The sequence below is a fragment of the Heterostelium album genome, assembly GCF_000004825.1.
Source record: "Heterostelium album PN500 unplaced genomic scaffold PPL_contig26, whole genome shotgun sequence".
Classification (NCBI taxonomy): Eukaryota; Evosea; class Eumycetozoa; order Acytosteliales; family Acytosteliaceae; genus Heterostelium; species Heterostelium album.
In genome coordinates, this window is record NW_008805103.1 from 1 (window position 1) to 562553 (window position 562553).

Genomic DNA, 562553 nt, shown 5'->3' on the forward strand with positions numbered 1-562553 from the left:
CTTACCCTTACCCTTACCCTTACCCTTACCCTTACCCTTACCCTTACCCTTACCCTTACCCTTACCCTTACCCTTACCCTTACCCTTACCCTACCCTTACCCTTACCCTACCCTTACCCTTACCCTTTACCCTTACCCTTACCCTACCCTACCCTGCAACCCGGGGCTCTGCCCTGTGGCAACCCGGGGCTCTGCCCTGTGGCAACCCGGGGCTCTGCCCTGTGGCAACCCGGGGCTCTGCCCTGTGGCAACCCGGGGCTCTGCCCTGTGGCAACCCGGGGCTCTGCCCTGTGGCAACCCGGGGCTCTGCCCTGTGGCAACCCGGGGCTCTGCCCTGTGGCAACCCGGGGCTCTGCCCTGTGGCAACCCGGGGCTCTGCCCTGTGGCAACCCGGGGCTCTGCCCTGTGGCAACCCGGGGCTCTGCCCTGTGGCAACCCACATATTAATCATCAGGTAAACCTGATGATTAATATGTGGGTTGCTGATAAATTGGAGTTTAAATAGATATATTTTATTTCTATAATTCAATTCTTGAATAAATGATTGAAAATACAATACAAAATGTTTTAGTTTTGCATTTTGTCCAAACATTTTTGGCAAAGTAAACTTTGACGATTAAGATGGGATTGCTTTTAATTTCTATAAAATGGTGTTTTATATCTCAGGAATTCAATTCTTGATGAATTGGTTGAAGTTTAAAAAATATAAAAAAATTAATTTTGCATTATGGGCATGAGTTTTTATCTAAGAACAATGTAGTGAAGAATAATCATTTTACTATATTAGATAGAATTGATTACCTAGTTTTTAAAACAAAAACTTTGATTTACAGAGATCGAATTTTGTTAATTTACATGTGATTTTATATCGAATAACTAGTAACCCAGTATAACTCTAAAAATAAACCAAGTTACAAATAGAATAATTGATTCTATTATTGATTCAACTATTGATTGATTTATTTATTCATTTATTCATTAATTCATTGATTAAATAATGTATTCTTTCAATCTATTTAAATATTGATAAATACTTTTTTATTCATTTTTTTGAATTAATTCATTTATTAATCATAGATTCCAAAGTAAATGAATCATATCAAGTAGTATGAATCGAATAAATAAATATGATTGATTATTTTAAATCTGGAACTATATGTTTCATTCTTGATCACCACTATTTACAAATTGTCATTGATCTTTGGAGATCTGATCTAAATGTTATTGTTTCCATTTGTTGTAGTTGTAGTAGTTGTTGATATTTAATCTATCCTATTGAGTGACATCTTATTTCAGTATCTGTTATCTAAATTTATAATTTCCTAAATGATAATCAATAAATGTTTAGTAAATTAGTGCTTATCTTAATGTTAATCTATCTGTAGCTTTAAAGATTGTTGGTGTCGATAATTGTAATCCAAATGTAGATTATTCGAAACATTCGATCTATAGTGACCATATCTTCTTGTCAGATGATAGTGGCTGCATTGACTTTGATCAAAGTGTTGGTGTATACTTCACCTATTAGGTCAGCAAAGTAAGCTTTTGACAACAAGTTGTACTTGATGAATATCATTTTCCAATGCTCTGTTGAAATAAAATCTAAATATAAATTAACTTGACTCTCTATATGATTGTGGTATATTAGATAATTGCAGTAGATTTATAAATTTTAAAAATTATAAATATAAATACCTCAATAGCAATAAGAACACACTTCTTGTAATGTTGATGATCATACTACTAATTGGTTGTACTTGAAATGTATTACTCTTGCAATGGTGCTTTCACTCTGATAGTATCTTTAATCACGTTGATCCTTGTCATGTTTTAGCAAAGAGTCGACCACCGCTTTTGTCCGTATTTAACAGCATCTTCCAAAATAAGTATCTATCTTTGAGAGTATAGTCAATCTAATATCTAATCTTCATTCATCAGAACCAACCACCACTCAACTAATATATTGACATTGCTGTCAACAAACGATATCTAATCTAACGTTGCATACTCTGTATCTATTAATAAATTAAAATTAGTTTGTTAGTTTAGTTTAGTTTAGCATTATAGGAATGATCATTATCTCAATATTATCCTTCAATATGTATCTTTTTAGAACACAAAAAGTAAACTTGAAAGAGTGAGTGCAACAATATAATAGACTTACAATAATGAAATCATTGACTGAGCTTACATTTGAATTGAAATCTATAACTCATTACTTTCTTAAATAATTTATTATATTCTAAAGCTGTAACATCTTTTAAAATTATAAAATAAATAGATATTGATATTATTATTACTATTGATAACGATATCTTAAGAACTTTAAATAAAAGTAAAAAAAAAATAAAAAATATTGATCATAAACACTGAACATCAAAAGAATATTTTATTATTTTTAATTGTTATTTAGTTTCATATCATTTTAAATATACTTTATTAAACAAAAATTAGCATATTTTATATTGAGCTCTATTATTATGAAACTCTTGTCGATAATTTAAAAGGTTAGTTAACTTTTATTCTTATTTAATCTACACTATATCTTTACTGTTTCAATATAATATCGATTTAACTTGTTCATAGACAAAACAATATTAATCATGATTCATACAACTTGGATTACCAAATACACCAACATAATCTTATATCGACTATCTTAATCACAATTACACAATTATTAAAAGTAACATAACATAGAAACCTATACTTTGATTATACAATCCTATACACTAATGATTTCAAGTTACTGATTGTTTATCACGATTGTTCACACTTAATCAACAATGAAAATTGATTCTCAATTCAAATAGCTCATTTTTTTTGTTCATTTATTTATATAATTCGTTTAATCAATCATTCATTAGTTTTCCATTGACATATATTTATTTATTTATTCATAAGTCCTATTTATAATTTCAATAAATTAAATACTATACTATCATTTATTAATTGATTTACTAATATTTTTAAACTTTAATGATCTATAGATCAATAATATGTTAATCATACAAACAAATATTCAAGACATTTTTGAATTCTTTTGGAGGGATCTTTGAATAAGACATCTGCTCCACAGACCACACTTACTGTGCTTGAAGAACATATTCGATCTTGTTGGTACGAAAGTTGTCATCTTTTTCTGGTCCAGAGATGACAGGTTGGCGATCATGATCAATTAAATCATTGTAGAAACTCTTGAAAGTGATGCTATTCCTCTACTATCTACTTTTCAAACCTCAAATAAGAAGCATTGAACACCTCTGCAATTATTTGGTAAGTTTTGTTAAAATTATTTATTTATTATTTATTATAAATGAATAACTAACTAACTAGTTAAAAAGAGAATCGATTGATGAAATAACAATATTGATCATAATAATAATATAGGACTGATAATGTACAACCGATTTTAACTTTCAAGAAAGTTATGGTGCTGCACCATTTGAAGTAGATAGCCACCATATTCATTTTATATTCTAAATTATTTAATCATTAAAACCATCACAACACACCTATTTACTCATTCAAACGATCAATCAACATCGATTCATCTAATCTTTATGATTAATTCATTAATTTTTAGATCAACTAAATTGGAGGTGTCATATCAATTTGACAATGAGTGGTGATCACACCTATCGAACCAACATAGTGATAAGAAATCTGTTAAGGAGACTTACAGATCATTAGAAAGATTTATCGGATCAACATATTAAGAATATACAATTACAATAAATTCAAACTTCATCCGATATTTTGAAGAACACACCAATCTATTCAAACAAAAAAAACAATTTTACCTATCAAACTATTCAATAGTAATAATAACAATGTAAACAAAGAGAATTACAATTCAAATAAATAATTATAAATACACTATCTAAATAAGTTTTGTTTTTTATTTGAGAAAGTAGAGTTGTTGAAGGTATGTTTGTCTCGATAATTCAACATGTATGTTGTTTTGATAGTGATTGTCGATAAAGAGAACTTGAGTTGATGATGTTTTAGGGTATGATTTTGATTGTGACAGCAGTTCCTTTAATGCTAGGTGTGTTAGTTGTGGATACTTTTGTATTGTATAAAGAAAAAAAATAGAACTAAAATATTGGGATGATTAGAAATTGAAATTAGATGAGGGATTTGATCAAATTAATAGAATTCGAATTTTATTTATTTTTCTTTGCAATTTAAATTAAAGATTGTTTTTTTTTTTTTTGTTTTTTGGTTATCATACCTAGATTGTAATACAAAATAAATGATAAAATATCTATTACTATTAGTTTTTTCATTAAATGTTTTTCAGATCAGTTCTCAATTAGTTTTGGATCAAAATGTTGGTATGTATTGAATGCATGCATTTTTCTGTTGTTTTAATAGACAATCAACCGAACGGTTCGGTCAGTCAAAAATGTGTAGAGAATATCAAAATTAATAGAAATGTTTATATATATAACTAGTTGCTTCTATAAAATGGATAATGTATCAATATTCAATACCTTTGAATTCAAATGGATTTAATTGCAGTACTTTAGCAGAAGGTTATTACTTTGATCCTTTCATATGTTCACCTTCTCCAACTAATTCTTCCGAGGAGATTGTTACTCAATTGTTAGTATTAGAATGCTTTTTGAATTACATAAACACATAAAAATACTTATTGTTATTTCCAATATAGTTCACCCTAAGGAGTGAGCACACCATGAACAATACCAAACCCAGGACCTATCACCATACTTTATTTCCCAGATCTCGAAACATTGAAAATGAACAATATTCTCTTTTATCAATGATACAACCATTTCATTGTTTGAAATGTTTGATCAGCCAGAGAATAAAAAATTAAAGTATTCAGGTAAGCTATTCATCCATGTTATTAGTAATTTTAACATTGTAGATGATTAACCATATATAAATATAGCTTAGTTGTATTTGACAATCTAATAATGAAAGATGGTTTTCCAAAATATATTCCTTTCAATTCTTTGTAAGTCTAGTTTAATATAAAAGAAACCTTTTTTTTTTTTCAAGACCAAAAATATCTTATTAACAATATTGTATTTTTAGATTTTGTTCAGCTTGCTCTATTTCTCCATATGTTCCAAATTCAGCACTTACACATATGGGAGGTCTCACCTGTGATGGTGATTCAATTGTTGACTTTGATCAGAATTCCTTATACCCAAATCTATCTTCAATGTAACTATCTATTTTAATATCTATATTGTTAATCAATATTTTACTAATATCACCACCTAATTCAAAGATCTACATCTTGGAAACTAAGGAATTCGGAACCTTTTTCATTTAGAGAGGAGAATTTCCCAGTATTGATTATATTGTAAATATATTTATAAACACTATTTTTTAAAAAACTAGTGTAACTTATTCCTAATATTATTTAATACAGTAACAGTAAAATTTCATATATGGACAATAGTATAATTACTTTTGATACAAATTCCATACTTTATATCAATGTTTATCATCCTGCTCGTAACACCACTATTTCCTTAGGGAGAGCAGCCAATCTCATAGGATTGTAAGTGTATTTAAATTAAAATGTTAAAAATGACATTCATTTACGTTTTAGCTAACTCGAACATCTCATATTAGAATTCTTGAAGGAACAACTTTTTTGAACACAGATTTTACAGTTTATCCTCGTATGGACAGCATGTAAGAAGAATTTCAAATTTAAAATTTGTTACGATATCATATTTATTATTGATCATTATTATTATTTTCATTTTCTATAGAGATTTCCGTAACGTAAGAGGTAGCGTTGAAAAAGCAAAAAATTTACAAAAATTATTCCTCACCTATCAAAATCTTACTAGTTGGCCTCCAATTTCTTGGTTTTCAACCACCATGAATGTTCAAATGTAATATTTCGTAAAGTTTATTTAAATACTGCACAGTTCCATTCTAATCCATTTTATAAATATATATTAGAGATTTGAGTAATAATCTATTAGAAGGAAACATTCCAGACTATAGTAGTCTGTTTCTTGGAGAATTTAATATTAAAAACAACCCTGGTATTAATGGTAGTATTCCTGATTATATATGCCTAGTACAATTCATCAATTTCTTAAATACTTCCATAACAGAGGCACCAGATTGTATTTTCTGTGCATGGAGCAATCTACAATTACAATCCCTGATGCCTGCATCTCTTCATCTACCATTTTCATTTAACTGTGGTATATATCTTATTTTTATTTAAATATTTATATATTTGAGATAATTAATTCTTTTTTTTATTTTTTTTCTTAAAAAACAGTAATTCAATTTGACAAAACTAATTTCATATTTTTTGGTAACTTTTCTCCATATGCGCTTACTATCACTGGTAAAAATCTTGGCTTTAAAGCGCCTCCATCCACACATATGGTGAGGGCAAACACTGAATTTTTGTAAGTTGTGAAATCTTATCAATTGAATTTCCAATTCTTTATTCCTTTTATTTATTAATTAAATTTATATTTATTAAAGATATGCAGTAGACCATGTAAAGGCAGGAAATGTTACTCTAACGTTTAATAATAAAACACAAACATTTACATGGTATACAGATGGTAAGTTAACAGAATATAAAATATTAATAATTTTAACTGTTATTTCTAATCTTTTTTTATTTAAAATCAAATATAGTAACACAAATTAGTTATCCAAACTTTAATCCAGTCATGTTACCAAATGTGACTTATAATCTTGGAATTTTCGGTACTTTCGATACCACTTTGACTTATTCAGTTTCAGTTAATTTACAACTCTGCGAGAACATTCAAGTTCATAACAGTTCATACATTGATTGCCAAATAAATATTTTAATAGGAAAAAGTCAAGTAATCACACTGTCCAATCAATACCAAAATTTGACGATCTATTCAAATTACCAACCTGGTAAGTTTCTATCATAAATTAAATTGTACAGAATTTCGAAACAGTATTAATTAGAGTTAATTTTTCGATTATAGCGAATATTATAGTTACATCTTACTCACCTATTAATCGTAATGGTGGTGCATTCCACATCGATGGACACTTTGAATCAAACCCCAACATCACTGTCAGTGTTTACCTAGACTATAAAGAATGTAAAGATATAGTAAAAAGAAATTTAACCATCGATTGTAATGTCGCTGGTCCTCTGACAGTTGGATATGTACCTCTATTGGTTACTGTTGGCGATGGTTCATCTCTAACAACTGTTAAAGTTGGTAAGTTGTCATAATATAATAGCTTTTGTTTCAGGAATAATTTAATTTATTTTTTTTTTTCAAAGATGATGCTGTCATACCAAATGATTGTGGTGAAGCTGACAAATGTTCAGGTAATGGAGTTTGTTTAGAGAAAAAATGTAAATGCAATGAAGGATATGGTGGATATTACTGCGATCTCAAACTTGGAAAAGGTACGATTGTTACCAACTTGACGACACCTTCAGCTTCATTCGTTGCAGAGAATGTGCAGTTCGATTTCAACATCTATTCGATTCAGGAGGTTGACAGTTCAGACAATGTCGTAAAGGAGTTGAATGTTACCCAATGGAGATTTAGAAACGACACCGAAGGTGAAATCACCAATCTCTACTACTACCTCAATGTATCGTATCCCAATGTGACAACGATGATTCAATACTCGCCAAAAGAGAGAACCGTTGAATTCGCCGGAATCACATCGTATCTCCCACCGAATTCATTGAAGGTTTCGATCACTATTACCGGTTGGCTATTCCAATCAAATCTCAATGTCCTCCGGGTGGTATTCAACACTAAGATTGAAGATCAATTCGACGAGTGTGGAGATAAGCTCGATATATTTGGAACTGATATCAACAACGATTTGAAGTACCTGAGGATCACCAAGGACAAAACAGTTTTCTACGGTTCGTTCCTCGATAGAATCATGTCGGATGGCAAACCAACCGCCACTAGAAATCAAGTGATTAGCACCGACAAAGAGACAGGAATGACACTGATAGGAATTCAACTTCCACAGTGTTACAACTGTATTATCGACCCAAATTTTTCAGTGCTCGTTGAAAATGGAGGGGAATGTGGTAAATCACATCGCACACTAATCATAACAGTTTGTGTGGTTGGTGGTGCCGTTTTTCTAAGTTTAGCATTTCTCGGTGTTTGGTATATAAGAAGGAAAAGAGTGTTTACACATATCAAAGAGAAGCTAAAAGAAAAAAACGTAAAGCTTGGTAATTTATAATGTGTGAATATGTTTAATTATTTTTTAATTAAATTGGGTTTAAATTATTATTTTATAATTAAATATATGTTTTTGTAATCTTGATTCCGATTTGATTTTCTTCAAAGAACACCAACCAATTTCACCTATCAAACTATTCAATAGTAATAATAAATTTAAACAACAAGAATTACAGTATTTAGTGTATAAGAATTAAATAAATAATTATAAATAAACTATCAAAATAAGATTTTTTTATTTTTATTTGAGAAAGTAGAGTTGTTGAACGTATGTTTGTATTGATCATTATCGCCAACATGTATGTTGTTTTGATAGTAATTGTCGTTAAAGAACTTGAGTTGATGTTGTTGAAGTATGATTTTAATTGTAACAACAGTTCCTTTAATACTAGTTCTGGGTGTGTATTTATTTTGGATACTTTTGTATTGTATAAAGATCGAAACGTGGGAAAGAGCTGTTGTTGTTGTTAATTTATGCATAAAATTGATTATTAAATTCTATCGTTTGATATATTATTATTTGTTGTTTTTTAAAATTGATTATTTAATTCTATAATTATTTTAATTAACTCTATACAATTTACATACCTGAGTGCACAAATAGATACCTAGTTCTTAGGTCTTGCTTTTGGTGTTGAAACGATATTAATATGATAGTGAATGTTGGCGGTAGAATTGGAACTCGTGCTTGTTGACATGGCAAAACGTTGGGTTGTGCTGGTTACATCTTTCTCTTGCAACATCTGAAGTGCTTTCACTCTGATAGTATTGTTGTATTTTACAGAAGTTTCGATACAAGTACCTCTGAGAGTATAGTCAATCTAATATCAGCAAAATCATAACCACTCATCGAATCGATAACAAACAATATCTAAGATTCACTGTCAACAATCTAATAGTAGGTGATCTCTGAATCTAAATGCCATTTATTACGTAAATCCATTTATAAATATTCTATAATTATTTTAATAACCAAATATTAAAAATAGGTTGTTAGTATTTAGTAAAGATAAGCTTTATGAGAATGATCATTATCAATATTACTCTTCAATATGTATCTTTTCAGAAAAATAAATAAGTAAACTTGAAGAGTGATAATAAATTACATTTGCTTCTAATTCATTATATTCTTAAAATAATTGATAAATTAAAAAAAGTAGTAACATCTTGCAAAATGATATTGATATTATTACTATTAATGATGATATGTTTTTAGATACAAAAAAAAAAAAATTGTTTTTGAGCATCTAAAGAAACATTAAATCATTCATTTATTAATTTTTTTATGTAATAATTGATAGATTCATTCATAAATTCATTTTTCTTTAGATTGATTCGCTAAAATCTATTGTATAAATCATAATATTTATTCAACAAGTACTTTCTTAAAGTGAATTTACAAACAGACACAACCTTTGAGACTAATAAAAACAAATTATTAATAAAATCTTTGTTTTTTTTTTAAAATTTAACAATTAGTATAAAACATTATCTATTTCTTTTTTATTATTTTTTTTTTACAAATATGTATTCGTCTCTATAAAAATATCATTATTGAAATCATGAGTTTCTGATTTCCTGGGAATACTTCTATTCATTATATAGTTATTATTTTTATTAATATTTGGATTTGAGTTATTAATTTGATTAGGACAACTACTATTGTTGCTATTTATGTTTCCATCGGACTTTGAAGTATCATATTCTTTAAATAATGGTGGGTAATAATTTACTTGGCTGGTCCATCTTGGAATCTTTTTGGGAATAACTTTGCTATTTTGGTTATTGTTTAAATCTTTATTATTTTCCATTTTATTTTTGATAAATAAAGATTTATTTATTTTCCGAATGTTAATTATTAATTTACTGAGATATTTGAAATCATTTATCTTTGTCTTTATATAAAAATTAATTAAAAATTATTTTTTTTTAATTTGTAAAATTAATTTGATTCACTAAAAACAAATAATTTTGGACACACTCTATGATTGTAGGTAAGTAATATTATTTGTCTTTAAAAAAGTAATATTTTTCTATAAATGGAGATAGTGGTGGGGTTAATTTTATTTTTTCAAATATTGATCATCTCAAACAGTTAATAGTATTGAACAATTCTGAGTATCATCATACTCTTGGTTACATGTTCTCGTTAAACCAAATCCACAAATCATTAAAAAACAAACATGTTGTTAAAAAGTAATAAACACTCAACATATATGATTTTATTTAAATGAATCCAATAATAACTTTACATATGTGTGATTAAATCTAGATATGATATGTTCATATTTGTATTTACGTGAATAGCATTATTATTATTGATAAAAGTTTGATACTAGCTGAATATATTTTTTTTTATTGTAACTTTTCTTTAATTGTATTTAAGAAAGATTGAATATTGGATTGTGGTACAATCATAATTAAACCTTTTCTGTTCATACTGCATTCTAAAGTCCATCTGGCACCGTTTCCGTATTCGTAGGGAATGTCGAATGTACTCCATGCTGATGCGTATTGTCTGAGGTATTCATCCTCTGGCTTTAAGTAATAGAGATCACCTTGTTTGAGCTCTGAAGAAGTTGATGTTTCTTTTTTTCACTTTGATTTGTTTTTTGAAGTTTCTTTGGTTGTTGTTCTGGCATCTTTCTCTGCTGTTTCAATTTGTTTGCTTCTTTCTCATCGATTACTTCATCTGTCGATTCTCCACTGACAACTCCAAACGTTGTCAAGAATAAATAGTTATTGAATTTGAATTCATTAATTTTAGATTCCTTGATTATCAAATTGTTAATAACAATGTTTTAATGTAATTAATAAAGAGTTTAAGGATACATTACAACTAATAATTCTAAATCCCAATGTAAGAATTGATGTAACGGTTGTACAAGTTGAGGTGGTATATTGAGGAATCGTTCGCTAAAGAACAAACCTAATTGATTCTTTTTGGAGTTTGAGAGTAGATCACCAAGTATAGCCGACATTTGCTTGTGCTTAGGGAATTGTTTGGCATCGATATATTGTGATTCTGGTTGTTTAGACTTGAGCTCTAGGTATTCTGTGTAACCTTGAATGGCATCACTCGATTTATAACTGTTGTGATTTAAAACCGATGCGAATCCATATGGGTCATCATTGTGTTCCACACGAATGGCACGACCAAAGTTTGATTGCTTACATTGCTCCAATATTAAATCTGTAATTTCACCTGCACTAAACTTGGTGTCCGATGTCCATGGTACCAACTTGGTCATCATATTCTTTATTGAATGATAATCATTATCTTGAACTGTTGAAATATCAAATTCTACATTAATCTATTATTATAAAAAGAGTTGGGTATTGTTTAAAAATTAGTAGCTATTAGAGGCATAGATTCGAATTAAAACATACTTCGTTAAAATCATCTGAATCATCATCGTCATCACTTGTATTCTCAGAATCATCTTCATATTCATCTTCACTGTTACTATCTTCACTATATTGTATATTATAAATGTTTTCATCACTATCGCTGTCACTATCAACTTGCTCTTGTACTGGTTTCTTTCTTTTCTTATTTTCTACTATCTTTTCATTTGATTTTTGTGTATTGTTAGTTGTTTTGGTAGATGTTTTTGTTGCTTTACTAGTTTCTTTGATTGATTGATTTATATTCTTTTCTTTTTTGGCAATTGGTTTGTTTGTTGTTGTAGTAGTAGTGGTTTTAGGTTTTGTAGATGCTGATGCTGCTGTTGTTGATGATGTTGTTGTCTTTTTCAATTCTTGTGTTTGTTTTCTTTCAGTAGGTTTTTCTTTAGTTGTAACTTTCTTCTTTTCATTTAAAACATTGCTCTTTTTCTCAACAACTTGCTTTTCTTTATTGTTTGGTTTATTCTTTGTTGACATTGTTAACAATTTGGATTATTAAAAATAAAGATTTACTTTCGTTCGTTTTTTGTTTGGATGTGATTTATTCTCTTGAGAAACAAAAAAAAAAGTTAATTTTGTGCTTTTCATTTTTTATAAAAAAAATTTCATTGTTACTCTATTTTCGAAAGAAAAATGAAAATCACTTACATCTTTCGATGAACCATTTCATTTCGGGGAGATCTATTCAATCATCCTCCGGGTTGTCCTTTTTGAATGGACACAATAAAGTTGGACGGGCTTTACCTTTTAAATATGCTTCGGCAATAGTAACGATATTCAAACAGGCATTGAAATCACGGTTGATGTAATACTTTGTCTCTCCATCCAAATAGTATTTGATAACATAAGAATTAGGATCATCCGGAGGAGCTTTGACTTTGGCGGCTTTATACACTTCTTTTCGTTTGGCATCTGACTTTTCTTTAACATGTGTAAAAAAAAATTAAACAATTTATAAAATTTTTTTGTATTCCACTGAGATTTTCTTCTATTAGATATAATTCAAATATCAACTTGGTTCACAGGGTGTCAAACAAACAACCAATACCTGCTAAAAATTTATATTTTATTTAAATTTTGAAATGGTTTATCAATAATTTGGTTATTCTTCATCTTCACCAATTAGAATGTCATTATAAGAGAATGGTTTGAACAAAACACCAGTTCCTGCAAAAAACTATTATTAAATAATAATCAAAAATGTTAGTAATCTATGAATACTCTTTGAAATCAAATAACTCTTATTACCTTATTATTGAACTCTACCCAATGTAAACTAGTTTGTAGATTAAAACGGTTAGTAATCTATCAATAACTCTTTTAAAACAAATTAATTACTTACCGAAGTGCATGAAGGAATGCGGATAGTGTTTCCATCATAAGTAAAACTCCTATAGTAGCACCCAACCATGCGCCAAATGCGATGAATGCCAAGAACGGACCAGAGTAGATACCAGCTGTTAGAATACGATTCCAGAATACAGTGGACAACTCAGAGTGAGCAAGTGAGAGTGCCCATAAACGAAGATAGGAAGCTGTGTTGGAGATAGCACCAAGTACAAACTCAATGGTATGGATTACTTGATGAACGAATACATCACTCATTTCAAAGCGATCACCATGGTGTCCATCGGCTTCGAGTGCCTCCTCTTCAAACTCTCCTGCTTCTTCTTCACCACTTTCACCGCCACCACCACCTTGTAAGTGGTATCCATGGGACTTTGCTTCCATCTCCTTCTCGTAGAGCTTTTTCATGAGAAGCGGTTTGGGGATGAGCATAACAGGAACGGATATGAATGCTAGAATCAAGAGAATGGTCTGCACACCTTGCTGTCCAGAGTAGATAGGCGTTTTGATGGATCCTGGCGACAAGAACATATCGATAATGGTTGGGAGAATATAGTCATCGTATGGAGATCCCCACTTTAGCAGGATCAAGAAGCACATATATCCAAAGATGGACCAGAGGAAGACTACTTGAGGAATGAATTGAGTAAAGATGTTGATCCATTTCATTGGACCTTTCATGTTCAAGTAGTTCATCAGTGAAAAGACAATACCAACAGTCATTTGAATGACACCAAACAACACGGATATCTTCATTTTGAAGGAATTATAGTATTCCAGTTCGTTGGGTGCACCTTTCCAGACTGGATCCACTCCGAATGGATATGTTTGATTCTGGAAAACCATGTGTTTTCCATTTTGCTTCCAGCTTGTTCCAAAGATGTCCATCGGAATTGCAAAACACTCATTGTAGATGAAACCGACATAAATAGAAAAGAGCCCCATCAAGAAGAGTACATATCGACCATCGAAAGGCATTTGAACGAGTTCATTCAATTTCTTTCCACTGAGATTCTTTTCCATCTTTATAAAGGCGACTGCAACGGCAAGTAGCATCAGTCCGTGACCGACATCACCAAACATCAGCGCAAACAAGAACGGGAATGTGATGATGGTCATCACAGCTGGATTGACTTCACGGTACTTTGCAACACCATAGGCATTAACTATCTGTTGGAATGCCGACACATACTTGTTGGTTTCGAAATGAGTTGGTGGTTCTTCGTTGGGACGAATCACACTGAGAACAGACGGCACCATGACACCACTCTTTGTAGTTCCAGCACGTAGCGCAACTTGGATCTCTTCGATTCCGGTCTTTGGACACCAACCTCTGCCAATCAAACACTTCCTACCTACATCATAATCAAACTTGTTCATCGAATGGTAAATCGATTTCTCCTTTAGAACCTTTCTCTTCCAGCCTACGATCTTCTCGACAATATTGATAAGCAACTGTTTTCTGTGCTCTCTTGATCTCTCGATTACAATATTCAAATCCATAATTCTTCCCATGATCTTTTCTAATAATCTCGTACGACCATAAGATGAATCTGGACACTCATATAGATTTGCTTCAAACGATAAACAAATCTTTTTAATTTTATCTTCTAATCTTTCACCTTGAAAGAATACAATAAATACTGTTTTATTAACTTCATCACCCTTTTTATATATTAATAAATAAATAGATTTAATTTAAAGTTTGTTTTTTTTTTTTTCTTTTTACATACAGTTTTTGGATCAATGATTGGTTCATCAATGATTGAATCTTTTGAAAAGTTATTTCCTCTTGTTGCTCTCCACAATACCCTTTGGAATTGTGGAATTCTATCGGTATTCATAACACCTGTTACAAAACTTAGTTTTACACCTTGCTTTTGGACTTCGACTAGTGTGTCCTCTTGGAGTAGTGGACTCTTGGCAGAGTGATCTTTTCTCTCAGAGTCATCGTTAAGGTTTTGCTCCTGGAAAAATATGGCATCTTTGGTCAAGACATGCTGGATCTCTATCAATTCGTTGTAGTTTCTCTGTAGTGACTCTGCATTGATATTGATCTGTTTCAATTCGTTTTCTAGCTCTTCGAGACGAGTTTCCAATTCGTTGAAACCCAAGTCCATCTCGGTCATTTGCAGCACATCGTAACTGAATAGGTCGACACCACTGTACATGTTTCTCTCGAGTATTGCGGCAAGCTTCTTGTCCTTGAAGATCTCATTTTCGAGAAAGTTTATCTTTCTCTCCATGTTTACACATCGATTGACCTCATTGACAAAATAACGCTGAAACATACTGACATGTGGATTCTGGTCTACAAACTCTATAATTCCAAGTCGTCCCAATTCATCTATTGTTGGATGAGCTGCTTCTATCTGAATAAACAATTGCACCATCTGCATTGGAGTTGATCTCCACAGAGGTGTATGAATATATTCCATAGACAAATTTCTTTTCTAATTTTCAACAACAAACTAATATATAAAAATAAAAATAAAATACTAAAAAAAAAAAAAAATTTATATATTTATAAAGATATCTTTATCTTGATGAAATAAAAGAAAAAGGTTGATAACAAATATATTGGTAGTATGAATTGATTTTGTTTACAATAAAAAAATTTTTTAAACCAACCAGGTTGAGTTATATATTAAAATTTTAATAATTAAATTTAAAATAAATTTGTGTGTGTGAAAAGAGGTGGCGAGTTTTGGTGTGAAAGTGGGGGAAAAAAAAAGAAAAAAATAAAATTAAATGAAAATTAAACAAAATTAAATAAACATAACAGTGAAGTTGCAAAAGATTCAAAGTGAGGTTTCGTCAAAGAACTTTAACAGCTTCAATGATAAATGAAAATAGAGAAAAATAATATCTTTTATTGTTATACAACTTTTGAATCGCGAATTAACTTGTTTCATTGTTTATTTTTTTATTTTATTTTTTAAATTTTTGCATGATACCGCCAACAAGGAATATCTCGATTAATTAGTAGTTTTGTGTAATAACAAATAAATTTATTTAATGTATAAAATAACTATAATAACAGCATTATTTTTATTGTCAACGGCATATCTGCTCACAAAGAGACATCTTCAAAAGAGTATCTGTAAAACACAATATCTAATATTAGTGTTGCGGTTGCTTATTACATTTGTATTTTTCTTTTATGTAGATCGCAATGACATCATGGGAAGTATTCATCTCTATCAACGATACTCTCTGATTTCATTTCTTTCGACCATAGCAATACTATTATCGATTTACAATATCACTGGATTAGAATATAAATCTTCAACCAACAACATCAATGCAAATAATATTAAATCGAATCATTTAATAAACAATACAAGTACATCAACTTCCAACATCAAGGAAGAAAGTGAAAATAATAATAATATAAATTCTCATGCAACGACAACACAAAACAATGTAAGTTTACAAGCTCAAATAAGACAGATCTTCTCTGGCAAAAGAGTAGTATTCGCCGAATTGTTGGCTCTTGTTTGGGTCTACAGTGTATTATTACTTTTGGTACCTTTAGACTCAACAACAACAACAACAACAACAACTTCAGATAAAGATCTGAGTATTCGTAAGAGAGTTATCTATGGTTTACTCTCGGTCACTTCTTTCGGATACTTGATGCTTAATGTTAGAATGAGAACAGCAAATCTGAGAGTACCGCCCCACAAGTTTGACCAATGGGTCATTCAGCTGCTTACACGCTCCATAGATCATCTCATCCATATTTCATCGATACTCTACTGCGCTCTCACATTAATGGTCGTTCTCAATCGGACATCCAACTCTATACCATATAGTTACAACTACATTTTCATCTACCTGCTCGAAGTCATCTCTAACAGCTCTTTTTGTATTTACCAATTAAAGATTATCACACAGTTGGCTACCGGATCAGAGAGCACTCCTTCACACAAACAGTTTCCAAGCTTCAAAACTGCGCCTCCTTCACCTTCTCTCCTAAAGAAAAAACAAAATTAAACATTATAATAAAGAAATATTATGCCATTATAAGCTTGAAATTAATTTGTTCATATTCATATATTTTTAATTTGATTTTGTTATTAAATATCAAAACAATTGAAAAGATCATCTATAATATTTAAATCGTTTGACGTTGTGAATCTGATACCAATCAAAATAAATTCTTCATGGATGGGTCAAATCTTTCACGGGGTGTTAACTCAATACTAATTCGACGTAGGGCTCATTTTTTCCTTTTTTTTTAAATGGTCGATTATTCAATTTTTATTATTACATTATTTATTTTATTACCTTAATTCATTTGTGCTACTTAACTTGCTGCTTCACTACGATTAGTAGCTCTTGTACAGAACCCAACTTAGTTGGCCTCGCTTTTAGTAAGAAACTCACGCTATTGCTTGACCTCATCTTATTAAGAGTAATGTGCTATCGATCAGAAATGCAACAACATGTTAAGCCTAGCAAAAGTGATTTAGGATCTACTTAACCAGATATTTAGTTTATAATATGAATTAATAGACAACAATTCTGATCAATCTAAATTAGATAAACCAGTATCCAAAAAATCAACAGATAATCCATTTACATATTATTCAAATAAGTTTAATATCAACCCACGTTGGGTTTCAATTAGCATAATCATACCAAAAAGTTCCAAAATTTTCTTTAATTGTATTGTAAGTCATACATAGTTTGTAATAACTATAAATAATAATTAAATTAGTCAATCTAATAATTAAAATTTAACTTTTCTATAGAAAAGACCTATCGACCAAATTGACAGTTTGAAATTAACCAATCTTTGTGAACAACTCATCAACAGCCTTGCTTTCCCAGCAATAACAACAAATTACAAATATACAATCACCTTCTCAATCATCTACACTATCCTCTTCATCACATTACACTCATCGAATAACTATATAGTCAGAGCACCACCCAGTAAATAACTTATATAAATATATATTAACATTATCTAATGATATTCATTATTATTATTATCGTCAACAATAGTAGAACCAATCTCGGCACTTCTCAAAAATAATACCACTAGTGGTACAATATATCATCGCTTTATCCGATATTAGCAGAAGCCAGGAAGTTATCATCAGTTCAGCTCAATTATCAACACAACAAAACAACAACCAAATCAATATCAATTCAATTTCTTTTGTTAATAATAATATAGATAAGATCAATGACCTTCAGACCAAGCTCAATCAGTCAGAGACTAACATCAATGACCTTAAAACCAAGCTCAACCAGTCAGAGACTAACGCCAATGACCTTCAGACCAAGCTCAACCAGTCAGAGATTGAGATCAATCGATTACAATCAATTATTATGGATATGGTGCAACATTATATAGATAAGAGAGAACAATCTGACCGGGGCCCCTAGAGGAATACAAGATGAAATGTAGATTATTAGAATGTGAAATTGCCAATCACCAAAAGACTCTCGATGTATACCGTACCGATTATGACCAATTAAAAAAAATGATCGAAACAGAAGAGCTCTATCATCGAAAACACCAAGCAAATAAGCAGATGTTCGATAACCTCATCGATAAACAATCATTTGATGGTTTTATAAGAGATAAGCTACTGGTTGACAGGACTTCGAAATCTAGTGACCCAATTGTTCAAGCGATAAACAATTTGTTTAATTTTGGAAAATCAAACGAATTAAAGTCTACATGGCTCATTCCTCTAGGTGTCGTAGGAGAAGAAACAGTGAAACAAATAGCCTACCAAATCTTTCCGAGAAACTCCTCTGTACCACCTTGCATAGTGGAAAGCAGTAAGTGGAAATCCGGCATAGAGCCTCCCTGATGTACAGAAACTTTTTTGTCTCTTTGCTTGGCGCAATCAAAACTTCAAAATCAACTTATACCCAACTTCTTCAACGATACCTAAAGAACTCTACACCAACCTCTCTAAATGATGGCAATTCAAAGAGTCAATCCACATGAACTGATGATACCGCTCCAATCCACATCCAACAGTGATGCCACCCCAAAGAAAAGAGGCAGACCTCCAAAGAGTAAACCCACACCCGTCAATGAGGGATAAAGGATGAAAATAAATTTTTAATTAAATTTTAATTGTTTTTTTTCCCCCTTGCAAAATCTGAAAAAAAATTTCAAATTAAAATAACAATTTGTGGGGTCATTTGAATAGTTTTCAATTAGGCACCCAACATTGCTTCCCAAAATAATCACAGATTTTTTTTTCTTTTAAACTTTTTTAAAAAAATTACAAAAATGCGGAGTGAGAATATGGGGAGTGTATGATCATTCAAGAGATTCGATAAATAGCCGACTGATCTATCCTGACATCAATTCCAAAAATTAATGATTTAATTTATTTTTAAATTTTGCAGAATTTGATAATGTTTCAAATGATATCTATCAACATCAAAATAAAATACATATTTTTTAAAAATATTTTTCAATTTTTTTTTACAATGATTTAAATCTAATAAAGTGTATATTTTTAAACCGAATAGCAATAATAAACAAAACAAAGTAATAAATAAAAAAAGTTGGAAAAAAAAAAAAAAAAAAAAAAAACTTAAAAATGAAGTTAAAAATATCATTATTATTATTATTGTTTTCCATCTGTTGCAATTGTTTCGATTTCAATGGCAGATGTGAATATATTGACCCTAAATCACCTTGTAATGGTAAATATAAATTATACTGGAATTTAACATGACCTGGCTAAGATTTACTTTATTTTCATATCAAGGTACAATTCCAAAAGATACACAAATTTACTTGAATAGTAGTCAGACACAAGAACAATTGAGTCAATATGCACTCGAATCTTTAAACGGTATCAAATTGACAGCCAATGATGACTGTATAAAAAATGCATCAATAGTAATTTGTTCAATTGTAAGAAAACGATTTTATAACTCTTCAATTCATTTTTTTTAACCATTTAAATATTTTATAGTTTTATAAACCTTGTAATTTATTTAATGAATCTTCTCTTAATGTAACATTTCCATCTTTGCCGTGCCAATCAATTTGTCAAAAAGCAGAGGTTGCTTGTGTAGATTTCCTATCACTATTTCCTATATCATGTAAAGATCAAACCGATGGTGTTCCTGATTTTCCAAATTCAACTACAACCTACCCTCTCACACCAACCTCCACACAAACCATAGACATCACATGTAACAATGCTTATGTATCAAATTCGAGTATGTATAAACAACAAGTCATTAAAAAAAAATCATATTGTTAATAAATCCATTTTTTAGATTATACATTTTGTTTAGAACCATTGATTTATGTTGATGAAGAAATGGAAAAGGATCCACTATACTACACAGTCATTGGAAAGTGTGCTCTTCCATGTCCATTTGAAATATTCTCTGAATCCGCAGAGGATGCAATTTATTATCTCCAAACAGTTTTAGTTTCCTTTAGTTTTGTTGGTTCAGTCTTTCTAATAGTTTTCTATGGAATATTACCTAATGAAATTATTATTAAATTTGAAATTATTCTTTCATTTGCAATTTCAACTATATTTTTAGAAATATCATATTTCTTTGTAGTAAGTAGATCAAACTTTTATTTTAAAATATATCTCTATCTAACTTAATAATAGGATAAAAGAAAAGAAAACTTTTGTGATGGAAACCGATATATTAGATCAAAAGATGCTGTATGTGTATTCAATGGGTTATTCTTTCAATTTGGGGGTCTATCAATGATTTTCTGGTGGACTACTATTTGTTATGATTATTTCCTCTCTATTCGAATGGAAAAATTCAAACATTTCAAATATTTTAGAATTATCATTTGGTCGGTCTCTATATTGTTTACTTTTATCCCACTCATTGGTAAACAATATGCTGCGACACCTGCCACTTCAGGATGTTGGATTAATGGTGATAATTCAGATACCTGGCAATATATCTTTTTCTTTGGTAAGTTAACAATATATTTATTGATATAGCTTCAATTATTAATTGATATTCCTATTTTAGTACCATCATGGATTTGTTTAATTCTTATTTTATTTTTTACTATTTATTCAATTACAAAGATTTACTCTATTTATAAGATTTTACATGATAAAAAAGTTATTATATATACAGTAAGTGGTCTAATTTATCTTTTTATTATTCAAAGTCTAATCAAACTTTATTATAGATTAAACAAATATTTGTAATGGTATGGGTACTTTTCAATTTTAGTTTTGTTACAGCATTCAAGTTTTATATTAGTGCCAAAAAGGATACCTATTTTGATGCAGTTAGGGATTGGGTACAATGTATTGCCAAAGATGGAGATGACAATTGTCGTCTAAAAATTGATGACTATCAGTTTAGATTACTACAGATTATCACAACTTGTGATGCTGGAATCATTGGTTTTATTGCATTTGGTATTGAGCCAAGTAATCTCATTACACTAAGAACCTCAAGAATTGCAAGAAGATTATTTAACATGATCAATGTTTCTTTCAGTTCAGAAGATACCCTTTCCGATCCATCTAGTGCTGCTTCACAAAGAAAAAGTACAATCCAAATGAAAAAGACTTCCGGAAGCAGTATATTCCTTAGCAATAACAGTTCCTCCTCATCCTCGACAACAATAACCACTACCGGCTCAGTTGTTAGCAATGAAACACTCACACCGTCACTCGAATCGGAACCATCCACGACAACGCCACCTCAACAACCATAAAATACAAAAAAAACAACCCACTGATTCATTATTTTGTTACATTGAAATAAAATAAAATATTTATTTATTTAAAATTTTCGTAAATGATATAATTATAATAATATTTTTTTAACTCGCTATTCAATTGATTAAATATGTTAATCAGTTAAAGTATAAATAATAAAATGGAAACAATTGCAATTGATAAAAGTGAAAAACTAAAGTTGGAAAGTTGTCGGCTCGATCCACTCTTGTGTTGTTGACTGGCCATCAGTTTGTCGAGTATTTCGCATGCACCGTTATAAGGATAGCAATTGCTGTGAAGAACACATTTGAATTTGTAGCAAGAGTTGTAGAGACCACATCTTCGGGTGATACATGACTCTAGATTTTCATTGTCCACTCTTGGACAATGTGATTCCCATTTGCAGAGAGAAGCGCGAATAGCCAAATCCTTGCACTCTTTGCTAAAGACAAACTTGGGCTTGCATTGGTTGGTTGAGTTTGAGCTTGGTTGTGGTGTTTTGTATCCGTTGGTCGCCATATTATTGTAACCCTCTCTCAGCTCTGGTTTCACATTGTCCTCGGAACCAATGTCATTCTGTTCTGGATTCACGCCATTGAATGCTCTTGGTCTGGTTGGTCTTGGGCCCCTAGTTTGGTTGAATCTCTGTGTAACATTGAGACTGGGTGTTGGTTCTGGTGGTTGTGACATAATAATGATCTCCCTTTTAACATTGCTATAACTACACACACATTGCTCTATGGACAAATCACAACCGAAAATCAAACAATCTTTGGTCTCATCACTTGGATAGTATTTAGAACAAAGATTGGTTTTACAATAGAGGCCTTCGGAGATATCACATTCATTGTCTGAATTGCAATAGCTTTGATCCTGTTTCGAATGGAGCGGTATACACTTTCCATAGAATGACTTTGGATCTTTCATACCACAGATATAACCATGAGCACAACCAATTTGCAGTTCACAGTCTTCTCCTCTGTCCGGTAGAGGCAAACAAACACCACCCAAAGAGCAATAGTCTTCTCCCTTACATTCATTGTTGCTAATACAATGATCTTGTGATCTCTTTGTACAAACATGTTTCGTACATAACAATGGTTGAGTACATTGAGCAGTTCCATTACATGATTCCCCAATACTATTATAAAGAAATCAAAAAGAATAAATTGAATTAGAAAGTTTTATAAAGATTTGATTAAAATACTATATATACCCTCTATAATGAGCAGTCAAACATATTTTTCTTTGAGCTTGAACACATTGAGAGTTTGGATTCAAACAAGAATCTCTGAATTTACATGGTTCTTGGTCAGCAATCTTCTTTCTACAAATAGAGGCTTGATTATCACAATAGAAACCAACACCACAAGCTTTAACTTCTGTATCATTTGAATCTTTGCTAAAATATAGATAAAATTATGAAATTAGAATATTAATCCAAAAAATAAATAAAAATAGTAAACATTTTTTTTTGTTTAGCTTACTAATTCTTTCCACAGAAATCACCTTCTTCACCACATTCCTTTGCACAGTTTGCAGACGATGCAGTACCGATCAATATTACTATAACAATAAATATTATAATAATAAAAGATGGTAATTTATTTAATCCCATCCTTATATTTTTTTATAATCTATTTTCTATTCAAACTATCTATCTATATATTTTTTTCCTAACTATAGATTAACCTAACAAACTATCAATCTAATTTAACTATTTCACTACTTTATTCATAAATATTGTTCACAAACACTTGAAAATATAATAAAAAGTGATAATGATTAAATGCACGGTTTTGTTTGTTGTTGTCCGAACGAAACACAACATAAATATCTTCTACATTATATTTCTAAGTGTGTGTTGTATGTGTGTATGGAAATATTATATTTAGTTATGAATACCTTTTAAATAATACTATGGATTTTAAACACATACACACACAAAATGATTTAATAAAGAATCCACCAGACGAATATCAAACTCTTCAAAAAATGATAATATGTATGTTCATTTTATTATTTGTCTATATCTCTTTCTCTTTATTAAATAAACAATGAATGATATGTGTGAGTTGTGGAAAAAAAATCACAAGAATATTAAACAAATTTCTCGCTTTCGTTGACACACATACAACTCCACCCACTCTCTTATCCATTTTTGTGTGATTTCCAATGACTTATAATTTATTTGAAATTTTTGTTGTATATATATAAAGATAATTATAATTATAATAATTAAAAAAAAAAAACAAAAGATATTTTTAATTGGTTAAATTTAAACTAAAATCTTTTTATGATATTTAATTTTTTTTTTTAGTTTAGTTTTTCAAAAAAATCATGAATTTTGATTAGAAAAGTTTTGGTTGGCTGATGGGATCAATGAGGCATTAACCAATAACTAAATTTTTTTTCTCTTAAGATTATTTTATAACTATATATTTATTTATATTAAGAAGAGATAAAATATAAATCAATAGATAATAAAATTATAAATATGGGTGTAGTTAGTCAAATTGATGTTGCATCTAAGAAACAATTGATTGGTGTCGGTGTTGCAAGTGCTGTCATCTTGCTGATCGCCATCATTGTTGGTGCCACTGGTCCAAATGTATATGACAGCATTGAACAGTCTGCATATCAATGTACCAATGGATCACATATATGGGATCCAGAGAGTTGTGAAGGTTTCCAACCTGCTTCAACTGTAAGAAAGAATCAATAAATAAATTATTATTATTATTTTAATTCTTGTTGTTAACAACATTATGTTACACATTTATTATATAGCCAAATGCACAATGGACAACAGAGATTTCCAATATTAATCAATTGACTAGATTCTGGGCGATTTCAGTTACACCCTATAGCAATAACCTTCAGAATCAAACAGATTTGTCACTGCAACTGTTTGTACAGGTATATGGTGGTCAAAATAACAAACCACTCTACAATACAACAACTGTCGCCAAGATAATGTGTGACACTGGCTATTCTGAATGCACCTCCTTTACATTGGTCGACGAGGAAGTGTTACTCTACGATCAATACATCGTATCAATAGGATTGCTCAATGGACAAAACATTGTTGGTGACGTTGTATTCACCGTTTGGAGAGCACACGAGAAGTTCTCTTCTTTTGAAATCGCAGTTCATCTCTCTTGGATGATTATTTCATCGGTTGGTATCATCCTTTACCTCTTCTTTATGAGAAAATACGTCTCTACCAAATGGTCACTCGAACAGAAATTCCTATTCATCTTATTATTATCTTTGGTATTATCAAATAGTAAGTAACAGTAAAAAGCTATCAATATTTACCTAAGAGATAATTAACATTGTTTTTTTTCCCATTAGATCCATTCTTTGGTTTCCAATTTATTTCACAAAGTGCATTCTTCCCATTTATCAATTCATTGTTTGCAATCCTTTTCTTGGCAGCATTTTCAATGTATTCATTGGTTATTTTGGATCGTATGAGGTTGGAAAGTGTAGAAAATCACATGGGACCAGGTTATCTACTTAAAGGACTACTTGTACTCTTATTCTCTGTATTAGGTACAACACTATTTACCTGGATCAAGTAAGTAACTATGTTAACATGCTATTAATATTTAATTAAACTAATCATTAATTCATTTATATATTAGTTTACGTGATAGAAAAGATCCAATTTTAGGACCAGCAACAGCAGTGAGTGGAATTCAAATCCTATTTTACTTTGTAACAACATCATTCGTTGCTATTTTACTTTGGATTTCAATGTTGGTCGTTATGACTGCACCAACCATTGCGAACAGAAAATTCTTGATTCCAAAGTTCTTGTTCACAGCAGCACCGATTTCAATCTACGTAATTTCTTTACTAGCTGGTATTTTCGCTGGAACATTCGGTCCATTAAATCCCGATGCTCTCTCAACCATGTATTTTACAACACTCAACAACGTATTCGCCATGATCATAGCCTACTCCTATTGGCCAAGAGAAAGTGGTAACAACACAAATAACAACGCAAACGAAGAAGAACAAAAATTGTAAGTTTAATAACAACAAAATATCAATTCTATTCAAAAAAATAGTAATATTTATTAACAAAAAATAATTATTTTTTTTACTTTAGATTCGGAGATGATGAACAACTTTAAATAAAAAATAAACAAACTATAGATAATATTTTTTTGTATTTATTTATATGATTGTCATTTCATTAAAATTTTGTTTTTTTTTTAATTATTTTTGAACAATGAGACAGATATCTTCACACTCAAAAAAAAAATTATGTGTGTTTGAAATTTTTTAATAAATATTTTATAATTCATAAATTATTTCCATTTTTAGTCTTTGTTTAAGTAAACTTTAATTAAAACCCACTTTGAAATTTAAAAAAATGTATTATAAACAGGTATATCTTGGTGAAGATACTATTTGGATATTTTTTATTAAAAAAATTACTGTTTTAAAAGATTACGTAATATTTAAAAAAAGATAAAACTTCTAAATATATCAATTCGTATTGTGTACACTTTTAAGTATCTCTTTTAATTTTTATTTAGATATAAGTATAAGTAATAAAAATTTTAATTAATTCAACTTTTGAACTATTTTTTATTTATATTTTCAACCTTAAAGTAATTGATATTTTTTTTATATTTTATGTTTAATAATTTTCTAAAAAACTAAAACTAGAATTCCACAACCATGTCTGGAAATAAATTTTTACATAAAGAATGGGTAAATAGAACTTCTATTCCCGCAGCAAGAAGATTCATTGAGGGTCATCATTGTACAGAATGTGGATTAAATGATGTTAACTATGGAGGTAGATGGAAAGGTAAATTATAAATAATAAATATTAAAAAAAATAAAAAATATTCTAAAATTTTTTTTTTCTTTCAAACTTTACATTAGATCATAGAAAAGCATTGATTCATGGTTCGAGAAAAGAAAAGAAGATCGATGCTTTCAGTTCAAATTACAAACCACCCATCTACAACAATGATATGTATGATCAACCGTATATCATGAAGAAGGGTTACCATTGTCGTAAGTTCCTCCTGAGAAACGACCAGATCACCGAGTACTTGGATCCAATCTTGTTTGAAAAACCATACTACATTGACAGAATCAATCAAAACGGTGACATCCATGCCTACTACTTGTCGGACGGTAGCAAACTCATGGGTATTGAGATGGCCAAGAAGTTTGAGAAATCAGACATTGACTACTCGTATGACGAAGAAAAGCAATGGGTTGACTACAGATCGAATGACGAGGCCCATCTCAAGAAGAAGCAGGAATGGGCTACCAAGAGAGCTCTTGAGAAAGAACATGAGAAGTCCGCTCTCCAGAACAAGATTAGAAGAGATGAGGCATTGGAGGCAAAGAGTGAACTTGACAGCAACGTCGCAAAGAGAGAAACAATGAGTCTCAAGAAATCGGGTCAAAGCCAACAGGCCGAGAAGATATTTGTCGGAGAGAGTCAGTCCACCGTTCAAAGAACTTCCACTGGTACACCAATATCCAGCAGTTCATACTCCAAGAGCACCTACTATGGTGCACCAGAGGCATCCAACAACCAACAGTGGATCACTACCGCCACAGAGGGTATGATGACACCAAAATTTGAACGTGGAAGCACTCTTCAAGCCAATGTTACACCAATGATTGTTCGTGACAATATTGTTTATCAACCAGTTGGTGTTGTCAATGATAAATCTGTCAGTATGTATAATTTTTAAATTGCTATCATGTTGGTGAATATATTAACACAAAATTTTCTTTGAGAATTCACAAATGTTTAAAAAGATCAAAGTCGTTCGTTTTTTTTAAAAAAAAATAAAAAATAAAAAAATAAAAACAAAAACTAGTTAGTAAATTAATCTATTTTAATCAATTTTTATTATAACAAATCTTTTATATCCTATACAAAATTTATCTTATCATTTCTTTAAAAAAAATATTAATATTGATTTAGAAATGAAAATAAGTTCAATTGTACCATCCGATAAATTATTATTGGTTACAACACCATTTGTTATTACAACTGCTCTTGCTACCTATTTCTATTGTATGTAATTACTTATCTTTAAAGAAAAGTAAACAAAAAAAAAAACTAATATTTATTTACATTTCTAAATTTAACAATAAGTTCAAATAAAAAATAAATTAGAAACAGCAAAAGAGAAATTGGAAAAAGAAAGACAAGCAAAATTACATGAACAAAAGAAATGCGAGGAACAAAGACTTGGTAGAACTAGAGCTGAGAGAGAATTACGTCGTACTCTAAATGATATCAAAGAGGACAGAGATAACAAGTCAGAGAGACCACCCGATTACCCACCAATTGGATTCCTCGAGTGTTGTTTCCGTGAGAGAAATGGAACACCAAGACAAGGTTGCTTCGTAACCAAGGGACGTGCTATTCTCCGTTTGCGTACCAATATCAATCCTGCGCATGCTCTTGAGGGTCTCGATCAATACTCTCATTGTTGGTTGATCTTTGTCTTCCACGAGAATACCAACACTCTGAGAGGTGTCCGTCAAGATAGACCTGGTAGCAACGTCAAGGCAAAAGTCAAGCCACCCAAGTTGGACGGTGTCAAAGTCGGTTTGTTCTCAACAAGAACACCTCATAGACCAAATGCAATTGGCTTATCAACCGCCAAGATCGACAAGATCGTTGGAAACGAGTTGCATCTCAGTTGTATCGATTTGATCGACGGAACACCCATTCTCGATGTTAAACCCTATATCAAACACTACGATAGTTTACCAGATGCTGTCAACCCAGCTTGGACATTGACACCTACCGTCCCACCATTGAAAGACGTCATTGTATTGCCAGAGGCATGCGAGCAACTCAAAGTATTGGTGAACCGAAAAGTACTAAAGTTCTATGATAATTTCGATGATATACATTTGGCAATCAAACAAGTTTTAGTTGAAGACATTCGTTCAATTAGAAAGAGAAAGAGTGATAGAATACACGATTCCAAAGAGGATGAGGCAGCCAACGACTTTGAAGAGGAAGATAAAGGACCAGAGAAACATAGATTCTGTATCGACACACTCAACGTTAAATTCACCGTAGAAGATCAAATTGCAACCGTCTTTGAAATAGAATTAGATGTAGTATTGAAAGAAAAAGAAAAGAACATCTATCTTCCATCTTCCATTTATGTTTCCAATGGAGAACAACAAAAAATCACTTCTCAGCAAGATAACAAAAATAATGATAATAATAATGATAATAATTAATAAAATAATTGATTAAACTCTAATCATTATAATAATCTTCTTCTTGTTTGTTGTATTAAATGAATTTGTTTTTATTGTATTAAAAAAAAGGTCAAACTTTGTTTTTTTTTTTTTTTTCAAAAAGGTAATAATACTAGTGAAAGTATCTCATTAATGGTGTTATAATTTATATATAAATAGACGTATTACTATGCTATTGTGATGCTCTTTATTGTTGTTGACATGAAACTCCTTGTGGATGACCTCCCTCTTCGTCGTCGTCGTCGTTATCATATGCCTCGGCTCTGGCGGCACCTCTGGCTCTTTGGTTCTTTTCGTCGAAATCTGACAAGGTGACTTCCTCGTCGATACCGTCGTGGCTGGCTGGCTTTTGAGCTGGCTTTGGCTTTGGAAGAACCTTCTCCAAGAGCTTTGCAGACTCTGGTGCGATTTGTCCGTCGCTTGGGAACTCGACGATAAACTTGATGATGAGTCTTCCCTTTTCGAATGGACTTCTGTACTTTGGCATACCCTCGTTAAAAATACATTTGATGGCGTTTGGAGTGATGACCTTTCCTGGTGGGTTGGTGACGGTGAGAACACGACCGTCGAGGTGTTGAATATAGAAAACGAAACCGGTGAGGGCCTCTAGCAAAGTGATCTTGTGCTCCATGAAGAGGTCGTCGCCATCACGGGTGAAGACGGCGTGCTCCTTTTGTTGTAAAATAACGATGACATCACCTGGTACGATATCTGGTGATTCGTAGTCACCCTCTTCAGCAAATACAATCTTTTGTTGGTTCTTCATACCCTTGTCAATGTTAACCTTGAGTGTCTTTTCCTCTTGGATCGACTTGTTACCCTTGCACTTTTGACAACGATCCTTCTCACGGATGACTTGACCCTCTCCCTTACAGGTGTTACAATGTGTTTTAATTTGTTGAACCATACCTGGTCCAATTTGTCTAAGTTGAATCTTGATACCATTACCGTTACAGTCGTCGCACTTCTTGACGGCATCGTGTGTCTTGGCACCCCTACCATCGCACTCTGGACACTTTGAATTCTTTTGAAGGGCGAGTTTCGAGACCTTACCCTTGTAGAGATCCTCGAGACTGACCTTGAGAACGTGTTGGAGTGACTCTCCCTTTCTTGGACCACGTCTTCCACCTCCACCACCACGACCACCACCACCAAAGAATCCACCACCAAAGAACTGCGAGAAGATATCCTCTCCAAATCCACCGGGTCCACCTTCCTTGAGTCCCTCTTCTCCATATTTATCGTAGATATCTCTCTTTTCCTTATCACTCAAAACCTCATAGGCTACTGTGATCTCTTTGAACTTTTCGACTGCTCCTGGATCTTGATTCTTATCTGGATGGTATTTAATAGCCAACTATTGTATTTTAAAGAAAAAATTTTAATTTGTTAAGTTTTGATTGATTCATATACAACGATCATTGCAATCAATATTAATGATTGATTTTCGATACACTGTCATGTTGATTATTTCAAACTTTTTAAAAAAAAAACAAACTAATTTTTAATGTTTGAAGTAACAACAACAAAATGGTATGTGTGGGAAATAGTAATAACAAGACCTACCTTTCTATAAGCTTTTTTGATCTCGGTTTCGTTGGCATCACGTGATACACCGAGAAGATCGTAAAATTTATTGTCAGGCATCTCTCTCTCTTCTCTCTTATATATCTATTTATAAAAAAGTATGATTATATAGAATGATATTGACAAAAAAAAATAATAAAAAAAAAAGAAAAACAAGAACGTTTCTCTCTCGACTTTAAATAAATAAAAAAAATTGTTGAAAAAAAAATGAAAATAAAAAAAAATATTGCAAAAATAAGTCGGTTTGAATATTTTCACTGAGATTTCGCTATTTTTCACATGAGTTGCTAATAAACGGTTTAACTGTTCGCAAAAAAAAAACTATTATTATTTATATTAAATAATTAATTAAAAAAACTTAATTTTTTAAAACTTTTTGGTTTTTTTATACAATATTTATTTTAATGTTAATAATTTAATTGTTTAAGTAGTAGTTGTTATTGTTGTTTGTTTATCTATAAATAAGGTGGCTGGTTGTTAGATTGATTAAATTTGTTGGTGTTAACTTTTATTTGATGTTAACTGTTCAACTCTAATTCTAAATCCAAATTTAAACTATTTCTTTTACTATTGTTGGTACTGTTGTTTGTGGAACTACTGTTACTGTTATTGTTACTACTAAGATTACTAGAGGGTGACTTGAAGTTTAGTTGAATATCATCGACGTCGTAGATATCGTCATCGTCGTCAGTGATCAAGTTGTGTCTATCGTTTTTCTTTTTACCATTGAGGTGATGATGATGATGATTGGTCAGTTGGTCGTCCAACAACTGATTGTCATCAAACTCTAATAGATCATCACCAATCATTGTCTGATCAACAGAGTCCTCTATCCAATTGAAATCTTCATTGCTATTCTGTCTACGTAGTGTACTTCCACCACCACCACGCAATGCAAGTTCACCAATACTGCTACTTCTACTTAAATTCTTTTGTCTTGTATTGGTGTTGTCATTGTCATTGTTATCATCATCATCGTCATCGTTGTCATCCAATTCCAAGTCTTCTAATTTCAATTCATTGTTTGGATCATCGTCAATGAGTGATAATCCACGTTTGGCATCACGAATGTTTGTTGCCAGGGCATCGGATATCTCATTGAATTGTGAATCCTGGAGTGAGTCTATCTCCATATCGATCTTGGCAAGTGATTCGACAATGGTGTTACTATACTTGATGAGATCGTCGACATCGCCAATATCTTGAACATCTCGATCCAATATACTCTCTGCTTCTTTTAGGAGGTGTTCATCGATCTCCTTTGATGCTCGTTTGGCTACAGAGGTAGTCGGTTTGCTTGCTGAGGTGGAAGTGGACAATGCCTTCATTTTCTCATTGAGTCTTGCTACTGTTGGTGATGATGATGTGGTTGTTGAAGTGACAGAGGTAACCGGTGTTTTAGTTGGTGTGGATGAAGTGGATGGTAATGATGTTGATCCTATTGTACTCTTTGATAATGATGCTGTTGATGTTGTTGTAGATGGTCGAATTGATTTAGTGAGTGAATTTGAAGTGGTAGTTGGATTTACAGTTGATTTCGATAGTGATGATGCTGAGGTTGTTTTTGTTGTTGATGAAGGTGATGTTGTTCTCTTTGAAATAGTTGATGATGATGTTGTTGTTGTTGATGACGATGGAGTGGAAGTTGATGATGTACCACCAAGTGAAGTACTACTCTTTGATTTTGTAAGTGAAGCTGGTTGTTGTTGTTGTTTCTGTTGTAAGTTGGTGATAGCTGCCAACTTTGTCTGTGAGCTCTTGAGTGTCTGTGCAAGTGTTGGCTTACCGGTGGTAGGCTGTGAGATTCTACTACCAATGCTACTGTATCGACCAGAGAGATTCGATGACGATACGTTTGGACTGGCAGAAGATGCTCTCGAACTTGTCGAACTGACAGGAGTAGTCGTTGTTTTTGTCATTCCAAGACTGCTCTTACTTCTCACCGTAGATGAAGTAGATGCACCTCTCAATGATGATCCACTTGCAGTCGATGATGATGGCTTAGATGATGTCGAAGACGATAAACCTGTTGGTGTTGTTGTAGTAGTAGTAGTTGTTGTACTAATCTTTCCTTTCAAACCAGACTGTCTACCTGTTGGTATACTTGATCCACCAGTCGGTGTCTTGGCGCGCGATGTTGGTATCGAACTAGAGGTTGTAGTTGTTGTTGTTGTTGACTGATCTTTTTTAAAGTCATTCATGTCAAAATCCAAATCTGTTGATTCTGTCATTAGTTGTTGATCTTGATCTTCTTCGAGCAACGCCTGTTGGATTTTGAGCGCCAATTGGTGTTGTGATGGTGGTAGTGTGTTGATCATTGAAAAGAGGTTCTTTTGTGTGGTGGGTGTGTATTCGTAGAGCATTGCCAATGCTCTCTCCTCACTCAACTCGAGATATGCCCAAAAACAAAGTCGGGTGTTGGCGCGAATGTCGGAACCACCATCGACAAGCAGACGCGATATAGCAGCCTCCACTGCTGCGACCGACGACATGAGCACCATATCGGGCTCATCGATAGCACGACCCAAAATAATGAGTAAATACTCTGAAGCGCGACGTCTTAGCGCTTCATTGTGCTGGTCTCCAGACGCGATCAGTATGTTCGCCAGCAGTGTTTTAGTCTGCACGGAATTGAGTATAGACTTTATTGCATTGTGTGCTGCTTCAGCTATGATTGTAACTTTTACAACTACAACCTTTAGAAGCGCATTCATATAGAGGAGAGCGAGTGGTTCGAATCGACTCCTGAGTCGTGTGGCGACTTGTGAGACAACTGCACAAGCTTCTTTGACAATAGTAGATCGCAACTCTGTGACCTGCTCTACCAAACCCGGACTCATCTGACGTAGTAAAACCACAAAGTTTTTCATCTCCACTGCATTACCTGCAACTACTCTCTGTAGTTGAATGAGTGCCTTGTATCGAAACGACCAATCTCTAGATTCTTTCAATTTAAACTCTGCTGATATCTCTTCCATTTGCTTCTGTAAATCTTTTTCTGAATCAAACTATAGTTTTATCAATTATGAATTATTAGAATGTATTGCTATTATTTTAATGCAAATAATAAATATCATACATCAATAGGTGACATATCATGTTTTACAGGTTGATTCAACCTTGAAGTCGATGACAGACTGCTTGTACTTGTAGAGCTTGCTCCACCACCACCACCACCACCACTAACAGACATTCTTGATTTCATATTTGATGTCATTCTTTAAAAAATGTATCTATCTATCAATATCTAAACCTTAAACAACAGTCACCTATTGTCTGTTTTCTTTTCTTTCTTTTTTTATAATTTATAATATTATATTGCCTCTTGTTTATTGTTACTATATCTATTCACTTTTACTTAGTGCAAATGTTAACTAAAATTAATAATACAAAAAAAAATAAAAAATACATTTAAATCAAAAAAAAAAAAATAATTTTTTGAACTTAATATTTTCAAATATTTATTGATTCATACACTGATTAAATTTTCTTTGATTCTATTTTTATTACCATTTTAAAAAAAGAAAGATTTGATTATCCAATTTATGTTGTTTTTTCTGTTATATTTAGTTATCTGATATAAAAAATATGGGTTTGTAGACCATTTGGTCAGAAAATCTCATAAAATAAATTCAATGAAATTATAAATATCTAAAAAAAACTTTTAAAAATAATTTAAAAAAAAAATAAAGAGTTCTGGATGTTGATTGTAATTGAAATCAACCTTTGAATTTAAATCTTTAATCAATTTAGATAGATAAATATTAGTAGTATAAAATAATGGGATTCACACCTGCAAAACCAGCCAACTTTAAAGATAATCAAGGAAGATTGTTGGTTTTTAAGCAATCAGATACAGGTAACTGTTTACTCTGAAGATGCCAGCAAAGTGATCAATGAAGTCAGTCCAGACAATATCTATTTTCTCAACAAAGCTAGTCCAAATCAAGCTGGAAGTCTTGGTTCAAAGAGGTTACCACACGACTTTAAAAAGACAATTGTCAAACTCATTCACAACAACAATGAAGACAAACCCGGTGAAACCGATTACATTGTCATTGAAAATGGTGAAGAAAAATTAATTGACGATCAAAAGTATTTCACTGTCAATAAAATAACTATTCACTTATAAATTAATATTAAATAAATAATTATTCCACATTAATGGAACATGGATTTACAAAACAAAAAAAAAAAATATATAAAAACCCAAAAATAAAAAAAAAATGATAATAATTTGGATATTGAAAAAAGAGAAACCTGGTTTTTGATCCTGGGTATCACACAAAAAAATTGAAAAAGAATTGTTCGACGATTTTTTCATTTTTTTTTCAAATTTTTATTTTTATATTTTTTCACTTTTTTTTTTTTAAAAAAGTAAGACGTTTGGCATATTCCTGACATACGCACTAGCTTTACTAACTACAATATATATCTCTTTTTTATTTTATTTATTATATCATTCATTTTTTATTCTAAAGATAAAATAAATAAATAATTAAGATAGTATCCTACTTTTTTTTTATAATATTTAGGTATAGTATTAAGTTATTTTTAGACTTGTTATTACTTTAGTAAAACATCATTATTATCACTTAAAAATGATCATTATCACTATCATAGTCACTTAAAACACAATATGATAATATCACGTTATGAACTTGAAATAAAGACTATGTTCATCATTTTATTTGACACACTCAGTGCAGCAATTGTTATAATCAAATGTCGAGATTTAGAAACAAAAAAAAAAAAATGCGTAAAAAAATAGATTTATAGATAGATGATAACAGATTGTAGATAGAAAAAATTCCAAAGATTGATGGCAATATTTTATATTAAATTGAATAATATCCAGCAGCAGTGATCACAATCATAAATATTTTGATAACCAACAACCAATCAAACAAACAATAATCTAATTCAATTAAATATACAACAATTAATCATATGTTTTATAAGAATAATGTTATATGATGTTTTACAAAGATATATTCATAAATCTAAGAATATTTTTAGATTTCAAAAAAAAAATACAAAATCTGACTTTTTTTTTTTTTTTCATTTTATTTTAATTTTTTTTTAAAAAGTTATTTATTTTTTAGTTAATTATAAGTTATAGTGTAGAATTACAAAATAATGGATTTTATTAGAACTCCATTATGGAGATCTGCACCAATGCAGATGGTTCAACTGTTTGTTCAAATTGAAGCAGCACACGACACTGTCGATGAACTCGGTAAACTTGGATTGATTCAATTCAAGGATCACAACGAACACGTTAACATCTTCCAACGTTACTTTGTTAACGAAGTCAAGCGTTGCGATGAGATGGACAGAAAGCTAAAGTACTTTGAAGAGCAAATCAACAAGGACACCAAGCTCGCTCGTATCCTGGACAACTCTGTCACTGACAGCGTCACCGAAGACCAACTCCAAATGGACGAGTTGGAATCACGTTTCGACGAACTCGAAGCCGAGTTGAGACAAGTCAACACCAACCAAGAGACACTCCAAAGAAACTACAACGAGTTGATCGAACTCCGTCATGTATTGACCAAGGATGCCGTCTTTTTCCAAGAGAATCCAAACTTGAGCGAGGGAATGAACGACAGCACTGCTCGTAGTCCATTGCTCAGCGACGATGCCGTTGCCGATGTCGGTAAGCAAGGTGTCAAGCTCGGTTTCATCACTGGTGTCATGAACACCGATAAGATGCCACAATTCCAACGTTCATTGTGGAGAACCACCCGTGGTAACAACTTTGTCCGTGATGCTCGTATCGAAGAGGAGATCATCGATCCACAAACCGGTGAGGATACCTCCAAGACTGTATTTATTGTCTTTTTCCAGGGTGACCGTCTTCAACAAAAGATTAAGAAGATCTGTGAGTCGTTCGGTGCCAACGTCTACGACTGTCCAGACACCTCATTCGAGCGTGCCAACCTCCTCCAAAAGGTATCGATCCGTATCTCTGACTTACAAGACGTCTTGAACCGTTCCAAGGAGCACAAGAAGCAAGTTTTGTTGAATATTGTCTCCAAGTTGGTCACCTGGAGAACTAAGGTTCTCAAGGAAAAGGCTATCTACCACACTATGAATCTTTTCGATTACGATGTCGGTAGAAAGTGTTTGATTGCCAAGGGTTGGTGCCCAAAGACCGCCATCGAGGAGATCCAAACTGCTTTGCGTACTGCCACCACTCGTTCCGGTGCTTTAGTACCATCGGTACTCTCCATCATCAAGCCCGAAGATGAGCCACCCACCTACTTTGAGACCAACAAATACACCAACTCTTTCCAACAGATCGTCAATGCCTATGGTGTTGCCAAGTATCGTGAAGTCAATCCAGCTGTTTTGACCATCATTACTTTCCCATTCTTGTTTGGTGTTATGTTTGGTGACGTCGGTCACGGTGTCATGATGTTGGCTGCCTCTGGTGCTCTCATTGCCCTCGAGAAGAAGTTGGGTGCCAAAAAGTTGAATGAAATCATTCAAATGCCATTCGACGGTCGTTATGTATTGTTCTTGATGTCTCTCTTCTCTATCTACATTGGTTTCATCTACAACGAGTGCTTCTCCATCCCAATGGATCTCTTTGGATCTGCCTGGCGTCAACCAGTCGGAAACGAAACTGAAATGGTCTTCCTCAACAGAACCTACCCATTCGGTGTCGATCCAGTCTGGAAGGGATCACCCAACGAGTTGGACTACTACAATTCCTTCAAGATGAAGTTGTCTGTATTGCTCGGTGTCGTTCAAATGACTGTCGGTATCATCTTTTCACTTCTCAACTACTTGAACATGAAGGGTCCAATGAAATGGGTCAACATTTTCACCCAATTCATTCCACAAGTCATATTTTTGTGGTCGATCTTTGGTTACATGTGCTTCTTGATTCTCTTGAAGTGGGCTTACCCATACCGTGCTCATTTTGTTGATCCACCATTCATCTTGCCAACCATCATTGCTATGTTCTTGACACCAACTGCTGCCATCCCAGCCGATCAACTCTACTTTGAAGGTCAAACAACATGTCAAATCGTCTTGGTTTTGGCTGCACTCATCTCTGTCCCAGTCATGTTGATTCCAAAGCCATTCATCATGAAGAAGATGTATCAAAACGAACAAGCCCTCAAGGCCCACGGTCACCACCACGAGCATGAATTCGACGACGAAGCTTTGGATGCCGGTGGTCACCATGGTGAGGAATTCGAGTTTGGTGAAGTTTTCATCCATCAAGTCATTCACACTATTGAGTTTGTACTCGGTGCCATTTCCAACACTGCCTCTTACCTCCGTCTTTGGGCCTTGTCATTGGCTCACTCTGAGTTGTCCACTGTATTCTGGGAGCGTATTCTCATCGGTCAAATCGAAGGTGGTAACCCATTCTTGGCCTTTATCGGTTTCGGTGCCTGGTTAGGTGGTACCGTTGCTGTATTGCTTATGATGGAGTCACTCTCTGCTTTCCTTCATGCACTTCGGTAAGTATTAATTGGGTTTTTTTAATGAATTTTTGATAGATTAAGTAGGTTACTAATCGTTTTTAATCGATATACTAGTTTACATTGGGTTGAGTTCCAAAATAAGGTGAGTAATTAGCATAAGATTATCATGATTAGCATTATAGTATCAACAAGTTATTTATAGTTACTTAACTTTTTTTATTTACTTTTTTTTTTTATCTATAGTTCTATGCAGGTTCTGGTGTTCTCTTCAAACCATTCTCATACAACAATGTTATGACTGGTGAGGATGAAGAATAAACAATATCAAGTTTATTCAATATCGTTAAATGTATTAATCATTACAAAGAAAATAAATAAAAATTATAATGTATTGTTCAAACAATACTCATTGAATTAAGTCATCCAAATTTAATTTCTATTTAAATAATTCTATTTCTAAATTATTTTTTAAAAGTAGTAAATAACTAAATAATACTTTTAAAAAATAACTTTGTTATGTAATTTAGATTAATGTACAAAATTAATTTATTCAAAAGAACTCTTCCTTTACAACTAAACCATTGTTGTTCCATTTTTGGATAGCCCATTGAGTTTTCTTGACATTGTGACCACCATAAGTAAAATCCATATACATTTCATAGGTAGTGTTGTTGCCATCAACCCAAACTTTGAGAACTAAAGAATTTTGAATACTAATACTAATCTGTTTAAATCTTTTTATTTAAAAAATATAAAACAACTTACCTTTAGCTTCATGGATGGTAGCATTATTGACAAAAGCTTCTTCAGCTTTTCTGTTTTGATCTTTTCCAACTCTGTTTGTGGAATCACCTTTCTCACATCACAACATAGTACTTTCGAAAATCTCCAAGATCTTATTTTCTTGGATACCTTTGATGATGGCATTAATGATTTCTCTGATATTGGTAGACATTTCTTTTGATTTTGTTTTATAATAATATAATATATAGTTTAGATATTTATAATTAAAACTAGATGAAATGATAGACTATAAGAAGATAAGTCTTTTGGTATTATTTAAAACAAAGATAGATAATGAATAGATGAGTCTATTATCAAATCTATCAAAAAAATAATATTTTATTTTAAAATATTTTTTAATTATATATTTTTGAATAAATAAAGATTAAAAGTAGAACGACAATTTGAAATCAACACCACAAGTAGCAAAAATAAAGATAAAATGCTAGATGAGTTATCACATTTATCAAAAAATAATACAGATCTATTTATATATAAATTGTAAATAAATATCTTTCTTTCCGTTTGGATGAAGGTCTTAAAGAATTTTGGTCTTCCGATTGAGTTTATTAATTTTAAGATAATCTATGGTGCAAGGTGAGTAGTTTCAATTTGTATTTGTTTGAATATTCAAAAAATATAACAAACTTTTAGAGTATCGAGCAATCATCGAAAAGGAGCAAAAACATGCCTACAAAGCATTAGAAATAAACAATCAAATAAAAATACAACAGAGTTGAAAATGATCGAATCTACTGATAAGATTAAAAATAATAGTGTAAAATAAATATTTAAATGATAATAATAAAATGATAAGTTAATCAAATGAATATGCAAATTTGCGCGTTGATTAATGACTGCAACTAAGGAAGAGAAGTTTCTTGTTTTTTAAAAAATAAATTTTTATTTTTAATTTGGCTGTGTGGCACCCCTCAAATTTCTAATACCTTTTTTCTAAACAATGAAACATTTAAATATTTTTTTTTCAAAAAATCTGGGCTTTTCATTTTTTTTTTTGTTATTTTCAAAAAAACTTTGTTGTATATTACTGAATTATTTACAAACTACCATATATCTTTTAATATATCTACTCATAACAGCGACAAGTTCACTTGTTTTAGTAGTAGTAGTAGAATCAAGCTTATTTCTATTGGTATTTGGTCTTTTTTTCAAACAAAACAGGCACATTATATAAACAAACAATGGAGAAAATGAATACAGTACTCAATAATATGAGTAACAGTAGATACTTTAATGATACTTCTACCAATGTAAAATTGACTGAAATCAAGAAACAATTGGATGGTCCCTCTGATAAAGATAAATTGGAATGTATGAAAAAGTTAATTGCTGTAAGTTTAATAATAATAATAATAAAAAAGAAACAAACAAACAATTTTAACATTTAAATATATTATTATTATTATTATTATTATTATTATTAGATGATTTCAAAAGGTAGAGATGTTTCAGAGGTATTCCCACAGGTAGTAAAGAATGTTATTGCAAAGAATTTGGAGTTGAAAAAGTTGGTCTATATGTACTTGGTTCACTATGCAGAGTCGGAGCACGAGAGTGCACTGCTGGCGATCAACACCTTCCAAAAGTCACTGGTTGACAAGAGTCAAGTGATTCGTGCGAGTGCATTGCGTGTGATGTCGTCGATTCGTGTAGTCGATATCATTCAGGTGATTGTGCTTGCCATTGAGAAGTGTATCAAGGACAGCTCGCCCTACGTAAGAAAGGCCGCTGCCTTTGCCATCACCAAGGTGTACAAGCTCGACTCTGACAAGCAAGAAGAGCTGGCAGTGCTTGTTGAACAGCTACTCAACGACAACAGCACAATGGTACTCGGTGCTGCCATGATGGCATTCGTCGAAGTCTGTCCAGACCGTTACGATATTCTCCACCAACACTACCGTAAGATCTGCCAACTTCTCGCCGACTTTGACGAGTGGTCACAAACCGTAACCATCGGTGTATTAACCAAATATGCAAGAACTCAATTCAAATGTCCTGATTCAACAATTGTAAGTTACTTTTTTTTTTTTTATTATTTATTTGTTATTTAGTATAGTTAAATTAATCTAATATTTAATTATATATATATATATTTGTTTGTTTCTATAGAATGATAAGAATGTTAAACAATACAAGAAAAAGACATCATTTTATTCTGATGAAGAAGATGACGATAGTAATGAGAATCAATTGCAGTCACCAAAGTCAAAGTTGTACGACTCTATGGATGCAGAGGAAATCGATATCGACCACAGATTACTTTTGAAATCCTGTCTTCCATTACTTCAGAGTAGAAGCAATGCTGTCGTAATGGCAGTATCTTCACTCTACTATTACATTGCACCTGTAATTGAAGCACAGAAAGTAGGAAAGTCACTTGTCCGTTTACTTCGTTCTTCCCCAGAGGTTCAATACATCACACTCACCAACATCTCTACCATGGTAACAATGAGACCAGTAAGTTAATTGAAATTTAATATCTAGAATTTATTTCAAAACTGTTAAACTAACAATATCTAAACAAATATTCTAAAAATTATGATAGAATATGTTTGAACCATATTTATCTGAATTCTTTATACACTCTACAGATCCAGAGTATAGTATCAAGTTAAAGTTGGAGATTCTTACACGTTTGGCAACTGGAGAGAATATCAGTAGAATTCTCAAGGAGTTCAAAGAGTATGTGAGAAATGAGGACAAAAAGTTTGCTGCTGAGACTATTCAAGCTATCGGACGTTGTGCTGCCACTATTCCCGATGTGACAGAGTCTTGTACCTATGGTTTGATGTCGTTGCTCTCCAACTCATCGCAGGTGGTAGTTGCCGAAGCCGTCATTGTTTTGAAACGTTTGTTGCAGTTGAATGCCGACAATTCAAACTCGTCGATCAAGCACGAGAATGTTATTATGCATCTCGCCAAGCTGTTGGAGACTCTCGAGGTGCCATCGGCACGTGCCTCCATCATCTGGGTCATCGGTGAATACTCTCACAAGATCCCAATGGTAGCACCCGATGTACTCAGAAAGCTCGCCAAGTCATTCGCCGACGAAGACGAAAGCGTCAAACTCCAGATCCTCAACCTCGGTGCCAAGCTTCACTTCCACAACCCCGAGCAAACCAAGCTACTCTTCCAATATATTATCAACCAAGCCAAGTTTGACATGAACTATGACATCAGAGACAGTGCCAGAATGATGAAACTACTCTTGATCAGCACCGAAAAGAATCCATCACTCTCTGGACATGCCAAATCTATATTTATTAATCAAAAACCATTCCCAACTGAAATTAGTATCTCTGAAGGTAAAAAATATATATTAATTTTGTAACAATTAATATGTTTACTAATTGTATTCTCTTTCATAATAATACTAATAATAATATAGATCGTAAAAGATTTATTTTAGGTAGTTTTTCACATATTGTAAATCATTCAGTATCAGGTTATCAACCATTATCAGATTTCCCAGAGGTTCCACCTGATCCCACCGTTAGACAACCAAAACAATGGGTACCAGAAGTTAAAAATAATATATTTTTGCGTGAGGAAAGCTTTTACAGTGACGAAGAGGAAGAAGATGAAGATGAAGACGAAGAGTTTGATGGTGCTTCTGAAGAAGAAGATGATGATGATGAAGACTCTCAAGATGAATTGGAGAAATTCTTTAGTGACTCGTCAGATAGCTCAACTCCAAAGTAAGTAAATTCAAACCTAAATCATTTTTCCAATATATTAATATATATTTATAACTTTAAATTAAATAATTATAGGAAAGCAAATGGTAAATCTAATAAGAAATCAAAGAAATCAAAGAAACAAGTAAAACAACAAGAGGATAATGAATTCGATGAAGATATGGACGATATGGATGAATTGTTTGGTGTCGCTGAAGAGATGGAAAAGTTGGAGATTAGCTCGCCAACAACTACCTCTGTAAAGAAAGTGTTGCTCAAGGCAAACGTCAGCCAAGGTCTGCTCATTGAATATTGCTTCCTTCGTCAACTTCCAGAGGGCATTGAAAATGAATCACCGTCCTCTGTTTGCATTCAACTCCTTCTCAAGAACCAATCAACCGAACAGACTTTTGAAAATATCAAGATTGGAAACAAGACGTTGATTGACGGTGCCGATATCAAGGATTTCGATGAAATTGCATCGTTGGAGCCAGGTGCAACCACAGAAGCACTCTTATTTGTAACATTTAACTCTCTCTCCCAAGCTTGTAAATTTGAGATTAGGTATGTTAAAATTAACAACTGTTTTTTTTTTTTTTTATCAAATCAATTTGCTATCGTTTTAATTATTTCATTGCATTTAGTTTATTGACTAATCAATGAAAATACATCCATCTCATATTCACTGCCAATCAAATCACCAATGCCACCCACCATCACACATTTTACAATAAATAATCCAATATTGTATAAATTATTTTGTTGCCTACACCATTCAATCAACATCAATTAATTGACATAAGCACACAAAAAAAAAACAATCGATATCTATGATAGTAGAGATCATCCCAATCAAACAACATATCATCACAATCATTATACTTGTATGATATTCAGTAAAACTCAATGATTTATCAATAACAAAACAACTCATTCACTTCAGATTTTAAAAATTGTTATTCGAATAATGATTTTCATGAAAATGACACATATGTTGATCTATAGATTCCTTTTTTTTTTTTTTTTGGTCTATGGACAATGTGATTAACTTGTGTGGTTGTTCAAAAAATTATGTGTGTGGTTGTAGTTTGGTAAATATATTTTTCTTTTTGTTTGTGTGGTAGACTTTTTATCAGATCGCATAATTACGCCAGTTTTTTTTTCTCCCTGCCATTAGTGATTGTTAAACTTTGTAGTTTTGGGCAAAAACCACATCAGATCATAAAAAAAAAAAACGAAAGCATGTTAACTTTTTGTTTGTTCATTAAAGAGATTATTTCCACCTGCATCAACACTTTGTTTCGAACCATAACACACCAAAAAAAAATAATAATAATAATCAAATCGCATTAAAACTTTATTTTGTTTTAAAAGAAAAAATCCAAAAACGGTAAAAATAACAAAATGATGTCTTTTGTTGTTGATGTTTGTTATTAGTTTTGTCACACTGGTGCCCATTTATAATTTTTGATAAGTTGCAACATCACGTTTCACCTATAAACAGGTCAATTTTTTTTTATATTGACAAGTTTGATTTTTTTTTTTTTTTTTTTTCGATTAACAAATATCAATATAACCACACAACTAAAATACGAGTAGTTGGTGGTACTTGCCCCAATGCAAAGGATAAAAAAAAATCGACAAAAAAAAATCAAAACAAAAAAAATCAAACATCAAACCATTATCACCCCCCCTCTTTAATAATTTTTTTTGCAACTTTTTTTTTTTAAAAAAACCCCCATTTATTCACTAAATTTCATTGTGGTTGTTAACATTTCTTTTTAAATTAACCTTTACTATAGTACCTCTATTGGAAACTTCCCGGTTGCTCTGACACCAATTATAGGTGAAATGGTTTCACCTTTGGAAGTGGACGTTGAAGAGTGGAAGGGATGCTTCAATGCGCTAGAATCAAAATCTGTGAGTGATCATGTTGAAATTGGTGAGAAACTGTTGGGCGGTGGTCAGCAACAACTTGGCAATGCAGTTTTAATGCTCTTATTAGAAAATATCAACCTCCAAGCAACAAGCGCTAACCAAAATAAGACCAAAATTCAATTTGCAGCAAAAACAATCATTAAATCTGCTGATCTTTTTATCAACATTGAGCTTGTTGAGAGCAACCAAGTTGTTGTTACCATTAGATCTTCGGATACGTTGACCGCCACTTTACTATTGAAAAAACAATTGGAATTATTGACCAGATAATAGCTCCCACACCAACACACTCACACTCACACCACCCACCATCAATTAGGAATAATCATATCATATCGTATCAACACCCCACAACTTTATCAATATTAATAATAATAAATGATGATAATCAAAAAACGAAAAAATAAAAAAATTGAATTTAAAAAAAAAAAAAACAATTTAACCCACCTCTTGATTTTGTTACCCCCCAAAAAAAACTTTAATTAACTTAACCCCACTCATACAATAAAATATCAATGCAAATCAAACAATCATTTCATTTTTTTTAGAAATGAAACAAAAAAATTTCCACAATTGTTTTTGAAACTTGCTAAATTTTGGTGGTGAATATTTTTATTCTCTTTTTTGTAACCCATTCGAATATTAGTTTTGCAAAGTTATTGTGAATAGCAAATTTCTATCAACACAACCCCATCCTCCATCTGATTTGGGGATTGGTTCTCATGTTTTTGTATTTTTTTTTGATATTTTCAATTTGATAACGCGTTATTTTGTGACTTCAGTGAGATGACAAAAAACAAAACGCATAATCTAAATATTGAGTTTGTGTTTGGAAAAAAAAAGTGTTGCACATTAAAATTAAATTAACAAAAAAAAACAAAATTAAAAAATTCAAACCATACCACCACGAACACTCTAATAAAAAACTGAGTGTGGAATGCAGATGAATTAACACTAATAAAATATATCAACAATCTCACAGGTTTTCAATTTTTTTTTCACATATATACCTTCCCCCTTTCTGTTTATTTTTCACCCTCCAACAACAATAAAAATAATAATAACAATACCTTTATTATTACATTTTTGTGTGTATGTTGTTTTTTTGGATAAATAGTAAAAGTAAATAATAATAATAATAAAAAAATAAAAAATAAAAAAAAAACAATTTTGTTACACCTATTACATTTTTTATATATAAAAAAAAACATACATTACATTTTTCTAAACCTTCACTCGATCATAATAACTCACACTACCCACCTCACTCACACACATTCCACTCACTTGGTAAAATAGGATAAAAGTGTTGAACACTCATTCCAACCTTTTTTTTTTTTTTTTAATTACCACTTCTCTATCAAAATCATCAAATATCAAAAAAATTTCCACTTCAGATTTCAAGCAATTAGGAATTAATTTAATACATGAACAAAAAAGTAGGTAGACAGATAGATAAATAAATACATACTCACACTCACATAGAAACACACATATACACCCACCAACACAAAAATAAATAAACATTAATCCAATAATAAAAATTTAAATAAATAATATTCGTGTCCTGTAAATTTATGATATAACCACCCACCTCTTGATAGCAACCTAAATTTCACCACACCATCCAATTGGACCACCATCCAGTTGAATTACTATTCTCATTCTCTCTCATGAAAAAAGTTTGATAATATTATTTTTGCATATTAAGTAAATCCATTATCACAAATACCGCCAATCCCCCCACATTACATCTAATGAATGGAATGATAATAATAACAACACCGCCAATATCTGCATTCAGTCACACGCCAGTTGACTTGGCAGCAGGTAAATAATAAAATAGTTCTATTTTAATTTTTTAATTTTTTTTTATTGTTATTCAATTTAAAGTAAAAAATAGCATAAATAAGCACAAATAACAAAGCGATTGAAAATATAGAGTCAATACAATAACAAAGATAACAATAAACAATAATTAAATTTAAATTCAATCTATCATCTTCCACCACCCTTTATTTAATTAAAGAAAGAAACTCACCAAATACTTTCCAAAAAATCAAAAATAAAAATTTAATTTTTTAATTAGTCAGTCAGAAGTAGATAGATCTTATCTTGAAAGGTGTGTTTATTCATTTGTATTCATTTAACATTCACACACACACACTGCAATTATTGGCAAAACAACCATCACTCACACATTTTCTGTTACTACTAATTTCTTTACTCATTCCCAATAATTGATAACAATAACAAAAAAAAAAAAATAAATATAAAATACAATACAGTTTAAATTATCATATTAGCATGTCTGTTTGTATTATAAACATCTCATTTGAGAGTGGCTGTATTAATTTATATATATATATATATATACAACATTCCATTCTCTTCTATTCTACTTTGTTATTTATTTATATCATCATCATCATCACATACCAACTAAATCAACCTGCACAATAAATAACAACATTCATCAAAAAATACAACACCAGAAGCTTATAATTAGTAGTAGTAAGTAATATACCATACATCATAAATTATATAAATGTAATCATTTACATAGAGATTTATCAAAATATAAACACATACATAATCACCATTCATTCTTTCTTTTCATTCAAACAAAATAAAATAATTTATTGAAATATTCCACTCTGGTTTCAATCTCATACATTTGTTATTCTGTTTGGTTAATGCTGTATTGCAAACATAATCTAACAAAACAAAGGGTACTATTTATTCATCTATCAAAGCTCACACAACCATACTACTCACCTGCATCATCAAACCAAACCAAACTCATTCAAAATTAAACTACCCTTAATTACTCTCCACCACCACCACCAACCATCACCATAACCACCATTACATAATCAAAACAGTAAATTTATGACATTATATATATATATATATATATAGCTCTGCATCTATATTCTCTACTACTAAAGAAGCATTGTTATTGTCATTCCTCACTAAACACACATTCACGTACCAGACTCAAATGAAAAACCTTAATTCACTCGCTCAGAATTTATTTACCACGAGTTTTCTCATCACATTTAAAACAGCACTACACCAAGTGCTTACTTACAGCCACATATAACCACCGCTCACACATTGTATTTCTATAAACAAACAGACATATACTCAACAACCCACGTACATTCAAATTCTCTTGTTCTACACACACCACCACATACACTCACCAACTATCGACCAGACACACCACAAGTACACTTACACAATCCAAGCGTCAAACACACACACCAACATTGCAAATATTGATATTGCCACTATATCAATTTTATAAATATACCTAAGCACGCCAACAACACCGCACATCACACACACTTACCACACATCACACACAACACACCACGCCACTGGAAAATGACAATGTATTTGCAAATCTTACCTCCATTTTTTTTATTATCATCTTCTTACTTTCTTTCCTTTCCTTTCCTTCCCAATTCCTTTCACTATTACTGCTTTATAAATGTCTCATTACCCTGCTATTCACCAATAAGCAGAACAACAACACAACAAAGCATCTGCCAGATGTTTTTAACCAAAAACACAAAAAATTAGAAAAATAGAAATAAGCAAAAAACTAATATAGATCTCCATCCATTAATTTACTACTATTGAATTAATAATTCAATTGTTATAGTTTTATTATTGAAAAAATAAGACCCACGGATCAAAAGAATAGCAACAACAACAGTGGATATCACCAATATAATATATCAGATTCAAATTATTGTGTCATATTATTTTTATAACCAATAGTAATATACATTACCAACAACAACAACAGCAACATCCAACTAAACTAAACCAAATCAATCCATAACAACAACAAATAGACAATCACAACAACAACAAAAAAAAAAATAAAAAAAAATAATAATAATAACAAACAACTAAACTATCTAAATATATAGATAATAATAATAACAATAATAATATTATAATTTTAAATATATTATAATATAAGCTCATACACTCAATACAATTGTTTAAATAGTAATAATATAATAATTGCTACTATTACAATTGCCTTTTTATCTATCACCTACTCACCAACCCAACTCACCACCAACAATACAATTTTAAAATATCATTTTTTTTATTGCCATAACAACAATAATAATATATAAATAACAACATTGAAACTGTTTGGTTACAGAGCGAGAATACAAACTCTTATCCTTTGACTCTCCAATCATAAGCACACCACCGACACCCACAAAATCCAACAATTTCTTTAGAGATATATACCCTTTTATATTTTATTTATAAAACCAGGTAATATTCTCTTCTTTTTTTTTTTTTTTTTAACATTCTCTTTACTCTCACCTTTTCAAATTTCATTATCATTTCAACCTTTAATTTAAATATAAATCATTCAATTCATTCATTATTTATATCAAACCTTGTTATAACAACATCAGTCCATCCATCATTCGGTCACTCAACTTTACATTTATTCAATTTTTTTAGAAATCTAAAATTAATCATAACTAATAATCAAAAAAAAAAAAAACAATCAGTAACTAGTTTATAATATATATAATTATATATTCTAAATCATTTAAAACTGCAATCATATACATACCATTTTTTATATATATAAATATATATTTCAATAACATTGGTTGATTCTTTTCTATCATCATGGACGATTACCATATCATAGAGAAGTGTGGTGAAGGCACCTATGGAAGTGTCTACAAAGCGATCGATAAAAGAACCAATCAAATTGTTGCTCTTAAAAAGGTTTCCAATGTTGCCAAAGAAGATGGAGTATGTATTAAGATCATTTTTTATCTATAGTTATATATTATTCTAACATTGTTTTAGAAACCAGTTGAAATTAAATATTTAGAGATCCTGAAAGATTCAAACAGTGTTGTCAATTTACTCAATTATTTTTATCTTTCTCAAAATGAATTGTTCATTGTGATGGAGTTTTTAGAGGGTGATCTTTGGAAGATCATGTCCAATCCATCATGTGCACTTTCGTTGGAGATCATACAAAAGTTATATTAGACAAATATTGAAAGCTGTTTATCAATGTCATTCAAAGGGTATAATGCATAGAGATATTAAGCGTATGTAAATAATAATAATAAATAATAATTGAATAACCAACAACTAATATTTATATTTATATTTTAAATTCAATATTCAGCTGCAAATCTATTGATAAACAAAGATGGTGAATTAAAATTAACAGATTTTGGATTATCGACATCATTCCAAATGTTTAGCGACGAAAAGTTTTCAAATAATGTAGTTTCATTGTATTATAGACCACCAGAGCTATTGTTGGGTTCTGATAAATATGGTCCTGAGATTGATATTTGGAGTGTTGGTTGTGTATTGATGGAGATGTTGACAAACAAGTACCTATTTGCCGGAAAGAATGAAAGCGAACAACTCGACTTGATTTTCAAAAAGTTTGGTACACCCAACGAACGCAACTGGCCAGGTGTCAGCGCCTACCCAATGTGGAACTATAGCTGTGAGAGCTACCCAATCAAATCATTGGCTGAATGCTTCCCACATCTCAGCTCTTCACTACCAACTCTTTTCGATTTAGCCACCAAGATGTTAGCTTTAGATCCAAAGAAGAGAATCACCAGCTATCAAGCACTGAACCATCCGTTCTTCACATCATCCGATGTCAACGACCAACTGATTCCAAGTTCCGCCTCATTCATACAGGATCTATATTACCATCACTATCAACAACAGCAACAACAACAACAACATTACCATCAACATTGTATTCCATCCAACAACAACAATTATATTCAATCTCAATCATTACCAATTGAGATTCCACAACTACCATCCATCAAAAACAACTTGGCATCCTACAAATTTAATAGCAACAACAATAATAATAATAATAACAACACAATCAATAGTTTTGCATATCCATCAACCTCTGAACCAAACAACAAGGTTTCAGATTATCTTTTATCTCATCATCTCTCACACCATTCTTTTAACGATCAACCTTCATCATATTATCGACTTCAAAATACCCCTCCTCAGGAAGGTTATTATTATTATCAACCTGCAGCTGCCGCTGAAGTGACCTCGGCCGCACCTAATCACTACCAGCAACAGCAACAACAAGAATATATTCAACAACAACAACAGCAACAAAAATACCAACAATTCGACTCTTTTAATGTCTATTCAAACTATAACAACAATAATAGTAAATCCAATTATATAACCGCCCAAGATAAACTTTATAAACAAACACAACAACAACAACAACAGCCTCAACAAATCACCCAACACCAATTATATACAGATTATAGTTTTTCAGCTTACAATAATCACAACCACTATCAACAACAAACCCAACAGTCTCAACAACAGCAGCAATATGTTGACTATTCCAATCAGGGATACCAAAGACAATTGCAACAACAACAACAACAACAGCAACAACAACACACCTATCATCAACAACAAACTTTACAGCAAATTCAACAACAAAATTTGACAACACAATATTTTCATTTACCGATACCAATGAACCAACAACATCAAAATTTTCAAAATCATATCTTCGAACACTACACTGTAGAAGATGACTGCCAAGAGAACTCTGATGACTACTGTCTAGATGACAACGGTTGGGGAGAAGCCGATCCAAACAACTATAATGGCTACTCCAGTCAACAAGCATCCAACATTCCCTACACTTACTACCCCTCTGGAAGCAATCATGCTCAAGTTCAATATATGACCATCGAGAATTTTTTTGGCCGTCCAGTAAAGTGCCACCCTTCCTATAGTATCGGTTCTCCAGGCAACTCATCTAATCCCATAGTTATTTCTTAATTCCTTTTTTTTTTTTATTTATTTAATTTTTCCCCCAAACACCAACTTGCCACCATTTATATATTTTTATATATATCTTCACTCCAACTCTTTTTTTTTTCTATTACCTTTTTTTTTTTTTTTTTTTTTTTTTTCCCAAATCAAACCAAACCAGTCCGAGATTCAAACTAGATTGTAAGACCACAACCAAAAACACAACGTTTTTTTTTAAAGAGAAAAACAAATAATAAAAACCAATTATATTTTTATTATATCTATTGTAAATTGTTTGCTTTTAATTAATCATCCAATTATAATAGATAGCCAAAGAAACTAAAAAAAAAATATATATATGAGATAAATTTCTTTCTTATTTTTAAATTTTGTAAAACTATGTTTAAAATACTGATAATTTGATTACTATTATTTGCAAAATTTAAATAATTCTAGTATTATCAAAATAGAATAGATCTCTTTTAATCTATTCTATGATATTATATTTAAGATAGATCAACCCAAAACCAAATGTTAATTAAATAAAAGAATTAATCAACAAAAGAATAACAAAGTTTGTTATTTTCATTTCTTAAAAAAAAATATTAAGTAAAATAATCCACTGCAAAAAATCAATAAACAAGAACTCACACTATTTTATTATCTTAATATATATCTAATATAAATGTCTCTTTACAGGAAATCTAGATCCTGAAACACTCAAAAAATAAAATGCAGATTTGATCTTTCAAACTCACCAACTTCATGGAAGATATCAATCCCGCCTTTTTTTTTTTTACACCGCCAAATTTTTTCTTTTTTTTTTTTTTTTTTTCAAATTTGAACTCGTTGAATATTACTGTAAAAAAAGCAACACTCTTGATATTAATAATAATATTTCACATTGATTATATAATATATAATTGTTTATTTATTAGATTTCAAACAATAGTTAGTTAAACATTTATTTTAATTTAATAGTTAGAACGGATTAAATTAAATAATTATTTGTAAATGTAAGAAATAAAATAATAATGATAATTTAATATTTCTAATAAATCTAAATCAATCAAATAATGATTTAAAAATATATATTTATAAATGATTTCCAATAAATTATCAAAACAAATATGTTTTAATTCGGGAATATCTTTTTTGTTTTTTTTAAAAGATTCATATGAATGTGTGTTTAAATTATTGGAAATCACGAACCATGATCACATGGTTTTCTACCTAATCATTATGTTTACTATTAATATCGTAAACACACATAACAATGACAATTTAACTAATTACAAAAACTCTTTTTATTGTTATAGATAAATCATTTTCAACTTGCTTTTTTGTAATATTTAAATAATTATTGTAGTCGTACATATATAAATAATAAATAATAAGAGAAAAACAATGCAAACAATTATAGAGGAACCAATTTTGAAAGAGAACAAAGATAGATTTGTTTTGTTCCCCATTAAATATGCAGATATCTGGCAAATGTATAAGAAGGCAGAGGCATCGTTCTGGACAGCAGAGGAGATCGACTTGGCCGGTGACATTGGTGACTGGGAGAATAAATTGAATGATAACGAGCGTCACTTTATTACCAATGTTTTGGCATTCTTTGCTGCCTCTGACGGTATCGTCAATGAGAACTTGGCCACCAAGTTCATGTCTGAAGTCCAAATTCCAGAGGCACGTTGCTTCTACGGATTCCAAATCGCCATCGAGAATATCCATTCTGAGACCTACAGTTTGCTGATCGACACCTACATCAAAGACTCTGAAACCAAGCGTAATATCTTCCACGCTATCGACACCATACCGGCCGTCAAGAAAAAGGCAGACTGGGCACTCCGTTGGATTTCCAACTCGAAATCGTTTGCTGAGCGTCTCGTTGCCTTTGCCGCCGTAGAAGGAATCTTTTTCAGTGGATCTTTCTGCTCGATCTTTTGGCTCAAGAAACGTGGTCTAATGCACGGACTCACCTTCTCCAACGAGTTGATCAGCAGAGACGAGGGTCTCCACTGCGACTTTGCCTGTCTGCTCTACCAGAAGCTCCAGAACAAGCTGGACAACAACACCATTGAGACTATCATCCGTGATGCCGTCGCTTGCGAGAAAGAGTTTATCACAGAGTCATTGCCAGTCGATCTGATCGGAATGAACAGCAGATCGATGTCACAGTACATTGAGTTTTGTGCCGATCGTCTACTACTCTCTTTGGGCTACAAGAAGATTTACAACTCATCAAACCCATTCGATTGGATGGAAATGATCTCACTGCAGAGAAAGACCAACTTCTTCGAAGGTAAAGTTTCTGAATATCAAAAATCTGGTGTCGCCAAACAAGGTCAACCAAGTACTTCAGCAAACCCAAACCAACAACGTAAATTCGTTTTGGATGAAGATTTCTAAAAAAAAAAACAAACAAAATATGTATTCAAATAATAATAATAACAATAAAAAAAAAATCTTTTCTAAACAACATTTTTTATGTATTCCATTTATCATTCAATTTAAGTTCTTAATGTTAATCTTTTCTTAAGAAAATATCGATATGTGAATATTATTGGGAAAAAAAAAAACAAAATATTAAATATTATTGAATTTTATCTTTTTTTTAAGAATGACAACTCTGGATTGTAGTCGTGTCTACGACAATGATACTCTGGAGTTTGTTAGTGTGGCTCTATCACACGTTAGCAAAATAAAATTTCAAGGCGATTTTTATCATTCCAAAAATAAATTTAACTTTTTGGAAGTAATCTATGGTTTCGGGTAACTTTATTTAACACATCTTCTGATTTATAGTTATTAATGTTGACAGATTTTAAAAATTCCCGAAAAAAATATTTTGTCAATTTTTTATGTGTAAAATCAGTTCAAAAAAAAAAAATTGTTCTAGAGTTTAATTTAAAGAATTTTTTTTTTTTTGATTTATTTCATATTCTGGTGGTGTGAAATGTTTGGATGAAAATGAATGTGGTCTGAGAGGGGTTAAATAAATATTGAACTTGAATTTATTTTATCCAATATCACACACTCAGTCAAACTAATAAATTTTTGTTATAATATAACTATTTATATTTTTTTATTCAGATATTTAATTAATATATATATTTTAATTATTTGTATAAACAAATCTCAATTCAATTCAATATTTTTTAAATTAACTTTTTCTTTTTTTTTTTTTTGTAAATTTAAAATATATATAACAATGAGTCAATTAAATTTACCAGCATTGGAGAGAGCTGCCTCTGAATCAAGAGGTTTATCTATGGATGCCGTCGCCAAGGCTGCTTCTGGTCATCTCGGTCTGCCTTTGGGTGCTACCGAAATTGGTGCTGTTCTCTTTGGACAAGCTCTCAACTACAATCCAGATGATGTAAGTAACTAGTTAAAAATGAATAAGATGATATTCGAATATATATCTAATGAATGACTATTTACAAATATCTATGTTTATAGACTCATTGGTTGAATAGAGATATTTTCGTTTTATCGGCTGGTCATGGATCTATGTTTTTATACAGTTGGTTGCATTTGGCTGGTTACGATATCTCGCTTGAGGATGTCAAGAATTTCAGACAGTTAAACTCAAAGACTCCAGGTCATCCAGAGTTCCACGATACTCCGGGTGTTGAGGCTACCACCGGTCCATTGGGTCAAGGTATTGGTAATGCCGTTGGTTATGCCTCGTCTGCCAAGATGGCCGCCGCTAGATTCAACACTGAGCAACACAAGATTTTCGATAACCACGTTGTTGTACTTGCTGGTGACGGTTGTCTCCAAGAAGGTATTGCCCAAGAGGCACTCTCGTTTGCTGGTCATCACCGTCTTGACAACTTGATCCTCTTCTACGACTCTAACGATGTCACCTTGGATGCCATGGCCATCGAAACACAATCGGAAGATGCCGTCAAGAGATTCGAGTCACTCGGTTTCGATGCTCAGGTAGTGGTCAACGGTAACTCGATCACAGATCTCTACCAAGCATTCTTGAACGCCAAGAACTCCAAGACCAACAAACCACAAGCAATCATATGTAAGACTTTGATTGCCAAGTCAATCCCAGAGGTTGCCGGTACCAACAAGGGTCACGGTGAGGCTGGTGTCAAGTTTGTCGATGCCGCCAGAAAGGCACTCGGTTTGCCAGAGGAGAAGTTCTTTGTCTCGCAAGAGACTCGTCACTACTTTGCCGATCACAAGAAGACTCTATTGGAGAAGTACAATCAATGGACTCAGACCTACGCTCAATGGAAGTCTGCCAACCCACAATTGGCTCAATTGTTAGAGTCAAGAAATGTTGAGCACAACCCAAGCGAAGTATTCGCCAAGATTCCAGAGTTCAATCCAAAGGAATCGATTGCCACCCGTAAGGCCGGTAGCGAAGTTCTTCAGCCAATCGCCCAAGCTCTCCCATTGGTTGTTTCGGGTAGTGCTGATCTCCACGGTTCCACCTTGAACTACATCAAGGAAGGACGTGACTTTACACCAAGCTGTCCAGGTGGTCGTAACATCAAGTTTGGTATTCGTGAACACGCTATGGGTGCCATGTTGAATGGTTTCGCCTACCACGGAATCTTCAGAGCATCCGGTGCCACTTTCTTGGTGTTCTCTGACTATTGTCGTCCATCGATTCGTTTGGCAGCTCTCTCACATCTTCCGGTGACCTACATCTTCACTCACGACTCTATCGGTGTCGGTGAAGACGGTCCAACTCATCAACCTGTAGAGACTGTCAGTGGTCTCCGTATGATTCCAAATCTCGACGTCATTCGTCCAGCCGATCCAGAGGAAACCGCCGGTGCCTTTGCCTCTGCTTTCACCAGAATGTCAGGTCCAACCTTATTGGCATTGACCCGTCAAAACCTTCCAAACTTGACCATGGTCGATGTCAAAGTTCGTCGTGAGGGTGTTTTGAAGGGTGCATACATTTTGATCAAAGAAACCGGTGCACTCAAGCAAATTCTCATTGCTACCGGTTCCGAAGTTCAACACGCCGTCGAAGCTGCCAAGCAACTCGGTGACGGTGTCCGTGTCGTCTCGATGCCATGCACTGAGATTTTCGATCGTCAATCAAGCGAATACAAAGAACAAGTTTTACCATCATCATGCAGAAACAGAGTTGCTATTGAAGCTGGTGTCACCTCTTTCTGGTGGAAGTACGTCGGTCTTGACGGTAAGGTAATTGGTATCGACAGATTCGGTATGTCTGCCCCAGGTAGCACTGTCATGAAGCAACTTGGAATGTGTCCAGAATCAGTTATCAAGGCTGCCAATGAGTTGAATCAATTAAAAAAAAAAAAAAAAGTATTGATGATCTGGAAACTCAAATCACACACCTTATTTAAATAAAATACTAATAAAATAATAAAACCAAACTAAATGCGCCAACAATTAAATATCAGGAGGTAATGATTTAATACTAATATTATTCTTTATTAAATTGATCGATCAATTCATTTAGGTTGGAATAGATGTTAAATGTACTGGAGTGTTGATTGGTTTGAGTGAAGATTCTTTCTTTTTTCTTTTTTTTTTTTTTTTTTGTGTTGTTGTTGCTAATATGATGATGATGATTATTATTAATTAAATAAATTGATAATTATTGATCCAATAAACCAAAAGGTGAGTTGTTACCTTTCATACTCTTCTTCTTCTTCTTTTTGTTATTTGTTATTTATGATTAAATACCGATTGTCATGGAACAACACTAATTAAATAGTACTATTATTATTTACAAGAAAAATTGATTATAAAATAAAAACATAAACTAAACAAACAATGGTTATCTCTTTTGTTTTTCCTATTACTAACTAGATTGATTGTTATGATGCTCAACTACAACAAACAGATGAATTCTGTACTGGTTTTGGACTTGGTTCTGCTTGACTATTCGATTGGTGGTGTTTCTGCAGTAGTTTCTTGGCGATTTCTAAAAACATTTGATCTATACCTTCGTTGTTCTTTGCCGATGTCTCAAAATAAACTGCTCCTATTTCGCCTGCATATTGTAGTGCTATCTCTCGAGATACCTGTCGCTTTTCCACCAAATCAATTTTATTACCACAAACTATCAAAACTATAGAATATCGGAGATGAATCACTGTAAGTAACATACATCCTATGCAAAATATTACTGATATGGTTGTCTGTACTTACTTATTTCCTCTTGAATATTTGTTTTCAATTCTTCAACCCAGAGCTTAACTTTTTCAAACGACAGAGGTACAGTCACATCATAAACTAAAACAGCTACACAAGCACCTCTGTAATACATGGGTGCCAGTGATCTAAATCTATCTTGTCCTGCTGTATCCCATATTTGAAATTTGATTCTGCTGTTATCTACATATCTATTGTTGATTTATAAAATCGATCGAGATTTACTAATATTAGTCGATCGATCGATCGATCAATTATGCATCAGCATCCGATGTATGTGTTTGTGTATTACATACATATTTTTTGTTAAAAAAGAAGCACCTACTGTCGACAGTGGTCTTGTTGGAAATACACCCTCAGAGTATCTTATAGCTATTGCTGTTTTACCAACATCTATTGTTTTTGTTTTTTATAAAATGATGATTATGTTAAATATTTGATACTATTTATATCCAACAAGATATATGCATTTGAGGTGATTGGTTACCTGTATTACCAAGTAAGACTACTTTTTTCTCTAGCAGAATTGAATTTTCCATGAACAATGTTGTTTTCTGTGTTTGTGAAAAATAAAAATAAAACTAATGCTAAGATATCTTGTTTACTGTTTAATTATATTTGTAGTGTTGATTGGTTTTTATGGATGAATGAAAAATAATCTTTTCAAAAAAATTGTTTTTTTTTCTGACCTTTGCTTAATGAACCGAATGTGAATGAATGTTTGCTTCTCTATGATATCATAGACTTGTTGTTTACTATATAGTAATAATGAATAACTTTATATTGATGATAATTTACAATACATAAATAAATAAAACCAGGATGCTAATTAATTAGAGAGGGTTTAATCTAAACAAATAACAAATTGGTTAAAAACATGATCAGCATGCTGTATAATAATTAAATTAAATGAAAAAAAAAAATAAAATTAAAAATTAATGAATTGAATAAATAAGTTTTAAATGTGTTGATGTTATATATCTGTTGTTACTAGTGGGTTTTTTTTTAATGTTGTTGTTTTTTTTTTTTTTTTTTCAACCCAATGAAGTTAATAGTCAATTGATTCTCTTTAAAATACTAAGACAACAATGATCAACAAATTCAAACTAATATTTATCGAATATAGAGAAGTATATTAATTTTAATTTTTTTTGTACAGATATTCAATTCATAGCATAACCAGAATCGTCGAATTTTGTTTATAAACTCGATTGTCCCCTTGATCATATATAAACTCAATGGCTCTATCGAATTACACCGAACAGCAAGGGACTTTGTTGACCAAATATTATTTTGTGATTAACAAACTTTGTAAATTTGTTTAAACACACAGTTTTAAATTATATGTATTAATCAAAATGCTTCATATCAACAAACCCTACCTATTTTACAATTATTAGTTATTAGTGGGATGATCATAAAACAAGATGATTATTATAGTAGTTGCAATTTTTTATTAAAAGAAAAATATATTTCAAATTAATTAAAAGGAATTGATAAACAATTGTTTTAATCACTATCATTGCAAATAAAAGTATGAAATGGTTTAATAATCCCATGAGGTTATTTATCGAAAACAAACCAGGTTATAACTTTTTTTTTTGAAGTTCATACAAAAAATCTTTCAATCCAAAGATTTAAACCACACAAATTTTCACATTTTTTTTACTTTATGTGAAAATTTGTGCAAAAAAAAAACATGTTGAACACCAATTTTATTCAAATTTAGAAATTAATAAAAAATTTGTAGACTTTAATTTTTTTTAAAAAAAACAAACCAAACACATAATAATTTAAATTATTTTATTTTTTTTAATATATATATTAATATCAGCTTGCTTCGTTTAGTCATTGTTTAAATTTATTTCTCAAAAAGCACACTACCCAAATACATTAACATACCTTACACATAATAAAACAACTCACAAACAAAACAATATATTTGCAACAACAAACATATTAATTATTATTAATTTTAAATTTAATTAAATTTTTTTTTTATTATTCATTTTTTGTACATATATTATAAATAAACAAATAATTATTGAAAAATAGAATGTATAATCCACCACCACCAACATCAGGAGTAGGAAAAGCTAATAATTATTATAGACAACCAACTTCAACACCAGGAATAGGAGCACCAGGAAACCCAACAGTTCCAAACTTTGCAGTACCACAACCATCAATGTCGAAATATCCACCAGCACCATCGCCACAAGGCCAATATCCACCACCTCCACCACCAGGCGGAGCCGGACAATATCCACCACCTCCACCTCCATCGGCACCAGGAGCCGGTCAGTATCCACCACCTCCATCGGCACCAGGTCAGTATGGAGCACCAGCACCAGGACAGTACGGTGCACCATCAGGTCCACCAGCTTCCGGTCCAGGTATCTCATTGCAGAAAGATCAAACCATCTCACTGAGTAAAGAGGATCCACATTTGAGACGTGTATTCGTCGGTCTCGGTTGGGATGTCAACCAAATACCGGGTTACCCATTCGATCTCGATGCCGTGGTCTTTATGCTCTCACCAAACGGTATGGTTAGATCGAGCCAAGACTTTATCTTTTACAACAACAAGACTTCAAGAGATTCTTCTGTCACTCATCAAGGTGATAATCTTACTGGGTATGTAATTTATAACCTTAATACTAACTCATTATTATTTATCATTCGATATTAATATATTAACTAAACTCTAATAGTTATGGTGAGGGAGATGACGAAACAGTTTCAGTTAATCTTCAAGCAGTATCACCGGATGTAACAAGATTGGTGTTTGCAGTATCAATTCACGAAGCAGATCAAAGAAGACAGAATTTCAGTATGGTACAGCGTGCATTCATTCGTGTCGCCAACCATGAGACTGGCAGAAATATTTGTAGATACGACCTCTCCAACGAAGGTGGTTACAACACCGCAATGATCGTCGGTGAAGTATATCGTGAAGGTCCAGAGTGGAAATTCATTGCCATTGGAAAGAGTTTCCCAGGTGGTCTCAGATATCTTTGTCAAATGTTTGGTGTAAATTTAGGATAATTTTAAAAATAAAGAATAAGAAAAAAAAACAAAAAACTAACATTCATTAATATATTTAAAGACAAACTAAAATAAAATAAAATTGTATATCATCAAACAATAATAGTTTTTTTTTTTCTTTATTTCTTTATTGACATGGTAAACCAATATTTCCTTTGTTTGTCTTGCTTTTAATTGTATTTGTATTTGATTTTGATTCCAATAAAGATTGAATTTCATTTGTAAGTAGATCAATGGCATCGAACAGAAGATCCATATTCTTTTCTTTTGCAATACCAACAACTAAATATCTTTGTGTAATACCAATCATTAGACCACTTTCATATTCTGTTTGAGTTGATTTTGCTTGGATATGTCTAGAGTTAGACTGTACAAGATAGTATTTAACACCTGAAATTGAAATCGAAATATAATTCTCTATATTGTCCAATTCATTACACATCTTTAACAAATCATTAATATCTTGTTGTGACATCTCCAGATTCTCAGATGCTACAACCCTACCAAATTCTTTTCTATCAATAACAGCAGCTTTCTCAACACCATTGTTTAACTTTAAAAGTTGTTTAACTTTTTCCTATTTTTCATTTCTAAAAGTATAAGTTTTAAATTTATAAGTTTACCTAATATAAATAAATACTTACATTCCAATTCATTTCCAAATATTTCTATTTCTTATAAAAGTATTAGCATTAATTAATCCAGGATTATCAAGTTTGTTTCTAAAGAAAAAAAAAAAAAAAGTTCAATATTATCTCTAAATCGATTATTGAAGAAAAATTTATGTACATTTTTGGAAATTTCTTTAAAAGTAAATAAATAAAAATTATTAAATATTTATTTAACTCTATACTCTACAAACATAATTCTTTGATTCAGTGATATATCTATTGTATACAGGTACAGATCCACCCAATACTCTTAGAAATTTAACTTGAATATTCGAGCAGTTGAATAGTGGAATATCAAATTCAAGATTGATAGGTCCAATCTCCCTGCGAACACTGCTATCAGAGGATGAATCGAATTGAATTTTTGCTCGCAGTGCAATCTCAATGCCACCTCTCATCTTTTGAATATTCCAATTAATAGTTTGATTGTTTGTCTCTACAGATTGTCCAGATCCTCCAAAATCTAAACTTGTAACACAACTAAAGATAGATATTCGTAAGCATAACGCTTAGTTTAGTAATAATATAGATATTGAATAAGACTTACTTGTAAGTTGATTTAGGTAATGGTATTGTAACATCGATGGGATTGGAGATAACATGTGGTGAGAAGTTTGATCTTAGTTTAACTACCAATTCCAATTTACCATTATCGGTCATCTCCACATTTGAGTTTACCAAGAACGGTGAGTATGTACTATTCGATATTCTATAGTTAAACAAAGTGAATTCACCTTGGGGTGGATGAAAATTGATAACGCTATTGTTTGTTAAACCATTTGGTGCACATTCATGGAAATTACAATCATCTATCAATAGTTTATCAGGTCCATTTGTTTGATTATCATTATTATTATTATTATTATTATTATTTCTAGAATTAACTATTATATCTTGATCGAAACCAATTGATACTGTTGGATTATTCTTTAAATAACTCTTTATAACAACTCTTCCATTAATTTCATTTCTAATTACATTTCCCTAATTGTTATCAAGTAGATATACATTAGTAAATAACAAACATATAGTTGTAATCTATTATAATTTTAATTACATTTGGTGCCAATAAAACAGTTAAATGTTCCCAAAGATCAACATATATACTATCTGTATTAAAATCAATTTGTGAAGGTTGATGTATTGGTCTATTTGCTGTACCAGGTGAAATCGATTTCTTTGTTGCTGTATTCTATTATAGATTTTAATATATTTAATATTTGATATAATCTAAGTAATGATAATAATAATAATAATAATTACAATAAAAGTGTCAATGATTGATTCTGATTTTTCGATTTGTATTTCTGTGGGTGGTGTGAATACGAATGCTTTGAGTGTTTGCGTTGATGTCGCCTGTGGATAACCAAAGTCCATCAGTTCGTCTAAGAGTTCGTAGATCAGTGTAAAGTTCAAACGTATCGATTCTTCGCTGAGATATCCTGTGTAGTCTTGAATGATCTGTGACGTACGATTCAGTAGTTCGAATGCCAACGACGGTGATATCAACGGTTGCAAACTAGTCAGTACGAAATACATCTCTTTCTTCTTTATAAATATATAGTGTATTGATTCTAGATGAAAGCACGGAGTAACATCTGACTTTAAAGAGTTCATTATATTTCTAAAAAATAACTCTGGTGTATTTCTACTTATATCATGTCTATCTATATATATTTATATTTATATTTATATTAAATAAATCAGTCAATCAATCAATTAATCAATAAACTCAACAGAGTCGGATGAAATCAAATCAATCATTAAAATCAACAATTTGTTTGTTTAACATACATTCTTTAAATATAATAGGATCACCTTTATAATTTAAAATAAATAATTGACTAAACATTCTTACAAAAACAGAATAACTAAAAAATATCTACAAGATTATAATTAAATATACAATCATATGATACATTAATAGATACAGTTTATGTTGGTAATGATAAAATTAAAAAAAATCGAATTTAATTTAAAAAAAAACAAAAAAAAAAACTGTTTATCTTTATCTTTGTTCAAATCAGATCACTAATCTAATTATAATAAATAATAATGGATCAAAGTAAGAAAGAAGAGGGTAGCATCGAAGAACCATTAGATCTCATCAGATTGAGTCTTGATGAAAGAATCTTTGTAAAGATGAGACAAGATAGAGAACTTAGAGGTAAATTACATGTACGTATCAATCAATCAATCAATCAATCATTTAATTATGTTTATTTGTTTAGTTAATTAATATAAAATTGTATTTTTACTATAATATGTTACTTATCTTAATAATATTAGGCATATGATCAACATTTAAATATGATTCTATCAAATGTTGAAGAAACAATCAAAGTTGTTGAAAAAGACGAAGAAACAGATGAAGAGATCGTAAAGGTATGATTATACAACACTTATTAATTATTATGCAATTTATAAACTGACAAACTATTGTCTTTTACATCATTTAGAATATCAAAAGAAATATAGATATGCTTTTTGTTCGTGGAGATGGTGTAATTTTAATCTCACCACCACTTAGAACTTCATAAGAATACATTATATAATAAAAGATCAAAACAATTGTAAAAGAAGAAAAAGAAGAAGAAAAGGACGAAGCGCTTCAAAAAAGACCAATCATAATTTTATTAACAGATTAATGAGCTACACATTTACATCATTCAATCGATAAACAAAAGCAATAGATTACAAGACAACACATACACATATTCATCATATACAGATATAATCAATATCACCGTTTGGTTATTATTAAACAAACAAAAAAAAAAAAAAAAAAAAGAGGGTAACTTTTTTTGGAAAATAATTATTATTTGTATGTGATGTTGTAAGTAATAATTAATTACTGTTATATTATTTATTTTACTAATTTTGTTTTTTTATTTCTTTTAATGTGAACAAACAACACTTCATACCACTGTTGTATATCACTAGTGAATGAAAACATATAAATTTTATTATTGATGGTGCATGCACTTGAGCTCAAGTGTGGTGGTGATTATTGGTTTTTTAGTGTGATCATTTATCACTTCACTGTGAGTAATAGTAATGAATTTTAGAAATGCATGTTCGTATGGGTATGATTAGTGGTAAAAACAAAAAAAAAAAATTACATATTGAACCATTACATTCTTACAATGATAATGTTTATTGAATATGAATATGTAGTAATAACTTGTATATATGTTTTTTACACATAATACTAACAAGCTGGCAAGACTAAACAAAAAAAAAAAAACAAAAAACAAAAACAAATAATAATAATATTCAAAAATAATGAGATACTCTCACAATAATAATAGGAGCTCAAAAGGTAAATCAGCATATTACTGAGTAATTCATTCAATCAAATCAATCATTAAAATTATATTTATTAATATCTTTAATAATAATATTGCCATTATATTTATTAATTATCACATCCAACAACATATTATTGAGAGTTGGTTTACTTTATTAATTTTTTTTCCTCTTTTTTTAATAATTAATAATAATAGTAGTTTAATTAAAATTATATAATATAGAAATACTATTTAGATTTAGTATTAGATAATCAGAATTATAAAGTTATTATTAAAATATTAATTACTGGACATTGATCCAGTTACACAAAATAATCACTAAATAAAAAAAGTCATGAGGAAAATAATTTTTATATCAGTACTTTCAATATTAATATTACAGATTGTTGCAGCGGAATCAGGTAAATATAGAAAACAATAACAAAAAAAAAGTTTGAGAATATTATAATATTAATATTAATAATCATTATTTATATATATTTATAAACTTATATATATTATAGATTTTGCAACACCAACCACAACACCATCAACATGTGAAAATTTCAGATGTTTTCAAGGATTGACTTGTGTAATGTTGAATGGAGTAGCTACATGTGTTCAACAACAACAACAGGGATCTTGTAATAACTATCAATGCCAACAAGGTTTCCAATGCCAATTGGTCAATGGTAATCCAACATGTATTCAACAACAACAGGGATCTTGTAATAACTATCAATGCCAACAAGGTTTCCAATGCCAATTGATCAATGGTAATCCAACATGTGTTCCAAATCAACCACCAAAAGACTTGTGTAGTCTGGTGATCTGTCAACCGGGATCGCAATGTATCATGACCAATGGCAGACCACAATGTATTCTCTCACAGCCACCACAAGACTTGTGCAGCCTAGTGCAATGTCAAGAGGGTGCCAAGTGTGTACTTACCAACGGTAGACCATCGTGTGTATTCGTGAGAAACAGTTGCGACGGTGTGCGTTGTGAGGAAGGATCTCGCTGTGTGCTTATCAATGGTGCTGTTCAATGCATTAAGGAGGATCATCCAAAATCGTGTTCCGAATTGAAATGCTCTGGAAAAACACCAAAGTGTATCCTGCTCAATGGTGTACCAACCTGTATCGCTATCTCACCGACACCTGATCCAACCACTTGCACATTGCCATGTCCACTCGGAAAGAAATGTGTCATCGTTCGTGGAAAACAAACATGCATTGAGAAGGAACCACCTCCCCATCCACCCTTGACTTGTGACAGAATCAACTGTCCACCAGGTTTGATCTGTCAAGTCATTGCCAATTACAGTATTACCTGTGTTCCAGAATTCAACACTGCAGTTACCACTAGTGGTCTCGGTTCAATCACTCCAACCTGTGATCAAATCACATGTACCAAGGGTGCATGTGTCATGGTTAACTACCAACCACAATGTATTTTGAACTTGCCAACTTGTGATACTGTCATCTGTCAGAGAGGTCACACTTGTTTCGTATCCAAGAGTGGTGCCACCTGTATCGCAACAATGAAACCACCCAATCCACCACCAGCATGCTGTAAGGCAACCTGTTGTCCAGAGGATATGTTCTGTATCGAGCTGAATGATCAACCAAAGTGTATATACGCCAATCCACCACCAAGACCAGGAGGAAGTGGTCCGTGCCGTTCAGTCAAATGTCCACCTGGAATGGCATGCGCCAACGTCCAAGGAGAGCCAATGTGTACCTACGTCACCGACAGAACCATTTGCAAGGATGTCGAGTGTCCATCTGGAATGCAATGTGTCTCAGTCAACTACGAACCAATGTGTACCTATGTTATCACCGGTGGTACCGGAACCATCAGTGGATCGCCAACAGGAGCATCTGGACATTTCGGATGCAAGTCTGATGCTCAATGCCCAACCCACCAGAAATGTGTTAACGTCAATGGTTTACTTCAATGTGTCGCTCTACCAAGCAAACAAATTTGTGGTAACGTCATGTGTATGGAACCACAATTCTGTAGCAATGTCAATGGTGCCCCAGTTTGTGTAACCGAATCATCCACTGCGCTCTGCAGAGACATGAATTGTCCAGATCCAAGTGTATGTGCTGTCAAGGACAACGTTGCCAAATGTGTATTCTTATCCGATTACCATGAGAACCAAGGTGGAGGTCTATGCGCCGCAGTATTGTGTAATGCTCCAGCAGTTTGTGTCGAGTTCAACAATATGGCAATGTGTCGTTACCCAGCCGCCGGTTTCAGAAAAGGTGTTCAACAAATTGCCGACGGTTACATCCTCGAACTTCCATCCCAGAGAAATAAGATTCCCATGACCATTTACTCCAAGCCATCGGAATGCGACAGTGTTGCATGTGAACTGTGGAATGCCACTTGTATTATGCTCGACGGAACTGCCTACTGTGCACGTGGTGGAGAGGGTCAGTTCTCCGATCCAAACTCACCACATTGTCCACTGATCAGCTGTCCATCTGACACCACTTGCAGAGAGCACAACGGTATCCCATACTGTGTCAAAGTCAATCCATGCAAGACCTTCAGATGTCCAAACGACCAGAGCTGTCGTGTCAACGAAGACAATGAACCATACTGTGCCTCACAGAATGCCAGTGGTTGTACCGGTATCACTTGTTCCAAAGGCTACCAGTGTCATGACGGTAAATGCTACCGTGACTGCAGTACATTTGATTGTCCAAGCCGATTCCATAAATGTATAATGGTTAATGGAGCAAAGAAGTGTGTATAAATCATAGGTGAAAAAATATTTTTTTTTTTTTTCTAGATAACAAATCAACAACAATTGAAATCAATACCAAACATACAAAAAATGGAAAACTATTATAAAACCTAAAAAATTAAATAAACTTTATAATTTTAATCAAATTTTTTGTATTATTTATTTATTGACTTTGAAACTTTGGATAAACCCTTGGGATTCCAAGCTATATCTTATTTTGTGCTTTTATGGATACAATAATCAATGTCTTTATAGCTTAATTTTTCTTTGTATACAGTTGTCGTGCCCATGAGTTCAATGGGAAAACCAAATAATATTAAGAAAATCTTAAGAATTTAGAATAATTTAGGTGATATTTTACTTCCAAGACATATTGATTAAACTCACTTTTATAAATATATAAGTTATTTGAATGATTTCTTTTTTAAAAAATCAAATATTTTTTCAATTTTCTATCTTTTAAAATTTATATATATTAAATAAAAAAATAAATAAAATGATCAAATTGTTATTTGATCTGATTATTTGTGATTATGTAAAACTTTCACCCCAACACGTTTAGATACATCTGAAAAGTTTTTTGATCAACTACCACAAAAAAAATAATGATAGTATTAAAAATAAGGGGTGAAATGGGGTTGATTGTTTATAGAATTGTATTTTAATGACCATCATATCATACAAAAACTTGGAGGTGGTCTCAATCTTTAAAATAAAAACATTGTAGTTAAAAACAATATGATCTAAAGCTTGATTAATTTAGTGAAGATTGAACAAACAGATTAAAATTCCAAAAATAACAATCAACTATTTTTAATAACTTTTTTATTAATAACTAGCTATTTTTCTAATATCGGTTCTCATAATAAGAGAAAAAATATTTTTTCATTGATTGATTTTTAGGAGTCATTGTCAATTCTCAATCCATTTTGTATAGATTCAAATTTGTAGAAATATTATTTGTATAATTATTAAAGAAAATGAAAGAAATCTGTATTTTTATATTTATAAACTTTTTATCTTGTATATTAGCCAACAACTATCCGTCATATGCAGGTAAATATTAAATATTGATTTAATGGAAAAAAAAACAATCTTTATACTTATTATTAATTTTTTTATTAAATTTAGGACCACCTTATTTATACAACAGTGGAGGTGAAGCAACTGGAACACATTACGATTATCCACAAAATGGAAACTGTGGATATGGAAATCTATTTGGTCGACTAGGTCCACATACAAACAATATTGTTGCTGTGAACACTCATCTTTTTAATAGTACACTCCAGTGTGGTCAATGCTACGATCTATTCATTAATAATAAAACGTTGACCGTAATTGTAACCGATCAGTGCCCAGATCCAGGTTGGTGCGACAGCCATCACACTCATTTTGATTTGTATAAACCTGCATTCGAATTGCTACAAGATCCAAACATACTTGGAACCATGTCAAATATTACATTCAAAAAAGTTCCATGTCCTATCCAAGGAAATATTCACGTCTATCTAAAACCTGGTTATTCGCAATACTATCAATCTATTTTAATTTTTAATCATACTAGTAAGTTTTTCATTATTATTATAAGAGCTACTGGTTAATGATTTAAAAAATAACTAATTATTTCTTATATTATTTTATAATTATATAACAAATAGTTGGTATCGAATCAGTTGATATATTAAAAGAGAATACTACTCAATACACACCGATGAGACGTACTTTCGATAACCATTGGGAACCGGTTGTCTGGGGAAATCCAGGAAATTCTTACAAACTTAGAATTAATTCTGTTTTGGGTGAATCTGTAGTTGCAATTATTGACCAGCCATGCTCAGATAAACTATATGATTCTGGTGCACAATTTTCTCGAATACCTGGTCCCACTGATGGAATCAATCCATTTTACTCTATGGATACTACTTCATCTGCCAACACTCAACCTACCTATTCTATCACTCATATTGTATTACTATTCCTTTTATTTGTAATATTAAATATTAACTTTAGTCTATATTAACTATTATAGTTATATTTTTAAAAAATATATAAATAAACAAATAACTGATTATGCTAGACTAACTTTCCACTTTGATCAAATTGATCATTAAAAAAAAAAATGAAAAAAAATTTTTTTTTTTTTTTTTTTTTTTTTTGGGTTTTGTGCATAATCGATTACCTAACGTTTTTTAAGAGTATCAGTGTTTGTTTGTTGTTGTTTGTTTAATATACATTAGAAAATAAAATGAATATTGATAAGATATTTAAATTAGCTAAGGGATTCTATGGAAGATCAAAGAATTGTAAATCATTGGCAAGAGAAAGAGTAGAGAAGAGTTTAGAGTACAACTACGTCTCAAGACGTCTCGTCAAGAGAGATATGAGATCAATGTGGATTCAACGTATCAATGCCGGTGCAAGACAACACGATTTAACTTATAACGCATTCACCAGAGGAATGGTTGCCTCAAATATTCAAATAAATAGAAAGGTAAACATAAATAATCATCATGTCAATCAATTATCATGATTTCAAACAAATTTACAATAGAAATAATAATATCAATAACAACGGTGCATCAAAGAATGAATCAATATTAATGTTGATTTAGGATATACTATATTATGACAACAAAATAGCACACACATTAAACTTTTTATATAAATATAAATTTTGTATATTAATACTATTATTATGATCGGCTTTGACCAAAATAAAAATGTTATAGATTCTATCAGAGTTGGCAATCACAGAACCATATAGTTTTAAAGCATTAACAGATTACGCTAAAGTTACACTCTCTAAATTACATGGAACATCTTATATCCCAAAACAATAAATATAGTAATAATATATAAATAAACAAATACAAATTAATCATAATAGTTAAGACAATGACAAAATTAGTTCTATTGTTAAACAGCAGTAATATTACAGCGGAATCAAAAAAAAAAAAAAAAAAAAAAAAAAGAAGAAAATAATAATTATGATATACGATATCGTATTTTGGTTTATTATATAATGTAGGGTTTTTTTGTTATAACTTTATAATATAAAGTTATTTAATGCGTTTATATATATGTATATGACTCGAATGAATATATTAAAAAAAATTACTAATTTTTTTTTTTATGGTGAATTTGAACCGATTTGTTTCATTTTCATTTCTTGTCGATATTTCCTGTTGGCTATTGATTTACGTATACCAATGACCGATGCAACGATGATGGCGCAACCACCGATAACACATACAACGATGATAGTTATATTACGCCAGCGATTGTCCTTACCGGAGCAGCTCTGTGTGTCTTTGGTGTTGATCAACGTTCTGAACGATGGATCGACTACACAACGGTGCTCGAATGCCGGTGACACGACTGCTGTCATCTGAGTGAATAGAGATTGGTTGCCTTTGTTGGCTGCTTGCATCAGTGGATCGCTCATATCCAGTGGGGTTACGGTGGCAACTTGAACACGATTGTCTACGATGAGACCGTTGGCAAACTTTGCCTGGAGTACAGAGTCACCTGCAATCACCTGGAATTCATTGTATCCATTGGTTGCGGTAGAATCTTGAGTGCTACATCCTACCTCTGTTGATTTTGGCGCGGTGGCACTGAATATAATCTGTAGGGAATTGAGCGGACTGGCAAATGTCCAGTTTCGCATGGCAACGACATATTTGAGTGTATTGGCGGGAATATCAATGGTTTGACCGGCAAATTCAATGGTTGTAGATTGCAAGTAGAGCGTAACATTTACAGAGATAACGGATTTTGATACATTTCCAAATGTACCTTCTAGTTGTTGATGTGTCTTGTTAGATGTTTCCAAGAGTGTCCAGTTGGCAACAACCATTGGAAGGGTTGTTTCGATCAATGGCACACTCTTGTCGTCAATCTCACGAATATGAGTGATGGCCGAGGTGAAATTGAATCCCTTGCCGTTGAGGCTACCGGTACCGTTGGTTCCAGGAGTTGGGGGACCACCGGTATCTCCTTGCGACGAGCAGTTGTTGTAAAGCTCCCAGCCCTTATCGCATTTACACTGACCTTTGATGCAAACTCCATGATTGGAACAATTGTTTGGACACTCTGGGAAATCGTATCTAAAGACGTTGGCTCCTCCCGTCAATCCATTGACTGTGACATTTACGAAAAGACCATCTGGACTGTTGAATCCATCGACAGTTCCAGTGAAATTACAAACAATTTGTTCGCCGACCACATCGGATACCGGGTTGAGACAAGATTGGTTGTGAATCTTTACGGAGAGATAATAGTTACCAAAGTAAGATCCAGTAATAGTTACAAATCCACCCTTGAGATACTTTACTGTTGTGGCATTGGTAACAACTGGTGCAGAGTAACCAAAGTTGTATGGTGTTTGAGCACTATTGTTGGTGGCTGCATCAAGTGAGATACTTGCAACATCAGTTATGTTTCCAGGTGCCATTACACATGTGAATTGCTTGTGTTGAACACTCATTGAAACACCAGTGCATTGGTTGGGACCGACTTTGAGTGTAATTATAGTGTCATTAATATAGAAATTGGTACCAGTGACTGTTACTAAACCACCTGCTGCGCCGATTGGTGTCATCGATGTAATTACTGGTCTTTCATAATCAAGAATATAATTGATCGATTGTTTTAAACCGATGGTGATTCTGGAATTTCTGGAACCAAAAGAAACTGGAGCATCACAACGAATTTGATAGTAATCTTGCAAGACTTGGCAACTAGTACATTGGAACCAATCGCTACCGATTTGTACCTCCATCTTGATATTTTGAATTTTGTCGGTAAAGTTGGTTCCCGATACTACTAATCCAAGACCATCGGTTGCCAATGGGCTGGTATTTAAAATATTCGGCGAGAAATAATCTATGGTTAAAGATGATCCAGTATTATTCAATCCATATTGGTTGATTGTTGCATCGAATGGTCCATTAATACCTGGTGGAATATTGAATCCAATGGTTTGGGTGTCATAGTCAATGTAGGTATTTGGATAACTATTTCCATCACTCAACATCATCTTGATATTACTGAAAGTGGTACCAAGATTCTGAACTGTCAATTGTACAAACTGACCTGTGGTGGAAACTAAAATAATTGTTGGTTGAGTAATATTAACTTGTTGACCTATATTTATAAAGAGAATATTAGCCAAGTTTTTATTTTAATAGAACATATATCTAATACTTACTAACTGCTTTAAATGATGTGAATGCTGAACCAGAGGTTATGTCTGGAGAAATAATTTCGCTAGCAACTCCACTTCTAAGACTGAATTGTACACCTGAAGCATTATAATATGAAGTCAGAGGAGAAGAAGTCCAGAATGAAGTTTCTTTTCCATAGTTTGGTCCGTGAATGGTATAGTATTTGTTGGTTGTTTCATTAAAGATGGCATTCATCCATAAATCGCCTAAAGGTTGAACTACTGCATTTTCAATAATGTATCCACATCCACTCTTTAGGAAATTATATTGGGCTGAAGAAGATACAATACCAAGAACTCCAGGCATTCCTTCAACTTTTTGTGAATTTATATACTCAACGGTTTGACTAATACTTGTTTTCGAATAAAAACAAGTATAAAATGAACTGTCACTATTATAAACTATTAAAACAATGTTAATAAATATCAGATTTTTTTTTCTATCTACTAGTATGGGATACATACAAAATGGTGCTTTTGTGTAAGCAGCTCCAAAACTATTTACACTAATGGAAACCGGGAAAAGTCCTTGGGTGACATCTTTGGTAAGTGTACATTGAAAAGCGGTTCCTTCCTTCAAAATTTGAATTTTGTTACAAGCAACATTTGGAGGTAAGGAGACTTGAATCTTGGCTGGATTATTTCCAAATCCATTTCCAGTGATCGTTAAATTTGAGTTTTGTGTGAATCCTTTGGGATACAAAGTGGCAACGTATGGTGGAAGGTACTGGTATAGAGATGCTCCATTGTATTCTCCATCGACGAAAACAACATTATAGAGACTACTCTCTCCAGGTGGCATAATGCAAGTGATTCTATTGGGATTTGTAAGGTAGGTTGGATTAGCACACTCAAATGTTGGACCTCCGGATACTTTGGAAAGTGTAATAGTTAAGTTGCTAGGTTCATATCCTATAGGGAATTGATCGTTGACCAAAACCGTTGTTAAACCTCCAGAAATTGGACTAGGTTGCAAGAATGGCTCGTACTGATTATAATTCTTCTCGCATATATATTGAATTCTTCTGGTGTCTGTACCGACATTATTGAAACAAGTTCCTTCGCTGAAATATTCGATGGCTGGTTCTCCTCCTCCAACACCTGGTTCTCCAGTACACCAATTAATGTATCCAAAGGTCTTATCTCCGGCTACTGTGTACATTTGTGCGTCTTTCTCTGGTCCAGTTGAATAAATCCAATTTCCAATTGGTTTTTCTTGTCCTATTTATTATTTATAGAAATTAATTCTATGTCCCTCATCAAAAATTAAAAATTAACGAATATTTACCTGAAACCCACATTCTATTTGAAACAACTCCTGGGAAATTGTCATACAAGAATTTATACTCGGCCAAACTAGTAATAGTAACTAAATATCTGGTTTATCATTATAAGTATAATGGAAAAATTTTAGATCAATTTATTCTATTAAAAAAATACATACCCTTGAGCTGAAGCACAATTTTGAACTGCTACACTATAAATGACAGTACTATCATAATATATATATGTATGTTTATTTTGTGCCCAAGTTTTTGTTACTGTTTGGCAAAAAGAAACTGATATGATTAAGAAAAAGAAATACAATGTGATAAAGTATTTCATTTTTACAATATTTTTAATATTATACAATGTAAACTTGTGAAATGTTTTTTTGAAAAAATAAAAGGTATTCAACTTCAAATGAAGTTGATGACTAAATTATTAATTATCTATAAATATTATATGATTGTAAAAGTGTAAAAAAAACTATTATTTGTTAGATCTCAAAAGTTCGAAATAAAAAAATGATTAAGGAATAGGTAAAAAAAAATGGCATTGTTGTAATTTACAATTGTGACTCTGATGAAATCAAAAAGACATCCTATCCTATAGGATGTGTGGGAGATTTGAGTGTCGCCAACAATTGGATCAAAGATGATCTCTCAAAGTGTTGGTATGGGTACTTTAATTTAAAAAAGTTAAATGCTTATCTTTTAGTAATACAAGAAATTATTATAGAAACCATTTTTAATTCCTTTTTCAATCTCGATGTACATGTTCCAATTTCCAAAAAAATTCGCCATTAATATGGAGGGCGCCCCTCGGAAATGAGGTGCGGGAGTGTGTTTGTTGAAAGAAAAAAAAAGCTTTTGATAAAAAGCCTAAAAAAAAAAAAAGTTTCCAGATATTTTTAAATATTAAGTTTTTTTCGTTTGATTTTAGCCCAAAAATATATAAAAATTCCCATTACTTTGTTGCGGTTTGCGATGGATTGAATTTTGTTTTGAATCAAACAACTTGTAGAACCACCGTTTTTACGGTACAAAGGCATTTTGATTAATCACAACAATGAAAAGCTTGCGGGTGTCATCTGTGGAACTGGTTTTTGGTTTTTGTTTTTTTTTTTTGTTTTATTTTTGAACTTTTTAAAAAAATTAACCAAATGCCGTTCAAATCTTGATCTTTGAAGGTTTTTAATTTTCTGTGACACAGTATCATTCTCATTAACGTCATCACTCAATTCTTCATTGTTGCAACAAAAAAATACATTCTTGAAAATCGTATTACTATAAAAATACAACTAAATTTGTCAACAACACTTCCGAGAATAATAAAATTGGTGAAGGAACATGTTGTTCAAAAGGCCTCATCACCATTTATTAGATTCCATCTATTTCGCCTCTACCAATTTGATGACGTCTATGAAATCCTGGTTGTAAAAAAAAACATTACCGCAAGTTGTAAATATAACTTAAGATAGACAATCATATATCTTTACTTTTTGAGCATGCATGTACCAAAGATATATAATTCCGACATAATTTCTTTCGAAATCCCACAATACAAATAAAATATTAAACAAAAACACAAAAATTTAATTCCAATGGGACACCACCTGTTTCACTATGATCTATGATGATCATCAACAATAATATTTATTTATCAAAAAAAAAACAAAAAAAATCACTGATTCTAATTTTTTAGATTGTTGTGATTTGTTTTTGTAAATAATATTCTTCTTCTTTTTCTTTGTATTTTTATTTTATCCAATCATAAATTTTAAACATATTAAGATTAAGTTTGTTCTTTTCAGCTGAAAAGAAAGAAACCTTACTTTTTTTTTTCTATTTTTTATTAAAAGGGAACTTCGAAATTCTATAGTATAAAACTGGCTACTCTTACTTTTTTTAAAAAACAATTTTTTCTTTGTACAGATAAACATAATGAAAGTAAAGTAATAGTTGTTATAGTTTTTTTAAATGTTGTTGATCACCTATTTATGATTGAAATATAATTCAGCAAGATACTTTGTTTATAAAATCAACAACTAACAAACTAGTTCTTATTATTAAAAAGAACAACAATGATTATTATAATAAAAAAAGGGTTTCCAAAGCAAAAAGATTTTGCGGAGGATAATTTTTCATTTTTTTTTTTTTTAAAATTAAAACTAAAATTGGTTTTTGGATGCCTATCATCGCCCTTGGTATCGACTGATTATTAAATAATCAATTTTATGTTAACCAAACAGTATTTTTTTTAGTTTTTCTTTTTTTTTATTTTTTTTTTTTAATTTTTAAAATATTATATTATTTAATTATTATTTTTGACAAATAATTAATTTGATCATTTTATTTACATCTCTGTAATATATAACTTTATAATCACCCTATAGATTTAATTGGTGATCAACATTTTATTTTTCACCCACCTTTTTAAAGCCACAAACACAACACATATCAACACCGCCACATCAAAATCAAACAAACCAAACATAGTAACGCAAAATTTTATTTTAAGCAATAGAGATAGAATAGCGAATTGTTAAATTATATATAGAGTTTTTGTTGTTGTAATAGTAATATATAAAAAAGATTTTTTTTAAGAAAAGATAAAGATGTCAAATGAATTTTCATCAGATCAATCATTTGGTATGTAAAAAGAAAGAAAAGAAAGGAAGGAAGGAAAGAGTTGAAAGGAAAATAGATAACTAAGCAAGATCAAGAAGAATACTTATACTTTTTAATCTATATAATATGATAATGATATATTAGCTCAACATCTTTTGGAGCAACTATCAGAGAATATCAGTCAGCTGATATTGATGGTTGTGATGCTGCAAGAGAGAAATGCAAATTTACCAGTCGAAGAAGTTGTAGGTGTCATTAGGAGAAGTGTAGATCGGATCATCATTGAGTAGTAACTAACATTTATTAACTATAGTCTGCAGTCGCAAATGCATCTGCTTCAGTTGCAGAGATATCGGCAGCATTAGCAAATGAAGAGTATCAAGATTATCCAGATATAAAGAATGAGATATTAGAAGCCTCAACAAGTATGTTTTTAAACACATAATAATTATAATAATCATAATCACAATATAGATATAAATCAATCGAAAGAACCAAAACGTTGAGTATTGGAATGCAGAGATAGATAGTAAACATATGTTCAATTCCATTCATTTCGAAATTGAAAAGACACTCAATCAACCACTATTCCATTTTTAATGATTTTCGGATTAAACTTGATTGATGTGATGTAAATTTTAAAATATATTAGATAAATAGATTTAAATAGCGCATGATGTATTTTTTTAAAAGCTTGGAATTAAATTAATAATGAATGGATGAAAGAAATAATACATATGTTTATCGATATATTGTTATGCTTTAAAAATAATAGCAAAGTATTCAATTTAATGACCAAAACTATATATTAATAACTATTACAATTGAAATCATAACAATAGGAATGGAAGTAACAAAAAAGAAAGCATTAGATTCAATTCAACAATTTTCCAGTCAAACCGATAAGAAGAAAGCATGGACCAGTGTATCAGAGAGTTGTCGCTCCATTGGAAATGAAACCATTAAAATTTTACATATTGTATATGGAGCTGAAATTAAAAGGTAATTAATCTATATATTTGGCTTTTAAATTTCTTTTTAATTTATTAATTTATTATAAATATATTTAATTAGATTGTTAAAAAATGCAGAGATTGCAAGATTGGCAGTGGAATCTATTAAAATACAACATCTTCAAGAGAATCCACAGGATTTCGCTGATAACGTATCAAACTCTGTATCAAAGATATTTCAATTTGCATCGTATCTAAAGTTGAGAGCGAATGATGAGATTGCTCCATCGGTCAAGTCAGAGCTCATTAGAAAAGCAGACAAATTGGTGGAGATTGGAAATAACCTTATTGGTGCGACCAACGATTACTTGGGTTCCGAACAAGCAGAGACAGGAGTAGTCGATCCATCGACTGAACGTCTTCTCAATCAATACTTGGCGGACATGCATACCGTCATCAAGAGCAGTGAACAAGATATCAATGAAATTGCATCAAAGAATATAATGAATTTAATTACAACTACTTCATCGCCATCAAACAACAACAGCAATAATAACAATAATCAAATTATTTCAAATGCAATTAAAGAAAGAGATGCAATTTTAGATGAAATATTTAAGGCTACTTCTAAAGCTGTTACGGAATTGTTGGCGGCTGGATATAAGGGTGACAGTTCAAGTGTCCGTGTTATATCTTCGTCGTTGGACACTTTGGCTGGAATCTTGTCGTCGAAACTCAAGACTTTGCCAGCTGAGCAGCAACAAGCATTCGCTCAAATTCTGGAGAGACTTTTGCCAGCCACTGCCAAGTATATATCAGTAATCGGAGACATCGTCGACAACCCAGGAAATACACAGATGCTAACCAAAGTGAATGAACCATTGGACGACCTACAGGACATTCTCCATCAGTTGGTAGGTGCCATCGGCAGCAGGGAGCAACAGCTCCTCAATATAATCCGTTCGAAACAAGATTGTTTGGCTATTCTGGCGGGTGCCAACGATCCAAGTGTTATTGTTGGAACTCTCAAGGCACTGACCAGAAATCACAATAAAATGGAGCAACTCGTCACCGCTTCCGATCCCCAAGAGATTAGCAATGCCGTCAAGCAACTCGCTGTGCTCCTACCACAACAAATTCAAGTGGCCAAGGTGTATCTTCGTGATCTCGGAAACAATGAAGTCCGTCAACAACTCCGTGATATAAACAGTGACATGTGTACTCCTCTTGCTCATATCGTTTCTCTGATGGATCCGACCATTGACAATGAAGCACGTGAAGCATACACCAAGGAGCATTGTTCCAGTGCCAAGATTATCGAGGCTGCCAAACGTGGAGATGCTCGTGCAGTCGATGCCTTGGTTCGGGAGCTCGAACAGGTCGTTTCCAACCTGGTGTCGATCTCAACTTCCGAGACAACATTTGACCCAACCGCCAACAGCGCAGTGAGCGAAGTTTCGGAACAACTGATTTCGCATCTCGCCAAGCGTCGTGGTGTCGCTGCTCAACTCTGTAAGAATCCAAATAATCAACAGATTCAAATGGAGTTGGAACTTTTAAACGACAAAATCGGACAGTTGACACTTGCCGTGTCAGAGTCGGTGTCGTCGGACATTGGCGTCTTGCTCCACAAGCTGTACGACGCCAGTCGCGATGGACAACTTGCAAAAGTTGAAGCATTCATGAAAGAGATTAGCAATAAGACATCGATTCCAATCCACACTGTAAATACACAAGAATCCATCAAGAAGGATTTGCATCTCTACAAGATGTTCAACGGACTTGCAAGCGACCTGACAAGTTTCGTCGGACTACTCTCCAAAGAAACAAAAGGACTACAGCCAAACAAGGTGAATGAAACCGATAGACTAGAGTATTTAGGTGGACAAATTAAGGGTAGATTCAATGAGTTGACGCAACAATTGAAACAACACCAAAACGAGCAACAACTGAAGCGTCTCTCGAGTATCTCTAGCAACAGCAACGAATCAACTACTTCCTCCTATGAAGACGATACGCTAACCGAGGAGGAGCCAACAGAGAAGAAGATTCTCCAGTTGTTTGGCGAGTTGATGCAACACATCAGAAAGTCAGAGGCAAACAAGTCAGTATCAACTCTCAAGGCGATGATCAGCGAGCAGGAGAAACTCATTAGTAAAGCCAACGACTTGATGCTCAAGACCATGAGTCCACACTTTAAAGCACAGATTGAATCGAGTATCTCATTGTTTAAGAATTCCATTTCTCTGGCAATCTCAACTGCTGGTAAAGTTGCCAAATCCTCTTCACCCGTACCTTTCAATGCCACTGCATCTTCTTCCGAGGACATCCTCAACAAATGTATTAGAACAGTGAAGCGATCGATTGTTGAACTCGGTCATCTGTTGAAATTCAATTCTCACATCGAGGTGGTTGCCGCCTATCTCTTCTTGACTGGCGCCAGCAGTGTTTCCGATCCAAATGTACAGCGTGCACTCCGACACTTTAAGGAGTTTGCCATCCACTTTAAGAGCACACCCAAAGTAACCGATCTTCTCAGTAAGATTGACCACTTTACACTCTCACCAACTTCGCTCGATGCCATGTTTGAAATCCTCTTGCTATGCCAATCTATTGTGCAAGGTGCATCCGCACACCAAACCAATTCTCGTTACCACATCCTCACTGCTTTTGAAATGGAGAAGTTTGATTCCATCTCTGGTTCCATTCACAATATCGTTGAGCATCAGACCGATCTTATCAAACAGGCATCCGATTACTTGGCAACCATCCAGCCTACCAAGTTGGATGATGCAACACGTCGTTTGTTGGCTGCAAGTTTGCGAACCGTCCAAGAATCACTATCGCAGCAAGTGGAAGCAACAATAATGGTTGTAGATCGTCAGCCAAATGCACTGGACAAGTTGATCACTGTTCACGATGTCATTCGTGAATCCGTAGAGAATGCTGCCAGTGCCATATTCAACGCTTATCAACCACAAATTGAAGTGGAAGGTTTGATTAGTCAATCGATATCCGGATTCATTCCAACCCTATCACTCAACACCTCAAAGGCAATCTCAACCGGTAACAACGCCAACAGCATCCAACAGAAACAACTCGATCAACTAGTTTCTACCATTGTCGAACCTCTCGAACAACTGGAAGTAAGCAGATCTGCTCAACAACGCAATCAAGATGCGACACAAGAAAGAATTCCAGCTTTGGTGAGAGAGGAGAAGGATTTGATTAACAAACTACTGTCGTATCTCGTTGACACTGACACTCAGGGAATTGTAGATACTTCTAGAGCACTTGTAAAGTGTCATCACGAGTTACTTTCAGTTGCAGAGAGTTCCGCTAAAGACGATGTCAAGGAAGCAATCAAAGAGACATGTCACGAACTCACACAACTCATTCCACAACAACTCTCAACTATTAAGCAAGCATTGCAATCAAACAACGACCAGATTGAATCACAACTCCAGCATAAATCCAATCACATTGCCAACCAAATCAAACGTAATATCAACCTGCTACAAGAGTTGACTGTACCTTCATTCGGTGCCAAGTTGGCCAGTGGAAATTTCCGTGCATTTGGCTCCAAACCGCTTGGTGTTGGCGAACAAATGAAACAACAGACCGTCCAGTTGAGATCGACAGGTCAATCGGCAATCGATTGTGCATCGCGAGATTTACCAATGATCATCGATCCAGAGCGTCAACAACGTATCAGAGATGCAATCAAAGACTTGGAGAATCGTCTAAAGAACAAAGCCAACGGACAATGTCTGGATGCATCGATCAGTAGCTTGTTGAATCAGCCAAACGATAAGGATGCTCTTGCCCAATATGAAAGTTCCAAACAGTCCGTACAGGAATCCATTGATAATCTAATGAACGAACTATCCTCTACATCACAACAGCTACTGGTTACTCAACAACAGAATATCCATTCACTCTCGATTCATGCAGTTCGTGGTAGTTTCAACAAGTTGATCGAATCCTCAAAAGCAATTCTCAATCACCAACAGAAATTGAAACAACAGATTCAGAAGGATCTACAACAGATTCAAGACCCAACCAAGAAACACCATATCTTTGTGTCGCTAGGTGAGATTGATTTGTTGATTCCAGAGATTATCAAGGCATCGAAGGATCTTACATTCAACCCAACCGATCATAAAAAGAGAGAGACACTCGAGATGCTACAGACCAAGATGGAGTCACCCATTTCCACTATCCTCTACGAGTTGAACTCATCGAGAGCCAATCTCTTTGACCAACTGGTAAAGAGTCATCAGTCCACCCTCGTAAAGTTGGATGACGCCATCAAGAGCAACAAACGTGACGACGCTGACACTCATCTCAAATCGTTGGAGGTCATTGAAGGAAAGCTTGTTACTCAACTCGAAAAGGATCAATCCTCTCAAATTGAATCGGTTCTACAAGAGCAACTTAAAGAGGTAACCAGAGTATCAAAGGAATGTCTTCAGCAACAACAACAGCAACCAAATGCAGCATTGGAAGTTGAGAAAGACTATCGTATCTTCAACTTGATGTTGACTGTAAGCAGTCTTGTTCTCAGTCAATCGATTGCCAGCAACGCTATCCCAGCCAATACACTCGGTGATTCGAACGACCAAATCAAGAACATCCTAAACTCTGTAAAATCCAACAACGTTCTCAATCTCACCAAGAATCCAGAGAAAGTTCAAAAATATGTTTCCATTCAGAATGGCGGTGTTGCTCAGCCACTTCCAATGTCACCAAGAACCGGAAGTGTCTCTTCGTCCAGACCACAGAGCATGCAAATCAATCAAATTTCCAAAACTAAACAACCACTTAAACTTTCAGGATCAAATAATAATAATATAAGTAGTAATAATAATAATAATAATAGTGGAAGATTAGAAGATTCAGTTATAAATGTTGCAAATAAGATTGGTGTTAATGGAATGGAACAAATGAAAAAGATTTCCAAAGAACTATCGCAATATGCAGCTCATATCAAGGCAAACGAGAGACCACAGATGATTCAAAGTGGTAGAACTATTGCAACACTGTTGAATGAACTCTGCACAGAGATCACCAACATTGCCAAGACCTGTAACGTCCCACATCTACAAACCAAACTCTATCAGAGCGTCAATGCACTAAAGACTATTGGTTGCCAAATAAAGATTCTCTCTGGTGTCAAAGCTGCATCCGACGGACAAGATCCAGACTCTGACTCTCAACTCTCCTCATTGATATCTGCACTAGGAAATAATCTACAAGATATCAATAATTGTATAAACACAACAAATACTATAAATCATAATAGTAATAATGGAAGATTAAAATAAATAAACAAATAATATATATAAAACATTACTAGAATAAATTATATAGTTTATTAAAAATTAAATATTATTATTATTGTGTTTGTTTGTTGTTTGTGTTTTTTTCACTTTTTTATTTTTATTTTATACATGAGATGCTAAACAATGATTTAATTCTTTTTCAATACGATCTTTGTTTGCCCAATAACTGGCACTTGTTCGACTTCCCAATGCTTCATAGTCTGGTTTGTAGTTTCTCATTACAACTTCGAGTTCTTTCTTGCAATATTTCTTTGCGTCCAAAAGTTTTTGGTGACCGAATTTTGTCTCCCAATAGAGGTGGCTCAATCCTTCATACTCTGTCATTGTGCTCGGTTTGTTTGGTCTGTTCATAACTTTATTCTTGGTGTCAAACGGTATCAATGACTCTGTTATCTTGTGTCCCTTGACATCATTGATTCCCTTCTGTTGGATCCAAGAGAGCATCGATGAATCCATATGATTGAAAGCTGATAACACTATCAACGATAACAACACAGCCAAGACAGCTGGAAACAATGTTCTAAATGTTTCATTGAATGTTATTGTTTGTTGTTGTTGTATTGATCTCTTTGGGTAAATACCCGGACGAGATTTATCATAAACATGATGAGTTGTATGAGTTGTAGATGACATATTTTTACTTAAATAAATTTGGACTAATTATAAATATTTTAAAAAATATACACTACTAATTATTACTAAATAATAAATAAATTTAAATAAATAAAAAAAAAGATTTAGTTTATTTTTTTTAATAACTTTTGTTAACTAATATTTATAGATTTAAATGATATGGTATATGTTTTGGATAGACACCAAAATAATCTCTTAAAGCAACTATAGTTTGTTTGTTTTTGTGTTTTTTCTTGTGAACAACAACAAAAAAGAGTACAACTTAAACTACTAAAATTACTATTCAGTTAATTAAAATAATTTCCTTTTTTTTTAGTAGATGATATTTTTACAAGTTCAATATAATAGTTTTTAATTTTGAAAATGTTTTAATATTAAAACTTTCCTTTTTAGTAAAAAATTAAAAAAATTAAAAACCAACCAAAAACTTTTTTAGGGAATTTTTTTTTTTAACTTTGATAAAAACTAGATTTTATTCGTTTCAATTACATTAATCACATCAAAATTGCTTTTTGTTTAAACAAATAATAGTTTTATTATTCTTTTTGTAAAAGTAAATTTTTGAGAAATATAAATTAATTGTAAACAAAATAAATGGTTTATTCACTTGAAAACAGAAAAAAAATTATTAAACTGTCCTTTTTGATTTCAAAAAAAAAAAAAAAGTTCTTTACTTACTGCGTAAACCCACAAACCAAATTTGCCCGAAGTCTTTCATAGAAAATTTATCAGTCGTCCATTTTGTTTACGATTAATTTATATTTTCTCATAAAATTTACTTTTACAAAAAGTGAAATAAAACTATTATTTGTTATAGTCATTCGAGAAGATGCCTCTAAGAAAACCAAGAATGTTGAGATCCCTCCAAGATTTGTGATTGAATTGTGAATCATTTGAATATAATCCATATCTTGATTTTCTTTGTAACCTGGAGTATCAATAACATTCAAAAATAAGATCACAATTTTCAAAAGTGTAGACTTTACATTCTGATTCATGAAATATAGTATTTTCATTGAGATTTCCAACCTTTTTTTGGTATTAACCATTGAAGATGAAGTATATTTCTTTGAAGTAATTGTTTAATAAATTAATAAAAGAAGACTTTCCAGTTCCCTAAATATTTATTATGAGTAAATTAAAAATTAGAATAAAATCAAATCAAAAATAAACTATAATAATAAATACTTCTAATCCAATCTCTATAATATTTATAATTGGTTTTTTAGACATTCTAAAACTACAAATATTATTCTATAATAAGTATATTCTATAAAAATATGAAAATAGCTAAAAACAATGAAATTGATCAGTATTTATACTGTTTAAGTTAATTAAAATTTTAATTTTTATTATTAAAAATTATAGGTTTGAATAGTAAACATTCTAATTATATATATTAGATTTTAAATTTATATGGAGTCAATGATAAAATACTATTGGAAGTAATTATTTAGAACCTAGAATTTTGAACTCATTCTTCTTCTTTCGACCAACATTGGATTGTTACAGTCAGTCTGACGTTGATATCTACCATTGGTAGCAAACCATTATCCTACTTTCGTGGAACAACACAAATTACATAAAAGTATTACTATGGCCAACCATGATACAGTTATATTCTTGTTAAGAAACAATAGAAATTATTGACAACTCTAAACGAATACAACAATCTTGTAGGGAAAAAAAAGAAATCAAAAAAAAATTAAAATTAAAATTAAAAAAAAATAAGACATGTTGTTACACCCTTTTTTATTATTTTCGATCCTTACTTGCAGACTATCGATTTCCTGGAAATTCATATGGAACCACTATGATGGTGTTTGTTTATTACTGTAGATGATTTATCACTTCAACAACCAAATCAATCTTATTATTATCAATTCGAATAGATACATTTTTTTTTTTTTAATACATAAAATTTAAATAATATGATTCAAAACAATGATGAAGATGATCTTCTAGGAATAGAATGGGAACAGCATGAGGGAGAAGATGAATATCAAAATGATGAAAATCAAGGTAAATAGTAAAATAGCTAATCTTTTGCAAAACTATCAAGTTATTAATTTTATATATTGATATATTATATATAGAGCATAATAATGATATAGATTTTGAAATAGAATATGACAATGAAGATACTTCAGTGTCTTCATCATCTTTACCACTCTCTGGTATAAGTACACCCAGCAATAGTTTTGATAGTGGTTTATTCGATTCAAATAACAATAACAATAATAATAATAATAATAATAATAATAATAATAATAATAATAATAATAACAATGAGGATGATAAATCAATTGATATGTATGTTATATTATCATATAGCTTTGACCAATATATTTAAAATAATATTAATATTAATAATTTATTAGATTTATAGAAGTACCAGGTAAGAAAAAGAAGAAGAAATCAGTACCACAAGATCCACAGATAAAGCTTGCAAAATTAAAAGCTTTAAATTTACATAAATCAGTATTGTTATCTTATTTACTCAGTTTCAAATGTTGTGTAAATAGTTTAAAAGATATTAAACTTGAATCAATAGTTCTATCAACCATACCATCTCATTTCCTCAATTTATTCAAACAACAGAACAACAACAACAATAATAATAATAATAATGATAATGAATATGACAATACACAATTTATCAATAATATAAATGAACTATTGAATTGGTATCATTCAAATTTGAAATTAGATTTCAATCAAAAGATACCTTTACCTTCTATTTTGAAACAAATCGATACAAATAATAATAATTATAATATCATTGATGTTGATTCTTTTGTAAGTTTTATCTATTATTTAAATGAATTTATTAATTATTTTTTAAAAATAAGATTATTAATAATCTTTTAATATTAATTATTATATATATTAGGTATTTAAGAATAATAATAATAACAATATAAATAAGAGGAAACAATCAAAGACTGTTGGATTAACAAGATATCTCGTGGAACAGTTTAAAACAGGAGTGTTGTCACCTCACAACTTTTTACATTTGTTTTATGTTGTATGTAGATCACTTGGAATCAGAGTTAGATTGGTTTCAGTATTAAAGACACCTTTAGCTACACCCGTTACAGCTGCCAAACAGAAAAAGTTAGAGAGTTCAATTTGTCCAACAAAGAGATCTTCATCTCTACCCAACATATCAACTAATAGTAGTAGCAGTAGCAGCAACAGTAGTAATGGTAAAGATGGTAATGGTAATAGCAGTAATAGTAGTGGTAAATCAACACCTACAAAGTCACCAAAAAGAAAGAGAAATAATAGTAAGAAGGTAGAGACTAGTGATAGTGAAGGAGACACTGAAACTGACAGTGATAGTGGTGATACTGATAGTGACAGCGACAGCGATTTCAAATCTACGAAAGTTATACCTGTAACAAAGAGACAACAAGCATTAGCTCTTAAGAGATCATCAACAGAGCCAATTAGCAAAAAGAATAACAAGAACAGCTTGAATAATAATAGTGAAGATGAGAGTGAAGATGAAAGTGATAGCGATAGTGATAACAAAAAGAAGAAGAATAAGAATGATAAGAAGAAAACAAAAACAACATCAACAACCAAGAAGAAACAACAATCAAAAAAGAATAATAATAGTAAGAGTAATAGTAAAGTAAAGAATGAGAAGAAGAAAGAAGAAGTCATTGAGAAAGAGAAGGATAAAGAGGAAGAGGAGTCATCACCGAAAAAGAAGCTAAAAGTAGTCGATGTTAAAAAGCAGGAGGAACTGGTCATTAAATTAGATGAAACAGATCATAATGTTGAAATTTGGTGTGAAGTAATGGATAGTAATAGTAACGAGTGGATCACTGTCGATGTACTAAATAAAAGAGTGAACAAACCCGGAGTTTTGGAGCCTTTTAATCAACCGTTTGCATATGTTATTGGCTACAACGATGAACATATCAAAGACTTGACAAACAAGTATACCAACAATATCATTGCATCGGTTCTTAGGAGGTTGCCAGCTGGTCCACCAACACAGTGGTGGTTGAACATCCTCGAACCGTTGAATACCGACATCGATGACCTCGCCAACAAGAACGAAGACAACAAGATCATTGAAATGGAATCGAAAATTCAGAAACCACAAAGTCTATCGTCATTCAAATCACATCCTCTATTCATGCTCGACAAGGATATACCGAAATACAGCTCATTGGAACCCGGTGCCAAACCCATTGGAAAGTTTAAAGAACATAGTATTTATCATAAAGCACATGTTAAGACTGTATGTATTATCATATCATCTAATATTTATTCATTTCATTAGATCTAACTTTTATAATATTATTAATTAGTTACATGTAATGGATAAATGGATACAAAATGGAAGAATGGTGAAGCATGGAGAACAACCAGTTAAAGTTGTCAAAGCAAAGAAGACTTCTTCACCTACATCTCATTTATTTGGAGAGTGGCAAACTAAACCTTATGAACCTGCTATTATTGTGGATGGCATCGTTCCTATGAATACGTTTGGAAATGTCTATATGTTCAAGCCCGATATGATACCGTTTGGCGGTGTACATCTGAAGGATAAGGGTTTGATGAGAGTCGCCAGGAAGCTACATATATCGGTTGGTCCTGCTATTATTGGTTGGGAGGTGACTGGTTGTCATCGTCCACACCCTATCATCCAGGGTGTAGTAGTTGCCAAGGAGAATTCAAAGCTGTTGATCGAAGCTTGGATAGAGGATCACCGCAATCGTGTAAAAGAGAATGCCAAGAAGATTCACAATGAAACACTCGCTCGTTGGAAGAACTTTTACAAAGCATTGCTAATTAGAGAGTATATTCAGTCGACCTACGGTGGCAAAGAGGAGATCGAGACAAACACCAACAAACTTGTACAGGCATCCGAAGAGGTTGAAGAAAAAGATGTGGAGAAGGCAAAGGTGAATGAGAAAGAGAAGAAGAAGGCCGATCGTAATAAGGAGAGTGAAACAAAGTTATTGATGCTGGCAAAGACACTTTTCCAAAAGGATGGAAATACTAGTTATAATATCAATAAAGATTTGGATGAAGAAGAAGAAGAGGAGGAGGAAGACGGTGAAGGAACAAAGGTTAATACTACTCCAAAGAAGAAAGGTGTAAAGAGACAAGCTAAATCTACAACTACTTCACCAAAGTCGCTAAAGAAAAAGAGTACACCAGTTAAATCGAAAAAGACAACTCCAAGAAAGACACCACCAAAGAAGAAGGCGAAGCAACCAAGTGAATCTGAAGATGAGTCATTGGAAGAACAGGAAGAAGAAGTGATACCATCAGATGACGACTTTAAACCCATTGTAAGACCAAAGAGAATCATAAAGAAATCAATTGATCTTGATTTTAAAGATGCTGATTCCGATGAAGACATCGAATCTGAAGAGGAAAAAGTGGAATCATCAGATGACGACTATGTTCCAACAAAGAGTAAAAGAAAACAATCACCAAAAAAGAAACAAAAGAAATAAATTTAATTATTATTTTTAATTTAGTTCACAATCATAATAATAGTATTAATTTAAATGTTATTTTAATTGATTTTTCAAATAGATAGATTAATATAGTTTTAATTTTATTAAAATATTGCGATATATCACTATATAGGGATATTTAAAAGAATGGAAAAAAGAACAAATCTAATTGTAATTTAAGCAGTGGTTGGTGCAGTTGTTGGGGTGGATGATTGACAAGCACATTGTGGTTGCATGTAGTAGATTGAGTTTGGCTTGTCGCAGTATGAAGTGAACCAAGCATCAGTCAAAGATTGTAAGACACCACCGATTAAACGTGGAGCTCTGTTTCTCAAACCATAGTAACGACCCATGATGTAACTGGAGTCAATTGGGATGTTAGACATACAGGTTTGACAGTAGAGACGCTTGTTGGCAGTACCATATACAACGGTCTTGAAATCAGCCCAGAGCAAAGCAGAGGCACACATGGCGCATGGCTCACCGGTGGTATAGAGAGTCATATTGGTGAAAACGGTGGTGTTGTAGAGGGCAGAACAGTTGTTAATGGCAACGATTTCACCGTGAGAAATCATGTTTGGCTTTCCAGTGTTGACACCAGAACACATGAGATTGTTATTGGCATCATAGATGGTAGCAACAAACTTTCTATTCATTGACTTTGAGAGATTCAAAGTGTAGTTCATATTGGCTTCATGGATTGCCAACTCTGAAGCTGACAAGTCAGATGGTGTAAGAACTGGTAACTAATATTATTATTATAATTATTAATAATTGGAAAAAAAAACAAATTTATATCTTCTTTTTTTGAATTATTTTTTTGTTCTTTACTTACATTATCAGTGATACGGTAGTTTGTGATGTCATTGGCTTGACAGTTTCCAATTGTAACATCATTTGGGTTATATGGGTCCACACAAGCAAAGACAGATCCAGCCAAAAATACTAAGAAAACAGATAAAATTAAAGACTTTGACATTGTTGTATTTGATATATTTATTTATAATTAATAGAGTTGATTAACTATTTGATTAGAGGTCCTTGATCCTTTGCTCCACTTTTATACTTTTCTAAATCTATGGTTTACCAAGGTAGGAAAGTCTAGTTAAATTCATTAAATAAATAAAATTTAATGAAATTTTACCAAATAACATGGTAGTTTGGAAGCAGAGACATATTTTTAAAAAGGGATTCTCTCCACAGCAAACATTGTTTTTGTGAAAATACAAATTAAAGTTCGTCTTAACCATACCCCAAAAACAATTAAACCAAAAACCGAACCACCAAATCTGACTGTGTTTGTCTCTACTAAAAAAAAAATAAAAAAATAAATTGGATATTATAATATACACCCCACAACTTTTAAATATAAAAATAACAACAAACAAAAAATAAATATCATATCTTAAAAACATTTATGAAATAGTTAATTAAAGGGTAAGGGTGAGTGGTAGTTTAAACAATGAATGGTATGGTTTTTTTTGTTTAGAGAAAATAATTTTGTAATACAATATTGCAAAGATACCCTCAACTTACAACTCTGGTGGCCACACTGATTTCAATTGGGTGGGTGATCAACCAAAACTATGGTTGAAATATTACTACCATGAGTGAAATTATTGAAACTGCCAATAACTAATTTTAGTCAAGAACAGTGTCTTTTTGATGTTGTTTGAGGAAACTGTGGTTTTCGATCGAGACCTGCCAATATTGAAAGTGAATATGCCCGAAAAAGAAAATATTCACCAATCATTACAACATCCAAAGCATCGTTATTTTAATAAATATATGGCACATTATGATATCCTTCATGTCGAATGGAGGAAGTTTAAAAAAAAAAACAAGCAAATTTAAGAAAAAAACGAGTTCATATTTAATTAATTAAAATTTTTTTTTTAGAATATTTGATGCACCCCAACATTGGCTTGGCACCAATCTGAAATAAAAAACTATCAAAAAAGGAGGGAATTTTTTTCAAAAGAAGTTTGGTCCAAATTGGGATTAACCTTAAAGATAACCCCTTTGATGTGCATGCACAGATGATCAGCCTAGAAACTAATTAAAGATTAAATTCTATGAATACAATACACTATCTAAACCAGAATTTTTAAAACATGATGTTGATATGATGATGATAATGATTTTTTGTTATCTAGCAACGGTCAGTTGTGATGATGCAAGATTCAAATCTGCTAATAATTAAAAGGATATTTGTTTGTGTTTCATTATCTATAGATCTGGTAAGATATGATATCTTGTTAGAATTAAGAATGATTTCTCCTCTAAAGATATTTAAAAAATGCTAAAAAACAAGAACGAGTTAATTTTTGTTTTTTTTTTCTGATTAATGAATAAAACGAAAGTTGATATTAAATTTGATCAATTCAAAGTGCAAAGAAAACTAAAATCAAATGATCTACTTTTAGATTAACTTATTTTTGAGCTCTATTCAAATATTCAATTCTATTTATTGTTTGTAAAACTCTACACAAATATTTTAGTGTAATCCCACTTGGTTATTTAGAGAGTGTATGTCTATACATATTCAATTAGACTTTATTATAATATTTAAGTGGAATTTTTCTTTACTCTGAAGTAAGAATATATTTTATTTATTTAAAACAATATGAATTATCTTATAAGTTTACCATTTTATTTTTCAAATTGAATAGTGTTAATTTCTTCATTAGATAGTTTCATATGATTGATGTAAGTTTCAATGAAATATCGTTTATGTAAAATGGCAGTGATCAATCCACACTGGTGTAGTCTACCAAAGATGAGGTAGTATTCATTGTCCAACTTTCTAATTTGACATTTCGATAGTTTATGTAAGCTTTTCTTGTCTGATTGGTATCCATTTGGTTCATGATGTTTATAGCGGTACTGGGAAGCAGAGAGTAAACACCGTCACCAATAAAGTTGACTTTAAAATTTCTAACGATCGGTGGAATCGATAGTTTCTTCTTATAGGCAGACAATGTATAGTCATCATATTGTTTGATACAAACAGTTTCCACGTGCTCACTCATGTTCCATCAACATTAAAAGTATTGTTGAAAGATTTCTTTGGTGGTTGATGGTAATTTCGAACAATCGTACTTATCGGTATTATTGAATCCTAGATCCAACGATACGATTTCGTTCTCCGGTCTGACACTTTCAAAACGGAGAGGAGAATTCTTCATACCAAACGAAGGACTTTTACATTTGATATTTCTTAGTGAATCATTCAGAAGATTTGATCTACTTAAATACAGATGTTGCAACTCTAATGCCTCACTTGGTTCCAAGTCGTCGTTGTCGTGGGTGTGTGAGAAGTTTTTGTCGATCTTCAAGTATTTCACTGATTGCGGTATATCAGAATGTCTGATTGGATAATGGGTAGACAATTCCAATTTGACCACTGTTTTGGGAATCAGATTTTCGTGCACAAACGAACCATTGTTGCGGAAAGTTCCAGAGACAAAGGTTATGTTTAGATTCCTGAGTTTAGGAAGTTAGTTGATATGCTCGAGCCAAGTGTAATCTACATACAACCCAAGCTTCAGAGTCTCGAGAGAGGGTGGCAGTGTCCCTGGAGATATACTCTTTTCAAAGCGATCGGAAAACTCTAGAAATCGAAGATTCGCTGGAAGTATGCCTGGCAAGATTGGCTGATTGAATTCGCTACCAAACTTGAGGTGTTTCAACGTAGACGGAACACAATAGGTTGATTAGAACCATTGCTAAACACAATCTTTTCTATACCTTCAGGGAAATATCCTGGCGACAAAGGTAGATTAAAACTCTGGTTGTATCGAATTGTTTTAATTTTCGGAGGTATAACCACATTATATAGCATATCCGCATTCCAAATGATCATTTCCTCAATATTGGAGTTCGATATTCCATCGTACAATCCTTCAAAAGAAAGATTATTGTAATAATCAAATGAAATAGATCTAATATTCTTTGGTAACCAAGTAACTTTTTTACCTAGATATATATTAATATTAATATTAATATACTACACTGTTAAATCAATGTATATAGATATCCTACATACCAAAAATTTTCTTATCATGAAGAATGAAATAATCGAAATTCATTGCTTCAAGCTGAAGTTTGCTTACATTTTCTACATTTCTGACAACCAACAATCTGCAGTTACTCTTTGATTGAATCGATTGATAGAATAATGATTTATAAGATCGAAGATGGAAGTTTCGATATTCATCGTCCAACTGAAGTGTAATCTGTTCATAGTTGAATGACATGTATTATCTCTATCGTTGAACCATCGCTTGCATACCAAACTCATGCAAATCTTATCAATATTATCATCTAAAAAGTTTGAGATATTCTTTAACAATATATGTGGAATGTCTTTAAATAAAATATTATCATTCATTTTATATTATTTTCATCAACCGTTAATGATGAAAACATATGATAAGATGATCATGATCACTCACCATTATTTTTGTTTTTTTAAAAAAAATTGCATGGATCATTAATGAGGTAATTGCTGTATAATACATTTTATTGTTTGTTTGTTTGTTTGTTTATTTATTAAAATCTAATAGATAGTGTGTGTTTTATACCGATCGTGTAGAGATGTGAAATCGAATTACACTACTCATCAACAAACAGCAGTATCTCCAACTTTCCCTTCATTTCTTTTTATTGTTAGTTAACATTCAAAATCAGAACTTAATAATAACCAGTTTTGTTTGTTTTTACACCACAACTGACTGACCAACTGAACAACAAGCAGTTACTTATTATATAGCATAATATAGCAAACATTGTCTGCAGTTTATAGATCTTGAATGATATTTCTCCAAATGGAGCATTATTCTCGGTGCTACTATTGGTTCTTCATTTTTAACATCTTCAAACCTAACAACATCTATATAGAACAAGATTATATTATTAACAACCATCTACATTTAGTTAATTAGCAAAGATGTAGGTAGAAAAGTGTTATCATTGGCATATTGAATGAATATCACAAATATATTGTTTGAACTTGTAGACCCCACTAACAACAAAGTAATTCTAAAGAAATAACCTCATTTATACATTTGTTGATACACGCAAATAAAAAGTAAATTCAACAAGCATTAAAAGATAGATAGTTATATTATCAAATAATGGTTCCACAATTGTGAAAATACCACAATCGAGTCAACATTAGAGTGTTTTTAGTTTACCACCACACAGATATTTAAATATTATTGATGAGTGGGAGTGTGAATGTGTTGTTGTGTTTTGTGGTATCTTTTATTGTTGTTATTGTTATTGTTTTAATAGTTTTTAATCATCATTATCACTGTCGATAGAATAAAACACAACAGACGTATCTAAATTAGAAATAAAATACCTTACAATTAAACTTTTTTATCTCTATTTGAGTATTTTTTTTTAATTGGTGAAACAGCATCATCATTCTACTCAATAATACACAAAAATCATATATCACCCTTAAACTAAATATTAAGAATTCGATTGGCAGGTGTAAGGTATCGGTATGCATCACATGAATGCAATTTATTTCTCCACCCAATCGTCACCACTAAAGAAATATTTTAAAAATCAAAATACCAACAGTCAGAAGGTTTATACCAACACAATTCACAATTCCCCATCATTCCTGATATTTTTTTTTTTCTTTCAAACCAAATAAAGTTTGTCAATAAATTCTATTCAAGTTGGGTATCAAAATGATTTAAAAGGGGGGGTTATATGGAGTTTGGTATTGCACCAAGTATGTTGTTCAGTAATTTTTAGTCGGGTCTACACCATTCCTGACCCGCGAGTTTCAACTAACAACAACAACAACAACCTATAAACTATTTATACTTTTCAATATATTTTAGTCTGACAAAAACCTTAAAATTTATTTATAATTTTGTTTATTGGAAATTGATTATCAGACTTGGTATACGACCGTCAACTATTAATAATTTTTAATAAAATAATATAATAAACAACAATTAAAATATTTTATTATTAATATAATCGATTTATAATTTATTGTCGTCAAATTTCATTATTTTTATCAAATTATAATTATTATTTATTTTTTGTATAATAAAAATGTATCATTTAAAATGTAAAATCGAATGATAAAAATAAATAATAAAAATATCTTCATATTTTAAAAGGTTATCCAAATTACTAATAATTCTCTCCACCTAATATTCAAAATTTTTTAGTATTATTTATTTTATTTATTTTTTTATCAGTTTCCAAATCACAACAATGTCCGATTAGTCCGAATTGGAGAGACCCTGATCCGTCACCGAATCCACCACCTTCTCCTCCATTGATGACAGTTGTACCATCAAAGACATCTTCGTTCTGCAATGTAAATCAATGGAGTGTATGGAGTCCATATGGCGCACCGGGTACACTATCCGATGCCAGTGGATTTTCGAATGGTGTAGACGTTTCCGGAAGCATATTATTTGCACAGAAAAATTGGTATCCAAACAATGAATATTTAGTCTTGAATCAACCAATACCTTTGTTGAAAGCAGGTGTATCACATACCTTTAAGTTTCAATTCCTTTTGCGTGAGGTCCAACAGTTTGGAAATACAATTTCCAATATCACACTGAATTTCTTGCCATACTTTCAAACTGCGGTTGCCGACCCAGAGTCACAGGCATTGGGACCCGTAACCAACTCTAAATACTCTTACACTTGGAAAGGCTATTTCAACCTTACCAAAAATTGGATGAATCTAACCCATACATTCACACCGACCACCAATATCATCAACTCTGTCATGGTAGTACAATTCAATTTGAATTCAAAAACACAGGTATTAGGATATTATTTCAAAGGTTCGTCGCTAATGGTCTCTCAATATCCAGTTGTAATACCACCAAATCTACCAAGTTACAGTGAGCTGGTAAAGATTCCGAGACCGACCAACCAAATTGTACCTCAAAATATTTCAAATTGTCCTCATCACAGAGGCGATTTGGTACATTGGCATAATCCAGCAACCTGGCCTGGCAACATAGTTCCATCACCCAGTACCAATATTACCTTACCGGAAAATAGCCGAGTTTTGATTTCCTCATGTTCTTTACAACCAAATGCCATTTACACGAAAATAGAAGTACCACAATCATCGGAATTGATATTTAGTGATGGTTTCTATGAGGTTCATGTCAGAGATATTATGGTCATGGGTAAACTTTGGATTGGTAGCAAAGATTGTCGTTTGAATGGAAATGTCACTATTGTTTTCCATGGTGCTAAATCCAATCTCGATACAATACACGATAAGGCAGGAACCAAGGGTATGGGGATTTCTCGAATGGGATTCGTTAGTATGCACGGTAAAAAGTATTTCAATACCTGGACACGTTTGGCAGCTACAGCATATCCCGGTGATTTCATTATTAGCCTTCAAGATCCAGTCAATTGGGAAGTCGGTCAGGCGGTATTCATTACAACCTCTCAAATCGAAGATGAGTTTACTCATCAAAATGAATTGCTAACGATTGCTGCCATCAGTCAGAGTGGAACACTCATTCAATTCACTACGCCATTATGTTACTATCACTATGCAGGTCCAGAGTATCAATCCGAAGTTGGTATGTTGACTCGTAGAATTACTTTGATGGGTGCAATGGATAGTGAAGATGAGAATTTCGGTGGTCATTTCATGTCGATGGGTGAAGGACAGATTGCAGGAGTCGCTACCAACAGAATGGGTCAGTTGAATATGATGGGTCGTTATCCATTCCATTTCCATATGGCAGGTACACTAAAGAATTCCTACATAACCGATTGTAGTGTTTTAAATGCATATTTTAGATGCTACACCATTCATGGAACAAACAATGTTACAGTCTCTGAGAATGTCGCATTCAATAGTTTAGGACATTGCTTCTACCTGGAGGATGGTGTCGAAGAGAACAACACATTGAGTTACAATCTGGCAGCCTATGTCCATATCATTGGTGAGCCTGCATCTGGTTCTAGTCAAGGTGGTGATTATATAGAAGGAACAGAAAATAGAATTCAACCAGCTGATTCAACTGCATCTGGATTTTATATTTCGTATGTAACATATTTAATTAATTATATTGTTTAAAATATATTAACATTTTTTTTGTTGTTATTAGTAATGCGTTTAATAGATTTATTGGAAATGCAGCATCTGGTGGATGGGCAGGATTTAATCTTCCAAATCAATATAAACCAATGGCTTTAAATAGAAATGTTAGTATGAATCCAAGTGAAAGACCGTTCATTCAATGGGAAGGTAATACCGCCCACTCCAGTGGTTATTTCTGGGATTTCGGAACAACCGTTTATGTTGGTGGTTTGTTTTGGGAGGATTACGATCCAAACACAAATACATATATTGCCAAATATATTTCTGGAAGAAAAGAAAGAGATACCTTTGAATATGGAACAACCAAACTCACCGCATTAAGATTTCAATAATACAAAGACATTCCTTTCCACTGGTCAATGTATTTCGCATTGGGGTACCGAGGTTGAAGTGGTCGGATACGAGTCACACGATTGTGGAAGAGCAGGTTCACTCTTTGGAAAAGCATGGTTAAGCAATGCAATTGTAAATGGACAATCTGGAAACCCATTGTCCTATGATCCTCAGAACTACCATAGACAAGGATTTATGATGTACGACACACTGGTTCAAACGATATTGACAAATATCAACTTTAGAAATTTCATTCACAATCCAAACAATCCACCAATTGATGAAGACAATGTTGTCTTTATGTCTCTCACCTATTCGGATCTCTATAAACCACAAGGAATCTCTGGAGTCTCCAATATCACCTACACCAATGTCTCTCCAAATCAAATTCTTGGTCACCTAGCAATTGATACTGGATCATCGAGATATTTCAACTATATAGATTGGGATGGTAGTTCTACACTTAAATATCCTAATAAAACCTTGGTTGGTTCCCACGTTGATTGGTGGAATCACGACAATAACTGTAAGTGGAATCCAAATAACATGGGTGTATGGGTTTGTTCGCCAAAGAGACCAGAGATTGAAATTGCCAACTTGGAAATCATCATCCCAGGCATAATTTATTACTCTGGTGATTATGGTTTTCCTGCCGAATCAGTAGTAGGTACCTTCTCTTTGTTTGGCAATGGAATCACCGACCGTCGTCAGCTCCAAGTGACAAAGAACCCCCAAGTTACAGGTGTCTCCAATATGGGATGGTATTTAAATCTCGATCAAGGTTCACCAGTAAATCATACCGTACATGTTTTCCAAGTTCCATACGGACACTGGGTTATCTATTCTTTATCTTATCCAGCAGGAACCACATTCAATATCTCCACCAATCACCATAGAAATTCATCGTTTAATCAACCGGTCACTCAAGTAAACTCATTATCAGCTCTCAGATTAGGAAATGGTTTGAAATATTTCTTTGACCAAAAGAATTTGTTCATCAAGATTGTAGATATTTCATTGACAGGAGCAGCCACAGAATACTATGAAAGAGGTGGTGTCAGAGTGTACAATTCCAATCTTCCAGGTGAATATTTCCTTGGATTGGAATACAATATTGTTGCCAATTGTCCACCATCAACTGTTGCACCACTCCCCGAAGGAGGTTCAGTTTGTACTGCTACCAATCAATTACCATACTATTAATAAATAAAACAATAAATCTATTATATTTTAATATATCAATTTTATTTTGTTGTTACATCATATCCCATATGAATATTATTTAATTATTATTTAAATTTTGTATGAATATTTATGTCATTATTATTATTATTATTGTTGTTGTTATTGTTTATGAAAGATGAGAAATAATTAGTTGTTTTGTGGCATTGGAAATAACTGCTGATTGTGAACGGATAGTGAGACGGCACATGTTGGCCTGTGGATTCGATTCGATTCTAAGCAAAACAAACATTGGGTTCTGTGCATATGGGAACTGTGCTGATGCAACCAAATTGTTTGGATTTGGATCGACACCCTTGTTGACGGTGAGATTTAATCCTTCGCTCAATACCTTATTGAAATGTGCCATATCGATTGGCTTACTGGTTTTAAATACTTCTTGAATTTCAACTGGTTTACCTGGTAGAATCTTCCACTTGGCAAAGTAGTCGCCACTGTTCAATTGCAATGGATCAAAGAATTTGGAAATTACAATGGGCAGCTTGAGATGGATGGTAATTGGTTTACCGGGTGTCAAGAAATTGATGGCGGCAGTTGGCGATTCCGAGAATTCACCGGTGCAACTAAAGGTGATTGGCTGTTGAATTTGAGCCTTTGGCTGGATGTTTGGAGCGGTCGATTGTGGTTGGAGTTGGAGGGTGCTCGATGCACTCTCAAAGGTGGTGTTGAAGCTGGTAAGAGGGAACGACGAGTTATTACCATAGTAGAGTACGATACGACCTTGAGCACCGTTGTACTCTGATTTCAAACCGATTTGGATGATCGAATCTTCATATAATACACCGTCGTTGACCAAGCATAAACGTTTGTAGGCATTGACAATCTTGATTGCTAGAGGATCCAATGGTGAACCGGTGGAACCAGTATTTGGTGATCCTGAGCTCGCAGTTGGCGACAACAAATTATTATGTTGACCGGATCCAAAGGGTGAACCAACTTCTTGTTGATAGTTTTCTGGTTGGAGTTGTTGTTGTGGTGAGAAGAATTGTTGTGGTTGAGCAATCGGTTGTTGGTACTGTGGTGGTTGTTGTTGATATTGTTGTTGTTGTGATGGACTGGAAACACCAAGACCGAATGGGTCGAGCAAATCGAGTTGACTAGTATTACCACCGATATGACTGTTATTTCCTGAGCTAAATGTGTTGGATGGTGGAGTTGAAATTTCGTTTCCGATACCAGCACTTCCACTGCTGTTGCTGTTGATGAGATCCTTATTCTCAGAGAATGCAGGAATGACATCGAGAACTGTCTGCATCAGATCTTCGTTCAAACTGGTGAGATTAAGATACTCACAGGCACGTTGTTGAATTTCGGCATCGATGTAGCTGCTGTGTTGACGGAATACCTCTTGGGTCTGTTGGGTAAGCTCTGGGAAGAGATTGACAAACTTGGCGTAGGTAGACAATAGCAATGCCTTGGTTTGCAATCCACAGGTGGCAAACTTTCCGTGAAGTGTTTGGAATTGGATGAGTGGCGAACTCGCTGGATTGTCGGCGATCAGATGACCAAACTCACCGAGGATATAACCTCCGACCTTTACGAGTGTTTCATGTGCATTTCTGTTTTGGAGAGCGACAAACACAGTGCTGGCAGCATAGGTCTGGATATCCTCGTGGTTGGTAACAATCTTGACAACACGGAACCAGATATCGTCACTCACGAAATCACCTGCAGTAGTAATCAACTGAAGGATGACGTCGACGTACCAAGAGTAGTTACTGGCAAACTTCTCTGCCAAATTGGCAATCTTGATGACCAACTCCTCACGAATATTATAATCGGCAGTCTGGAGATAACTCAATAGCTCTGCAACGATAGTCTTACAAGTTACCTTATCACACATTCCATATAATAAATCCAATGCTCTTCTTCTAATACTGATATCAGCATCCTTTAATGATACTAAATAATCTATTAGTAACCAACGTAGCCTTTTTATTTCATGTTCTCCATTCAATTCATTTAACTTACATAGAACAGTATCTTGATATTTCTTTATCATTACAGAAGTCTCATTGGAGAGTGAAGCGAAATGGGACATTGCTTCCAAACCCAAATATCTAATATTTGTTTCTTTGGCAGTGATGAAACGACCCAAAAGAATTGATGTTTGTTTTAAAAGTGCTGGATCACTATAAAACATTGTATTAGTTTAATGTTTTTAATGAATGCTCTTACTTTTTTGTTTTTATATACTTACTTGTCATGATGAATGATAAGATTGATTGCTTCGAATAGTACGGCATTCAATGCATTCTTATGGTTGATGGTACCTGCTTTTGCAGATTCCGAAATGGCAAAGATTGCATTGAGAATCTCTGTAAGACGTCTACCAGTAGCATCTTCCAATGGTGGGAAATATCTTAGGAATCTCAATAATTTAACTTGTAACCATGGACATGGAATATGATAGTAAATATATTCCTTTGGATTCTCTTTTTGAATAATGATCTATATTTTAATAATAATAATAATAGATTATGTATTAGTACTAATAATAATATAATAATAATAATAATAATAGTTATTATTTTTTACTACTTACCTTATAAAGAAGATGAATTACTTTGGGAACAGCAGGTTCCCAACCTTCAGCTTTCTCCGAGACCAAATCAATGAGTAAACTCATCAATGAATTCAAAACACCGAAATCTTGTTCATCCAATACCGAGATTAAACGTTCGACCCAAGAGTCTGGTGTAACCAATCCCGGATGATTACGATTCATTCTCAAAATAGCTAATGCTGCTCTCTTTTTAACTAATGGTGCTGATGTACTTTATAATTATTATTGTTAGTTATAATGAATAATAATAATCAATATCAATATCTTTAATACATACTTGGCAATCAATAACTTTTGAATGAGTGGTGCAAGAAACTCGGCGGTCTCTTTACCACCGATGTTACAAACGGCAGCCAATGCCAGTGCTTGGAAGTAATCGCTACGTGCCAATAGATCCTCTTTGAATGAATTGATAATCAATGGTAACATCTCATGTGATTCATTCAATAGAATACCTAATGATATATAACCCTAAATAATAATCAAATAAAAAAGATATTATTAATAAAATCAATAATTATATAATAGTTGGTTATTATTATTATTACATACAATTTGTTTCTCAGTGAATTTACTTGAGGATAATAAAGTGACAGCTTCCATATGTCCGAAATCAAGTTCATAGCCCAACATGTACATATAGATAAGCTTACAGACATACTTTCTACGTTGGTATCCATCGATATTCTTATTCTCTTTGAACTCCTTACGAATGTGTGCCATCTCTTTAGTTACTCTTTTCTCTTCATTCTCTTTGTTTGGTGCTAATATATATTCAAATCTATCAATATAAAATATCCTAACCTATCTATCAATATCAGATTATATATATATATTACCATTTCTAAGATCTGATATGAAATTTGTCAATCCTCTCATTGCACCCTTTGATAAATTTGGATTAGCTGCCATCTTTTATCTGTCTATCCTATCTTATTCCTATCTAAATATTATTATTATCTAGATCACTACTACCACTACTACTACTATATCTGATGAAAATCTCTTATGTAAAATATCTATCTATTATAATTTATTTTATTATTTTGTTGATGATCGTATTTATTTTTTCAATGATTATTAATTTTTAATTAATTATACAAATAATGATCATCAATAGTTAAAAACTAATTATCATAATTTTTTTTATTGCTTTATTCAACTCCAACCCATTAAAAAATTAATTTTAATTTTTTTTTTTTTTTGTATTTTTTTAAAAAAAAATTTTTTCTCTGGTCAGAAATCATAGTTATATAACTCTAACTCTAATGCCAAAATCACATTTATATTACATCTTCAAAACTTTTTTGCATTTATTTTCAAGAATCTGATTGAAATAGTCTAATTTTTGTTAAGTTATTATTAATTATTTTATTATTTACAAATATTTAAATCTTAATATATGTTGCACCAACACTACCAATATTTTTGAAAAATTCCTAAACAAATAAAAATAGAAATTGTTAGCATAAATATTCTATTCGATTTATATAAAATAATAATAATAATAATAATAATAGAAATAGTGATAACTTACTATACCATATAAAAATATTGGATGTTGATAGTCTTGAATGTCTTTGATGATTGTGTTGATTATTGGTAGGATATCAAGTACAATACTTCTTCCATATGATCCAAAGTAGAATAGATTCAACAGTAGCTTGAATAGCTGTTTGATTATCGGTTTCTTATTATTGTTATTGGTTGATAGTGGTTTCATTAACATTAAATTATTTCTTAAAATCAAATGATTTAAATCGATTGGTTTGAAGTGATTTATATCATCACTCTGTTGCTGTTGATCGATCAACAATAGTTTATCTAGATGTAGTGTTATGCTCTCTGTAAAGGCTGCGCTGTGAACCATCCACGAATGTTTGAATCTCGTTTGTTGCTCGAGATTGTTGGTTTCACCATTTATAGAGAGTATGAAAACAATGCTGTCGACCAACATCGGAATGAATCGATCGAATATCACCGTCATCAGTTGAGTAGGTATCGGACTGGTTAGTTTCAGTTCCATTTCCTTTTCATTTTGGCGTTTCTCGTTGTTACCACAACGAACCAAAGGATAGTACATCAACAACCTCTCAATAAACAACCGGAATATCTTTAGCAATCGAACGTAATCAACGGTGCTAACTATCGATTTGTAATAACCAAGTAGTTTCGGTAGCAACAGTGCATACTCCTTAATAAAGTATTGCGCTTTACTATTGCTATTATCATTGTTATTGTTGTTATCGCGTGGAAACTGCTTCATCACACGGTAGATAAGCTGTATTCCACAACCTTTGAGGTCTGCCGACACATGACTGATCATAGGAAGACAGTAACTCCTTAGGAAATGATGTCGGTGTGATGCGTGCAATTGCTTTCCAATCGAGGAGAGCAAGTTGTCCAATGACTCACAATTGACATCTACCTTTACAAAGTTGGTCAGACGTGATGTAATAGAGTACACTATTGTTGCTTGTGGTATAAGATCGTAGAGGAATAGATAAGTCTCTTTGGTAGCACCATCACCACTACCAGCACTGTACATATAACATCCAGTTATCATCTTTTGTAGATCGATATTCAATTGATTAAAATTGTTCTTACAACTCCACAGCAAACCTAGTATCTCTACCCTTAAACCATCTAATTTCTTTGAATTATAAATAAACAATAACAATATATCTATAACATAAGCATATTAATATTAATTGTTGTTATTATTATTATTGTTGAATCTAACATACCATTCAATATTTCATTATCTATTTGTTGTAAAGATTTAAATAGGTTGATATAATCGATGGTGTGGAGTAACATTGATTTGAATTTAACTGGTTCCTCTATGATGTTCAATAAGAAGGTATTTAACATTGAATATCTATCATTCTTTGATAGTGGAACTAAAACAAAATAGATAATAATAATAATATTGTTAATATATTGATTTAGTAGAAGGTATGTGATTAATTCAAAACAAAATATACCTATTGATGATTGTTTGGCAAATACTTTTTCTTTATTTAATAGATTCATAATCGTCTCTATTAAACTACGATGCACACTACCATATTCATTATCTAATAATATAAATGGTAACAATGTCATATAATCAAATTTATATTTCTAAATGAATATTTAATTTAAGCTATTAGTAAATATATAATTTGTTTACTTTATCATTTAATCTAAATACATACATTTATAAATTGATTAATATTTCTTAATCTATTGTAATAATATAGGTATAGTTTAAGTTTCATGTAATATTGTTTTGGTTGATCTTGTTGCTGTAGTAGTTGTTGTTGTTGTTGCTGTTTTTGATTTGAAGTAGTAGTTGTTATCAATGGTATTGGTAGATTAGTAAGAGTTGTTGCTAATGTTGGCCAATATAAATATTGTATATATAAACAATCAACTGTAAGATTAAATATAATACTTTCGATATCATTATTATTATTAATTATATTTTGATACTGTCTATCTTTATCTATTATTATTTTCTTAAAACATGGTAGTATCTCTTTTATAATAATATTGAATCTATTTATATATTGTTGATGATATTGTTGATTAGGTTGTATTTGATTATATTTTAACATCGATGATATTAATATTGATAGATAATCTAACAAAGGTTGACAATCCTCTTGTTGTTGGAGTATGATACTATAGTCATTCGATGGTACAAGTTGATCCAATTGATATTGACTATTGAACAAAAGTGTAATGATACGATTTTCATTGTTTATACTATTACTATTATCATCTTCATCTTCATCTAAAGATGTATTAGATATACTATTAAAATAACTACACCATTTACTTATTATATAATTATATTGTTGTTGTTGTTTGAATGTTGACATGATATCTTTGATTCTTGGTAACGCTTTTGTGAATGTTCGATCGAATCTATCGATATTAGGTAGTAGACTGAATAGAGCATCGATTAGAAATTCATTATCTTGTTGACTAGTACTAGTGATCTTGGAGAGATCTAGTAGTTTAGATAGTTTGATAACGGAATTAGCCATTTCATCTTTGAGTGCGTTGGTATTATAGGTTGTCGTAGTTGTAGTTGTTGTTAGTCTATCGATTTGACCACTTAGATGACGAACTGTTATCTTTAAGGAATTGACATATAACTTCAAGACAACACTAGGAACAACAGTGTTGAGTCGTTTCGCATGCACATACAAATGTCTGTAGTCATTGACAATCGATACACCCATCAATTCATCCTGTGCAAACTGATGTCTCTCAGGTAGTGATTCAATGGAAAGTGATTCTTTCATTCTATTCCTAATATTAGTCGCAATAGATTTACTTATACTTAAATGATTACCAATATTATTACTGTCATCTTGATTATTATTATTATTATTTACTATTGATATACTATTTAAGAATATATCTAGTATTTCTATCCATCTATCTACTCTATCGATTGATATGAATGCAAGATCATATATTATTGTAAATAATTTGTTGAATAACTCTAGATTATTGTTGTTGTTGGTACTATTATAATTATCAGTATTGTTGTTGTTATTCCTATCATTATCATCGTCATCAAGATAGAATTTGATAGATGGCATTGAACTACCACTCCATCTCTCAGCCATATCCAACAATAGATTAAGTAATCTATCAACATGAAATTTGCCTTGTTCCACTAGTTTCAATCTTTCTTTGAGATTATCACCATTACTATTGATCCAATCAATATACTTTGTTATCAAATTGAATACACCTTGCCAATGACTACTATTATTAGAGCGATCGTGATCATCTTTCAACAAAACATCTTGATTCTTCACCACCAAATAAGTTGATATACAATTTAAACTCTTTATATAAAGATATTGATATTCTAAATAAATAAATTAATCTTTATAAGTAAACAACAAACATTTGGTATTTATAAATAGCATAATAATAATACACTTACCTTGAAATAATATATTTTGATTATATAATTCGTTATAGAAAACAATATCAAATAGATTCCAAAGATTAACATGTTTTGAATTCAATTTGATTGTTGTATTGAATTGTGAAATGAATCTCTTGATTATCTCTACATTGACTAGTTTGAATGTCTCTCCAGAATAGAGTGTAATCGCTATTAAATCTTTCATAAACCTTGTTAAAATGTCATTGATTATACCATTCATTGAATCATCTAATAATAAAATTAGTTAAAGTATATTTATGTTATCTTATTATAAATATATACTTACTGTTTGTAACTAATTTATATGATTTTATATTGTATAGTAATCTATTGATGGAAGTACTGAATTGTAGCCAAAATGATAATTGATTCTTTGTATTTAATAGTTTTAATGATGAATATAATGTTGTTGTTGTAGATGATAATGTAGTTGCAGTTGATATATCAGTATCAAATAAAGTATTTATATATTGATAGATATTATCGATGGCAATTAATAGTTGTTCTAACAATGCAGATCTAAATGTAGTGTTAATGTTACTCTCGAAGTCATTACGAATGAAATGAGATAGTCGATCTATAAAATCAATGGTATGATATTGATATTGTTGGATATCGGTGAGTGTCAGTGCTTGAAAAGTAGTTCCCATATCATCGGCAATCGATTCACCTTGAAAACACAATGTCAGCTTAGAGAGTAGATCACCTTTACTCTTTGATATATTTTCAAATACCTAAAAGAAATAAATTATCATTAATATATAAATCAAACTCTTAAATATAAGTTTATAAAGTGTATTTACATCATCATTTGAAATAGGTATCGTGAATGTTAATGAATTATTTTCATTCCTTATAACACCGTTATTGACCACACCATTGTAATGACTTGATTGCACTTTGACTGAAAAACTTTCAATCATTCTATGACATCAGACTGATTAATAATCTGGCTTCAATTACATCGATCGAAATAATGATTTTCAAAGTAATTTAATCAAAGTTTAATTCTTGGAATAATTTTAATATATATTATTAGACTATTGATTTTCAGGTTAACCTAATCTGACAGCCTTCTCAAGATATCAATACTTTATGCTCCAATTTTAATTTATAAAAAAAATGTTAAGAATCATTATTATATTAATAAATTTATTATGGATTATCAATCATCATCATCTCCCCTTTGGTCTAGTGGTGAGGATTTTCGCCTGTCACGCGAAAGGCCCGGGTTCAATTCCCGGAAGGGGAGTAAATTTTTTATGGATCTGAGAAATTTCATGTCCGCCTGCGGTAAGAGAAATTTCCCCCAAGATAATATTGTATCTTCACCTATATTTCGCTCATCAAACACCAGCGTGGACGAAACACTGTCTTCCGGTTCTTCTCTCGTTCACTTCCTGGATTAGCTTACAACAAAAACAAAGAATGTGAACTGTGCTTCACATACAGCAAAAATCTATGAAACCGGACAGAGGTATCAAAATATCAAACAGTAATACATTTATTTGTTATAGAAACTAATAAATATATTCTAAGATAGATCTTTGTTAAAGATTAATTATTAGAAAAAAATTGAAATATTTACCATTTTAAAAAAAAATAAAAAAAATAAAAAACTAAAATTAACTGTGCAATATTTCTGAAGTGATAAAATATTTTTTATTTATATACTTTTAAATTGATTTAAAAGAAAACAATTAATAGGATGTCTAATAACCTTGGTTGAGGATTACTTGATTCAATCTGTTTGGAATTGATTCATATAGTGATTGGCAGTACTTCAGTGTCATTTCATATCAACACTATTAACATTATTTAAGAGTTCTATTGAGTTTAGAATGAATGGCATCTAGTATATATATTTATCTCAAGAATACCCAAGAATTTTAAAAAACATTCAGGTCCTGACTGGTTTGTTTATATATCAAATTTAGTTAAGAATGCATTTTAAGTAAAAAATATTATGAGTTTTAGAATATTGATGACAAGTGAGATGTCTTGTACAGTTGTGGAATATACTAAAATTAGTTAAACAATATTATTTATTCGTCGATATATATCATACTCTAAAATTTCTAAAAAATCTGGGAATCTAGAGCTTAAGATAGATTGTCTAAGTATCCAGTTCCATATTAAATTAATGAGAGAAAAGATTGAATTTGAATCTACCACTTTCAACTTAATGATAGAATATTAGTTGTTCTATAATCGGGAACTCCTTTAAAGAATAAACTTTCTTTATACTATACTCTCCTTGTTTTATTTTCGTTTCATCTGTTAAATTACTTTTCTAAAAAAACAATATCCTTGTTTATGTAAAATCAGTTAAAAACCTTTACATTTTGAATATGAAGAAGAGTCTAAAAGGTTTTTTTTTGATTTATTTCTGAAAGTAATTCCTTAATCCTTTATTATTCTTCTAATAATGTTATTGATTTATCTTTTTAAAAATGTATTGTTATCCTTTGTTTTTTTAATGATATAATTGATTTTTAAAAAAAATTTTAAATTTTATTTTAAATATAATTGTAATCTTTTAAATATTTATTCTTTTTATACATATAGTATTTGTGTTCAGTGATGAGTTTGTTTTTGCTTAGTTTTTCTTTAGTCTTGAAACTGTTGAAAATTAGAATTGTATTTTAAACCAATAACTTCTTGTGCCGTTCAGTAATCCAAATCAAGTATTCCACAAATCTTTTATCTTTCTGTTAACATTTTACTTGGTATCATTCTTATATATAATATAATTAAATATTTCAAAATAAATTTAAAAGTACTATAATAAAAAATATTTTATTACTTCAGAAATATTGCACAAATTAATTTTATCTTTTATTTTTTTTATTTTTTTTTAAAATGATAAATGATTCAATTTCTTTTTAATTATTAATCATTTACAAAGATCTATCTTAGAATATATTTATTTGTTTCTATAACAAATAAATGTATTACTGTTTGATATTTTGATACCTCTGTCCGGTTTCATAGATTTTTGCTGTACTGCTCTGACCCATATTTCCATACATTCTTTAATTGTCGAGCAGTTATGCACAGATTCAACCTTAACACCATTCTTGACTCCTTACAGCTTTCAGGTGGTCAACGATTCGATTGGACTATGGAAGACGCGTATCAGTTGGTTAGAAGAAAGGACAACATCACTACTCTCGTTTCACTTGTCTTTCATCAAATCTGGAAATTCTATTGTAAATCCTATTTTGGCGGTACTCCTCTCCACGATAACAACCTACTATCTAATGAATCTATCATTAATGAATATATACAGCACTTATCAGTAATGAAATTAATTAAAAATAACAGTATCAGTAACTTACAATCCAAACTTAAATAACCAATAACCAATCAAATGTCAACCAACTATTATTTCCTCTTCTTCATTTCTTCATTTTCAAATTAACCAATTCAATCATCAGTATTCTCATCAGCTTAACAATCTATTAATATCAATAACTAAAATAATTATAATAATAATCAAAATAGCAATCAATTGCAGAATTATGAAAAAGTAAAAACTGTAAAAAAAAAAGAAAAATTCGATGGTTTACACCATCCCAATATATTACTTAATAAATCAATTTTTACTTCTTAAAAAAAAAAAAAAAAAAAAAAAGGTAAGAGAAATTTCATGTCCGCCTGCTGTAAATAACTCCATCGTTTAATTAAGAAAAATTAAAAACTATAATAATAAGACAATTAAAAACGATTAAATAATTCGAATGATAATAATATACTTTTTTTGAAATTTTAAAAAAAAAAATCTTTTATTTATTTCGAATTCAAGTAAGTAAGTAAATCAATAATGGTCTTTCTTTATTGAATGTATTTGTTAAAAAAAGTTGATTTTAACCAGTATCTTTTAAATGGTAAGAGAAGAAAAAATTATATAGACCAGATTATTATGAATGATATTTTAAAACAGAGTATATTTTTCCAAGTGTGAAATCAAATTTTATATTTACTAAATTTGGGCATGTTTTCTTCAAAGACCATCTCCTCAATGTTCCAATCGTTGTTCCTCTCTGAGCAATGGTACATCTCCAGGTATTTCTGGAATCGTGATGTCTTTTATTGTCCAAGACCAAAATTTATTATTTACTATCTTTTCTGTGTCACCTTCGACAATTCCAAAATCTTCGTTATAGAAACGGGATAAAAGAACAATGTTATCCATTTCTAAGCGACTAAATCAGACAGTTAAGTTAAAATTAATTAGATAATCAAATTATGATATCACCTACATTCTATTGTTTGGAAAGTTGGGTGGGAATGTACCCAATTTTGCGGCTATGACTCCAACCGCCTCATTAGTGTACCATCGATAGTTTCCAACGCCAGGAACTGATTTTAGAATTGGCAGATAGTTCATCATTTGGACCGATATGAGAGTATTGTGAGCTCGACGATCTCTGTTCGAGATTTTTACAAGTGATGTTGGTATTAAATTCACTATTGGCATAACTTGGTCAAGTTTGTTGATCAAAAGATTGACGTTGTTGTTAGTTGTGTTTGTAATATTAATTAACTCATGTAATTGAACTGTAATATTATTGATGTTGTTGTTCATTATGTTGAAGTCAGGTACAATTACGTGCTCATTATCTTTAACAACTTGTAAATACAACAAACATATTTTAAATAAGCAAAGAGTAATCGATATCATAACTGGTAGTGTACTTACTATTTGTTAAAATCTTGTGTCTCTTCACCATAGATCTTTGAATATCTACATTGGGTACATTTTCATTTGTGAGATCAAGGTTGCTGCATTCTATTGATTTGTTATTATAAAAAGAAGATTATACATAGATTTTATTAAAAGTTATCTTACCTTTTTTGCGCTTAAGGCAAAATAATTCCTTCGTTGCTTTCTCAAGATTTTCAGTTTGTTCTTGGGTGATTTGAATGTTTTCGTTTACAGGTGGAATAACGAAATTAACATTCATAGTGAAACTTTGTGTGTTTAACTATTGGGTTCGAATTAAATAACATGTTTGTTGTTGAGTTGTAAAATATAAATATGTATTGAATTAAAAGATTGTAAAAAATTTGAAAAAAATAATAGATTAATTAAATTTTAAATAATAAAATAATTTATTTAATCAGTTCAATATTGAATAATTTGGATTGAAATTTTATTGAAGATGAGTGTAAATATATAGCTATCCAAAGTAAAACATAATTATTTTTAAATATTTATATTTTATTAAAAAAAAGTAATAGTAGAAAATATTAAAGGTTATCTTCCAACTCTATAATATTTCATCATTTGAACTAACATTACTAAAACAGGTGGTACATCACCCTCACATATCCATTCACCACCGGATGCAGAAACCAAAAAGTGACGTGACCAAGTCCATGTGAATTGCTGTCGCATCGGATAGCTATCCACTATGTAGTTGCGCTGTGACGGCTGATACAGATACTTCAGATAGGTCTCCTTAGATGACTCACCGTACCATGTCAACCAGACACCATTCCACCGGCCATGACCAAGCGACAGTTGACTGTGTTTCGATGGAGTCAGCTTGCAGCCGTCCCACTGGTACTCGAGTAGGTCAGCCCAACTCTGGTTAGTCAGCTTACCGTCATGATAGTGCCACTCCTCGTCACCGAATCGAAATATTCCACCTTTGTAACCGCTCTTAAAGGTTGATAGCAGCTGCTCTTTCACTTGCAAGTCCATCACCGATTTGAAATTGGAGTGTGTGACACCGTCGATTGCCAACACCCATTGAATTAAACTCTCATTGCTCTCCACACTGAACACCAAGTTATTCCTTGAGGATTTCGATGATGACGACAACGATGATGATCTTGAAGATCCACTACTACTGGAACTGGTTCGAATGTTGTTTGAAATTACCCAATCCTCCTGGGCATCGCCACCACTGCTAGCACCGTCAGTCTCTACAAAACTCAAAGTAAAACAATTTGGATGACCTTCTTTTATCTGTGGAGTAATTGTAATACTTGTCATATCACTAATTGATTTTCTACCCAACAATTGATCCTCCTATTGGTTTTTGTTTTGTAATAAGAAATAAAAGTTAGATTAACTAATCAATTGAATAAACTATAAACATATTATAATATTACTTACTTTTTCAGAAGAATAAATTAATAATTCAGAGTGTTTTAAAACTATCCATTTGTTTGAAAATTTAGATCCCAAAGATCGATTCTTTTTCTTTTGCAACTGTCCTTTCTTATAGATTGTAGATCCAAGATATTGCTGAACACCAGAACCTTGTCCCATTGTAATAGTCATTTCCAATGGAATTGATGGTACTTCTGATGGACATATATTTGTTTTTAAAAACTAAATAATAATTAAATAAGTTAGTCATTATTTGTTAAAAAATATTACTATTATTATTATTATTATACCTTTGAAATACATTGTATTATTGTATTTAAAACATGAACTCTCTTTATGCTTGACGCCTTATTGATTTCCAATTTTAAATTCATTGTTTTTCTTGCCAACAAGAATGTCTTTCGTTCGATTTCGTCACCACCTGTGAGAGAGTCAAATTCAGAATCTACATCGGTCGATTCGATTCCAAAGTTAAATTGTTTCAAGATCTCTGCCATCACAGCCACTTTGTGTTTGATTTTACACTTTTTGTCAAAGATGTCCATCTCGTTCATCGAAAAATTAGTCTTGGTCTTCTCACCGAGTGTCTTTTGGCACTCACTTAGCATCACCAGAATATACTCAATGTCGGACAATGCCTGTTGTTTGATCGACTCGATGGTCAGTCCCTGTGGAACCTCCCAGGAGTATTCGGTGGTCGGTATGCTGGAAATCAGTGTGACTCCATTGTGATTGTCTTTTTCTTGTTGTTGGTTGTGGTGGTGGTGAGTGGACTGCTCCTTTGATGATTTACCATTGCTGCTATTCATTGAGTGACTCAATCGATTAACTGAACTGATAAAGAGTTCCGCCGATTCACTCAGTGGTGAATCGCTACTGTCGTCACTTAGCGACGAAGCTGAAGACGATCTACTATGATTGGATGAGAAATAAGATGATGAACTGGATGATGAAGAACCTCCTCCACTTGTTGAACTACTATTGGTAATACTATTGCTATTGCTATTGCTATTGGAGGAACGAGATGACGATCCACTTCCTCCCTTTTTGTTGCCACTACTGCCGGGTGTTGCCACTTTGACGGAAAGTGATGTGGTTGATGATTCTTGAACCAATTTTGAAATCGATCCATTTGATGTTGAGTTTGTCAATTGTTGATTCGTATTTCCATTATTATTGTTATTGTTGTTGCTATTGTTATTGTTGTTGTTATTATTTATACAATTTGATAGACTACCAGCACTGCTGGAATTCGTAATGATTGGAATGGATTGATAACTAGTGTTTGTCGATGTAAAACTCTGACTATTAGAGATATTACTCGAACTACAGTGTAGATTCGATTCAGAACCACTGAATTTCTTTCTAAGAAAGTTTGGAACCATTCCAGATTTCTTTTTCTTATTTCCATTCAACGCATCTGGTGATTGATCTGATCCATCATGACTTTGAATAAAAGCTAATGAATGAGAACTATTTTCTTTTCTCTGTGATATATCTGATATTGATGATGATTTCATTCAAATTTACTAATTCAAAATAATATTAAATTTAAAAACCTAAGTCTAAGATCTACCTGTTAATTTTGGAAATTAATATTTATAGATAAAATTTAGTGAGGGAGAGAAATATAGTAACTTTATTTTATAATGTTATGTTATGTTCTCATTCACTTAGAAAAAAAAACAAATGAAAAAAATGAATGAATTAATGAATGAATGTATTTAATTTGTGGAGTGGAGCATAAATGAAAGTTAATTAATCAAACTGGCTAGTAATCAAATTTGTGTTTATGTTTTTGTTTTTTTTTGTTTGGAAATACATCATTCAATTTTTAATAAATCAAAAAGAGAGAGAGAATGAGAATGAATGAATGAATGACAACAGTTACAATCATCACAATAGATAAGCACATTTTTATATAGAATAAACTATTTCTTTATTTGGCATAATAGATGGAAACAATAGAAAGTGAGCAGCTGCTGTGTATCAATTAATTAATGTTAAAATATTTGTTTTGTGGTATACCACAAATTGATGGCGCCGACTTGATGGGAATTGCAGATGCATAAAGATGTTGTTTTTTGTTTTTGATACATTGGTGATGAGTGACTAAGCGATAAGTTATTAGTAGTGATGAGTGTTGAGTGTTGAGTGATGAGTTTTGAGTGTTTAGTGAAAAGTGAGAAAAGTGGTCGTAGAAAAGAAACTGAGAGTGTACTGTCGGGGTGGATTGGATTGGATTGGTGGGTGTGAGGTGTTATTGATAAATGAAACACAAAAATCTATTAATTAAATATATATTTATTATTTTTAATTGTTTATATATTATTTCATTTTTGTTGATTTTTTTTTATTTAATATTTGTGTGTTTTGATTGGTTAATTAATGGATGGACTTTATTTGATTTTATTTTATTTTTTGGTGTGGTAATAACTAAATAAATAATATTGGTAATTATAATAATAATAAACACAATCCAAATAAAAACAAAAAAAATTCTTAACTTACTGTATAATTTAATATGATTGATTGTGCTATTATTTCTTTTTTTTTTTTTGAATTTAAAAAAATAGTGATATGGTGGATGGACTGGACTGATTTGATTAATTTGATTGATATAGATTATATTTTAATCTATTTAAATAAATATTATTACGAGGTAAACTACTAATAAAATCTATGGAATACTATCTATAAATTGAATTTTATTTATTAAATATATATGTACACATAAGTTTGTTGGGTAATTGGTTTTTGTTTAAATTTATTTAATATTGGAAAAACAAAAGTGATTCGATTACTATTACTTGATAAAATAAAAAATAAAGTGATACTGTAAAAAAAAACTTGGGAATTAAAAGATTATTATTATAATCACTTGATTGTATATTTAGGAATTATTTGTACTTAATTTAAAAAATTAATTTTTGTATTAAAAACAAAAAAAGGAAAGAAAAGAAACAAAAGAAACAAACAAATGGATATATAATGTAATTTATAAAGTAGCTTCATATGGTTAGTAATTTAACTTATATATAAATAAAAATGGTAGAGCTGGTGTGGTGATTGAGTATGCAGAAAGGAATAATATTTTAATCATGATGTTAAGGGGGTTATGAATGAATATAGTGTATGGTAGTGGTGGTACCTGCTATTGATTGTGTGTGTGTCTGAGTTTATGTGTTATAGTGGGTTAGGGTGTGTTTTTAACATGCATGTTGAAATTGAATACTATTGGTTGGTAAGTGCTATGTAGAATTTATTAAGTTAGATATTCGAGTCGATTAAACTCAAACTAATATCAATTGATAATGAACAATAAATAATGAAGAACATAAAAAAAAGAAGAAGAAGAAGAACAACAACAACATTTTGATAGAAACAATCAAATCAATCAAACAAACAAACAATCAAATCAATCAATCGCTGAATTCCACCTCCCAAATCAGTACTAAGATCTTGATTGTTAGTTAATATATTTATTTATATAAATAATATATATAAAGTGAAAAGCAAAAAAAAAATATATTAATGTGAAAGTGTGTATTGTTCAAACATATTTGTGTATGAGTGTGTGGTTTGATTTTGGTTTATTATTATTACTATTGTTATTATTGCTGTGCTGTTTGATTGCTAATGATTGCTATATTATCTGACCAACCGATTATCAACAACACAACATATATATTGCATAACTCTAAAAAAATAAATATTATTTAAAACAACTCTTTTTCCTCTTATTTTATAATGATTTTATGGATTAAAACTTCAACAACAAGAACTCTACTAATCACATATATAGACATCCTATTTGAATCGTTGTTATATTTAATTAAATATGATGAGAGATCTTTAAAAATTATACAAATTTTGAAGTCGATGATCAAAAAAAAAAAAAGTAAATATTTGATAATGCTTTTATGATGCTATCATACCAAATTTATAAATATATATTAGTTATTATGCGAAATTAAACAGTAAACTGTTCATTGGGATTCGATTTGGTATAGGAAGCTGGGAACTTCCCTTAAGATAATCAGCTCAGTGGTTTCTTTGATGTATTGCTGTAGTCTGTATTTCTCTACTATGAACAAAAACACCTCTGTTTGATATCGTTGAAGTACGACAAAGAGTAACAAGCAATTATCAAGTATCTCCTAACTATATGTCCGATTCCACAGGTTGATGTTGTGTAATAGCTACTTGCTGCAAAGAAGATTCGGCAAGCAATCAATATCGCTCAATCAAGTACAGAGTTTATTCTTGAATAAAACGCCCTATATAACCATCCCTCAAACAAACAAGTAGATCTCCTCTTAAAATCCCTTAGAGTATTCCCTTGATAAAACAAATAGAACTCGAGTACATTGTTATATATATTCAAATTACTTGACCTACATCTATATAAAGTCTAAATAATTCTCTCTTTCTTCAGTCCAGTATTCATTTAAATTAATTGGTGGTTTTTAAAAATTGTAGATCGCTACAAAGCTTTGCTAAAACAAAAGGTTTTTTTTTTTTTTTTTTTTTTGTTAATCTTAATCTTAATCACCCCACCAGTCCTTTTCAGATTTTCTTGGTCGAAAGTATCTTTTGGAATCATGATTCGGATACTTTGATTTTTTTATTTTTTGCTAAAATTGCCGACGATTAATAACGATCTTGGGAATTACAGGTATGATTTTTTTGGTTTTGGAAGAATAGTTGGTTGTCATTTATTTGGTGATATGACATCGATAATATCTATTGATATTAAACTTTGGGAATACTTTAACATTTATAAATTAAAATGTACAACTATAAATATAAAAAACTCGATAAAGAATAAATCATTTAAGTAAAATATACAAATATAAAAGATAATAATAAATAAATAAATAAATATTTAAAGAAAAAAAATGAAAGTTATCTCTTTAGTTTTAGTAATTTTCATCAATATAATATCAATTGGAGCAACTGATATTATGTGTTTTGTTGATTATACAACTGGAGGACCATGTACTCCAACTTCAACATTCCAAGCGTAAGTTTATCTGTTTTTATTTATAGTTGTTGATTTGTAAACTAACTAATGAATGTATTTATTATAGAACTTGCTCAAAAATTTCAGATTGTAATACTTGGGCCTATAATACTGTAAATACCTATCTGAGTGTTGAGAATACCTATATTTATATTCAAAATACTGGCTCATCAGGATATAATAGAGATTGTCCTGAATTGACATATCTACCAGCGTCAAATTCTATTACATTCCAAGTTTTGGATGGATATACCGTTATTGATTGTCAAGGAAACAGATTCTTATCTCTAACAATGACCAATTATACATATATCACATTTTCAAATATTGGATTCACCAATTCAAATGCTACAGGAAATCAATATGGTTTGTTTGATATTACCTATCCAACTTCCGAAGCCAGTCCAACTATTAGTTTTATTAATGCCAATGTCAGTAATATTAAGAGTGTAAACAGTGGTGGATTCCTAAGAGTCTCCGATTTGAATGTCAATATAGTTGGCTCAAACTTTACAAATTGCTACAGTGCTATGGAAGGTGGAGTTATCAAGTCAGACGAACTAAGTTTCAACAACAGTGTTTACATCCAGGACTCAACATTCACATCTAACGGTGCCTATCAATTTGGTGGTGCAATTTCAGCTCCAAATGTTTATGTACTCAACTCACAATTCACTAAAAACTCTGTTATCAGCTTTGGTGGTGCAGTCTACTCTACCAATTCATTCGTATCTTCATATTCCACATACATTTCGAATCATGCTGCTAATGGAGGTAGTGTTTACGCACAGATTTCCTTAATTGACAACTCAGTGTTTAATTACTCATCTGTTTCATATGACGGTGGTGCCTTGTATTCTTTTAATTCGACTATTAACAACAGCACATTCTTTGGAAACTACGCAAAGAATAGCGGTGGATCTATTGTGTCTTTCTACAGCATCGGTATGGAGAGCACCAGTGTTTTGAATTCAAGTGCTGGAGTGTCAGGAGGTGGATTACTCGCTAATGGTGTAGTCAATATTATCCATTGTGATTTCGATTACAACATCGGTGGTTATGGTGGTGCCATCTATTTAAACAACGGAAATACACTTTCCACCATCCTCAACGCCAGATTCAGAGGAAATACTGGTGACTCTGGTGGTGCAATTGTAAGTGGTCATACTGAATACAATATTTTCATAATGATAAATATTAATAACAATACAAATGTTATTATACAATGTTATATTTTTAGTATGCAGTTGGATATTATTATTATTTTATGTTAACTGAATTCAATAATAACGTTGCTCATTTCAGTGCTGGTGCAATCTTCTTTTATCTTACACCATATGAATTCTATGGTGGATACTATATCAACTCAACAAGTAATAGTAACCCTACTGTCGATCAAACATTCAATAGTGAAGCTTTACCTTCTAGTTCACTCCCACATGTTTTTGTCGAAAAGATTCTCCTTACAAATGGAATCGAATATTATACACCATTAGTACAAGATAGAAGTAGTCAATATGTATGTGTTAACATTACTAAAATATCAAACTTTTTAATTACTTTTTTTTTACTAACTATTTTTTAAATGTAATAAATATTATAGGTGAAAGCATATGGAACTACAGGTAACTGTGTAAATGGTATTGCTGAGATTAATGTAGAAGGTGATGTTATAAATTGTAAATGTTTCAAAGGATACAAAGGTCCTGCATGTGGTCAGCATTCTCTCTTCAAACTATCATTAGATAACTAACTAACTAAAATAAACATAAACATTTAAAATAATTAAACCTATATTTTGATTGATTCATCTCTTCACCTCTCTAATTAAGTTCACCTTTCAAATAAAGAGAGAGATTAGATGGGTGGTAGTGTGAATATGAGGAGTGAAAACAATTTACTTCTTTTTTTTTTTTTTTTAATCTGAGTATTTGACTTCTACTACTCAAAATTTAATTTAAAACAGAGAAAAAATAAATAATCATTAATCTTAATCTTATTGTAACTTTTCTAGGACTTTTCGTATTCATCTATTTAAATGAGTAACACTTAAATCTTTTAAATCGCTGGGTTTTTCATCTTTTTTTCACTCATTATGCCGATATTCTTTGTAAATATCTTGGTATCTTTCGATGTTTTTTTATTTTTTTTCAAAAAATATTATTTTTTTTGAAGAAAATTTTACAAATTAAGAAAGTGCAAAATATCTACTGATTTTTTGATGATATCACCAAACAAATGACAACCATGACCTGTGGTGGAATTTAGTGGAACACCCGTTTTAGCTTCTATTAAAAAAAATATCTATCACCCACACAGACAGGTCGAATATTAAACAACTATGTAGGGTCATTTATTATGATTTTTACAAAAAGGAATGTTTTCAAAAATAACTATAAATATAAATAAAATGTAATAAAAAAAAATAAAATCATTTTAATAAATTATACAAATATAAAGAGATATAATAAATAATAAATATATAAAAGAAAAAAAATGAAAGTTATTTGTTTAGTTTTATTAATTTTCATCAATATAATATCAATTGGAGCAATTGATATTATGTGTTTTGTTGATTATTCGACAGGAGGACCATGTACTCCAACTTCAACATTCCAAGCGTATGTTTATCTGTTTTTATTTTTTCAATAATTATTAATTTGTAAACTAACTAATGAATGTCATTTTTTATAGAACTTGCTCAAAAATTTCAGATTGTAATACTTGGGCCTATAATACTGTACATTCCAATCCAAGTGTTGATAATACCTATATTTATATTCAAAATACTGGCTCATCAGGATATAATAGAGATTGTTCTGAATTGACATATCTACCAGCATCAAATTCTATTACATTCCAAGTTTTGAATGGATATACCGTTATTGATTGTCAAGGAAACAAATTCTTATCTCTATCAATGAACAATTATACCGATATCACATTTTCAAATATTGGATTCGCCAATTCAAATGCTAGAGGACAAGCCAATCAATATGGTTTGTTTGAGTTGAGCCATCCCAAAGCCGAAGCCAGTCCAACTATTAGTTTTATTAATGCCAATGTCAGTAATATTAAGAGTGTAAACAGTGGTGGATTCCTCAGAGTCTCCAATCTGGATGTCAATATAGTTGGTTCAAACTTTACAAATTGCTACAGTGCTATGGATGGTGGAGTTGTCAAGTCAAACGAGTTCTCTGACAACAGTGTGTACATTCAAAACTCAATATTCACATCGAACGGTGCCTATCAATTTGGTGGTTCAGTTGCCGCTCCAAATGTCTATGTTACAAACTCACAATTCACTAAAAACTCTGTTATCAGCTTTGGTGGTGCAATTTATACTACCAATATGTTTGAATCTTCATATTCCTCATACATCTCTAATCAAGCTGCTAATGGAGGTAGTGTTTACGCACAGATTTCCGTAATTGACAATTCAGTGTTTAATTACTCATCTGTATCAAACGATGGTGGTGCCCTATATACTTTCAACTCGACCATTACCAACAGTATATTCTCTGGAAACTACGCAAAGAATGGTGGTGGATCTATTTTGGCTTACTACAATATCAGTATGGAGAGTACCACTGTTTTGAACTCAACCGCTGGAATATCAGGAGGTGCTTTAATGGCTAACAGTGGAATCAATATTGTCTATTGTGATTTCGATTATAACACCGGAGGTTATGGTGGTGCCATCTATGTAGTCAATGCTTATACAGATGCCAACATTCTTAATGCCAGATTTAGAGGAAATACCGGTGACTATGGAGGTGCAATAGTAAGTAGCATACATCGACAATATTTTCATGATAATAATAATAACAATACTAATTTTAATGCAAAAATGATTTATATTTTTAGTATGGAGTTGGATATTCATTCTCTTTTATGTTAACTGAATTCAATAATAACATTGCTCACTACAGTGCTGGTGCAGTTTACTTTTACTTTACACCAGCCAATTTTGACGGTGGATACTATATCAATTCAACATCTGCCGCTAACTCTACTGTTGACCAAACATTCAATGATGAAATTCTAGCTGGTAACCATGTCTATGTACCAAACAATATATTTACAAATGGAATCGAATATTATACACCATTAGTACAAGATAGAAGTAGTAAATATGTATGTGTTAACATTACTAAAATATTTAATCTTTAATTATACCTTACTAACTATTGTAAATATTATATTATAGGCTATGGCATATGGAATCACTGGTCAATGTGTAAATGGTATTGCCGAGATTAATGTAGCTGGTGTTGTTGCACAATGCCAATGTTTCAAAGGATACAAAGGTCCTGCTTGCAATCAACGTTCTAGCTTCAAACTATCATTAGATAACTAACTAATTAAAATAAATATTTAAAAAATCAAACAATATTAAGTTTCAACCAAATTTACAAATTTTTGTTTTTTATAACTACTTTAGAAAAAATCTAAATATACTATTAGCTCATTGAATGAAAAGCATATAAAAAGATGTATAATCACTAGACGAATCTAATGATATCAAAATTATCAAAAAATAATGAGAATCTATATTTAATTCTATTTTTCTAAAAAATAGTTTGATATCTTTTTGAAACAAAGATATAAATAAATAAAATAAATATTTATTTATAGACAATCACTAGACGAGTCTATTAATATCGAAATTGAAGATTAAAAATAACACTATCGATGTAATCATAAGATTTTATTATTCTTAGCTCCAACGACAATAATTTTTCTAGACTTTTGTTTCAAACATATTTGTATATATGAGTGTGGTTTGATTTAGTTTATTGTTATTGTTGTTGATCGTTAATGATTTATATTGCTATTAATTCGACCAATGATTAAAACAACTCTTTCCTCTTATAAATATTATTATTATTTAAATTCATCCATAAAAACTGAACATCAACAAGATCTTGTCTAAATTAATAAAAAGTGATAATATGAAAAGTTGTTATTCTGAATATGGTTAGATCTTAAAATAAAACAAACCTTTTTGTTCATTTTCATTAAAACTAAATAAAATCATCATTTTTTTTAAAAAAAAAAAGTAAAATTAATTTGGTGTGATCGATTAGTTGGTTGATTCTCTCTGATTTAGATCGTCAATAAATATATATCAATATCTGTTTTATGTTGTTATCATATCAAATCTATAAATATATATTAGAGTTATTATGGAATGATTATGCGAAATTGAAAAGTAAAAATTGGAAGTGTTTTCTGTCATTCGATTTAGTATGTTGGAACTTTCATAAGATAATCAGTTCGCTAAACAGAACCTTGAATATCGTTGAAGGGAAATCATTTGATAGATTCCTAGATCATTACAATGGAAGATGCGCACCACTTTTTCAAATACATACACTACACATCCCCAAAAACAAAGATGATAAATACAAATTCGAGAAGGAATCGATACCACTAGAGAATCTAAGACATTTAACACAGTCGTTGGAGACTCTACATGCTCCTTTGAGTTCATTGATGTTTACCAATCATATACCAACACTAAAACAACTAAATATCATTCATTGTGTCGAGGGAAAGGAATCATTGAAATTGGATAAACGATTGAAATCTGCACTCTACCCAAAAGATAAACAACAACAACAACAAAATTGTCAATCCCAACAACAACTACAAAATATAAAACATTTATCTTTACATTTCGATTATTATTCAGAATTCAAGATATCAAAGTCATCGATAAAGAAATGGATAGAGAATATATTTCTATCGGATGCGCTTGGAGGTGTGCCATCGATTGAGGTGTCAGACCGCTACTTTGGTGTGATACTTAACTTTCCGGAATACTTTTTTGGTGCATTGAAGAAAAGAAAACAGCAGTTGTTACATCTCTCGATCACTCATCCCAATCTACTGCAAGACAATCGTTTCTTTGATGAATTGCTCCGATATCTCTCTGCTATGACCACCAAAGACGGCAACTGCTGCTGCTTGACATCGTTCAAGTACAACAAAGAGTTACTCACCGATTCGATTGTCCAGTATCTCCTGACTGAATGTCCGATTCCACAGGTCGATGTTATTATACCCGCCAAAATGATTATGTACCCACTGCAGCGGAGATTCGACAAGCTAACACTCTCGCTCAGTCTCTATCGATTCCAAATACCGTACGAACCACCGCTGAACATCGACAACAGCGACATCTTCCAATCGTTGAACCAAGTCAACCGTCTCTACGTGGTGATCGATCGCTACGGCTACGAATACAACTCAAAGATCAATACGATTCTCGCCAGCCTATTCGAGAGTAACACCCAATCGAGCTTGATAAACACAGAGTTATTCTTAGATGAAGCACCACTCTACGATCATCTCTTTGACCGACTACTCAAAGCGATCGAGAGTAACCATCACCTCAAACAAGTAGAACTCCTGATAAAATCCGTTAGCATTCCTATGCACCATTCACTGCCGAAACTATCTAGACTGATCTCATGTATAAACAATCATCCAACAATAACAAACAAGAGTCAATCAATAAAGATAATACCAGGTAATTACTAAACTACATATGTGATCAAAATAACAACATAGCAATCCAAATTAAATAGATCTGTATACTAGTCAAACAAACAAGAAATAAAGAAAAGAAGTACTACTACTGTATATTGTTTTTTATGTAATATTTTGTTTAAAAGCCCATCGATAATGATTTATTGTCTAACTAACATTTACTTGGAACCCTTCTTTTCCTTTTGTTGCTTCTTGTAGACGAGCTTGGCAGTCTTTTGTTCTTCAATCAAGAAAGCACGGATGATTCTGTTATTATTGAAATGGTAGTTAAGATTGATATGTTAACAAACCTATTCTTCAACCAAATTTCGTTTGTTTGTTTTTGTTAATAGTTTGATACATACCTGGTACGGACGCACTTGTGGCACTTTGAGGAACCATAGGCTCTAGCGGTGGTTCTTTGGCATCTTGGGGCATTCTTCAATTCGATTGGTCTCATAGCTTTGATCTAAATTATGAGAAAATGAATATGATAAGTCAAATTTGAACGAAAACATAGATAAAGTAACTATTTGACGATATTTACACCAGCGATTTCAACACCACATTCACCACACTTTGGGATTTGACCTCTCTTACCAACATATTGGTAAACCAACTTTCCACCTAAATAATAATAATAATAATAATGAAAAACAAGTATCAGCACTAATCTATTCTATATCACTTTCAATCTTTTCTAATCTGTTAAAGTATTTACCTGGGGTCTTGACACTATAAAGTAGTAAAAAGAAAGATAGATTAGTTTCAACAACTTCTTTACCTCCTAAACGCTAAATTCTAACTAATAGTAGAGATATATAGAGAGTAGAGTATAGGTGGTGTAGTTTAGTTGATACATACATTCTGACCTTGTTGGATTCAGTACGGTATGAGAGTCTTCTTCTGTATGTAAGACGTTGAGCCATTATCGTTGTTATGAAATAGGATGGGCAAGAACAAACGGATTCACTAATATCAAAAACCCTTCACTATAGGTTTCTCGTTCACGCATTCCACTGTCCAGCAAGCAGCTCCCACACTCACCAGAACCCACTCAAAAAAAAAATTCGAAATTAAATTAAATAAAATTTCATTTTTTTAACACAAAAACTTTTTTCATTCCAAAACAAAATAAATGCCCTGTGGTCCACAGACCAAACACTTAATACTAAAACAAGATCTATCAACATCATTATATTCATATGACAATAATAATGATATGTTTAAATTATGAAGTAAAAATAGAGATAAAACAATGATTAATTTGAAGGTTTAGTTTTTTTTTTTTTTTAAAGATAAATAATCAAGAACAGTCTTAAGAAAACAAGAGATAAATAAAAAAGTACAAGTTAATTTGATTGATGGTTGAATCGAGTATATTAAAGTTTAATCTAATTCTACCTAAATAAATGATTTCATTTTTTATATATTTTCGATTCATTTTTTTGTTGGATAAAATAGTGTTGTGTAAAATGGTTGGTGGTGTAGTTCGAACTGTTATATATATATTATATGTTGCTGTTATTGAATATTTTCTGTATCTTTTGAAATTTGAAGTTGTTGATCTGTATCAATTTGATTGTCAACTGCTAAATAATCTGTTGTTGTAAGTGGTTCTATTGGAATTGATTCGATTGTGTTGCTGGATTTCTTCGATCTGGGTCTAAGTTTCAGTCTAAAGTACGAGGTTTCCTTACAACATAGCGGTATGATTACTTTGATCTTTATGATATCGTACACACCAAACATAAACAACACGATATAAAGCATTGAGATAATGAAGATAACCAGTACGGCAATGTCATTGACAACGAAAAACTCGTCGGCAAATACATAGTCCTTGATGATCTGTGGCATGCTATCGATGCTGCCCGACGTGGCAAGCGATGCCGACGAAGGTTGGTAATTCGAGTGCTTCGCATTGATACGCTCCTGTCTGACACGGTCGCAAACACGACACTCTGCGAGAAATACACAGTTATTGTAATGACGTTCGAAGCTGCGTTTCAACGGTGCTTCCTTCCACTTAAAGTAGCTGTTATACAATGTCTCGTTGGCCGCCACCAACTTTAGGTAATCCGCCAGTAGTTTCGGCGACTTGAAATCGTTAACATTGATCAACGACTTACTTCCAGGTGTCCAATCTTCCACATTATCGGCACCCATATAGACTGGAAGTGATCCACTCAAATAAGTATGTGGAAGTTTCTCACTACATCAATATTCATATTAGATATATTGGTTGATTGTTGTGCACATCATAATATATATATATAGTAATGTAGATACATACGTAACATAATCGGTAACATTATTATTCTCAAATGCCAGAACGAATTTATACTTCTTAAAGAGATCCATCTTGGCTTGGAATCTGTCTCTGGCGGTGTTACGATTCAGTGCTTCTTTGTCTTGATTCTGCAGACACAGTCCGTAGGAATCGACTTTGATGTGTTTCATGAGTTCGCGTACATACTCGGCACGCTTGTCAGCGCCACCCGCCTTGCAGTTACTGGCGACGAAAGCAATGAGGTTCGGTCGCTCTTTGAATCCCGGTTGTCGGTCTTGGTATGCCGCTATACCATTGGAGTGTCCCCAGCTACACACGAAGCTGACCTGCACTGTAGAGTCGGCATTGTAACTCAGCTTCCAATCCATGTGCGAGAGATACTGCTTGTTCTTCTGTATGGGAAAGTAGGTATCGGTCTCGTAGGTGAACATCATATACTTCTGACCGCAGATCTTCTCGTCCGGATACTTGCTGCCACGCTTACCGAATGGCTGTGGTTCAAAGATGACGACGTCGGCCGACTTGTACAGTGCTTGATCTCCCGTAAACATACAGTTTGCCCGACACTTCAGTGCATCGGGATCGAGATAGCCCGCCCAGTAAATCTCACCAACTCTGCCCCATCCCGTCCAATGATTCAGTGATTCCCATGTCAAAACAAGTACATTGTCATCTGGTGAACTGTTATCATATTATATCAATATGTTAATCAATATTATAAATCTAAAGTAATAATGCTCACTAAATAAACACATAACATACCTATCTACTAATATATTATTACTATATGTACAGTGATTCTTCTTTACATTGAAATAAGTACTAATCGAAATGGTAGTGATATACGCAATCAACATAGTAAGGAAGAAGTATTTATGTTGTGCTTTCACCATTCTTTTTTGTTTTTTATTTACTTTATTTTATTATATACAGATTTGTTATTTGTTTGTTTTTAAATTAAATAAGAATATTAATATTTTGATTATATATCTAAAAATATATATCTATATATATATAAGCAATAATAAGATATTACAACAGCATTACTATTTATTGTTATTGTATATGTAACTAGATATTTATGTTCTTATGAATATAACGCTAAAATAATCATTGGAATTTTAAAAGGAAATGTAAAAAAACTTTTAAACTTTTTAGTTTTTTTAAACGAGTTCATGGGGAACAACAATTTAAATTTTAAGAAAAAAAAATCTGGCTTGTATTCTATTTTCTCTGAACTAGAACAAACTAACTTTCACCTTCATCCGATGAAATAAATTAATTAATTACTTTAGTTTGACATTAATAAGGAATAAAAAAGACGAAAAATAAGAAAAAAGGAAAAAAAAGTAAAAAGATTGTTTTGGTAAAGAAAAATAAATAAATAATAGATTTGATTATCTCATTTCTATTATTGTTTTTATATATATATATATATTAATGTTTATTATAGATTAATATGGTTCCAGTGGTATCGGTGGAAATTAAATATTTTCCAATGTTGTTTTCGATTATGGATGGCGCAAATATGGTAGAGGTGAGTGGTTTGTTGAGAGCAGTAAGGAATTCACAGCACTCGATGGTCAGTTTGCTTGGCTTCGCTTCTTCATTGTAAGAGGGATGCTCGGTAATGTTGTTCCAGATGTAGATATGAGAATCTTCACTGCCAATGATGATATACTTGCGGTCTGGTGAGATCACAGGTTTCACTTGATAGTTCTCCAAGTGCATACCTTTATACTTGCATATTCTTTTGAAATCTTTCAATGAATATTGTCTAATACAAGAGTCATTCGAACTAATTAAAAGCTATTTAATTTAAAAATAATAAAGATAAAAGATAAAGATTAGTAATCTTTTTTGTTGATGAATTCTTGTTTTTAAAATAAACTTACACAATCTTCATGGATAGGACTCGTAATAAGAGTAACACCAGTAATTTTGGGACCTTTTCCTTTTTTGCCAGTGTGATTCTCACTGACGTTGAATCTGTGAATCATTTCGAGGTTGGCTGGACTGTAGATCAAGATATTGCCGAGATGCGAGGTGACGATGAGATAGTGGGGTGTAATAGATAGAGAAATGGTTGTTATAAATTCACCGACTTCAGTTTGAACGATAGGTTGATCATCATTATTATTGATTGACCATTTTCTAATGAATCCATCCAAAGTTGATGAGTAAAACATTGATTGTGACTATAATAACAAAGAGGGAAGCAATCATGTTAATGAATGAAATTTACTGATGTAATTGATAACTTGTTAACTTACAATGTCTAGACTTATTGAAACTACAATATCATTGTGCTCGAAAGTCCTAATACATTCGTTTGATTTTACATCCCAGAGTTTGACGTTGGTGTCGATCGATGCTGTCAGGAGTCTTGTGTCACTCATCCATTTGATATCCAGAATATGTCCGGTGTGTCCAGTGAATTGGGCAATCGGCTCGCTTTTGAAGTAGTCGTGTTCATTCAGGTCCGGTGAGACTTGGTTGATCACTTTCCATACACGTACAACACCATCGGAGCCACCGGTTGCCATTAGAGTGCCGCTGAGGTTAAAGTCGACAGCCCATATCGATCCATTGTGTCCTTTCACAGTTTGAACCAGACTAAAATCGGTACACAAGTCTTTTGATTTCTTTTTCAAATTGTTTGGAACACTATTGCTATTGCTATTGTTGCTGTGATGATGGTGAAGGTTTTTCAACCATCTTGAAACTCTTCTCTCTTTTTCATTATTATTACTATTACTGTTGTTGTTATTATTATTTATATTATTTGGACTATTATTATTATTCATTTGTATATTTGGCATACCATTACTTGTATTTAACATGTTTGGTTCACAAACATTATTCTCAGCTTGTGAATATCGTTTAATTAATTTTCTTAATCTACCGCCACTTTCTTGTGGAGGTGGTTGAGTTAATAAAGATGGAGTTGAATGATGATGTGGGACATGTGATGCTTGATGATCTTTGTAGTCAATTGAAGATTCAGATTGAGTCAATTCTGCTCTATCTTTGTTGTGACTGCTGCTATTATTGCTGCTACTAAACAAGTTGTGTAATTCCTCACGTTTTGTCTTGATGATATTTAATACTTTAGAGTTTCTCTTTGATTTAACAGTGTTATTGTTGCTATTGTTATTTGCTTGTTGTGATGCTGCTGAGGAAGAAGTGCTTGAATGTGAGGATGATGGGTGGTAGTGTAGTGCACTCATCGAAGGAGAGGAAGACGGTGAAATATTTGGTGAAGTGGAAGGGGAAGAACTGGTGGATTGTGTTGGAGAATCTTTGGACAATGTAGACAATGCAGATTGTGGTGAGATTGACATTGTTTTATTTGTACTGTTGTTTGTGGATGTTGTCGATATTGATGATGAAGTGGAAGTAGAAGACATTATTGTTGTAGTTGTTGATAGTAATGATGATGACGATGTTGATGTTATTGTAGCAGTTGTTGTGGTGTGTAACAATGAAGGTGCGGATTGAATGGGCGACGGCAGTGGTGTGGTTGATGGTGGAAGTGGAGAGAGTTTCTCGACTCCGATTGCAGCACCACTGCTTCTGAGCATGTTGTTGTAGCTATGGAAACCAGCACCTCGAGGTGTCAAATTACTTGGAGTCAGCGATGAAGTCCATGAAGGATTGGTTTCCAAGCAGTCGTAGAACATGTCGTCGTCATCTTCATTGTCGTCCTTTGAATAGAGACTGCCTGTACTATGATTATCGGTGTTTTTGTAGAAGCTAGAATGTAGATGCTGTACCAACGTATCACGTGATCCACTTGTATTCAAAGTTGTCGTCGGTACACCACCACTTGAGAATGATAGTGTGGTGGCAGTTGCCATCATCATAGTTTTTTGATTTTTATCCGATTATTATTATTTAGAAAGAAAAAAAGAGAAAGTAAACTTTGTTGTTTTTGTTGTTGCTGTTACTGTTGTTTATGTATATAAATAAATAAATACAAATTCGAATTATTATTTGGTTGTTATTATTATTATTTGATAACTATTTGGTTTGTGAATATAATATGTTTTCTAACTACTATTTATATAATCTAGATTTTGTTTTAAATGAAATTCATTTAGATATGTTAATACAATGGTAATGCAATGAGATAAATAGCTATTGTTGTTGATTGATTGACTGACTTATTAAAATAGATGAAAGAAAACTAAAGATTTAGAAATATATATATATAAATACACTGTTTAATTTATTTAAATTAAGCAAACAAAATGAAGTTTAGGAAACAGACAATATACAATAGAGAGCTTGTTATTATATTTGTTTAATAAATGTAATTTAATAAAGTAACATGGGTGTGTTGTAAGTGTATGCCAATTGTTTAAACAATCCTGGTTGAAGCGGTGGCATTTTTAATTAATATAATAATGCTATGTGTTTTATGTATATACTCTATTCTATTAGTAGTGTTTGGTTTAGATTTGTTTGGATTTGCAACAATTAATATAATCAACAACAACAACAAGAGTGTTAACACTTTGTCGATTGATTAGTAATGTGTTCATTGAATTGGTTACTATTGTCAATGATTGTTTAAGTGATGTTTATCATAATATAAATGATGACAATGACGATGGGGAATGAGTATTAATTTTAGTGGAAGAGAGTGCAGGTGTATTGTTGTAAGTAGGAGTGAGTTAGTGAGTGAATGAGTGAGTGAATGAGTGAATGAGTGAGAGTTGTATCTTTATCTGTATCTGTGTGTTAAACTAGTTTATTTATATATACATATTATATGTGTATGAGTGTATTTAGTGTGTATTTAGTGTGTAGTGTTTATTGTTTATTGTTATTAATTTTATTGATTACTCAATTTTTCACACAAACACACACACTATTAAACACCATACTAAAATATTTTAAAAAGAAAAACATTAAAAATAGATCGTTTTTGTTTTGTTTACCTTAATTAATTAGTTTATGCAATGATGTGCAATGCAATAACAATGACATAGTATTTTAATAAATTTTATTATTTATTTAATTATTTATTCCTCCTTTTCTTTCAAAGGTTAGAATAAACAAAAAAATAAACAATAAAATAAATTAATTTATTAAAAAAAAAAAAAGGAAGAAAAAGTTATAAATAAAAATTGATAAATTTATATATATAATTATGTTTGTTTCAATGAAAGAAATACTAAAAGATTTAAGCAAATTCTTTTTCTCTCTCTAGTACTTCTTTTGGAATAAAAAAATAATGATAAACAAATAAAAAAAAATCAAATTAATCCATTGTTTTTTTTTTTAGATGTGACTTCAATGTTTTTCCACCCAGGTACATTAATTTGCAAACAACAATAAAATCTAAAAACTTTCAAAAAAACACACCATGCATGATGTTATACAATGCGACATGGTGTGATAATGAGTTAAACAAAAAATAAAAAACACACATTATCTCTTAAAAGTAATTTAAATTTGCAAGATATTTTATTTTGTTGAAAAGAATAAACATAAACATATAATTAAAGAAATAAACAGTGTTTCTACTCACCAATTTTAAATTCAAAGTATAACTTTTTTGTAAGATGCTCGTGTAATATTTGCAAAGTAGTACTTTACTATTTTAAGAAACTTTTTTATATTTATTAAACTTTATAAATATATATATATATATGGATAATTATTATGAAATTACAATATTATAAATTATAGGTGTAGTAGTAGTAGTAGTAGTCTACAATTTTTTTTATTATTAATTAAATCTAATTATAATCTTTATATGAAATAAATATTGAACTTTTGTTTTTTTAAAAAAATAAGAAAATAAATAGTTTTAATTATTTATTTGATCTTGCAATTTTATTTGTAAACAATAGATGTTTTTTTTTTTATGTTTACTTTTTAATTTAGTTATTTTTATTTTATTGTTTAATAATAAATAATACGAAAATGTGCCTCATTTTGATTGATTAACTATTAATATAATTTAAATATAAAATTAAAATTAGATTTTAATCTTTTTTATATTGGTAATGGTGTGTAATGTTGTTGCAAGGTTTTTGTATCAAACCCCCAATTTACGCAATCATTTCTCGCTTTTTCAAAACATCATGATGCTTTGGTTATTGGCATTCGCACACAAAAACCTTATAATTTTGTTTAATTTTTATTTTTTTATATAACGATCTGCACTAATTTAGTATATTTTTTTTTTTACATGACACCAAGTGATCAACTATGATGTTTTATTTTGTTTTCTTTAGTTTTGTCATCTAGATACTGTATATAGACACATTCGTTGAAAGATATCTTTGGCAAACAAACATTAGATCAAATTTACTAGCACTAATGACCAATCGTTAATATTATATTAAAGTCAATCGATTGACCAATATAATATTAACGATTGGTCAACCAATCATTCAATTAAATTGAGTATAATCAAATCATAGATATTCAAAAATAGAATTTCAATTTGATATTAAATAATATATATTATAATGATAATTAAAAAATAATAAAAATGATATTTAATTATTTTTTGGGTGTGTGTGTGGTTGGAATGAAACAAATAATGGAGAAATTTCTATCTATAAATAAAGACATAATAACACAATCGCAAATTGAAGCAATGAAATTAAAAAAAAAGGATATTTATTAATAATATAAATATGTATTGATTATTATTATTATTATTATTTTTATTTAATAAACAATTCAGATGATATCTTCATACTCTATCTTCATTGCTTTTTTTTTAATACTTTTAGTCAATCAGAATAAAATAAAATTAGTAAATGCTCAATGTATATATTGTTTGAAAATAGGTGATCAATGTGATCTCGGTAGTTCCTCTAGAGATCTTCCAATGGGTTCTGTTCAGTTGGCATGTCCATCAAACGCAAGGTAATCAATAAAAAAGTATAGTTGATTATTTATATTTCTAAATACCTACGAAACAATATCAATTTTTAGATGCTATCAAGATCCAACACTACTTAAACCACCAACTTGTGTTAGAGCACTTAATGAAGGTGATCAATGTACTGGTAACGTTTGTGGACAATTCTTAAAGTGCTTCAATGGTACATGCAAATCATATGGTTATAAAGGGTAAGAGCTTGTTAAGAATATCTTTTAGCTTTTCTTTTATTCTTTTTAAAATTGTTAACGAATGAATATTAATAATCATTTTCTTCAAGGATTGGAGAGAGTTGTCAAGGTAATTTTGAATGTATGTCTAGTCAGTTGGTTTGTGGTGGTAAAGGTACATGTATCAATCCGAGATACCCAATTTGCGATACAACTACTGGTTGTTTGAATGGCGAGCGTTGTGTAGATGGTCTGTGTAAAAAGGTTGTCGATAATTGGCAACCTTGTAACGCCTCTACACAATGTAGATATCTCAGTGTTTGTCAAACACCTCGAAATCTCTTACCAACCTCTGAATTCGATATCTACCAAACTCAAAAAGTATGCCTGCCACCGTTCAGCCTGGAGGAAGGTGATCCATGTGACGTAACCGAAGCATCCGGTTGTAATATAGATAATGATTTAACTGTAACTATTATCATTACCTTAACTTATACAAGTGAAGTAATATTAACCAATCGATCGATCGTCAATAACAAAGTGTTATAATATGAGATGTGCAAAGACACATCATGGAGAATCAAAGAATTGTAATAACGCCAGGAGTCCAATGGACAAGTGTACTGTGAACAATGTTTGTAGGTGTATGCAAAAGTTGGTGATTTCTGATGAACCAAACTATGGGTTGTGTAGACAGTTGCTACCGAATGCCACTTCGATACCTGCCATTGCATTAGCATTTCAGGACTGTTTCTACTCGAGTGGATGTCCGAGTGCATTTCCACCGAAAAACAAATCGTGTGTCACCCAGAAGTGTGGAGTTTCTACCGTTCACTATCTGATAAGCTCGAGTAATCCACCTTGTGGTCCGGATAACCATACTCCCATCGATCAAACAACAACAACTCCCACAGAGACAGCACCACTACTCACTTTTACACCCATCCCAAATATTACCATACCCAATGATTCCGCATCGATCGATCAACCGATTATCATCTATCGACTTGCTCTAATAATTATCATTGCACTGTTAACATGATCACCTAATAAGTTAACATTGCTTTATTTATTGTTGCCGTTGTTGTTGTTGTTTTCACAGATTTTTCTATTCGGTAGATCTTCAATTACAAGTTCTCTTTGTTCTGGAGTCATCATTCCCCAACCACCAATCTCTTTTCTTGTTCTTGAGCATCCCCAACACAAATCTGTAGTTGCATCCATCTTACATATATCGATGCATGGCGTTCTAATACCATTTCTAATTATAATAAGTTAATATTGCAAAATATCTGCTATATATATATATATATATATTTATCAACAATAATCATATTTATTAATAAATATATATGTATTGATATTTACCTTTCTCTAATATGTACTTTTGAAATATCAATTACTTCACCTTTTTTATTTTGCATTATTATACTTATTGGTTGTTTCTTTGATGTTGTATTTGTAGAGTAATATCTAACTCTACCTGTGAATAATGTGTCTAATAACTTTATCTTTAAATATTTATTTATAACATTCATATGAAATCAAACAAAAAAACAGTTTTATTAAAATTTGTTAAATCTTTACGTTTTTTTTTTTTTTTTGTGCGCCTCCATTGCTTAAGCTAGAGATCATCATTTGACTTTCTCTTCTTGGTGACAATATCACAACTTTAATTTTTTGTTTTAAATGTTAGATGGTTTAAGTTAAAAAAAAAAAAGTTCTACTGGACCAACTACTGTTGTATCAGTCAAAGAAACTAAAACTTGTCAATATACAATCACAATAAACAGTACATTTGCAACTCTATACTCTATCTCTTTTAGCAGATGTAGATTGGTTTTGGTCGTTGTATTTGTGTTTGTTTCTTTACATTATTTTTCACTCAAAACAAGTGCTGTACGATCTAGAAAGATCGTACTTTAGGTGAAATGGGTCGATACTCTAAAGAAACTATAGAAAGCGATGTTACTAATTCACTACAATAAACGCTATGAAATAAATCAACCATAACAAAAATATCAGCATTAGTACTTAACATACAACATAGAATCACTACCTCATTTGATTTATGTACCAAAGTAAAGAAAGTTGTGATCTTCCTTGGTTGCCACCAATCTGTTTCTTTATTATATTTAGTGACACTAGATGATCAACAAACAACAATCACAATTCAATAAGGTGAAGTTTATAGTTTACAATCATTCTTTTCAAAGAGAGTATACCATCGTTCGTTCGGCTTGGATATTTAAAATCAGCACAACAACTAGAAAGCAATAGGTTGACAATCACATCCAAAGATTATTCCAAATCATATTTTTGGTAAACAATAAAAAACTTGAAAATAATTTTAAATTTTATTTTTAAAAAGTTTAGATTTTGTTTTAATAACCTATTGCAATACCATCGGATCTGTTATCTGATCCAGCAATTAAAACTGTTTGATTCTGATTGTTTTTTTTGACAACAATTATCTGACCCCAGCCAAAGTGAATTCTTGCTTCTAAGATCGATCCTATATTATGACCTCTCTCTTTCATAGATTTAAATGTATTTTCAAAATCCGATTCATAATCAATCAAGCCATATCTTGGAGAATTTTCAATTCTGAATCTTGGGAAATTTAAAATAGTTTGTGGATCCATCTTATGATCAATTAGATTAACAATTGCTTGTACATTGGCAACAGGTTGAATTATACCTCCAATTATTCCTATCGATGCATAGAATTCACCGTCTTTATCGAGAATCATTGTTGGCATCACAGTGTGATAAGGACGTTTTCCAGGTTGTAAACAATTTGGATGGTTCCGATCCAAATTGAACCAACAACCTCTATTTTGAAGAGCAAATCCACATCCTTTTGGAATAATACCACTACCAAATTCCTTAATAAAAGTAAGTTTTGTATTTAATTCAATATTTTTACAATTATTAATAGTATTTTACTTACCATGAATATAGAGTTAAATAAACAACAAACATTTCCATCTTTATCAACGACTGATGCACAAACAGTGTTGCTGCTGTTGAGAGGGTATCCATTTTGAATGTTATCATTTGCTTTGTATTCATTGATTAATGATCTTCTTGAAGCAGCATAGTCTTTCGAAAGTAATTCATCAATTGGAATTGTTGCAAATTCAGGATCCGATACAAAAGAAAATGCATCTGCATAGCTTAATCTCATTGATTCAATCAAAAGATGAGTATGTTGATCCGATATTGGTTCATATTTATTCATTTCAAATCCTTCTAAAATCTAAATTGTTGAATTAATATAATTGTGTCTAAATTATATGATTATATTAAAACATACATTCAGTGCCATGAGGGAGGTTATACCTTGACTAGTTGGTGGTAATTCATAGATTTGATATCCACGATAGTTTATAGAGATTGGTTTATCATATGTTGATTTATGACTCTCAAGATCAGCGTGTGTCATTAATCCACCATGATCTTGAATGGCTTTAATGATTGAATCAGCAACTTCTCCTTTATAGAATCCATCTTTTCCATGTTTTGCAATTAACTTTAGACAATTTGATAATGGAACATTCGTCAGAGTATCACCAATCTCTGGTTTTTTACCATCACACAATAATTCATTTGCATTATCTGGTTTTAATCTAGATGAACTATACATATTTCTCTTCTATTAGCAAATATTTATTTTCTATTTTTTTTGTTTTTTTTAGTATAATAATACTTACTATTTCCAATTGTAAGAAGTTTTAACTTGTATTGGAACACCTTGTTCACAATAATCGATTGTAGGCTGAAATATTTGAGATAATGTTAGATCTCCACTCCCATATTGCTTGATTGTGTCACACCATGCAGCGGCAGCACCAGGCACTGTAACAGCATGAACACTCTTTGTATGAAATTGATCACCGAATTTATCTTTACTTTCCAAACTATCAATGGTAAGATTCATTGGTGATCTTCCACTATTGTTTTTAATAAATTAATATTATTTGTAAATATAAAAAAATCTATTTTTATTTTTATTCTTCTTCCTACTTACATTCCATTGATTGAAGATATCTCTTTTGTTTTGTTATTCCAAAACATTACGACACAATCACCTCCCAAACCTGTTGAACTAGTTTAAATAAAATAAATAATCAATTAAATATATATTTTTCACTTCTTTAGACTTACAATGGTTCAGTTAAACTCAAAGTTGCAGCCATTGCAATAGCAGCGTCAGCAGCATTTCCACCTGATTTAAGAATATCAATTCCAACTTGTGATGCCAATGGTTGACTTGTTGCACATATTCCTAATTTAAAAAAGTAAAGTAGATGATTAAAAATAATTTGTAAATTAATTTAATTAAATAAATTTAGTAATTATAGAAAGAGAAGAATAAGAATTACCATTTATCGCTACAATTGGTGATCTTTGATCATAGTCTCTAAGAATATTCATTTTCGTTAACAAAATAAAATAAAAAGAATAATGTGTAACTTTCTAATGCCATTTTTTAAAACATACAAATATGTTAACTTAAAAATTAATTAATAGTTTAATTCCATGGAAGAACAGAAGAAAATTAAAAAAAATTGAGTGGTTGACCTAAATTTTAATATTTTTCCACCTGTCATTTAAATGGAATTCAACAATTAATATTTACTAGCAAACATTAACAATTGTTATAAACTATCTGATTGTTTTTAAACACATAACAACAAACTGTTCGTAATTGTTAAAAAAATACTAAATGTGAATTGAAATAACACAAATCTGTTGTTTTTAACATGTTACCCACTTAAAATAAAATGTTCTTAGAAATAAAATAAATTAGTAGTTGAACATTCAAAAAAATAGATGATAAATGTTACTTTATTATTATTATTATTTTTTAAAAAGAAATAATTTAATTAGGTGTTTAAAGTTATAGATTATCTAATTTTTTTGATTTTACAAACTAAATATAGATTGTCAGATAGAGATCAAAAGATAAGAGTATAACTAAAACAATATCGTGGTACCTCAAGAAGATTAAAAAGTGTATTAATTGATCTGTAGTGACAAAATTTATGATTAAATACGTTTTCTTAGAAGAGAAAAGAGTAAGATATTTACGAATATTGCAACCCCAATTGGTTTAGAGAGACAGCAAGCTGAGATCAACCAAATAAAAATATAAGTTAAAAAGAACATATACTTAAACAACAAAGAGTGATCTATACTGAATTGGAATATGTTGTCATCAGAGTTTGGTAGAGGTGATTTAACAGATTTTTCTATAAATAAATTTATTAACAACAAATATTGTTTTAGATGTTAAAGACAATTGTCTAATTAAAGATATGAGTTAAATTAAAAAAATTAAAAATGGATACATATTGAAAAACAAAGATTATAAATTATCCTGATGTTGAAACAATTTTTATTTAGTAACCTATTACAATCCCATCAGATCTGTTATCTGATCCAGCAATTAAAACTGTTTGATTCTGATTGTTTTTCTTTGCCACAAATATCTGACCCAAGCCAAAGGTATATCTTGTTTCTACGTTTTTATCTCCTACATTCTGACCTCTTTCTTTCATAGATTTAAATGTATTTTCTAAAGCTGGTTCATAAATAATAACACCGTTTTTTTCAATTCTGAATCTTGGGAAATTTAAAACAGTTTGTGGATCCATCTTATGATCTATTAAATTGACGATTGCTTGAACATTGGCAACAGGTTGGACCACACCTCCGATTATTCCTATCGATGCATAAAAATTCACCGTCTTTATCGAGAATCATTGTTGGCATCACAGTGTGATAAGGACGTTTTCCAGGTTGTAAACAATTTGGATGGTTCCGATCCAGATTGAACCAGCAACCTCTATTTTGAAGAGCAAATCCACATCCTTTTGGAATAATACCACTACCAAATTCCTTAATTAAAAGTTAGTTTCTTCTTTGTTTGAATAACATACTAATTATTACATACACTAAATACAGAGTTGAATAAACAGCATACATTTCCATCTTTATCAACGACTGATGCACAAACAGTGTTGCTGCTGTTGAGAGGGTATCCATTTTGAATGTTATCATTTGCTTTGTATTCATTGATTAATGATCTTCTTGAAGCAGCATAGTCTTTCGAAAGTAATTCATCAATTGGAATTGTTGAGAATTCAGTATCCGATACAAAAGAAAATGCATCTGCAAAACTTAATCTCATTGATTCAATTAAAAGATGAGTATATTGATCCGATATTGGTTCATATTTATTCATTTCAAATCCTTCTAAAATCTAAATTGTTGAATTAATATAATTGTGTCTAAATTATATGATTATATTAAAACATACATTCAGTGCCATGAGGGAGGTTATGCCTTGACTAGTTGGTGGTAATTCATAGATTTGATATCCACGATAGTTTATAGAGATTGGTTTATCATATGTTGATTTATGACTCTCAAGATCAGCGTGTGTCATTAATCCACCATGATCTTGAATGGCTTTAATGATTGAATCAGCAACTTCTCCTTTATAGAATCCATCTTTTCCATGTTTTGCAATTAACTTTAGACAATTTGATAATGGAACATTCGTCAGAGTATCACCAATCTCTGGTTTTTTACCATCACACAATAATTCATTTGCATTATCTGGTTTTAATCTAGATGAACTATATTTATATTTCTTTTTTATTAGCAAAATGTATAAACTATCATTTTTTGTTTGTAATTACTTAAAATTTTGGTAATACTTACAATCTCCACAAGAAAGATGTTTTAACTTGTATTGGAACACCTTGTTCACAATAATCGATTGTAGGTTGAAATATTTGAGATAATTTCAAATTTCCACTGCCATATTGCTTGATTGTGTCACACCATGCAGCGGCAGCACCAGGCACTGTAACAGCATGAACACTCCTCGTATGAAATTGATCACCGCATCTATCTTTACTTTCCAAACTATCAAGAGTTAGATTCATTGGTGATCTTCCACTAGAGTTGGTTTTTATGAATATTTTTATAATTTGTAAAGAATTACCCATATACTTTTGAAAAGAATTCACTAATTTCTACTTACATTCCATTGATTGAAGATATCTCTTTTGTTTTGTTATTCCAAAACATTACGACACAATCACCTCCCAAACCTGTTGAACTTGTTTTATTTAAATAAAGTTCAATAAGCAATCGATCAACCGATTTATATTCTTATACACTATATTGTCTTCAAAGATACTTACTATGGTTCAGTTAAACTCAAAGTTGCAGCCATTGCAATAGCAGCGTCAGCAGCATTTCCACCTGATTTAAGAATATCAATTCCTACTTGTGATGCCAATGGTTGACTTGTTGCACATATTCCTAAATCAAAGAAAAATATCATAATTAGTAAATTAATAAGCTTGAATTAGAAGAATAAGAATTACCATTTATCGCTACAATTGGTGATCTTTGATCATAGTCTCTAAGAATATTCATTTTCGTTAACAAAATAAAATAAAAAGAATAATATGTTACTTTCTGATGCCATTTTATAGTAAATGTTTAATTAATGAACAAATAAAAAAAAGTAAAATAATGAATTTGAACAAATGACATAAAAAATTCATTATCTATTCATATATATTCGTTCGTAATAAATGATTAATTAGACATCTATCTACATAAAATATCAAGTTGTTGTTTATTGGAATAATAGGGTTATAGTTATAAAAATATTATCTAACAGCTAATAACTATAGTCATATCAGTCAATGAGATCATTCGGTAAGAATATACCTAAAACAATAACAGGTTATAATGAAAATAAGATTCAATAATGTACTTGTGGTTATTTAGAGTGGAAAGTGCATTCAAAGTGTACAAAAAAGGTAGCACTTCCTGATTTAGATAAGTAATTAAGAATAGTAATATTTAAATATATAATTCAATATCTTTTCAGTCGGTTCAAAACAATTCAATATGTTGCACGGATATAAATATTTGAAGTTCAAATAAACGTATTTAAATAGTTAAGTTAACAAGAAAATTTTACTTTACTAATAACCTTTAAAACATCTATTGTTGATTTTAGTTTAGTTTTGGTAAAAATATGTATGTATTGCAATTATAAGGAAAAAAAAAAGATGATTCTATTTAAATAATTAGAAATTAAATTTATAGAATAAACATACAATTTTAATTGGTATTTGTTTTTTGTTTTAATACTTTCTGATTGCAGTGGCGAATGCAACAATAAATGATACAATAGAAACTACACCAATTACTGTAGCGGTAATAATGAATGCAGCTGTGTGGTGAGTACAAAGCTAAAGAAAAAAACTGTGCCTCATAATTTCTTTAAATCTTTCTCTATTCGATATATTAAACATTTATTTATTCATAGATTAAATAGATAAAGTTAAGAATAGTGAATATAACAAGGAAATAAAAAGATGATTCTATTTAAATAATTAGAAATTAAATAAAGAGAATAAATTTACAATTTTAATTAGTTTTTGATTTTTAATCGTATCTGATTCCATTAGCGATGGCAATAATAAATGATACAATAGAAACTACACCAATTACTGAGGCAGTAATAATGAATGCAGTTGTATGGTGACGATCATTATGATTGTCATCACTGCTGTAGTTTGGAGCTGGATAATAGTCGATTGACATGCAAGTTGTTGATCCACTATTTTGTTCGATAGTTTGGTAGCTGGAATCACATTCATAACCATTATAATCATAATAGTTGGCCATATCCAAGACATATTTTGGGAATCCTGGGTATTGCGAATATGAACTGTTATTTATAAAGTTAAAATTAATAATTAATAATTATTTGTTTACAAATTATTATTACTTACTATGGGTTTGAAGATGTTGAATTGATAAAGGTACCACCAACTAAAGTGAGTCTTTGTTTGTAGAAATAGATATCAGCTGCACCATATGCAACATTGTTTTGGAAAATCGATCCAGTTAGGTAATGATATCCTTGAGTTGAAAGATACTAAAAGATTGTTTATGTTTGTTTAATTAGTATTTTTAAATTTCAATCCTATTTAAAAATAAATCGATATTTACCAATGTGCCAGTATCTGAGGCAACGTTGTTTGTAAAGTTATTGTTGGTGAAAAAATAGCTGTAGTATGAGTAAGAGTTTGAAGTAGAATACTTTAAAAAAAGAAGTCAAAAATGTTAATAAGTTTAAAAGATTCTGTTTTTTTTTGTTATCTAACTTACAATAGCAGATCCATATTGACCGATATTGTTATCAAAAACATTGGAATCAAAGTTAATAGAATAAGAATTAACATTAAAACAACTTCCATATTTAGCAATGTTGTTTGTGAATTTGCTTGATTGGACAATAACTGAGCCACCACTAGCAGATGCATAGATGAAATTTGATTCAGCTATGTTTCCATCAAAGAGAGAGTTGTAGATATTGAAATTGGTTCCACTAAAACTGATACCATAATTACCAGTAGAACTATTTGAATAGGTAATGGTTGAGTTATTAATTGATAGACTGGTGGAATAGATTTTCATTACGGAAGCTTTATAATGGAGTGAGATTGAATAAAAAATTAATAATTACAATTCAATAGGTTTAACTTATTAAATTAAATAATACCTACCGGAAGAGTAATATCCAGTTGATTTGGAGTTGGTAATGGTACAACCGTTCATTACTAAATTGATAGAATTAAGGGTGATTGAACCGGCTTCATATGCTCCATATTTTGGAATTGAATGAGCATTGTTGATCAGAACATTGTTCAAAGTTAATAGGTTGTTATTTGGGTATGAATAGGATGTCGTTTGAATATAAATTAAACTTCCACGATTCTCAGCGGTTTCAGTGGCTTCAATGACAATATTTGAAATATTAATTGTGAAAACGAATGAAGTTTGCAATCTCAAGAATGATGTTCGACCCTAAAATAATAGATCATAGAAAAAAAATCAATATTTTTTTTAATACATTTTTCGTTAAGAGAATAAATAATTATTTGATTTTAAATATTTTTAAACTTACTGGACAGAAAAATGTTGGAGTTGATGATTGACCTTCTGGCTGAATATCGATATGTAAATTGAAATTAAGTGTATGAGTTTCAGTTTGATTGCAATAGTAATCACCATCTGGGACAGTAATGACGATATTGGCATAATATTTCGCATACTCTTGGATACAATCGACAATCGATGGACAAGCACCGTTTTGACATTGTGTTAAACTGCTTGATAATGAACAAGTTGTTGTACTTGCGGGGTTTCTTGCACTCGATAGTACTACTACCAACGCTAAGATTGATAGAATCAATCTAATATTAAACATTGCTATTATTATTTATTTATTTATTTTATCTTTTAAATTCGGAGTTTCTTTAATTAAATATTATTGATGGACCAACAAAATTAATATTTGCTTTTTTGATCAAAAAAAAACAAAACACGTAGTCAAATTTAATTTTTATTTAATTTTTTAAACTATCTTTAAGATCGAGGAATTGTAATCTTAAATTTTTTTGGCTCACACCAGGTTTTTTTTGTTGCAATAAATCAATTTAATGATTCTAGAACATTTTGATCAATATTAGAACTAAACTTTAAAAAATTTTGCTTGAGTGATCTGTATGGAATTCTGTAAAGTCTACATGTAATTGTAAGATGTAATTGTTAAATAAAAAGATGATTCTAAAAAGTTTTATAGATATTTGTCTCTAATGTGTGTGTGTGTTGATCAATTAAGTTATCATGATTGAACAGACAGGAATTGTGAATAAAAAAATCATGAGGGTTATTTATAGTTTATTTTTAGTTGTGGTGCTAATAATTGTAAGAGGTGTTGGTACTGTTGGTTTGATATCGGTACTCTATTGCAATGACAAGCTATAGTGATTGTAATATCCTAATCAATGTAGATTTGGGAGGTTGCCGAGGAAATCATTGATATCTATCAGTTATGTCATAGCTGCATCAAAAAAAGTTTACTGTGGAGGCTCTCTTCTTCACGTGATCATGCTCTCTTACAGACAGATTCAACTCGTTCTAGAGTTTTGTAGGGTGCATAGTACTAACCACCAATTCTATTGAATGCAGCTGGCTCACTCACCATACTTTAGTACAAGAGATGTATCAACGATTCGTTGTTCTGAGGCTAGCTCGTGGTATAACTCCAACTTTGAAACTAAAAGAAGGTTCTTTCTTTATGCTTAATCTTACTGAACTACATTGTACAATGTACTTGGAGACTATCTCTATATTTATAAAAAGGATAGATTAGTCTACCAATTACTAATTAATTAGTAATAGATCTATTGTTACTGACCTTCTTCTTTGTATTGAATACAGCTTTATCTAGATCGATCGGTCTAAGTGGGTTTCTCGCCCTTTTGATTTTATTATCCATTTGTCGTTTGCAGCCCTCACATAAGATTTCGTCTATTTTTAAAGTCATGTTCATTCCCCAACAGTGATGATTAGTTTTGAGATGCTTGGCATAGTTTGACGTAGCCACTTTCACTTTACATCCAATATGACAACACTGCTTCAAATTTGGATCTGCATTCTCTTGTTGTTGTTGTTGTTGTTGATCGTAACGTGACTTGTTGGTTTGATGCTTTTCTTTCATGTGCCTCTTGAGTTTGGTCAATTCATCATAAGAATATGCGCAAAACTCACACCTGAATGCAACAATATCTCTATGGTATGAATTTATTATTGAAAGTAAACTACTATTACTCTTACTCTTGTTATTACTATTACTTGCACTATTACTACTTTTGCTACTACTACTACTACTACTCCTATTATTTTCATTCTCAATCACTTTAGACAATATATCTAAGTGATTTTTAACGGAAACTTGACTTTCATCTATAATTACTTCAATTTCCTCATCGCGTACCACTGCTCTACATTTGTTTCTATAAGTTTCTTTGGGAGTTTCCTTTGACTCTGATCGATTTACCTTAAACTTAAACATACAGTTTTGCATCATAGTTGTTTGTTATGTGTTTGTATTAGTACGAAAATATCCTTTTTATAATTAGTATGCTCAGGATAATAATACAACGACAAACAATTCTATGAATTTAAAAAAAAAAAAATTCCTTTTTTGTTTATGTAGATTTGTCCAAATTTAGGTTTTTGAGCTAAGTCATCATAGCTACAACAACAATACTCTTAGGTTATGTTTTTTAAATAATTGTTATTGATTTCATGATCCTAAGAGTTGAATTCGTATCTCAAATAGTAGTACTTTTTAAAAAATAAAAAAATAAGAATTTCAGTTGGATAGGTCGACATACAAAAATTGTAGGTTCTTGTAACCATGTCAGAAAAAATTGGTAAAATTAATAAAACCTCTATAGTGTTTTTTTGAGGAAATTTTTGGTATCAATGGACTCATCTGATGATTGTCTATTAATATATCTTTGATTTATTTATTTATATATTCATTTAAAAATTATAAGTCTGGTCATTAACTTTAAAACTAGTCGCTTTTGTTCAAAAAAAACAAATTTTGGAAAAAAACCAAATCCTTAATTAGAAATAATATTTAAATGAACAAAAAATATGAAAGGATTCTTTATTATTTTGCTTTGGTAAAGTTCAAAAATAAAATAAAATAAAGTCAAAGTTTTATCAAATTAATCTTGATACTATAAAAAATTAAGTTTAGTTAGGTGGATATACGTATTATATAACGATCGTAAGGAATAAAAAAGATGATTCTATTTAAATAATTAGAAATTAAATAAAGAGAATAAATACAATTTTAATTAGTTTTTTGTTTTTGATTTTTTTAATCCTTTCTGATTGCAATAGCGATGGCAACAATAAATGATACAATAGAAACTACACCAATTACTGAGGCAGTAATAATGAATGCAACTGTGTGGTGACGATCATAATGATTGTCATCACTGCTGTAGTTTGGAGCTGGATAATAGTCGATTGACATGCAAGTTGTTGATCCACTATTTTGTTCGATAGTTGGGTAGCTGGAATCACATTCATAACCATTATAATCATAATAGTTGGCCATATCCAAGACATATTTTGGGAATCCTGGGTATTGCGAATATGAACTATAATTTATAAAGTTAAAATTAATAATTAATAATTATTTTTTTTACAAATTATTATTACTTACTATGGGTTTGAAGATGTTGAATTGATAAAGGTACCACCAACTAAAGTGAGTCTTTGTTTGTAGAAATAGATATCAGCTGCACCATATGCAACATTGTTTTGGAAAATCGATCCAGTTAGGTAATGATATCCTTGAGTTGAAAGATACTAAAAGATTGTTTATGTTTGTTTAATTAGTATTTTTAAATTTCAATCCTATTTAAAAATTAATCGATATTTACCAATGTACCAGTATCTGAGGCAACGTTGTTTGTAAAGTTATTGTTGGTGAAAAAATAGCTGTAGTAGGAGTTATAGCTTGAAGTAGAATACTTTAAAAAAGAAGTCAAAAATGTTAATAAGTTTAAAAGATTCTGTTTTTTTTTTTTGTTATCTAACTTACAATAGCAGATCCATATTGACCGATATTGTTATCAAAAACATTGGAATCAAAGTTAATAGAATAAGAATTAACATTAAAACAACTTCCATATTTAGCAATGTTGTTTGTGAATTTGCTTGATTGGACAATAACTGAGCCACTACTAGCAGATGCATAGATGAAATTTGATTCAGCTATGTTTCCATCAAAGAGAGAGTTGTAGATATTGAAATTGGTTCCACTAAAACTGATACCATAATTACCAGTAGAACTATTTGAATAGGTAATGGTTGAGTTATTAATTGATAGACTGGTGGAATAGATTCTCATTACAGAAGCTTTATAATGGAGTGAGATTGAATAAAAAATTAATAATTACAATTCAATAGGTTTAACTTATTAAAATTAAATAATACCTACCGGAAGAGTAATATCCAGTTGATTTGGAGTTGGTAATGGTACAACCGTTCAATATTAAACTGATAGAATTAAGGGTGATTGAACCGGCTTCATATGCTCCATATTTTGGAATTGAATGAGCATTGTTGATCAGAACATTGTTCAAAGTTAATAGGTTGTTATTTGGGTATGAATAGGATGTCGTTTGAATATAAATTAAACTTCCACGATTCTCAGCGGTTTCAGTGGCTTCAATGACAATATTTGAAATATTAATTGTGAAAACGAATGAAGTTTGCAATCTCAAGAATGATGTTCGACCCTAAAATAATAGATCATAGAAAAAAATCAATATTTTTTTTTTAATACATTTTTCGTTAAGAGAATAAATAATTATTTGATTTTAAATATTTTTAAACTTACTGGACAGAAAAATGTTGGAGTTGATGATTGACCTTCTGGCTGAATATCGATATGTAAATTGAAATTAAGTGTATGAGTTTCAGTTTGATTGCAATAGTGATCACCATCTGGGACAGTAATGACGATATTGGCATATGATTTCGCATACTCTTGGATACAAGCGACAATCGATGGACAAGCACCGTTTTGACATTGTGTTAAACTGTTTGATAATGAACAAGTTGTTGTACTTGCGGGGTTTCTTGCACTCGATAGTACTACAACCAATGCCAAGATTGATAGAATCAATCTAATATTTAACATTATTATTTTTCTTTAAAATCTGAGTTTTTAATTAATTATTTTTTTTTCTGTTTGCTTCTGATCAGTTTTATTTAATTCCCAATTTTTTTTCTTCCCAACTAATTACAAAAAAAATTAAATTAAAATTAAATTGTTTTCAAAAAAACTCGATCAAATTAAATTTATTTTGTTTGCAAGTCTCAAACTTCAGGGAACCTGATCTTTGATCTTTGAGAGTGCAAGGTATCACTCTTGTCAAAACAAAAAAAAAAAATTCAAAAAGTCATTGTTTTGGAGAAAGCACAACAAAAAGAAAAAAAAAAGCCAGCAACGCAGTTTGCTCTAAAATAAGCTTTAGAATTATGCGTGTAACCTTTAATTTTCAAGAGTTTTTTTGAAACAATTACACAAATGCTGCAAAGAATATAATCAAATTAAATGATTACTTGTGGTTAACTGTAAGTTCAATTTGGTTGTTTAAATCCATTAAATTGTAATAATTGAATCTTACATATTATATGAATTGTAATGGAAACTCTTTAAATTTGGAGTAATATATTTGAATATTTATTTTATTTTATTTTTTGTTGATGATCTTTTGAACTTTTTATTTTTGTGGATGGTAGTTCAAGAAATAAAGGTTACCATTGCTATCACCAGTGCAGATTCTATGTTCTCTGCAATCCATTGAGATGATTGGTGAGTTGTGAATGAATTCATTCTCGACGAATCCAGATTCCGATTTTGAAACATTCCAAACAATGAGACTACGATCCTTTGAGGCACTGACCAAGTGGTTGTTGTCGATGTATTTGAGTCCGGTGATGGCACCGGTCTGCTTGGTGAAAACCGATGTGAAGAGTTGACTCTTCATGTCGAGCAACTGAATGTCACCACTGAAACAACCGATTGCCAGTGTATTGAAGTCGGGTGAGAAGGCGAGCGAAGTGACATATTTGACGTCGAAGGGAATTGGCAAAACGGTTGTGAATGAGCTGGTCTTTGAGGTTGCTGCCATCTTTTGATCGATGAGGTAGATGCTGTTTTGACGACCGGCAACCACGACGAAATCAGGTGACAAAGCGATACACTCGATCCAATCGTTGACTTGGGTGAGAGTGGCACCGGCTCCCTTGTACCAAGCGTAGACACGACGATCCCATCCGACCGAGAAGAACATGTCGTCTACCTCGAGAGCAACCAACGCGGTGATTTGAGATTGATGAACGTAGTCGACAACGGTTGCATTCGCTTCAGCGGCGGCACTGCTAATGTTTTCGTAGATGACAACTCCACCGGTTTGATTACCGACAACCAACTTACCGGTGTTTGTGAATACAACAGCAGTTGGGATTTCCGCCAATTGGATGGTCTTGGTGTTGACACCGGATCTGACATCCCAGATCTTGAGAGTTTTATCCTCAGAGATGGTGGCGAGCAACTTACCGTCTTGAGAGTAGGCACACGAGGAGATCGATGTTTGATGTGCACTCGAGAGTGAGGTTTGATCGCTAAACTCCCAGATCTTGACGGTGGCGTCATCTGAGGTGGAGGCAATTGTCTTTTTGAAGGCGGTAGAGGATGACGATGATGAGAACGATCCAAATCCAGAGGTTTCAGCTTGTGGCATGAATTGAGCTTGTTTGACACTACTTGAATGTCCGGTAAGTGTTGCCACACATTGTCCGGCAATTGGATTCCAACATTTGATTTCACCGTCGTCGGAGCATGAGAAGATCGATTGTTTGCCATTGCTAATGACATCGCTGATACGCGATTGATGAGAGAGCGATGTGATTTCCGAACCAACCTCTGGATCCCAAACTTTAATTGTACCGTCGAATGAACAAGTTATAATATAACGAGAGTCTGGGGTGAAGAAACCTCTTTCCACTGAACCGGTGTGACCTTTCAGTGTACGAAGTTCTTTCTTGCTGTTCATCGACCAAATCTTGACGTTGAAATCCCAACCACCAGAGATAAGACGTTTCGAATCCGGTGAGAAAGTGACAAAGTTGATCCAATCAGTGTGTCCTGTCATCTTGCAAATCATTTTGTATCCAGAGGTGTAGTAGATGGTTATGGAGCAATCACGAGATACCGTTGCAATGTAAGCACCGTTCGGTGAGAATACCGCTTGCTTGACAGTGTTGGTGTTGTTCGAGAGAGTGGCAACCAGCTTGCCGAAGCTCCAAACCTTGCATGAAAAGTCGTCGGATGCTGTGATCAACAAGCCCGGGGTGGTTGGCGAGAACTGAACGGAATTGATCGTTTCGATGTGTGCATTCGGGATTTCGTATTCCAACTTGCCAGTGTCGATGTTGGCGACACGCACAGTACGATCCTCGGAAGTCGAAGCTACAAACTTGCCGTCGTTGGAGAAGGAGACACTGAGAATAGCTCTGGTATGTCCGGCTATTTCACGGAGCAGTTTGATACCAGTGGATTTTCCACTCGGTGGTGAAACCGAGTAGATTCTAACGACACAATCCGAACAACCTGCAGCCATAGTATCGGCGTTTGGCGAGTATGCCAAGCAATTGGCCCAACCCTCTTGGAATTTCAAGCTGTCCAATTGAGCACCTAGAGTCGGTGTCCAAATCTTCATTGTAGAGTCATCGGATGAAGTGACAAAGTGCGATCCATCCTGTGAGAACGAACAGTAGTTGACGGATTTGTTGTGTTTTCCGATGATGGAAACGAGTTTGCTTGCTTGGATATCAAAGAGGAGAACAGAGGAATCCATAGCGGTGGCAATGATTTGTTTGGAGTTTGGTGAGAACTCACAGCACTTGAGCGATCCACGAACTGTTGCAGAGACATCGATCGTTTGGAGTAGACGTTTGTTGTAGAGAGAGTCTGATGGATTCCAAACACGCACTGTTCCGTCCCATGAGCAAGAAACGAGTTGTCCACCTTCCTTTGACCAGGCGATATGGTTCACTGGCTTGGTGTGTCCTCTGAGAGTACGGAAGATAGAACGATCATGTACATTCCAAACGATGATAGTTGAATCCCAACCTGCTGTAGCAATGTATTGTGAGTCGGTTGAGAAACGAGCACAGTTAACAGCACGACTGTGTCCGTTGAAACGATGGACAACGGCACCAATCACCACATCCCAGAGAATGACACTGTTGTCCCAGGAGGTCGATACCAAGAGTTTACTGTCACCAGAGAAGGACAGTGAGGAAACCCAGTTGGTGTGAGACTCGAGTGTGCAGAGTTCTGCCATGTTGGTGGTGTTGTAGATGTGGATGATGCAGTCACGTGCAGCCACGGCCATGAGCGCGCCATTTGGCGAATAGGCAACTGCGGTTGTACCCTCTGGATAGCCTGCCAGCGTTTGCTTGCAGCTGTCTCTTGTCTCTGGTTTGTTGGTCCATTCAATCCAAGACTGACGGTAGCCAGCTGCCAGTTGTCTGGCGACCTTCGATGGATAGGAGTTCGACGGTTGATTGGCAGCCTGCTGATAGATCAAGTGTGGAGATCTCGAAAGGATATGCGAACAACTGGAGATCAAACGATAGAAATCACGAAGATTATCATTGATTTGCTTGGCTTTCTGTTTGGCAGAGGAGAGCGAAGATGTCACTGTCTTTTCTTGAAGATCATCTCCGAGAGCATCGATGTAATCGCCAATCAAATGGTATGTCAATCCCAATTCACATTTACGCTTGATAAACTCGAGATTACAAAGAACGTTTTCCAATTGATTGAAATTCTTTGCCTTGGCGAGATGATATGGCAACTCGGTGATCGACTTGGCGTCACCTTGGTATGTGTTGGACTTGTCTGGATCGGCACGAATCAAGTAGTGATTTGCCAACATCGTATGGACACGAGAGTTGGCATCGGAGAGAGTCAAGTAACGCTTCTGAACGGCAAGTGTCATTTGGTGGTGGAAAAAGTCGAAAGTTCCATCTGGATTCTGGAGCAAGAATGGCAAGATTCCACGGAGTACACGTGACCAAATACCGATTGGGAGTTGCTGTTCGTTCAACTCCTTACGTGCGAGCAGAGTGATAAGATCGTCTTCCGACAGACCAACTCGCGAACAAGCGATTGCACCCAGTGCATTTTGTACCAAGATCTTACCGTGGTCGGTTTCTAGACGGTTGAGAATATCGTCAAACAATCTTGGAAGAGTTGGCGAGAGTTGTCTGATCTTCTCGTTCAACTCCTCAAAGTTACCGAATACACGTAGTTCCTCGCAGGCAAGAACCAAGTATAGTGGATGGACTGCATCGGTCTTGGAAAGCAATGTTCGCAGCTGGTTGTTGGCTGGCGAATCGTCGAGACGCTTACGATAGTCGGCGAGCTTGGTTTGCACAAGGGTGGAGCTATCGCGTTGATCCATTGGGTCGAGAAGAACCTCGAGTGGTTGTGGCTTACGACGACGAAGCACAGAGAGAGTGTGATCTCCCTCCATTGTACTCAAGACGATCTTTACTGGCGAGCTCAATGGAAGCCAGTCCAAACTGAGTGCAGAGTTCTTGGCGGCCAACTGGTCGATTCCATCGATGAACAGGAAAATCTTGGCACGAAGTGAAGCCTTCTTTAGGAGCACTGGGAAGTACATCTTCAACTGCTTGTAATCAGTTGGAATCGTTTCATTGATGTTCAGTTTGTGCACGATTTGATAGCAGATACGATGGATCAGCGCAGAGATGTCAGTGGACGAGGTTGTGGCACCGACAAAGTGACTGAGAATCAGTGCTGGCAATGCATTCTTGAATTTCTGGTGATTGTCTTTACGGTGCTGGTTGTATTGCTGAATGAAATTGGCGAGCAACGCTGACTTACCGGAACCTGCACGACCACTGACAACCAAGATATTCGACTTGTTGGCCGAGACTGCCAGCTTGGAGACTTTGTTGGAGTTACCGAATGGTCTGAGGACATCGGCAAACTTGAAGAGACAATTGATGTCGTCCTTACGTCCAACGAAACGAGCAGCCTTCATCTCACTGTAGACTTCGTGTTCATGGTTCTCTGTTGCCATGATATCGATGGATTCGTCGGTTTCCATGTCGGCTGGATACTCTGCCTGGATGCTATGCCAGAGATCCTCCAGGATTCGCTGGTGGAGAGCATCCAAATTGGTAGCGGATGGACGTCCATCTACCAAACCACCATAGTTTGCAGAGTAAGTGTAGAACTGGCAATTGGTACGAATCTGTTGTTTGAGTTGTTCGAGTCGGTGAGCGGACTCCTTGTCTTCCGATTCGAATTGCGAACGATACTCCTTTGGCACCTCTGCGATAAGCGATGGCTCACGAATATAGAACAGCGATTTGCCAGAGGATTGCGAGTTGTTCATGGCGTGAACCATTTCCAGCTCGGTGATCGAACGATTCTTTGGATAGGTTTTCAACCAGTCGAACTTTGGCTCGTCGCTAGTCTTGTAGTGGGGTGGAATCCAACCGTAACGCTGTCCGAGCAGACCTACAAAGAATGGACTGCAACGATCTACCTCGCCAAGACACAGCTCGACGGAACGGTTCTTTAAGCTCTCCTCTTCGGTGATACCCCAACGCAGGTCGACTTCGGTGACATGGATCTTTCGCTTGGCGCAACGCTCCCTCAACTCTGGGAATACGTATTTCACGAGCATATCACGCTCACCATGCATATCCAAGAACGTGGATGAGATGAAAATTCTTACGTTCTTCCATGGACGTGCTTGAGTTCTTCCCAAGATTTTCTGGAGTTCTTGGTTCTGTGCCTTGAGATTGGCAGCAGCGGCCTGAGCGGAAGTGGCAGCTTGGGTAGTGGCGACAGAAGATGACACTGCTTGCTTCAAGAGTGGCAGCTTCTTGATCTGGTCGATCTTCTCGATGTATTGGAGTTGTTGGTCGGCTCCACCACGCTCAGCAATGAACTTCAAGATGGAATCACTGAAACCGGCAATGTGGACATTGTTTGGATGTTCGGCGTTGTTGTCGTGGACGGCACCACCACCCGACAAGTTGATATTGACGTACAACAAGTCTGGATTGATCTCCTGACGATACTTGGTGAGGATGTTACGCTTGTAGAGATCCATTTCCATGGAGACGGTGGTGTGATTCAACAAGACGACATTGTCAACTCTCTTCTTATCGAGAATCATCTTGACAAAGTAGTCGGTTGGGAAGTACTTGTAGGTTTCCTCGACGTTGAAATGAGTGTCCACCAAACTCTTTACCGACTGCATGTTGTCGAGGATCGAATCGGAAGCGACCGATTCCACCTTGTGGAGAACGAGACTGCTCGACTTGGAACCGACGAGAACCAACTCGCACTCCTCAGAGACAAACTTGCACATCAGTCCCAGAAGGATGGCCGACTCCAGTAGTGAATACTTTCCTGCTGTGTTGGACTTGCAGGTGTTGCTGCTGCCCTCACCGACGTAGATGAAAACGTAGGTGGTTCCTCTGATTGGCTTGACGTTGTGAGTGGTAGCCAACTTGACAGAGGTGTCGAGCGCATCACGATACTGCTCGAACAAGTCCTTCGATGGATGATAGCCAATCTTTATAGATTTCTCAGCGGCCCACAGCTTCATCTGTTCGATATCCTTTGGGATCGAGTCGAACGCAGCGAGGAAACGCAGTGGGAATTGCTTGGAGTGAGCAATGGTTTGTTCGTTGGTCAGCTTCTTGATGATCCATTGGTGATAGGTCGGTTGGACACCACAGATAATCATGTTACGAAGATTACGCAACATTGCCATGAACGGCAGTTTGTTGTGGTCGATCAACTCCTCCCAGGTGGCGGCACGATTACCCTTTTCAGAGAGGAGCGTCTCCCATGTTTCTGGAACCGGCAACTTCATACGTTTGTTGGCACGTTCCGGTTCGAATTCACCTGGCAGATTCAACTTTTTGAACTCCTCATAGGTAGCTGGATACTTCTTACCCAAGATCGACATAACATGATTGTTTGGCTTGGAAATATGTAGAGCACGGATCAACTGTTTCAAAGAAGTTGTTTGATTGTCTTTGAATTCCTTTTCCAATCTCTCCTTTTCTTCTGGATTCTTCTTGATCAATTTCTAGAAAATATTATTAATATTTAATTAGTAAACAAATACAAATCAATAAGTTATCTGTTTTTCTGAAAACATTGTACATACCTTTAACTTCTTTCTCTTTCTCTTGATCTTACTTTCAGTATTATATTTACCGAGTTGATAGGCATCGAAACTTGGGAACTTTTCAACCATTACATTTCTTAATGATTTTGGAATGGATGTTGAACTAGAAATTATGATGTTTACAAAACAAGTTTGTTTTTTGGTTAATATTTTGAGTATGGATTTTTAAAAGATTGATTTTATAACTTACTCTGTTAATTTTGAAACAATGTTTGGTAATTCTAACCAATCGGATGGAATCTTGATGGATTCGTTAAAGTAACGCTTCAAGTAGGGTTGACACGATGGAATGACCGATGCCAAACAGAGTAGATAGTTGGAGACGGTACGGATTCCAAGTTCGTCACGAGCATACAAACCGAGTTTCAGAATGAATTCTGGATCGTACTGGGAGATCTCGTAGACCGAGGTGATGATTGCCTCGAGTGTCGGTGTCATCTGGTTGATACGCGGCTCCTTGATGAGCGACGCCGAGATGATGTTGACCAGCTTCAACTTGAGCTGTACCAAGTCGTTTGGATCCAACGGTTTCATTGGCATCGATTGTAGATCCTTAAAGAATTCCGATTGTTTCTTGGTGATAAACGATGATGATTCATTGTTGTCATATGTTTTTCTTTGGAAATTGTTACCGATACGATTTGCTGCGGAGCCACTTGAGGATTGCGAGTTGTTAGCCATACGAGCACCACGACCGCCACGCGATCCACCACGAACGCCACCACGACTCATACTTGTTGGTTGACGTTCACCTTGTGCTGCGGTGGGAGCAGCAAAACCGCCACGAGCACCACCACGACTAAAACCTCCTCTGCCTCTAACAATAGCACCACGAACCATATTGTTTTACTTTACAAAAAAAAAAACTAGACAAACACTTGATAATAATAAATTACACTGTTGAAAAAATAAAAAAAAAACTAAACTAAATCTTTAATTTAGTCTTTTTCTATCTATCTATTCGATTTTATTGATTTAATTAAAGATTTTGATTAATTAAACAAATAAATAAAATAATAATAATCAAATATGTTATCTTATAAATAAAATACAAATATTAAAAATGGAAAGTCAAGGATCGATCTTTAACTTTTTTTAAATTGTTGAAGTTTGGTGGAAAAAAAAAAAAAAAGTTAATTAAAAATTTTTTTGTTAAAAAGTGGGTTTCAATGAAAAAACTGAGAATCACAAATAGAAAATATCTAGAATTATTTTTGATTGACGAAGTTTTGATCCAAATTTTCTAAATTTATAAAAAATTATTATTTATTTTCTTCAACTAGTTGGAATAAAGTTTTTTTTTTTAATTAAAATTTCAACAAATTTGGTTTTTTCGGATGAATATAGATATATTTTAGATATATATATATATATATTATAATTTATTTTCAAATTAGGTAGTTTTTTTTTTGTTTTGTTGTTTTTTTTTTCTTTAAATCCGATGCATATGGGTCATAGATTGGAACATATGGAGCACCACAGACCAAAGTAGTAGAAGTAGTTACCGAGGTAATTGGGCTTTTTCTTAGATTATTCCAAAGTCCAATGGTCATGAGCTTTTGACCGTCGACATTTGGATGGAAACAATCGATTGGTGACAAAGCAGTTGGTGGGAATACGGTATTAGTCAAAAATGGAAGATAGTTCAATCCAATGGTTGATGTCGATGGATCGGAATCAAAACTCCAATTGATAATGGAATTTCTAATACCAGTATTGGCAGCACTGATAACTTGATCTAGAACGGATGTGCTCTGGCTCCATAAACATGGACAAGTGTATTGTAATTGGTTATAGGTTGAACATGTAGATGGAGTTGTTGATTTAACTAGTATTTAATAAAAGAGTTGAGTGAAAGTATTAATGAGGAATTATGTTAGTTCACCATCCATTATTTACTAAATATTATTAGCGTTATGTTTTCCAATTTTCTGGAAAAAAACTTTACTTACATTGTGAAATTTTAGGCAATCCAACGAAATTAATAATGGTCTTTGAAGGGAACTTCTCCAATACATTATTTAAAATGTCAGTGAATAATGAAGCCCAATAAACGGAGTTGGTTTGTACACCAAAGTCTACAGTTCGGCAGATGGTACATGCTTTGAACAATCCAAGGTAGACGGTAACCATCTTCCATTCATTATCGAAATAGGTTTGTCCATGCTTTCCGACTGCTTGGCTTACGACAAAGTTTAATGGTGAGGTAATTGGATTACCGGTGGTGTTGGTAGCTCCGTTGAATCCGTCGTACAATGGATAGAAGGTGTTGACTGGACGAATTCCATTGAGTAAATTGGCAGATCCACCAGAGATAGAAGGGGCAGTTTGGGCTAAAAAGTTATTGAGTGTCCAGGCATCAGTTTCATTACCTGTAACAAAAGAAAATCCTCTATATTCATTTACAGAGCTTGAAGACAAGTCATTTGCCAAGAAACCAGCAGAAATAGTGTCACCAATAGAAAAAATCATTTTCATATCCTAAACGTTGGTATTTATTTGTTAATATCTACTTATTAAATTATATTTGATTGGAAATTAAAACTTACACTTAAATATGCATTTTCTGCTAGTGCTGGATCATTAATAGAGGAACCTGATGAACAAGAGGGAAGAACTGCATTGGTAACAACCAATAAGAGTGAATTAATAAATATCACAATAATAAATTTAGAGATATTCATTTTATAGAATATGTGTGAACAATAGAGATATTTAAAGATATTTAAAAAATAAATATACTTGTGGGTATTTATAAATATGAAGAGTTTGTTGAGAATTTGAAAATTGAAGGAGTATTTATATTTTCGTCAGGAAACATAATAAATGAGGAGAATGATTATTATCCTCAAAATTTTGTAGATTAAAGATCACATGATTCATAGAAGTAGTACAAATCATTGCTGTTTTAATAATTATGATTATTGGGTAAGTACATTCCCAATATTTCCAAATCTCAATAAACAGATTTAATTATTTATTTGAAAGAACAACATAAAAAGAATTTTTGGCCTACAACTTTCTATTTTTATTGTTAAAATTGATAGGTATATTGATATTTAATATCGGTTGGTATTTCCACGAGAATGATTGGAGAAAGTTGGTAGTTGTAGGATCTTAAACCTGAAAGATCAATATTTTAAGTATATTATAGTAAAATTAAAATTTGATGATTTTGATTTGGTTGAGAATCGATCTTTAGTATAGTATTTGAAATTTTTTATTATTTCACGTATGCTTTTTTTCAAGCAAATCTACTTTTTTTCAATACAATATCAAGTTGTTAATAATATCCAGGTACCTATTCAACTATGATAGAAAGAAATTAACTACTACGTAGTCAAGTAATTCAAAGTTCAAGTCTTGCAAAGGGGTATCGATTTTAAAGTTAAAAATAATGACTACGTGTATATCTCCATTTTCTGATAATATAATATTAAAAGTTGTCTCCCTCAACTTAAAAGCCATCAAATTGGAGTAAATCATTTCGATCATGGATGTTGATATTTCAATTTTTTAAAAAAGTTTAAGGTGATGTATTAATGGGTTGTTTTTGTTGTCTTCTAGATTCACTAGGCTCGATTATGTTTTTACAACCAGTGGGTATCATATTCATACCCAAAACATCAAATCCAAAATTGAAAAAAAAAAATTAAAACAGTTTGAAGTGCCCAATAATATTTTTGTGATCAGTCTTGACTTGATTGAAAAAAAAATAGATATTTATTCGATCGAACTAACTAATAACTACCACTTTCCTATTTTGAAATGGTCTCTGATGAGGCAAAATAAACACACTCCACCTTTTCTGAACTTTGTGTTAAAAAATGTATATATATATTTATATTACTTTTTGTAAGGAATATTGTTTTTATCCAATTTTGTAATTGGATATTGCACTCCAATTTTATTTTATTTTTAAAAAAAAAAGAAGATATTGATTTCCTCAAAAAAATGAGACATCTAAAATATAATGGAAGACAAGAAACAGAGAAATTCATGAAAAACAATTAATACAAATTTTTGAAAAAATTGTTTATTTTTAACGAATCTAAAAAGTTTTTAGTGTTTGATGTTGGATATGCATGTTTTTTGTTCAAGATATAGATTAGATTAGATTGATTAGATTTTATATATATATATATATAGAAAAGAAATGGGAAATGTAGATATTGAAATGAAAGATGATAAATCACCAACAGAAACAACAACAACAGAGACATCTACAACCAATAATAATAATAATAATAATTTAGACGAAGAAATGAATGTTACTGAAACAACAGAAACAGAAACACCGACATCGACATCACCAACAACATCATCACCACCAACCTCTAGTAGCAATACACATACACCATCGATTGGTGGTGGTAGTGGTGGTGGTATTACAAACGAAGAGGATGATGAAGAAGAAGATTATATTGTAACGGAGGTACCTGTCTATCTCTCACAGACACTGGCAGACAACTTGTTCCTCTTTCAATATCCACTGCGACAACCTTGGAGACCTTACGATATGAATCGACTCGAAGAACTTAGAATCAAGCCGAAACAACAGAAGGTAGAGATCGATCTTTCAATCGATATTGAATCCGACAATTTCAACGATCAATCAGATATCAAAACTGAAAAGAATACACTATCATCTACATCCGTTGCACACAGAACAAACTATGCCGTTGGTATACTTAGAAATGGTAATATATATATAAGCAAATAATTAAACTATAATCTTAATCAAACTAAATTAACAACAAATCTATATATATAGATGAATTTCATTTAACACCTTTACAATCGATTATACAGTTAAGACCACATTTCAATGTTGTCGACGAGAAATATGAAGAGGAAAAGAAAGAGAAGAAAAGAGAGATCTTGGAGAGTGGTGAAGTTGACGAAGATGAAGATGATAAACCTCAACAAGTTGTATGTATATATTAGTTATAACTATAAACAACATTCTATTTTATAATGTAATGTAAAACTAACATGTTTGATATGATAGTCATATAGAAAACCAAATGCAAAACAGGTGGCAGCGAATCAGCCGTTGAATGCGATCAAGAAGATGGAGGATGAAGAGAAGTGGATCAAACTGACGTTGGTTGACGATCGGCTGGATATCAATCTCGATGAACAATTCAATAAGTTGATAGCACCCGTACAGGATAATATACATTTCGATTTGAATCCGATGCAGTATCTCGATTTGCTGTGTCCAAAGATACCCGAGGAATGGGTACCGAAGGAATCGCATGCACAAGAAACAACATCGCTCGAGGCAATCCATCAGATGCCATGGCAAAAGCAAATCCGACACATTCTCATGAACGGAAACGTTCTACCATTCTCAAAGATCTACCAGCTGCTCTCTGACCACTCCATACCCGACTACGAAGTAGCTGCTGAACTTGAAAACATTGCATATCTACTTAAAGGTAGATGGGTAATTAAAAGGTAACTAATTAGTTATATAGAATATATACACAACAAATATATATACATTATAATGTTTAACGTTACTAACAAACTAACTAATTAATCTGTTAATATATATATATAAATTGTGTTTACAGTGATATTGTATATAAAGAATCGAGTCATATTATTGCAAGAGATTATTTGTTACAGTTGTATCTGGATAATGATTCGGTTTGTAGAAAAGAGTTTGCAGAGAAAACGCTACTGAGTTCGGATTTCGCAAGAGATATGCTGGCAAAGATTGCCAATGTCGACTTGGTATCGAGAAGATGGTATCTGAAGCAACACGAAGACGAAGAATTCCTAACGAGATTCCCAATATTGGCAGAGAAACAAACTAAACTATTGAGAGATCAATATGATAGGTAAGTTTGCTAAGCTATTAATTGATTGATTGATTGATTCGTTGTCAACCAACCAACCAACTAACAACTAATTCTTTTCTTTAATTGGTTATTATTAGTGTTATACAATCATTGGAGAATCTATCGGATCCATCTTCGAATCCAATATTCGATATTATATCGAGAGGTATCGGTAAGGAACAACTTGGTCAACCATCAAAGACGGTTACTGCCACCGGTGGTAAAGACAAACAACAAGCCGGTGAAGCAAACGCTGCACCACAACAAGTCATTCCAGAGGATTTCACAGTGGGAACAACCATCGAACAACAATTACTATTCTTTATTATCAATCTATTGAAAAATCATGGTGTTTGTTCAAATCTTTTCATCAAACAAAGTATTTCACAACAATCTGATAATCGTAAGTTTTAACTTTTACATATATAATATCATACCTATTATTATTATAAACTAATTATTATACTACAATTAATTAGAAATGGCAAACAATCTATTGAGAGATCTTACAGATGATACTTTGGTAACTAGTACTTTGAATCTTGTTTGTGATAGAGCACATCATGCATATGTATTAAAGTCATCCGGTAATCCCAGTATGGATAAAGTAAGTAAACAAAACAAAACATAAAAAACAAATGATTATCATCATCATCATCATCAAACTAAAAACGTAATCAATCAATAACTAATCATCAAATTATAACAGTATCGTAGAGTTGTTATAGATCTATTTAAAAAGAAGATGATTCTTAAAAAGTCGGATGTTACCGATGCTTGTTTGAAGATTCTTGGTGAAGACATTCCAGCAGGTATGAAAACAACGATCATGCATGAATTTGCATATCAAAAAGGAACGGCATGGGTATTTAAAGCTGGTAAATAAATAATGAATGAATAATTTCAAAATATTATTGCAATTCTCGAGTATTATAATGATCAAAAATACTACTACACACTTTATACATTTATTTTATTTTATATTTAAATACTAAACATCTTATAATTCTACCTAAATCTTTTCCTTGACACTTCAATTCGAAACCATTGGATTCCATTATCTTTATGATATCATTCTCTTGGTTCATACCTATTTCAAAAACAACAAGACCATTGTCTCTATCCAATATATCTTTATCTACGATTGACTTGGCAATGATCTCATAATCTTTTAATCCATTGTTATCTGCAACCAATGCTGTCTTTGGTTCGAATCTATTAAAATAGCATATTTGTTAACAAATTATATAATCAATCATACATTTTAAATATAACAAACTTAACGTTAGTTATTATTTACTTACAATTTAACAGTTGGATTTAAATTTATATAATCACTATGTGAAATATATGGTGGATTTGAAATGATAAGTTGATATTTCTTGTTATTAGATAATGAAGATAACCAATTTGATTGTATAAATTCGACTCTATTATTAATTATATTATTACTACTATTGTTATCACTACTATTCTGTTTATCAATTGATATACTATTATATTTTGCAATTTCAAGTGCATCCAATGATTGATCTACACCTACACCAGTTGCATTGGGGAATTCATTGAGTAACGATAATAGTAGACAACCGGTGCCAGTACCCAAATCCAATATGTTGGTGGGTGAGAAGTTCTCATATTCTCTGAGCATCACGATTTGATCGATCAGTGTTTCACTATCGGGTCTAGGTATCAAAGTGGATCGATCACATCTAAATTGATGTTTCCAAAAGTATCTATAACCAACTATATATGCAATAGGTTCATCTTTGAATCTTCTACTTATTAATCTATTAGGTAGTAATGTAAAGTAAATTAATTAATTATTTGAAAATAAAATAAAAGTACAAGATATTTTCTACTACTACCACTACTCACTCTGAGAATTGTTGGTATTGTGAATCTGTTAGGTTTAATGTCGGTGGAATACGAGCGTTTGGTTTGAGTTGTAGTACATGTTCAATGAGTATTCGAGAATCTAGTATTGCACTCTCTTTGATATCATTGTTGGTCGACGACTTTAGAAACTTTCTTGAACTATCTAATAATTGCTTAGCATTAAAGTTATTACTATTATTATTATTATTATTAATGAATTTAGTAAATAATGACGAATTGTCGGCAGCAGCTGAGATACTACTTGTTGTTGTTGTTGTTGTTATTCCATTATCGTTATTATTGGAGTTGTTATTGGTATTTTCATTGTTACCAAAACTTTTCTTTGTGCTACAATAACAATTCTTTCTATAAAAATAGTTATTAATGATGCTAATGTTATAGTTGTTGTTTGAATTGATGTTATTATTGATGCTAATGTTAATGTTGTTGCTATTGTTGATTTTTGGCAATGATAATAATCTACTATTTCCAAGGAAGTATTTATATCGATGATGAGACGACAATAATGATGGTGTCAAGTCATGTTGAAGTTGAACTAACACCAATAAATGTTTATTCATTGTAGTGTGTGTTGTTTGCTAATGAAAAACAAAAAAACCGTTTAGTGTTGTTGTTTTTAGTAATGCCAATGACACAAAACTGTTTTAGTGATTCACCAACATATCTGGAGATTTTGATTTTACACTTTTTTTCTGATTTCTCAGTAAGTAAATCAAACAAAATATCAATTTGAAATTTCATTTGCAAATTAATTAATTCTAAACGAGGAAAGGGCAATGATAATAAACTATTAGTAATCAGAATCGCAGCATTTTTGGGAAATCCGACACATTTTTGTATTTCAATTTATTTGTTAAAAAAAAAGGTTAGGTTTACAGTACAGTTCTTCAATCCATGGTATCGGCTCTTTTCAAAAACATGCATGAATCATTATTTTTTTTTTATTGATTTTTTTTTTTGTATCACTTTTTATTGTTTTTATTGTTTTTATTGTAACACAATAATTTGGGAACTCTGAGTTGTTTTAGTTGTCAGACAACAAACAATTTTTTTTTCAAAAAAAAAAAACAAAAAACTAGCCCATGATGATGTAAGATAGCGTTACAACAATCTTAAATTTTAAAATAAAAAAAATAAATTGTTGTTTTATTGACTTTTGAATGACTGAATGTTACCTGATTGATTTTTTTTTGGTTTCTATTTTTTGATTATTTAATATATATATATTTTTCTCATTAATTTTAGTAGTTATAATTTAATCACAATCAATCAAACAATCATTCATAATCAGTTAATTTAAATATTGAATCGTGTTTAATATTCCTCAAAAAATTTAAACATTATAATTTCGTATTTTATTGTTTTGTGTGTGTGTTTGTGGTTATTCATATTAATATTAATTAATAGTGTTTGTTTATTTTGTGGTTAATATTATTTAATTAAATAATAATAATAATTTGCAACATCAACAACAACAACAACACTCTTCTACTCACTATTTCTCTTCACTAAAGTCAAATAAACAATAATAATAACAACTAATAATAATAATAATAATCTATTACGAATCACACAATAATAAAAAAAATATTTGAAATTGACTTTAGACTACACACATATAAAAATAAATACTAGTAAAATAAATATATTTATTATTTTTAATTATTACAAGAAGTGTCGTGTTTATCCATATGTGTGAAAGAGAAAATAAATAATATCAAAATTATTTTATTTTATTATAATTAAAAATAAATATAAATATATATCATTGTTATTTGAATTGATATTGATATTTGATTGATAATATTTAAATTAATATCAATCAAATCAAATCAATTTAATCTTTATCTCTATCCATTTATTTTTATCATTATATCTTTTAGATTTAATTTTATTTATTATAATTCCTACTGCTACTTTTTCAATTAACAGCTTTAAGTATTTAGTATTAGTATAAGTATAAGTATTGGTGTGGTGTTTAGTCTAAAAGTGAAATAATATTATAATACTGCAGTAAATGTCATCATTTGGATTTTGTGTGAATGGAAGTTCACCGGATACCTCTACGGAATACAATGATATATTGGTGCATATGAATGGATTGAGTATAGCACTGGGAGTGGGATTAATCATAGGTGGTGTCATATCAACATTACCACAACACTACAAGATCTTGAAATCTAAATCTGCATCCGGTCTAAGTTATTTATGGCTGTTCCTTGGAAATGTCAATCAATTTTCTGCATGTGTAAATGCATGTATGTAATTATTCAATCGTTCATTCACAAACATAACATTCATACTCTAAATCCAAATTTAAAACTAATACTCTGTTAAATTAATTACTCAATTTTAGTTATGCTTAAATATCCACAAATAGATGCATGTACAAAATTAGGATTTATGAAATGTGGACCATCTATGTTAGCACTCATTCAATTAGTTGCACTTTGGATGTTTACTTTTCCAATGTAATTAATATATACTTTGATAGATATAGATATAGAATGGAATTGTGTTTTACTAATATATTAAATCTTTAGATATATTTTGTATATAATTTTCACACCGAATGATTTAAAGAGGATAAATGCAACAGGTGGAGATATAGTTTGGGCAAGAAGAGAATATAGATTTGGTAAAATATTTTTCGGATTGTTGATAATATTCTTAATGGTGATACCTGCAACGATGGCGGGTCTGTTGTATCAATACGGTCCATGTAAACATCCATCCTACATCTTTGGCTATACAATGGGTATCGTCTCAACCATAGTTACATTCATTCAATGGTCACCACAAATCTATAAAACATGGAGACAAAAGGTAAATAATTAACACTTATTATTATTATTATATTCTTTTACTTTTAATTTTACTTACTTTACTTTACTTTACTTTACTTTACACACTTGTTTATTGGTATTGGTATTAGTCTGGTGGTACATTATCTATTACTATGTTATGGATTCAAGGTCCTGGTACTGTTATCACTATCTACTTTTTGGTGTTTGTTTCACAGGAGAGCGTGTCGACATGGTTGTCCTATGTCAGTGCAGCACTACAGATTTTCATTCTATTGATCATGTTGATTTACTACAAGCACAAGAACAGAGATAATCAAGAGATCGTTACAATCGTCAACGAACCCAACGATCTTATCGACGAAGACCCATCTGCTTCAAGTGCTTCATTCACCAACTACATAGCTGCTCACGAAGATTCACAACCTCTATTAAAGAAGAAACAAGTTACATATGGTTAAATGCACTCTCTTTTCAACCTTATATAACTATATAAAATATATAATTTAGATAATAGATATACATAGATACATAAATAGATATACATATATATTAAAAAAAACAAACAAAACGCATTATATATAACAAAGGCAATAGCAATAGCAACTAACAATAGCAACAACAACAATAATAATAATAATAACAATATATATAATAGAAGGAAAGAGAAATGTATAGACAAAATAGAAATATCCGATTTTTTTAAATAGTAGCATTTAAATATCAATTATTACAACTTAACACAATCAAATCAATCAAATCATCTCGAAACACATGCTTGCTAGCATCCAATTAACTAATCTTGTACAAACAAAATATCAATTTTTTTTTTTCTTTATTATTATCAAAAAAAAATATCATTAAAATTATTTTTTTTATAATAATTAGAAAAGTATTATTCAAAACACAACAATGATTAGAAGTAGATTTCAAGACAATCTAACTTCTTTTTATAATTATCCGAATCTTATTTTTTAATAAAACTTACTTTAAATGTCAAACCAAATTATTGTAATTTTAAATTATTATGTTTTTTGACAATGATTTTGAAGATCGCATTCCGAAAAATAATTGTTAAACCCCAAAATATATTAAACCGTATTCTGAAATGATTTATCATTATTAACAACAATAATAATAAAAATAATAATAATAATAATAATCAAATAAGATATAATATTCAAAGTAAATATATTAAACTATGAGATTAGTAGGATTAATTAGCGGTGGTAAAGATTCCATCTATAATCTATTGGAATGCGTTAGAAATGGACATACTATAGTTGCTTTAGCTCATTTAGTTCCTCCTGTATCTGATCATGGTAAGTAAATATTGCTATAACTATTATTAATATATGTGTATTAATAGTTAATGAATCTACTACTATTATAATACATAAAAATAAATAATTATACTATACAGAGGAAATAGATAGTTATATGTATCAAACAGTTGGTTTCAATGTAATTGAAGCTATTGCCGATGCATTGCAATTGCCATTGACACAAAGAACTATTGTTGGTAAACCAAAGTCACAAGATGAAATCTATAGAATTACAGATAACGACGAGGTAGAGGATCTCTACCAATTGTTGGCCGACGTAAAATCTAAACATCCAGATGTTCAAGGTGTTGCAAGTGGTGCTATTCTATCGACCTATCAAAGAATTAGAGTTGAAAATGTGTAAGTTAAAACAATAACAATAACAATATTGTTGATACTAATACAGTAAAAACTAATCTCAAACATTAATGTTTACTATAATGCAGTTCATCTAGATTAGGATTAACAAGTTATTGTTATCTCTGGAAGAGAGATCAAGATGAGCTACTTGGTGATATGATAGAGAGTAAGATGAATGCAATTCTAATCAAGGTTGCATCGATGGGACTCGAGCCAAAGAAACATCTATTGAAAACGATCGAAGAGTTGTATCCCGCTCTGAGGAAATTGAATCAACTCTACGGTGTCAATATCTGTGGTGAAGGTGGTGAATATGAGTCATTGGTATTGGATTGTCCACTATTTAAAAAGAGAATACAATTGTAATTATCTATATATATATCTTGTGCAATTAATAATAATCATATTAATTTCGTTATTATTATTATTATTATTATTGTTATACATAAATTTAGAGATGAAACCAATATGAAAATACATGCAGACGATGCATTTGCACAGGTTGCTTTCATTTCAATCGTAAAGTTTTCATTGGTGGAAAAGTCACCGGAGGAGTTGGAGGAGCAGAAACAATATCTACTTCCATTGAACGATGCTACTTCATTGAGAAACAGATGGTCATATTTATTCGCTGAAATCGATACAACTTCAACAAAAGATCTATTACCATATGTACCAAGTTCTGCAACCTGTAAATTGCAAGAAGATTCAAATACAACGGCTGGCAGCGGTTCTTCAGAGAATGTTTATAACACATTACAGCTAATTGAATCGAAATCAACTGGATTCTTTGTGATTCCTTCTTATTCGCCAGTCAGTAGTTCCGAGCTACCAAAGTCACCATCCGTATGTTTGGATATCATGTTACACCAACTCACCACATTGTTGGCACAGAACAGCTTGGATATGGAGAGTTTGCTCTATGTTAATCTGCATGTCAGTGACCTGGCCAATGAATTTGGAAATATCAACAAAGTGTACTACAAGTATTTCAAAGAGAATCCAGCTGCTCGTGCTTGTTTGCAAACCACTCTACCAAAAGGTCAATCAGTGATGTTTGATATCATCGGTTGTAGACAGCCAAAGAAAAACCTACATGTCCAATCGATCTCGAATTGGGCACCTGCTTGTATCGGTCCGTATTCACAGGCAACGTTTGTCAATGGTTTGGTTTTCATGGCTGGTCAAATCGGTTTGATTCCAGGTACTTTGACTATGGTTCCCAGTGGTGTAGAGTCGGAACTCCAACAGATCCTAGTTAATCTCGTTAGTGTTTTCGATTCGGTTCCATCATCGCTGGAAAACACTCTACATGTAACCATCTTCCTCAAGGATATCAAACATTCCAACTTGGTAAGCCACTATCTAAAACAAGTGTTCAAACGCAACAAAGTCATGCCATTGTTTTTAATGGTGGAAGCCGAAGCAATGCCAAGAGATGCACATATCGAGTTGTTGTTACTCAATGAAATGAAACCTGGTGATGATGATGAAGAAGAACAACAACAGAATCAATTGAATCATTTCACAACTGACAAACACTTCCACGATACACAAAGAGGAATATTGACAGGCTATAACTCCTTGGTTACAACAAGCGTTGGACATTCGACATTATTAAACTTCTTCCTCTCACTTGAAGATCTCAATCATCAAGACAACTTGTTTACACCACAGTTCCTTGCTGACTACTATTGTTCTTCTCTATCGGATGTTTTAATCTCAACCATCTCAAAAATGAGACCATCCAATATTATCTATCTAAAGATCTATCATATCAGTTCACTTTCTTCAATTCAAAAAGGTAAGTAGTAATAATAATTATAAAATTCGAAAATTGGTTATGAAAAGAAAAACGACTAATTATTATAATTTTATTATTTTTAGATATTAAAGATAAATTATGTAAATCACTTGGAAATATTCCAATTAGTTTTGTAATGGTTAATCGTTTATATGTTGAAGAGAATCCACATAATATCATTATAAACACAGAGATTATGGTATCAAATAAATAATAAAATGTGGAAGAAAGTTAACTATTTTATAGATATATATTGATTTTATTTATAATGTTAATATATGAATTATAATAAAATGAATGATAAGACTGAAATCAACAAGATTGTCAATTTCATGAATGGTGTGGTAATCGATGAGAATGATCCTGAATCAGAACCTGAACCGGTTGTAGAGGTGGTAGTGTTTGGACCTGTTGTGGTACTGGTGGTTGGATCTGGGAAACAAGTTGGAGCAGCATTGTTGGTGTTTGGATTGAATTTGGTTGCTGGAATATTACCGTTCTCTCTTAGACCAATGACACAGGTTGCCATGATAGAACCATCGTAGGTTGGGCTGGTAGTGTATGGCTTCGATCTAATGACGATGGAACGACCAAGAAGGTTTGGAATACTGTCAAAGTATCCGATGTATGGTGTTGTCCAGTTGTAATAGGCAACATCGTTGTAATAAACACAGATGTTTCCGAGATCACCATAAAGACGAGTATTATTGGTTGGAAGACCGTGAGTCTGATTGGAAAGTCCCCAAACTCCACCAGTTGAGCTTCCATCGGCAGTCAAACTGTCACCGAATTGGTTGATCGAAATACCTATTTGACCATCGGTTCCATTTACCATGGCAATGATATTAAGTCCCATTGGTTGGTTCGATCCAATAATGATATTCTTGATTTCAGTGATGAGAACGGTACCGTTTACCAATGGATAGGCAGCAGTTGGTTGGAGGTAACAAACAGCACCATTTTGGATACCATTGTTTGGGATTTCACTGATGGCAGCATAGTTGGTTGATTCATTCAACGAAGCCATTGGGGAAGTTGAAGGAATGAATTGTGGATTACCAATTCCCAAAACACATTGTGCAATAATATAGTTGCTATCGAATGGAGATGTCGAAAGGGAAAATATTCTACCGACAACAGATTTTAATCCTGGACTCAAATTAAACATTGGAGTGGTGAAGGTTTGAGTCCAATTCATAGAGGTGGTTGTAAAAGTGGTTGAGCCAAGACATCCTGGAACTGTGCAATTATATTCATCATTGGGATTGTAACCGAAAACTGGGTTATTGGTATTCAACAAATTACCATATTGTCTGACTGTGGCATAAACGGTAGAAGAAACATTTTGGAATCCAGATGCAACAACTTGAACAGTATATTTTTCAGAAGAAGCTCCTGACTATAATTTAATAATAAGATATAAATTAAAATTTAAGCAGAATTTTACTATTGGTTTTTTAATACTTACATAATTTGAGATTAAAACATATCCATTAATATTGTTAGAACCAACCGATTGAAGTTGACAGGAGGAATATTCAATTGGCTGTTGACATTGTCCCAGATTGACAAAAATAATATTGATAACAATGAATAGTAAGAGTGAAGATGAAATAATTTTCATTTTTTGATTTTTGTTTTGGTTTCTGATTTGAAATGATGAATATCACAAGCAAATTCAAGTGTATTTATAGGTTTTAGTAAAGATAACTTTTTTTTTAAAAAAATCAGAAAGTGATTTAAAAAAAAAAAAAAAAGATTTTTAATCTTTGGTTGGTATTCAAAAAAATCTGGCCTTGACCCCAGAATATTTAGTTTAATTTTTAAATTCGTGAGACATAACGAAACTGCTAAATTAAAAACAATAGTTTTTTTTTTTTTTGATGTCTTGTCTTTCTGAAAAACTAAAAAATATAAATTTTATTATTAAATATCAAAAGGGTTATATATTGAATCTCTTTTTGGTCTTTTTCATTATTTGATTTCAAGTCTTTGGCTAATTTAGCTATAATTTGCGATATAGAAATAACAATTGTTACCAAGATAAAAATAACAAAAAATTTGAGTTTAAAAAAAAAAATCTTCATCTTCAGGTGGATACAAGATTCTTTTATATGATTATTTTAACAAAATAAACTCGAAAAAAAAAAATATAACTAGAGCAAATATCACTTTTTTGATTTTGTTAAAAAATAATCTTTAATGGGTTTTATCCTTTTTTTTTGGGGAGGAGATACTTTGAAATAATCCTGGTAATCAAAAAAAACTAATAAAAATAAAATAAATAATAAAAAATAAAAATAATTAAAAATGTGTTATTTCATTTTATAGGTTTGTTTATTTATGCAATATTTTTGCAAAATGAACATAAAAGCGATGCAAAATTTTTTCATTTTTTGGGGGGAGGGATAAAATGAAACACAAATATTAGAATAAAATAATAGATAAAACCGAAAGAATAACAGTTATCTTGATTATTGGAGTTGTGATTGATGAGAATGATCCTGAGTCATGACTAGAGGTAGAGTTGTTGTCACCACTTGATGTTGTATTGGTATCTGGAGTTGGTAAGCAAGTTGGTGGAGCATTGTAAATGTTTACTTGTAAGTTGGTTGAAGGAATGGCTGTACCTTCTCTCAATCCAATGATACAAGTTGCCATGATGGATCCAGAGTAGGTTGGATTGGCAGTGTATAGTTGTGATCTGACGACGATCGAACGACCAAGAAGATTTGGAATAGTGTCAAAGTAACCGATGTATGGTGTTGTCCAATTGTAAGTTGCGACATCGTTGTAGTACATACAGATATTTCCAATGTCACCGTAGAGACGAGTGTTATTAGAGGCAAGACCGTGAGTTTGGTTGGCAAGTCCCCAAATATCACCACAAGAACTTCCGTCGTCGGTCATTGCATCACCGAATTGGTTGATTGAAATTCCTAGAGCTGGTTTAGTATTTGGTGCTCCATTTACCCATGCAATGATATTGATTCCATTTCCTCTTTTCGATCCTTCTTTGGCACTCTTGACTTCAGTGATGAGAATACTTCCATTAACAGTTGGGAAGTCTTTGGTTGGTTGGAGGTAACAGACTGCACCATTCTCAATAGCATTTCCTTCGATGTCACTGATGGCAGCTTGGTTAGTGGCATCCTTTACCGCAATCAAAGGGGAGTCAGCTGGAATGAATTTTGGATTACCAATTCCCAAAACACATTGAGCAATAATGTCTTTAGGATCGGATTCCGAAGTGGAAATAGCGAAGGTTCTTCCAATGATTGACTTTAAACCTGGGCTCAAATTGAAGAGACCATTGGTAAAGTCGGCAGTCCAATCGATTTCAGAGGCTTTAACATCAGCAGAACCAATACAACCTGGTGCGGTGGCACAATCGTATGGATTTTTACCGTCAAAACCGAAAACTGGATTCGCAGTGTTTTGTAGATCACCATACTGTCTAACGGTAGCAAATACACTAGTGGCCTGAGCATCCAATCCAGATGCAACCAAATAAACATTGTATAGCTTTGTAGAAGTTCCAGACTAAAGACAGAAAATAAATTAATATTATTATTTATTCTTTATTGTTGTTTATTTATTTTTTATTTTTATTTTAATAATAATACTTACATAGTCTGAGAATAAAACATAACCATTAATTTTGTTTGTACCGATTGATTGGAGTTGACATGATGCATACTCAATTTTATCAGGTACTTGACCTTGTACAATACCAAGTATAATAAGGTTGATTAAAAAGATAAGAGATAAAATATGTGTGATATTCATTGTTTGTTTGAATTAAAAATGAATAATAGGAACTATCCTTATTCATTTATATAGTGGTAAATAATGTGGTCATTGAATTATTATAATATATTAAAAATTAAATAAAATAAAAAAACTAGACTAAAAGTGTCAACATTATTTATATATTTAATATAAGATTTGATGTGATTGAAAACCGAAATCAGAAACAGATCTGTAAAAAAATCGAAAAATCGGAAAAACTTTAATTTAAAATTTGGTTTGATCTCAGTTTTAATATAAATACCGTTGAAAAAAATGCTAAAACCTTGCGGGTTATTCAAATCCAGTTTTTCGTTTTCAAGGTAGATCCCAATGGAAATCTTATTTAGACGGTCCACATAATTTTATAATAACTATATACCAAAATTGGTAATCTTGTGATTGTGAGAAATATTTTGATTTTCGAAATCCCAAACTATTATTATTAATAATATTTTCCCCATTTTTTTTTGAAATCATGATTTCAAAGGCAAATCAATACTAAATAGACTAAACCTGTTTCATTATATTTAAATAATCTTTATAATAAAATAAATATAAATATTGAAATGAATTATAAATATTTGAAAAAATAAATAATAAAATAAAAATTAAAAATAAAAATATTTAAATCCCAAACATACCTTTGATTTTCGAGCTTACAAGTTTCCACAGTTTTAAAATATTATTAAAAATAAAATATTTTTTTTAATTTAAAAATCTTGGTTCTGAATTTTTTAATTATTTTATTAACTTAATAATAAAATGTCGTAAAAAATCTAGATGATCTGGATTTTTTATTTTTGTTTGCTATTTTTTTGTGGTTTTTGCAGAGATGAGGTGTGCGCATTATTAAAAATTAATAAAATTTATTAAAGACTCAATAATTTGATTTAATAAAAAGTATCTTTAAAACACACACTAACCAACAACAACTTGTCGATTTAGATTAATGTGTTTTCAGATACGAAAATATCATCTACCCAACCATCAACCATCCATCAATCAACCAACCATCAACACTATAGTTGCGGTTGCTGCTGCAGTTGTTGTTTGTTGTTGAAGTTGTGTTGACTCGTTAAAGTAATAAACTAATAACTATAATTATAATTATAACTTTATTATATATATATATAAATTTTATATTTTGTTTTTCAATTAAATTTTTTATTATTTTTTAATATTATAATATAAATCTTATCATGAGTTCATTAGATGTCATTGATATAGATTACGATCAAGACAACTCATTGATTGCACTCAATCTACTACATACAATCAAATCACATAATCAGAGCAACTACAACAACAACAACACCAGCAATAACATTGTACATAATAATCATAGTGGTGAAGATGAAGATAAAAGTTATTTAACTATTTTCCTATCGAAAAGAAAATGTAAACAATCAAAAGATATCTCTGGTTTAATTACAATATTAAAGGTAATAATAAAAACAATAACGTTAACAATGATAATCTCAAATGACTAATAATAATAATAATTAAAAAAAATAGAATCAATTGGTTGAGACTGTTGAAGAATTAAACAAATTCCTTGATACTCATGAAAACGATTCACAACAACTACAGGCCAAACATTACCAACAATGGGTTGATATTCACGATAAAATATCAAAAGATCAATTGTCAAATTCTATTTATTTGACAATACCAAATTTATTGAACAACAACCACAATAAAACTAATAACAACAACAATAATAATAATAACCACACTAAGACAACTAATAGCAATAGCAATAGTAAAATCAACAATCCTATTCATGTAAATATTAAAATAGAACAAAAAGAACAAACAATACTTCATCAAAAACAAGAAAAAGAAGAAGAAGAAGAACAAGAACAGCAACAACAAAAAGTAGAGGAACAACAGCAGAAAGAAGAAAAAGAGAATAATCATTATATAAAAGAAAATAGTAATGAGAATAATAAAGATAATAATAATAATGTAAATGATATTAAAACAACATGTATATCACCTGATATTTCAAATAGCGATAATAGTAGTAGTAATCTAAAGGAAAAAGAGAAAGAGAAAGAGATACTGGAGTCAAAAGATTCAATTAAATATCAATTACAACAGCAACAACAACAACAACAATTACAAAGGAAAGATCAAACAAAATCAGCTATTTGGACATCAACTAAACCTGTAGATAAGAAATCATCTGTATTCTTTAGAAATAATAGATACAGTGAATCTGTAAATCCAAAATTGATACCAACAAATAACAATAACAATAGCAACAACAACCATAATAATAATAATATTATTAGTGGTAGTTTAATAGTTGGATCATTATCAATGAATCATGATAAAGTAAATTTGAACGCAAATTCAATTTCAAATTCTTATACTCCAAAAACAATTGGATCACCCATTACCAAGAGAAAAGTATTGAAATCGTTCATCTACAACAAGTTGGACTACGATCATTGCGAATCGAAATACGATGATTCTTCGGAGGAATCAGAGATACCCTATATGGAAACGAACTGGGATACATCGGTGGTTGTTCTGCTGCCTTGTAGACATTCAATCAAAGTGCCATCCTCCGCCAACTCGACGATAGAGTCGATACTGCGACTGACCTACGCCAGTGCCAAGATGCAAGGTCATCGCATCATCTCTGACTTTGATGCGTACATCTTTCAGCTGGACAACCAATACGAATTGATTCTCGATAAGGATACACAGTTGCGCTCACTTGTGCAATCGCAGCGACTGACACAGGTGCGTCTCGAGCTCATAGAGAAGGATCACCAGTGTAAGGAGCGGCTGGTCGATTTGGATCCGACGGCAATCTCGATCAACGGACGTCCTACGCTGTGGAAATCACACATCGAGGAAGTACTCCGTTTCAACACGAAACTGAGGAAGCTCGCCAAACTCTGTGGCGACGCCAACTCTACTTCGGCGGTGGCGGACTGCGCGCGTCTCACTCCATATCCACCACCTCAAACTATACCGGAGAACTTTATCATTAAGGTACACCTTCCCAATCAAACAAAGACACTCCGCTGCAGTAGGAATCACACTGCTCAGACGCTAATGTCGATAGTCTCTGAGAAGGTAAAGACTGCCGCTATCAATCCTCAACGCTGGCGTTTCCTTCTCACTGGAATCAACCAGTATATTAGTCCAGACGTGCCGTTGTTGTCGGTGGAGTACGTCGTGGAGCGAATCAAGAGAACCGGTGAGATTGAACTGACGATGAAAGAGATTGAGACTGCCAACATTAGGAAATCCGATATCTTTAGACGCAACAACTATCACGATAAACCATCGCAGATCCTCTCGGTCATTTTGAAACCAAACAAATGCCAACCCGCTAAAATAAGAAGGATTACCAATGTCGGATCCTCTCCGACAGGCGTCAATCATCCGAGTGCCAGAATCGCCGATAATCTGATGTTGTCGGATTGCGAATCCGACTCTGACACTGTCTCTGCCTACGATGTCAAGGAGCACTTTAAGGTGAGGATTCTCCATGCGCACGACATTGACCCGTCGATTGCGAAATCACACTTTGGAACCGACCAGAACATTCAGGTGTACATTGAAGTCGGAATCTACTTTGGCGGTGAGTTGATCGCACCGCTTGGAACATCGAGTGGCGTCAACTACCAGGAGACAGTGGTCTGGAACGATTGGATCACCATCCCCATCCCAATATCGTCGATTCCAAAGGGATCGCGTGTTTGCTTCGGTCTGAACACACGATACAAAGACAGTCATTTCAACATTGGTTGGGTCGGTCATCGACTCTACGATTCACTGGACATCTTCAACACCTCGACGCCCTACTCGCTGCTGATGTGGCCTGGAAAAGTCAATCCAATCGGAACGTGCGTCGATAATATCCAATCAAAGAAACAGACAATCATTCTTGCATTCGAATTCCACGACTATGTTTCACCGCTGAACATTCACTATCCCGATATTCTCACCAATCTCAAAACGAAAGACGACGATGCCATTCTCTCGATAACCATTGACGACCAAGAAAAAGTAAACTATATCAACAAACAAGATCCGCTCTATACTCTGTCGGACGAGGAGAAAGCGCTGGTTTGGCGGTGTCGATACTACTGCCAGACCGTGCCAACCACGCTGCCAAAGCTGTTACAATCACTCCAATGGACCAATCCCGAGCATCTCAGTGAGATGTTTAGATTCCTCAAGAACTGGCCAATCATCGAACCGATCGAATCGCTGGAGCTGCTCGATCCAAAGTTTGCCGACTGCGTAGAGATTCGTGAGTACGTAGTGAAGTGTCTGGATGCCATGACAGACTATGAACTTGAACTCTATATGCTCCAACTGGTACAGGCTCTCAAGCACGATATATTTCACGGATCGGTACTCAGTCTCTTCCTGCTCGGTAGAGTCTTCCAGAATCCTGCGGTATTGGCCCACCCATTCTTTTGGCATCTCCGCGCAGACATTGACAACCAAGAGGTGAGCGAAAAATTCCGACTGCTCATTGTTGCACTCCTCAGATTCAACACTCACCTCGCTGAAACATTCTCCAAGGAAATACAATCACTCAAGGTATTGGAGAATCTTTCCAGGCTGATAAAAGATATTCCATTTGAGAAACGTAGAACATTTATTGAAGAACATCTACGTGATATTAAAGGAGCAAATAACTTTAGAATTCCATTTGACCCAAGGTATGAATATACTACAACTATTTTCTTTGAAAATTATTGATTGATTTTCAGAAAAACAATTAACTAACTAGTTATTTTATCCATTGTTGTTTAAACAGTATTTATGTAACAGACATAATTCCAGAGAAATGTAAAGCAATGGATTCAGCAAAAGCACCACTTTGGATTGTATATAAGAATAGAGATTTGAATGCCAATCATTTCCAAATGATAGTAAAGACGGGAGATGATCTAAGACAAGATATTTTAACACTTCAACTGTTAAAGCTGATGGATCACATGTGGAAGTCTGAAGGTTTAGATCTCCACATGACTATATACCGTTGTCTAGCAACTGGACTTGGTACAGGATTAATTGAAGTTGTAAACAATTCAGAAACAGCTGCAAGAATTCAATCTGTAAATATTATAATATCAACATGTTAACAACACAACTCTATTTTATAAACTCATTCATTAATATTATTTATTATACCTTTTTTTTTTTTTTCTAGGCTGCTGGTGGTATGACAGGAGTATTCAAACAAACACCGATTGCAAATTGGTTGAAGAATCAAAACATTACAGAGAATACATATCGAGCTGCTGTCACTAAATTTACACTGTCATGTGCTGGCTACTGTGTTGCCACCTATGTTTTGGGTATTGGTGATAGACACAACGATAACATAATGATTGATAAATTTGGACATCTCTTCCATATTGACTTTGGTCATTTCCTTGGAAATTTCAAGACGTTTGCAGGATTCCAACGTGAGAAAGCACCATTTGTTCTTACACCCGACTTTGTCTTTGTCATTGGTAAAGATTCTCCTAACTTTGATTTCTTTGTAGAGACATGTTGTAAAGCTTACAATATCCTCAGAAAGAATTCACATATTTTCTTTAATATGTTTGAATTGGTAAGTTTTGGTGCTGCTTTTTCTATTCATTAATATTTATAGATCGATATTAATTATTAATTATTATTATATCTGTATTATTTATAGATGTTATCAACAGGTATTCCAGAATTAAGAAGTGAAAGTGATATTCTTTATTTAAGAGATAAGTTTAGAACGGATTTAACGGATGAAGAAGCATCGGAAAGATTCATAAAACTCATTCACGAGAGTATCAACACTCTGACGACACAAATCAATTTTGCAATACATATAATGGCACATAGAAAAGCAATAGCGATCGATAAGAAAACCGGTGACTCATCAAGAGAATAAATCATACTCTTCTAGATGAAACATCAGGGTTCATACAGCTAACTACTCAACTCCCACTCCCAACGATAAACTTGTTCAAAAAGGATCAATGTAAATATGATCATTACTGATTGATTTTAATAAACTATCAATCATACCTAGATTGATAATATTTTATTTATTATTTATTCACCATGAACGAACTTTTGCATTCCAGTAAAGAATTGTTCTTTTCCTGCCTCTGGATTTACATGAATTGATTTAAGATCTAAATTTAATTTATAATAAATATTATTATATGAATGTAATTAATAAATATATTTTTTGATATACAAATTAAAATATTGTAAATAATACATACTTGGATCTTGTTGTTGTTGCTGTTGTTGTTTGTTCTTCTTGTTCTTCTTTTTATTCTTCTTCTTTCCTTCATTATTTTTATTCTCAAGATTATCTTCTTTCATGTCCAACTCCTCTTTTTCTTTTAACATTTCATCCTTCAAGATACAATCATCCTTTGACTCCATCTTTTGATCATTGTCTTTCTCTAAATCCACCTTTGTGTTCTTGCAATCCTTCAAGTCCTTACAATCCTTTTGATTCACAACTTTTCCATCTTTGAAAACATAGGTAGTAGTCTCCTCCGATGAAAATGTATAAACATCTACTCCATTCTCACAAGAACGTTGTTGAGGTTTCAATAACTTTGTTTCATTTGAACTCATTGTTGTTTCTAAAAAAATAATAAAAACATAAAAATATTTAATATAATTAATATTAATATCTTTTAATAATTAAATAATAATTAAATGTTTAGTAAACTTACTTTGTAAATTAATTTTTCAAAAATATAAATAAAAATAAATAATTGTTGTTTTTTTTTTTTGTTTAAAGATAATAATTACTAATATTATTTGTTATTACTATTCTATTTGGTCTGAAAAAAATAAAGTCTTTATAAAAAATATTCTTTAAACTATAAAACACCAATATATTATTATTTTAATTTTTGTAGATCTAAAAAAGAGTATTTGGACATTAATGATTACCACTTTTAGTAAATATTAATTTTTCATATACTTTTTAAAGAAAAAATTACCACACTTTTTTTAAAAATGTTTACTTTTTTTTAAAATATAAAATATAATAATAAATAATAAATTCATTTAATTAAAAAAATATTAATTTTAACTTATTTATTCTCAAACCTTATTTAAATAAGCTAAGAGATGGTCTGTGAAAGTACGAGCATGTTGAACATGAGCAAAATGACCACCAGGAATTAATTCTACAAGATGTTTTGGAAAGTAATTCGAAATGGTAGTATTGTGTGGTTCTTTTAGGTAGTGGCTATCTTGACCACCTATAAACAATACATCTTTCTCAAATTTGGGTGTTGTTGGTAGTAGCATCGATGTTGCCATTCCAGCTACATCAACACCACCACCACAATGCTCATCTAACAATAAATTATAATTATATTTCTCTGCAATCTTTTTATCTGTTGGGAATCCTAACATTTCATCTTGATTCTCGTATAATGTCTAGATTTTGATATAGTTGAATTAGTTAGTTAGATAGATCTATCTAAATATATATATTGTTGTCCACAATTATAAACAACTTACTTTTAAATTAACTCTCCACTTAAATTTGCTGTTTTCTGGTTCTTTATTCTCTATTAAATTATTTAATAGATATAATCTGTTACCTTTATCCAAGTTGTATGACTCCAATACTTGTTCGATCTTTGATTTTGTTGTGTCGCTTTTGTTGAATATCTCGGTTGCTTGGAGCATCGCCTCAAACTTTGAATTGTGATTGTGTATTCCAACGTAGGAAGTGGGTGCAACGTCTACACAAACCAAACCATCGACATCGTTCTTGTGTCTCAGACTGTAGAGCATAGAAACCTTACCACCGAGCGAATGACCAACCAACACCAACGATGCATTCTCATTGTATTTTCTCTTCAATATATCGTTCTCCCGAAGAAAAACTGTTAGATCATCAACTAAATCGTCTAACTTCATCGTAGACGCATGCATAGAGTTTCCATGATTTCTTAAATCTAATGAATATAACTTTGTTGTAATAAAATAATAATAATAATAATAGTTAGAACTGATTTTGTCTTTTTATTATCAAGAAGAATAAAACCTATATATACATACCTCTAAGTTATTATATTTCGATTCTTTTGCACGTGACTCTAATAAACGATTTGATATCCTCCAATTCTCGTTTGAACCAAACAGACCGTGTAGAAATAAAACTATTTGTGTATTTGATGCATTGCTTCTAGAATTGTTACCATAAGGACTTGCACTAATAAAACTACTATTTGTTTGAATAGATCTCCTAACAAAGTTCATCATATTAAAGCTATAACAACAAGTAATATATTACATAAAGTAAATCAAATGATTGCAATTTTGAAAAAACTCATTACAAAAAAAAAAAATAATAATAATAATTTAAAAAAATGTTTATTAATAGATTGTCATATGACTAATTATAAAATTATAATAAAATATAATTAATATCAAAAACTTAATAAAAGTAACAATTAAAAGTGTTTAAGAATATTAAAGTAAAAAAAAATAAAACAAAATAAAATAACCTCATATGATCTTTCAGTTTTAAACAAAATAAGTTATTTCTATTTTCTTAAAATAAATAAAAGAATTCAATTGTGATTGTCTATCAAATCATTAATAACTTTTTTTAAAAAAATATCATTTATAATTTAATTTAATACATTCAGAAGATTTTATTTTTTTATTATACTATTTAATAAGAATTTTCTTACTCCGAAACTCCTATGAAAAATATTATGGCACGAGATTTGACCAGAAACGAGAAAATTAAAAATAAAATATTTAAAAAAATATAAAATCTCTGGTTACAGGGTGAGATAGAAATGCTTAGACGGAAAATTCGTGTACGCAATGTTATAACATTTTCAAGATATTTAATACCAGTTATAAAAAGTGTGGTGCAGATGTGGTTTTTTTATTATCATAAATAGTGTTGGTACAAATTTAATATCCTATAGTAATGTTTACAAAAATTAATTTAATAATAATAGTAATTTTGTAAAATTTTAGTTGATTGTAAAAAATAGATGGTGGTCTTATTGTTCGACATTAATTTCCTTTTTAGTTGATTTTTCGGGAAGCAATTTTTAGTTTTGATGAACTGATAATAATGAAATAAAATAGAATTGCCAAACTTTGTTTGTAAAGTTCATTCCCTCATCAATAATAAAAAATACTATTAACTATTCTATCATGATATTACCTAAATAAGGAGGAGAACCAATTATTACATTCTTCAAGTATTTATCTTATTCGAAGCGTTTTGTTAAAGATGAATGGACCAATTAATAATTGATTTTGATGAAATATCGATGTGAGGAGCGAATCTCTGTCTGTAAGCTTGTTTTGCCCAATAATGGTCTTGCTGATATCATCAACAAAATGCCTGAAAACACAACATTTAGTGGTGATCCCCTCACAGTTTTGCTATTGTGAAATTGAAAAAAAATACAAATTGTTTTCATTGATGAGCTTCACCCACTTTGCAGCACCCCAAAAATTCGAGATATTATACTTGAAAGAAAGATCAAAACACTAAATTTGCTTCATTCCATCCTGCCAAGCCATTGAAAAACAAAAACAAAAAAAAAACACAAAAAAACAAAAAAAAACAATCTTTTTTTTTTTGACAATTCATATTAATTTTTTCATTTTTTCTCATATTTCACACTCTGTTGTCGAATTGGTTTGGATTTGTTTACGGTTGATGGTGAGGGAGGGTTAATAGGAAAACAAAAAAAAAAATTATCAAAATTTTTATTAAAAAAATAAAAAAATGTTTATAAAAACAAACACAATTTCTCATATTTCTATTTATTTTGTTTTTCATTCTTATCAAATAATAATAGTTAGTTTTATTATATCTTTATATAGTAATAATAAATAATAATAGTAGTAATAGTAATAAAATTGTGTTAACAATTTAAAATAAAATATCAGATATTTATTTTTTTTTGCAAAAAATCTTATTTTTTATTTTATTTTTAGATTCTTATTTTTTTCATTCTTTTTCTTGTATTATCAAGTCTTAACTAGATTTTATTGTTTTATTAGAGATTCTTTCTTTTTAAATATTAGTTGATTGAGTGGAGTAGTAGCTTTGTGCGTGGAAATGAGAATTCAATTAACTTTATTGTTGGTGTCACTCGTTTTGACAGCCGTTCATTCATATACCGACAATGATCCTGTATTCTGTCAGCAGGCTCATTATCGTGAGGATTGTCCAACCAATCCAGGACCATTCGATCCAGTAAACGAAGGTAAATAACAATATCATAATCACATCATCATCATCATCAATTTATACTGATTTTTATGTTAACATAAATCATATCAAATCTATTCCTTTTATTACGACAGACGATATTATCGATGTTTATTACATGCAAGCACCAATCTTTGAGAGTGTTTATGGAGATATTTTCGGAAAGTTAGGAGGTTATCACTCTGCTTTGGGATTCTTCAATTTGAATACCAAGATCAACTACACTGCAGAGTATGATGCTTTCTTTGAGGTTGCCAACGGAACATTCCCAAATGTCGTTGACAATAACAACGGTACCAAGGATTTGGTATGGTGTAACGCAGGTATCACCTGTGCATTCCCAGCCATCAACACCACCTATTGGGATCCAAAGTTCTTCTCTACCGCTTCGATGACCTTTATGACTTCAATCAATGGTTCTGTATTCAACAAATTCAGTCCATGGATGTTGAGTTATAATAATACCAACCCAAGTATGTAATTATAACTATTATCATTATTATCATTAATTAAAAGCATCCCTACTAATTATACATCTTTTTCTATTTCTACTTTTCGTCATTCATCATAGTTTACCAAACCTGGGATGTCTGGAACCAATTTGGTGATAATTTGTTCATTCAATCAAATACATGTGATGACTTTGTTATCAATGGTTTGAATTTCCTTGCTTGTAAGTTATTAGTTATAATATATATATATATATATATTTGTGATTCTTGTTTTGATCAATTTATTAATATAAATTTCAATTTTAATTTTATTTTAATAATATAGCTCAAGGTGCTTATTTCGATTGTGACACCCAAATTTTGAAGAGAGATTATGTAAATATCTACTCAGAGAAGCCAGTTCCAGTCGACTATGAAACTGAAAAGGAAGACATTGTTAAATATTACTCTGCATTCTCTATCCATAAGGGTGAATCAATCTTGGATATCATTAAGAATATCTTCTCTGTCATTGGTTTGAAGAAATACATCTACATTGAGCAAAACTACTACAGATTAGAATTGAACTTCCCGTAAGTAAACAGGATCATCCAATCAATCAATCAATCAATTTTGTTAATATATTTATATTTTATTTTCTAGATTCGTTGATCTTAGATACGATTATGATGCCTTGCCAGGTTGCCCAATCCCAAAGAGACCATTGACCGATGACGTCAAGGTCATTCAAATGGGAATCACACTTTAAAACAATATTAAGATATTAATAATAGCTTTGGTTTTTTCAACTCTTTCCTTTAAACGAAAAGACGATAAGAAACCAATCAATACCGAATGATACCTATCTCTATTTTATTATTATCAATATTATATATATTTTTCAGATTTAGTTATTATCGATTTTCGATGTAGTGCGATGGTTTAGCCAATACAAAATACAAAAACTTTCGACAAAGGTAAAAACCATCAACTCTCACTAATTGGATAATAAACACATTGTACTCAATATAATACGACTTTTTCTTACCTGTACAGTAACAAACAAACCAAACAAACCAAATTCCTCCTCTCCGATTTTCTTTTTTTTTTATTAATTGTTATCACAATTTTATAACTACCAATAAGATGAAGGTCTTTGTTTTTGGAAAAAAAAAAAAAAAAAAGTGGTTGTGCAAAAAAAAAAAAATTGATTTTGATTGGTCTTCATTGGTTTTATGTGAAAGTTGAAAAAAATGAAGATATTTGTTATTACAAATATCACCCACACCCGAAATTAATTTATAGTGCTAAAGAAAATTCATTATCTTCTTTTTTAAATATCAACAACTGTAGTTTTGTTTAGTTAGTTTTTTTTTTTTTTTATATATCAAAAGATAAATGGATAATATAAGTAAAAGTGTAGCAATTATAGGTGCAGGACCTTCAGGACTGGTCAGTTGTAAATCAGCGTTGGAGTGTGGTTTGTTACCAACTGTCTTTGAGAAGAATAGCGATGTTGGAGGAATTTGGTCGGTATCAAGTGGTAAAGTTTGGGATTCACTCCACACCAACCTCTCTGTGCACACTATGATGTTTTCAGATTTCCCATGGGAGAGCGAATGGTATTCCAAAGATTTCCCACCACACACAGAAGTTATCGCATACCTCGATCGATATGCCCGTCATTTCAAACTGTACCCACATATCCGTTTGAATTCCACTGTAATCTCTGTCTATAGCGATGGAAAGAAATGGATAGTTGAATCGATAACAACAACTGCTGCCGATGGTAGCAAATCAGAAGTAAAGAACAAAGAATCGTTCGATTCCATTATTATTGCAAGTGGAATGCTTGAATACCAGAGACCATTGAATATTGTTGACATTGAGAAGTTCACCGGTACGATTTCTCATGGTCGAGACTATAAGAATGCTGGACAGTTTACTGGCGACTCGTTTTTGGTGATTGGTGACAGCTATAGTGGTTGTGAAATCGCAGCGGAACTCACTATGAAATCAGCGGATGTTTCTGTCACTCAATTGATGAAGCGACCCTCCTGGATATTGGAAAAATACTTGCCAAGTCCACCTACCAAACCAGATGATCCGCCCAAACTCTTACCTCTGGATTTTCTATTCTTCTCAAGAGTTGGAATAGATTTTTTTGCAACAAATTTCAAAACATTACCAGAGGCATTCAAAGTTCGACATGAAATGTTGTCACAGATGTGCGCCAAACAACAGTCAGTTAAACATCTACAACATGAGCTGCCAAAACAAGATTGTCCATCTATTTGTATCTCTGATAACTATACCGACATTGTAAAGAGTGGTAAAATTGATATCCATCCACAGATAACCGGTATCGAAGGAAAAACAGTACACTTTTCCAGTGGAGAATCAAAAGAAATCGATCATATCATTTTAGCATGTGGTTTTTCCTATGAGCTACCGTTTTTAGACCACAGTGTTCTGAAGGACATTGATTATGACCCAAATGAAAGGGTGGTACCGATCATTCTTCACAAGACAGTGTTCCATCCTACAATGGCTAATATTGGTTTCGTAGGTTGGTATGTCGCTGCATTGTTTCCAATCATTGAATTGCAAGCGAGATGGCTAACCTTGGTTTTATCAGAGCAAGTGGATGCACCAACCAAAGAGCAGATCGAGGCAGGTATGAATGCTGAGCGAGCAATCCGTGATAGTCCAATCAAATTGCGAATTCCACATATGGAAATGCCAGTGATTGGCGATGATTTGGCAGCGCAATTCGGAGCACTTCCAGATTTACAAAAAATCAAAGACGAAGATCCTCATTTATATCATTTGATTTACAACAACTTTGCATCACCTGCATCCTATAGATTAACAGGTCCTTATGCCAACGCTGAACTGGCCACAAAGATATTGAACGACATTAATAATAAATATTATATAAATTCAAAATAGTCAGTTTTGGTATTTGAAAGATTTCACTCTATGTAATGGAATGGCACCAAATTCAAACTCCAGATAAGGTACTTCCTTTAAACCAATAAATCTATCATCATATAAAATTGAGAAATCTTCAATATTTACTTTGATTGTGTCAACTCCACTATAAATTATTAAAAAAGAGTTAGATTTTTTCTAATTGAAATATATTAATAAGGAATTTCATTTATACAAACTTTAATTCGATTATAAATCTCTTCTGATGATGGTAATCTTGATTTTTTATCTTCTACTGAAGGTTCATCCTCTAACTTTGGACTTTTAATTCTTTTCGATTTCTCTTTTATAATCTTTTCATCAAAGATCTGTGCCTCTGATTCAAAGTACTCTATCTTCTTTTGATACTCTTCATTTTCCAACATGTCCTATGGAAATGATTCTTATTTCTTTCTATTATTTATTTTAAAAGGTTGATATTATTACGTTTAATAAAAAGTTTTAGAATAATTATTGTTTTTCTGCTGGTGTTGTATTTTTCTAAAATTAATAGATGTAACATACTTTGGCACACCAATTTGATCAATATCCATCTGAGAGTTCTTTTGTCACCTACTTCCATTGTGTTCAAATTCCTCTTGATCGATCGAGAAAATACTTTGATAGTTAGAAAACAGCCAATCTAGAATATGTACGTGACCGAATCTAGCAGCTGTTTGAATGACCCCATGAATGCATTCTGGAACATCATCCTCAGGTGCTGCTTTCTTGAGCCACCATTGGACAACTTCCAACTTTCCAGTCATCATACATTTCAATATTGTCGCCTGGCTATTTCGCAGTGTCGTATTGTCGTTTAGCCAACTTATCACATCGACCGATCCATTATTAGCAGCGCTATCCATAGACTCTTGTAAAGTAGATTTTAAACTATTGTTATCATTTTCAAATAGCCATTTTAACAATTCCAATCTTCCATTTCTAAGATTCATTACCGCCTCTGTAACTCCAAAGGTTGTTATGCGTAGTAGCATTTTCATTAGCTCCACACTACCATTGTAAGCATACTCAAGTGACTTGTAAGAGAATCCTTCCGATCTATTGGTAATTAACCAATTTACAATGTCTAGTAGCTCAATTTTAATGGCAGAGTCAAACGCGTGATTGGTACAACCTTCACTCCTATTTTGATGTAGAAATACCATCGTTCTCTTTTTTGTCATTCTTACCGCCACCACCACCACCACCACCTTTTTTAGCACGTGAATCAATGCAGACTACATTACCATTGTACTGATTGATGGCTGACACACGTGTAAAATAGGTTCTTACTGATGATGATGTTGTTGTTGTCAATCTTAAACTATTTGAACATAACTTTGATTGATTCGTAATACAAGTGCCAATAATATTGATATTGTTGAATCTTCTTAACAATATAATATTTAATCTTTGTTTCAAAAAACATGAGATTAAATATTGATAGTGCTGATTTCCAATAAAAATGATCAAAAAAAAAAAAACTTTGATTGGGATTTTTTATGTTTTTTATTTTTTTTATTTTTCTTTTTAACAATATGGTTTCCCTATTTGGAATTAAATGTATACTCCAATATTCTCACTCAATCCAGCATTACATGTGCTATCATCTGGCTGCTCACATTGAAGTCTATTGTCACTGTAATATAAACCATCTGGACTTTAAATCTCTGTTTATTAATAATTCCCAAAAACTAAAACTAGAGTAAAAAATAAAAAGATTAGAATTAACTTGGGTGTCATTTTATAAAGAATAGAAAACTAATTTTTAATCTAATTTAAAATGTTTTTATTAAAAGAATCAATTTTAAATACTTTATTTTGTTTTAAAAAGTTTTGATTGTTTTTATAAATATTATTTTGTTTTAAAATGTATGTTTTCGAACCACTTTTTTCCTATTTACAAATTTTGACCCTACAATGCTAATACGAGTATTGGTGATAACTAAAATATTTACAAAATATCCTTTAAGATTATTGATTATAAGTTTATTAAATGAAAATTCTATTAAAAAAATATATGATAAAAGTAAAGTTTTTTATATATACCTAAATAACCACTTTTATCGTTTATTTAACTGTATTCCCCCCAATTCTCTTTTGGTAAAATTAAAAACAATCAATTTTTGAAATTTAAGATATCTTTTTTTTAATCTCCTTTGTATCTTGCTTAGCATTGGTAAAAATTATCTAAAAGTAAATAGAATTCCAGGTTTAAAGATATAATTTAAGCTAATGGGATTAAATATTATTTTTATATTAAAATAAAGTATAAATGTGTGGAATGTTTAAAAAACAAGATATCTTTGACTTCATTCTCAATTTTTTATGAAGCTACTCTATTTTTTTTTTTATTAACAAAAGTATTAAAGATCTACACCTAAATTTACATCCAAAGGTAACGGATGACATGTACTATTTACTGGGTTTTCACAACGTAGTCCATCATCATTCCATTGTAAACCATCTGGACATGGTTGTTCAGAAAACACACCTGCATCAGTACATTGAATATAATTATTACAATCATCTGGATTCGGTTTCATACAGAAACGAGGACCGGGGCAACCTTTTGCTACTTCGTCACAATCACAACGAGGATCACATTCCCCAGAATTTACTAAAAGTTGAATTATTTAATTATTTAATTTTAAATTTTGGTTCATTAAAATGGTTAACTTTAAAAGTTGATTTCAATTTCAATATTTACCAAAAATAACAATTGTAAAAAATAAAAATAATAAAACTAGCTTTGCTGTCATTTTTAAAAAGAAATATTCTTTAGTAATCTAATTGATACTATTAAAGTGAAATAGTTTAAAATGATTTAATCCTGAATGAATTATATATTTATATATATTTTTAAATATGAAGAGATCTAAATCGGTTGTAAATCAAAATATATAAAACTTTTTGTAGGAAAAGTCATTTTTTTATGCCAAATTACAAAATGGTAACCCTTCAAATCAGAAATCCAAACATAAATAAATATATATATTTATTTATATCTTTTTGAATTGTAAAGTGAGTTTTTACCACTTTTATTACAATTTACAAAAAGTAGCCCTTCAAATCGAATAAGACAATTTTAATTAAATCTAAATATACTTTTTTAATTTGAAAAAATAAATTTATCACTTTTCATCTTTTCTATTTCTTCTAATTTTGTGTAATCATTTTAAATCAAAACAAAAAGAAGTTTGATCTTTAATTTGAAAAACAAAAAATAGAAATTTTGTATTGGGGTAGGGAACTTTTACAATTCTTAATTTTTATTTTATTACTAGTAAAATATCATTTTTTTTTTTAAATAATAAAATATTTGTGCTAGCAAAAACAAAATCGCACCCTTTATTAAAATCTAACTTATAATTAGCAAAAATAGAAATATGTTTATGAATATGAATCTTGGTGCAGAGGGTCACGAGAATGATGATTATATTAATAGAGATCCTGACATTAGAGACCCTGACGAAGAAGAAGAATAGATAGTGATGATAGTGATGATAGTAATAATAATCACAACAATGCATTACTTCCTCCAAATAATGATAATAATTACAATAATAATCACAATGTAATAATAGTTCAACCAGAAAATGGATATAATGCAATTAGGAATGATAGAAATATAATCAACAACAATAATAATGATGATGTTGGTTTAGTTAACTTGGATAAAGCTGGTGACTTAAAATACTTTCATTATAGACATAAAAAAAAAGCTATGGTTTTTATTGGTTTTGGTAAGTATTATTTTTATGAAAATGAAACTATTAATCAGTCAATGAATGAATGAATGATTTAACTAAAATTTTTATTTCTTTATTACTGATTGATTCCAGCTTATAATATGTTTAGTGATTTGTTTGATAATACTAAAGATGACGCTATCAATTCAATCACTTGGCGAAATTATAGAAGCTCATGTGATAGTTCGTAACCATCCGAGTTTCAACTCGAACTACTATACGGTCAATCGTTTAGGTACTCAGAAGATATCAGATATGGTGGCAATTATGACGAAAAACTTCACAGATCCCGATCAAGGTTTGCGAAGATTGTGTATTAACAGAGAGTTACTTCCAACCACTCGGTAACAAGAAAGGATATACATTGCCAAAAGGCTATGGTATCAGTGTAAAATATGAAAACTCTACATACTACTTTACAGATTTCACTACCAATTTTCAGAATGGAACTTCGATAGATGACATGGGTTTCATATCTGCTGCAATAGTAAAAGACTATCGGTATGGGTGGTACAAAGTTATCAGTAAATTTGGTGCAGTCTATATCGAAGGTTTGTTTAAATACAAATTGTAATATTAACAGAGGTCCTCAATGGAATGGAATGGGTAAAGATCTGTATCAAAATGAACCTGTATTTAAAGCAAGCATGGACAAATGTGATCAAATATTCAAACAGTGTTTTGGTTATTCAATAATAGTTCGATTAAATCAATACCATCTGATGATCCAAATGATTTAATTAATCAACCAATTGTTGCACAGCCATCAATCTTTATGCAAATAGCATTGTTTGAATTATTAAATCATTGGGGTATCACACCATCGATCATGGTTGGTCATAGGTATTTTATAGCTCTATTTCTAAATTAATATCTTTAAATTATGTTTTAATTTTGGAGAAATGTCCGCATGATTAATTAGAAATTTAGCTATTTAATAAACAGCCATAACCTAAATCAGGTTAGCTCAGCTGGCAGAGCGTAGGTCTCATAATCCTAAGGTCGTGAGTTCAATCCTCACACTTGATATTTATTAAATCTTAAAAATCTACATGCGCGCATTACCCCTATGTATTTTTTTTTTTTTTTTTTTTTTTTTTTGAATTAATTCAAAAAAAAAAAAAAAAAAAAAAAAAAAATTGATTCATCTGTTAGATGCTTCTGGAACACTAACTAGCAGGTTAATGTTAATACCTGAAATTTGTTGGCTTATCATGAGTCAAAAAAATCTTTTTTTGCAAAAAAAAAAAAAAAAGTTAAACTTCCTTTGGAAAAGGGAAAACCCATTGGTTACAAAATTTCTTAGATCATTGAACTCTATAGTTTTGGTGGTGATTTACTATTGAAATGATGTGATAGTAATAATATATTGGCTTAAAAAAATAACATCTACCTAGTAAGTTTTGTTTTTAATCTAAAATTTTTTCTTAATCTAAAAGATACTAAAATATCATCTCCATTAAAAGAACTTTAGATATTATAATCAATATTTTCTGTACAATAGAAAGACAACAAAATTAAGAATTAAATATATCTATATTATGTAAATTATTTTCTTTAAAAGTTTTATCTATTTATATTTAAGATCATCAATTTATAGCATACATTTAAAAATTAATTAGAAAAAAAATATTAGTTTGTTTTTTTTTTTGTTTGTTTTTTTTTATTAAATTAAGTTAAATATATTTGGTGAACATCACTTTCGGAAAATGGTCTCTTGCAGCTGGGGCATCTTCTTTTTCTGGTATCGATATTTGAATATATACATTCCTTACAAAACACATGGAAACATTTGGCGATTACATGATTCTTTTGTCTATCATTACAAATAGTACATCTTAATTTTTGCTGTGAAATGATGAAAAAAAAAAAAGTTAGACACAGATTGCATTTCAAATAATAGAAAAGATGTATTATCTTCAACTTACATTTACTAATCTTAACTCTTCTTCTGCTGTCGATGTTGATGAAGTGGTATTTTGTGCTGCTTTTTCTAATTTCTTTTTAAGTATTTGTTTTTCCTCCTGTTTAATAAATAACAAAAAAATAGGAATAATTAATATCAATAAAAATTATAATTATTATAATTTGATTGAAACTTACATCTAATCTCTTGGCTTTATCAATCTCTCTCTCCAAAGCAAATATTGAATCATCTGCTTTCTTCTTTAGTTCTGCGTTCATTGCACCGAGATGATCCCACTGGGTCTTTAGCTCAGTGGAGTGTGCAGAGGTCTCTCTGACAAAACGTTTGTGCTTCTCCAACTCAAAGTTACAGGTGTGTAGCTCCTCGGTGACCTTTGAGAGCTGCTTCTGTAGTACCTGACATTTGTCCTCGATCTTTGCCATGATTTCCGCTTGATTCTTTAGTTTCTCATCGGAACGCGCCACCTTCTCCTCCATTGAAACCGTTGCCTCCTTGGTCAGACGTATCGTTTGCTGTGATTTGATGTTCTCTGCCATCAGATGTGCATGAGTGTCCTCCTTGTCAGAGATCTGCTTTAGTAGTCGTGTGTTTTGCTCTTGCATCTGCTCGTACGCTTTACCCATGCTGTCGATCTCCATCATCAGGGCATCGAGTTCCTGCTTCTGGCTCTCCTGTGCCGATTTACTGAGCGCCAAATTCACCTCCAACTCTTTAATAGCCAATCTATGTTTTTCTTGTAGTTGATCGACTTGCTCTTGATGTTGTTGCTTCAACTGGTCCACCGTTACCAAACTCTTTTTCAACTCCTCCACTTGTTCCTTTAGTTTCTTCTCGGAGATCTGTAATTCTACAACATCTGCTTTCTCTGATGAACTCGATTTCAATATTTCCAATTCTTTTTCCTTTTCAATTAATTTCCTTTATTTAGAGAATAATAACAAATTAGTATTATAATTCTTTTTTTTAACTTTTCAACTAAAACTGTACATGTACAGTTAAAATTTTACTTACTTTTCAGAATGTTTCAATTCTTCATTTGCTTTTGTAATTTCCTGTAGTTTCTCTGTGAAACCTTTGATCTCTTGGTTCTTTGACTCAATTTCTTTTTGAGCTTTGTTCTCGATTTGGGCGATTGCCTCCTTACCATCACGATAAGTTTCAACGGTTTGTTTAAGTTGTTCAATCTCTTTTTTCAACTTTTGAATGTCAGTGTCCTTGGTCTCGAGCATCATTCGCGACTCTGAGAGATACTCTTGCGATGGAATACCCGGTAGTTTCTGGTCGATAATGTTGATGAGCTTCTCCTTCTCTGACTTGAGCTCGGTGGCATCGCTCTCCAGCTGCTGGACACGACGCTCCAGATTCTGGCGACGCTGCAACTCGAATGCCTCGTAGCTCTCGCGATCCACACGACGTGCGATCGTGAGTTGCTGGAGTTCGTGTTGGAGTTTCGCAAAGAGATTGGTCTTGATGTCGAGTTCGTCCGACACCACCTGTAGACGTTGACGCAAGATCTGGTATGGCATCGAATTGATGATACGATCCTCCGGGATGTTACGGATGTCGATCTGAATCTGCTGTAGCTCCTTCATGAGATTGGCTTTCTCCTCGCGTAGCTTGCGCGCTTCGTTGAGACGCGACTCTGACTGGCGCTGCAACTCTTGATACTCCTCGGTGTTGGTGATCATACCGGCAGCAGCACCGCCGCCGCCACCGCTGTTCAAACCCCCGTTCTCACCGGTGACTCCACCGAGCTTCGGTGTGGGTGGACCGTTGGTGGTGGTCGTGGTGGTAGTCGAGGAACTCAGTGATGGCGACGACAGACGAATCGAAGGAATCTTGGGAATGTCATCCTGCATCTTTATCAATCGCTTTCTCTCTATATTTAGGTCATCGAGTGATCGCTCCAACTCTAACTTTAGCGCCTTGATACTGATCTGATAGACACCGGACTGGTCGGCCAGATACGAAGTCTGATCTGTCAGATGCTTACACTGCTGCAACAATCGATCATAAGAACACTGTAATATTTGATTCTGCTGTGACAGTTTATCGTTTTCCTCTTTCAACAGTTTTTCGAAATCGTTACTATTCATATCTATAATGACAATAATAATAATATATAAAAATAGAAATATTTGTTAATCGATTCATTTCCTTCTTCTTTTTTTTCATTTTCATTTCACTCATTTTGTTTTTTCAATTTTTGATTGATTGATTTTGGTTGTTGATTATTCATACCTCTTGATGACTTTAATAAACGAAACAATGAAGTTGATGTAAAATGCTCTCTCTCTACGCTATCAGCAATCTTTGAGAATGCTACCTGTGTCTTTTTAATACGATTCTGTAGTAGTTGCTCCATTATATAGTTTTCATCGAGTGTCTGTGGTTCGGTAATATAGGATGTTAAGAAATTATATGATTCGACAAAATGATTACAATCATTATTATTATTATTATTTTCATTACTATTATCATTGTTATTATTATTATTATTACTATTACTATTATTATTATTATTATTATTATTATTATTATTATTTTCATCGGAATCAGGTAGTTCACCTATTAACGTTAATTAATTTAATAAAAGATAAACCAAAGAATTCTGTTGTTAATAACTAACTAACAAACTAACTGAACTAACTAACTAAAACTTGATAACCTAATCGAATTAATCAAGAATTCTATTTACCTGATGTACAAGATAATCCTATGCCATTTGGTAATAAATTATCTAGAGTTGGTTCTAAATCTAATCTACCTGATAATACATTTAAACCGCTATTCAACTGTTTTTATAGATTATAATAATATGAATAAATATGTTTTTAAGAACTATCATAACTTCTACTACTTTATATGTATTTAACATACCTGATCCCAAACACGACATAGACAACTGATAATCTCTTCGAAGCTCTGAACTTTGGTAGTGAGTGATTTTATCTTGTATTCTTTATCATTTATCTCTTGTTTTTGCTCTTCAACACGTATCTTCATTGCTCTATTCTGAAAGATCAATACATTTTGATCCTATCAATATTGTTATTGTCGTTTGTTATGATGATGATGATAATGATGATGATCGAAAATGTGATTAATTAACAAAAAGTTAGTAAACAGTCAGCTCAAGTATTCATGAATAATCTTAATTCGCGCATGCGATTAATTACCTTTATATCACCACCGATCAAACCGGAACTACTTGCACTCATGTTGGTACTGACTGCGAGCGGTGTGTTACCACCACTGCTGTTTGCGACGGCGTTGTTGTTGGAACTGCTCTCTGATAGTGCAGCTCTCTTGTTCGGTCTACCACCGCCACTACTCTCCTCTAGAGACGATGATTCTCGACGCTTCTTATCATCGCTAGTTTGATCCATTAATAACTAACTAAACTATGTCTATGAGTTCTTCTATCTATCTTTGTGTGTATGTGTTAGAACTTTAGTTGTTTTTATTGGTTTTTTTACTTTTTCTATTTGTTTTTTTTTTATAATTATTTCACACTAACAAAATGAATGAATGAATGAATGAATGACTAACAAAACTAATATATATTGTATTTGATTACTACTCTACTTCTTCTAACTACTACTAATACTAAATGTTAGAAAAACAAAGATACATAATCAAAACTATTGACAATTAAACAACTAATGAAATGAATGAGCGGATGAATGCTAATTGATTATAAATAAAAAAAGGTTGTGTTGTTGTTACTACTACTAATGTTTGATATTGATATTGTTGTTTTTATGACTATGATGATGATGAATAAACACAACTTTAGCAACCAACTTTAAAGTTAACTCAGTCTTTTGAAATGAGACCAATTTGACTTTGCTAATTAGGTGGTGTAGTCTCTAACAAGTCGTTTTAAAAATTTTTCAAATTTTCAAATTTTTTGTTTTATCAAAGCAGTCACACTTTCAAAAAAAAAAAAAATTCAAAATTAAAAAAATAAACGTTACACTTTTTTTTTTTAACTTGTAACATTTCGAAAGCTCACTTTCAAAAAAAAAATTAAATAAATAGAGAATTAATAATAATAATAGAAACTGTTTAATTGTAGAAAAACTATTTTTTATTATCCATTCGCCATTTGTACTGATATTATTATTATTTATTTTAATAATAGAGTAAAGACTGTTGTTGTTGTTGTTGTTGCTACTGCTGCTACTACGATTATTATTATGAGTATATTGCATCGTCTATTTGAAGGCTGAGATTTTTTGTTTTTTTTTTGTTTTTTTTGTTTTTCGTTATTAAGATGAGTGAAGTGATGTGTTTTGGTGAAGTTATTTGAATATATATATACAATTCTATATTGTTATTGTTTTTATAATATTATTTATGATATTATATTGATTTATATTTTGATTGGTTTGTTGGAATATTTTGATTTAATGGTTGTTGGTCTAGTAGGGTAGGTCACACTATTAAATTTGAGCAATTGATTGGATGATTGATTGATTGAATGAATAAAAGGAAAAAGGTTTGGTTGTTGATTCGATATGAGTTGGTATGGGAGAGTTGTTGGATGTTAAGAGGTTCTTTATGTTTGTTTAGAAACCGTGGATCTTAACATTGTTCTTTGGAACGATTTTCTCATCAATCAAGAATTGAGCTGCTTCTTTTCTGTGGTCACCTTGGAGTTGAATAACATTACCAATGAGTTCGTTTTCATTGAGAATACTACCGTTGCAACAGTATGTCTTTTTGAAATATTTCAAAATCTTCTTGAAATCAATGTTCTTTGGAAGATTTTCGATAGTAGTCAAAGCCTTACGACCGCTTCTTTGGAAAATACGTATGTGAATATATTGTACACTTGAATCTCCTCCTAAACCGGAATCTTCAGCAAAGGGATCTGTTTGTTTACAAATTAAATAAATTAGATATATTAATAAATGACGACAACTTTATCAACTATAAATATTATACTATTGAATAATACATACCAGCAGAGCTAAGATTTTGAATTGAGCTCATACGTAAACGATTAGTAATTATAAACAACGGGTGGGTTGTGAGGTATAGAAAGCTTGGAAAGAAAAAAACCTTTGTTTGTTGTTGAAAAATAAATAAACTATAAATTTAATTAAATAATGAAGATCTTATTGTTAGTAAATGAAATACTAGTATTTTTTTTTTGATTGAATATCTAATATAAATAAATAGACAACTAACACTAAAGAATGATTAATGATTGATTATTGACAATAATAACACTTTATATTTTTCATTCTTTTTTTTTTCCTTTTAACAAATTAGTTGTTTTTATCAAGTAGTAAAGTGAGAAATCTAAAAGATATCATATCTATGTGTTTGATTTGAAACCAGAAAGTTCATGACTTCACCACAAAAGATAAGGAATCTAATACTAATTCACATATTGAATTGTCTCTTGCTTTAACAAACACTTTTACTAGCTATCTAAAACAACATATTATTTTTTTATTATTTTAACTAAATAACTAACTAATTACTTTATGATTATTATTATTGTTGTCGTTGTTGTTACTATTGTTATTATTTTAGGTGAGATGAGCTGTTTCTATTTATATTGTCTATTTATTTTTATTTTATTTTTAATGGAGTCACTTTACCTTTGTTTGAAAAATGAAAAAAATAAAATAAAATTAACTCATTTTAATACCTGTTTGAAAAATTGAAAAATGGAAAAAAAAAAACCAAATAAAATTAAATAAAATGAAAACTTCTCAACCTCCACCAATATTGAAAAACGTTACCCTAAATTTATCAATCTGTTTCATTTCAGTTCATCTTAAAAGTTTTGATTGGCAAAATTAAAAGATTAAAAGATTCACAGATAATTAAGACAGAGAGGAACACAACCTGTTTAAACTAGTTTATTTAAATTTTAATCAATATAAATGGAATCAATAACAAATATAAGTTATTCAATAACTTTTTTTTTTTTTTTTTTTTCTTTTAATAATAATACTAAACAAATACAAAATAAACTTAAAAAATTAACTTTTCTAATTCCTTTTAAAATAATTAAAAGAACTTAATTATATTATTAATATAAATTCAATTTTACTATTTTAAGAAATTCTAAAAAAAAAAAAAACAAATTTGTAGATCTATACTTTTGATATTATATTTAGAGTTTTCAAAAAAAATGAATCTAAAAGAACAGTTATGGAAACGATACATTTCAAGAGTTAATGGTATAAATTGAATCAAGTTAAAACTAAATCATTGCTATATATCAATATTTTAACAAATAATTAACTAAATTATGAGAAACGCAACAAGAAATATGGTTTTTAAAACCAAAAAGACAATGCACAAAATCCATGTAAAGATAATGGGAACAAGGATTTATAAAAGAATAAAGTTTGGAAAAGAATAAGCCAACCAATATTAATATTAGGTAGGTAATATTGTTATGTTTTTGTTTGATTTTAAAACCTTTTATTAATAAACTTTTTATCTAAAATCTAACCATGGTTTTTAGAACTTTAAATATGTACATACTTTATTAAATCTTTCTAAAACAATATTTATTTAAATAAATCTAAATTATCTGTAATTCTTTTTGTTATTATTAAAATTAGAATAGACAAAAGGTTAACAAAAAAAAAAAAGTAATTTATTATTATTATTAAAATTTTAATAATAAGAGATATTAATGTAATGCATTGTTGTTTTGTTACAAAAGATATTTAAATATCTTTTTTTTTTAATAGTTAATTAAAGAGTTCATTCGATTGGTTGGTATTCTAGATTATTGTTGTTGTAGTTGTTGTTGGAATACATTCGAATTGTTGTTGTATCTGGTACATATTATTATATATTTAAATAAATAATTTGAATCAAAACTATGTGTATGGTTGGTGACTTATTAAGTTGTTATTGTTGTTGTTATTATTATTATTATTATTATTATTATTAATTTATGGAGTTATTGATAAGAACTTTTCTTTTGTTGCCCAATAGCGATCGAAACGTGCTTTACCATACTCGAGATAGTCGAAATCGATCTCTGAGTTCATAGCCTGTACGATCGACCAGAATCCCCAGAACAAATGAGAGGAAAGTGAAAATTGGTTGGATTCTACAAAGAGTTGGTGAACTTGATCGTCGGATGGCTTCTCGCCTTTGTTGAGCACAGTCAGATACTCCTGGATGAAGATGTTCTGTTGTTCCTCGGTGGGATAAAGCGAGTAGTCCGGACCGAAACCGGCATACTCATTAAAGTGGTTGCCAAGCTCGAAGCCTCTAAAGTTGTAGTTTGCATATTCGAAATCGATGAACGATGCTTTCTCTTCGCCATCGACAATGATGTTACGCGAGAGTAGATCGTTGTGACAAAAGACGATCGGTGAGTTCAGCTTGGCCAGTGTTTCCTCCAGCTGCTTAAACTCTTGTTTCATCTCTGGCACTCTCAGTGTCTTGTAATAGTCTTGACGTTTGGCATCTGGATATACTTCCGGTGCCAACGCTGCCCACTTCTTGATGGTGCTCCACACCGATGGTTGCTTACGAGTTGGCATCTCCAATGAATGCCATTCTCCGACTTCTCTTGCAATTAATCTTTGTAATTTCGGTTCACTTAGATCTACAAAAGAAAGATTAGATTATAACAAAGTTAACTTCAATTCATCACTCTCAGAGTGTTGTTGATTAACATATATTAAGTCTTACCTTGATGTTCCAATGGTCTGCCTGGAATGAAACCATAAATACAGCCATTATCGAATAGCCCATAGAATTTGGCACCCAAACCATTCAAATCTGCTTCGGTCTGTACAACCAATTCATTCTTTCTGTCAATGATATCCTCTGATTTATATCCATAAAGTCTAATTACAACTGGCAAATCCTTTGCCTTTGGTTCAATCGATTTATCTTCAACTAAATATACTGTGTATAGTAGTAGTAGTAGTAGTAGTTTATTGATTAATATGACTATATACCTAGGAAATAAATAAAAAAAGATTCAAATATTGGTAATTCACTTACAAATATTGGTAATTCCACCATTTAATCTTGTGATTGATAGTTGATCGTCTGAAGAATCATGATATTCAGGTACGAAATGACGAGCAATATCTCTCAATCCTTGATCTATATTATCCTTTTGTACAGTGTAATGGAATACATCATAGGTTGTCTTTGTCTTGATCATTTTTGTTTTTATTTTATAAATGAATGTCTTAAATTGATTATATTAAAAAAAAAAGGTATTAGCAAACACTATTTTTTTTTAGTTTTTATTATTTAATAAGTAAACAAAACAAATAATAAATATATATTACTTTTACAGAAATAATATTATTTGTAATATTTTTTGTAGTTATTTTATATATTTATGCAAACACAAATTATGAATTAGTTTGTTTTTATTTCGGGTGGTGTTATATGTGTATGTGGGGGTAACTTGTCAAATCTATTATCAAAACAAAAATAAAATAAAAAGAAATAAATAAATAATTATATTACAGTTGATATATTATATATATTTATTGATGGCTTTTTGTTATAAGGAAAATAATATCTAACTTTTCCTTTGGTTAATCAGGAGTTTTATTGTTTTAATATTTTTAGAAATCGATTGAAATGGAAAATGGATAAATATTAAAACACAGTGTATGAAAAATAATAATTTAAAGATAGTTTTTTCTTTTTGTTTTATGAATGTATTTCCATTTCTATTCTATTCTTTCTTTTTCTATTTCTTTCTTTCTTTCTTTCTTTATTTTTAAAGATATAATATATTATGTAGTTGGTAGTAGTGATTGACAACGGTTGCTACTGTTTTTGTTATTTTAATTTTTGATGTGTCGACGTATATATAGTGTGTATTTGGGAAATATATAATGTTTATGTGGGTGTGTTGTGTGTGGGAATATTATTATTAATAATATTGTTATTGTTGTTTATCACTTTGCGCTTGCTGCTGTTTTACTTTTTCTTTACTCTTTTCTTTACCTTTGTTTATTTAATTTAATTTATTATTTAATTTAAAAAAATTAATGTATTTATATAGTATTATTTGTAACTAACTTTTGTAATATTATAAAAAAATAATAATAATAATAGTAATTGTTATATTATATCTCTTTGTTATTGTTTTGGATGTTTTTTTTTAAAATTTTTATTTTTAAATAATATTATTCAAAAAAATTGCAAAAAAAGTTTCGTTTGAAAGTTTTTTCAGGCAGCAACTTCTTTGTTTGGGGTTTTGAACTGAAAAAAAAAAATCTAATTTCAACCACACCACAATTGTGAGTGGGGCATTTGGAATTTCTATTTTCCCAGTCTGACAAGCAGTTTTTCAAAATATGTAATTAGTTTTATTTTTCTCATTTGCATAGGTGTTTAAGGTGAAACCCCTTTCTTTTCATTAAAAATCGATTTTTCTTTCAATATTTGCAAGAGGCAAGGGTTTTGCACTGGTCTTACCAGTAATGGTGATATGTGATGATTAAATATAAATAAATATATCTTAAAAATTCACAAAATCTAAATTATTGATTTATTGATTTTTATTAATAATAAATTGAAAAAGTCATTTTAAAAATCAAATTAAATTAGAGTAATCATGCAATAAATCAAAAATAAAAAAACATTAATTGTTTTCGGATTTAGATAAATTAGATAGATTGATTGATTTTACAAATTTACAACGAAATTTCCTTCAACATTTAATTAAGATTTTTATTTATTTATTTTCTTCTATTAATTCTAATTGTATTTTTAGAATGACAACAAACAACATTTTTTAAGTTAATTATTTTAGAAACTGTGTAGACAAGATTTTCTTCAATGCTTTTATAAATTTGTGATTCTATTACAACTTTCTCACCTTTCTCAATTTGGCATGGAAAACTCAAAGACATGATAATACAAAATCCAGGAATATAGTTATCAATATAATATTATCATTAAGTGTTACTCCTACTACACTACAGATATCTAGAAAAATTTAATTAAAGAGGATTATTATTATTTTTTTTTAAAATAAATACCAATTAAAGTTGTAACCATGCCAGCACTTAACTGATAGAAATTATTGCAAAAGGAATCAGGAATTATCACTATGATTCTAAAAATAAGATTTTCGAAATCCAAATCATATTTTTCCTTAAAAGATAGAATATGTAAATCGAAACTTGGAAGAGAACTCCATTCTTCTACATTCTCATAGATTGTTTTTATTTTCTTAATTTAATAAATTTTTTTTTTTTTTAAAGTTATTTATATTCTATCTTTTAAGGAAAAAAAAAGTATTGTTATTCAAATAAAATTTATTTTTGTTTTCTTTCTCTGTTGTTGTTTCAATTTATTATTTAGTTAATTTGTCACAACCTGTTTCAATAGTATTTTTTTGAAAAAAAGTCTATGGCCGAGATGATCTGGAAAACAATAAAAATATTAAAAAAGAATAATTATAACTTTAATTATTTTGTTTAAAAAAAATCTCTAAAAAAGATGTAATTAATAAATAAATAATGTTGTTTTTTTTTCTTTGGTTTATTATAAAATATAAAATAAGATAGAAATACACTCTCTTTTTGTTTTCATATGATTACTACTCTTTTCTATTTTCCCAGATAGAGGTTAGTTGTTTGACAGAGTCATGGTTGCGTGTTACTACACCATCGCTCATGAGCAGTGCACTCTGACCATGCAGATGAGAAAGTGTCGATGGAAGATAGTGATTATTTGATAAAGATTGTTTAGATGTTGTTGTTGTTGTCGATGATGATGATGACATTACAGTTGGTTTAATTGTTGTTTTCAATGAGGATGACGATGAAGATGATGTTGTTGTTGTTGTTTTATGATGATGTGATGTGAATTGTGGAAGTGATGGTGATGTTACAGATCTCGATGATATATTCAAGGTCGGTCGCTTAAGGTAGGTAGGTGATTTCGATCTTGGTTCACCACCACCACCACCTGTATAGCTAGTCAAGTTCTTTGATGATGTCGATATTGGTGTATTACTCTGTGGCATTGAGAAGTTCTTTGTATTATGATAGGTAACCTTGCTTTTACTACTATTATGATTGCTGTTACCACTTCCACTCCCACTTCCACTGTTGATAGTACCAGTTCCGTGTTTACTCTTTATTGAATTCAATGTTGATCTTACACTTGGATTACTACTGTTATCAACGATATTAACAGGTTTTTCTTTCTTTTGTTGTAGTTGTTGTTGACTAATATTACATAATGATTCTGTTGTTGATGTTGTTGTTACAGTATCTTGTTGTTGTTGTTGTTGTTCTTCAATCTTTGTATTTAAATCTAAAATAACTTTAAGTTCTTCTTCTTCAGCTTCTTCAATGGTGATCAACTCGGTTGTACCTTCTTTTGAGATCGATAGTGTTACATCTGCTTGTTCTGCTACTGTCTCTAAGAGTAGTTGTTCATGTTCTTGTTTCTGTTGATCTTTCAATGCTTTAAATATGCTAAGTATCGAAGGAACATCAGATTGCTTATAGATATCACTAGCATTATCATTCGATAGACATCTCTGATTTCTAGTTAGATTGTTATTGTTATTATTATCACTATTATTATCATTGTTGTTATTTGTTGTCACACTATTATCATTATCATTATCACTATCATCGGTTGAGTAATCTTCATCTACATCGCTACCAGTATGTCTAGAATGCCAAGAGATAGGTCTACTCTCCAACGATATCGATTTACTATTCTTTCTTGGGGCGACACCTTCTGACCTTGGTTTTTGCTGCTCGAACAACACCGACAATCTCACCATTCTCGTATTCGATCTTCTTCTTCTTCTACTGGCAGTTCCACTTATTGACTTTACCAGTGGAATACCAACACTACCAGAAGTACTACTACTTGTACCAATAGTTTGTTGTTGTTGTTGTCGTTCATTGATGTTCTCTTCAGTTTCATCAACATTCTCAACAACAACAGCATCAGTAGTAGTTGTATTAGTAGCAGCGGCAGCAGCAGGTACATCTACACCAAATATAATCTCATAGTCATCGATTAACTTGGTTACGACATCGATACATGAACAATCGAAAGAATGTATTAGCGATGGTGCAAAGCATACTGCGAGATTGTAGGAACCCATCTTATTGAACTCCTCATTCAGCGACACAGCATGTAGCAACTCGAATAGATATCTTAATATCAGATATTGTCCTTTACTAAGTTCTATCTTTAACAAATCCTTTAGTTGTCCACTTATCTCTTGTTGATTATCTAGATTTGATTCTAATTAGTTTTAAACTAATATGTTAGTTTCTGTCTGTTCGACAACAACAATGAAATCAAAGTGCAAATAATATAATAAGTAATCTTACCATATAACTCAGATATATGTTTATGTAGATTATATGGGAAGATAGGTGATGATCTCTCCCTTAGATACTGTTTTAGCAATCCACCGACGTTGTGTGGTTCTTTGTAGTCTGAAAGATCAACTTCATCGGTCGATGCCATCGCATGTTTCAAACGCTGTAACTCCATTGTATTGGCAGACTCTCTAAACAAACCTGGTACTTTCAATGCCTTCTCAAAGAGATATTCAATCGATAGTTTAATTGTTTTTGGAATATCCGTATAATCTTCAGTTGACTATATATATATATATATATTATAATTAATAACAATTTAATTAATTAAGTAAGTAATATAATAAAAAAATGTTAAAACTTAACTTACGGATTCAATTGTTTCAATGAATCTTGATTTTCTTTGTGAACCATATAGATTATTATTATTATTGTTGTTATTATTATTGTTGTTATTGTTTAATAGGTTATTCAAGTTTGATGAACTTGTTGATGATGATGTTTGTGTACCTAGGAGTGTTGGTTGTGTTATTTCGTTGAATGGTATCTTTTGTAGTTGTGTTGTGTATTGTTGGGTGAGTCCCGATTTCAGAGACATCTCTGCAATCTCTTTCTTTAGTTTATTGTTTACTTTTACACGACGGATGGCAGCTGCGAATCTCGATGGTTTCTTGTTGTTCTTAGAGTTACCACCGTTCTGCTGTTGTAAGTTGTTGTTGTTTGGTGATGAATCAGCACTCTTTGACAATGGAATATCTGCACCGTCCGACTCATCGTTGGATCTCGGTGAATTCGGTGGTGATCTCGCCGGCGAACCAGAGTAATCACTTCCATAGCTATTATTTAAACTTGGTGATGATGATATTAATTCCTTTCTATTATTAAAACTGTTATTAATATTATTACTATTGTTATTGTTATTTCCTGAAATATTATTATTTTCTTCTTTTGATTTTGGTGAGTTTTGTTGCTGCTGTTGTTGCTGATATAGTAATTTTAAATTGGGGGTACTATTTGAGTGAAGATGAAAAATATTGAATTTCTTTTTCGATTGTGCGCGCTGATATTGTGGTGGTGTTGTATTTCCATTTTCATTTCCATTTCCACTAACACCACTTCCGGATCCAGTGGAAGAAGATAAATTATCAATCATCTCTTAAAATTAATTATTGTTACAATTTCAATTCAATTCCAGTTCCAAGTATGACACTCTGACTAACTAAATAATAAATAAATAGATATAAAGTAAATATTACAAGATCTTGTTTGATTTTAAAGTCTACATTGAAATAAAAGGAAAAAAAAAGATTAAAGAGGAGAAAGAGACAGATGATTAGATATTTCAATTCCTTGTATGTATGTTTGTTTAGTAATATGTATTTGAAGATTGATTTAATTAAAGTTTAAGTTTAAAACAATTGATTTGATTTGATTTTCATTTGTTTTGATTGGAGAGAGTGAAATCAGAAGGGGTAATTTGTGGGTTGCGCGAAATTTATTGATTTGTGAAGGTGGTACTCCTTTACTGGTGCTCTCTATTCATGATGAGGCTTTGTGGGTCTTGTGTGAAAAGAGGGTCCACAACACACAATCAATAAAAAAAAAAATTCAAACTTGTGGAAATTTTATTAAAAATGGAAAAGATTGGGTTCTTCATAAATAAAAAGTTTGTTTTTTTTGACTGTGATTTTCAAATAATCTTAGTTTTTGCAGGTCAAGCAAATTGAAATCTGTTCCATCTATGTCGTGTCTCAAGACAAGAATAATTTCATTGAAACAATTTAATTGATTGAAATGTCTTTTGAAAAATTAAAAAAATAAGAAAATAAAACAGTAAAAACTAAACTATTTATAATATATTACATATGATTTTAAAAACTTACAAATTAATTGTTTATATGTATATTTTTTAGTTGTTGTTAATGACAATTAAACAAATGTTACCTATTCTACTAGAAATCTTTCTTTTTAATAATTTGCTTTTAAATATTAAAAAATACCAATAACAATTCAAAAACAAATAAATGATAAAATAGTTCTATTGTTCCTGTTGTTGATTTTTCATATGAATCGAATCGAATGAATAAGAATTCTTAAAGTGTAAACCAGTTTACTGCTGATTCGAATTGATTTGATTTGATTTGGTTTGATTGATTTATAAATAAATGTATCAATAATTTTAATTTACACAAATTTAAATAACTATTGAAAAATATATATTTTTTATATATTTTAAAAATTATTGATTGATAGTTTGATATTAATATCATGGAAGTATTTGTTTACTATTATAGTATATATTAAAAAAATATTATAACACACAAACAAACAAACACACAATACAAAAAAGCTACAAACCCCCTCTTCAGTCAAACCAAATCAAAACCAAAAAAAAAAATAATAACAACAAAATCAATCATACAGTCTATTTATCGAATCAATCAAAAAAAAAAAAATGAATAACACATCCATCTTCTATATATCTCTCTCTTTTACCCATTGATTGTATACAATATAATTGGTAGAAAAAAAAAAAAAACATTCCACAATCAATCACATGATTGATATGAATGTACAACATTTTTGTATATAATATAGATATTAGATTAGGTCAGGTTGTTTTGTCCTCATACATTAATCCATCAATCAAACACAAACACAAACAATAAAAACAATCATATCATTAAAAAAGAAGAGTTTGTGGAAATTGTGGTTAATTTAACATGCTGTCAAAGAAATCAACAATAAACAGAGAGACACCACAACACGACAATAATAATAACAATAATAGTCTACACTTTTGATTTATCGAAAATAATGTTTTATTAGCAATAATCAACGTCAATTTACAAAGAATAGTACAAAAACTGTCAATGACATTAGTTAGTTAGTTCAATAAGTATTGTCGTTGTCGCTGTAGTTGTTGTTGTTGTTGTTGTTGTTGTTGTTGTTGTTGTTTGTTTAATTATTTTTTTTGTCAATGATAAAGTTATAATAAATAGATAGGGTTGTTGAGGTGTTGTCAACTGATGTGTTATTTAAAATTTTAATCAAAATCGAATCAAACTAAAATGTATATTTAATAATAATTAACAAAGTTCGTTAAAAGAGAAATTAAATAAAAGTAAAAAGTAACTTTACTTTTACACTCATTCACTTCACAATTATATCAGTATTGATTGATCTTATAGCTATTTTTAGAACAATACATTTATTGATTGCCGACCTGTTGTTGGTTATATATATATACTTATATTATAACCAAAAATAACTATTCATTATATCACAACAACAACAGTGATGATGATGATATTCTCATTTCGAAAATAAATAAATAATGACTGTTGCCATAGTCATGTTTATATTTATTTATATACGTCTATATTTTAAAAATAGGAGGTAATAACATATTTGATGATCGGTTTGTGATTTTAGTTACTTTGTAAAATGAAATATAAAGAAGAAAGGGATTGTTAAGTTAACATATACATATGTATATTGTTATATATTATTATTATCTACAATGATGATCTTATCGGATCAAGATGTTTTATGAGTGGTTGGGAAAATAGGCATGAGTGCAGTATCTCGAGGTGGTGGATTCTCTTTGAAATAGGGGTGTTCCAATGCTTCCGCTGCTGTTATTCTCTTCTCTGGATCATACGTCAACAGTCTCGACAATAGATCATAGGTCTGGTCGGTTATATGTGGGAATTTATTCTTCAAATTATTATAACTAAATAAATATGATATAAATCAATGTTAACATTGAGTTTGTTGAGTTAATAAAGTAAATATTAAAGTTGATTGGTTCTTCTTTAGAAAAACTTACGGTTGTGGTATTAAGTTTAGATTCTTAACCAATGGAAGTTTGTTGAATCCGTCCCAGATTTGTTCGTTGGGTGTGCCGAGAAGCTTGAAGATGCGGTCGAGTTGGTCGATTTCCGATGTGCCTGGCAGGAGTACTTCACGTGAGATAATCTCGGCAAAGATGCAGCCGACCGACCAAATATCGATGGGCGTCGAGTAGATCTGGGTTCCGAGGAGTAGCTCTGGCGCGCGGTACCACAGCGTGACGACACCCTCGGAGAGCGGGCGCAGCGGACTGCCGTACTCACGCGCCAAACCGAGATCGGCGATTTTCAACTCACCGCAGTTCGTGTACAACAGGTTCGCTGTCTTTAGATCACGGTGAACCACCCAACTCTGATGGAGAAACTTGACACCGGACAACAGCTGGTAGATCAGTGTTTTGATCTCCGATTGCATCAGTGGTTTCTTGATGGCTTCGAGTAGACCGCGCAAATCGTGATCGATATACTCCATCACCATGAAAATACTCTTCTCCGAGGTGACGATCTCCTTTACATTGACGAGATGCGGGTGCTTCAGCTCCATCAACACACGTATCTCACGCACTGAAGTCAGTGGGAATCCTTCTTTTTCGTGTTCTGTCTTTATCTTTTTCAGTGCCACAATTTCATTGGTTTCTTTATCCATTGCTTTATCTAATTATATATATATAGATGTTATAGATCGTTAGATAGTTAGATAGATAGAAAGATACAAAAACAAAGATCTTTGTCAACACAATGATGATGATCCTGTGTTATTAACAATAAACTTTCTCATTACTTACAAACAACACCAAATGCACCTTCATTGATTGTATTTAACTTTTTATAACAATCAACGCTTCTACATGGTGAAAACGGTTTAAATTCTCTTTTTAAAACTACATTGTTGTTCTCTCTTTTATTATTATTATCGATAATCGACATTTGTTTTATTTTAGAAATCTATGTTTCAAGATTTTGTTTCAAAATGCATTCTAAAAAAAAATATTTTAATGAAGCATGAACATGTTTAAAAAAAAGATTTAAAATTTTTTGGTATCTCATTAGTTTTAACAAATAATTGTATGATAGTTATTCCTCAATTACAATTTATATTAATCTTCTAAATTGATAAATCACGAATCGAAATTTTTTTTTGGTATAAACTAAAAAGTCTATACCAAAGAATAGGTTATATCATTTGTTTTTTTCTGTTCAAATTTGAAAACCTTATTATATGTCAAAAAGATAATATTTACATAAATATGATATCTTGAAGTATTATTTTTTTTCCAATTTAAAGATTTTATGAAACTTATATGTTTATTTCATGGTTTTACAAGAGACTTTTTCTTGATCCTTTGGGATTCTGCAGAACTGTTTGTTTTATCTTTAAGAATTGAAAGTATTAAGATTAATTTAAACCACCTATTCAATCAATATCATTTTTAAATTATTAGGTTAAACAGAATCTTTATACAGTATAAGAAAAATAAGCGAATACTTTCAAAAAATAATTAATAAATATTTCAGATTTGATTAATATATAGTTAAAAGGGAGCATTGTTTCAGTTTTTCGTACCCTGGTTGTCCAAAGTGCCAAATTAAAAAAAAAAGGGCCTATCTCATTACAATTTAGATTTTTTGTTGCCGTCATCTGAAAAAAAAACTCCAAATACGGAAATGTAAAAAAACAACAACTCAAATGATTCGGTTGATGAGGGAAACAATTCTGAATACTAAATTGTAATACTTAAAACGATATTCATTTTAATTCATCAATATTTTTTATTAGTTTTACTTTATTTTTTTTTTTATCTTTTCTTTTCTTTATATATCTCTATAATTATAACTATTTATTAATTTATTACTATTTTTAAAAAGAAATAAAATAAAGAAAAAAAATATAAAAAAAATGAATATTAAATTAAATAGAAAAAAGAAAATATATTTAATAACTTTTTTTATTATATGTGCCATCGTTCTTATTGTAACACCATCGGCCTATTATGGTGTGAGAAATAAGAGGGATTCCCACGATCGATCTAATCAACCGGAAGATATAACTCCAAATACAACAGATACACCATCGCCATCACCATCACCATCACCATCACCATCGCCAACACCAAAACCATATCCAGCACGACCAATGATTGTTCCTTGGCCAGATTATATCACTTACCAAATGAATAGCTTGGTGATTTCCAACCAATTCCAGCTGCGTATTGTCAACTCGAAATCCGACATTTTGGCACAAGCTGTTCAGAGATATCAAGAACTGTTGCCACTCGACTATGTTGCCTGGACAATCAACCCAGAGTTACCGCTGTTAAATGCTTGTACAGTCAGTGTTGGATCCGACAATGAAAATCTTTTTCTCGGTGTCGACGAATCGTATCATTTGGAAATCACTGTCGATCAAGTATGCAGCCTCTATTCCCCAACTGTTTTCGGTGCACTCCGTGGTCTTGAAACCATTTCACAGCTGTTCGTTCTGAATGGAACAACCGGTAGTTTGGTTTTCAACTACTATCCAGTGTTGATCAAAGACAAACCTCGATTCCCACATCGTGGAGTGATGTTGGATACCTCCCGTCACTTCTATCCGGTTCCAACTATCAAGCAATTCATTGACACCCTGTCCTACGCCAAAATGAATGTTTTCCATTGGCATTTGGTTGATGCCAACTCCTTCCCGATGGAGAGTAAAGTCTATCCAAATATGACAATGGGTGCATTCAATGGCTTTGAAATCTACCGTCAATCTGAGATCCTAGATGTCATTGAATACGCCAAGTATCGTGGAATCCGTGTGATGCCAGAGATAGATGTACCGGGTCATGCAACTTCCTGGGGATTCGCTTTTCCTGAGGTGCTTCCGGATGACTTTAAATCGATGGACAACTGTCATTCCGATAGATACACATGGGACAATGTTCCACTGGATCCAACCAAGCCAAAATCACTGGAAGTCGCCACTGCACTCATTAAAGAAACAATGAATTTATTTAATGATGAATTCATTCATATCGGTGGTGATGAAGTCGATAGAAATTGCTGGCAGAGCAAACAAATCCAACAATGGATGAATGACAATGGATTCAAAGGATTCGACGATTTGGAGCGTTGGTTCGACAGCAAGATTCAAAACACAGTGATCGACAACAAGAAAAGTCCAGTCGTCTGGGAAGATTCTTTCTTTTTATTCGGTAAACATTTAGGTAACAATTCAGTGGTGGATGTTAAGTTACCCAAAGAAACAATTATCCATCTCTATCACAACTTGTCGTTGTCCTCCGATATTGTATCGCAAGGCTATCGTGTCATCGTATCGAATGCATGGTCATGGTACTTGGATCTCAGACAGCCATGGCAAGTCTATTACGCCAATGAGATATCTCAGTGGATCGACAATGACGATGCCAAACAAGTGTCGTTGCTACTCGGTGGTGAGACATGCCTGTGGAGTGAGAACGCCGACGTCACCACCCTCTACAAGAAAGTCTGGCCAAAGAGCGGAGCGGCAGCCGAGCGACTCTGGTCCAAGGCGTCACTCAACGACACCGAAGAATTCGAACCACGACTAAAGTCATTCAATTGTCATCTCTACTACCGTGGTTTCGGTGTAACTCAAACCGATATCTTACCAGGATCTTGTTTCGAGTCCAATTTCGTAAACACCTACCAAATGGCTCATCAATAATCAAATCAATGTACTACTACAACTATAATATTAATAATAGATATAAAAACATATATATATCTCATCCACACAAGTATAATTTAATTTTATACAAAGAATGAACAAACCTTAAAAATAAATCTATTTATTTATATATTTTCCTATTCCTAATATGTAATACGTGAATTCTAGAAAGAAATCAAAAGATCTTTTAACAAAAAAAAAAAATAATATCTAAAAAACTTCTAATAAGATAAACCATGAATGAATGATGTTTTTTTTTAAAGATGATTAAAATAGTGATTGATCAATGATGACACCACCTTTTTACACATTGTTTCGACTACATTTTTTTACCAGAGAGAATTTTTGGACACCCTTTTTTTTTAAGATGTTTTTCTAAAATGGTGTTTATATGTTATCATTGGGTTAAACACCACTTGAACATCTTATTGATTTGTTTTTATTTTAATTTTTTTTATGAATTAATTGAAAAAAACAAATGAAATTTAATTAATCACATGTTCAAATTTTTCAATTTTTACAAAAATCAAACATATATTATTGATTAAACTAACATATACAAATACATACATATACATACATATAAATACTACTTATACTTATATAATTATTTTTTTTATTATTTTTTACAAAAAGTAACAAATATTAATTTAATTACTAATATAATAGTTCTTTAATTCTTCAAAAAAATTTAATTTTTTTTGTTTTTAAAACAAAAAAGAAAGATAAAGAATAAAACAAAAATAGAAAAAGAAATAAAATAAAAATTATTTAATTACATTTACAAAAAACAAACAAAAAAACAAAAAACAAAACAAAAACAAAAACAAATATTATTTTAATTAATATTAATTTTTTTTTTAATCATATAATCAATTTATCAATTTATCGATTATTACCACTTTTATATATTTATTATATATTTTATAGTCTAAGCAATATAGACTAACAAGTCATAAATAAACAAAAAGTTAATGGTAACCTTTTATTATCCATTGATTCTTCACAGTCGATTATTTACTACATACAACATCGCTTTTCGTAAGCTTCAAATTAATCTTAGATTATAAACAATCATCATAATCATTTTCACGAAATAAAACAAACATCATCATACACTCCAACCTAATAATCAATCATAACAATAAATACACACATATATATATATATAGATACTTTAATTACAAAATTTAGTTTAAAATATATCATAATTAATAGAGTAGTAATTTTAAAAGTATAATAAATCAATCAAATTAAATGGCTTCTTCTCCAAAGTATGTAACATAACTCTAACTAAAACTTATTAAAAATCAAAAAAATTGTTAACATTCATTTTGTTTAATTAAATAATTAATTTATGTTTTTTTTTTTCTTTACAGTGATGATGTCATTATAATTGAACAAGATATAAATGAATATGTGTTTATAGATCTTTGGGAATCGTATGATTCCAGTTTAATGGAGAAGTTCTGGCGTGAATTAGTTGTCAGTACTTTTCATACATCGGACATACAGCCATTGAATGAGTGGACAAAGGCGCTATCAAGCGAAGCCCACGACAATGACGATATTCCTGATCTACATGTGCTGTTGGCGTTCAACGCAGGCGACATCACTAGTTTCTCACCGAAAGAAGGTGATCAAAATGAAATACCCTACAAACACTCACAAATCACCGCTGCAGTCATCTTTGAATACTATTCAAATATAAACTGTGGACTATTCTTACATATGATAATTCATAAGAAATATAGAAATATGGTAAAGTAACACATAGCTGTGATGATGATAGAGTAGTGATATGATAAGTTAGCTAACTAACTAACTTGGTTTGTAATCTTCATTCTCAGGGACTAGATAGAATGTTGGTAAAGAAAGCAATTGAGATTCTCGATAAGAACGCTCATTCTCATGGACATTTGGCGGGATGTAATGCAATCTTTTTCGAGACGAAATCGGCATCCAACAACAATACTCCGCAGGAACAAGTGGATCCGAGACAACAGCATTCGATCTTGTTCAACATTGGCTTTAGAATGGTGGATTTCGATTATACAAAGCTGCCGCTGAAACGACTGGGAAAGTCGAATAACTTGTTGTTGACGGTGTACCTGAGTGCGCACATTCCTTCGATTCCAACGTTGGACGGCGACAAGTTCTACCTGCCAAGCGTGCTGCTAAAGAATTTCATTTACGATCTCTGGGAGACGTCGTATCTCACCGAGAAGTTGGATACTAAGCCCGACGAAGATCCAGAGTACAGTCGGGTGTTGGAGCAGATCGAGTTGCGTGAGAAGATTCCACTGCTCGATTTGCCTTGGGGTGCGGGTAAGCCGTGGACACTGGTCGATCTCTGGGAGGACTACGACGAGGAGCTACTGGAGCGTTGCTATCGTGAGTTGATGGTGCCCAGCGTCAAACACAGCGAGGTTTCCTCGCTCGCCAATGTGTTGCGTGCAATGTCGCCAGAGGGTAACGACTCTGACTTCTTGCCGGACGTCCACGTTCTCATAGCGGTGCGTTGGCCACAAGAGTCAAAGACGCAACCAATGCATCCTATTATCGATGGACTCTGTGTGTTTGAGTATCATGCCGAACAAAACTGTGCTGTTCTAACACATTTAATACTACAAAAGAAGAATCGTGTCGACGGACTCGACAATCTGCTGGTCGAGTCGACCGTAGATATCCTCGATGCCAACGCAAGAGAGCGTGGCAATCTAGCGGGTTGCAACGCTGTGTTTGTGCACATCAAAAACCCCTCCTCCAATCACAGCTCTGACATCATCGATATCTGTCAGCATCATATCACCCTCAACAAGATGGGATTCCGACTGTTGGATTTCGATTACTACTTGTCGCCACTCGATCCTAGCTCGGCACCAAAGAAATCGATGCTTGGATTGTACGTGACAGAGTTGATTCCAATTGCCAGCGACAAACCCTATATTCCTTTCAACTTGTTAAAGTCATTCGTTGAATTGCAATGGTCGAACGCATTTGGCAGTGAACAAATCAAACTATCACCAAACACCTACGCAGAGTACCAGAGAATGATTGAACAGATCGAACTTCGTGAGCGTATTCCACTGCTAGATTTACCTTGGGATCTAGGTAAACCATGGACATTAGTTGATCTCTGGGAAGACTATGATCGTGATCTATTAGAGCGTTTCTACAAGGAAATAATGATACCAAATTTTCCAAACAAAACAGGTAATAACAAATAATTATAACAATATAAATATTGAAAAAAATTAATTAACTAATCTAAACTACCTAATTAACAAACTTTAGAATTGGAACCATTGGAAAATTGGTTATTATCATTCTCATCGGAAGCAAGAGATGATCCAAATATTTCGGATTTACATATTTTGTTGGCGCTTAGATGGCCACATGAATCACATTCTACACAGCCAGTTATTGAGGGTGCAATAATATTTGAATATTTCTCAGCGAATAACTGTGGATTGCTGACATACTTGATCGTTCAGAAGACATTTAAAGGAAAAGGATTGGATAGGATTTTGGTGGAAACTGCGCTGGAGATTCTCGATCAGAATGCTAAATCACAGGGATTCCTTCCCGGTTGTAATGCAATCTTTCTCGAGGTGTACAGCGGTGAGAAAGTCACTATAAAGCAAGATGTGGTCGATCCTCGTATGCGTCATGCAATCTATCATCAAATTGGATTCCGTTTGATCGATTTCGAATATGTAGCACCACCACTCGCTATGGGTTACCCGAAACTCAAGCACTTCCTCCTCACCGTCTATCTGACGGAACACATTCCCAAGATGCCGCTCGAAGAAGGAAAATACTACTTGCCTGCATCGGTACTCAAGAATTTCATAACGGTGTTGTGGAGGAATGCTTTTGCCACCAAGAAAATGAAAGATCCCGCAGCAAGCGACGGCGACTTCCAGCGAATCGTTGAGCAGATTGAATATCGTGAGAAGATTCCGCTGTTGGATTTGCCGTGGGGACAGAGCAAGCCGTGGACACTCGTCGATCTCTGGGACGACTACGATGAGGAGCTACTGATTCGTTTCTACAACGACCTGATGATTCCGAATTTCCCGATCAAGAACGAACTCGAGCCGATCTCCAACTTTATCAATGCACTCTCTGAAGAACGACGTGCCAATTACAATCCGCATCTCTCGGAGCTTCATGTTTTGCTTGCACTGAAATGGCCGACCGACTCGTCAGAGTTGCAGCCAATCATTGGTGCCGGTATCATCTTTGAGTACTTCCCGCTGACCAATTGTGGTTTGCTTTCGTACCTGGTGGTACATCGTGTCTCTCGAGGTCAGGGTCTAGCCGGAGTTCTGGTGGAACGAGCTGTTGCGCTGCTCGATAAGCATGCCAAGCAACGTGGACAACTTGCCGGTTGCAATTGTATCTTCTTGGAGACAAACTCTGCCGAGAAGGTTACACTCCAACAGGATGTAATGGATCCGCGTATGAGACACACTATCTATCACAAAATGGGTTTCCGTCTCATTAATTTCGAGTATATTATGCCGCCACTCTGTCCGGGCTATGAGAAACTCAAAGGTGTACTGCTACTCACTGTCTATCTGACTCCACACATCCCTTACCAGGATTTCAATAACAATCGTCAGTACTATCTACCGAATATATTGCTAAAGAACTTTATTCATGCACAGTGGGAGAATGCCTATCGAAATGGACGTCTCAGTGTGCTACCCAACCAGGACATGGATTTCACTCAATCGGTGGAGCAACTGGAGTTGCGTGAAAAGATTCCACTGCTCGATTTGCCATGGGGAGACGGCAAAGACTGGATGGTTGTTGACCTCTGGGAAGACTATGACGAGGATCTACTCGATGCTTTCTACAACAAATACATGATAACACAGTTTGGAACATCGGACGAGTTGGAACCCATTGAGAATTGGCACAAGGCAATGTCGGACGAAGGTCGTGACGACCCGAACATCTGTGATCTTCATGTACTGCTCGCACTCGGACTGCCTGGAGAACACAAAGGCAAAGGTCATAAGTATATTATTGGTGGTCTGGTGTTTGAGTACTATCCAGAGACAAACAACGCTCTGGTGACCTACTTGGTGGTCAACCAGAAATGGTCGGGCAAAGGTATCGGTACCGATTTGATTCTGCGTACGCTGACGATTCTCGACCAGAACGCCAAGCAAAAAGGTCACATTGCGGGATGCAATGCGATCTTCTTGGAGGTGATGTTCTCGCCACACTCTGATATCACAGGTGCACCAGACTCCTCGCTATCACATGTCTTTTTGTTTAACAAGGGTTTCCGTTTGTTGGATTTCGAGTACTATCAACCACCGACCTCTTTGAAAAATCCGAAATCCAATAATGTTTGCTTAACTGTTTTGTTGACCCCGCGTATCCCTAAGCATGGCGAAGGCAGTGAGATTCGCCCGTTTGTTCCTTCGTCGCTGCTTCGCTCGTTCATCACCACGCTCTGGGAGGACGAATGTGGACTGATTGGCTACAACTTTGAGCGAGATCCATGCTACCTCAGAATGATGGACCAGCTCGACCAGAACGAGTACTTCCACTGTCTGGATCTGCCGTGGTTGAAATCGAGAATCGAGCGTCATCCCTCGATGGAGCACCTCCAGATTGGACAGGACGAAAACGGCGACGACCTAGATTCCGGCTCCGACCTGAGGAAATCGATCAACCAACACGCAATCTACCGACCAAACATCAGTGTCAGCGATAACACAGGATCGCCTGTACTCTCACCGCAATCAATCAACTCATTCGGACTGGGATCATCGCTGGGCGTCGCTCCACTCTCGCCGGCACTCGGTTCCGTCCTACACAACAGTCAACTCATACCAAAGAACAACACACTTGGACAGTCACTCGATCCAAATTTACTCTCAACATCAAAAGGTGATAAATAATAGCAATGAATAGTAATTTAATCATAAAAAAAAAAAAAACAACAAACAACAAACAAAAAAGAAACAAAAAAACTATGATAATTCATTGTTAAATGCAGCTAACCCACTAAAAGTTCTATATTGGCAAAGGAGCCACCTCATCTGAAAAAATTTATGAAAAAAAAATAAAACAAAAAAAATGAAAAATTAAAAAAAACCTTTGAAATTTCAAATTAAAACAAAAAAAATAAAAAAAAATCAATCTTATTTTAAAATAAATAATATAAATAAAAAAAATTAAATTGTTTTTAAAAAAAATGATCATTTTTTTTAAAAACAATTTAATTTTTTTTATTTATATTATTATATTTATTTCTTGTCTATCTTTATAAAGTGAAAATTAATTAGCGATCAAGTATTTTAGTTTGTTCAATCACCAAAACAAAAAACAAAAAAAAATTGTACGATACTAGTAATTAAAAAAAATTAAAAAAATATTGCAAATTTTAGAAAATGAATTAATTTTTTAAAATATTAATGGTTATTTAATTTAAATTTGAAGTGTAATAATCAATCATTATCTGATATTAATAGAACAGAAGAGAAGAGAAAAGAAAAGAAAAAGAATATTTAGATATCTTGATACTATCATTGTATAACAATAGTTAACAATAATAACAACAACAAATAAATAATACCACAACCAGCTTTTTTGTTTTGTCTAAACAAAACATAAGCAAAAAGAAAAAAAGTATTAGAAATAGGAATTACCATTAAAGCTCACAACAAACACAATAATTCGAATCATCATCAAACTATTATTATTTTATTTGTTTTAGTTTATTAACAAAGTTATAAACATTAATCTTATAAGACTACTACTACTACTACTTTTAACTGATTACGATCTAAACTTCAGAAGTTGAAGAACCCTTAACAAACAAAATAGATAAATAGATAGGATTGTTGAAAAACAACAACAAAAATAATAATTTAATTAAAATTAAAAACAAATAAAAATAAAATCAATCTAATTTATATTTCACCCTTTACAAACAAAACACACCTGCAATAAAAAAACACAACAACAACAACAGTAGCAACACTAGACACAACACATATTAATTATCATTATATCATATCATATCAATAACAAAAATAACAATAATAATAATATATTAAACTAAAACCAGCAAACAAACCAAATATACTTGCTTTTCTTTGCTTTGCTTACCTTTACCTTTTATATAAATATATTTATTAATAATAATAATAATAATAACATACATCCATATTTTGATAATAATAATAATATTTAAAAAAATTATAATTGTTAACCAAGAATAGTAATTACAACAACAAAAGACAGAGAACTAACTTGAATTCAATTTGAACTTAATATAAAATTAGAGTTGTAGGGAAGTTAGAAAAGTGGATAAGTAGTCGAACAACAACGAAGAAGAAGAAGAAGATAAGTTTAATTTAGATTTACACAGTTTAAGTCGGTAGTAGCAAAAGACAAAAAAAAGTGAGCAGGGGTGTAGAACGGATATTGATAACAATCATCACACACGAAGAGCGATTGAGCTAAGCTTTTAGCACAACCAAGTTAGTTTGTCGATTACTCGTAGTAATTACATTGATAACATCAATATATTGTTATGAAAATGTCAGCTACTACTGGAGGTACTTTATCAACGACTACACCAAATATCAGTAACAGTAGTAGCACCGGTGGTGGTGGACATCATAGAACACACTCGAGAAACATCAGCATCGGTGGAATAGGAAAGAATGTCGCAAAGATCAATGACTATTCATTCAGTTATCTAACACCAACTACAAAACAACAGCACCAACAACAATCAACACAATCGAGTTCGACAACAACTACTACTTCTACTACCAATATAAACATCGATAAAAAGTCTAGTAACAACAATCATCATCGTGGTGTATGTATAATTTACATTCTGTAATATTGTTTGATAGACTACAATACATATACTTACATTGTAATGTTTAATGTTATCTTTTTTTAAATAGCCAATCATTAAAACAACAAAAGATCTGTTGGAGTTTTATAAACGTTGCAATCCTGATTTCAGTTATGTATCGTCGCTCAATCCAAGAAGAGTTTTAACACATCCTTCCGAAGGTGTTTTAAACGAAGGTTTCGACAATGTCAACTCTGATTATATTATATATGTCAATGATATTATTGGTTCAGATTTTAATCAACGGTAATGATCGCATTACATTTGTGTTTATATTATTATTATTATTAACATTGTTATTTTTATTCCTGATCTCACTCATAGTTATAAAGTATTGGATACACTTGGACAAGGAACATTTGGACAGGTTGTTAAATGTCAGAATTGCGATACCAATGAACTCGTGGCAGTGAAGATACTAAAGAATAAGAGTGCTTATTTTCAACAGGGAAGATTGGAGATTGAAATTTTAAGAAAGGTAAATATAGTTGATCCAGATACAGAGATGATTGGTGTGATCATTGTAAATGTTGATAATTTAATTAACCTTTTTATATACGTTATTATTATTGTTGTTATAGTTAAATATTACATATGATCCAGATAACAAAGCAAATATATTAAGATTGTTGGATTCATTTGTTTTCAAAAAGCATCTTTGTATTGTTTTCGAATTGCTAAGTGTCAATCTATTCGAGTTGATTAAGCAGAATTCATTCAGAGGATTGTCAACCAACCTGATAAAGGTATTTCTCATTCAGATACTTGATGCACTCATAGTTCTATCGAAAGCAAATATGATACATTGTGATTTGAAGCCAGAGAATATTTTATTACAAAGGTATGATCATACTTATACTCTTATACTATAATAAGATATATGAAAGCAGTTGAACTAACAATATTGTCTATCAATAATAATAACATTAGTGTCAATTCACCAAATATAAAGTTAATAGATTTTGGATCGGCTTGTTATGAAAATCAGACTATTTATACTTATATTCAATCGAGACACTATCGATCACCAGAGGTGCTGGTCGGTTTGCAATACACTAGTTCCATTGATATGTGGTCACTGGGTTGCATATCGGCAGAGTTGTTTTTAGGATTACCATTGTTTCCAGGTACATCAGAGTACAACCAAATCTGCAGGATCATCGACATGCGTGGAATGTTCTCAAACGAAATGATAGAGAAGGGCAAGAACAGCGCAAACTATTTCAAACAAACCATTGAAAATGGAAAAGTTATCTATAAATTGAAATCAGAGGAAGAATATCAAAGAGTAACTATCTATTTCAAAACTGCAGTAAATTTCATTCACCATAACTAACTAACTAACTAACTAAACATTTTTGGAATACACACAGGAAACAAACAAAGTTTTAGAACCACAAAAGAAATATTTTAACTATAAATTATTACCAGAAATCATTCAGAACTATGGATTTAAAAAGACTCTTACTCCACAGGAAATAGAAAAAGGTAAAAACAACAAACCAAGTTACAAACTACTGGTAATCGACCTAACAAAAACTAACTTTTGTATTTTGTTATCTTTCTGATCAGAAAAACATAATAGAATTGTATTTACAGATTTTGTTTCAGGTCTTTTAAATTTGGATCCAATCGATAGATGGTCACCTATGCAAGCTAGAGAACATCCTTTTATTACAGGTTCACCGTATACCGGTCCGTTTGTTCCCGATCCTCTAAAGAAGAATCCATTCACCTCCAGTGGCTCCACTTCCACTGCTGCCAAGCCAATCATGCTAAACACCGCCGCCGCCGCTGCCGCTGCGCAGAATCACTCGTTCAACGGCAGCAACAGCAGCTTTGGAAAACGTGTTCCCATACTCCCGCCATTCAAACACTCGTTGGGTGGCGAACCGGCCTACTTCCCAGAGTCGTATTCACCTCGTTCACTTTATGGCTCGTTTTCAAACAACAACAACGGTATCAATTCACATCAATCATCTTCACAACTGGCACTTGGACAGAGTCCATCGATGTTTGGAACACCTTCGAATATGTTTCCACCGGTTCCGTTCAGTCCACACTATGGAAGCACTCCCTACTATGGTTCATGGGGCGGATCCGACGGATTACCACCTCCACCCCTCAATTCTTCGATTTATCAACAACAACAGCAACAGCAACAACAACAGAACTCTAGACGTGGAAGATCAAAGAGCGATGCTCCTAATTCCAATGGTAACAACAATAACAACAACGATCTTTTACCACCAAGTATGCATAATATCAATGGTGGTAACAACAACAATAACAATGGCAATGGTATGATGAACATGATGCTCGATGATCAATATAGTTTAGACGCAGAGAAACCACCAATGTATCCACTGAATTCACCACAGAGAAAGAGATCTCAGTCTGGATTGGTGCCGATGGACAATCCATATCATCAATTCATCCCGAGAATACATTTGGATCATTGGAGCTCGTCGAATCGCTTTCGATCACATAGCTATGGTGAACAACACAACCAACATCCATCGAATAAACAGCAACAACAACAGCAGCAACAGCAACAACAACAGTTACAACAATCACCATTACAACACTCTGCTCCACAGATTTTCGATTACAACAGACAGCTACAGCAACAGCAACAACAATCGCAAAGGCAATATCATCATAACCCTCAATATTCACCACCCATTCCAAATTCACCTCAAATCAATCTACCACTTACACCTCAGTTGATTTCACAAGATCCAATCAGTCCTTTGATGGGCTCTGACTCTGGAATGATCAATTGGAATCCATCGCCATCCGAGGAGATGTTGTTCCCAATCGAACAACTGCTACCTTCACAACAACAAACACCACAATTAACTTCACAGCAGCAGCAGCAATCAGCCAACCCACTAAGTAAGAGTACATCGAGTCCAGTGGGATCACGATTCATTCCGCAACAACTACAGCAACCACAACAACAACAGGGCTGGAAGATGGAGGACATGAATAGCAACTTCAACACGATGCAGATCAACGGTGGCGAGAGTGGCAGTTGGCAACCACCTTCATCGCCATGGGGTATTCCACAATTTTCGATTCAAAACGAATCACCCTATGACAATGGTGGTGGCGATTCACAGCACAACAACATGATCTCCTACAGTCCCTATGGTATGAACACAATGATGTTCCAGTCGCCACCCACCTCGAATTTCAATAACTACGCCATCAAACAGTCGCCACCCACCAGAACATTCTACAACGATATGCAGAGTAATAGTCATGGTGCCTACAACAGCAACAACAACTATGGTGTCGGTGGTGGATCTAATCATCCACACTCTTATAGTGCACCCTCGAAATATCAGCAGATCAATAACAATCTTCAACAACAACAACAGCAACAACAGCAATTGAATCAACAGTCACCTCCTTCCTCTAATTTTAACAACATCAACAACAATGGACATCAGGTAGGTGGTAACAAACCCATTAAAAATCGACCAAGAAACGATGCATTTTCAAGAACATCGCCACCTTCTTCACGAGCCCACCCACAACAACAGCAGCAGCAACAACAACATCAACAATCACCAACCAAACCAATTTCACTTTCTCAATCATTTTCACAGCAACAGCAACAACAGCCATATCAATCTCCATCAACCCCGTTGTCTCCCAACACTCCACCATTCATACCACAACAATATTTAAATCATCCACCACTTCCAACAATAGTACAACTACCAACAAAACAACAATCAAATTACAATAATCAACAACAACAACAACATAATAATAATAATAATCAATATAATCAACATCATCATCAACAACATAATAAGCAAAATAATCAACTCTCACATTCAAAAGAATTGAATAACGAAAATGAGGAATCTAAACAACAACAACAAACTACTATTCACAACCAAGAAATCAATACCAATAATAACAATGGACAAAGCGTAAATAGGAAACTTTTAATTGGATCTTATCGTGATCCTATCGCATCATCTCCTCCTCCATGATTATAACTAGTTAATAAAATATAATCTCTCGCTTTATTATTACACATAATTTTATCATTCTAATTAGTATTACTATGAATCATTATTTTGTGTCGACATTGTTTTAAAGTTTATTAATTTTTATTTTTCCAAACAAGAATCAAATCAATCAATTTTTATTTTAAATTTATTTGTTTACCATTGTTGTTTATCATTATCATTAATCTAACTTTTATTATTTAGATTAAAGTTGTCGTTTAATTCGGAATATGAGTTCATCTGGTGGTGGAAGTTCGAGAAGAGATAGAGATAGAGACAGAGACAGGGATAGAGATAGAAGAGGTGGTGGCGATAGAAGAGACAGAAGAGATAGAGACAGAGACAGGGATAGAGATGTAATATTGATATAACTTTAAATATAAATATAAACATAACATATCTAATTACTTACATATCAATAATAAATAAAAATAGGATTTGACACCTACCAAATCAATCTTGACAAAGTCAAGAGTTTCAAATTCACCAATAAAGATTGAACAGCAAATAAATATTAAAAAAAGAGAGGAACCAACTTCACCTTCAGTAATTGTTACATCTTCATCAACAGCAACAACTGATCCACAATATTCGATAAATCAGAACCAATCTACAACAACTACAACTACAACATCATCACAACACCAAAGACAAACAGAGACAGCAAAACAAAATCAACAGCAGCAGCAGCAACAACAACAACAACAACAATCGGCACATTCACAACAACTATCACCTTCATTTCTACATAAACCAGTTAATTCATCTGATAACAACAATAATAATAGCAACAACAAAATAGAAGAAATATCACCTACACTTAGAAGTAGTTTAATTCAACCTATTATCTATACACCAATTAAAATACTATCGAAATTTAAATTAAATATTGATTCTGCACTTAAAGTATGTGTGTCAATGTTATGTTTATAATACTATTGCTTACTTTTCATTTAACTAATCACTGTATGTTGTTGGTATATCTGTTTATAGCTATTGACAAAAGATGAAAATTTTATGGTTGTTGGCGTTTTAGGTGGTCAGTCAACAGGTAAATCAACTATACTATCATCGCTGATCACTCAAGATCCACTGCAATACCCATTCGAAGTACAAACAGAAGCTAATTTTTGTCTTGGTAATCACCAGACCAGAGGAATAGATATATACGTTACACCCGATCGTTTCATATTTTTAGATACACAAGTAACTATCAAACAAATCAAGTATACTAGAGAATATGCTGTCTGTGTATAATTGAAAACAATATTTAAAACAACCTATTACCTACTATATAATTATAGCCACTGCAGAGTATTTCTATTGTATGCGAACTGATAGAGAAGAATACACACTATCCAAATCAATATAGCTCTCATGAACACTATCATCATGTACAGTGTTTGAAGATGATCGTTTTCATTATCAGTGTCTGCAATGTCGTATTGATAGTCCAAGAAAGTAAATCAATTGATATTCCTATTTGTAATTTAATTCGTACCGCTCTTATGTTAAAGGTAAAACAACTATCACCAAATTATTTTGATTACCAATTAACAATATAACTTACTTTTTTTTCACTCATTTATAGAATAGAGTACCAGATATCACCAATCCAATTCCAAACAATGATATTGAATCGAATGAATTCATTGCGAAAATGGGTAAGCTTAAAATTAATCAATCAATGAATTGATAGTGATAAATCGTTCACCTACTTATTACTAATATCGCTCTAATTCTAACTCTCAAAATAGTATTTGTATTTAATAAACTATCAGAATTGGATTTCAATATTGAAGAACTGGAAAAACCATTAACCTTTTTAATGGGATCAAAAATGAATGATTATGCAATTGATCGTATGTATTAATTTTGGTTATTTATATCATCTTGGTATCATTTATATATTTACAAATTACTTAAATATTTATAGTTAAACCAATTCCAGATAAATATATATTTACTCAACAATCTCAACCAACACAAACATTTGCATCGATTCCCAAATATCATGAAACAATTGAACAGTTGAAAAAACGGTTACTTCTCATGAAGGCACAAACCAAGTTTTCAAAGCCAATGACAGAGAAAGAATGGTTGGTCAACGCTGCAAAACTACATGAATTCATTCAAGACTATGAATATATTGATAATTATAACAAGGTTTTACAATCAAAAAAGTATAGAAACTAATTCATTGTTATAATAAACAAAAATTTAAAAGTATAATCAAATCTCATAATTACTTTATGAATAAAAATAATTTTAAATTCTCTTTATCATCTTTGGTGTGATCTTCCTTAAAAAGAATAAGCAGACAAGACAGTGTAGTTTACATAAAGAAAAAAAAATCATTTTAAAACATTATTGTTATTTTGTAATTTGTTATATACACTATGATTGATTCCAGATCAATCATAGAACATTTGTATTGTTTTTGATTTTTTATTAAATATTTACAGATTTAGTTAATTTACATATACATATCAAATATGATGTTAAAGAACTTGAGATGTTTTGTTGGTATATTATATACATGAGTAAGTGCGTGTGTGTGTAGATATCTGACTATATACAAGAGTGTTTGTTTGCGATCCAGATTCTTCCACAGAATGGACCATTGGTTTAAATTCCTCGATCTCCTCACACAAAAAAAAGTAATTAATAAAATACTTTTTTTTTTTTTTTTTTTTTTTTTGGTATTCTTATTAACTATTGGTTAGAGTGATCCGACCTCAACGACTTGAACCATACGATACCAAGAAGACTCTCTATTTTGTTGATTGTTTGGTGGAATAGCGATTGATGGACTACGAGTAACAAAATTGTCTGATGAAGTATCCAATGAGGGTTTGTTGTCAACTTTTGTGTTATTTATCTTTGTATCGATCTTTGTATCGATAGTTGGTGGTGCACTACTCTTTGACTCAAAACTTCCAGAAAATAATTCCAATGATCTTCCTATTTATATTATAAAAGTTAAAATATTAATTATCTTTTGCCTCGGTACAATCTTTAGCTTCATTTGTTTTGGGTAACAACTTACTTAAGAACGACATTTTAAATGTAATATAGTATAAAAATTATAAAAATAATTTGGTTGTTTTGTTTTGTTGTTTTTCGAAACTGTTATTTGTTTAAAGAGTTTTTATAAACAAAGATTTATCTTGCTTGCTTGTTTTTATTGAGTAAGTAAGTAAATGGTAATTAAAAACAAAATGAATGGTGATATTGGTGTTGTTAACTTTGATTCTTTTGTAAAAAAAATAACAATAATAAATGTTAAATACACAAACAAATAATAATTTATTGGAGAATATGTGTGTGTGAGTGTGTGTTTGTTTGTGTGTGGGGAAGTAATAATTGGAGCGTTTTAATTAATAAAAAAAAAAGTTTGTTATTTTCTTTTTGGTGCTATATTGCAAAGAATTATATTAATTATATTTAATTTAAAAAAAAATGTTATTTTTTAGAGTAATAGTGCCATGAACCAAAAAAAAATAAATAAAAAAAATCAATATCCTATTAATGGAAATTAATGTTTTTTTTCTTTTTCGAAACAGATTTTTTTTTAAATTCATTACAATACCACACTTTTTCTTGAATAGCGTGGGTGTGAGTGTGTTGTATTTTTTTTTACAACAAAAAAATGAAAATTTATTATAAAAAAAAAGATTTCCAAATTAAATGAAAAAAAAAGTAATATATTTGGTGATTGTGCCAATGTTTTTTTTTTTTGATATATTTATTCATAGTTTTCTCTCCCCTACCACTCACCTCACATTATATCACCATTGATTTCATCATCAAAAATGAGAGAATGATAATATGTTGGTATTAACTATTTTGATGTAGTCAACAACATAATACAATTCTATCAGTTCGAGGGGTTTTTGAATTTATTACCAATAACAAAATAACACAACAACTGTCATTTTTTTTTTTTTCGCTTACCTTTTTCATGAGAGGTGCGAGATACCTACCAATCAAACTGAACTGCCAACAAACTGTCATAATCACTCATTATCATTATCATTATCATTATAAAAGTAATTAATGAACGAATGTTCTGTTCTTGATAATATTGTGAATGGTTTTTTTTTTGTTTTCAACTTCTGCAATAGGAAGTGGTCAAGTAAGATCGATGTCTTTTCTTATTTGCCACCAAGCAAATTAATCCAAATAAGCAATCCGATAAAAATTATATTCTTATTTTTTTTTATTATCATTGCCTTATATATTATGTTAATTAATCAATTGAAAATCAAACTTTATGAAGTTTCATTGTTAGCTGTAACACATTGTGTGGAGTATACTACTATGTCAAAATAAATAAAAATACTGGCAAAAAATGAATTTGTTTAAGTTGGAATAACCAATAATAATCCAATATTTTAATTCGAATCGTCGATTTGCAAATCGAACTTTGATAAACAAACATAATATTAAAAAACATTAAATTTTAAACGATATTTGTTTCAAAATTTATATATCTTTTTATTATTCTTTTTGTTTATTGATTATCTTTGCTCTATTAATACAATTAAATTAAAATACTGCAAAACTTGCTTTCTCCTTAGAAAAATAAAAATGATTATTTTTTGATTTTTTTGAAAAATTAAGAAATTTTTTAATGATTAATAATATTTTTTAAAAAGTTAAATTAATTTGAATGTTTAACCCCATTATCATATACACACACGCACACATTGTTTACTTGTTGATAACATAATAATACGTTATCAAAAAAATAAAAAGCACATTCAAATTTAATTTATATATATTTATGTTTGTATATACACATTTTGAATAGATAGAAAGATAGAGTTGTTAAGGAAGGTTGTGAAGAAGAAGAAGATAAATAAATATTGCTATATAATTTGATGTAAAGATGGATCAGAAACATCTGTATAGTACTGGTGTCGGTGTTGGTGGTGGTGGTGGTGTTTCATATCAATCACCAAAGATACAAAGATATCAGTCTGGCCAGAATGGTAATGGCAATGGCAATGCTCTTCTTGATACCATTGCTATAAGCAGCAACAGCAACAACAACAATATGAGCAGTGGTGGTGGCAGCAACAAGAGTTCCATTAGATATAGTAACGATAGTAGCGATCATTATCAACATCAACATCATCATAATAACAACAACGACGAATCAATAGGTGATGAAGATAGTTATGATTTCGAAGATGATGATAGTAATAGTAACGATCATCATAATCATCATCATCATCATAGTAACGACGACGACAATCAACAACATCAACAACATATTATAGATTTTCAACAACTAAAAAACAGTTCCTATTCACCACAAGACAAACAATATTGGAGAACAAGATTGAATTCAGGTCTTTTTGCAATAGTGTTCCTCGAATGTTTATTTATTTTCACATATGTACCTTATTTCTATTATTTCACAGCACAATCGAAATCCATAGTTGCATCTGCACTCATTCTATTGATCTATCATGCAATCATGTTTTTAGTTCAATTCTCATTGTTTAGAACTACATTTACCGATCCCGGTGGTATACCCAATGGTTTCCCACAATCTGTATGTTAATAATGAATTAATTATAAAAAAAACATTGTTTCTCATTTACTAATGTAACTTTTATAATTATTTTTTTTAATATTTAATAGATTTTCTCCGAACATGAAAAGTTTGTTAATCTTATTTTTAGTTATTATTTCAATGTTATCTTTCATATTTATTAACTAATTTATTTTTGATCATTTTATAGTTTATTATATGAAACAAACAGTCAAGGACAAAAAAGAAAATGTTCAAAGTGTCTTAAGATGAAACCAGATAGGACTCATCATTGTTCAAAATGTAAAAGATGTGTATTGAAAATGGATCATCATTGGTATGTTATTATCGATAGTAAAATGTTATAAACAGAGTTTATAGTTTAGATTTACTAACTTGTTTGTTAAAACTATCTCTAAATTATTAATTTTTACAATAGCCCATTTGTAAACAATTGTGTAGGATATTTTAATTACAAATATTTTGTATTATTTTTGTTTTGGACTACCATCCTCTGTTTCTTTGTGATTGGTACAACATTCCAAAACTTTTTTAATATTATTAATAGAGTAAATATCATCTGAAGATAAATATATTGTAATTAATCATATTTCTAACTAATTACTTATTTTCTTCTATTTTCCTTTTAGAACGATGAAAATATATTTGTTGGTGTTGTATTTGTGATTGCTCTTATTTTTGGATTAGGTTTGTCAGTTTTCACGATGACTCACTTTAGTTATGTTTTCAAGAATGTCACTACTATTGAACACATGGAGAAGAAACTTCGATTCAGTAAGCAATCCACCACAAACAACTCACTGTTTGATGTGGGACATTATCATAATTGGTGTCAGGTTTTTGGTTACACTGCCAGTAAATGGTTCCTACCTGTACCACCTTCCTATGCTCTTTCATCTGGAATGATATTCCCTGTGAATTGCTCAGAGGATTCACCCTTGATGGGGTTTTAATGGATAGCAACGACGACTATATAAGTTTAGTTTCAAAACAAAGTTAACAAAAACATCCAACAACCTTTTTTATTTTTTTCAAATCCCTCCTCCAACTCCCGACTTAAATTCAAATTGAATAGTAGTTATTTAAAAAATTTCAATTTCAATTTGTTTATTATAAAAACAAATAAAAACATTAATTTAATCAAATTTTATCAAACAATTTTATCTATCTATTTATTATTATTTATTTGGTATTACTATTGTTTCCATTGGTACACTGACGGGCTTGAAATTTTGAGATGAGTTTATATCGCTAGACATTTCTCGCTTTCTGTAGAAAATGTAGGCAACGGCAGCTCCTATTACGGCAGCTCCACCAATTCCAACACCAAGTCCAATCGCTAGATTCCTGTTTTTTCTTGCTTGTGCTGATCCTGGACAACGATCCATTTGCATCGTCACTTGATATCCACAGCTGATGTTTGAAACAAAGTAAACAATATATCTTCCACTGGTCAGTGGTAACTGAATGTACTCGTCGACCAACGACGAGTTGAAAACGGTTGACTCTGCTTCGATATTGTAGATTCCTAGTTTGAATGGGAAGTTGGCTGTCGCTTTAAGTACTTCACAATCTGGGAAATCGAGTGACGGTTGGAAATCCATTGTCTTTATCTCGAGACTTCGTGGTTTGAGATTACGTTGACATATTCTGTCGTTGATTACTCCTCGCACTTCGTAGAGATCGGCTTTGAGATCGGTGAATCCTGTGCTTGAATATTGGTAGTCTTGAGTAGGTACCACTCTAAGCGAGAAATTGAGGAATATGAAGTTTCCGTTCAGCACCGGTGTAATATAACCGTTGCCAGCTCTTGGACACACATAGGTTGAGTAGTCCCATTGCAACTCTGGTTCGGTTGAAACAATTTCAATGGTGGCATACTCGTAGCAGAATGGATTGGTGAGTCGAGTGAGCGTGTAGTTTCCGGTGGTCAGTGAGTAGAATCGGGTGTGAGTACCATTGACATGAGTTTGAATGAGTGAGTTACTTCCTTTCTCCAATAAACGATAGGATTCTCCAGTTGGAGAATTTGGTATCACAATGCTACCATCATAACTTCCAAGACATGATTCATGATGAACAACGACATTGGAGGTGTCTAAAGTAGTACCAGTATATCCATTATCCACATATATTGCTGATGAAGAACAGGATGTTGCTCTATGTTCATAGTTGATAGTCAGTGGACCAGCCGGTACATTACTAAGTTGTCCATTGTCCTTCAAAATATAGCTACTCATTTGATCTAAAGAAAATACAAAATCATTATAATTTGTGAAAATATATGAATTTGCTAGGTTGGAACAAGTTGCTTGTTTTGTTTCCAATTTTGGTTGTACAGGAAGAGCTATGAGAATTATGAAAGAATATTAGAAAATTATTATTGTTTAGAAAAGAAATGATAAGGTTGTAACATACGAGTTGAAAAAACAGAGATATAAAAGTTGTCATTACAACCACCATTCCATGAGTATAGAATTCTTGCATTCATGGGGATCGATGGTGCAGATATTTGAATTATGATATAGGATGATGATACTGGAATAACGGTGGATGCACTGGTGATAAGTTCAACTTTGGCAGAATCCAGGTTGATTCCTTCGTATGCTGATTTTAAGTGAATGGTTGCGTACTGAACCAAACAAGTTGGTTGCTCCACAGTGTAGGTTACAATTGGTCCAGTGTACATAGGAATGTTTATCGATGTCCGATATTGACACTTTCCATAGTTGACGATTACAAAGTTATCAGGATATAGACCGGTGACAAAGTTGTTGGTGACGTTATAACGAACGATTGCACCATTCGAGTAGATATCTGTTATTGGAGGTGATGTACCATTGTCGAATTTCAACGATACCAGCGCAATTGAATCTACCAGCGCAAGATTATTGTTAATACAGGATCCATCGCGGACTTTAACGAGATTGGCTGTTGCTGGTGGAACATCGAAATAGACAATGGCAGAGTTGATACAAGCCGAGTTGTTTCGTTTGTAATCTATTTTCTTGGAGGAAGCATCCAAACCTGTGAAACTACCGTTGACTGCATTTGCACTTCCCAGCTTGATGTAGGAGTAGTTCTGATAGTTCTTTACATTGATTGAACCGGTCGTGGCAAAACATGGTGGTGTAACCATAGTGTACTGGAAGTCAGGATCCACCTTTAAAACTGGAACTTGAATCCTACCAGTGAATGTACAATAACTTGAATAGTCATCGGTATAAACAATCTTGAGATCCAGAGCATCGTCACTTCTCACCACAATAGTATTATTATTGACACCAACCTGTATAATTCCAGATTCAACTTTCTTTATTTTCAAGGCGGTTGTCATCTGAACTTTTGTCAATAAATCATAACAACCTGTTTGACTAGCAGAGAAACTAAAACTTGGTTTATACATTGGCGCTGTAAATAAAAATTAGTAAATCACATTATGCTTATTATTAATTAAATTCTATTCTTACGTATTGGTGTTGGGTATTTAACTGAAGGAATTGTACAACCAAAAATATTGTTGGGTGATTTGAATTGGAATTCCAATAGATCTCCTGCTCTATATTCAATTGATGGTGTAATATAGGTGGTTTGCAATGGATTGTAGTAAAATTCGGCATGTGCACTACCGTTTTGTGCACATGATGCTGGTCGTTCAATGACGTGCTTTACCAAAAAGTCAAAGGGATTCAAAGGGAAGTTGTCGAATGTGAAATTCTTTCTTCTCAAATAGTTGTAGTTTTGACAATCACTGTTCTGATACAATACGTATCCATCGACACCTCTTGGCATCCTCGAGATGAGTCCATAGTTTGACAATGAGTATTCGGTGTAGGAAGGATTGGTGGGATCACGGATATTCACGAAAACACGCAGTACTTTGAAGTGCAAAAAGTTTGGAATAAATAAAGAGGTATTGTACATACAGTTGAGGTAAGGCAAGTCTTCAAAGATCAACTTTGGCTCTTCACCAGAGATATTTAGACTACCGATCTGTTCTGACAGACCATAGTTCATTGTCATTAATTTGTCTGCCTGAATTTGGTAAACATTGTTTGGATATTTAGTGGTTTGGCCATACACATAGTTAAGTGGGATCGAAGGTTTGTTGACACCCTGACTTATAGTGATATTAAAAACTTTATCTACACATATATCTGTATTTGGATTTGTAAATTCATAGCTAATTGGTGTATAGTCAAAGTCTAAAAAACAATTTATAGGTTAGAAAATTACACAATTAGTTAATCAAAATACAACTATCAGCTACTTACTTGCAACAGGTAATTTTAATGATTGAGAAAATGTAAGATTTTCACTTTGATACTTTGCTGTTAATTGATTTACATTGATTGCTGGTAAATTTGGAAATAGAAGACTGCTACCATTCACAGTGAATGATAGTGTTGGGTTTACCAGGTTGGTGTTGAGTATCGTTGCATTGGTTACGTTCATATAACCATCGAGAGTGGTAGCTACCGCTTCGAATGCAATCGTTGGATACTGTCGGTCGATCGTTTGAAGTTCAAATGGAATACGCTCGATACCACATACCGCTGAAACCAACTCCAGAGTGTATTGGCCGGGTAGCAAGTTATTCGCTCTGTATTGAGTGGATGCGCTGATATTGTATTCAGGATGTCCAACCAGCACGATCGATTGATACTGATCACCGTTTCTCACGACAATGGAAGCATCTTCATTGGTGTAAGTGTATGGTGTTATATGATACGCTGGAATATTCGAGGAGATAGGTGTCATTTGGAATACTTTTTCGCATTTACCAATCGCCAGTGTATTCCAACCGACATTGCTGACTTGCACCGGTCCATTATTATTATCGAGTAGTACGCCATTCAAATAGAATTTATCGTTGGAATTTTTCAGTCCGAGAACACTGACCGATCCCACGGAATATCTACAGAGTGGTTGTGTCAAATTCAGCTGGACTGAGGTGTAGAGGAATTGGGTGGAGTTGGTGCAATTGTTTGAATCTGTATATTGAATTGTGTACTGAAGATTGTCTTGGAGTTGGTAGACAACGGTGCTTACGACACCGTCGTATACTTGCGCCGCCACCGGTGTAACACTCCAATCGAGAAGATTCGTAATATTAATAGTATAGAGCGAATAGTCAGCTCCTGTCGTCGGACAATATCCACTGACAATATTTGCCACCAGACTCAAACAACCAGCACCATTGGCAACAATATCTATTTGGCTGATCGATCCAACCAAAAAAAATATTAACGCCAACAACGATAATTGATTCATCCTCAAATCTCTTTATGGATGGATTATATATTATATTTATTTATTGATTTATAGAAATAAATATTTATATTTATATTTATATTTTATTTATTTTAAAAAAAGTAAAAATTAATAATATTATTGTTGTTTGTTTCGATTTACACACACTGCCAAAATAATCAAAAGGTTTTGTTAACAACCAAACCAAAACAAGAGCTTGCGATTAATTCTCATAAAAATCACTTCAAAAAAGAAGTTTGTGGTCATTTCATCTTTCTTCTTCATTTAAATTTGATTGGATTTATTAATGTTTTTAAAACTGTTAAATATTTTTGGTTTTTTTTTGTAAATTATTTAAACTCAAAAAAAAGATTTTTTTTTTGTTTATTATTTTAAAAAGGTTCGTTGAATTCTGAAAAAATATCTAAAAATATTGGTAAAAAACTATTTATTTTAAATTTTGATTTTTTTTTTAAGAATCTTTAAATTTATCGCATTGAAAAAAATAATGCGATAAATTATATAACATTAAAGTAGTATTTATTGATATTTGTTTATCATCTCATCAAGACTTTTTTTCATTGTGCATAAAATCAAGTTTTAACTTAGATTTATTATAAACACTGCTGCACAATAATCCAATGGTGTCATCTTGATGGTTTTTTTTTTACTGTTTTGCAATAAATGGATGATTCAACATTATTGTTGTCCATTTAAAATTAACATTGACGAACGAAAAAAAAAAAAAATCAAAACTCTGCAAAGGGATTTCGAATCAAAAATAACTACTAATTTAAAAAAATTGGGATGGAACAAATGCATTAAAGCCGATGCATCTCCATTGAATTTAATAATTTTTTTTGTTTTTCTCACTTTCATGTGATAGTATGCCATCCCGACGACAAATAAATTAAAACATAATGAATACATTGAATATGGACATCCATTTTTTTTTTTTTTGTTTAAAAATGTATTTTTTTTAAATTTCTTTAATTTCATTTTTGGAAAATTCATTTGATTCGTTTGACACTCTTTTTTGTTTTTTAAACAGGTGAACTAACTGACTTAGTAGAGATCTTAATCTGAAAAATAATTATTAATAATAATAATAAGAAAGAATGAATAGTAATAACCATTTCTTTAGTAGTAATAATAATAACTTGGCTAAATCAGCTGAGATACCTGTTTCTGATTATTCATTCAATCAGATTCACGAAAATGATGAAGCAAACATTGTCATTGTAAGTTGATTTATTATACCTCAAAACAAAAATGAAGATATATATATTGACAATTGTATCAATCTATCAATATTATTTGTTTAGTTAAATGAACCTTCACTTGCACAATGGATGGGATCTATTCATCCAAATGGTTCGCTATACGAAGAACCACTCGATCTTTCAAAGGCACAAGAGGAACACAGAAAATTCAGAAAGTTGCTCGAAGACGAAGGATGTACTGTTAAGACTGTTAGAGAGATTCTTACTTCTGTAAGTAATTTGTGATAGATGAGATAGATGAGATGATAGATGTTTTTCATTAAGTAGTATTGACAAGTATATTTTTAAACTTTTTTTTTTTAGGAAACAGGTGACATTGCAAAAAGAGTAAGATTAGAAGAGTTTGCTTTCAAATGTATCAAATACGAGTTGGATACCAATCAAAAGAAAGAGGAATTGGGTGCAAAAGATCAATTGTTACTCTCTGACGACTACAAACGTAAATGTATTGACTCTATGAGTGTTGAGCAATTGGTAGAGGTAATCCTTACAAGACCAACCATTAAATTAAGAAAATCCGAAAGAGATACAGAGCTATTGGCAACTGAATATTCATTGTATGTAGCGGATAGCTATTTTTAATATTTGACATATGTTTAATTTAATTGACTCTATTTTCTTTTCAATAATAGCCATCCATTGGTAAATTTAGTTTTCCAAAGAGATCAACAAATTACTACGGCAAAGGGAATTGTTATGGCGAGTTTGAGTTCACCTATTCGTGCACCAGAGGTAGAGTTGATGCGTTTGTGCTTTGATATTCTGGGATTGCCGGTGGTCGGTGAGATTCCAGCGCCTGGAAAGTTGGAGGGTGGTGATTTCTATCCATCGGGATCGGATCTTTGTTTTATTGGTGTTGGATTGCGTTCGAATTTCGCAGCGGTCGACTATCTCATGCGAAACGACTTGTTTGGAACGAACCGTGTCGCCGTCGTCAAAGACTACTTTGATTTGCATCAGCAGCGTATGCATTTGGATACCGTTTGCAACATTATCAATGAGCGAACCATGTTGATTCTCGAAGATATCTGTGGAGAGGAGTCACCGATTCGTCGTTTGGTCGACGAGTATCGTCGCGATCCCGCAACCGGTCGCTACGAGTTGGTGCGTCACGACATTGAGTTCTCAAAGTATCTCGTTGAGCAGGGTTACGAGCTGCTGAAAGTGACCAACCAGAATCAAATGGACTATGGTTGCAACGGTCTCAATATCGGCAAGGGAAAGTTCATTGTCGTCGACCAGGCAACTGCCAAGACCATCGCACGAAAGATGAAATCCACTGTCAAACTGTTGTTTGTTGACTTTAGAACTGTTACTAAAATGTATGGATCAGTTCACTGTTGTTCACAAGTCGTCAGTAGGCGCACTTCCCATGTGACCAATGCACAACATGGAGCATCGCCAACTCTTGTGCCATCAACTGACAGCAGTTGTACCAAACCAAACAACAACATCAACAACAACAAAGTATGTAGTCAGAGCTCGAATAAAGTGCTTATGGTTTCTCCTACCTACTTTGTAAAAGCTAGAATCGGTAGTGAGTTGGTGAATGCGTCGGTTATCCGTGAGACAAGAACCAAAGTGTTGCACGACTACTCTGCATTGCACCGTGAGCTGAGGAAGCACAATGTCGATGTACATCTGTTCTGTCACGAACCACATCACAACACCGATCAAGCTGTGTTTGTATCGGAGTGGTTCTCTACTCACTCGGCTGAGGAGGTCGGCGAGAAGACACTCGTACTCTACCCAATGGCGGATCCATCGCGTCGTGACGAGAGAAGAACCGATATTCTCTCGAATGGATTCTCTGGATACACAAGAGTGGTCGATTTCACAGGAATGGAGAACGGTGCTTCCACTTATCGACTTACCACCATTGCCGAGTTGGTAGGTGATTCCAACAATGACACGCAGCTGAAGTCGCCAACCTTGGGATTGTCAATCAGTCAAGCCGCTAGAGAAGGACAGTACTTGGATTTCGCAGGATTGGTATTGGATCGTGTCAACAAGGTTGTCTATTGCGCCGTCGATGAGGAGCGCTATCATAGCAACGTCATTGAGCAGTGGGCAAAGGTGATGAAATACACACTCGTCAAGGTCAAGTCACAAGGTTACTCTGCGAGTATGTTCCTTTTCATTGGATCGTCGATTGTCTTGTTTTGTCGTGATGCGCTATCTGCCGAAGATGCTGCACTCGTCGAGAAACAACTCGGTAACAGCAGACCGATTCTCTATCTCACCAAACAACAAATGGAAAACAGTTGTTCCAAGGTAATTGAGATCGGTGGATGCGACAAACCCGCACTTATCATCAGTCAAGCATGCTTCAATCAACTCGATACCAAACAGATCGAGCTATTGAACAACACCTATGAAATCAATCAAATCGATATGTCATCGATTGAATCTCTAGGTGGTACAGGTATTCATGGTATGGTTGGTGGTTTATTCTAAAACACAAACAACATCAACAAAACAACAACAACAACAATAACAAAGACGACAACAACAACAACAACTTCTTAATCTTCTTAAAATAAAGTATAATTATTAATTTTAGTTATTTACAAATAAGTTAACATAACATATCTTTTGTGTGTTAACTACTTTTTATTTATTATGTTTAAGTATATATTGTTTTAATTGATTTATATCTAATGACATTTCAAAACGATTTAGATTGTTTGAAGATTGTTGTTCTAGCAGTTTTCTTGTTGGTTCAAATTGTTGTTCAACCGATTGTTTACTGTTGATTGCTCGATCAACTGTTTCACTGAATTTAGCTGGGTGTGCTGTTGACAGACAGATCAAAACGTGATCGTTACTGTTTTGATTGTAGTGAGAGTAGTTTGTTAGTCCATGGTGTTTGGCAGCTGCCAATCCTATTGCTGTATGTGGATCGAGTGTGTAGTTTAGTGTTTGATGGTAACTGGCGATGGTCTCTACGATCTCTTGTTGACCGACATGTGCAGAGAGGAATCGATCGGCTTTAGTTTGATCGAGTTGCTCTTGATTGATAGTCGCTGTGCCTTGTGAGTTGAATTCATTCATAAACTTGACGAGTCTATCGGAATCCTCGTTAAAGAGGTAGTAGAGATATCGCTCAAAGTTGCTGGCTACGTTGATATCCATTGCCGGCGCAACGGTAGGAACTACGGACGCTGGCTTTACATATCTACCTTCCCTAAAGAATCGATCGAGAATATCGTTGTCGTTGGTCGACACAATGAGATTGTCGACTGGCAATCCCATCTTACTCGCATAGAAACCCGCCAAGATATCGCCAAAGTTGCCGGTTGGCACAGAGAAGGTGACGCTCTTTGCACCCGATTGGAAGTAAGCGTGGAAATAGTAAACCATTTGAGCGAGAATACGTGCCCAATTGATGGAATTCACTACACCCAGCCGCTGTGAGTGTTTAAACGCTTGGTCGTTCATCAGCGTCTTTACAAGCGATTGACAATCGTCAAAGTTGGAATTGGTCACCGCGATAGGATGAATGTTATCATCGTTGACAGTTACCATCTGTAGCTCTTGAACAGCGGAGATTCTTCCCTTTGGATAGAGCACAAACAGCGAGAGGTTTTGACGCGCGCGCAAACCGGCAATCGCTGCGCTTCCGGTGTCGCCAGAGGTGGCGGCGACGACGGTCATCGGCTCGCTCAGTACATACTCAAAGAGATTGCCTAACAGCTGTAGAGCGACGTCTTTAAAGCTAAAGGTAGGACCGTGAAATAGCTCTAGGACCAGAGTGTTTCCCGACGGTGACAGTCGGTGTAGCGGAGTTATCTTGGTGTCGGAGAATGTCGAGTAGGCGCGCTCGATGAGAGCTTTGAGATCGGCAGCTGGTATATCGGAACGATCGATATACAGCGACAGTATCTCAAACGATAGCTCTTGGAATGACTTGTTTCTCCAACTCTCGAGAGTCTCTGACGATAGCTTTGGAATGCTCTGAGGAATCAGCAGACCACCGTCATCTGCCAGACCCATCTTAACAGCATCTACAAATGTTAAACCATTTATCTTTCCTCTTGTACTTTTATATTTCATTTTATTTTATTTTATTTTTATTACTTTTATTTATTTTAATTTTAATTAAACGCATTGGCGATGAAAAAAAATATTTTTTTTAAAATTCATATCATGATTATTTTTTTTAACAAACAACACATAAAAAAGTAGTAAAAGTGTTTGAATATACATTGGTCATCAAACAATCAATTTTGAATTAAAAAATTGCACTACACACGGTTTTTTCAATTTAAAATTATATTTAAAAATAATTATTTTATTTCTGTACTTTTACTTTTTATGTAAGAATATGTTATAGTTTTAAAACAAATTATCAAATCTGAAGAATAAAATTTAACACATTTTTGGAAAACCAACTTTGATATCTTATTTTTATGATGTTCTTTTTTTCCACCTGTCATTGAATGGAATTAAACATAAATTTATGTTTAGAGTTACACGCAGAGTTTTGATTGCATTTTTTTATCTAGATTTTTTAAAGTTTTATAAAAATCTTTGGTCCAAAAATAGTTCTTTTACAAAAAATTTCCAAAACAGCAGTTTTCTTCGAAAGCTAAATTTTTTTTTTCTTTTTCATGAATGGTCAAACCTTCTCATTTTCTTATCCAAACTACCAATTCTAAATATTTCTTTATAACACAATAATTATAAATGAGTGTAGATTTAAACAAAGTTATAAATACAATCAAAGAAAGAGAATTAGATAAAGTAATAGAGTTGTACAAAGATAGAAATGAATTGATTAATGATCTATTCAGTGTTTTAAATTCAAATTTCACTCAAAAAAATGTATGTATCTCATCTTTATGTTAAGGTATAATCTTTCTGTTATTTAATATATTTTTAAAATAACAGATTGTTGAGGATTGTTTCTTCATTTTGAATGAAATGATATCAAACACGATTTGGAATGATCTAACATTGACAACAAAGATTGAATTACAATCAAAATCATTGGATCTTCTTGAATTGGAATGTAATCATCTCAACACAATCACAATTGAATTCATTAACTACCTTTATCACAATCATAATCATGAAATCAGTAAATATATAAATAATAAATACTCTATTGTTGCAATGAATAATATGCAGCAATACTCGAAATGCTAATATTAACTAAACTAATCAACAAATACCTTATTATTTATTATTTATAATAGATGAATATCAAAGTATATTACAATCAATATCAAAAAGATATATCAAACATAACAATACTGAATTTAGATTCACATGTTTGGAATTGATTTGTTTGATTTTAAAATCAAAAGTATCAACTGAAGAAATCAATGAATTCGAATCATCACTTTCAAATTTGATCACAATCAGCTTTGAACAACCCAATGACAATACATTGTATTTTATCAAACATTTCGAAATAATCAAACCAAATTTTCCTGATTTACGTATAGAAAATGAAACAATTACGACCTATCTTAACAATGTAAGTTTTTAAACCTTGAAAATAGATATCTAGATAAATATTAAAAGCTCGACAATTATTGTACAAATCTATAGAGATTTGATGATTATATCATGAGTGAATCATACAACACAACAGTTTTCTCGAATTTCTTTGAAGAAATATTTGAATTATCAGATTCAAATAAATTGGATGATCGTAAGTTTATCTTAGTCTTATTCCTTTCAAAAGATAATTAATATACTAATAACTTACTTTCCTTATTATTTTACAATATAATTGAATAGGTATCGCTCTTGTTTTATTGAGTAATCTAATATCTGCTACCGAAGACGAAGATGTTCAAATTGAAGAAGAATTCAAAGATAAATACTTGCATTTCATTTTCAAACAATTTTTTAAAATAGATGATACACAAGTTCAAAGATGGGATGATCAAGTAAGTATAAAAATTTTTGTTAAATATAATTTTGTATTATTTAACTTTTAATATTATTTAATATTTTAGAAACAAGTGTGTAGTTCCTCAGGCTTTCCAATTCTATGTTTAAATTCAATAGCTTTTACATACGACAAGCTTTTATATCAAAGATTCAAGGAGTTAAAAGATCAAGTCATTCAAACTGGAGATTGGAAACAGTTATGTGGATTATCAACTATAGCTAGCGTGACACTTAAAGATTATATCGATGAATATACTTATATTGGGTAAAGTGATATATTTTTGGAAAAAGAAATACTCTCTTACTAATTAATTAAAAAAATTTCAAGTGTTTATAAATGGATTTCTGAATACTTTGTTCATCCAGAACCATATGTAAGAGCAAACTATATCGAATTAGCTGTAGCTTTGATCGAACAATGTGAACCAACAGTTGAAGAAACCATTACTTTATTGGATAATGTGTTGAGTTTGAATGATAGTCATCCACCTGTCCAAAGAGGAATATTTAAATTAATCAACACAATGATTGCATTGGAAAATTCAAAATTCAAAGAAAAGATCGATCGAGTTTTAGAGTACTGCTCGAAATATATGAATATCGAACAACCAAATGATATTATAGAAGGTGTTGTTGGTTTAATAGGTGGCATCTGTGGCTCCATGTTTGAAAGTATTTCAAAATATGCCAATAGTTATCTTTCATTCATGATGTCAATCATAAAGAGTGATAGATTCAATCCACACAGTCACATGTTTGGTATAGTTCTTGAAGCAATAAGTGTTATCATTTTAGAATCTCACGGCTCGGTCGATGTTGGTTTCAAACATTCATTTGAAACCATTGAGATTATCAAGAGAAACATGCCACCTCATACCGATGAGACATCGGGTAACTACGCCAGATCTTTGGTTCGATTTGTCCAAGCATTGAAAGCGAAATTCCAACCACATTATGAATTCCTCATTCACTACCTTATCAATACTCTCGATTTCCAATGGGATGAAATCAAGCAAATCTCGCAGGATGAACTAGATTCTCGTCATGAGACCATTGGGTTGACAATTGCATTGATTCCCCTGCTTACATCCGAACAACAACCATCAATCCAACCATACATCGGACAACTTATAACCCAGCTTTACAAAATGATCGACTTTGGATCAGTAATAATCAAAGAAGATTCAGTTCGTTTACTTTCACTTTTATTTGAAACTACAATTACACACTATCAACTCACTAATCTCAATAACAAATCCAACACAAACAACAAACATATCGAAACACTTCGTCAATCGATCATAAGTAGACTCCAACAATCGATTGATATGGAAGAGGACGAAGATGTTTTAGAAATCAAAGAAGAGGAACTTGAAAATATTAGTAAACTATTAATTAAAAATTAAATCAAATTAGGTAACTAAATTATGAAAAAAAAAACAGAAACATTGCTAAAAACAAACTTTTCGACCAATAAAATAACAAATATTTAAACATATAATTTTTATTTAATTTCTTTTTGAGAATAATATTTTTAATTTTGTTCTTTAAAGATTTGAGTCAAAGGGGATGTTTAATATATCCTTAGCAATTATCATCAAAATCTATATATTCAATTCCTAATTTAATTTGGATCAGATTATAATACCGAGAGCAAATTTCCTACATGTTTTTATCAAAGCAGTAAAGAATTTAATATTATTTATCTTTTTGTAAAATTTAAGAAGAAACATGCCACTCATAACAACCCAGCTATGAATAACTACTCAAGATCTTTAGTTCAATTTGTTCAATCACTTAAATCGCAATTCACTCTCTTATCAATTTTCTCGATTTCCAATCATATGAAATCAAGAAAATCTCAGTAGATTCAGTAGGTTGTCCACATGGTGAGGCAGTTCATTAGGTATTTTCATTAATTTCAATACTCTCCAGCGAAGAACATCCATCGACCTATCCTTATATCGGTCAATTCATACCTCAACTTTTCAAACTACTCGACTGTGATTCCGCAGTAATCAAACAGGAATCAGCTCTTTTACTTTAACTTCTATTTTCAAAGAAAATGGAATTTAATCAAACATATTCTTAAATGAAAATACACATGTTTTAGATTCATAAAAAATTAAAAATAGAAACAATAAGCTTACGACCTATGTCCATTGTATTGTTATTATTATACTATAATGTTTGTTAGTTTGGTTTAATTTGTTGGTATGACTGTATAGTGATCTTCAACAACTTTAATTAATTGGCAATAATTAATTCAAAACGAGACCTTTTGTATAAAAATTTAAGTTGTAAACCAAACTATATAGTTTTGTTTTTATTGATTGTGCTTATTATGACCTAAAATTCTTTACAATGATTAAACAAATTTTTAGTTACTCTAAACATATAATGAATCTAAACGAGCACTTTTTCAATCAAAAAAAGTGGGATAAAGAGCTGGTTCTTTTTCCTTTTAAAAAAATTGTTGATCAAAATTAATGATATGATAAAATAATAAAAAAAGATTTACCCAGTACATATAAGAGAAAAACTGATATGTGGATATTTAGTTTACTCCTTTGAATCAATTAACAATACCCCACCACATTTTCAAATACAAGTATAACTCAGTACTTTGAATTCTATTTTAATGATAAATTTGTATTTTAGAACGAGCATTGATTGCTTGTGAACAACTATGAAAATCGAGTTTATATATAATTGGTGTCACAGGAGATGTAAAACAAACAAAAAATGTTTAAATAAGCGTTAATATTATAATAATGAAAGATTATACTCTATTAGATTGATCAAAAACATAATAATTAGGATATTAAAAATTATTAACAATTAACATTTAATCAATTATTTACTTAAAGTGAAATAATATTGTTTTTTGATATTATTTTATTATATTTGGTTTTGCAACATGAATATTTAAATATCATTGCCGTAAAGTGTGTAAAGTTCGCCAGATGCAACAACGGCATATAATCTGACACCGTTTGGAATGATACGGGTGACTTGTGAAGTTGATGAGTAGACATACCACCAATTTCCAGTTGCTTCTTGATTTCTAAAGATATCAACACCGTTTGAACCGATACCATAGAGGGCGTTCTTTGTCACACCGAAAGCATCACCCGGTCCACCAACTACAAAGAAAGCAGGTGTTGTGCCAGTCCAGATATCTCCATTCGCTACAATGACATAACCTCTGTTTCTGCCAGAGAGTACGTCTTGACCGTTGAATACATTGGTATTGGTGAGAACACCGTTGCTATACATTTGCAATAGACCGCCTGGTAGCAGAGCAAAGAGGAAGTCACCAGATGCACTGAATTTGGTTGCTGGAGGGAAGTAGAAAACTGTTGTCCAATTGTTGCTGGTGGTTAGCATCTGGACTGTGGTGTCTGTACTGTAATAGTAGAGTGTATTACCACCTCCAATTAGGAACTGAGCACTGACTCCACCGGGTCCTGTCACTACCCAATTGGAAATGGCAGGATCATACTTGTAGATCATTCCCCAAAGAAGAACATAGGCATAGCTACTTGTACAACCTAAACTTTGACCGCTACTACCAATCTCTAACCAGGAAGAAGCCAATTGATTACGTCTGTACGACTTGTTTGGTGTATTGTCAATCTTATAGACATCGTCGGTTGAGCTAACAACACAGAAATCAGTTGCAGCATCACTGAATTTCGACCATTGTAGAGTTGTTGGAATTCCTGTAGTAGTGGTAGTTGTAGCTGATCCAGTAGTTGCTGAACCTGTTGTAGTGGTAGCCGATCCTGTTGTTGCCGACCCTGTTGTGGTAGTGGTAGTTGGACTACCAGTGGTAGAGGTTATTGTAGTAACTGAAGATGTACATCCTGAACTGAATGTTCTTTGGTTGGTATATTGCAACATCCAAGCGTAGATATCATAGTTTGAATCGGTTCTCTCATATAATGGAGTCCAACAATCATGAGTAAAACTTGGATTCCAACCTGCAGCGAAAATAGTTTTCTTTGCTCTTGGACAAATACCTTTTGATCATGATTATAGTCGAATAAAATTAGTTTATTAAATTAACAATATGTTTATAAATATAAATATTTACCTTGGTTATTTAAATAATCAACATTTTCAATTGTTCCCCACCAAACAACATTGTCATTTGCATTCCAAAATCCCCATACCGGTAGACTTGAATCATAGATACCAGTTCCAGATGTAACTTGAGCAGTTGCCATGGTTAAAGCAGCAGCGAATAAATCGGAATTCGCTTTGGAGATTTTGAGCATTTCAAAGACTGCGGTAGCACCACCGGATAAACCTGTAAGGTAAACTCTTGAGGTGTCTGCACCAGGATAGAGTGTCGACAATGATTGAGTGAAGCTCAGAATCTTATCGGCATTCCAACCGTTTCCATTGATTTGTGGCGAGAGAACTACAAATGGAAGAGTTGTATCCCATCGGTTGTTTTGAATTAACATTGGTGGAGCACCCGGAGCATTTCTCAATAAATTCAGATCTGTTGGCCAATTGCTATTCCATGCGATTTCACCATTACCATGACAGAAAATAATAACTAAAAGAGTTTTATTAATTAAATATTCTTTTTATCTATTTTGAATGAAGATGGTTGATTTTTACCTGGTGATTTATTTACTCCTGTTGGATCGTAGTTTGATGGAAGATATTCTAAATACCATAGTTTATCGGTGGTTGTATATTGATATGATCTATCGGTTTGTGTTAAACCGTTTACACAAACAATTGCTGTTACTAATAATATTACAAATAATTTCATTTTTTGTTGTTGTTGTTGTTGTTGGTTGACAAAAAGAAAATAAAGAAGGTTCAATGAAAGGTTTCATTCTACTAATTAAAACATTACTATCTATGTTTATTTCCGTTTCTGTGTAAACCACAAGAGAAAAAGAATATCTATTTTGTTGAAATTAATAAAAAAATCAGAATGAATGACCCGATAATGATATGATCTGGCAACGAGTACCATATCATTTTTTGTTTTATTTGAAAAAACTCACCACATTTTGATTGACTTTGTTGTTTTCAAAATGTTACTCCACTAGAGATACTTTGGCAGTCATTGAATGAAATGAATCTTTAGTACTTTAGATAGATCTATAGAAGATAGATAGTTAACCTAGGATAGTTAGTGTAGTGTGGTGCGATGAACAACAAGTAAAATCATTGTGTTTGATCTATTTTTCATTTTGTTTTTTTTTTTTAGTTTTTCATCAAACTTGACCTTTTTTTTTATCATCACCAAAAATTATTTGAATTTTAATTTAAATTAATTTTAATTTTAATTTTAATTTTAATTTTTTTTATCTAAAAGCATGGGTCAATTAGTATCCTGAAAACCAAAAACAAATCTAATCAAATTAATATTCTTTTTTTTATATTTTTAAATATCAAGAATGACGAAAAAACTATAATTGGAACTAGACATTATTAACATATCTTTTCCACTTGATCAAAAAATTTTGTCGGTATTTTTGACCTTTTTTGTACCACCCTTTTTTGTTAGAAAAGGCAATACTTAAGAAAATAGTTGAAAAAATCCAAAAAATAAAAATTTCAAGTTTTTCTTTTGGAACTAAAAAATTTTAGTTCATCTAAAACATGATATAAAATGATCAGAATAACAACAATAATGAAATGTTATAATCATATTTATTATCTATTTATATAGTACGGAGATAGAGATATGGACTATTTGAATGTCTATGGAAATGGTGGCGCGGGAAAGAGTACAATTTGCAATACTTTAGTCAGAGAAGTACATTTCCCAAGTGGTGTTGCTGTTGGATCTGGTTTAACAAGAGAGTTTAAAACGAAAACCTTTGGTAATTTAACGGTTTCAGACTCTCCAGGATTGTTAGATCCAATTATTATGCAGTTGGCAATCCAAGAGATAGAAAAGTCATTGAAAGTAAACCCTGTTTGTAAGATAGTATTTGTAATCGCTTTGGATGCTGGTAGAGTAAAGGCTCAAGATATCGATTGTATCAATCAGATCTTGAGAGCGATCCACAACAGTGCTCCTATTTCGTATGGTTTGATCATCAATAAAGTAACTAGTGCTCTTGCCAACACGTTAAGATCGTCACCAACAGCATTGGATGCTTCGCTTGCCAGTCTCATCAGGAAACCTTCACATCAATTGATTTTGGAGAAAGAAGAATCAATTGAAGATGAAGATAATAGGATGATGAGCACCGCTGCCAGAGATAGCCTATTAAACTTCATAAGTCAACTTACAAACAATTATATCATAGCCAATAACATTCGTATTGAAAGAGAGAGAGAAAGACAAGAAAGAGAAAGAAGAGACAGAGAAGAAATAGAAAGACAAATAAGAATCGCACAGGCAGAGGCAGAGCGTCAGAGGCAAATAGCTGAAGAGAATCATAGAAGGATACAACAAATTGAAGCAGAACGAATTCGATTGGCACAAGAACAACAAAGACAGAGAGCTGAAGAAGAAAGAGTCCGTCTAGAGGACTTAGAGCGACAAAGAGTTATACAACAACAAATCGAAGAGGAACGACGTCGTCAAATTCGAGCACAATGTCCTCGAGGTCATCACGGTCACGGTCATCATCATGGTCACGGTCATGGACATGGTCATCACGGTCATCACGGTCACGGACATCATGGAGGAAGAGGAGGTCATGGTCATGGACACTGTCATCGCAATCGTGGAGAAGGACATGGAGGTGGTTAATCCGTTAAAGAACAAAAAAAATAAAAATAAAAAAAGTGTAATATTATTAACAATAATACTCATAGGATTATTAGATCCACTTATTATTATTATGTTATGATTTTGATAGAATTAGAATTAGTTTTTTTTGTGATGATCAAAAATAAAAGAGGATATTAGGCACCATGAAATTATGGTTAAGAATCAAAAACCCACAAATATATTTGACCTTAAAAACACTTATAGGATTAGTAGATATAATTATTTCATTATTAAGTTATAATATCTACTGTTAAAGCAATTACTCAACTCTTTATTTGAAAAGAAATCAAACAATATTTTAATTTTCATTGTGTAATTTAATATAAAAAATAAAATAAATTGAAATTACCCTAATTGCCCAATAAGTTTTCTTTATACTACTTTGATATTTAAATTGAAAACTATTTATTTCTTATTAAATTCCTACTGAAACTTGACCTGTATTTGGATTGTTTTTACTCACAGAAAAAACAGCCACCTTGGGAACCAGTTTCTTTTTAGAATTAAAAAATTTTGAAATCAAGTTTATAAATATATATTCGAATAATAAAAGAAAAGAAAACATTAATAAGAATAGTACATCTATAAATATTCAAGTTTAATAGAATACAAAATTTAAAAAAAATCTATTTTAAATTTTTTTTTTTTTGAAACAACAAAATGGAACTGGTCCGTAAAATTATCTTTAATTTTTAGAAGCCGGATGGTAATAGTTTCAAACTTAAAAATGTACAAACAAGATAAAAATAACATTTTTAAGTTTGAAAATATTCAATTTAGATGTTTTTAATTAATTTGATATAAAAAGAGCAGAATAACAACAATAATGAAATATTAAATCTATTTATTTAGTTTACTGTGATAAAGATATGGAGTATTTGAAAATCTATGGAAATGGTGGTGTAGGAAAGAGTACAATTTGCAATACTCTAGTCAGAGAAGTGTATTTCCCGAGTGGTATTGCTGTTGGATCTGGTTTAACAAGAGAGTTTAAAACCAAAACCTACGCTAACTTGACAGTTTCAGACGGTCCAGGATTATTAGATCCAATTATTATGCAGTTGGCAATCCAAGAGATAGAAAAGTCATTGAAAGCAAATCCTGTTTGTAAGATAGTATTTGTAATCGCTTTGGATGCTGGTAGAGTAAGGGTTCAAGATATCGATTGTATCAATCAGATCTTGAGAGCGATCCACAAAAACAGTGCTCCTATATCGTATGGTTTAATCATCAACAAAGTATCTAGTGCTATTGCTAACACGTTAAGATTGTCTCCAACAGCATTGGATGCTTCTCTATACAGCCTCATCAGGAAACCTTCACATCAATTGATTTTGGAGAAAGAAGAATCAATTGAAGATGAAGAGAATAGGATGATGAGCACCGCTGCCAGAGACAGTCTATTAAACTTCATAAGTAAACTTGAAAACAATTACATCATAGCTAAAAATATTCACATCGAAAGAGAGAGAGAAAGACAAGAGAGAGAAAGAGAAATACAAATAAGAATCGCACAGGCAGAGGCAGAGGCAGAGCGTCAGAAACGAATAGCTGAAGAGATCAACAGAAGGATACAACAAATTGAAGCTGAGATAATTCGATTGACACAAAAACAACAAAGACAAAGAGAAGAAGAAGAGAGAGTGCGTCAAGTGTACTTACACCAACAAAGAGTTCTACAACAACAAATCGAAGATGAAAAAAATCGTAACTTTACTAGATCCCTTGCTATAGCTTGATTCTTTAATCACTAAACTCTAACTTCTCTCTATATAACATCGAATTAAACTCAATGTTTATCCCAATAATAAAGCTTGTCGGCTGTTTAACTCTAACTATTACTTTCATATTTATGCTAAAAGATTTATAAATATAATTATTTTTAGAAGTGAACTATTATTTATTAAAATCTTTATCTTTTTTTATTTTATATTGTCCCAGATTGTTTTAAATAGTATGCAGTAGTGTGTAAAGGATCTTGCAATCAATTCGCCTATTTTTTCATTGTTGTTATGGGTTTGATGAAATTAAGTATATGTTCGGATGGGAGTCTGGTCTAGTCCCACATTTCAAATTAAATTTATTTCAATAAGGTGATTTTGGTTATTAAAAAAAACACAATTCAACATGTGAGCACTTTGCTATATTATTTTAGAATAGCACTTTCAACTTGAATTCTTTATCTGGAGTGTTTGAATGATGTAAAAATATTTTATGTTGTTTTCTATAAGTAAAATATCATAACCATTATTGATTCCTGGTTTGATTATATTTTATGAATAAAACAAATAAAATATTACTTTAAATTCAATTTATTTACTTCTTTCAACAATGAGTATTAATATTCATCTCAAAAAAGTAGAAATCGACCTAATATACCCTGTAAAGTCTCTAACCATATTAATAATTTATTATAATTAAAGATTAATAAAAAAACAAATTTAAAATTTTTAATTTTTAAGTTTTCAAAAGTGGGTTGGAATTAAACATTCAAGTTTAATACCTGCTGATAAAAAAATGATCAGAATAACAACAACAACCACAACAATGAAAGATTATAATCATTTCTAGTTTTTACATAGAATTTAGTGATAAAGATATGGAGTATTTGAAAGTCTTTGGAAATGGTGGTGCAGGAAAGAGTACAATTTGCAATACTTTAGTCAGAGAAGTGTATTTCCCAAGTGGTGTTGCTGTTGGATCTGGTTTAACAAGAGAGTTTAAAACGAAAACCTTTGGTAATTTAACGGTTTCAGATTCTCCAGGATTATTAGATCCAATTATTATGCAGTTGGCCATCCAAGAGATAGAAAAGTCATTGAAAGCAAACCCTGTTTGTAAAATAGTATTTGTGATCGCTTTGGAAGCTGGTAGAGTCAAAGATCAAGATATCGATTGTATCAATCAGATCTTGAGAGCAATCATCAACAATACACCTATATCATATGGTTTGATCATCAATAAAGTGACACCACCAATTGCCAAGTTGTTAAAATCTACACCAACTACATTGGATGCCGCTCTTCACCGATTGATAAAGAAACCTTCACATCAATTGATCTTAGAGAAAGAGGAATCGATTGAAGATCAAGATAATATGATGATGAATACCGTCGTCAGAGCAGGTCTATTAAACTTCATCGGTAAACTACCAAAAAACGATATCATAGCGAAAAACATTCGTATTGAAAGAGAGAGAGAAAGACAAGAGAGAGAAACAAAAGAAAGAGAAGAGAGACTAAGAAAAATAAAAATGGCACAAGAAGAGGCAGCACGTCAGAAGCGAATAGCCGAAGAGAACAACCGAAGGATACAACAAATAGAAGTTCAACAAGTTAGATTACACAAACATCAACAGTGGCAAAGAACAAAAGAAGCTAAGCTAAGTCAATTGTATTTACAACAACAAAGAGAAATGCAACAACAGATCGACGCAGAACGACTTCGCTACAGCCAATATCGATAAATTATAAACCTATTTTAGAAAATAAAATATTATTGTATTCATAACATGTTAAAATATCTATCTACTCTATGTTTTTATTTATATAAGTCAACAACGCAAGTGAAAAAAAAATGAAATTAAATTTGGTGAAGTTTCATTCATTTTTTGATAAAGACTGCAGTTTAGTTAATATCAAAAAAAAATGACATCCAATCTGATAGATATAGATAGTTTAATTGGTGATGATAACAATAATAATAATAGTAATAGTAATATAAATAACAATAATAGTTTAGATTTATTTAAACAAAATACATTTAGAAGATTTGGTATTGAAGTTTATTGTAAAAACAACAACAACAATAGTAATAGAAAAGATACTTTAATAGATACTAAAGGATATAGATTATCGGTATTACCGTTTTTCTTTAAGAATAGAGTGAATTTCCTACCTAGGTCACAACAGCAACAGAGTAGTAGTCCAATTAGAACGACCAATCATATACCGGTACCACCTTCTTACAATGCATCTGAAGACGCTGGAATACCTACACAGTTGAATCAACCGATATTCGACATCCTCTCGAAATCGAAATACATATCCACACAGACACATGAGAATCTCTGTGAATTCATAGCTGCTGAACCTTCACAAAAACATCATGGTAAACTACTATTAATTATAATTATAACTACTATTCAACTTTAAACATCATATTATTAACTAATATACATTTAAATGGTATCAACTCAATAGATCAAATATTAGTTATATCTGAAGATTATGATCTTTCTTTATCTAGTATGATGAAAGATGGTCCGCTGACATCAGAGCAAATCGGATCTTTTTCATATCAAATATTGAAAGGATTGGTTCATCTTCATCAAAATCGTATCACTCATAGAAATCTATCAACAGAGAATATAAAGTTAGATTCAAATGTATGTTGCCAAACACACCTAATCTTAAAAACCATTATCATATTTATTAACTTTGTTTTTCATATATCTTAATAGAGAAATATTAAGTTATCGAATTATTCACTATATTATCTATCGAATCAAGGTGAGAATGTAGCATTTCCAATTGGTAATCTTTGTAATTTGTCACCGGAATCGATATTGAGTGATCGTGATCTGAAAGGCTCGAGCAATCCAAAGTGTGATGTCTGGTCGTTGGGTTGTATCATCTTGGAGATGGCATTCGGACATTGTCTATGGTACGATAAAGATCCATCGGTTGTACTCAATCGTCTTTTATATCTCTCGAATCTACCATCCAACCAAACATACAATATAAAGACACAACAATTTGAATTGATAAATAATGGTACTGTAGTAGCTGATAACACTAAGAGTAATAGTACGATTTCAAAGATTCTAGAGAATCAAAGTAATATGAAGAGATTCCTTAGGAATGCACCATCACCAGGTTTGGATTGTTTGCCCGATTTACTGGTGCAGTTTATCAATTGCTGTTTGACTGTCAACTCTGAGACACGTCCGTCCTCTGCAGAGCTGCTGGAACATCCTTATTTCGATGCGATACGCAAGGTCGATCGGTATGCGCCGGTCTATGTGGAGCGACCAGCAGTAAAGTCACTGGAGTTGCCCGATGACTTGGAGGCGAATGCCGAATCGATTCTCAATGATACCGGCAGTCAAGATAGAGATATATTCTCGGGTGCTGAGATATACTATCTCTGGAGGTTGGCAGGTGGTGATATCGAGCGAGAGTTGGTGGCACAAGGGCTAGCTAATCCTTCGCCATCCGTCCACAAACTTCCGCTTTTCGTACCGCTTGTCAAGTCTGGAACAACAACAGCTTCTTCTTCACCAACCATGTCGAATTCACTTGGTGACTTGCTAACAGTGGCGTCGACGCCAAAGGAATCATCTTCACAACAACCAAACAACAACAAGACAACTAAATTTGGAGATTATAAAGCTGTACTTTATAATTCTAAAACATGTGTTTTGTCAATCGATAGAATTGTCGAGAGAATCAGACAGGCCTATGGAATTAGAAATGAATTGTTGGAAGCTGATAATATCGGTGGAGATGGCTATCTATTTGGCAGTGGAACAAGTAGTAAGCAGAGTGGAGTCGCCGGTAGTTCTCAGAGAACACCGGATCAAGAGTTGGAATATCAGATTGCAAGACTGGCTGCTTTCCACGACGCTCTCTACAAGTATGCTTTCGAGGATGCAATGCAAGCGCAGCCACAGATTATTCGACTGGCCAAGCACGGCATTCCAAAGATACTGAGAGGCGACATCTGGGCATCGATCCTCGGTGTTGTGCAACAAGAGGCAACAGCTACCTACCGCTCTATCAATCTCGATACTCGCGGTCCCAACGACAAGCAATTCGAACTAGACATTCCTCGTTGTCATCAATATCATCCGCTGCTATCTTCGCCGAGCGGACACACTCAACTGTTCCGTATCCTCAAAGCTTGGTCACTCTTGAATATCGACAAGGGCTGCTATTGGCAAGGTTTGGACAGTGTCGCCGCACCGTTCGTTGTCCACTGTTTCTACGACGAACCGAAAGCTTTCGCCTGTCTGAAATCATTCGTTGACAAGTATCTCTCGATTCTCTATGTGCCAAACAACTATGCTGCTCTCAGTGAAATCATGTTGACCTACACCCAGCTTCTCTCTTACCACGACCCGGAGCTGTCGATCCATCTCTACGACGTGCAGCTCGAACCGAATCTCTATGCCATTCCATGGTTTATCACTATTTTCGCACATCTTTTGCCGATTGACAAGATTGATATTCTCTGGGATACCATTCTTCTCGGTCCAAGTTCACTCCCCTATTTCTTTGCCGTCTCGATTATGAGTCAGTTCCGATCATCAATGCTAAAGTCATCGCTAGAGAATTGTATTAAAACTATCTCCAAGATTCCGTCGGTCGACATCAACCAGTGTGTTAGCGATGCTCTCGAGAAATTCAACATCACTCCACTGAGTACCACCATTTCGAAATCGGTCAGTAACATCGACGATGAGCTGTGGTGGATGAAAGAAGTACCAATGGAAAAGAAGAAACAAGAACTGTTCCCGCGAATGGGTATACACGATTTGATCAACAATCCAAACTCAAAGATTCTCGATATTCGACCATCGAAACAATTCCAACAGTGTCACTATCCAAACTCTGTAAATATCAATTATATACACACTGCCACACCAGCCAACCAACAACAGAATCCACATCAAATGCATCTCGGTACACTTCAACAAGCAAGCTCAGTTGCACAGCAGCAAGTGGCAACAACCACTCAACAGAAACCACCCAAACCTTTTAACCCAGCAATACTCGAACAATATCGTGGACATCCAATCGTCGTAATAGCAGGTCGTGGTGACGAAGGAGTAGACTTTTGTAACCAATTGGTTCGTTGGAAATTCCCATTCGTAGCACTACTCAATGGTGGAATGGATGCACTCGAGCATGGTGCACAAACACTTTTAATAACCAATGAATCATAAAAATATAATAATAATAATAATAAATAATAAATATAATAATCAATAATAAATAATTATTCCTTTAAAAGGAATATTTATTTGATCATCTTTTTAATTAACTAATTTTAGAAATCATATGATTATTTTTTTTTTTTTTATCCCCGATCCGATGAACATTGATTTGAAATTTAGTTAAATTAATGATCTTTTTTCTTTCATTCATTGATTATTATTATTATTATTATTTATTACAAAGAAGATATGTCAAATCAAGTTGGTATAGAAGTTTGTGTAGATAGTTTACAATCATGTTTAGAGGCTGTTAAAGGTGGTGCCATTAGACTTGAACTTTGTTCAGCATTGTTTCTAGGTGGTCTTACTCCAAGTTACGGATTGATGAAGATAGTCAAACAAAAACTACCAGACTTTCAAATAAACGTAATGATTAGACCAAGAGACGGAGATTTCCTTTACTCAGACGAAGAAATAGAAATTATGAAACATGAAATTGATATTGCAAAGAGTTTGAATTTCAATGGTGTTGTATTTGGTGTATTGAACGCGAATGGTACAATCAATAAAGAAACAACAAAGATGTTGATAGAATATTCAAATCCATTATCAGTTACATTTCACAGAGCAATAGGTAAAGTAAACAAAAAGCAAACAACCAACTACCTTCTATTTATATAATTAGAAAAGATAATCAAAAAAACTAATACTAATTGCCAACTGTCGTTACTTATCTATTAGATATGTGTAGAGATTATAAAGAAGCAATGAATGATTTAATTAGTGTTGGTGGAATTGATAGAGTTTTAACAAGTGGATTGGAATCTTCGGTGATGGAGGGTATCGATACCATTATTGAAATGATTAAGATGGTTAATAACGCCGGATCAAAGATGATTATAATGCCAGGTGGGGGTGTAACAGAGAGAAACATCAATAAGATTGTAAAGACTCTTAACATTAAAGAGATTCACCTGTCCGGTAGAATCAAACTAGATTCCTCAATGCAATTTAGAAACACAAGAGTATTCATGGGTGGTGAACTAAGACAATCAGAATATCAATTGGCATACGTCGATCAAAATAAGATAAAATCATTTCAATCTGCTGCTAATCAATAAATAAACATTTATTTTAATTGTGTAATTAAGATTCTCTTATTCTATAAATTATTTATTGTTTCTGTTGTTGTTGTTGTGGTTGTTGTGGTTGTTGTTTATAGTTTGGTCTTCTTGAACCACCACCACCACCACCTCTTCCACCACGGAAACCTTGTGTACCATCTGGTCCAAGTGGTTGTCTACCTGTACTATTGTTACTATTATTATTATTATTGCTGTTGTTAATATTGTTATTACTATTTCCACTTGATTTATTACTTTTAAATGATCCGGGTGAATATGTTCTTTCCGATGGTTTCGGACTGCTAATGGGTGGTGAATTTGAGTTTGGTGAAGGTAAATATTGCGGTGAAGAGGATGATACCATCGATGGAGATGATACTTTTGTACTGTTGTTATTATTATTATCTTTATCTTTATCCTTATCCTTTTCATCAGCAAACAAAGCAGCTCTTGCTCTTTCATAGTCTGCCAATTTCTCTTCGAGAGTCTTTATTGGTTTTGCTGGTGCATTATCAACGACTACATTATCTTTCTTTCTTGGTAATATCTCTAATAATAATATTATTGTTTTGTTTAGTTAATATATCAAATATATTCTACCTCTTCTAAGAAATGACTTACTGAATGTAGGTTTCGATTCATAGAAAGCATGATAGTTTTGTAAAGAGAATGCTTGATGAGTTGGTGCATTCTCTATGATATCATTACTGGATGGCAATGAGATGGGTGGTTGTTGCGGTTGTTGCGGTTGTTTATTTTGTACTTTTTTCGATCCCAATGGAGGATAATCATCTATATCTTCCCATGATGTAGATGAGGATGATGTATTATCATTTACATTATTACTATTCATATTATTAGAATTTTAAACAGTTTGATCTTATTATTTCTTAATAATATAAACTTAAACTATCTAATAACAAAAATATAACAAAATATAACAAATAACTAAGAAGAACAATAAAACAATATAAATAATTTAAATATTAATCATTCAAAACTTCTTTTCTTTTTTTACGTTTTTTTTCTACTATATATTATTCTATTGTATATATATATATATAAAATACTTATAATATTAATATTATATTATTATTTATTTATTTAAAGAAAAGATAAAGATAAAGTTATTTATATATTAACATCATAAAACACAATAACTTCTTAAACTCGAGGAAAATGAAATTATAAACAAACTGTTTTTTTTTTTTTTTTTTAATTTAATTTCTTTTTAAAAAGTTTTATTTTAATTTTTTGTTAACTTATAGATTGATTGATAGATAGAAAGATATAACAATTCAATGTCTTCTAAATTGATAAATAGTAATAACAATAGTAATATGATTAATATTTATAATAATAATAATCATCATGATAATCAAGATAGTTTTGAATTGAATAGTAGTCAAAGAGAGAGAATCGAAACACTTTTTCTTTATCAAAAGTTTGATAATGTAATAGTTGAATGTTTAAAGATACTATTAGCAAATCAAACATCTTTAAATAATAATAATAATAATAATAATAATAATAATAATAATAGTAATATAGATAGTAATAGTAATGATAATAATGAATCATCGGAAGAAGAGAATAAGAATGTAAATCAATTATTATCTGACATTAGTTTAGTTAAACATAAATGTCATGTCAATGATAGATTTCAATTTCAAAGCCAATGCCGATGCCAATGGCCAATGGAACTACTGATCCAATCACTCTATGAAGTCGGTAAATCGTCGGATGCTCTAAAACTAGTCAATAAATACTATGAGAATGGTTTATTATATTCACCTTTCAGTGTATTAATATTATGGTATGTTGATTATTAAATCTATTATTATTAATTAAGACTAAAACTAAAACACTAACTAACTATACAACTTTGGTTTATATAATAGTATTCATTTACTAGTTTATATGAAGAGTTATCATGAAGCGAAGCAGTTAATATTGAATTACTTGGATATTAGCAGCAGCAGCAGTAGTGGTAGTAGTGGTAGTAGTGGTAGTAGCAGTAGTGAAAGTGTAGATAAAGATCCTTCACAAAAACAAATGGAACATGACCAATTGGTGGAACTGTTAATCTTTCACATCATGTTTAGAATACCATCGATAGACGAAGCTAGATCGTTCCTAAAGAATAACAGTCATCTCTCTGATTGGAAGAGAGATGGATTCATCAAGTCACTCGAGGAAATGATACAAATCAAAGAGATAGAAGAGAAGAACAATCGTGATCAACTATTATTAAAACAGCAACAACAGCAACAGAAAGATCAGCAACAACAACAACATCAGCAACAACAACAACAACAAGAGAATAATATTAGTAGTAATAGTGATGGTTATGATATAACATCCTCAACCAACCAAATCAATTATAATAATAATCAAACAAATAGCAGCAGCAATTCAAGTTTTATAAAGAGGATAATATTACTGTTGCGACAATTCAGTGTAAAAAGAATGGTTTTGACGCTGAAGAAATATATCGTATCGATTGGTAATATTGTGAAATCAAGTAGTTTCCTCGCATGGATAAAGTCACATATACCTCTGATCGTTTGGAGCACCGTAATATTATTGAGCATACGACATCTTTTAGCTCAAAGAAGAATTGCTAATAATAATAACATAAATAATATATCATCACATCAACATCATCAACAACAACAACCATTTTCAAATCATCATCATCATCATCATAATCAACAACAGCAAAGAAGGATAACATCAAATATAAATGCAAATAATAATAATACAACAATTTCAAATCAAAGAAAAAGATTAGGATCAAATAATAATAATAATAATAATTATAACAACAATATTAATAACAATAATAACAACAATAATGGTTTATTGAAATCAATGAGCGATTTGCTTAATAACGCATTCAGCTTTAGATTTAGATAATTTATTTAAAAACAATTTTTATTAAATAAAAAGTTTGATTACAACAAAAATCACACCAACTACAAAAAATGAAAAAAACCCAAAAATAACAAAACAACGATCTTGTATTTTTTTGGACCACCATAGTTCAAAAGTCACATTTTTTTTGGAATGAGATCTCAATATTTTTTATAATTTATTTAGGGAGTGCTTTTTGATATTTAGGATTTTTCGGGTTACATCAAAGATTAGGATATTTAATGATTCGAAATATCTGAGCATTTTTAAAAAACAAACTGAAATCGTCAACTACCATTTTGAAGAAACAAAAGGTTCTCACTTGATCATTATTATTATCGATTTTATCTCATCAATAGAAATCAAATAAAATAAAATGAATTTATTATTAATTCTCTTATTATTTATTTCTTTTATTTTCTCTGGTGTCATTTGTAAGATTGGATTTTAGATCATACTTTTATTTAATTTATATATAGAATATTGATTGTTTATTTTTTCCAATTTATTTTTATTTTATTGTAAAATATAACAAGGTCAACAAGAAATTTTTGAATTCAAATATATAGAGGATAATTTCAATTTAACTGGATCAACACAGAGAGTTTCATTCTTAATAAAAGTATTAGATCCCACTGCAAACTATAGTATCGAAGATCCTAATTTCCAATGCTCCAATCTGAAAAAGCAAGAACAAAACAGATATCTACATACTTGTTTTGGTTTAGTATTTTTAGAGTATAATGCAGGAACCCAAAATATAGAATTTATATTTAATAATGGTTCAAACATTCAAAATAGTCTTACTTTAAGATTTAATATTGATTGTATGTAATTCAATTAATTAGTTTCAAGAATCTTCTTCCTCTTTGAATATTTTTTTATTTATCAATTACTACATTTTATATATATTATATATTTTATTATTATTTTTTTAGTTCCACCTGATTTACAAATTGGAGTAGCCAAATTTATAAGATACCCCAATTCCAATCATTTGACTATTTATGCTCAGACCAATTATACAACCAAAGCTTATCCTGTAAGATTGGATCTTGTTAATATGCCTGGTTGCTATTACGCATTGACAATGATGACAAGATTGCCAGGTAACGATGGAGTCTATTTTGCCGATATATCACCTACAGGTTCTGGAGCCTGTACTATTTTAAGTTCAGGTACCCTAAGAGTTAGACTATCTGGTTTTAATTCTTCTGGTTCAGTAGATATTGATATTCCTGCCTCATACTTTCCAAGTAAGTTTAAAAAAATTAATTAATTATAATATTCATTATATTAATTTCTTTATTATTATTAAAATAGGTGCTGGTGTTGCTATGGGAACCCACACCATTTATCCATCTAGAAGAGATGTGTATGACAATGATTATATATATTGGTTTGGATCTCTAACAAATTTGAATGCACGATCAGCATTGTCATATCAACCAGCTATTAGTTTATCCCAATTATCCAATTCTAAAGTAGTAACTGGAAATTATCTCCAAAGTGCAAAGGTTTTGGGTATTTACAACCCAGATACAGTAAAAGTTCCTAAAAATGTTTCAATGGCATTTTTTGACGTATCAGATAATAAAACTATTTATGCAACTAATTATTACACCATTCAAACAAGTAAATATTAAATTTTTTTAATTAAACAATAATTTATAACTAATTTTAATTTGTTTATAGGTGGAAATAATGTTCCAATTTTAGGTAAAATTAGAAATATAAGAGAATCAATAGCTTGTTTTTAAAATATTAATATATTTTTATTTGTTTAGATATTTATCCAACTTTGATAGAATTTATTCAATTTGAAAAAGTAAATTCCTATTCATTTTTAATTCAAATGAAAGTTATAGATCCAGATGGATGTGTTTCAATAGAGTTTTCAAATGGAGTATCAATTGGATATCGTGATATGATAGAAGGTGATTATAAAAATGGTGTTTATGAGAAGGTTTTAAACTATACTTCAATCACAGATACTGTCTATGTATTAAGTATTAAAGATATCCTTGGTAATATTGTACAATGGAGAAGTGAAATTGATTTTTCAACAAATCAACAATTATTACCAAAATATCCATCCATATGTAAGTTATAAATATAAAATTAACAAATATTTAAAAGCTAATTTTTTTTAAAAATATTCATAGTTGGTGAAACTAATATGAAAAATATCACAATGTTTACCTTTGATAATCTTTTGGTCAATTCTTCACCACCACCACCAACAACTCCAACACCAACAGAATCACCAGTAGTACCAACACGTCCATCAGCAAATAAATTTGAGAGTCTCCAGGTGCTTGATGATTCGAGTTTTGTCGCTCGTAATATATTAAGATTTAATTTTTCGAATTCAGATCCAAATATAGAACCATTTATCATTGTTGATTTCAGTTACTTTGAATTTGAAAATAGAACACAGATTTTCAAAGGTTTTTGGAACACAACAGGTCTTCATTACCAAGTATCAATTACAATCCCTGAGAACTTGGCATCAAGAGAAATCGTTGTTACATTACCTATGTCATATTATTTCACTTCAAGTCAAATCTCATATTTGGATTACAAGTCATTCTCTGTTCAAACCTTTAATTGTGATCAACTTCCTCCAATGATCTTATCAGTTGAATTATCTCAGGCGAATCCATATTATTTTACTGGTGGCACAAATTTTATTGGTTGGAAGATTACTATTGAAGACTCTCCTAATTACTTTGTAAATGGAACTTTTTTAATTCAAGGCAGTATCGATAAATATCAATACAATCTCTCCGTTAGTAATCCCAATATGGTAGTTGGTTCCAATATATATTATATAAATATCCCAGTAACATTTTCCACCCCATCACAAATGTTTGACATTTTATCTATGGAACTTGTAGATTCATCTGGAAATATAGCTAGCAATATGATTGGATCGAAAACTCCTCTTTTCAATCCATATATGATTAACCAATTGTATAATTCTCGTATAATATTTTTAAATGCTAGTAAGTATTATAAAAAATTATTTAATATATCCGTCGGTATTAACAATATTTATTAAAAATAGATCAAACCAATGGAAATGATTTTAGTATGCCGGAGATTCTGTCTATGAACTTTTCACCAAATGTTATTGATGTTGGAGATCCAAACCCTTTGAAGAGACAGTTGACCGTCAGTGGTTTGTTCAGAAGTAATATTAGTGGAATAAATAGTGAAAAATATCCAATAGTATCATCTACATTCTTGGGAAAAACTTTAAGTTTTCAAATTGATAATGTTCAAGCATATAATTTATCAACAGTAATGTTTACAAAAACAATTGAAATTCCTTATGGATTTACAATTCCATCAACTTGGGATTTATCAATTTCATATGTTTGTTCATTTAATGGAAATTGTTTAAATTCAACATTTGGTTCTCTTCAATTTATTTATTCATACCGTAAGATATTAAAAAATATATTTTAAAAAATAATATTAACATTCGCCTATCACTATAGTTCCAATTCTTGAATCAAATAGTTTTATCGATAGAAATGGTGGAGAAATATTTATTTACGGTCAGAAATTTGGAAATCAATCAGATTTTAAAGGATTTGTTTCATATGAAAACGGTCAATATCAACCATTCCAAGTGAATTTCTTTAGCGATTCGATATTTTCATTCACAATGAATGCTTCAAATGCTGTGAAAATTATTGTTCAAAGTAAATTAGGATACTCAAACGTTCTGGTCATTTTAGGTTCGAATGAACAACAACCTACAATCCCTCCAGAGACCACATGTGGTGATCCAAAGTGTGGTGGAAATGGAAAGTGTGTAGATGCATTATGTCAATGTAATGAAGGATGGTCAGGACCATCTTGCCAATCAAAATTCATTCCTCAACCTCCTCCAAATGTTGATCCAAAATCACCAACCACCACGACCGATAACTCTAACGTTCAATTGATAGGTACCATCAAGATAGAATACATCAATGAATTGAAACCGAGTGGTGAAATTTTCAAACAATACAAGTTGGCTGATTGGAAAGGTGTGAAAGCGATTACATCTGATAGATTCCTACAATACAATTATACTAAATCAATTGGAGAGATTGACACCAATATCACAGTTGTTGTACAATGGTTTGGTGAAACTAGAAATGTTGAATTTGCAGGATTGAACAGTACAATGACACCTGGATCCATCAAATATAGTGTCATTATGGATAGATACATATTTGATTCACCACTTAATATATTGCAAGTGGTCATTGAGGTAGAGGTTGTAGAAATGAACAAAGATGGATGTATCGAGAAACAGACATCACCAAGAAAGAATGATATTCAATGGGTTAAAATCAGAGTTTCCGATCAAAGTTTCTATTGTAGATTCTTGAATAGAGCTTTGGTTGATTCTAGATCAACAGCTATTACAAACACATTATTGGATGGTGGAGGAAATCAAAGTGATATTCTCAACAGTAAAGTTGGAATGATGGTTCCATTTTATGAGAATCAAGTGATCATTGATCCAGATTTCAGTATTATCATTGACACTGAAAGCGATAATTCAAAATGTGGTGTTAAATCAGGAGACAATAATCAATGGAGGAAAATTGTTGGAATTGTAATTGGTTCTGTTTTAGGTGTTGCAATTATTGTATCAGTTTCATTATATCTTTATAAAAGAAATATTGTCTCAAAAGAGAATAAGAGAATGTCAAATAAATTAAAAAGACTCAGTTCTAATGAGGCTTAAAAATTATTTACGCTACATCTTTTAAAGATAAAAAAAAAAAAATAACATCCGAATCAATCAACCCTTATTTTTTTGTTGTTATTTATAATCATTTAAACCACTACACCTAACAAGACATAACAAAAATAGTATAATTTCATTTTATCCCTCCCCCCAAAAATGAAATTTTGCATAGCTTTTGTGTGCAAAAATAATGCTCGAATACAAAAAAAGCTGTGCAAAAAAAACCCAACCTATAAAACGAAATAACACACATCATGAACTACCAATTAAACTCTATTTTCATGGTGTCAAATAAAATTTAATATAATCATCATCATGATCAACAACAAAGTCGAATAACATCAACTACAAATGCAAATAATAAAACATATCAAAAAGGTTCTCAAATAAAATTATTTACAACAAACCACTCAAAAAAACAAAAAAAAAAAAACAAAACCCCCAAAAATAAAATTTTATATTTGATCCCATCAATTGTCATATTTGGAGATCAGATCTCATCACTGATCAAACTTTTTTTTGAAACAACAACATTGATTTTTTTGGATATTTTTCGGATCCGAAAAGATCTAAACACGTTTTTATTAAAATTTACAAACTTAAAATTTTGTCAAACAGTAATCATCTCACTTAAATCAAATAAAAATGAATTATATATTACTCCTATTATTATTTATTACTTCGATTTTCACAGTTGTCAGTTGTAAGATTAGATAATACTACTATTCATTTAAATTACTTTTGAATATTGATTTTTATTTTTATTTTTATTTTATTGAATTTATTTTGTTTTCGATTAAAATTAAACAAACCTAGGTCAACAAGAGATTGTTGAATTTAAATATATAGAAGATAGTTTCGATTTCGCAGGATCAACACAGAGAGTTACAATCTTATTAAGAACACCAGATCCAACAGCAAATTATATTATTACGAATTACAACTTTGTATGCTCCAATTTGCAAAAACAAGAACAAAACAGATATCTACATTCTTGCTTTGGTTTACTACAATTACGATATAACGCTACAGTCCAACCTATTTATTTTTTTATTAAGAATGGTAACTTTACTAATAATTTTCTATTTAATTTCCAAATCGATGGTATGAATTATATGGTTATTTCAATTTAATTAGTTATCTACTTCTTCTTTTTAACACTTACTTATCTATACCTTTATATACGTTTCATTTTAGTTCCACCTGATTTAGAAGTTGGATCACCTAAGTTTATGAGATATCCAAATTCCAATCATTTGACACTCTATGTTCCAACAAAATATAAGACCAAAGCATATCCTGTAAAATGCGATCTTATTACTATGACAGGATGTTATTACTCTTTGACAATGATGACGAGGATACCAGGTGAAGATGGAATCTATTATGTGGATATATCACCTACAACTTCTGGAGGTTGTAATACTTTGAGTACAAGTACTCTTACTGTTAAACTTTCTGGTTATAATTCTTCTGGAACAGTAAATATTGATATACCTGCTTCATACTTTCCAAGTAAGTATAAAAAATAATTATATTTTGAATATCTATTTATTAATTCTTTATAATTAGGTGCTGGTGTTGCTATGGGAGCCTACTCTACATATCCTTCTACCCAAGAGGTATATGACAATGCTTATACATATTGGTTTGGATCTATAACAAATTTGAATCCACTATCAACATTGTCGTATCAACCAACAAATTATATAGAAATATTATCAAATGCAAAAGTGGTAACTGGAAATTATCAACAGAGGGCAAAGGTCTTGGGTATTTACAAACCAAGTATTGTGGCTTCCCCTACAAATGTTTCCTTTGGATTTTTTGATATTTCAGATAGTACTTCAATTTTTAACACCGATTATTATACAATTAAACCAAGTAAATATTATAATTAATATTAAAAACAATAATTTATAACAAATATTAATATTTTTATTAAACTATAGGCGGAAATAATTTTCCAATTTTAGGTAAAATATGAAATATAAGAGAATTTATATATTGTTCAAATATTAATATATTTTTATTTATTTTGTATAGAGACCCATCCAGCATTGGTAGAATTTATTCAATTTAAAAAAGTAAATTCCTATTCTTTTTTAATTCAAATGAAAGTTATTGATCCAGATGGATGTGTTTCTATAGAATTTTCAAATGGAGTATCAATTGGATATCATGATTTGGTACAGGGTGATTCTCAAATTGGTGTTTATGAGAAGGTTTTAAACTATACTTCAATCACAGATACTGTCTATGTATTAAGTATTAAAGATATCCTTGGTAATATTGTACAATGGAGAAGTGAAATTGATTTTTCAACAAATCAACAATTATTACCAAAATATCCATCCATATGTAAGTTAAAAATATAATAAATTTTAAAAATCACTAAATAATATCTAATTTGCTTATCAAATATTTATAGATGGTGAAACTAATATGAAAAATATCACAATGTTTACTTTTGATTATCCTTTGGTCGATACAACATATACACCATCACCAACACCAACACAGACAGTACCAACACCAACGGCACCACAACCAATTAAATTTGATAGTATACAATTGGCTTTTGAGGATTTCGATGTTGTCAGTGGAAATATATTAAGATTTAATTTTTCGAATTCAGATCCAAATATAGAACCATTTATCATTGTTGATTTCAGTTACTTTGAATTTGAAAATAGAACACAGATTTTCAAAGGTTTTTGGAACACAACAGGTCTTCATTACCAAGTACCAATTACAGTACCTGCAAACTTGGCATCAAGAGAAATCGTTGTTACATTACCAATGTCATATTATTTCACATCTAGCCAAATCTCATATTTGGATTACAAGTCATTCTCTGTTCAAACCTTTAATTGTGACCAACTACCTCCAATGATCTTATCAATAGAACTTGCTCAACCAAATCCACATACATTTTTCTCTGGAATTAATTATATTGGTTGGAAAGTTACTATTGAAGACTCTCCTAATTACTTTGTAAATGGAACTTTTATAGTTCAAACCAATGTCAATAATTATCAATTCAATATATCAATTAGTAATACAAACATGTTAGTTGGTTCCAATGTATTCTTAGTAGATTTTCCTGTAACATCATTCACAACAACTCAAAGGTTTGACCTTTTATATATGGAACTTGTTGATTCCTCTGGAAATATAGCTAGCAATATGATTGGATCGAAAACTCCTCTTTTCAATCCGTTAATGATTAATGCAGTGGATAATCCTTCAATAATATTTTTAAATCCACGTAAATATTAAAAAAATTTATATAAAGTATAACAAATATTAACAATATTTAAATATAGATGAATCCACTGATTATAATGTACCAGAAGTTCTATCTTTGAACTTTTCACCAAATGTTATTGATGTTGGAGATCCAAACCCTTTGAAGAGACAGTTGACCGTCAGTGGTTTGTTCAGAAGTAATATTAGTGGAATAGATTATCAAAAGTATCCAATAGTATCATCTTTATTCTTTGGAAAAACTTTAAGTTTTCAAATTGATAATGTTCAAGCTTATAATTTATCAACAGTAATGTTTACAAAAACAATTGAAATTCCTTATGGATATACAATTCCATCGTTTTGGAGTTTAAGAATCTCATCTGTTTGTACAAACAATGGAATGTGTTTCAATTCTACACTTGGTTATCTTCAATTTATTTATTCATTCAGTAAGTAATATTATCTTTTGTTTTTTTTTACAAAATTGTTTTAAAAAAATAATATTAACAAATACAATCAATTTCATTATAGTTCCAATTCTTGAATCAAATAGTTTTATCGATAGAAATGGTGGAGAAATATTTATTTACGGTCAGAAATTTGGAAATCAATCAAATTTTAAAGGATTTGTTTCATATGAAAACGGTCAATATCAACCATTCCAAGTGAATTTCTTTAGCGATTCGATATTTTCATTCACAATGAATGCTTCAAATGCTGTGAAAATTATTGTTCAAAGTAAATTAGGATACTCAAACGTTCTGGTCATTTTAGGTTCGAATGAACAACAACCTACAATCCCTCCAGAGACCACATGTGGTGATCCAAAGTGTGGTGGAAATGGAAAGTGTGTAGATGCATTATGTCAATGTAATGAAGGATGGTCAGGACCATCTTGCCAATCAAAATTCATTCCTCAGCCACCTCCAAATGTTGATCCAAAATCACCAACCACCACCACCAATAACTCCAACGTGCTACTGACAGGTATTATAAAGATAGAAATCATCAATGAATTGAAACCGAGTGGTGAAATTTTCAAACAATACAAGTTGGCTGATTGGAAAGGTATTATATCGATTGCATCAGATAAATTCCTACAATACAATTATACCACACGAGTTGGAGAGATTGACACCAATATCACAGTTGTTGTACAATGGTTTGGTGAAACTAGAAATGTTGAATTTGCAGGATTGAACAGTACAATGACACCTGGATCCATCAAATATAGTGTCATTATGGATAGATACATATTTGATTCACCACTTAATATATTGCAAGTGGTCATTGAGGTAGAGGTTGTAGAAATGAACAAAGATGGATGTATCGAGAAACAGACATCACCAAGAAAGAATGATATTCAATGGGTTAAAATCATAGTTTCCGATCAAAGTTTCTATTGTAGATTCTTGAATAGAGCTTTGGTTGATTCTAGATCAACAGCTATTACAAACACATTATTGGATGGTGGAGGAAATCAAAGTGATATTCTCAACAGTAAAGTTGGAATGATGGTTCCATTTTATGAGAATCAAGTGATCATTGATCCAGATTTCAGTATTATCATTGACACTGAAAGCGATAATTCAAAATGTGGTGTTAAATCAGGAGACAATAATCAATGGAGGAAAATTGTTGGAATTGTAATTGGTTCTGTTTTAGGTGTTGCAATTATTGTATCAGTTTCATTATATCTTTATAAAAGAAATATTTTGACAAAAGAGAAAAAAAGAATGTCAAATAAATTAAAACAAATGAATAAATAGAATATTTTAATACATCTTAATTTTTTTATCTTTTTTATAGTATCAAAATTTTTTATTTTTTAATTTTCTTGAAGAGCCTAGACAACAGCAATGATCTAGAAATAAAAAATAGTTTAGAATAAATAGTAAATATTAATTTGACTATTGAAAAAAACAATAAAAAACATTAAATCATCTTTGTCATATGAAAATAACATATCTAGAAAAAACTAGTTTTTTGAAATATTATACATATTTTTTATTTATTGATCATTGTTGTTGTCTTGGTTCCAACAAAAGAGATTTTTCATACATTTCATCATCATTCAAAATTTGGCGATCCAATATCTTGTTTTGTAAGGTCGATACAGACTTCATTGGATAGCTACTTTGTCGATAAGATTGTAATAGATGTAATATCGATTGAATCTGTCTCATCTTATCAAGGTTGAGTATAGTTACATTGCTATAGCTATTATTGTTATTGTCGTTATAGTTGTTATCTTTAAGTGTGGTGGGAGATGCATCACCAACGGCAAATAGATCCTTTGAATAGATACCAATGTATGGGACTAATGGTGATTTGGCGCTGTGAAGACGTTCACGATAGGCTTTGTGATTGGCATCGGTGGCAAACAGTCGTTGCAACGATTGATAGGAGGACATCGATTTGCGACTGACTTTCTCCCAAGAGAGTGTGAGTCTTCTGATGGCATAGTGTTGCAATCCCATAGTTATTGCATAGCTACCGTGGAAATCGTTGAGTTCCAGCAGGTTAGATGCGATCTCAATGAATCTCTCGAATAGCGCGGCTCTTGCCGATGAACTGGTGGCACCCACCACTTCCGAGCCAACCCAAGAACTCCATCGATTGAAAGATGCCACCATTGCCTGGAAACAAGGTGATTCAGCTGGTTTGGCAAATCTATTGAGCAACAACTCTGATACGTGTAGAGCACTGAACGTCTGCTCGTCCAACAGAGCGATTTGAATGGAAACTTCGGCGGAATCACTGTCGACAACTGTAAACTTTCTGGTTGGCATTGTTCTGGTTGCAGCCAATATAAAGTCGTTCTTTGATTTCTTTGGACTGGCACTCACTGGACTTGTATTTACACTGCTACTAGTTGATGATAGTGTTGGAGTTGATGGTGCTGATGAATTGGGTGTTGTTGTTGTCGATTTATTACTACTGTTGCTATTGCTATTGCTATTAAAGATAATGGTTGAAAAGTCCGTTTGTTGTTTACAATATTCATCGAGTTGAAGTAATTGTTTGTTTTCTTCGTATGAAGAGATTCTGAGTTTGAGATTATCGCTAATCAACTGACGAATCGAGAGTAGAAGTTTGGAACCAACTGGGTCGGTTGCTTGCCAGTAGGATCGCTGTTTTGATTCCATTAGCTTACGAATCAAATAGAGGATACGTTCACGAACTGCCAATCTCCATGGTGAATCAATACACTTTTGCTCGGTCGACTTGTTGTACAGGTCAAAGAGTCGCTCAACATATTCAGTACTACTTATAAAGTAGTCTTCGTGTGTCAGATTGAATGTGTCCAGAAGAGTGTCGTCACGATAATGGACATCTGTCAACTTGATAATCAGTTGATCGATCGGGGCTGACTTTACAATTTGTTTACCTTTCTTGATACCATATTGAACACCATTGATGGAATCACAAATGAAATCCAAATGATTCAATAGAATGAACAGTAGAGTATCGATCGATTTCTTATAGTTGGACGGAGAATTGTTATTGTCTGGAGTGGATGAGTTGGTGCTGGTGCTGTTCAACTCATCGTTTTCAGTACCAATAATCAATGGACCGAAAATGGTTGAGATGTATTCATAGATCTCTTGTTTGGAAAGGTACAATCCAATGTTATTCACTGACGAAGAACTGGATGCCAGTGAGTTGAGATCCGGTGTTAGGATGGAGCTACGATAGCAACTGGAATATTGATCTGCCAACTTTACAAAGTGACAAATCATCATTCTAAATAATGTCCAAGCGGCTTGCTGTTGTGAGTAGATTAGCGAACGAATCATTGAGATTTTGTATTGGTGGTCTTCTACCTCTAGACAAGTGAGAAGTTGCTCTGGCATCAATGGCTGTGGTAATGATCTTAAAAAGTGTTTCAATAGCTCGCCGATCACTCTCGGTGAACTACCCAACTCTTTATAGACATCTTCCTTGCCACGTTTTGTTCTAATTAACAATCTCTCCAACGCCCCGTTTCTATTCTTTAGGGCTGAAGAGCTGGATAGTCCATTAGCAGACTGAGAACAGTTGTTGTTTTCCAACTCCATTTCCATTTGATCTTCAGTTATCTCTTCAACAAAGAGTTGAGTATTTCCATTTCCATTGGGGGTTGCTGCCGATCCAGTTCCATTTGATCCGTTGTTGCTCAGTCTGGTTGGATTTCCGAAAATGTGAGAAAGATAAATTGATTGTATGGTAATGGTGTTAGCTTGGTTGGTCTCGGTGACCAATGATTCCAAGTGATTGAACAGCATCGAGGCAAACAATGGACAACCAGTGTCATCGATTCTCAACTGTTCAATTGGAATACCGATTACATCCTCGTTTAGATAGAGTTGAGCTGCATCGTATTTGCTTCTTCTGGAGATGAGCATTTGACTTAGCTTGTCTTCCGATTCCTTGTTCTTTGTTATCTTCTTACGATTCTTCATAATGTTGAAAATTGAATTGGATCTGTCTCTAAGATCTCTTGGTGGTGAATTGGCTGTTGGTGTCGAACTTTGATTGGAGGTTGAATTAGAAGGAGTTGAAATTTCCTTTTCCTTCTCCTTCTCTTTTGTGATTATTGATCTTTCATCCATTTTAAAGTCTTTGTTTAAATCACAACCAAATGTAATCGACCTGTTCTTTAGTTTCATTCTTTGAATTGGTGGGGAAATTGACTTGGTTTCACCATTGTCAACTGATGATCCAGTAGATTTAATAGTGAGTTGTTCAAGAATATTGTTACTAACAGTATTCTTTGGTGATGTAGAAGATGCTCCATTTTCTTCAAAAACTGGAGAGAAAGAGGAATCGTTTGTTTTTGTAGTTGATGTTGATTTTAAAGTAGAGGTTGTAGTTGTTGTTGTAGTCGAACTAGTATTATTATTATTATTATTATTATTCTCGGTTGAATAACTATTATTATCATCTTTATTAAACTGTTGTTGGAAATCGGGTATGGGTGGAGGTGATTGTCTCTTATTTATAGTTTGTATCAATTGTGAGAAACTCTCTTTGATCTTCTTTCTTTTGGTGGTTGCATAGGATGGCAATGATCCACTTCTGGTTCTCATGAGATTCGACTCCAAAGGGACAACAGCGCCATCCTTTTGAATGGCAGACATAGATGTGAATCTAACTCTTCCTTCATTGTTCTTCTCAGACTCATTGATAATTATTGATTTGGTTTTCCTTGATTTTCCAACAGGAGGAGCATTATTATTTTGATCTTCATTTCCAAAGTCATTACTAATACTAAATATATTATGTAGTGATAGTCTCTTTGTAAGGAATGCAATTGGTTTGACTTCAGACAATGATTGATAATGACTAAACTGTTTCATCAATGCCCAATATGCTGAATCAGTACTATCAAATAATCCAAATACATACTATTTTGTTTTTTTTGGAAAACAACAAATTAATTAGTTAGTTATTAATTAATTTTTTTATGTTAAATTTAAACTTACTTTAAAATCTTTAGTTGAAATCTCGATTGAACTACCTAATATAATTGATGTTACTTTTTTAATATTCTTTATATCTTTAAATGCTTGGTGTTCCTGGAAATTAAATGATTAGAATAAATATATTTAAAATTTGAATAATTTTACTTGTTACTTACTTTAATTTCACTATTAAAAATTAAACTATAAAAACAAAAGTATGAGGTGGTTATATATAATTTTCCAGCTTTCGAAACCTTTTTTCGATAAGCACATGGATGCTCAGATAGAATCACTTCATTCTTGGGCAAATCGAAAATCTTTATAATATCCTCACTAGATATCTTTTTCTCTTTAGTCATTATGTAATAATTGCTATTGATACTATTCGAGATATCACCTGACTGATTATTGGAATCTGAATTATAGTTATTATTATTATTATTACTATTATTATTTGTTGTTGTTGCTATTGACGATGATGTTGTGTTATTTAGATTTGCTGAAGATGAAACAATATAGTCCTATTTAAATTTAAGAAATTTTGTTGTTAAATATTAATAAATTTCCATTTAATAAAAAAATGAATAAAAATGGTAATATAATTTGAAGAAAATAATATTGGTGGCTGTTAGTTAGTTTCCTATTGCTTTACTTTAGTTTTTTGTTTTTGTTTTTGTTTTTTTAGGGTTGAAATCAATCAACTATAATAGATATCGATCAGATTAAAGAGAGCACACTCTATTTAGTCCAAAACACAACATATAAAACAACCACACAATCACTATTCATTAATTGCTTGCTTTTTTTTTTTTAAAGTGGCCACACCACCTCTTCACTATAACTCCACCTTTCACTCAAAACATGAGTGAGTGAGTGAGTTAATGTTGAGTGTCTCTATCTTGCTTAGGTGGTGTTTTTATTGGTGATATTAGGTGTTTAAAAATAGGAAACAAACAGCCACAACCACAATGGTTCTTCAGAATTTTTAATGAAAGTAACCAGTGGGTGATGAAAGCTGGATTAAAGTGAGAGGTGAAATAGAAATTTGAAGAACCAATTTTTGGTGCTATAAATAATAAAATAAAAATAAAAAAAAATTGAATAGAAAAGAATTGTACATACACATACACATACACACTCACTTACACATCAACATACATATATCTATATTTGTTTTGATTATAATATCAACATCACCAATAGCTATTTAACACGAGTGTTAGAGTATGTATTTTCAGTATATGGTTGATCATTTTATTCCAACAGGCAAGTGAATGAATAGCAACAAACTTAAGTTTTTTTTTTTTTTTTGATAAGTGTGTTTGTGTGAGTAAGTGTGTGTGTGAATTAATTAATGAAAGCTTGGTGTTATTTAGATTGTTGTAGTTGATTGTGGTTGTGTGTGTGTGAAGTTATTGTGATTGTATATCTTTTTCAATTAGTTTAAAAATTAACAATAATAACCAACCTATTTAGGTTCACTGTGTGTGCTTTGGATGTATACACAAATAAATAAATATTGGTATCGATATAAAAAGATACATAGATATAATAGATAATAAGTTCAAAAATGATGAAATATTTATATCTATAAATATATATAAATAGAATTATTCTAAATATATATATATCTATTTTGTTGTTTTGTTTGTTTTGTTTGTTGTAAAGCGACATTAAAATTGAAGTGCAATAATTATATTCTCAAACTATTTCCCATTTTTTCTCCATATTAATAATAAAATATAGATATATTTGTATTATTGTTATTTTATATTTTATCTGAAGTTAGTTACAACTTACATTGATATTAGTATTATTATTAATTGGGGTATTAATAAATCCTTTAAATTTTCCAATGAGTGTTTGCTTTCTCGGGCTTGTAGGCGACTGTAGTGGTGATAGTTGGGGTGAATTGTTGTTGCTGTTGCTACTATTTGTAGTTGACGTTTGAGAATGAAGATTTGAGCTTGTCAATGTTGATGTTGGTGATACAGTTGTTGTTAAAGGAATAAGTTGCACATTGGTATTGATACCGTTATTACTATAACTATTGATATTATTGGTCAAAGAAGTCAAAGAGTTTGTTACTGCTAAATTACTGTTATTGCCATAATTATTATTATAGTTATTATTATTATTATTTTGTTGTAGTGGTGATGATGATAAATCATTATTATTAATTTGATGGTGGTTGTTGTTAGTGGTTGTTTGAATTTGGTTATTGAATTTTGATGCTGCCATTTGTGAAAGTATGGAATTCGATGGAAGAGACGATGATTGCTGATGTTGTTGTTGAGTTTGTTTCAGTCTTGAGTGTTGTGGTAGTTCCATGTGAGTATAATTTGGATTATTATTGAGAAATGACTTGATGGGTGTGATAGGTGTTATTGGTAATGGTTTTTGTAGTACCCGTTTAGGAAGTGTCGGTGAAGAGGGCGACGATTTAAGAGAATTTGAAGGTGAAGACGACGACGACGATGATGAGTTTAGAGTTATTATTGGTGATTGATAATGAATAGGTGCAGGTAAGTTGGAAGCAGCTCTAACTCTATTGACTGGTGTATTTGCAAATTTCCAGCCATTTCCACTATTATTATTATGTTTATTGGAGGTATCGCTTTTACCATTGTCTTGTAAAAGACTATTATTATTACTTGAAGTGTCAGGAGATATTTGTAGTGGTTGTGGAGTTGGTGTTGGTGTTGGTGGTAATGTTACATTTGGCTTTCTATACATTTGAAATAATGATTGATTATTGTTATTATTAATAGGCTGTGATGTTTGACCATTATTACTAGAATATTTAATAGGTTGTTTTTCAACTATTATAGTATTAGATATATCTTGTTTAGGAAGTTGTTTTTGTTGTTGTTGTGGTGGTAGTGGTGGTTGCCTCTTTGGTGGTAGTTGAGGTAAAGGTTTATATGGTACAAATTGGGTATTGTTATTATTCATTTTTGAATAATTAATAAATAAATAAATAAATAAATAAAATAAATAATATATATAAAAGTAAAATACAAATGATAAAAGATGTTAAATAACTGTTTTATTTCATTGTGCTATGAAATTAAGTTTAAATAATAATAATAATAGATGATAGCATCGGATAGAAGCCTCTTTGCCCAATTGAACTTGTTTCAAATTTATATTTAAATATCAGCACCATCAAAATAACTGATTAATCATCAACATTACATTGTTCATTTTTTTTCTTACCAATGTTTGCAAAACAATCAGCAAACATCAATATTTTTGTCTACACTGTTTTTATTGATTATGTGACACTAACTAGTAAGTATGATCAAAGATCTTTTCACATTGTTTACTGTTAACTTTTTAATAATAAACTTTGTTTTTTTTTTTTTTTGGGAAGTTATTAGTTCAAGAAGTCAGTTATCATCCCCATTTTTTTATGGCTTTTTTTTATACTTTTGGGTTAAATTGTGGAATTTTGTTTGGCGGGGTGGCAAACATATACTTTAAAAAGGTAAAACAGACACAATCGATGGGTTGAAATGGATTGAACTCAGAGTTACAATGAAATGTTTTAGAATAAAAACAACAACTTTAGATTTCGGACTTTGATTAACTTTTATTTTTATTAGATTTTGATGAGATCCAAAACAAGATTTATAATCAATTCCGAATATTGATGCAGCAGTAGCATCAGCAGCATTACTGTTTTAATTAGAAATAAAAGATAACTAGAATAACAACAAATACTAAATAAATAAAACAGTATTTTTATTTTATCCAATATAAATACAATGTTTTCAGTTTTGAAGGTACTAACTATTATAATACTTTGTAATTCATACGATCGAATTCGATTGTTATGTTGTTGTTATTATTCACAAAACAAAGATTTTGTTGTTTTTGATCGTCGATATGATTGATGGTTTTTTGGTTGTTTGGTTGAAGGGTGGATGTTGAACTTATGATATTTTGTTGTTATGTTACTTTTGTAGTGTAGTAACAATTTTTAAAACTCTGGAATGAAACCTAAATAATTGAATGGTGTAATAACTTTAAGTTCTTGTTTGACTTGATCTGAAACTTGAAGGGTATCGATAAAGTTGTGGATGTCTTGTTGTGAGATTTTCTTGGAACCAGAGACACGTGTGAGTTCCTTGAGTGCTTCGTATGGCTTTGGATAACCTTCACGACGCAAAATGGTTTGAATAGCCTCGGAGATGACTGCCCAGTTTTGATCGAGATCGTGGTGCAGTGGTTGCTCGTTGAGCACCAACTTGCCAAGACCACGTTGCAGCGACTTGAATGCGAGCAACGAGTGTGCCAATGGCACACCGACGGTACGCAACACGGTCGAGTCTGTCAAGTCACGTTGCAAACGCGAGATTGGCAGCTTGGCGGCGAGATGCTCGTACAGTGCATTGGCGACACCCATGTTACCCTCAGCATTCTCGAAATCGATTGGATTGACTTTGTGTGGCATGGTGGAGGAACCGACTTCACCCTTGATAACGCGCTGTCCAAAGTACTCCATGGAGATGTATGTCCAGATGTCACGACACAAGTCGATCAAGATGGTGTTGATACGCTTGAGACCGTCGAATAGCGCAGCCAAGTTGTCGTAGTGTTCGATTTGAGTGGTGAAACGCGAACGCTTCAACTTTGGATGGAGGGAAGCGACGAAACTCTCGCCAAACGCGATCCAGTCGACGTTGGGATAGGCGACGTAGTGCGCGTTCAAGTTACCGGTGGCACCACCAAACTTGGTGGTATGTGGACATTGCTCGAGCAATGCAATCTGGTTCTGAAGACGTTCGAGGAACACCATGAATTCCTTGCCGACGGTGGTTGGAGTGGCGGGCTGACCGTGGGTGTGTGCCAGCATTGGCACGGTGCGGGTCGAGCTGGCCAGTGCTTGGAGTGGCTGGACGGCACAGCTGTTGAGTTGTGGCACGATAACCTCGTCGATTGCCTTTACTATGGACAGAGGAATGGCGGTGTTATTGACGTCTTGCGATGTCAGTCCAAAGTGGATGAACTCGGTGATGGCGTCGGAGTAGTTGAATGGCGCGGCAGTCATCTTCTCCTTGATGAAATACTCTACGGCCTTGATGTCGTGATTGGTAACCTTCTCGATATTCTTAATCTTGATGGCATCGGCTTCGTTGAATTCCTGGTAGATCTTTCGGAGGGCGACATGTTGTTGCTCGGTATTGAGTGCCACCAAAGGCTTGATGTCGGCGACAGTCGTCAACTTTATGAAATATTCAATCTCCACCAAAACTCTATATTTAATTAAACTGTACTCTGAGAAGTAGTCACTCATTGAACTACATTTATCCCAGTATCTACCATCGATTGGTGAAATTGCAGTTAATTGATTAATGATTGACATTATATATATAAATTATTTATTTTCTAGAAATATATCTATTCTATTCTCTCTATTTATATATCTTTTTTTTTTTTTTTTTTTTGAATGATTATGAATATGAAAACTATCTGAAATCAATGACAACAGTAGTGGACTATTTTAAACACGGAATAGAATGATTTCATTATACGTTTTTAAAATTCAATTTAATTTTTTTTTTTAATTTTTCATTTTTTTGTATTTTTTTTTTTTTTATTCTTTGCACGAATCTGGGAATATCCGAAAAAAGGTGTGGTTTTTTTTTACATTTCGGACCTTTTTAGTGACAAATAGAATAATCTCTTTATTGCGTCCAACAACAAAAAACAACATTATCTACAAATATTGATAAATATTTCTAAAAATCTACTTGATTTATTTAATCAATATTTTGAAACTTGATTAACTTTTTTTAGATTTTTAGGCAAAATTATTAATTGAATTATAATCAATTATAGTTTAATTTAGTTATAAAAATTTATTTATTAGATTCTATTATATATTGTATAGGACAGCATCTTAGGTCATGTAGATTGATCTTCAGCGTTTAAGACATTTTTCATTGATGTCCATTTATTGTTGTTCTACGAAATGTTGATTGTTTGCGATTGCATTTAAATAAATAAAAAAAGTTAGTAAAAATTAAACTTTGAATTCAATTCTACACTCTTCAGCTTATTACATACTTATTAATTTTGATTGTAGAAATTTTAAAAACTTTGACATCTACCTTCAAAAAAAATTTAATCGAAAATAATAATAGTTAAAACTCGGCCTTCTATTATTCTAAGTAATATCAATCCTAATCAAATCAAATGTTTCGTCAATAATAGTAATAGACTTAAGATGCTGTCCAATACAACAAATAAATAGTAATAAAGTTTGACTTGAGTGAAGATCTAAAGTGGTGTGTGTGGGTGGTTGGATAATTAATGAAAAAAAAGGTCTCTCAGTTTTTTTTTTTTTTTTTTTCATTTTTATTAATTTATTTATATCATTTATATATTTATTAATCAAAATACTACTTATAATAAGTAAAAGAAACGAAAATAATTAAAGAAATAAAAGAGTATAATGAACATTGAGATTAATAGTAATGAAACATTACATCATATTAATAATGAAAATAATACTGTAAATAGTAATAATAATAGTAGTAATAATAATAACAATAATAATAATAGTAATACACAAACAACAACAACAACAATAACAACCACACCAGCAACGACAATTACACCAACTAAACAACAGCAACAACAAACAAATAAAAAGAATACACAAACAACAACACCAACTTCGACAGCAACAACAACAACAACCAATACAAATTCTAATATAAGCAAACTTACTACACCAACATCAACACCACCATCTTCTATAAATGGAAAATCTAATACGAATAGTAGCAGTTTACAACAGCAACAACAGCAAATGCAATTGTCACAAGCAAATAAAATAATTCTTTTACAGCAAGGACCACCTGTTTTATCACCACCGGCAGTGTTTGGCATTGTCGAACCACAGCTTTATCGTACAAACTCACTATATCCTATCAATTTCCCATTCATCAAACTATTGGGTTTGAAAACCGTTGTACAATTATCACCCGAAGTACCAATTAAAGCTGTTACCACTTTTTTAGAAGAGAATAATATTAATCTGGTAAGCTACAATGATTAACTATTATTGTTATTAATTAATATATATATATATATATATGATTATCGATGTAGACTGACTGACTGACTGACTCTTTGTTTTTTATTACTATTATTAAATATTAGATACATCTTGGTTTGAAAGCATGGAAAGCCGATGCATCTTGGAAACCGGTTACGGAGGAGTTGATCAAGGAGACACTGGAGATCGTGTTGAACTATGATTACTATCCGCTGATGATTACTTGTACCAGTGGTATCAATCAGACCGGTGTACTGGTGGGCTGTCTGCGTCGACTTCAGAATTGGAACTTGACGTCGATCCTGGTGGAGTATCAGAGTTTTACAGGTCAGAACAACACTCGTTATGTTAACGAACAGTTTATAGAGTTATTCGATGTCGACTTGGTAACTCTACCGAACCGACTACCTCAATGGTTCATCGATCAGCAAAAGATGCTCGAGGATGAAGAACGTGAATATCAAGAAGAAGAACAACAACAAAAAGCAAATAATCTATAGCAACAACAACAACAATAACCCTCACATACAAAACAATCAAAAATAAATCATTGTATCCCCAAACTAATTTATTATAACATCAAATATTTGGTAAGTGTCAAAAAAAAAAAAGGTTAGGCGTATTAGATAGGAAATTGTAATTTTTTATTTGTAAAATGGTTTGTGAATGGGAACTGTGAGAGTTGGATTCATGGTATTTAGATTGTTGATTGTTAAACAAAGAAATTGGTTGTATAATTCACATAAATATATCTATTAGAGTGTGAGTTTGTCTATTCTAATAAAAAAAAAAAAAAAAAAAAACAATATATCAAATTACTTGAACAAGATATCATCAAACTATTCACAGACTCTGGGGTTTCTTATCAACATGCAAAAGATATCTCTGTGAATCTTTTGAGAGCTAATTTCAATACAAAAAAACAATTGCATGAAATTCTCTACTCAAATAAAAGAGATAGATTCTTCCCAAAGTTTTTAGTTGGAATGTAGTTCGCTTCAAAAGATCTCTGAAATATCTCCAATTTCAACAACTGGAGCACCAACAACTGGAACTCCGACAACTGGTATGACTACTAGAACACCAACAACTGGAGCTCCAACAACTGGAACTCCAACAACAGGGATTCCAACTGGAACTACAACACTTCCAACAACTGGAATTCCGATAACTAGAACTCCGACCACTGGAACTCCAACAACTGGTACTCCTTCAACCACAACCACTGATATATCTGTACTAGTGACTACAACAACAGCACCATCCAACAACAGCGACAACAGATTTGATGGTGTTGTCGCAACTGAACCAAATAAAGATCAATTTAGTGTACTACTCTTAGATTGTTTTTTTTATCATTTAGACTAGATATTTCTCAGAGTGATTTGTTGTTATATAGCCATTTGACTGTTACTCACTCAATAGTAAAAAAAAATTTTCATATTGCACTATGTTTAACTTTGTATTGATCTCTTTGATTTTAGCATCTGATATTTTATCTTTTGCTGCTTATCATGATAATCCAAATGTTAGTTTGTATATATTTATTAAAAAATGAAACTTAAAAAACTAGAGCTAGTAACAACTAGTTTATAGATAGAACAGTTATTAAGTAAACAAAATTAATAATTGTGTATGTAGTTGAAAGTTTTGATGTGATTATATGATTATTGGATTTTCTGATTAGATGATCTTAAAATCATCATTAATTAAATAACATTATTGTTTTAATCTTTTTTATATTTCTGATTTGATGATGATGAAGATGATGACGATTTTTTGAATTGATTATGATAACATCTAATGAATGATAGTATTAAATTATAAATAATGAATAGAACTAACCATCCACCTGTAACTCCAAACGATATATTAATGAATTTAGTCTGAATGAAAGGACAAATCTTGAAACTGTATTCGAAATTCTCAATATCTGGATTTGGTTTTCTAATTTCAAATAATGCTGAATATCCACCAAACTCTCCCATCATTGATCTAATTGTATATCTAAATATTTAGATAGATAGATAGATAATATTAATATCATAACAATCTAACAATCTAACTAATAGTAACTACTATTACCTACTCTATTGTATGATTATTATGTTTATATATACATCCATCATGATCATGACCATTGAATACATAGATTGGTTTGATTTCATCGAGAATGTATTGTGTTGTTTCTTTGGTGAGCATGCTTTGCTCGCGAATCATCGATTCACCGGTGTGATGTGCAACGTGCTTGATTGCAAATTGCTCGATGCAGAGTGGCGTCGCGTGGTATGGCGCCGGCACGTTGGGCACATAGGTGCGGTTGGTGTGTGCGTCACCGAGGTCTTTGTACAGAGGGATGTGCGTCGCGATGATGATTGGCGTTCCCGTGGAATTGCCTTCTTCGGCGAGCTGCCGGAGGAATCGCCATGCATCGTCGTACAGCGACTGCTCCTTCGACGTTGGATCCAAGTTGATAGAGTTAACCACCGCAACGATATGTCCGGCGATATACCACTTTGAATTGACCTTTCCAAACACCTCTTCGAAGCGTTCCACTCGCCGGGTGTTTGCTTCGTTGCCGTAGCCAATATCGTGATTGCCGGTGATGTTTATCAGTGTGGTGCGCTCTGGCGTCAGCGCGGAAAAGATGTTTTGGTAGCGCGACACACGCAGCGCAAACTCGGTGTCGTCGATGTACTGCGATGAGAAGAGATCGCCCAACACCAAAACATGCGATGGCGACAAATAGTAGTTGATATTCGCGACGATATGCTTGAAGTAGTTGTCGTTGAACCATATATTATATTCACCTTTTCTGCCTTCGCGCCAGATGCGATGTGATCCTTCCATCTGTGGATCTCCCAGCATAACGATCTGCGCACTATATCCATCCATACTCCATTTCCAAGAACAAAAGAACATATAATTATACAAATAGAAATAGAAAACCAATATTCCTATACCAAAACCTATAAATATTTTATTCATGCATTTCATAATTCATTTATTTATCTTTAATCTATCTATCTATCTATAAAAAAACTAAATAAAATAAAAAGAAATAATAAAATATTTATAAATATTTATAAAATAAATATAAAATAAAATAAAAAATAATAAATATACAATAAGTTTATATTAACTAAATACTATACTAAATCCTAAATTAATCAATGCAAATGTAATGACTCATTTTAATTAATTAAAAAAAACAACAACAGAAGTGAAAACAGAGGAATCACAAAAAACTGAAAAAAATCAACGTTACTGTGGGATGGTTGTGTGTGTGTGTGTTTGAACAAAGATTTAAATGAAATTTTGTTTGAAGCGAAAAACGACAAATTTATTTTTTTAAAAAATAAAAATCTAAAAATTGTTATCTTCAAATAAATATTTATAGATAATATATATTTTTATATAAAAGTATATAGATAAGAAAAGATAGATTATAGATATAGAAGTTTGAGATAAGATAATGTCACAACAACAACAAACAAATGAAACGATATTGTTAGAATGTTTGAATGGTTTACTGTCACCGGATCTACACAAGTTGGCAGAACAAAAGTTGACAGAGTTGTCAACTACGATGCCATTCTATGGGTTGATGTTGTGTCAGTTGGCAACCAATAACAATGCCAACATCGATATCAGACAGCTATCTTTGATCGTCTTGAAAAAGTTTATCAAAGAACATTGGCATGAAATGAATTCGCCACAAGAGAAAGAACAAATCAAATCATTGTTGACGCCATCTATATCCGATCCATCCTCAAAGATAAGAACTGCAATTGTAAGTTTGAATAGGTGGGGAATGATAAACAATTCAATACAATACAAACTTTGTTCTGACTAACCAACTCTTTTGTATTATAATTCTGATTCTAACTAGGCAATGTGTATTGGTAGAATAGGTGCTACGGAATGGCCAAATCAATGGCCAACTCTATTGGATGATCTGTTAAAGTGTTTGATACCACCGTTGTCGTCGAATGCCAATTTGTTGTCGGGTGCACTCTCGACTTTGAAGATTCTCTGTGATCCCAGTTATTTGGATCTGTCGCAGACCCGACAGATAATAGTAATGCTATTCCCAGTGCTACAGAACATTCTAAGGAGTTTCGGAAATGAAAGTAGCTATTCTCTAGAGATTCATTGTACTGCTGTGGAAATCTATAAATCGATTCTCAATTACAATACGATGGTTGGCGATTTCTCAAAGTTGTTGGCACCGACCATTGCCACTTGGATTGAGTTGTTTGTCAAGATTCTCTCTTCTTCATCGCCGGACAGCGCCATCAATCCAATAGTAATCGATACAATCACACTCATGCAAAACAGCTTTGGTAAGCATGTCACTGCGAGTTTGCATCTTTTGCTCTCTCCGATCTGGTCGCTGTTTGTCAAGTCACAGGCGATCTACGAGAAGACATTGACCGACCTCGATGTTGAATCGGCGGTATTCGAAAGCGTTGTTATTTCACTGATTGAATTCCTCACGTTGATCGTATCAAAGAAGAACAAAGCAATGTTCCAAGCACAACTACCACAGATCATAAGCATCACTCTGACATTCCTTCAGATGTCGGACGATAGCGCCGACCTCTACCAATCCGATCCCTCACAATTCCTCGAGCAAGACGATGAAACTTCTTATACTCCACGTTCACTTGCATCGGGGCTGTTGGCATCGCTTGGCGATGTCTATAAGGGCGATGTCTTGGGATTGGTTTATCAGGCGTTGCAGTCGTTCAGTTCGAGCTGGCGACAGAGCGAAGCATCGTTGCTCGCCATGTCGGTCCTTTCTTCTCACTACATCAACGCTGGCAACAAAAAGTATTTCGATTTTGCACAGTTCCTCGAGCGTCTCTACAGCTTCTTCAGCGACGCCAACTCGACTGGCGAACATTCCGATATTCTCCAGGGACGTGCACTCCACTGTGCGTGTCTCTACAGCTCCGGTGTCGACAAGTCGATATCGCTGCCGTTCCTCAAACTCTCTGTCAATATTCTTCATCAGGCAAACCAACCATTGCCAAACAAAATCGCCGCTATGAAAGCGGTGGCAGCATTCAATCTCTCCAGTCACTTGGAATTCATACCCACCATCATTCAGGCATCTGTAAATCTACTGCTAAAAGTCACTGAAGATTGTTTGTTGGTAGTATTGGACGCTATTCTTTTGGCACTTCGCGCCGATACTTCGGTGGATCACGCCAACTATGAACCAATCATCGTTCCACCATTGCTTCAGACATGGACACAGTATGCCAACGACCCAATGGCATGCGAAGCAATGAACGACATCTTCCAGATTCTTTGTAAATCGCAAGGCTGTTATCCAGCGATTATCGATCATGTTCTACCAACACTTTGTTTGGTGATTGAGAATTTCGACAAGCCTGCATACCTTGGTGTTGCTGATCGCGCAGTATCACTTTTGAATCTGATTCTCTCCAATTGCAAATCCAACTTTGATGCACCAATCTTTGATAAAATATTGGCACCGCTCATCAATATTCTACTTTCCAACGTGAACACTGCGGAACCAGTCGAAAAGAATCTTATCACTGCAACTCTTACCATTCTACCGATATTTATTGTCAGAGGTCACCAACAACTTGGACAATGGACATACCGTGGTGTGTCGGGGCTGAGCTATATGCTCCAAATCGTAGAGTCAAACATTCGTAACAAAGATGAGTTTATTGCGCTGAATGCTCCTCCCATTGCAACGGCGTTGATCGTTCACATGGCAGCTGCTATTCAGCAGTATCTGATGCTCATTATCGATTTGTCCGTACAGATCTTGATGCAATGTAAAATACCATCGTTCAAGCAATCGCTCATCACCATATTTGCGCGTCTCGTATTGATCTCGCCAGAGGAGGTGGTTGCCCATCTCTCGACTCGCCAGGTTCTCGAGAGTGTCCTCAACGAATGGACAAAGTTCCACGGTGACATTCAGAATCGTTTGGATACCAATATCAGTACGATCGCACTGGGCAAACTCATGTGTTTGAATGACGAGCGTGTCGCCAAGATTCTGGTAGACGGAACACTCATGGTGCCACCACAACTGAAAAAGACACGCTCACAATCGAGAAACTCATTTATGTCGGGTGGCGCTATTCCAGAGAAATGGACAAAGGCACCGTTCTATCAAAAAGCAACCATGGTCATCTTGGAAACCTATGAAATGGAGATTCTGGATCAACAACAAAAGATCAACGATATCGATAAGAAACTACTGTCCAACGATGACGGTGACGAAAACCAAGACGACCAAGAATATGACGATGACGACGGAGAATACGATGATGACGACGATGATTTCGATGTTGATAACTGTGAATTTGAACCGGCCGAAGATTATTTTGATTTAATTGGTGATGACGATGATATAAATCTAGAGGATGACTTTGATCCACTTGCAAAAGAAGATCCATATTATAATATTAATTTAGTTGTAAGTTATAAATAACAAACTAGTTAAAAAAGTTAAGTTTGTACTTTATTCTAATCAATTTTTATTTACTATTTCATTTAGGATTGTATTAAAGATATTTTCAAGACTTTCAATAATTCAAATCCACTATTATTTAAAGAAAGTATATTACCAATTATAAAAAATAAGACTCCACAACTTTTAAATTAAATAAATTTAGCCAATTGTTTAAATTTAATTGATTATAATTAATTATTTATTAATGATCTAATTTATTTGATATTTTGGTAATTGGTAATTGGAATTGAATACAAAACTTGTGGATTACACCTTTTGAGTAATTAGACTTATACTCTCTAGCCACATGTGAAAAATCTCTGAATTTGATTTGAGTAGATTGATTGGTTTTTTTTCCATTTCCAAGAAAATAGATAACTTTCTTGTTGTTATGGAAATAAAGCTTGATATGAGTGAGCAATATATTTGTAATAGCTAATGGTATAATATCTTTTTTTTTTTGGTTTGGTTAAGATGATTGCTCTTCTTCGCTATTGTAGTCGGTGTAGAAATGACTGTTTGGATCTGGAGTATAATTTCTTTCACTATAGATTTTCTCTCGCATTTGATGATCTCTTGTTAAACGACAACCAATACATTGGCTAATATTATTATTGTTATTATTATTATTGGTGTTGGCTGCTCTCGCCACGCATTCCTGATGGTTTTCCAACATGTGTTGTTGCATCTCTTCAAAGAGAGCCTTGGTTTTGCAACCGATGTGCGGACAGGAATTGATGTGATCGTCTCGCTCAATCTCGAAATCAAAGAGATCTTCATCGTCATCATCAAACTCTGTCTCATAGATATATTCATCTTCCATTACAACTGTCGCCGCTGCCACCGCTGTCGCCGTTGAAGTCGTCGATGATGAAACAACAACTACACCGTTGTTTGTTGAAGTGTTTCCACCACCGCCACCACTGAAATCCATATCGACAGGTATACCATTGCTGTCGTCACTGTTTTCATTATTTCCTGAACGACCAGTGCCTCCACCATATTCCAAATTAAAACTATCACTATAATCCATTAATCCTTATTCTATTCTTTTAATATATAACATTGATCGATCAAACAAATAAAAATAGATTGGTTGATTGATAGGCGCGCGACTTTAAAACCATTTGGTTAGGTTATAATTATTTATGTTTTTGATGATATTTTTGGGTTACACCAACGAAGAGATTTTTAGCAAATTATTTTTTATTGAGGCACAAAACAAAAATTCTTTTTTCAATTAAAAATAAAATTAATAAATTAATAAATCAGTTGGTCAATCGACCACAACTCAATAAATAAATTCTTATTTTTATTAATAAATAAAATAAAAACAAATAATTTAAGAATTCTGAATTGAAGTTTGAATTAAATAATAAATATCTTTTTTTATTTTATTTTTTATTTTAGTTTTATCATTAAAAAAATCAGTAAAAACAATTAAAACACTAAATATAGAATGTTAGATTGAAAAAAAGATACAATAAGCAGGTGATTAATATCAATTAAAAATTGATCTAAAAATATTCAGGGAAGATTGTTTTGCTAATAAAAAAAAAAGAAATTTTTTTTATTTTTTTTTTATTTTTTTTTTTGGATTTTTTTTTGTCTACCTACGTCTTTTTTTTTTTTTACAAAAAACACCCTCTATAAAAAGAATTTTTTTGATCAATCTTATAACCAACAAAAAAAAATACTACCATAAACACAAAGAAAAATAATATCAATCTTTGTTTTGTAAAATATCATTATTCACACAAAAATAATAAAATAACAACAAATAATTAGTTAGTTATAATTTCACACACAAACACACACACGTATATATATAATTTTCCTGCAAAGTTAAGATCGAAAAAAACTATATTTTAGAAAATGACTGAATACAAATTGGTAATTGTTGGTGGTGGTGGTGTCGGTAAATCTGCTTTGACCATTCAGTTGATTCAGAATCACTTTATCGATGAGTACGATCCAACCATCGAGGATTCCTACAGAAAGCAAGTTACCATCGACGACGAAACCTGTTTGCTCGATATCTTGGACACTGCCGGTCAGGAGGAGTACTCTGCCATGCGTGATCAATACATGAGAACCGGTCAAGGTTTCCTCTGTGTCTATGCGATCACTTCGCGTTCGTCGTTCGATGAGATCGCCGCTTTCCGTGAACAGATTCTCAGAGTCAAGGATAAGGACAGAGTTCCAATGATCGTCGTCGGTAACAAGTGCGATTTGGAGTCGGAACGTCAAGTGACCACCGGTGAAGGTCAAGATTTGGCCAAGTCATTCGGATGTCCATTCCTCGAGACCTCTGCCAAGATCCGTGTCAACGTAGAAGAAGGTTTCTACACTTTGGTTCGTGAGATCAGAAAAGACTTGAAGGGTGACACCAAGCCAGTCAAGGCAAACAAGAAGAAGTCACTCATGAAGGGATGTTCACTTCTCTAAGCGAAGCGAAACAGTGCAGACGACGACGACGACGACAAGACAGCAAAGACAGCTTCAATTATTAACCACAATCAAAATAACAATTAAGACATTTTATGTAATTTTATTATCTTTCAACAACAATAACGAATTAACAACAACTAGTTTACATGACAACAACAGGAAAAAACAAAATAACAACAACAACAACAAAAGTAGAAACAAGAATGAAGCAATCAATGATAACCAAATAAAAATAAGATAATTAAACATATCAAAAAACGACAACCTACAACTTAACAACAAGAAAATCATTTGTATAAACATATTAAAATAAATATTCTTTTTAGTTGAAAGATAGTTCTTTTAAAACTAAGAAACAAAAATTATCAAAATTACATTCGCTTTTATTTTATTTTTGGTTATAACATTACAGATGCACAATATTCTCTATTTGATTTGTCATCGTTTAGAATTGATATCCAAGTATCGTTTCTGACTGAATAGACATAGTTATTCTCCATTCCTTGAAGTAGATAGATAAGTACACCGTTACTGCCTTCACTGTAGAGCAGTTGGTTGTTTGCACTGACATTGGTTTTGTTACCGGCTAGCTTATTAAATATATTTTGTTTCTCGCGAATGGTACATGCTTGGAGTTTTCTCGTTTGCTTGGTCACCAGATTTACATAGAAGAATTGCAAGTCTGACAACATGTAGAGTCCACCTTTGCCATCGGTGCAGTATGCATGATTCTTTGAGAAGTAGGGAGCGACATTCAACGTGTGTCTCCATACTTGAAAGTTGGTGGTCGGATCGATCGTCATCACCAGCTTCTGATTGGGTATGACCGAGTAGATCAATCCGTTGTAATAAAACGAAAAGTGGTGGAACTGCGTGTTTGGAATCACCGTGCACTTCTCGAATTGCTTGGTGCTGACAGTGTATCGCGTTACCTGAGTGCTATCTCTGAAGCTACCGTCGAGCAAGTAGATATGATCGTGTCCGTCGTAGCAAACCGAGACGTACGAACTGGTCTCGGCGTCGCCCATCGGCTCGTCGAGGTCGAACGATCTGGTCAACAGCGAGAATCGCTGGTAACGGTTGGAACGAACGAATCCACCACCAAAACGATAGACGTAGTCACCGACTCGCACGGCAGAGTTGAACGACCACCAATCTTCCATCTCGACGTCCTTCAGGTATTCAATGGTGTACTGTGTGGTTTGAGCACTGGTGATATCGATCAGCGCAACCCTATTAACATTCTTGGTGTGATCCGTTGAGAATATATATCGTTTGTTTGTTTCGTCCACCGGTCTCTTGACATGCACTTGTAATACCAACGATGACTTTAAAACACTCTTTATACTATCGATCGCTTCTCTTTTTACTCTTAGTGAATATATTTGTATTTCATCTTGTTTATTATTATCATCACTATTATTATTATTACTACTTTTGTCAAATTTGTAATCTTTAAACTTATTACTATGTTGTAGAAATTGATTTAACAATGAACAATCATCATTAAAAGATTGCTTATCGTCTACAAAGAATATTGTATCATTATTTGCAGCAAAGAAATCATCTACTTTTAGAGATTGTTGAATCGATGTAATTAGATGATTAATTTGATATCTATCAGTTGTATCTTTATCATTATCTTTATTTTGATTGTCATTGTTATTGTCATTTTCGTTATCTTTATCACTATCATTATCTTTATCTTTGTTTTTATTATTATTATTATTATTACAAAATGATTTTGTATTCTCTAATAATATATTTAATGATTTCAATTGATCGATGTTTATCTCTATTTGATGCTCTAGAATCTCTTTGTTTTCAATGACCAGTTTCTTTAATCGATGTTCTTCAACCATTAGATATTGATGTAGATCGCTAAAACACGATGAAATGTCGCTCTCTGTTGTAGCCAATGTTTGATACATCTCTGATTTGCTCTTGACCATCTCCCATAGCTCACCGATCATCGTTTTAATATTATTTACATTGTAAAGCCTATCTTTACCACAACCACCACCACCACTATTGTTATTGTTATTCTTATTCTTATCGGTATCGCTCTTGATATCCTTATCGATATTATTGATAACAGATTCAATATTATCTAGAGAATGACCACTATGTTTTGCTACGCATTTCGTACAGAACAGTAGATTACATTCAAAACATATCAACTCTAATTGTTTATCATTATGATAAATACATTTATTATTACTATGATTATTAGACATTGATTTGTATTATCTGAAAATACTAGTGTTGAATATTAACCACAACACAAATCAATCTTATTTTTTGTTTTAACTGGGCAGGCAGATCAGGGAAATAAATTTAAATTTTGTTTTTTTTTAATCTTTGCACAAAATTCTTGCGAAAGTAGACTAGCAACCAGGGAGCTAAAATATTTACAAAATACTGAAAATTTTGTTTTTGAGAGATGTGGTAGATGGTTTGTAACCTACAGAGCGTACTTTTGATATGTAACAAATAAAGATGTCTGCTTTTATAAAATAACAGATCAAGAATACAATCATTGAGATAAGATAAAGAAAACACTTTTAAAAGTTTATTTTATTAAATTTATTTTTTAGATTTTGAGGATGGCGGTGTTGAGGCTGCCGGTTTCTTGGCTGTTTTGGATGGTGTATCTGGTACATCTTTTTTGGGTGTAGATGTACTCTTCGATGATGATGTTGTTGTTGATGATGGAGTACTAGCTTTAGAAGGTGTCGATTTATGTTTCTTCTTTGAGTTACTGTCTGACTCTTCTTGTACTTGCTCCTCTTGATCTTTATCGAAATCGATCTCTTCATCATCATATTCCATCAATCCTTTGCTTGGTTTCTTTCTTTTCTTGCTATGTTGTTCATCATCCTCATCTCTTTTGTCTCTCTTGGACTTTGTTTTCTTTTTTACAACAGATGATTCTTCTTTCTCACTATCATTCTCATCTTCAGGCTCTGACTCTTCTTTTCTAGTACTCTTTTTCTTTTTGTTTTGCTTTTCTTTTTCTCTTTCTCTCTCTTTTTCTCTTTCTCTTTCTTTTTCTCTTTCTTTTTCTCTTTTCTTATCTCTCTTCTCCTTCTCTTTTTCTTTCTCTTTTTGCCTCTCCTTCTCTTTCTCCTTCTCTTTCTCTCTTTTACTCTTTGATCTCTTGTTGTCATCTTCATCACTATCCTCATCCATTTTAGATTTCCTTTTAGTTGAATGCTCTTTCTTCTTGTGACGCTTCGATGTCTCCTCTTCACTCGAATCTATTGAAATATCATCTTCACTGTCACTGCCACTGCCACTGCTACTGCTACTGCTACTCTCACTATCACTGTCATGTTCATGTTCATGTTCACTATCAGAAACTACAGCTGAAATCATCTTGTCTATGCTTTCAGAACTGACAATTACCTTTGGCTTGAGGGTGTTAGGAGGAGCCACAACAGGGAATTTCGAGAAATCATGCTTTGCCTTTAGATTTCTGAATTTATCTTTTAGATTTTCTGCGGTTCTATTATAACTGCCAGTACTGAAACCAGCTTTCTGAATGACAGACCAATTTCCAATACCATGAGTCTTGATGAGATTAATGAAATAATTGACCTCCTCTGCCGACCAAAACCTCTTTTCCACTATTTTACCTTTGACTTTCATAGTAGCAGTAAGGTTCTTTGATTGATCATCATCATTATTATTATTATTATTGTTATTATTTTGAGAATCATCTGCAACATCATCAAAATCACCACCTCCCATATCCATCATATCGTTATTATTATTATTGTTGTTGTTGTTGTCATCATCAGTATTACTATGATGTGATGTTGTTGAGTTGGCGGTATCCTTTGCCAAGAGGTCATCTGGAGTATCAAGCTCAAACTTTAGGAAATCACCTTCCTCCACCTCCTTGTAGAATGGTCGAGCATATCTAGTTGACATACCACTACTTCTATTGATATCCTCTGAAAAAGACAACAACAATGGAACGTTCTCCTTGTCGATGGCTGACTTGATGTCTTTGAAAGTGGACTGAAGGTAACTAGCGGAATAGGTCTTAAGCAGTTCAGTGTCGGCAACACTATTCTCCTTCAAAGCAGCTTCGTAGATCTCCTTACAATAGATATTGGTTGCTTCATCCTCCGATATGTTTCCTTCTACAATACTGGCAATAATCTTATTATCATTCAATTCCTCTCTTGTACTTCTTATCATTGCCTTTTAAATTTACAATAACATAATATTTAGTAACAGAGACAAAAAGATAAGGTATATTGATAAAATATACATACATTAATAATCAATGATCTAATGAATATCTTTAGAATGGGTAGATGACTAAAGGTGATAGCAACTTCGGCGGCAATTGATGCGGCTTCCAAGAAATTCTCATAGCTGTAATCATTGATCTCATCAAGATCGGACAATAGGTTTCCCAATCTTGTCAATGATAATAAAATATTGAATTGTTGTCTGTATTTAGTTTCATTATAATTGAATTTAAAAAGACTTTCAAAATCTAAAAAAAAATCGAGATCAATAAATAATAAAAATAATTAGTGTTTTTTTTTATTTTATTTTAAATTGTTTGTTATTTTTAAAAAATATATTGATATATACTTACTCTTAAGAGGCAAAACAGATCCTATTGAATAAAGATAATGTTGAATCCAAAATGCAATTTGAGGTGAGGCTTTTGAATCCATACTTTTTGAGGAGCTACGACTAGTACTAGTATTATTATTATTCCTACGACCTCTAGAACCTGCGCTTTTTGGGGTGGGAGAAGTTTTATTAAACTGTAATTTGCTATTTAGCATTTTATGAACAAATTAGAAAAATATATTTAATATATTTAAAATTAGAATATATATATATAAAACTATAAACTAATAAATAATTATTCTATTTCTATCTTCCTTTTGTTAACTAACACAATAAAATAATGAAGCTTGTGTTGAGTTCACTTTAATGATAGTAAATCTCAAATTTTTTTGTTTTTCAACAACAAAATATTTTGGTGAGGGTTTGTTAACGAGTAAAGGGGTTAACTTTAGGGTAAACTTTGGATAAGGGTTAGGGTAAGGTGGTGTAAGGGTAAATAATTGCAAAAATAACAAAAACATTAAAGAAGAAGTTAACTTTTTATCTCTTTTGTTTATGTATGTTTTATTTGTCTAAATTACAGTAATAAATGTACATTTGATTTTTATTTAATTGTATGAATGAATATCTTATTAATATTATTCGATTATTGTTTCTTTTTTGAGAAACCAATGAATAAAAGTGAAATATAAGATGCCAATGGAAGTAATGGTAAGAATGCAAAGGTATGAGAGTAACCATTATAATATGTCTTGTATAATGAAATAGATAACACTATAGGTGCTGAAAATAATGAAACTAAACATCCTAGTTGAGCTCTTTCCATTCTCTTTCCTTGATTTGCATCGTTCATCATACAGGTTGCCAATAGTACTGGCATGCCCCAGAAAGGTGATGTCAAAAGAGCAGTTCCCCAAATACCTATTACTATTTTCTCTGCTGTCATATCCTTAAAATAACTAAAGATTAATCTATTCTTTTAATCAATAATGAATGATATTAATTAAAAAAAAAATTTTAAAAAAATTAAAAAAAAATGAAAATTAATCAGAAAATATTTAATCTTAAGTTTTATTAATATGATCGGCTTGGCAAGTGTAAATAATTAGTTGATCAATTTGTTATTACATGTGATTTATATTTTTATTTAATTATTTATTCTTAATAGATTAAATAATAATGTGATAAACATTGATTATTTGATTCGTTTCGTTTCGTTCGTTTCGTTTCGATTTGGTTAGGTTGGAGTTATTGGGATTGGAGTTGGAAATTGTTATATATATATATATTTTGTAATTAATTAAGTTGTCGTTTGTTTGTTTGTTTGTTTCGATTGATTTTCTATTTATCTCCACAACAACATGCTTCACCATAGTAGTGGAGATGATCGTAGATGCTGTATTCCAATGGGTTGACAGAGTCTGAGCAATATGGATCCTCTCCAATGCTCTGGCAGACCTCGTAATTAATGGTGCTGTTAAAGTACCACAGTTCGTTGGTGACATGCTCGTAGAATTCGATACCGACTTGTGGTGGAACGTGTGGCACGAGATCCTTCTGGTTGGTTACTCTCCATGTATTTGGTTGGATTGAATTGAAGTAGTTGGAAAACGCCGAGTTACCGACTCTTGGTGATCCAAAGTTAATCAATTCCGTTGGTACATTTGGGAACAGTTCGATAACATCGGCCATACACAAAGCTATAAAATAATAACAAGCAGCGTAATAATATTAGTATCGTAACTCAAAACAATGTTTTGTAATTAATTAATTAGTAATTGATTACACATACTGGAAATAGCAGCACCCAAAGAATGACCGGTGACCACAATCGATGTGCAAGTTGGACATGACTTGAGAGCAGAGGTCAAGGCGGCTTCGACTTGTGGTTGTACGCTTAGCCATGCTTGGTAGAATCCGATGTGAACCATAGCACCTTTAGCCTTTGGATATGGAGTTTGAAGGAATTTCAAATTGGTGATCCAACTTGCAATATCCATGGAACCTCTGAATGCAACGAAAACTAGTTTGTTTTTTTCGGATAATATTAATATTGGGTGGTTGTCAACTATGATTAATTAATTTGTTTAATTATAATTACCTTGGTTATTGTAAACACCAACGAATGCTTGGGTATCGGTAGTTACTGCATAGATTACTTGGATGTCAGTGATGGCTGGATATACTTGGCTTATACATCTTGAGCAATTCCAGGCGGCAATTTCGTTGGCTGGACAATAGGATGCATACGAAAGCAAGAGGAAATCAAATGATTTCGATGCACTGTATATATCGGATGGTGGTGTATCGCTATGTGCAACATTAATAGTTACACTCAACAATTGTAATAATAAAATAAAAATAATTGATAATTTCATTGTTTTATAACTAACTTGTAATTTACAAGATCGAATGATTTAATGATTGATTGATTAATTAAAGTATATATATATAGTAGTAGTTGTTATTGATAATAATTATAAAGATGAAATTATCGGGGGTGTTACGATGTTGTTGATGATGATGATATATCCTGGTAATATTACACTTATCAATAAAATAAGAAATGAAATGGATATTAATTTAAATATCGGTGATGGGATGGGAAAAGGAAAGGTAGTATGATTATTACAAATTGAAACCAACAAGATAAAGCTATGAATAGGAAGTACTTCAATGAATATTACAAAAAATAGATAAATAATTGATGATACAAATAATGATTATGTAATAGTACTAAAGATTTGCTATTTCCAAAGAGGTCGTAAATAGGATTTCAAAATCTAAAAACAAATAGAAAGAAACTTGAAAAAAGCTGAAAAAAAAGTAAATAATATTCTTACTCCTATTCCGACCAGTCAGTTGTGTAGTGCAGTGATATGATGTGATGTAGTTGATTGAATGATTAATAGATTGATATTAAGATTTTTTTTTTCGTAATATGAAAAATAGATATCTATCGTAAATATCAAATATTTAAAAGAAATGATTTAGAATAATCAAATAACCAATTTATAAAAGAGTAAAAAAACCACTCACTCAGCGTGCACGATGAATAAAAATTAATTGTTTTTTTTTTTAAATTTTTTTTAATTTGGGAAAAGCTTGTATATAACATTGCAGGTCTACCCCCCAATCATTATAAATCATACCGATTAAAAAAATAAAAATAAAAAGAAATTTCAAAAATATTTTTTTTGCTGCGTTTTTGTCAGTTTCTAGATTTGAAATATTGATTAGGTCGCAAATCATATTTTGTGCAAAGATTTTTCAAAAAAGCCAAGATAATAAATTTTGTAAAATATTTGTCAGTTACTTTTTCCTTTCTGATTAGTTCAGGTCAACAAAGAATCAATCCCTTTTTATAAGTTATTTACTTGAATAAAGTGAAAACAGATAAGATGGTCAACATCAGTTCCTACATCTTTATGGATTGCAAATTTAAAGGTTTTTTTTAATTTAAATTTTTTTATTTGACTGTTTTACTAAGTATCTTTTTCTTATTTGATCCAAGTTCGCAAATAAATATTTTATATTTTTTTTCAAAATAAAAGGATAATTATATGTGATTTAAAAATAAAATCGTTTATTTGTAAATAATTATTGACAATAGTAAGCTGAAAATGAAAGTGAAAAGAAGGACTTTTCTTCTACGCATGTGTCCACAATGAGATTTACGATCCAACTTGAATTGACAAACAGAAAGAGGATGCTTAAACGTATAATAGTTTTGTTTATGCTGTTGACATTGGACCGTTCGGTGTCTCTACGGTGATGAGATCAAGAAGTTCAGGTCCGGTTCTTCCACAACGGATATTACCGAATCCTCTACGAAGAAAGTCGACGGTGGCATCGCACGATGACTTCATAGTGTTGAGATCGGCATCCTTCACAGAGTCATAAGCTACATCTTTCTCTTTTTTGTCATTCTTACCGCCACCACCACCACCTTTTTTAGCACATGAATCAATACAGACTACATTACCATTTTACTGATTGATGGCCGACACACGTGTATAATAGGTTCTTACTGATGATGATGATGATGTTGTTGTCAATCTTAAACTATTTGAACATAACTTTGATTGATTCGTAATACAAGTGCCAATAATATTGATATTGTAGAATCTTCTTAACAATATATTATTTAAATCTTTGTTTCAACATGAGTGACAGTGCTGCACTGAACTGTAAATTTTTTATGTTTTTTATTTTTTGGTGCGTTTTAGTGCTGATTTCGGCAATTATGATCAAAAAAAAAAAAAAAACTTTAGATTTGGCGCTGCACTGTGAATTCCTGGGGATTTTTTATTGTTTTTTATTTTTTTTATTTACAATATGGTTTCCCTATTTGGAATTAAGTGTTTACTCCAATATTCGCACTCATTTCAGTGGACATGTGCTATCTTCTAGCTTCTCACATTGAAGTGTAATGTCACTGTAATATAAACCATCTTGACATGTTAATACATATACCAATCCTGCATCATTACATTGAATAAAATTTGCACAACAATCTGGATCCGGTTTCATACAAAATCGAGGACCGGGGCAACCCTGTGCTACTTGGTCACAATCACAACGAGAATCACATTCATTAGAATTTACTAAAAATGAATTATTTAATTATTTAATTTTAAATTTTGGTTCATTAAAATGGTTAACTTTAAAAGTTGATTTCAATTTCAATATTTACCAAAAATAACAATTGTAAAAAATAAAAATAATAAAACTAGCTTTGCTGTCATTTTTAAAAAGATATATTTCTAGTAATCTAATTGATACTATTAAAGTGAAATAGTTTAAAATGATTTAATCTAGAATGAATTATATATATATATTTTTTAAATATGAAATCGGTTGTAAATCAAAATAAATAAATCTTTTTATATTGTAAATAATGTCATTTTTTAAAAACTTTTATGCCAAATTACAAAATAGTAACTAACCCTTCAAATCAGAAATCCAAATATAAATATATCTTTTTGTATTGTTAATAAAGTGAGTTTTTACCACTTTTATTCCAATTTACAAAAAGTAGCCCTTCAAATCGAATAAGACAATTTTAATTAATTAAATCCAAATATACTTTTAATTTGAAAGAATAAAAATTAAATTTATCACTTTTCATCTTTTTTATTTCTTCTAATTTTATGTAATAATATTAAATCAAAACAAAAATAAGGAAATTTATAAACGATAATGTGTGATTTAATATTCTCAAATTTAAAGAGGAATATCAACCTCATACAAGCTCCCTAAACGAACAACTATCGATTGTTTTTTTTAATTAAATATATCGAAAACGTGAGAAGAATAATTCCTGATGTCAACTTTAGATTCTAATATGTACTTTTAGCACTCTATCTTACTGGGTGACAAGGAAAGTCTTTCAGAATCAATCTCTAAGGTACCAAGAATAAAAATGGATCGAGATTTATTGAATTCAAACAAAAATTTGAAAAAACAAAAAATTTTGTGTTGGGGTTCGGGTATAGTCTGATGTCGTAGTTACCTAGCTGTTGAGTTGATGGTATTGAAAATAACTTCATTGTTTTTCGTGCCAAAATGGTTTCAATTATATTCTCCCTTCCTTAGTTATTAAAAGTATGTTGAAACTATATTATTAGATCCCTCAACAAAGATTCCATCTTTGCATTACCACTGTTGTTTCTATACTCTATGATTGGGAAGGAATGAGATCAAATTAGAGGACTCATCAATTATGAACTTTATGATTGGACTTTAATATTAATATTAACAATTTATAATGATTTCATATTAAACTTAATATGACAAATTTTTTTGATCCAGTGTGGTGGTATGACGCCAAAATTTTTTATAAAAAATGTAAAAAATATTTTCATTTTATCCTAATGAAGTAGGAATAATTTGATCATTCATTTAAAGAACATGAGAAACAAACCAAAATAGTTCTTCAAAGTTTCCTCACTTGAATTCATTATATTGCTTATAAGTTCAAATCACTGTCTAGTCGAATCGATCATTATTAATAAATTATAGAGGTAAAGAGATTCTATATATATCTTTATAGATTGTTGTTATGATGGATAAATTAATATTTTCAAAACTATTCAGTAACTGTGTGTTGAATAAATTGATCTTTGACCAAGTGAAATCAATTTCCGCAAGAAATGGCCGAGTTCATTATAAGTGGAAAGAGTTATTGGTAAAACCACATGCATTGGCAGGTCACAACTACTTGGAATTGTTGGAAAACAGTTTGACAGACAAAAAACAGTTCTACCCTTTAAAGTATATCAGGAGTATATTTGAGAAGGCGCTATCCGTTGGTTCAGTGGCGATGTTGGACTACTTGCTACGACGCTTCCAAGTCAAGTATGGCGAGGATGATAGCACCGTCAGGTATTCCTCAGTCGATCCGAAAATAGAGATGTATTCGAATTTGAACAGTGTTCTCAGTGGAGCTGCACAACAAGGAAGATTCGATCTAATCAACTACCTCATTGCGACGTTCAACAGTCACCAATGGAATTACTTTAGAGCGATGACAAAAGCACCACTTTCCGGAGACTTTAAGATTCTAGATTATTTCCTAGAGCGAATAGAATTGGATCCAAAGGCAGCTGGTAGCTATCGTTTAAATGCTTTCAATACAGCTGCTTATTCTGGTCATATCGATATGGTAAAATATCTAGCTTTGAAAAGACCACAGGATTTAGAGAGTAGTACAATGTTTCATTATGCAGTTTTCGGTGGTCACACTCAGATGGTTCAGTATCTACTAGAGGAATATCAAGATCGATTACCAAATGAAAAAGAAATGTTGTTGGACTATGCCGTTCGTCACAATTATTTAGATATTGCCAAAGTTTTACATAAATATGGTTGCAGAGATATCTTTGGCCAGGATACTATGCCGATTGTAGCAAGTCATGGTTATTTAGATACATTGATATGGTTATGTCAAAATACATCAAGTGAATGTACAAGTACCGCCATGGATTATGCAGCACGGTCTGGACACCTGGAAACTGTAAAATGGTTGTATCACAATAGATCTCTGGGGTGTAGTGAGATGGCAATCAATGGAGCTGCTGAAGAAGGGCATCTAAAGGTTATTGCTTGGATTCATGAGAATATGAGTGCATCTTGTACTACCGAAGCTATGGATTATGCATCTGGTTGCGAAAGTCTTGACGTTTTGAAATGGCTACATTCCAATAGAACAGAGGGTTGTACAGCTTTGTCAATGGCAATTGCGGCTCGATCAGGTCATCTAGCTAATGTTAAATGGCTACACGAAAATCGAACAGAAGGAGCGACAGAATATGCTATTGAGGCAGCTGCTACCTATGGATTTCTCGATATTGTTAAATGGCTCAGTGAGAATAGATCGGATGGATCGTCAACAGAAGCAATGGATCAAGCTGCAACCAACTGTCATTTCGAGGTTGTGTGTTGGTTGAATGAGAATCGCACTGAAGGATGTACATTGGCTGCCGTTGAAATGGCTGCATCCAATGGCGATTTGAAGATGGTTAAATATCTTTTAGAGAATACCACTGTCGGCTGTAGTATTGAAACACTTGGACATGCTTTACAAAATGGAGAATTAGATTTGATAGAGTATCTATTGGAAAACACCAAAGAATGTAGATTGGAATCGGTTCCCAATATAACCAACTATTTAAGATCACTAATTCAGAAAAATCAATACCAAACTATTGAATTAATATTACAACATATTGACGTGGGTGTAGAGTTGATTAATCATTATTTACCACAATTTCCATATTCAATAGAATCCATAGAAATTCTTGAAAGATATATAAATTTAAAAAGTAAATCAAATAAATCTTAAACATTTTGGATAATATGTATTGCATTGTTTTAATCAAATAATTATCCAATTAAAATTAGAATACTAAGTAAAAGAGATTAAATTATCAATTATATTGTTAATGATATGGATAATTTCTGATTTTGGTGATGACTTTTAACTTATTATCCAAACAAAATTTATAAAGTTCATCTTTCTTTAACTTTATTAACTCTTCTCTTGTTTTATTATTTACATCTTTATCTATATCATTATTATTAGTTGTAGACATCTTTTAAACATTTTTTAAATAAAAGTGAAATAAAAATAAAATCTTTTTATTGAAAAACAATTAATTATTGAATGATCATGAAGTATGTTAAATGTTAATAAATAAATAAAGAAATATTATTATTAGCTAGTTTATTTTTTATTTTTATTTTATTTTTTTTTGAAAAAAACTTCTTTTGAATACAATAACAAAGCTAGGATGTGATTGCTCGTTCGCACGAACTGTATCGTGTGAAAACTCGAATCCAAGAAATTGCTCGATACCTTTGATAAATATATCTTTTTTGTCTGGATAGAAATAGATGATCAGTGTACAAAATGTAGGCAAATCGATGAATTGTTGAATTTGGGTGATTGCTAATCCATTACTGGTTCTTCTGTGATCGGCGGCGGTTCCATCAGGTGCTCCCAACTTTTTGTGAATAACTAAATCTTCTAGGATCTCAAGACAGCGTAGCTTTGAAATGACTGGAACCCAATCGCTTGTGAAATGTACTTTGAGATGAGTGATTGCCAGTGTATCGATGTCGAACAGTTTGAAGAACGATGGTTGCTGTTTGAAGTAGTAGCGTGCTCTCAGTTTCCTGAGATTCGAGAATTCCAATGGTTTGGCAGGACAGTCTGGCTCTACAGGTCCATGAAAACCTGGGTAATATTCACCACCTACCAAATCACCAATGTACGTAAGTGAATGATGATACTTTGGATTCAACGATTCCGCGAGATCACTGATATACATCTCTCCGGTGATGAGTTTTTTCAGCGGGTGATCGATGGCACCATAGAATTGTTTGAGATCGTCGCGTGTCAATTCACGTTGCTCCGTTATCTCTATCTTTTCCAATGTTTTCATCGTTGCAAGTGGCAACAATTCTGCCGATGTCAGCTTCATATAGTGTAAATGAATCGATTGCAATCCGTTCATCATTGTCAAAGTGTTTTTGAATGCTCGCTTAATAGGAGGTGGGTTTGTTTCGCAACTGGCATGCGCTACCAACTTTTTTATGGATGAACAGATTTTCGATTGCTTCGGTGTCATTTCTTTTGAGAATTGAGTCAATGCGCCATCAAAGAAAACGATCGACTCGACCGACTTTATAGGATTCATAGGATTATCGATAGCGCTTTCCAATGATTGTTTATCGATTTGCTTGATATGAGTGAACCATCTACAAACAATACCATGAAACTGTTTATTAACCAAAGTTAATTGCAATGCTTGTTTGAATCGTAACTTGTGGTCTGATGACTGTAAGCATAGCGCCCAACAAATTCTGAAAATCTCTTTAATTGCTATAACAGGTAGATAGTAATCAACAGTTCCTCTCTCGAATTGATTTAATTGATCATTATTATTATTACTATTATTATTGCTATTATTCTTTAGAGAATTAACAATACTTTGAATTATTTTATCTTTTTTCCATGATTTAACTGCTGATATCATGTTGTCTTGACACATCTGATAGAGTTGATCTTTTGTTAACCTCTCTAAATCAAGCTCATCTGATGTGACTGTAATATGTGAAACATCTTTTTTATTCCTTTTAGATGATGCTTTTGTACTTTTATCTTTTTGAACTTCACTCATATTCAATAATAGATTTGAAGAAATAAACTATATTTTTGACCAAAAAAATAAATATAGAAAGAGACTTTATAAACAACTTTTCGTGTAAAAGAACTTCAGAAAGAAGAAAGAAATTTATTATCCAAAGATATTTATTTTTATTTTTCGATCATTTTCGAGTAAAAGAATCTTTTTTCTTCAAAATATCGCATCACCTATGATCAGTGCGGAGTCAGATAAATATGAAGTTTGTTTTTTTTAATTGCCTACTTATTTCATATATCATAGTGGTTCTAATTTAATACTGTACATCCTCATCAGTTCTTATAATTAAACATTAACGATTTGATCAAATGCCACTTTAACATGAGTTCCAATCTTTACTGTTACCTGCCGATACACCGACAGTGTCAGTGTGACAGTTGTGAAGGATAAAGAATTGTGATGGTAGAAGCAAGAACAATGGAATACCCATATAGAATAAGAATACGCATAACAGTCCACGTGTTGATGTCAATATTGCTGCCACCTCCAAGAATAATAACAAAGAAGTAACTTAATGGACCGTAGAGGAACATTTCGATGACAGAATTAATGGCGAAACCAGCACGCCAAAGATAAAGAAGTTTCTGTATTTGACAAACTTGCTCACTTCTAGTACTGTATACGACAAAACACAGGATACATCATCAAGAGTAAACCAACTGAGATTGGAAGTGAAACACTATCTAGAGTGGATCGAGGGTACATAGTATCCAATGAGGATACCTTATAAACAGTAAAATCCAAACAGGAAGCAATTTATTTATAAGTCAAAGTCCATAAATCATCTTTTTAATAACTATTTATGTGTATGCTATACAACAGTAGATAGAAAATGAATTTTATAAAATTCAATTCAACAATCTAAGAATAATTGTTTTTTGTCATAGTTCCAGGGACAATTCCAAACAAAACTGGCTCCCAACCACTTTCGCCTGAGCAATAATTTAAAAAAAAAAAGTAAAAATTAAAAATTAGTGGGGTTAAAATGATCAGAGTGGTTTTTTTTATTTTGTTCAATTTATGGTTATATGGAAGAGCCAGTTTTGTTTTGTGAATTAATTAAAAAAAAAGTTAACATTTAAAAAAACATATTAAATTTTATTTTCAAGGATTTTAAATAATTTGTCTCTGAATTGGAATCCTATTCCATCAGATTGTTTGAATTTGCTAAAGTTCATGTTTACCAAACAATATCCTATCAATTCATTCACTGAAATATTATAAATTGAATTCCATTTCTTTTCTGATGGGCGTATAGTAAAAGCAAGCATTTCACATATGTAATAAAAAACAAATAGTACACATAGATGTGAATTTTGTGGTTGAGGAGGAGGAAGGGTGCTCATACTGAGAACATCGGTAATTTTAGTTCCTAAATTTACTAGTTTTCCTAATGTTGAAAAGTGAAAATTGCCAGCTGAGTCCATATGAAAGAAACTATTATCTTGGAAGCCAAACATTACTGAGATATGACCAATCCCTTTCCCTTGTGGTTGTGATTCGAGAAGTATTATTTTCAATTTCTTTTCATTTAAAGGTTGATGATGCATTATATTATCTAATAATCTTGTCACTTCGGGATCTAATACTGAAATTGAGATTGGACCATATAACATAGCAACACCTTCCAAGACTGAAATACTCTTTATACTATCGATAAGTACATCTCGAATCACTCCGTGGTCCATGATATTACCAATTATAGACTCTGGAGACGCATCGAACATAATTTGTAGATACTGTTGAAGTGGTGGTTGAGTATGTCTGTTGGGACTCATTATTAACTGGCTGTGATTGTTTTTGGTTTATAAATTGAATCAATTGTTGTTGTTGTTGGTTCATAAATTGAATCAATTGTTGTTGTTGTTGTTCTTGTTTTTGTTGTTGTTGGTTTATAAAATCAATTAAGAGTTTTAATTGTTGTTGTTGTTTTTGTTGTTCTTGTTCTTGTTGTTCTTGTTTTTGTTGTTGTTTTTGTTTTTGTTGTTCTTGTTTTTGTTGTTCTTGTTTTTGTTGTTGTTGTTCTTGTTTTTGCTGTTGTTGGTTTATAAAATCAATCAATATTTTTAGTTGTTGTTGATGCTGTTGCTGTTGCTGTTGCTGTTGTTGTTGTTGTTGGTTCTTGAATTTATGTAGTGTTTGTTTTCTCTTCTTATTTCCATCTAATATCTCTTTTTGAAGTTCGAGTAATCTGGCTATCAATGTCTGAATAATAGACTCATATGTGTTTATTTTTTTTTTCGATAAAAATTCAGCATCTTCCAAACTTAAACCACATCTGACAAGCAAATTAACTGTCTCCTGTTCTGATAAATTCTCCATTTAAAATGATATTATAAAGTATAGAAAATAAATACTCAAGTAATAATTTAAAATTTTGAGAAATAATAATAATAAAGGTATAGTATTTATTTTTAATTCTCAGAGGTATTATTATTTTTCAATAGTTTTAGTAACGATAAAATTGATTACAATATTCCCACTGTCCCAAAAAGGCAACAAAGTCATAAAATTAAGATCCCAATGGATTCTGTAACCATATTCTTCACTATTAATTTTTTAATAAAACTTTTATTGATTCTTTATTCAAAATAAAATAAAATATAAAAAGGATGTATTTTGTATTTTAGTAAGATTATTGTTTATTATTTCATTATATTAAACTGTTTATAGATACACACAATAGAACAATTTAACCAAAAATTGATTATTTTTTTTTTACATTTACATCAAAAGAAGAATAAATTTATAAATCTAGATTTTTTTGATTTAAAATATTTATTGTAAACAACTTAATTAAAAGTTGATAAACTATTTCCATTGATGTCGTTGTCTAATTTCTTGCCAATGATCACACCGTGATGACCTACGTTTGGAAAGGGTGATCGTACAGATGTCTTTTGTCCAAATACTTCGATGACTGTTCTCAGTTCATGTTTTATTCTCAGTAGTCTACTAAAGATGAGACCGGTTATCGGTACGATGTCAGAGAGTGAAAGTTTCTCTCCACTTGCAAGTGGATGTGATGCAGACAGTATTTCATTGCTATAGAATCTCTCCTCTAGATTCTTCATCTCGCGAATATACAGGATATCCTTGATCAAACTACAAACTTCCATAGGTTTATCTTGATGCTGAGGTGGCTGCTTCTTAAACACATCCATAATCGCACGTAAATCCCAATTCTCTCTCTTATCCAATTCCATCTTTTCATCAAATAAATGTTTACTTTTAATTAACTGTATACAGAGAAATGAATAAACAAGTTAGTTATAGTCATATTAATTATTAAAACTTTTAAACTTACAACATCAAGTAATAAATTTTCAGCTAAACAAAGGAATTCATCGATTTGATGATAAATCTTCTTTTTAAGTGGAGCCATAAGATTCTTTAGACGGTCATCGTACTCGGTTTGTGTTGATGGACGAAGTACAAGATTGACAATTCTAAGGTTTTCTTTGACTTTTGATATGCTGGAGGGTGGTTCGTCGATATAGTTAATGGGGACCACTCCTTGATAGAATCCTTTGCTGCACAGGTAGGTGTCGACTGTCGAACTGATAAGTTGTAACCACCATTTGATGAGTTCATTCTTCTTGGTGCCAACGAGAATAGCATTGTAATCGACGGTGATCTTCTCGATTGCCAAGTTGGTCTCCTCGATCAGTGTATGCAGAGAGTCACGTGCTTTCAAACAGTAGGTTCTTCCACTCTCGATGTCGTTGATCAATGTCCTCAGTGTAGGCATGAACGGCTTAAATTTGGTGTATTGCTTCTTGATGAACGTGAATGGCTTGACGTGTGAGTATCCAGTGGCATTGACGTACTCCTCCTCCGAGATGATATCGACAGAGTGATGTAGATCGGATGACGATGGCATTGCTGCGTTGACCGATGCCAACGAAGGTGAAGTCTGTATACTACTATTTATATTCTGGTTGTTCTGGTTGTTGTAGAGATGATTGTATTCATTGACGAGATGCTCAGTGAACTCTGGAGTTTGTTGTCCACTGTCGGTGACTCGATAGTAATAGTTTTGGAAATCACCTTTTGATTCATACATATACACCTTTTTGAGATACTGTGAGAAGAAACGAGTGAATTGCGTAGACATTTGGTCGATTGATGAAAAGAACTCTTCTTTTCCGTTGAGCGAAGCGATCTTGGTCTTTAACTGGTTGAGCTCATCGAGCGAAACAGGTTTTCCTCCACCGAAAAAGCTGCCATAATTTGGTAGGATATCGACATTGAAACCTTGTTTCACCAGGAATTGTTTGGTGGTTTCTTTGACCGCTGTTTGGAGCTCCGTTGAGAATGCATCGAATGGGTTGGTGATGAGACGTTCTAGCTTGGATCTGTCGGGTCCGAGTATCTGTGGAATCAAAACATCGATCATACCCAGCGATACAACACGACTGTGTGGAATACGAATCTTGGTTCGCTCATCTGGATGAATACAGACGAAACAGTTCAATCCAAGTGGATCGGCTTCACCGAGGTAACGAGCGAAAAGGAAAGTTCCTTCGTCAAATTCATGGTGATTCGGATCCATTGTGTTGTGATAGTATCCGATTCCACTGCTCAGCAGACTTGTGCTGAATCCGCTACTGCTGCTTACGCTACTAGGTGTACCGGAATGATGGTGAGAATGAAGATTGCTACTGTTGCTACTGCTATTATTATTGTTATTGTAATCCATCGAGAATAAAGATGACCAGTTCTTTGGTATCTTTATCACAACAATGTCATAGGGTGAAAGTCGTTCTTTGTCTAGATGATTTGCAAACTCTTTTACTGTTTTCAGTATCAACTCTTTGTCGTCCTGTGATGTACCCCAATGCGCAATGTTGTCGACCAGCGATTGACGTGAGATACGCAGATCCCAGTGTCCCTTGAATTTCTGGTAGGATTTAGCATTCTTGTCGACGTCGGGATTGATATAGAAATACTTTTTGATACGACGCTGTATCTCTTTGCTTGGTGTCATGCCAATCAGCACATTCTCAAGGTCGGTACGATGCGTACATAGATGATTGTAAAAATCTAGTGCCAATCGCAAGATAAACTCTGACTCTTCTTCCCAGGCGGCGTGATAGTAGAGCTGGAGGAACAGTTCCATCGTGTGTTTGTACTGGTCGATTTGCGACTGTGTGCGGAAACGACCATACACTATCATCTCGTAGTGAAATATGTGTGAGATGGACTTGAAGCGATTGAGCATCTTGTAGAGGTCGTCGGAGCTGTGTGGACGGTTCGGCAGCGATAGATCGTAGGACGCGTCCATCTTGCCTGACAACCCAATAAAGAAAGACTTTACCTTCTCGACGAATATCAGCTTTTGGTTGATAGTGGACATCGATGGATTGAAGACGATCGTCTCAAACTCACTAAAGTTGTCGATCGCCAGTGATTGGTAGGTGAGAGAGGTACGCACGTGATGGTGATGATGATGCGACAACAAGTTGGTATACGACGCACTGGCACCAGAGCTGTTTGGATCGTGCGATTTCGCCAGGTTGGACGGTCGCATTGCCGGATTATCTAGCGAGTTGGGCAGAGATGGAGGAGTCCAGAGTGTACTGGATTTAGGTGAAAGCGGTGAAAGAAAATTGGTGGAACTGGTCGTAGGTGAAGATGATGAAGATGGTGAAGAACCACCCATCAATCCATTTGTCGATAAAGATGCACTTATATTTATACTGCTACTACTGCTATTACTACTATTGTTGTTGCTATTTTGATTAATATTATTATTTATACAATGATTATTATTATTAAAATTATTACTATTTTGATGATTATTATTATTATTATTATTGTTTGATAAATTATTAAAATGACTACTACTGTTACCACTTCCACCCATACTACTACTTCCACTGCTATTTGATAAATTACTACTACTGGTATTGCTATTTGATAAATTAACACTACTACTTAGACTAAAACTGTTGTTGTTGTTGTTGTTGGTGCTGTTGCTGCTGTTGCTATATATATTACTATTACTACAAAATGATCCGCTCTTGCCTGCAGATGCCAAGCTGTTGGAAGTGAGATTGGTAGATCCTCTGTTTCCAATCATCGAAGTCGGTTGAATCGTACATGATACACTCAGAGCACGAACAGTACCACTGCCTCCCATAGGTGTATTTAAAACTGCTTCAAGACTAGAGTAACTGTTGTTCGCACTGCTATTATTACTGCTGTTGCTGTTTCCACTGTTACTACTGCTACTACTACTGCTTCCATCAAAAGATGATTTTACAATTGAAAATAGTGATTTTGATGATTCGCATTTCGATGTCAGATTCCTACAATTCTTATGTGACTAAAATGATGATGATGACGATGATGATGATGATGTTTACTTGGTTAATAATCAATTGAACCGATAATAATATAAATTTATAGCTCTTACTTTTATAGAACATTTGGTACAATTGTATCCAGATATTTTGTCTGCTGAAAAAATAATATTATTACAACCGGAACACATCGGTGAGTTCTCAAAGAAATCTTTTGACCAATCGTGCTTGATAACACTACAAAACTGTGGAAGAAAATGATAGGATTCATTGCATTCTATATGTGATGCCTTGTGACATGTCGTACAATCTGGAACAACCAAATAAAGTTAGTTCAACCTGTACCTATTTGGTCAGTTGATGATTCATTCTCGTTTACTACTACTTACAATATCCAACTTTGCCAATATCCCAAACCAGTTTATTGCAAATATAACAAAACGGTGGATTTTTAAAGTGTTTCTTGATCCAATTGTGTTGTTTATCTGTTGTACCCATTTATAAATTGAAACAAACTATATCCAAATAATTGATCAATTATAGTTTACTACTAATCTAATGTTATTATTATTATTGTTGATGTTGATTGATTGATTGATTGATTGATTGATTGATTCTTTGCTCAATTGACACTTTTTGATTAATTCTCGTTGATTATGATAATGTTGATATTGTACTTTTAAAAGATTGCTACTGAGATGTCTAGATTACAATACATATTAATATTTGATATTTCTATGATTTACAACAACAGTATGCTTGATAAATAAGAAATGATTAAGATTGATAAAAAGTGCAAGTTTTCTGTTTCTTTCTAATAATAATAATAGTGTGATTGGCAATCAACATACACTACTACTTCTATTTTGCTACTACTATTACTACTACTAATACTACTACTACTACTACGAATTTTTATAACAATACTAATTATGATGATAATATAAACAAACAACTAACTGACCAACAAAAATAAAAATAAAAAAAATAGTTTTATAAATAAATAAAAATAATATATGATGTTGTGTAGTGTATCTATGTGTTTTATTTTGTGTTTAGATTCGATGTTATGTGATGCGTTGTTAGTTATCTTGGATCAATTAAAAAGTGTGTGAGTGGTTTGGTTGTGAGGCAAATAGATAGACAGATAATAGATAATAGATAAGATGGTAATGGTTGACTTAATTGATATTGTTTGAATTGAATTGAATTGAATAAATAAAAAGATAGATAGATAGATTGATTGTTATTATTATTACTTTTTGTTTTGTTTTTTTTTTATTAAATTATTATTATTATTATTTTATATTTGATTTAATATTGTTGTTTTTATTTTATTTTATTTTATGTTACTTTAATTAATGTTATACTATTCTATTCTATTATTAATTATTGTTCTGTTTTTGCTTAAAAGTTGTTGAATGTGCTATTGTTATTGTTATTATTATTAATTTATTTATGAAATGAATGTTAATGTGGTTGAGTTACTGGTGTGCTATTTGTGTGTTTTGTGTGTGTGTGTGAGTGGTGTGTGTGTATTCCTAGGAATAGCAAAGAATATAATTAATATTCTAGAGGTAGGGTTTGAAATGGATCTAACTGGCTGAGTTTTATTAATGAATAGATCCAACAACAAAAAAAGTAATAATTGCACTGTTTTTTTTTTTTTTTGATTTTTTTGATTTTTGCAAGTGTGTAAAAATAATTTTGGGTTTGTTTTTTTATTTATTTTATATGTTTAATAAAGGTGAAGGAGAAGAGACACAACCCACACTTATCAAAAAATTAATTTTAGATTTTTTTATTTTTTGATTTTTTTATAGTGTGTTTTTATATCAATTAAATTAATTTAATTTAAATTTTTATCACTTTAATTTATGTTTTGAGAACTTACTTTTTAAAATAAATAAATAAATAATCATTTATGAAAAATAAAATTAAAACGATAACATTATCATTCAATTTTAAATAAATCATTAATTAAAAACAAGTTTTAAAAAATTTAAATTTAATCAAAACAACATAATTTATCTAAAGATAAAATCAAAAAGATAAGATTGTAAAAAAAAAAATCTGATTTTCAAAAACATCACAAAAAAATATTTCATAATTCACTTGAATGACATCATCTTTTTCTCTTTTTAAATTTGTTCTGCAAGATTTCATGCTCAAAAAAATAGATATTTAATTAATTTAAGAATAATATTAAAAGAACAAAGAAATGTATATTTTAAAAATAGAATTAGATAAAAATAAATAAATAAATAAAACAATATATGTGTTATTTTTGTTTTTAAAAAGATAAATTTAAATTTAAAGATTTTGTGTGTTAAATTTACATTTTTTTTAAATATGTGTTATGAGTGTGTTGTGTGTGTGTGAGTAAGTTCACTTCACAATTCATTTCATTTCATCGATATAATAAGTATGACTGAATCGTCATCAAAATATTTAAAACATCGGTTTTAAATTAGTATCCATTTTAATTTTTTAATTTACTTAGAGGGAAATTCAAGAAAGTGTGTGAACTGCAGTTTTAGCGCTACTTGATATCGAAAATGGTATTGGAGCAAAGAGAGAACATTTTTCTTTATCAATGATGTTGAATAGTATATTGAAAAACTATGCACTATACAGTGAATTTGGAAATATTGCATTGTGAGAGCAACCAAGTTTGGATAACTTTGCTGAATGTGAATTGTCCGTCCATCCTCAAACAACTCTTTGCATTATGAGTAGCAATAATATTATATGTATGTTATATATATTTAAAATAAGTTAATTAATTTAATTTTTAAAAAAGCGAATATATTGTTTTTTAATTATTTTATTTTTTAAGAATTATTTAAATTTAAAAGTAGTCGAATTAGTAGTGGAATAGTAGTAGTATTAGTACCTCCTCCTTTGAATTAAATTTAAAATAATTCATTTTCGAAAGACACCTTTTACAACTAATTATTAATAGAATAGCTTTATCCAATTTAAAATAATAATAATTCAGGTTCAATTTCAATTTCAATTTCAATTTATCAAACTACAGTTAGTTGTTATCTTAATTATTAATAATTCGAAAGTCTTTTCAGTTTTACACTTTTACATTTCACCAAAGATTTAATTTATCTCTATGCTTTAAAGATAATTATAATATTACATGTAAGTAGTTTAAATATATAATTTATAAATAATAATAATAGTTAATAGTAAGAATAATATTACTTTGAAATAATATCTATTATCCATCTTTTATCTATTATCTCTTTTTTTATTAAAAAAAGATATAAAACATTTTTTGTTTTTTTCATTTTATAGATTATCTTCTATCCTTTTAATATATTTTTAAAGTATTTATCTATATAAAAATTAATTTAAAATCATTTTATTAAATAATTATCATCATTTCTTTATTTTATTTATTCTAGACACAAATATCTAAAAACAAAACTACATCACCAACATATATCTAAAACCAATGATAGTTTTAGTTTAAAAGAAAACAAAAAAGAGCTATGACGATGTTATTAAATGGTTTCAATGAATGTTTATTTGCATCCTTATATATAACATTTTGTCTTTTAATATTCTATTTCACCAATCCACCTCCAACTAGCCTCAACCAAAAATATCTTACAATTGACACTACACTACTTTCTTTCATTTCAACCAATCATTGTTCCAATATTAATTATCATCCAATAACAACAACTACAACAATCAACAACAATAATTCACCTGACAACAACAATAATAATTAAATAACAATAATAATAATATCAATATAAAAAAAAACATAAAAAAATAATATATAACTAACTTTATGAAATAGGTATTTCCACTAGCTTTCAATAATTTCAATTTTTTTTCCACTCAACCCAAATTTAATATCACATCGATAATCATCAGATCTTTTTGTAATGGATGCTCTATTTCAAACAGATTCCCCTGTTTCGATTGAAGATGATCTATCAAATGTTCCAGACTCAGATGTAAATATCAAAAAAATTTAAATTTATAATTTTTAAAATCCATATTGTTAGATCAATTCATTAATTTTTATCTTTATTATTATTATTATTTTTCCAATCTTTTCTTTTATTTTTTTATAGAACAATGTGATTCCATATCAACAACAACAGCAGCAGCACCAATATACCAAAGAACCCATGGCTGAGAATGAAGTGTTTGTTGGTGGAGTCAGTAAGAACGTTACTGAAGATGACCTCCAGAGTGTATTCAATTCAGTTGGGTCTGTACGACAGATCAGATTGATGAAGAATAAACTTAATGGTGAAAGCAAGGGTTATGCTTTCATCACATTTGAAGACAAGTCCAGTTGTCAGATGGCCGTAGAGAAGATCTCAAACAAGGAGCTTAAAGGTAAATCTCTTCGTGTCAAATACTCTGAGAATCGTAGAAAACTGTTTTTGGGTAACCTACCAAAAGAGTTTAACAAAGAGCAACTGCTAGAGATTCTAAACAAACATACCGAGGGTATAACTTCAATGGATTTTTTAATGGTAAGATTATTAATAATATTTTTTAATAATATAACTAACTTTTCTAATTGTATTTTATTAATTTTATTCACAAATAGGATCCTGATAATCCAACTAGAAATAGAGGTTTTGCATTTGTTGAATTTTCAGATTATTATTTAGCTGATAAAGCAAGAAAAGGTAAATATATACTCACTTTTGAAAATTTTAATATTATTTTTAAAGTTTTAGTTTAGTACTAACTCTTTTGTTTGTTTCTGTAATATTTTCTTAGAATTTGCATCACCATCATTTAGAATTGGTTCAAGTTGTGTCACTGTAAATTGGGCAGATCCAGTACAAGAACCAGATGAAGATGTCATGAAGAATGTTAGAGTGCTCTATGTGAGAAACCTACCGGAACAGAGAAACAGTGAGGATCTCAAGAAGGTATTCGAGGAGTTTGGCACCATTGAAAAAGTTATCATACCGGTGAATATACCTGGACAGCAGAGAAGAGACTTTGGTTTTGTTCACTTTGAGTCACGAGAAGCCGCTGAGGAAGCGTTGGTTCGCCACAACAATCAACCGATTACCTATCAGGGCCGTGATTTGATCGTCTCATTTGCGAAACCAATGGACAAGAAGCAACGTGCCGAGCTGAGAGTGCGTAAACTCCAGCGAACCGTCAATCGTCAAAACCAGAATGCCGTGAAACAGTTGCACCAGATCGTTCCCACTCTGACTGCCGGTGTGCCCCAGAACATTGCAATCCAACCGGGTATCTCGTTCTTCCAGCTGCAGAGCGCGCCAACCGCCGCCACAGCGGCAACAACCATCGCTGCCGCACCAGCATCGGCACTGCAGTATCCACAGGCCTACAACAGTTTTGGATTCACAGCGGCACCAGCCTCCTATTCATTATATCCCATTCAAACGACCGATTCATATCTCAGCTATAATCCATCAGAAGTGGTTGCAGCCAACCACAGATATAAACCATATTAGTTTTAACAAAATTTGGTCGTCATTCAAATAAACTCATCAAAAATCTTCATCTCTCTTTTTCATTAAAAAAAAAAAAATCAAAATATTTTTTAGATTTTTTCATTTTTTAAATGTGTGTGGTTGTTTGATGATGTCACTCACCATTAATTTTATACTTTACTTTGCTAACAAATTTATATTCACAGATACTACTTATCTTTCTTTTGTTGTTTATTTGAATCTCTTCTCTTTTAATTAAATAACTCTTGTATTCTTAAAAAAAAAATTTCTACTTTTAAAAATATTGATTTACTTTTTTTGTTTTTCGTGGAAAACTTAAGTTATTATTAGTTTTGATTGTCATAGAATATGGAAATTGATTAATTCATTTTGGTGAACTTATAGATAGATACTACTGATTATGTTTAAACAAAGTTATCTTTTTAGGTAATTATGTCAAAAGAAAAATAAAAAAAATTAATTAAATAAAAATAAAAATAAAATTAATTTTTTGAAAAACAGAAATTTTTTTTTTTTTTTTTACTTCGATGGGAACTTTGTCAGCTCCAATTGATTGTGATATTTTTTAATAAAAGACTGACTTGTTTTGAACTAAAAACACCCCACAATCTATCAAAACCCCTCCCTCATTAATATAATTAGTAAAAAAAAAAAAAAATTAAAAAAAAAAAAAAAAAAGTTGATCTCTATAATTAAAAAAAAAATTTTTTATAACTATTTTTCTTTCTTTTCTTTATTATCATTGTTTTTAAAGTTATATGTTTAATCAGTAGTAGTTTAAGTTTTCAAAGAAGTTCATCAAAAAGTTTGACATTTTCGATTATTTCGAATCGAATAAAATAATTATATAGATAGCAAGGTAATGATCGATTTCTTGTTTAAAAATCATTTGTGAAACATAGAATTTGTAGTAAACAAAACAATAGAGCAATCTGGAATATATTGATATTGGAACTACAACATTTACTGTACATTCGAATAACTATGACATGTGTGGCAGTCTCAATCTTGAAAATCATATACATTCTCAATAATCTTGACACATGAGTGTATGGAATCAAGAATCAGTGTGTTGTCCAATTTTACAATTGTCATTGTTAAAACCTGGAATTGAAAGTCCTTTTCTACGACTTTTCTATTTGTTTTTTTGTCTAATGATAATTGTTCGTTTTGATTCGGATTTGGACTTGAGTTCTAATTAGAAGACTTGGATACAGGATTTATTATTATATTAGTATTGGGATTTGAAGGATATTTTGTAATATTGTTTGTTTTAAGAGATAGGACAGACAGACCACTTGTTGCAAGTCATGGTCTCATGTTCAATAATAAGTCACTATTTATAAATTTTTTCGTTTAAACTTTTACCCAACATCAAAAACCCATAACCCCCAAATATTTTACTTGCTCTTCCATCTTACAAGTATTTAATCAAATTGCTATAGATTTACCACACTGTGATACCACCCACACACACACAAAACACCATTCAAACAATCAATCTCACACACCTAGTGTACCACACTCTCAAAACTACACACACTCCACCTATTCAAACCAAATATATTTATGTTTAAATAACCCAAATCAATCATTTTTTAAAGCTTGATTACACATACCGGGTAGCTCGATACTATACCTTTTTCACACAACATACACCCACTCTTATATATATATATATACTAATTAATTGGTATACACTAACAAAAACCAAAACACACCTCCCTTTTACATCTTTTCCTTTTCTTTCCTTTACTTTCCACTATCCATCAATCTAACTATCTATCCACTATCACCAATAACAACGATAACAATAACAACAATACCCTATATTTAATATTTTATTGATTAGTATAAAAACAACCTGATATTATTGTTTATGAATTTATTTTTATTAAAATACCTCCCTTATTTTGATCACCCCTAAAAGGAACATTCATCATCAATTCTTTATTTTTCTTTTTTTTCATCACTAAATCAAAAACACAATTCTCAGCTCAACTCAGTTCATTCTATTCCAAACTCCTTAACATCATCATCAGAATCAAACATAGAGTAAAAACAGGACAACATCAGCAAATATCGATTATTTAGTAAAGATTTGGACTACTTTATAGAATTCATTGGAAGAATAGTCATCTTTAAATATTAAAAGTTCATATCAAGCAAAAAAATAATAGAAAAACTGTTAATCAATCATCAAATCAATATTATCAAACTTTAAAACTTGAAAATTCAAAAAAGAAGTAGTAGTAACCTATAGTTACTTACACTTTAATCTGTTTGTTGGTAATAAAATTTGGAAAATGTACGATTTTGGATTTTTTGGACATCATTAAGTTCACCTTTGAATAGCTATTGGTATCACAGGGTATTTCAAAGGTGGTGGAAGTTAGTGGTTGGAAGTTGGATAGGTTAAACATTTCAAAATCTACAATAAAGATAGAGATGGATTTAGTTATAAAAAAAACTCCAACAGCAATTCATCTTGCAGTGACGCAGTGGATAACATAAAAAAAACACAAAATTTCACACGATGATACATCTAGAGAGAAATCTAAAACTTGGTTTTATTGTTTTTCATTTTAATGTTGTGTTTCTACTCAATCTTTATTAAATTTACAATCTCTACGCGGATATTTGCGATCTGTTAAATATCAATTCATTACGCCAACAAAGTGTTTAAACAACACTGACCTACTTTCTTTTGTTTTATTATTATCTTTTTTTTTTTCCAATAAATTATTTATTTATATCAAAATAATATAAACTAAATTAAAAGTAGAAAGAAAAACAACAAAAAAAAATATAGAATGGAATAGAAACAAATAAACAAAAAAAAAACCACACACTAAACCACTTGAACCAATCCAAACACACACCGAGTCAGTCAGACTTAATTCCTCATCATCTTTAATTTATTTTTATTTTGTTTTATTTTATATTTGCTGTGTATTTATTTTTTTGGTTTTTTTATTTTTTATTTATTCATCGTACCCTCCACTATTATCCACTATTATCCTTTAGTTTGTTTCATTTCATTTCAATTACCACCAAACACCTTTTTTTTTTTGCTACAATTTCTAGTCTTAGTAAATAGCTTATTAATCTAACTAAAAATCACATGATCACAACAACAACAAATAATAATATCCAATTTACCTAGTCCCACTCGATTTACTAACAGTCTTTATATTATGATTCAAGATAGTGTTTAGTAACTAATATTAATTTAGCATATGATCATAGGATTAGATAATAATCAAGAACATGTATGTATAACTACTTTAACAATCATTTTCAATCATAGTTTTGTTTTAAAAATATCGTCGTGTCAGTTTCAATGAAAAAAAAAACCAAAAAACCAAAAACCAAAATTCATTAATATCAAACTGGAATTGGAATATTAATCATTTAAACTACTATTTGTTTATTATTGTGTATCCATCACTCACTTGGATATTATTCTATCAAATTAAAATTTCAAGAGCCTCCAATCAATCTATAATTTATTATTATTTAAAGATTTTTTTTTTTTGATAACCAAATCAAATTCATCAAAAATGTAAAACTATAATATAGTTTGACAAGAGTAATAACTATGTTATAAAAAATTATTATAAAAAAAAAAAATCATTGAGGTTATCTAATTAATTAACCACACATATATTTTTGTAATGCATATCATACATTCGAGATACAAAAAAAAAAAAAAAACAGTACAAATAGTGTTAAACTTTGTTTATAAAAAAATTTCAAGTGTGTGTGATAAAAATGTAATATTAGTCCAGAATATACCAAACATTTTATTTATAGAACAAAATGTCTATCTTCTCAATCATAAAAATTATAATAGTTTGTTCATATGAAATATTTTTACTTTAATTTGTACCCGCCATAAATTTTATTTTTTTATAAACTCATTCTGTCAAGTCGTAAATTTATATATGAATGAAATTGAAGTGTCCCCAAATTGCGGACATTCACTTTTTGGAATTCCAAATCAACATTGTGGCAAGTGTTTAAACACATGTCATTGTTTTACTTTATTATCACTGTAATATATCAAATCCATTTTGGACTCATTATTTAATCTGAACAATCAGGTGATGTTCAACAACAATGACATTTTGACAACTCAAAGAAATATAATTTCATGTATCCAATGATATTTACATATTTTTGCAGATTGATCATTATTTTTGGGCAAAGGTACCAAAAAACTTTTTTTGCTTTTTTTCAACCAATTAAGATCAACTGGTGCGCGCCATATTTATTCAACTGGTCAATTTTGGAGAGTTAGATCTGGCTGAATTTTTTGCAAATTAATTTTTTTTTAAAATTTTTTTTTTTTTTTTATTAATTTGCTTTGCAAAATCACCCCACACGGAGCTTTCATAGACCTTCACAATATACTAAAAAGAATTCTCCCAATAAAATAAAATCACACCAATTCCATTAATTTTTAGATCGATGTTTGCAAAGTGTCGACATTTTCAAAATTATTACTAGCAAATAAAAGGCGGCAGAGGGGTGTGTTTGGATCATGATATTCTTTCCATTCCACAAAAAAAACAATTTTGTTGTTAAAGAAAATAAGACTGCTCCTTCTTTTTACTCTTTTTGTCCAACAAAAAAAGAAATAGTTTTTTTTTTTTTTTTTTTTAATTACAATAAACATAACCTTGTCAGCTTTTTTGGAACCTCTGCTTTATACTTTCAAAAAAAAAAGAAAATAATTTAAATTTAAAATAACAATAACAACAAAAAACAAAACACTAACCCTCAACCACACACACATAACACACCTTCATCAATCAAATTAATAAAATAATCAAACAGATTATACAAATATATATAATTAGTAGTAGTAATAGTAATAATAATAATAATAGATAAAGTCCATATATTCTATTCTTTGTTTTGTTATTTATTTTTCATAACTTTTTGTTTTTTAGTTTTTATTTCTTTTAACTTTTATATTAAAGTTAAATTTTTAGTGGAAATAGATAAAAGTTTGAATTTAGATTTGGTTTATTCACACAATATGCATCAGAATTAATTTCTAATCAATTTCTTTTATTTTTAAAAACCAAAAACAACCAGTTTCCATATTTAGTTTATATATAGATCCCTTCAACAAGGGTGATAATTCATTAGTTTGTCAACTCTTCCAGCAGCAACAACAGCAACAACAACAACAAGTCATAATATAATCATATAATCTTGTAAATAGTAAATAGGAGTTAGTTAGTTAGTTAGTTCTTGATCAGATTCAGATTTGGAAGAGTTCTTCATTGACATCAACAAAAAGTAGCAATAACTTCACTCAACTACTACTAATCCATTAGTAGCTTATTTATATAAATACATACATATTTATTATATATACAACATCAACAACAACATATAATTTTGAAAGCAAAACAGTTTGATTAATAATGACTGCTTCAAAGGTAAAGTATCAATATCATTTTACATGTCAACAACAACAACAACAACAACAACAACAAATAACAACAAAATTCTTTTATTTGAAACAAACAAACAAATAATCATTCAATTAGTCAAAGAAAGAAAGAAAGAATGAGATAGAGAGGAGAGAGTGAGTGAGTGAGTGTGTGTGTTTGTTTGTTTGTGTGTTGTCCTGTGTTTTGTTTGACCCAGAATGAACAAGTTCGAGATGTGTGTTTTTTTTTTTTAATTTAATTTGGTTTTTTTTTTTTTTTTTTTTAAAATGGAATGATCAAATTAACTAATTAATATTAAACAACAAAATCTAATATATTTTTAATATTATTATTATTATTATTATTATTTCTCTAGAAATCCAATACAAAGAGTAAAAAGAAAGAAGTGGTTGAAGTAGAAATCAGTGACAGTGGTGAAGAGATGAGTGATGATCTTCCACCTGTTACCAGAGGCAAGACTGTAAAGTCGACGTCTCCACACTCCTCTTCGCCAATTACATCATCGCCGATACAGAATAATGCACCGATCACTCGAACCCGTTCACAAAGACTACAGGAGCAGCAACTACAACAACTGCAACAACAGCAATCTTCACCGACACAGTCCACCACCATGACAAGAGCAAAGTCAAAGCTACTGGCACAACAACAACAGCAACAACAAAAACAACAGCGACAACAACGACAAACGATAATTTCACAACCATTACCAGCTACATCAAAGAAAAAAGCAGCTGCCAATTCAAAGAACAACAACAACAATAATAATACTAAATCAAATAACACTGCAAGTACTAGTAGTAGCGGTGGCAATAGTAACAAGAATAGTAAGACTATGGTTGTAGAGGAGTCTGACGACGATGAGGATATGACAGATGACGACAAGGAGTCAGATTCAGATATGGAAGCTGATATTCCAACTGTAGATGTAAATGTTGTAGTTAGCAATAATACTACTAAAAATAAAGATAAAGATGAAGATAGAGATAGAGATGAAGAGGAGGATCAAGATGATTCCGATAAATCAGGATCTGACTTTGATATATCTGACTCTGATTCCGACAGTTTTGCAAGTAGGAAAACTAAAGGAAAGAAACCAACAGCATCAACAACAAAAGGAAAAGTAACAACAACTAAATCAAATACAAAGAAATCAGTTTCAAATGGAAAGAAAGAAGTAGGGTCTGACTTTTCAGATTCCGATACAGATTATATACCGCCAACTTCAAAATCTAAAAAGTCAACAACATCGACGACAACAACAACAACCGTTACAAATAACAGCAATAAGAAGCAAACATCATCATCATCATCAGCAGCAAAGAGAAAGAGTACAACTCTGAAACAATCACAACCAAAGCGAAAGACAAAGAAGTCGAGGAAAGAATATTTGTACTCTTCCGAGGAGGAAAACAGTGACGATGAAGAGATAAGCGATAATTCAGCTAACGATGACGATGATGATGAAGTTGCTGTTGCAAAGAAAAAGTCGGTCGTTGGTACTGATGACGAATCGATGAGTGAACTGTCGGCGTCGGATGACAGTGACAGTGACAGTGACAGTGACGAGCGTAGTGAAAAGAGTGACGACGACGAAGAAGACGAAGACGACGACAAAGCGGACATCGACGACCTGGAAACAGTCAATGGTATTGACAATGTAGATAAACTAAAGTACGAGACAGTCGACAAGATTCTGACAACCAAGATGTTCAGAGGAAAGTTTGCTCAGATGCCCTATACACTCTATCAGTATTTGCACGCCGCCGGCGGAAATCAACAGTCTTCATCGACACCCAATGCCAACTCATCCGCTACCTCTTCACCACTCTTGAAATCATCATCGTCGAGCATCACCACCACCACTACAACCACTACAAGCAATACAACAGCAACAGCAGCAGCAGCAGCAGCAGAAGTCAAAGAAGAACAACAAACAGAAGAACAATCAGCAATGAACATCGACCAGAAAGTAGAGGATACAAAGGTGGAGGAACAGCAACAGTCATCCGTTACTACCAAACAAAATGGTGCTTCTACACCTGTTTTGACCAGTACAAGCAGTAATAGTAGTAGTAGTAGTGTATTGGATAGTTCGACCAATGGAAAATCAACAACAGCAACAACAACAACAACAAACTCTGAGAAACCAAATGAAGAAGTTAGATATTTAGTACTTTTGAAGGATCGATCGTTTAGAGCTGTCAGATGGATGACCATTTCAGAGTTGGAGAGCACTCGTAGTGTTACCAATCGTCTGCAGCTGATGATAAAGAAAGCCAATGCCACTACACCCGAACCAATCAAAGATGAATCGGAAGCCAATCCACTGCATTACTTTAACCAGGACAATATTCAGGTGGAAAAGATTCTCACAGAGGTGAAGAAGCAGCTGAGAGGTGGTGGCGGCGCCAACAACAAGAAGGTGGACACTCGCTACTTGGTCAAGTGGAAGGGACTGCCCTACGAGAAGACCACCTGGGAGACAGAGAGTGCACTCTCGTCGCCAGCCGACAAGCAAGCCATTCAGGCGTACTACGAACTGCAGACCACTGGCGGCGGTACAAAGAAACTGGTGAAACGACCGTCCAAGATGCCACCATTCGACAATCAACTGGTACCGAAATTCAATGAATCGCTCAGTCTGAAGCAGTTCCAAGTCGAGGGATTCCTCTGGTTGTCGTACTGCTGGTATCACGAGAGATCGTCGTTGCTCGCCGATGAGATGGGTCTCGGAAAGACCATTCAAACGATAGCGTTCCTCCAGTATATCAGTCAGACCGTTGGAATCAAAGGACCGTTCATGGTTGTCGCACCGCTATCGACCCTCGGTAACTGGCACAAGGAAATCATCAAGTGGACAAACATGCGTGTTTTAGTGTTCTACGGTACACAGGAAGCGCGTTCCACCCTCAAGAAATACGAATGGAAACGACAGGACAAGAGCTACATGTTTGAGATCATGCTGACCACCTACGAAACTGTGATGACCGAACACTCTGACATTGTTAAAGTTCCATGGAGAATAATGGTATTGGATGAAGGTCATCGTATAAAGAATGTCAATTCAAAAGTTTTAACAAAATTGAAATCCATTAGAGTATGTATACAATTTATAAAGAAAGAAAGAAAGAAAAACAATATCAATCAATTACTAATATTAATATAATTTATATAGTCTGAACATACACTTATTCTTACAGGTACACCATTACAGAATGATATGAAAGAACTTTGGACGATGTTAAACTTTTTAGATTCTAGAAAATTCAATAGTTGCACAGAGTTTCTTGCAGAGTTTAGTGATTTGAAAGAAGAGTCACAAGTTCAGAGATTGCATCATCTTCTCTCACCTTATCTATTGCGTAGAATGAAAGAAGATGTCGAACTATCTATTCCAATCAAAGAGGAAACAGTGATTCAAGTCGAACTGTCATCCACTCAAAAGACATATTATCGTGCCATTCTCGAAAAGAACAGAGAGTTCCTTGCAAGAGGTGTCAAGAGTAAATCGAATCTACCTAAATTAACAAATATTATGATTCAAGTAAGTTAACAATCAATCAATAATAATCAATCAATCAATCAATCAATATACTAATCAACACTTTTATAGATTCGAAAAGTTTGTAATCATCCATTCTTAATTCTTGGTGCAGAAGATACTATTATTAGACAGGAGAAGCTAAAGACTGAGGAACAGATTTCAGAACTTTTGATTAGATCGAGTTCCAAGCTGGTTTTGGTCGATAAGCTGTTGCAGAGATTGAAGGCAGAAGGTCACAAGGTGTTGATTTTCAGTCAGATGGTCGAGTCTTTGAATATTCTCGAGGATTACTTGCACTACAGAGAGTATCTTTACGAGCGTCTCGATGGTTCCGTCAAGAGCGAGGTACGTCAAGCCAGTATCGAGCGTTTCATGGATAAGGAATCGGACCGTTTCGTCTTCTTGCTCTCTACGAGATCGGGTGGTGTCGGTATCAATCTTACCAGTGCCGACACTGTAATTCTCTTTGACAGCGATTGGAATCCACAGAGCGATCTACAGGCACAGGCAAGATGTCATCGTATCGGACAGACCTCCAACGTCAAGGTGTACCGACTCATCACCAGAAACACCTATGAGCAATATCTCTTTGAGGTTGCCACCAAGAAGTTGCTGCTCGATCACATCGTTCTCAACAACGCCAAGAACAATCCGATGAAAGAGAATCAAGAGAAAGAGGCACGTGAGAAAGAGGCGCGTGAGAAAGAGGAGAGGGAGAAGGAGAAGGAGAAAGATGGATCGGTCGTCGACGCCAATGTCGAAGGCGGCGAGAGTGCCAGTCCCTCCGACTCGAAAGGCGAGGACGGAGTTTCCACTCCGACATCGGCGGGCGGCAAGGATATCGACCCGGATGCTCCCTCAGAGATCAGTCAGATGCTGAAATATGGTGCCGCCTATCTCTTTGCAGAGAATGCCAATGAAGCTTCGGAACTCGATAACATCATGATCAACGAGGACATCGATAAGATCTTGGAGCGTTCGACAACCATCAGCTTTGACAACAAGAACAAACCGGCCAATCTCTCTGGTTTCTCAAAGGCAACGTTCTGTTCGACAGAGACCGATATGAATGTTGATATCGACGACGAGAACTTCTGGGAGAAGGTGCTCCCCGACTACAAAACTGTGAAGCAACTCGAGGAGAAACTATCGAATGCCAGCGTGTTTGCTAGTGACGAAGCACGTGCCAAATACATTGAGGATATCTGTTCACTGGCACAGGCAAAGCGTGACGAACTCAACGATTCCGTCTCCGTGGAATTCATTGGCGATCTTCTCAAGCTGATAATGCGTGTCGAGTTCAACACAAAGTTCACCACAGAGGAGCGTGACCGTGTGCAAAACATGAGAATGCTACTCGAGAAACCACGTACCAGAAAGCGTATCGTTCCAGAGGTTTTGCAGTCGATGAATCATCACGTCAGCGAGAAGAAGAGCAAGAAGAATCAGACTATCATTGCCATGCCCGACACTGACACATCGAGTGATGACAACCACGGAAGTGACACCGAGTACATTGAGAATGAAAACGACATGGATACCGACGACGATGTTGAAACTGTCGACAGCAAACGCAAAGACAAGAATCGTATGAAACAATCGGGCACTGGAATTGGCATCGGTAGTAACGGACAACCGTTGATGGGTTCGTCTGCCAGTGGCATTCCTACCGGTGGTGTCGGTGGTGCCAATGGTGCACTCGGTCAATTTAGCGTGAGCGCAACTGCCAGTGTCCCAGTGTGGAACAAATCCAACAAGGACAAAGTCAAGGCTATTCTTTTCAAGTACGGATTCCACCGTTGGCGTAAAGTACAAAAGGAACTCGCTGCCTCGGGAATCAACAAGACGCCGTCAGAGATTCAGTCGATCAGTGAATCGTTCTTGGAGGTCGGTCAAAAGTATCAGGCCACCGCAATGAAAGACTTTTTCGATAGTTTCGTCGATGACACTGCCAACTACAATTGGCACAAAATGGGATTCAACATTGAACACAAGATTACAGCAATTCCAAACAACAACACTAACAATAACAATTTGAATTACTACAAGATTAAGGATGTAAACAATAATATTCCATTGATTACAACTCAATCTATTGTTATTGGATGGAGTAAATCAACACCACCTGCACCAACTCCAACTCCTACTACTGCTGTTCCTGCTGCTGCTCTTGCTGCTTCAACTACAACTCCTGCCGAGTCAGCTCCATCTTCTTCTGCAACTACAACCACCGAGAATGTTGATAAAAAGGATGGTTCACAAACACCAACTTCAACTTCAACCAGTGTTAAAACAGAAACTTCTACTGAATCTACTGAATCTAAGGACTCTTTGCCGACAGCTACCTCACCCTCTAACAACAATAACACAACTGTAAATAGTGAATCAACAACATCCACATCAACAACAACAACATCCACTATTAATAACACTGAAAGATCAGAATCCAAAGTGTTGGATGAAACCGAAAATAACAAACAAAACAACAACAACAACAACAACAACAACAACAACAACAACAACAACAACAATAACAATAACACCTCTGACAAAACTCAAAGTAATAATACTAATGCTACTACTACAACTACCTCACCTACAACATCAACACCAGTAGTAACTGATAATAATGGTATTGTACAAAACAATTCAACACAAAATTCACATAGCTCTTCACCAATAGCTTCACCAAAGCAGTTACCAGTACCGATTTCAAACAAATCACCTGCCAAAGAAGCTGGTTACTACTTGGTGTTGTCCAATGAGGAATTCAAAGAGAATCAAATCATCAGAACCTATCCTATAACAGATGGTATCAAGTCTTTGGAGATATTCTTCCCTGGATTCAATGGCACCTATGTTGCCAATATCATCTATGCCAATCCACAGAACAATACCTATCAAGTCTGCAGTAACAACGTTCGCATACAAACGACACCCAATATCATTTGGCAACAATTGGACTTCCCATCGTTCTCCACACGTGTACAAACTATATTGTCGCGTCTCGTACAGATGAGAGCAATCAAACAGCTCGCCATCAAGTATGGCAAACAACTAAAGAATCTAAAGATACCGACACTCGGTCGTGGTCCAACATTCTACTGGAATCAAGAGAATGACAAATCACTGTTGATCGGTGTCTACAAGCATGGCTACGGAAAATACGTTGAGATCTTTGGTGACCCTGCACTGGACCTACAGAGTGCCACCAAGAGCAACAAACCTCCGGGACAGTCGGACGACGCTGCTATCAACGACGACGCTGCACAGGACAAGATCCCATCGTCTGAATCACTGAGACGTCGTATCACCAGAATCACCGAGCTAATCCTTCGTAGTGAACAAAATGATCGTGCATTCAAGAGCTCTGTACTTCTCGCTCCCACAGAACCAGAGTCATCCGACAAGAACATGTTCTCACCCGAGTCCATTGATATCTCTGACGACGATGATAAATTTAGAAATAGTAATGGTGGTTTAAATATTAATAAACAACAACCAATGCATCAACAACAGCTAACACCACAACAAGCACAACTTTATCAACAACAAGCACAACAGCAACAACAACAAGCACAACAGCAACATTTACTTCAACAACAAATTCAACATCATCAACAATCGATGCAATATAAATCTAAATTTACAAATCAACCGCCACCTCAAGCACAGAAACCAATTCCACAATCAATGTCACAATCAAAGCAACAGAAACCAGCTGCTGAGCAACAGAGATATGCTGGTCTTGAACTAAAGTCATCGAGTAACACTCTTGCTTTGATGTTCCATTGGCAAGAGAAACTCTATCCAATGACGATCCCACACTCTATAGCCTTGGACACTATGAAAAAGATATTTATTGTCAAGTACAATCTGTTTGGTGAGGTTGGACATGGCGAGGACAACGACTTTGTCTTGCGATTCTACAACAAAGACGTTCCCATTCCTCCAAATGTTAGACTCTATGAACTCGGTATCAAAGACAACGATATCATCACTGTCGTTTGGGAGAACAAATGGAAGACCATCCAGGTGAAAGGTTTCGAAATGGAGAGTGTTCTCATGAAGGTTCAAGACGATACCATCCTCGAGGATATTGTACGTGCCTATTTCCACAGCTCACAGCCACCCTATGAATTCAAGAATCTGCGAATCGACTTTAACGGCAAGATTCTCGATCTCAAGACCGATATCGGTACCAATAAGATCAAGACCGACTCGTTCCTTGCGATTGTTTCATCGCCTGACATCATCCACGTTCACGTTGTTCCGTCGTGGGGCGGTGAAAAGGAGATCTATGCACTTCACAAAAAGTCGACACTTCTTTCCAAGCTGATCGATTCATTCCTCAAGAAACACGGCTTGCAAGTCAAACAGATCTTGTTTAGCAACTCCTCGACCAACCAACAAGTTGATCCTGCCAAGTCGCCAATAGAACAAGGCATCGATATGGACACTCAGATTGTCGCGTATCTCTTGTTGGTTCGTCTGGATGTGACCTACAACACAACGACAGTGCCATATCTGCTCAGTACCAACACTTCTTTCGATTCGCTGATGCAACGATTCTGTGACCGACTACAACTCCAGAAGGCCAATGCCAACTTTATGCACGATGGCAAACGTCTGATCCCCGAGGAGAATCCAGAGTCTATAAAGATGGGTCCGCACGCAAACATCCAAGTGACCTTGGGAACTCCTCCGATCATCGAAGTTGAAGTCAGACTGGTTGGACAAGACTCTGGTAGCTACATCAAGATGCACACTGCCAACCCATTCCCACTTCAGATTCTCATGGAGAAGTTCTGTCAAGAACATCAACTTCAAAAGAAGAATGTTATTTTCAAACACAGAGGCGCTATTGTACATCCACAAGATACTTTAGTCACAATTGGACTTCAAGATAGTGACGTAATCGAATGTTTTGCACTCCCAAACAAATAGAGTAATTTATTTATACAAAAAAAAAAAAAAAAAAACAAAAACCGATAAAAACAAATAAACAAAAAATATATTAAAATAATAAGATTAATTGATTATGATATAGTGGAATATTACAAAGTTATAAAGATGACAAAAATTTTTTATGAAGATATCTCTCTAAGAAAATTGTTTTTAGATATCAAAAAAATTAATTAGGTCCTAATTAATGTAAAATTCAAATTCTTAAAAACCCAATAATAACAACTGATTTAATTTTTGATTCAACAATAAAGAACAAGATTCACATTATTTATTTACTTTTTCAAGAATCTAAGACCAGTTGACAAATGTCTCATGGTAACGTAGGTTCTTTCATAACATCTTCTACCAGCATCGTCAACATGTTTCAAGTAGAATGATCCCGGGAAGAGAGTAGAGACGGAATCGGATGGGGAATAGTTCTTCAAATTGTGACGTTGTTCACGGAGACTCAACTTGTTGGTGAATTCCTCTGGGGTGACACGTTGTCTTTGATCCAAACGCTTCTTGAGGTCTACCTTCTTTACCATCTCCTCGATCGATTGATTGACTTTGAAAGAGAAGGCAGAGGCAGATAGACCGGAACCGTAAGAGAATGTCAAGACACGCTTACCAACGAGATCGTCGGATTTCTCACAAAACAATGAGAGCAAACCACCGTAGGTACTACCGCAGTATGTATTACCCAATTGCTTGGCCAACAAAGTGGATGGAGCAACCTTTTTGTTGTAATCTTCCTTTGAGAGAGCAACCAAAGCCTTTTCAAGATCGGTATTGAAGTAGGTATCTTCAGCCTTCAAGTCTTTGTAGGCAGCCAACGATTTAAATACTTCAGCATTTGGATTTCTCAAGAAATCATTATACAACTAATATATAGTTATAAATAAACAAAAAAATATTAATAAATATAGTTTTAAAAAAATATTTGTTTTATCAATTGATACTTTACCATACGACCAAATGATTTTTGGACCAACTTGTTGTATGGAGAATGGAAGACGGCATAATCGACCTTGTCCAAACTGAATTGGTCTGGACTGAATTTCTTTTCAAAGACAGAACGGTAACGAGAATAACAATTGTCAATAGCACGAAGATAACAAGAGATTGAGAGTTTACCATCGACTCTTGGATACTCGGAATCCATGTCTGGCTTGTAAAAATCGTAGACATTCTCCATGTGTACACCACGTAGTCCACTTTCAAAAGTGATTGGAGCGTTTGGACCAATCAACATAGCAACAACACCAGCACCACCAGTGGGACGGGCAGGTCCCTTTTCGTAGACTGCAATGTCTCCGGCAACAACAATAGCGTTTCGTCCATCCCAATAGGAGGATTCCATCCATTGGAGGGTGTTGTGGAGTGCAGAGGTACCTCCGTAGCATGCATTGATAGTATCGATACCATCGATTGCGGTATTTCCAGACTTGGCAAAGAGATCCATCAATACGGTCTTGATTGACTTGGCTTTGTCGATGACTGTTTCAGTTCCAACCTCAAGACGACCAATCGAGTGTGGATCGACATCATACTTTTCCATGAGATTGGTGACGGCATTCATGGAAAGAGAGTAGATATCCTCGAGGTCACCACAGAAAGCCATGTTGGTTTGACCGAGACCAACGGTATATTTTCCGGCGGCAACTCCATCAAACTTTTCCAAGTCCTCTTGGGCGACGTAGGTCTTTGGGAAATAAATTTCCATACCAAGGATACCAATATTTTCAGCTCTCTTTGACATTTTATTATTATTTAGTTTTTTAATATTTAAAGGTTATATGAAATACAATGAAATGATATTATATAATGAATGATTTATAGGATGTTTTTTTTTTTTAAACAAAAATATAATTTTTAAAAGATTAAAATTAATTTTTGAATAGACAAGTTTAGTTTAGTTTACAATATTTTTGGAGATGAGTGTGTGTGACAGTTGGAGTCGAGAATGTGGAAAAGAAATAAAGTGTGTGACACAAGTGTAATTTGCCAAGATAAATTAGTAATAATCAACAGTGTTTTTTAGAATTTAAATATATATCAAAAATAATTACAGAGTCGATATAATAGATTTATTATACAATGAACAATGTAATGAATTGAAATTAATATAAAAATTTAGAAAGAGATATTACTAACTAGAGGTAGATACACTTAGTTAAGTTTTTTTTTGTGGTGGTGAGGGGGGGTGGAAGAAAGGTGGCGTGCAAAAGATATAATAGATAATATAATATTTGAAGACTAGCTTTGAAGGACCAAATGTAAAGAAAAAAAAAAAGTCCAAAGGAGTCTATTATATATTTTTCAAAGATCAACCAAAACCAAAAAAAAATTAATAAATTAAAAATAAATTTATAAATAAATATTATTTTTGTACATCAGACTTTGCAAAGTTCATAATAAAACAACCTATTTAAATTGTTTTTTCAATGGGTTTTTTATTAATCTTGTAGGGTTGGGATCTTAATGGGGTATGTTCATTATATGACTTTTGCAAAATAATTAAATAGATACCCCCCACAATCTTCTTTGCTATTAGAAAGTATCGTCTTTTGTGTGGGTTTTGTACAATTGCTGTGTTGAAAAAAAAAAATATCTTTGACAATGATAATATTTGAATTTATTCATGGTAAAAGAAAATCATCGACAGTGCCCCTATTGAAGTCAATAGAATTCCCTCCATTTTATCATTCGTCTGAAAAAAACTAAAAACTACCTGGTCATGGGAATAACACCCCATCTTATCTACCCAATAATAAAAAAATAGAAAAAAAAAAGTGAACTGAAAAACTTTTAAGACCCTTTTTGTTGATCATCAAAAGCCTGATTTGGAGGTAAGATAAAGTGGTTTGGTGTAGGATACCAGTGGTGTGAAGTGTATTTATAATTAAATAATTTATTTTATTTTATTTATGAGCCTAACAATTGTGGTACAATGAAATGATTTGTGGATGTTGATGTTTCACTTGTCTAGTGTTTACAACAATTCTATCTCTCTGCTTTTTTGATAATTACTTATTATCTTCAAAGTTGATTAAATATTATTATTATTTCTTCCTCTTTTTTTTTGTTTTAATTGAGTGCTTTTGAATGAATTGAATTGATTTGACTTGATTATAAGGAAGGATGATTGAATGAAGTCTTTTCTTCTACATTATATTAAAATGTATTGTTGTTGTTGTTGATGTGATGATGATGATGATGATGAGATGATGTTGGAGATCAAAGTAAGACTCGTTCGTTAACTTGTTTTGACTATTTACAATGAAATTAAACTATAATGTAATTGCTGAACCATTAGTGAACTATAGATTTTAGAGGTGCAGCAATGATTTCTTTTAAATTTAGATTTTCGTCCAATTCTTTATCTAATTCACCTATAACAGCACTTTGTATCATTGTTTAGATAGAATATGTTATGTTAGTTGGTAATAATGCACAACTGTTCATTGTTAACAATACCTACACATCGTCACCTTTAATAATATGTACACCTAAATTAAATATTTCAACACCTTCGTCAGTGTAGATTCTTTCATGACAGTGCTCTAGAATAACATTAATCATTTGATCCAATCCTCTTAGTGTACCCTATAAATTATAATAGAAACAACAACAACAACAATAATCATTAATACCAATATCAATATCAAATATCATTATAATATATACAAAACATTTGAACAGTGGTTTCTTTTGTTTTGTATTGTTTTGTTTTGGTTGTTTAAAATGCTTACAACTATATTTCTACCATCTGCAGTCAATACCAACACTCTCTCTAAAAATATATAATTTTATTGTAATAGATGTTTGAATGAATTCATTATTAGTACTTTTAGATTACATTGTATTGTATTGTATTGACAAACAATAATTCAAAAGATGTTACTTTTTACAAACTGTTCTAGCATAGACATGATTTGATTACTTTCTTGAATTAAAAGTTATATAGTTAATTGATCGTTTTTTAAACCAAAACTAAAAGAAAAATGTGCACAACCAAAAAAACTGATCCAATGAACTTCAAAATTTAGCAGTTAACAATTTTTGAAAAAGTTTGATTTTTTTTTATTCAACGGAATCAAAAAAAAAAAAAAAAAAAAAACAATCATCAAAAATTGAGGAATTTCATTTGCAACATAGTTTGACTTTTTTTATTTATTTATTTATTTATTTCAAAGATTAATTATTTATATTATATAAAAGCAAATATTATAAAATTAAAAATAAAAGATCGATCTATAAACTTTAATTTATTATGTAGGTGGGATTTTAATAAATAATAAAAGAATAGAATAAGGAAAAGAAAAAAAAAAAAAGTGAAGTGTTTGCAAAAATAAAAGGAATCTATACTATAAAAACAAAACACATTAATATATATATGTATGTGTTAGTGTGTGTTAGTGTGTGTGTAGAAGATGAAGAGAGTATAAAAAATAAAAAAATGAGGGTTATTATATCGATATCATATAATGAAGATCATTCATTATAATAAATTAATATTATAGCAAAATAAATAAATAAATAATAATTAATTTTAATGACAATAAAAATAATACCATCAATAAGCTAAACAGTACAACAAGACAACAACACCAATAACAAATATTACTACACTTTTTTAATTTAATTTAATTTAATTAATTATTTTGAAAACACAATCATTCTTTCTTTTTTTGTTTTTATCTTCAAATTTGAATAATTATCACGTTACAATTATTATTCATTAGTTTATTATATTTTATTTAATAATAAAGTAAAAAGTAGTACACACACATATATATAGCTTTAATCAATCAAATCAATCATATTATCATTATAACTTTACAATTTGCTTTTATAAACAAATCATTTTTATTTATTTGACTTTTTTTTTTTTTTAAAAAAGAAATTTCTTGTTCAAAGTTGTCTTTTTTTTTTTTAAAAATTTTTTTTTTGATAATATCTTGCATTGAAGTGATAAAATTGGATTGTAAAACCAACAACGGTCAACAACTTCTTCTTATTAACAATCATATATATATTTCTGTAACATTATAGTAGTAACAGTTTAGTAACAATATATATATACAGACACATTTGGATAGACAGATTAAAAAAAAGATAAAATCAAAAGAATGGTACTCACCAATAAACAAAAAGAGGAATTGTAGGTTAATGGATTCAAATTGATTGGATTATTGATGTTTACAAAAAACTAACAAATTAATGATTGATCGATAAATGTTAATAATCAATTAATAGAAATGGTGCGATTTTAGATTATTTCGATTCTTCAGGATATAAATTGACATCGACAGAGTTTACCAAAGAGACAAATATAGAGTTGGACCCAAAACTGAAAGGATTGCTCGAGAAGAAATGGACTTCAGTTATTAGACTGCAAAAGAAGGTTATGGATTTAGAGGCAAAGGTATCGCAGCTGGAAGAGGAGCTCAACAATGGTGGACGTGGACCAGCCCGTCGTGGAAAGGAAGATGCTTTGCCACGTCAGCCCGAGAAGCATGTACTTACAGGTCACAGAAATTGTATTAATGCAGTTAGATTTCACCCGTTGTTCTCGGTGATTGTGTCGGCGTCGGAAGATGCCACCATGAGAATCTGGGATTTCGATAGTGGCGACTTTGAGCGAACACTCAAGGGACACACCAACGCCGTACAGGACATCGACTTTGACAAGAGCGGAAATCTGCTGGCTTCTTGCTCCGCCGACCTGACGATTAAGCTCTGGGACTTCCAGTCATTCGATTGTATAAAGACACTTCATGGACACGACCACAATGTCAGTTGCGTAAGATTCCTTCCGTCGGGTGATCAGTTGGTCAGTTCGTCGCGTGACAAATCAATCAAGGTATGGGAGACTGCCACCGGTTACTGCACAAAGACTCTGACAGGACACGAAGATTGGGTGAGAAAGGTGATCGTCAGTGAGGACGGTACCACTTTGGCGTCGTGTTCAAACGATCAGACTGCACGTGTTTGGAATCTTGCAAAGGGCGAGTGTCTACTGACCTTTAGAGAGCACAGCCACGTCGTAGAGTGTCTCGCATACTCACCTGCCAACATAGTCGAAGTTCCAGGTTCACTTTTATCCACCCCCGAAGGAAAAGCAAAAGCAAAAGCCGGTGCAGGTGGTACTTCATTTGGTCAAGCAGGTTATCTAGCTACTGGTTCAAGAGATAAAACAATTAAAATATGGGAATTGGCAACTGGTCGTTGTTTACAAACCTATGTAAGTGAGAAAAAAAAAAACAAAATCAATCTTACAATCTATATATTAACATTTTCTTCACCACCTTTAGATTGGTCACGATAATTGGGTCAGATCAATTAAATTCCATCCATGTGGAAAATATTTAATTAGTGTTGGAGATGACAAATCGATTAGAGTTTGGGATATTGCACAAGGTAGATGCATCAAGACAATCAACGAAGCTCATTCACATTTCATATCATGTTTAGATTTTTGTAGCCACAACCCACACATTGCAACAGGAGGTGTCGATGATATTATAAAGATATGGAAACTTGGTTAAATATTATTACATATACATATAAAACATTCCGAATTTAACTTTTAAAAACAAACAAAGAATGTTGTATTTTATTTTTATTTTTATCCAATCATTTATTTTGAGTAGCTTTTAAAAAGTGTTTGATGGCACCAATGATCACACATATTTTAACAGGGTATTAAATTAGTCAATTTTTTGGCAAAAAATTTCGTTGAACCAAAAGTTTAACGGTTTTGGGTTGATCAAAAAATCAATCAACAGCTGATCCTATTTTTTTTTGTTAAAAAAGTTGTATTTTTTTTTTTGGTTCGCAGCAAATCGACCTTTTTATAAAGGGGTTTTTTTTAAAAATATAGATCGATTACATAGTTAAATTAAAGATGAATATAACTTTTATTATATTTGTTATATTTTATATTTTAATATTGGGTTGTTCCAATGATAGTAGTCTTGTAGGAGCTACCACTCAACTTAATATTGTAAAGATTATTTCATCACCTATGAATACATTTCCCACACAATCAGTAAACAGTATTTTAGTTTGTCAATTTCAAGCAACCATAATAGTAGAGACTGATTTAGTGATTGATTCGGTGGATGTAAAATCAAATACAACACAAAATACTGCAACACAAGCCTATCTACCTCTAGAGTTCAAAAATACCAATTATACAGCATGGTCATTCACTTTTAGTTCACAGGCACCTACAGTAAATCCTCTAAATATTACATTTACCACAACCACCAATACATTTGTATTTCCGAATGCCATAAATTATGGTTGTTTTTCATGTAAGTAAAAAAAAAATCAACACATAAACATATTTTAAGTTGACTCAATACCTAATTAAATTTCTCTTTAATAGTTTTCCCAAATACTACAATCATATCCAGTCAACCATATATCGATGAATTCTCAAATATCATTGTTTATGCAGAGGTAGAGGATTCACTTGTAGACTACTCATGTAGTCTTCAAGTAATGATTACAAGTAAATGTAGAGTAGATGTTTTATCTAAAAGTGGAGTGTATCCAAAGAGACCTTATAACAGTTTAAAAATAACAATGAGTTTTTCTGCAGCAGATATAACTGCGAATATGCTTTCCAGCACATCAGTGCAAATTGTTGGTTCTACAATTTATAGTATTCCAATTAGCTTTCCAACAAATGGTAAAAGAATATTTGAAATTTCCAAAATCAATTATTATCTTTTCTAATAATTATTCAAAAAACTTTTTTTTTTTTTTTATTAGTTTGTGCTATTAACTCGAGATTAATTAATAAGATGCCAACACAATATTGGGTAGACGGAACCACAGTGTCATTTTATGTTTTGGTTAGTTTTAGTTTCTCAAATTGTACTGATCCAAACTTTTTTGTTACATCTACTGATGGAGTAGTTGTTCAAATAAAGTCGAATGCCACTGAATATCAATATCTATTTTATAAGAATATTACAGCAATTGGATTAGCACAAATTTCAATAAGTATAAATTCCATCCCTTCTACATATACTTATTCATATTCTATAGATCGTATGTATAAACAAAAATAAGAAATAAGAATTTGATATTTTTTAGTATTTGTTTTTAATTTAATTAATTAAAAATAGAAATCAATTATAGTACATCTTCAGTTGGAAATTTACCATCAAATTTAGCATATTATAATTCGACAACCAATGCTATCGTCCCTTATTTCATTAATTTTGCAAAAGGATTTACACCATCGGCATTCACAACATCATATGTAGGATCAACCATAAGGGAGTTGATGATCACACCAGCTATAGCACATCGATTCCCATTTTCTTTTGGATATGGAAATTACACTTCGTACAACAGTTCCATTGGTTTTCTAGTTCCACCTTTTATCGCTGGATTTGCAATCAATTTTTATTATAAAGTTGCATCAATGGAATACAGAACGCAAGCATTTAACAATGTTCCTTCAGCAAGTATGTAATTTGATAGTCAAGTTTTATTTATTTAGAAAATTTAATTAATTCAATTTATTTCCTATCATCATAACAGAACAAGATAATAATGCACCATTATTAAAACAATTCAATTTCACAATGATAACAATCAATACAGTGAATGTAACTATTAAGGTATCTGATGATATATCTGGTATAAAGATGGTATCAATTGCTAATTACAATCTAACAACAATGAATATGACAAACTTTAACAACAATCTTACACAAGTCGAATTCAATATTCAAGTGAAATTGGATCTTTTCAACCCAAATTATGAAATTAAGATTTACGATTGGGCTGGAAATATCAATACACTTGTAATGGGTCAAACTTTAACACCACCGGATTTTGCAACTTTACCAAATTTCTATACAAATAGTAAGATAATTATTAATATTTTTTTGGAATCTAAAATTTAGATAATAATATTCTAATTTTTTTTTTTTTTAGTAACAATCGATTGTATTAAAAGTATTAGCTTTAATCCAACAAGAATAGATGTTTTGATGGGTACAGATTTAGAGATTACATTCCAATTGGACACGACGTTAGTTCCCTATGCTTTGGAACTACCACAGTTTTTGTTGTATAGTCCAATCAGTAATTCAACTGCTATCGTTGTTGGAACTGCAAGTGCCGGTGTTTATACAATCACAACTAAGGTTACCAACTACATAAAACAAGGAGCTCTACAGTTTCAATTGATTAACCGATACATCGATAGCACTGCCATCAATTTGAGGTTTGGCAAGAGAGTGGTTGTCATGAACAATTACTATGATCTAGTTCCAACTAGAATTAATTTCAATCCTATCCAAAATCTTGTCAACTCTGATAGTAATCCAGCAACAATTCACTGGAACATCAGCAAAGAAGACACGACAAAGAGTATTGGTTTGCTCTATATTGAAATATCATCCACCAGGGATCCTACCTTAAAGACAATGTCCTTTGACAATACACAACTACCATTGATCATTGATATTCCAATGTCTCCAAACTGTCAATCTCAAGTCTATTCCATCTCCAAAGTAATATTGACAGATACCCTTGGTAATAACTTTACCTATGACTCTAATGGCACTTCACTACCAATGAGTCCAGTTGCCGGCATGGGTGCTATCGAAGTCGTTTGTACCATTCCAATCAACGATATTATTCCACCAATTCTCACAGATTTCACAATCAAAACAATAATTCCAAACAAGAGATATTTCTTTAACATCACTATAGAAGAAAACCTTTCTGGAATATCTTATTTTAATGTACCTGTTGTTTATCTTACCAATGTCTATGGTAATAGTCTAGAGATGATAACATTTAGATCTGACTCCAACACAGGTGTAAGTAATTCAAATGTTACAATAGACATACCTAATGGATTTGGATATGGTGGATTGCTAGTTTCTGTTTATGGTTTGAAGGATAACTATGGAAATTTCAATGGATACTCTTCAAATCAACTCCAAGAGGCTGGCTTCCAATCGTTCATAGCAACAACATTTTCAAATATACCAACGATAACAAGTGTATCTAGTATATCTGTTAATGGAGGTGATCTCTCTGTTACAGGTATGCAATTTGGTAGCTCAAAGTCAAGTGTTTTTGGATATCTAGATTGCCAGAGTGGAACTACTCCTCAACCAACAGCCATTCAATCACTATTGAGCGACAGTCAATTGGTATTGACCGTTCAGAAATTTAAGGTTTCATCCTGTCTATTGGCTGTATCAGTTAATGGATACTTTTCAAACTGGTTCACAGTAACCCCAACTGGATTCACACCACCCCCACCTCCATGCCCATCGGACTCCTGCAGTTCCCACGGAACATGTTCTGCATATGGTTGTGTCTGCAATTCCGATTGGACCGGTGCAGATTGTTCGTTGAAACCAACACTGGAAGTACCAAAACCACAATTCAATCAAACCTCACCAACTATTACCATTGATACTTCCTCATCCCCATCATCCAATAACAACAATAATAATAATAATAATAATAATAACTTTACAAATATTTTGGATATTGTATCGGTTGATGAATTGAAACCTGATGGAAGTGTATTCATTTCATATACACTCAAAGGCTGGAATGTTTATAATAATACCGACGATAAATCCAGTGATAATCATACCAGTATTTTATATTCAACAGTGCTGAATGGTACTCAAGCAACTGTAAATGTAACTATTGATTGGTATCCCAATGCAATCACCAAGGAGTTTGCCAATCAAACAATTCAACTTTCCAATCACACTCTGAAATACACCATCAGTATTACCAAGTACCAATTCAATGACCGTCTCAACTCGATGAGAGTGATATTCTCCAATGGAATCATTTCTAAACCATCGGATGATGGATGTGTCAAAACCGATCGACAATATGGAATGCTGGATAGCGATACGAAAGAAATCAGTTGGATACAGCTCATCATCAATGATAATATATTATATGCCAGATTCCTCAAACAAGGAATAGTAGATGGTAGAATTACAAGTTTAAATAACTATATATTGGATGAAAATGAAAGTGATAATAGCGAAAACAAAGTCTTGACTAAAATAGCAACTCTAATTCCATATTTTGAAAATCAAGTATTAATAGATCCTGATTTCCAAGTAAGTAAATTTAATAATAATATTATTATTTAATCAATCTTAATTATATAGATTTTAAAACTAACAAATTTTATCTACTTTAAACATTACTATTAGGTTTTGTTGGGAGATGATATTGGTGTGGATAGTTGTAATGATAATGGAGAATCAAAGATTTCCAAGGGTGTAATAATAGGTGTAGTAGTAGGATGTGTAGTAGCAGCCATATTAATAACTGCCGGTATAGTTTATTTCGTAAAATATAAGTGGCTTATTAAATATCAAGTGGAAAAGAGTATAAAACTAAAAAAATAATTAAATAAATAAATAAATAGTTAAAAGAATATTTTAAAATATTGGCGTTCGGAAAAAAAAAAGATTAAAGAGACACAAAGATGTTAAGAGTGAACAGACTTTGAATTCCAAAAGAATGGATTAATCGAAATTGTTGATCAATTCCCAATCTTTTGGAAACTCACTGGTCACTGGGTGAAAACATTGTTTTGTTTGATTTGAAATGATAAGTCAACAACAAACAAAGATTTGATATAAATTTATAGATTTAGATTTCGGTTCGGTTTAAAAAAAAGTAGACTGCTTGATTACTAAAAGATATTCCATCCACATTATAATGTTTTGAAACCAATGAACAACACAACAAAAATAATATCGTGGTGTCTTTCTTTAATTTATTTTATTTCAACCTCTGACATAAAGGAACACCAAATAATAATTAAAGTTGAACGAACTACAAAAGGTAGAATAAAAAAAAAATAGATATTTTTGTTTTTTATCAAAACAAGATATTTTCTTTTTCTATTGTTTTGTTTTGTTGGATGTTTTTTCAATTGATTAATTTTTTTGGCACTCACACTGCTGCTAGATAATTTTTAAGGTTTGGTAATTTTTGCAAAAAAAAATCTATCTTTTTGTAAAGGTTGAGCATACCCAAAAAAACTCAAAAAGTATGTTTTTTTTAAAAAGAAAATATCAAAAAAGAATTTGGCAAAATAATTAATATTTAAAAAATTAAAAAAAAATAGTTTTTTTTTGACAGGCATCCATCTATCTATCATAACACATTTATTATTGTGGTGGCAGGCATACCAGCACCTCATCAAAAATCACATTAACAAAAACACCATTCATTTCATTATTCCAATCAATCAGTAAATCAATCAAACCATTTATAAACAACAACAACAGGTGAGAGCAGAAGCAGAGCAGATGGTGTTAATGAGTTGAGTTGTTTGTGTTTTAGTACTCCTCCTTACTTCCTTTCTTCATAGCCTATAAACAAGACACACTATTAATTATCCAAACCATCAAAAAAAAAACAAAAACAAAACAAAAAAAATCAAAGCTTTGATCCATCTCGAAATAAAACAACACAACCAACAAGCAAACAAACAGAGGTTTATTCATTTCTCACACACACACGACACATCACAACAACCAATAATATATGTATATCTAATAATTCAATTTGATCAAATCTAACAAAGTCGTATATCATCATTACTCTTTGTCAAGATCAATCAAACAGCAAATCAATCAAACTACCTTTTTTTTTTTAATTCATCAAAAAAGTAAATTCGTAAATTAGATTGACAAGATAAGATAATAATAGATAAAAAAAATACAATATATTGGTATAGTTTTGTTGTTCATCTTTATCCATAAAATAAAAATAAAAATAAAAATAAACAAGGTAAAAACAAAACTAAACTATTTTTACTTTTAACATTTAAATAAATAATAAGATTTTTAGTAAATCTATCTTGATCTAAAATAACAACAATTAAAATTAATTACCCAAAATGCAATAATAACAATCATATTAGTAATATTTTTCGATATAAATATTGCTTACTGTCACACATCAAAAAAATATAAGCAAAAGTTGAAACCCCCAACAACAACAAACACAAAAGAACACACATATATAAACATCAACGTAAAATTTTTTTATCAAATTAATTTTATTTTTTTGCAAACAAACCAAAAAATTTTCCCAATACCAACAAAGTATATCTTTTATCAAAAAATCCATTCAATTGAATCTTCTTTTTTTTTTTTTTTTTTTTTGCTATTTTATTAATATACCATCAAATCAATCAACCAACACAATCAAATTGACTTGTTAGTTCAAATTAGTCTATTTGAATATTTTATATATATATATATTAGAAATTCTCTAAAACATATATATTTAGCATTAACATTACTATCATTATTACTATTACTACAAAACAACAACTACAATATTATTTATTTTTATTTATATTTATATTAACTCTTTCTAGTTTTATCAAATACAATATTCTATAGGTGTCAAATAGATAGTTCAATTTAGAATAGAATAAAAGATAAAACATTTAGATACATTGTATTATTATTATTTAAAATCAAAACAAAACAAACAGAATAGAATAGAATAGAACAGAATAGAATAGAATCATATCATATCGATTTAATCAATCACAGATAATTTAGTTTAAAATTGTAGAAACCTATTTATACTTATAGTAATTATATAGTAGTAAAATTATAGTACAATATGTCAGCTCCACCATCTTATGTAAGTTTTAAATATTTTTGATCTCAATCAACATCCCCAAACAAAAAAAAAAAACAAAAAACAAATTTTTACTCATACTTTTTCTTTGTTTTTTTTTTTTTTTACTATCTAACAACAGAATATTGGTGGTGGTTCACCTTTAAATGGCGATGCTTTAATGAAACCAAGTTCATCACCTTCAAGATCAAGTATGTATAAATGTGTGATAGATTTTATTGATTATATATATATCTAATTAATAATGATGAAAATTATTATTATTATTATTATTATAGTGTTATTAAATGATTCAGTTAGTAATAATAGATCATCACCGTCTTTGAATTCAGTGAATGGTCAACATGCCAATAATAATAGTAGCAGTAGTATGAGTAGTAGCGAGATGGGAAAGAAGACGTTGAAGAGTAATGTCGTAAAGAGTTTGTTAAATAGATCGAGTTCTGGATCGAATCTTATGAGTCGACGTCAGTTCTCGGGCTCGACGTCGTCGTTCAACTCGGGCAGTCTTGGCAATAGCGGTTATATAGCGGACGATGCTTCAGAGTCATCGCTCGACTCACCAAAGTCATCGCGTAGACTCCACGGTGGCTCGATGACAGAGAACGACGTCGATAAATCACTCTGGACCATACGTGCACTCAAGGAGAACCCAGAGATCGCCGACATCTACGAGCGTATCAAACCGATCCACCGTTGTATATCACTCGGTCAACACTATGCCTACGAAGAAACACTACTCAAAGACGATCCACTCATCGGTGGCGACACCATGTTACAACTGATCCTTCAACATCTACAATACGAAGGTCTTTTAAGCTCTAGGAAATCATTAGAGAGTGAATCAAATGTTAAATGTAAATATCCATCATCATCATCATTATTATTATAATATATCATCAAAGTTTAGTTTATCTAACTTATAATTCTTTCTTCTTCTTCTTCTTCTTCTTTTTCTTTTTGTTATTTCCAATACTATAGATCCAGACTATGCATTCAATGAAAGTCGTTTAGTAACATTAATTAGAACAGCATTAAAAGATTCTGAAAGAATTTATAGTTTGACTTTGGATGAGAGACAAAAGGATTCTCAACAACTCTTGGAAGAACATTTAGCATTGATGGGTCTACTTTATGAAGGTAACTAACCAACTATAACTAATGATGATTATTTTGTCTTGTTTACTAACAATTATATATTTTATGTATTTTAGAAATAAATGATTCTTCAGAAGATGTAAATATTTATGATGAACCAGAAGACTCTAATATTATTTATTCGGAGGAAAAAGAGACAAAAGGAGATTCAGGTTCGTCAGCAACACAATCCAGTACTTCGACCGGTAGTTTGGCAAACTCGACGGCATCACTCACTAGCGGTGCGAATACATCGAGTTCTTCACTGCCTTCGAGTCCCTCGCTTATGAATAACAATAGTAACAACAGTTTGAGTAGTAGCAGTAATATGAGTAGTGGCGGTGCAGCCGGTATCAATGGAAATAACAGCAGCGGCAACAACAGCGGAAGCGGCAGCAGTAGTAGTAATAGTAGTATGAATTTAAATAGTATAAGCAGCTCCATGATGAGTCTGCCATCGAAGGACCAGTCGGAGCCAATAAAATCGATCAAGGCGGCGTCGCTCAACAAACTGGTGATCCTCCTCACACCCGAGAAGAATCACGATCTCGAGTATGCCAAGACATTCATTCTCACCTACCAGTCATTCACAACGCCAGAGAAACTACTACAGAAATTGATACAGCGTTATCAGGTGCCACAGAAACCAGGTCAGTCCGAAGAGGAGTGGAAAAAGATTGCCATCCCCATTCAGCTGCGTGTAGTCAACGTACTAAAGACATGGATCAACCAATCATTTTCGGAATTCAACGACAAACTCATTCAAAACATCAAATCATTTTTGGAGATACTCAAACACGACAATCCATCTTTAGCCAATCGTATTTTACAAACATTAAACAGCAAGGTAAGAGAGAGATAAAGATAAAGATAAAGATAAATATATATATAGTTTGTTGAATTGATTCAAACTTAAACTTTATTAATACTAATTATTAATGTTCATCTAATATTATTTTTAGATCAAAGGTATTGGTGTCGAAGATGAAGACGACGATAAGAAATCAAAGGTGGTATTTACTACCGCTGCACCAGAGCCAAAGGTACCAAAGAATATTTGGTCACAGAATCTAGATATTTTCGATGTTGAGGAGGAAGAGGTTGCCAGACAATTGACGCTGATTGATTTTGAGATATTTTCATCGATTAAACCATCGGAACTCTTGAATCAGTCGTGGAACAAACCAAAGCTTCGTCACCGTTCACCAAATGTTTTGACACTGATTACGCGTTTCAATGAGATCTCATCGTGGACGGCATCGCTGATCCTCAGCAACGACAAGGTCAAGGATCGTGCCAGAAACATGGCAAAGATCATCAAGATCGCAGAGTATCTCATGCGTCCACTCAACAATTTCAATACATCGATGGCCATTCTCTCTGGTCTGAACGCTGCCTCTGTACACAGACTTCGTTTCACCAAAGAGGAAATGCCAAAGCACATCCAACAGATCTGGGCAGACCTTCAAGCACAACTAAGCAGCAATCAATCCTACAAAGTCTATCGTGATCTACTCTCCAAAGCCAACCCACCTTGTTTACCATATCTAGGTGTTTGTTTAACAGATCTTACTTTTGTAAGTATAATTAATAATAATAATAATAATAATAGAAATGAATGTTGTTTATTAATTCTATTATTTTCTTTTCTTTTTGGATAAATTAGATTGAAGACGGTAATCCCGATCAAATTAAAGGATTTATCAATTTCAGTAAGAGAAAGTTAATTTATAATGCCATCTCAACCGTTCAGAGTTTCCAAAATACAAGATACAATTTGCATCCAGTTTATCAGATCTCTAAACTCTTGAGAAATCTGAAACCAAGATTGGATGAAGATGATTTGTATCGTAGGTCACTTAAGTTTGAACCAAGAAACAAAGAGAGAAATGAAATTCTTTAGACAACTAATAATCAATTATAATTAATTAAATTAACCAATACAATTAATAATAACAAACAACAACAACAACATAATAATAACAAAAGAAAAAAAAAGAAAAAAGAAAAAAGCAAAAAAAAAAAAACATAATAATAATAACTAACCAACCAACCAACCAACCAACTAACACAACTTATTCTTTATCAATCAAATCTATACTTATACCTTGCGATCAGTTCAATTCAACAAATCAATCATCAAATCAATTGAACAAAATTACAACCTTTAATAATAATCAAATCAATCATCAAACCAATAATAATGTCTATATTAATATCAACACTTTTTTTTTTAGAGTTTTTTTAAATACCAATTTTCATTACAACAAACAAAATCCAATCATACTCTTTTACGACATTATTATTTTTTACTGTAATAATAATAAATTATTGTTTAAAAACAAATAACTTTAAAAAAAAACCTTAAACTTATCATCATTTTTTATTTTTTATTTTTGAATCTTAAAAAAATCATGTGAGTCGATTCGTTTACTTTTTATATTAATCATCATAGTGATCATATGAACAATTTTATTTATTGAAAAATGTTATGTTTTAAAAAATTATATCAAAGCAAACAATATTTAAATTCAAATCTAATTAGATCGTTATGTACTAAATCAAATCAATCACAACAACAACAACAACAACAACCACATCAATCATCGATATGGCAACAATTAAAACCGACTGTCAACTTTCAATATATAAAAGATAATCAAGTAGAGTTACAAGAGAATGCTAAAAAGAGAAATACACTTGTAGATATTCAATCGATCGTCGCTAAATACGATGAGTATCGTGTGGTGAAGCGTGAGATCGATGCTGTGCGAAAACAAAAGAATGACGTTGCTGCAGCGGTCAAACAAAAGTCATTGTCAAAAGAGGAGAGACAAGCGTTGATCGATCAAGGAAAGCAAGTTAAAGATAGGTTGGCGGAGATGGAGATCAGTCACGACACACTCTTCAATGAGTTGACATCTGAGGCGCTAAAGATTCCAAACAACACACATCCAGACTCACCGATTGGACCTGAGGATAAAGCTGTCACCGTTTTGAACGTCGGTAAGATACCAGAGTTCAACGACGGTTTCCAACCAAAGGATCACGTGGAACTTGGAGAATCGCTCGGACTTTTGAAACCGGCAAGTCACACCACCGGTCACAAATACTACTATTTCACACGTGATGCCGCAATGCTCGAGATGGCGCTGAGTTACTGGGCGTTCTCAACGATGCAGCTGAAATATGGATTCACTCCTATCATTACACCGGATGTGGTGCATCCTGCACTCGCCGAGGCATGCGGATTTCAACCGCGATCCGAAGCCACTCAACTCTACTGGATGCGCGACCACGAGTTGTGTCTGACGGCGACAGCAGAGATTCCAATGGCCGGAATCCATTCGAATTCCGTGCTCGATCAAGCGGAACTCCCACTAAAGATGGTCGGTTACTCACACTGCTTCCGTGCAGAGACTGGTCGTGGTGTTATCAACAAGGGTATCTACAGAGTGCATCAGTTTAGCAAGGTGGAGATGTTTGTCATCTCGACACCAGAGCAATCGGAATCGATATTGAAAGAGTTGCTCGATATACAGATAGAGATGTTCAGCTCACTGGAACTTCCATTCCGTGTGCTCGATATGCCAACGGAGGATCTCGGTGCACCGGCCTATCGTAAATACGACATTGAAGTTTGGATACCAAGCAGAAATGGCTACGGTGAGATATCGAGTGCTTCGTCTTGCACCGACTATCAAAGTAAAAGATTAAACATAAAATACAAACACAACAACAACAACAACACTGATAATCAAAGTTTTGCACACACCTTAAATGCCACAGCATGCGCAATCCCTAGAATCATTTTAGCAATTTTGGAAAACAATCAACAACCGGATGGATCTGTCATCATACCAAAAATATTAAGACCACTTATGGGTGGTAAAGATAGAATTTTACCTCTTTCAAAAAATAATAATAATAATAATAATAATACCAGTTGTAATTAATTAATTTAATTAAACAAATTTGTAAAACAACAAAAGAGAGACTTTCTTTTATTTTCTTTTTTTTTTTAATTTTTTTTTTTTTTGAACCTTCACCTTGTAAAAAAATCTTTTTTGGTTCCATGCGGTGAGATTTTTTTTTTGGATCTCTGGCTTATGATTTTTTTATAACCGCAAAGAAAAAAAAACAACAGAGACTTTCGACACTCTAAATCATGAATTTATTTTAATTTTTTTTTCAGTGATTAAAAGTCTTTTGGATATTTTTAGGTCAAAACAAATCAGTTTTGTATATTTTTTTTTGTAAGATCTTTTTATAATAAAGTTTGTTTTGAAACGGATTGGCAAAGGTCTTACCTATGATTGTTACCAATCAAATTTAATCACTTCTCTAAATCATCAAATCAAAATTTATTTTTTATAAATATATATCCTATTTTTTTATTTATTATTTTTATTTATATGTTTTTAAATAATAATGATTGTTTTTGAAAATAAAAGCTTATTATTGCTATTTATAATATTATTACTCTCTATAAATAATAATAATTATTTTGTAGCTAGTGAAATAGTTTCATCAGAATATTCAATAAAGGATATCAATATTTTAGGAGGTCAACTGAAAATACTTAGTGGTGAGGTTCAGTTTGACCAAGATATATATAAATTACAAAGCTATACTTGTTCGAATTTCAATTGTTCGGGATACACTCCACCGGCATGTCCACCATGTGACTACACCATTAATAATCCTCTTGGATGTGGTGTCTCGAATTGTGGTTCTTGTCAACCATCGACAAGAGCGTGTGGTCCTATCGATTGGGTGCCACTCTCGGTCAACCAGTGGCAGTCAGGATATCTAAAGACTCTCTCAACAGAGACCAACAATGCATTCTACAATTTCTATGCAGATCCAAACAAGTGCGTTGGCTACAAAGTATCACTTCGTATACACCAGGGATCAGCACTTCTCTATGCTTCGTTTGAAGCGTTTCATCCCGATTTCGATTCTGCTTCCCGATATATATTTTCAGAGATATCCGAGCAGACCATCACTTTTTGTCCAAACGATATGATTATCACAAACCAAGAATATACCAATGTTTTCCCGTATGGAACCATTTTCATTGCAATCCAATCAAGTGTAAATACACAAGTAGATTTAATATTTGATTTAATTATTGAAGAGATTGATAGTAAGTAGAAAAGAATATAATAATAGTTATAAATGATAAACTTTTTTATTAATATATATTTTTACTATTTTAGATATTAAACAAGTTGAAACAATAACAAATCCTTGTAAAGAAGTAGTGAGTGGAGTTGAATGTGTTGAAGATGGTTTGCTATACAATCAGCCCGTAAGTTTCCCTGGTAAAACCTATTCCTACACTTTTGAAGGTTGTAAAAATATAACTATATCAAGTATGGTGGTAGATGTAGACTTTGATTTATATGTCACTATAAATGATCCAAATATATCAACTTCCAATTATTTGTATTCTAGTACAATTGCATGTAAGTATAAATAATAATAATTATCTTTTTAAATTTTAATTATCTAATTTTATTATATCTTTTTTTTTTTTCTTAAAGTTGACGATATAATTACAATAAATGTTTGTACAGAAAAAGGTAAATCAAACACAACTATATTTGTATTTTTAGCATTTTCAGATGCAGGTAATCCCTCTGGTTATACCAATTTCTTTGTTAGTTCATATGGAACCTACAGATTACATTCGATCTCTGATAATCCAACACGATCAGGAACATGGTCATTGGCAGCTACTTCAAGATTAAAGATTGATGACCATTGGCTTGGTTGTTACAATTATGAAGTTGGTTGCGAACTCTTTTTCCCATCGTTTCCTCGTCAATATGGAAATCCACTGAATCCAACACCTGGTATTTTCCTAACGCCAGGTCTCTCGTTGGTACAGTTTAAACATATAGCAGTAAACGAAACAGACAATCCTCCAAAGCCAAACACCTACCAATTTGCATTGATACTATCAACTTTCTTCAATGGCGCAGAGATTGAGTTTAATCCAATTCCAAAGAACATCACCCTCTTCTTTTTGGACACACTACTCTATGCCAACGGTGAAAAGATCAGTGAATCATATACCCTTATCACCAATCAAACTCAACCGGCATGCGATTTTAAGCAATTCAATGTTATCAATATGCAACAAGACAATATTCTAGACACTATTTCCATAACTACAAATCCAAACTCTGTACAATCCTACCGATATCTTTATGATATGTTGGTTTACCGTGACAACTATTATGGATGCAGTTCACTAGCACAACAGCTTATTCATTTTAACACGACCTACAAGATGATCAATAGTACTAGATGTCCATTGGAAGATAAGAAGCAGTTTGGTACCAATCCATGTTGTAGTTTATCAGCAATGTTTGGTAGCGTATGCACACCCACTCTCCAAAACATTTCGTACACCCAATTCATGAATATCGATAACCCAATGGTGGAGAGTCAATGCCAATTACCAGACTGCGCAGAGAGTGTGCTAACTGATTTTGCCAACTCTATTGTACAGAATCAATATAATCCTTGTGTAGCAGATCCCAGAGATGAACACAATGCCATGGATATACTATACCAAACAATTCAGGATTGCCATCGTCTTCACACCGAAGCATTTTACTGCATGGTCGACTCTGATTGTCCAAAAGCCTATGGAAACGGATCGTTTTGTAACCCTCGTAACAACGAATGTCAAATGTCACCAATTGAAATTGACAAACACTTTATCCAATGTGTTCTCGACAATACACCAAAAGAGATTTCATCGATTCTAACTCTTTCGTTAAACTCCACCGATCCACTCTATATCCGTGAACAATTCATGACAGATCAATGTTACTCCCAATTCAATGAAGTAATGTACACAAAGAACAGTGTTACCTACACAACGTTGGATGTCAACTACTCATACAGATGCTATTATCCACCAGCAGGATTTGACTTTTCTGCGCCTGTCTTGTTCGATACTTGCCTTCAAGGTGTTACCAACTATTTCTGGAGATCACTTGTATTGACGCCTGAGAGTTGCACAAGTAATGTAAGATGCGATTGGTTGGGAGATCAAGGTACTCTTGCCACCCAAAATACATCTATGGTCGAACAAGTCTGTGCAGAGAATACACCTACTCATTTCTGTGGAGACTGTATCGACCCTATGATGAATTGCTACAGTAATCTCACAATTACCAATCCCACTACCTGTAACGACACCTTTGTATGCTATCAAAACTATCCAGGTGTGCTCGGTGTAAAGACTAGTAGTTATGTAAATATTCCAAATGAATATTTCCATCAAACCACAGATCCTTCCCATTGCTCAAACTATGGATATTGTAATGGAACGTGTGGAACTCAGTGTCTTGGTCAAACGACATGCAATATCGTACACGAAGGTTTATTTTTATGTCCAAACATTTCTGGTGTGGTGCCTCTTTCTCAATACCTTTCCTATGAGTATGGAAAAACTTATTGTAGTTACAATAGCTCTGTAAGTCAGAGTACATGTTCAGCTCAAGGCGGAACCTATATAGTATGTTCATCACTCACTGAACAGGAATGCAATACATGTTTGGTTGGTTCACCCAATTGTGCTTGCTATGTATCAAAGATTGAATGTCAAAATCAACAGCAATGTGAAGGTCCAGATCAAGGATACTGTTCAGATGAATTTTACTTTTCCATTTCTCCACTTTATTATCCAAGATACGCACCAAAGTGTGTGTATAATTGGACTATCTCTCCAGACTATCAAAACAGTTATCCACAATGTACGTTTGGTTACGAAAATGCATCACCTCTTGGTTGCTTCTCATTCAACTACACAATGTTGAGTGATCCCAATGCCTGTGTTCAGTCTGGTGGTAGTGTTTGGACTCGTTCAAAGACTAAATCTGAATGTCTATCGAAATATGGATGTCTTGGATATGAAATGACCGACAGTTTTGCACCACCAGGCACCAAGAGATTCAACACCAAGAATCAACAAGATTGTTTGGCAGCCGGTGAGGAATGGACCAATCTATTTACTTGGAGTCCTTCGAAATGGTCACCCGCCACACCAGTGCGATTAAAGTGGTTACCTGCATCAAAACAAGTTACCACTTTTACTCACTATGGCTCTACTTTTAATTTCTTGAAGTTTATGCAAGCTCTCATTCAAGCTACCCAACAAAGACTCTCGGAAATTTACAGATCAGAGTTGCTCTGTCTGATTTCCAATACAAAATCGACATTGGAATCTATTTCTTGTACCTGTGCTGGAGGTAGTGGTCAATGTTTCCCAGAGCAAGAGACACCAACTACATCCATTATCAAACCATGTTCAAACTCTACTTTCCCAGTCAACCAAGATGGTTCAATTAGCTTTACCAATCAAAGTATTACCCAAAACCGTTGTGTATCCATTGGTATTGGTACTATTTTCCAAAACCAATTCCTCTCCAAGCAGATTCATGCACTTTCCTCAAACTTTATCTCGGTTCTAAGTCCAGCCGATTTTTCAGTGTTCAATGAGAAATCTGCTGTTATTGGTGTGGTGATCTCTGATGGTGTGACTCTCAATTTCTTTAGTGAAGGTGTTCAATCTTTTGAACTGTGTTTACCAACAACCAAGCACTCATCTTCTAAATACCCATTGATTGACTTTGCACGTTTGGTCGATGATCAAGATGGTATTGTTGAACCATTTGAATGCGATATTCAAATCAATGGAACCAATTTTTGTTGCAATATCGCTAATCCTCCAATAGGATCATCTAGTTATCTACTTATAAGTAGAATGGATGATTGGAGATCAGAAAAGCCAAAATTATTTACGAAATATGGTGAAGGATTGGTTTATACACTTGCAGTTTTCTATTTAATTATATGTGCTTTTTGTTTGATAGAACTTTTCTACTTTGGATACATAAGATTATTCGCAGATGAACCATTCAGAATTGTACATGTATTATTTTTATTCTTATTCTTATTTACAGTTAGTAAGTTATATTTTTTTAAATTTGAAATACAATTTATTAATTTATTTATTAATTTTTTATTTATTTATAGCGAGATCATTATATTTCTTTATTCTTCCAAGTGGAAGACTAACAAGTGGTACAAATGTTGGAGAATATATTTTAGTTGTTTTACCAACATTTTTATATTTTACTTCATTCACCATTGTGCTGGTCATCTGGTATATCTTGGCTAATATTAAAGCATCGTTGGCCAATAATTTGACAACCTTGATCAATCGAATGGTTATTGTAATCAATATTATTTTATATCTATTGTTTGTTATTATAGTATTGGTGTTTAATTTCAACCATCCTTCACGTCCAGATACTTGTGGTGGTAGATTGGCTGGAAAATATGAAAATACCAAAGTACAATCAGGTGTTTCTATACTTTATGCTGTAGTTCAATGTGTACTTTCACTTGCCATCGCAGTTGGATTTATTTACTATGGAAAGAAAGTATATACTGCACTATCAGAAGTTCAATCTAAATCACCAAATAGTGGTAAACAAAAACAAAAAGTAAGTGAAAAACTAGTTAAAGGGAAAGAATAATAGTTTAAAACTAATATTTTATTTATTTATTTATTTTTAGACATTTTTAATGGCAACTATTTGTTCAATAGGATTCCTTATTCATTGTATATTTATTATCATCTTGGTATCAGCCAATCCATCCAATATTATTTTCAGTTTTATTTTATTGTTGGCCACCGAAATTGTACCAGTTGTTACACTTATCATAGCATACAACCAAATTTCTATCAACAAATCTGGTACTCGTTCTCCAGTCCACCTAACAAAATCTACATGGTCAAGCTCCACCCCAACTCATCGTTCAAATTCAACTGCAACTTCTACAAATACAACATTTACTGCTTCTAATAGTAATTAAATTAAAAAAAAAATAACAAATAATTCAAAAATAATAATAATTATCAAAATAATTTTTGAATAGTAAACATAAAGTGTTTTCCAAAAATATTACAATCAAGATTTAATTATTTATTTTTATATTTCAAATTATTTCAAAAAAGATCATATGAAGATCGATCCTTACAAAAAAAAAAAAGAAAATCATTCTCAAAATATTTTTCTCTCGTTTATTAAATTCTTTATTTAGTCCAAAGAGCTGTTGGAGATAAAATGCATTTATAAATGGATGTCGTACGACAATACATACACAAATTTGTTCAACCTAATTAAATTTTTTGAAATCGATCTATTATTTATTTTTTATATTGACAACAATCAAATAACAAATAAGGCAATCTTTAATTATCTCGTTGCATCACATTCGTTATAGATTTAGTATGTTGTTACTGTATACCAGATATTATTTAAATGTTTTCCAATCTATTTAGAAGGTACAATGTTACAACTATACAGCAGAGCAAATATATCAAATATAGTGTTGTTAGTAGATGTTGTCATATGGTGAATGTAATACATATAAAACCAATAATTCCTTTCTACTTTATTAACCATAATCTTATTATTATGATTGCATATGAGTGGTGGTGTTTAATAAAATTTAAATTACATTCAAAAAAAGACTCACTATCAGCTTTTCACCAACCAAAAATAAAATTGAAACGTCAATACAAGTATGTAGTATTGTTTTTTTTGATCAGTTTGTGTGTGATACAGTGGAAGTGCACTTTAATATCTAAAAATGATCATGTTCACTACAGTTGTTCCTCTATTCTTTAATAGACACTCAAAAACACCTTTTTTTTAATCATATGTATTGATCAATACAGTAATCAGTAACTTTACCTGAATCTGGCAAAATAACGTATTTATATAAAAATAGAAATTGTTAACAATATTTATTGATAGAGATATCATTTTTATATATTAAAATGATTTCGTTATTTATTTGAATTCAATAACAATATTTCCATCAACATCAGGCATATCAAGTTCTCTATGTTTTTTCAAACATCCAATAAACTGTCTTTGCCCACTCCAATCACAGTGATTGAATGCTTTATTTCAATTGAATTTGTATATCTATTTTTGATCAAAAAAAATATTGTTTTGGATTGTTGTTGTTGTTTTGTTTTTAATATTTATTTTTTGAAGCCATGTGATGTAATGATGTTGAAACAAAAGACAACATAAATGATTGATAAGAGAGAGAAATATATATTTTCTATTTTTGGAACATTCATTTTTATTTCAAAGGGTGAAATTTTTTGATGATAAAGTAATTTCACACTCACTTTTCAATTGATCATTCAACACTGATGATTGTGAGTAACCACACTGATTTGATTGTCTACTCTAAAGTTGCTTCTTATATAACTATAACATTGGAATAATACAAAAAATCATAAAACTATATGCTACAGGTACTAATTCAACTACAACACCACCACTCGAATAACCTCAAATATCTATTAATATTAAAATTTAAAAAAAGAGAGAAGGAAGAAACATATAAATATACGCTTTAAAATAAGAATCATTAAAATCAAATTGTTTCAACAAAAATCTAAAATTTCAATCTCTTTTCCATATTTATTTATTTTATTTATTATTTTATCCTTTTATTTATTTAATTTTATTAACCAACTTCATATAAATATATTTATTTAAAATTCCAGATTAATTATTTATTTCAAAAAAAACAACATCCTCCATTATTATCCTTATTTATTTTAATATATTTATTTAATTTATTTATGCATTTTTTTAAATCTTTTATTACCTTGATCTAAAAAAATAAACCACTAAAAAATATCCACAAATACTATAGTTAAATACACAAGATTTTATTAAAAGAAAGTTTATTGTTGTTTTTAAATTTATTCCAACAAACCACTTTACCAGTGCATTGGTTTTTTTTATTCATAATATTAAATTATTTATTCTTAATTTATAATCGGACTTTCAACTTACTATTGTCTATCTATTTAACTATTTATCATCAATCAATTCAATTTGATTTGTTAATTGACAAGCTTTACTCTACTATTACAAAGGCCAATCCATTTGTAAAAAATACAAAATTTATAAATTACCCAACTCTAATCTATCAATCATTTGAAAGGACAAATCAACCACTAATAATACTAATAACATTAAAAACAAGACACACACAATAAAATACATTACCACTATTCATCACCACCACCAAAAAACTAATATAAATCAAACTCATCAATATTCATAAATATCTTACTATCTCTTATACTACTACTTTTACTACCACTACCACCATTATTTATATACTATTGATATTACCTTTATTTAATAAATCAATAAATTTGATGGTTTTAGTGATATTTCAAATTTTTTTCTTTAAATATTAAAAAGACGTAATAATATCTAAAATCAAAAATAACAACCATAACAATCAAACAACAATCATCTGACTAAAGGTACACTTTTTTAATTTGATAACGATAATATAACTACTATCGAATTTGTTGGTTGGTGAAATAATCAGTAATTTCCATATAATTTTTTTAATATTTAATTTTTTATTTATTTATTTATTCTATTTATTTATTTATTAATTTTATCTAGAGTAATATCATTTGCTGTAGGATTTTATTTATTTATTTATTTATATTTGGTTTATGTTTGTTATCCACCAGAATATTATTATCGACATCATCATTCAATCAACCACACCTATTAATCAAATAATATTATACCAAATAACAACCATTTAACAATTAATAATAGTCAGACGATATTTTCCTTTTAAAATAATTTTCAATTCTATTTATATTATTTATTTATTTATTTATTAAAAAGAGATTACTTAAAGAGAAAAAAGAAAAAAGAAAAAAAGTTAATATATATAAAATAGTTGTAAAAAAACTTTTTAAAAAGTTAAAAAAAAACATAAAACATGGAAGCCATGATTCAACAAATTCCAGAGATTTCCAAAAATGATTCTTCATGTGGTTTCAAGGAAACTCAATGGATGAAAATTGATAAATCAGAGGCTCCAAATAAATATATTGAATATGTAGATGAAATAACAAAACAAGATCAGGTAAATAATAAATAATAAAGAGAAAAAATATTTATTTATCATTTATTAACATTTTTTTAATACTATTTCTAGATTATCGCTCATACTAGATATTCAACAAGACAACTAAGATTACAACCAGGTAATAAAGTTATTGACGTTGGATGTGGTGCAGGAAAGGATCTTTCTAGATTGGAATCAATGGTAGAAAGCAATGGACAAGTATGTGGAATTGATTTATCAAGAGAGATGGTTGAATGTGCAAAAAGTAGAATGAATCATCTTCCAAATGTAACTGTATTTTGTGCTAATGCCAGTATGATTCCAATTGAATCAAATTATTTCGATGCGTAAGTAAAATAGTTATTAATATAATATTCTATATAAATTTTTAAATTAATAAAATAAATATATAGGAGTAGATGTGAAAGATTATTACAACATATTCCAGAGCCAGCAGAGGTTGTATCGGAAATGGTTAGAATTACTAGAAGTGGAGGTAGAATTGTTATTACCGATGTTGATTGGTGGTCTTCAACGATCTCTGTGCCAAGATCAGTTGATAGAATCAACAGTATCATTATAAAGGATGTAGTGTTTAATCAACATCCATCGATTGGACTCAACCTTCGTGGTCTTATGTCAAAGAATACCAACATTGAAGAGATTGAAATATTCGCTCAGTGTATGTACACTGATAGTCTAACCGTTGCCGATGACTTGTTATGGCTTGGCGAAAGAGGTAAAATGGCCGTTCAACAGGGTTTGATCACCGAAGAAGAATACAACCAATGGAGAGAGACTATAGAAGAGATGGAAGAGAATGGTTCATTTGTTTTTACAATTAATATATTTACCGTTAGTGGTACTATTAATAAGAAACAATAACCTATCTTTTTTAACTGTTTTAACAAACAAACAACAAATATATATATTAAATATATTATAATATCTTTTTATAATATATATAGAATCAAATAATTAAACCAAGATTGAAAAAAAAAAACATAATATCTTGGTATATAAATCATAAAAAAAAAAAAAAAAAAAAAAAAAAAACTAGACTTAACTAAAATCTTAAAACATTAAAATGGATCGATTAAAATAAAAAAAAAATTGTAAATATAATTATTTTTAATAATAAAACAAAACTTTTAAAGTTTTAATTATTACTTTATAATCATTGAATATTTGTTATAATAGATTTAATACATGCATAATGATTTGATGATTACTTTATATATTTTAATGATCTTTTCTTTTATTCGTTTTTAATTTAATTATCTTCATCTGGTTCATCTCTTTCTCTGTGTCTATTTCTACCATTCTATAAATATTGTTATTAATAAAAAATGAATGAATGAATGATTAGAATATATAACTATAATTATTTTTAACTATAAATGATATATACCTTGTATCTCCTTGATTCTTCATCATTTTCATCATCATTATCATCGTCACGAGCTCTCTTTCCTACGTGTTGATCCGATGCATATTCACCACCACCAGAGCTACCAGTTTCCATTTCAATTAACTTTTGTTTACCATAACCACCACGACCTGGATCGTAATCAGTTCTATATTCATCACGTACTTGACCACCGGATACACCTCTACCATATTGTCTACCTTCTTTAAAACCATAATCCCAATCGCAACGAATCAATCTTTCATCAAGCTTTGTACCATTGATATATTTTATACAATCTGATGCATCTTCTTTTGAATAATATCTAAAAACAACATATATTTATATATAAAAGTAAATGTTTAGTTTAACTATCTTATTAATGATTGATTGATTGATCTATTTAATTTAAACATACTCTACAAAACAGAAACCACAAGGTGTCTTATGAATTCTATCTAAACCCATGATAATCTTTTTAATCTCACCACATTTTGAGAACAACTCGTACAACTGTTCCTCTGTTGTATAAAAAGAAAGAAAACCGACATATACTGTTGTAGATCTCTCGATTGCCAACTTGAATTCCTCCAATGTAAATCCTGACTTTTTATCAAAGTATAATGGTTGTTGAATTGTATATAGATCTGACATTTTAATATTAATTAAAATATAAATAAAATTAAATAAAAATCAGCAACAATTAAAAAAGTAATAACAATTTTTATAAATAAGTTTTTTTTTTTTTTTTTGTTTTTTTTTTTAAAATTGAAAAAAAAAATTGTTAAAATAAGATGATCAGTTCACTTTCAATACAATCATTTTATAGGTTTAAACTTGTTCATTATATATGACGGTATTTAATAGTTTGAATTAAAATTTTATAAAGTTATAAAAAAATTTTAAATGTCAAACATTGATTTTGTACCAAAATTTTTTTAGAAAGATAGAATTTTGATAATGGTATTGTTAACTCTTTAATTGTTGTTTATTTGATCAATATACGAAATAAAAATTGAATGTCAATTATTTTTTGACTTTTCTACATTTATCAATGCTGTATCTCTCTTTTTTGATTTGATTTGATTTCAGTTTTTACCACCAAAAATGAATTAGAGCATGCACAAAGTAAATAAAAACTGTAACACAATAATATAAAATCTTAAATTAAAATGCCAAACAGTTTTTAATTTAAATATCATGATTTTTATTTTATTTTATTTCTTTTGATTTGATCCAATTTCCAAAAAAAAAAGTAGATTTATTATTTCGTACCACTAAAAAGATTTATTATTAGTTGTTTCCGAAATGTGTAATTCTGCAAAAGAAAATCAAGGATTATTTTTTGAATCGGATATTGGAAATTTTGATCAAAAGAATTAAAGTAAAAGTTTTTGTAAAAATCATTAGCCTTTTCTTTTTCTGTTTTGATTCGATTTCCTATAATTTCTGTCAACTAAAATCATTTATCTAAATTATTTCTAATGATATGCTCGCATTTATCCTTGATTTATAATGATATTAGAGATCTTTAACACGTTCAACATTGATACATGGTATCAAATTTAGAAAATGTGTTTAATTTGAGGTTACACTAAACAGATAGGTATGAGTAATATTATAAAAACTATTCCAAACATGTTTTTAGAATAAAAGAAAAAGATTAGGATTGTTCCAATGGATGATGTCACTACAAAAAAAACATAAAAAATCTAGATATTTTGATTTACAAAATCATTCTGCCATGAATTGTTGTTTTTGAATCATGTCACAAAAAAAACCCATTTTCTCGTTCACATGTATGATTGGGATTTCGGAGGAATGAGTAAAAAAAAATAATAAAAAAAGAACTGTTTGAAAATCACTTGTTTATGCGGGAAGTGTTTCAATGGTGTTTCTAAATAGTAAAAATCGTACGATTTGGATAAAATAAAAAAATGAAACAACAAAATTAATTTTTTTTTTATAAATTTTAATTTTTTTTAATTCTTTTCCTTGTTTTCGAAAATTCAATTGAAGATTTTATTTTTGCACCTACTGTCACCAATGAAACAAGTGGCACTTGAAAGGTTGTAGGGTGTGTGTTTTCTAATTTTTTGCCAATTTTCTTTTGAATATATTTATTTTTTTATAGATTTTTGCTTTTCGAACATATCCTCTCACCAATATCCAATTGAAATAAATACTGGACCTCAGAGGCAATTGCTAATCATTTTATTTATTTACAACACATATATACAGCTATTCAAGATGAGAATTATTTTTGCCTTGGTCTTATTGATCAGCTTGGCCTCTGCTAGCCAAGTCTTTACCCAGGTCCAATACCAATCGGCCTTCACCCAATGGATGATCCACCACGATCGTCAATACACCGCCCAAGAATTCGGTACCCGTTTCAACATCTTCAAGAAGAATATGGACTTTGTCCACAAGTGGAACGCCAAGGGATCAAGCACCGTCCTCGGATTGAACTCGATGGCCGATATTTCCAACGAAGAGTACCAACGTGTCTACTTGGGTACCCACATTGATGCCTCCCAATTCAGACAACAAGCTGCCTCCCACAAGCTCGGTCGTACTTTCAAGGTCCAAGCTGCCAACGTCGATTGGCGTGCCAAGGGTGCCGTCACCCCAATCAAGAACCAAGGTCAATGCGGTTCATGTTGGTCATTCTCTACTACTGGTTCCACTGAAGGTGCTCACTTTATCAAGACTGGTAATTTGGTCTCCCTTTCCGAGCAAAACTTGATGGATTGTTCCAAGCCAGAAGGTAACCAAGGTTGCAACGGTGGTCTCATGACTGCTGCTTTCGAGTACATCATCAAGAACAATGGTATCGATACTGAATCCTCATACCCATACAAGGCTGAAGACGGTAAGAAGTGTCTCTACAACCCAGCCAACTCTGCTGCTACTCTCTCCTCATACGTCAACGTCACCACTGGTTCCGAATCCGATTTGGCCGTTAAGTCTGGCCTCGGTCCAGTCTCTGTTGCCATCGATGCCTCCCACAACTCTTTCCAATTGTACTCCTCTGGTGTCTACTATGAACCAAAGTGCTCCCAAACCCAACTCGACCACGGTGTCTTGGTTGTTGGTTATGGTTCTGATGCTTTGCCATCTGCCGGTGTCTCTGCTGGATCTGGTGACTGGTGGATCGTTAAGAATTCCTGGGGTACCACCTGGGGTGTTGAAGGTTACATCTACATGTCAAGAAACAGAAATAACAATTGCGGTATTGCAACTATGGCTTCATTGCCCTCTGCCTAAATCAATAATTGATTTATTCAAATCTTTCTTGTAATAAAAAGAAACAAAATAAAAAATACATGTATTTTTCTATGTAAAATTAATTTTATATTTTTTTGCTGAGAAAAAATAACTTATACATTTTTGCAAAATTATGAATATCAATATTTAATTCAATTGTTTTAGATCAATTATTTAATTATTATCAAACTAAATAGTTTGAATAAGTATAACAAAAACAAAATGAACATCTAATCTCTTTGACTTTTGGCATGCCACACTACAGGTGGTACATTCAAGTGATATTGCTATGGGACTAATATGGTGATAAATACTATTATTTTGAAACTTGATTCCCTCCTATTATTACACCTAATTCTGTTCATCTTGCACTTTACTAGATATTTCCATATCTTGTAGAATTTGAATCAACTATACTCTGAAACTAATATGATAATCTGGGAAAGTAGATTAAAATTCTACAAGCAAATACCTAGGCGAGTGCAGGTGTAATGATAGGAGGGAATCAGAATCAAGTTTCAAACAATAGTATTTATCACCATATAAGTCTCATTACAACATCACTAGTATGTACAACTGTGTTAGATGCCATTATCTAGTTCGAAAAAAAGAAATGCAGATTTGTTGGTCATCCAATTTTCTATAGTACCATCTCTGGTGTCTTCTTACCTAAGTAAGATATATGTTTTAGGCTTGAAACCACTCATGGTCTATTATCGATTAGACGATCCCAGCATCATTAAAATTTAATAAAGATCAAATAGTAGATTCAAATATCTTTATATATTTTTCATACTATCTATGCATAATGATATCATACTCTGACATCTTTTTATATTGCATTAAGTTAATAATAACATTAAACATCTATAAAAAGATGTTTAATTAAAAAATCATAATGATTGTTATTAATTATTACTTATTGATTAGAATGAATTAATGGTTTGAAGTTGAGTCGATTGCACCACCATAGAGATAGACTTGGTTGTTGATGATCGATGCCGATGTCATGTCTCTTAGTTTCGGATCTTCGGAGTTGTCGAGATACTGTAGTTTGTGTCAACGCATTGCAAAAGGTATCGTGTAAGTTGTGTTGGTTTTGTGACAGCCACTGCCAAGCAACATGAGATAGCGGCCATACATAAACGACGAGTAGAAAGTAGGTACTTTAAAAACATTATTTAATTGAATATGTTCTAATCATCGATTTGATAGAGGGTCTCGATATCGAAAGCTTATGAATAAAGGACCGACGGAAGCTACTGCGAAATGGTCATCAAAAGATACAAAGTTCGCCAAATCAGTAAAAGATCGAGATAATGCTTTAGATATTTTAACCAAGAAATTTGGTATAAAACAGATTAAGAACAAGTAAGCATAATTTAAATATTATTAATAGATTCTAATTAAATTTATATTCATAAAATAAAAATAAAAATAAAAATAAATATAGACTTGGGCCTTTACGTAAGAGTCGAAATATTAACCTACGAATGATAAAATCGATCTGATCTTCTGTACATCGTTTAAGAATCTCGAATTTAAATAAATTATTTTAAGCATAAAACATTCATTTCGTCCTCACCAAGTAAATCCATGAATTCTTTGATATTGGATTCAATATTTAGAATCTCAGAAAGGTGAGTATTATTTAATTATTTTAATTTAGAAAATATTTTTCAACTTTCGCAGATTGACAAAAAATAAGAATAAACAGTAGTGTAATATGTGATTTAAAAGTTTATTGTAAAAAAAAAATCATGAAAAATAAAGCCCGGGCTGAAATTTTCATTTTTGCAATTTTGAAGAAGGCTTCACACTCTCATCCAAAAGAAAAAAAAAATAAGGTATTTTTAATCTTTTTTGATAAAATGAGTTTTGTTTGAAATAAAAGAAATAATAAAATTGATAATCAAAAGAATGATAATAGAAAGATATAAAGTAGTACTACTGTTTTTATCTGATTTTAGTGGTACCAAAAAAAACACGCTCACTTCAAATCAATGATCAATGAAAAACAAATTTTTTGAAAAAATAAAAAAAAAAATTGAAAAAAAATTACTTTCATCAGAAGTATTATATCTTTTGTTTTGAGTAGTACAATATTGTTGAACAACAACATAATAATTATATTATTATCAGTTCTTGAAAATCAATAATCAAAAAGTTAGGAGTCGATTCGATCGTTAATTTAGTTTCAAAAACTCTAAAACTAAACAACAACAGACATCAGATCGATTGTACACTATAGAGATTGATCAGAAGAAGAAGAAGAAGATTTATTCAGATCAACATTTAAAATAGATAGATCGATTTAAATCAGATAGACATATACATATATATAGAAAGATTACAGGAAACAATGTTTGTAGTAAAGAGAACATCACCATTGTTCAGCGAACTTATCAACTGTGGTGCTTCTGCATCAAGAAGATTCTACACTCCATCATCACCACTCAACTCTGTATACGATTCAATCAGAAGAAAGAGAGAAAGAAAGGGTTTAGTAAGTATAATAAAACATAATCAAACAAATTACAAATGCATACATACATTCAATCATAAAACAAACAAACAAAGAAATAAATAAAGAAATACAAAAAAAAAAAGAAAAAGAACAAAACAAGTAGTTTAATCAAACTAAAAATGGTCATCTTCATACAAATCGATTCGAATCACTTTTAAAACAACACTTTTAACCACAACAAACAAATTTCTATGAAAAAAAAAAAACAAAAAAAAGAGATAATCAATTGTTAACACTTTTTTATTATTATTATTATTATTAATAATAATAATTACATTATTTATTTTTTATAGGTAAATATTGAAAAGGAAAATGAATCAGATACTATGGTTTTCCCAAATGAAAGAATTGGATTGGACTATGCTTTGAATTGGACATTGAATTCATATGCAATCACACCGACTCAGAATGCATTCCGTAATCCATCGGCAAAGTTGTTGTTCCAATACGCCGAGGGAACCAAGGAGAAGTCTGGTGCTCTCTCGTGTCAGGTCACCGACAACAAACCGGTCAACTACTATCTCGACCAACAGGTTGCAACTCTGAATCAATCGGCATCGAATGTCATCACGATCGCGCAATACAAGCAGTTGCTCGCAGAGGTCAAGAACCACATTAGCGAAGCCGACAACATCTACGTGCAGGATGCCGCCGTCGGATCGCACCGTGCCTGCGAGGGAATGGTGCGTGTCATGACCAACTGTCCACAGACCGCACTCTTCTTGAAACATCTCCTGCCAAACACTCCACTCCCCGAGGTTCGTGAGTTCAAACATCAGATCACCCTCTACGTTGCACCCAACTTTAAGCCAGCGGATGCCGCCAAGCTAGGATTGAAAGACAGTGCTGCCGCCGCCGGTTCATTCAATGTTATCGATGTCAAGAGAGGTATTGCCGTGATCGCTGGTAAGCAATCGAGTGAGAGCATCCGTCGTACTCTTACCGCAATCTCCTCGCCATATCTCCACAACGAGCGTCAAGGTGTTGCCATGTCAGCCGCCGACATCTTCCAGACCAAAGACGACAAGAACATCTTGGTGTTCTCCGCCGACAACTATCTCCTCAACAAGAGATTCGAATCCGGTAGAGTCATCTCGCAAGGTTCACTCTGGAACAAAGAAGGTTTATTCCGTCTTTACGATTCCATCTCCTATCCATTGGAATCAGCTGCCAAACAACCACTGTAAAGTATTTGCAAAATCATGATTAGATTTGGTTTTTTTTACTAACTAAAATATTTTTATAATTATTATTTTAGTGATTTGATTGAGAAATTCACAAATCCAAAGAGAGTACTCTCAACAGTTCCAATCAAGAGCAGTGCCAACATATATGCTAGTCCATCATCGATTGTATTCTTGGTTAGAGATTCCAAGGGAATCATCCCAGCATTTGCAGAGTTGACTCCAGAGCAAGCAGAGAAATACTTTACATCTGGTTTCAATGGTGAATCATTCCAACCATACTTTACCCCTGAATCAATAACTGTATCACCACAAGGAAAGGCCGAATTATTTAAGAGTAAATATAATAATAGATCTATATTCTATTATCATATATCTAAAATATTAATATTAATATTTTCTAAATTATTATAGATTTAATTCAACAAAACAGAACCAATGTATATATAATCAATCCTCTTTCATTCCAAAAAGATGCTGATGTTGATAAATTAATTTCCGTTATCTCTAGTGGAAAAGTTGTAAGTATAATGATAATGAAATTTAAAATATTAAAGAATAGATTTATTAATTATACATTTTACTGTTTAATAATATTATTAGAACAAATCAACAAAATCTGATATTTATAAGTCATTATCACCAATCAATCTCTCAGAGACTAAAGTTAGTGAAGTCGATAAGAATAAGGTCAAGGAGTTTGAAACTCACTTTGAAAACTTCCATTCCAAGCTTTTTAATAATAATAATCAATAATTTACTTTACTTTTAGCTAATAGGAAGTGAGATTGATAATATATATATATGGCTGGAATCGATCAATCAAATCAAATCAATCAATCAATCAATAATAAGAAAACAAAAAGAAAAACAAAAAAAAACAACTAAAAATACATTCAATAACCCAATGACATCATAATCATCATCATCATCAATAGTTAAATTAAATAATAATTATTATGAACAAAGAAAAAAAAAAAACAAAAAAAAACAATAATTAAACTTTAACCAATCTACAACATAAATAAAAGATATTATTCATGATAAAATCAGTACTGATTTATAAATCGATCTTTATTATTAATTAGAATTTATCTATATCCCAATAGATGGTTGATTCCAATGGGAATAGATTCGCAAGAGATGTTTGTTCATTACTGATACTTTTATCACTAACAAACCTTGCCATCATTGATTTATCTACTCTATGTTGTATTGTACTATTTAAAGGATTAAAAATCACATTGGTTTGCTTGTTATTATTGTTGAAAAGATTAGAAAATAAAGTTGTTGGATATTGAATTGATAGTATTTCTTCTTCTGGTGTTGATTGTTGTTGTTGCTGTTTAAGACTATCAAAAGCTAGTTGTATTAATTTAATGATTATAGCTTCTCTTTCTACTGTATTATCATCTCTCCATTTCTCGTTGATTGCAATATCTTTTACCACCATCATTATCGTTGGTTTCTTATCATTTGTTTCATAGATCTTAAATATACCAGTAATAATAAATCCGACAATCAAACCATTACAACTTAGCAACCATCCTTTATTACTATTTAATGATGGTGAAATATTCGATGCAATCCAATCTCTCCAATAACTGATATCTCTAACTACATTTGAATTATATTGTTTTGTATGTAATAATGATTCTATTATACTGTGATGATGATGATGATCATCTTCTTTTAAAGTATTTGAATATAATTGTTCAAATTTTAAATTATTATTATCAAAACTATTATTGTAATTATTAATATTATTATTATCTTTATCGTTATTATTATTATTAATGTTGTGAAATGTCTCAATAGTGAATGATCTATCAATATAAGACCAACCTTTAGAGTGATACATAGGTGCAAACTTTGAACTGAATAGCAATCCTAATTTGATATTATTTTCATTCATATACTCTAGAGCCATATCGAGTAACTTTATCGAAAGAGATCTACCTCTATAATTAACATTGGTGCTTACTTCTCCAATACCACCAAAACAAGTGATACTAGAACCAATCAGTAAGATATCTCGAATAAATAACTTTACAGTAGAGACAATCTTTTCATTATCTAAACAAACAAATATAACTATATTGTACAATCAATGAATCAAATAGACTATATATTAATATTACTAATAGTATTAATAATTATTAACTAATCATCTCAAAAAGAGACTTACTGTTCTTTTGTTTGTAAGGGTCAGAATAATGATGTTCCTTAAAGTATTGGTAAGGTGTATCAACGAAAACAGTAATCAAGTGGTTAAGCCAATCATTGATAAATGACTCTGTTTGTTCGTCATAATTTATTATTTTATAAATTAAATTATTGTTGTTGTTGTTATTGTTGTTACTATTATTTTGGTTGTTCAATGTTGACGCACTATCTGATAATATATTCATTTCCAATAAAATTTAAGATATATTGTCATAAATGAATCATATGACTACAAAAATAGTGATTTTTTAATATGTTGTCAAATAAAGTAAAATCCACAAACCACTTGGAATCTCAAAGATTCAATGACAACAACACACATCTTTTCAATAGAATTTGGGAAAACTGTTTTACACTGAAAATTCTTTAGTTCCATGGGTTTTTTTTTTGAAATTTAAAATTAATTTTTTTAACTTTTATTTAAGATCATTAATTTGGTTTAATTTTTTTAATCAGATCAATAAAAAAAAAAAAATTAAAGTTAACTTCAACTTTTTTAATTTATTACTAAAAACAAACATATATTTAAGAAAATGACTATTCAAGTAGGAGGTATGTATTATATTCATTCTTTATAAATTTTTATTTTCAGTATTAGCATCAAAAATCATATTCTAATCATTTTCAACAAATATTTTAGATAAAGTACCATTTGATGTTACCTTGTGGAAGGCTGCTGTCATCAAGGAAGATGGTAAGTTCAGTTCAATTATTATATTACTTAGAGAGTTTATTCACTTACAATTATAAACAACAATTCACAGGAACATGTCCAATTCCACAAAAGACAACATCTAAAGATTTGTTTGAGAATAAGAAAGTAGTCTTGTTCGCTTTGCCAGGTGCTTGTATGTATACTTTATAAATTGTAGTTAATTTCTCTTTATAAAATCACTAAACATTTTCATTTTTTCATCTTTTATATACTTTTTAAACAATTGGAAATCATTAGTCACTCCAGTAAGTTAATTAATTGTACTATAGAGTTTGTACTTTTTAAATATTTAAACTAATTTCTATATTATTATTATTTATTATCATTATTTTTAATAGACTTGCAGTGGAAATCATTTACCAGGATATGTTGAACATGCTGGTGAAATCAAATCAAAGGGTATCGATAGTATCATCTGTCTTTCAACCAACGACAGTTTTGTCATGAGCTACTGGGCAAAGGACCGTAATGTTGGTGATGCTGTCCAATTGATTGCCGATGGTAACAGTGAGTTCACACAAAAAGTTGGACTCATCATGGACGGTTCTGCTTTCGGTATGGGTGCTCTCCGTTCAAAGCGTTACGCTGCCATCATTGACAACGGTGTCGTCAAATACATTGGAGTCGAAGAGCCAGGTAAATTTGAATTGTCAGCTGCCGATAACATTTTGAAGCAACTTTAAAACAATATCAAATCTCTAAATTTGATTTGAATAAATAAATTATTGTATACTTAAATTAATTAAAAAAAACAATTATCATTTATTTTTCAACATATAAACTATAACCATTATATTTTTTTTCAATTTTATAATTATTTTCTGGAAAACTTGATTAATTAAAAAAAAAGAAATTATCTTTAGATTTTGAAATAGGATTTATTTATTTTAATAATAAAAATAAATAAATAAATTAATAAATAATAAATAAATAAATATTTTTTATGTTTATGTATTTTTTCGTTTTTTTCAATAAATATTAGAAATACACTATGATTAAAGATTATCATTATTGTTTATCAATTGGAACTGAACGAGCAGTAATTGATTGATGCTTTGATCTTCTCCACTTGAAGATATCGATACCTCTTGATTGACGTTTCATTTGAACTTCTTCCTTTGGTGATGTTTCAACCTCGGCTGATGCAGATCTACGTGATCTGACAACGGCAACGGTTGCACCAGCAACAATAGCAACGGCAGCAGCACTACCAACAGCAATACCAACAATTGCTCCAGTTGAAAGTCCAGCAGCGGCGGCAGCTTCAGGTGCCAATGATGCATCAACACCAGTGTAAACTGCTGAGAATTGTTCAAATGATAAATCACTGAATTGATTTAATTCCACTAAAAATAGAGAGAGAGAGAGAAAATTAATTATTTATTCTTGTTTTTAAAAAAAAAAATATTTAATAATTATATTTACTTACTCATTGGGTAACTTTCAGATGGGAATGAAATGATTGGGTCTACAGCAGAAAGAACTCTCATATTGGAACTATCTGGAACTTCGATATGGACATTTGATCCTGACCAGTTGTCATTTGCCTTTTGGATCTTAACAAGATTCTCCTTGAATGCATCGAATGCCGCTTGATAATCTGAACTTAAATATTGTTTTCCATAGGCTTCCACATAGTTTTTGAAAGCAGTTTCAAAGTCATACTCAGTACCTTGTGAGTTTGCAATTGCCAATAAAGTTGTTAAACAACAAATAAATAATAAGACTTTCATTCTTTAAGTAAATAGTAAATAAAATTATGAATAAAAATAAATTGAATTGATTGGAAAAGTATATCTATATATATATGTTGTTTTAGAAAAGTTTATCTGTATATATATGTTGTTTTAGAAAATAAACCCAATAGTTATCTATTATTAGAGTTTCTGTTTAATATAATTAAATGCCTGGTTAAAAGTAGTTAAAAAATATGGTTCTGGAAGGGATTTAATCTTTTGTTTTGGTCCTATCACTATTTACTATTTGGTTTTTTTTTGTTCACTATTTTCATAGATTATTATTTGTAATGGCTCAACGGAGGGTTTTTTAAGTTTGTTTGTTTAATTGTGACCGTTTTAATTCGATTGACGATATCAAAGCCAATCGAAACGGCAGCCAAATAAAAGAACCAAAATTACAATGGTGGCTTGGTAAAAATTAAACTATCCACACACTCCCCATCTTCCATCACGCACAACAAGTTTAAAAGGATATATTATTTAGATATAATTGTAGTCATAGTAGCCCAATAAACTATAAAAAAAAAGTCAAAAAGTTGTTGCTAGCACTTCTATCTTAAAGATAAAGATAAAAAAAAACAACAAAAATTTCAACAAATAAACTTAAATTTGGTTTTTTTGTTATGATCAACTTTTTTTTACAACCCATTTCCAATTTTCTTTATGCCATTTTTTTTTTTGCCACACACCCCCTACTTTGACAATTCTGGTGTATTTTAACGATTAACTTATGATCACCACAACTCACACCAAAAAGATTTTTTTTTTTTTACGATCCATTTTCAATTAAAGAGAAAAGTTACCATATAAACTAGTATCGTTTTAATTAAAGTGCAATATTTTTCTTTGCAAAGATGAAGAGAAAAAATTTAATATCCCCCTTTATTTTATTCAAAATGCCATAACAAATGGCTTGCTTGGCTTTTAAAAACACTCCTGAAAGTCAATTATTATTATGCGATTTTGAGAGTAGAAAGAAAGTTGGATCAATGAATTTAAAACTCTTGTAAAAAATCCATACCCAATTACTATAAAATCTATTTTTAAAACTTTAACAAATTAGTTAAATTAATTTTTTCAATAGTATTTAAGTTTTCAATTTTATATTTATTAAGTATTTAAAAAAAAATTAAATTTGTTGTAATATTATTTATTTATTTATTTTATTTTATTTTTTGTAAAAAAATGAAATTCCTTATTATATTGGTTGTTTTGTTAACAATAACAGGCAGAACCCAAGCTGCTCTAACAGCTGCAGAGAAAACCTTAATTCTCAATACTTTTAACGGATGGAGAGATAATGCTTTACCAATTCCAACCACTGATCTTTCTACTTTGACTTGGAATACCGCTTATGAAACCAATTTGCAGAACTATGTGAACACTTGTGCCACCAGTTTTTCACCATTCTCAAAGAGTGCCAAAGTAGCTGAATTCGTTGTAACTTTCTCTGGAACTTGGAACCTCCAAGTAATCTTGGACTACATTGGAGGTACTGCCGCCAATTATAATTTCGACACAAAATCATGTGCCTCTGGAAAATCTTGCTTACACGAATACACTGTCGTTGCCAAAGGTAAGACAGCTGCATGTGCTGTCAACAAGTGTGGTACAACCTACCGTTTCTACTGTGACTTTGATCCAGTCGGACCATACAGGGGAGTAAATCCATACCCAACTCCAACTCCAAACCCATCTCCAACTCCAACTCAAACACAAACCACCAAACCAACTTCAACCCCAACCCAAACTCAAACAACAAAACCAACACCAACACCAACACAAACCCAAACCACTTCTCCAACATCAAAGACCATCAATTGGCAATCGAAATCAACACCAGTCAGAGATCAAGGTCAATGTGGAAGTTGTTACATCTTTGCTGCCATTGCCAACTCTGAAGCTAGATATGTTATCAAGACTGGTGCCAACCCTGCAACAGTCGATTTCTCTGAGCAAGAAGGTTTGAACTGTATCTCTGGTGGTTGTAACGGTGGTTGGCCAACTACAGTGTACAATACCTTCAAGACCACTGGATATGGACCAGAGTCTGCCAACAAATACACTGGTGTTCAAACAACTTGTACTCAGACTGCCACTCCACGTGTATCCTTTACTGGTTTCACTCAAACTGCCAAAACCAAAGATGCTTTAATCGCTGCCTTACAGACTGGACCAATTGCAATCGCACTCCAAGCTGATGATGGTTTCCAAAGTTACAGCAGTGGTATCTATAATTGTCCAACCAAATATACCTCTGTCAACCATGCAGTAACATTAACCGGTTATGATGAAGCAACTGATTCCTGGTTAATTAAGAACTCCTGGGATACTTGGTGGGGTATAAGTGGCTATATAAAATTAACGGCAGCCAACGATAACTGTAACATTTTAGGTTACGCATCTAGTTATATTAATTATTAAAAACACCAAAATTGTATAACTATATTTATTCATATCTTTATTGTTATTATTTTAATATAATACAATCACCAAAAATAAAATAAAATTATTTATTTAATTAAAAATCATAAGCGGGGTATATTTATTTGAGAATTCAATCAAAACAGTAGATTTGTATTTTATAATTACAAATCAATGTTCCAATCAACTACTGTCTTCCGCAACTGTCTTCTCAAACACCAAGCTATTTAAGATTAGAAAATCTAATAAACAATCCATTCATTATTTACTGATTGAAAGTATTGAAGGCAAAGAGGGGTTTGACAATCGAACAGTAATTAAAAGTATGAAGTTCGATTAAAAATTTTTTAAATTTTTTAAATTTTTTTTTTTTATTATTTAGAGGGGATTAGACTAAGTCGAGTCAGACCAGTCGTAGGACCATACCTCATCGATCGTATAGAGGTTGGTTTGAATGGTGATCATACAGAATATGACAGGCGATTGGTTGTACAGTAAGTTACAGTTCTATTCAAATGAACAACTTAGCTCGTTGGCTGCATTCAACGTTTAATCTAGACATTAACACCTTCATTACTCCACAGATCAGTCTAGCACCTAATCAAGATCCTTACATTATCTCATTTCCATTGACACTGTCACTTCTGCGTCATATCAATCCTCAAACGATAGACAAGGACGTACTGATCAGTGTGTATACAAGAGCCAATCCAATCAAGCCACTCGATGGCACAGGTAATGATGGAAAGTTGATCTTGAGAGCGATCCGACTAAGACTTACATCAAAGAAGAATGACATTCTAGAAGCAGCACACAGAGAGCTATTAAGGAAGCATCCATTGAAGATCCCTTACATGAATGTACAGTCTATCACTTGGTCAGGAAGATTGACACATGGAGTCATGACAGAGATACCTATTCAAGTGGATGCACTCTGCACGATGATGTGTATCTTTATCAGACATGACAAGTCACCAGCAGGTATGGATGCATTCTCACCGTTGTCAGTGAATGAGAACAAGTGTCTAATCAATGTCGTTGACAACAACAAGACAACACTTCTGAGAAGCAATGGATTGAGTGGTGCGTTCCTAAGATGAGTACATCAAGCATTGAATACAGCTGGAGACATGACTACGATAGTACCTATCTACTGGCTTTACCTTGCAGAGCATCCATTGCAAGTCGTCAAGGATTGTATCAACAGTGGCTTCTTTGCATTCTCATCTAACCAGTTCCTTCAGATCACTCCTGGACCTGGTATAGTCTCAGATATGACCTACACAGTAGACGTCATGTTCATCACTTATAACGCGCTGATGCAAGAGAATGGATCATATAGAAAGGTAATGTAAACCATTCATCCTTACTTTTAACTATCCACTTAACCCTCCTCATCTTAGGTCTCCAATGACATGGGCATCGATGGATAGTTTGGATAGTTTGGATAGTTTGGAGGGTTTTGAATGGTAGATCAATATTATGTATTACAATATGTAAAGCAGTCATGGACCCTATATCACTAACGCTGTTGGTATCAACTCTCATCAGTACCTTAACATTGCACTTTAGATTCAAGAGCAAATGTACATCTGGATCAAAGACTACAAAGATTGAGATCAACTCTGACAGTATCGCTCCTCAACCTGCAACAGCAACAGTGGACAGTCCAACCAACCAACTAGAAGTACGCGTCATCACTGAGATATATTTAATATACACTGATTCTAAAATGACACCAAAGAAGATCATTCTCAATGCGCAAGAACTCAGATCAAGAGATCCAAGACAGTATGGAGTTGTTGGATCAACACCTGGAGATAATGGATATGTAAAGAATGGATGGAAGAAGGCAGTTTCAGATTCAGCAAACAAGTATAGACGCGATACTGGTAAAGCAAGAACTATCAGGTCAATGAAGAAGCAGAACATGGCACCAGAAGTCAAGAAGGAGTACAGAAGATACATCCACGAGTTGAGAGACTTGAAACGCGAGTACTCACCCAAGACCAATGGCTTCGTTAGAGCACCAAAGGTACATGTCAACAGCAAGAAGGCACCTCCAATCAATCACATACAATTACGTTCTTACAACAAGTAGGATCAAGCGTATTGGCATCTTATACATCACAACCAATTAGAGACATCCTAAAGATAGTTTAGATTAGAGTTGTATTGTTTACTTATTGAGTGTCAATATTCAAAATATTAGATTGTATTAAAGATAGCCAGAGTTGAGAGATTAATTAAAAAAAAAGAAATTATCTTTAGATTTTGAAATAGGATTTATTTATTTTAATAATAAAAATAAATAAATAAATTAATGAATAATAAATAAATATTTTTTATGTTTATGAATTTTTTTCGTTTTGTTTTTCAATAAATATTAGAAATACATTCTGATTAATGAATATCATTAATTAAATTATTGTTTATCAATTGGAACTGAACGAGCAGTAATTGATTGATGCTTTGATCTTCTCCACTTGAAGATATCGATACCTCTTGATTGATGTTTCATTTGAACTTCTTCCTTTGGTGATGTTTCGATCTCGGCTGATGCAGATCTACGTGATCTGACAACGGCAACGGTTGCACCAGCAACAATAGCAACGGCAGCAGCACTACCAACAGCAATACCAACAATTGCTCCAGTTGAAAGTCCAGCAGCGGCGGCAGCTTCAGGTGCCAATGATGCATCAACACCAGTGTAAACTGCTGAGAATTGTTCAAATGATAAATCACTGAATTGATTTAATTCCACTACAAATAGAGAGAAAATTAATTATTTATTCTTGTTTTTAAAAAATAAATATATAATAATTATGTTTACTTACTCATTGGGTAACTTTCAGATGGGAATGAAATGATTGGGTCTACAGCAGAAAGAAATCTCATATTGGAACTATCTGGAACTTCGATATGGACATTTGATCCTGACCAGTTGTCATTTGCCTTTTGGATCTTAACAAGATTCTCCTTGAATGCATCGAATGCCGCTTGATAATCTGAACTTAAATATTGTTTTCCATAGGCTTCCACATAGTTTTTGAAAGCAGTTTCAAAGTCATACTCGGTACCTTGTGAGTTTGCAATTGCCAATAAAGTTGTTAAGCAACAAATAAATAAATAAGACTTTCATTCTTTAAGTATATAGTAAATAAAATTATGAATAAAATAAATTGAATTGATTGGAAAAGTATATCTGTATATATATGTTGTTTTAGAAAATAAACCCAATAGTTATCTATTATTAGAGTTTTTGTTTAATATAATTAAATGCCTGGTTAAAAGTAGTTAAAAAATATGGAACCATCTGGAAGGGATTTAATCTTTTATTTTGGTCCTATCACTATTTACTATTTGGTTTTTTTGTTCACGATTTTCATAGATTATTTGTAATGGCTCAACGGAGGGTTTTTTAAGTTTGTTTGTTTAATTGTGACCGTTTTAATTCGATTGACGATATCAAAGCGAATCAGAATGGCAGCCAATTTAAAGACCAAACGCACAATGGTGGTTTGGTAAAAATGAAACTATCCCCATCACACACAACAAGTTTAACCGGATATATTATTTATTGTAGTCACAGTAGCCCAATAAACTATAAAAAAAAGTCAAAAAGTTGTTGTTGCTAGCACTTCTATCTTAAAGATAAAAAAAACAAAAATTTCAACAAATAAACTTAAATTTGGTTTGTTTTTTGATCAACGTTTTTTTGCACCCCATTTCCATTTTTATTTTTGCCATTTTTTTTTTTCCACAAACACCCCCTACTTTAACAATTATGGTGTAATTTAATGATAAACTTTTATATGTTCACAACAACTACCAAAAAAAAATATCGAAAGTGCACTTTAATTAAAACGATCTAATATATATTTCGATATTTTTCTTTGCAAAGATGAAGAGAAAAAATTTAATATCCCCATTTTTTATTCAAAATGCCATATCAATTGGCTTACTTGGCTTTTGAAAAACACTCTTGACTAATAGTAGGAAAGTCAATTCACTGATTTTGAGAGTACAAAGAAGTTGGACCAATGAATTTAAACTGTCGTAAAAAATCCATACCCAATTACTATAAAATCTATTTTTAAAACTTTAACAAATTAGTTAAATTAATTTTTTCAAAAGTATTTAAACAAATTTAAGTTTTCAATTTTATATTTATTAAGTATTTAAAAAAAAAGTAAATTTGTTGTAATATTATTATTTATTTATTTTATTTTATTTTTTGTAAAAAAATGAAATTCCTTATTTTATTGGTTGTTTTGTTAACAATAACAGGGAGAACCCAAGCTGCTCTAACAGCTGCAGAGAAAACCTTAATTCTCAATACTTTTAACGGATGGAGAGATAATGGTTTACCAATTCCAACCACTGATCTTTCTACTTTGACTTGGAATACCGCTTATGAAACCAATTTGCAGAACTATGTGAACACTTGTGCCACCAGTTTTTCACCATTCTCAAAGAGAGCCAGAGTAGCTGAATTCGTTGTAACTTTCTCTGGAACTTGGAACCTCCAAGTAATCTTGGACTACATTGGAGGTACTACCGCCAATTATAATTTCAACACAAAATCATGTGCCTCTGGAAAATCTTGCTTACACGAATACACTGTCGTTGCCAAAGGAAAGACAGCTGCATGTGCTGTCAACAAGTGTGGTAGAACCTACCGTTTTCTATGTGACTTTGATCCAGTCGGACCATACAGGGGAGTAAATCCATACCCAACTCCAACTCCAAACCCATCTCCAACTCCAACTCAAACACAAACCACCAAACCAACTCCAACCCCCAACCCAAACACAAACCACCAAACCAACTCCAACCCCAACCCAAACTCAAACAACAAAACCAACTCCAACTCCAACTCAAACACAAACCACTTCTCCAACATCAAAGACCATCAATTGGCAATCGAAATCAACACCAGTCAGAGATCAAGGTCAATGTGGAAGTTGTTACATCTTTGCTGCCATTGCCAACTCTGAAGCTAGATATGTTATCAAGACTGGTGCCAACCCTGCAACAGTCGATTTCTCTGAGCAAGAAGGTTTGAACTGTATCTCTGGTGGTTGTAACGGTGGTTGGCCAACTACAGTGTACAATACCTTCAAGACCACTGGTTTTGGACCAGAGTCTGCCAACAAATACACTGGTGTTCAAACTACTTGTACTCAGACTGCCACTCCACGTGTATCCTTTACTGGTTTCACTCAGACTGCCAAAACCAAAGATGCTTTAATCGCTGCCTTACAGACTGGACCAATTGCAATCTCACTCCAAGCTGATGGTGGTTTCCAAAGTTACAGAAGCGGTATCTATAATTGTCCAACCAAATATACCTCTGTCAACCATGCAGTAACATTAACCGGTTATGATGAAGCAACTGATTCCTGGTTAATTAAGAACTCCTGGAATACTTGGTGGGGTATAAGCGGCTATATAAAATTAACGGCAGCCAACGATAACTGTAACATTTTAGGTTACGCATCTAGTTATATTAATTATTAAAAACACCAAAATTGTATAACTATATTTATTCAAATCTTTATTGTTATTATTTTAATATAATACAATCACCAAAAATAAAATAAAATTATTCTAAATTAAGTAATCAACACTCAGCCGTCAAGCTTCTCAATAATGAATATATTGAGTTTAACGCGACGTTAAAGATTCATTCAATTAAGATTCAATTATTCAATCAGGAAATAAAAGATTTAAATAATAAACAAAGATTAAATAAAAAGTTAAAAAAATAAAAGACATTATTAGAAATATTATTTTATATTATTATTGATTATCAATTAAGTGAGAAATGACAGATCCAACCGATCAATCAACAACAACAACAACCACAACAACTACTGGATCAACAGCATCTATAGATCCAACAACAACAACTACTACGAATGACCTCAGCATGAGTGATCTTGATAGTAACAACAACAACGATCAAATCCCGTCATCTTCCACTTTATTTCCAGACGTTACTCCTACAAGCACTCGCCCAGATCCACTTCCTTCTGATCTGTTCCAATCAACTCTGGCCGCTTCCAAGTCATTGATCTCCTCTGCCATCGCCTCGGGTCAATCGGAGAATAAACAGGGGATGTATATTTTTTGTAAGTTCCATTTTACAATAGATTCAATTTGCCAATTGTTCTAAGAGTGTTGTATTTGAGAATTCAATATAATAATCATTAGCGGTTACATAGCCAACGATAATTGTAATATTTTGGGTTACGACTCAAGTAATATTAATTATTAAAAACACCAAAAATTTTATAATTTTTTATATTTATAAATATTATATATCAACATTCATATCCATAATTCATATTAATAATTGTTAATATCTTTAGATTCATATAGTACCGGCTGGGCTGAAAATGGGTATATTTATTTGAGAATTCAATGATAACTGTAGCTTGTATTTATTAATTTCCAATCAACTACTTGCTTCCGCAACTGTCTTCCCAAACACCAAGCTATTTAAGCTTAGAAAATCTAATAAACAATCCATTCATTATTTACTGATTAAAGGCAAGAGGGGACAGTTGAACAGTAATTAAAAGTATGAAGTTCGATTACACATTTTTACAATTTTTTTTTGTTTTTGAGTACTTGTTGTGTAAAATATATACATTTAATTGCAATTACACTCTGACTATGAAAATCTATTAGTATTGTGTCCGACACCACGAACAAGACTAATTAATTAATTATTATAAAGGGAAAATGAGAAAGAAATAAAGAATATTTTTTAAAACAATAGATAATTAAACTATAAACAAAACCATCACAATTCTCTCATTTATTATCTCATAAGTATCTATCACAATTAATATCAACATTCGATTTTTTATACTACATTTCAATGTTGAAAATAGTTAATCCTTGGTTGTTTCATTAGAAACTATGTATATATAGGTATCTTTGTGTTTTGTGTTAAATTTCTCCAATTATTATTGATGGTGTTGAGTTTGATGTTTCTGATAGATAAACTATAACAAGATACCTGAATTGTATGGTTATAAAATTCACTCAAATTGGGTGTGTTTTTATTTTAATTTTAAAACAAATACATAGATTAAAAAAAAAAAAAAAAAGAACTTTATAAAGTACAACATTTAACTTTCTTTTATTCATATGTTTTAAATGATGTACTCTACAGCATGAACAACCTGATTATATTAATGAGCATGATGATTGTTTGCTTTTGTAAATCAATTAGTGCGACTTGCTTTCAATTTTTCGATTTGAATTAAATGATAACCAATGTTCATAAATAATGCACTAATCCAGATCATCTTCTATACGTGGTGTATTATTATTATTATTATTATTATTATTATTATTATTATTATTATTATTATCATTATTATTATTATTATTATCAACTGGAGTATAATCATAATCAAGATCGTCATTACCCAATAGTCCACTTGATTCAAGATGTGAAATTAAATTTATATCAACTTCACCATTTTCATTCATAGCAGGTCCACTTAGTCCAACTCTTTTACCAAGTTTGTTGATTTCCTCTCTCAAATCTTTAATAAAATCTGTTTCTATTTCTGCAAGCTAAAAAATCGATAGATGATGATGAGTTGTTGGTCTAATATGTTGTTTGTATTATAACAATTCAAAATACATACCATTTTAAACAATCCATCATTGTTTTCATATTCTTCAGGTGTCATAACGTTGGAATGATAGTATTTAAATAATTGATCACCATGTTTGGCCATCAGTTTCTCGGTGGTCAATCTCTGTAGGAAATCTTGACCTGTCATCTTCTTGGGTGCTGCAATTTCTTCGCTGGGTCTATTCTCATCGGTCAATCCAATGTATTTCTTTGAATAAAGTATTTGACTATCCTCTGAATCTCTTGGTAGTGGTGATAGTATATGAATATTACACTAGTGTAATTGATTTTTAAATAGTAAGTATACATATATTAAAATAACATTCGTTTTAAACTTACTTGTTCCAGACTGGCAGTAGCAATTCTCATATCATCAAATGCAGGTACCGCTACCAAATGTACAGGATTATTGTGTGTAGCTATTTTCTTTACTACTTTCGCTGACTCTGTTTCATAGATATAGATAGAGTTATCCTCTGATCCAGTAACAATATGACGATCGTTATTAATGAAACTGGTACCAAGATTATATCCACCACATTTATGTCCAAAATATTCCTTAATGAATCCATCATGTCTGTAACAATTAAAAATAGTTAACCAATGGTTAATAAATTAGAATAATATAACACATCAATATATATTGTTATTGTTTGAATACAAACATTTCAGGTTCATGATCGAAACTAGATGAATAGGTTTGTGTAAAGGTTGGATTACTATAGATGGTTCTAAGATCCCACAGCCGAAGTGAGTTGGTTCTTCCAGAGGTGAGAATACGAGTGTCGTTTTGTGTAAAATTTACATTGTTAAGTTTGTTGTGTGCTTGAAGGTGGAAGATTGGTTTGCTTAGGTCGGTACGCAAATCCCACATACGAACCGATCCAAATCTTGATCCAGATACAAATATATTCCTATCGTGCGATTTGAAGCTGATTGAATTGACAGTGTTCATATTGGTACTGACCTTTGGATGTGAATCGATTATTCTACTCATTACAGTGGCCGTATTCATATCCCAAATGTAAATGCCACTCGATGCACAACCACTCAACATAATCTCATCGTCATATGATAATTCCAATGCTTTCAACCAATCTGTTTAAGAGTGTTAAAAGTAGATAATAATATTGAAAACAACTAATATTAGTAATATAATAGTAGTAGTAACAGCAATTGTTATAATAGATTTACCATTATGTTCAGTAAGAGTAGTTACTAATCTAAAGTTTCTATATACTTTAATAGTGTTGTCGAGTGAACATGTAATGAAAGAGTTGTACGCTGATTTTATAGAGCTATTGTAGTTCAGACTTGATGTATAGATTTTGTCGTGAGCTGGTATTTGAGTGTGAGTTGGAAGCTCGTCGATATCACCGAAAGATGATGGTTTATTAAACCATTTGATCGCTGATATCATCTGTTTGTTGTCTGATAATGAATATAGCAATTTTCCTGTATTAGATTCATAGAAATCTGCAGAATCATCTATTTATTTATTATATGTTTTAACAATAGAATTTATTAATGTTAATATTAATAATATATAATAAACTTTAAAGTTTATATAATATACTCTATGGTGATAACATACTGGTTGCAACAGATATATAAGAAGCATCAGGACTCCATGATAATGCAAATGGACATCCGTCTGGTTTTAGATTCGGAATGATATAATCAAGATTGATTTGTTCGATCATTCTATCTCTAGATTCTTTTCTTGTTTGTCTTCTTCCATTCAGTTCGCTATTGAACAAATCATTTGAAAACGATTGATACATCAATGAACTATCATTTTTATTATTCTTCTTTGTATTTCTATTATTTCTATTTGTATTACTATTTACATTACCTGTATAATGTAAAGTAAACATCTTTAATTAAAACATAGAAATAGATAAATATATATATATTTTAAAAAAAATAAAATAAAATATAAATACAAACAACTGTCTTTTTTAAAAAAAAAAAAAGCTAAAAAAAAACTATATAAAAATCAACAACTATTTATTCGTTGATTAATTTAAACAGTTAGATATCTTTAGAGCTAATGATATAATAAAAGATAAAGAAGTAGTGTTTAAATAAAATATTATATACATTTATTTAGTTATAAATTTAATTGTTATTTAATTATTGTATTGATTTTCTCTTAATGACTTTGAGATTTCATAAGAGTTACCGGTTGGGATGGTTGGATATGGGTAGGTTTGTAAATTCCAAACTTCCTCGACAGCTTCACAGTTGGTTTGGAATAGAGTAGAGTTGAATGGTTGGCTGGAAGTGAGTGAGTATTGGAGTTCTTTTACAAAGAGTGTCCATCTTGCCAGGTAAAAGTCTTCTGTAAGACCACCCCATAGTTTGTAGGCATAATCATGTACATCGGAGTAGGTTGGTCCCCAAAGAGTTATTTGATTACGTGCATTCATTTCATAGAGGTTTGTTGATTCATTGGCTGGTGTCAGTGCTCTTGCTCTCGCCGTCCAATGACCAACGAGCAGCATCTCCTGTGTCGAAGCAATGGTATATACATCTTGGATGATACTCAACAATGCCTCTGAATACTTGTTGAATTCCTCCAAACTATTATTTAGGAATGCAGAATTCAGCTGGAGTTCGTTTGTCATAAACAAGTTAATGAGTGCCTGAGTTGTAATCTCTGTGAGATCGAATGAGAATGTCGAGGTATTGGTAATCGAGGTGTCGTTAATCGAGAGGAAAGGCAGACCATGCCTTGGAAATAACAGTTGGATCATAGTAGAGTGATGCTGTCAAGTTGAGTTGTGGTCTGACACTAATCAATATCACCTCGGCTCCATAGGTTACAATTGGACAATTGAATACGGTTCCAACCAATTCATACCAGGTGTCATGCAAGTACTTCGATATACTTGCCATATCTTCTGGTGACATATTGATCAACCCATTCTTTGAGATCTGGTGGTGTCGATCTCCATGCCATTTCACTCATCAAATCGTAGACAATGACATTCTGTTCGATTGCTTCCGGTGTTAATCCTGTTCCAACCATATTTGGAGACAATGATCTTGCTTCGATTGGATTTGTTGAGATGAATGGAATCTTTCCATACATACCTGAACGACCACCGAAATTGTGAAGCATACACCAAATCCAATTGTGACCATAGTAGTAATTAGTGGAATTCCATGCTGGAATGACATCGGACCAGAGATCGAGAACTATCATCTTACCAATAGGAACACCCGATAGGAATGCTTCGGTTTGTGGTGGTAACCAAAACTCGGGATCATCCACTAAGAACCAACCTTGTAACACCCAAATACCTTGTGGATCGGCAGCAATCAAATTATTAAACATTGATTGAGAACAGTTCTTTAGGTAGGTTAAATCGGATGATGGTGGTTCCAACTCATTGAATGGATCGAAATTATAGAAATGATCGGTTCCATACAATTGATTCTGAGTGATAACGAAAGCTTGGGCAATCTTTGAGAAGAGAGGATCGTCTGGATTCAAATAGTAGGTACCACTGAATGTTCCCCAGCCACCGAGTTGAGTGATATTGGCTTTCGGGTAGTGTGTTTCTAGCGCCTCAGGAACATGACCAGCAAAACCAGGAAGAACAGCTTGCATTCCAAATTGTCTCATTCTGGTTAGGATTTGAATTTGGAGATCTCTTTGATCGGCCATCCAACCGAGTGTCAAATTTCCAGCCCATTCATTGACATTTCCCATTCTATTCCATGGGAGGAATGCAGGTCCAGTGAACCAAGCTTGAATCTCTGATTCAGAGAGTCCAAGATTGGCAAAAACTTGATACCAAACATATTCTTGTCCAACAAAAGCAAGTGGAAGATTATATCCGTTTAGAGCCATCCAATCGATTTCTCTTTCCCAACGAGGCCAATCCCACCAAACAGTACTATATCCAAATGTACAAACATTCATATAATATCTGTATTGCGAAAGCATATCGATACTGACGGGATTATTGACAACCGGTAAGTTTGAAGCAGTTAAATTACATTGATCACCAGTCCAAGTGAATGAACATTGTCCATAATATTTCAAATAGAAATTGATTCCACTTGCAAGATTAACTGGTGTATCTGCCTTGATTGTAATAGTTGTAGTTCTACCTGATGTATCACTAGAAACCTCGAAATACTGTTGACCAGTAGTTGTATTGATCAACACCAAATTGAAATAAGGAATGAATTGTGGACCTAAAATTCTTGAAATCAATCCCTGCACAACTAAAATACCTGGATCTTCATTTACTTCATCATCTATAATTCTAATGTCTGGTGATTTTTCAATAACTTTTATAACATTTAAAGAATTTACTAAATAAACAAATAATAATAATAGAAATAAAAATAATTTAAAACTTTTCATTTTAATTAAATTGTTTTAAAAATATATAAATTTAAAATTTAATATGATTGATTTTATCTCCTATCTTTAACCATCATAATTTATTAAAACAAGTGGTATCGGAATTAAAAAAAATATATTAAAAATTAAATTTCAATTTAAATTTCTAAAAACAAAATCAAAAAAGAACAACACCCCTAATCCACATCAATCAAAATGATACTTTCAAAAGTCACAACACACCCCATTTTTTAATTTGTTACAAATATCTTATTCTCAAAGGTGGTTTCACAAAAAATTCAATTAATTTTTTGTTTATTATTTTATTGGTTAGTTGTTTTGAAAATAGATTGGCTCTTTTTTAAAGATATGTTTTGACACTTCATAGGAGTTGTGTGTGGGTTGTGTAGGATAATGGTAGGTTTGTAAATTCCAATTCTCTTCGATCGCTTCACAATTGGTTAGGAATTGATTGTAGTTGAATGATTGTTTGGTTATTAGCGATTGCTTTAGTTCTTTTACAAAGAGAGTCCATCTTGCCAAGTAAAAGTCTTCGGTGAGACCACCCCATAGTTTGTAGGCATAGTCGTGATCGAATGAATCGGGTGGACCCCAGAGCGTGATTTGATTACGTGCATTCATTTCGTAGAGTTCGGTGGTTTCGTTGGCTGGTGTCAGTGCTCTTGCTCTCGCCGTCCAATTGCCAACGAGTAGCATCTCCTGTGTCGAAACAATGGTATTTATATCTTGGATGATACTCAACAATGCATCCGATAACAAACTAAACTCTTCATAGCTATCATTTAGGAATGCAGCATTCATTTGTAGCTCAGTGGTCATAAACAAGTTACTGAGTGCTTGAGTTGTAATCTCTGTGAGATCGAATGAGAATGTTGAAGTATTTACAACATGTAGATCGTCTATTGAAAGGAAAGCGGACCATGCCTTGGAAATAACTATTGGATCATAGTAGAGCGATGTTGTGAAGTTTAATTGTGGTCTGACGCTAACTAGTATAGTTACAGGTCCTTTGGTTACAATCGAACAGTTGAAAACGGTTCCAACCAATTCATACCAGGTGTCAGCAAGTACTTCGATATACTTGCCATATCTTCTGGTGACATATTGATCCACCCATTCTTTGAGATCTGGTGGTGTCGATCTCCATGCCATTTCACTCATCAAATCATAGACAATGACATTCTGCTCGATTGCTTCTGGTGTTAAACCTGTTCCAACCATATTTGGAGACAATGATCTTGCTTCGATTGGATTTGTTGAGATGAATGGAATCTTTCCATACATACCTGAACGACCACCAAAGTTGTGAAGCATACACCAAATCCAATTGTGACCATAGAAATAGTTGGTTATTTTCCATCCGGCATCTACATCTGCCCAGAGATCTAGAACTATCATCTTACCAATGGGAACACCCGATAGGAATGCTTCAATTTGTGGAGGTTGCCAAAACTCTGTATCATATACAAACAGCCAACCTTGTAACACCCAAATACCTTGTGGATCAACAGCAATCAAATTATTAAACATTGATTGTGAACAGTTCTTTAGATAAGCTGGATCGGATGATGGTGGTTCCAACTCATTGAATGGATCGAAATTATAGAAATGATCGGTTCCATATAGATCTTGTTGAATGGACATGAAAGTATTTGGTGATTGGTGTATATAAACTGTCATCTGGATTTAAATAGTAGGTACCAGGGAATACATTCCAACTTGAAAGTTGAGTGATATTTGCATTTGGATAATGTGATTTCAGCGCTTCAGGAACATGTCCAGCAAAACCAGGAAGAACAGCTTGCATTCCAAATTGTCTCATTCTGGTTAGGATTTGAATTTGGAGATCTCTCTGATCAACCATCCAACCGAGTGTCAAATTTCCAGCCCATTCATTGACATTTCCCATTCTATTCCATGGGAGGAATGCAGGTCCAGTGAACCAAGCTTGAATCTCTGATTCAGAGAGTCCAAGATTGGCGAAAACTTGATACCAAATATATTCTCTGTCCAACAAAAGCAAGTGGAAGATTATATCCGTTTAGAGCCATCCAATCGATTTCTCTTTCCCAACGAGGCCAATCCCACCAAACAGTACTATATCCAAATGTACAAACATTCATATAATACCTGTATTGTGATAATATTTCGATATTGACGGGATTATTGACCACCGGTAAGTTTGAAGCAGTTAAATTACATTGATCACCAGTCCAAGTGAATGAACATTGTCCATAATATTTCAAATAATAATTTATTCCACTTGCAAGATTAACTGGTGTATCTGCACTAATATTTATTATTACATTATTGCTATTTGTTGTACTATAACTACTTGTTATTTCGAAATACTGTGAACCATTTGTTGAATTCTTTAAATTTAGATTGAAATAAGGAATGAATTGTGATCCCAAAATTCTGGAAATCAATCCTTGCACAACTAAAATACCTGGATCTTCTTGAAATCTATTATTTTCTATATCATTTTTTTCAATTTTAATATCAATGATATTGGTGTTTATATTTTTAATGGAGATTGATTCCACTATTGAATAAAAAAAAATAAAAACTATACAAATAGAAACTAATTTATTATTACACTTCATGATGAAATTCGTTAATATTAAATTATTTAATTTATTTGATTGATTAGGTTTAATTTTATTTATTTTCAAAAATTGATTTTATTCACACAAAACCAAAAATAACCACCACTCATTAAAAAAAATGTGAAGTTACAAAAAGAAGTTCATTTAATCAAAAATCATTCAGTTCATTCATTCAAGTGAATTAAATAACCATCATTATTTTTTGTAAAAACCTTAGTATAAATTGAAAATAATATTATAATCTTAAGTAGACTTTAGATTAAAATATTATCTTAGATTTTATTCTTTATACACATCTATTGGGATAATTTAATATTAGATCCAATTTATTTTATTTTTATTTTTTTAAAATAATTTAAATAGAATCTAATTATAGGTACTTATTATTTATCTATACTTTTCACCAAATAAAAACTAAAAGTTGAATAGTATTTGGAGTATAGTTCTGGAGTGACAAATTACTAAAAATCCTAATACAAGTATATAAAGAATAATGGTGCAGGTTCTAACCTTTTACAATCAAAATAGTTGTTCCATTTTTCAATAAAATCTTATTAAACTTTTTTATATCTTAAATAAAAAAGCTTAGTATTATCCAATCAATGAAAATACCTGAGCTTTCTATTAACTAAAGAATCTTTGTGAAATCTTGATTTCTCACTTGACTACCATATTAAAAATAAAAATAAAAAGTATATTTAATTATTAAATTTTATTTATTTTTTTTGTTTTGTTTTAAAAGAATTAATTTAAAGGTTGCACAAATTTGATCAACCTATTATTATAATAAAATTGGTAATAGTTATTAATAGATCAAAAAGAAAAGATAGATTTTTCAATCGGTATTTTAATCAAATCTGTAAATGAACTGTATTATTGATTCCAATTGATTTGAACACTCCATTGTGAAAATCTCTTAGAAAAAATGTTTGTAAATCAATCGATAAATTAAAAATATTAGATAGAATCAGTGTCAAACAACACACCCTAAATTAGGTAAAAAATCAAAAAAGTTTACAGATTGATTTAAAAATTATAGAATGTTTGAAAATTAAATTCACTTTAAAGTCAAACAAAAGTAATCAAAACAACAGATAGACAGATAGATCATAGTTTGTTTGTTGTTTTTTTATTTCTTTAGACAGAAACACTCTATGGAGTCTCTATAACAATAAACCCTATCAATCAATCAATCAATTACAACAAACTCTTGTCATCATCCAAAAGGTGTAAAAAGTTGTTTTAAATAAAAATAAAAACACAAAAAAAAAAAAGGTGTGAGTGGTGAGGAGTGATAAGATTGAAAGAGTATTGAACAAGTAACACTTAAGTGAGTGTGTTGTGTGTGTTTTGTTTTATTTTATTTTATTTTTTTTTGCTTGTTCAAATCACTCTATTTTAGTGTGATATTATCTAATATGTGTTAAAATGGGTGATTTTTCAATAAACTATTTGGGGGTTTGATGATAACAATACATATAGGTATTTAATTTGATTTGCATGAAGAAGTTAACAATAAAATAATGCTTAATTTATTTTTGTTTAGATAGATGAGTGTGATTTGCTTTTTTTTGATACAAGTTGTTTGGGTTTTTTTTTTGATGTTACCTCTACATATGATGTTATTAATTATTGAATGATTTGCACAGGTGATTGAATTGACTCTCACCATTTCAATAAATTGAGAATATTGGATTTGAAATATGGAGAATCAAAAAACAAGAGTAGCAACAAGAGCTTATACATGATATGTAGGGTGGAGAGGGTATTGTTTTGATACATTCAAGTATTGAGCTGTTTTTTTTTTGTTTTTAATTAATTATTTGGGAGGAGAGAATATTGTTATGTTTTTTCTTTGTAGTTGTTTTTTGGGTTGATTTTTATTCAAGTTGATTAGCAAATATTTATTTATATATTTCAGAGATAAACATAAATTAAATTATAGTTATAATTTAAAATTAAAAATACTAGTTTGGAAATAAAGAGAGAAAAAAGAGTCTGATTTTGAAAATAATAATAATCTTAAGTAAAAGTCAAACAAATTCTCATGTTTAGTTATTGTGAAGGATTTAAAGTGGAAGGAAACACCGATGCCAACCCACTTTGGCAATCCACAAAAATGCCAGAGGAATGTGCTCCTCGTGTTTCCAACCAACCTTCTCTATACAGACAACACTTCTATGGCAAACCACACAGCACTTATGTTAGCTACTACTCACCGATAGGTCCATTGGCCATCACCATCACCTTGGACAATGACAATAACTACAAATGTTTGGTATACACTGAGAAAGGTTATGAATTAATACAAGTACCAAGATGGAGTGTCTATAGAAATTGTTGGAGATTCATTTTCTGCCGTAAACCGACATCCTACCATATCATGTGGCATGTGAAACCCGAATTAAAAGATATTAAAATTCCAAAACTGAAAATCAGTAAATTGGAAGATGAACTTTTGAGAATCTACGAACCAGAGTTCTCAAAAGTAATGAAAGTAGGTATATTATATTGCAGAGAAGGTCAAAAAGATGAAGCTGAAATGTTATTCAATGGTATGGAAAATAAATATTTTGTTTGTTCAATAGAGATTATTAATTATTTAATTTCCAAACTCTAGTGGCAAATAACACAAGTAGAGAATATGATGAGTTTTTAAATTGGATTGGTGATAGAGTAGAATTGAAAGGATTTCAAGGATATAATGGTGGATTAGATATTGTCCGTAAGATATCTTTTAATAATTATTTTGTTGTATTTAATAAAATTATTTATTAATATTATTGTTTTGTTTTTTTTTTTAGATGGAAACTCTGGAACACATTCGATTTATGGAAAACACAATGATGTAGAAATAATGTTCCATGTATCTACAATGTTACCATTCTATCCAAACGATCCAAAACAAATTGAAAGAAAAAAGCATCTTGGTAATGATAGAATTATGATTGTATTTAACGATGGACCACAAAGCTATCAACCAAATACAATGAAATCAAAACAAACTCGTATGTTTTATTTAATTAATCTAATATTAGTTGGTTTTACTTATGTGTTCTATTATATATATTAGAAACTGTTATTTTGGTTCAACCAATAAGAAACGATTCTTCTTCGGCATCGATTTCAATCGCCAAACCAGCATCACCAAATAATAACAATTCACTGTTGATGGAGGAAAAGAATGGATTGGATAATATTGAAGATGTAAATAGACAGCAATCTTCAGGTTCAACCAATCAATACATAGTATCGATAGCATCCAAAGAGGAAGTTCCTGACTTTGATCCTCCACTTCCAAATCCTCCTATTTTCAACAGAGATGCAAGATTCAAACAATTCCTCTATGATAAATGTAATTATTATTATTATATCTACTCTTTTAAAACTATATTAATTAATCTACATTGAAATAGTGATAAATGGATCTAGTTCACTAAGACAAGCACCAGTTTTCCAAACGAAAACACAGAGAGAAAAAAACTTTGTATTTTTGAATTTCGTTAATAAACATACTAATCAAAAATAAGACAAACAAACAAAACAATATGAAAAGTAAGAAAGATCTGTTAACTATTTTACCAACCAAAGAAACAAAATAACCTGTAATATTAATCAAACCTTCCAGTAAAAAGAAAAAAACAAAAAAAAAAAAAACAACAATAACATATAATAACATTATACTGCTGCTATTCACAACTATTCACAAACTTGACTATCATTATTATAAATATTATGTGATTACTATTATTATTATTCAATAAAACTTTTAATTTTATTATTATTATTATTAATTCTATACATTATTATTATTCTTTTTTATTATTCTTTACTTTATTATTATTTACTTTATTATTGATGTTGGAATAATGAATAATCTTTGATATGAAGTGTTTTCAAAAGTTCAACGAAAATATTCTCTACTTCTTGTGGGTTGAATGATGGAACTGTTCCACCTACTGCTTTAACACTGCTGCTTTCACTTGACAATGTAAGAGGTGCATTCAATGTTATCAATAAATCTGTTTTTGATCTATTTAATCTAACTATTGCCATATAAACATTTAACTATAATAATTTTGAATTTGAAATAGATAAACAAATAATTAAATAATTAAATAATTAGTTTAAAATGAATATTTAAAAAAAAAAACAAAGATATTTTACAGTATTCTCTGCGGTTTCATTAAATTTCGACATCATTTGCTTTCCGAGTAAAATAAACTTTGGAACTTCGTCTTCAAAGTGTGGCATGTCGGTCTTTGTCAGTGCTCTGTGGTTTAGGATTGTACGTTTGTCTGCTGCGACATCTGCTTCGTCTGCAACGACATTAAAGTGGAATGCTGCACTCTCGTGGTCAGCGACGTGGTCTTGTCTCTCTAGCAGCTCTATAATGATCGACTGATCGGTTCTATCATCTACGAAACACTCTTGATGATCGGGAATGACACGGAACGCTGTAATATCTATGAATCTCGATGGAATAGATATCTCGATAGCACCACCATATAATTGTCTAACTTTAAAATCTGACATATTGTTTTGTTTCTTTTATTTATTTATTTATTTATTTATTTATATAAAATAATGTATTATTACTAAATATTAATGATGTTATGATTGGTTTGGTTGGTTTGTTTATTTGTAATGAAATGGTTTGATGATTTATACTTCAAGTTGAAGTTGTTTATAGATATATATCTTCGTTTTTTTTTGACCACCTCATTTTTTTGTTTTTGGACGTGGCTCTTACTCAGAACACACAAGCAAAAGTTTTCATTTTTTTTTTTTACCAAATTTGTAAAAATAAATTTAATTAAATATATGACCGACCCTTTGCCATACTTTGCTCGCTTTTAAATTTCCTTTTCTTTATTGTTGCTGCTCGACATTTTCATTGCTTTCATCTGCGTTCTCTTCATATTCATCTTCTTCTGCTCCAACTTTCTTTTATAAATGGTATATAGGACAATAAATAAAGAAAACATTACTATGAGGATTATTAAATATAATAAGTCAAAGCTCTTGACTTCTTTATCATCAGTCAAGTGAGATTCTAGTGATTTATCACTATTTTTACCTCTATATATAGTTTACAATCAAGACTGAAGTTAAAATAATGCGGCAGTTATAGTATTTAACAAATAGTAATTACCTATCATTAATGTGTGTAGCATTACTCAATAAAACTACAGTAGAACTAGTAATATTTATATTAAAATTACTGTTACTAATGTTATTTATCATTTTTAATAAAAAAGAATTAAAATTCGAAAAGTTATTTATTATCTGTTCAAATTATTTGTAATGTGAACAAAGTAACGTTCAAAATGAAATGAAAGGTGCGACGTCGCACCTTTTATCAGTTTCGAAAATTTTTTTTTCAAATTCTACACCCATACCAAGATAGGTCATATATATTTTTTTGTTTATAAATAAAAGATTTAAAAGACAATAGGTCTTTTATGTGAATTTATTATATTATTTTCATTTTTAAGGACTATTTACAAATTAATTAAATGTGAGTATTTGAACATGATTGTTTACCAAACTGCCCAAAATGGTCTGTTTGATAATGTTTTAGTAATTTGATTCTCTGTTTGTTGAATCAATCCATTACTATTGTAGTTTGACATTGTAATATTGTTGGTATTGAAATGGGAAGTATTTCTTGAGAAAAAGTTAATGTTCTTTAAATTATCTATTTAAAAATGAATATTAATAAAAAATTCTTTGATTTTTTAATCTTTATAAAAGTATACTTACTGATTAACATTTTAAAAAAACTTCAAAATTAATAATTAATTAAAATAAATAAATAAAATATATTTTACTAAGTTACTTTTAAAGTATGTTTTAAGAATTGATTTTGTTTTGTTTTGATTTGATGATTTTAAAAAAAGAGATTGATTTATGTATTTATAGGTTTTCGAATACAGATTAATTTGATAGGTAGTTTTAACTTTTTATGGAATATCCTGGGTTGGTGTTATATATCATTGAATTTCAATTCACCCAAAACTAATGATGATATAAAAGAAAGTGGGTTGTGGTGGTAGTGTGTGAGGTGTTATATTGATGACAGCAAGTGTTGATGTCTAGACAATTATTCTTTCTAAGCATCTATATATATATTCACCTATGCATTCTATTCTATCAATCATGAATGAATTCAAGAATGATGATATCATGATTAGATTGTACACAAAAATGAATGATCGTCAGTACCAAATTCTTTAAATTTAACACCACTATCTACAATTTCAAATCAGTTAACATATAATATCATCATTATTTATTTAAATAAATGTAAACAATTCAATGACATCATTCTCTTTTTCCTAATTATATATCACATGTGATAAATTAACTTATTAAAAAAAAAAAAAAAATAAACATGAATTATAAAATATTTTAATATTATAGATTTCTATTATTACAGAATTTGAAAATGCTATATATATATGACATTATACATATAACATTATTGGTGTGTTGTTGATGATGAATTGTTGTATTGGGGTTGTTTTGGTGAATAAATAGATTGGTGGCAGAATGATATTATTATTATTCTTATCTTTGTCGCTTTGATTTGTTTTTGATTTGCTTGTTTTTCTTCTCTTTTCTTTGCTTTGTTTTCGCTCTGTTTGTTGATGAAATTTCCTTATTGTAATTTAGAAAGGATTAATTTTGTTGCGTCGTTTGCACTGATGTATCCATCGTTATCTGTATCGCACTCTCTGCATAGATCGCTTGCTTCCTGTGCATTCATGATATCGCCCATTGACATGAGGATCTGCTTCAAGTAGTCGGTAGAGATGAATCCATTGCCCTCTTGATCGAAACAGTTGAATGCACGTCTAAGTTCATCCTCTGGATCTGTAATCTGTAGCTTCTTGACGACGACACCGAGGAATCCGTTCATATCCAAACCAGAGGCAACATCGTTCTCTTGGATATTGACACCAATAGACTTCAAAGCCATAACGGCTTCCTTTGAATTCAATCTACCATCGTTATCTTTATCAAACTGTTGAAAGCAAGTATTGAACTCCTGACGTTGATCATCTGTTAAATTTTCCTGTACAAGTTTAATTAGTATTTTATTTATCAAAACAAAATGATAAATGAATGATTTACCATTTTAAAAGTAATAATAATAAAGATATATAATAAATAAAATATAATACAAAAATCAAAAATATTTTGAAATCATATTAAAAAAAAAAATTAATCAAAACCCATCAATTTACCATTTTTTTGCATGATCATTTTTATTTGAATTTGGGTTCTGATTATTTTTATTTTTATTTTTATTTTTATAATAATAATTTTGTCATTTATCTATCTAAGATAATGATTTAATAAGTTAATTATTATTAATATTTAACTTTCTTTTATTAAAAACTGTTTATTGATCTATAGTATTCTAATTGATAATGTAATAAAGAAGGAACACTCTAGAATCAAGTATAGTTTTTTTTTTTTTTTTTTTTTTTTTTTTAATATAAGGAAGATTGTGGAGATGTCATTTATTTGTTTTAAAAAGTAAGATAACAGTCAATGATGATTAGATCTAAAGTATGATGAAAAACAAAAATATGTTGTCATAGTCGAAGCAAGGTGACAACATACTTTTTATAATAACACATTTTCGATCAGGTGTGAACCCGAAAAAAATAAAATCAACTTTGGTGTGGTTCAATCAAATTGATAGAACAAGGAATCATTTTTGCGAATGAATTTCATTAATTATAAATAATGAAATTTCGAGTCATTGTTAAAATCATCAAAAACAAAATATTAAATATTTAATTAAATATCTAATTTAATCTTCAAACCGCAGCTTTTAATCCAAAAATCTTTTTTTTCATCAGTTCATTTCTATTAAACTTTAACAATAAAACTAAATAAATAATAATGTCTCTACCAATTTTCCATTATGTATGTACAAATAAAATAAAATAATATTTGTTTATTATATAATAATTAATAAACTGTTTTTTTTTAACAATTTTTTTTAGTTTGATGCCAGAGGTCGTGGTGAAGAAATTAGAATCTTATTAAATTATGCCGGTGTAAAATACACTGAAGACAGAATCCACCCATTGACCGATGAGATTCGTGCCAAGTTGACATTCGGACAACTACCATGGTACCAAGAGGGATCTCTCAGTATCACTCAATCGATGGCTATTGAGAGTTACATTGCCAGAAAGCACTCATTGCTCGGTGCCAACGAAGAAGAGAATGCTGAGATCTTCAGTTATGTGCTGTCGGTTGCCGATATGTTGGATTCGTTCATCAAGGCATTCATGGGTGGTCCCGAGCAAAAGAAGAACTTTGAGGAAGTCGTTGCACCAAGAATCATCAAAGCCTGGGAATCAAAGATCAACAGCAACGGTCATCTCTTTGGAGCCAAAACAACCTGGGCCGATCTCGCTGTTTTCAACAGTGTTGATTATTTACTCTGGGCCAAGAACGATAAACTCTTTGCACATGCACCAAAGTGTCTTGAACTTCACAAGAAATTGGCTGAATCCCCACAATTGAAGCCATACTTGGAATCAAGACCAAAAGATATTAAATTCTAAACAATCCAATCAAATCCATTCCCCTTTTATTTTAAATAATCAATTATTTTATTTAATTAAAATGAAATAATCAATTAAAATAAACATAATTTTTCATTAAATAATAATAAGTTATCTTTTTATTTTTTAGATAAATACTTACAAAAAAGAAAGTATAATACTTAGTCAATATCTATATAATATAAAACAAGTATAAATCTATCTTTTTTAAAAATATTATTTTTTAAATTAAAATTTTTCAACTCTCATTTTTAGAACTCTATCAGCATTGCTTGTGGTGGTAGTTGTAGTGGTTGTTATCTGATTTGACTTTCCGCTTATTGTCGTTGTTGTTGTCGACGTTATTGTCGATGTTGCAATCGATGTTGTTGTCGATGTTGTTGTCGATGTTGTATTCATATCATAAATATTGTTGAGCTTAGCTTTACTGTTTGGTTTGAAATGTGAACCAATATCTTGCTCTATACTACATGGACCATCAAATGCTTCAACTTGTGCACAATCTGGATTATGGTTGAAATGTGAACCAATATCTTGCTCCCTACTGCACGGACCATCAAAGGCCTCAATCTGTGTACAATCTGGATAGTCTCCACTATCTTCATATGATATATCATTTTCATAATTATTTATTCTGGATAAAAATGTGCATTAGAAATCAGAAAAATTGAACCAATATGACAAAATAATCTTTTGCTGATCTTACATTCACAGCTCATTGATCAGCTAATTGTGAACTTCAAAATATTCTTTTGTGTTCTCTATATAGCAATTGAACTGCAAGATGCGTGAAAAACAAAATATTCTTTTGTATTCTCTGTTAGCATTTGATCTGCTAACTGTGAACTTCAAAATATCTTTTGCTTACAAAATATTCTTTTGATCGTTTGGTTCATTCTTTAATTTGGAATCTGATACTAATCTTTGAACCACAACAATAAAAGATAATAGAAACAGGAATGTTTGAAAATATTAGTAAGATACTATAGTGTCTTTTAATTACCTATACCTACTTTTAAAGGAAAAGTACCATGGTTTGATTCTTTTTCGAATCTCGTATATATTTGAAAGATCCCATTCCAAAAAATATGGTTTAAGCTTTTAAAAGTGTGTTGAGCTAAAACGACTTCTTGATTTGTTACATGTTTATCTAAATATGGTTGAAAGCCATCTTGTTGTGAAAGTAATTTACAAAAATCTTCGCTAGTGATTAGTTCAGATCTGTTGTTTGTGGCATCTTTAACGAATTCAAAGTTGTTGGCTATCCACTGCAGATTTCGAAAATTGTTATTAATAAAAATTTAATTTAATTTAAATATAAAATAATATTGTATATTACCTCATTAAAAGGACTCCAATATTCTTTGATTCTTTGCTTCTTGCGTTGATCGCAATCTGTAAAAAATTCCTCCCTTTGTGCTCTCTTTTTATTATCCATATAAATAATAACTGTAAATATTACAGATTGCAAAAAAAACAAAACAATCAATGATCGTAAATAAAAATTTAATTAAAAAAAATTAAAATATTTAAAACACAAAGTGGGGTATCTTACGCCAACTTTATTATGTAAAAACCCACAGCTGGCTACCTACGTTATTTGTGGGATAACAGGATAATGCGCAGGCGAAAGGGGTTGGGAGTTAGTTTTGTTTTATATTGTTTTTAGATATCAAATATATATATATATATAATGGAGATTTGCAGTAATCATATAGATAAAATATTCGTTAATCTATCACATTTAATATTAAATAAAATAATAGGTTGTTTAGATGAAAACATTGACAGAATATGTTTTAGTTTAGTTTGTAAGAGATGGTTCAACGATAGAGATAAATATTTAATATTCAACACTGATAATATCAATATTAACTCTAATAATAATAATGATATTACTCAAAATCATAAACAATTCAAGTTACCTTCATATAATAACATCTTTAATAAATCGATTCAATCAAAGACTGATTGTTCACTTTTTATTGGAGCAACCAGATTTTTATTTGGTGAATACGATTTTTATTATGGTAAATATAATACTTTAAACCTCTTTATATTTGATGATCATTTAACATTTAACTAATTAATATTTTTATAAAGATAAAAATACAGACTTGAAAAGTATTCCATCGTATATTTCAATGATCGGCTCAACAGATGAAAGTACAGACCTAGAGTATTTCTATCAAATACTATTGGAATCACAATCAGTAACAACATTGTGTGGATGTCATACACTGAGATATGGATTACCGAAAACAATCAAAAAACTCTCTTTCAGCTATAGATTCAATGAATTGCTTGTTAAAGGATCACTCCCATCATCTTTAGAAGTTCTTAGTTTTCATAGTTCTTTTAAGCAAGCGATTCAAGCAGATGTACTTCCAGAAGGTTTACTCGAATTCAACTTGTACAGCATCGATTACCAATCTGATCTTCAACCAGGAGTGTTCCCATCATCTCTCAAGACCTTAAATCTTTGTTATTATAAGAATCCTATTAAAGCTGGAGTACTTCCAGAGAAACTTGAATGCTTGTATTATTCGGGTGAATGTACACCATTGGAAGATGGAGTATTGCCTAAATCCTTAAAGAAACTTGTGAATGTGCCAATGACATGGTTACAAGCAATATCATCACTTCCAAATCTTGAAATCATTCATTTTTTTCAATTTAAAAAAGGTATATCAACATTCAATCTCGACTTATTACCATCATCTTTAAAGGTTCTCAAATTCAAGCAATTTAAGTTGATAGGAGCAATGCCGACATCAATCAAATCACTATGCATTGTTGAATGTGAATTTCAGTTTGAAGAAATATTCCCAGAAACATTACAATATCACTTTGAATCGCTCCAATATTTAAGCGATAAGATTCTTTCGATTCCGTCCAACGTAAAGATCGATAAGTTGATAATAGAAGGATCCATTGATCAGGAAAATTGTTCACTCTCACCTCCATCTGGAATCACTTCAATCAGATTAGATATGACATTGGACCAAGGAGATGGTTTTTTAAGAATCGATGGAAATGATCAAACAACTCTGAAAGAGCTACGACTTCCATATTTTGATTTCCAACCACGTGCATTCATACCAAACACCATTGAAGAGTTGGATATTGGTGACAATTCACTTATTTATTGTTTAGATTTGATCAAATCAATCGATTCAATCAAAACACTTATGCTTTCGAAATTTCCAAAAATTGAAATCATATCACCAGAATCTTTCAAAACAATCAACAATATCATCTATACTGAAGAAAGCAATAGTAATATTGTTATTTACAGAAAGTTAGACGATAATTATTATTTAATGTATGGTAATCTTTTTGGAAATATAATAGCCAGAATATTCCATCAATCTAATTTGCCAACGAACTTAAACAAAAAATTAAAAAAATATATAAAGTCTATTCCTTTAAAATAAAAATTACTATATGTTTATTAAATATCAAATAAATTTTACAAATGATTATTTACAAATTCTATTTTTTCGAATCGATGTATTCATTCAAAAGGTCATGTAATTCAAAACAATAAGGTAATCTTTTTATCATTTGCTGAAGATAGAGTACCAACTTATCGATAGGTATCGAAATATTTCTGAGAATCCAATCCAATGAACGATACTTGAATTGTGTAAATGCTTCGATTTTTTTGATTATATCAAACTCTATTGACTCGATTGTATTTAGATGACGCCAGGTTAAACTGAAAGAGATCAGTTGGGAGCGGATCTGGGCGAGCATTAACGGGAGTACCTCTGGGAATAGAATAGTAGCAGGTTGATTTTCATTATTGTTATTGCTACTATTGAGATCACTCATTCTTAGCTCATTCGTGATAGTAGCTGGATTTGTAGAAGTTGTTGAATCATTAGTCTTTGTGGTTGTCGTTGTTGAATTTGTTCTTGTTGTATTTGTAGTTCCTGTTGTGTTTGTTGAATCGTTGGTGGAGCTAGTTGATTTAATAATGGTAAAAAGTTTATTATAAAATAATAAAAGTAATTTAAATAATATATAAATATTAGAGAATTACATATTTTAATAATAATATTATGAACTTCGAAAACTAGTTAAAAAAATTGTTTTTTTATTTTTTTTAATTATTTTCGTTTTTGCATTATTATATGAAAAAACAATGCAAATATATTGTTTTTCGATATCAAATTAATAATGGAGAGTAATCAAATAGATAAAATATTCGTTAATCTATCACATTTAATATTAAATAAAATAATTAGTTATTTAGATGAAAACATTGACAGAATATGTTTTAGTTTGGTGTGCAAGAGATGGTTCAATGATAGAGATAAATATTTTAATAATTAAATAAAAAATTTTTTTATTTGTTTCGATTGTTATTTATAAGTATATTTTCTCTTTTTGCATTTTATTTTTTCGATTGATTTTCATTTTTTTATTTTATAGTTTATCACTTGTCGAGGATGAATATGAACTTAATCTTCTTTGTAGTTGTTGTCTAAGAATTCTATGTCTGGCGTACAAGACGATCAGTGCAACAGCAAAGATACCACCGACCACCGAACAAACAATGATGACAATCAACTTCCATTTCTCATCGGAGGAACAGTTACTCTTAGTGGTCGGCGATATTAGAGAACTGAAATTTGGATCAATTATGACAGAGTTACGGAATGGCGACGTTTGAATTGCTGTCATATAGAGGAATTGTTGTTTAGAGTCACTGCTGCTGCTTGTGTTGTTTTGTTGTTGCTCTTGGTAGAGTGGATCGTCTTTGCTTAGCGCTACGACACTGCTCTTTACGATACGACTATCGACAATCATGTTCTGTGCAAACTTGGCAGTGAGCGTCGATCCACCACTCTGAATTTGATACCAGGTGAGCGATCCTCCTTGGTTGGTTCCGCTGTCGGCCATCGTGTTGGTGCTGTCGCAATTGAACTCCGATTGGCCGTCGGTCATCGAGCTGTAGATAATCTGAAGTGTGTTCAGTTGCGATTGGAATGTCCAGTTTGATATCTGTATGACATACTTCATGGAGTTGTCAGCCATTTCAATGATCTCACCGGCAAACTCAACGTTCTGGCGTTGATAATAGATTGTCATGTTCAGACTAACGGTAACAGTCTCACCATCAAACTCTCCGGCGAATAGGTAGCTACTACTAGTGTTCTGACGTTTGTACCATTTGATATTGGTCATCGGTAGAGTTTTAATGCTGGTGAATGTTGGATCTATTTCACGGAGATGAGTAATGGCAATGGTGAAGTTGAGACCGCCACCGACAATGATGGTTCCACCGTTTCCATCGGGAATGGGCGGAGTTGTGTTGTTCTTCTTTGGAGTGAGACAGTCTAGTCCTTCCCACTGAGCAGTACAGACACAGAATCCAGTGGCATTGTTGCAAGTTCCACCGTTACTACACTGATGATTACATGGTTGACTTGTGTTTGTTGAGGTGAGGTATGTGAAGAGATAAGCACCGCCCTCCAATGAATCTACGGTAACGTTAACATAAGCTATTCCATTGTTATTTAAAGCTGCGCCATCACCAAAGTTCTTACAAATCAAATTGGTCGAATTGATATATTGAACAGTTGCACAGTTAATTCCACCGATTCCAACGATCAAATTGGTTGTTGCGAAATTTGAACCTGTGATAGAGACATCACCACCGATTTCCTTGTAGATGGAATTCGCTTCTATTACAGTTGGGTATTGGTAGGAGAAATTATAGACATTCGATGACAAGTTGTCGACAATTGCCGATAGACTTAGATATCCCGTTCCAGCTGGAATTGTATATTCAATTAAATAAGACTGTCCGGTTGCATTTGGTGTTTGAATATATGTAAAACTATTCAGTTGGTTTCCATTCAAATAGAGTTTTGGTGATGTTGATTGGTTATTGGTATCCAATTGAGCAAAGTTCCATCCTTCAATGGTAATAGCTCCACCTGTAACCGGAGGACTGTTTACAAATGTAATAGAAGGAATGAATTGAACTCCAAAGGTGTTTGACAGTTGTCCACCAACTTCAACTGAGTAGTTTCCATTTCTAAAAGCGGGTGGTACTTGGAATTGAATGTGTGTATGGTCAACCGTATTGAAAACAACTGGAATGTGTTCACCTCCTTCAGTAAGAATACGAATTGAACTTGGGAATATTCCAAAATTGGTTCCATATACATCAATAACGGTTGAATTTTTTTCGGTATTACTTATAGTTGGATTTTGATAGGTATACAAGAAAGTAAAGATTTGTGTACCAACGAATAAGTTTGTCCAAACCTTTCCAACACCAACAGGAATGTTGGCAAACATTCTTGTATAAGTACTATTCACAATGGTTAGAGTACTCATTCCAAATTCAAAAGTAAGCTGGGTTTTATCTGGGAAGAAATCGGTTCCATCAAATTGTGTTAGACCACCGGAAGTTGGTTGTTGAAGTGGTGACCAGGAAACAATGATTGGCTTATTATACTGATATCGTAAATCGATATTTCCACTTGTTTTCTTTGTATTCTTAAAAGTTATGGGTACAGCTGAATTTCCTCCTACACCTGCTGGTAAAGTAATGGTTGCAGTGGAATGGAGAATATCAATAGAGTTTGGAAGGACTACACCGTTCGAAGTGATATTGACAGTATCTTGATTGTTAGCTGTACCAATATTATTCAATACAACTTGTATGATGGTGCCTGAAGTTGGTATTAGATATAATTGACTTAAAGGTGTAACAGTGAAAACTAAAATATAATTTAAATTAATTAATTAACTATTTAAACTTTTTTTTAAAATAAAATAAACTAACAGAATACTACTTACTATTTGATTGTCCATACATAATATATATACCAGAATAGTTGTTTGCTTGAATATCATTGTTGCTAGTGTGGATGGCACCAAGATTATCTAAATAGAAACGAGAGTTACCAGTTACACCAGCTGTAGAGAGAGTGTTATTATAAAATACAGTTTGAGGTTTTCCAATGTTTGGTCCAACCAAGTTTTCGAATTCGGATGTTGCCGTTGAATAGTTGACAGATTGCCACATATCGAATTTAACACCAGTGAATGAACTAAAATCCTTGTTGATAGAATTTAGAACTTTTTGGGTTGGAATAACACCTAATTGTCCTTGGAGTCCTTCCATATGGATCATACTTGCAAGATTCTGTGCATCTTCATATGTTACATTTGTTTTAATTACAGAATAAAAGAAAGTATCGGTTCCATTAACTAAAATATTCTTGTTAATATAATGATATAATTTGATGTAGATATTCTTAATGCATACTCATTGGGGTTCTATAGAATTTTGTTGTTACTCCACCAGCAGTTACACTTAAAGGGTAAGCCTTTCCAAGATTTTGAGTTTGAATATTAATAGTACAAGACAAGGTGTATTTTGTTCCACCTTTTGGCCAACAATTTAAGCCTGCTGGGATTGAAGCTAAATTAAATGATAAATCCAATCCAAAATTGGTATCAATATTTATATTTTTTCCAGTCATCAAATATTGGTCAGTTCCTTGGTCAATAGCAATATCAATTGATGTTACCCATGGTGCTATTTTTTAAATAAATTTTAAAAAATATTAGAAATAAAGGTTTTAAAAAAATAAAAATTAATAATACATACGCTCAACCATTGACACAATATTGAAAACTGTACTTCCACTTGTTATTTTAATCGAATATAAACCAGGTCTAAAAGAGGATATCATACAATAGGCACTGGTATTGGTTATTGATACAAAAGAATTACAAGAAAAGTTGATACTTGAATCTGTGTTGCACACAGAGTAGACTTTCATAGATGGAATAATACTTGGTGGTAAGTTGTTGATAATGATTTTGTTTTCTGATCTACTTAATAGAGTGACGTATGGATCATTATCTCCGCCCCATTCGCAAACAAAATTTAAAGCAGTGCTTGGATTTTGAGGGAAATACTTTGGTGTGGTTGATACTTGTACTGACAAACCACTAAGAGTTGGATCGAATATTGGATCCTGCCAGATACAATAGGTAAAACATTGATCGGTTAATACATTATATACATTCAAATTCTTTTCTGGACCATTTGAATAGGACCACAGTGGATGACCTATTTTGGAAGTTCCAAGTTTGGTACCAATCCAATAGCTTTGACCAGATACCATAACACCTTTAGATATTAAATAAGCAAGTTCTTCTTGGAATGTTATTGTAGCTAAATAACTATTATAATTATAAAAATATTAATAAATATTATGAAAATAATATTAAGAAATTAAAATTATTTATACCCTTTAGTTTCATTATAAATTTGATTAGAACAAAATGTTTGAGCATCTTGAAAATTCAAAGCATTCGAAAAAGATTGATAAGAGTGATTATTTAAATTATATTTAATAGGTGTTTGACATTTAACAAATGGAATTAGAATTGAGAATAAAAATACAAATAAAAATCTTCTTTTTTCCATTTTTAAAAAAATTATTTTATATAAATCAATTAAATAAATAAATAAAAATAATTAATTAAACATATATCAATAATTATTTATTATTATTTACAATATTGTTATAATGATTTTTGTTAAAATTATTTAATGAATATGAAAAATAATAATGTAAAATCAATTGTTTAATAGAAGGGTTTTTTTTTTTAAGTTATAATGATTCTGATTTCATTAAATGGGAAATATTGGATATATATAATGGGTAAAACAGCAATGACAAAAAAAAATGTAAACTAAATAGGTATCATTAATTCAAGCGTGTTTTGGTTTCCCCATAGCATTAATTTTTTGGTGGGAATGAAAACAACTATCATAATATGTGAACATAGATTTAAGGGTGTTGGGTCCATGAACAAACAAGGAACATGTTCGATTTGGAATGAAAAAGTTTGAAATGACAATCGGAAGAGAACCTATTTATTAATAAGGAGGTGGTTTTTAAAAGAACTTTGCAAATTAATCACTTCAGAAGGAGATCATCTCATTTAATTCACAATTTTTCATGTAATTTCATTAAAGGGCTAGTTAGAAACGATCAAAAAAACAAAAACAACAAAAAAAACAACCCAAAACACCCCCTTAAAATCATTGCACACTTTGTTTTAAGATTTTTCGCACTTTATATGTGGTACTACAATTGAGAAGTTGGCATTGTTTGAGAACTCTGTTCGCAAGTGCCCACCTCATTAATTTGCCCATTAATCTAAAAATATTTTTTTTTTTTCAAACCCCCTTTGCTTTGGAGCAAATAACTTAAACCCAATACTGAGATATTTGTTTTTGGATGCGATCCTAACAAACCACTGTTTGCATTAAAACAACATCAAGTTTATTTTGATTTAATTATATATAATAATCATCCTCATTTGGATTAAAAGTATTAAGTTTTTGATTGTTATACATATCTACAATCTATTTTGTTTTTGATAATTTAGTTTGTTAGTAATGGTGGATGTTAGTTAAATGATATTTGATATTTAACTTACCTGAGAAGTATTAGTTGCATCTTCAGGGTTCTTATCTTCTCTAATTCTAATGAATCTAGGGAAACGAAGAGCAATACCTTTGACAGGATCAAGAGTACCCGCAGCGGCAGTGTGAATTGGTGAAATCGAAAGATCGGCAGCCAACACTTCCCAAACTTGTTTTGGCGAGAACCATACATCTGGTTTCAATTGTTCCGACACACGATACATATTCTTTGGATTCTGAATGATATGTGGAGTCAATTGTTCTGTAAATTGTTGTAATTGTTCATCACTAAATCCAGTACCAATCTAAAAATAAAATAAAAGAGTAGTTTAAATTAATTAACAAAGATTCCATTATAATTATGTTTTTTTTGATTAATCTTACTTTACAAAGAGTTTGGAAATCTTCGTTGTCTTCATCGTAACACGCCAATAGGTATGCACCGTATACACCAGTTCTCTTTCCTTTTCCGTACCATGCACCGATCGGTACGATATCTACGGAATCGGTCATACCCTTGAGATAGTCTTTTTTGATTTTCAACCAGTTGTATGAACGCTTCGATGGTTCATAGATTGATTTCTCCTTGAATGTCTTTACCATCAGTCCTTCGCAGTTGGCCTTGACAGCCTCCTCAATGTATGCCTGGATCTCGGCGACATCAGAGATATTCGAGTACTGAGCATAGGAGAATACACCCTCCGATTCATTGAAATTCGATTTCAATACTTCACGACGACGAGAGAGTTGTTCGTCAATCAGCGACGTTCCATTGAGATACAACAAATCGAATGCGAAAACACACACTGGAATCTTGATTTGATCGAGGGACACACCCTTTCTTGGACGAGAAGAGAGAATCTGGAATGGAAGAATCTTTTTGTTGGTCGGATCGAAAGCGACTGCCTCGCAATCCAGGATGAAATTCTTGACTTCGCTGCCCATAAACTTTGGAATGTTGGCAATGATATCTGGATACTTTCCAGTGTAATCCTCAAGATTTCTAGTGTAGATCTTTACTTTGCCATCGTCGTGACGGTGAATCTGCACACGCTCACCGTCGTATTTATATTCGCAAGTGAATTCGAGGTCTTGGAAACGATCCAACACCTGGGAGATACCGTTGGTTGGTTGGGCGAGCATCGGCTTCACCGGGATACCGACACGCAGCTTACAGGTCTCCAAGATGGTGTCGACACCGTTCTCTTTGAGCAGCAACGGCACCAAAGTATCGTAGTTTGGTGTTTGACTGTAGGCACGAGTGATAGAAGCAATCGCCTTTTCCACCTTCGCTTGGAACTCCTCTGGCGAGATCGATTTTCTCACATCCAACGTATTATCATTCGGTGTAATAGTAATCGCTCTAGAGAGTGCAGTAATAACCGAACCCTCTGCCAAACCAATTCTCAACTTGCCTTGCAAAGAACGGATAATATACATTGCTTCACAGTCCTTACACGCAACCAACAGTTTCTTGATTAAATCTTTCTTTTTATTTTGTGACTAAAGATGTTGTTGATTAGTAAATTGTTGAGAAATGAAACGGTTATATAGATAGATTATAGGTGATACTTTACAGCATTTCCAGTTAGATTGGCAATATCATCGAATGATTTAAATACACTTTTTATGGTGAGGGGTGGCAGTGGAAACATGGTTTGTTGAGTGGTACGCGACGATTGTGCAACGATTCCGAGATCACCAGCATCTTTCGCCTCCTGTTTAATGGAATCCATCGTTCTACCGGTGGATTCAGAAACGGCTTTCATGAGGATCGACTCACCGATTCCCAGTTCCTTTCCGCTGTAGGATGGACCGATTTTGTTGATCGACAAGTAGATGCAGGTAACCAAGTCGGCTGGCGACAGTACGATGACCGAACGGAATAGATTGGTGAGGTTTTCAATGATGAGAAGACGACGACTGGTTTCTTCGATTCTCTCGAAAGTCTTGGCCAACGCCATATAGGGAACGACCTGCCCTTTCTTCCAAGGTGCATCTTTGATTGGATCGTATTTCGAGAGTGCTTTCAACTCTTGTTCCAGTACTTTGGCAGATCCTTTCACTTTGGACAACACCTTTTTACGCACAAACTTAGTCACCACTTTCTTCTCACCTTCTTCCTCAACTTCCTCTTCCACCTCTTCTTCCTCTTCAATCTCTTCCAATACTTCATCATCGCCATCTTCAACTTCATCAACCTCCTCATTCTCTTTAATATCTTCCTCTTCTTCCTCTTCTTTGTCCTTCATTTCTTGGTCAAATTTCTCTTTCTCTTTCTCTACAACTGATTCTTTTGGTGGTATTTTACTTCCAGTTGATTTGGTAACTGCAAATCTATTACCAATTACCAGATTATTATTATTATTATCGTTGTTATTAAGTGAAGTGGTAACGACTGTTTCCGATTTCGATGTAGCTTGTGTTGTTGATTGTAGTTGTTCTGCTTCTGATTTTGGTGGTATTTTCGTTCCAGTGGATTGAGTTACTGCAGTCTTTGTAAAAATTTGATTATCACTACTACCATTATTACTATCCTTTTTATTTGTACTGGTGAAATGCATATCTAATGATTGTTGCTTCTTAGCCGGTGATGTTGTTGAAGTTGTAGTCTCTCCTTTCTTTTTCTTTTCCTTTGTTGTAGTTGCTCTCTTTTTCTTTTCTTTTGTTGAACTATTACTAACATTATTATTATCTTTCTTTTGCTTTTTCAATGGTACTTCTTCTTCTTCTTCTTCTTCTTCCTCTTCTTCTTCTTCTTCTTCTTGATCAACATAATCATCATCATCATCATTATCTTCGGCAATATCTTCATCGTTATCATCATCATCATCATCTTGGATAACATTCTTATTCCTTCTTAATCTACTCATTTTATTATTACTATTATTATTGTTTGTTCCAAATAATTCATCATCGACATTGTCATCGCCATCGATATTGGTTTTAGTTGATTTATTTTCAGCGCCATCATCAACATTATCATCGTCCTCACTAAAAATATCATCTGAATTAAACTTATTCTCTTTTTCTTTTATTTCTTTCTTTTCTTTGGTAGCTACTTTCTTCTCCTTTTTCTCCTTACTATTCTTATTCTTATTATTTGTTGTCTTTTTGTCAGTGACTTCTGTTGAATCATTCTTTCTCTTTACAGAAGTACTACTAGTTGACTTTGTCTTTGTTGGAGTTGTAGGTTTATTACTAACGTCAACTAATAATAATATTGATGCATTAATACTAATTAATAAACCAAAAGAAAATGTTTTAATCTAAAATAATATACCTTTATCTGTTGATGTTGTTGCAGCAGTATCATTCTTTGGTTTATCAGATTTTGATGTCAAAAATGACAACATTGAACTCTGCATTGTTATTACTAATTAACTAATTATAGATTAAAACTATAGTTATAAATATACACTAAAATAAATCAATTGAATAAAATATAAAGTTGAATAATTTACAAAAAAAGATATATTTTAAAGTTTAATGATAAATGAACCGCCAAAAATTTAAATTCATATTAATCAGAAAATTGTTTTTAAAAAATGAACTACATTTTATTTTTTTTTCAAAACCGTGATTAATCTTATCTTTGCTTAGTTGCAATCATTTTTGATTATTTAATAACTAAGTACTTAAAATAAATATGAACAATAATAGTTATAATAATGATAATAATAATAATAATATAAAAACATTTGATAGTTATTTACAAAAGAGAATATTTATAGAATTATTTAATGATAAACTTTATAGCTTCAAATGGAGGTTATCATTGAATTTAGTTTCAAAACGATGGTTTGATTTCATGAAGAGTGAACTATTTATTTCAAAGATAAAAGTTAGATGTGATTATCCACAAATTATACTAAAGAAGAATACAGTAACTTCGAAATCAAATAATAACAAGACGGATCTACTTCACCTATTAAATAATCAATTTTGTATTCTTAGATATTGTAAATTTTTAAATATAAATGTTGGAGGTTGTTCTTCATCCTTCAGCAAGTATCTCACTATTCTTGATAGAGTATTCAGTGCTGATTTTCTAATAGCTACAGCTACCTCAACAACTACAACTACAACTACAACAACAACTACTTCAACTACAGATAAACAGCAACAACAATTTCAATATGAAATTTGTTTTCAGATTGGTGACACCAATAAAATAAGTAGTGACTCTATGTTTGAGTTGTGTAGATTTATCAATCGACACAATCGATCGATTTCGATTGTCGGTGATTTCAGTTTTCCGCTTTGCCAGACATTTCTAGAGAATATCAATGTTCCATTCAGATCGCTGTCTACTTTTGAAATGGTGGAATCGCTAGCCGACCAACCCACCAGAGAAAAGATATTCATTCCGGGTGTTGAGTCGATCGGTTGTTTCTCAATGGATAAACTGAACCAAGATATTCCCTTGGATTTCGCCAACAGCCTCCGGAGTTTCAAATATTACAACATCGACAGCTCAATTGTTCGAGAGTTACAATTCCTTCAGCAATGTAGTCAGCTCACCAAGCTTTTCATCTACAGAGAAACATCCATTTGCTTGGAGTCGATCTTGCAATTCATCAATGGTTGTCAGACTCTGCGCTCGGTACATCTCCACTTGGAAATAACAGATTCTATTCTGTCGGCGATACTACTGAATCCAAACATCAAGAAGTTAGACGTTGCCAAATCCACTGATGATGATTGGCCCGTGGAAATACATGACCGACTCAATGCCAAATATAGTCAACTGTTTGTCGCCAACTCGACTTTGCGATCACTAAAATTCCGACTGATGCGATACAATTTATTTTCAGAGGTTGAAAGATATAGAATCCTATATGATCCAACCAAGTTTGTTACCAATCTCAGACATCTGCGTATCAATTTAATATTACCAGATCACCAGCTGTGGACTCAATCACTAAATACTGTTGCCAATACAACACTTCAACACATAAAACTTGGTGTTGTTTTTAAAATTGGACCTATCGATTTAAAACCATTGATTCCAATTCTATCGCTGCAATCTCTTCGGAAACTGGAAATATCACCTGAAATCACACATAAAATTAATAAACCCAACCGATTTGTTAAATTGTTGGAATCGAATCAATCTATTCAGCTAGTCAACGCTCAAACAATTGTTGATTCAGATCCACCTACACTCATTGTCGTTCTGAGAAAATCCGAACATTTCAGATTAGATGGAATTGCATCGAAAATTAAAGTGAATCCTATAAATAATAATTTCTTTGGTAATTATAAATTATAAATAATACATGTAATTGATACTAATCTTTTTTTTTATCTTAAAATAGTGAAAATCAATCACGATTCTATACAAAAAGAAAATGTTGAACCAAAGAAAGAAACAAGTTTTAAAAAAGCTATATCTTGGTTTTTTAAATAGCAATTTGTTTATTAATAGTAATAAATTTACAGTCCTATTTCCATAACTTTAATTATTTCTATCTTAAATGGATAAATTTTTGATAAATATTGTGATATATATTTTTTATTCAATCAAATGATTGCTGGAACAGTATCAAGTTCTTTTTAGGAAAATGTATGTGTTAAAACCCAACTCACACTTACATTCAACACACACTTACACTACAACACATTCACTTAAGTCAGCCATCATAAACTCAACTAGTTAGTTATGAACATATATATATCATCAGTACAAACAACACAACTTAACAGCTATCAGACGAATGACATCACCCACTCTAAATAGATTACCAACAATAACATCTGTAGTAACCAGTCAACTATAATATTCATGAAGATGTGATGGTAAACAGTAAAACAATGGTGAGTACCATAGTTCGAAAGGTGAGATAATAGTTATAGAGAACAGATAGAACAATTAAGAATCTTTAAGCTATATGCAAGTTGTATTTTAGAACTTTTTATATGAATGAACTTAAGGATATTTTCATAGTTGCTTTTTATAATCAACGTTGTTGAGAAGATAGAGTTGTCTTCAATCTGTATTTATAAATGGTTGAGCCAAGTTTTTTTTTTTTGTTTTTACATTATCCTAAGGATTAATATCCTTGAATACTGACAGTCATGAGCTTGATATTTCCCTACAATTTATTTATTGTTGGAGCAGTTCAGCCACAGGCCGGCTGAGATGGCTATCATTTTTGAGTAAGGGATCATGTTCCCAGAGTCAAGAGTATTTTTGGATGTGTATTACCACTCTTTACTTACAAAAAAAAAAAAAAAAAAAAAAAAAACCTTTATGCGCGCAAAATGGGACCTTAAAACATAAAATCTTGTATCAAGAATGGGAATCGAACCCATGACCCAAACCGTGTTAAGGTTTTGTGATAACCAACTACACCATCCTGACCTTGATGTTTGTTTTATTTCATTTTAAATTTTTAAATTTTTAAATTTTTGAAAATTTTAAAATTTAAAAAATTGATTTTTTTTTTAATTTCCTTGTGAATTCAATCAGATTGCCAGGCTTTTTACAAATTTAAGTTGTTTTTAGTCTTTAGTTGATGTTGATTCTCCTAAGTCGAACTCTGGTGGCAGTAGTTGGAAGTTCTGTGTTGCACCCAATTGTTGCTGTCGAGGAGCATCTGGGCATAAGAAACTGTCTTGAAACATCTTCGGCTTTAGTCTTGCGTGAGTACACTTGACATGGATCTGGCAGTTAGAGAAAGACAACGACCCGTCTTCTTGGTTCCAACCATATTTATGCATTGGTCCGATTGTTTTTGTGAGTTTATTTTTATTGTTTAATTTTTAAACAATGTAAATTTGTTTTGTTTTTTTCGTTTTTGATTGTAGGAATCTTTTTACTATCAACATTTCCATTCATCCTTCTAACAGCCCGCTGTGACTCCCGTCTGGTCTTAGTGTTAACTTACTTTATTATGTGGATTGATACAGAAATATACTAGAATAAGAAATACCTTGGAATATGGAGACTATCAAGAATAATAACTAATCACAAACACTATAATAATCTTACATGTTTGTAACTAATAAAAGTTGTCGTATTTTATTCATATTAAATAACTGCCGTTGAAGATTATCCGTAAACGTTGTAACGTCCTTGTTTTAGAAGTTAATCTAGATATTTGATGCTAACAAATATCCAAATCATCGTGTTTTACAGTATCCATCATTAAATAATTTTTTTATTTCAAAAGAAAACTTTATATTTAATTTATTTAATGACTCTCTTCGAGGATGAGGGATTTTGAAAGTGCTAGAATATTGATAGAATAAGTGAGTGGCGATGATGACCAGTATGGGAATGGATCGGGATTGTATGATGTCCAGTTGACTGGCACACTGGCGTTCATCCATTTCATTGAGAGCATAGCTTGGTATTGGTCGTGTGGAAGCACACCGTTGATTGCACCGACAATTGCATCAGGATCGGCCAGCGTTGGACTGCATGTCGATCCGTTGACATACTGACAGAAGTTCATAGGGTAGTGATAGGGGAATGAAGTCATTCCCTTCATGGAACCACTAAAGAATGCATTGTAAATCTGTGTTTGACTCTTGAGAATGTTATCGACCACATGAGAGACACCACCGTCGACTGCCGCCAAAACAGCTGCCGGTGTATTCGATCTCCAAATACGCTTGACACTGTCTGGCGATGAAACAGTCCAGGTGTCAATCAACACATTCAGCGCAAGTCCACTACTAAAGAAAAGATCCTCGCCATATTTCTCTTTGACTCCAAAGAAAGTGTCATCATTTCCCAAGAAATCATACCAATAGAAACCTCCTTTTCCATTATCTTGCATTCTCGACAAAATTTGATTTGTACCATTATTCATCATTAACTCACGTAATGATACCAATGTATTATATAACTAATAATAAAAAAACAATATATTAATAATCTAAAGTTATTGGTGATTCAATTCTATTATTATCTTTGGATAACTTACGACTGGTGGTAACGCGTTTGGTGAAATTTGATTTTCAGTTTCAAGTAGATCAACAACACGTGAAATGAACCAACTGAAATCATAGATCGATGGATAGTAGAGTAATGCCAAGTCTGGACGTTTATATACAATTTCACTGTTGACTCCCCATTCGATGAGAGAGGTGATCGAGTTGATCATGCGCTCGACGTCTTGGGTGATGAGTTGTGCTCCATTTTGGATGATCGACGATGCCAATCCAAAGAGAGTGTTGATCGATACCGAAAGATCGACATTGTTGACGTTGAATGGCATCTGAAGATATGGGAAGTAAGCAGCTTGCTGTGGAAGACTCATCAACCAGGTTCCAGGCAGCACCAAATCGTCTTGGTTGTTTCCGAGTGCAGTCCAATCCTCGAGGAACTCATGCAGTACATAGTAGGTACGCGGATCAATCGTAGAGGTTGTAACATCGCTTGAGAACGGTCTATAAGCATATCTCAAAATAGTCTCAATCGTTTTGTTGGCATTGGGATTGGCAGCTTGCCAAGTCTTGGAGATGTATGGATGTGTCGCGGCCATGTTGGCGATAACGTTTCCAAGTGCCAAGTTGCATCCAGTGTCGTCGGAATCCGGTGGAATTCTGAATGCCACTTGCAGTGAATCCAACATCTGTTCGAACGCTTTCAAGTCGGTGACGATCTTGTACTTCTTGAAGAGGTCGGCCAGCCAGATTGCTGGATCCTCAAACTTGTTGTATTCATCGACGAGGTTGATGAGATTCGTTGGGAACTCGGTGTAGGTGCCCAGTGATTGGTTGTAAACCTGTGGCCAGAATGTGTAGACACCGGAATCCGAGTCGGAGTTCTTGTCGTGGTAGGTAAGGATGGCGTCGACCGCCATATCCATCATGGTTTCATTGAGTTTGATGAAACCGATTCGCTCCGATTGCAGCAGAGTGTACACAACAAACGTGGTAACAAACATATTGGAATCGGGGATTGCAAACATTCTTCTCAGTTCGGTAACCATTTCGTTGCCACAGAAATTCAAATGAATCTCTGATGGAAACAATCCTTTTTGTTCTGCCCAAGTATCCATAAACACATATGGTTGTGAATTTCTTTAAAAATTGAAATGTTTCAAAACATATTAATATGTTTTGAATTGATATTACTATTAGAATTCTGTATAGAATCTACCTACTTAATCTGTGAATTTTGAACAAATTCCAACAGCTGTTGGATGGTAAAGTTTACTTTGTCGGCAGGCACTGCATCTACATTATAAAAACTACACAGACATGTCAAAAACAGTATCACTGTTATTGACTTATATATTATATGATTCATTGTCTGTAAAAATATATATATCTTTATGGCTAATCTAAAATCTTTTTTCTTTTCTTTCGACAGATATATTTATTATATTATTATTATTTATATATTTAATTTTAGATTTATATTTAAACAACAAACTTATTTCAAAATTGAAAATGCAAAAATCACTTTCTCTTTAGAGGTGATCGTGAGTGATTCCGCACCACTCAACACACAACACAACACACAACTAACTTTTAATTAAAATGACGAATAAAATAAAAATATAAAATAATAAAATAAAATATAAAAATATAAAATAAGTTTGATTATAATATTATTACTGAAAGTTTGTATTACAACAACTATTAACTAATTAGTCAATGAGCAATATAAAATCGGAGTTTGAAATTTCTTTTAACAAAAGTTTTTTAGCAAAATTTTCAATATTTTTAGTTTTTTTTTTTTGATTTGGGATGTTTCCCAATAATTGACTTATGATCACGTGATGTGATATTTTTAATAGAACTAGAATCACGATTGTTTAATGATTTTTCTTATTAGAACATTCTATTTTGCAAATATTATAATCATATACTCTAGAGTTAGAATATATTATTATCTAATCAATTATTTTATTTGCATTTTGTCAAGTACATTTTATTTGTTTAGTATTTTTATTTTACTTTTTGGATAACAAACAATGATAATATTCATTTAATTGAACAATCTTTTAATTACTAAACAAATGTTGGTGATTTCGAATAAATTGATATGTAGTCTATTTTTAAAAAATTCTATTTCTGTTCTTCGATTTTTCCTTACTTTTTTTTAATTTTATCAACTATATCTAAAAACAAAAAATTAATTATCATAACACTATTTTTTCTACTCAATTATTAAGTTATAATAATAATTAATGTATAGATACCAACTAAAACAATTGAATTCAACAAATAACAAATATCCAAAACAAATTAATTAGCAAATGTCAAATATTGCCGTTGTTGTACCTCCACCCTCTGAGAATGATGTTATCATTAAAGTGGAACAACAACAGCAGGAGCAAGTGAATGTTCAACAACAAAAGTTGGAACAACAACAACAACAGCTGTCAATTGATGATGAATCGACAATCGAAAAGATCTATGCTTTTTGGTTTGGACCGATCAGTCTTTGGTCGAAAAACTGTAATCTCAAGACAAAGTTGTGGTTCCGTCGTAATCTCAACACGGACAGTGTCATCAAGCAGCAATTCGAATCCGTACTTCTCGATGTTGTTTCCTCGCAAGCTTCTGGTTCTCTCTACGACCGTTGGATGCATTCTCTCCGTGGAAAGGTAGCACTCATCGTTCTGCTCGACCAATTCACAAGAAATATGTATCGTGCCACTCCCGACATGTTTAAATACGACCAGCTTGCTCTTGACATCTCGCTATCGATCATTGACGACACAACGACAACTGGTTTCCAAAAGTTTCAAGAGAGTTACTCACTTCCCGAGCGTGTCTTTATCAACTTCCCGTTGGTGCATTCCGAGCAGTTGGAGCATGTAGAGCGTGGATACAAGCTGATGACCGACGTTGCTAATGAATCGCAATATCCAAACCTACGTAAACACTACGTGAAATTTGCTCGATCCGCACAGGATCACGTTGAAATCATTCGTCAATTCGGCAGATATCCACATCGTAACCATCTCTTGGGTCGTACCTCTAGCGAAGCGGAAGTCGAGTTTCTCCAAACCACCAAGTACAACTTTGTGAAATCCGTACAACACGCCAATCCCGACAATCCCTCGAAAAAGGAAGATCTACTCGGTATCACCAAACCCAAGGTCAATATCAAGTCGCTGACAACTGAGCCAATCATTATGGATCCAGTCATCTCATCGAAACCAAAGATGAAACTCCTATTCCTACATGGATACAGACAAAATGGTCCAGTTCTAAAGAGAACAACAAAGAAACTTCAAGGTTTCATTGGTGATTTCGTCACTGTTTACTATGCCAATTCACCGCTATCGATCAACGCCGTAAACAACTCTGAGAACAGCGGCTCGTTGTTGACGGCGATGGCCAGTGACAAGGAATCGCATCAAAGACAATGGTGGTCCCCAAGCAAAGACTTCAAGGTGTATCAACACATCGATGCCTCCATTCACTATTTGACACAGTTGTTCAAAGCGGAGGGTCCTTTCGATGGAATCATTGGTTTCTCGCAGGGTGCAACGTTTGCTGGTATCCTCGCAGCAATGCAGCAACAAAATCAGCTGCCATTCCGCTTCAACTTTGCTATTCTCATCTCTGGTTTCCCGTCGCGTGCAGACGTCCATCAGCATCTCATCGTAAAGAACTCGATCGACTTGCCAACGCTCTCTATCTACGGTACCAAAGATGAGATGGTAGAGAATCAACGTACCAAAGACTTGGCAGATCTCTTTGTCAACCCCGAAATCGATGGCAACGACGGTAGCCACTTCTCACCAAACAAATGGCCAAATCATAAGATTAGAGATTTCCTTTTGAAACAACATCTCGGTGATATTTCAAGCGTAACAACAACATTGGCAACAACAACAATCAAATTGAATCCATTAGATACTTTGAATGGATTCAATGAGATTCTCGATGTATCACTTAAGCAACTCGTTGGTAAGATTGAAAACAACCAGGTACTCCCGCTGTTTGGACTGACAGAGTCAACTCGTCAGTTACTTTCTACTTCTGAACACTTCAAATCGATTCTCAACTATGATAATCCAACATTGGCGAGAGAATTGGTTCCAAATGATTCGCTGGCTCTGCTCATTAGAGGAAACGATAGCGAACCATTGTTGGACGAGATTTTAGCAGTGGCATGGTCAACTCGTTACAACTTCAAAACAGAGGAACCAAGAACCACTCCACTCTTTTTCAAACTATGGTTGCATCTCTATCTCGAGAGACCAAATCAACTACTTTCCAGATTGGATTCATTCATTAAATATGGAAACTATCGTGATCTTTCGACATTGGTTTATTTCAGTGAGAAGATCTTTGATGACATCCAAGAGAGCAACATCAAACATCTCAATACTCTAAAGAAAACAGTTGTAAAGATTTTCGCTGATCAACTTACAAAAGATTATCAACTTGTTTTTGGTAGTGCCGCTCAAAAGGATGAACACTCTGAAAGTCAAGATAATGAGGAGGAAGCTGATGTTTGGAGATGGCCATCAAACTGTGCTTTGGAAGCACCAAAGTTGGGTGGTGGAAGAAAAGGTTACTCATCGCAGTTGGCCAAGGAGATTTCAAGATATCTCTTCCCAATGCCAACACTACCAGAGAATGCAACCGACATTCAAATCAACAGAGGCAAGGGTCTCTGCTATGAAAAGTACAGACAAATGGTTGGTAAGCTCAAGAAACTACTGGATATGACTGCACCAGGCAAGGTTGATTACAATGCTCAGGTCGTCGACAAACTTACATATCATCAAAACGGTGCAATGTCAATGACAGAGGAGGAGAGAGTTGAACTTTTAAACTCTAATCCATCCAGCTACGTTCTCAATCCTGAGCCAGAACCAGTGGTTCCATGTCCACTCGATGAGCTTGATCCACTAATCAACTTTATGAACGGTGGTGGTGCACTATCTGACAATGCACCAATGAGATTCACTCGTGGCACTTGTATGCCAGATGGAAGATTAGATCTTTGTAAACAAGTTGGTAAGTTTTTCAATTAAAACAATTAAGGTTTTTCATTATCATGGTATTAATTTTAATATTTATTTAATTAGTTGGTCCAGAGGGAATTCGTCCTTTGTTGGGTGCTATGAAAAAGAGTACTCAAATTAAAAGATTGTTGCTTGGAAACAATATTGTTGGTAATGGTGGTGGAGAAGCTATCGCTGACTATATCCGATACAATGAAGATTCAAAGATTGATACTTGGTATATTGCTGGTAATAACTTTGATGTCGATGGTATCACCCCGATTGCAGAGGCTCTCGAGAAAGATACAAAGGTTAAAGCACTATGGCTAAAACGTAATCCATTGCTGACCGTTGGTGTAAAACCAATTGCATCGATGTTGGAGAAGAATTGTTACCTACAAACATTGGATCTACTCAATTGTGGTATTTTAGATCAAGGTGTAGAGATTTTGTTCAACTCTCTCAGAAAGAATACCACTTTGAAGAATCTTTATATTGATACCAATGGTTTGACAACTGCCAGTGCCGGATATATTTGTCAGCTACTAGAGAGTGGTGAGAATCACTTGGATTCCCTTTATCTCAGTTGCAATAGAATGGGTGATGAAGGTGCCAAGCTGATTTCACAAGGTCTGCTGGTTGACAAACAACTAAAGAGATTGGGTTTAGGTTCAAATGGTATTGGTCCAATTGGTGCCAAGCATTTAGTCGATGCAATTCTCGTCCATCCATCACTCGTCCAATTGAATCTTGGTTTCACTAGAGCTACATTCCAGTTGGGTGCAATCAATAATGTGTTGGGTGACAGTGGTGCTGCTGAAATTGCCAGACTTATCAAAGCCAATACACATATTCGTAGTATCGACTTGACTCACAATGGTATCTCTCAACAAGGTATTGGCATGCTCAAAGATTCGCTCAAGAATAATCTGATCTTGACTTCACTGGCACTGAATCAATTTGGAATGGAAAACAACGATGCCGCCAGACAAGAAATCAACTACGCTCTCGGTAGAAACAGACTCCAATGGGGAAAAGCAGAGCTCAATGGTGAGAATGAAGATTTATGGATGAAGAAAGGTGACCAACTCGCTGAGGAAATCAACACACCACAACACATCGCTGAAATTCTATCTGTTTATAGAACAAAATAAATTTATTAACACTTTAAATGTAACAGATAAATAAAAGTTTCTACTTCAACCATTTTTATTTTAATTTACATTCAATATTACTTATAATGAATCGAATCGGTTTATGGTTGATTGGTGGTGTTTTCGGAAATGGATGTACTGGCATTCTCTTCTTTGATGTCTTTTGTTTCCAAGGATTTCATATGCTTGTTTTCGATATAAAGCATCAAGACGAATCCAGCAACAATACACAAGAAACCTGGGATTGCTACCAATGGGAAGTGAACATGTTTAACAATGATGTCGAATACCAAAGTTGTTGGGATGGTCATCAATTCTCCGGATCTGACAAACAAAGGTGAGGTTACAGAGAGACCCCAATTAATGAGGTAATTCAACATACATGCTACCAAAGCACTCAATGTTATGAAACCAAATGTTTTGAGATCCGGTGTTACCCATGATTCAAATCCAGTGACACTGAGTATGATTAACATTGGAATACCGAAAAGAGTACTCCACACTGCAATGAAACCAATGTATGTATTTACCAGAGTTCTTGGAACATCACCAACAAACTTGGTGGTAAAAACCTCGTACATTGCCCAGAGAAAAGCTGATACAATCATTAGAATGTCACCCAATACTGCTTTAGGATATGCGGAATCCGATGAACTCTTATCTGCCAAAGTAATTCCAATGACACCAGCAATAAATAAACCAGTTGATATACATTTCAAAAGAGTAGGTCTTTCTTTTAAAATTACAATTGAAAAAATGAATACCCAAACAGTTGCCGATTCTTTATAAATAGAAAATATTAAATTAATAAACTTGAGTTTTTTCTAACTGTATTTTATAAACTTACGATAGAGTGCACTTGATGTACTAACTTCAGTTAATGGTAATCCCAATGACCAAATCCAATTTAAACCAACATATAGAAGACTCATTACAAAGGATACAACCATCATTCTCTTAAATGAGAATTTCGATTTAATAAACTCTTGTTTATATAGATCCATTACACTTGGCTCAGCGTTATCATTATAATCGGAATTAAGATTATTATATTGATTTGATAACATCTTAGCTTTTCTATCTTTAATTTGTTGTCTCTTTAATAAACCAAACTCAATAGGAAAAGCAATAAGTAAGAAAAATGTATTATAATAAACTATTTAAAAGATGAAATCAGTTAATATTTAGATTCTAATTATAAAAAAATAATAATAAAAACTTACCAAGGAAATATGGTTTATTATAACTTCCTGAAAGAATATATTGATTTAACTCGCTGATGGCAGAATATAAAACTGTAATTGAAATTACAATTATTATACCAAGAAGCCTCTTTTGTACTACTTTCTTCTTTTCTACATCATGATTGATCGGTTCCTCGAGAACTGGTATTGGCAAAGGCTCACCAAAAGGTGTTATTTTTTCATCTATTATTGATTTCAATATTAGTTACAAAATGAACTTTAATAAAGATTTTATTCAAAAAACAAAAAAACAAAACAAACCTGTATCATTAATAAAGGTTGTAAGTTGCGGAGATGATTTTGCAGAAGAATCCGATGTTGAAGAGTAATATTCTAAACTCGATGGATTGAACCCATCTGAATCAATCAAGGTTTTTGCTTTCAATTGATCATCTTCTTGACTAAATTTTTCTATTTTAGATAAATCCTCTAATCCAATTTGATTATTTCCAATAGTCATTAATTAATAATTATAGTTATTTAAATATGATATGATTTTAGATATTTGATTATTTTCTATTAAAATGTGATTTTAAATAATGAATTTATGTTTTGTACAAAGTACTTTTTCCAAAATATTAAAGATTATATATAATTTGGTTGGTTATTATTATTATTATTTTTATTAGAGGATTGTAAATAATAATGTATGCTTGACTAATTTTGTGTATGTAAATCATTACGGAAATTTCAAAATTCTTAGGATCTTTATTTTATGATCCGTCCAGTCCAAAAATAACAAATTATATAATAAGATATATTTAACAATTTGTTTACCGTAATATTTATCAGGTAGATATATATAATGATGATTCATAGCATAGGTTGAACAAGGTATCTATAAGATCTATGTGGAATTTCAATTTTTTGCGATAGGCTAAATTTTGTTTCCAGACCGAACTAATAATAATTGTAATATAATTTGTACATGAAAAATAGCTATTATTGTTATTTCTACTTTTTAAAGGATGACAACAAATATAAATAGTAAATTTACATTAATATTTTCAACAAATGAATTAAAATTTTTGAAAAGGTGAATATAAATATCCAATTATCAACGAATAAATGAATAAAAGAATGAAAAGAAATAAATGAATGAATGCTTGTTTTCTTTAAAAATTAAAATGTTATGACTCTAATGTGAATAGAAATAAATGTATTTGATAGAAGGGGTATTAAATATTTGAATACATTCATTATTTCTTATTTTTTTTAAAAGTGTGTTGTACATTAATTGGGTGAGTGGTAATTGTAGACCTTTAAAAGATATAAACTGTACATCTTTTAACAAAAATAAAAACAATAATTTATATATAAGAGAGAAGATGAATAAGAACTAAACAAATAAGTATAACTAACTGTTAAATAAAAGGATAGGATTTCATACATTGATAATTTTTAGATCCATTAAGACTTGTATTGTCTCTATGTGATAGCAATGGTTGATTTTCCATATCTTCAAAAGCTATCAAATACTATCTACTGTTTTTTATATTTCTTTAAATAATTAACTTATCATCTATAAATTGTTATGTTCAAACAACCGCGAATAAATATAACAAGTATATTATAGAATCAGTATTATTAGAAAAAAAAAATTAAAAAAAAACATTGTAAAAATAATCAATCTTAAAATTAAATTGAGATTTTGGTAAAAAAACTTAAAATATCTAATGGGATTTGTTACTTTTTTTACCAGGATACGAAAAATTAATGCATTAATTTTGCAAAACTGGTCAATTGCTTTTTCGTGTAAACAACATTAATTTAATTGAATTTATTTTCAAACTTGGCAAATACCATCTTGAATTGTTCCCAAAACACTAATGTCTATAAAAAAAGGAGATAATAGATATTGTTAGATTAAGCTAATTCTGTTTGTTTATATTTGAATTTTGATTTGATTTGATTACTTACAAATATTGTATGTGGACCTAATCTCAGATAATGAGCTAAAAATCCTTTATATAATGCGAAAAATCCTTCAACTTTGACAGTTTTATAAATACAATCCATTAGACTCTTGTACTTCTCACCATGAGTGTTTCCTTGACCTTGGTAGTAGAGTCTGGTTCTTGCTACATCGAATGGATTCATTCCCACCGTTACAAACAAACCTGCTACCAAACTAGATAACAAATGTGCATAGATATCGTCTTCCATTCCAGTTTTATTGATAATGAATCGTTTCGTCTCGAAATAGGTAGATAGCTGTATCGATGATCCAACTGCTGTTCTCTGTGCAGATGTAGCCATACCCTAGAAATAATAATAATAATAACAAGACAAAGAATTAACCAATTGAAAATAACATTAAAATAATAATCATAATAGTTAACAATCTCATACTCTTGTTAAACCTCTAAAACCTTCGGTTCTTATGATCTGAGCAAACGCTCTGGATGTCGATGTGTAGTTACTGAATTGTGGATCGTTAGGGAACATCCTTGCAGCTTGCATTCTAACTTTTACCAGGTCGAAAGGTGATCCCATCGATGCTCCGAATGCACCGGCCAACGCACCTGCCGCCAAGTTCTTGATAAAGTAATTTTCCTTCTCTGGATCGGCGCCGATCAATCGCTTGATGGCATCGTACGAGCCAAGTCTGCAACCGTTAAGAGTACCCTGTGAAAGATAAGCTGGGAATAGACCACGTTGCATTCCTATCAGTCCTTCGGCCTTCCAAATCTTAATGAAAGCATCACCGATTCCCGTGTAGACTCTGGCCGACATCTTTAGTTCTCCCTGTAGTTGTAATCTTGTTTTCACCAACTCTATAGGATTTGTAACTAAAAAGAACAGATAATCTAAAATCAATCAAATCTGAACCTAAATCGAATCGAATCGAATCGATCGAATCCGATAGCGTTTGCTAAAGACATACATGTTGTAGCAACCATTGATGCCAAACTACCTGAAAGGAAACCAGTGATCACTTGATAATTAGATGGTTCCTTACTATCGATATTACTATTGTTTACGGTTGATGATGATTTTACATTTGTTTTAGTTGAACTACTATTATTGGTATTGATAGGTATTTGTGGTGAAACACTAGACATTTTTACTATGATATTATAATCAAATATTTATTCTATTATAATGATTGATATGATTTTATTGTTGATATGATGATATTATTTTTATAGTTGACTAATAAGTTTATTACTATATAAATAATATTGTCGTTTTGATTAAAAAAAATAAAATAAAAACACACTGACTGTTTTACTTTAATAATCCCAAAAGTGGGGTAAATTTTTAATATAATTTTCAGATTTTTATACAAATTTAATGAAATTTCGTTTTTTTTTTTTTATTATTAATCACCAACAATGGTGATTCTTTTGATAAAACTAAGAAAGTGTCGTCATTTATATTTTAAAAAAATAATAGTTGAATAAAAATATTTTATATATCTCTTAGACCTTTTTATTTAATTTAAATTCTAAATCTATTACAAGTCACACTGAAACCTCTCACTCTTTGTAGAACGTTATAAATCATATTCAACATGAGAAAAATGGTATAAAACCAGTGAAAGACAACTTTTAATAGATTTAGAATTTAACTAATATATAATAAGTTAAAAGTGATACATAAATATTTGAATTGAATTTTACAATTAAATTGATAAATAAATAAAAAATAAGAAGGAACTTTTTTTTTAATTGTTTTTTTTTTTTTGTTCAAAATGATTTTCAAGTGTGAAAACTACCAGCCAATAACCACTTCACCAGTGTCATTTTGTTCTTTATTTTTTGATTGAAAGAGACACCCGATTAAAAAAAAAAAAAAAAAAAAAAACTAAACTTTTTTAAAAAGGACACATTTTTGTTTGTTTTTTTTTTTTTTTTAATTAATTAACAATACATATTTGTTGTTGTTGTTGTCGTTGTGTGTTGTTGTGTTTTTTGAATCGATATTTGTTTTGCAGATTCGATATCTCTCTCTCTTTTTATCTATTTATATAAATATATATATATCTTGCAATAACATTATTATTATAACATTGACAAAAGAAATAAATAGAATGCAATCATCATTATATCATTCTGGTAGACAACTTGTCTCAAAGTCAGCTCAATCATTGGTCAGACGTTCATTCTCAACCAACTCAAAGACATTCATTGTAAGATCATATGATTATAATGATAATGATAATGATGATGATTCAATTCTGTTCGAATCCTCTAATAACAATGCAATTGTAATTGAATTATTAATAGGGAAATAGAGATATTCAAACATCGGATCCAGAGATTTTCGATTTGATAAAGAAGGAGAAAGAACGTCAGTTCAATGGATTGGAGTTGATTGCATCAGAGAACTTCACATCGAATGCAGTGATGCAAGCATTGGGATCGTGTTTCACAAACAAGTACGCAGAGGGATTGCCAGGTGCTCGTTACTACGGTGGTAACGAGGTGGTCGACGTACTGGAAAACCTCACTATAAAGCGTGCTCTCGAGACATTCGGTTTGGATCCAAGCGAATGGGGTGTCAATGTGCAACCCTACTCTGGTTCCACCGCCAACTTTGCAGCGTACACCGGTCTGCTAAAGCCACACGACAGAATCATGGGTCTCGACTTGCCATCGGGTGGTCATCTCACTCACGGTTACCAAACCGACAAGAAGAAGATCAGTGCCACCTCGATCTTTTTCGAATCGATGCCCTACCAAGTCAATGAAACCGGCTACATCGACTACGACCGTATGGAGTACACCGCCAGTTTGTTCCGTCCAAAGCTGATCATCGCCGGTGCCTCTGCCTATCCACGTGAATGGGACTACGAGAGAATGAGAAAGATCGCCGATAAGCACGGTGCATTCTTGTTGTGCGATATGTCGCACATCAGTGGTTTGGTCGCCGGTAAGCAAGCGGTGTCGCCATTCCAGTATTGCGACGTCGTCACCACCACCACACACAAGACCTTGAGAGGACCGAGAGCAGGTCTCATCTTTTTCAGAAAGAGCAAGAGAAAGGATGCCAAGGGCAATTTGATCGATGACGACCTCGAGAATCGTATCAACTTTGCTGTGTTCCCATCGTGCCAAGGTGGTCCACACGAAAACACGATCGCCGGTATTGCCGTCGCTCTCAAAGAAGCTGGTTCCGCCGACTTCCACGACTATATCAAGCAGGTGCGTAAGAACTCTGCTGCCATGGGTGACGCACTCAAACAAAAGGGATACCAATTGGTGACAAGCGGAACTGACAACCATTTGGTACTCTGGGATCTCCGTCCACAGGGAATCACCGGTAGCAAGATCGAGAAGGCATGCGACGAAGCCGCCATCACTGTCAATAAGAACGCTGTCTACGGTGACACCAACGCTATTGCACCGGGTGGTGTACGTCTCGGTTCGCCAGCACTCACCTCACGTGGACTCAAAGAGAAAGACTTCCAACAGATCGTCGAATATTTAGATCGTGTCGTCAAGATTTCCATCGCCATTCAAGATAAAGTAGGAAAGAAGATGCCAGATTTCCAAAAGGCTATTCTCGAAAGTCAGGAACTCAAGGAACTAAAAGAAGAAGTACATAATTTCTCAAAACAATTTAACATGCCAGGATCAGCTGAGCTTTAAAAACAAAAATATATATATTTTAAATAAAATAAAAAAACAAATAATAATAACTAAAAAGTTAGACATGTTATCAATCTCACGATCGTATTTATCTCAAATAATAATAAAAAGATAAAGAAAAGATGTTTTTGTTTTTATATTATAACAATTAATTAGGTTTGTATTTGGTTTTGTTTTATTATATATTTACATGAGGATTCTACCAATTGTGAAAGGTATTGATGCGCTTGCGAACAAAAATGGTTAATAAATATGAGTGGCATGCCCTAATACAAATATAATTTTAGAGTTGATTGTTGTTGTTTGTTGTTTGTTGTGAAGGTTGTTGGTAGTTGATTGATGGTGGTGTTGGAAAAATAATTGAAAAAATAAAATAAAATAAAATAAAACAGATTTACACTTTTGTTTGTTTTTGTTGGTTAAGAGTGATGTTGCTGTTGATGTAGTTGTAGTTGGAAGGAGGTGCTTGGTTGAATCTCTGTTCTTTTTTCTGTTGGTGGCTGATTCTTTCAAACATTGAAAGGAAAAACAACCAAACAGGAAAAAAAGAAACTTTTTATAACTTAAGGTTCGGAAATTGTATAGGTATTATTACTTTGTTAGAAGTGATTTTGAGATAAATAGCAGTAGATTAGAGTAGAGTGAAGATTTAGATAATTTGATTTGTTGTTGTTTGTTGTTTTTTTTTGTTGTTGTTCAGATGATTTTGTTGTTGGTTGTTGTTTTTTTTTTTTTTTTTTTAATTACATCTTTGTTGACTTTCTCTTCTTATTTACTGTCTTTTCGAGCTTGGCTTCTTTCTTCTTTCTCTTTTCAATACACTTGTTGAGCTCTTCGATGGTATTGGTGAGGTAGGAACTGTGTGGAGATAGACTCATTCTGTGACGCTCCCATTTCTCGAGGGAGAGATCGTTCTGGAGCAAACCTTTGACGGCAGATTTTCCAAAGAGATCCATCTTGGAGATGGCGGCCACTCTTGATGCGTTGTTCTTCTCGTCGTCCCATTGTGGCATCCTCAGTGCGTATGGCAATGCCTGGATGACGTATTGGAGCAGTGTGGACCATGCGGATTTCTCTTTGAATTCCTCACCGTTCTCGACGAGTGCTTTCTTAAAGTTGGCGAGACCACTCTTGACGCGATTGTACGAGAGGTTATCGAAAACGAATTTGTTGTTGGGGAAGAGTTTGTTGTACTGCTTCTGGAGAGAGTCGAGCTCCTCCATGATCTCATGTAAATCGGGTGGTGGCATGGCGTTCTCAAACTCTTGTTGGAGGTCTGGATGCATCGATTGGAAAAAGTGGGAGCAGAGCGAGACGAGTTGTTCTTTGGTGAGTGAGTTGAGTGAGCCTTCCAGTGGACTGCAGGCGGCTTTTCCACTCTTGGTGGTCTTTGGTGTGGCGGTCTTGGCGGTCGAGCCTGGGTTTCCACTCTTTTTGGACTTGGTCTTTGGTGAACCGACTTGGGAGCCACTGGATGCGTCGTCTACATGGTGGCCACCACCGTTTGCATGTATTATGGATTGATCGTTCATATCGTATATTGGCGATGGCAGAGAATCTGACGACGATGGCATTTGTGAAATATTTTGTTGCGACAATATAGAGGCAACACTATTTTGGATTTGTTGTTGAGATTGTTGCTGTTGTTGTTGTTGATTCGAATTTTGTGCTTGTTGTTGTTGTACTTGTTGTTGTTGCTGTTGATGAGCTTGTTGTTGTTGGTGAGCTTGTTGTTGACTTGAGATACCAGCGATATTGGCTAGTGTCTGATGGTGGTGTAATTGTTGTTGGTGGTGATGTTGCTGTTGATGATGATGTTGTTGTTGTTGATGGTGTTGTTGTTGTTGGTGGTGATGCTGCTGTTGTTGTTGATGATGATGTTGTTGTAGCGACATCGAGTTTTGCTGGTGCGATGGCAGTGAGAGTGGCGGCAACGAGTTGGAGACGGTGGCGGGCGACGACGAGGGCGATGGAATGGGTGGAGTGACCGGACCGACATGTCCTTGGATCGAGTTGATATCCAAGATATTTGGGAGCGAGTGGTGGTAGAGACCACCGTTGTTCATTTGACTACCATTGAAGTGGTAGCCCATATGCAAGGGGGGAGCCATGCCTGGCAACATGAAATTGGCAGAGTTCAACATGGTATGACTGTTCTGTGGAGGTGGCGGAGTATTGGATGTGGAGTCGGTAATACTGTTATTATTGTTATGAATAATGGATGATATATAAGACATAATTTAATTTTAGTGTAAGGTTTGATCGAACAAAGCAATGGGTCAGTAACTAAAGTTAACTATTTTTAGGATAGTAGTACAACAATGTTGTGAAAGTGCAGGGGGAGAAGAAGGGGTGTGAAAGGTTTTTTTTTTTTTTTTGTCTATATTAAGAAATAAAGAGTGATGTAAGAAAAACAAGATCGACCAATAAATGCTTATTGAAATTGCTTGATTAGCTAACTAATTAATTGATTGCTTAACACGCTAGACACACTCACACACTCACATACACAATGAAAAAGAGCAGCAACAAATTTGCAGGTGAGGTTAACAATTGTTGGGTGTACGAAAAGCGTAATTGTTGTTGTTAAAGAGTTGTATTGTTGTTTATTTGTGGTTGTTGGTTGTTTGATGATGTATTATTATTGAAAGGGGTGATTGTGTGGGTTTAGACTTATAATAGTAATTGATCACTTGACACTCTTGTTTGGTTGGTCAATCAAGAGGGAGGTGGTTGGTTTGTTTGTCTCGTTGAAGTAATCAATCAATTAAACAAACAAGCAAGGAGAGAGATGAGGTGATAAAAATTTTATTTTACTAAAAAAAAAAAAACCCTATTATTGTTTTATTGTTTGTTGTTAAATTTTATTTTGGAAAAGATAGGGGGATATATATTATCGATGGTGATTGTTGCAGTGTAGTACTAAAAAAGAGTAGTATTAAGCTTTTTAACCAAATTTATTATTGTTGTTGTGTTTTTGGTGGATGTGATGATTTATTAAATATTTAGTAGTTTGTTATAGTAGAATTGTGGTGTGCCTGTAAAATTCTAATGTGAGTGGCAGTAGATGATGTGACAGATGGTCTTTTGTTTCATAAAAAAATTTTGTTTTCAAAAAAAAAATTAAAAAAAAAAATAAGAAAAAAAAATTGAAAAAAAAACAAAAAAACAATGAGACAAGTCTCTCTTGTTTCCGTTGTTGTCTTTGTTTTTGAGTTGTGTGTGGTCAATATATTCTCAGTAATAGTGTGTGCGTTGTATGGCGATGATGGTTGGTTGATTGTTATCAATAACAAAATTAATTAAATTTCCAACCTTTTTTTTTTTTTTGTTGTGTTGATTTTTTATTTTTAAATTTTGCTCTTGTCTTTTTGCTTGACTGACACCATAATATTATTTACATGGGTCAACAGTGAGTGCACTTAGCAATTAACAATTTACAAAAAAAAAAAAAAAAAGCAAAAAGCTTGCAAAAAAACAATGCAAAACAAAGTTGATTTCAATTATAATTTTAATATTTTGCGAGTACCTACTGCGTGACGATAAAGAGAGGATAAGGTTTTCAAACAAACAATTTTTGTTTTAAAAGTATGATGGTGTAGGGATATGCAATGAAAGAAATTTGTGAACAAAACAACTTGCGGACATGTCAATATCGAAAAAAAGAGGTGAGGTAGGTAGGGGGTTTTCAAAATTATTATTGGTCACAATAGAGAATATTAAAAAAAAAAAAAAATCAATTTTAAAAAATTATTGTTGTCGATATTGTTATTTCATAATAGGTTTTTTTTCATGTTGTTCTTACATTCAAATACTAATATTTTTTTCTTTTTTTTTATTTTTGTTATTATTATGTTGTTGTTTGTTATTCTTGCTGTTTTTATTTTGTTGTTGTTGTTGTTGATATTTGTGAAACGAAATCTCTGTTGGTGAATGGGGGCTGTTGTATTGGCTTTGTATAGAAGTGCTCTCGAGAAATTTTTGACCAAACAAAAATATTGAAAAAAATTATTATTATTGAAAGTGACTGCCAGTTATTATTAAAATGATTAAAATAATATTATCACAAATTTAATTAATGTTTTTGTTGTTTGTTTTTTTTTTTTTTCACATTTATTTAAATTATTTAATTTCAAAATTTTGTTGTTTGTTGTTTTTCAATTTTGAGTTTTCGATACGATGAATTCACATTGGCGGGGGTGTCAGTAGCATCAGTTTTCAATAAATTAGTTGAAATTTTTAAATAATTTCTTATATACCTGAAATCTAATTCTGTTTTCAAACACACCAAACTGAATGCACGTGGCGGGGTTTTCAAAATTATCGGATACAAAAGGTGTGTGTGTGGTGGTGAGTGGTGGTGGGGGTGTGTTAGTCTCTCATTAACCTAACTACATGAGCAGGTGGTTGTGGTGGTGCAAGTTAAGATGATTTTTTTATTTGCACCAACTGAACAACCACACCTTAATTAATATGTTGAAAACACAACAAATAAATAATACCTGCTCTGTACACACAGATAAATAATAATAAAAGGCAACCAGTAATATAGTTGTACTAACAACACACACACACACACACACCAGAGGTAACAACAACTGCTTGCAGGCGTCAAAACCACCTGCCCATAACCCTCTATTAATACTAATGTTTTTGATTTTAATATAAAAATAAACAAAAAGAGTAGTAGTAGTTGTTGTGTTGTTTGGTTTGTTTCAAAAGTTTCTACTTATTATAAAAAGCCATTATTTACATATATATTATTTTATATAGTATTTTTTTTATTTGTTGTTGTTGTGTGTTGTTATTGTTGTTGTTGTCATTTTTAAATGAGTGGGTATTGTTAATGATCTCTTTATCTAACATTGGAATAGTGTTCACTAATTAGTGGGCATCTAATTATATATCTTAATCAAAAACATTGACTGTGTAGTGTTAATGAACAACATTCATATTATAATATATATATTAAAATAGTTAGTGTCATATTATATTATCATATTTTATATATATGTTGGTATCGATTGTAATTACCACCTACCTATTGGGGGTAAGGATAAAGAGTGTTATTGTCGTTATTAAATTTAATAACAATAATATACACACACCTCCACCACCACCACAGGGTTGGTATATGAAATGAATTTTGTGTGTCTAATGATTGTATTTGCATAGTGAGGGAGAAGTCAATTGGCAAAGAAAACAATACTGCTCTGTAATGACATGGAGGGCAGTAGTTACTAAGATATTTAATGGCGCTCGACGAACGAGCGGACGTCATTACTTGTTTTAGATATATTACTACTATTAGAGTGATATATGTTATATCAGAAGCGACTACCACTACTTTCATCAATCACTTGCACACCTCCATAACAATCATCATTTATTTAATGATGAATCATTGGTTTTTGTTTGTAGCTAGCTGTAGAAACATAACATATTATCATTATCATCATTATTTTTCAAAATGTTGCAAGCTGAGCTTTTTAAACTAATCTAAACAAGCATTCTATTCATAAACAAATAATCAAACATTTGCCAAAGAAAGGAGCAAGTATATTATATTTAATGACCCACTTTAACACACACAACTCACTGTTTATCAAACAAAGCATACTACCACTACCTGACACGGTGCCAGTATTATTATTATTGTTATTGGTTGGTCGGTGTATATATATGAGTGAGAGTGTGTTGTGATGTGTGGTGAGAATACAATACAATACAATACCATATAATTACTGGTATGCAAGTGAACATTCGAATTGTTGCTCAAAGTACTCCAAAGATGCTATTGTAGTATTGGGGAGTCATTCTATACTATTCTTATGCTCTTCTTCTTCTTTTTTTATTCTTCTTTTTTGATGCATCATTTTATATACATAATGTGAAAAGGTGTTGTTTCAATGCCAATGGTATCAATTAATCAATCAATCAATAAATCAAATAAATCAATAATCAATCATCATTATCATCATCAATCAATCTATAAATGTAAGTGTGATGTAATCATCACAATGTAAAGTAAATGTTATTATTAGATAGATAGATTGACTGATTGATTGGTACAGTGTATATAGATTGATAGACAGATAACAGACACTTTCTATAATTAATTCATTCATTTTCAAATTCTGATGATTGATTGGTTGCTTGTGGTCGTTATGGCTTACAACAACAACACTTTTATAATATTGTAAAACAGGTGTAGATTGATTACTGTATTTGATTGTCGTTGTTGATGATTCTTTGCAATTTACTTTAATAATTGAATTCTATAGATGAAATAGTGACAATAGTAATGCAACACACAAAACGAGCATAATTTATATATATGTATACAAACCATTTAATGGTGTAGATTGATAAAATGAGTCTTTTTTTAACTCTCTAATATATTGAGCTTTCTATAGATATGGGTTTCCAACAATACTTTCTATATTGGGCAAGTACTTTAGTACTACTACTACTCATCTCTGCTTTAGATTTATTTTAAAAAGGTTAAATACTGTACTGATTGTCATTTAATGGGTCAGTGGTAATACACACTATTCTATTCTACTTTTTTTTTTTAATTTAAATATTCAACAACAACAATAATAATAATCTTAATATTATAATGGTATTAGTTTTTAATTGTTTGTTTAATACATCATCATTTCTTCTTTTTAATTAAATCATACATCATCAAACACACATGTTGGTGTCAAATTTTCAAAGCATTATATTATAATAATCAATTTGAATTTTATGATTGATATTTAGTATAAAGAAGATATGAAAGTAGTAAATAACAGGATGTTATTGACAACTAGTGGTTTAAATTTAGAGTTATTATAATAATTCTAGATGTTTAAGTATATGTATGGTGTGATAGATTTGGAAGGTTGATCAAATGTTCGATCAACCATCTTTTTTTTTTTTAAAAAATCACTTAATATGTGCAATTATTTCTACAAAAAAAATAACCACCCAAATTTGCTTCTACAGATAATCTATTTTTTTATCTTTATCTTAAACTTTTAATATTATTGGGAGTATATAATATCATTTCGGCAAGTTTAAAGTTATAACTAACTAGCTAACACACATTCAATTAAACTCGTTGAGTAAAATACATCATTAAATAAAAAAATAAATTTAAATATATAAAATATTAATATTATTAAATAAAGAACTTCATAATAAAATTATTATTATTTTGATTCTATTATTTATTATTTATTTATTGCAATGATAATTAAATCATGAAGTTAAATAAATTCAAAGTTTTAGAAAAAAAAAATGATGTCATTTTCTGGGCGATTTCATTTGCAAATAAAAAAAATGCATGTATTTTTCAAAACCAAAAAAATATCACCAGACCAAACAAAAATGGGAAAAATTTTGGTTCCGAAAATGCAATTTCAATCGTTGCAATATCTAAAAAAAAGCAAATTACTTTTTTTTTTTGCAAATTTCAACTTATATTCCCGATGATATCATAATAAAATTATTATTTTTTTTTGGTTTCAATTTTTTTCTTTTCGATATGTTTTAATAGGTTTGAAATAATCTATGTCAAAAGATAAGAAGGGGTACCTTTAAAAACAAAAAAAAAAAAAAAAAAAACAAATTATTTTTGAACACAATATATGTGTGTGGTTTTGAGTAACTTTCTTTCGACATACCATTCCAAATTGAGTGATTCCTTACGAAACTATTCATTTAATATTATTTCACATTGTTGTTTTAATGTTTATTAGGCGCACACCAAATCAGTCAATTTCATTTAAATTCCATTTTATATCTCTGCTCTGTTGCTCTACACAAGTTTGTTATTTTCAGTAGTCAGTCAAGTGTAAAGTTAGTTCAATTTAAGTCTTAAAGAAAAGAGGATTCGAAAACAACAACAACAAACACCATTATAATTCCTCTCCGCTCTTACAATTCATTGGAATTGGTGAATCACCTGAATAAACAACAACAAAAAATCTAATAATCATTTCGAATTACCTAAAGTAGTCATTTATATTACTATTTTTATTAAAAGTTATAACTTACAAATATCAATCATCAAGCACACACACACACTTTTTTTATCACACTGATAAAATTTATATATAATTTTTTTAAAAAACAATCATTTTTTAATCAAATTTCATCAATACATATATATATATATCTTACATTATATTCATATAAAGATAGATAAGGATAAACTATGGATAGTGTAAATAGAAGAATTTCGAATATCGAACAACATTTGTCGGTTAATAGTTGTTCGGATGCTGTACAGACCTCGGGAACATTGGAACCGGTCAGACCGTTCAATCCCGACAAGCTGTTTGAGTATCTGTTTCCACACCACTTGGAGATGCGTCGCCAGTTGATTGCAGAGTTTGAGGCACCAGAGAATGAGTTGATGCAACGTGCACCATTCGGTTTGTCATATACACAGGAGCGTGACCTCACCATGGAGCAAACCAAACGTCTGATAGAGATTGCCAAGCGCTATGTAAAGGTGATCGACTTTGTTCGCGATCCAACTAAAATTGCCGCATGGACACAGTCCTATCGTATGCGTAACATCGCCACAACCACTCTGTTCGGTGTGCACTTCTCGCTGTTTGGAGCAACGATTCTGCAGCTCGGTACCGACGAACAGCGTGAAAAGTACTTGAAACACGTCGAGGACTTCTCAATGCCAGGCTGTTTCGCGCTCACCGAACTCGGCCACGGTTCCAACGTACAGCAAATCGAGACACTCGCCGTCTACGACCACTCCACCGAGGAGTTCATCATCAATTCACCAACCATCACCAGTCAGAAATACTTTATTGGTGGCGCCGCCAAGAATGCGCGTTGGACCGTCGCTTTTGCCCAGTTAAAGGTTGGCGAGAAATATGAGGGAGTGCACGCCTTCCTCATGAGAATCAGAAACGAAGACGGATCTGTCTGCAATGGTGTCAAGATTGCCGATTGTGGTGTCAAGATGGCGTTGAACGGTGTCGACAACGGTCGTCTCATGTTCACCAACTACCGAGTTCCACGTGACCAACTGCTCTCCCGTTTCGGTGGTGTCAACAAAGCCGGTATCTACAGCTCGCCAATCAACCCAGCAATCAAGCGTTTCGCACACAACATCGGAGCACTCGTCATCGGTCGTTATATCATCTCGATTGGATGTATCAGTTTCTCAGCGGTTGGACTTCAGACAGCGATCAACTACGCATTCACAAGACGTCAGTTTGGTGAGGACAACAACGAGCGTCAACTCATTACCTACGCCGTCCACCAACGTCGTCTCCTCCCACACTTGGCATTCAACTACGGTATCCACTTTGCCAACGATTATCTACTGCGTCTGCTCGCAGAGAAAGAGAATAGAAAGGATAAGGAAATCCATGTTTATGCATCGGCGCTAAAGGCATACTCGTCGTGGCACAACAGAAACTGCTTGCAAGATTGTCGTGAGGCGTGCGGTGGACAAGGTTTCTTGGCTGACAACCTGATCGGTCCATTCAAGTCAGAGACCGATATCTATACAACATTCGAAGGTGACAATGTTCTGATGTATCAACAGGTCGCCAAATATATTCTCACAGAGGCACGTCGTAAGCCACCACCCGAATACAACCCACCCTCAGATGCATTCCGCGCCAAGACCGACTCGAAACACTTAAGATCCTTCGATTTCCTCTTACAAGCAATGACAGCACGTCTCAACCAATACGTTGTACTCGTTGCCAACAAGCTGATGGAGGCAGTCGGATCCGGTAAGCCAGTGATGGACGCTTGGAACGACTGTGGTAGTTATATTCTGAATCTCGGTATCGTATTCACCGATAAATTCATTTTGGAGCGTTTCATCGAGGGAGTCAGTAAGTGTCCCGATGACAACCAACGCAAGGCAATGTCATTGCTACTCAGCCTCATGGGATTGTTTATCATCAACAGAGACACATGGTTCATCAAGTATCAATTTATTTCAGTCGATCAATCAGATGCCATCGAAAACGAAATCTCTGATCTTTGTAAAGAAATTGCACCAATCTCTATAGCACTCGCCGAAGGTTTTGGATTCTCAACAAAGACAATGGGTCCAATCGGTAGAGATTGGATTGCTGAAAATAGATATTGAAACATATTATTTCAAAATACTATAAATATATACTTGTTATTATTATTAAAAATAAATTTATAATCCATTTAAATTATATAGAAAATTCTAAACCAAAAAAAAAAAGTAGTTCTCCTTTCATTATTGTGTGTTTTGTTACTTGAAAATATCTGTTAAATGGTTGTGCAAGATCAGAGTGGGCGACCACAAAAAAAAAAAAACAAAAAAGCCTTTTTAGTTCGAAAAATGAAAAACACAAAAAGATTTAATTAATTTAGCAAAACTTGAATGAAACACAACTTCACACACCTTTATCATGACGTTTTTGATCAAAAATTATAATAATGAAAAAAGAATCAGCAAAAAAAAAAGAAAGGTTTCTCAAAAAACTATTTAATGCACTCCTGAGAAATTTTATTGTTTAGTGTTTAGAAATTAGATATCAATAAAGTTAGAAATGGAACCAATCGTTAATGAAAAAGTATGGATTATCACTGGAGCTACTACAGGTTTCGGTTTCATCTTGGTTGAAAAGTTACTCACTCTCGGTCACAAAGTAACTGCCACCACCAGAAACAAAGATAAGCTCAACCAAAAGGTCACCGAACAATTCAAGGAGAAGCCAGAGGTCTTACAAAGATTCTTGGCTTGTCAAGTCGATCTCTCAGATCTCAAGTCAATCGAAGCTTGTATTACCCAAACCGTCGAGAAGTTTGGTCGTCTCGATAATCTCGTCAATAACGCCGGTTACTTCACCTTTGGTTTGGTAGAAGAAATCTCCGACAAGGAGTTCAGAGAGAACTTAGAGGTATATATCTAGAGAGAATTTAATGATCATTAAACACTTTTAAATATTGATTTAATATTAATCTGTATAAACAGGTAAACTTTTTCGGTCCAGTCAATTTCGCCAAGTTGGCTTTGCCACACCTCAGAGAGTCAGCCAAGACCAACACCACTGGTCCAAGAATCCTCAACATTTCTTCTATGTTGGGTATTTGGGGTGAACTTCCAGGTTTTGTTTCCTATGTTTCCAGTAAGTTTGCACTCGATGGTTTCTCTGAAGTCTTACATGGTGAACTCAAACCATTGAACATTCACGTTACCAGTGTCAAGCCAGGTATGTATCATTACTAGCAATTTAAAAAACAACAACAAACATTTAAATTTAAAAACTAATTAATAATATTCAACTAAATAACTAGGTGGTTTCAAGACTGAAATTCTCATGGCTGAACCAAATATTTCTGCTTTCCACCCACATCCAAGTGGTGCCTATCCAAATATCAACGAGGAGTACTGCAGAGGTTTGATGGTTTCATTGCAAAAGGGTGATCCATCGAAGCTCTGTGATATCTTGATCAATCAATGCAATCTTCCAAACCCACCATTACATTTGATGATTGGAGCTGATGCCTATGACATCGCAAACAAGAAGATGAAGAGAGTTGCCGATGAAATGGAGCAATTCCGTGCTGAAGCTACTGCTACCGATCTTGCTTAAATGTATTTCACTCATTTTTTTTACTTTCACAAAACCAATAACTAATTATATGTTTGAATTGATTATTTATAAATACAAATAAAATTTAATTATTTATTTTCTAATTTAACCATATTAATACCTTTACGGAAATGGAAAGAATATTTTCTTTTCAATAATAGCACAACAGCTGTTATTACAATGATACCAAATACAACGGATCCAACGATGATACCAGCTATCTTAGCATTTGATAATCCTGAGTTCGATTGGCCACATTTATCGGGATCCTGATCAACCAACAAACTGAAATCTGGATCTAATAATGCTGAATTCTCATAGTATGGAATATCGATTCCAACCAATGATGTGGTTATTGTTGAAGATTCGCTTGAATTTTGCTGACCTGGATTGATTAATTTGTTGGTTAAAGATTGAATACGATAATCGATGATTCCAAAGTTGATGAATCTGGCAAAGAGAGTCTTTCCATTGATTTGAAGTTTCAAATATTGAATTTCAGATGATTGTGTGTCATCACTGAAATCAGAGGTGATACATGAACTGTCTGAATCGGAAAGTGACAATGTGGCATTGATCACCAATTGAAGTGTATTCAGCTTGTCTTTGAATTGATATGAATCAAATCAAAATTGAATATTTCATTGATGATGGTGACATTGAATATTCTTTGTTTCCAAACGAATAGTTGGATTGTTTCTCGAAGTATTGAAGAGTAACGTTCAATCTTGTTGTTCTATTTGATGCGAGTGTTGTGCTGAATTGATAAAGTGTTGTGTCTGTTGTTGATTTGTTTTCGAATGACCAATTATCATTGAGTCCAAATTCCAAAACAGTATTTCCTTGTGAATCCAATTCTCTGATCGATGAGATTGAAATCAATGAATTCAGCGTGTTGGATTTATCTATCTGTGTGGTTGTTGGTTTGGTTGAATCGACATTGGTTGTCACATCGATAAGTTGGAGTGAACAAGTTGGTCCAGCCCATCCACTGTTGCATACACATCCATTGTCAGTACATTTACCATGTTCTGTGCATAGAGGTGGACATGTAGTTGGGGTAGTTGTTGGTGTCGAAGTCGGAGTTGGAATGATAAGATTTGGAATAATTCTTAGAGTACTGCTCGCTCTACCACTACTGATTTTAAGGTCATAGAAGTTGTTTTGGTCAAATGCTGGAAGGTTCAAAATCATCATTGTAAAAGTACAAAATGTTGGAGCTTGAATAGACATTGAAGGACCATTCGATCTAATGGTTGGAGTAACGTTGGAAGAGTCATTTCCAAATGATTTGCCATAAACTGTCAATAGTCCACCAGCTGTTGAAATTGGTTCGTATGATTCCAAAAGTAAAGTTGGATTGATTAATCTTTTAATTGACAGATTATTGGCAATGGCGTTACCAATGAAAAGCTTTTTAGAAACGGCTCCATGCACAGTCAATACGCAGTCGAGAGTTGCTTCACCTAGACCATAGGGAATAGGTATTCTGGCCTTATATTTAGCGGATGTACTATCATAGGTAGAAAGAGCGAAAACTCTGGTACTTGGGCAATCCAATACTGCCAAGGGGAAATGTCTTATCGAAACACCGTCGGTCGAACCATCAACAGTGAAATTCACATCTAAATATTTATCGCTACCAACATCCAGTGTATCTGTGGATGCAATTATATTTTGAATTGAAGGTGGAGTGTTTCCAAGAGTATTCGGGCAACTTGAAGCAGTTGAGATGAAAAGTTGACTTGCAAGTGGTGTGAAATATATTTTTTCCAATGGATCAAAAGCTGATTGTATATTGCCGTTGTATGACTGAGATGTGATTCCATTTGCGTCAACCAGTAGCACTTGATCTTTGAATGTAAAGTTTTGTTGAACACAGGTTTTGGCATCGATTGAAATTCGAATTGAATAGACACCATTGAATTGATCACCGGAGCTAGCTTGAGAAGGTGTTAAGCTGAATTGGTATGGCAAAAAATCTAGATCCGAAGTAACATTAAAAAATGCCTGAGATAATCCATTTGGTGAATCTTGAATAGTGATATCCCATCCAAATGTCAAAATTTCTTTTCCTGGTGATAAAGAAGGTGAAATAGCACGGAGATCTACTATCATTGGAGGATATAAATCGGAATCTGTATTATACCAAATTAATAAATTAGAAATTGTCAATTTGATTTTCTTTTTTTCTTTATCTTACTTTTAGAAGTAACTTTAAGAATAGCATTACTAAATTTAGATAAGATTAATTGGCTGTAGATAGGAGGATAGGAAACAAGTTCATAGTTAACTACACCTTCGAATAGATTTCTTTGAAGTTGGAAATCGATTTGATACTGGTTGATAAGTGGATTCCAGAATCCAGTGAACGTGGTCATTCTTTTGTTGATTGCCGAGTTGATGATATTCAATTGTGGTGAGTAATCTTTGATTGGAGTTTTTACACTGAAGAATAACGAGTTGTTTGATATTAAATTACTGACATCAAGGATATTATTCTTGAAACTAAATGAAACTATATCTTCGATTGTCCATGCAATGGGTGTAGGAATGGAAGGAATTACATCTAGCGATGCAGTCATATCACCAGTTTTCCATTGGAGATACTTGTTTGCATAGTTTGTAACTCCGAAATTGAGAGTGTTGTCTTTTAAGTTGCTGATGGAAATTCTCTTTTGATAGACACCGTTGAGGTATGTTCCATAGACAAGATCTGCCTGTGTTATTCTGGAGGGTGGATTGATTATATCGACCGCCAAAACGCCGCTGTCATCAGTTATATTCATTGTAAGAAGAACAGAGTCATATGAAACCGGAACAATATCCAATTTCCAAATACTTGTAACACCAGAATAACTCTTGCCGGCTATAAATAGGATTTATATATTAGTACTAATAAACTCACAATTAAATTAAATTAATTTATCTCTTACTTATGGTATAAGCAGTTATCAAAGAGCTGGAATCAAATTGCAAAATGGCATTTCTTGTTGTCGTGTAAGTAGAATCTACCATTAATATGGTAATTGAAAGCGATCTTACTGTACCACTTATACCCATTGGGAAAGGCATGGTAGCCACGAATGATCCTCCTTTGATTCTGTCATTATAAATATTTGATACTGGAATATTGGTAGTCGATATCACGCAGTTACCATTATTGGTTTGAGCCAAAAAACTATTAACTGGAATCACCATAGGATACACTTTTCATAGCAATGAAAACAAATTAATAAATTAGGAAAATAAAAAAAATACTTGTAGTTTATAAATTACATACATGTATAATTAAAAATCTTTGGCATTGTGTTTGAGCTAGCAAGTCCTCCATTCATGATATACAAGTCCGCTTGGGTTAGAATGGATGAGCGAAGTACATATGGCAAATAATAGGTACTCCTCTCGTTATTTCCGAGTACTGGATAGGGTGATCCATACTGGGGTGAAAAGAAATTCGATGAAAGTTGGTTTATATCGAAATAGTAACCATATGAGAGCATAGCAGCATTTTGTTGTGCAACAATAGAGTTATTCGGGGCGATACCTCTAATCGAAATGAATGTTTGTGGTGAATTCAAGGTTGTTAATGCTGGTAGTGTTAGATTTCCAAGTACTTTGAATGATGAATACACTGGAAGATTGACACTGCTGGAGTAAGTACAGCTCTGAGTTCCTTTAAGAGTGACTGTAAATCCATAGTAGGCAGAGGATCTACCGAATGAACCTAAAGAGTCGGGTTGAAAATTGTAGCATTTTGTCAATGTATTTGCATAATCGAGTGTGTAACCAGCATTGGGATCACCTAAAAGTATCAAACTTAATTTGTTCATCGATATATAATCGAAATATTGAACAGTTGGTAGTTTTGGTGTGATAACTATTAATTTGTTTAAAAAAAGTTGGTCAAACTCTTTAATCTAATCAAATCTATCTTATCAAATACCTACGATTACAAATAAATTGAACGTCAGTTGAGTTTTGATCATTGTTTACAGTGTTGGTAAAAGAGAAGGTTGCAGTTATAGGCGAGTTGGAAGCGGTAATAACCACATTAAGATTATATCGATGAGAGTACGTGGAAAGGTCTACCTGTTGACCGTTACCTTGAACCCCTATATTTGGACCATTAACGGTTGGATTCCCAAAAACGAGTTGGTCATGTGAAGTAATACCAAAGTTGACATCTATAGTACATGTTTTCTGTATTAAATTTATGAATGGTGGTGATTGTGTTACTTTATCAATAAAGAAATGTGATTCAACTGTATTTGGATTTATAGATATTAAAAGGAATAGAAAAGCAATTTTGCAAATTAAATTCTTATATATATTCATATCTTAGATAAACAAAGAAATTTTTAAATTCAAAACAATAATGATTTAAAAAACAAAGTTGTTTTTGTTGTTGCAAGAAAATTCAGACTTTTGCAATTGGATTTACCAAAGGTTATCGCTTTTTTTTTTTTCTTCCAAAATAAACCAAAATTCGTGTCCATTATGAGAAAACTTTTGCTAAACCACGGTTTTTGATCTAAGATTTCAGCAAAATTCCAAGTTCTATTGAATCAACACCCGACAATAATGTGGGAGGTCGTAAGAATTGATGAGTTTAGATTTTTTTTTTTGCTGGTCTCAAAAGCTTTCGAGATTTTTTTTATGCAAATTTCTCAAATGTGATCTTTATTTTTTTTTATATTCGAAAATATATATAGTTGTTTTTTGAAGGAAAAGGCTTTAGTCCAAAAAACAAAACATAAGTTGTTATATTAATTATTAATAAAATATAGAAATGAAATTGTCTTTTTATATATATCTATTTGTATTTTTTCTTATTATTGTGAATGGTAGTTATGGTTTGACTTTGTTAAAAAACTCTGTTGTTACCGACACCCAATTCGTTTTGAACGGATACAATAACGCAGAGGGTTGTTACATCACCTATTCGTTTGCTCTCAGTACAAATGATGCTAAAAAAAATATAACGTTTAAGTGGGATCAAAATGGTTGCTTAGACGGAACACAACAATTATTACTATCTGTATCACAATCACAAGTCATAGCTTCGGGAGCTTGCTTTTTCCCAGTGGGTACCAAGGTTTACACACTTTCAGTTTATGACACTGCAGGTTTATCATATGATTATAAATGGCGTTCATTTTGTAACAGTAAGTTATTAAATACTCAAAAAAATTCAAAAAATAATATACTTATTAATTAATCTAACATTTATTTTTCATAGAACCTCAATTTAGTCCAGAATTAAAGTCAACAATGATGAATGCCTACGGAGATATGTTGGTAACTTTGAAGGTTGAGCCTGGAGTAAAGTATAATGTCGGATATATTTTTGGGGGTTCTGGCTTCAATCCAAATTGTTATAGGTTCAGCGATATCGATGGATATGGAAGTTCCATGGCTACATTGACTATATCGTTGAATACCTATTTCTCCTGTCCTTTCACCGTTCCTTTCACAGCCACTCTATTTGTAAACGATTATGCTATTACCAACATTTCAATTCCAGCACCTTTTAGTTTTCCATACACTACCAATTCTATTAAATACTATGGAAATGAATTGAATTTCACCATGAAGACACCTACCTACGATCTTATGAGAACACGTATTCAAGCTAAGAATGTGGATTGTTTTTTCAAGAATTTTGTAAGTCTTCCAAATGATGATTATGTTGCTGCCACCCGAGTTGGAAATGATGAATATTACCTTATCAACTATCTAAATTACACCTCTATTTTTGGCTATAGAGTCGTCACTATTGGTACCAATAGAACACAGAGTCCTGAAATAGTATATAATGCAAAGAGTTAGTAAATTAATATATCTTAAATATTTTCTTTTTTAATATTAATTAATTAATTATTTTTTTCCAGGTTTTTACAACAATGCTGCACTTTCCATCACAAACAATTTCAACGGACAATCAAATACCTATTCATGGTTTCTTATAGCAGCGTCTATTTCACAAATGTCAAAGTATTCAGTGGTAATGAAATATAATTCAAGTGTTTTACCAGATCAAAACCTTCCATACCCAATTGGATTTGGTTCTGGTAATAAGTTATTTGCCCTACTTAAGTTTGTACCGAATTATTCACAGTATTTTTATAGTGTGATTTCAAGTAATAATAAGGATTCCCTACAGAATGGAAAGTTACTTACGTAAGTTGAAAACTATGATAATAGAAGTTAATTGCTAACCACTTTCTTAGTCGAACAGTTATAGATACTACACCACCCTTGTTAAATTCATTTAAATTAATACCTTTTGGATTTCAGACTTTTATTCTTCAGGTCAATATCTCTGATAGTGAATCTGGATTTTTATCGATGACCCAAACCTACCCTTTTGGAATTACAATTACCCATAGAGACTTGATGGATGGATCTATATATTCTGGTCTTTATGAAAAGCAGGTTTTTGTTCCCAACAATAATAAAGTTAACGTTTTCGGTTTTACAGTGAAAGATCTAGCTGGCAATAGTAGAGCATATGGAACCAATAGTTTTTTGACCAACTACAATATACTCCCACAGATTCCTTACAACGTCAATTTCACAATTGACAATATCATATCATTTATGTTCCTCGACAAGAGATTAAATGTTACCGACAGGATGGCCAATTCAACAGCTTATTTCAGATTAGATACACCAAATACTCAGCTTCAACCAAAGATTACCTTTATTTGGGCAAGATTTGGAGATGCAAATTATAATTCCACATTCACTGGATTTTGGAATTCAGTTATCCAATCCTATCAAATAGACTTTGGCATTAGCATGAATTATATTAGTGGAAGTATCGATTACATCATAGAGAGTAACCCACCAGTTTCCAGGGAGATTCTAATTTCAAAGTTTGGAGATGTTGCAAAGTTAATTATTGATTCTGCAAGTAAGTTATTTTAATTTATATATCTTTAAAGAAAATATTAATGTTAAAGTATATTTTTATTTTTTCAAAAAAGAAATTGATTATCAACCACCAGTCATTACCAATATATTGAAATTTCCAACAGGTTGGGATATTACTATATCAGATCCTATCAATGGTCTGAAGATAGCATATTTCAATGTAACTTCTGATCTAGATCCACTTCCCTATCAATATACTTTCACACCATCTGATGCAATCTCTGGAGATCTCAACTCTGGTGTCTACAGAATTAATTTAAATGGTGTAATGTGTGTGAATCAAAATTTTTCATTTATCGATGGAGTAAAGTTGGTAGATAATGGAGGTAACTTTGCTCAATCATTTTACGCAAACCAAGAATCCTACTTTGATCCATTTGAAATGTATCCTGATGTTGACAGTGCAAATCTATTGTACAGCTGTGACTCAAAGCCCGATACAACTCCACCATCCCTTGTAGTTAGGGTAGATGCAAATCAGCCTCAATATATTTCGGTATTTGTCAATGCTTCTGATCCAGATTCAGGAATTTCATCGAGACATAACCCAGTCGTTTATATTACAGGTTTGGGTGATGAATTTATTGTTCCAATGACACACATAGAGGCCTATCAGTTTTATACTATTTATCAAGAGCTCATCAAAGTTCCTTTTAATTTCGGAATTGAAAGAACACAATTTGGTATCGGAGTATATGGTATCTGCAATAATCAATTGAACTATTTTGCATCTGTTTCGATACAGTCTTTTAATTATACTTTTAGCAATTTCGCAGTTCTTCAAGGAGCTAGTCAAATTTCTGAGGAAGGTGGAGCATTGACGATTAGTGGTGCAGGGTTTGGTAACAATAGTTTGTCTATTACTCCATATGTAAGATATTCGCTGGATTCCCATTACGTACCAATTAGTTCACCCAGCTTTTTAACATTTACCAATGCCATTATAAATATTCCTGCGTTTGGATCGAATGGTTATGCCGAATTATATTTCAATTATTCGCAAGGATATGTAACCAACATATTAAGGATAATTCCGAGTGTAGTACAACTACCCACACAAACTCCCAGTGGTACACCGGCTTCTTGTCCTCAATCTTGCTCTGGTCATGGTGATTGCACACCCACTGGATGCTTATGCAACAGTGGATGGGCTGGACCAACTTGTTCACTCCAACTTATCGATGTGACAACCAATGTCGATTCAACCAAACCAACAACCACACAGATAGATAAATCCAACACGCTGAATTCATTGATTTCAATCTCATCGATCAGAGAATTGGATTCACAAGGAAATACTGTTTTGGAATTTGGACTCAATGATAATTGGTCATTCGAAAACAAATCAACAACAGATACAACACTTTATCAATTCAGCACAACACTCGCATCAAATAGAACAACAAGATTGAACGTTACTCTTCAATACTTCGAGAAACAATCCAACTATTCGTTTGGAAACAAAGAATATTCAATGTCACCATCATCAATGAAATATTCAATTTTGATTGATTCATATCAATTCAAAGACAAGCTGAATACACTTCAATTGGTGATCAATGCCACATTGTCACTTTCCGATTCAGACAGTTCATGTATCACCTCTGATTTCAGTGATGACACACAATCATCTGAAATTCAATATTTGAAACTTCAAATCAATGGAAAGACTCTCTTTGCCAGATTCATCAACTTTGGAATCATCGATTATCGTATTCAATCTTTAACCAACAAACTAATCAGTCCAGATCAACAACATTCAGGCGAATCTTCAACAATAACCACATCATTGGTTGGAATCAATATTCCATACTATGAGAGCTCAGTATTATTAGATCCAGATTTCAGTTTGTTGGTTGATCAGGATCCCAATAAATGTGGCCAATCGAACTCAGGATTATCAAATGCTAAGATAGCTGGTATCATCGTTGGATCCGTTGTTTTCGGAGTGATCATAGTGATTGCCGCCGTATTAATATTAAAACGACGTTATGTATTCCGTTTCGATAAAGGTATAAATATGGTTAAAATATCTAAATAAATAATTTAAATTATAAATAAGCGATAGATTATAATCTTTTTTTTTTCAATTTGATTAAGTTTAATCAACTTGATTTCAGGTTGATTCTCTATGTTGTTACATATAAGTCGGATTATTTTTTTATTTATTTTTCTATCAATATGGCAAATGGTAATGTCTCGTATCATTTACCATCTATCCTACTGATCTCTGCCAGAATTTCATATTTCTCTTTCCTGTATTTCTCTTCGACGGCCTCGATTTCCGCGTCTCTAAGTTTATAAATCTGTTTGATAATCTCTACAATCTCTCTATCGTATTCTTTTGTTGAATCCTCGATCTCTGACTTTATATGTCCATCCAAAAGTTTCATAATAGTCTCTACCTCTTCTATTGATAACAAATCTCTCTATATATATAAAGCATTTGTTAGTAAACTAAAGTAAATGCTTAAGTTGTTAATAACCCACCTTCTTATTTAATTCTAAAGAAAAGTTTGGATGACCGAATTTATCTTTTAGCGACAGCATAATTGGTGTTAGTGAGATCGTATTAGAATGTCCGACGTCACGTGTGAACGTCGATGAATAAGACGAACTCTCTGAAGATGTATCGTTTTCGTTGTTTTCTATTTTTAATCTATTTATATCTACATGACCTGATGATGACTAGAAATAATAATAATTATTTAAATAGGTTAATAAACTTTAATAATCTTTGTAACCAATTATTTTTCTTTTCTTTTTCTTTTTTTACCTTTAAAGAGCTACCATTACTATGATTATTATTATTACCATTGTTAACACTTCCTGTTCTCGATTTCAAAAGTTTGTTTAGCGATGTCACCCATTCATCTTTATCAAGTGAATCTGTTGCACATATTCTATAGGTTCTCTCGGTGGTTGTAACTTGAAAACAATTCTTTCTCTTTGACGACAGTCTCTCTTCGCCACTACAACTAATGATTGTCTCTATTGCTATAGATCCTTTCTCTGTAGTCTTTTATTTTTTTTTTATTAAAGATTTTGTTTGTTTGTTTGTTTGTTTTTAATAATTAATTAATCAATTAATCAAGTTAATGTTACATGATATTAGATAAGCAAAAAACATACATGTTGTGTTTTATAATAATGTAAACCTTCTTCGTCAAGTACACACCATCTTTTCTTCCAATTTTTTATTCTTCCACCCTGTTTCGTAACACTTCCTTCTTTGATGATTGGTATTTTCTGGTAAATCACAACAAAAATAAATGAGTAAATCATGAAAAGCTGAATATATTTATAACCGATTGATTCCGATCATCAATATTAGATATTTACATGTTTGATGGGTCTCTCTTTTGATTCTCTTAAATAACCCGACATTCTCTCCTCGCTCTCTCTTTTTTATATTCTATTATTAAGGCTTGTATTCTCGATATTTAAATTATAATAAATAATAGTGATTTGATATTGTTTGTATATATATGTTTTATAAATAATTTGAAAAATGAAACAAAAAGGTAAGGTAAAGTTGATCACACAACACAAATTATTGCTTGCCTGCTCTGCTTGCGTGTTCTGCTTGTTTGACTAATAATCAAATCAATCAGGTTTTGCTTTTATTTAAATGTTGTTGTTGTTGTTATTGTTGTTGTGTTTTAATGATATTGGTGTGTGAGTTGTGATTTATCAGTATAATTATAATGAAAAATGTGGTTGTCAAAAAAATCAAAAACATAACAAATAAATTAAAGGAGTTTAGATTTTTTGGTTAACAAAATTGGTTTTTTTTTTTTTTTTTCAAAAAATTCAAAAAATTTTTAATGCGTTTACATGTTTTATTCATTTTGATTATTTACATCATTATCTTATAAATTCTATCTGTGATAGCATTGGTATTACTTTAAGTAAGTTATATAACAGTCGGATTATAATTCTTATTGTTATTTCTGTAGCAAAATTGATACTCTATAGATTTTTTAAATAATCCAATCAAATTGTTTGGAACAGTATGATTTAGAAAAGTAATAGATTTAGAAATAATACAAAATAGGAAAAAAAAAACATTGTCTTTTTTTTTAAAAAACTTAAAAGTTTTCTCAATTTTTATAATTTTTTCAAAAGTTTTTTTATCGATAATACCATTTTTGGAATGGTGACAATAATTAGTTTTAATATTGAAGTAATATTCCATTGGTATCTGGAAAGATGACATGGATGGGGGTGGGTTTTTTCTTAAAAATATGGTAATTTGGAATCTGTATTGTATGAATCAAATAAATGATTTTCTGCAATCCTGAAGAGTCCTTGGTCCTATCTTCTTTAACCTTATAAAATAGTTTTTTACTCCTCTTTAAGTAAAGTTTTAAGAAATCTGGATCTTTTATCCTACGAATTGAAACCTTCAAACTAAAGCACTTTCAATCAAAGTTTAAGATTTCATTTTTTTAAATATATAATTCTCATATACTTATAAAAAATAATTAAATAATAATTTTAATAATTATATTCTTGGTAAGATATCAAAAAATATTAAAAAGTTTATTTACAGAATATTAATATTTTCTTTTTAAAAAATTAATAAATAGTGAATAAAAAAGAAAACAAAATGAGTACTTTAGTTGCAAGAGAATTTGGTGGTTTTCCAAAGTCAGCACCAGTCGAACCACCTACTCAACTCAAACGTCAAAAGATGAGTGAGGACGATCTTTTGTATTCCTTGAAGGATATGTACAAAAGTGATTTCAAGGAGTATCCAACTCAACTGGAAATCGAACGTCCCAACCGTTACGATCTGTCCGAAGGTGCCAACGAAGAACTTGATCGACTCATGGATGAGGAATTCGAAAAAGCTCACGAGAAGAAGCTGCCAAGCAACGATCCAAAGAGAAAAGAATCAAAGATGAAGAAGAATAAGGACAATAAGAAGGAGAAGAAGCCAAAGGACAAGAAGAAGGAGAAGAAAGACAAGAAGGAGAAGGATAAGGAGAAGAAGAAGGAAAAGAAGGAGAAGAAAGATAAGAAGGACAAGAAGAAGGATAAGAAGTCCAAACTATCAATGTCATCATCTCAAGAGATCGAAAGTGAATTTCCACTGGAAGACACCATCTTTGAGGATCTCGAGCTCCTGGATTTGTGGGATAGCGACGAGTCAGAAGATGGCTCCATAGAGATTCTGGAGATTGTCGAATTTGAAATCGAGTCTGATATCGATGAGGAAGAGGAGATGCCAAAGAAGAAGAAGGAAAAGAAGGACAAGAAAAAGGAAAAGAAAGATAAGAAGGAGAAGAAGCTAGAGGATAAAGATAAGAAGAGAGAAAAGAAGGAGAAGAAAGAGAAGAAGGAGAAGAAGCAACTCTCAGATGATGGCGAGCAATATCTCAACCTCCAGAAGAAGAACCCTCAAAGTTTAAACCAAGAGTTCAAAGCTGACACCTCTGATATTCCATGTTACTCTTGGACCTATGTTGATGGTAAACTCTATTCCAACAACAGAGCATAAATCATTAAATCTTATGTAGAAAAAAAAAAAAAAAACAACTTCTTGAAGTCACAACAAATAAATTGTAAATATTTAAAAAAGTGTTGATATCTCAAATTTTTTTTTTAATATGATAATCATACCCACATCCAATAAGTTAAATTTAATAGAGAAAAATAAAAATAAAAATAAAAATAAAACAAAAATCTAAATTAATGAATTGAAAAAAAGTGAATGTATACCAGTAATAGGACCAATACTTTCATATACCTTTAATTTATTCTGGGGTGTTGAATCAAAAGAAGGTATAACAGAAAATGTACCAAGAAAAAATCGATAAATAAAGGGATGAAATAATAGATATGATGAACGATAAAATTGAAAAGTCTGAAGTTGAAACATGGAAAGCTCTCTGTAAAACTTTCTATGATTATTTCAAATAATTTTTTAAACAGGAAGGTAGCATACGTAGAGTTGGAATAAGTGTCAAAACGTGCTTGATATTGGAAATGCTTGAAGCTGCAAATCGATAGATATCGCAGTCGATTCAGTCTGCCCAATATCGAAACGATCTTACCACGGTTGCAGTCGATCGCCGAGTTAGTACTATTCTCGGATAGATATTATGTAGTTTCAATCGTGTAACATTGGCAAAGTTAGTCGACAGATCGATGGCAATCGTTGGTTTGTCTATAAATCCAAAGTAGTTAAGTTCTAGTTACTCTATTTTATTGAACCAAGATGGCTGTGCTTGATTGAATGGAGTCTGCGCATTGAAATAAATGCCAAGTGAAAGTGATCGAAGTGAATCGATATCACTCTGATCATCGATATTAAATGATTTTGAGTTCCGTTCATCAGTTTGTTCAATGGGAACTTCTCTAGCTTTGGGAATATTGACATTTGGAAGTTGACCACTCCTCGGTAAACTCTTAGCTTTCGAAGTTCACCAGCTACTTTGAGATCGTCTATGCTCTGTTTGATAGGTATATCAATAAAAGTCATAGAATCAACTTTCCAATACTTGTATAGTGTGTCATTATAAGTTTCTATCCAACAGTAGATTCTAGGAGTAATAGGTTCATAAATAATAGTTAACTTTGTTAAAAAGAACTTGTAGTTATTATTATTATTATTATCATTTTTACTCTATCAATTTTGGTATCCAGAATTCTTATCATTGAGAGGAATTCAATGGGGTCACAAGTCTAATTGCCATATTCTCCAAATATTTTATTATAATAAGGGTCGTTTCGACTTATTATTAGTGACTCATCTACTACTTGTAATAGAGAGGACCGTATTTTATTAAATAAATTTATTAAATATAAAACTATTTCTTAATTTCATTTTTTAACTCTTAAAGATCTCATTGTTTAGAATTTATTTAAAAAAGATTATTAAAACAACATTTTATTTAAAATAATTAAAACATAGTGTGGTTATAGTTAAACTATCTTTCTTTGAACTTAAGAATCGAATAAATCAAATAACACATAGACTCTTTGGATATTTATATTTCATATTTTGTCTCAATATATAAGTTATTTCCGATGTGTTGACACTGTCATTGTTGATTTCAATGCACATCAAACGAATGTCCTGAAGGGTTGCGTTCTCTGTTGAAAGCTTGACAAGTTGTTGATGTCTTTCCGCTGAATTCTGATGATTGTCGATCTTTAATGAAATAATTGATTTGTTATTTGTTATTAATGAATCAAGTATACTGTTATCTGTAATTTTGGCTGATAGACGAGTGAGTGTAGTTGATTTCAATATTTGAGTTATCAGTGCTGGATCATCGAGAGGATAGAACCCAAGAGTCAGTCTCTGTAGGTTGCATAGATAGTGGAACGCAGAGAGTAGACCACCGAAAAGTGAACAACATTCACCTTTAAGCTTGAGAGTGTGAAGCTGATGACCTATCGATGCCATGTCCATGAGGAAAACAGTTCTGGTCAAACCGGATTGATAATCAATAAACAATGCCGATTGTCTAAGATTGAAGCCGTCTCTCCAGATCTGTCCATGTCTTGCGTGGTTGGTAATCGATAGGTATCTAAGATGTCTCAGTTCGCTTAATATTGATATTGGCTGGCCGTTGTTCTTGGTCATGGCAGAGTATTGTGCAATTCTATGGTAGGAATGACCAAGTTTCAGTTGTGTAACATTGATAAAGCAAGCCGATAGATCGATACTGATCATCGTATTGAGCGCACTCGTTTCGTTATTCCATTCTACGTTGTGAGCATGATTCAGTTGGAATGATTGGATGCTATGGAACCATGAAGGATCGGCCTTCTCAAAGAGAGCGAATTGATTGAATTGCCCGGTCAGCGACAGCGATAGTAGATTGCACTTTTTCGATAGATCGAAAGAACTCACTGGATATTGATACTTTTGTTTCAGTGCGAATCTCTCAAGCTTAGGGAAACTGGCTCCATCTACTTTGGCTGATGATTCAAGGTAGATTCTCAGCTCTCTAAGTTCACTGGTGATTGAAAGTTGTTCGACTATCTGGTTATAAGGTAGATTAATGATAGTCATTGAATCTACACTCCAATATCTAGACAACGCATCATTGTAGGCTTCTATCCAAAGGTAATGATTTAATTTTACATTATTTTGAGGTAACGAAGATAAAGGTATAAAAGAATCGATTTGGTTTAAATATATTAATGTTAATTTACTTAGATTAAATTTTAAACAATCATCATTTTTATTATTATTATTATTATTATTATTATTATTATTATCGTTATTATTATCGTTATTATTGTTATTATTATTTAATTTTAATAATGATCTTTCATATGAAAGTGGATAGTTTTTAATGAATTCAGTGTTTGATGTCAATGTTGTGATTCTTATATTCACTTTTGCAATGATTTTCACCAACCAATAGTGTGATATCAATGAGAGTGTCAATACATTCCAGTCATGTCGATGATATCTAGACTGTTGATTAGCTAATAACTCTATTATATATCTCCAAATGATATCAGGAAGTATTGTTTGATTACTATTCTCTATTGCTATTACTTTATTGTTATAAATAGATAATATAGATCCCATTTTTATAACTATTTGTTTTATAAAAAATCTAAAATTGCAAAAAAACAAAATATTTATTGTTTTACAAAATTGGATAATAAATTTATCTTTGGAAAGTTTTGGTTTTTTTTTTATTACTTGAATACTTTTAATAAACAATTTAAACAAATCCCCAAATCTCCATTCCAACACATTTGAAGTCTTCTTCGTTTGCAAGTGAATCATTATCAAATGTTTCACTTCGAGATGATGTTCCTTCATTAAATAATTATTCACTGTCTAACCACAAACCATATTTTCCCTTAAATCTAAAATAATTATTGGAAACGTTAATATAAATTTATAGTAAATCGTTTGATTAATCAATATATCTTACCCAGCACCCATTGAAATTCTGTGAGTACGAAACATCTATTCTCTCTTGTCCATTTATATGATTTATAGGTTGGTTTAAATTTCATTAAGAAACACTCACCTGAACCATAGAATGATTTTGAAACTTTGATAGATTCCGAATTAAATCCACCAAAAACATAATATAATAGAAATTTATAAAATGATCCAACAAAATAATATTGATTGATTGATTGATACATACATTATTAAAATCTTTTAATAGAATTATACATGTACCCTACGAATAGGTCTTTGCATACATTGTTTTCATTGAGATACCATCTCTTTCAGTCTTGTACAAAAATACCCAATCTGACAATCTATATAGAACTGGTAGATCAGGAATAACCTAATGTCAAAAAAAAAAAAAAAGAATTGATTAAATTTTAAGTCCATGGAATATTATCAAAAATATATGATGATAAGTTATTTACCTGAAGAGTTTCATCTGGAGTAATAAATGTAGATACACCAAATAGTTTTGGTATGTAAACCTCTTTGTATTCGTCAGACTCTGTTTCTTCGTCTGATTCATATTCTGTACGATTCCAGAGCAGCATCACAACAACTCAAAGACATCACCTATACACACACATGAGGTCCATATTTATATTAAATATTGAAATATCACGTTTATTTACGATATATAGTGTTTATATAACATTTGCAAAAGCTACCTTAAAGTTTAAAGTTGCTGAGTTATTTATGTATTATATATATAGAGCAACGAGTTTTATCCATATACAACGGTTATGTAAGTATAAAAGATATCCGTATGGTATTTCATCCATGTGAGAAATTCAGCATGAATTAGAACGATGCAGTTTTGCGCTTTTGCCCCATATAAATGAAAATATTTTCCACGGAAACAGCGGCCTGGTCTGCTAAAAGGTGTAGCCAATAGTGATCATCAAATGAAGGACCAATATTCAGATATTCTAATCGAATTTTGTTCCAAAAAGTTGGTAGATACACTATCAAAAAAAAGGTGATCTGTCGAAGTTAACATTGACTTGAATCACCTTTTTTGGCACCTCTATGTCTTGTTAAGCCGGGTTGAGGTATTTTCTCTATTCCTTAAACTCTTTGCTTCTTTCATTTCTTTAATTAATATTAAATTAATCTATTTGGTTCATTTGGGAATCACCTGCAACACCAGTTCTTCTTTTAAAGATGTTGCATCAATAAATCTGACCTTGTATTTTGAAGTTGGGTAAGTACTGTTTTTTTTGTTTTCTGAATTTTTTTAGAACGAACGCCACATATTTGTGGGTATCATTTGCTTGGATGATAATCCTTTTCTTTTTTTGAGGAGTTCGTACTTACCCAACTTCAAAATACAAGGTCAGATGTAGTCGGTGAAATGGAAGTATTAAAAGAAAACGTGTATCGTTTTTTGAAAACCACTCATAATAAATAAAAAAAATTCTTCGTTATTTTAATATTAATTTTTAAATTACATAACTGTTACACACATTGGTAAATTGTAGAGTTTGGAGAAAAAAAAAAAAAATTACTATTAAAAGTTGTAAATAGTATTGATTTGGGAGTTGATCTATTTGTCTCAAATATAATAACTATCTGATTCTCAGTACCTAAGAAAAATAAAATCAAGATATCAATTTGTAAAAAAAAAATGAACATCATCAGCAAAAAAAAAACTTTGAGTCAAAATATATATTAACTTTCTAAAATTTGTTCATTAATATTTTATTAATTATGTCGAATAATGATAAATTAAAAAAAGAAAAAAAGGGTGATGGCGGTGGAGATAGTAGTCAATCATCGGTGTTAAAAACAAGTTTGTCAGGTGCATTCTATCTGATTGGATTGCAGATGTCCAGTCGTCTGTTTACTTTTCTCTTGAATACATGGATGGTTACTGCGGTTGACAACGATGTTCTCGGTGTGTTCTCTATCAAATATATGTTGTTGTCATCAATGATTTTGTTTTTGTCGCGTGAGGCGATACGACGTACTTGCATTCGTGTGGCTTTGAACGACTACACCACCCTGCAGCGACTGATAAATCTTTCTTGGATGATCATACCCACCGGATTGTTGCTATCGTTCGGAATGGAACGATTGTTCACTCATTGGAGCACACCCGAAGAGCTGGCACTGGAGAACTATCAGCTTGGCGTGTACCTCTTCACTCTCGCCTCTTTGCTCGAACTCCTAAGTGAACCTGTCTACATTCTCACTCAAAACATGTTGCTATTCAAAGTTAGAACATTCGTCGAGGGTTCTGCATTGTTTTTAAAAGCTGTTTCAACATACTACTATGTTGTTATTAAAGATGTTTGTATCATTAAAATAACTATATATATGTGTATGTTATTAACAATTTAAAATTTATAGGATGGATTAAAAGGATTTGGATATGCACAGATTATATATTCTTTGACATTGGTAATTGGATACTATGGTAATTTCATTATTACAATCTATCAAGATACGAACAAACAAGATGATAAATCAATTCAAATTAGATCTTTAAATCAACTCTTACCAAAACCAATTAAGAACGAGTAGGTAGTTACTTTATATCCATTCAATTAATGAATAGATAACTAATCGGTATTTATCAAACTATAGTTCATTTATTAGTGCAGATTTATATAAATTAACAGGATTATATACATGGCAATCGATTCAAAAACTATTGTTAACAGAAGGTGAGAAGTTTGTATTGTATTTCTCAGAGAATCTCACCAGTCAAGCTATATTCTCGGTGGTTTCCAATCTTGGATCGCTGATTGCCAGATTCTTTTTCCAACCGATTGAAGAGTCTTGCTTCTCAATGTTTCCAAAGCTCTTTGGTGAGTCTACTCGTCGTCAAGATTGGTCGGACGGCTCGAAAGTATTGACAATGTTAATGAAGCTGATGATCATTATCGCACTGATATTCGCTGCATTTGGACCAGCTTATTCTGAACTACTGTTGAACATTCTCTATAAGAACAAATTCGCAGAATCCAATGCTTCCAATGTACTAGGTGTCTATTGTTTGTATGTTGGCTTCATGGCTGTAAACGGTGTCTCAGAAGCATTTGTACATAGCGTTTCAAAAGCAGATCAACTTAAAACACTCAATTGGATTCTAATTGTTATTGGATTCATCTATTTAACCGCAACATTTATCCTATCAAAACTCTACGGAACCATCGGTATTATCTTGGCAAATTGTTTAAGTAAGTAAATAGTAGCTATTATAATTACATTAAGAAAGTTTGTACTAATTATACTATTATAAAATTAATAATATTTAGATATGTTTACAAGAATATTATATAGTATTTATTTTATGAATCAATTCTTTAAGGGTATTAATGAGTTTTCGATTCGATCTATGTTCCCAAAGATGTCTGTTATCATTATCTATCTATTGTCATTCGTAGTGACGAATGTATCGAGAATTTACTTTGGCCAAAATCAAACATCGCTATTTGCAGTTCCAACTCTTATTCACATAGGTATTGGTGCTACTTGTTTCTTAGTTGTCATCATATCATTGTATTTCACAGAGCGATCTACCTTTAGAGATATAAAGAAAGTATTAAGAAACAAACAACAATAAAAAAAACACTATATAAATAAATAATATTGTTATAATAATATAATAATAGATCATTTATTATTTATTTTTTGTTTATTATTATTAAGATACTAATACAGACATATTAGTGTAATCATGTAACATTGGATTGAAATTTGATTTCGTTTGAGTTTTACCAATGTCAGGCTTGGCGTATATCTTTAGAAAGTCTTTTTGTTTGTAGGATTTGACTTGTGAGGCATCAAAGTTGTCTCTTGATTGGTTGGTGCGAATGTACATCGAGTGAAGATCACTCCAGTTGGTGGGGAAGAAGATATCGCAACTTCCGGGCGCTGGTGTTGTGATGTCGTCGTGGTCGATCGATTCATAGCCGCTATTCGGTTGGTTCGGGTGTATCGGCATCTTCTCTTGTACGGTCGGTGCATTCTCGCCTTTCACCAACGACGGAATAAAGTCAAAGTCGGCCAACACCAAATGATGCTTCGGGAAGTAGAGTGAGAGAATCTGGAACATCTTCATGCATACGGTAGGCACGAATATCGAACGATCGCCAGCAAAGAAGTTCTTGAGCGTCTCGTAGATCTGAGTCAATCCCATCGATGTTTGACCGCCCCACTGCTGTTGATCCATCGCGAGATACTCTTTGATAATGGGGTCTTGCAGTCGTTGAAGATCCTCTATGTGCAGATCGGTGGAACCACGCGGAGTCATGACAAACGACTCAAAGATACCGTCGGAGTTTACGACGATTTTGTCGTGTGGAAGATTATCAATGACCTCTGTCATCAAGATGAAACATTCGTCATCTTCGCGCTTGTGTGTCCAATTGAAAATCGATGTGTTGTAGACTTGTACTTTGATGTTTGGATGTTCAACTTTGATACGCTCCAACTGCTTCACCGCTAGCAATCTACTGATTTCAATGATTGTGTATTGCGCTGTTGCATATAAATTGGGATGCTGATCTCTAAGAAAATTAAGTATACACAGAGCATTCGTACCAGAACCTGCACCAACCTCAAAGATCTTCAATGGTTTCTTTTCTTGTTTCATCTTACTATTATTATACTTTTCAATGATATATCTACCAATTGCATTTGAATAATATGGCTAAAAAAAGTATAAATGATTAGCAATTAAAAGTTTACTTGTACAAGAAATGTAGAATGAATGATTTAGTTACCTGAAATATCTCTACAGGAGTAAACCAAGAATGTTGTGAATCTTTATATAGCTCTGAAAGATAAATAAGATAATCTTTTCTGTTTTTCAATGTGTTCAACTCTTTGAATCTTGATTTATCGATTGATGTGATAACTTCTTTGCTTGTAAAGTAACCATATTCTTTATTATAAAGTGAATCTTGTATGAAATCTCTCATCAACTGTTTCTTTGATGTGAAATTGACTTTAACATTCTTGTTATTTTCTGGTATATGTATTTCTTCTTGTTTCTGTAGTCTTGATCTAAGTTTTGGGTTGATATTATATGACGAATTTGATGGTGATGGTGGTTTATTTGATTTATATCTGTAAAATGTTGAAGATGATGATGATGATGTAAACTGTGTATATATACTCTTTGTCGTATTCACTCTACTACTTGTAGATAGTGACGAACTAAAAAGAGAATACATTATAGATAAATATAATATATCAAAGTAAAGGCAGATCACACAAACAACACAATGAAAAATCAATCACTAAGTAATTCTACCCCACAACCCAAAAATGGAAAAATGTGTTAAAAATTATTTTGTTTGAAAAACGAAATTGATCAAGTTGTTTGTATGTCTTTTTAAAACATCAATGAACAAGTAATATCTAAAAATATTTATGATTGTTAATGTAAAACTATATCTTTTTTTTTATTGGGTTGCTAAGATTCATCGGCATCGTCATAGTGAATATTGTCTTCAACTATCTGGTCGTTTTCATCGTCACCACTGATCATTTCAAAGAGATCTCTCTTGATGAATTGATCTTTGTATTGGTTCAATATATTTACAATCTCTAAAAACGATGGACGTTCACTTGGCTCGCCAGCCCAGCATCGAGTGATCAACTTTCGCAGCCAGAGTGGACAGTCGTCGGGCAGCGAAGGTCTGAGGTTCTCGTAGGCCGACTTGGCAGCTGCCGTAACACCTTCCAGGTTTTCAAACGGTACCTTTCCAGTGTAGATCTCGTAGATCACCAAGCCAAACGAGTAGACATCGACTTTCTCACAGTAGTTCTTCATGCCTTTGGTGATTTCGGGTGGTCGCCAACGTGGATTGCATATGCCGGCCAGTGTCATCTCCTCTTCGATCTGCTTGGACAGTCCGAAATCAGAGATCTTTATATTCTGGAATTCGTCCAACAATATGTTTTTGCTGGTCAGATCACGATGTAACATTGGTGGTGACAACGAATGGAGGTGTGACATTCCAATGGCGAGATCACGCATCATCTTGAACATCATAGTCTTGTCCAAATTGCAATGCTTTGAATGTAGAACATCGTACAACGATCCACCACTCATATACTCAGTTATGATACAAGGTGGATTAGTTACAATACCCATAAACATAACAACATTTGGATGATGTGATTTACTAAATAAACAACAACAACAATATAATTTTATGTTAATATCATATCTCCTTCGCAATTGAAAATAAACAATTCTTACATTAAATTTGAAACTTCTCTTAAAAAGAATTTCTCGGTGATATTTGGATTCTTTAACTTTTTGATTGCAACCTTGTAGCCATTCCATTCGCCAAGCCAAACCTTTGCAAAACTGCCTTCACCTATCTTCTCACCGAATTGTAAATCATTAAACTCTACAATGTAATCACGTTTCTGTAGGAACTCCAAGATCTCATCGTATTTCTCTCTTCTTTTTCTTTCTCTTTCAATCTCTTGATCTTGATCTAATGTCTATTAAAAATAAACGGGAAATAAGAAATAAAATATAATGAAATAAAGTTAATAAAACTATTATTATTTGACGAGTTAAGAAGGAGAGGTTTGAAAATTCTACAAACATAACGTACCCAGAGAGAACCTCTTGCTAATGCCGAAAAGAATATCTTGCCATCCAAATGGTAGAAGATTCTCAATATCTCTGTAAAGTCTGGTCTTGACTCGGAATTGGGTGACCAACAGCGATTGATCAATTTACGAATGATCAGTGGACATCTCATTGGAATCTTTGGTCTCAAATTCTCAAATGATACTTTAACAGCAACTGTTGTTCCATCATTAAACTAAAATAGTAAATAAATAAAATGATGATATTAATATAAATATAAATAAATTAGAAACGTAATGGTTGGTTATCTTTGTCTTTACCTTTTTAAATGGAATGGTATTTGTAAATAATGTCCACAAGATGAGCGAGAATGAATATACATCTACTTTGGTGGTGATCGCCTGTGACTTGATTATTTCCGGTGCACGATAACGCGGATCGATGGCAGGATCGTTTGGATCTGAAGAGTTGTACTTGATTCCACCGACTTTGACATTGCCAAGCTTATCAACATAGATTGAGTCGATAGTCAAGTTACCATGAATGATTTCCATTGAATGAAGATGATTCATTGCAGCTGCCAACTCCTTACCGATCTTTAAGAACATTGGCATCTCAATCTTTACACCATCTTTTATCAGCAGATCATACAAAGTAGTACCCTCCATATACTCTAACAACAGACATTGATGTGGTTGCACTGTATATCCAATTCCAACCATTACATTATAATGATTGATACCCCTATATATATTTATTGTTATTATTAAACTTATTATTAGTTTATCTGTTTTGTGGTCGTGCGTTCAATCTGTGAGTTACAGTACTACTTACAATATATATTTCATACTCTCTTCTTTTGAGAGATCATTAGATTGACCAGGTTGTGGTTGTTTATATTGTTTCAATGCAAAACGAGTTTCTCTCCACATTACCTCCCAAATAACTGAATGTTTACCTTCACCCAACTTTCTCTTTATAGTATATTCTTGATAATCAATAGGTTCTTTTTGTTTAAATGCTATAACATTGATTGATTGATAAACAGTTGTGTTTGATTAATATTCATTGTTAAAAGAAGATAAGGTATGTAAGATAACATAAAACATTAACATACCTAATGCAAATTGATATTGATCGAGCTTTGTTTTTTCAACTTCAAACTCTGATATAGTATCATCAAAGAAGTTGGTGATAGACGAACTCGATTGATTGATACCGTTGCTATTGGTAATGTTGTTATTGTTGTTACTATTGATTTGTGAGGTGTTGAGTCGTCGTGGTGAAGTATGTACGGCAGCTCTAATCTCGAGTGGACGTAACTCCAATTTCAATTCCTGTGAAAACTTTTTACTTGATGGCGAATTGAATCCAGTTCCGCTACAACCGATACCGCAGCTACACGACGACGACGTATTGTTGGTCCACTCGCGATGCAGACTACTCGAACTATTGGTTACATTGGTCCAATCTCTCCAATCACGAGTACGAGGTGAAGTCGACGATCTGTTACTTCCACAACTACTGTGCATATGACCAACATGTTGGCTGTGATGATGATGCTGCTGATGACTTGCACTATGACCAATACTACTTCCACTTGTACTATGTGTAATACCATTACTATTGCTATTGTTATTGTTGTTGTTATTATTATTGTTACCGAAATTTGATTGTGTTGATAAAAGCGATAATAAATTCTCCAAGTTGTTTATATCAATTTCCAACTTTTTTTTTTTTTTTTTTTAAAGAAAAGTTAGTTAATCATCATTGTAATTAAGTTTGTTTAATTGATAATGTTTACCTTTTTACATTGTTTTTCTAATTTTGGTTTACTTTCATTGTTGTTGTCGTTGTTATCTTCATCGTCTTCGTCATCAGAGAGGTATTGTACTTCGGTGTAACCTTCATCGAGTAGTGACATTTGTTGTTTCAGCTTTACATGTTTGAGTTTCATAGATTCCAAATCTTTCTTGTGAACTCTAATCTTCTCCATCACCTTGATATCTGATGCGATCGGATTGTCTTCACTACTACGTCTTATCGATCTAAAGTCGAGTGGTGTCATCAAAGGTTTGGTAGGTACAGACGATCTTCTTTTTCTAATTACATAGCTAATATTGTTATTATTGATTATATTATTATTGTTATTGTTATTCTCGGAATTTAAACTTGTATTACTTTCAGTTGAATTACTACTATTATTATTGTTGATGTTGATATTGCTGTTCTTTTTAGGTGATGTCGGTGGTGAAAGTGAAAATGTAGTGCAATTGGTAATCGGAATAAAGTTTGAACTTGAATTAAGTCTACCACTTGTTGTTGTTTTGGTGGGTGAAGTATTAAAATGTGTGTTGTTGTTGTTGTTGGTGGTGGTTGTTGTTGTTGGTGTGCTCGTGCGATTCATTTGTGGTGGCGATGTCGGTGTGTTTGTGGGTGACAATCGTAGGAGATCGTTGAGTGTCGGTGAGAGTCGTAGCTGTTGTTGTTGCGTCAGCAGTGGTGTATTCTGCATCGCTGTAATTGCCGATTGTATAACGCTGAAATGATTATTACTATTGTTAATGTTGTTGTTGTTGAAACTACTACCATATAAACTACCTTCAAAAATATTATTTATACTACTGGTTCCTGTGCAGTTTGACATTAAGCTGTTGCTTCTACTTCGATTGGCGACACCGGTGTAACGTCGTTTTTCACGCTCTGATTCCACATCGTCGGTGAATACCAGCATCTCATCGAAATCCTCTGCACACTCATCAATATCACTGCTGCTACTGCTGCTGTCGTCGTTCATTCCATTGTTTGTATGGCCAACACCACATACACTAAAGTTCTCTTCCATCCAACTATCGCCATTCTCCCTCGATGACAAATGATTCAAATGATGAAGACTAACATTCCCACTGTTTAACAAAATGTTACTATTACTATTTTGCTCGGCAACCGAAGTACTTGTTGTAGGACAACAACAATCACCACTATTTTCATTGTCAGACAAGTAAAGTGGATATTCATCGTTAATATTGTTGGATTGATGTTGTTGTTGTTGTTGCTGGTGAGTATGTATGCTACAGATTGTTTTTGTGTTGATTGTAATGGGATGGTTGTTTATGGTACAGGTTGAAGTAGTGGTAGCAGTGTCTTGTTGTTGTTGTTGTAAAAGCATAAATGATGAAGTTGTAGAAATAGTGGTAGTTGCCAGACCGATATCATCGCTCCGCAGATGATGATTCTCAGTGGCAGCAACAGCCAGCAGTTGTTTATTGTTCGTAGTTAAAATAGAGGCAGATGTCAACGACGAGTCTGAAGTAACGGTAGCCATATTCGTTGTTGAGGGTATCGACGATGTTGTCGCAGTTGACGATGTACTATTATTGATATTATTTGATTGTATTGGTTGTGGTGGTGACGATATTGTTGTTGATGGTAAATCGATCACTGTTTGTTGTTGAATTAACATTCTCGAAAATGAATAAAAAAGATGTAAAACTCTGATTTGATTTATAAATAGAAAGATGGAAAACTAACTTTAACTACCACTTTCAAAACTCTCTTTTGGAATTTTTACTTTAATTTTACTGTATATTAAATATTTGTTTGATTGGTTGGTTGGTCGCTAGATTATATTCCTATACATTTGTTTGAATTTACTATTTTATTTTTTATTTATTTTTTTAATGATAAAATTAATATTAATATTTATTTATAATAAAAATAATTATATCTATATATATTAACATATATAAATTTAGGGAAGTGAATATGGAGGTGGAAGTGGAAGTGGAATAAGAAGTGACAGATTTATATTATTATTAATTATTATTATTATTATTATTATTATTATATTAATATTGTATGATAAATACTATTATTATATTATGATTGTAGTTATTGCGCTTGACTGAGTTGGTTATTATAATTATTGGATGATGATTATTTTAAATAAATAAATAATAATTTCTGTGTGACTGACGCCGATTTTAACTTTGTTAAGAGGGAAGAGGAGGGAAAAACAAATAATATTTAAACAGAAATATGCAACAGTCAATCAAACTGCTGTTGGTTTGTTTTGTTTTGCTAATTGATTGATGTGTGATCTATTATAAAAATAATAAATATGTTGATTGAGTGAGTGTTTTGTTTTTATCACAAAAAGTAATAAAATCGAAAATAAATGTTTGTCACAAAAAAATCAAACCTAAACCTTTTTTTTTATTTTTTTTTTTGCAGATATTATTTAAAAAATTTGATCCCACCGCAAAAATAATAATAATAATAATTGTTTATTATTAGTTCTCACAGTATGGTATGATGATGATGTGATGAAAGTGTCATTTGAAGTGGATTGGTAATTGTATCTATTTTTGATACTATGTGATATCACTAAATTTAAAATAAATATGATATGTCGACCAACCACACACATATATATGAAATTGATTATATCAAAAACTAATTCTGTCCTACAAACAAAATAAATGATTGATTGATTGATGTTCCTGTGGAATAATTCTAATAATAATTAGATAAGTAAGAATGAAGGAGAAAAAGAATGTTTTTTTTTTGTTTTGTTTTGTTTTACTTTTTTTGTATAAGTTCAAAATAATATTATAGAAAGTTACTAATTGTATGTTTTGAACGTAAAATTTTTAATAATGTATTATTTATTTTATTTTTCTTTTCTTTACAATTCCTTGGAAAATATTTCAAAGCATTTTAAATTTATTAATCATTTGTTTATTTACATAATTTTGTTGACCCATTTAATCTTATAGGATGTTTGCAACAACAAAATTTTGAAAAAAAAAAAACAAAAAATGTTTGAAAAAAATTAATTCTTTTCCCACTATTTTTCAAATAAAAAAAATAGTTTTTTTGAAAAATTTGATTATCAGTAGCGAATAATTGGAACTCGTAGCCCATTCCCTCTGTTTGTTTGTTGTTTAATGATGACGAACCAAGTGAACTAAAATTGTTTGCAGACGGTCCAACCTCAAAATATTTTATTTTTTTTGTTTTTATGTTAAACTTTTTTTTTTTTTACAATCTCAGATATCTGATTGATTCCCAATTCAAATATTGGTTTCAATAATTTTTTATTCGTATTTGGTGTTTTTTTTTTTCATAGCCTTTAAAAGGTATTAAATTTTTTTTATCTTTTAACCCTTCTGGTTTGTGGATAGATTTTTTTATTTTCTATTGTTTTTTTTTTGTTGTTGTTTTGTTGAAATAATCTCATTCAGAGCGAAGTTGAAACATTCGTCATTCTATTGATGGTTTTAAAATTATGATAAAACATTGAAAAAGCTGCAAATATGGTAATGTTTAAAATAATCTCTGTTTAATTTTGACCAAAAAAAAAAAAAAAACATAGTTCTATCTTGAAGGAAGATTAAAATGTTGTATATAAATAAATTCGAAACTGTTCAGATTTTCCATTATGAGATATTATAACTATTTTCCAAAAGAAACTAAATATCATCAACAAATGTATTTTTAATATTTTATAAATAAAAATTTGTTTTATGAAGAATAAATGGAATAGTTTAAAATAAATAATCATATCTATACACTCATAAAGAAGAAAAATAGTATATAAAAATAAATATTATGTAAAATCAAAACAAATGATTTATTTGTTATTCAACGATTGAGATTTTTAACGCTTTCTTAATCTTTTCAAGGTGGTGCTGTTTCCACTTTTAGTGCTACTGTCACTGTTGACTAGGAAATCTTCATCCTCAGAGCTAGGGTTATCTTTTCTCTTTGATAAAAAGACTTCATCGTCAGAGTCCAAACTGTCTTCACCTTCTTCGGAAGATATATCTTTAACCTTCTTTTCCTTCTTTTTCTTTTGTTCTAACTTTTGATCTTCTTCTTCTTCCACATCACTGTCATCTTCTGAAGAAATGGCCATCTCTTCTTCTTCACTTTCATTTTCATCGTCAGAAATCAATGAAATAGGTGAACTGTCAGAGTCTGGTTTAACTTGGGCATTTGCTTGACGTCTGCTTCTGCCATTGGCTGGAAATTCATTGAGTTCCGGGTAGAGATCATCACCCTCCAGACACCAATCACAATCGCCACAACCACCACAGTCACCGTTATGAGCGAGATGTTTCTCCAGTTCCGAATCTGATGCACTGTCTTCGATAGCCTCCTCTTCGTACTCGTCAATGTATGAATCGTGTTCGTCATCAATGTCCTCACCATCCAAAAGATCCAAATCATTGAGATCGACAACATCGTCATCGTCTTCATCCTCCTCTGCATAGTGTCTGTCTACATCGAATGCAATATCCAAAGATTCATCGAGATTGATTGGATTGTTGGCTGTACTCTGTGCTACCAGTGGTCGTCTTACCGCTCTTAGAGTGAAAAGTCTACCACCCAAATGTCTAACATTTGCACCAGGGAAATAGGAGGCAAGATTGAAACTTGCATCTGCATCGTCTTGGTCAGAGTCATCGTCGATGAAATCATCGATCGAATCGTCAGAATCATAGTCGTCATCGTCGTCGTCATCAAATTCAAATTCCTCATCTTCATCGCCATACTCGTAGCCAATCAGTCTCTCCAACTCCTCAGGCGAATACTCTGCCTTTTGTTCCTTGTTCGCTACTCTAACAACATTCTTACCCTTTCCAGTTTGAACTTTCTAAATTAATATTAATATTAATATATTAGTTAGTTATTCATTTTGAAGTTCAATTGATATTTATAAATTTAATTTAAAATAAAATAATATTTTAATATTAAACGCTGATAGCTTACTCTTATTGTTTTAAATTTATTTTTACATAGTGGACAACTGTTGGTTTGTTTGCTCCACTCGTGGATACAATCAAAACAAAAAGTGTGTTCACATCCATCGATCTTTGCCTCCGCAGTATATTTATCGACACAAATAATACATTGTCTAGCTTCCTCTTCTTCCTTCTTCTTTCTTTCTTTCTCAACTTCCTCCTCCTTTTTCTTTTTCAACTCCTCCTCTTCTTTTTTTTTCTTTTCCTCCGCTTCCTTTTGATAATTACTATTATAATTTCTATTTTTATTTTTGGTTATGTTACCATTATTATTATTATTATTATTACTATTATTATTTATTTTATTTTCTTTTTCTTTTTTATCTTTTTTCTTTTTTCTTTTTCTAAAATATTATTTATTTTTATTATTTTTTATTTTTATTTTCTTTTTCTTTATTTTCTTTATTATTATTATTGTTGTTGTAGTTTGAATTTGTAGTTGTTGTTGTGGTTGTTGTAGTTGTAGTATTTGATTTATAATTTCTATTATTTCTCTTAAGATTACCATTATCAGAATTATTATTTATAGTTTCCATTTCTTTTGAAGATTTTCCAGAATTTGAATTATTATTATTATCTATTTGTTGGATTGTTGGTTTTGTTGAAATGGATGGTTGATTATTGTTATTTTTGGTTTTGTTATTGTGTTTCTGGTGACCGTTATTCTTAATTGTTTCACCATTTTCTAATGGGGATTCTAATAATCGATTTGCAGGAACTTCTGATTTCCCAGCTATACCGCCACTCTCACTTGAATTTAAATTTGAATTTGAATTTGAATCCACTTTACTTTTCTTATTCCTTTTCTTTTTGATTTATTATTATTATTATTGTCATCATTCTCAGTAACGTTACCATTACTATTACCATTTTCATCATCGCCATCATGATTATCACCATCGTCATCAATATTTTTATTATTTTTATTATTATTATTATTATTATGTTTGTTGCTGTTGTTGACTTTTGACTTTTCTTTATGTTTACTATTATCTTGTACTTTTAATTTCTTTGGTTGCTCTTGTTGTTGTTGTTGTTGCTGAAGTTCGGATCTTGATTTATCTTTGTTTTTTTTTTTTTTTCTTTGATGATGACTTTTCATTTGATTGACTGTTGTTATCTTCAGAAGTATCATTATTATTATTGATATTGCTATTTGATGTCGTTGTTGTAGTGGTAGTTGTTGTCGTTGTAAATTCTATTTCTTCTTCATCATTTCTATTTGAATGATGTTGATGATTATGTTTATGACTATTGTTATTATTATTATTTGACTTATTTCGTTTTGAAGATTCTTCACCACTATTACTAATAGCTCTACTCGTAGTTTTTAACTTTTTCTGTCTTTCTATTTCATCCTCTAGCTCTTTCTTTCTCTGATTGTACTCTTCCTCTAGTTTCTGTCTTGCCAACTCTAACTCTTCTATATTACTCTTTTGCTTTTGTTTCTTACTACTATTATTGCTATTACTATTATTATTATTATTATTATTGTCGTTTGATGTCAAAGTACTTGTGCTCTTGCTTGTACTACTATTATTAATATCACCTAAGTTCTCTTGATTTTGAATATCAGGTGATTTTCTCTTCTTGTTTGAATCATTGTTGTTACTATTATTGTTATTATTCTTATTATTTTTATTGACTACATGACTTGTTGAAGTAGCAGCGGTTTCATCATGAGATAAATGACTACCACTACTATTTCTCTTTTTCATGTTGTTGTTTAAAATAAATTTGGGAAAATGAATTAATTAAAAAATTATTGTCGAATTAATCAAATCACACGTGATATGACATACACACATATCGAGTATAAAAAAAAAAAAATTGTGAAAAATAAAATAAAATTTGAAATAAATAAAATTTTCGTTAATAGAACAATTTGTAATACCAAGAAAAACTAGTAACTCTCTAATCTTTTTTGATTTGTTTTTGATTGTTTTTTTTTATCTTGTTTTATGAATGGATGGAACAACCAATTGATCGGTATAACGGTAGAGATTCTTTGAGAAGAGTGAAAGGATGTTGGGTTTGTCTGGTCCGGACTCTGCCTGAATCGCCTGTTTGATCGACTCGACCACCTTGTACTTGAGTTGGTCGTGTGGCGCGAGCTGGTCGGCCATCTGCGGCAGTCTGAGTGGGTCGAACTGCGTAACTCGCTCGTTACGGTTCCAAAAGTGGATTTGGTTCGTCTGGTAGTTGTGCGCTATCGGGAGGTCGACAAACAACTCTGAGAGACCGAGCACAGGCTGGCTTGTGCGACTGAAGAATCGGAGTGTCATGAACACGACGTGTGCATCGCGCTTGTGGATGAATGGCTCGCGGACGAGATGCGACGACGCTGCCGACAGACAGATGTCGACGATGTAGCGGTGTTGGTGCTGATGCTCCTGGTCGCCACGCAGAATCTTGAGCAATTCGAGCAACACCACTGGCGGCACCGTCAGCATGCTGACTACGCTTGCAATGGTTTGCTGGCGATACGAGGCGCCATTGATCTTCTTCTTGAAATACATCGACAGTGTCTCAAAGTCTGTCTTGGTGAGCACCGACTGAGTCACACCCGGCTTATTAGAGGCATCCAACTCGAACGTCGAGTAATCTCTAACATTCAAATGAAACTGTATCGTTTCCGAACTGAATTTCATAGTTAGAGCTTGATGCATTATATCATTAAACTATCATTGACAAAAAAAAAAAAAAACAAGTAATAATAATAATAATGTTAGTAATCATCATCATCTTTGTTTAGTTGTTTGTTTTAACATACCTCTACTTTGATTGCAGATCGCAATATATTAAATAAAAATGTACAACTCATGAATAATACAATACGTTGGAGTGAAGCTCTAAATTGTCGCATCGGTACTAACCAAGATGATCTGAATCCCTGGTTGTCTAGTGCAACTACATTGATACGATGCTCCATTATCAAGTGTATATAGGGAATGGCCATCAATTTCGATCGATGTACCTGTGGATAGAGATTAGCCATAACATTCGTATAGTGAGCATCTTCAACAATACAATTCTCTGTAGAAACAAATCTAATATCAATTCCATATCTATAATATAATACAATTAATAAACAACATTGTAAAGATAAGGATAAACAAAAAAATAATAAAAACTTACACATTTTTATAAATTAATCTAATCTGAGTGGATGATCTTGGTATAACGTAGATCTCTAGTGGTAGGAATTGAGAGGTACTACTGTTGGGTGTGTAGATGATAGCTTGAATCGAGAATACAATCTCGTTGGAGATGGCTATCGAGTGGAGTAGATTCTCCATATTCATGGATTCATTGAGATCCTTCTCAAAGAATGGCAGCAATGGATTAACAAATGGTTGATAATCCAATACTATTTGATTCTGTTTATTTACAACGATTTTAATAGTTGATTTTGAAAGTGACTTTGTTTGTTTGTTTGATTATAAATAAATATTATTATTAGAACAAATATTACTTTAAGTTTTTTTATAATATAATATTGTTTTGTTAACAATTGTACATGTACATACATAATTTAAACATATAAATTCAATTTCCTTTGGTTTAATTGATAGAATTTGGAATGTACTTTGGAACTCTTTGGATATGCGTAGTTGTTTGACGAGTTGCGATGCCAAATTGATGATTTTATTGATTGCAATTAGATCACTTTTGAAACTTGATAACCAATCTGTTGCCTATATATTTATAATATGTTTAGTTAGTTTGTTGTTTGTTAATTTGTTAGTTTTGTTTATGAATATACTATTATCAAAGTAATATGTAGATAAGATAATTACGGTATCATAAGTGAATGACCAATTTCCATCGGTTGTGTAGGTGATGTGTTTGTTTGTAATGTTCTTTAACTCTGAAAATGGAGAGAGTTCTGTGAAATCGACACGACAATGGTTATCGTTGGGGAATGTGATGATCATGTGATCGGCCACTTTGATGAGAGGCTTGGGCAGCAGTGGCTGTGTGAAATTGAATTTGATGTGATCGTCGTTGTTGATCTGGTAGGAGACACCGCTGTTGGCGGCATTCATGTACTGCACGACACTGGCAATGTTGATCTGAAACTTGGCGATCTCGTACAGACGTTTCACCAAACGGTAGATACCCAGTTGAAACTGTTTCGATTGCTGCTGTTGTGCTTGCTCCTGTTGCTGTTGCTGTGACTGCTGTGACTGCTGCTGTTGTTGCTGCTGCTGCTGTTGCTGTTGCTGTTGCAGCTGCGATACCGATTGTGAAAGTTGTAGTAGATGTTGTTGTGTCTGTTGGTGTTGTGGGTTTTGCTGTTGTTGCTGCTGCAGCTGCTGGAGTATCTGGTGTAACGGTGAACTATACTCGCAGTCCTTGATCAGTCTGAGTAGCTCTGCATTATCGATTCTCTTTATTTGTGAATCGGATGATACAATTGCAGAGTTTAAAGATGGTCTATAATAATAATAATAATAACAATTAGTTAGTAATTAGCTACAATTGTTGTTGTTATTGTTATTCGTTGTAGGTTATTAACCAGATCACTTACTTTGAATAAATTAAATGAAAAATAGGTAAGAAAGTAGTAGGATGTATAGAGATAACGAGATAGTAGATATCTTTATACTTTGGGAATCGAATACAAATGTAGTTTTGCTCTGTAAACAGCTGTGAGACGAGAGGTATCTTATAGAAACATTCGAGACGCATAAATAAAGCTGCCTCTTCAAAGCATGAGAGTAATGAACGTAGTTTGAATGTATTGACAATCGATTTGATCTCTACATAATATGTATTAAGTTTCGCTTCAAATGGTGCTATCAACTCTGTAAATATTTAAGTACAAAACTAATTAGTAACACTAACAAATAAACTAACATTAATTATTACTATTATTGTTGTTATCAAACTTACCATGATTCTTTGAAGATGATAATAAAATATTGAATTTACCAGTTAGTTGGTTCACTGTGATATCAAGATAGTTCGACCCATACAGTTGTACTCTTAGTATTGTGGGTAAAGAGTCATCTGTAGAAGTAACAATATTGCTTGTTTCATTGGATGATTGTTGTTTCTGTTGATGTTGTGAACTAAATATCATTTTAAAATCATTGATTTGAAAGGATTTACAGCTACTACTACTACCACTACTACTTGGTGTGTTGGTATTAGTAGTGCCTGATGTAAGTTGTAATTGCTGTTGTTGTTGTTGTTGATGTTGTTGTAATTTCAATTTGTTAAGATAATCTTCAAACAATATATTATAAAGATGCTGTACTCTGAAATGAGCATGCAACTCCATTGCTCTCATCAGAATCGTTTCAATATTCAACGATGGCTGTTGACATAATAAAAAAAGAAAGGTTATTAGTTTAGTTATTACTTCAACTAGACAATCGATTGTCTATCTATCTTTTTACTTACTATTCTTAAAGAACTATCTGATCTTGCGTTCTGTATATTAGGTGTATATGATACATGTAATTTATTACTATCATCGATATATATCTTTATATTCATATGTTTTTTAACTGTATAAAATAATAGATAGTTAGTTATCAACTGTTTAAAATCTTGATGTGTATAATATAATATTACCATCTAAACTACCAACTGAATTTGCAATCTCTTCAGATATCCAAAAGAATATGGTAAGTGACAAATCCTTGCCTTGTACACACTTGATATTACTTCTGAATGCTGTCTTTTTCAATGCATCCATTTGAGATGATAATGAATCTAGTTGTGCAGATACAACCAATGAATCTAGATTGTTCATAACAAATAGATAATAATAATAATAATAATTAGTAAAGAACAAGATTGATTTAAAATTCTAATGTTAATATCAAGTAAACATACGTATAATATTATGCAATTCATGTAAAGGTTGTTTGGAATGTGCTAAACGATTCTGTATTCTCTCGGTGACCTCTTTGACTCTCTCATCTACACGTATCTTTATAGGACCTTTCCCCTCCTTCAGTTGTTGTGAGTATATAAAGAGATTGAACGAGATGAGTAGCCAACTGTTTGATACACTGGCACCGTCAATCGTCAGGAACGCTTCGTATTCATTCTTCACAGTTAGATAAGCACGTCCATTCTCAACACGAATCGGTTCAAACTCACTGGGAACATCCGATAAGAACAACTTGTAACATATTATATTGTTGAGCTTGTCGATTGCTCTCGATATCTCTGTATTCGATAGAATAGGTGGTGGTAATACCATCTACAATACAACATACATAATTTAAAATTATACAAATCAAAACATTAATTAACTAAAAACATATATTTAATAATATTATTATTATTATTATTATACATACACCAATATTAACAGGCATTCTCTGATAGGTTCCAGAAGTCATTACATCGACTGCTGTCGGGATGTCATAGATGGGTGCACGCGCATTTATGAGATTTTCTTTTGTCAAAATTAGCATATCGGCAGCCTCTCTAAAAAAAGAATCTTCTTTTTCAAGTAATTGTATGATATCCTATTAATTATTATTATTACAATAGATAATTAAATTGATATTAATATTGATTTGATTTGAATCGAATTGAATTGAATTGAATTTACATTTGCTTTTGTAAGAGTATCTATATGAGATGACCATTTTAATATGACGAGAAGTCGGAGGAATCGCTCTCTTGTCTGATCGAAATAATCTAGGAGTGTACGCTTCTTATCTACATCTTTGAGTGACGGCGATATCTCTGTCAGTCCAATTAAATTATTATATGAATCTTGTACCAATCTATGAATGACCGTTGATAATTTAATTGTTTGTTGTTGTTGTGGTGGTTGTTGTTGTTGTTGCTGTGAAGTCGATTCAATTGTAGGTGATTGCTGTGATTGTGATTGTGACTGTTGTTGATGATTCATGTTTGTTTTTTTTGCAAAAACAAATAATAATGGAATTCCAAAAGAGAATATGTAGAATTATTTGTTTATTTCTGTTTTGTTTCTACACCTAACTACAGACTACATAAATAACAAACTAACCTAACAAAGTCTACTAAAGTAATTTATTTTAAACTTGGATAACACCTTTTTTTTTTGTTTTTATATGATACTTTGAAATGATTGTTTTTGAACAACCAATTCTGTGTTTATTTTTGATTACAAAATTTTTCAAACCGTTAATTTTTGTGTTTTAGCAAAAAAAAAAACCCTCCTTTTAATAAAAAAAAAAAAAAATTGCAAAGTCCTTGATCAGGTTTTGTAAATATATATTGTCCGATTAATTAATTAATCATATTGTCTTGTTTATATATATCTATGAAATGATTGATTTATTGTTTATTGGTTTAAAATGGTATTTGTTCAAAGTTTATTTTAACTAGTTAATAAAATAATTTTTGGTAGTGTTCTTTCAACATTTATTCATTTTTAAGATATCTTTTGAAATGCATACATTATAATAAATCAAAAAATATAATAAAACAATTGTATTTGCATTTTAATTAATGTTTTAAATATATTGTATAAATGAATAAAAAAAAGGAAAGAAAAAATGATTATTGTTGTAAAATATGTTTTATTTAGAAATTTTGTATAAAAAAGAATAATAACATTAAATCTAGATTAAAAAAAAAAAAATAATTAGTAATGAAAAAAAAAAAAAAAAAAAAGTTAAGTAGTAATAAAAAAGATATTTGAGTTAAGTAAGATTCTTTGTATATGGGTGGTGTTGAAAAACACCTTTTGAGTGTATAATTTGATTATATGTTCACTCAACATCAAGGTTAACTATAAGAATTAACGACTTTAAGCACGTTCACCACGGATACGCTTGGCCAATTGGACGTCTTTGACCATGATAGTTACTCTCTTGGCGTGGATAGCACAGAGATTGGTATCTTCAAAGAGACCGACCAAGTAGGCTTCAGAGGCTTCTTGGAGGGCATGGATGGCAGCAGCTTGGAAACGAAGATCGGTCTTGAACTCTTGGGCGATCTCACGAACCAAACGTTGGAATGGAAGCTTCTTGATGAGCAACTCTGAGGTCTTTTGGTAACGACGGATCTCACGAAGAGCGACGGTACCTGGCTTGAAACGATGGGTCTTCTTCAAACCAGAAGTTGATGGGTACTTGGAGGCAGACTTGTTGGCGAGATGCTTTCTTGGGACCTTGGCACCAGTTGATTTACGAGCGGTTTGTTTAGTACGAGCCATTGCTAATTGATTTAGTTAAGTTGTTTGGGAATTAAGAATTGAAAAACTGGAGAGTTTAAAAATTGTTGTTGCTTAAAGTTGATGATTGTTGCTTTTAGTGTGAATATACACTGTTGTTTGTTTTGAGAGATGATTGTTTGTTGTTTGAATGAAAAATAAAAATTCAATTGATCACTATTTAAAGACCAAGGTGGAAGTGAATGAACATCAAAAAAAAATAAAAATTTTATTGAAAAAATTGTTGGCGCCAGAATAATCGATTCCAAAAATCCGGTTGAGTAAACCCTTTTCATAATAATCAAAATAAAAAAGCGCAATTTCCAAATTGTTTTTTGTAACTGTCATTTTTTTTTTAAAGCACACTTTTCAAATTTTTAAATATTTTAAAAACTATCACCTTTATATTTCTAACAACTAAATTCCTAGAAAAATATCTTAATCAATCAATCAGCCAAACGACACAAACAATTTAATTTTTATAGTATGATTCTAGAATTATCTCATTTTTAAGAAACAAAAAAAAATTCATATGAAAGTTGAGAGTTTGTTGAATATCTCCAAAAACAAAGATTTACAATTATTACGATTGATTAAGTAATTTGTGTAAAGTCATTATTATTCATTAAGAAAATGAATGATTGTTAAATTTAATAATATAATAGATTTAAATTTATTTAAATAAAGATTAAATTTTCAAAGTTATAGTATCGAAAAATGATTGATTGATTGATTGATTGATTGTTAGATTGATTTTTGTATTAATATTGCTATTATTATTATACACTAATTAAACTACTTAAAGTTAATTGGTGTTGTGTATGTTCTCTTTAGTTGAGTGAATTGTGTTTGTTGTGTGTGTTGAGTTGTTGGTAACTGTGAATGTTGTTTAGTTAGCATAGTTGGTTGAGTGTTATTGTTGTATGCAATATTCATTCTATTTTGATTGTTTTCTTTATCTTGTTGTTGTAATAATATTTGTTGTTGTTGTAATATTACATTATTTACACCAGTACCATTCATCTGTTGTTCCTTTGCCATTAGAATCTGTTCTTTTGCCAAGATTTCTTGTTCCTTAGCGGCAACAGCTTTTTCACGTTCGATCAACAACTTTTCTTTATTCTTTAGATCCTCTTCCATTGACTTTAAATTTTGATAACTAAATTGATATGTGTCAGTCAGTTTCTTAAAACTTTATCCATTATACATATACATATATTATATATAAATAACTATTTATAAATACATACTATTGATTTAACTTTCTTTCTTTTAATCTAAAAGCAATTGGTGGGAATGAGAACAACTCTTCTACAGTTGGACGTTTGGTCATCTGTGATTATTAAAAAATAAAAATGAATTGTTTTGTTATATTAATAAAATTGGAATTGGTTTGAAAAGATAGATTAAATTATATATTTAGCTACTTACGTTAACATTCAACATTGTTGAAATGACTTGTGCTAGTTCGGTTGAGTAGTGGTCGGAGATTGGGATGTAACGACCGTCACGGATCTTCTCATAGAGTTGATTGTGAGTGGTGGCGTCGTAAAAGGGTGGACGGTGGGTGGCCATCTCGTAGACGAGACATCCAACTGACCAGACGTCGGACTTGTCGTTGTATTTACCAGTGATCTGCTCCGGACTCATATAGTGTGGAGTACCGACAAAAGTGTGGGCGTGCATCGAGTTGGTGAGGATCTTGGCAAGACCAAAGTCACCGAGCTTTACATTTCTACTCTCGTCCAGGAATAAATTGCCTGGCTTAATGTCACGATGAAGGATGACACCGTCTTTTCTATTGTGAATTTCGTGGAGTGCAGATAAAATTTGGACCAAAGTTCTCCAAATTACTTCTTCCTCAATGAAAATACTGAAATGATTATTATTATTTAATAAAAGTTAATTAATTGTCGATTTAAATTTATGTAATATTTTATAGTAGACAGTAGTACATACCGATCACTTTTGCATTTGGAAATCAATTGTGAAAGATCACCACCTGTACAGTATTCCATGATAATGTAAATCTTGGTGGAGTGTTTATCAATGATTCTGTCGTAGTATCTTACAATGTTTGGATGTCTCAACTTTTGGAGAATATTGACTTCGTTAACCAATAATTGCTTTTCTTTCTCTTTCATCTCACCATAGCAAATCTCTTTCCAAACCATAATCTATAAAAGATAAAAAGAAAAAAAGAAATGTAAAAGAATGAATTAATTATTGAAATTTAAAAATAGTCAATAATTTACTATACATACTCTACCATCTTCCTTTCTTCTAATTTTTGATACTGATCCGAATGATCCTTGACCAAGATGTCCTAACACTTCATATGCGTCCATTTTCAAATGTAAATACTAATACTATTTATTATTATTATGATAAAAACACAAAACACAAAACACAAAACACAAAAACAATACAAAATAAATAACAAATAACAAAAAAACAAAAGATATTAATTAATATTAATAGTATAGAATATTAAAATATGATTTTAATCATCAAGCTTTTGCACTCAGTATGTAAGAAAAAAAAAATTTTTGTAACAAATAGGAGGGATTCTTTAACGGACATATTAAATTTGAAAATTTGAATTTTTCAAAAACACAATTTTTTTTTTTGTTTTTAAAAAAGTAAAAGATATTATTGATTTAAGGTTGTTATATATTATTAATTTGCAATAAATAGAACTAGTACTGGTTGATTATCATATGATTACAACCAACATTGTCTTTCTTTACTTATCAAATTTATCAGCATTATTGTTATTATTGTTACGAAAATAAAAATAAAAATAAACAAATAAAATAAAAAAATATCACAAACAATGAATTTTATTTCAATTTAATATAGTATTCTGATCAGTCTATTTCTTTAGTTTTATCTCTCTCATTTTTGCACATTGTTAATAAAAACAAAACAATTTTCACGGTCATCCTTCTTTGTAACGTTTTAAAATGTGAAATTAATTTTTAAAAATTAAATTTTATTTTTTCAATTATGCGCTTCTGACACGACCTTACCCCGCTGTGTGGCTGAGTGTGCGAGTTGGAGTATGCTGTGTTGGAACGAAGCTTAACTAAAGGCGAGTCTCTTGATTACCACACACAGAAAGAGGATACAATGTCAACCAAGTATGTCATTATCTATCTATCTATCTATTCATTATCTATCATACTAGTTATCATCGTATTTAGGGATAGAGAGTGAAAGATGAATGATAGTTTAAAGAGAGAGAAAATAGAGAGGAAAGAGAAAGATACTAACGCGCTCTATTTTCACCTACCTATTATGATTATCTAGATTACATTCAACAGGAGTCGTTTTGGGATACAGAAGATCAAAGGCCACCCAATACCCAAACATTTCTTTGGTCAAGATTGAAGGTGTTGCCACCCGTGAAGACTCAACTTTCTACATTGGAAAGCGTGTTTGTCTCGCTCGTCGTGTCAAGAAGTCCCCAAAGAACCCATCAGGACACAAGCTCATCTGGGGTAAGATCTCCAAGTCACACGGTAGCTCTGGTGTCGTCCAAGCTCGTTTCCCAAGAAACTTGCCACCAAAGGCTATGGGTGCCAAGGTTAGAGTTATGTTGTTCCCATCTGCCATCTAAATCAATTATTTGGTAGAAAAATGATAAAATAAACCTGTTGTCGCGAGTTCCTCTAAATTAAAACTAAACTCTCTCAATCAATCAATTCTCTATTACTCTTTCCACTTCCTTCCTCTATTCTCACAACACAACAACAATACTTTTTCAAAAGTTATAAGATATAGGTTGCTACACTACAGAAAAAAAAAACGCAGGAAATTGAAGTAAATATATGATAATTGCATAATAGTTCAGTTAGTTGTTTAAATTACATTATTTATTTACATATTGATAGTAGTTAGTTATTGATACTGTTATTAAATTATGGATTGTTTCTTATACTATCTTTGTTGATTGACATCATCTCTTCGTCGTCTTCGTCTTCATATTCGTCGTACTCATATTCCAAATCTGGATTGTCTTTGATTGTAAATTGATTATCACCATAATCATCATTTTCGTCATCCGATTCTATTTCTTCACTATATTCTTCATAGTATTCTTCTTCATTATTGTTATTATTATTATTATCTATTTCTGCGCATTGTTGTTGTTGTTGAGAATCATCTTTAGACTTTAAAAGTATTCTATTTGAGACAAGTTTATCTTTAGTTGGTCTATTACTGAAATGATTGTTTAGTACATTCTTTTTGCTATTACTACTACTACTATTATTATTATTACAATTGTCATCGTCATTATCATTGTTGTTGTCGTGTTGATTCTCCTCTTTATCTTCAAATAGAATATGATTACCCAACAGCTTATCTTTGGTCGGTCTACTCTCCACCTTTGAATTCAACAAATGTTTAGTTTGATTAAACTTTAATATATTCCTTTTGTTTTGAATAGATGGTGATGATTCATTATCTAAAATAGCGTATAAATTTAATTAGTATCTAATATTAGATAATCTAACATAAACATATCAACTTGTTGTTACCTTTTAATATATTACGATTGGTTAGATCATCTGGTGTCGGTCTATTGATTAGTTTACGATCGAGTCTACTGTTTGAATGTTGTTGTTGTTGCTGTTGTCTGTCGGGATCCTCTTGGTTCTTGATGATCTTGCTGTCTACGAGGTGGTAGTGCGTCGGACGGTTGTCTAGCTTCTGATTGAGTTGTGTCGCGGTCTGTTGGAATTGAAGTTGCTTCTTCTTTGATTGCAACGCCGGTGCGACATCGGTCTGCGCTTGATATACGATATTGGTGTCGATCAACTGGTTGATATCCGGTCGGTTGTACAGCTTTGCATCCAGCTGGTGTGTGGTTCGTTTGAATCTTATCTTGCTTTGTCTATCATGAAACGACGGAGACACTGCCAAACTTGCTAAACATATAGTATAAAAAAAAAATAAATAATTTATTATTATTATTAATAAAATATTCTTGTTGTTATCGTTGTTGTTGTTGTTATTGGCTTGACTTTTAACACACTCACACAATGAATAAACAATGCATTGAAACACTCTCTCACATACACACCTGCGCATAAATAACAACAGACATAAACACACTTCTTACATCTTTCCTTTCCACTACTTCCTATACGCATCTTTCACTACCGCATCTTTCTTTCACTACTCTTCCCTTCCTTCAATTATCTTTCTATTAATTTACACTTTAATATTCCACGATCCAGTAATTCATTGGGGGTGTCTCTATTATCTAATTTCAATTCAATGGTATCACATACTTTATTGAATTGTTCTTCATTCATTTTTTTATTAATAATAATAATACATATAGATAGACAATTTAATAAATATGTTCAAATTTAAAGGATTGATGATGTTGTCGCAAGTGATTTGATTTAAATCTCCCTCCATTTTTTTTTATTTTATTTTTTTTTTTAATTTTTCTTTATTGTAATTTTATGATTTTTCCAACCATTTAGTTTTTGTCCAACTTTGACCAATCAGTCTGGAGTTCATGATTGTGTAGAATTGTGAGGTTTTAGGAAGAAATTTAAATTCTAGAGTTGAAAAGTTGTCATGATCTTTAATTAATATTAATAATAATAATGGATCATCACTCAAACAGCGAATGCCGACATAAACGTGGTTAGTATACTTTTGGTGAAAAAACATACACTAAAACACATTTAAATAAAAATTGTCCACCACTCTTGTGATATTTGCAATGAATGAAATATTGATCAAAAGTATTTAAAAATAATCAATAAATCTATTCAAATCATATAACTTCCCACCTAATTTTTCATTTCATTTAAACACTGAATAATTACTTTAACTAATTATTCGTAATATATATTTTTGTATCTATCTTCTACTAAAAAAAAACAAAAAAAAACAAAATAAAATAAAATAAAATTAAATAAACTAAATAAAACTATGAGTAGAGTATTAATTTTATTAATAATTGGATTAGTTTGTCTATCATCACTAGCAAATGTAAGTATTTGTAGTAAATTAAATATATTTATTTGTAAATATTCCATTGGCAATTTCATATTAAATCAGAACTTTTCCAATTTAATATATCGATAATAATAATATTAAATATTTATATTATTTATTTATAGGCAGGTATAATTTTCTCAAAGATAACAGGTGGTACAAAAGTTAGTGTATTCATCAATGTTCCATCGGCAACTGCAGCGTCTCGTAGAGGAACATATGCATTCAGAGATGAATATAATCGTCATATGCTTCAACAGTTTTCCACTAACTTTGACAATATATTTGCAAAATTCAAAATTGCCGCACCATTCCAATTCAAAATCGATCCAAGCTCTGAATATTTCTTGGTGATCAATGGTGATGAAGGAAACAAATCAGCCAAATGGGAGTTGGGTGAGGAGAATGGTAATCAAGATATGCTCTGGGCGGAATCACTCTTTGAGAATCCAAATCTCGCTAGAATTCTAAATCCCTCAAAAGATTTAGTAAACGTTTCAAATTATTAAAGTATTTTGTTTGACTTTCAACCAGATCTCAACAATAAAGTTAAAAAATATAAATAAAATAAATAAATTTATTTCTTATAAATAATATAATATACAATATTGTTTTTATTTTGTAAACAAACAAAGTAAACTAACTAACTGTTGGATGATGCAATGATTGATTTGGTATGTTTTACATATTGATTGGATGAAAATAGTAATTGTCCATTTGGCAAGTAATGATGTAAAAGTAATAATATATCTTCACTCTTTGTAAATATCTATATTTTCCATTTATTGTAAGATGTTAGTTAGTTAATCAACTATTGTCATACTTTAATATAATAGTATAGCATTATACTAACCTCTTGTATTGATGATTTCGAAATTACATTCTTAAAGAAATCTAAAAGTATATTATTAAACATATTCAAAAAGTTTATAACAAGTAATCTATTTTCATCAGGTTCACATATTACTGTGAAACAAACACTACATACATATAACATACTAAGTTAGTTCTTAATATAATAATAAATTATATATATATATGTTTTTTCTTACCCTAACATCTGTTTCCATATTACATATTTTGAGGTACTAAAGTATTGTGATGCAGAGGAGATAGAATCGTTTGCTGGCGATATGACGGGTGTTGTTTGTAGTTTGGGTGGTACGATTCTAAAGATTCCATCTCTTGGGCCGTTGTCACTGTTTCTCGATGACATACCGGAACTACCCGATGCACCGGTTCCACTGGTGACGGGTGGAGCACTTCCACTTGAAAGTGCAGCTGCAACCTGTTGCTGTTCTCGCTGTCGCTGTAGGAATGCCACTGCCCAATCGGGATAGGCACGCTCATCAGGCTTGGTATTATCACACTGATATTTAAACTGATGTTCACTAAGAACTCTCTGTACAACGGCAGTCTGTCGTCTCTGCATCATCTCATCATTACCATCGGAAGTGTAGAACTGTGAGCAATACACTACAAAATCTGAACTTCCACCACTTCCACTAACTGTTGTTGTTGTTGTTGATGGTAATGAATGTATAAGCAATCCATATACCATTTTTAACACTAACACTTTATATATATATACACTACACTTTAACCAAAATGATCATTTTTTTTGAAGCAATCAGATTTTTTTTTTTGAGATTTTTTTAAATTATTTTATATTAGTCAATTGATAGTTGTTTTTTAATTAAATAAAATTAAAATAAACAGTGTACAATGAATATAGTTATTTCTTTATGACATAAATAACAATTGGTATACATTGTCGATAGTTATTGAAATTTGGTCAAATTTGGTTTTACAATTATCTTATACTTTTGTTTCCAAGATTCTTCAACATCATGACTTTTAGATTTAATCGATATTATAGCTATTCACAGATATAATTAATTTAAAGAGAATTCACAAAATTTCATACGACTACAATAAACTTGCCTGTATCACTTTCACTTTTTCACAAAACACACCACGATAAGCATCACAGTATAACTCTACAACAAGCCAACAAAACAACCACCAAATGTCGTTTGCTAAGCGAGTTAGTTACATTAACCTGGTTTTTTCACTTTTATTGCTAATTTACTCACACAACCAAATCTTTTCATAATTTCTAATATAGTTAAAACAGAGTTTTTTAAATATAAAAGTTCTAACAAGATTTAATAAAACTTTAATTTAATGTTTATTCCAAAGATTCTTCTTAAATATCTTATAATGATAAAAAAAATGACAAAAAAAACGACAATCACTGATTTTACAAAATTATTTAATATTCATCATCTATGTAATGAATCATTAAGCAATATTTATTAATCTAAATATCTGAATGAATATTTATACATATAAATATATATTTATAAATGTCTATGTGGCTCATTCGATTTGGTCAACAGTAAAACAATGACTCACACCTCTCTGACTTATTTTTTTTTTTTTTTCATTTTTTTTAAAAACCAAAATCCACACTCTTGGCAAAAAAAATAAATAAAACAACAAAACAATCAGCATCTTCACTATTTTGATTTAAAGTTAATTAGAAACTTCATACAAGCAGCAAAAAAAAATATTTACTTTTTTGTTTTTTTTTTCTTTTGACTTTGATTGAATTTTGTTGTTTTTAAATAGAGACAAAATTTAAAAATATTAATAATCATTTATTTGTATTATTTTTATTATTTATTTTATTTTTATATATTATAGGTTTTTTTTGTTTATATTGTTGTTATATTAGTAGTTAGTAGTGAAAGAAAAGGAAAGAAAAGAAAAGAAAAGGAAAAAACAAAAAAGATAGAAAATTAGTTTTTTTTTTTTTTAAATATTTATATATAATAAAATAATAATTTAGATAATGTCGAAATTAAAGGAAATTCAAAAGCAAGCGACATTTGCATGGAGTCCATTGGTAGATAAACCAGATCTGATGGCAACCGGTACTGTTGCCGGTACAATCGGTTTGGACTTTGATACCAGCTCAAAGTTGGAGTTGTACTCATTGGACATCACCGGTCAATCACCACAGATGACTCTGAAAGGAACGGTCAACGCAGACAGTCGTTTTCATAAATTGGTATGGTTACCATCGCATGCCGGTCAACCCAACGGTTTAGTTGTTGGTGGTATGGAAAATGGTTCAATCGGTATCTGGAATCCATCAAAAATATTAGCGTAAGTTTGTTAATCATCAAATCAAAAGCATCAAATCAATCATAAAGATATAATTAGTTTAGTTTAACTAATCGTTTCATTTTCCTTATATATTATATCATTATATATATATATATATTAGTGGTGAAGATGCACACGTTGGAACTGGACAAAAACACAGTGGTCCAGTACAAGCATTGGATTATAATATTGTACAACCAAACTTGATTGCATCTGGTGGAAATGATTCAGAAGTATGTATATATATTTACTTGACATTCATATATATATATATATAAATGTTGTATTTTGTTTATTTACATTTTTATTTTCTTTTAATAATATTATCAGTTATTCATTTGGGATTTGTCAAATCCAAGTTCACCATCTGCTTACTCTCCAGGAAACAAAGCTCAACAATCAGAGATTACTTCCATTTCATGGAATAGAAAAGTTCAACATGTAAGTTCAAAAAAAAAAAAAAAAAACAATGTGTTTTTCCAACTTCATTTTCACTTTTACTTACTTACTTCATTTCATTTTTATTATTTTGTTCAAAATAAAGATTATTGCATCAGCATATTATAATGGTAATACCTATGTTTGGGATTTGAAGGCAAGAAGATCGATTATAAACTTTAGTGATAGAAACAGAAAGTGTTCGACAAGATCGATTCTTTGGAATCCAAACGAGGCGACCAGCATCGTTACCGCCTCGGAGGACGACGACCACCCAGTCATCCAGACCTGGGATTTGAGATATATTAACACTCCACTGAAAACACTGGAGGGACATCGTCGTGGTGTCTGGGGATTGTCGTGGTGTCCGTTCGACTCGAGCCTCTTGCTCTCCTGCGGCAAAGACAACCGTACCATCTGCTGGAACATCGAGAAGGGTGAGATTCTCTGTGAGTTTGAATCGAGCACCGACTCGAATCACTGGAACTTTGACGTGCAATGGTCGCCACGTATCCCAGCGGTCGTCGCCACCTCGTCGTTCGGTGGAAACATCAATGCTTTCTCGTTGCAAGACGTCAATCCACGCGCTGCTACTCCCGCGCCAAACGCACTTGGCGTCGTCGAGCCAGTTGCCGCACCGCTCTTCAAGCACACACCATCGTGGTTGCAGCGTCCAGTCGGTGCCGCCTTTGGATTCGGTGGTAAGATCGCTGTGTTTGGCCGTCGCAAACCAGTTGGAACCAGTCCAGGTGCACCGGGCACTGTTGCCGCACAGCAACGTACCATCCACATCTCACAGGTCGTCACCGAGCAAGGTTTGTTGGAGCGTGCCGACAAGCTGGAGAACGTATTGAAACAGCGAAACTACGAGCAATTCTGCGAGGAGAAGATCAACGCATCGACCTCCGCCGAGGAGAAAGCGACCTGGGGATTCCTTAAGGTGCTCTTTGACGAATCCAGTCGTAAGAAGATTCTCAACTATCTTGGACACGACGTCGAATCCACACAAAATGAATTACAAAACTTCCTAAAGACACTTCCAGAACTAAAGATTTCCAGTGGTGATAAAGAGAATAAACAAGATAGCCAACAACAACAAGAGGATGAACAACAACAACCAACAGAAAATGGAGATAACAATTCAACTGAAGGTGGAGAGAAGAAGGATGTTTTCAGTTTGTTCAAATCATCGACTGACGAATTGCCATTGGAGGTTGTCAAGAATTTGAATATCGTTCCAATCTCGTTCCCAAAGGACGGTGACGAACAATTGATTACCAGATCTTTGTTGATCGGTGACTTTGCCACTGCTGTTCAGTGTTGTTTGCGTTTGGGTCGTATGGCAGACGCGTTGATTTTGGCATCGTGTGGAAGTACCGATCTCTGGAAGAAGACACAACAAGCCTATTTCGAAATCGAACAACGTCCATTCACCAGAGTTCTCAGTTGTATTGCACGTGAAGACTTTGCCACTCTCGTCCAGAGTGCCGACCTCAAAGACTGGAAGTCGACACTCTCCATCCTCTGTACCTACGGTACCGAGGAGAACTTCAAGCGTTTGGCCGGTGTGCTTGGTGACCGTCTAGACGCCGCTGACGACACCGAAGCAGCCACTCTCTGCTACATCTGCGCCTGTGACATTGACAAGACCGTCAACATCTGGACACGTTCACACGCATCCAATAAGGAGTCGAGCAACAGCGAACTCTTGAATCTCATTGAGAAGGTCAGCATCTTTAGAAGCGCAACCAACTCCACCACATTGTCCAACGACACACTCGCTTCGAAATACTCCAAGTACGCAGAGATTCTCGCTTCTCAAGGTCACTTGACCGATTCACTCCGTTATCTCTCTGCACTCAACACCACTCACCCATCTTCTGACCCAAGCGGACTCGTTCTCTTGGATCGTGTCTATCGTGCCGCTCCAAATGTACAAGGTATCGCTCCACCACCCTTCCCATTCCCAATCGTCGATGTCTATCCATCTGGAGGTGCTCCACGTACTCAATTCCAACAACCAATTCAAAATCAACAACAACAACAACAACAACAACATCATTCCAACAACCAATAATGAACAGACAACCACAACCACCACAACCAATCCAATCACAACCATTCCAAATGGGTGGAGGAGTTGCTCCTCCATTCGGTCAGCAACAACAACCACCACAACCAATTCAATCACAACCACCTCAAGTCGGTGCATTCCCGACTGGCGTTAACATGAATCGTGGCGGTCCAATGACAATGCCACCACAGACTGGAGGATTCGTATCACAACAGCCACCACCACCAGTTTCACACCAATTGCCACCACAAGCTCATCACCTCAGTCCACCAACTTCCTCCATGTTACCACCAACCTCACATCAAGTGATTCCACCAATGACACACCAACACAATGTTCCACCACCAATGACACACCAACACAATGTGTTACCACCGATGGGTCACTCTGGTATGCCACCACAACCACACCACTCACATCCACCAACCGTCCCACCAACCAACAACAACATGATGCCACCATCTCCAGTTGTCCCAGTCGGTAGTCTCTCACCGGTAACACCATTGTCGCCACCAACTCACTCTGCTCCACCAATGACAGCCACAGCACCCAAGCCAACCGCCACCTCAAGCCACGATTCGCCAGCTACCACCTCGTTCACCGCTCCACCTCCAAAGGCCAACGTCCACAACACTCCACCAAGCAATCCACAACCAACACCAGAGATGAACGAAAAGATCAGCGCGCTGATTGGATCACTCCAAAAGTCACTCCAAGACCTTTTGGCGGGTGGTGCCAACAAACAAAAGTGGGACGATGCCAACCATCGTATCCAAAACCTCATCAACAAGCTCAATAAGAACGACCTATCGCCATTGGCAATCAACGCACTCGAGGGTGTCATCTCATCGATCATCGAAGGTGATTTCAAGACTGCCAACAGCAAATATCTTCAGGTAACATCAAGCCCATTCTGGAATGAAATTGGTTCTCAATCAATGATTGGTTTGAAGCGTATCATTGATCTAGGTTTGAAACCAAATTAAAAAAACCAACAAACCAATTATATAACTTCCCCAAAAAAAATAAAATAAAATAAAATAAAATAAATAGTTTAAAATTAGAAAACATTGTGATTTTTGAAAAAAAAAGAAATAGAAACTATGTCTATGTCCTCTCCACCCTCTTGATACATAAAGTCAGAAGCGAGTTCTCAAATTGCCTTTCATTTCTTTAAAGAAATAGAAACAACATTATAATATCATATTTATTAAAGCAATCAACTTATATGTCGGACCAGAATTATCGCCTCTGGTTCAAGCTTTTGTTATGTAAAAGAGTATCTATGGAGGACATAGAAACTTATATCTTGCAGATCTTCAATTGATTTTGTAAAGCTGTAAAGTCCAGATTATCTGGATTCACGGAGTAGCTGTTTGATGGCGCGTAAACATGATATCCAAAAAGCTTTGACTAGACTCACCTATCATTCCTATTTGTGTTTTGTGAGGAATGTTATCACTCTCCAAAATCAAATGAATGTCATACTGATAAAGCTATCTTACCTCATCAATGTACAATTGAGACAAGTATATTTAAATCCTAAATTCAATGAGATAATTACTCTTTTCTGAAAAAATCATAATTTTTTAATTTGAACATAGAAACTGATAGTGAATATTTAGAATCCAATCAATCTGACAGATTTTATCAATGTTTTGTGAATGCATTCAATAGTTTTTCTCACAGAAATTGTATTGGTGTAAGACCTGTTGCAAATGAGCCAACTGTAAATTGGTTAACATTTAAAGATGTTTATCAAAATTCTGAAATGTTTGGATCTGCTTTAAAAATAAATGTTAAAGTAAATATTAAAAATATCTTATGTCTTTATTTTTAATTATTAATATTTTATTTTAATTTTCTAAGTATGAATCAAGAGTTGGAATAATGCTCAATAATGTTCCTGAATGGTATTTCGTAGAATTTGGATGTCTATTTTATGGATACACTCTTATTCCTATCAATCATTATATCAGTATGTTCAATTAAAAATATTGTTTTATTTAATTTGATTACTAATTAATAATAAAATTACAGATAATGATCAATTATTGAATATCCTTAAGATTGGAGAACCATCAGTTCTTGTGGTTTCAAAGATAACATTTCCAAAATTACTAAATGTGATAAACAACTATTCAAATTTAACATTGATCATACATGTTGGTGATGATTATGATCAAAATTTGAAAAATCAACTTCCACAACAAATCAAATTCAAATTATATTCTGAATTCTTATCTACTGTTTCTGAAATTGCTCCACATTCACCATTGATCAATGGTATTTTATCAATTGGTAAGGATAATTTGTGTTATAATTATATTTATAAGTTTTATTTTATTTTATTATATAATTAATTTAAAAATAAATATTATCATTTATTAAAAAAGTATTTTCAACTGGTAGTACTGGTGTTCCAAAAGGAGAGATATGCAAAGATAGAGATACTACCAATTGTTTAAAAGCCTTTTCTTTATTGAAAATAAGCCTTATTTCTATCAGTTATCTTTCTCTTTGTAAGTTAGAATCTGTTTTATTTCATTATTAAATTGAGAAATATAACTAATCATTTAAAATAGCTCATACTCAAAGGAAAATGGATTTAAATAGCATTTTTCTTGGAGGTAGATTTATAATTTACTCTTTGGGCACAGAGATAGAACCATTTATTAAAGAGTGTTCAATGGTTAGACCATCATATTTCTGGAATTTCCCAACGTAATTAAATTAAATTTTTTTATTTTATCTTATTTTTATTAATTAATATTTCATAATAGATTTTATAATCAAATATATTCAAAGTATCAAAGAAGATTAGAAATAATAAAGAAAGAACAACCAAATCTTTCAAATGATGAAGTTGATTCAATAGCAATTAGAGAAACAACAAATGTTTTTGGAGATAGAATTCAACACATATCAGCAGGAGGTGCTAAAATAGCTCCACATATTGAAATATTTTTGAAGAAATGTTGGGGAAATCGCTTTTATAACCACTATGCTTGTACTGAATCATATGGTATTGCATCTAATGGTAGAATTATAAGTGATGTAGAGTATAAAATCAATGCAATACCTGGTTTCAGAGATGAAAGTCCATTTCCAGTTGGTGAATTAATTGTCAAATCACCAAGAACTATTGAAGGTTATATCAACAAAGATGGTTCAAATGAAAAGAATTTCAGAAATGGATGGTTTGCCACTGGTGATATCGTTGAAGAATATGAACCTGGATACATTAGAATCCTTGAGAGAGTTAGTTTCTCTTTCAAATCATCATTTGGAAGATTTATATCGTAAGTTTTCTTTTTTTATTACAATTTTAAAAGAATATTTATTATTAATTTAAAACCTTGATGCAGACCCGAAATCATTTAATCAAATTTTTATTCATCATCTTTGATTAGAAATATATTCATTTATGGAACATCATTACATCCATTTTTGGTTGGAATAGTTGTACCTTCTCAATTGGCTTTGGAGAGATTCAATCTAACATATGATCAATCAAATATTGATCAACATCAAGATCTGAAAGAATCTATCATCAATGAAATAAATATCATATCAAAACAAAAGAATGTAAGTAAAATTAATAAAACAACCAGGATTTAACTTTTTTTCTAATTTTCTAATATATTTAATAGATTATATTTTGGGAAATTCCAAAGGCAATAAAATTGGATAATACCATTTGGACTGTTGATAATCATCTTTTAAATGGATCTTTCAAATTCGATCGAAAAGAAATCACAAAATACTATCAAGAATCTTTGGATCAATTATTATCAGGTATAAATGAAAATGGTAGTTCATTCTTCTAAATCAATCAACTTTTCTAAAATCTATCATTAATAAATCTTTATTTTTTTGAACCCTTAATCTAGGTTTTTGAAAACAGGGGTAGAATTTCTCTTATTATGTTAAGTAAAGTTGTGGTAACATTTAATTTAAAGGATGGGTTGTATTACTATTATTATGAATTAAATAGTTTGACAAGTAAATCATTCTTTTTGTATAAGAATTCAAGAAACAAAAAAATAAAATAAAAAAAGAAATTAATTATAAATTTTACTTACCCTTAAAGTGATCAAAGATTTGACTTAATGATCGAAATTTACAGTTTTAATAAAGAATTCTCTTTTTTTTAATATTAAATTAATTTTTTCATTTATTTTTTGCAAATATTCTTAGTTTTTTAATCAATCTAAAAACTATCTTGTTCGTGCCTATCTTCTTTTTAAATAGGAATTTTATAATTTTTAAAATCAAGTTATAACAATTATAAGAAGATGGAATTACAACCATCATCATCATCGGATGAAAAAGAAAATCAATTCTTTGAAGTAAAGTATCATACACACAAATTTTAATGGGAGAAAAAAATTTCATATATTAATTAAATTTTTCTTATAAAAGTTGGGTAAATCTATTTTAAAAAGAAAAAATATAGATGCAGAGTTAATATTCTTTTGTAGAGCTGGTAGTCACAGTTTCAATTTGAATGTGGAAACAAGTGATTCCGATTACTTTGGTGTGTATGAGATCGATATTGATTTGGTGTTGTCTGGCAGTGTCACCGCTCAACAGTCGCTGATCGACGGACACGAACCAGAGGATTTCGTAATGTATGAAATCGGTAGATTCGCAGAGTTACTACTGAAAGGAAATCCAAAGTTAATAGAACCGTTGTTCACTACCAACTATTGTTATGTCGCACCAAAGTGGCGAGAACTGGTCGAGCGACACCGCCATGCTTTCATCAGTCAACTGGTTATCTATCACTACATTAGCTATAGTAAAACGATGATGGGGGATGCCAAGCGACTTACCTCCAATAACAATAGCGGGAAGAAGCCAATGAGTACCGAGCTCAGCAGCAATCATTCACCAAACAAGAAGCTGTATCATACGATTCGTCTGTTGAACGAAACCGTTAGGATGTTGGACGGCAAGGATCCAGAGGTGTTTCTCACAGGCGAGCATCGTGAATACATCATGAGTATTCGTCGTGGTGAGATTGAAATAGAGAAGCTCGAACAGGAGGTCGCTCGACTGTATATGATCATCGACGAGAAGATGCAGGTGATGCAATCGACCAACCCAAACAACATTCCAAGCGTTGCCGACTCCAAGTTGATCGACAACTGGGTAATCTCATGTAGAAAACAAACTATGTTGTCGGCAAACAATAGCGAAGAGTATTTCTCAATGGATGAATTAAAGTTGGATGTGGAGTCATCGAGTGATTTGATAAAGAATGTTTATAGCAGAGCACTGGAGGTATTACGAGATAACAAAGTAGATGGTTCAGTGTTGTATATCGGTAGAACAGGTAGTCATCTTCATAATCTTCAGGTGGAAGACGTCTCTAGTGACGATTGGTTCGTGGTGTTTGCTGCATCGCTCGATCATGTATTCTCAATCGAACCGACACCGACAAGATTGGAATCGATTCAAGTGCAATCCACCACGACATCCGGTGCACAGGCAGAGAAAGAATCGGCTAGCAGTAGAGATACCTATGTGAATGGTGTACAGTTGATCGAAGTAGGTTACTTCCTATCTCTATTGTCACAGGGTAATCATCGTGCAGTAGAATTGTTCTACGCAGAGCAACAACCAACAACCTCATTACATTGTAAAGCATGGAATCTACTTAACCAACATAGCTACATGAGTTACAACTTTATGCAACATTGTTGGGGTGTTGCACAAGGTCAACTTGCAAAAGTTAAATCATTACTTAAGAATAACAACAGCGGCGATGAACAACAACAACAGCAACAACAACAACAACAACAAATTAATAAGCATCTATATCATAGTTTCAGATTGTTAAAGTTATCGGAACAAGTTGCAGATAGTAGCAGTAGGTTAGAGGTGACCGTTTCAAGTGAGAGTAGAGATAGCTACTTGATGATTAGATCGAATCAACAGCCACAACAAACACAATCAACACTTCAGAAATGTACAGATATCTCAAACAAAATAACAATAGCAATCAAAGAAAAGAAGAATCAAGAGCAAACCAACAACAAATTAGTATTGGCCAACTGGCTAGCAAAACTTAGAAAATCATTATCAAAATAAATAAAATAAAATCGAATGAATATATTTTCGCATTTATTTTTCATTCATCTTCATTATCAATATCTTTTTGTATCAACAAACAAAACATGACTACAAATAATAATAATAATAAAAACAATGTAAACAACAACAACAATAACAATACAAATAAACCAAAAGCAAGTCTTTGGGAAAGATGGATTGTATGTTATCAAAGTCAATCTATTGATTCGGTAGTTTTAAATTTAAAATGTTAATATTCTTATAAAAATAAACATAAACATAAACTATAGGCTATAAATCCAAAAAAAGATTGATACTTAGTGCTAGTTTATTGGCTATTTCGTGTGTTGGATTATATGTAGATTCGCTAAACCCAAAGGATAATCCATTTACAACACCGTTCGAACGAAAAGATATAACTTATAGAACTATAGATTATCGTAAGCCTGCCGGTCAGCGTGTTACAGTCACTCGTAATGGTGTGGTAATCGAAGGTGGTCCAGATAACATCAAACCAAATCAAAATCAATCTGAGACATCAACAACAACAACAACACCAACAGCAGACATCTCAACTGAAAACAAATAGAATATATATAATAATAATAACTATCGATCTACAATAAGTTACACAAAACAACTATCAACGTTTCATTTTCACACTAAAGTTCACATTGATATAATATCGCATTATTCATTGTAAGATGAACTTTTAATTCCAAGAAAACATATTAAAGTTGTCCAATAGAATAACCAACAAAAACAAAAAATAAAAAAATATTTTTAAAAAATTAATTTATATAACTTTTAATTAAATAGTGTGTGTGAAGTTGTGCAAGTGACTTGTATATATCAGATATTTATTATAATGAATGAAGCAGATTTAAATACAAATAGTGATAGTAATAATGGTGGTGGTGGTGGAGATAATATTAATAGACATGAAGAGTTACAGAAACCACCTGTATTGAATGGAACGATTTTCAATCCAGTGTTGAAATCTAAACTGAAAAGCAGTGATACCATTCATGTAAATAAATTGCAACCTGGCAAAAACAACATTGGTAGAGCTGCTATCAATCATATACATTTCAAAGTTGAGAATGTCTCTAATTTTCATGCTACTTTGGGTATGTAAATAGTTAGCTTGAGTGATGAACAATAAAGTGCAATGGATTGATAGATTGATTAACACTTTTAATCTAAATATCTATCTATAGAGGTCAGTGATACATCGGTCTCAATCATAGATTTGAATAGTAGAAATAGAACTATCATTATGGTTCCACCAAGTCAGGAGTTATTGACGCTCAACCCCAACACATCATATTACTTAAAGAATGGATCAAAGATATGGATAGGCAGCGTTTGTTCGATTGTTAATTTCAGTTTTGCACCGACTTCACCATCTCCTCCAATTCCTCAACAACAACAACAACAACAGCAACAAACTACATCACCAACAAATAATATTACAGGTTCAAAGAGAAAGATTGATGATGAGAGTGTTGCTGCTCCTGTTCCAACAGGAACTACAACGACAACAACAATAGCATCGTCATCATCCTCATCGAATGCTGTTATAACATCATCGTCATCCAGCGATCATATCGTTAACAGTCAAGAGGAACGTGATGGTACACTATCTCCATTCTCTTCAACTCTGTTACATAAAAAGAAAAAGGTTGATGACAATACCACCATCAATAACACTGATACCATCAATAACAATAGTAATAACAATGACGAAGTTGGAGGTAGAACTATTGTCAATGATCAAAGTAGAAGCGCAATTGATATCAATACCAATAGAAATAGTAATAGTAATAGTAATACTCTTCTAGACAACAATAGTAACAATAATAACAATAATAATGATGAAATGAACTTGGATGATATGATTACAAATTTAACTGATAAACAACAACAGAAACAGCAGCAGCAAGAACAACAACAACAACAACAACAACAACAACAACAACAACAACAACAACAACAACAACAAGAACAGAGTATCCAAGAACCACAACATCAGCAGCATATAGAAGAGCAACCTCCACAACAACAACAAACAACAATAGATGAACCAGAAAAACAAACAAACAGCGATAAAAGAAGTCAGTCTGGTAGATCACAAGAGCAAGTCCAAGATAATATGAGTATACTAGCTCCACAAATACAAGAGGAGGATGACGATGAATTGGAACTAGAGAAAAATAATGAGAATGAAAAAGAAAAAGAGAAGGAGAAGGAAAAAGAAGTAGAGATGCAGGTAGATGAGGAGGAGGAGGAAAATATAGATTTAAGTAAAACCAACAATAAACAACAAGCAGAAAACCAAAAGAATAGTAATCAAGAAGTGGAAAGTGAAATAGAAAAAGAAGATATACAAATGGATACCTCAGATAGTGGAAATCAAGATAAATCAATAGAGGAAAATGAAAAAGAGAAGAATATAGATAGCGCGAAAAATGTAACAGAAATAAATAGTAAAGACAATCAAACAAAAGATATAGTAGATGACTGTAATGATAATGACGATAACATAGCACAAGAAACAGAATCAATTACAACAAATATAACGACAAATGAAATAACTAAAGAAATAGAAACAGAAAATAAAGAAAAAACAGACAAAGGAGATAGAGATGTAGAAAAAGAGAAGGAAATTGAAGAAGAGGAAGAGGAAGAAGTCATTGTCAGTCAAGATGAAAAAGAAAAGGAAAAGAAAGACATTAAGAATAAGGAGAAGGAAAAAGAAAAAGTAGAAGAAGAGGAAGAAGCGGAAGAAGAAGAAGAAGAAACAAAATCAACACCAAAATCATCTCAAACTAAGTCATCAAGATCAACAACTAGGAAGTCATCGCAACCAAAATCAACACCTCCACCTAAATCACCTAGAAAATCGAGTGCAAAACCAAGAGCATCATCTCAGCAAGATAAAGACTCACCGTCACAACACCCACTTTCTAATTCAGAACCACTGGAATCTAAACGTTCCGATACAGCGAAACCAAAGATTATTTTCACTTCACTCGATGAATCGATAGTCAACCAACTGACCAAGCTTGCCAAGTCGATGGGCGCTCAGATCGTCGACAATCCCGAACACTGTACGCATTTGCTGTGCGACGGAATCAAGAGAACTGCCAAGATGCTCGTTGCCATCTCCACCGGCAAGTACATCGTCGACAAACAATGGCTGAAAGACTGCAAGAAAGTGGGTCACATTCTCAAGGAGGATCAATATATAGTGCGCGACAAGCATGCTGAGGCAGAGTGGAAGTTCAACCTGGCCGAGTCACTCCAGTTGGCGCGACACCACCACCTATTCAGTGGTTACACATTCCACATAATGGAGAACAGTGTGCCAGCGAGTTCATTCCTCACCGAACTCGTAGAGATAAACAAAGGCAAGCTCATTAAGAGCGTTACACAGAGTGCTGTCAACTCACACAAAGATCTCATTGTCATCGCCGGCGAAAAAGACAGGCGCAAAGCGAAATCTCTAGTCGAAGAATTCAACCTTGTTATTCATTCCGGTGAATTGATACTTGTTTCAATACTTAGACAACAGTTGAATCTAAGTGAATGTATAATTTACCAATAATAATAATAAAAAAAGAAATATAAATATACAATTGTTTAAAAATCTATCCTTTTTTAATATTACGCTTTATTGATAATAAAAAAACTGGATTTTACAATATTTACTACTTTCACCCCCTCCTCATGTTCACACACTAATATTATTAATTTATTTTTAAGTTTATTTGCAATTTGTTTTTGGGGTGGAGATCTCACACTTAGTTATCATAGAAATTCTCATTTTTTTGAAACCAATAATTTGCAAACACATTTAAATATGGATGTTTTTTTTTGTTTTTTTTTTTGCTTTTGGATTGTCAAACAAACACTCTTTCTTGTTGAGTTTCACAACACAACACCAAACGAGTATTTTATACAGAACATTGTTTTATAACATATATTATTTTTATTATTTATTTGCAAAGAATGAAACAAACAAAATAATAATAAAGGAAAATAGAAAAAAATTAAAAAAAAAGAATAAAAAATAACAAATAAAAAGTTGACAAGATTTTTCAAATAAAATTAAGATAAAAATAACAACAACTTAAACAAATTTGTAAGTCAATCATTAATCAATAATTATATTATACTTTTTAAACAATTGTATTTTAAATGTTTGTTGTCAAGTTCAACTCGATTTTTATTAAATTAAATTTTTAATATAAAATGGGTTGGTTTCCTGCAAAACATCTCTTTTTTACACCACATTCCTCCTCAATTTAATTTTTATTTTTGTTTTCTATTTTACAACAACACTTTGGCTTATTGTATTGTTTTAAACACATTCAAATCATCAGGTTTAGTCAGATTGCTATTGATGGAAGGATTTGACTATAGTCATTTATAAATAGTGTTGTTGAAAGAGTGGTTTTAGCTTTACTTCTATATGTGTCAATTCAATCAATCTATTGGCAATTTTATATATTTTTGCATAAATTATTTACAAACTCTCAATTTGTTTATCAATAATTGGGTCGTGAAGATGTGTCATTAATGATAGCTTTTCTTTAAACCATTTGTAAATAAACAACAGTCTCATATTATTAATAGAAGAAATTTACATTTTGTTATAGATAGGATAGAGAAGTCTTAACTTAATAAAATAGAGTATTTATTTAAAGAAAAAAAGTAGTTTTCAACAAAATAATAAGCAATGTTAAATTATGTTATGTTATGTTTGTTGTTATCAATATGATCCATTTGTAGATTAAAAAAGTCATTGGAAATGAAAATTTTGTTGCCTTTTATAATCGATTGTAAAGAAATGCACTCACTCTAAGCAGCAAGCAAACAAGCAAACAACCTTATAGAAATTTGGAATAATAAAAATATGAAATCAATACAAATCAATCAGTCTATACACTTCATACGACAGATGTTCATATCATTAGCATGACAACTAACACTACCTACCTACCTATTGAATACATATATGTCAAGACAACACACACCCACACACACATTGAACAAAATAGAATCGAGTTTAACAACTAAATTCATATCAATCTACTTATATAATCTATCTATACTTTTATTTAGTAACAATCCAATTGTTTTGTTTTTAATAGTATTAATTTTTTATTATTTTTATTTATCCTTTTACCTATTATTATCAACATCAACACCATCTAATATTATTAATTTTGCTTTCATTCATGTATATATGAGAAGTGTTAAAAGTGAAAAAATTAACAGTGTGTGTAAATATGTGTGTTTCTAATCAAAATCATATCAGTGTTTTTTTTGTTTTTCAATAACATTAAGCCAAAATAAAACATTCGTCCCACCAATCACAATATTGAGAAATCATTTATTCCCACTCCAATTCCATTATCAGACAAATTTAATATATGAAATATCCAAATCTATACAATTTTATCATCACCAAAAATAAATAAATATATAGACACTGTCAAAAAATATTTGTTAAAAATTTATTTTTATTTTCATAAATTTGCAAATAGTGTATTCAATCTTCACTTTCACTCCACCGATTTTCTCTTTGTAATATTAGATCTAAAATTACTTCTATTGGGTGATGTTATTGTTTTTGTTGTTGTTAATGTGTTGTCAAATATACTCACTTGAAATCATAATAAAATGTTAGTGTTGTTTGCTTACTTCACTCACTCATCACTCCATTATTTATTCATTCAATAATGATATATGACTAAAGTTACTCTATACAAATTTTGATTTTGTTACTAGCAAAAAAATAATGATGTTATAAAGAAGTAATGGTTGTAATGGTTGTAGTAGTAATATAAATATAATTTTTTATCAGGGTTTTGTTTAGGTAGTCAATAAATGAAGTTATTGATCATTAATGAAGAGTTATTGTTGTTGCTGTTGGTAATCGTTTTTTGATGTTATTGGTTTTTGTCTAATTTGGATTGTTTGTTTGTTTATTTTTTTTATTTTATTTTGTCAATATTATTATTTTGGATTAGTATTATTATTTTTGATGTATTAATTAAATTCTTATCCTCACATTAATAAAATTTCTAATATCTCCATTATAATAATTAATTAAAGAAAGTAAAAGTAAAGTTAGTTTAAACTGCATATATATTTATATTATTATTTCCAGGAATAGCTTTAAATCTTCAAACCATATATAACGAATAAAACCAAACACCACTACAAAACTACAATTTTATATTTGTACATATATATATTTGAATCATGATGTCTGAAGGTGATGATGGCTCTGATCCAATCTCTGAAGCAGTTGGGTAAGATTATTATTTGAATTACATACATTACATAGCATAACGATTAGTTCAAAGATATTAACATTCTATTTCTTATTAAATTTGTAGATTCATTGAGAATATTTTACAACCAAATATAGATCTTCAATATCAGGGTCTAAAAGGTTTAATGCTTTGTTCAACTACTCATGTAGTTGAATTATTTAAGAATCCATCATTTTTCTATCATATAAAGAGACATCCAAACCATAAATTAAATCATATCTCCTCTCATGGACACCATCACCAATCATCACCTATTCCAACTGGCAATGCTGCCAATCCAGGATCCAATAATTCATCTCCATCTTCTTCACCCTCCTCATCACCCACCAACAGCCTAATAGAACCATGTAACCAATCACCTTCCAAATACTCTGACATTGACTATGATAAATACTCAAAGAAGAGAAAAAGTACACTCAAAAGTCTGATTGAACTATGTCTCTCTGAAACCAAAAAAGTTCAATCCTCTGCACTTAGATTACTTTGGCATCTATCAGCACAAGGTAGGTTATATTATTTTATTTATCTAGTGAGTTGTGAACTATAGTTTTATTAACCTTTGTTTTTTTAGCTGATTTGAAAGTATTATTATATGAAGAAGGTGTTTTGGATAAACTAAAGTATTTGATATCAAGTGATTCCCAAGCGCCAAAGGATGATATAGAGAGTAGACAGAATGGAATACACAGAACTGAGGTACAGCTGGCTTCATCAGCAATTCTACAGAATATTACAGAGTATAGATTCGAGAGAGGCGAGATCAATCCCAATCAAGTGAAGATCGTCAATGAGGGAATCGTAGAGATGATTCTACTGCCAAGATCAAAGAGTACCGATCGTAGGGTACAATTCCTTACCACCCTCACAATTGCCAACCTCTCAATGAATGAAGAGAACCATCAAATCCTACAGAGTCACAAAGCATTCGATATTGTCGAATCGTTTGTCACCAACAACAGTCTGCATATGGATTTGGTTTGTCATTGGATCACACTGCAACCTCACATCCCTTTGCTTCATTCAAAATATTCACAAGTGCAATTGTTTGCTCTTTATTGTTTATATAATTTAATGAGAAATGGTAAATAACAGTGTTTTATTATTAACTATCTATATTTCTATCAAGTTACTTACCAACTATGTTTTAAATTGATATAGATCAATATAAAGTCGAAGTTTGGAAAGGTTTAAGTGTCAATAATGGTGTTCAATCAATTTTCTTATTGTTACATTCTCCACATCCAAAAGTAGTTGAATTGGCAAAGAAGATCGCTGAACAACTACAGATTGAAGAGCCATCAGTCACTGTAAATACCACCAAGATCGGCACCGATCTCAAGAAGCTTTTCAATAACTCTGACTTTTCAGATATTTGTTTTGTCTGCGAAGGCAAGAAGATCTACGCTCACAAGGCTATCTGTGCTTCGCGATGTGAACAACTGCGTGCAATGTTCACATGGGGCAAAGAGTCACAGGAGAATGAAATTCACTTGCCTCACATTCCCTATGCATCGATGTACGGTGTCTTGGAGTATATTTACTGTGGAGTGGCATCGATCACCTGGGACAACGCGTGTGACTTGCTGCAGTGGGCCGACTTCTTCTCGTTGAGCGGTCTCAAGAGCACCTGTGAATTCTTCCTATGGCACTACATTGATTTGGAGAATGCACCGATCATCCTGTCGGTCGCTGACAACTACGGTTGCACACAGCTACGAAATGTCACTGCTAACTTTGTCGTGAGAAACTGGGAGAAGATCAAAGACACTGAGAATTGGGTTAACCTTACATCACAAGATTTAAAAAACTATATCAATGCTAAAATTTATACACTAATAACTTGTTCATGTGGCTGTTTTTGTAGTTGTATAGATGAAGAAAATAGAAGATCCGAAGACATCTAAATATTGCTAATTCAAATTGAACCAATTAAAATAAATGTTACATTTACATATAAATTTTAAACACACAACAAAAAAAACTAATATATATGTACTTAGTTTAGTTAAGCGGTATTACTTTGTTGTTGTAAAAATAAGTGTGGAAAAGGTGATCAAAGGAATAGAAGATTAAATTTTGTTTTATTTTTTTTTTTGTAATTTTGATCAAAATTGGCCGACTTGTTGCATGATTTCATACTCTATTATGTTGTTATAATTTTATACATATCAAAAAAAAAGAGAAAGAACAGTTATCAATAACGGATAGATGAAGTTCTTCACTCCAGCTTGGATTTGAACAGAGGTGGTACTGAATTTCAGATCCCTGAATTGTTAACAATTTGAATTTACAGTGAATTGTTTTATACTAAATAATAGATAGGTGAACGTGCATGTTGTATTTTTTATAGCATTGGAACAGATAATATAGATAGCATTGGAACAGAGATCATTGGAAGTGTAAAGCATTTCTCTTATTATGTATTAAACTTTATCTTTTTGGTTTAAAAATTTATTTAAATAGGTTGTTTTTGTCAGTTTAATAACATTAAAAACTTTGGTGGGTTAGATATGTGTTTTTTCATTTAGTTTGTTTTTTTTTTTGTGTTGTTTAAAACATTTTTAACAAATGAATTAATTACAAACAATTTAATCATACATTTACTTTTATTTAAATAATAATTTGTTGCAAATAGTAAGTTAAGATTTATTGTTAGTTAAAATGTTCTCATCAGAATCAGGTAAGTAAAATTAGGATTTATTTTTAAATCTCATTTTTAATTATTTAATCCATTTGGTAGGCTCAAATATTTGTTCATTATGCTCTAAGGCATTGGAATGTGGAGAAAAAAGGTACAGGTGTTCAGAATGTAGAGATATAAAGTTTTGTGAGGAATGTTATCACTCTCCAAAATCAAATGAATGTCATACTGATAAAGCTATCTTACCTCATCAATGTACAATTGAGACAAGTATATTTAAATCCTAAATTCAATGAGATAATTACTCTTTTCTGAAATAATAATAATTTTTTAATTTGAACATAGAAACTGATAGCGAATATATAGAATCCAATCAATCTGACAGATTTTATCAATGTTTTGTGAATGCATTCAATAGTTTTTCTCACAGGAATTGTATTGGTGTAAGACCTGTTGCAAATGAGCCAACTGTAAATTGGTTGACATTTAAAGATGTTTATCAAAATTCTGAAATGTTTGGATCTGCTTTAAAAATAAATGTTAAAGTAAATATTAAAAATATCTTATGTCTTTATTTTTAATTATTAATATTCTAATTTTAATTATTACAGTATGAATCAAGAGTTGGAATAATGCTCAATAATGTTCCTGAATGGTATTTCGTAGAATTTGGATGTCTATTTTATGGATACACTCTTATTCCTATCAATCATTATATCAGTATGTTCAGTTAAAAATATTGTTTTATTTAATTTGATTACTAATTAATAATAAAATTACAGATAATGATCAATTATTGAATATCCTTAAGATTGGAGAACCATCAGTTCTTGTGGTTTCAAAGATAACATTTCCAAAATTACTAAATGTGATAGACAACTATTCAAATTTAACATTGATCATACATGTTGGTGATGATTATGATCAAAATTTGAAAAATCAACTTCCACAACAAATCAAATTCAAATTATATTCTGAATTCTTATCTACTGTTTCTGAAATTGCTCCACATTCACCATTGATCAATGGTATTTTATCAATTGGTAAGGATAATTTGTGTTATAATTATATTTATAAGTTTTATTTTATTTTATTACCGAATTAATAATATATAATATATATATTAAAAAATTAATATAAATAATTTAAAAATAATATATTATCATTTATTAAAAAAGTATTTTCAACTGGTAGTACTGGTGTTCCAAAAGGAGAGATGTGCAAAGATAGAGATACTACCAATTGTTTAAAAACCTTTTCTTCAACGAAAATAATCCCTATTTCTATCAGTTATCTTTCTCTTTGTAAGTTAGAATCTGTTTTATTTCATGATTAAATTGAGAAATATAACTAATCATTTAAAATAGCTCATACTCAAAGGCTAATGGATTTAACTAGCATATTTCTTGGAGGTAGATTCATAATTTACTCATTTGGTACAGAGATAGAACCATTTATTAAAGAGTGTTCAATGGTTAGACCAACAATTTTCTGGAATTTCCCAACGTAATTAAAATTAATGTTTTTTATTATCTTATTTTTATTAATTAATATTCAAAATAGATTTTATAATCAAATATATTCAAAGTATCAAAGAAGATTAGAAATACTAAAGAAAGAACAACCAAATCTTTCAGATGATGAAGTTGATTCAATAGCAATTAGAGAAACAACAAATGTTTTTGGAGATAGAATTCAACTTATAACAACAGGAGGTGCTAAAATAGCTCCAAATATTGAAATATTTTTGAAGAAATGTTGGGGAAATCGCTTTTTTATCCAGTATGCTTGTACTGAATCATATGCTATTTCATATAATGGTAGAATTAAAAGTGATGTGGAATATAAAATCAATGCAATACCTGGTTTCAGAGATGACAGTCCATTTCCAGTTGGTGAATTAATTGTCAAATCACCAAGAACTATTGAAGGTTATATCAACAAAGATGATTCAAATGAAAAGAATTTCAGAAATGGATGGTTTGCCACTGGTGATATCGTTGAAGAATATGAACCTGGATACATTAGAATCCTTGAGAGAGTTAGTTTCTCTTTCAAATCATCATTTGGAAGATTTATATCGTAAGTTTTCTTTTTTTATTACAATTTTAAAGAATATTTATTATTAATTTTAAAACCTTGATACAGACCCGAAAACATTGAATCAAATTTTTATTCATCATCTTTGATTAGAAATATATTCATTTATGGAACATCATTACATCCATTTTTGGTTGGAATAGTTGTACCTTCTCAATTGGCTTTGGAGAGATTCAATCTAACATATGATCAATCAAATATTGATCAACATCAAGATCTGAAAGAATCTATCATCAATGAAATAAATATCATATCAAAACAAAAGAATGTAAGTAAAATTAATAAAACAACCAGGATTTAACTTTTTTTTCTAATTTTCTAATATATTTAATAGATTATATTTTGGGAAATTCCAAAGGCAATAAAATTGGATAATACCATTTGGACTGTTTATAATCATCTTTTAAATGGATCTTTCAAATTCGATCGAAAAGAGATCACAAAATACTATCAAGAATCTTTGGATCAATTATTATCAGGTATAAATGAAAATGGTAGTTCATTCTTCTAAATCAATCAACTTTTCTAAAATCTATCAGTCGTTGAAAATCTGTTCCTAAGAGTAAGAAATTTTTCAATATTGGATAGACCATTTCGATCTGATGTAGTTAAGTTAAATAAATATACAAGAGTTATCTTTTTTATCATATCAATTGATAACTAAAAATAAAATATTGTTTTTTAATTCATTTTATTTTTTTAAAAATAAATATTTTATTTTTTTTTGATTGTTCTCTCAAAAATTTTTTTTTTTTAATTTTTATTTTTTATTTGCTTTTTTTTTTTTTGTATTTGTTTATCTGTAGACACCTTTATGTTAATCTGTTATCAAAGCTTTTTAACAGCAGGCCCGAGATCTGTATAGCGGTTTGAGGCTTACCTGCTGACGGAGCTTTGTTAGTTGTATATCGATTAGCACACTACTCCTTTTTTAAGCATTGTGAACAATGAACGAATATAGATGTCCTAGCAGAGAAGACTGGGTTAAACTTGCAAATATATTTAGTTTAGAGTATGAGAGTTGTAGTATTAATGAAAACAAGGATTATAAAAAGTTAATGCATAAGTTTTCAGAAGATTCTCCTGCTATTAGATATTCAAAACAGTTAATATCGATCCAAACAATATTCTTAAATGTCTTAAACTACCTAAAACTCAATCATTATTAATGCTAATTGTAAGTATGCCTTTTAATCTATATCTATTATATTTTTATTAATTTTTTTTTAAAAAAAAAAATAGAAAAAGCCTAATGATCAAATCTTCTGTGTCCCTACGAAGATGCCTCATTTATGGAGTTGTACAAGAAATCGTTAAATGCAGATTGTTTCTATCGTTACCCAAAGGAACAAAAAGAAACTACTTGCTTTGGAGATTGTAATGTTCAAGCTACACCAGAGGTATTGGAAAAGTGTCATGAATATCGAGCTTTATAGTGAACGAGAAGTCAGTATTTTTAAGAAAATCTACTCAGACTCACAACAAGCAATTGAATCGTTGGATATCGTTGATGCATCAGTTGATGAGGATGATGGCGATGATGACGAGCTGGACGCCGACGACCTTTTAGTGGATCTAGACACTGGAGATCTCGTCGGCACTGCCATACAGCAGTCAGACAAGCCATCGATTCACAGCCAAAGTTTTGGTTTCACTTCCGAAATGTCTCTTGATGAAAAGTACAAAACTATCACTCGTATATTCTACCTGCGAAGAGTACTCTGTATCCGCCAATTGTCATGCTACAAAGACTCCATTAGAGCCAAGAAGGATATATTCTTTAATATATGTCCAAATGATGGATGCCAACAAGTTTTTGCGCAGGCTGCCGCTTACAATGCTCACAAAAACACCGCTCACGCTATCCACTCAGAAGTAGATCCTTCAAAATTTGAATGGGTTATCAAACAGAAGAATGGGTTTATGGCTAAGTTCATTGCCTTGCCAACTAGCAGACCTCTTCTACGATCTCCTCTCGATGAAAGTGAAAACCCGGCAGTAATTTTGTTGTTGGATACCGAGACCACTGGCAAATCTACATTGACATTGAGATTACCATTGTTAACATATCCAATGGTGATACCTTTTACCAAAGAATCAATCCTACCATAGTTATAGACAAAGAAGCATCAAACGTACATAGTATGACGAATCAATCTTTAGCTGGACATCAATATTGGAACGCAATAGAGCCTTCCCTAGTCAGTTTCTTTCAACAGTATGGTCAGAGACCTATCTATATCACTGTGAAAAGTTTGATCGAGGCATTCGAGCTACACAAATATATAATCAGGTGAGGCTGCAGCCGAATCTTTTTCAAATATATATTTTGTTGACTCAATAGCCATTATCAAACGATTTTTCCCAACGATAGAAAGAGGTTATTCCATCGACAATCTATTGAAGGATTTTGCTATTCCAATGGATAATCCAGCCATGAGACATACTAGTTGCAAAGACATATTATCCCTTACTAAGATTCTATCACATGTATATGATAATCAATCTCTTTATTATTGTTAAATAAAAAAATAAAAAATCCAACCACTCAAATTTTATATTTTTCTTCTGTTTTTCGATGGAATGAAACAAATAGTAAAAACAAATGTTTGTAAATATCGATATAGAAGCAGAGTAATTTAATCAACAATGACAGACATAGATAGTAGTAGATGTAGTATTCACAAAGATGAATTGTATAAACTGATTTGTATTGAATGTAATGTGTTGCTGTGTTCGGTTTGTTCAGTAGATCATAATGGTCATATTTACAATCATATTCACAATCTAAAGAATAGTGATGATAATTCCAATGTATTTAAATCGAGAATCGATACATTATTGAATGTGATTATATTTATTAATTTTAATTAACTTTTTTTTCATTGTTCTTCATAGAAATAGAAATTATCCCAAAAGGATCACTTAGCATATGTGTATAATTATAATAAATTATTTCTAATATATAAATCAAGCTTTTAAACCAATATAATATAATTGTTTTTTTTTTTGTAATTTTGAATGCGAAATTTTGTAAACACCTCCTGTTGTTCACAAAAACAGAAATCAATAGATCAAGAAACTAAAAAATTTACTTATTCAGGTATAATACTCTGTAGATTAAATTTATTTTAATTTATTAACTAATCTTTAACCTCAAAAATCAAATTTTTTTAATCTATTTAAAATAATAATCCTCATCATTGAATACACACTTCTTGTTATCATTTTCTTTGGTAGACTCTGGTTGCTCCAACTTAAACTTAAACATATAGTTTTCCATCTTTTAAAAAAAAATCATAACTAGAATAATATATTATATTCTGTACAAGTAAATATTAAAAAAACAAAAAAGCAAAAAAAAAAATTGTGGAACTGTCAAATTTTTAGATTATAGATATCTAATACCTTTCATAATGGCGGACCATCTTCTCTTCTTGATTTCAATGTTCAGAGGGTGGAGGACACAGACATAACGAAAGACAACATTGCTTCTATAGCTATTTATGATATGAAAGATTGTGAGACAATAAATAAACAAATTTGTCAATTTAATTTAATTTAAATATGTTTAACTGTTTTTCTCATTTAAATCAATCAATCAAATCACCTTTAATGAAACTTGTCCATATCTCATACTGGTGGTAGAATATAATGATATTTAATGAACATAAATTTTTGAAAAAAAAATGACCATGTCTCATTTTAAAAAATGAAAAAAAAGCAATTCACGCATCCCCTCACTTTGATGTGTATAGCATTTCGCCAATTATGAATTAAACTTTATTATAAACCTCAATAAAAAATTTATTTAAATATTATTATTTTTATCATTTTAATTACATTTAAAACTTTGGTGGGTTAGATATGTGTTTTTTTATTTTGTTTTTTTTTTGTGTTGTTTAAAACATTTTTAACATATGAATTGCAAACAATTTAATCATACATTAACTTTTATTTATTATTATTAAAATAATAATAAATAATAATAATAATTTGTTACAAATAGTAAGTTAAGATTTATTGTTAGTTAAAATGTTCTCATCAGAATCAAGTAAGTAAAATTAGGATTTATTTTCAAATCTCATTTTTAATTATTTAATCCATTTGGTAGGCTCAAATATTTGTTCATTATGCTCTAAGGCATTGGAATGTGGAGAAAAAAGGTACAGGTGTTCAGAATGTAGTGATATAAAGTTTTGTGAGGAATGTTATCACTCTCCAAAATCAAATGAATGTCATACTGATAAAGCTATCTTACCTCATCAATGTACAATTGAGACAAGTATATTTAAATCCTAAATTCAATGAGATAATTACTCTTTTCTTAAATAATCATAATTTTTTAATTTGAACATAGAAACTGATAGTGAATATTTAGAATCCAATGAATCTGATAGATTTTATCAATGTTTTATGAATGCATTCAATAGTTTTTCTCACAGGAATTGTATTGGTGTAAGACCTGTTGCAAATGAGCCAACTGTAAATTGGTTGACATTTAAAGATGTTTATCAAAATTCTGAAATGTTTGGATCTGCTTTAAAAATGAATGTTAAAGTAAATATTAAAAATATCTTATGTCTTTATTTTTAATTATTAATATTTTATTTTAATTTTCTAAGTATGAATCAAGAGTTGGAATAATGCTTAATAATGTTCCTGAATGGTATTTCGTAGAATTTGGATGTCTATTTTATGGATACACTCTTATTCCTATCAATCATTATATCAGTATGTTCAATTAAAAATATTGTTTTATTTAATTTGATTACTAATTAATAATAAAATTACAGATAATGATCAATTATTGAATATCCTTAAGATTGGAGAACCATCAGTTCTTGTGGTTTCAAAGATAACATTTCCAAAATTACTAAATGTGATAAACAACTATTCAAATTTAACATTGATCATACATGTTGGTGATGATTATGATCAAAATTTGAAAAATCAACTTCCACAACAAATCAAATTCAAATTATATTCTGAATTCTTATCTACTGTTTCTGAAATTGCTCCACATTCACCATTGATCAATGGTATTTTATCAATTGGTAAGGATAGTTATAATTATATTTATAAGTTTTATTTTAAAATTCAATAATAATTAATTTAAAAATAATATATTATCATTTATTAAAAAAGTATTTTCAACTGGTAGTACTGGTGTTCCAAAAGGAGAGATGTGCAAAGATAGAGATACTACCAATTGTTTAAAAGCCTTTTCTTTATTGAAAATAAGCCTTATTTCTATCAGTTATCTTTCTCTTTGTAAGTTAGAATCTGTTTTATTTCATGATTATATTGAGAAATATAACTAATCATTTAAAATAGCTCATACTCAAAGGCTAATGGATTTAACTAGCATATTTCTTGGAGGTAGATTCATAATTTACTCTTTGGGTACAGAGATAGAACCATTTATTAAAGAGTGTTCAATGGTTAGACCAACACATTTCTGGAATTTCCCAACGTAATTAAAATTAATTTTTTTATTTTATCTTTTTTTTATTAATTAATATTTCATAATAGATTTTATAATCAAATATATTCAAAGTATCAAAGAAGATTAGAAATACTAAAGAAAGAACAACCAAATCTTTCAGATGATGAAGTTGATTCAATAGCAATTAGAGAAACAACAAATGTTTTTGGAGATAGAATTCAACACATATCAGCAGGAGGTGCTAAAATAGCTCCACATATTGAAATATTTTTGAAGAAATGTTGGGGAAATCGCTTTTTTATCCACTATGGTTGTACTGAATCATATGGTATTGCATCTAATGGTAGAATTAAAAGTGATGTGGAATATAAAATCAATGCAATACCTGGTTTCAGAGATGACAGTCCATTTCCAGTTGGTGAATTAATTGTCAAATCACCAAGAACTATTGAAGGTTATATCAACAAAGATGGTTCAAATGAAAAGAATTTCAGAAATGGATGGTTTGCCACTGGTGATATCGTTGAAGAATATGAACCTGGATTTATTAGAATCCTTGAGAGAGTTAGTTACTCTTTCAAATCATCATTTGGAAGATTTATATCGTAAGTTTTCTTTTTTTTATTACAATTTTAAAAGAATATTAATTAATAATTTTAAAACCTTGATACAGACCCGAAATCATTGAATCAAATTTTTATTCATCATCTTTGATTAGAAATATATTCATTTATGGAACATCATTACATCCATTTTTGGTTGGAATAGTTGTACCTTCTCAATTGGCTTTGGAGAGATTCAATCTAACATATGATCAATCAAATATTGATCAACATCAAGATCTGAAAGAATCTATCATCAATGAAATAAATATCATATCAAAACAAAAGAATGTAAGTAAAATTAATAAAACAACCAGGATTTAACTTTTTTTCTAATTTTCTAATATATTTAATAGATTATATTTTGGGAAATTCCAAAGGCAATAAAATTGGATAATACCATTTGGACTGTTGATAATCATCTTTTAAATGGATCTTTCAAATTCGATCGAAAAGAAATCACAAAATACTATCAAGAATCTTTGGATCAATTATTATCAGGTATAAATGAAAATGGTAGTTCATTCTTCTAAATCAATCAACTTTTCTAAAATCTATCAGTCGTTGAAAACCTGTTCCTTAAGAGTAAGAAATTTTTCAATATTGGATAGACCATTTCGATATGATGTTGTTATATTAAATAAATATACAAGAGTTATCTTTTTTATCATATCAATTGATAACTAAAAATAAAATATTGTTTTTTAATTCATTTTATTTTTTTAAAAATAAATCTTTTTTTTTTTTTGATTGTTCTCTCAAAAAATATTTTTTTTTTAATTTTTATTTTTTTATTTGCTTTTTTTTTTTTGTATTTGTTTACTTAGTTTATCTGTAGACACCTTTATGTTAATCTGTTATCAAAGCTTTTTAACAGCAGGCCCGAGATCTGTATAGCGGTTTGAGGCTTACCTGCTGACGGAGCTTTGTTAGTTGTATATCGATTAGCACACTACTCCTTTTTTAAGCATTGTGAACAATGAACGAATATAGATGTCCTAGCAGAGAAGACTGGGTTAAACTTGCAAATATATTTAGTTTAGAGTATGAGAGTTGTAGTATTAATGAAAACAAGGATTATAAAAGCTAATGCATAAGTTTTCAGAAGATTCTCCTGCTATTAGATATTCAAAACAGTTAATATCGATCCAAACAATATTCTTAAATGTCTTAAACTACCTAAAACTCAATCATTATTAATGATAATTGTAAGTATGCCTTTTAATCTATATCTATTATATTTTTATTAATTTTTTTTTTAAAAAAAAAGAAAAAGCCTAATGATCAAATCATCATCCGTCGAACTGTGTCTCTACGAAGATGCCTCATTTATGGAGTTGTACAAGAAATCGTTAAATGCAGATTGTTTCTATCGTTACCCAAAGGAACAAAAAGAAACTACTTGCTTTGGAGATTGTAATGTTCAAGCTACACCAGAGGTATTGGAAAAGTGTCATGAATATCGAGCTTTATAGTGAACGAGAAGTCAGTATTTTTAAGAAAATCTACTCAGACTCACAACAAGCAATTGAATCGTTGGATATCGTTGATGCATCAGTTGATGAGGATGATGGCGATGATGACGAGTTGGACGCCGACGACGATTTAGTGGATCTAAACACTGGAGATCTCGTCGACACTGCCGTACAGCAGTCAGACAAGCCATCGACTCACAGCCAAAGTTTTGGTTCACTTCCGAAATGTCTCTTGATGAAAAGTACAAAACTATCACTCGTATATTCTACCTGCGAAGAGTACTCTGTATCCGCATGCTACAAAGACTCCATTAGAGCCAAGAAGGATATATTCTACAAAATTGGAATGGGTTATCAAACAGAAGAATGGGTTTATGGCTAAGTTCATTGCCTTGCCAACTATCAGACCTCTTCTACGATCTCCTCTCGATGAAAGTGAAAACCCGGCAGTAATTTTGTTGTTGGATACCGAGACCACTGGCAAATTGTTAAATAAATAAATAAAAAAATCCAACCACTCAAATTTTCATATTTTTCTTCTGTTTTTCGATGGAATGAAACAAATAGTAAAAACAAATGTTTGTAAATATCGATATAGAAGCAGAGTAATTTAATCAACAATGACAGACATAGATAGTAGTAGATGTAGTATTCACAAAGATGAATTGTATAAACTGATTTGTATTGAATGTAATGTGTTGCTGTGTTCGGTTTGTTCAGTAGATCATAATGGTCATATTTACAATCATATTCACAATCTAAAGAATAGTGATGATAATTCCAATGTATTTAAATCGAGAATCGATACTTTATGGTCATCGGTAAAGACATCGAACGACTCTATCAAAGTATTGAAAAACAATCGTACAAAGATAACCGACCACTTTCGAGAGTTACACAACATTCTAATGAAACAAGAATACACACTACTCAAACCAATCGATGATAACATCAATTCAGTACAAAAACACATTAAAGATATGCTTAAAGAATTGAAATCAATAGTTAATATATTAAATCAAATAACTGATAATAAAAATAATAATAGTAATAAAAGCAGCAGTAGTAGTAGTAATGATGATAACAACACAAATATTAGTACAGATTCATATAGAATTGATAATATCATTGAAACAATCAATGAATGTGAATCATTCGATAAGTTTGTTGATATCAATAGAGTATCATTTTTCAGTTATAATAAGAATGAAAACAACTATCCACAACTACAAGTAAACAATAGCTATACCAATCTACAATTAATACAATCATTCAATTCGAAATACCAATTATCAAATAGTAAAGGTATTCATCATAGTCCAGTTATTCCAAGTTATAAAATCAGTATTAGTCAACTTAAAATGCAGAATATAAAGAGTGATGCCGAACAATCAATTTATGTAACTGCTTCTGAGAGTACATCTACCAGTAATACTTCAACCACATCCAACAACAACAACAATAATAACAACAATAACAATAACAGTAGTAGTGATAGTAGCAGTAGTGGTAGTAATAGTAATGTTAGTAGTAATAATAATAGTGCAAGATATATTATATCGGCAGATCGTAATAATATTAGTTTGTTAAGCATTGGTGACAATGCAGAGTCGATAGTTTTAGATAGTCAATATACTCCACCATTGTCATCGACTATAGCTGGACGTTGGACACTAAATGCAATTGCTGCGACTGTCAGTGGTAAGTACGTCTACATCTTTGGCGTGTCAAGGAGTGGTACCAAGTATTTGCGATTCAGTTTGGAATCGCGAGTTTTCGATCTTGCCGAGGACATCAGTGGCATCACCACTGGCGAATGGCTATCGGTATGCAACGATCCTTCTAATAATGGTCACATCTACATCATCAATAACTTTGATAAAGAAAAAGCAGAGATCTCAAGATACAACATTAAATCGATGAAGTTCGAGAAAATTGGAAAGCATCGTCTCAGTAGTGAGATTACTAACGATGTCATCAAATCGTTTATCTATCACGATTGTCTCTATATGGTGACATCGGTAAGCAACCGGATCTTCAAAATCAACAACTTACCGACACACCATAAGAATCACAGTGTTAGTAATCTCGACATTCAACTGCCATTGGAGAAGTATGTCGCCGTTACACATGACAACCAAGGTAACATCTACATCCTTACTTTTAAACGAAAGTTCCTCAGAGTAAACGTTGATAGCAAGCAGATTGCTCATCTGACACCACTTAGCATCAGTGAATACTGTTCAATGGTATACTCTAAAGATGGACCGTATATCTACTTGTTTGGTGGCGCTGACTATGGTAACTTTGTTTACACGATCCAGAAGGATCTATGGACACCAATCTTTAAAGATGATCAATCAAAGAGAATCAATTGTGGTTCAGTTTTAATATAATACTTTGATTAACAAAACAACAACAAATGTAATAATAATAATAAAATAATGTAAATTAAATATATAGATTGTTTATATACAAAATATTTTAGTTTTAGTTTTAGTTTTAGTTTTAAATCTAAATTGATTGTAATTTGAAAGTGTAATGAGTGTATATCATATCTATATTTGTTTAGAGTTTTGCTAATCTGAGTGCACCATCGAGTCTAATAGTACTACCGTTCAAATATTGATTTTCAATGATATGAACAACGAGTTGTGCAAATTCATTGGTCTTACCAAAACGATTTGGGAATGGAATGGTTGAGAGAATTGCTTTGGTAGCTGCATCTGGCAGACCTGATAACATTGGTGTGTCAAATGTACCAGGAGCGATTGTCATTATTCTCATACCCAATGGTGCAAATTCTCTTGCCAATGGTAATGTCATACTGTTTGGTTTGAAGATAATGTTAGTTAGTTAGTTCGTTAGTTCTATATTTTAATAACTATCTTAATCTATCTCTATTTACTTACCCAACAACACCAGCTTTAGAAGCACTGTAAGCAGCTTGACCCTGTTGACCTTCGAATGCAGCACACGAAGCAGTCATAACGAAAACACCCTTCTCACCATCGACCATCTCTTGTTTGTCGATGACCTCTGCAACCAAACGAATTACATTGAATGTACCGGTAAGATTGATATTAATAACTCTACTATAAACATCCAATGGAATAACACCTTTCTTTGATAGTGTCTATATATATACATATATATAATATATACCAAATCATATTATAGATAATATATTAATAAATGATTTGATTACAACTAATAATATCTGTTAAGCATATATTACTTACTCTAATGGCAACGGCAATACCAGCACAATTGATTGCACCATGTATCTTTTTAAACTTGTTCAATGTCTCTTTGATTGCATTCTTTACGGATGCTTCATTTGTGATATCTGTATTCTGGAAGAGTGCTCTCTCACCTCCAAGTTCCTTTACCAATTGATTTCCACTCTCATCATTCATATCAAAGATGACAACATTTGCATTTCTTTTGTGTAGCTCTCTAACGGTAGCTTCTCCAAGACCACTGGCTCCACCAGTAACAATAAATGTTTTATTTTCTAATTTCATATTAATTAATATGTTAAAAATTAAAATGATAATTAATTCAAACAAACAAAAATAATAAATAAAATAAAAAATACTATTAAATTAAGCACACACACAAAATGATAAAAATTTTTTATTTTGATTTTATTTTTTTATCCAAAATATCTATTTTGAACTCAACAATCTGGAATTTATAAATTTAACATTTGTAAGATGTATATAGTTTTGGTAACTTTGTCACTTTTTTGAAAATCAGATATTATGATGATAAATTAGACCTGCAAAGATGTTTTAATACAACATTGATTAATGTCGCAGAAATCAAATTAAATTTTTAAGAAAGTTCAAGTTAGTTCGAACATTTAAATTGTTGGGTGGTCAAAGTTAGAAGCACACAACTTTATTAAACCAACCCAAAATTGGAAATTTTAGTTATTATTTAATAATGAATAATTTGTATAATAAATGTTTAAAATAAAGAAATTATTAAATATTAAAAATGGATATATAAGATGTTATTCTTGGAATAGTGATAGATCAAGTAAAATAAAATATTGTTTGATTCGTTTGATTGCTCAATCAATTACTTACTTTTTACTCTCTCTCTCTCTCTTTTAGAAATAGTTTTATCTTCAAATGTTAATAATAATATTTTAATATATTCATTAAATATTAATAATAATAATAATGATAATGAAGAAGATGAAGAATGGATATTAGAATATGAGTTATGTCAACATGATAGAATGGTAACATCATTAGATTGGTCAGAGAAAAACAATTGTATACTATCGTGTTCCGAAGACAAGTTGGCTTGCTATTGGAGATACGATCAGGCTACCCGTCGATGGCTGCCGAGGATAACGACCGTTCGTGTATCAAAGTCGTGTGAGCAACTCGCTTGGAGTCCCCTGGGAAACAAGTTTGCACTGACCACCGCTGAGAACACTCTGATGATTCTCTTTAACACCGGCGAATCCGATCATTGGCTGTCACATCGATTCGGTCCGTCCAACTCGAGAGTTCGCGCCATCGCTTGGAATCCCGTGAATAACAACATGCTGGCGTGTGGCAACGCCCGAGGTGAACTGTACATCTACAACGCCTACATCTCGACGGTCGACCGACTACTGCCAAACAAAATCGGTAACTTCCAACTAATAACGAAAATGAGTGATTCCGCAACTGATGGTTTCATTCAATCGATTGCATGGTCGCGAGACGGTGTATTCTTGGCATACAGTTCGCAAGCATCGAAACTAACGATAATACAGCTACTCAGTCAATATGAATTCAAGATCATCGCAACGATAAAACTACCGACTCTGCCGATATGCGATATGATATTCAAAGATAACAGTAAAGAGTTAATCGCATTGACATTCGACTATCAATTACTTAAATTTACATACTCACCGACTACCAATCAATGGTCTATAACTGATATCGTAGATAGCGGTGATCATCTATTTCATCCAAAGATTAGATACTATCATGAGATAGATGGTGAACAATACTATTCGATACAATCATCGATTGATGGTTGCTTAGCAATCATTTCAATATAATACAATAACAAATAATATTAAATTGTAAATATAATGTAAATATAATAAAGTAATATTTAATTTTAAACATCTATTATTATTAGTATTTATATATTAAAAATCCCAATTTAACTTCTAAATTCAAAGGTAATATGGAATCTGATGCCTGTTGGCTATCATAGCTATTTTTACAATCTTTACACTCGTTCACTAGTTCTTGTAGGTTGGTCGGTGAAATGAAACCTTTGAGTCTTTCTTCATCTGTCCATTCATATTCCAAATCGTTTCTTTTAATCTTTATAGGTATCTGTTTGTAATATACTTTTATGGTTGGAATACCAGCTAAATTAAGTGTTTAATTAAACAATATATATATTAGTATTTAACATTATATCTGTCAATCATCTCTCATCATCATCATCATCATCATCATCATCATCGTTATACAATACCAATATCATTATAATTCTCTTTCACATAATCGTTTGAAGATTGATTTATAAAGAATACCAATATATCTTTATCTTTTGCTATAGATTGAAAGTTATCATAACTAAAATATTAACAATTAATTGTATGAGTTTTGTTAGCATATAATAATAATAATAAATAATAATATGTTAAAGGTAAAGTATTTACGTTTGTCTTGCTAAATTGAACCAATCTACACAATATACAATGAAAATGAGATGATTTTGATCTTCTTGTGCTGTTTCTAGAGCTTCTGTGAGTGATGAGAATTTCATTGGCTCCAACATTTGATTCTTTAGTTTCTCTAATATCATATTAGTAACATCTTTGGTTGTCAATGGTTGTGAATCCCTTTTTTTATTAAATTATTTGTTAATATATATATATTGTTATGTTTAAAGTAATAGCTATTATATTTAGTTTACATACTCTGTTTTTATTAAAGCATCGATTTTATCATCATCTAGATCGTCTTGATCATCGTCGTCATCGTCATCGTCATCACTATCGATCAACATTGCCAGGTTGGCAGCGGTGACACTCGATCGCTTGTTTGTTAGTTGATTCGGTGATGCTATACTCTTTGGATCGTTTTGACTGTCTTTAGCATGAATGGTATCGAATATCTGTTTGTCTTTACTCTTGATCAGCCATTTCTTTAATGAACGTTTATGTAGTTTCTTCTTTTTCTCTTTCTCCTGCTCTTTATTAATACTACTATGTTTATCTTTTACTTTAATTGATTTATCTTTTAATTTATCTTTTTCTTTTTCTTTCTTTTCTTTTTTATTCCATTATTAATTAATTAACTATTTATTTTATCAACAAATAGATAGATTTATATATAATGTAAAAACAATAACAACTAACTGCCTAATCAAATAAATCAGATTACTTTTAAATTTGAATTTTCATTTTCCTTGCTTGTGTGTGTGAAAGGATCTGCTTGGCATGATCAATCAATCATCCAGTTTTGTTCATTTTAACTTCAAATACATATAATAATAATAATAATAATAATAATAATAATAATAATAATAATAATAATAAAATCAAATGAATGTCGATGAATTAGAGGAAGGTGAACATGAAGAACAAGATTATAATCCAGCTGTTGTAGTTGTCAATTTACAACAACAACAGATTGGTGGAAGTAATAAAGTTGATAGTTCACCATTCGATAAACTTTCATTTGATAATATATTTAAAGTATATCTAGATAATAAAGATCAATCCACTATTTTATTAGAACAAAAGTTAAAGGACAATAAAACAACATCATCACCAACGGCAATAGAGACCTATAGATTACAATTTAATAGATTACTTTATATATTGAATCAACATGATAATATAGATGAATCAATTGATTTTATCTTATTATTCTATAGTATTGCTATTAATAACATCAACAATAATAATAATAATGATCATGAAAAACTAGATGATTTATATAAATTGTTTAATAATAATGTTCATCTTTGGTGTATGTTATGATAAGATAAGATAATAATACATTTATTTATTAAAAAGATACTAATTTCATGCTAATCAAGTGTTTGTAGAATTGATATATAAGTTTATAGTTGATAGACCACCACAATCAACTGAGAGAATGGAATCAATTATACATATATCAAATATCATTGAAAAGAATGATAAACATATTGATTTACTATATATAATACTTATTCCATTACTATGGGAGCAATCAGATAGATTAATTAATGTATGCATACATCAAAGAAATAACAATAGAATCAATATTTTAAATTAAGAATAAGAACTAATGCATTTTCAAATAGAATATAATAAGATATATAGGATCATTAGTATCATTCTCTATCAGTATGGAGTTTTATAAGATATTAGAGTATATCGATTTATTCCAACAATCATTGAAACCACATTATAAACCAAATGTAATATCATTACCTAATAATAATGATAATGATAATAATGATGATAATATTGATAATGATAACAATTATATATTACCAACAACACTCAATCAACTTTTTGATAGTCAACAAAGATGTTCAGACAACAGTAACAATCAAGTGAATTGGTCGAATGAAAATGCATGGTCATTCATGTTCTACTTAACCAACCAATTGTTAATAGATCATCTCATACTGTTTGAGTCGAATTCATTCGAGCAACTACCACGTAATTCCTATAGATTCAGTTCATCACTATTAAAGATAATATTATCTTATTATTTAAATCCTTTAAATACTGTTGGTATGTAGTTGTAGCTTTATCAAAAATGTATTAACATTTAACTTACTTGCTCTCTCCATAATTTTAATAAAGATATTCCAAATTCAGAGACTATCATACCAAAGTTGATATCTATGGTTATCAATCATTGGATTATATCACGACCATTGATAATCGTTGAAATACCAAGTGGAATAGATATGAATATGAATAGTGACAACAAGAACAACAACAACAACAACAACATCACAACCATATTACAACTGATAGTTAGAATTTGTATATTTGGAAGTTCGTTTCAACATTTCGATTTAATAAGTGGGCACATCGATAGAATTCATTCTACTCTATTGAATCTATTATACAAATTAGATAATAATATTAATAATAACAATGATAGTAATAATAATAATCGTAATGATAATTATACAAAACTAAAAGATATAATCAAATCAAATTTATCAATAGATTTCTTTTTGAATTGTATTGATCATATAAATAATAGTAATAATAACAAAGAATCAGTTTTATATATGACAAATAGACTTGCTCAGATCATACAACTACTATGTCAATTGAAAGAGAACGAAGAAAATGATGACAATAATAATATGAAATTAAAGGAATCACTAACAAAGCTATCAGTTAAAACACCTCTAATTTCAATGATATTAAAGAAATAATAAACAAACTATTATATATATTGATCTTATGTATTATTATTTACAATATTATTTAATTAATTTATTTATATTAATAAACTAACTGGTTAGTTAACTCTTCTTATTTTATGTTGTTTATCTTATCTTTTAGGTTGTGGTTGTGGTTGTTGTTGTTGTTGTTTTATTGAAGATTGTTCTTGTTTTTGTTGATCGTTTAAATAGGTACTAAAGAATTTCTCTCTTTCTATATCGGCATCCTTTGATACTCTTATCAGCTGTTCCTCTTTCTTCTTTAGAAAAGACTCTTGATGTTTCAACTCCTTTTCGATCTCTGTGTTCTCCTCCAACATAGTACGATTGCAATGATCGTCTTTCATCAATATGAAAATATCACCAGTATAGACCCATCGTTTGTTCGTATCGCCAGACGATCTTTGTTTATTTAAAATTGACAATGCCTCTTGATTCAATTTATATCTATGATTTAAATCTACCAACTATATATATAATATATACTGCAAAGTTAACATTCATCTCATCATTATCATCAATTAACAACATTACGTTATATATTAAACATACATACTTTTTCCTTGTGATAAAGTATTTCATCTGACAGTTCTTCTTTATAATTAAATAACTCTTCGAATTTATTCATTTCTACTACTACTACTACTACTATTATATTATCAACAAATACTCTAAAAATAATTAGATAAAAAAACGAAATATTTCGTACATGTATTGCCGCCAATTTGTTTTAAAGCAATTTAGCAAATTCACCATGGTATACCCTAATGATAAAGAAAGAGGTAACTTCAATCAATATAATTGTTATTTATAGTTTTGTTCAATGAAAGTTAATGAATAATCATTACAACTACTCTACCCAATAAGTATGTATATTGATTTGTAAGTTTTAAAAAGGAATCTTTCTAGAGAATAAAGCACAAGACTCTCTTGTTCTTCTCACATTTCTTTTGTATTTGTTTAACATTTGTCTACTTTTCGATAGATCAATTACATTTTGATTTTACCTTTCATTCCCTACTCATAAATGTGTATGTCATTATAATTGCGATAATTATCTGGTTTGTTAATCAAGATTCGATTATTTTACTATAAATTAATATGACAATCGACGTGCATACAAACTACTCACTTCAGACGCGTTTTTAAATTTACAACTAACACATTATCAACCAAAAAAGTAGTGTGTTATACGATCAAGTCAGAGTATGACATTGTTTTGGCTAGTGGTGGTTACAAAAAAATATAACAAACAACTATATAGAGAGATTTTCAGTATTTTGTAATAATATGAATTCATATTATTTTACTTCTAGATACTTCTTTATTATTAATAATAATTATTATTTGACGTGAATTTCCGATCAAGTTTCTCTTCTTACCAATTATTATTATGGAGAATTGATAATAAAAATAATAAATTTAATCTAAAGTAGAAATAAATTTGTGTATTTTAACAAACTATGAAAATGAAATGTAATTTAACCTAATACTCACCATCGTGAGATTTATAGAATAAAACTATTTGTTACTTGGTTTACTGAAAAAACAATTCAGATCAAAATGTGTCTCTGTGAAAATGAACCAATGACTACTTATCTTACTTTATATCTTCCATTTTTAGTTTTTCCTAGATTTATAAAGTTATCCAATTTAAGCTACATGTATATCCTTTGTGAGATAAAATATTTCTTATTTTCAACTAATACTTTGCCAGCAATGTATCGGAGCAATAATGGGAAACGATCTATCCTTTATCTACAATTACAACATTTAAATAAATTGTTGTTCTAGAAATGGTACCAAAATTAATATAAATACTACTGAACTTTCTAACAAAAGAATTTTTAATATTCAAATAACTTTAGTATTTCAACTACATGATCCAACCAATAGTTATAATCTAAAGACATTTAATTATTATTTTTTTTTAACTAAAAAATTATCTGTTTCTAGAAAATTCTTTTTAGAAAACCAATAATATGTCGTCAACCAATGCAATAGATTATTTTTGTTCGTTAACAAAAAAGACACCCATAAATTTCAACCAATATATTAAATACGAATATGTTTTTGTTTTATTTTTTATGATTATATTTATATTATTAGATGTAAGACAAATAAAAACAACTTTAATAAAAATCAAGAATTAAATTTTAATCATATTTATTTTTTTAGGTACACAAAAGATCGCATCCACACATTAAAAATAGTAATAAATTTGCAGTATTTGATTTTCTATATTCTATTTTCAACAATAGATTTCATTTATTCTTTAGACATCAATTTGAAGCCAATCCAGACCAATCTATTTTCAAAATTAATTTACTATTACAGGATTTAATTGTAATCACCGATCCAGAATATATTAAACATGTCTGCAACAATAGACCACTTAAATACACCAGGATTGAAGGTTTAATCGAGGGACTGAATGGATGTGGAAAGAATGTATTCAGTGGAGAAGGTTCTCAGTGGTCTCACCATCGAAAAGTTACAGCCAGTCAATTCAATACGTTTAAACTGCCAAAGATGGAAAAGCCAATCAATCAGATTGTAGATCGTTTTGTTAAAAAATTGGAAACTCATACGATTGAACAACCTCATCAATCAGTGAACTTCTCCAAAGAAGTTAGTTCTTATACATTAGATGTCTTGTTTAAAACCGGGTTTGGATACGATTTAAATTCAATCGAGAGTGGTCAGGTTGGTACCACTCCAAAAATAATTAAGAGATTAGAGTGCGTAATGGGAAATATCACCAAACGTTGTTTATCTCCATTTCACTATTGGAAATATTATACAACCTTTACTGTATGTAATCAGTCATTGATAATTTATTAATTTTAGCTAGTTCTAATAATTTTTTTCTGCTAATATTATTTTTCTTTAGGAATCTAAATTTAATAAATTCTTGGATTTAGTAAAGGATTTTAAGAATCATTTTATTCAACAAGATTATGCGATAACTGAAGAAGCTGGATTATTACATTCTTTGATGGTTCAGATGAAACAAGGTTTGATTGATGACGATGAAATCTATGCCAATATGTTGTGCTATATTATTGCTGGACACGATACCTCTTCCAAAGCCATCTCCTATGCCATTTGGTATTTAGCCAAACATCCAGATATACTTCAGAAAGTTAAAAAAGAAGTGGTTGATGTGTTGGCAAACACCGAAAATTCATATCTCTCCAATAAAGACATTGATAAACTCCAACTACTTCAACAGGTGCTTCTGGAATCGATGCGTTTGAAACCGTTGGTATCTTTTATACTTTTGGAGTGTATCGAAGACGATGTCGTTGGTGATACCGAAATCTATGCAGGTGCTCAAGTGGTTCTGACGACAGAGGCAGTCTATAGAAATGCAGAGTACTTCCCAGAGCCAGAGGAATTCAAACCGGAACGATGGGAAGGTGTTTCCTTTGAAAGATGTACCGATTACAATCTGTTCGCATTTGGATACGGTCCTAGAATGTGTCCAGGACGTAAGATGGTCCGAGTTCAAATGTTGATTCTCTTTGCAAAATTGATTGCCAATTTCGATATTAAACTGGCAGAAAACTCGATAGAACTTGTAGACGAACATGTTTTCGTTCTTTCACCAGAAGGTGGAGTGAATATTCATTTAATAAAGAACTAACCTTTAAAGTTAACTCTTATCGAAAAAAAAATAACAGATTTCGTTCATTTTGTCTCTCTATTCTCTGTATATATTAAATATTTATTTATTAGAAATATAATATCATATCATTTTTTAAAACTATAACACAGCAATAATGATTATTTAGTTGAATAGCTATAATTAATTTTTACTATTATTGTTTGATTGTTATTGTATTACTATTCTTAATATTATCATAACATTGATTGAAATAATAGAATGACGAAATACTATTGTCAATGAATGGCACTTGATCAAACTATTTTTTAAAAAAAAAATTTTTGTTACTGTATTTTAATGATAATTATTCTTCTGACAGTTTAATTGATCATCTTTTAATATACAGCAACTCGATCGATTGTAGATATGTTAATGCAAAGATTTAGACAATGTACTTCACTATCTACAATTACTACTTATCATAATATATCTAGGTTAATGTTGAAAACATCAATCGGTATAAACGATCGTTGTTGCTTAAACGATATTAATAGATTATTATATTCAACGTTATCATCGAGTACTAGTAGTAGTAATAATAATAGTAGATTAAATCATCATCATTATTATAACACCAATAATAATAACAATAGTAGTGGTAATACTTTTAAAAATCATTATAATAAAAGTAGTAGTAGTAGTAGTTCTAGCAATAATATAAATAATAGATCTTCTTCGTTAACAAGTCAAGATATTTCGAATTTAGAGAACAAGTTAGTAGAGCTATCAAATGAATGGTGTAGATTAGATGGCATTAGAAGTGAATTGGCATTGTCTAACGTTGAGCAATTCGAACATCAACAACAACAGTTATCAAATATCATTGTCAATCAGAGAGATATCCTTTTCACCATAGATTCAATTAAATATCTATTGAACATAAACAACAATATCAATAATAGTAATCAATTAGATGATAATATATATAATTTTAAACATATGTCAATTAATAATCAATATCAATTCGAACGATCATTATTAAATAAAATACCACTAAATAACTACAATATTAATAATAATAATGATGATAACTATAATAATAGTAATAATAGTAATAATGAAGATATGATATTACAATTAAATGGTCATAAGCTATTGAGAGATACCTACTTAATGTTAGAATTAATCATTGGTAGAATAGAGAGAAACATTACCTATGGTGGTAAGGTTGGTGAGTTGGTTAGCAAACAACTTCAGACATTGCTTCTCTCGTATAAGAGTAACAGTCGGTTCCTATTGATTAGTATTCCCGATTGGTCAGAGAAGTACAACGAACAAAGAGCTGCTGTCATTCAATCGATAGAGAATCAACTATTGGCATGGACAACAACAACAACCGATACACCTAATAATAATAATAATAATAATAATAATAACATTCATACATTAAATCTATTAATCAACACAAGAGATCTTTTACATACATTATACTATGGTTTTATAAATCAAAAAGATAATAACAATATCAATAACAATATCAATAATAATAATAATAATAATAATAATAATAGTTATAAAGAATATATAAAACATTATTTAGATAGAATGGTAGTGGTACATAATGAGATAGAGGAATGTCTATTAAATACCAATGAGAAAGCAAAGAACGTACGTCAGAGAACTGTTAATACTTCCACCTCCGCTATAAGGTCAATGATAGAGAGTGATCTGTCGTTGGTTAGAAGTGTGGTGAATGACAATCGTAACAGATATCCTTTGGAACTCTTGGAGAATGATAAGATGCTATATAGACGACTACCATATACAAGTTCATTAATATTCAAATCGAAATCAAATTCAAATTCATCAAAAGTAAATAGCTATAATAATAATTATTACAATAACAACAATAATTATAACAAGATACAAGAAAAATATAAATTATTTAGAAATATAGATAATAATAATAATAATAATAATAATGATCATGATGATATTGATTACATCGATATACTAGATTCAAAAGAAATAATAGATAACAACAACAATAATAATAATAATAATAATGAAGATGATTTTAATGATGAACAAGAAATAGTTAAACAATCAAAATCAAAAGCATATCATCAACTTCCAAAAAGAAACGGTCCAAGATGGAAACATTGGTAATTGACAAATGTCATTATAAATAAATTTATTTATATTACTATCATTAAAATTGTTTGAACAATGATTGCCTCAATTTTAAAAAGGAAAAAACAAAAAAATCAAAATTTTTTTTTTTATTAAAAGACTTTTAATTTGTTGTTGTATTTTTATTTGTATTATATATTATTATTATTATTATTATTATTATTATTATTATTACTATTTAAAGTTAGAAAAGATAGTGTTAGATATAGATTTAAGAAAGATAGTGTTAGATATTTGAAAGAAAACAAAACTAGGAAATAGAGATAATCATAATCATAAATAGTGTTTAGTTAAACATTTAGTTTAGTTTAGTTTGTTAGTTTTGTGAAAAATCTAATAAGAAATAGATGTCATCACAACAACAGCAACAACAGCAACAACAACAACAAGGTTATAAAACCTTTGGTTTGAAGATTGGATTTCCTGCAGGATTTCCAATGAAGTACAAGAGTATTAGATTCCCAGACTATAATATAAGTGTACGCGAAGCTGTAAACTACATCAGTAGTAAGCAGATCATACCGAAACCAGAGAGTTATGTTCTACAGATATCGTATATCGACGGACCTGGAACTGGCTCATCGTCTGGAGCGAGTCAATCGTTGTCCTCCTCGACTGGCATGAGCGCACCGGTTGCGGGTGGACAACGACCGGAAAAACGTGTCGTAAAGTGGATGGATGACACTGCCAAACTCTCGTCGTATCCACTTGGCGCGGCTGATGTCGTCCTCGAAATGCGCAAGCGTCTGCAACCTGTGAAAGTGGTGTGCGCGACACAATCGATGCGTCTGGTTGCCGACGTCTCCAAGCCGATGGGAGATCTTCTCGATTTCATCGCCTGCAAGTTCAAGCTGTCGACAAGTGACTCGGCTCGCTACCGCTTGTTCCACAACAACGTGGAGTTGCCAACCCAACTCGATATTCGCGCGCTCAACATCGACACGCAAATTCCATTCTTTGTTCATAATAGCGCCGATCCCAAGTCTGAGAAAGACGACCCCTCGCTCTACAACGAGGAGCAAGACAGCGACGACGATTCCTTCTCTGGCAATCTGTCGCTCGAGGTGCCGGCAAAGTCGTTGGTGCCACTCAAGGAAGGCTATCTCAAGAAGCAGAACCGAAAGAAGTCGTATAACACTCGGTACTTTATCCTGACGGACAAGTTCCTCTTCTACTACAAGTCGCCACATGACCGTAAGGCATCGGGAATCATCAACTACAAGGAGCATGTCATTCGCGTGATGGTACCGCCTCGCGATGCCAAACTCGAGTTGATACCGAAAGACAGCTATCAACAGAACTCGGCGTCGGTACACACACATCCCGGTAGCTACGTCATCAAATTCGACACCGAACAGGAAATGAAATCTTGGAATATCGCACCGTTCACATTCCAGTCGCCAACACCAGCACCGTCGTCGTCGTTGTCGTCGGCAGCACAACCTGTCAAAGGTGGAAAAGTTGCAAGCAAAGCAGTCTTTGGTGTACCGGTAGAGCGATCCGTACCACCAGGATCAGATGTTCCACTCATTGTCACACAAACCATCGACTATATAGAAAAGAAGGCAATGGATGTCGTAGGTATTTTCCGTCTGTCCGGTTCTGTCAACACCATCGAACAATGGAAGAAACAATACGATAGAGGTGACAAATGTGATCTATTCCAAGAGAATGATCCACATGCAATTGCTGGTTTATTAAAATTATATCTAAGAGTAAGCAACCATATTATTAAAGTTATTATATATAACAATCGGAATCGGGATATTTATATCTATCTTTTCTTTGTTTTAGGAATTACCTGAGCCATTATTAACTTATGAAAGATATGATAAATTTATTGCTGCCCAATGTAAGTAGTATATTCGCCAAAGAAAAAAAACAAAGGAATGTTTTGGATAACTTACTAACCGAATCAATCAACTTGTTTGTTTATTTTTTAGCAATGGACGATTTAGCATCAAGAATTAAATTGATTAAACATTTAGTTAGATCATTACCACAGACAAACTATGCGATTCTATCAAAGTTGATGGCGTTTTTGGGTAGAGTTGCTCAACACTCTGCAAACAACAAGATGCAAATTCATAATTTGTCGACTGTGTTTGGTCCCAATTTGATAAAGGAGAGAAACTCTGGTGCCGCCGGTACCAACGTTCAGAATCTTGTGGAGGACACACCGATTATCAATGCTCTCGCTCTCTCGCTGATGAGAGACTATCCATATATCTTTGGAGACAAGGAGATTCCAGAGCAAAAGATCTACGCCAAGACACTCTACGACTACAACGGTGGTGAGAATGGCGCGGTACCAGAGGATTTGATCTTCCCGCAGGGCGTCACCATCCGTGTCACTGCAAAGTCGCAAGACGGCTGGTGGACCGGTGAATATCAAGGCAAATCCGGACGATTCCCTGCGACCTACGTCGATTTGATCGTCACACAATCGCCAGCTTCTCTGCTCCGAACCAAATCAAACTCTAGCATCTCCAAGAAAAAGAAATTCATGCTCGAGATGGAGAACACTCGTACCAAGACACAGGACAATGAGAAACTGCTCCAGCAGCTAAGGGAGCGCAAGGAGAAGCTTCAGAACAGCATTGCCTCGTTGAATCACGAGAAACAACAGTTGGCACAGGACGCAGCCACTCAGAAACTAATAGGAAATGTAAATACAACGAAACGAAAGCAAGCGATTGCCAACATACCAAAGACGATCGATATCCTCCTGGTGAAGTACAACGAATACAAAAAGAGTCACGACGAGCTTGCTACCATTAGAAATCTGTTGTTGGAAGAGTGCGACCAATTCAACAACAATCCAAAGGTTAAAGGAAAATTAGAAAGCAAAGAGAAAGAACTACTCCAATCAAAGATAGACACAGTAGCTTCGAAATTGGATGACTCTCTAAAGGCAAGACAAAAGAGTCTGTCATCAAAGAGAGTAATCAACGATGATTTAGCTGAATTAAAAATAACCTTAACCTTAAATTAATTACACAAAACCAAAAGACAAAACAAAACATTTATATACGATAAATAATAATAATAATATTAATACCTATACAATCTGTAAACATTAAATAACAACAAACAACAACAAACAATAATAAAAAAAATAGTAATAATAAAAGTTGATTTATATATATTTATTAATAAACTTTAGGTGTTTATTTAGTTTATTTATTTACTTGATGGTTGTTGGGCTGGTTTCAAAGGTGGTGGTGGAAACATATAACTATAAAATTGATTGAATATACCTGCTGATAATAATGAAAATGTTTCCATCCTAAGAATTGAATTACCAAAATTAGTTGGATAAACATTTGATAGCTTTGAAAGTTTATTGATTTCATTCTCTGTGAAACCACCTTCTGATCCGACCATCACCAACAATCTAGGTGATACCTTTGGTATTGACAACGATTCAACACTATTGTTGTTGTTGTTGTCGTTGTTGTTTTTAATATAGTCTGTTTTGAACTTCTCTATTAGTTGTGGTAATGGTTGACCTGTTGGATGTCCAACTATAATATGTGTCCAAAGATTATCTTTTACTATTCTATTGTTTATAAATGAATTTAATGATTCCATTGCATGTATTTTCATCATTCTATTATTTCTAATGATAATTAACTTTACAGTTAGTTAACTAAATTTGTCAAATCTTAGAGATTGATTGATTGATTGAAATAATACTTTGATTGTTTTGCAGCTTCTATAATAATTCTTTGGTATCGATCGAATTTGTTGTCGGTGATGTTAGATGATTTTGAGGATTTAGAATAGTCGGTCTCTATGAGGTAGAGTGATCGAACATCGAGTTCGGTTAGTTTCTCTACCATCCAGTCACCACGCGATGCCTTCGGAAGTGACGATGCAATGTCTATTCTGCTGTCGAATGTATGTTGGTTGTCAGCGCTGCTAGTACTCTCATTGATTTTACTGATGATCAGATCAGAGTGATTCTTTCCGATCGAATCGATCACAGCGATCACCGATTGATTGCCATCGAACAACTCCACCTCCTGGCCTTCTTTCAATCTCAGACTCTTCTTTAAATGCAAATGTTGACTACCATCCAATCTTACACTACCTCTTAGCATCAAAGGTATATTCTCTACAAAGAATCTTCTGAGAATTGTCATTGCTATAAATATAATCAATTTTTTTTTGTTGCCAATTTTTTGAAAATATCAAAGCTAGTTTGGTTGTTTTTAATCAATCTTAAAATCAGCTGATTAATCAATATTCTCGATTTGTATTTCTGTATTATATTATCTGTTTATTTATTATCTATTTATTTATTATTTATTTATTTATTTATTGTTTATTTGACATGATGTATAGTAGTATTGAAAGAAGTAGTGAAGAGAGTGATGAAGAGATTGATATCTTTAGTGAGATTGAAGATAAAAATATAGATAATAAGAGTACTAGCAATAATAACTTTATAATATGTAATAGTGATGATGCATATGATGGTACCTTTGAATTCAATCTAGATAACAATCCATATATAAAGATTGAAGATCATCCGATAAAAGGTAGATGTGTAGTTGCCAAAAGATTCATACCAAGAGGAACTACACTTCTTATTGACAAACCATATGTTTCAGGTGATTATTATTAGTATTATACCATTGATTCACAAAACAAACAAAACAACTTACTTTTTTGTAATATCAAAAATATATAGTTGTCAATCAAAAATATAAAAGAAATATATGTAATAGTTGTTTCAAATACTTTAGTGAATTAAATAGACAAAATGTTGTTTGTTGTCCTGGATGTGGGTAAGATTAAAATATATTATTTGGAAATCGATGAAATCGATATTTACTAATAGTATTATTTATTATTAAATTTAGTGAAATATATTATTGTTCTACTTTTTGTAAGCATTCAAGATTTAAGGAAACGAAACATAGTGATTTGGAATGTAAATGGATGTATTATTTCTCGAAAACCTATCTTCATCAACTACTTGACGATGAGAAAGACATGGTTCTAATTATTCTGAGGATATTGGCTCGTAGACAACAAGCAAAACTCTCAATGGATTTCACTAGAGCGCCCACTTCTAGCCGACTGGATCTTCCATCGGAAATCAACGATCTCGTTGATCACATCGATGAATATTTCTCGGTTTCATTAGAGCATCAAACCAATGACAATAACAATAACAATACACAACAACAACAACAATATATTGTTAAAAATGAAATTATAAATAATCAAGATATCTCTATAAATAGACCAACCAATATGAATATTGATGACTATAAATTGGTTTGGCAACACGACTTTGCAAAATTGTTGACTCTCACCAGAATCATTCAAAACATAATAACTCCATCGAAAAACTGTAGTTTCAAGAGTAACATCGACAGAGATGGTGACTTTGAGATGACCGACACTACTAGTGCACCTACCTCACTACGAACCTCACTCGAAGTCATCACAAAAACAGACTTTAACCTACTGAAACTACTTGGAAAGATAAGATCAAATTACTTTGGACTGTGGACACATTCTCCTATGCCCATCATCGGCAATACCAATTCATCATTTAATCAAACTAATACTACGACAACGACAACAATGGAATCAAGTAGTAGTAGTAGTACATCGTCACCACCACTACTACGACCACAACAATGCCACTGGGGAGGTGCAGCTGTCTATCTCCGAATGTCACTTTTCAATCATTCTTGCTTTCCAAATTGTACAACTCTACTTCAAACCAACGATACACATCGCATTAAACTTGGTAATTCCGATATCGACGGTGCCGATTCGACCATCTACGAATTGGATCCTGAGAGAGTCAACCCTTTATCATTCCACGTGGTAACAATCAGAGATATCGAAGTTGATACTGAATGTCTAATAACCTACATTCCACTCGACCAAAAACTAAAAGATAGACAATCACATCTGAAATCAATGTGGCTCTTTGATTGTAATTGTCAAAGATGTCAATTTGATTTATATCAACAACAACAACAACAAAAAAGTGACACCTCTTTGACCGACAACAACCAAGACACAACAACAACCAAGACAAACCTGATTCCTAACTTGGAATTTGAAAAGTATTGTTGCAATAGTGTTGGTTGTCATAGTGGAATGTTGGTACCTGACTATCCCGGAAGCACCACTGGCTCATGCCGTGAATGCAATCAATCATTCCAATTACCGAAATAAATTAATGTGAAAAAAGTGGAGATATCCATTACTGTCAATGGATATCTTCATATGAAAACAATAACTATCGCAAAACCTTAAAAACTAAACTACTAATTTAAAATATCGTTATGAACACCCAAGTGTCATAAGTGTCAAAGCCTAAATTTCTATTTAGTTTTGCCCCTTAATCAAAAAAAAAAAAAAAAAAAAATTTTTGATTTTTTGAATAAAAAATTTAGAATTTTCCACTCCCATCACACACATTTGTCCTTCTTAAAAATGTGTTTTTTTTTTTTGCAATTTTTTTTGGGTATAAGATTGTTTAATTGTGGGAACGATTTTTTTTGTGTTCTGAGAACTTTCTTCTATCTATTTTTATAATTTTTTTTTAATTTATTTTTAAAATTTTTTTTTCACCGCACTCTTTTGTTTTATTTAAAACAAGGTGATCACACACAACTTTTTTATTCATTCCAAATTATTTTTTAGTAAAACAACACAAAAGAAAGTTATAACATCAAACCAATAAAAAAAAAAAAAAAGCAAGTTACTTCCTCCTCATCCTCTTCTTAATTCCTCCTCTTAGTAAATATAAATATAAATCATAATTCCTCTCCTTTTAAAAATTATATTTTAATTTTTTGCAATACACAATAAGAAAAACAAATCAAATCATAATTCCTCCCCTTTTTCCTCTCCTTAGTAAAAACTCCTCTTCTTTTTTTATCAGTACACAACATAATATATTTTTTTTTTAATTTCGATCATAAATTATAATGTTTACTCTAATGATTTTAAATAAAAAAAAAAAATTACAATTAACTACTTTATCTTTATTATCTTTTATTTTTTCATGAATATCATGTTACTAAACCAATCAATCGATCAATCACGATTTTGTTTTATTTGTTTGTTCACATCACAATCACATATCTTTAATTTATTTATCTATTGTTATGACGTGCCATTACAATTCCATTCACTTGAATCAATATTATTCATATTCACTTCAAACACACACACATACACAATACACCACATCACATAACCACAAATAACACACAATACCACACCCAAACAAACACATTCACACAATTACTTAACAGATTCAAACGACTTTTGACATTTTATCACATTCAAATTATACATTATATTATTTCAATTTTATAGTTGTGTGATATGATAGATGTACAATCGTCTGTGTTTCTTAATGTTTTATACATACCAATGTTAAAATTTAAACTTTTTTAATGAATATTAAATTCCTTTTTTATATAAATACATCCACCTACTAGTATAGTATATAGAAATATTATTTTTTACACACACATATCATTTCAAACAATATTCAAATTGTCTATTTTCCACTCCACTCACTCACTTTGAAATGAATTCTTGTCGAAGTCATCATCTCTCATACTGACCGATCCAAACTAATCCGTCTCTTGACATGACATTCTCTTTTTTTTTTTTTTTTTGAAATAACCTACTTATATGAATAATACCTACTACAAATAATCTATATTTCATATCTCTTTTTATCTTTATGATGTTATTATATATTTATTCGATTCACAAATATTAATAATAATATAATTTTTAAATAATACTTTTACTAACAACCAAATAATAACAACAACAACCAACTTTAATTTAAATCTTTATTATTTATTTATGTTTAATTATTAATATTTACAGATAGAACAAAATTAATTGTTAATATATAAAAGTAAAATTCGATATTCTCAAAAAAGTAAATTATTTATAAATAATATGGCTACATTAATTGTTCCAAATCTCCCAGTTTCTGGAAAGAACGCCTTTGACAGTTGCTCTTGTTCCTGTGTAAAGTGTCTCTGTAACAAACTCCTCGATAGTATCACCACATACAATGACGCTAGTGATAACTTCACCATGGAAGTTGCAATTCAATCGTGTTGTTCCACCGATCCATCCAATTCCAACACAGCTGCCAATGCCACATCAAGCATCTCTTCCAACTGTGGTTGTGAATCAAATTCCTGTTGTGGTCTCTCCACTCTTTTCTCATACCAAGATTTCACTATTTTCGTACCAAATCTTGAAAAGTAAGTACACTTTTTCGTATCAATAAATTAAATACTAATTGATAAAAAAAAATATAGACAACACATTGAACCACTTGAAAAGTTATTAAATAGCTTATCAACTGTTCTCTCTGCCAAAGTCAACAATAACAAATTCGTAGAGATTCACACCAATTCACAGAGATCTATCTTCTCAATTCTCTCTGTATTCAAATCATTAAATCTTACAATTGCCTCTGTCCAATCCAATCAATGTCCAAAGCCATCATCTTTAGATGATATTGTAAGTATAATTTGGAATAAAATAGTAAATTACTTTTTTGAAATATATATTAATCATGATTATTTATATTAGGATATTGATGATGATTTCATTTCACCGGAAATGAATGGTGGAAATGGTGGTAGTGCCAACTATTCAAGTGAAGACGAGAAGGATGAAAAGATCTTCCAAATCTCTGGAATGGTCTGCCAATTGGGTTGTGCCAAAATCATTGAAACCAAGTTTATGGAGAACAGCAGAATCTCCAATGCCTACGTTAATTTCTCTGCTCAAACCTTACATATTCGTGGAGATGTATCCGATAGATCGGTCATCAGAAAGGTTGAAAAGTTGGGTTTCAAATGTGAACGTATCAAAAAAGATCAAGTCAGTTTAATTTCACCAATCGACCAATCACCAGTATGTATAATTCCACAAAAGAACAATAACAACAACTCTCCAAAGCAACAGCAACAACAACAACGTGCAACTGAAATCGAAATGATTTCAATCGAATCATCACCTGTAAAAGAATCATTCCCAGAGATCAAAGTTGAAACTCCATCGTCTGAAACCAATACAATTGCTATCGGTGTCTATGGTATGACTTGTGCGTCGTGTGTCGGTATTGTAGAGCATGGTGTCAAGTCGGTTGCCGGTGTCGTAGAGTGCTCAGTGAATCTTTTGGCGGAGCGAGCTGAAGTTACTTATCATCCAGCTGTTGCCACTCTCAAGGACATATTGGAGATCTTGGATACTCTTGGTTACGAAACCAAGGTTCTCCACACTCCAAAGCCAGGTACATTCTTCATTGCCATCGACGAGATGCCATCGACTTCCAATGCACTCGATGCCCAAAATTCGTTGAGTTCACTCAGCGGTGTCACTTCAGTTGAGCCACACGAGAACGACAATGGAAAGATCGTATTCAAAATCGAAGCCGACGCATTGGTCGTTGGACCAAGAAGCGCCATCAGAAAGTTGGCCGAAAGCAAAATCGTTGCGACACTCTACAGTCCCGATACTGACGAAGCTAAAGATTCACTCTTGAGAAAGCGTGAAATTCAAAAGTGGAGACGTTACTTCATCTTCTCCATTGCTTTCACCGCTCCACTGATTGTGATTGCTATGATTCTCACACCGGCCAAAGTTCCATTCGTAATGAAGGAAATTACTATGGGGTTGCCCGTGGAAGCACTTCTTGGTTTCATTCTTGCAACACCCGTTCAATTCTACACTGGTCTCACCTACTACAAGGCATCGTGGGGTGCACTTAGAAATCTTCATGGTAACATGGATCTTTTGGTTGCCATTGGTTCGAGTGCCGCCTATATCTACTCCGTCTTGTCAATCGTCTTGGGAATGGCAAATCCAGATTATATGGGTATGCATTTCTTTGAGACATCAGCATCGCTTATCACCTTTATCACTTTGGGTCGTTGGCTAGAGAATATCGCCAAGGGACACACCTCATCTGCCATCGTCAAGCTCATGAATCTTCAATCCAAAGAGTCGATCCTCATCAACGCCAACTATGATGAAGAGAAAGGTACTTTTGAAGCACTCTCTGAAGAGATTATCCCATCGAATTTGATTCAATACAACGATATTCTCAAGGTGGTTCCAGGTGCCTCGGTTCCAACTGACGGTGTTGTTATCTATGGTACATCGTCTATCGATGAATCCATGTTAACCGGAGAATCCGTTCCAGTCTCCAAGAAGCCAGGTGACGATATCACTGGTGGTACTGTCAATCTCGAGGGTGCAGTCTACGTTCGTGCCAACAAAGTCGGATCGGAATCAACTCTCTCACAAATCATCTCTCTCGTTCAACAAGCTCAAACCTCCAAAGCACCAATTCAAGAGATTGCCGACAAGATCTCAAAGGTATTCGTTCCGGGTATCGTTCTTATTGGTTTGTTCACTTTCGCTTTGTGGATGATTCTCGGTGCAACCGATGCCTATCCAGAGAAGTGGAGAAACGGTAACAGTTCTTTCTTGTTCTCTTTCTTGGCATCGATCGCTGTCATTGTTATTGCTTGTCCATGTGCTCTTGGTTTGGCCACTCCAACTGCAGTCATGGTTGGAACTGGTGTCGGTGCTCAACTTGGTATCTTGATTAAGGGTGGAAAAGCTTTGGAGACCGCTCACAAGACATCGGCTGTTCTCTTTGACAAGACCGGTACCATCACCACCGGAAAGATGACAGTCACCGAATATCAAACTCCAGACAACTCACCAGCTCATTTGAAAGAGTTCTTTACCTTTGTAGGATCTGCCGAGAGCGGATCGGAGCATCCAATTGGTCGTGCCATTGTAAAGTATTGCAAGGAGAAGTTGGCTGCCGAAGACGGAAGATCTGAGAAGGAAATCCAATTCCCAATGGTCGAAGACTTCAAAGGTGTTCCGGGTCGTGGTCTTGTCTGCCACATCGAAGGAAACAAGGTTCTCATCGGTAATCTTAGTTTCATGAAGGAGAACGATATCAAAGTCGATCAACGTTATGTCGACGCTGCTCAAGAGATGGAAACCAACGGTAAAACTGTCATCTACATCATGTACAAGAGCGAATTCCGTGGAATCATGTCGATTTCCGATGTACCAAGAGACGATTCCATGATTGCCATCAAGAAACTTCATCAACTCGGTTTGAAATGCTACATGGTCACCGGTGACAATCGTCGTGCCGCCAAGTTTATCTCAAAGGAAGTCGGTATTCCCGAGGAAAACATCTTCTCTGAAGTCATTCCAAAGGAGAAAGCCGATAAGGTTCGTCAACTCCAAGAGCAAGGTCACGTTGTCTGCTTCGTTGGTGACGGTATCAACGATTCGCCAGCACTCTCTCAAGCGGATGTCGCCGTATCCGTCGCAACCGGTACTGACATTGCTATTGAATCGTCATCGATCGTTCTCTTGAAGAACTCACTCACCGATGTCTACCGTTCGATCCATCTCTCGCGTGTAGTGTTCCGTCGTATCAGAATCAACTTCACACTGGCACTCATCTACAATCTCTGTGCAGTGCCACTGGCAGCCGGTCTCTTCCTTGTTATTTTTGGAGTTGAACTGCCACCAATGGCAGCAGCCGCAGCAATGGTTGTAAGTTCTCTCTCTGTTCTCTGTTCATCATTATTACTCAAGCTCTACAGACCAACCAAGATCAAAACCAAATAAAGCATGTGTTGTGATCACCATTACCAATCAACCATCACCACAACATTTTCATAGAGATTTCTCTTCAAATCACACCATTAATTAACCTGCATATCAAATAAAAATTTATTATTCTGATCTAAAAATACAATTGAATTCTCTAAAATTAAAAACCAATTTTGGGTTGTTTTAAAATGCTCTGATTAAGTAATAAGATAACCACAATTGATAAAAAAACAAAACAAAAAGCGAATTTTATTCTTGTTGTTTAAAAGTGATTTGATCTACTACCCCATCCGTTTTACAAGTTGTGGTTATCTTTGTCAAGACTTTAGAATTAAAAGTTTGTTTTGGTCGATTATCTAAAACATTCCTTTTTTTTTTCTTTGTAGTATTAAAAGAAATATTTAAAAAATGTTTAATATAGATATATTAAGTAAAGCGAATAATGTAGTTGTTTATGCTAATATAATATGTAGTTTTTTAATAATTTTAACTTTTTTTGTTTTTATAAACAAAGATCATTTCAGATACAACTGATTATGTATTTAAGTTATAGTACAGGAGTAGGAAATTTATTTTATAATATATCCTTTTCCTACCCGGATTTTTGTTTGGCAAGTGGAATTGTTAGTATGTATTTCACTTTAGCCAAAGTATTTTGGAATTTCTGTATATGTGTCAATTTCTATCAGGTAATTTTATTATTTATATATATGAATTTATATAATTAATTTTTACTACTCTTTTAAAGCTTATAGTTAAAAGAAATAAAGATGCAGAGTCTTTGGAAAAGTTTTATCATTTATTTTCTTGGGGAATTCCACTACTGATATTAATTATAGTTGCCAGTACCAAAAATATTTTTTATAATGGTTCAAAGTATGTTTTTAATAGACTTATTGGCATTATATTGTTGTTAATATAAAAGATACTAATACATTGTAAAGTTGTTTTTTGAATACTTCAGATGAAACAATGATTACATTGTGGCTGCCACTTGATTTGTTTTATATAATAAATTTATCAATTTATATAATAGTTGCTAGAAATATACACGACACTCTAAAAAACACTCCTGAACCTTATAGAAAAGAGAGATCCAAAGAATTTAGAGTTCAGTTTTCTATATTTGTTTCGATTGGTATGTTTTCAGTGTTCAATACATTGACTCCACTGACCAGAAGTACCACAAATGTAGATCTAGCTAATTTCCTTTTGGTATTTCAGTTATTCTTCTCCTACTTGGATGGTGTTTTAATATTTATTTGTTATTGTATCAACAAAAGGATTATCCAATCATATATTAATTTCTTCACCTATACCATTTTATCCAAATTTTGTAACATTAAAGAATTACCTAAAAAAGAAAAGAGTATATCATCAACTGAACAACAGATGGAAGAATCAAACGGTGCATCATCAATGACCATCATAAATGTTCATCATGACAATAATAATGTAAATTTCCCAAATCAATTAAACACAAACACATAGAAAATATAAATAAATAAATTATTGTAATTGTTTTCATCATTGTTAATAAAAAAAACAAAATTGTGTATTGAAATCAAATTTTATTTAAATCAATCAAAAAAACACCACAAGGACATATAAATAAATTTGTATTTTTTAATCGATTTTGGGGTGGGAACTGCCCTTTGGGTTGGTAGCTGATCATCTTGTCTTGGATAATCAAATCAAGAGATTTTAATTTTCATAATACCAAATTTTCGTTAAGAAAATTAAAACTTTATTTATTTATCCTTTTTTATTATAATAATAAAAATGTTGCATTTTATTTATGATTATATAATAAATATATGTATTTGGATATCATTGATTAGTACATTAGGAACAATTTTTACTTTTTTAATTTTTCCAGTAGTTAGAACATTTCAAATCAAATTAATTATATATCTATGTTGTTGTATTTTTTTTCATGACATTTTCCATAGGTTAACATACTGGATTCATGTTCCTACTTGTTTGGCAAGTGGGATTATTACAAATTATTTTTTATTAAGTGCATTCTTTTGGAAGAGTTGTATTTCATTTAACTTATATCAGGTAATATAAAAGTTCAAATTAAAAGAAACAATAAACCTACTAATGGTTATTTGTAGACTATAATCGTTAAAAATATAAATCATAAAAAACTAGAAATCTTTTATCATGTATTTTCTTGGGGATTACCTTTTCTGGAAGTTGTAATTATGGCATCATTAAAACAATTCGAACTTAGTAGTGTTTTTCTAAGGTATTATAGAATTCAAATTTATTGATAAAACTATTATAATTATTAATATTTTTATTCTCTTAATAAAAACTAAAGATGTTATTTAAAAGCTTATGGAATGGCAATAGTGTATGGAATGTATATCCCAACATTAATTTGTATTATTTTTAATATCATTATTTATATTTTTGTTTCGACAAAAGTCCGTAAAATATTAAAAAATACACCTAATTCCTATCAGAGATGTGAAACTACTAAAGAATTAAAGGTACATCTTACTATATTCATTTCCACTGGTTTTGTAGGATTGATAAGTTTTGGAGGTACATTTTTTTTATATGCTTGGAAAGATGGAATAATTTTGTACATTATATCCAGTGTGTGTATACCATTAGAGGTAAGAACACTTTTTAACTATTCTATTTATTTATTACTAATTACAAATTAAAAATTTATAGGGTACTTTAATATTCATTATGTATTGTATTTTGAACAAAGATATAAAAGAATCTTATAGAAAATCATTTGAAAAATTAAAAAATAGTTGTAGGAAAAATAAGAAGAACATTCACAAAAAAGAAACAAAACAAAAAGTTGAACATCATCAAATCTCATTGCCACAACTGTGTATTGAAATAAATGAAAAAATGGCTAGCAGAAATGGTGGTAAAGAATAAAATAAAAAAAAATTTTAATATTTATATTTATTTATAATTATTTGATAAATATAGTGTTTTGATTAATAATATATTCACTCACCACTTTATTCTTTTTTTTACACAAATAATCAAATTATTGTTACCACTTACTTACTGTTGATAAAAACGATTAATTATTAATATAATATAAATAGAAACATATTGATTGTTTTGTTTCGAAAAAATATTTGATTTTTTATTTATTATTATCCATATTCTAAAAACAATAAAATAAAAAATGAAAGTAGAAATTTTAGATAAAAACGAAATAAATATTAGAATTTTTTGTATTTATTCAAAATTTGAATCTTTTTTAACTTGTTCTTATAAAGATGTAAGAAAATGAGTATTTTATCTTATTTTAAAAAAAAATAATAATAATTTTAATACAAAATTATCAATTTTAGTTAAATCAAGAAATTCCAAAATCAATTAAAGATTTGGAGAATATAGTTGAAAATGATGAAGAATGGAGAAATTGTAACAAAAACAACAGAATAGTTATTTTCAATACGACTATTGAAACAATAATTAAATATCTTGAAAATCAAGACTTAGTTAATTTTATAATTAAAGTAATAATCGATGAATTAAAAAAAGGTATATTTAAAAGTTAATGATTTTTACCAAAAATAGATATTTAATTTTAATATTAATTTTTTTTTTTTTTAAAAAAGGAGGGGAAAACAAAGATTTTCTTTTCGAATTAATTGATAACCTTTTACATAGATTATCGGTTGATCAAATTCAACTAGTTATTACAGAGTTATTTAGAGTATCGAATGAAGTAGTTCTTGGTTATATCGATGGCTATATCTCGAGAAACAAATGTGATGCATTTGATGAACCTGCGAAAATACATGAATCCACAACTACTACTACTGCTACTACTACTACTCTCGAGAGATTCGACCATGTCAAGTCATTCATCAAGATCATCTATGTAATTGCAATCGTTGATAGTCAATTACAAAATATATTAAAACATCTCAAACATACTACATTGGATTCTAATTTCATAGGACTTTCATATTCAATGAACAAAGTAAGTTGCAAATCAAGTTAAATCATGATTCACAGTTAATAATTAATATGTTAAATTTGTATTATTTCATTCAGTTTATATCATTACTTCCAAATGATTCAAGAATTGAACTAAGAGATTTACTTGTGCAAATATCTAAACAACCTGAATTAAATATAATGGAAAGTAGTATGTATTGATTGTGTTTATTTTTGTTATAATCAAGGGTAATCTTATTAATAAAAAATAGGATTGTTTTATGTGGTTCATCAGTTAATAAGATACTCATTGACGACGGGTGATGATTTCCAGACATTCTTTGGATCGGATATGATCAGTTTCTATATAGAGTCGATCATGAAGAGATTGACTACAATCGATGATGATCTCGTCAATATTGCTATGACACGCGATTATAGTACCAGTGATATGATGCTAATCGATTTGGAACTAATGATATCCGGTTTCAGTTCGAATGTTCACTACCCAAAGATGATCATACAGAAGCTAATAGATAGTTACAGCCACATGTTTGAATCTACCAATTGGAAAGAGAGATATTCTATTCTAAGAATGTTAAACACTCAGAATATTTCTTATGAAAATATAGATTTTATATTTAAGTAAGTTAATAATTAGATTATATATATCGTCAAATTTGTAATAATACTAATTAAAAAAACAAAGTAGTGGATTCAAATCAATGAATATTGATGATCAGTCATCATCATCATCATCATCACTGGGTAATGATGAACATCCATTGGTTAGATATGAATATTATACTTTGGTGTCAAGGTATTTGTCATCGAAAACTGACAAGTTTGATTTATGTTATCATTTCGTCAAGATGATATTAAATAGAGATGAAGATATACCAATTTTGAAGACGTGCATGCTCAACTGCCTATATACTATGATGATACTCCACAACATCACGACCAACGATGAAAATCAATTGAATGCATTCCACAGAGATATCATTACAATCATCTGCAAATATGCCAGCTCAAACGAACGTAACGTTGTAAGACAAGCACTAGCAACGGTCATACAATTCTCCACACATATTGGTAATGGCTTTATTCCAGTAAGTAGAAAAAAAAGACAAACCTAAACATTACATAACAAAACATAACAAAACTAATTAAATATTATATAATTATTATTAGTATTTTGACGATACCATTGAATGGTTTATCAAGACACTGGAATCACATCCATATTCCCATGAACTTAGATTCGATATTCTACAATCGCTTAGTAAACTACTTGTTGTTATGGGTGTAGATTACTCACATATAACCAATAATAGATTCAACAATGGACAGATCATACAGAGATTGCTAACTACTACATTGGCTGAAGTGGATGTATTGTCCGTCGATCAACAAAGTCTATCTAAACTGTTTGATACTTTTAGAAACTTTTGTCAATGTCCAGGATTTGATATACAGACATATTTAGTTAGAATAATGGATTGTGTAACAATGATTTTGATAAGCGATGAAGGTGTTCAACAGTGGACAGGCAACGAGGGAACAGTATTGGAGTTGGATCACTTCACTCAGACCTACAGTCGTTTGGAACTGGCATTGCGATTTCTACCTTACGCTTTTCACTGTCTGGAGTTTGGCGATGTCTTTCTCCCGTATCTTAGTATTCTCACCAGAGAGTGTTTGAGAGTGATGGATACACCGTACTTCTCACAGGTTTCTCACGCAGCAATCAACATGTTGCCGCACCTGGTTCGAACATCCAAGTATTACTTCCTCCGACATTCACCACCAGATTCCAACCCACACACCATTGACAGTGAAACCCGAGAGCTTCTAACTATTATCAGAAAGAATCTTTACAAATCAATGGAAGTCGAGATTATTCCTTTCTTGGTCAATGCTAAATCAAACATTCTACTTCAAGTAAGATATTTAAAACTAATGAATTATAACTAAACAATCACTAACATTCCATCCATTTTTTTTTTTTTGAACGTTGTATTATAGTGTATGAACATTGCAGTAAATCCAATAGATTTAAATTTCTTATTAATCAATTAATGTATTAGAGATTTAATTATTATTTCAAATAATTAAGAAACTCTTCTCCAATATTCCCCAATGTTAAAATTTGTTACAACATTATTATTATATATTAATCAATTGAAATTGAATGGTTCTAATTTAATAATAAAGCATCTTTAAAAATATTTAAGAATGGCTCAAAAAACACTCGTTTTTACACACTTTTTTTTTAATGATCTGTCGGTAAATAATCTAATTAGTGCACAATGGAGACAAATCTAACTAAAGAGTATCTAGATACTTTAGATAAAGAAAAGTTAATTGAATTAATATTAAGTAGTAGTAGTAATCAGAAAGATAATAAAAATAACAATAATAATAGCAGTAACAATAAACAACAACAACAACAACCAAAAAAGAAAAAAGATAAGAAAAGAAAAAGAACAAGTGAGATAGATTTCGATAAATGTTATAAAAGATATATTGCATTGAAAGTTGCATACTTGGGTTGGGATTATCATGGGTTTGCTGCTCAACAAATCACTGAGGAAACCATTGAAGGTCATCTCATTAGAGCATTACAAAAGACTTGTTTAATCAATGATATAAAGAATTGTAATTATTCAAAGTATGCATTGTATTTTAATCATCAATTTAAGATATATCAATATCAATTTGTTACAATAACTAACTAACTAACTAACTAACTAACTAACTAACTAAATAATTGATTATTATTATTATAGATCAGGTAGAACAGATAAAGGTGTTTCTGCATTTGGTCAGGTGATTTCATTGTATGTAAGATCGAATTTGACTGAAGGAAACGATCTTATACCACCTACTGTCATCGATGACGAAGCAATCGCAAAAAAGAAAGCGAATCTTCTAAAGAATAAGAAAACACACGAGGAATTCCAATTTGTAAAGATGTTGAACGGTGTTCTACCTCCTTACATCAGAGTGTTAGGTTGGTCACCTATTCCATTCCACTTCAACGCTCGTTTCAGTACACTCTATAGAACTTACAAATACTTTTTTGATCCATCCAATCTAGATTTGAATGTAACTAATTGCTCTATCTATCTATTATTCATAAAGATTCATACATTAATGTTGTTTCTCTTTATATATATAGTTAATGAAAGAAGCAGGTAAATCATATATTGGTGAACATGACTTTTCAAACTTTTGTAAAGTAAATATAATCATAATACGACAAAACAAATATTACAAGTATAAGTTTATATATATTAATTGATTCTTTATTATTATTATCATTATTAGATTGATTTAGAAAGTGTTAAATCATTTACAAGAGTTATATTATCTTTTGATATACAACCGGTTGAATCTGGTGATTTTTCGACGAGTGGAATGTATGTTGCAACTATTTGTGGATATGCATTCCTTTGGCATCAGATAAGATGTATGATGGCAATGTTGTTTTTAATAGGTCAAAAGAAATTCCCGACAACTGTAACTATATTATAATCATAAATATAGGTGTTAAATAATATATTTTAGCTAATCGTCGTCGAACCTTTTTGTTTTTATTTAAATAAATAAATTAATGTAGATTATTGCAGATTTATTGGATCTATCAAAAGGTATTGTAAAACCACCGTACGAGATGGCATCTGAAGTTCCACTTGTTCTATTCGATTGTGGCTACGAAGATTTGAACTTCATATATGATAAAGGTAATTACCATTACCATTTAATTAGATTAATCAACCATTCATTCATATTTATTAATATACTTTGTTTGATATCAATCAACAATTAACAAACAACACTGCAGAATCATATCAAAAAGTTATTCAGCAACTATATAGTATTTGGAATGAACAATATGTCAAATCATCAGTTTCATATTTGATGTTAAACGAAATGAGAACTCTACCATTTGGTTTATCAATAGCAAACGATAAATAATAACAAACTGACATTCTTTTTACACAAATATAATTTGTTTTGTGAAAGAAGGCATCAATTTCAAAATCTTTTCGCACTTTGACCAATAGATTAATATTTTTTATATATTCTTAGTTTTATCATACATATTATTAAACATCTTCGTTGATTGCATTCCTATCTATACCTCTCTTTACCAACATGAAAACAGATAGCAAGATAAGTGATACTACGATCATAATTAAAATAATTGCATAGAATGGTAGGATTGGGAGATCTTCCAAGTTCTGTTTTCGTTGTTTGTTTTGTTTATACAATTTATTAGTATATCACTATGATGTAATATATAGATATATGATATTTACCATTCCATAGATACTTGATAATAAAACTGCTGGAATTGTGAATGCAGAGAACGCAGATACCAATAGCTCATATCTATACTTTGCATTCTCTTTCTTGTATCTCTGTATTTTGGCACGATCTCTATCGGCTCGTTCATCGCGTTGCTCTTCGAATTTAACACGACGTCGTTCCTCTAGATAATCGTTTTCCAACAACGCCAGCGTATCCTCGAGTTCTTCACGTAGTTCTTTTCTCTGCGAAGGAATACCAAAGACACGACGCATCGCCAAGAAAAACTCTGAGAACTCCGACTGACCTCCACAGTCATCGGATGACATTGATATGGTGAAACGTGCCACCAACTTTGCCAATCCACGCGAATTCGTCAGTTCATCAAGTGTTGTTCTTTCGAATTCGAGTCGCATCGACTCTGCTTGTAGCGACGCCATTGTGCTCAACTCCTCGAGAACTGCCCGTTCTGCATGAGCGTGAAGTGCCAGCACCAAATAGACTCCTTGGAACTTGCTGTGCCAGTTCAAAACACTGCTTTCATGTTGATTCTCGACTGACCACGAGATACAAGCGATTCCCTCTCTGGAGATACCGATGTACCTGTTCAATCTAGGCACCAGAATCCTATCCAACATTCCATTCTGGTCATCGTTCATTTCGTTGAGTGGTGGTCTATTCTTTTGTCCAAGAGCACGTCGCAAATGGAACAAATAGGTTTGTAGAGTCAGATAGCTTGGTTGGCGATCGAGTATCACCGTAGTATGGTGGTGAGCATGTCCACCTGTTCCAACCTTTGGTATCAAATTGTTTGGATCTTCACTGGCAACCAACAGTAGCCAATTGGCAATGGTGTTCAACGATACTGTTTTATCCTTGTAGATTGACTTTACCATCTTTCTTCCAATGGATTCAAGATGTGATTCCTCAATTACTTCTTGACTTTTCATTGAAGATGGTACTTGTTGTGCTTGCTGCTGTTGTTGACTTTGCTTTTCACCTTGTTGATTAACATTAATATCTCCAGTATGTTGATGTTGACCTGGTTGTTGTTGTGTTTGCTGTTGAGTGGTATCTACAACTAGCTCTTTAAAACTCCATCCATTAGCAACCTTTCTTACTTTATGACGGAATTTAGATACATATAACCATGTTCTAAACTCTTCCAATGGGAATGTTTTGCTTGGTCCCATGTTGCTGTGGTGACTGGATGCATCTTCATGTACATGACCAACCTCTGGCATCCAATCGATGTTGAATACTAGAATACCAACGCCAAGCGGATAAACAATGAGATTGACCGATTCAAACTTGACTTGCTTATAGATATTCTTTGGCTGTTGACCTTCACCCTCTTCAACTGTCCACAGTTTCGGTTGTGGGAATACCATTGCCTGTGCTTTCTCTGTCATTTGAAGACGACGACAACGCCAAGTTGATTTTGCATCGATATCCTTTTGGTTGACACCAATGATGTTTTTAAATTGACGACTTAGTTCCTCCAACTCTCTTGGTAACACGGTTTGCATCTGCCAGACTGCAACGCTACTCTTTCCATCTTTGGCAATGAGACGACGATCCAGTAAACCCTGAAGCCAATATGTTGTAGGAGATTGATGATTGCTATATTGGAATGGAATGATCAAAGCTGTCTTGGTAACCAAACATCCTATATCATTATCAATGAAATCCTCAAGAATTGAAACCGATTGTTGTTGCTGCTGTTCTTGTTGTTGTGCTTTCAGCCTTGGCAATTCATATTCATGATGGTGTAGAGCTGCAGGGTCATCTTCTTCCTCATAGTCACTTAGATCATCCGCTTGGTGGAATAAATCCATATGAGAAATTGAAGGTCTATGTCTTCTTCTATGATAAGAATCATATATTGAATTCTAATTATTAAAATAAAAAAATAATTTGTTTTCTAAATATTAATAAATTTCTTAAAAAAAATAAAACAATTCTAAAAGTAAAAATAAATTTCTAAATTTACCCTTCCTAATGATGGAGACAATGAATAATCTACTATATGAGATGGTACTTGTAGAAATTGTTGTTGTGGTGGTTGAGAAGATCTTGAATATCCATCAGCATATGGATATTTTCTGACGAAAGATGATCTTCTTGGTAGATTATCTATATTTGATCTTTGTTGTTCATTGTTACTATTATTATTATTATTATTATTATTTTCCATATTATTTATATCGATTTCATCTAACAAATTTTTATATCTTCTATTATTTTTGTTATTATAGCTCATTATTATTAAAATTGTTTTAAAAATTAGGAAATAAAAAAAAGACAAATCCTATAATTGTTATATATATATCTGATAAAAATAATAAAAAAACCATAAATCCAATAGATTAAATTCACTTGAACAATGTTCATTGGTCCAATGAGAAAAAAAAAAAAACACTTTGGAAAATTACCAAAAATAGAAATTTTAGTTATTTTTTTACAGATAGAGAAAAGTTTGGAATCAATAGTTTGTATTTTAACTAAATAGAAAAAAAAATTTTTTATCAATTTTGAAATAGAATTTGTTAAGTTCTTTAAAATATTTGTGTTGCATTATCTTTTGGAATTCCAGAGAGAACTAGATATTATCTAGATTCATCTTCAACTAAATAAGATCAACTTTTTACAACTCTCATCAAATAAAGTGAAAGAAATATTTTAAATTAACCTATAAGAGTAGAGATAAATATGTCTTTGATACCAAATCTTCTAGTCTCAAAATGATTTAAATGATTTTAGAGGAAAATATATAAAAACAAATCAATAAATTTAAGGATCTCAATTTGAATTACTAATTTAATAAGATGTACAGAAACTATGTATTTTTTTTTTACAAAATCATCAGAGTTTTAAATTAAAATAAAAAAGATATTAATTTTTTTCAAAGTACAAATATGAATGATTCAATAATGAAGGATGAAGAGGATGAAGATGACTTTTATAGACAACAGAATGGTAGTAGCAATAGTAGTAATAGTAATGCCACCGGTGGTGTAATATACACTGTAGAATCACTACAGAGTGAAATGAATAGCTACAGTCTAGAGAAACTGATGAAGGAACCTCAACTACTAGCTAAACACAAGCAACACACCATCGGTCAAATGAAATCATTGGCATTGCAACACTACCAATTGTTTATAGATAATTACAATACATTGAACTTCACTCAGAATCAAGTAAGTATTAACTAACTTTAATAAGTTATTATTGTACAGGAGTAGATCACTAAACTCTACTCTTTCAATTCATCTTAAAGATGGATACAATTAATGATAGAGTAGATTCATTGCTGGATCATCTACAATCTATATCGACCAGCTGTGAATCGTTCTCGACGATATCGAATCAACTAACTGTAAAGAGAGCATCCGTTAAGAATCTACTTGATAACTTCCCAACCATTCTGGATCTTCTCGAGATTCCACAGCTGATGGATACATGTGTAAAGAATGGCTACTACGACGAAGCATTACAATTAGAGTCGTACGCTAAAAAGATATCGAAACAATATCCAAATATTAAAGTTATAAATGAAATTGTATGTTATAAATATAGATATCTATTCTCGAGATTGTTATCATTGATATAATATACTTTATAATACTAATTATCAATCTGATAGATTATTGAAGTCCAAAAGAGTACACAATCATTGATTGCTAACTTACAACAACAACTTAAAGGTAACATTTCGCTTACAGACTGTATTCGAACAATTGGATTCCTAAGAAGACTGTCTATCTATAGAGAGAATGAATTGAAAACAATACTACTACATACACGTGATCAATGGTTAATGAATTCAATTAAATTTATCAATGATTCAAATCCTGTTTCTTATGTATGTTAATAATAACTATCTAACTTCATCTTCATTAACAACAACAATATTAATATTATAATCATCAATTGATGCTTTTAGTTAACAAAACTAACAGATTGTTGTAGAACTAATATATTTGATATTGTAACACAATTCAGTGCTATTTTCTCTGATGAATCTGATGATGATGTAAGTAAAGTAATAGTAATAGTTAGCAAGGAAACTAACTTTATTATATTATTATTATGATAGTCACAATTAGATGATTTAATATTAAATGGGTGGGTACAACAAAAGATACAAATGTATTTAACAACACTCGAGAGAACACTGCCGTTGGTAAAGGAAGGTTCTTCAATAGCGTATATCTTGGAGAATGCAATGTACTACTCAATGTCAATGTCAAGAGTTGGTATCGATTTTAGAGGATTGCTATTGCCGATCTTTGAGAAGGTTATTACAAGTGTATTCCTCTCACATATAACAACTGCAACTCACCACTTTCTAGAGGCATTGAAATCATATAGATTCCAACAAATCATTACAAAAGAAAGCAACTATCAATCATCATCATCATCATCCAATCATCTATCACCTCCAAATACACTATTACAACATCCACCACTTGCTATCTTGACCAACTCTTTCATCTCATCGTATATCGAACTAAAAGAATGTGCACCGCTCTCGTTGGAATACCCACTCTCTTTGAAACTTAGAGATACCATTGTAACACTGACAAGTGGTGTACTTTCATTCTACAATCAATCATCTCTTACTTCATCACAACATCCTGTATTCAATGCATTTAGTAAAGTAAGTATTATTATTATTATTGTTATTATTATTCACTTACTTACCTATATATTATTATTATTACTTTTTAGTGTTTAGTTGAAGACTTCTTACCATTTATTATTAGCTGTTTTGACTCTATATTTTGTAATACTAGTAAAATACCATTGATCGATATAAGTGGTATTGTTATTCCTCTCATCAAGATATATGAACCGACCAAACTTGAACAAAATCATAGAGCTATCGATGAACATTTAAAAGCTAGCAACAACACTACAGAAACAACAACAACCTCACCAATACCAACACCAACAACCCCTTCTGTCACCATTACTTCAACTTCTACCTCTACTTCTACTTCGCCTCCACCACAACCTACTATTGCTGTTTTACCATCTTCACCACAACCTTCTACACCTACCACAACTGAAATTCCCAATATCGATACAATTACTACAGCAACAACGGAAACATCGTCAACAAATGTAGAAATGCAACAACAAGATGAAAACAAACAGCCTTTAGAAGATATTAATCAACAGCAACAACAACCAATGGTTGAAGAGGTTACCACTCAACAACCAGAAGATGATAATAATTTTAGTACTAAACAACCAATATTGGAAAAGACAGAGGAAATGAAAGAAAATATAGTTGTAGATGAAATCAAGTCGGAAGAAAATACATTGATTGTTGAAGAACAAACTAAACCTGTAGATGATGATGTTGCTGTTGTTACTCAGCAACTGCAATCGGATGCTACCGAAGTTCAACAACCAACAGATCCTACTCCACCTGTAGAAAATCAAGTCGAATAGATCGAATCAGACAAACCATTGGGACCAACAACAACAACAACAACAACAATTGAATCGATACAAGAAACTAAAGATGAACAATAATAAACCTAAAACCTGTTTTATATAATATCTTTTATATATTAAATAGAATAAAGAAACCTAAATACATTCTATTTGTTTAACTGTCTTGTAGTTGCTCTTGTTCCTGTTCTTTCTTTAGCAACTGTCTCTTAAGTGAATCGATTAGATTCTGTTTCATTATTGAATAAACTTTATCACATCCATCTATACATAAATCAATTCCCTAAAATATATATATATAACGAATAGATTAGACAACAATATCAAATATAATAATATCAACAATGATAACAATGATACTTACATCAACTATATTTGTATAAGAAAGTTCACCTGTTTGTAATAATTGAGTAATTTCATTGTGTGATGGCATCTTTGATACGACGACGTATCCCGCTTTGTCTAGTGTCTCTTCTTCGTGTGTGGGATCGAGCAGTACGCTATCGTCCAAGCATACCGACGAGCACGCAGCAACCAAATCGTACATCTCTACACCGGCATCGGCCAATGCCATCGAAGCGGCAACGATCGACGCTGCCAATGCCGATCCGGCATCACACAACACCAGTATATATATATCGATGGCAGCCTTTGGGTATTTCTCCAAACGAATGGCGCCAATGATTGCCTGTGTAATAATCAAACTATAATCTTTTTCTTTTGTACTCTCTACATAATCGGAACGAGCGTCATGCGTTGAAAACGACGCATACTTTAACTCACAATTCAGCTTCGCTGTTTCAAATAACTCTGTTTTATGTGTTGCTCTTGGTCCGTGACTTTTTAAAAAAAGATAAGATGATGAGATTAGATTATTTCATCGTTAAAAACAACAACAACAACAACAACGATAACATCGCATCGTTAAATGAATAAACATACACTGAACATATAATCTTTGTTTGTTCTATTTCGATATATGATGATCCAGATGCACTACTTATAATACCAGTGTTCATAACTAAAAAGAAAAAGAAAACATGACTATCTATTAATAAGAGAAAACGAATGAAGACGTAAAAAGGTTATTTTCGATACATTACATATTTGTCTAAATTGTTCGTCGGATCTTGATGTTCTCTTTACTCTTTGTTTAGGTTGTTGTTGTTGCACTAACTTTGAACCATTGTTATTTGAAGAGGTGTTGTTACTTTTTGTGGTGTTTTCGGAGGTGTTTTTTTTCAAAGATGGTATCTTTGTAGTGATGTCATTTTGGGCTCTAAAATCTATTTTCATTTTTCACAAACAAACAATTTGTTGTATTTTTTTTGTTTTTTTTCAAAAATTAAAATAAGGTATTAGGAATGAAAAGTTACTTGACTCTGACAATCTCAAATCAAAGTTTTTTTATTTTATTTTTTATTTTATTTTATTTTATTTTTTGCTTTTGATCAAAAAAGTTCCTGGGAATTGAAAAAATAAAAATAAATCTAAAATATTTTTGTAATCAATTTGTTTTTATCAAATTGGCAAAAGACAAGAGTTATACACATAATATTAACATCTTACATCATATCATATACCTATATATTTTAAGAAAAGAGAACATTAAAAAAAAAATACTTTTAAAAATTTTTTTTTCTTAAGTAATAAGTAAAATAATATATTAATATTTATTTATTTATTACCAAATATAAAGTAAAGCAAAGTAAAGTTACTTTAATTAATTAATAAATAAAATCAAAAACGTAAGTTCTCATTAAATTTATTGTCAAGATATCTAATTTTTTTTTTGAGTAAAGCAAATCACAAATCTATCAGTGATCACACACACACTATATCTTCACCTTTTTTCACACAAAGTTGATTACTCAATTTGTTATTACTTACTTATCTTTTCTTTTTGATTAGCACGCACAAATTAACACACCAAGATTCATTCATTCGCACACACTCACACACAACATAGATCATGATAAACAATAACAACACAAACAAAACAAAAACCTAAAACACTTTGATCACCAAAATCATCAATAACAATAAAATCAAACAGATGTAAAAAAAGATACAAAGGTATATTTATGATCCATTATTATTTTATTCTATTTAATTGATTGAAATCAGTTGGTTACCTATTCATTTTACTTCACTTTCATTAATTAGATTTATAAATAACATTAATAAATAAATATGTATGTGTTCGTGACACGATTCGATTAGATAAGATTATAAGATATTAGAGGACACTGCTATATTATGTAATTGCCATTTAGACATCACCAAAATTCCAAATGTTTTTTTTTAATTGTTTTATTCTTTTTATTATTAATTTATTTTATTGCAATCTATCAATCAATCAATAACAATCAGTCAATCACAATATATATAAATCGATTGAGTTTGGTTGTTTTATTTTTAATTCCACTACACTACTACTACTTATATCTATATTTAATTACCACTACACAACAACTACATTTTTACACAAAATTTGGTTTCATAATAAAGAAGAAAAAAAAAAAAACAAAATAAAATAAAATAAAAAAACTAATCATAATAATAATTACCTCTTTTGGTGTTTGGCGAAATAAATAAATGTTGTTTGCCTAATAAAAATTGTTTACACATCTCAAAACTCTTCATTTTTTATATTTCCCGCCTGACTGGTACAATACAATATAGTATAGTAATAATAGTAATATATTTATAAACAATAATAATAATAATATTAATATTTTATAATAAAATATTGTTATTCACACAATATAAAATCTTCTATCTCTCTTTATTGATTGATTAAAATATATATTTAAAAAAGAATAAGAAAGAGAAGAGAAGAGAGAAAAAGGAGAAAGGATTCATTTTTTTATTATTTTCAACTAAAATCACAACTTAAAACTAACCTAACTGATTGATTCTCAATAAATTTAATTAATTAGTTGAAATGTAAAAATGATGGAAAATATCAATTTTCAACAACAAACAAATCTGTATCAACAACAGCAACAGCAACAAAATATTAATATGGGTCACTATAAATCAAATATTATACAACAGCAACAACCACCGTTACAACAACAACAATTGATTTCGAATAACAATTTAAATTTACAAAATCAACAACAACAGCAACAACAGTTGTATCAATCATTTCAACCACCTTCAAATCGTAGTCCAAATGGACATATCAACAATGTAAATAGTCCAAATAATAATAATAATAATAATAATAATAACCAATTCAACGGAAATATCAATGTTGAACAACAGCCACAACAACAATCCGACCAATCTAATATGTTCAATTCACCAATTCAACAACAATATCAAACCAATAACTCTGCGATGCCAACTCCACCACCACATATTACCACTTCCAATGGTCTAAATAGTCATCCATATTCACCGATTCAACATTTGCAATCACCAGCTGTTCAAACTCTCCAATCACAAAGTCCACTCTCCCCACAACCACCTGGAACACCTGTACCATCCATTAACAATAACAATATCAATGGCAGCAGTCTAAATACTTCAAGTTCACCAAATCAACAGTACAATAATAATAACAACAATACAACAAACGGCGTTGGTTTTTCAAATAATAATTTAATTGAGGATTTCAATCAACAACAACAACAACAACAACCACAATTACCTTTAGAAACACAAAATAGTAGTAATAGTCCCAATAATAATATATATAAAAATAAAACCATTCCTTCTTCTATAAACTTTGGTGGCAATCTATCGAATGAAGTAAAAGCAGGACTGTATCAATTAAGCGAGGAAATTAGATCTCGCTCGAAGCGACTCAATATGATTCCGATGCGCCGACAAGTGTTCTATCAAGGAATGATATCTTTGGCTCCGCAAATACTGACCGTGCCAAAACTAATGAAGAGTCAGTACGTCGGAAACTCTGGCAAGCTGTATATAGTTGATAGCAACAACCCATTGCTCCGTCCGAATCTCGGCGAACAACTCACATCCACCACTCTCTTTGGTGCCAAAGTGGTACCTGTCGAACTCTACGAGTATTTCATTGACTATATCCTCAATATTTTCCTGAAATGTAGTATATTCACTCAGGAGGAGTATGGTTTGTGCATCGAAAAAATTCATCCCAATGTACCATCCTCTGTTATTCAAGCTGGAAGTCAACAACAATTTTTACAACAACAACAAAATATTCAGCAACAACAGCAGCAACAACAAAATATTCAACAACAACAACAACAACAACAACAACAACAACAACAACAACAACAACAACAACAACAACAACAACAATCACCTCAAAATAATAATTTACAACCAGTTCCATCTCCGCAAATTTCCAATGATTTAAGTCAAAATAATAATTTACAAACAATTCCATCACCTCAAACCAATGTCCAACAAAATGTTCAACAACAACCAAATTTGAATATACAACAAAATACACCACAACAACAAACAAATTTAAATATACAGCAACAACAAATGTTTCAGTCGCCGCCTCCTTTGGTGCCTCAACAAACTTTGCAGCAACCACTACAACAAACTATTAATATACAACAACAACCAAACTTGCAGCATCAACAAAATTTACAACAACAACAACAACAACAATATCAAAACTTTAATCCAACCAATAATGTAAATAGTAATCAAAATATAAACATACAGCAACAAAATATTAATATACAACAACAACAAAATATGAACATACAACAAAACCAACAACCAATACACCAAAACCAGCAAATATATCAACAATTTCAACAACCAAATTTAAATAACACAATTAATATACAACAACCAATTTCAACACAACCAATTTTTCAACCGCAGCAATTTCAAAATTCTTTAAATAATAATTTCAATTTGAATACTAATTTTAATTTAAATAATAATGGTTTCAAAATAATATAATCATTAGTATAATAAATATATTTTCTTTGGCAAAATTATTGTTTTCAATTTACATTCTTTTTTAAAAAACACTATCAAGAACCGAACTTTTTTCACGGGGCGACGCAATGAAAAGGTATTGAAAAAAATTTAACATAATGTCGAATGACTTTTGCCAATCTCCCATAATCAACGAGATTATACCGCCCTGACTTTTATGGCAATACTGACACTATTTTAAGGTAGATCAAAAAGACAATGATGGTATTATGCCACAGGCAAAATCTAGTGTACTAACGCGATGAAACAATGCCTGCCAATACCTTCAAAGATGCAATTCTCAATTTTAAAGAACCACATAGATCTTTATATCTAATTGTGAGCCGAAAGCGAGAAACACTAAAATACGAAAATTAAAAAAACAAAAACATAAAAACAAAAAAAAAAACAAATTGAAAAAATCTGATTTAATAAATAGTCAAAGAATAAATTAAGTTAATTAATTGGTAGTGTGAGTGTTTTTGATTGTCAAACATATCAAGCGTCACCAATGTCAAAGGCGTAATTGCAAAAAAATAAAGTTGGATTGCTTGATTGACTGCTGGTTATAAAAAAAAAAAGTGAGAGGTTTGTAAAAACTTTTTTTTTTTTTTTTTTTTTTTTCTAAAAAATTGTTTTTATTGTGGTGCTATAACCAACAGCTCCAAAGACAATAACACCCACTCAAACCATTTTTTCAAGAACTTTTTTTTAATTCAATTAATAATAGATCAATCAAAAAAAAACAAAAAAAATAAGAAAAATAAAATAACAATAAATCAAACAATCAAGCAAAAAAAGGGTGTTTGAATCAACAATAAATTAATTAATTAAACAAAACAACCAAATAATCAAGACAATCAATCAATCACTCAATCAATCAATCCAACAAATAAAGTAAAATAGTATAGTTAATCAATCAACCAATTTTTCAAATATTTTATATAAAATTGTATTTTTATGAGTGTTTCTGATAGGGAAACTAGTAGTAGTAGGATTGGTTTGACGTCGGTTGATACTAATAGTAGTGGTGGTGGCGGAGCGAGCAGCAGTCAGAGTAGCAGTAACGGTGGCAGCGGTAGTAGTACAAAAGGTGTGTCATCGCCAATACACAGCTTGCGAAAGAAAGGATTCGTAGTACGTCAGAGCATAGAGGAATTCTTCACCAATGTACATGGTGCACTTAGTGAACTGAGTAGTAGCAATAGCAACAACAATAACAACAATCATCATGATTCACCACAGATCTCACCTCGGTCCAACAACAACAATAACAATTCACCAATAATGTCATCGTCATCATTGTCGGGAAGTGGAAACAGTAGTAGTAGTAGTGGCATTAGTAGTAGTAATAGTAGTAACAGTAATAATAATCACCAACATATTCAAAGATCTAATAGTAGTAAACAACTTGTATCAACATCATCAAACTCATCGTCATCCAACACATCACCACAGTCATCAAACAGATCATCACTCTCACAACAAATGGTATGTTAATTTTCATTTATTACTTTTTAGTAAAAAACACACACACTAACACACCACTTTTAAACTTTATTAACACTAATAAAAAAAAACAAACTCACATCACCACCACACATTTAGAAATCATTGGCAAAGTTTTATCTTTTAGCACAGCAAATCGATTATGTACATGTGGGATCTAGCACATTTCTAAAGCCAACAACACCGAATAACCCGCTACTTCCAGTTGAGAACTTCTCGAGTATTCTAAATGTACAATGGACAACCTATTGGACAATACATCTTAATCATACGAGAACAGTACTGGACATCTTGAAATACATCTCACAAAAGACAAATAGAGAAGTAAAGTTCCTAAAGCTGGCGGATTGCGATGGTAAGATCTTGGACCACGACTATCTCTTAATGTCACACCGATCCAAGAAATTTGTTGTTTTCGAAGAGATTTTAATTGATGAACAGAATCCACAGCAACAGAATGCTTCCACCGATACTACCACTAAATCCATAAACGTTGGATCACCTAATGCACAGAGAAAGTTACCACCTGCCCCACCACCTCGTTCGCCATCTAGCTATCCAGTTCCCATTACACCACTCACCAATAACAACAATCCACTGATGGTTCACACCGAGTTGATATCGGATCCATCATCGATGAATGTATCCGATCGTCCCAATACAATAACACATACATTTTCAAATGGATCATTTACCATTGGTGGTGGACTTAATATTAATAGTCCAAGTTTTATCAATAGTAACAACAATAGTAGTAGCAATTGTTCATCACCTTCATCACCATCATCATCACCTTCATCACCAATGTTAGAAGCAACCAACAGCAATAGTAATAACAATATAAAGAAATCACCATCATCATCACCAAACACCAGCAGAAAGAATAGTAAAGAAACAACACCGGCAACCACCACATCGTCAACACAAACCAATTCTCCATATCAGTATTGTAAATTTTTAGATAAAGTAGAGAGTGCAAACAATCCACCGACCACAGAGAAAGGCAAGATCTTGGACAACTATTTCAGTCATTACTACCAGGAGCTTTTCAAGTATATACATCAGCGAAGCAGACGTTATCAGCGAGTACTCGATTTCTGTAAGGAGTCGGGTCTGGACGAGTGCGGTGCACAAGCCTGGACATCAAAGCATTTCGAGAGTGAAAGCAACTTCCTCCGGAACAAACGTGCCGGTATGAAGCTAAAGGAATTCAAAATTCTCACGCAAATCGGAAAGGGTGGATTCGGACAGGTGTTCCTCGCCATCAAGAAAGACACTGGCGACATTGTCACGCTGAAACGAATCAAAAAGCAATCGTATCAATGGGCGAATCAGAGAATACAGGTCGCGCAGGAGAAGGCAGTGATGTCTGAGTCGAGCGGCAAATGGATAACGAAACTGCTCTACTCGTTCCAGGATTCACAGTATCTCTACCTGGCGATGGAGTATCATTGTGGCGGCGATTTCCGCGCGCTACTCAACTCACTCGGCATGCTCAGCGAGGAGGACGCGCGATTCTACATGGCCGAGATGATCGAAGCGTTGAACTCGCTACACACACTGAAATTCACGCATCGCGATATCAAACCCGGTAATTTCGTCATCGATAAGCACGGCCATATCAAGCTGATCGACTTTGGACTGAGTAAAGAGGGAATAGAGAGCAGGAACGGATTCAACCAAAAGACAATGTCAGACTTTAGAAAGAGTTGTATGGATGGAACGTTCTCGTTCCGCTCGACACTCACTCATGCCAACGGAACCAACGGTGTCGTGGCGTATCGTCGTCCTACAGCACACTCTGCGGTGGGATCACCCGAGTACATGGCACCAGAGATTGTCGCCGACGAAGGATACAACCACACCTGCGACTACTGGTCACTTGGCTGTGTCTTCATGGAGATGCTCTGTGGATTCAATCCGTTCTGCGCCGACACACCCAACGATGTATTTATAAATATCATACAGTGGCGAGAGGTTTTAGATTGGCCTCTTTTCACACAAGAAATATCACCTGAAGCTTCTGATATTCTAAAAAGGTAAGCAGCAGCAGCAGCAGCAGTGATTAGATTAAGATTGTTATCCATTTCCAAATTATTGTTGTTATTAACTAACTATCTATTTTTCTTTATGTTTGTTTGTTTCTTTCTAGAATGTTATGTGAACCTTCAAATAGAATTAAAAGTTTAGAGGAATTCAAGTCACATCCATTTTTTAATAGGAATGGAATGACTTGGGAATCTATTTTGGAGCAGAAACCACCATTTATTCCAAAGGTAGAGAGTGATATAGATACTTCATACTTTGAAGACGCTGTAAATAATGATCCGTCTTCTTGGGATGTCTCTGCACCAGAGCCAGACAATGAGCGAAGAGATCCATTTTCAAATTTAAACATCCCATTTTTTACCTACAGAAAATCATCTGCACTCAACATTATAGAAAATAGTTTAAACTATTAGTTAGATCTAACTAATAGTTTTTAAATTATATTAATATAATATAATAATCAAAAATAAAAATAAAAATAAAAATATAATATAATATTAAAAAAAACAAAACAAAACAATCTCATTAATTAATTCATTCAATTAACTTCTATAATAATATATAAAAGATAATCTAAACTATCATGATCGCGATGATCGATGATTGATTTGATTCATTTTTGATTTGATTTGATTGATTCTGATTTTGTTTAAAGATTATATTATTAAACTATTTTATTATTATTATTATTATTATGATAACATCTGTGTATGTGTAATTAATTATGTATGGTATTTGATTGTTTATTGGAATTTTTCGAATGACTTTAATTTGAAACATTGTGAGAGATCGACTCTTTCTTTATCACATTTTACAGAACGCATATTATTCTCTTCCAAACAGTGAACTGCTTTATCTAATTCTTGTTTACATTCTTTTGTGAGTTCTTGCATGCTGTTATGTTATGAGTAAGAGTGATGGTTTGGTTAGTTAACTTTGTACTGCTGCTACTACTGTTGCTACACGCAACTATATAATCATATTATGATCACATAATCTTGATCGATATTGATACATACATCTTTTGAGTGCAACCAGATACGGCAATTGCATATCTAAGACAAACCTCTGGATCGTCACCCTTTTCGATTTTACATTTTTCGAAAGCATACATAGATCTCTCACAGATTGACCAGATTGGATCGACTGACATCAATAACTCTGCTCTTGTATATTGTTCCATTTCTCTTTTCTATTCTATTTTATAATATATAATTTATTGATTGGTTTTAAACAATAATCGCTATGATCACAAAAAATGATCTTTTCATTTTTTGTTTTTTTTTATTTTTGATAATTTTATTTTTCATTATTTTTTAATTATATGTCAGAGACTGCTGTTCTTGAAGATTTGATTAGTTTTTAAGAGTTATATTATAATTAGAAAATACAGTAATATGAGTGGAAACGGTAGTAATACTAGTATAACTAGTTCATCTACAACTTCAGTCACACCTTCTGTTGTTGTTTCGAGTACAACAAACACTGGTGGTGGTGGCAATACAACTTCCAATACATTAACACCGACAGGAACATCAACAACAGCAACAACCAATATCAGTGGTAGTGGTAGTAGTAGTAGTGGTGGTGGTGGTACCAGTATCAACAGTAGTAGTCATATCGGAAGTAGTAGCAGTACTGACTACACAAAGACTCACGTTGAAACTCTAACAAAGGAACTGAAACAATTGAAAACAAAACTAGATAACTATGAACGTGAGAATAAAGATCTAAAGAAATCAATCTATGATTTAACTGCAAGGTATTTTATTTTATTTTGTTATAACAACATTAATAATAATAATAATAATAATATACTAATAATAATAAAATTAATATTATTATTAATTATAGATATGATATGCTTGTTTATCAAACCGGTAAATCACATAAGCCATTCAATATCGATGCAATATTTACATCACAAACACCAGAGGTATCCAGTAGTGGTTCCATAGACCAGTCGACTACACCTGTAATCGTACCACCACCTACATTAGTCTCCGATGTTAACGAAGAGAGTATGAATACATTGCATTGCATTGTATATATCTATATTTTTAATAATTAAAAAAATCATTCTTTCTTTTTCATAGGAGTATCATCTACACAACAAAGAACCAGTAAGAAAATGGACGAAAGACACTTCTTTTATAAATTCACACTCAAAGGTCACAATGCAAGCGTTTACTCTGTCAAGTTTTCACCATGTGGAAAGATGTTGGCATCTGCAAGTTTCGATAAGACTTTAAAGATCTGGGATGTTTTTAATCAAAGAGAGGTAAACTATCTATCTATCCATTTATAGCTAACTTTTAGTTATATTATTATTATCTTTAAAGATTGTTTAACAAACAAAATTAATAATCAACTATTATTATTATTATTATTATCATCATTCAGATTTCAACATTATCAGAACATAATGTAAATGTTAGTGAAGTTGCATGGAATAACGATAGTACAGAGATTCTCTCTGGTTCATACGACAAGACAGTAAAGCTTTGGGATTTACAACAGCCTAGCAAATCGATTGCTTCGTTCAATACCTCTGGATTCGTGTTGGATGTCATGTTTTCACCGGTCGATAACAACATCTTCTTTGCTGGTAACACTCAGAATCATATCATTGGATTCGACAAGAGAACTCCAAACTCTATCTTTGTATTAGAGAATGATTCATTCATCAATTCATTGTAAGATTATAATTATAATTATATAATTGCTAATAATATGATTAACAAACTAACTAACTAACTAACTAACTAACTAACTAACTAACTAACTAACTAACTAACTAACTAACTAACTAATTATTTACAACTTTGATTATTAGACATATATTTAAAGATGGTCAACATATTTTGACAGGTGATTCTAATGGAAAGCTAAAGGTATGGGATACA

At 31.9% G+C, this 562553-nt stretch overlaps 199 protein-coding genes and 3 non-coding genes across 202 annotated transcripts in view; 102 read left to right on the plus strand and 100 right to left on the minus strand.

Moving 5' to 3' along the window:
• Window positions 1-1989: 1989 nt before the first annotated feature.
• On the minus strand, window positions 1990-3471 carry PPL_11739 (uncharacterized protein; the record flags this gene model as incomplete). The annotated part of the gene is made up of 5 exons (XM_020582488.1): window positions 1990-2015; window positions 2192-2257; window positions 2962-2984; window positions 3091-3218; window positions 3418-3471. 5 exons carry the CDS (start codon window positions 3469-3471, stop codon window positions 1990-1992), a joined length of 297 nt encoding a protein of 98 aa, XP_020426842.1.
• A 459-nt stretch (window positions 3472-3930) lies between these two features.
• Window positions 3931-8566, plus strand: PPL_11740 (uncharacterized protein; the record flags this gene model as incomplete). The annotated part of the gene is made up of 17 exons (XM_020582489.1): window positions 3931-3954; window positions 4307-4340; window positions 4461-4611; window positions 4922-4987; window positions 5068-5199; window positions 5312-5341; window positions 5411-5542; window positions 5760-5885; window positions 5956-6125; window positions 6287-6419; window positions 6499-6581; window positions 6658-6851; window positions 6941-7226; window positions 7292-8068; window positions 8337-8403; window positions 8483-8527; window positions 8560-8566. The coding sequence occupies 17 exons, from the start codon at window positions 3931-3933 to the stop codon at window positions 8564-8566; spliced, it is 2457 nt and encodes an 818-aa protein (XP_020426843.1).
• Window positions 8567-8772: 206 nt separating this feature from the next.
• PPL_11741 (uncharacterized protein) lies at window positions 8773-10039 on the minus strand (the record flags this gene model as incomplete). Its single annotated transcript, XM_020582490.1, has 4 exons — window positions 8773-8778; window positions 8855-9049; window positions 9335-9357; window positions 9817-10039. 4 exons carry the CDS (start codon window positions 10037-10039, stop codon window positions 8773-8775), a joined length of 447 nt encoding a protein of 148 aa, XP_020426844.1.
• A 544-nt stretch (window positions 10040-10583) lies between these two features.
• Window positions 10584-12113, minus strand: PPL_11742 (BCIP domain-containing protein; the record flags this gene model as incomplete). Its single annotated transcript, XM_020582491.1, has 4 exons — window positions 10584-10762; window positions 10828-10999; window positions 11066-11542; window positions 11619-12113. The coding sequence occupies 4 exons, from the start codon at window positions 12111-12113 to the stop codon at window positions 10584-10586; spliced, it is 1323 nt and encodes a 440-aa protein (XP_020426845.1).
• Window positions 12114-12321: 208 nt separating this feature from the next.
• Window positions 12322-15898, minus strand: PPL_11743 (V-type ATPase subunit a family protein; the record flags this gene model as incomplete). The annotated part of the gene is made up of 5 exons (XM_020582492.1): window positions 12322-12552; window positions 12885-12912; window positions 12979-14648; window positions 14717-15355; window positions 15890-15898. The coding sequence occupies 5 exons, from the start codon at window positions 15896-15898 to the stop codon at window positions 12322-12324; spliced, it is 2577 nt and encodes an 858-aa protein (XP_020426846.1).
• A 103-nt stretch (window positions 15899-16001) lies between these two features.
• Window positions 16002-17935, plus strand: PPL_11744 (uncharacterized protein; the record flags this gene model as incomplete). The annotated part of the gene is made up of 3 exons (XM_020582493.1): window positions 16002-16086; window positions 16225-16672; window positions 17749-17935. The coding sequence occupies 3 exons, from the start codon at window positions 16002-16004 to the stop codon at window positions 17933-17935; spliced, it is 720 nt and encodes a 239-aa protein (XP_020426847.1).
• Window positions 17936-18397: 462 nt separating this feature from the next.
• On the plus strand, window positions 18398-21693 carry fscC (G-protein-coupled receptor family protein; the record flags this gene model as incomplete). Its single annotated transcript, XM_020582494.1, has 7 exons — window positions 18398-18788; window positions 19739-19887; window positions 19949-20198; window positions 20259-20554; window positions 20609-20930; window positions 20991-21100; window positions 21157-21693. 7 exons carry the CDS (start codon window positions 18398-18400, stop codon window positions 21691-21693), a joined length of 2055 nt encoding a protein of 684 aa, XP_020426848.1.
• Window positions 21694-21838: 145 nt separating this feature from the next.
• Window positions 21839-23856, minus strand: PPL_11746 (uncharacterized protein; the record flags this gene model as incomplete). The annotated part of the gene is made up of 4 exons (XM_020582495.1): window positions 21839-22838; window positions 22914-23099; window positions 23185-23263; window positions 23829-23856. 4 exons carry the CDS (start codon window positions 23854-23856, stop codon window positions 21839-21841), a joined length of 1293 nt encoding a protein of 430 aa, XP_020426849.1.
• A 338-nt stretch (window positions 23857-24194) lies between these two features.
• Window positions 24195-25842, plus strand: PPL_11747 (TMEM181/wntless family protein; the record flags this gene model as incomplete). The annotated part of the gene is made up of 5 exons (XM_020582496.1): window positions 24195-24404; window positions 24488-24986; window positions 25055-25280; window positions 25348-25731; window positions 25818-25842. The coding sequence occupies 5 exons, from the start codon at window positions 24195-24197 to the stop codon at window positions 25840-25842; spliced, it is 1344 nt and encodes a 447-aa protein (XP_020426850.1).
• A 553-nt stretch (window positions 25843-26395) lies between these two features.
• PPL_11748 (SAM-dependent methyltransferase) lies at window positions 26396-28954 on the plus strand (the record flags this gene model as incomplete). Its single annotated transcript, XM_020582497.1, has 4 exons — window positions 26396-26528; window positions 26606-27418; window positions 27672-27764; window positions 27873-28954. The coding sequence occupies 4 exons, from the start codon at window positions 26396-26398 to the stop codon at window positions 28952-28954; spliced, it is 2121 nt and encodes a 706-aa protein (XP_020426851.1).
• Window positions 28955-29162: 208 nt separating this feature from the next.
• ddj1 (heat shock protein) lies at window positions 29163-30622 on the minus strand (the record flags this gene model as incomplete). The annotated part of the gene is made up of 2 exons (XM_020582498.1): window positions 29163-30332; window positions 30542-30622. 2 exons carry the CDS (start codon window positions 30620-30622, stop codon window positions 29163-29165), a joined length of 1251 nt encoding a protein of 416 aa, XP_020426852.1.
• Window positions 30623-31080: 458 nt separating this feature from the next.
• Window positions 31081-33779, minus strand: PPL_11750 (uncharacterized protein; the record flags this gene model as incomplete). The annotated part of the gene is made up of 2 exons (XM_020582499.1): window positions 31081-33570; window positions 33642-33779. 2 exons carry the CDS (start codon window positions 33777-33779, stop codon window positions 31081-31083), a joined length of 2628 nt encoding a protein of 875 aa, XP_020426853.1.
• Window positions 33780-34342: 563 nt separating this feature from the next.
• PPL_11751 (uncharacterized protein) lies at window positions 34343-34694 on the plus strand (the record flags this gene model as incomplete). The annotated part of the gene is given in 2 exon segments (XM_020582500.1): window positions 34343-34421; window positions 34441-34694. 2 exon segments carry the CDS (start codon window positions 34343-34345, stop codon window positions 34692-34694), a joined length of 333 nt encoding a protein of 110 aa, XP_020426854.1.
• A 1007-nt stretch (window positions 34695-35701) lies between these two features.
• vatM (V-type ATPase subunit a family protein) lies at window positions 35702-38328 on the plus strand (the record flags this gene model as incomplete). The annotated part of the gene is made up of 3 exons (XM_020582501.1): window positions 35702-38046; window positions 38086-38152; window positions 38254-38328. 3 exons carry the CDS (start codon window positions 35702-35704, stop codon window positions 38326-38328), a joined length of 2487 nt encoding a protein of 828 aa, XP_020426855.1.
• A 232-nt stretch (window positions 38329-38560) lies between these two features.
• Window positions 38561-38965, minus strand: PPL_11753 (uncharacterized protein; the record flags this gene model as incomplete). The annotated part of the gene is made up of 3 exons (XM_020582502.1): window positions 38561-38706; window positions 38776-38846; window positions 38877-38965. 3 exons carry the CDS (start codon window positions 38963-38965, stop codon window positions 38561-38563), a joined length of 306 nt encoding a protein of 101 aa, XP_020426856.1.
• Window positions 38966-39535: 570 nt separating this feature from the next.
• On the plus strand, window positions 39536-44699 carry ap3b-2 (beta adaptin; the record flags this gene model as incomplete). The annotated part of the gene is made up of 9 exons (XM_020582503.1): window positions 39536-39571; window positions 39927-40145; window positions 40239-40481; window positions 40617-40823; window positions 40924-41271; window positions 41360-42119; window positions 42203-42512; window positions 42588-43055; window positions 44294-44699. 9 exons carry the CDS (start codon window positions 39536-39538, stop codon window positions 44697-44699), a joined length of 2997 nt encoding a protein of 998 aa, XP_020426857.1.
• A 4410-nt stretch (window positions 44700-49109) lies between these two features.
• On the plus strand, window positions 49110-51817 carry PPL_11755 (putative protein serine/threonine kinase; the record flags this gene model as incomplete). Its single annotated transcript, XM_020582504.1, has 5 exons — window positions 49110-49238; window positions 49296-49456; window positions 49485-49546; window positions 49627-51290; window positions 51791-51817. 5 exons carry the CDS (start codon window positions 49110-49112, stop codon window positions 51815-51817), a joined length of 2043 nt encoding a protein of 680 aa, XP_020426858.1.
• An 865-nt stretch (window positions 51818-52682) lies between these two features.
• On the plus strand, window positions 52683-53690 carry rnrB-2 (ribonucleoside-diphosphate reductase small subunit; the record flags this gene model as incomplete). Its single annotated transcript, XM_020582505.1, has 1 exon — window positions 52683-53690. One exon carries the CDS (start codon window positions 52683-52685, stop codon window positions 53688-53690), a length of 1008 nt encoding a protein of 335 aa, XP_020426859.1.
• An 802-nt stretch (window positions 53691-54492) lies between these two features.
• On the plus strand, window positions 54493-56745 carry tkt-2 (transketolase family protein; the record flags this gene model as incomplete). The annotated part of the gene is made up of 3 exons (XM_020582506.1): window positions 54493-54660; window positions 54744-56484; window positions 56687-56745. The coding sequence occupies 3 exons, from the start codon at window positions 54493-54495 to the stop codon at window positions 56743-56745; spliced, it is 1968 nt and encodes a 655-aa protein (XP_020426860.1).
• Window positions 56746-57115: 370 nt separating this feature from the next.
• Window positions 57116-59354, minus strand: rabJ (Rab GTPase; the record flags this gene model as incomplete). The annotated part of the gene is made up of 5 exons (XM_020582507.1): window positions 57116-57402; window positions 57441-57634; window positions 57740-57836; window positions 58522-58549; window positions 59346-59354. The coding sequence occupies 5 exons, from the start codon at window positions 59352-59354 to the stop codon at window positions 57116-57118; spliced, it is 615 nt and encodes a 204-aa protein (XP_020426861.1).
• A 145-nt stretch (window positions 59355-59499) lies between these two features.
• Window positions 59500-60491, plus strand: capA-1 (TerD family protein; the record flags this gene model as incomplete). Its single annotated transcript, XM_020582508.1, has 2 exons — window positions 59500-60080; window positions 60158-60491. 2 exons carry the CDS (start codon window positions 59500-59502, stop codon window positions 60489-60491), a joined length of 915 nt encoding a protein of 304 aa, XP_020426862.1.
• Window positions 60492-60546: 55 nt separating this feature from the next.
• Window positions 60547-63014, minus strand: apm4 (uncharacterized protein; the record flags this gene model as incomplete). Its single annotated transcript, XM_020582509.1, has 9 exons — window positions 60547-60557; window positions 60627-61068; window positions 61136-61159; window positions 61354-61642; window positions 61710-62146; window positions 62220-62354; window positions 62426-62710; window positions 62759-62829; window positions 62957-63014. The coding sequence occupies 9 exons, from the start codon at window positions 63012-63014 to the stop codon at window positions 60547-60549; spliced, it is 1752 nt and encodes a 583-aa protein (XP_020426863.1).
• Window positions 63015-63217: 203 nt separating this feature from the next.
• On the plus strand, window positions 63218-63702 carry lsm3 (U6 snRNA-associated Sm-like protein LSm3; the record flags this gene model as incomplete). Its single annotated transcript, XM_020582510.1, has 3 exons — window positions 63218-63340; window positions 63452-63547; window positions 63622-63702. The coding sequence occupies 3 exons, from the start codon at window positions 63218-63220 to the stop codon at window positions 63700-63702; spliced, it is 300 nt and encodes a 99-aa protein (XP_020426864.1).
• Window positions 63703-64447: 745 nt separating this feature from the next.
• PPL_11762 (uncharacterized protein) lies at window positions 64448-67259 on the plus strand (the record flags this gene model as incomplete). Its single annotated transcript, XM_020582511.1, has 4 exons — window positions 64448-64484; window positions 64833-64874; window positions 64977-67209; window positions 67256-67259. 4 exons carry the CDS (start codon window positions 64448-64450, stop codon window positions 67257-67259), a joined length of 2316 nt encoding a protein of 771 aa, XP_020426865.1.
• Window positions 67260-68190: 931 nt separating this feature from the next.
• expl6 (expansin-like protein) lies at window positions 68191-69254 on the plus strand (the record flags this gene model as incomplete). Its single annotated transcript, XM_020582512.1, has 4 exons — window positions 68191-68266; window positions 68342-68776; window positions 68872-69200; window positions 69243-69254. The coding sequence occupies 4 exons, from the start codon at window positions 68191-68193 to the stop codon at window positions 69252-69254; spliced, it is 852 nt and encodes a 283-aa protein (XP_020426866.1).
• A 204-nt stretch (window positions 69255-69458) lies between these two features.
• PPL_11764 (uncharacterized protein) lies at window positions 69459-70053 on the plus strand (the record flags this gene model as incomplete). Its single annotated transcript, XM_020582513.1, has 2 exons — window positions 69459-69704; window positions 69943-70053. The coding sequence occupies 2 exons, from the start codon at window positions 69459-69461 to the stop codon at window positions 70051-70053; spliced, it is 357 nt and encodes a 118-aa protein (XP_020426867.1).
• A 290-nt stretch (window positions 70054-70343) lies between these two features.
• Window positions 70344-74045, minus strand: PPL_11765 (IPT/TIG domain-containing protein; the record flags this gene model as incomplete). Its single annotated transcript, XM_020582514.1, has 6 exons — window positions 70344-72361; window positions 72426-72842; window positions 72906-73661; window positions 73729-73796; window positions 73885-73932; window positions 74026-74045. The coding sequence occupies 6 exons, from the start codon at window positions 74043-74045 to the stop codon at window positions 70344-70346; spliced, it is 3327 nt and encodes a 1108-aa protein (XP_020426868.1).
• A 207-nt stretch (window positions 74046-74252) lies between these two features.
• Window positions 74253-77037, plus strand: PPL_11766 (uncharacterized protein; the record flags this gene model as incomplete). Its single annotated transcript, XM_020582515.1, has 6 exons — window positions 74253-74263; window positions 75565-75583; window positions 76315-76354; window positions 76478-76599; window positions 76647-76758; window positions 77027-77037. The coding sequence occupies 6 exons, from the start codon at window positions 74253-74255 to the stop codon at window positions 77035-77037; spliced, it is 315 nt and encodes a 104-aa protein (XP_020426869.1).
• A 140-nt stretch (window positions 77038-77177) lies between these two features.
• fip-2 (filament-interacting protein) lies at window positions 77178-82613 on the plus strand (the record flags this gene model as incomplete). The annotated part of the gene is made up of 2 exons (XM_020582516.1): window positions 77178-77335; window positions 77408-82613. The coding sequence occupies 2 exons, from the start codon at window positions 77178-77180 to the stop codon at window positions 82611-82613; spliced, it is 5364 nt and encodes a 1787-aa protein (XP_020426870.1).
• Window positions 82614-82733: 120 nt separating this feature from the next.
• On the minus strand, window positions 82734-83264 carry PPL_11768 (uncharacterized protein; the record flags this gene model as incomplete). The annotated part of the gene is made up of 1 exon (XM_020582517.1): window positions 82734-83264. One exon carries the CDS (start codon window positions 83262-83264, stop codon window positions 82734-82736), a length of 531 nt encoding a protein of 176 aa, XP_020426871.1.
• A 55-nt stretch (window positions 83265-83319) lies between these two features.
• Window positions 83320-84497, minus strand: PPL_11769 (uncharacterized protein; the record flags this gene model as incomplete). The annotated part of the gene is made up of 4 exons (XM_020582518.1): window positions 83320-83329; window positions 83597-83649; window positions 84044-84331; window positions 84453-84497. 4 exons carry the CDS (start codon window positions 84495-84497, stop codon window positions 83320-83322), a joined length of 396 nt encoding a protein of 131 aa, XP_020426872.1.
• Window positions 84498-85195: 698 nt separating this feature from the next.
• On the plus strand, window positions 85196-88750 carry rad4 (DNA repair protein Rad4 family protein; the record flags this gene model as incomplete). Its single annotated transcript, XM_020582519.1, has 5 exons — window positions 85196-85286; window positions 85361-85577; window positions 85646-86063; window positions 86158-87522; window positions 87593-88750. The coding sequence occupies 5 exons, from the start codon at window positions 85196-85198 to the stop codon at window positions 88748-88750; spliced, it is 3249 nt and encodes a 1082-aa protein (XP_020426873.1).
• A 179-nt stretch (window positions 88751-88929) lies between these two features.
• PPL_11771 (nucleoside deaminase) lies at window positions 88930-89732 on the minus strand (the record flags this gene model as incomplete). The annotated part of the gene is made up of 2 exons (XM_020582520.1): window positions 88930-89499; window positions 89589-89732. 2 exons carry the CDS (start codon window positions 89730-89732, stop codon window positions 88930-88932), a joined length of 714 nt encoding a protein of 237 aa, XP_020426874.1.
• Window positions 89733-91503: 1771 nt separating this feature from the next.
• PPL_11772 (uncharacterized protein) lies at window positions 91504-93146 on the minus strand (the record flags this gene model as incomplete). Its single annotated transcript, XM_020582521.1, has 5 exons — window positions 91504-91679; window positions 91944-92159; window positions 92343-92430; window positions 92490-92731; window positions 92894-93146. The coding sequence occupies 5 exons, from the start codon at window positions 93144-93146 to the stop codon at window positions 91504-91506; spliced, it is 975 nt and encodes a 324-aa protein (XP_020426875.1).
• Window positions 93147-94483: 1337 nt separating this feature from the next.
• PPL_11773 (G8 domain-containing protein) lies at window positions 94484-98414 on the plus strand (the record flags this gene model as incomplete). The annotated part of the gene is made up of 4 exons (XM_020582522.1): window positions 94484-94505; window positions 94987-96820; window positions 96886-97085; window positions 97201-98414. 4 exons carry the CDS (start codon window positions 94484-94486, stop codon window positions 98412-98414), a joined length of 3270 nt encoding a protein of 1089 aa, XP_020426876.1.
• A 148-nt stretch (window positions 98415-98562) lies between these two features.
• On the minus strand, window positions 98563-101931 carry ap2a1-2 (adaptor-related protein complex 2; the record flags this gene model as incomplete). Its single annotated transcript, XM_020582523.1, has 6 exons — window positions 98563-100585; window positions 100654-100904; window positions 100999-101230; window positions 101297-101490; window positions 101572-101783; window positions 101859-101931. 6 exons carry the CDS (start codon window positions 101929-101931, stop codon window positions 98563-98565), a joined length of 2985 nt encoding a protein of 994 aa, XP_020426877.1.
• Window positions 101932-102407: 476 nt separating this feature from the next.
• On the minus strand, window positions 102408-106902 carry PPL_11775 (uncharacterized protein; the record flags this gene model as incomplete). The annotated part of the gene is made up of 9 exons (XM_020582524.1): window positions 102408-102458; window positions 102557-103559; window positions 103627-103672; window positions 103767-103922; window positions 104007-104145; window positions 104220-105895; window positions 105974-106207; window positions 106266-106713; window positions 106783-106902. 9 exons carry the CDS (start codon window positions 106900-106902, stop codon window positions 102408-102410), a joined length of 3873 nt encoding a protein of 1290 aa, XP_020426878.1.
• A 257-nt stretch (window positions 106903-107159) lies between these two features.
• On the plus strand, window positions 107160-107231 carry PPL_11776. Its single transcript has one exon. It is a non-coding gene; the product is annotated as a tRNA-Asp (tRNA).
• A 2346-nt stretch (window positions 107232-109577) lies between these two features.
• PPL_11777 (uncharacterized protein) lies at window positions 109578-110570 on the minus strand (the record flags this gene model as incomplete). Its single annotated transcript, XM_020582525.1, has 2 exons — window positions 109578-109590; window positions 110245-110570. 2 exons carry the CDS (start codon window positions 110568-110570, stop codon window positions 109578-109580), a joined length of 339 nt encoding a protein of 112 aa, XP_020426879.1.
• A 67-nt stretch (window positions 110571-110637) lies between these two features.
• PPL_11778 (PH domain-containing protein) lies at window positions 110638-113626 on the minus strand (the record flags this gene model as incomplete). The annotated part of the gene is made up of 4 exons (XM_020582526.1): window positions 110638-110774; window positions 111593-112022; window positions 112110-112328; window positions 112397-113626. The coding sequence occupies 4 exons, from the start codon at window positions 113624-113626 to the stop codon at window positions 110638-110640; spliced, it is 2016 nt and encodes a 671-aa protein (XP_020426880.1).
• Window positions 113627-117007: 3381 nt separating this feature from the next.
• On the plus strand, window positions 117008-118885 carry PPL_11779 (uncharacterized protein; the record flags this gene model as incomplete). The annotated part of the gene is made up of 4 exons (XM_020582527.1): window positions 117008-117132; window positions 117200-118346; window positions 118373-118651; window positions 118736-118885. The coding sequence occupies 4 exons, from the start codon at window positions 117008-117010 to the stop codon at window positions 118883-118885; spliced, it is 1701 nt and encodes a 566-aa protein (XP_020426881.1).
• A 743-nt stretch (window positions 118886-119628) lies between these two features.
• Window positions 119629-121492, plus strand: PPL_11780 (uncharacterized protein; the record flags this gene model as incomplete). Its single annotated transcript, XM_020582528.1, has 4 exons — window positions 119629-119753; window positions 119827-120916; window positions 121000-121269; window positions 121343-121492. The coding sequence occupies 4 exons, from the start codon at window positions 119629-119631 to the stop codon at window positions 121490-121492; spliced, it is 1635 nt and encodes a 544-aa protein (XP_020426882.1).
• Window positions 121493-122087: 595 nt separating this feature from the next.
• Window positions 122088-123681, plus strand: PPL_11781 (uncharacterized protein; the record flags this gene model as incomplete). The annotated part of the gene is made up of 2 exons (XM_020582529.1): window positions 122088-122112; window positions 122534-123681. The coding sequence occupies 2 exons, from the start codon at window positions 122088-122090 to the stop codon at window positions 123679-123681; spliced, it is 1173 nt and encodes a 390-aa protein (XP_020426883.1).
• A 167-nt stretch (window positions 123682-123848) lies between these two features.
• On the minus strand, window positions 123849-125113 carry rpl34 (eL34 family ribosomal protein; the record flags this gene model as incomplete). The annotated part of the gene is made up of 6 exons (XM_020582530.1): window positions 123849-123936; window positions 124035-124138; window positions 124217-124296; window positions 124391-124463; window positions 124530-124641; window positions 125019-125113. The coding sequence occupies 6 exons, from the start codon at window positions 125111-125113 to the stop codon at window positions 123849-123851; spliced, it is 552 nt and encodes a 183-aa protein (XP_020426884.1).
• An 80-nt stretch (window positions 125114-125193) lies between these two features.
• PPL_11783 (uncharacterized protein) lies at window positions 125194-126855 on the minus strand (the record flags this gene model as incomplete). The annotated part of the gene is made up of 7 exons (XM_020582531.1): window positions 125194-125691; window positions 125717-125769; window positions 125802-125884; window positions 125966-126248; window positions 126280-126354; window positions 126401-126453; window positions 126725-126855. 7 exons carry the CDS (start codon window positions 126853-126855, stop codon window positions 125194-125196), a joined length of 1176 nt encoding a protein of 391 aa, XP_020426885.1.
• A 544-nt stretch (window positions 126856-127399) lies between these two features.
• Window positions 127400-129828, minus strand: PPL_11784 (WD40 repeat domain-containing protein; the record flags this gene model as incomplete). The annotated part of the gene is made up of 3 exons (XM_020582532.1): window positions 127400-127771; window positions 127858-128160; window positions 128236-129828. 3 exons carry the CDS (start codon window positions 129826-129828, stop codon window positions 127400-127402), a joined length of 2268 nt encoding a protein of 755 aa, XP_020426886.1.
• Window positions 129829-130295: 467 nt separating this feature from the next.
• Window positions 130296-134084, plus strand: PPL_11785 (uncharacterized protein; the record flags this gene model as incomplete). The annotated part of the gene is made up of 8 exons (XM_020582533.1): window positions 130296-130306; window positions 131256-131282; window positions 132327-132385; window positions 132721-132756; window positions 132778-132856; window positions 132926-133063; window positions 133153-133546; window positions 133584-134084. 8 exons carry the CDS (start codon window positions 130296-130298, stop codon window positions 134082-134084), a joined length of 1245 nt encoding a protein of 414 aa, XP_020426887.1.
• A 219-nt stretch (window positions 134085-134303) lies between these two features.
• On the minus strand, window positions 134304-136691 carry PPL_11786 (gamma-glutamyltransferase family protein; the record flags this gene model as incomplete). The annotated part of the gene is made up of 6 exons (XM_020582534.1): window positions 134304-134337; window positions 134411-134553; window positions 134964-135166; window positions 135435-135930; window positions 135996-136304; window positions 136362-136691. The coding sequence occupies 6 exons, from the start codon at window positions 136689-136691 to the stop codon at window positions 134304-134306; spliced, it is 1515 nt and encodes a 504-aa protein (XP_020426888.1).
• A 66-nt stretch (window positions 136692-136757) lies between these two features.
• Window positions 136758-137482, minus strand: PPL_11787 (uncharacterized protein; the record flags this gene model as incomplete). Its single annotated transcript, XM_020582535.1, has 4 exons — window positions 136758-136998; window positions 137076-137153; window positions 137213-137333; window positions 137431-137482. The coding sequence occupies 4 exons, from the start codon at window positions 137480-137482 to the stop codon at window positions 136758-136760; spliced, it is 492 nt and encodes a 163-aa protein (XP_020426889.1).
• A 615-nt stretch (window positions 137483-138097) lies between these two features.
• PPL_11788 (gamma-glutamyltransferase family protein) lies at window positions 138098-140503 on the minus strand (the record flags this gene model as incomplete). The annotated part of the gene is made up of 9 exons (XM_020582536.1): window positions 138098-138300; window positions 138459-138773; window positions 138895-138949; window positions 139005-139313; window positions 139371-139692; window positions 139778-140017; window positions 140103-140180; window positions 140266-140386; window positions 140452-140503. The coding sequence occupies 9 exons, from the start codon at window positions 140501-140503 to the stop codon at window positions 138098-138100; spliced, it is 1695 nt and encodes a 564-aa protein (XP_020426890.1).
• Window positions 140504-141225: 722 nt separating this feature from the next.
• On the minus strand, window positions 141226-145025 carry PPL_11789 (uncharacterized protein; the record flags this gene model as incomplete). The annotated part of the gene is made up of 11 exons (XM_020582537.1): window positions 141226-141333; window positions 141596-141815; window positions 141880-142025; window positions 142100-142189; window positions 142259-142575; window positions 142657-142957; window positions 143058-143362; window positions 144138-144204; window positions 144248-144282; window positions 144350-144466; window positions 144554-145025. 11 exons carry the CDS (start codon window positions 145023-145025, stop codon window positions 141226-141228), a joined length of 2178 nt encoding a protein of 725 aa, XP_020426891.1.
• Window positions 145026-145832: 807 nt separating this feature from the next.
• Window positions 145833-147668, minus strand: PPL_11790 (uncharacterized protein; the record flags this gene model as incomplete). The annotated part of the gene is made up of 6 exons (XM_020582538.1): window positions 145833-146118; window positions 146184-146329; window positions 146404-146493; window positions 146565-146881; window positions 146964-147264; window positions 147366-147668. The coding sequence occupies 6 exons, from the start codon at window positions 147666-147668 to the stop codon at window positions 145833-145835; spliced, it is 1443 nt and encodes a 480-aa protein (XP_020426892.1).
• A 586-nt stretch (window positions 147669-148254) lies between these two features.
• On the minus strand, window positions 148255-155628 carry PPL_11791 (WD40 repeat-containing protein; the record flags this gene model as incomplete). Its single annotated transcript, XM_020582539.1, has 3 exons — window positions 148255-154686; window positions 154768-154891; window positions 154979-155628. The coding sequence occupies 3 exons, from the start codon at window positions 155626-155628 to the stop codon at window positions 148255-148257; spliced, it is 7206 nt and encodes a 2401-aa protein (XP_020426893.1).
• A 548-nt stretch (window positions 155629-156176) lies between these two features.
• PPL_11792 (uncharacterized protein) lies at window positions 156177-157472 on the minus strand (the record flags this gene model as incomplete). The annotated part of the gene is made up of 3 exons (XM_020582540.1): window positions 156177-156616; window positions 156741-157269; window positions 157338-157472. 3 exons carry the CDS (start codon window positions 157470-157472, stop codon window positions 156177-156179), a joined length of 1104 nt encoding a protein of 367 aa, XP_020426894.1.
• Window positions 157473-158944: 1472 nt separating this feature from the next.
• rpc5 (DNA-directed RNA polymerase III subunit RPC5) lies at window positions 158945-161526 on the plus strand (the record flags this gene model as incomplete). The annotated part of the gene is made up of 7 exons (XM_020582541.1): window positions 158945-159488; window positions 159563-159720; window positions 159800-160251; window positions 160455-160640; window positions 160739-161043; window positions 161120-161247; window positions 161350-161526. 7 exons carry the CDS (start codon window positions 158945-158947, stop codon window positions 161524-161526), a joined length of 1950 nt encoding a protein of 649 aa, XP_020426895.1.
• Window positions 161527-161608: 82 nt separating this feature from the next.
• PPL_11794 (N5-glutamine methyltransferase family protein) lies at window positions 161609-163099 on the minus strand (the record flags this gene model as incomplete). The annotated part of the gene is made up of 3 exons (XM_020582542.1): window positions 161609-161855; window positions 161945-162430; window positions 162519-163099. The coding sequence occupies 3 exons, from the start codon at window positions 163097-163099 to the stop codon at window positions 161609-161611; spliced, it is 1314 nt and encodes a 437-aa protein (XP_020426896.1).
• Window positions 163100-164556: 1457 nt separating this feature from the next.
• Window positions 164557-165804, plus strand: PPL_11795 (PQ-loop repeat-containing protein; the record flags this gene model as incomplete). Its single annotated transcript, XM_020582543.1, has 4 exons — window positions 164557-164797; window positions 164896-165010; window positions 165083-165365; window positions 165475-165804. 4 exons carry the CDS (start codon window positions 164557-164559, stop codon window positions 165802-165804), a joined length of 969 nt encoding a protein of 322 aa, XP_020426897.1.
• Window positions 165805-166544: 740 nt separating this feature from the next.
• PPL_11796 (endoribonuclease L-PSP domain-containing protein) lies at window positions 166545-169046 on the plus strand (the record flags this gene model as incomplete). The annotated part of the gene is made up of 6 exons (XM_020582544.1): window positions 166545-166665; window positions 166767-167028; window positions 167115-167390; window positions 167484-167874; window positions 168028-168832; window positions 168916-169046. The coding sequence occupies 6 exons, from the start codon at window positions 166545-166547 to the stop codon at window positions 169044-169046; spliced, it is 1986 nt and encodes a 661-aa protein (XP_020426898.1).
• A 69-nt stretch (window positions 169047-169115) lies between these two features.
• On the minus strand, window positions 169116-170456 carry PPL_11797 (uncharacterized protein; the record flags this gene model as incomplete). Its single annotated transcript, XM_020582545.1, has 2 exons — window positions 169116-170231; window positions 170301-170456. 2 exons carry the CDS (start codon window positions 170454-170456, stop codon window positions 169116-169118), a joined length of 1272 nt encoding a protein of 423 aa, XP_020426899.1.
• An 803-nt stretch (window positions 170457-171259) lies between these two features.
• PPL_11798 (uncharacterized protein) lies at window positions 171260-172621 on the minus strand (the record flags this gene model as incomplete). The annotated part of the gene is made up of 2 exons (XM_020582546.1): window positions 171260-172375; window positions 172463-172621. 2 exons carry the CDS (start codon window positions 172619-172621, stop codon window positions 171260-171262), a joined length of 1275 nt encoding a protein of 424 aa, XP_020426900.1.
• Window positions 172622-173823: 1202 nt separating this feature from the next.
• PPL_11799 (uncharacterized protein) lies at window positions 173824-178538 on the plus strand (the record flags this gene model as incomplete). The annotated part of the gene is made up of 8 exons (XM_020582547.1): window positions 173824-174066; window positions 174140-174964; window positions 175718-176122; window positions 176525-176907; window positions 177148-177321; window positions 177420-177720; window positions 177816-178223; window positions 178311-178538. 8 exons carry the CDS (start codon window positions 173824-173826, stop codon window positions 178536-178538), a joined length of 2967 nt encoding a protein of 988 aa, XP_020426901.1.
• Window positions 178539-178702: 164 nt separating this feature from the next.
• On the minus strand, window positions 178703-180895 carry PPL_11800 (uncharacterized protein; the record flags this gene model as incomplete). The annotated part of the gene is made up of 7 exons (XM_020582548.1): window positions 178703-178785; window positions 178879-179250; window positions 179423-179454; window positions 179598-179620; window positions 179726-180061; window positions 180146-180601; window positions 180692-180895. The coding sequence occupies 7 exons, from the start codon at window positions 180893-180895 to the stop codon at window positions 178703-178705; spliced, it is 1506 nt and encodes a 501-aa protein (XP_020426902.1).
• A 1834-nt stretch (window positions 180896-182729) lies between these two features.
• cln5 (uncharacterized protein) lies at window positions 182730-184082 on the plus strand (the record flags this gene model as incomplete). The annotated part of the gene is made up of 4 exons (XM_020582549.1): window positions 182730-182877; window positions 182978-183355; window positions 183660-183906; window positions 183977-184082. 4 exons carry the CDS (start codon window positions 182730-182732, stop codon window positions 184080-184082), a joined length of 879 nt encoding a protein of 292 aa, XP_020426903.1.
• A 629-nt stretch (window positions 184083-184711) lies between these two features.
• On the plus strand, window positions 184712-186265 carry PPL_11802 (flavin-containing monooxygenase; the record flags this gene model as incomplete). The annotated part of the gene is made up of 1 exon (XM_020582550.1): window positions 184712-186265. The coding sequence occupies one exon, from the start codon at window positions 184712-184714 to the stop codon at window positions 186263-186265; it is 1554 nt and encodes a 517-aa protein (XP_020426904.1).
• Window positions 186266-186390: 125 nt separating this feature from the next.
• On the minus strand, window positions 186391-186672 carry PPL_11803 (uncharacterized protein; the record flags this gene model as incomplete). The annotated part of the gene is made up of 2 exons (XM_020582551.1): window positions 186391-186413; window positions 186483-186672. The coding sequence occupies 2 exons, from the start codon at window positions 186670-186672 to the stop codon at window positions 186391-186393; spliced, it is 213 nt and encodes a 70-aa protein (XP_020426905.1).
• An 85-nt stretch (window positions 186673-186757) lies between these two features.
• PPL_11804 (uncharacterized protein) lies at window positions 186758-189048 on the minus strand (the record flags this gene model as incomplete). The annotated part of the gene is made up of 6 exons (XM_020582552.1): window positions 186758-186787; window positions 186943-187373; window positions 187450-187676; window positions 188206-188231; window positions 188677-188906; window positions 188997-189048. The coding sequence occupies 6 exons, from the start codon at window positions 189046-189048 to the stop codon at window positions 186758-186760; spliced, it is 996 nt and encodes a 331-aa protein (XP_020426906.1).
• A 627-nt stretch (window positions 189049-189675) lies between these two features.
• Window positions 189676-189774, plus strand: PPL_11805 (uncharacterized protein; the record flags this gene model as incomplete). Its single annotated transcript, XM_020582553.1, has 1 exon — window positions 189676-189774. One exon carries the CDS (start codon window positions 189676-189678, stop codon window positions 189772-189774), a length of 99 nt encoding a protein of 32 aa, XP_020426907.1.
• A 60-nt stretch (window positions 189775-189834) lies between these two features.
• PPL_11806 (uncharacterized protein) lies at window positions 189835-191660 on the plus strand (the record flags this gene model as incomplete). Its single annotated transcript, XM_020582554.1, has 7 exons — window positions 189835-189863; window positions 189905-190032; window positions 190148-190336; window positions 190362-190539; window positions 190738-190881; window positions 191543-191581; window positions 191624-191660. 7 exons carry the CDS (start codon window positions 189835-189837, stop codon window positions 191658-191660), a joined length of 744 nt encoding a protein of 247 aa, XP_020426908.1.
• On the plus strand, window positions 190995-191067 carry PPL_11807. Its single transcript has one exon. It is a non-coding gene; the product is annotated as a tRNA-Met (tRNA).
• Window positions 191661-191709: 49 nt separating the features above from the next.
• Window positions 191710-195354, minus strand: bre1 (RING zinc finger-containing protein; the record flags this gene model as incomplete). The annotated part of the gene is made up of 9 exons (XM_020582555.1): window positions 191710-191886; window positions 191967-192062; window positions 192142-192477; window positions 192667-192883; window positions 192977-193844; window positions 194207-194533; window positions 194664-194760; window positions 194846-195004; window positions 195145-195354. The coding sequence occupies 9 exons, from the start codon at window positions 195352-195354 to the stop codon at window positions 191710-191712; spliced, it is 2487 nt and encodes an 828-aa protein (XP_020426909.1).
• A 1185-nt stretch (window positions 195355-196539) lies between these two features.
• eIF1 (SUI1 family translation initiation factor) lies at window positions 196540-196966 on the minus strand (the record flags this gene model as incomplete). Its single annotated transcript, XM_020582556.1, has 2 exons — window positions 196540-196844; window positions 196936-196966. 2 exons carry the CDS (start codon window positions 196964-196966, stop codon window positions 196540-196542), a joined length of 336 nt encoding a protein of 111 aa, XP_020426910.1.
• A 1934-nt stretch (window positions 196967-198900) lies between these two features.
• etnkA (ethanolamine kinase A) lies at window positions 198901-200135 on the minus strand (the record flags this gene model as incomplete). The annotated part of the gene is made up of 3 exons (XM_020582557.1): window positions 198901-199565; window positions 199652-199870; window positions 199970-200135. 3 exons carry the CDS (start codon window positions 200133-200135, stop codon window positions 198901-198903), a joined length of 1050 nt encoding a protein of 349 aa, XP_020426911.1.
• A 1028-nt stretch (window positions 200136-201163) lies between these two features.
• On the minus strand, window positions 201164-205450 carry gacF (Rho GTPase-activating protein; the record flags this gene model as incomplete). Its single annotated transcript, XM_020582558.1, has 7 exons — window positions 201164-201196; window positions 201906-201925; window positions 201979-202171; window positions 202605-203081; window positions 203109-204217; window positions 204307-204580; window positions 204668-205450. The coding sequence occupies 7 exons, from the start codon at window positions 205448-205450 to the stop codon at window positions 201164-201166; spliced, it is 2889 nt and encodes a 962-aa protein (XP_020426912.1).
• A 2387-nt stretch (window positions 205451-207837) lies between these two features.
• cdk11 (putative protein serine/threonine kinase) lies at window positions 207838-209078 on the minus strand (the record flags this gene model as incomplete). Its single annotated transcript, XM_020582559.1, has 4 exons — window positions 207838-208033; window positions 208130-208503; window positions 208666-208805; window positions 208937-209078. 4 exons carry the CDS (start codon window positions 209076-209078, stop codon window positions 207838-207840), a joined length of 852 nt encoding a protein of 283 aa, XP_020426913.1.
• A 970-nt stretch (window positions 209079-210048) lies between these two features.
• PPL_11813 (beta-N-acetylhexosaminidase) lies at window positions 210049-211839 on the plus strand (the record flags this gene model as incomplete). Its single annotated transcript, XM_020582560.1, has 1 exon — window positions 210049-211839. The coding sequence occupies one exon, from the start codon at window positions 210049-210051 to the stop codon at window positions 211837-211839; it is 1791 nt and encodes a 596-aa protein (XP_020426914.1).
• Window positions 211840-213099: 1260 nt separating this feature from the next.
• On the plus strand, window positions 213100-215072 carry PPL_11814 (uncharacterized protein; the record flags this gene model as incomplete). The annotated part of the gene is made up of 4 exons (XM_020582561.1): window positions 213100-213116; window positions 213222-213608; window positions 214268-214523; window positions 214812-215072. The coding sequence occupies 4 exons, from the start codon at window positions 213100-213102 to the stop codon at window positions 215070-215072; spliced, it is 921 nt and encodes a 306-aa protein (XP_020426915.1).
• A 53-nt stretch (window positions 215073-215125) lies between these two features.
• Window positions 215126-216352, minus strand: PPL_11815 (uncharacterized protein; the record flags this gene model as incomplete). Its single annotated transcript, XM_020582562.1, has 4 exons — window positions 215126-215318; window positions 215702-215906; window positions 216132-216250; window positions 216333-216352. 4 exons carry the CDS (start codon window positions 216350-216352, stop codon window positions 215126-215128), a joined length of 537 nt encoding a protein of 178 aa, XP_020426916.1.
• Window positions 216353-216569: 217 nt separating this feature from the next.
• PPL_11816 (uncharacterized protein) lies at window positions 216570-217769 on the plus strand (the record flags this gene model as incomplete). Its single annotated transcript, XM_020582563.1, has 2 exons — window positions 216570-217149; window positions 217588-217769. The coding sequence occupies 2 exons, from the start codon at window positions 216570-216572 to the stop codon at window positions 217767-217769; spliced, it is 762 nt and encodes a 253-aa protein (XP_020426917.1).
• Window positions 217770-219415: 1646 nt separating this feature from the next.
• Window positions 219416-225972, plus strand: yakA (protein serine/threonine kinase; the record flags this gene model as incomplete). The annotated part of the gene is made up of 15 exons (XM_020582564.1): window positions 219416-219703; window positions 219795-219991; window positions 220070-220268; window positions 220327-220586; window positions 220622-221057; window positions 221206-221233; window positions 221318-223695; window positions 223826-223866; window positions 223988-224132; window positions 224212-224682; window positions 224770-225025; window positions 225229-225293; window positions 225368-225440; window positions 225534-225638; window positions 225713-225972. 15 exons carry the CDS (start codon window positions 219416-219418, stop codon window positions 225970-225972), a joined length of 5202 nt encoding a protein of 1733 aa, XP_020426918.1.
• A 526-nt stretch (window positions 225973-226498) lies between these two features.
• On the minus strand, window positions 226499-226838 carry PPL_11818 (uncharacterized protein; the record flags this gene model as incomplete). Its single annotated transcript, XM_020582565.1, has 2 exons — window positions 226499-226740; window positions 226826-226838. 2 exons carry the CDS (start codon window positions 226836-226838, stop codon window positions 226499-226501), a joined length of 255 nt encoding a protein of 84 aa, XP_020426919.1.
• A 1832-nt stretch (window positions 226839-228670) lies between these two features.
• PPL_11819 (uncharacterized protein) lies at window positions 228671-230295 on the plus strand (the record flags this gene model as incomplete). The annotated part of the gene is made up of 5 exons (XM_020582566.1): window positions 228671-229342; window positions 229432-229451; window positions 229533-229658; window positions 229761-229779; window positions 229972-230295. 5 exons carry the CDS (start codon window positions 228671-228673, stop codon window positions 230293-230295), a joined length of 1161 nt encoding a protein of 386 aa, XP_020426920.1.
• Window positions 230296-230520: 225 nt separating this feature from the next.
• Window positions 230521-235542, minus strand: PPL_11820 (uncharacterized protein; the record flags this gene model as incomplete). The annotated part of the gene is made up of 5 exons (XM_020582567.1): window positions 230521-231587; window positions 231761-232753; window positions 232813-233547; window positions 233617-234555; window positions 235524-235542. 5 exons carry the CDS (start codon window positions 235540-235542, stop codon window positions 230521-230523), a joined length of 3753 nt encoding a protein of 1250 aa, XP_020426921.1.
• A 171-nt stretch (window positions 235543-235713) lies between these two features.
• PPL_11821 (putative arginine deiminase) lies at window positions 235714-238335 on the plus strand (the record flags this gene model as incomplete). Its single annotated transcript, XM_020582568.1, has 5 exons — window positions 235714-235836; window positions 235921-236088; window positions 236182-236435; window positions 236511-237008; window positions 237408-238335. The coding sequence occupies 5 exons, from the start codon at window positions 235714-235716 to the stop codon at window positions 238333-238335; spliced, it is 1971 nt and encodes a 656-aa protein (XP_020426922.1).
• Window positions 238336-238491: 156 nt separating this feature from the next.
• PPL_11822 (threonine synthase) lies at window positions 238492-239934 on the minus strand (the record flags this gene model as incomplete). The annotated part of the gene is made up of 1 exon (XM_020582569.1): window positions 238492-239934. One exon carries the CDS (start codon window positions 239932-239934, stop codon window positions 238492-238494), a length of 1443 nt encoding a protein of 480 aa, XP_020426923.1.
• Window positions 239935-240567: 633 nt separating this feature from the next.
• PPL_11823 (uncharacterized protein) lies at window positions 240568-244458 on the plus strand (the record flags this gene model as incomplete). The annotated part of the gene is made up of 11 exons (XM_020582570.1): window positions 240568-240705; window positions 240772-240961; window positions 241080-241363; window positions 241438-241540; window positions 241630-241781; window positions 241851-242050; window positions 242114-243168; window positions 243424-243649; window positions 243721-243799; window positions 244301-244396; window positions 244447-244458. 11 exons carry the CDS (start codon window positions 240568-240570, stop codon window positions 244456-244458), a joined length of 2535 nt encoding a protein of 844 aa, XP_020426924.1.
• Window positions 244459-244713: 255 nt separating this feature from the next.
• Window positions 244714-246577, minus strand: PPL_11824 (carboxylesterase family protein; the record flags this gene model as incomplete). The annotated part of the gene is made up of 3 exons (XM_020582571.1): window positions 244714-245810; window positions 245885-246355; window positions 246421-246577. The coding sequence occupies 3 exons, from the start codon at window positions 246575-246577 to the stop codon at window positions 244714-244716; spliced, it is 1725 nt and encodes a 574-aa protein (XP_020426925.1).
• Window positions 246578-247133: 556 nt separating this feature from the next.
• PPL_11825 (uncharacterized protein) lies at window positions 247134-250719 on the plus strand (the record flags this gene model as incomplete). Its single annotated transcript, XM_020582572.1, has 4 exons — window positions 247134-247145; window positions 247490-248519; window positions 249398-250252; window positions 250706-250719. The coding sequence occupies 4 exons, from the start codon at window positions 247134-247136 to the stop codon at window positions 250717-250719; spliced, it is 1911 nt and encodes a 636-aa protein (XP_020426926.1).
• Window positions 250720-251062: 343 nt separating this feature from the next.
• PPL_11826 (GTPase domain-containing protein) lies at window positions 251063-252011 on the plus strand (the record flags this gene model as incomplete). Its single annotated transcript, XM_020582573.1, is given in 2 exon segments — window positions 251063-251115; window positions 251135-252011. The coding sequence occupies 2 exon segments, from the start codon at window positions 251063-251065 to the stop codon at window positions 252009-252011; spliced, it is 930 nt and encodes a 309-aa protein (XP_020426927.1).
• A 181-nt stretch (window positions 252012-252192) lies between these two features.
• Window positions 252193-255494, plus strand: tbck (RabGAP/TBC domain-containing protein; the record flags this gene model as incomplete). Its single annotated transcript, XM_020582574.1, has 4 exons — window positions 252193-252655; window positions 252760-252932; window positions 253008-254182; window positions 254936-255494. The coding sequence occupies 4 exons, from the start codon at window positions 252193-252195 to the stop codon at window positions 255492-255494; spliced, it is 2370 nt and encodes a 789-aa protein (XP_020426928.1).
• Window positions 255495-255734: 240 nt separating this feature from the next.
• On the plus strand, window positions 255735-256606 carry cutc (copper homeostasis protein CutC; the record flags this gene model as incomplete). The annotated part of the gene is made up of 2 exons (XM_020582575.1): window positions 255735-256119; window positions 256227-256606. 2 exons carry the CDS (start codon window positions 255735-255737, stop codon window positions 256604-256606), a joined length of 765 nt encoding a protein of 254 aa, XP_020426929.1.
• Window positions 256607-256658: 52 nt separating this feature from the next.
• PPL_11829 (SUZ domain-containing protein) lies at window positions 256659-257462 on the minus strand (the record flags this gene model as incomplete). The annotated part of the gene is made up of 2 exons (XM_020582576.1): window positions 256659-257158; window positions 257231-257462. 2 exons carry the CDS (start codon window positions 257460-257462, stop codon window positions 256659-256661), a joined length of 732 nt encoding a protein of 243 aa, XP_020426930.1.
• Window positions 257463-257910: 448 nt separating this feature from the next.
• PPL_11830 (uncharacterized protein) lies at window positions 257911-259528 on the plus strand (the record flags this gene model as incomplete). The annotated part of the gene is made up of 2 exons (XM_020582577.1): window positions 257911-258425; window positions 258511-259528. 2 exons carry the CDS (start codon window positions 257911-257913, stop codon window positions 259526-259528), a joined length of 1533 nt encoding a protein of 510 aa, XP_020426931.1.
• Window positions 259529-259901: 373 nt separating this feature from the next.
• Window positions 259902-264278, plus strand: PPL_11831 (calcium-binding EGF-like domain-containing protein; the record flags this gene model as incomplete). Its single annotated transcript, XM_020582578.1, has 9 exons — window positions 259902-259959; window positions 260062-260352; window positions 260464-260781; window positions 260849-261160; window positions 261221-261244; window positions 261313-261627; window positions 261691-262533; window positions 262596-262973; window positions 263032-264278. 9 exons carry the CDS (start codon window positions 259902-259904, stop codon window positions 264276-264278), a joined length of 3786 nt encoding a protein of 1261 aa, XP_020426932.1.
• A 648-nt stretch (window positions 264279-264926) lies between these two features.
• On the plus strand, window positions 264927-269302 carry PPL_11832 (calcium-binding EGF-like domain-containing protein; the record flags this gene model as incomplete). The annotated part of the gene is made up of 10 exons (XM_020582579.1): window positions 264927-264984; window positions 265098-265228; window positions 265340-265385; window positions 265419-265796; window positions 265854-266165; window positions 266234-266257; window positions 266328-266642; window positions 266713-267552; window positions 267611-267982; window positions 268065-269302. 10 exons carry the CDS (start codon window positions 264927-264929, stop codon window positions 269300-269302), a joined length of 3714 nt encoding a protein of 1237 aa, XP_020426933.1.
• A 249-nt stretch (window positions 269303-269551) lies between these two features.
• On the minus strand, window positions 269552-275935 carry gflD (RasGEF domain-containing protein; the record flags this gene model as incomplete). The annotated part of the gene is made up of 4 exons (XM_020582580.1): window positions 269552-272923; window positions 273002-273094; window positions 273157-273501; window positions 274781-275935. The coding sequence occupies 4 exons, from the start codon at window positions 275933-275935 to the stop codon at window positions 269552-269554; spliced, it is 4965 nt and encodes a 1654-aa protein (XP_020426934.1).
• A 1030-nt stretch (window positions 275936-276965) lies between these two features.
• purB (adenylosuccinate lyase) lies at window positions 276966-278351 on the minus strand (the record flags this gene model as incomplete). Its single annotated transcript, XM_020582581.1, has 1 exon — window positions 276966-278351. The coding sequence occupies one exon, from the start codon at window positions 278349-278351 to the stop codon at window positions 276966-276968; it is 1386 nt and encodes a 461-aa protein (XP_020426935.1).
• A 1092-nt stretch (window positions 278352-279443) lies between these two features.
• On the plus strand, window positions 279444-281641 carry PPL_11835 (uncharacterized protein; the record flags this gene model as incomplete). The annotated part of the gene is made up of 7 exons (XM_020582582.1): window positions 279444-280034; window positions 280157-280189; window positions 280285-280362; window positions 280385-280537; window positions 281034-281397; window positions 281537-281588; window positions 281626-281641. The coding sequence occupies 7 exons, from the start codon at window positions 279444-279446 to the stop codon at window positions 281639-281641; spliced, it is 1287 nt and encodes a 428-aa protein (XP_020426936.1).
• A 138-nt stretch (window positions 281642-281779) lies between these two features.
• PPL_11836 (uncharacterized protein) lies at window positions 281780-282849 on the minus strand (the record flags this gene model as incomplete). The annotated part of the gene is made up of 3 exons (XM_020582583.1): window positions 281780-282059; window positions 282142-282299; window positions 282565-282849. 3 exons carry the CDS (start codon window positions 282847-282849, stop codon window positions 281780-281782), a joined length of 723 nt encoding a protein of 240 aa, XP_020426937.1.
• A 678-nt stretch (window positions 282850-283527) lies between these two features.
• Window positions 283528-286710, plus strand: cnrP (importin 9; the record flags this gene model as incomplete). The annotated part of the gene is made up of 4 exons (XM_020582584.1): window positions 283528-283845; window positions 284467-285694; window positions 285938-286521; window positions 286603-286710. The coding sequence occupies 4 exons, from the start codon at window positions 283528-283530 to the stop codon at window positions 286708-286710; spliced, it is 2238 nt and encodes a 745-aa protein (XP_020426938.1).
• A 316-nt stretch (window positions 286711-287026) lies between these two features.
• Window positions 287027-287590, minus strand: PPL_11838 (uncharacterized protein; the record flags this gene model as incomplete). Its single annotated transcript, XM_020582585.1, has 1 exon — window positions 287027-287590. The coding sequence occupies one exon, from the start codon at window positions 287588-287590 to the stop codon at window positions 287027-287029; it is 564 nt and encodes a 187-aa protein (XP_020426939.1).
• An 842-nt stretch (window positions 287591-288432) lies between these two features.
• On the plus strand, window positions 288433-289005 carry rasW (Ras GTPase; the record flags this gene model as incomplete). The annotated part of the gene is made up of 1 exon (XM_020582586.1): window positions 288433-289005. One exon carries the CDS (start codon window positions 288433-288435, stop codon window positions 289003-289005), a length of 573 nt encoding a protein of 190 aa, XP_020426940.1.
• Window positions 289006-289406: 401 nt separating this feature from the next.
• PPL_11840 (uncharacterized protein) lies at window positions 289407-291245 on the minus strand (the record flags this gene model as incomplete). The annotated part of the gene is made up of 1 exon (XM_020582587.1): window positions 289407-291245. One exon carries the CDS (start codon window positions 291243-291245, stop codon window positions 289407-289409), a length of 1839 nt encoding a protein of 612 aa, XP_020426941.1.
• Window positions 291246-291594: 349 nt separating this feature from the next.
• Window positions 291595-293708, minus strand: PPL_11841 (telomere repeat binding factor family protein; the record flags this gene model as incomplete). The annotated part of the gene is made up of 3 exons (XM_020582588.1): window positions 291595-293220; window positions 293295-293521; window positions 293627-293708. 3 exons carry the CDS (start codon window positions 293706-293708, stop codon window positions 291595-291597), a joined length of 1935 nt encoding a protein of 644 aa, XP_020426942.1.
• A 545-nt stretch (window positions 293709-294253) lies between these two features.
• On the minus strand, window positions 294254-295985 carry PPL_11842 (lipase family protein; the record flags this gene model as incomplete). Its single annotated transcript, XM_020582589.1, has 4 exons — window positions 294254-294556; window positions 294973-295307; window positions 295400-295675; window positions 295709-295985. 4 exons carry the CDS (start codon window positions 295983-295985, stop codon window positions 294254-294256), a joined length of 1191 nt encoding a protein of 396 aa, XP_020426943.1.
• A 1356-nt stretch (window positions 295986-297341) lies between these two features.
• PPL_11843 (carbohydrate-binding module family 14 protein) lies at window positions 297342-298355 on the minus strand (the record flags this gene model as incomplete). The annotated part of the gene is made up of 4 exons (XM_020582590.1): window positions 297342-297583; window positions 297620-297760; window positions 298029-298214; window positions 298304-298355. The coding sequence occupies 4 exons, from the start codon at window positions 298353-298355 to the stop codon at window positions 297342-297344; spliced, it is 621 nt and encodes a 206-aa protein (XP_020426944.1).
• A 152-nt stretch (window positions 298356-298507) lies between these two features.
• PPL_11844 (uncharacterized protein) lies at window positions 298508-301453 on the plus strand (the record flags this gene model as incomplete). The annotated part of the gene is made up of 3 exons (XM_020582591.1): window positions 298508-298547; window positions 298840-298886; window positions 299663-301453. 3 exons carry the CDS (start codon window positions 298508-298510, stop codon window positions 301451-301453), a joined length of 1878 nt encoding a protein of 625 aa, XP_020426945.1.
• A 394-nt stretch (window positions 301454-301847) lies between these two features.
• On the minus strand, window positions 301848-303293 carry PPL_11845 (uncharacterized protein; the record flags this gene model as incomplete). The annotated part of the gene is made up of 1 exon (XM_020582592.1): window positions 301848-303293. One exon carries the CDS (start codon window positions 303291-303293, stop codon window positions 301848-301850), a length of 1446 nt encoding a protein of 481 aa, XP_020426946.1.
• A 277-nt stretch (window positions 303294-303570) lies between these two features.
• Window positions 303571-312106, minus strand: PPL_11846 (uncharacterized protein; the record flags this gene model as incomplete). Its single annotated transcript, XM_020582593.1, has 11 exons — window positions 303571-303595; window positions 303744-303932; window positions 303958-304040; window positions 304610-305056; window positions 305103-305438; window positions 306188-306556; window positions 306625-308421; window positions 308638-309648; window positions 310174-310327; window positions 310477-310551; window positions 312084-312106. The coding sequence occupies 11 exons, from the start codon at window positions 312104-312106 to the stop codon at window positions 303571-303573; spliced, it is 4509 nt and encodes a 1502-aa protein (XP_020426947.1).
• Window positions 312107-312356: 250 nt separating this feature from the next.
• Window positions 312357-313377, plus strand: PPL_11847 (uncharacterized protein; the record flags this gene model as incomplete). The annotated part of the gene is made up of 4 exons (XM_020582594.1): window positions 312357-312378; window positions 312627-312664; window positions 312935-312966; window positions 313116-313377. The coding sequence occupies 4 exons, from the start codon at window positions 312357-312359 to the stop codon at window positions 313375-313377; spliced, it is 354 nt and encodes a 117-aa protein (XP_020426948.1).
• A 159-nt stretch (window positions 313378-313536) lies between these two features.
• rnpA (RNA-binding region RNP-1 domain-containing protein) lies at window positions 313537-315105 on the plus strand (the record flags this gene model as incomplete). Its single annotated transcript, XM_020582595.1, has 4 exons — window positions 313537-313608; window positions 313729-314139; window positions 314217-314298; window positions 314393-315105. The coding sequence occupies 4 exons, from the start codon at window positions 313537-313539 to the stop codon at window positions 315103-315105; spliced, it is 1278 nt and encodes a 425-aa protein (XP_020426949.1).
• A 3822-nt stretch (window positions 315106-318927) lies between these two features.
• Window positions 318928-329070, plus strand: PPL_11849 (chromo domain-containing protein; the record flags this gene model as incomplete). The annotated part of the gene is made up of 6 exons (XM_020582596.1): window positions 318928-318960; window positions 319575-319638; window positions 320236-320309; window positions 320932-323676; window positions 323755-324123; window positions 324193-329070. The coding sequence occupies 6 exons, from the start codon at window positions 318928-318930 to the stop codon at window positions 329068-329070; spliced, it is 8163 nt and encodes a 2720-aa protein (XP_020426950.1).
• Window positions 329071-329261: 191 nt separating this feature from the next.
• hgsA (hydroxymethylglutaryl-CoA synthase) lies at window positions 329262-330832 on the minus strand (the record flags this gene model as incomplete). Its single annotated transcript, XM_020582597.1, has 3 exons — window positions 329262-329268; window positions 329368-329954; window positions 330038-330832. The coding sequence occupies 3 exons, from the start codon at window positions 330830-330832 to the stop codon at window positions 329262-329264; spliced, it is 1389 nt and encodes a 462-aa protein (XP_020426951.1).
• Window positions 330833-332160: 1328 nt separating this feature from the next.
• Window positions 332161-334104, minus strand: lsm8 (U6 snRNA-associated Sm-like protein LSm8; the record flags this gene model as incomplete). The annotated part of the gene is made up of 5 exons (XM_020582598.1): window positions 332161-332197; window positions 332352-332423; window positions 332555-332679; window positions 332826-332866; window positions 334068-334104. The coding sequence occupies 5 exons, from the start codon at window positions 334102-334104 to the stop codon at window positions 332161-332163; spliced, it is 312 nt and encodes a 103-aa protein (XP_020426952.1).
• Window positions 334105-334205: 101 nt separating this feature from the next.
• Window positions 334206-335624, plus strand: lis1 (WD40 repeat domain-containing protein; the record flags this gene model as incomplete). Its single annotated transcript, XM_020582599.1, has 3 exons — window positions 334206-334237; window positions 334333-335320; window positions 335391-335624. The coding sequence occupies 3 exons, from the start codon at window positions 334206-334208 to the stop codon at window positions 335622-335624; spliced, it is 1254 nt and encodes a 417-aa protein (XP_020426953.1).
• Window positions 335625-335983: 359 nt separating this feature from the next.
• On the plus strand, window positions 335984-341323 carry PPL_11853 (uncharacterized protein; the record flags this gene model as incomplete). Its single annotated transcript, XM_020582600.1, has 9 exons — window positions 335984-336395; window positions 336470-336775; window positions 336859-337092; window positions 337218-337562; window positions 337639-337965; window positions 338038-340211; window positions 340308-340394; window positions 341128-341159; window positions 341248-341323. 9 exons carry the CDS (start codon window positions 335984-335986, stop codon window positions 341321-341323), a joined length of 3993 nt encoding a protein of 1330 aa, XP_020426954.1.
• A 1427-nt stretch (window positions 341324-342750) lies between these two features.
• PPL_11854 (uncharacterized protein) lies at window positions 342751-355043 on the plus strand (the record flags this gene model as incomplete). Its single annotated transcript, XM_020582601.1, has 17 exons — window positions 342751-342771; window positions 342890-342959; window positions 343047-343625; window positions 343750-343908; window positions 343983-344318; window positions 344489-344796; window positions 344868-345482; window positions 345572-345759; window positions 346451-347853; window positions 348419-349054; window positions 349128-349376; window positions 349455-352895; window positions 352966-353438; window positions 353512-353803; window positions 354040-354064; window positions 354329-354359; window positions 355005-355043. 17 exons carry the CDS (start codon window positions 342751-342753, stop codon window positions 355041-355043), a joined length of 8865 nt encoding a protein of 2954 aa, XP_020426955.1.
• A 1741-nt stretch (window positions 355044-356784) lies between these two features.
• Window positions 356785-357798, plus strand: PPL_11855 (uncharacterized protein; the record flags this gene model as incomplete). Its single annotated transcript, XM_020582602.1, has 3 exons — window positions 356785-356931; window positions 357004-357260; window positions 357327-357798. The coding sequence occupies 3 exons, from the start codon at window positions 356785-356787 to the stop codon at window positions 357796-357798; spliced, it is 876 nt and encodes a 291-aa protein (XP_020426956.1).
• A 388-nt stretch (window positions 357799-358186) lies between these two features.
• On the minus strand, window positions 358187-358975 carry ncbp2 (nuclear cap-binding subunit 2 family protein; the record flags this gene model as incomplete). Its single annotated transcript, XM_020582603.1, has 3 exons — window positions 358187-358237; window positions 358325-358646; window positions 358740-358975. 3 exons carry the CDS (start codon window positions 358973-358975, stop codon window positions 358187-358189), a joined length of 609 nt encoding a protein of 202 aa, XP_020426957.1.
• Window positions 358976-360667: 1692 nt separating this feature from the next.
• Window positions 360668-361591, plus strand: cprE (C1 family peptidase; the record flags this gene model as incomplete). Its single annotated transcript, XM_020582604.1, has 1 exon — window positions 360668-361591. One exon carries the CDS (start codon window positions 360668-360670, stop codon window positions 361589-361591), a length of 924 nt encoding a protein of 307 aa, XP_020426958.1.
• Window positions 361592-361780: 189 nt separating this feature from the next.
• Window positions 361781-362419, minus strand: PPL_11858 (uncharacterized protein; the record flags this gene model as incomplete). Its single annotated transcript, XM_020582605.1, has 2 exons — window positions 361781-361904; window positions 362388-362419. The coding sequence occupies 2 exons, from the start codon at window positions 362417-362419 to the stop codon at window positions 361781-361783; spliced, it is 156 nt and encodes a 51-aa protein (XP_020426959.1).
• Window positions 362420-363953: 1534 nt separating this feature from the next.
• PPL_11859 (uncharacterized protein) lies at window positions 363954-366058 on the plus strand (the record flags this gene model as incomplete). The annotated part of the gene is made up of 5 exons (XM_020582606.1): window positions 363954-364097; window positions 364412-365301; window positions 365377-365639; window positions 365717-365823; window positions 365906-366058. 5 exons carry the CDS (start codon window positions 363954-363956, stop codon window positions 366056-366058), a joined length of 1557 nt encoding a protein of 518 aa, XP_020426960.1.
• A 328-nt stretch (window positions 366059-366386) lies between these two features.
• Window positions 366387-367713, minus strand: PPL_11860 (GNAT family N-acetyltransferase; the record flags this gene model as incomplete). Its single annotated transcript, XM_020582607.1, has 2 exons — window positions 366387-367378; window positions 367491-367713. 2 exons carry the CDS (start codon window positions 367711-367713, stop codon window positions 366387-366389), a joined length of 1215 nt encoding a protein of 404 aa, XP_020426961.1.
• Window positions 367714-368061: 348 nt separating this feature from the next.
• On the plus strand, window positions 368062-368926 carry prdx5 (peroxiredoxin; the record flags this gene model as incomplete). The annotated part of the gene is made up of 4 exons (XM_020582608.1): window positions 368062-368080; window positions 368175-368222; window positions 368254-368372; window positions 368582-368926. The coding sequence occupies 4 exons, from the start codon at window positions 368062-368064 to the stop codon at window positions 368924-368926; spliced, it is 531 nt and encodes a 176-aa protein (XP_020426962.1).
• Window positions 368927-369251: 325 nt separating this feature from the next.
• On the minus strand, window positions 369252-369976 carry PPL_11862 (uncharacterized protein; the record flags this gene model as incomplete). Its single annotated transcript, XM_020582609.1, has 2 exons — window positions 369252-369589; window positions 369673-369976. The coding sequence occupies 2 exons, from the start codon at window positions 369974-369976 to the stop codon at window positions 369252-369254; spliced, it is 642 nt and encodes a 213-aa protein (XP_020426963.1).
• Window positions 369977-371167: 1191 nt separating this feature from the next.
• On the plus strand, window positions 371168-374507 carry PPL_11863 (uncharacterized protein; the record flags this gene model as incomplete). The annotated part of the gene is made up of 7 exons (XM_020582610.1): window positions 371168-372291; window positions 372518-372684; window positions 372789-372900; window positions 373013-373096; window positions 373167-373409; window positions 373529-373603; window positions 373979-374507. The coding sequence occupies 7 exons, from the start codon at window positions 371168-371170 to the stop codon at window positions 374505-374507; spliced, it is 2334 nt and encodes a 777-aa protein (XP_020426964.1).
• A 324-nt stretch (window positions 374508-374831) lies between these two features.
• Window positions 374832-376156, minus strand: PPL_11864 (uncharacterized protein; the record flags this gene model as incomplete). The annotated part of the gene is made up of 3 exons (XM_020582611.1): window positions 374832-375169; window positions 375244-375541; window positions 376154-376156. 3 exons carry the CDS (start codon window positions 376154-376156, stop codon window positions 374832-374834), a joined length of 639 nt encoding a protein of 212 aa, XP_020426965.1.
• A 497-nt stretch (window positions 376157-376653) lies between these two features.
• Window positions 376654-377929, plus strand: PPL_11865 (uncharacterized protein; the record flags this gene model as incomplete). Its single annotated transcript, XM_020582612.1, has 2 exons — window positions 376654-377130; window positions 377318-377929. The coding sequence occupies 2 exons, from the start codon at window positions 376654-376656 to the stop codon at window positions 377927-377929; spliced, it is 1089 nt and encodes a 362-aa protein (XP_020426966.1).
• Window positions 377930-378236: 307 nt separating this feature from the next.
• On the plus strand, window positions 378237-379188 carry PPL_11866 (uncharacterized protein; the record flags this gene model as incomplete). The annotated part of the gene is made up of 4 exons (XM_020582613.1): window positions 378237-378532; window positions 378626-378672; window positions 378784-378814; window positions 379155-379188. The coding sequence occupies 4 exons, from the start codon at window positions 378237-378239 to the stop codon at window positions 379186-379188; spliced, it is 408 nt and encodes a 135-aa protein (XP_020426967.1).
• Window positions 379189-379614: 426 nt separating this feature from the next.
• On the minus strand, window positions 379615-381946 carry PPL_11867 (WD40 repeat domain-containing protein; the record flags this gene model as incomplete). The annotated part of the gene is made up of 7 exons (XM_020582614.1): window positions 379615-379637; window positions 379741-380005; window positions 380080-380343; window positions 380409-380646; window positions 380735-381167; window positions 381264-381557; window positions 381664-381946. The coding sequence occupies 7 exons, from the start codon at window positions 381944-381946 to the stop codon at window positions 379615-379617; spliced, it is 1800 nt and encodes a 599-aa protein (XP_020426968.1).
• A 255-nt stretch (window positions 381947-382201) lies between these two features.
• Window positions 382202-384680, minus strand: naglu (alpha-N-acetylglucosaminidase; the record flags this gene model as incomplete). Its single annotated transcript, XM_020582615.1, has 3 exons — window positions 382202-382805; window positions 382964-384401; window positions 384656-384680. 3 exons carry the CDS (start codon window positions 384678-384680, stop codon window positions 382202-382204), a joined length of 2067 nt encoding a protein of 688 aa, XP_020426969.1.
• Window positions 384681-384755: 75 nt separating this feature from the next.
• On the minus strand, window positions 384756-386362 carry PPL_11869 (alpha-N-acetylglucosaminidase; the record flags this gene model as incomplete). Its single annotated transcript, XM_020582616.1, has 3 exons — window positions 384756-384788; window positions 384955-386133; window positions 386165-386362. The coding sequence occupies 3 exons, from the start codon at window positions 386360-386362 to the stop codon at window positions 384756-384758; spliced, it is 1410 nt and encodes a 469-aa protein (XP_020426970.1).
• Window positions 386363-386414: 52 nt separating this feature from the next.
• Window positions 386415-388279, minus strand: PPL_11870 (alpha-N-acetylglucosaminidase; the record flags this gene model as incomplete). The annotated part of the gene is made up of 2 exons (XM_020582617.1): window positions 386415-386998; window positions 388264-388279. The coding sequence occupies 2 exons, from the start codon at window positions 388277-388279 to the stop codon at window positions 386415-386417; spliced, it is 600 nt and encodes a 199-aa protein (XP_020426971.1).
• Window positions 388280-389181: 902 nt separating this feature from the next.
• On the plus strand, window positions 389182-390591 carry rapgapB (GTPase-activating protein; the record flags this gene model as incomplete). The annotated part of the gene is made up of 5 exons (XM_020582618.1): window positions 389182-389617; window positions 389683-389787; window positions 389867-390070; window positions 390136-390417; window positions 390479-390591. 5 exons carry the CDS (start codon window positions 389182-389184, stop codon window positions 390589-390591), a joined length of 1140 nt encoding a protein of 379 aa, XP_020426972.1.
• A 323-nt stretch (window positions 390592-390914) lies between these two features.
• PPL_11872 (Ran-interacting Mog1 family protein) lies at window positions 390915-391598 on the minus strand (the record flags this gene model as incomplete). The annotated part of the gene is made up of 2 exons (XM_020582619.1): window positions 390915-391130; window positions 391230-391598. The coding sequence occupies 2 exons, from the start codon at window positions 391596-391598 to the stop codon at window positions 390915-390917; spliced, it is 585 nt and encodes a 194-aa protein (XP_020426973.1).
• A 336-nt stretch (window positions 391599-391934) lies between these two features.
• On the minus strand, window positions 391935-392309 carry PPL_11873 (uncharacterized protein; the record flags this gene model as incomplete). Its single annotated transcript, XM_020582620.1, has 3 exons — window positions 391935-392009; window positions 392054-392144; window positions 392218-392309. 3 exons carry the CDS (start codon window positions 392307-392309, stop codon window positions 391935-391937), a joined length of 258 nt encoding a protein of 85 aa, XP_020426974.1.
• Window positions 392310-392555: 246 nt separating this feature from the next.
• On the minus strand, window positions 392556-392838 carry PPL_11874 (uncharacterized protein; the record flags this gene model as incomplete). Its single annotated transcript, XM_020582621.1, has 3 exons — window positions 392556-392562; window positions 392610-392763; window positions 392829-392838. 3 exons carry the CDS (start codon window positions 392836-392838, stop codon window positions 392556-392558), a joined length of 171 nt encoding a protein of 56 aa, XP_020426975.1.
• Window positions 392839-393726: 888 nt separating this feature from the next.
• On the minus strand, window positions 393727-394318 carry PPL_11875 (calcium-binding protein; the record flags this gene model as incomplete). Its single annotated transcript, XM_020582622.1, has 2 exons — window positions 393727-394143; window positions 394316-394318. The coding sequence occupies 2 exons, from the start codon at window positions 394316-394318 to the stop codon at window positions 393727-393729; spliced, it is 420 nt and encodes a 139-aa protein (XP_020426976.1).
• A 664-nt stretch (window positions 394319-394982) lies between these two features.
• PPL_11876 (glutathione S-transferase) lies at window positions 394983-395656 on the plus strand (the record flags this gene model as incomplete). The annotated part of the gene is made up of 2 exons (XM_020582623.1): window positions 394983-395006; window positions 395087-395656. The coding sequence occupies 2 exons, from the start codon at window positions 394983-394985 to the stop codon at window positions 395654-395656; spliced, it is 594 nt and encodes a 197-aa protein (XP_020426977.1).
• A 228-nt stretch (window positions 395657-395884) lies between these two features.
• Window positions 395885-397094, minus strand: PPL_11877 (uncharacterized protein; the record flags this gene model as incomplete). The annotated part of the gene is made up of 3 exons (XM_020582624.1): window positions 395885-396255; window positions 396660-396924; window positions 396996-397094. 3 exons carry the CDS (start codon window positions 397092-397094, stop codon window positions 395885-395887), a joined length of 735 nt encoding a protein of 244 aa, XP_020426978.1.
• A 255-nt stretch (window positions 397095-397349) lies between these two features.
• On the plus strand, window positions 397350-400001 carry PPL_11878 (uncharacterized protein; the record flags this gene model as incomplete). Its single annotated transcript, XM_020582625.1, has 4 exons — window positions 397350-397686; window positions 397760-398981; window positions 399500-399641; window positions 399918-400001. The coding sequence occupies 4 exons, from the start codon at window positions 397350-397352 to the stop codon at window positions 399999-400001; spliced, it is 1785 nt and encodes a 594-aa protein (XP_020426979.1).
• An 89-nt stretch (window positions 400002-400090) lies between these two features.
• Window positions 400091-404123, minus strand: tgrA_ps2 (uncharacterized protein; the record flags this gene model as incomplete). Its single annotated transcript, XM_020582626.1, has 6 exons — window positions 400091-400460; window positions 400683-402399; window positions 402479-402892; window positions 402951-403223; window positions 403296-403876; window positions 403945-404123. The coding sequence occupies 6 exons, from the start codon at window positions 404121-404123 to the stop codon at window positions 400091-400093; spliced, it is 3534 nt and encodes a 1177-aa protein (XP_020426980.1).
• Window positions 404124-404490: 367 nt separating this feature from the next.
• On the minus strand, window positions 404491-408499 carry lig1 (DNA ligase I; the record flags this gene model as incomplete). Its single annotated transcript, XM_020582627.1, has 6 exons — window positions 404491-404572; window positions 404795-404862; window positions 405146-405436; window positions 405516-406619; window positions 406754-408342; window positions 408415-408499. The coding sequence occupies 6 exons, from the start codon at window positions 408497-408499 to the stop codon at window positions 404491-404493; spliced, it is 3219 nt and encodes a 1072-aa protein (XP_020426981.1).
• A 281-nt stretch (window positions 408500-408780) lies between these two features.
• Window positions 408781-410590, plus strand: PPL_11881 (uncharacterized protein; the record flags this gene model as incomplete). The annotated part of the gene is made up of 5 exons (XM_020582628.1): window positions 408781-409883; window positions 410033-410103; window positions 410261-410389; window positions 410453-410531; window positions 410563-410590. The coding sequence occupies 5 exons, from the start codon at window positions 408781-408783 to the stop codon at window positions 410588-410590; spliced, it is 1410 nt and encodes a 469-aa protein (XP_020426982.1).
• An 834-nt stretch (window positions 410591-411424) lies between these two features.
• PPL_11882 lies at window positions 411425-411498 on the minus strand. The gene has a single exon. It is a non-coding gene; the product is annotated as a tRNA-Val (tRNA).
• Window positions 411499-412330: 832 nt separating this feature from the next.
• Window positions 412331-414352, minus strand: PPL_11883 (uncharacterized protein; the record flags this gene model as incomplete). Its single annotated transcript, XM_020582629.1, has 3 exons — window positions 412331-412990; window positions 413069-414170; window positions 414345-414352. The coding sequence occupies 3 exons, from the start codon at window positions 414350-414352 to the stop codon at window positions 412331-412333; spliced, it is 1770 nt and encodes a 589-aa protein (XP_020426983.1).
• Window positions 414353-415354: 1002 nt separating this feature from the next.
• On the plus strand, window positions 415355-419220 carry PPL_11884 (uncharacterized protein; the record flags this gene model as incomplete). The annotated part of the gene is made up of 2 exons (XM_020582630.1): window positions 415355-418079; window positions 418151-419220. The coding sequence occupies 2 exons, from the start codon at window positions 415355-415357 to the stop codon at window positions 419218-419220; spliced, it is 3795 nt and encodes a 1264-aa protein (XP_020426984.1).
• A 101-nt stretch (window positions 419221-419321) lies between these two features.
• PPL_11885 (DMT family transporter) lies at window positions 419322-420924 on the minus strand (the record flags this gene model as incomplete). Its single annotated transcript, XM_020582631.1, has 4 exons — window positions 419322-420001; window positions 420068-420376; window positions 420444-420647; window positions 420726-420924. The coding sequence occupies 4 exons, from the start codon at window positions 420922-420924 to the stop codon at window positions 419322-419324; spliced, it is 1392 nt and encodes a 463-aa protein (XP_020426985.1).
• A 1310-nt stretch (window positions 420925-422234) lies between these two features.
• On the minus strand, window positions 422235-423529 carry ucpA (uncharacterized protein; the record flags this gene model as incomplete). Its single annotated transcript, XM_020582632.1, has 4 exons — window positions 422235-422297; window positions 422385-422726; window positions 422817-423256; window positions 423352-423529. 4 exons carry the CDS (start codon window positions 423527-423529, stop codon window positions 422235-422237), a joined length of 1023 nt encoding a protein of 340 aa, XP_020426986.1.
• Window positions 423530-424500: 971 nt separating this feature from the next.
• Window positions 424501-426061, plus strand: shmt2 (serine hydroxymethyltransferase; the record flags this gene model as incomplete). Its single annotated transcript, XM_020582633.1, is given in 2 exon segments — window positions 424501-424677; window positions 424697-426061. The coding sequence occupies 2 exon segments, from the start codon at window positions 424501-424503 to the stop codon at window positions 426059-426061; spliced, it is 1542 nt and encodes a 513-aa protein (XP_020426987.1).
• A 419-nt stretch (window positions 426062-426480) lies between these two features.
• PPL_11888 (uncharacterized protein) lies at window positions 426481-428298 on the minus strand (the record flags this gene model as incomplete). The annotated part of the gene is made up of 2 exons (XM_020582634.1): window positions 426481-426567; window positions 426838-428298. 2 exons carry the CDS (start codon window positions 428296-428298, stop codon window positions 426481-426483), a joined length of 1548 nt encoding a protein of 515 aa, XP_020426988.1.
• Window positions 428299-429066: 768 nt separating this feature from the next.
• PPL_11889 (uncharacterized protein) lies at window positions 429067-433771 on the minus strand (the record flags this gene model as incomplete). The annotated part of the gene is made up of 7 exons (XM_020582635.1): window positions 429067-429145; window positions 431170-431301; window positions 431807-431855; window positions 432285-432323; window positions 432411-432454; window positions 432498-432543; window positions 433735-433771. The coding sequence occupies 7 exons, from the start codon at window positions 433769-433771 to the stop codon at window positions 429067-429069; spliced, it is 426 nt and encodes a 141-aa protein (XP_020426989.1).
• Window positions 433772-434267: 496 nt separating this feature from the next.
• Window positions 434268-436187, plus strand: PPL_11890 (acyl-CoA oxidase; the record flags this gene model as incomplete). Its single annotated transcript, XM_020582636.1, has 1 exon — window positions 434268-436187. The coding sequence occupies one exon, from the start codon at window positions 434268-434270 to the stop codon at window positions 436185-436187; it is 1920 nt and encodes a 639-aa protein (XP_020426990.1).
• A 436-nt stretch (window positions 436188-436623) lies between these two features.
• Window positions 436624-437670, plus strand: PPL_11891 (SDR family oxidoreductase; the record flags this gene model as incomplete). The annotated part of the gene is made up of 3 exons (XM_020582637.1): window positions 436624-436974; window positions 437049-437286; window positions 437372-437670. The coding sequence occupies 3 exons, from the start codon at window positions 436624-436626 to the stop codon at window positions 437668-437670; spliced, it is 888 nt and encodes a 295-aa protein (XP_020426991.1).
• Window positions 437671-437850: 180 nt separating this feature from the next.
• PPL_11892 (uncharacterized protein) lies at window positions 437851-437943 on the plus strand (the record flags this gene model as incomplete). The annotated part of the gene is made up of 1 exon (XM_020582638.1): window positions 437851-437943. One exon carries the CDS (start codon window positions 437851-437853, stop codon window positions 437941-437943), a length of 93 nt encoding a protein of 30 aa, XP_020426992.1.
• A 348-nt stretch (window positions 437944-438291) lies between these two features.
• PPL_11893 (calcium-binding EGF-like domain-containing protein) lies at window positions 438292-442008 on the minus strand (the record flags this gene model as incomplete). Its single annotated transcript, XM_020582639.1, has 5 exons — window positions 438292-439808; window positions 439874-440539; window positions 440607-440879; window positions 440954-441550; window positions 441621-442008. 5 exons carry the CDS (start codon window positions 442006-442008, stop codon window positions 438292-438294), a joined length of 3441 nt encoding a protein of 1146 aa, XP_020426993.1.
• Window positions 442009-442462: 454 nt separating this feature from the next.
• On the plus strand, window positions 442463-446650 carry PPL_11894 (calcium-binding EGF-like domain-containing protein; the record flags this gene model as incomplete). Its single annotated transcript, XM_020582640.1, has 6 exons — window positions 442463-442838; window positions 442913-443497; window positions 443565-443744; window positions 443825-443853; window positions 443986-444589; window positions 444663-446650. 6 exons carry the CDS (start codon window positions 442463-442465, stop codon window positions 446648-446650), a joined length of 3762 nt encoding a protein of 1253 aa, XP_020426994.1.
• Window positions 446651-446813: 163 nt separating this feature from the next.
• PPL_11895 (uncharacterized protein) lies at window positions 446814-448459 on the minus strand (the record flags this gene model as incomplete). Its single annotated transcript, XM_020582641.1, has 6 exons — window positions 446814-447038; window positions 447100-447297; window positions 447386-447628; window positions 447742-447839; window positions 448174-448203; window positions 448447-448459. The coding sequence occupies 6 exons, from the start codon at window positions 448457-448459 to the stop codon at window positions 446814-446816; spliced, it is 807 nt and encodes a 268-aa protein (XP_020426995.1).
• A 762-nt stretch (window positions 448460-449221) lies between these two features.
• On the plus strand, window positions 449222-450115 carry PPL_11896 (uncharacterized protein; the record flags this gene model as incomplete). Its single annotated transcript, XM_020582642.1, has 1 exon — window positions 449222-450115. The coding sequence occupies one exon, from the start codon at window positions 449222-449224 to the stop codon at window positions 450113-450115; it is 894 nt and encodes a 297-aa protein (XP_020426996.1).
• A 1464-nt stretch (window positions 450116-451579) lies between these two features.
• On the minus strand, window positions 451580-453169 carry PPL_11897 (uncharacterized protein; the record flags this gene model as incomplete). The annotated part of the gene is made up of 1 exon (XM_020582643.1): window positions 451580-453169. One exon carries the CDS (start codon window positions 453167-453169, stop codon window positions 451580-451582), a length of 1590 nt encoding a protein of 529 aa, XP_020426997.1.
• Window positions 453170-453308: 139 nt separating this feature from the next.
• Window positions 453309-455529, minus strand: PPL_11898 (uncharacterized protein; the record flags this gene model as incomplete). The annotated part of the gene is made up of 4 exons (XM_020582644.1): window positions 453309-453403; window positions 453425-453456; window positions 453787-453893; window positions 455401-455529. 4 exons carry the CDS (start codon window positions 455527-455529, stop codon window positions 453309-453311), a joined length of 363 nt encoding a protein of 120 aa, XP_020426998.1.
• A 226-nt stretch (window positions 455530-455755) lies between these two features.
• Window positions 455756-457124, plus strand: rft1 (RFT1 family protein; the record flags this gene model as incomplete). The annotated part of the gene is made up of 4 exons (XM_020582645.1): window positions 455756-455845; window positions 455906-456075; window positions 456143-456738; window positions 456817-457124. 4 exons carry the CDS (start codon window positions 455756-455758, stop codon window positions 457122-457124), a joined length of 1164 nt encoding a protein of 387 aa, XP_020426999.1.
• Window positions 457125-457205: 81 nt separating this feature from the next.
• On the minus strand, window positions 457206-458739 carry PPL_11900 (uncharacterized protein; the record flags this gene model as incomplete). Its single annotated transcript, XM_020582646.1, has 2 exons — window positions 457206-458213; window positions 458287-458739. The coding sequence occupies 2 exons, from the start codon at window positions 458737-458739 to the stop codon at window positions 457206-457208; spliced, it is 1461 nt and encodes a 486-aa protein (XP_020427000.1).
• A 242-nt stretch (window positions 458740-458981) lies between these two features.
• Window positions 458982-464884, minus strand: pyk3 (protein tyrosine kinase; the record flags this gene model as incomplete). Its single annotated transcript, XM_020582647.1, has 10 exons — window positions 458982-459696; window positions 459774-460024; window positions 460132-460353; window positions 460499-460862; window positions 460953-461139; window positions 461236-461845; window positions 461923-462873; window positions 462946-463612; window positions 464593-464633; window positions 464867-464884. 10 exons carry the CDS (start codon window positions 464882-464884, stop codon window positions 458982-458984), a joined length of 4026 nt encoding a protein of 1341 aa, XP_020427001.1.
• Window positions 464885-465780: 896 nt separating this feature from the next.
• PPL_11902 (topoisomerase I-binding arginine/serine-rich protein) lies at window positions 465781-467194 on the minus strand (the record flags this gene model as incomplete). The annotated part of the gene is made up of 3 exons (XM_020582648.1): window positions 465781-466779; window positions 466896-467141; window positions 467192-467194. The coding sequence occupies 3 exons, from the start codon at window positions 467192-467194 to the stop codon at window positions 465781-465783; spliced, it is 1248 nt and encodes a 415-aa protein (XP_020427002.1).
• A 98-nt stretch (window positions 467195-467292) lies between these two features.
• Window positions 467293-468645, minus strand: PPL_11903 (GATA-binding transcription factor; the record flags this gene model as incomplete). Its single annotated transcript, XM_020582649.1, has 4 exons — window positions 467293-467677; window positions 467713-467989; window positions 468039-468350; window positions 468381-468645. The coding sequence occupies 4 exons, from the start codon at window positions 468643-468645 to the stop codon at window positions 467293-467295; spliced, it is 1239 nt and encodes a 412-aa protein (XP_020427003.1).
• A 231-nt stretch (window positions 468646-468876) lies between these two features.
• On the minus strand, window positions 468877-473813 carry med14 (mediator of RNA polymerase II transcription subunit 14; the record flags this gene model as incomplete). Its single annotated transcript, XM_020582650.1, has 16 exons — window positions 468877-468933; window positions 469157-469431; window positions 469494-469608; window positions 469701-469995; window positions 470066-470349; window positions 470458-470625; window positions 470981-471271; window positions 471346-471367; window positions 471462-471693; window positions 471827-472253; window positions 472340-472446; window positions 472514-472681; window positions 472778-472895; window positions 472956-473150; window positions 473251-473421; window positions 473508-473813. The coding sequence occupies 16 exons, from the start codon at window positions 473811-473813 to the stop codon at window positions 468877-468879; spliced, it is 3231 nt and encodes a 1076-aa protein (XP_020427004.1).
• An 885-nt stretch (window positions 473814-474698) lies between these two features.
• H3b (histone H3) lies at window positions 474699-475106 on the minus strand (the record flags this gene model as incomplete). Its single annotated transcript, XM_020582651.1, has 1 exon — window positions 474699-475106. The coding sequence occupies one exon, from the start codon at window positions 475104-475106 to the stop codon at window positions 474699-474701; it is 408 nt and encodes a 135-aa protein (XP_020427005.1).
• Window positions 475107-475898: 792 nt separating this feature from the next.
• nek2 (protein serine/threonine kinase) lies at window positions 475899-477451 on the minus strand (the record flags this gene model as incomplete). Its single annotated transcript, XM_020582652.1, has 5 exons — window positions 475899-476262; window positions 476354-476436; window positions 476535-476976; window positions 477063-477280; window positions 477368-477451. 5 exons carry the CDS (start codon window positions 477449-477451, stop codon window positions 475899-475901), a joined length of 1191 nt encoding a protein of 396 aa, XP_020427006.1.
• A 784-nt stretch (window positions 477452-478235) lies between these two features.
• rpl35a (eL33 family ribosomal protein) lies at window positions 478236-478725 on the plus strand (the record flags this gene model as incomplete). The annotated part of the gene is made up of 2 exons (XM_020582653.1): window positions 478236-478246; window positions 478416-478725. The coding sequence occupies 2 exons, from the start codon at window positions 478236-478238 to the stop codon at window positions 478723-478725; spliced, it is 321 nt and encodes a 106-aa protein (XP_020427007.1).
• A 301-nt stretch (window positions 478726-479026) lies between these two features.
• PPL_11908 (RPEL repeat-containing protein) lies at window positions 479027-480427 on the minus strand (the record flags this gene model as incomplete). Its single annotated transcript, XM_020582654.1, has 3 exons — window positions 479027-479574; window positions 479648-480037; window positions 480328-480427. 3 exons carry the CDS (start codon window positions 480425-480427, stop codon window positions 479027-479029), a joined length of 1038 nt encoding a protein of 345 aa, XP_020427008.1.
• Window positions 480428-481061: 634 nt separating this feature from the next.
• PPL_11909 (uncharacterized protein) lies at window positions 481062-481636 on the plus strand (the record flags this gene model as incomplete). Its single annotated transcript, XM_020582655.1, has 2 exons — window positions 481062-481121; window positions 481253-481636. 2 exons carry the CDS (start codon window positions 481062-481064, stop codon window positions 481634-481636), a joined length of 444 nt encoding a protein of 147 aa, XP_020427009.1.
• Window positions 481637-481770: 134 nt separating this feature from the next.
• On the minus strand, window positions 481771-482688 carry PPL_11910 (uncharacterized protein; the record flags this gene model as incomplete). The annotated part of the gene is made up of 3 exons (XM_020582656.1): window positions 481771-481884; window positions 481951-482107; window positions 482180-482688. 3 exons carry the CDS (start codon window positions 482686-482688, stop codon window positions 481771-481773), a joined length of 780 nt encoding a protein of 259 aa, XP_020427010.1.
• Window positions 482689-483984: 1296 nt separating this feature from the next.
• sec31 (WD40 repeat-containing protein) lies at window positions 483985-486816 on the plus strand (the record flags this gene model as incomplete). Its single annotated transcript, XM_020582657.1, has 4 exons — window positions 483985-484301; window positions 484423-484534; window positions 484632-484742; window positions 484846-486816. The coding sequence occupies 4 exons, from the start codon at window positions 483985-483987 to the stop codon at window positions 486814-486816; spliced, it is 2511 nt and encodes an 836-aa protein (XP_020427011.1).
• Window positions 486817-486866: 50 nt separating this feature from the next.
• PPL_11912 (uncharacterized protein) lies at window positions 486867-490643 on the plus strand (the record flags this gene model as incomplete). Its single annotated transcript, XM_020582658.1, has 11 exons — window positions 486867-487758; window positions 488030-488079; window positions 488264-488342; window positions 488418-488617; window positions 488683-488791; window positions 488854-489114; window positions 489210-489335; window positions 489399-489537; window positions 489597-490115; window positions 490227-490401; window positions 490467-490643. 11 exons carry the CDS (start codon window positions 486867-486869, stop codon window positions 490641-490643), a joined length of 2727 nt encoding a protein of 908 aa, XP_020427012.1.
• Window positions 490644-491111: 468 nt separating this feature from the next.
• On the plus strand, window positions 491112-492912 carry PPL_11913 (uncharacterized protein; the record flags this gene model as incomplete). The annotated part of the gene is made up of 3 exons (XM_020582659.1): window positions 491112-491165; window positions 491239-491447; window positions 491613-492912. The coding sequence occupies 3 exons, from the start codon at window positions 491112-491114 to the stop codon at window positions 492910-492912; spliced, it is 1563 nt and encodes a 520-aa protein (XP_020427013.1).
• Window positions 492913-492998: 86 nt separating this feature from the next.
• On the plus strand, window positions 492999-493483 carry PPL_11914 (uncharacterized protein; the record flags this gene model as incomplete). Its single annotated transcript, XM_020582660.1, has 2 exons — window positions 492999-493143; window positions 493329-493483. 2 exons carry the CDS (start codon window positions 492999-493001, stop codon window positions 493481-493483), a joined length of 300 nt encoding a protein of 99 aa, XP_020427014.1.
• A 279-nt stretch (window positions 493484-493762) lies between these two features.
• Window positions 493763-498573, plus strand: PPL_11915 (uncharacterized protein; the record flags this gene model as incomplete). The annotated part of the gene is made up of 3 exons (XM_020582661.1): window positions 493763-494024; window positions 494115-496487; window positions 498500-498573. The coding sequence occupies 3 exons, from the start codon at window positions 493763-493765 to the stop codon at window positions 498571-498573; spliced, it is 2709 nt and encodes a 902-aa protein (XP_020427015.1).
• A 600-nt stretch (window positions 498574-499173) lies between these two features.
• On the plus strand, window positions 499174-501691 carry PPL_11916 (uncharacterized protein; the record flags this gene model as incomplete). The annotated part of the gene is made up of 5 exons (XM_020582662.1): window positions 499174-499220; window positions 499308-499747; window positions 499816-500223; window positions 500403-500775; window positions 501595-501691. The coding sequence occupies 5 exons, from the start codon at window positions 499174-499176 to the stop codon at window positions 501689-501691; spliced, it is 1365 nt and encodes a 454-aa protein (XP_020427016.1).
• Window positions 501692-501905: 214 nt separating this feature from the next.
• PPL_11917 (uncharacterized protein) lies at window positions 501906-504496 on the plus strand (the record flags this gene model as incomplete). The annotated part of the gene is made up of 10 exons (XM_020582663.1): window positions 501906-501924; window positions 501985-502155; window positions 502231-502430; window positions 502497-502605; window positions 502668-502928; window positions 503064-503189; window positions 503253-503391; window positions 503449-503967; window positions 504034-504253; window positions 504320-504496. 10 exons carry the CDS (start codon window positions 501906-501908, stop codon window positions 504494-504496), a joined length of 1941 nt encoding a protein of 646 aa, XP_020427017.1.
• Window positions 504497-504932: 436 nt separating this feature from the next.
• On the plus strand, window positions 504933-506508 carry PPL_11918 (uncharacterized protein; the record flags this gene model as incomplete). Its single annotated transcript, XM_020582664.1, has 5 exons — window positions 504933-505011; window positions 505267-505385; window positions 505447-505904; window positions 506081-506238; window positions 506279-506508. 5 exons carry the CDS (start codon window positions 504933-504935, stop codon window positions 506506-506508), a joined length of 1044 nt encoding a protein of 347 aa, XP_020427018.1.
• A 126-nt stretch (window positions 506509-506634) lies between these two features.
• On the plus strand, window positions 506635-510569 carry PPL_11919 (uncharacterized protein; the record flags this gene model as incomplete). Its single annotated transcript, XM_020582665.1, has 11 exons — window positions 506635-506799; window positions 508016-508039; window positions 508129-508270; window positions 508346-508545; window positions 508611-508719; window positions 508782-509042; window positions 509134-509259; window positions 509323-509461; window positions 509521-510039; window positions 510108-510327; window positions 510393-510569. 11 exons carry the CDS (start codon window positions 506635-506637, stop codon window positions 510567-510569), a joined length of 2082 nt encoding a protein of 693 aa, XP_020427019.1.
• Window positions 510570-511015: 446 nt separating this feature from the next.
• On the plus strand, window positions 511016-511893 carry PPL_11920 (uncharacterized protein; the record flags this gene model as incomplete). Its single annotated transcript, XM_020582666.1, has 3 exons — window positions 511016-511080; window positions 511307-511475; window positions 511537-511893. The coding sequence occupies 3 exons, from the start codon at window positions 511016-511018 to the stop codon at window positions 511891-511893; spliced, it is 591 nt and encodes a 196-aa protein (XP_020427020.1).
• A 238-nt stretch (window positions 511894-512131) lies between these two features.
• Window positions 512132-513907, plus strand: PPL_11921 (B-box zinc finger protein; the record flags this gene model as incomplete). Its single annotated transcript, XM_020582667.1, has 1 exon — window positions 512132-513907. The coding sequence occupies one exon, from the start codon at window positions 512132-512134 to the stop codon at window positions 513905-513907; it is 1776 nt and encodes a 591-aa protein (XP_020427021.1).
• Window positions 513908-514079: 172 nt separating this feature from the next.
• PPL_11922 (3-hydroxyacyl-CoA dehydrogenase) lies at window positions 514080-515038 on the minus strand (the record flags this gene model as incomplete). Its single annotated transcript, XM_020582668.1, has 3 exons — window positions 514080-514338; window positions 514424-514647; window positions 514754-515038. The coding sequence occupies 3 exons, from the start codon at window positions 515036-515038 to the stop codon at window positions 514080-514082; spliced, it is 768 nt and encodes a 255-aa protein (XP_020427022.1).
• A 444-nt stretch (window positions 515039-515482) lies between these two features.
• PPL_11923 (WD40 repeat domain-containing protein) lies at window positions 515483-516585 on the plus strand (the record flags this gene model as incomplete). The annotated part of the gene is made up of 2 exons (XM_020582669.1): window positions 515483-515558; window positions 515642-516585. 2 exons carry the CDS (start codon window positions 515483-515485, stop codon window positions 516583-516585), a joined length of 1020 nt encoding a protein of 339 aa, XP_020427023.1.
• A 79-nt stretch (window positions 516586-516664) lies between these two features.
• Window positions 516665-517689, minus strand: PPL_11924 (uncharacterized protein; the record flags this gene model as incomplete). Its single annotated transcript, XM_020582670.1, has 5 exons — window positions 516665-516906; window positions 517017-517117; window positions 517204-517386; window positions 517465-517632; window positions 517676-517689. The coding sequence occupies 5 exons, from the start codon at window positions 517687-517689 to the stop codon at window positions 516665-516667; spliced, it is 708 nt and encodes a 235-aa protein (XP_020427024.1).
• A 402-nt stretch (window positions 517690-518091) lies between these two features.
• PPL_11925 (uncharacterized protein) lies at window positions 518092-519941 on the plus strand (the record flags this gene model as incomplete). The annotated part of the gene is made up of 4 exons (XM_020582671.1): window positions 518092-518521; window positions 518622-518764; window positions 518841-519279; window positions 519352-519941. 4 exons carry the CDS (start codon window positions 518092-518094, stop codon window positions 519939-519941), a joined length of 1602 nt encoding a protein of 533 aa, XP_020427025.1.
• A 119-nt stretch (window positions 519942-520060) lies between these two features.
• On the minus strand, window positions 520061-520481 carry PPL_11926 (uncharacterized protein; the record flags this gene model as incomplete). The annotated part of the gene is given in 2 exon segments (XM_020582672.1): window positions 520061-520417; window positions 520437-520481. The coding sequence occupies 2 exon segments, from the start codon at window positions 520479-520481 to the stop codon at window positions 520061-520063; spliced, it is 402 nt and encodes a 133-aa protein (XP_020427026.1).
• Window positions 520482-521932: 1451 nt separating this feature from the next.
• CYP514A4 (cytochrome P450) lies at window positions 521933-523765 on the plus strand (the record flags this gene model as incomplete). Its single annotated transcript, XM_020582673.1, has 4 exons — window positions 521933-522061; window positions 522129-522764; window positions 522844-523572; window positions 523748-523765. The coding sequence occupies 4 exons, from the start codon at window positions 521933-521935 to the stop codon at window positions 523763-523765; spliced, it is 1512 nt and encodes a 503-aa protein (XP_020427027.1).
• Window positions 523766-523839: 74 nt separating this feature from the next.
• Window positions 523840-525941, plus strand: PPL_11928 (cell differentiation family protein; the record flags this gene model as incomplete). Its single annotated transcript, XM_020582674.1, has 3 exons — window positions 523840-523855; window positions 523967-525725; window positions 525938-525941. The coding sequence occupies 3 exons, from the start codon at window positions 523840-523842 to the stop codon at window positions 525939-525941; spliced, it is 1779 nt and encodes a 592-aa protein (XP_020427028.1).
• A 159-nt stretch (window positions 525942-526100) lies between these two features.
• Window positions 526101-528748, plus strand: gacJJ (pleckstrin domain-containing protein; the record flags this gene model as incomplete). Its single annotated transcript, XM_020582675.1, has 3 exons — window positions 526101-527468; window positions 527548-527605; window positions 527697-528748. 3 exons carry the CDS (start codon window positions 526101-526103, stop codon window positions 528746-528748), a joined length of 2478 nt encoding a protein of 825 aa, XP_020427029.1.
• Window positions 528749-528936: 188 nt separating this feature from the next.
• PPL_11930 (16S rRNA (uracil(1498)-N(3))-methyltransferase) lies at window positions 528937-529901 on the minus strand (the record flags this gene model as incomplete). The annotated part of the gene is made up of 2 exons (XM_020582676.1): window positions 528937-529315; window positions 529453-529901. The coding sequence occupies 2 exons, from the start codon at window positions 529899-529901 to the stop codon at window positions 528937-528939; spliced, it is 828 nt and encodes a 275-aa protein (XP_020427030.1).
• Window positions 529902-530092: 191 nt separating this feature from the next.
• Window positions 530093-531963, plus strand: PPL_11931 (SET domain-containing protein; the record flags this gene model as incomplete). The annotated part of the gene is made up of 3 exons (XM_020582677.1): window positions 530093-530385; window positions 530490-530549; window positions 530625-531963. The coding sequence occupies 3 exons, from the start codon at window positions 530093-530095 to the stop codon at window positions 531961-531963; spliced, it is 1692 nt and encodes a 563-aa protein (XP_020427031.1).
• A 1755-nt stretch (window positions 531964-533718) lies between these two features.
• PPL_11932 (heavy metal translocating P-type ATPase) lies at window positions 533719-540342 on the plus strand (the record flags this gene model as incomplete). The annotated part of the gene is made up of 10 exons (XM_020582678.1): window positions 533719-534032; window positions 534090-534294; window positions 534367-537372; window positions 537947-537970; window positions 538272-538308; window positions 538469-538570; window positions 538781-538887; window positions 539454-539473; window positions 539776-539803; window positions 540124-540342. 10 exons carry the CDS (start codon window positions 533719-533721, stop codon window positions 540340-540342), a joined length of 4062 nt encoding a protein of 1353 aa, XP_020427032.1.
• Window positions 540343-540601: 259 nt separating this feature from the next.
• Window positions 540602-545144, plus strand: pus3 (tRNA pseudouridine synthase; the record flags this gene model as incomplete). The annotated part of the gene is made up of 14 exons (XM_020582679.1): window positions 540602-540697; window positions 540771-540963; window positions 541041-541408; window positions 541483-541576; window positions 541638-542010; window positions 542075-542477; window positions 542560-543038; window positions 543234-543309; window positions 543672-544048; window positions 544158-544476; window positions 544550-544609; window positions 544699-544890; window positions 544991-545114; window positions 545140-545144. 14 exons carry the CDS (start codon window positions 540602-540604, stop codon window positions 545142-545144), a joined length of 3159 nt encoding a protein of 1052 aa, XP_020427033.1.
• Window positions 545145-545480: 336 nt separating this feature from the next.
• PPL_11934 (uncharacterized protein) lies at window positions 545481-547945 on the minus strand (the record flags this gene model as incomplete). The annotated part of the gene is made up of 3 exons (XM_020582680.1): window positions 545481-545615; window positions 545694-547574; window positions 547676-547945. The coding sequence occupies 3 exons, from the start codon at window positions 547943-547945 to the stop codon at window positions 545481-545483; spliced, it is 2286 nt and encodes a 761-aa protein (XP_020427034.1).
• A 655-nt stretch (window positions 547946-548600) lies between these two features.
• Window positions 548601-551148, plus strand: cog8 (oligomeric Golgi complex component; the record flags this gene model as incomplete). The annotated part of the gene is made up of 6 exons (XM_020582681.1): window positions 548601-548885; window positions 548966-549247; window positions 549332-549550; window positions 549632-549721; window positions 549785-550348; window positions 550420-551148. 6 exons carry the CDS (start codon window positions 548601-548603, stop codon window positions 551146-551148), a joined length of 2169 nt encoding a protein of 722 aa, XP_020427035.1.
• Window positions 551149-551308: 160 nt separating this feature from the next.
• Window positions 551309-552447, minus strand: PPL_11936 (exosome complex component MTR3; the record flags this gene model as incomplete). Its single annotated transcript, XM_020582682.1, has 5 exons — window positions 551309-551434; window positions 551516-551584; window positions 551669-551990; window positions 552094-552172; window positions 552255-552447. 5 exons carry the CDS (start codon window positions 552445-552447, stop codon window positions 551309-551311), a joined length of 789 nt encoding a protein of 262 aa, XP_020427036.1.
• Window positions 552448-554109: 1662 nt separating this feature from the next.
• MF12 (prespore protein MF12) lies at window positions 554110-558971 on the plus strand (the record flags this gene model as incomplete). The annotated part of the gene is made up of 5 exons (XM_020582683.1): window positions 554110-555232; window positions 555308-555989; window positions 557055-557580; window positions 557698-558790; window positions 558868-558971. 5 exons carry the CDS (start codon window positions 554110-554112, stop codon window positions 558969-558971), a joined length of 3528 nt encoding a protein of 1175 aa, XP_020427037.1.
• A 316-nt stretch (window positions 558972-559287) lies between these two features.
• Window positions 559288-560060, plus strand: PPL_11938 (protein serine/threonine kinase; the record flags this gene model as incomplete). The annotated part of the gene is made up of 2 exons (XM_020582684.1): window positions 559288-559637; window positions 559751-560060. 2 exons carry the CDS (start codon window positions 559288-559290, stop codon window positions 560058-560060), a joined length of 660 nt encoding a protein of 219 aa, XP_020427038.1.
• Window positions 560061-560390: 330 nt separating this feature from the next.
• PPL_11939 (putative NADH dehydrogenase) lies at window positions 560391-560830 on the minus strand (the record flags this gene model as incomplete). The annotated part of the gene is made up of 2 exons (XM_020582685.1): window positions 560391-560541; window positions 560667-560830. The coding sequence occupies 2 exons, from the start codon at window positions 560828-560830 to the stop codon at window positions 560391-560393; spliced, it is 315 nt and encodes a 104-aa protein (XP_020427039.1).
• Window positions 560831-561044: 214 nt separating this feature from the next.
• Window positions 561045-562553, plus strand: part of PPL_11940 (uncharacterized protein) — a gene marked incomplete at both ends in the record, with an annotated part of 2420 nt that continues 911 nt past the window's right edge. Inside the window, 5 exons of the mRNA XM_020582686.1 lie at window positions 561045-561409; window positions 561502-561668; window positions 561744-561928; window positions 562051-562343; window positions 562484-562553. The exon at window positions 562484-562553 is cut by the window's right edge and continues 205 nt beyond it. Of these exons, the coding sequence (XP_020427040.1) occupies window positions 561045-561409; window positions 561502-561668; window positions 561744-561928; window positions 562051-562343; window positions 562484-562553 (1080 nt within the window). The remainder of the gene's footprint in view (window positions 561410-561501; window positions 561669-561743; window positions 561929-562050; window positions 562344-562483) is intronic.